Genomic DNA, 505,258 nt, shown 5'->3' with positions numbered 1-505,258 from the left:
CAGTGATGTCCTGTTTTTCAAACTTTGAAAATCTGAAAAACCTGTAGCAGGAAGGATAGGGACAAATTTAAAGTTTCTACTGAAAAGACTACTGCAGGCTTAAAGCTGTTCAAAATAATTCATAATACAATAGAGGCATCTGCATTATTATCTTTGTATACAAGCTGTTTAAGAACTTCCCTTCTAAAATAATTCACTCCGGCATAACGTAACTTGGCACTGAATAGATGAGGCAGGGACAAGTAGGGCATTTTGAAATCCTCTTTTTGGATCAAAATATAGCCTTATTTCCCCCATTTATTTGAATTCAGTTTTAGGTTTCACATGGGTGAGGACACAATTCTAGATTGGCCTTTAAACTGGCTGATTATATAGGCCCTGTTCTACAAAGCATTTAAACATATGCCTAACTTTAAGCATGTGGGTAGTCAGATTACCCATGTAATTTAAGTGTTTTGCTGAAATGGGGCCATGCACTGAATTGTCCATGTTCAGTTTAGTTTGGGGCAAGGACCACAACACATTATTTTATTTGTGGACAGTGCTCAAATAAAATAATTCATTTTCCAAGCTTTCTTCACATGTATATCAAATACATTTGTCTGGTTATATTTTGGTGTTTCATATTTCTATTCTCTGAAACAATATAATTGACTACACCCATATTTTTCTCTAAAAAGAAATTATAAATATTTTCCACATTAGGCCTTCTAAAACCATGTGTGTGTGATTTTTATTTTGGTTTGTTATTTTAATAACTGGTTTGGTAAAGTTGTTCTTCTGATCAGGATCAAATCACTAGCTTTCCCTTCCTCACTATATTGTGGTGGATATCAAATTTGATTTTCCAAAAGCAAGATTCAGTTAACTAAAGAAGAGCTGCTGAGTTTAACAATGTAACATTATTTTAACGTGTATTTTAGAAAACTACATATTAAAAGCATGATCATCAAGATACTAAAAATATACCTTTCTAATAATTTGTATTGTTCAACCCTGCAATACCGTACTGGGCTGCTGCTATTTGTCTTATTCTAAAATACTGTATAATTTATATTGTCAGAAGTTAGAATATACAGGCCCTTTCTTAAAATCTGACACAAAGTCATTCTAGAATTAGTAATGTGATCTATGTGGCAACTTTGTACCATTTGCTCTTGCGTACATTGTGCTACTATAAAATAACTCCTTCCTTCCAAGTCTGAGGATCTCAGTTATTTCTCTAGTAGTCCCAAATTGGTGAAAGGTGGTCCTCGCTTTGCTCTTGTACAACTAGATTATTCTCAGTCACCAACTTCAGCTGCAAATTTACTTTGCAGACTGAGTTTTGACAGGTTTGATCTCAGTCATTTTTAAGCTTTTTGTAATTCCGATAACTCAAAATAAAAATATTGGAGTTTCAGTTGATTTTCTTGCTATCAAAAAGGCATTTTTTTCAAGAGTGAAAATGCATGTGATTACTCAGACAAGACAGGAATGGGGAAAGGCCAGCCCGAGTGGAGACCTGGAGCTAATGGCCCCATTAGCTCCGTGGTTAATCCAGCCCAAGTAGCAGCTAGAAAGAGGAATTAGAAGCTGAACGAAAACACTACAAAGAAGAGCCTTCAGTAGTAGAGAAAGAGGCAACTACCTTGTCTACAAAAGAAAATTGTACTGATTTAACTAAATCTGTTTTGACAGTTAAAATTTAAAAAGTTAAAATAATTTAGAAATTTACTGCATTTTAGTTGCAGTAAGTACAATTTCCTCCTGTAGACCAGACCAAGTGAAGGAGAGGTAGAAAAGGAAATCATGTGAAAATGGATAGCCTGAGACATAAAAAGATATTTTCCAAGGGAGAATATGAGTGGGAAGAGACCACAACCTGAAGAACTAAAATTAAACAAAAAAACAAAAAACTCAAAGTCCTCCGGAAGCTGAATCTAGATCATTGGGCTGACATGGTTAAGGCACATCAGTTTCCATAGCCAGTGGCACACAAGGGAGTTCTGTAGTTTGCACCACATCCAACTGCCTTTCACTGCCCTAACCCAATGGATCAGGTATCCACTTACAGCTGGGTGGACTGGAAGCAGCGTAATATCGAGCAAGACTCAAAACCATGACATCTGGGCTTATAGCCAAGCACCTGAACCACTCAACCACCATGCCTCACCAGAACTACAAAATTGTTTATTACAATATATCATGAACAAAACTCAAATTATAAACATGGGCATAAATCACATTTTACAAAAGACTCACGTAACTCAAGAAAATAGCTATTTAGTCTTTCCTTCTTCCAGACTTAACAGTCCATCCTGTCTAGTCTATATCTGTCTTGTTTAGATTGTAAGCATTTTGGGACAGACTGACTGTATTTTGTGTCTTGTACAGCACCAAGTATAATATTGGATTTAATACGTACTTACTTATTTATACATTTTAATAATTAAAAAACTAATTAAAACTAGATCTTTCTTAATGTTTTGGTAAGATAGGTTTGATTTTTTAAAATACTTTGATATTCTTGAGTCCACATGAGAATGAAGTATGTTTTTTATATTATATATGCCCATACCGTTTATCCCTATCAAATCAGGAAAATGTGGGTGTGACGTTGCACCCCAGAATGCTTTATAGAAATATACTTATGAGTATAAATATGACATAATTGGAATATGTTTTATGCTAGATATGCCATGTAACATATCTTTGCAAACATTATGTTCTTCTGCATGTATTCATCCTATTTCAATGCATGTATCATTTTTATATCTGAAGTTATGAGTGTTGGCTCTATGCTTGTATTTAAAGTGTTTGCTGTAGAAAGCACCTAAGGCAGATTTGGTCAACATAGTGTGAAGGGATTATTCAAGTAATTGGGAGTACTTGGCTAACAATGAACCTTGATAGATGCCAGTTCACATCTGAGCTTTCCTGGAAATGTCCCTTAGAAAACTGAGTCATGCATGGACATGTGATTTGCCCATGTGACTCCAAAACTCCATTTTGGAGCTGGATTCTACATAGGGAGAGAGAGGGGTTTCCATCCACAAGAGCGAGACTATATTTGCTCCTGGGAAAGCCCCTCCATTTTGTCTTCAGCTGGCACAAAAGATAACCTCTCCACCCAAAGGAAATGCCTGAAAGAAACTGGAACAAAGGACAGGGACTACAGGGGTGTGAGGGATTGCTGGACCCAGACTAGGAGGAAGTCTAGTCTGTAAAAGAGGTTTATTGGAACATCTCTGAAGGTGAGATTTACCTGCATTTAGTTTTTATTGTATTAGGCTTAGACTTGCATGTTTTGTTTTGTTTTATTTTGTTTGCTAATTTACTTTGTTCTGTCTGTTATTACTTGGAACCACTTAAATCCTACTTTTTTATTTAATAAAATCACTTTTTACTTATTAATTACCCCAGAGTATGTATTAATACCTGGGGGGCAAACAGCTGTGTATCTCTCTCTACCAGTGTTATAGAGGACCCACAATTTATGAGTTTACCCTGTATAAGCTTTATTTGGGGTTTGGACCCCATTGGGAGTTGGGTATCTGCGTGCTGGAGACAGGAGCACTTCTTAAGCTGTTTTCAGTTAAACCTGCAGCTTGTGGGGGTGTGGTTCAGACTTGGATCTGTGTTTGCATCAGGCAAACGTGTCTGGCTCAAACAAGGCAAGGTACTGGAGTCCCAAGCTGGCAGGGAAAACAGGCTCAGAGGTAGTCTAGGCACATCAGGTGGCAGTCCCAAAGGGGTTTCTGTGACCCAACCCATCACAGTGTGCTCTCTTTTTTAAACAAGTATACAGTAATGAGGACACCAAAACTTTATCTTGTAAATGGCATTTCTCCAAACCCATCTGAAATTCCAGCCAAGCTGCTATTAATGTTCACTAATTTTCCCATTTGAAAATTTCCTATTTGAAAACAGATCTATAATCTCAGAGTTTTGACATGCAGAATCTCTTCCTGGTGTTAGAAAAGCTTCAGTAAACAGCTAATATACATTATTTAGTAAATATTTACTTATCAGTATAAGTATATATAGAAAATGATGTTTCAAAACAGGTTTTAGACAAGTCATTTTATATAGAGAGTGTTGTAAGTATGCATGGCACTTTACAAATGTAAAAATGCAAGGTTCCTAACTCTGAAGAGTACACATTCTAAGGACGCAGTTCTACCTTCACATATACACAGAACTCAACTACAGGCAATGTACGGTATATGTATTATTGTTTCACTGAACCCAGAAAAATGTTAGGCTCTTTACAAAACACATAGAAGATTCAGTCTGTGCTGCAAAGTTTACAATCTAAATTTGTATTGTACTTATTGAGAGCAATTTCTGACAAATAGACAAGAAAAAGCAAAGTAGGTGGAGGGGGTGAAAGGAGGACAAGGGGTTGCAAGAAAATTGTGTGGTTCCTTAGATACACTTATGCATCCTCTTAATTTAATTTTTAAATTAAGGCTTTTTGTAGTTTGTTTTTAACTAATAATAATGAACCTATTCAACAGCAAGATTTGGCCCAACTCAGGCCACGTCTACACTACCCGCCTGATCGGCAGGTAGTGATCGATCTATCGGGGATCGATTTATCGCTTCTAGTGTAGATGCGATAAATCGATCCCCGATCGCTCTGCTGTTGACTCTGGAACTCCACCAGGGCGAGAGGCGGAAGTGGAGTCAACGGGGGAGCGGTGGCCATCGATCCCGCGCTGCGAAGATGTGAAGTAAGTGATTCTAAGTCGATCTAAGATACGTCGACTTCATCTACACTATTCTCATAGCTGAAGTTGCGTATCTTAGATCGATTCCCCCTGCCCCCCAGTGTAGATCAGGCCTCAGATAGCTAAGTTACACAGGATAACAGTTAAGGCACAAAAACATGTGGTATCACCAACTGTGTGGAGATCAACATTAGATAAAGCCTCATTCAGTGAATGGTGTTTATGTATCTCTCAGTGGGAGGGAACATGTCACTGATACTTCAGACTGAGCTCCTGCTGAGAAGTAGCTTGAGGCACAAGAACTGCATCAAACTATTGAAGTAAATAAGTCAGATTTTCAAAGTTGTAAGATAACATTTTTGCTTCCTTTTGGTGGTTGTTTGGGGTAGGTTTTGGGCCATGCATGTTTTATCTTAGACTCAGAGTTTGGAATCAACTCAAATAAGCTTCCTAAAGGGCAGCTACTTATCCAAACCTGTGGAGGCCTCCCACCTGACCCTGAATCCCTCTCACAAGCAAAAACCCAAATTATTTTTCTTTTTGGAGAGGGAAGCCTGATGTCCTGCTAGCCCAACCAGTGAGTTTTGGGAGATAAGAATAATTCTTCCTCCTCCATTTTTATGGAGCATCTTTCTCTTCCCAATTCCATCCTGCTCTATAGGTTTTCCTTTTTTTAGGCCCATATATAACTACAGCAGCTTTATGATTAAGGTTCCAGTTATACTACTACAAAATGGAACTATGTTGTAACCAGGTTCCCCAACATTGTTGTAGCTTTAGTGTCGATGGGATCCAATGGGCTGTCTCTGAGAAATGGTTAACTGCCATTAAAAGCTAGACCTTCAGTGAAGGAAATAGTACTAACTGTAAAAGCACTCTTGACCCTACAAATATTTCATTATATGAGGCCACTTTTTTGGTTGCAGTCATTTAGAAATCAAGCTGAAGGAAATATTCAACTATTTTTGTTCAAGCCTCTGATAGTAGAAAGTCTTTGTTTTACCAGACTCCAAAAAGCTGAGATACATCAGTCAAGTGGACCTGTACACCCATGGGCAGACTTGAAAAAAAAAGTGGTTATTGTCTCCAAAGCTCTTCTCACTTGTGACATCAAAATGAGATGACCCTACTCTGAATATGTTGCACAGATTATCATAGCATGATAGCCCATCTCCTTTTCTCCACAGTGAAATAACTAATAATGTTGACAAATGTCAAAGTTAACATATCATTCAGATGAATGGAGGCTGTTCATGTCTCTCAGAGCTGTTGTTTCAGGGTGTCTGATTTGGTTAGATAGCACTGCATTGATTTACATAGATTTCACATTCTGAAGGTCATCTTTGCAACCATAAGAACAAAACAAAAAAACTTAATTTTGTTTTAAAGGAAAAGTGTAGAGACCAAGATGACAGTCACCGGAGAGGAGGACCAGCTTGTCAATTCAGTCCAGTGCAACCCTTGTTTAGGTCTGTGGATGTTGGTTTTTTGCCCAGCTGACCTTTCACACCTCAGGAAATCCAAACAGCACAGAGTTACTAGCACTATTGATACTACCTAAGTGACAAATCAATAATAATAGCCATAATCAGCAGTGTTTTTATTCCTTTGCTTATTGGTAATATCTAATTTCTCTTTAAAATTAAACTAAACTTTATTTTAATGGTGTATCCATCTCTTCTTTGTCACTATTGCAAGTTGAAATCAAGGACTATGCAGATGTTAGTGGCCTCATTTCACTAGATAATTTCCAGCACCATCAGCACTTTTACTTAGTGGATGAACATGAGTGCATATCTAAATGAGGGAATACAAATATTAAAACTGTTACTCAAGTCTTTCATGTGGAAAATGTGCAAGGGTCTACAAACTAGATATTGGACAGATTTTGTATTTGTTAAAGAAATACTAAAGTTATTTTTGGAAAAAACACAAACAATTATTCAAAAAGTTAATGATATTAAATATATCAACCAACACTTCAAAGTTGTACATGAACATATAACAGTTATATATAATTTAAATATAAAGTATATGTATTATAAACTTGTGGTTGTAATATATAATCTTGGTGCTGGTATGAGTTTCATACCATTAATCTACTCTAAAAATATATGTATAAATATATAAAAGTGTGAAAAGGGTGGTCCTTCTCCATTAATTATAGTAAGTCTAGCTCTCAGCCTTTTTCTTGGCTGTAAGCCTGAAATATTGATTTAAAACGTGATATGACACCTCAGGAGAAAAATCAAGTGTATGCCAAGTCATTTTAAAAATGAATCTGAAAATGATGTGATCCAACTGAGTTTACCCTCAAATGTCACTATTTTTATTTAGTGGCAAGTCTGAACTCATCACAATTGGTAGATTATTTTACAACCACTCCATTCTACCTCAGCTACTTTGAAATAGTTTACATGTATTAGCAAAGAGCATGTGGAGATGCTTCATTCTATTTGTAAATATTATACCATGGCTTGTGAGGTAGACAAAATGGAGGTTGGTACTTGTATGTCAAATGGCTCTTGATTTTTTCAGAAAAAGAACTCGACACAACAGGGAAAAAAATGTTTTGCTGCAAGTCACATACTATGGCCCTGATTCCACAGAGATTTATGTACTTGCTTAGCTTTAAGCACATGAGTAGTCCCATTTGCTTAAAAGTTAAGAATGTGCATAAGACTTATTCAGGTTGGGACCCAAATGTAAGTGTGTATCTTTCATAAAACTACAGGCAGTAGCCTGACAGAGAAACTCTTTCCCAAAGGTATTGAAATAAGATAAATTAGTAAAGAAACAGTGAAGTGTTAATCCAGTACATATTTACACTAGCCAACCTCCGAAAGGAATTGTAGCTTTAACTACATTATCTATTTTCCTGTCTAAGAAGCTTGAACTAGCAATTAGGAAAGATAATGTATTTTTCTTGTCAGAATTCTCACTAATAAGGGTTACCAGAGGACCAGATTAATAGACTGTCCCAATGTCATATCTAGTTGAAATTGGGATGTCATTCATTCAGATTCAACAGTTTATCAGTGGACAAAAAGAAACTATGCACACAAATATTGGATGTACACTAACTCAAGGAGCACATAATTATAGTGGCAAATAATCTGGGATCATGCCCAGAAAACCACAGTCTTGCTTCATTATACTTACCCTCCTAGGAAATATAAATATGATTGGTGACTAATTTTATCCTTTAAAAAGCAATCTGCTTTATCATCATGGTGATCCTCCTGAGTTATTTATGACCTGCAAGACAGTAAAAAATTGAGTTACAATAACGTAAGAGCCTGGTGGATGTGGCACAGGAAACATTGTATTCCATAGTTTTCAGCTGAATTATCAACTGATAAAATATTGTGGACCAGTTAGGTGGCTCTTCGTATTTTATAAAATATTAGAATCTAAGACAACATGAAACCAAGATGAATTCTCCTCTCCCTCCACCCCCAAATGTCAGGGTGGAATCAAAAATAATTTCAGAGAACCCATATAAATTCACCATGGTCTAGCAGGGTTTAAAAACATATCCATCTAAAAAGATTTTATTAGTTTTCAACCCTTTTCTAATCTCTCAATGTAGCATATTTAAAGTCTTAGTCATTCTTCTGGGTAATCCTCCACACAGAGTATCATCCTGCAAATGAAAGGCTATATGGTCAAGCTGTGACAAATGAAACAGCCAGATATTAAATCAAAGCCACCTAATCTGCATGAATGATCCTTAGAAGTGTACATCTGACATCCTGGATAAGCAAAGGATTCATAGGTTTTTTAAATATACTTTTCGAAACGTTAATATAGATTACTACTGTATGGCAAGGCCATTTACATTACTAGGAACTGTAAAACCAACGGTTGAAGTCCAAAGGCTGTGTACAGAGAATAGCAGGTTGTTGTTCATTATCAGGCCATTTCTCACTCCTAGCTCAAAATCCAATTGCACCCACTATATTAATGATAATGTTAAGACAAATTCACCATTGCTGTAAGCAAACGAAACTACTAAAGTCAGTGGAGTCACACCTGCTATCACCAGTGGTGCATTTGACCCATTATGTATAATGGCAAGTCTGTATTGGGAGATAATGACTTTGCAGTAATATCTTTAATCTCAAAGCCCTTTATAAACCATACCTATGCTGCCACAATGAGATGCAGCCACCAGGAGGTGGAGGGTGGCTACAAAATTGGTAACAGATTGAGGGAGTGGGAGAATACATTTTGGGCCAATACCCTAGGGCAAACCCCTACTCTTTAAAAAAAATATATATATATATATCCCATAGAAAGAGTCGACAGGATTTCACTTTACAAAATAAGTCCTACTTTGTAAAGTGACGTAGGGCTTCTCTACACATGGAGTTCCTCTGGACACACTGATCCCAGAATTAAAGTGCCTTTTTCCAAGTTAGTTTAATCCACTTTGGAAATGGATTAAGCAAAATCAGACAACGGGACTCTTATTTTAAAATAAGAGTTTCTACACAGTTATTCCAGAATAGCTATTCACAACCTACATTATTTTTGAATAACTTCAAATGTAGACAAGCCCTGAGGCCCGTCTACATTAGAGTAATTTGCACCAGTGTAACTAGATCCTTAATATAGAGTAAACCCTCAATATATAGAAGTACTATACTGCACCAGTGTAGAACAGGGTTTATCTTGGGGGCCGTTCATTGGATTAAGTTGAACCAGTGAAAACCCCTCTTTGCATCATATAGCCCATTTACATTCTGTTTTGTAGTAGTGTAGCTATATTGATATATTACATGTTGGTGCAAGTTTCTCAAATGTAGAAAGGACTTAAGTAAAAATGGTACCCTCTTAAGATATGTCTCCACTGCAACTGGGAGTGCACCTCCCACCCAGGCAGACAGACTCTCACTAGTTCTGCTGGAGCTAATGCTCTAAAAATAGCAGTGTGGACATTGTGGCACGGGCAGCTCAACTCTGGGTCTGACCTTGCCCTTGCTGCCGCCCATTCTGCAATGTCCACACTGCTATTTTTAGCATGCTAGCATGAGCACAGCTAGCATAAGTCTGTCTATCCGTGCTGGGAGGCATGCTATCTCTAGCTGCACTGTAGACTACCCTTACTCAACAGAGCTGCTCCCCTGCACATATTCAGTCTCCTATCTGTTTTATGGGATAAAATACATTTTAAAATCACTTTTGACTTATGTTAGCATTGCTGATTCATTCTGATTCATGTATCATTAACAGAACTGTTACCCATGTTCTGATTACAGAATCTTTATTGTTGGTGATATATGAGCCAAGAAGGCAGCCTGGCTTTCAATTTCCAGACTGAGATTTCAAGGCTGACAGAAAAACAACTTTTCCACTTGTGAAATGAGCATTTTATATGGAACCATTGAGATACAAATATGTAACTTCACAATGTAGCTTTCAGTCACTTTTCAGAGAAAAACTGATCCTTTGCAGGTTATCTCTGAAGTATTCTTTAAAATTTGAGTTTGTTCTTTTTTGTATGTATTATAAACACAAAGACAACCTGAAAGCGTTGATTTTTTTTTTTCATTTATGAAAAGCCATTATTTGCTTAGCAATATCAGGAAATGTCAAACCTGGTTTTGTTGTGGGACCGCAAGGATATTTATTATGAGCTCCAACTGTTACAACTTGGCCCAGTTCTGCTCTCTGGTTAGACACCAGTCTGTTGTGACTGAATCCAACCACTGAATCCTACCTGATTTTAAGCCCCTTGGGCCTGGGTAGCAACTGATCACTATTCCTAGCCCCCCATCTCTCAAAACCAGCCCACAGCCCGCTTGAGTCCTCAGTTGCTTAGACATGTCCCTCTTTTCTCCAGAGTCCACCTGGATGTAGGAGCGCTGGTTTCGTAGTTACATTCTCAGGGACAAAGTGTCAGTAAAGCAAGAGAATTTCTTATCCATAAACAACTAACTCAAAGTCCAAGAGTTACAGATCCGTGGAAAACAACGAACTCCTGAATACAATCGTATGATCAGATCTCACCAGCCCTGTGAGTTCTGGATTTGGTCTGAGTACTTAAGCCAGGCAGCCCTTCCAGCCTTGTTGGCCTGGCTACCTTGCTTCTGGCAGTGGAATGGCATCCCTTGCATAGAGAAGCACCCCTTTTAAAAACCAACTTTGTCATGTTTCCCCATGTGCTCCAAGATGTGGGGGGGATTCAGGCTCTCTACACATAAGCTCCACCCTCCACTTCATTCCTATCAGCTTCAAAGTCAATGGTCCCACTGATAGAAAACCCATTGTTCCAGTAAGGAAGAGTCCTTCAATGTTGATGGCCCTTGATTAGTCAGAAAAAGCTTCTCAGATATAGCCTATCACTGGGGTATCAAGCCTCTGCTACAAAAAAACCCTCTAATACTCAGTGAAGGTTACAATAATAAATGGCATTCACAAAACAAAATGGAATTCATAATTAGGATTCATGTTCTCAAGTCTGAAATTTTGTTCTAATGAGTTTGGTCATATTGATGTGACAGGAAGACAAAAAAACATATTTTAAGCAGTTTGGGAGATTCATTGCCTAACTACAAAACACTATCTTCTTGGAAGGACTCCACATTCCTATCCCTACCACTTTTCCTTCTTTACTCTCTCCACCCCTCGGTCTCATGCCAGGGCCAACTAAACTTCCAGCCAAGCAAAGCAAGCTTAAGCTTTTTTCCAATCCTATTCATGCCTCTCAAGTCAGAAGAGTTACCAGAGTGTGATGCAAGAAGCTTTTCACTCCTAATGTACACATCTGCTACTATACTTTCAGGCCCTGTCAATATGAGGGCTAAAGACTGAGTTGTAGTCCCAGATGTGTGGACTTCCCCTATACATAGGAGGAGGTATCACTAGACCATCAAGCAAGTATCGATTAAAAAATATAATTAAATTCTGGAGGTTGTTAGTCCATCATGCAGACAAGGCACCTTTTTATTCTATTTTAAAACATTTTAGTTGGAAACTTTAAAGTGGGTCCCTTGCATGCTTAATTTTTCATTCCTTATGATTTCTACATTATGGAGCCAGTACTGATTACAGAATCTTGTTGAATTAAATTATACACATTTTCACAACTACACAAATTATAATATGCATTCACAGCATTCTTCATATACATTCAAAGCATTCCTTTAACACCATCATTGCCATACACTCTAAATAGCAGCTCAAGTGCAAACAACAATTAAAAAATAGGCTGAAGAAAGAAGTCTCAGTATGCCACCCCTTTTATGGTTCACCTCATTCCCATATTACTGCTTTTTCACCATATCCTTGAATCATTCCCCTCATTCAACATTAAATCTAGCTCTCTCCGGGACATGCATTTTGGCAGTCTTCTCTGGCAATCCATTCCATATGTTTACAAGAAATTGTGTAATACTGCTTTGCTTGAGTGGTATGTTTATTTCTGGAGTTAAATTCTGCCCTCTAAATCAGCGAAGTTAACGGGACACATTCACACACACCCAAGAGTTCAATATTTATCTTGATTTAAGGTGCTTTTGTTTTAAGACTATACTGGGACCCTTCAAGGAAGCATTGGAGATGTATGTCGCCACTCAATACATTTTATAAACACTGTGGCATTGTGATGGGAGTGCGAGGAAGCAAAGCAGAAATGACAACATATTGCAAGAGGGCTCAAGATCATAGACAATGTGTACCACGCAGTACCACAGCATAGCAAGTTGTGTTAAAGACTGAATGAAAGTCTCAATCATGGCCTTTTAACCTTGTTATAAGTATTTTAACATTGTTTTCTTTAACAAATAGTGATATTTATTTCAAAGCCTCAGCTATTCGGGAATGATAGGGAAACTGAATTCAATTTTCAGAAGTGTCTTAACCTAAAAGAAACATAAATGATTCTGATCTACTGTACTTCTTTTTCCTAGGCTTAAAGCAGGGGTGGGCAAACTATGGCCCAGGGGCTGCATCCAGCCTGTCAGACATTTTAATCTGGCCCTTGAGCTCCCACTGGGAAGCAGGGTCTGGGACTTGCCCTGCTCCGGTGCTCCAGCCGGGGAGCAGGGTCAGTGGCTTGCCCCACTCTGCGCAGCTCCCAGAAGCACCAGCATGTCCCCTGACCAGGTCCTACTTGTAGGGGCAGGCAGGGGGCTCCCCACGCTGCCCCTGCAGCTCCCAGGGGCAGTGCCTGCAGATGGGGCAGCGCGCAGAGACGCCTGGCTGAACCTCTGCATAGGAGCTGGAGGGGGGGCATGCCGCTGCTTCCAGGAGCTACTTGAGGTAAGCGCTGCCCAGAGCCTGCACCCCAACCTCTTGCTACAGCCCTGATTCCCTTCCTGCCCTTCAAACCCCTTGGTCCCAGCCCAGAGCACCCTCCTGTACCCCCACCCCCTAATCCCCAGCCCCACCCCAGTGCCTGCACCCCCAGCTGGAGCTCTCACGCCCTCCTGCACCTCAACCCTCAATTTTGTGAGCATTCATGGCTCGCCATACAATTTCCATACCCAGATGTGGCCCTCGGGCCAAAGAGTTTGCACACGCCTGGCTTAAAGTCTGTCTACACAAATCTCTTTCCTTTTCATAAAATTAGATAAGAGCAATAACTGCCATCTGCCGGAGGATCTGGGAGTTGTTTCTGACTCAGATTGCTTTGGGTTTTTTTGTATCTAGTTGTACTGGTTAAGCTTAGATGACGACTTCAGCCCAGGGAATAAGCAATTTATAAGAAACATTAAATTCTTCTCCACACCAGGTGCAACACGGAGGCAAGACAATGGGACTCGGAGCAACTGAACGATCAACACTGAAGGAGATAGAAATTGGTCAGTTCTGCTCTGGAAGTGGGTAAAATAAGTGGAAAGGAGGAAAATAATTTCTGGGATCTGTGACTTTGCCAAGGTTTTTTTGTTTTTTATTCATTTTTTGTTGACGCCGTAGGAAACCGATTGGGCTTTTCTCTTCTGGAAATTAACTTTAACTTTTGTACTTTTGAAATATACAACAGTAATACTGGTAGAAGCAAGAGTAAACTCTTTTCAACTGCAGCCTAAATTATGTTTGAACCCAAGTTTCCAGGTGTGTAAGAGCTACCATATACACCCTTTGCCTCAGTTAGGACTTGTCTACATTAGAAAACATTATTGTGTTTATAGAACACAGATTAGCTGGCATGATGCTAAACACAGCTTGTTCTGATCTAAACTGACTGCAAAAGGTCATCATGTCAGTTAACTTGAGTGTTCTCAGTTCTGTTTAAACACAACAACATTTTCTAATGTAGACAAGTCCTTAGCTTCCAGTAACAGGGTTAACCAATAGGTAGCCTAAATATGTTGTCTAAGGATCAAAAAGTGACCTGAGCTTTCAGTTTCACAATTTAAGCTGCAGTTTATTGTTAACAATGTAATCTTCAGCCATGCAAAGTGGAAAGATTTAGAAAGGTTCTTTGAATTAAGACACTTAAGTGAATGTTTCTGTAGAAACAGTAAAAACACTGGCAACTATCAAATGTTGAAAAATGCTTTAACTTGGGTAGTTAAAGAAATGTTACTAGATGGTACACAAGAAGGATTTGTCCAAGGCTACAGTACCAGCTTTTTTCCCCAAGATAAAAGAATAATAAAAAAAATCTGGAACCATCAAGATGTCCACGTACCAAAGCGACCCTATAATTGTATTGTTTTAACTCTTGTTCTACTTTTGTCCACAGCTATCTGTTGCTACAACTCACATCCTGTTTCAATCAACATAGATCATAAACTTTTCAAAACAAAGCATGTATTGTACAGGCTTGTGAAGCATAATGTACATTTATGGGGATATAGAAATATCACCACAGATTGTTTCAGTGGAAAGAAGCATCCTTTTCATTTTGTTGTCATAGTCCAAAATCAGTATGATAGCACCACAGTTCTAGATTTTTCATTATCTCTATAGGAGAGGTGCTGTTGTGCACAGAATTCCGGAGAAATGTAAAATATTCTAATCCATATGTGCATGCATACATTAACACATGCATAAAATGTGAATTAATGTTGCCAGACTGCATAGCCCAACTACAGACACACCATGAAAGAGAAGGAAATTAGCAGTTTAATTATTCAATACTCCTACTACATCTGCACTTCAGCACCCATTTTCAACCTCAGCCATGTCCCCTCTACCACTCACAGTCCACACGTTTCCACTTTCAACCTGAACCACCAACAGGCATCACTGAACTCTGGCCTTTTTTACTGGCTATATACTTATATATGTTTTGATGGTTAATATAGGGTTGTTGTAACTCTCAGAAGTTACGCCATACATGGCCTAGATACATAACTTCATACCGATGAAAGTCAGATCATGGTGATCGGATTGCAAATGGTGGCCATGAAATATGTTTTTCTGTAACATTCAGGAAAACTTATGTGAAAGGATGATCTATAGATACAGCCCTTTGGCACACCAAGCAAGAACCATATCCCTTGCAGTTGCATTATTTTCAAACTGCAGTGTGTGATTCACAATTGGTCTGTAGAGCTGCTTCTGTCACAATGGTGACTCAGTCAGCCCTGAAACAGCTTTAGCTAGAGCTGGTCAAAACTGCATTTTGAATAGAGAATTATTGGGAATTTTTAGCTTGCAGGAAAGTGTCAATATTGATGACATTTTCAATGGGAAACAGTCCAAATGTTTAATTTCAACTTTATAATTTTCCTTCATTTTGTTTTGACTTATAGTAAAGTATTAAAATTAATATTTTATATATTTTGACATAAAAATGAAATATTTTGATGGTCCCAACATTTTTCAAAATTTTTATTGCATGGGAAATTTCAGCTTTTCAGTTCAATTCAGTGAAACAAACCTTCAAATGTTGGAATTTCCTGCAAAACAGAAATTGCATTTTCTGACCAGCTCCAGTTTCATTGTAAACCAGCTGCTAACTGTCTGGGGTTATGTCCTTAGAAAGAAGGTTTATATAACTTATGAATGATAATCCTACATAATGTAACTGCAGATATTCTTATTATGCATATAAATATCTAATCCTTTTTTGAATCCTACTAAGCCTCAATAGTAAGCCAATTGAGGCAGAGAGCTTAGATGGATTCTCTATATCTAGATTTCTTACACCTGACAAATGAAATAACTCTAAACCAACAAGCCACTTTGTCACATGAGCACTTCACACTGGAGACTCAGACTATATTAAATAAACAGAAGCAACAATTCCACAAAGGAGCTAGAACATTTGCTTTCATTAAGAGCTTCACTGGGATTTGAATCTGCAGGAGAAAAAAAAAACATTTTACTAAAACAAGCTGCATTCTAAAATTCTATGGAGACATTCTTCTATAATATACTATGGCAAGCAAACAGGAACACTCAAAAGTTAAAAGTGCAACAAAGCTTGCTGTGAAGTACCTCATCTGAGACATGAAATTTGTGGCAAATTCCTTATGTGGCAAATAAATAGGGGTAATTGTTTATAGACATTCAAAATCTCCTGGGGTCCCCAAGATCTTAGGACTAACATGCCTTAAGACAGTGTTGCTACAACGTTTTTGTAGCGTGGACCACTAAGGTGAGCAGCAAACGGAGGACAGGGCAGCTGTGCCCTTCTTTTTATATTGCATATGATGTACAAAGAAGGCTTAAAAGGCCTATTCTCAGAGTCTTCTTGTTTGTTTGCTTGTTTGTTTTGTTTTTTGAAACTGTGCTCTATGCAGAACACTGATAATAACAGTGATACTTTTCATTTCTTGTACATAGCACCTTTTTAAGACCCCAAAGTGCTGTGCAGAGATAATCATCATCCACATTTTAAAGATGGAGAAAACATATCAGAAAAGTGAGGTGTCTTGTTCAAAGTCACACTAGCAAAGTCAGGAATGGAACTTAGACATCCTATATTACAGACCCTTGTTCTAACAACAACATTGCCCCCACCTTCCTCAAGTCACATATTCACAGTTTGTGTGTCCTTTCTTTGCTCTCAGATTTGCTTTCTTGATTGAATTAGACATATGGAAACTAGCTTTTCTACCCACTAGGTTGAAAAGTTTATCCTGTTCCACTTTTTCATAGAACAATAAAACTTTCAAGTTTAGCTCCTGGAATTCATTACAAGTCTGGTACAGCTGTCTCTGACCAAATTCTGGCATAATTGTACACAGTCCGAAGTTTGACAAAAAGTTTTTCTCCTTATATACCAACATTTAACATACCTTTTCCCCAAAACTTACTGTTTGCTAGTATAAACCCCCCCCCACACCAGTATATATTCCTTTTACAGAGCTGTGTTTACCCTGTATAGAGAGTTTCATCTAATAAGGCCATCTTTAGGAACAAGATTCAGTATTTAAGATAGTTCTTTTATTCCTTTTGAAGCCCACGTGCTGACGGAGCATATCACTTTCACCCTTTCCTATCATTAAAAATATTTTTCTTTTAGCTGGTGTGGGTGTCTTTATTTGAAACTATTGCTCAATACTATTATCAATTAAGCTTTATAACAGCTTTTTTGTTCAGAAATGAAAAGCAACAAAATAATGAGAAACCAGAGCAACTATTCATGGTAAATAGGCCCAATGGCCTGTGATGGGATGTTAGATGGGATGGGATCTAAGTTACTACAGAGAATTCTTTCCTGGGTATCTGGCTGGTGAATCTTGTCCACATGCTTAGGGTTCAGATGATCGCCATATTTGGGGTTGGGAAGGAATTTTCCTCCAGGGCAGATTAGAAGAGGCCCTGGGGGTTTTTCACCTTCCTCTGTAGCATGGGGCACGGGTCACTTGCTGGAGGATTCTCTGCACCTTGAAATCTTTAAACCATGATTTGAGGACTTCAATAGCTCAGACATAGGTGAGAGGTTTATTGCAGGAGTGGGTGGGTGAGATTCTGTGGCCTGCATTGTGCAGGAGGTCATACTAGATGATCATAATGTTCCCTTCTGACCTTAATATCTATGAGTCTATAACCATTATTCCATTAAAATAATACATTTCTATTAAATGAAAAAAATAATATTATTCATAACTGGAAAAAGCACAAATATTTCTTCAGAATAATTCTAAGCTATAATGTTAGCTTTCAAAACATAATATATCACACCCAGATTCTAAATGCAATTAGTACCATCTGATTATACTCAGTCTAAAGTAAATACAGCTTAATATTTTATTCAAGTTCATTAAACAAGAACGTTCAATTCAGCTTACAAAGCCTTATTCATAAGCTTTGTACATGTCCCTTTTGTAAACCTACAGCAGCAGAAAACACAGTCCATTAAAAAAGCTTAATAAGAGAAAAGATCATTTCAACTACAATACAAGCCACAAGAAGAGGATTATTCAAAAGAGGATTGCCAAATGGAAACTGGAATAATTTCAAAAGTTATACCCCTATACAGTAGACTGAGCTCTACTATGTCTAACATAAAATTCAAGGATTTATATCATGCCTATCCTGAATTAACACATTCCAAAGACAGAAATGTACAAATATTGCTAGAGTTCTCTAAGGAAGTAATTTTTAAAACAGTAAGACATATGTAATAGATGGGTCTGTACTTCTTGAAGCCACATAATGGGCACAGGTGGGGAGAAAGGAAGCTTACCTTTGAGGTCTGTGAAGCCTCTGACAATGGGTTTCCATGTACTTCTACGTCCCAAACATTAAAAGTGATTCTCAGCTTTCATATTTGAGTTTCCAAGACTTTATTTTTAAAAATTTGCCTTGAAAATATAAATTGAACACTTGGGTCTAAACATGAGTCTTCTTAAAGATCTCTTTAGTTAATTACTGTCTCCCTAATTGCCAATCAAGGCTGCATTTAGGGGTCTATGGAAATTATGTTCATAGGTCCTAAGATTTCTGGGAGGATTAAAGATCACAGAACTACAATAGACAGCTCTGCTGCTACAAACTGCTCCTAGCTAGGTTCTGGCAGTTTAGCCAGTTCCTCTGTTATGTAGCTAGTGTAGCTCAAGATGCAAATAAATCAGCATAATCTAGTGGACTAAGCACACATTTGAGGACATGCAGCTACTGCATTCTAGTTTTGACTCTGACATAAATTCCTTCTACGGCCTTGGTCAAATCACTTAACCTTTGCCTTCACTATCCCATCTGTGAAATGCGGATTATAATAATCTGCCTCACCAAAAATTGTGCTGATTAGCTCTTTGAGGTTAAGGGCCATATCTCACTAAATTTCACCAGAATGGATTTAAGAATTGATAGTAACCCCCAGACCAATATTCCACCCCACTCTTATGTAAAAATAAATATCTTCCCTGCAAAGGTTAGGGGGGAGTGTCCTTTTACTTTCCTCCTCATGGACAGAGAAGGTTTGAAAGGTTTATTTAAAAAGGTCTTTATTCTGTGCTTACTTTTGCTGTAGAAATATGAAGAACATCACAGCTGGGACATTCACTGGTTTTGCAGAGCGCTCCTTGGAATCTCAGCTTGGAGATAGATTTTCAATGGCAGTTAGGCACCTCCCTGTCACGAACAGTCAAAGGTGCCTAATTTCCATGCGTGTTTTTGAAAATCTCCCCTATGAGTTTTCTCATCCTTAACTGGTTTCAGAGTAGCAGCCGTGTTAGTCTGTATTCGCAAAAAGAAAAGGAGTACTTGTGGCACCTTAGAGACTAACCAATTTATTTGAGCATAAGCTTTCGTGAGCTACAGCTCACTTCATTGGCTGCATGCAGTGGAAAATACAGTGGGGAGATTTATTTACACAGAGAACATGGAACAATGGGTGTTACCATACACACTGTAACGAGAGTAATCAGGTAAGGTGAGCGATTACCAGCAGGAGAGCGGGGAGTGGGGGAGCAGGGGGAACCTTTTGTAGTGATAATCAAGGTGGGCCATTTCCAGCAGTTGACAAGAACATCTGAGGAACAGTAGGGGGAATAAACATGGGGAAATAGTTTATTTTGTGTAATGACCCATCCACTCCCAGCCTTTATTCAAGCCTAATTTAATGGTGTCCAGTTTGCAAATTAATTCCAATTCAGCAGTCTCTCCTTGGAGTTTGTTTTTTAAGTTTTTTTGTTGAAGAGTTGCAACTTTTAGGTCAGTAATCGAGTGACCAGAGAGATTGAAGTGTTCTCCAACTGGTTTTTGAATGTTATAATTCTTGACATCTGATTTGTGTCCATTTATTCTTTTACATAGACACTGTACAGTTTGACCAATGTACATGGCCGAGGGGCATTGCCGGCACATAATGGCATATATCACATTGGTAGATGTGCAGGTGAACGAGCCTTTGATAGTGTGGCTGATGTGATTAGGCCTATGATGGTGTCCCCTGAATAGATATGTGGGCACAGTTGGCAACGGGCTTTGTTGCAAGGATAGGTTCCTGGGTTAGTGGTTCTGTTGTGTGGTGTAGTGGTACCTGCTTTGAATATTTAACAGAAACAGCCCCCCTCCCTCTCCACCTCCAACAGTTTATCCCCACTATAGAAGTGTCTCTCTCACACTTGGTGTTTCTCAGGCATTTGAATTAAGCAGATTTGATAAAACACACTCCCTGACCCCACCCCTAAAGAAAATGAAGTTTTAAACAGCATGAACAAAACTCATTCCCTTCTCACTTAATCAGGTTTATCTACTGTTCTATGGCTACTAGCTCTCCAGTTATCTGCTGTATTGTCAGGGAAAGCAAGATAGATGGAACCTGAATTTTCAATGTAAGAAACAAGTAGGAATAAACCTTGCAGGTCTTCTTTAAAACATAAAGAAACCAACCTCCCCAACTCACACACAACCCCATTTTGTCCTCCTCTGCCTGGCACCTTAAAGGGTTAAAAGCCCTCCTAGCATTTCACTCAAGTAGCCCTAATCACTGGAGAATTATTACTGTATGCAAAGTGAGCTAATAGGAGCTAAGCTCAAGCTGATAGGTATTTAAAACTTATTACTGTTTATTGGCATACTTATCAGAATGTATGTGCTTTTATCAGAATGTTTCAGGGGTTCTTTATATGAATCCAGTTTTTAAAAAAACTAATGTTGGGAAGACGGGCTGTGAGGGACACTGCATGGCAGAATAAGAGAGATTCTTACTATGCTGGTGTTCTTGTATAGGAAAATCAAGGAGCAGATCTACTGATATACTAGCATAACAGTTCCAGTCCATGCCCTACAAAGTACTGAGCGCTCTCAACTCCCCTAGACTCCCATGAGAATTGAAATTACTCAGCAGCATGTTGCAGGATCAAGCCTCAAGATGCTGGGGCTGTTTCCCTTATACCATCTTGTAATTCCTTGTTGCACTGGGAATTCTCTGTTGTGTCTGAGAACATGATATAGACAGCACAACATACTTAACTAGCCCTTATTTTCCTAACTCATTGTAGCATTCTCTTCCAATTGTTCCCCAGAGAAGAAAGGGATTTATTCCCTTACTTAAGAAAGAAATTGACTAACATAGCTCATTTAAAACAGAAAGCCATACTCATTCCATCCCTTTTTCTCCTTATGAAAGCAGAAACTCTTGCCTGATGGGACAAAAATAGGAACAGTCCCTACCACTTCAGTGTGAGCTAAAGGAAGAGAATAAAAATCTGTCATCAATTTCCTCCTGATAACTGCTGTCACTAGGCCTCAGCTTGCCCATCTGTGGCTAATATAAGGCATCACAAGTGCAGCAACAAAGCACAAGATGTTATTCTGCTGTAAAACAAACAAGACGGGCTGCAGTAGTAGGCAGTAGATTCAAGGAGATAGGATGGTTGAAATAACACCCTAGTAAAAAAGTACAGTACCTGAAGTAATGTTATAATTCAATGTTTAACCAGTCAGAATTATAGCCTCACTGTATTAAGTGCTGTGCATACGTAGAATTCATGGTTCCTGCCCCAAAGAGTTTATAATCTAAGTCATGGAGCATATGAAGGGTGAGGAGAGGGAGATAATACGTATGTGCACTTTGTATACACTATATAGACATTTAATATTGTTTGTTTAGTAATTACATAACTAAATACAGACTGTTCACCAGCCTAGCTGCTGCACACTGTCTGTTTCTTTGTAGGTATCATGGCAAAAATAGGAACTGAATAAAGATCTGAAAGGACAAGGTTGTAGTATTACCAATCCCTTGAAGGAAGGCATTCAGTAAACAAGGGAACATGTGAAAGAAAGCATAAAGACATTTGTGAAGAAGTACTCGATCCAGGCTGACATCGTGGGCAAAGAGGAAGAGGGGGAGCCATGAAATAAGTAAGGTGGGGCAGAAATGTTAAGAGCATTGAAGGTCAGAGGTGATGTATTGAGAGTGGTAGGCTAAATGTGATATTTTGCAGCTGCATTTGGTAGAGATTGGAGATGGATGATGTGGAAGCTAGGGAAATCACAGAAGAAAAGATTGCAGTGATCAAGACAGGAGGTGGTGAGGATCTGTACACAAATTTTAACATTACGGACCAAAAAAAAAAAAAAGGCTGTATCTTAGAAATGTTATGCAGGAAGAAGCAACAAGGTTTGGACATATCCTAGATGCGTGGTGTGACAGAGAGAGGGAGTTGTCAAATGCAACTCCCAGGTTATGGGACTGATTGATCAGGAGGATGGTGGTAGCATAAGTAGCGACAGAGAGTGTGGGGACTGAAGGATGTACTTTGAATTTTAGGGAAATTACAATCAACCATAATTTGTTTTTTTTTTTTGTTAAGTTCTGGTCAGGATTTTTACCTCCACTTTCTGAGCTGTTACTTTGCAAATCTATCTCTTGGCTGGTGGAAAAGTAATGAAATCAATGATCGAAGGCTGATAGAATATCACTGGAAGTTAAAGAAAACTGGAGTGAGCAAAGAATGGTTGATGTACTAATTTCTGAATGAGCCTGGACCCGTTCTACAATGCTCACTGCTTGCTCTAATTAGACAGTTCTCATTTATTAAGTCCATAGATTCCTTAATAATCTTCTCCAAAATATACACCCAAGTCAAAAAATTTCACCCCCCACCTTCAGTCTTGCTTAGGCTGTTGCAGGAGCACAGCTAAGCTATTTTCAGTGGTGGAGTAGCTGATGCCAGGACAAAGTATCTCTAGGGAAAGACCTGACTTTGATATAAACCCCTCCTCTTTAGAAATATCTTTGGGATACAGGGATAAATCAGCATTGGCTGAGATATTTAGCAGTATCTGAAGAAGGAGATCTGACTCATTGGACACAGGGAAATTGTCCACTCACGCATTATATATTATTTCTCAGGTATACAAACACATACTAATACATATTTTGTACTATATATCTAATTCTTTCCATTAATCTCTATTTAATCATGTTTGAAATGCTAATTTATTAGAGCTTTTATTTGTTATACCAATAAAATAAAAACCAGCAGGATCTTATTAAAGGGGAAAAGGCAAAATACCACATTTATTGTGAATACAGAAAGAATCATAGTAAGCAGTTAGTTATAGCTATAACATTCCATTCAATCTCATATTTATTCACACATTCATTCATACAAACACACACACACAGGTTCTGCAAGGTTGTTATCATAGTTACCAGCCTTAGAGTTGCTCATGCCAAGGCACTGGCCAGGTCAGATGCTCATCTGATGCTCCTGGAAGTTGGTTTGCAGAATCAGACCCCAAAGTTCTCACTTTCTAGAGTCCATTTTTATAGGAATTTCTTCCTATGCCAGTCTATGGGAATTGCTTCATCATGCTGTTGCTGAATCAATCAGCGGATAGCACATTCCTGATGGCTCCGTGCTGCTAGATGTTATCTTGTTCTTTGGTTCTCCCATTCTTGAGGCTGTTGGGTGGATTCCAGACTGCCCTCCGGGGGGTCCTCTGGTTATTTCCACTTGACGCCTTCTTCAGCCGATGGACACTGGATTCTCCCTGATCATTAAGTTATTATCCACACCAAGCATCCATCCACACACATCCTCTATCTCTATTTTAATCACAATTGTTAACAAAGCAAGATGAATACAACAAAAGGGCAGGGAGTCTCTTTGGTGCTGTTTCTGTTGTTACAGAGTATTGTTTTGAGTCTCTCTCTGTGTGAGTAGTTGTTATTGCAAAGAATTGCTTTGAGAACAGACTCTGTCTTAGAATGTACTAACGCAATTAGCAGCTTGCAAGTTTAACACATAGAGGGAGAGAAACAGTACCAAAAACCAAGAGACCTCTTAATTAGTAATACCCTGGAATTTAAACTATGGGGAATCAAACTCATTTGTGATTTTAATACAGAACTTCTTTAATATGATCCAACATATTTACTTTTCCTACACTCTACTTTTTCCTTTCTGTTCTATAGATTGCAGCACTTGTAGTATTTGAATGAATGCACCAAGACCACATTGTCTTTAAAGCTATTTGATGCAGCCAAAGCCCTCACACAGAAGTGCCTGTCTCCCCTGGGGCTATCTACAGGCTACAGCCATCACTACACCCAAGGTGCTATTTGTCATCTAGTCCAGTACTACTCAAAGTGGTGGTCCGTGGACTGGTGCCCAGTGGTGAGCTGGAGCCGGTTTGCACAAAGCGGTTGTTAAATTTTGAAGCAGTTTTAGAACCGGTTGTTAACCTGCTTCCCTGCAGGGGGCGCTGAGGCTTTGATGGGCTCCAGCCCGGAAGTGATGTAATTCCTCCTCCGGCCACCGGGGGCGCTGCGCTGCGGGAGCCATGTGGGCTGCCACCTGGCCCTGGGCATGAGCCCTGTTGCTGCTGCTGCTCCCCCGACCCCTGGCCCTGGGGCTCCCGATGCTGCCTGGTGGGTCCCTGGCTGCTCTGCTGGGCCTGGGCTGCGTCCTGCTGCTCTCCCTGTGAGTACCCACCACCCTGCCCGCAGCCAGCCCCTGCCTCCAGCCACCCCCGCACCCCCTGCCCGCAGGCAGCCCCTGCCACACCCCCTGCCTGCCTGCAGCCACCCCCGCACCCTCTGCCCGCAGCCAGCCCCTGCCGCACCCCCTGCCCTGCCTCCAGCCACCCCCGTCTCCAGCCAGACCTGTACCCCCCTGCCCTGCCTGCAGCCAGCCCCTACCACAGCCAGCCTCATACCCCCTTGCCTCCAGCCAACCCCGCACCCTCCTGTCTCCAGCCAGCTCCGCACCCCCGCCCTGCCCGCAGCCAGCCCTGCCCCCCCTGCCTCCAGCTAGCCCTGCCCCATGCCCCTGTCTGCAACTGGCTCCACGTCCACTGGTGCTCTGCAGTTCCCAGTAACCCTGCACACCTGCTTCAATGAGGGGGGCAGGAAGCAGCTGAGACCCACATATGTGCACACCCTAGTATGTGCACATATGTGACCAGACAGCAAGTATGAAAAATCAGGACAGGGGGTGGGGGGTAATAGGAGCCTATATAAGAAAAAGACCCCAAAATCGGGACTGTCCCTATAAAATTGGGACATCTGGTCACCCTAGCACACCCCCAGGGAGTGGCGGGGACCCACACATGTGAAACGGAGCTCATTTCTAGTTCAGGCCCATCTTTTTAAAAAAGAACTTTAGGCAGGGTTAACATACATCCGTATTTCCCCGGACAGGTCAGGCTTTTTGGTTCTTAAGTTGCCGTCCGGGAGGAATTTTTAAAATTTTTAAAATATGGACGTATGGTAACCCTGTTGGTACAAAAAATACATACTGGGGCACATCCCTTAAATCAGAACTTTTTACAGGGAACCGGTTGTTAAGATTTTGGCAGCTCATCACTGCCGGTGCTGGTCTGCGCGCACAATGGGAAAAAAATTGTCGGTCCCCCACATCAGATAGCTTGAGCAGCACTGATAGTCAGTTTCTTTTCCCCCAAAATGCCTGCTCTTCTTTTCAGCAGCACTATCACCTCACTGGTTGTTCTTCATCTTCTTGTTGTACATTTGATTTTTTTTCCTTTTTAAATGAAGTACTTTGCACTTTTTAATTTAATTTTACCTTCTTGATTTCAGACCTATTCTCCAATTTATCAAGGTAATTTTGAATTCTAAACCTGTCCTCCAAAGTACTTGCAACCCCTCCTATCTTGGTGTTAGCTACAAATTTTGTAAGCATAATCTCCACCCCATTATCCAAGTCATTACTGAAAGTATTGAATAGTACTGGACCCCAGGGAGGCCACTGAAGGAACCCCTTAAATATACTGTCCCAGTTAGACAGTGAACCACTGATAACTACTCTTTGAATTCCCTCTTTCAACCAGTTGTGCTCCCACCTTGTTGTAATTTCATGTAGACCATATTTCCCTTAATTAATAAAGAATTACGGGAAGGTAATATAATTAATACCAATTGACTTGGCTTTATGGAAGATAGGTCTTATCAAACTCTTTTTCTGATGAGATTACAAGTTTGGTTGATAAAGGGAATAGTGTTGATGTTATAGACTTAGATTTCTATAAAGCAGGGCCTGCAAACTTTTTGGCCTGAAAGCCACATCGGGTGAAATTGTATGGAGGGTTGGTTAGGGGGAGTCCCCGCGCCCTATCCGACCCCCTCTCCTTCTCGCCTCCTGATGGCCCCCCCGGGACTTCTGCCCTATCCAACCCCCCCGTTCCTTGTCCCCTGATGGCCCTCCTGGGACCCCTGCCCCATCCACCCTTCTCTGTCCCCTGACTGCCAGGGAGGAGGGGCCCGCGGGCTGTAGTTTGCCCACTTCTGCTATATAGCATTTGACATGGTACCACACATTATTATAATTAAGAACCTGGAATAGTACAAAAAAAAAATCACCAGGGGACAAATTGTGTAGATTAAAAACTGGCTGACAGGTCCTCAGTGTAACTGTAAATGGGGAACCATCATCAACTGGGTGTGCTTCTAGTGCAGAGGTCTCAAACTCAAATGACCACGAGGGCCACATGAGGACTAGTACATTGGCCCAAGGGCCACACCACCAACCCCCCCCAGCTGCCCCGGCCCCGCCCCCACTCCACCCCTTCCATGAGGCCACCCCCCTGCACCACCTCTTCCCACTCCCCCATTCCAACCCCTTCCCTGAAATCCCCACCCCAACTCCACCCCCGCCCTGCCCCCAGGGGGTGCAGGAGGGGTGCAGGGTGCGGCAGGGGGCTCAGGGCAGGGGGTCAGGGTGCAGGAGGGGTGTGGGGTGCGGCAGGGGATTGGGGTGCAGGAGCGGTGCATCAGGGGGCTCAGGGCAGGGGGTCCGGAAGGGTGTGGGGTGCAGCAGGGGACTCAAGGCAGGGGGTTGGGGTTCAGGACAGGTGTTGGGTGCGGCAGGGTGTTTGGCTGCAGGAGGGGTTCAGGGGGTGGGCTCTGGCCCAGCACGCACTGGGGGCAGGGCAGGCTCCCCGCCCGCCTGCCTGCCCGCCCTGCCCCGCCCCCGCACCACTCCAGGAAGCGGCCGGAACCGGGGAGGGGGGCGGCGGCACAGGGGGTCTGTGTGTTGCCCTGGCTGTGCCTCCAGGCACCGCCCCCCACAGCCCCCATTGGCTGGGAATGGGGAACCGCGCCCAATGGGAGCTTCATGGGAGGTACCTGGAGGTGCGGCTAGGGCAACACACAGACCCCTGTGCCCCCCTCATCCCCCAGGTCCCAGCTGCTTCCCGAAGTGGCGAGGGGCAGGGCAGGCAGGCAGGGAGCCTGCACTGTCCCCGGTGCACGCCGGGCTGGGCCGGAGCGCTCTAGGTAAACGCTGGGGAGCCGCAGAGAGCTGGGAGCTGGCGGGCCACAGAAAATAACCCCGCAGGCCGCATGCAGCCTGTGGGCCGTGTGTTTGAGACCCCTGTTCTAGTAGGATCCTGCAGAGAATGGTTCTTGGCCCTATGCTATTTAACATTTTTATCAATAACCTGGAAGAAAACAAAATTACTGAAAGTTTGCAGATGAAAAAGATTGCAGGATTGGTAAATAACGAAGAGGACACATCACTGATATAAAGCAATCTGGATCGTTTGGTAAGCCGGCTACAAGCAAACAATGTTTTAATAGGACCAAATATAAGTGGCTCTCAAACTTCTGTACTGGTGACCCCTTTCACATAGCAAGCCTCTGAGTGCAACACCCCCCCTTATAAATTAAAAACACTTTTTAATGTATTTAACACCATTATAAATGCTGGAGGCAAAGCAGGGTTTGGGGTGGAGGCTGACAGCTTGCAACCCCCGTGTAATAACCTCACGACCCCCAGTTTGAGAACCTCTGTCCTACACTGAGGACAAAACGTAGTCCTACTTACAGGATAGGGGATTATTCTGGGAAACTATGACTGAAAAAGACTTGGGAGTTGTCACAGATTTGGAGGAGCTCTGCCTGTTTGTCATTCAGATTGCTGTGAGGGGATGTCAATAAGCTAATGTGCCAATATTTAAAAATGGGGAACAGGACAACCCAAGTAATTATAGGTCTGTCATAGACCGCAGGCAAAACAATGGGACAGCTAATGTGGGACTTAGACTCATAGAAATGTAGGACTGGAAGAGGCCTTGAAGTCATCTCGTCAATCCCCTCACACTCAGACAGAACGAAGGATACCTAGAACAGTGTTTGATTTTTGTTTGCTGGGGCTGGACAGTTCAGACCTATATGCATGCACTTCGGATGCAGCTGATGCCTGTTTGTAGAGGGGTGCCCACCCCCAACTCCAATCAGCTAGGTCCTGAAACTACTGCTGTCTTCCTCTACAGCCTCCCCAGCATCCCACCAAAGGCGACAGCCTTTCCTCTTTAGAGGAATGTGGTAGTGAAAGCAAACAAAATTCTATGCCAAGTGGTCTAAGACAAGAGTTCTGAGCCTTTTTCTTTCTGAGGCCCCACCAACATGCTATAAAAATTCCATGGCTCAGTTGTGCCACAACTGTTTTTCTGCATATCCAGTAGATTAAAAGCCAGGGCTGGCGTTAGGAGGTAGCAAGCAGGGCAATTGTCTGGGGACCCATGCCACAGGGGTCCCTGTGAAGCTAAGTTCCTTAGGGTTTGGCTTCAGCCCTGGGTGGTGAGGCATGGGCTTCAGCTTCAGCCCTGGGTGGCAGGTCTCAGACTTTGGCTTTCTGCCCTGGGCCCCAGTGAATCTTAACTGAGGCCCTGCTCTCTGGTTTAGTTTGGTGGCTCCCCATGGGACCCTAGACCCCTGGTTGAGAACCACTGGTCCAAGTTGCAGTGGGGGAGGTTTAGATTGGATATTAGGAAAAACTTTTTCACTAAGAGGGTGGTGAAACACTGGAATGCGTTACCTAGGGAGGTGGTAGAATCTCCTTCCTTAGAGGTTTTTAAGGTCAGGCTTGACAAAGCCCTGGCTGGGATGATTTAACTGGGAATTGGTCCTGCTTCGAGCAGGGGGTTGGACTAGATGACCTTCTGGGGTCCCTTCCAACCCTGATATTCTATGATTCTATGATTCTAAGACACCATTACTCTTTGTCCAATAGCACAAGCAAGATCCTTTAGAAAACATTCATCTTGTACGCAATGCCCCTTACTAGCTCTACATTAGCTTAGAAGTCTATCTGCATTCAGGTAGGCAGGGCTCACCCCAGGTTCATCAGGCTCCTGCAGCTGCTCTCCCATCTTGAACTGGTGAAAATGGCCTAAGACCCTGATTAGGTCAGCTCCTGCCTTTTTATAACTTTCCTGTCCCTCTCTCCCTGATCAGTTTCCTCAGGTGGCCACAGACACTCCCCTCCAAGTGACTGCATTGTCAAGCAACCTTTTGTCCAACCAGTTCCCCTAGGTAGAAGTCAGCCTTTTGTCTCAAGATGTTTCTTTTTGAAGAGTTCCATCAAGATTTAATAACCCTCTGTAACTCTTAATAACCCTTCCACTGGGCCATCCCTTGGAACTTCAGTCCAACATGGAGGTAAAAGGCCCCAGAGAAGACAAAGGGCTGCACATTCAAAATTGAATGTGCAGCTTGATACAAACACAGAGATCATAATTTCACACTGAATTCATAAATTGTACAGATAGATCCCACAAATCATCCCAGGGGTCATGGTGGATAATCAACTGGAACACGAGCTGCCAGGGTGACATGGTGGCCAAAAGGCCTAATTCAATCCATAAAACAGGAATATTCAGTAGGAGTAGGAAGGTTATATTACCTGTCTATTTGGTACAGACTCATAGAATCATAGAATATCAGGGTTGGAAGGGACCCCTGAAGGTCATCTAGTCCAACCCCTGCTCGAAGCAGGACCAATTCCCAGTTAAATCATCCCAGCCAGGGCTTTGTCAAGCCTGACCTTAAAAACCTCTAAGGAAGGAGATTCTACCACCTCCCTAGGTAACGCATTCCAGTGTTTCACCGCCCTCTTAGTGAAAAAGTTTTTCCTAATATCCAATCTAAACCTCCCCCACTGCAACTTGAGACCATTACTCCTCATTCTGTCATCTGCTACCATTGAGAACAGTCTAGAGCCATCCTCTTTGGAACCCCCTTTCAGATAGTTGAAAGCAGCTATCAAATCCCCCCTCATTCTTCTCTTCTGCAGGCTAAACAATCCCAGCTCCCTCAGCCTCTCCTCATAAGTCATGTGTTCTAGACCCCTAATCATTTTTGTTGCCCTTCGCTGGACTCTCTCCAATTTATCCACATCCTTCTTGTAGTGTGGGGCCCAAAACTGGACATAGTACTCCAGATGAGGCCTCACCAATGTCGAATAGAGGGGAACGATCACGTCCCTCGATCTGCTCGCTATGCCCCTACTTATACATCCCAAAATGCCATTGGCCTTCTTGGCAACAAGGGCACACTGCTGACTCATATCCAGCTTCTCGTCCACTGTCACCCCTAGGTCCTTTTCCGCAGAACTGCTGCCTAGCCATTCGGTCCCAGTCTGTAGCGGTGCATTGGATTCTTCCATCCTAAGTGCAGGACCCTGCACTTATCCTTATTGAACCTCATCAGATTTCTTTTGGCCCAATCCTCCAATTTGTCTAGGTCCTTCTGTATTCTATCCCTCCCCTCCAGCGTATCTACCACTCCTCCCAGTTTAGTATCATCCGCAAATTTGCTGAGAGTGCAATCCACACTATCCTCCAGATCATTTATGAAGATATTGAACAAAACCGGCCCCAGGACCGACCCTTGGGGCACTCCACTTGATACCGGCTGCCAACTAGACATGGAGCCATTGATCACTACCCGTTGAGCCCGACAATCTAGCCAGCTTTCTACCCACCTTATAGTGCATTCATCCAGCCCATACTTCCTTAACTTGCTGACAAGAATACTGTGGGAGACCGTGTCAAAAGCTTTGCTAAAGTCAAGAAACAATACATCCACTGCTTTCCCTTCATCCACAGAACCAGTAATCTCATCATAAAAGGCGATTAGATTAGTCAGGCATGACCTTCCCTTGGTGAATCCATGCTGGCTGTTCCTGATCACTTTCCTCTCATGCAAGTGCATCAGGATTGATTCTTTGAGGACCTGCTCCATGATTTTTCCAGGGACTGAGGTGAGGCTGACTGGCCTGTAATTCCCAGGATCCTCCTTCTTCCCTTTTTTAAAGATTGGCACTACATTAGCCTTTTCCCAGTCATCCGGGACTTCCCCGGTTCGCCACGAGTTTTCAAAGATAATGGCCAATGGCTCTGCAATCACAGCCAATTCCTTCAGCACTCTCGGATGCAACTCGTCCGGCCCCATGGACTTGTGCACGTCCAGCTTTTCTAAATAGTCCCTAACCACCTCTATCTCCACAGAGGGCTGGCCATCTCTTCCCCATCTCTAATGCTACTGGAATATTGTGTCCAGTTCTGGTGTCCACAACTCAAAAAAAGATGTTAATAAATTGAATAAGGTTCAGAGAAGAGCCATGAGAATGATTAAAGAATTGGAAAACTTGCCCTATAGCAACAGATTCCAATAACTTGATTGGTTTAGCTTAGCCAAAAGGTTACGGAGTGATTTGATCAATCTTTAAATGCCTACATATGACAAACAAAACTTTGTGATAATGGGCTCTTCAATCCAGCGGACAAAGGTATGTATAGCAAGAGCCAAATGAATGGGACTAGAAGCTAGACAAAGTCAGGCTAGAAATAAGGTGTAATTTTTTAACCATGGGAATAATTATGAAGGGCATAGTGGGTTCTCCATCACTGGGAACTTCTAAATCAAGACAGAATATTCTTCTATAAATTGTTTTAGTTTAAATAGGAATTAATTCAGGGAAGTCCTATGGCCTGATATATAGTGAATCAGACTAGGTGATCACAGTGGTCCCTTCCAGCCTTATAATCTATGAATGGCTTTCTAAACAAAGAGATAAATTGGGAGGAGGAAAAAATAGCTAATTTACAGATTTCCTACATGTCCCAAAATGTAGTAAGACAAACCACTTCCAACAAAACAATGAAAAAAAACTTACTGTATTTTAATATCGTCTTCCCGTTTAGATCCCAAAGTCTTCCATCTCATTCAGTTCCGAATAGATTTCACTAGCATGACCCCTGTGCAAGACAACTTTTTAAACTTTGCTTTCTTAGGGTACATCTACAGTACAAAATTATATCTAATTTATAAAAGTCAATTTTTCGGAAGAGATTTTATACAGTCAATCGTGTGTGTCCCCACTAAGCGCGTGAAGTCAGTGGAGTGCATCCACAGTACCGAGGCTAGCATCGACTCTCGGAGCGGTGCACTGTGGGAAGCTATCCCACAGTTCCCGCAGTCTCTTGCTGCCCATTGGAATTCTGGGTTAAGCTCCCAATGGCTGATGGGGCAAAAACATTGTCACGGGTGGTTTTGGGTACGTGTCATCAGTCACCCCTCCCTCCGTGCAACCTACGGCAGGCAATCGTTTCAGGCCTTTTTTCTGCCATCATCAACCATACACCACGACTTCCGCTGCCACTCTGCTTTCCTGCAGCAGATGGTGCAGTAGGTCTGCAAAACTCTGCTGTCCTGCAACTCGTGCAGTATGCCATCATAAACCGTACAACGCCGCTTCCGCTGCAACTCTGCTCTCCTTCATTTTGCACCTTTTTTCCTGGATTACCCGTGCAGGTGCCATAGCACAGAAAGCATGGAGCCTGTTCAGCTCACCACTGCAGTTGTGACCATTGTAAATACCTCACGCATTATCCAGCTTATGTGTAGAACCTGCAAAACTGGGTGAGGAAGCAATGACAGCATTAAGATAGTGATGAAGACATGGACACAGACGTTCCTAGAAGCACGGCTTGGGACATCATGGTGGCATTGGGCCATGTTCATGCAGTGGAACGCCAATTCTGGGCCTGGGAAACAAGCAGATTGGTGTTGCAGGTATGGGATGATTCTCAGTGGCTGTGAAACTTTTGCATGTGTAAGGCCACTTTCATGGAACTTTGTGACTCGCTGTCCCCTGCCCTGAAGCGCAAAGATATCAAAACGAGAGCAGCCCTCACAGTTGAGGAGTGGTGATAGCCCTCTGGAAGCTTGCCATGCCCAACAGCTACCGGTCAGTTGTGAATCAATTTGGGGTGGACAAATCTACTGTGGGGGCTGCTGTGATCCAAGTAGCCAACGCAATCATTGACCAGCTGCTATCAAGGGTAGTGACTCTGGGAAATGTGCAGGCCATTGTGGATGGCTTTCCTGCAATGGGGTTCCCTAACTGTGGTGGGGTGATAGACGGAATGTATATCCCTATCTTGGCACCGGACCATAGGGCAGCCAGCACGTAAACCGCAAGGGGTACTTCTCAATGGTGCTGCAAGCACTAGTGGATCACAAGGGACATTTCACCGACATCAACATGGGATGGCCAGGAAAGGTACACGACGCTCGTGTCTTCAGGAACTCTGGTCTGTTTGAACAGCTGCAGCAAGGGACTTACTTCCCAGACCAGAAAATTACTGTTGGGGATGTTGAAATGCCGATAGTTATCCGTGGGGACCCAGCCTACCCCTTAATGCCATGGCTCATGAAGCCATACACAGGCAGCCTGGACAGTAGTAAGGAGCAGTTCAACTATAGGCTGAGCAAGTGCAGAATGGTGGTAGTGTGCACATTTGCTGTTTAAAAGCACGCTGGCGCAGTTTACTGACTAGGTTAGATCTCAGCTAAACCAGTATTCCAATTGTAATTGCTGCTTGCTGTGTGCTCCATAATATCTGTGGAAGTAAGGCGGAGACATTTATGGTGCGGTGGGAGATCGAGGCAAATCGCCTGGTGGCCAATTTCACGCAGCCAGACACCAGTGCGATTAGAAGAGCACAGCAGGGCGTGCTGCGGATCAGAGCAGCTTTGAAAAACAGTTTCATGACTGGCCAGGTTACGGTGTGACAATTGTGTTTGTTTCTTCTTGATGTTACCCACCCCCTTTCTTGACTGTAATTGCCTGTAAGACAACCGCCCTCCCCCACTTCAATCACAGCTTGCAGAGGAAATAAAATCACCATTATTTCAAAACCATGCCCTAGGCGCACACAGGGTTCTGCTTCTTCCATGTTCATTACAATGCTTTCAAACTGCGGCACCCTCCTTTCCCATACCAAGCAATGCCTGGTGGGTTGGCCATTTAAAAGGAGGGCCTGTGGTCTCTCTGGGATGATCGCCACACTCACACGCACACACCACCCCGCGCCCTTCAGGCCAAATGCCAACAGGCCAGCATGGATGGGTTTCCCCCCATCCCCACTGCAGGGTTCTGACCCTTTAAGCCAAATGCAAACAGACTTTTCCTGTAGCTGTACTGGTCGCGAATGCATCCCAAGTCTTCAGGACAAATGAATCAGTAAACACACTTTCTTTTAAACCCTGTATCGTATTTACAAAGGTACACACACCAGAAGTGCCTTCTCCAGCATCATGGTCCCCAAGCCCGCCTTGGGAGGGGGTAGAGGGTATTGGCTCCAGGATGATGAACAGTTCCTGGCTGCTGGGGAGAACAGATTCACCGCTTGCTGCCTGTGCACTGTCCTCCTCTTCTTCCTCCTCCAAAAAATCATCATGCCCCAGGAGATTTTCACAAATATGTTTGCGTTCCTTTGTGTTCCTTTTTTTTGGAACGGAGTTCTGCCTGAACAGATTCTTCTCCCCAAACAACAATGAGATCCAGTACCTCCCACTCGGTCCATGCTAGAGCTCGTTTGCGCATCTGGGACTGCATGGTCTCCAGCGCTGGTGGACTCTGCATGGTCACCTGCGCTAATCAGGTCACCATGCTGGCCAAACAGGAAATGAAATTCAAAAGTTCCCGGGGCTTTTCCTGACTACCTGGCTAGTGCATCTGAGTTGCAACTGTGAAGAGCAGTCACAATGCAGCATTTTGGGATAGCTCCCAGAGGCCAATATTGTCGAATTGCATCCATAGTACCTAAAATCCCGAACAGCGATGTCGATTTTAGTGCTACTGCCCTTGCCGAGGTGGAGTACAGAAACCAGTTTTTAGAGACCTTAAAGTCAACAAAACTGGGTTGATTGTGGGGCCGGATTTAGTTTTAATTTGATAGAATGTAGCTAATTTCGATATAATCGCATACTGTAGACCAGGCCTTAGAGTATTAAAAGAAACTTGTCCAAATCAGGAAAGAAAAGACAAATCAAGGTTTTGCTTCTGTCATAAATATAAAGGGAAGGGTAAACACCTTTAAAATCTCTCCTGGCCAGAGGAAAAACCCTTTCACCTGTAAAGGGTTAAGAAGCTAGGATAACCTCGCTGACACCTGACCAAAATGACCAATCAGGAGACAAGATACTTGCAAAGCTGAAGGGGGTGAGAAACAAAGGCTCTCTCTCAGTCTGTGTGATGCTTTTGCCGGGAACAGAAAAGGAATGGAGTCTTAGAACTTAGTAAGTAATCTAGCTAGATATGTGTTAGATTCTGTTTTGTTTAAATGGCTGATAAAATAAGCTGTGCTGAATAGAATGTATATTCCTGTTTTTGTGTCTTTTTGTAACTTAAGGTTTTGCCAAGAGGGATTCTCTAGGCTTTGAATCTAATTACCCTGTAAGGTATTTACCATCCTGATTTTACAGAGGTGATTCTTTTTACTTTTTCTTCAATTAAAGTTCTTCTTTTAAGAACCCGATTGCTTTTTCATTGTTCTTAAGATCCAAGGGTTTGGGTCTGTGTTCACCTATGCAAATTGGTGAGGATTTTTATCAAGCCTTCTCCAGGAAAGGGGGTGTAGGGTTTGGGGAGGATTTTTGCGGGGGGAAAGATGTTTCCAAGCGGGCTCTTTCCTGGTTATATATCTGTTAGACGCTTGGTGGTGGCAGCAATAAAGTCCAAGTGCAAAAGGTAAAATAGTTTGTACCTTGGGGAAGTTTGAACCTAAGCTGGTAAAAATAAGCTTAGGGGGTTTTCATGCAGGTCCCCACATCTGTACCCTAGAGTTCAGAGTGGGGAAGGAACCTTGACAGCTTCTTTAGCAGTCTCTCTACGGCACTCAAATATAGTGAAGAGCATGGTATAAATACCTAGATTAAAAAACACAGTAGACTGAATAAGTTAGTCTTGTCCCTTGCACTCCATATGGAAATCAAGCATAAGGTTCTGTGCTTAAGAGACTCAAAGGTCTCATATGTACCCATGGTGAGTATCAGGTGCTCAGATACTACATTCATCACTAAGGTATAAGCAGCTTGACAGATCATTCCTAATTCTAGGGAGTGTAAGTAATGCTCAGTTACAAAGAGGACATAGTTCATTAGCACATACTAATATTGATATAGTTTCTCTTTTTTGAAATGCATAGTTAATAAAATAGTCCAAAGTTTATTAAGTTAGAGATGAGTAGTCAAAAAGTTATGTAAAACAGTCCAAATACCTTTAACATTAGCTGAAAACAAATCAAGGCCAACATTTACACATTAACAGCTCAGTTCCCAGAAAGGGTTTATATGACAAGACTAGTCTAACAAGAGTCCCCAGGATAAAAACCCTAGAAGGCCATTTAGTAAACTATTAGATAATTGGCTTTCTTCAATGATTTGTTCTACTGATTTCTCCAAATAAGCATATCGAGCTTTAGACACCTGAGGAAATAATGTCAGCGTACAGCTCAACACCACTGAAGTTCACTTTTGTAGGACTATACATTAAAAATAATTACAGGACTACAGCATTTTAAAAAATGGCAGCTGACTGGTCCACATCTGCCACATTTATTTTGTGACAAATACAGCAAAAGCTGAAGTTATCAAAAGTCCAAAACTATTTTATCCTATCAGACCGATTTTGATTTTTTTGGACTAATCCCTTCCTCTTCTTCAGTCATCTTTGCTGCAGGTCTCTTCTTTAACCCTTTCATCTTCCTTGTCTGTAATTTACTGAGATCCTGTTTCTGCATGTGGATCCGACCATATGATGTACCAAAGACATCGTGAGAGATATTCTTCTTCTTTGGCTGCAAGGTAAGAACAATGTTAACATTTCTGGGCCCAGAATACAATTCAGTCACTGAAGGCAAGTGTATCTGCCATCACAAGTCACCATATTCACCAGTAATTAAACTTCCATTACAATTTAAGATAACTATACCTAAAAATGGTATTGTACAGATAAAATCCAGAGTATAAAGATTTATTTTCCTGTCTTTATATGCCACCAGATCAGTTCCTTATCCTGCCCTACCCGTGCGTCCCTCTATAGATCATGCAATGACATCAGTTAGCTTAGCAAAAAGACCTGAACATTGCAAAGATAGTGTGCAATAAGAGAAGGTTACTTATTGTCACGGGAGGTTCTTTGAGAGGTGTGGTTCCTATCTGGATTCCAAGCGTGGGGTGTGCATGCGTGCCATACGCTGGAGATGGAACTGTTGATAATAGTGTCCATTGACCCGCATGCGTCGACCATGTGGTGCATCCAAGGCTTTAAGAGGCTGCGTGGATTGTCGCCGCTCTAGTTCCTTCTCACCAGGGGGTAGGAGAGCCCGGAGCAGAGGGATGGAGGGTGGGATTGGAATCCAGATAGGGACCACATATCTCTAAGAACCTCTAGTTACAATAAATAACCTTCTTCTTCGAGTGCTGACCCCTATGTGGATTCCAAAGTGGGAATACAGCGAGCACTACTCAAGAAGGAGGTGGGCGCAAGGGCTCTCGAGAGGACCAACTGTGTAGGACAGTGTGACCGATGGCAGCATCCATCGTGGTGGAAGGTCTGAGGCACCAGCTTCTGCACACAGAGAGGGGGACCAGGCACTGCCTTGTTTATGTATATGACCACCGTCCTGTTGTCTGAGAATACTTGGATGTGGAGGGAGTCTAGGAACACTTGGCAGGCCAGACAGACTGCTTGGAGCTCAAGGATGGTGATGTGCATTTGTGCTTCTCATGTGGACCAGAGGCCCTGAACAGTGTGGGTGTCGAGGTGGGCACCCCAACCCGCTAAAGACATGTCTGTGGTGAGGGTGGCAGTTGTGTGGGGGGCATGAATGGTATGCCCACTAGGACTGTGGAAGGGTTGCACCACCATGAGAGGGAGGTCAAGACGCTGGAGAGGAGGACTAGTAGCTTGGTGAGAGAGTCTTCCTATGGATTGTAGACTGTGTGGAGCCAATGTTGGAGGCCGTGCATATGGAGACGGGCAAGTGGTGTAACAGCAGCACAAGCCGCCATGTGTCCGAGAAGGGAAAAGCATTGGCAGGCACGTGTGGGTGGATGTCTCAGCATGGTAATGAGGGTAACAAGGGCAGTTAAGCAGTCCCTGGGAAGAAAAGCTCTGGCTGTCATGGAGTCCAAATGTCCTCCTATAAAGCTAAGTGGGAGGGTAGGGACGGATTCTTCTTCACTGATGCATACTCCTAGTCTCTGAAGGAGGGTGTGTAAGGTGCACATGGTGGGCAGGAGGCAGGAGCGAGAGGGTGCTACCAGAAGCCAGCTGTCTAGGTAAGGAAATAGGGTGTGCCCCAGTCAGTGCATATAGGCTGTGACAACCGCAAAGACCTTGGTAAATACGCGGGGGGCAGTGGAGATCCCAAAGGGGAGGAAATGGAACTGATCATAGGCATTGCCATAATAAAACAAAGGAATTTGTGATAAGCAGGGTGAATGTCTACATGAAAGTACGTGTCTTTCATATCGAGAGCAGCAAACTAGGCTCCAAGGGGGAGGGTGACCATCCGGAAGTGAAAAATGCGGATTAATTTGTTTAAGGTGTGGAGGTCTAGAATGGGGCGCATACCTCCCCCCTTTTCAGAATAAGGAAATTGGGAGAGTAGAAGCCATGGTGGCAGTGTGGCACAGGTTCTATGGCACCCTTGTGGACAAGGACAGTGTTTTCGTTGTGAAGAAGATCGAGTTGGATAGGGTTTGGGAGGGAGGGGGGCAGCTCCCAGGTGTGTAGCATGGGGGGAAGGAAAGGAATTCGATTAGGTATCCTTGACAGATGACGTCTAGCACCCAGCAGTCAGAGTTGATGGAACTCGAAGTGCAGACAGAGTGCCAGACAACCCCTGGATATGATGGGAGGTGCATCCGGAAGGGTTATGGGAAGTTTTCAGGTCTTTATATGAGTCAAAACAATTGTTTGGGTCAATGAGAAATGGAAGCGGCAGAGGGAGAGTGCCAGGGCCATTGAGAGTGAAGTTGATGCTGAAGCAGTTCCAAGGGTCGCTGGGGGTACAGGTGATAAGTGATGCGAGGACGAGGATGGAAAGGTGGATGCTGTTGTCGGTGGGTGGGGGCTGGGGCATAGACGCCCAGGGAAGGAACGGTGGCCTGGGAGTCCTTAATGGAGTGAAGGGTCTCATCCGTCTTGTCACTAAACAGTTTATTGTGGTCAAAGTGGAGGTCTTCCACCGTCATCTGGACCTCCTTTGGAAGACCGCTGGACTATAGCCACGAGTCACGACACAGAACGACTCTGGGGGTTAAGGAGTGAGAGGGAGTGCCTGCAGCATCTGCTGTGGCCTAGAGCATGACTTTGGCCACCAGCTTTCCCTCATCTACCATGCGTTGGAAGTCCTGCTGTTGGTCAGGAAGAAGAGTCCTGGAAATCTGCCAGTTGGGAGTAGGATAGAAAACTGTATTTGGCCAGAACGGCCTGATAAATGGCAATACAGAATTGTAGCCCCGCTAATGAATAAATTTTTCTACTCAGCAAGTCTAATTTTTTGGCATTGCGATCTGGTGGTGTTGATTTAAAGTGCTGCTGACGGGCATGTGCGATGGCAGCATTGATCACCAGGGAATTTGGCAGTGGGTGGGTAAACAGGAAATCTGTGTCCTTAGAGGGGACAGAATAGCGGCATTCCACTCACTTTAGTATGGGACACAAGAGGCTGACGTATGCCACACCATCTGGGCTGGTTGTAAGGTAGCCAAATGAATGGGTAAGGCTGTGCAGTAGAATCCTGGATATTGAAGCATGTCCAGGAATTGGTCATGGGGGTCCTGAACATCCTCTAGTGGAAGGTTGAGGGCCGTGGCCATGCGACAGAGCAGGGACTGATATTGTGTGTGGTCATCTGGTGGGGAGAGGGAAGATTGGATCAGGGTATCATCCGGAGATGATGAAACGCCTGTAAGAATAGGCAATTCTGGTGGTGTGATCGGGGCCGCCGATGGATCCAGAGGATCCAGGGGTTTCCCCTGAACAGTCACTGTATGCATGGGAAAGGTGCGGTGTAGGTGGTGTGCATTGCAATGATGGTAAGGGTCCCATAAGGCCCAAAATGGCCAAAGAGTTGCCATGCCTGGGTGGGGTCCACAGGTACCGGGAACTAAGGATCAGTGGTGTGACCGTAGTCTGGAGGATAGGCATGGTGCCAAGGATCTGGACTATAAGAGCAAGAAGGTGAGAGCTGTGTCCGGTTCTGAAGACCAGTCGGACTCTGACTGTTCTGGGAAAGGGGGAGTCGATGTTGCAGGTGGTACCGGCAGTAGCGGTGATGTCGGAGGATGGTCGACTGGGAGAAGGGACTCGGCCGTTGTCGTCGGAGCAGGACGGAGGACAAGAGGTTCACTGGCCAGAGTAGGGAACCTGGGACCTGATGGGGTTCCAAATTGTGGTGGGGTACCAGTGAAGGATAACATAAGCTCTGCCATTGGTGTAAGTGAAGATAAACCGCCTGGAGTGCATGGGACTGGGAGTACTGAGCTTGACAGAACCAAGGGGGTCGATGGTGCTGGAAGTGACAGAAGGTCCCGGTGTTGGAATTGACAGTGTCGGTGGAGAGTGGTGGCATTTAGAACGATATTCTGTGTGCGCTTTCTTTGAAGGAGGTGTTGAAGTCGAAGTTGGACCTTCACCTGTTGCACGCAACTTCTCCCCCAACCAATCCCAGCTCGGAGAGGAAACACTGCATTTTGAGATGGTCCCCACTGGGGAGCCACACTTGTGCCCGTACTTCTTGTGCATGTGGTGAGGTTTTGTCAGTGTTGGCGGTGCTGTACGAAAGGGACCAGGCGAGGCGGTCACCGACCATGACTGGCATCGCTCCGGTGGTTCCGCTGGAGCCGGGTCTTACTGCACACATGAGTGCATGGCTTCCACCATTAGAAAATTTTGGAGCCAAAGCTCGCGTGCCACCCGGATCCACCACGGAGAGGCGCTCCAGACAGAGCAGCGAGAGACGACGTGGGCTTCGCCCAGACAGTACAGGCAGCGGGTGTGCTCATCGCTCACCGAAAAGGAGGGAGAGCACAAAGCATAGTTTTTAATCCCGGCTTGACAGGGCATAATCCCTGGGCTAGGGAGAGACGCCCCAAACGGGGAAGATCCAACAAGTAACCTAACTGGCTATGGACGAAAAATGGACAACTACCTAATTAAGTAAATAAAGAAACTATATACAGTGAAAAAAAGGTTGAACGCAGTACTCTCAAGTGGCTAAGAGCGTGGAGGGACTGGGTTCCAACTCTGGCCATGTGGCGGTACGAGGGAACTGGAGTGGTGTCAACCCATGCAGCCTCTTAAAGCCTCGGACACACCATGTGATCAATGCACGACATGAGCGGGTCAATGGACACTACTATCAACAGTTCCGGTGAAGGCACATGGCATGCATGTGCACCCCACGCTTGGAATCCACATAGGGACCAGCACTCAAAGAAGAACTAACACCTTCATCCCTTGGTCTTTTGCATGGTTTACTTTAAAACTGGTTCTGTATTAAAGACTATGTATGATGCAGAGCAAAGATTTTTGTATAAAATACAAGATTTATATACCTTGAGGGCTTTAGGTTGTTTAAGAGATAATTTATAGAGGTCTTCTGAAGCCAAATGTGTTCTCCTCATCACCAGATCTAATGAAGGTCCCATCTCTTCCAGTTCAATCCTAGGTATTTTACATCCCGACTTCTTCAACAACACTCTGCGGAAGAGAGACACAGAACAAAAAATAAATAAATAAAAAAATCAACGTTGTCCACCTTTACTGCATTTCATACTTATGTTTCTCATTATTTTCTGGACCCCAGACAGAACTTGGCCTTTAGAAAACGTGCAACTGTTGCATTTTTTTTTGGTTCAGAAAACTTATAACCACGGTACCAGTGTCTGATCTTGAATGCGTGTTCAACTCCCATTGATTTCAATACAGTTGTGTGTGTTTGTAACCCACACACCTCCTGAGTGTGGTGTTCTGTCTCCTCTAGTGGCACTGAGACCACTTAGAGATTAATGAGTCTGCTCAACAGCCGTAGGTCGGGGCCATGTGGCTTTTAGCTCATGCAGTAGAGGCTCATGCACTAAGCTTCAGATGTCCCAGGTTCAATCCCACTTACTGACAACCAGGGTCTGTTAGTGTTACATGTGCACAGAATCATGGGCTGAATCTGGCCCTGGAAAATGGCTACAGATAGAAATGAAATCTAACCTCCTGTTAGACGAGGGGCGGGCAAACTTTTTGGGTTTTGAAATTGTATGGAGGGCCGGTTAGGGGAGGCTGTTGCCCCCGCCCCCATCCAACCGCCCTGCTTCTCGCCCCCTGATGCCCCCACCCCGGGACTCCTGCTCCATCCAACTCCCCTGTTCCCTGACAGACCCCTGCCCCATCCACCCCATGCTCTCTGTCCCTTGACCACCCCCAGATCCCCCGCCCCTAACTGCCCTATCCAACTCCCCTCTCCTTCCTGACTACCCCCCCACCCAACAATCCCTTCTCCTGACTGCCCCCAGACCCTCTGCCCCTGACTGCCCCCGCCACCCCATCCAACCCCCTCTCTCCTTCCTTACTGCCCCCCCCCCCCCCCCCCCGGACACCTCCCCCCCACTCAACCACCCGGTTCCCTGCCCTCTGACTTACCCGACCCCTATCCACACCCCCCGGCCCCTGACCACCACCACCAAACTCCCCTGCCCTCTATCCAACCCCCCTGCTCCGTGCCCCCTTAACACACTGCCTGGAGGGCCGGTGGCTGAAGGCACGGCTGCACTAGGACAGGCAGCCGCGCAGCACAGAGCACCGGGTCAGGCTGGGCTGTGCAGCTGCGCTGCCCCAGGAGCTCACTGCTCCTCTGCCCAGAGCATTGCACCGGCGGAGCAGTGAGCTGAGGCTGTGAAGGAGGTGGGCCAGTGGGGGAGGGGCTGGGGGTTAACTTCCTGGGCCAGGAGCTCAGGGGTCAGGCAGGCCAGTCCCGCAGCTGTATGTGGCCCGCAGGCCGTAGTTTTCCTACCTCTGTGTTAGACAATGTAAACGGGGGGAATGACAACACTTACTTGTAGCTTCGCATATAAATTTTTCCATCCATAGCTGTGAAATGCAGAACATACTCTAACCCTGCCAGGCGAATAGTAGGCACAGTAGGACCTCGAAAGAAATCTGAAAGAATATTTCAAGAAACCTGGCACTTTTACTTTTTTAAAATAAAGAGGTTTTTCAAAAAGGAGGTTTAAGATAAGCAGGACTTTTGATTCTAGTTTATTTGATAATAAGTCTGTGTTATAAGGGATGAATATCAGATTAACTAGAAACGGATTTGGCCTTTCTAGAGGCAACCCCAGTAATGCTAAACAGGGTCCTTTCTGACTCACATGCATGATTATTCACTACTTCAAGCCCCAATCCTGCCAAGACTGCACTTGCTTAATTTTGCACGTGAGTACGCTCAATGGAACTACACATGTATGTACATGCTTAACTTTACATACATGAGTAGTCCCGCTGAGCCTACTCACATGTGCAAATTTAAGCAAGTGCAGAAATCTTGGTAAGACAGCATAACAGACATCCACTTTCCAGAAATAATTTGGTAGCAATACAAGCTCCAGATCTTATTTTAAAACATCAACTCAACCCAACCCACCCCACCCCAAAAAAGACAGAAGAACAGACATTATCATTGCTTCAATAGCAACAGTAACTTTAGTTTTGTGAAATACAAAAAGACATACTTATTTCAGTTTATCCATTCTTCTAAACTTTCAGCTATGATCTCACATATGTTTCACTAAGTATACATAAGTACAGAAATAACATTTAGCTAAGTTATGATGTTGCTGGACAAAGTGATGGATTAAAAGTCTCTGGTACCAAAGCCAGCAGTCAGAGTAGGTATAAATAAGTGATCAAGATCAATACAAGATAAACATATACAAAGAAAGAAGGAGATAGTGTTTAGTGTTATCTTGATTGTTTTTACTCCCCATTGTTTATGATATCATCTTGGAAACCTGAGACCATCATTGCTTTAAAAAACAGTTTTGTCTCTGGTTAAACAGAGTACTTTTGCTCTTTTTTAAATGAGCTAATACTTGCTATTGCACTGCAATTAATATTTTTACTATTGTAGATATACACATTTAGCAGACAAACACTACATGGTCAGTTACAAATAGAAAAACTTACAGATTGTGTTTACAGTTTTACAGGGAGCAAATTCAGATACCAGTTAACTATCAGTTAGTTGTCTAACATAATTCTCATATCAGGGCCATTAAAATAGTGTATGAGCAAAGAGCACACAACCATGCAAACGTGTCAGCCCTTTGCAGAGGGTGGAGGAAGGATGTGACCTTAACAGAGTATGTTAATTAAAAAAAAAAAAAAAGATTAATACCCAGAAGCAGAACGGCTGAATGGCTCACTTCCCTCTAAGTTTCATTTTCAGATTCTTCAGCCAGTGTTTTCCTCAGTGACCTTTTTCTGGGAGCATCAGTGATGAAGCTATGTTGAAAACAAAGTCTTACTGGTGGACACTACCTAAAGTTTAGCCAGAAAAATACTCTGGGTCACTTAATATTTTCTCCCTCCTCCTTTGTTGGGTTACTGGATTTGTATCTAGAGGAAAAGTCATCGGTAAAATATTTTCTTCTATTTTAGTGTCAGGCTGTAGCCAAGACAGTCTCTTCTGGCATGTGAAATTGTACCTATATTGCTTTTATTGGCAGATTATCCTTTAGTATGTTCTTGTGGTATAGCTTTCCACTCACAGGATGATCTTTATATCCAAATACAGGTGGTCTATGACATCCACCAGCTGTAGACAGTATTTCCTCCCTGGAACTTTAGGGATTTGAAAATTTTGGCTTATTCATAGTTTTTGAGACACTCCACTGTTGTTGGATTAGAGACCTTGTTTTCGTTATCTTTTTAATTCCTGCCACCAGTTTACCCCTTGTTTTTCTCTGAGCACTTAATGTGTTTCAAGGATGTCTGATTTAGTAACCACAGCAAAAGAGCTTTTGATAACTTCCATTTTGTCTTCAAGGACTTGAAATGTGTGTTTCAAAGTAATTTATAATTTGGCCACTTCCTAGGAAGAGGCAACAGTTCTTGTCTGAAAAGCACAAATACTGCTGGACTTTGCAGCAGTATGATGGGCGGAGCAGGACATGAAACAGTTGTTTTATGCTCCTCTTTGTCTCCCTCATACCACCTCTACCCTCTCTTTTTCAAGAGAATCTAAATGACTCCTGCATATCTATGTACTGGACTCCAAATAATTTGTGCAAACATGGTGATAGGGATGAAGGAGAAACTTAAGTGCTATCTCAAAACAAACAGGTCTCCTCCCATTCAGTCCAAGCCTGCATTTTAAGAAGAGTGACCCAACATCTGCCAATTTTTAGAACACAAGTGGGTCCAACAAAGGAACGAGTGGTGAAGTGTATCACAAATATGTGCACAGGAGGCTATTAGAACCAGGGGAGCAGCAACTACATCTCACAGGAACACAGAAGATCAACAGACTCCTAATATTGGCACCAAAAACCAATGGCAGTAAAACCACTACTACAATTTTAAGACAATGTTTGTATGGAAACGGGAGGGGGAAGAAAGTGACAAATCTTTGCCTGGTTCATCTATGTAGAGGGGTAAAGGGAAGCTGCTATTTACATATCCAAACCATTATGAGATGTCCTCAATTTTTTAAAAATGGATTTAAAAGTTTAGTTTAATTTGGTTATTATACAATATGCAAGTTCATCCCCTACCCCCACTGATTTCTAGAACGTGGGATCGCTATCACATGACTTCCCAAAAACGTACAAAATGTCCTTATGGACCACGTGTCTATGAAAACCTGGTTGTTTAACACTAACAACAACGTCACATGGTTTAGTAACAAGGGGTCATTAGGTAACTGAGCCTCCGGGCTCTTGGCAGTAGCGCTATAGTAACAAGCTCTTTACAGCTGTGACAGTTTCCTAAGTTTCTTGGCAACAAAATGATGGATTAAATACATTACCTTTCTCAGGACCAGAAAGAGCTACTCCCTATCATATAACAGCAATTTCATAGGAGGTCAAATTGTAAGCCTAAACTATTTGATGGTATCAACATCTCACTAAATCCTTAATCTGAGGAACCCCCGTCTTCCACCTATTGTTTTGTCTTTAGACATTTCACTGAAGTCAACAAAACATCAAGACATTTGATGTGTACTTGGCATATGTTCTGCAGCAAAAAAATGGATGCGCATTTGACTGACGTATATTTGGGTGTAACCAAAAGCTTAAGGGCAAACAAATGGCAGAGGGATAGCTTACTCAGATGGGCAACAAAATAAATTCAAAGGGCTAGACTTTCAGTTCATCTAACAAATGTCAACGATTGGCAACACCATCCATTTCAGCTGTAAACCTGTATTTTGTATAAATCTCAATTGTGTGCGCGCATTTCAATCCATCGCCCCAACAATGTGAAAAGGGGATGCACATTAGAACAAGAATGTGTGGGGTTACTGGTGTGTAGTGATTCTCTTCCAGAAATTTGGGCAAAGTGGCACAAACCTGGTCTTATATGGTTTGCATCCTATGTAATATGGACAGTGATGTAATCATTTAATCATTCACAGGCCCCCAGCTCCTAGAACTGAATGAAAAATAGCTTTGCCATAAAATTCGTCCTATTTGGTGCTATATCTCTGAAAAATACATAGATGAGCTCTTAAGAATAGCAGTAATTAATTTATTAATGCAGCAGTCACAGAAAGTCTTCTTTTTTAGCATCTCCAATAGTAGTTTAGAAAGATTGTGCAGCTATGAAGCCAAAGGCAGTGGCAATTTTTAAACTAACATAGGCAAAAATGGATCTTTGGGATTTAACTATGAGTAAAGCTTAGAAGTTTGATTCTCATCTGAATCTCCATGCCTCCATCCATCTTTTCATTCCCTGCTCATGCCCTACCAACATTCCCACACACACCACTTTATAGTCCACATTTTCCCCCCAAAATCCCATTCAGATTAAGCACCACCTCTTTCTTTTAATGAAATCTTGGTGCAGGAAAAGAAGTGCACGAGAAGGGGAACAGATCTCCAGTCATTCTACCTTCTAGTTTCACTCCTAAAGCTTACTTCCCAAGAGTACTCAGATTATGAATAATGCCACGATACCATCTTACTTTTAAGCTCCAAATAAAACAAGTTAAATTATTTTAGACAAAAATAATTGATGTAGAAAGTACACCCATTTTTGTAGTTGCTCTCAGCACTCCTAATTAAAATCCAAAACCTTATTTACCATCTGCATGTTCTCCGCCTATTCCAATGGCTCCCACCCTTGATGTGCAAACAAAAAAGTTTGTACATTTCTGTTTAATGGAAATCTGTGCCTAGCCTGAAGTTAATTAACACATTTAATTGTATGTTTCTGCCTTAACAACCACTTCTCATTTTCACTGCACACGTTGAACCCAAAATTCAGCCTAGTGAGGTCCTGATAAGAACTGGTTGAAAGTTCTCTGATGGAATAGTTTACCATTAGAAAACACAGTATTTTGACAAGGTTGTTTCAATATTTCCAAAAAACGTTTTGAGAAGAATTTTCGTTTCACAGGAGATTGACTTTTTGTTCCGATTCAGGACGAAATTAACTTTTGAAATGTCAGTTTCCCCACTTCAACCACCTCTAGTCTTCATGGCTTTCCCAGGCTGATCTACTTTCTTCCATCCTTGGAAACAGATTTGATAATGACAGATTTAACTTCAGTTTTATGGTATGTTGTAAATCCTAATACTGCTTCCTTAATGTTATCTTGCATTCTTGAATATGGACAAACATTAACAGGCAAGCCAACATTTCTCAACATTTAGCATTGCCACAGATTTATGAAGTCCTACTGCTCATAAAGTCTTATTTCAAAATACTCACCAATGAGAAGACTTTTCAATCTTCTATATTCTTCATTTAAATCAAATGCTTCACCAGCAAATATCAACATGGGCTTTGTTCCTTCCGGACACTTGCTGTTCTATTGGACAAATATCAAACTAAGTTATAAAGCATATTATTTATGCAAGTGACCATGCACATTCCATTCTGAGCTGTTCTGGTCTCTGATAAACACAAAAAGAAAGGCATTTTTAAAAAATAAATCCATACATGTTACTTGTACTTGGAAGTGTTTGCATTGAGTGTTTTTAAACAATAGTGAGTGTTATTCTCATTTAGGCTGAATAAGGAAAAGCTTCCTCATAGTAAAACGTGTTAGACTGTGGAAAAGACCATACAATGGAAGTTCATTTGTTTGGGACTGTTTAGAACTAGACTACTTGAAACACAAGCAAGCATGCTGTATTTCTTGCATTGGGAAGGAGATGGAAAAGACTTACTGGATCATTCAATCCATTTCCAGCTTCTGATTCTGATACACCCTTATATAGCCAATTGACCACAACTCCCTGCTGTGCAATACTTGTGAAAATCATCAAGCTTAAGGTGAGGGATCACTTTTCAGAGTTAAATTTCTTGCTACCTAAAACATCTTTTTCATCTGTACTACTTGTTCTGAATCTGCAAACTAAGTAGTTGCTAATCTGTGTAGTTTCTTAATTATAACAGTGTAAAAAGGCATATAAAATAGCTAACCTATTTTTTGGCAAAATCAAAACTTAATATGATCACACCAAGGTGGGTTTGCTGTTAGGTTTGGGGTTTTTTAAGTCTCTTGAAGTCAAAATGTTGGCCCTCAGACTGAGCCAGATACAGTTCCTGAAAACCAGGGTTTGTGTATAATTGATGGCCTGAGAAAGTCTCAGAAGTATCTCACACTGATAACAGAAATATCCTTAGCTACAGTGAGATGAATTCTGCCCTTGGAAACCCATACATGGTTTCCCCCATAACTTCCTTCAATAACTTTGAAGGCCTCCCATGGGTAGAATCCAACCTAGTAGCTTTGTAAATTGAATTATTCCTGTTTGCAGCTAAAAAAATTGTAGACCTGGTTTGCTCCCAACAAAAACTTTGCAAAGGAATCCACTAGAAAACATATAGTTAATTTTAGCAACATTTTTACAAAGCACAAAAATAAGATTCTGATGTGAATGCATATGTTAATCCTGGAAGTCTAAAAGAGGCAATAGTGAAATGGTTTTGTTTTCTTTACTGAAAGTACACCAGATTCACTACAAGTGCTCACCAACAGATGTCACTAGAGCTCCTGCATTGTTTAAGAGTATCTTACCTTAATATCTTTTAGCGACACAAATTTCTCAACGCCTAGCTCAATCATATCCAGGACATGATAATCAAACATACGACCTATGAAAGAAAAAAACAAAAAATGTTGGGTTAGACATTTATTCTCAAGAGCCATTTCTTCGACCCATTTTTTTTAAGAAAACATTTTACCTATTATGAGATTGTTAGGCCTCTTCTTATTATGTGAACCAAACAGAAACAAAGAACAATCCGACTTCTTCGAAAAAAACTCCTATAAGATTAAAAAAGACCACAAACTTCAGTTTGCAAACATGTTAAAGATTTGGTGACAGCTAATGTCACAGTTACATCAGCTGAACAGCTACAAATTTCAAGTTGTAACCCATTCCCCCTTGGGAGGTTCATCCATTGTTTTATACACATGCCAGATAGATCTTTCCTGGCATTTGACCTAAACTAGTGATACTCTGACCTCAGTGGTTCAGGAGCCAAATTAACAATCAACATTACCCAAAAGAGCCACAGAAGTGTGAATTCATGGTTTCATTTACTATAGCACTATTCATCTTTAAACAGTATGATGGGAAATATTTCTTGTATATTATTCTCACAGCAAATAAGTTAATAACTTAAAGCAAGCTGATAACTTAATTGGTTAACAACATAATAAAAGCATCCTGACTGGTTAATAATTAAGTCACAGTGTTTTAATATCATGTGCTGCAAAGAGCCGCAGGAGACACATTAAAGAGCCACTTGTGGCTTGCAAGCTACAGTCTGAGTATCACTGAGCTAAAAATTCCACTTCCTAATTTTGTCCCATTACTCCTTGTTCTTTACATTTTTTTCACTGGTCGCCCTAAACTCCTCTTCTGCCCTTTTTGATGCAACATCCTGTTAAATACTTGTAAACAGTTATATTTCCTCATTTAGGATATGTCTACACTGAAATCCAAAGCGTGACTGCAGCATAGACATACCTGCACTCCCATGGCTAAAAATAGCAGTGTAGACAGACTAGCAATGGAAGTGCATACCAAGGATCCTTGGCATGCTTGTGTAGTCCATGATGCTGCATTTACCCTGCTATTTTTAGCCATACTAGTGTGGGTATATATATTTTAAATTCCATCATTTTTGGAGCCTAGATCATAATTTATGAATGCTTTGGGAAGCAGAGGTAGCAATACTGCAATTTTTAGTTTAAATGTTCCCAACAGCACTGTTGGAAAATGCTGTGCACATTTCACAGGATAAGGGACGTTTGTCTGCAAGGAAATTTGAAGAGCATGGAACACAGGACAGGGGCTAACCCCCTGCTCCCATTTAACTGACTGTACCATCCTGCAGTTCACTGACACTCATCTTCCTCTGGATTCCCACTACTAATTCCCAAAAAGGAAAATAATGTAGTGTTGCAATTAACTCAAATGTTGGATGTTCATCAAAATACTCTGCCTTACTTAAAACCAAGAAGAGATGGAGGAAAATCCGTGAACTAGAAATTTTGAGACCAAAGAGAAATCCTGTAAAGCAGAGGTTCTCAAACTTTTCTTATTGCATAATCCCTTCCAGATCTACCAGCTGCCTGCATACCACTACTCTTCTTGTCACTGATACTTTGTGTGTTCTTCTTAACATTACCTGTCTTTAGCCATCTGTCCATATTTCACGGCTATGTACAGATATAGTTTTAGTGCGACATATCTGTGTTCTCATTAATACATCTTGAAGTAAATTAACTACCATATTTTAAAAACAAATTCCCACAGAGGTTGAAAGCTTTGTATAAGTAGCCTATTATGAAAATGCAATAAATAATAAAATCCACCATTATGCAATTTATCTGTGTACCCCCAGTGTACACATATCACAGTTTGGGAACCCCTGCTCTAAAGGACACATACCAAAGGAAGCTTGGTTGACTTGCTAGCAATTTGGCAGAGGAAAAGATACATGGCCTGGCATGCTGTCCTAATTATATGCACATATTGAGTCCCCGCCAAGAGAACATACTCATTTGCTATCATATGGATGAACTGAACCTTTCACTTTGAGGTGGACATTAAGAAAGGTCCTCCAGTGTTAGTACATATGGATGCACAACTCTCCATTAAAATAAAACAATGGCAAAAACAAAGAACAAAACAGGTAAGTCTTAGTGAGGATGCCACAAAACACCACTTTATAGTTATATGGGTCTTTTAATCTTCAAAACACTTTATATACATTACATGAAGCCTACGATTTGTCAATCTATCCCTTGTCGCCTTGTACCATAATATTTAAACGTCAGCATATTTTTTCCCCACAGGAACTGAGCCTGTTTGTTGTGGTTAACTCTTCCTATCAGTAATACTAACAAATGACATAAATGACAAAATGGTGATAACATTACCCCATGTAAATGGAACAGTAAAGATGCAATTTGTTATTGTAATGGGGTCTACAGGCCCCACACTGAACCAGGGCAAGGAATAGTGCAATACTGGGCTATGGTGGCTCCGCCCCTCAACAGATGCAAGGCATGTTCCCAGTGAAGGATCAATTAAGGAGACTGGTAACCAAGGAGGAGGAGAAAAGTGAGCTGTATGTGGCACCAGGAAGCAAGGCTGACACTGAGAGCCGGGCCACGAATGGCAACAGCTTTGTGAAGGCTGCTCTAGCAACAGGGACTTGGATTTTTTCCCTCATTACACTGTGGGCATTTCTAGGAACTCATAACTGATAATTTTCTCACAGTTACCACAATAATCTGTTTTATTGGACAACTGGCAGTGTAATACAAATGCAAAGAGGACTAGCAGTAAAGTAAATGAATTGTTTATCCAAAAGTTTATACTGTCTTAGAATGTAGTCAATGCAAAATATGAAGAAATAAAAAGTATTTGGAGAATTTAGAACATGTTAAAAATATATATATCTATATCTATATCAAAGGCGGCCCTAATTTGATTTGTACCTGAAAGAGCAAAGGTGTGATTAAATCCGAGTCAATATCTAGAAGAATCCATCTCAAATGAGGTCTGTTTTGAAACCATTGTATATTATCACTTCTCATCTCTTATGGGCAACCAACCATCTGTGACCAGCAGTCTTTGCTCTAAACAAGTATGTTGTTCCATGACTCTCTAAAACAGACAAGCCCCAGGATTTAAGACAATGCTTTGATATTTTTGACTTCCTGTTCAGAAACCAACTTGACCTTAAAGCACTGAACTGAGACCAAATTTAGTAAGAAGTATATAACAGCCATCACACCCCGAAAAAGTTTGTTTTTATTTTAATTTTTTAAATGGAAACTTCTTGTCCGTGAACTCTGGAATAAAACTTGTGATTCATGATCTTTGATTTGCACTGCTGAAGTCAGGCAGAACACCTCAGCTTAATACGTGCTTCTCTTCCTCTACTCAAATATAATTAAGAAAAGCAATTTTTACAGGACACCCTAAATTTTCCTTTTAGTCTTTTCCCCCTATGGATTTTTTATTTGTGAAGAAACTAAGATGAATATTCACATAAACAATACATACTTTAATGACCATGAGGCTGATGTGAATTTATAAGAGAGCTGTTTAAAAATATTATCCTTCCCTTCAAAACAAGCTCCTTTACTTATAACAATGTTCTATAATCCTAAATCTGTTTTGTCATAATTTCACAGTAACATGCATGCACTTTCAAGAGCACCCCAAAATTTTTATTTCCACAATAATAGCATGAGGGTTCTGCCTTCAGACAAATGAGTGTTACCAGAAAATAACCTGGCAACATAAAACCAACAGCAGTATCTCTCACGATCTAGTATTACAGATATTCAATTTACTCCAAATTGCACAATAATTCCCTATAATTTAGCTTCTGGGGTATAACTCCAGTGAACCTTGGAGAACTACTTTCCATGGCAGCCCTGCATGACTGACAGTATCCTGTACGTAGTTTCTCTTGTTCCATAGCAAGCTAAATAAAATGTGGTTTATACTTACCAGTGATGTCTGATCCTCAAAAGGTCTGGTAATATTTTTTCTGAAGGGGGAAAAGAAAAAAGATAAAGATTTGGATTTTTTTGTTTCAGAGTAGCAGCCGTGTTAGTCTGTATCCGCAAAAGGAAAGGGAGGACTTGTGGCACCTTAAAGAATAACAAATTTATTTGAGTATAAGCTTTCATGAGCTACAGCTCACTTCATCGGATGCATGCAGTGGAAAATACAGGGGGGAGATTTATATACACAGAGAACAGAAAACAATGGGTGTTAACATACACACTGTAATGAGAGTGATCACTTAAGGTGAGCTATTACCAGCAGGAGAGCGGGGGGGGGGATGGGGACGGGAACCTTTTGTAGTGATAATCAAGGTGGGCCATTTCCAGCAGTTGACAAAAACGTGTGAGGAACGGCGGGGTGTGTGTGTGGGGGGGGGAAGAGAATAAGCATGGGGAATAGTTTTACTTTGTGTAATGACCCATCCACTCCCAGTCTTTATTCAAACCTAATTTAATGGTGTCCAGTTTGCAAATTAATTCCAATTCAGCAGTCTCTCGTTGGAGTCTGTTTTTGAAGTTTTTTTGTTGAAGAATTGCGACTTTTAGGTCTGTAATCAAGTGACCAGAGAGATTGAAGTGTTCTCCAACTGGTTTTTGAATGTTATAGTTCTTGACGTCTGATTTGTGACCATTTATTCTTCTACGTAGAGACTGTCCAATCTGGCCAATGTACATGGTAGAGGGGCATTGATGGCACACGATGGCATATATCACATTGGTAGATGTGCAGGTGAACGAGTCTCTGATAGAGTGGCTGATGTGATTAGGTCCTATGATGGTGTACCCTGAATAGATAATGTGGACACAGTTGGCAACGGGCTCTGTTGCAAGGATAGGTTTGTGTTTTTGTTGTGTGGTGTGTGGTTGCTGGTGAGTATTTGCTTCAGGTTAGGGGGCTGTCTGTAAGCAAGGACTGGCCTGTCTCCCAAGATCAGTGAGAGTGATGGGTCGTCCTTCAGAATAGGCTGTAGATCCTTGATGATGCGCTGGAGAGGTTTTAGTTGGGGGCTGAAGGTGATGGCTAGTGGTGTTCTGTTATTTTCTTTGCTGGGCCTGTCCTGTAGCAGGTAACTTCTGGGTACTCTTCTGGCTCTGTCAATCTGTTTTTTGTATGACTTCACACTAGGTGCCATGGTGGCACTTGGGTTATTGTGCTCTTCTGAGAAGATTACTTCAGCTTTAGAAACTGAGTTCCGTCTCGGATCCAAAGCAATATTAATTGATTTTTCCTCCCTTGGTATCCTACTGTTAATTGAATTGTCTCGTTAGACTGACCTCCCACTTGGTAAGGCAACTCCCATCTTTTCATGTGCTGTGTATTTATACCTGGTACTGTATTTTCCACTCCATGCATCTGATGAAGTGGGTTCTAGCCCATGAAAGCTTATGCCCAAATAAATTTGTTAGTCTCTATGGTGCCACAAGGACTCCTTGTTGCTTTTGCTGATACAGACTAACACAGCTACCATTCTGAAATATTAATTCTGTTAGTCTTTCCTTAGTGTTCCCTATGTCAAAGTCCTTCTGTCATTAGATGCACTCTTCTCCACATTTCCTCGCTGTTATGATGCATGAATTGCAAACAACCATAGAGACAGTACTCCAGAAGTGCAATAAGCTGCCCTCCACAAAATGAAGGTTTGCCTTTCAGGTATCACATGATATAGCTTACAGTTGTCTTTGCCTTTTCATCCATATCATGTTTAATATTCCTAGATTTTCATGAGGTAGTACATCCAAGCACCTGAATTACAACTTTCTGCCTAATGGCTCCCTATTTTATATAAATATATTCGATTATAAACTGTATTTCCTATTGAGACTACTTGCAACTTTACCTTTTATAGATTTAATGTTACTCTTTCAATTTATCTGTGCCAAGCTGAACTGCTACCATATCTCATTAACTATTCACGCAGATTTGGATCATCTGTGAAGTTGATCAGTAACTTGTCCCTTTTGCGAAGTTTTTACTTCATATATTTTGATAAATGGGACTGGACTCAGACATTTAAACACCTATGGGCTTTTTTCCAGGTTGTTGTTGTCGTCATTTAGACTCACCCTCAGTTTATTATGTAGCCAGATTTTTTCTTTAAATCCACTGTATTGGCCTGCATGGCACCTTTCTAGAGTGAAAATATTAAGCCCAACTTTATCAAACAATTTTAAAATTGCAAAATGTAACTTACTTTTTGTACAGGACAGCAAAGGGCTTTTTCAGAGCATACTGTAAAACAAAGAATTTGAAGTTAAGGAGAAAGTTCTTTTAACACACTGAAATACTAAGCACTGTTCTTTCTAAAATTCCACATGAAAACGGCATCAAAAGGATAAATGAATTACTTGAGAATTAAACAGAGTGGCCATCAGGTGCAGTCTATCCCAGAAAGAAATCAACTCTATAGACATGCTCACAAAAGCGACAAGAAAGTATAGATCTAAGACTGGATTACTAATTTTAAAGCGGAGAGGTTTAAAAAAAACACACTTGAGACCAAAAAACACATTTGAAACACCAGAACAGAGCAGAACACCTTCACCTCCCACTCAAAATAATCTCAACGTTTGTACGAGAGATATTAAATTTCAAAGTAAACTACACTATTTTTATTTTATTAAAATGTTTATACAAATTGAGGGAAATGTTGCCTTGCAGTTAGAGCACTGGAAGAGGAGTTCCAGGTTATATTCCTAATTATGGCCCTGACACACCAACTGAACAGTGCCTAGCACATGGGGACCTGGTCCATGACTGGGGTACATCAACACTGCAGTGTAAGCCCAGGGTTTGAACTCAGGCACAAACCTAACCCCCTTTCCGTCTTCATACAAATCACTCTGACCCAGGACCAGGACCCATGGGGGTGGAGGGTCCAAGATTGGGTCATGCCAGGATCCAAGGTTCAAGCCCTATTGCTTTGCAGTACAGACACAGCCCCACTACACTAGTGCTCTGCCAAAGATATTCCACAATACCACAGACTGAATTCCTGTGTCCTCTTGCTCCAATTATTAATATGGGAAATCACAAATCACCAGACATCAATTTAACCATAAATTGCTTTATTAAATCCAAAGTGTCTTTATGCAGTTGCTCTAAACTAAAAATAAGCCGTCACTACATCCAATACAGTAACAAAGTACTCATAAGCATTTGATCAAGACACTTACAACCAATGGTGCTTAGACCCATACTGGTTGGCTCCAACATGGTCAGGCAGCTATTAGCAATGAACCCTTTAAGAGTTTACTTTTTATACTTTTAATGAACAAGTGACGTCATTGCAAATTACTGACTTCAGCTAAAAACCAATTGGAGACAGTTCACTCTTATTTCCAGTCTTAATCCAGATAAGATTTACAATCACCTTTCTTTGCAAGGCCTTCCCTCCCCTTCTTCTTACTGTCCAACAGTTTTCCCATTGCATCTGGGTTCACATAGGCTTTAACATTGGCGTGTGGGTTGGGGAAGGGCCGTGTTGGCTCATTTTAAGACAGAGTCTCTTTGTTTTATTTAAAACCACCTGCAGTCATCCCTGTAAGTCAGAGGACTTCTTTTGAGAAACTTCCTCTTATCTCATTATTCTTTGAGCCAAACATCCTCCCTACTTTACTCCTTCTGGCCTTATCACTTATTTTTGAGGCCTTCCTTCTACTTGCTAGTCAGGGCCTTTCCTTACAATACATGTATATTTCCTTAACCAAATTTAAGCTAACTTTAATTCTTTAATTTTATACTTATCCTACACTTCTGAACTGTCAAGTTTTCGCACACCACACCACAAAAAAAGGGGTAGAGCAGTCACATTTTGGGAGGGCATTACTAAGTCTGGGATATGGGTGGTTATACTTGAGCATACATAATGCACTGTAGATATTAGAGCCCCAGGCTCGGAGCAAGGGTTCAACAATTCCTAACCTGGGGTTACAAATGAGTATGGATGCTTAAACATACTCAGGAATTGCTAATGCAAATTCTGCTAACACTGCGCTCACATTGCAGTGTAGATATAGGGATTCCTAGGTGTTACTACAACACAAATTATACCTATGCAACATTGGGCAAAGCATATCACCTCTCCATACATCAGTTTTCCATCTGTTAAATAGGGATTAAACCTAAGCTTAACACCTCCAAGTGAAAATAATAGTTTCTTTAAACAGCTTTGAGATCTTAAAATGAAAAGCATTACAGAAAGGCAGAGCACTACTAAACTCCCATATTAATAATACACATTAGGCAAAGTTAAATACACATAAAATATTTTAAACACAATTAGTCCTAAAGTCAAAGTTTAGCACCTCCCTACAACAGCAGAGGGCAAACACATTCCTATCACAGCATTATTATTTTTTGGCGCTATTTTAGGTGTCAGATGGCGTTAACTGTTGCAGGTAAAATAGCTGAACATCAAGTCAGGTTTGGGCAAAATTCAATTTATTTTAAAAGATTTATTTTGAAGTGTATTTGACCTTTGTTAATTATTTAGGACCTTTTACAGACATTTCTAGTAAGTTTTTTTTGTTAGCTCTTGAAGCCTGGACCTAAAGACAGTCAGATTATTACAGAATGTCTCAGTGAATGCTGGGATGCATAAACAAAGGACTCTTGAAGAGCAGAGAGGTTATTTTACATCTATATTTGGGACTCGTGCAACTGCTGCTTGAATACTGTGTCCAGTTCTGGTGCCCACAATTCAAGAAGGGGGTCAGAGAAGAGCCATGAGAATGACGACAGGATTAGAAAACATGCCTTAAAGTGACTGAGCTCCTTGAGTCTATTTAGTTTCACAAAGAATAAGGAATGACTTGATTACAGTCTAAAAGCATTAACATGGGGAACAAATATTTAATAATGGGCTTTTCAATCTAGTAGAGAGATATAACATGATCCAATGGCTGGAAGTTGAAACTAGACAAATTAAGAAAAGAAATAAGACAAATTTTTGACAGTAACGATAATTAACCATTGGAATAATTTACCAGGGATCATGTGAATTCTCCATCACTGACAATTTTTAAATCAAGACTGGATAATTTTCTAAAAGATCTGCTCTAGGAATTGTTTAGGGGAAGTTCTATGGCCTGTGCTATGCAGACGATCACAATGCTTCCTTTTGGCCTTGGAATCTATAAATCTATGATTTAGTCCTTATGATTTGGCATCTTTCATGTTAGCGATAAATCCCATTTCCCCTCAGATACTGCAGTTCTGGTCCAACATACAATAGGCTACGTCTACGAGACAAACCACTGATGGCAGTGTGTAGGATATGTTCAGTGAAATACAGGCTGCATCCACACTCCAGTACATAGCTACACCTGTAAGTGAAAGGCTCCGGCAGAGAGTAAGCAGCAAGGAAAAACTCCCCACTGTAGGAGTCTCTCTCTGTGGCTAGGCATGACACACACCCCCCGCCCCCCAGCAACAGGAAGGCAGCAGGACACTACAATGAGCGCTCCAGTGAGTAGAGTGCATACCTGGGTACACCCACAGGGTTTAAGGCAGCCAATCAGGAGGAGAACTCTGCCTGCCAACCTCCAACCCCTCAGGAGCTGAGAGGAGTTTCTGGATACGGGGAGACGGAACAGCTCTCACAGGAGGGGAGGAGGAAATAGGAAGAGCCTAGCAGCTCAGGGAAGCTGTGCTCCCTGTTCCCTTTCCACTCCTGAGAAAAGTGGGTTGCCTCCTCCTCATCTCTGCAACACAAGCTTGGGAAGGGGGAAGAAGGTAAATAACCCTTGGAGAGGGGAGTACACAGAAGGTGCATAATTAACAGGCTGTGGGACAGACTTCATTAGAATTCTGGGGTTTGGGGAGAAGCTGAAAGCTCTGTACTATCAGGGAGCATTTTAAACATAAGTCTTTGTAATTTCATCTTAGTCCTCTGGCAGTGGGCAGTCACTTTACTCTCTAAATCTGGTAGAGTTGGCAACACCGACTGTCACATACACTGGTTGGGGGCAGGAGGAATACAAAACCAAGACTGGAAATATCGGATTTTGAGTAGATAACATGTGAAACAATGTATTTTAAAAATGTGTGAAATTACTCCTGATACACAGCCTATGTTAAAAACTTATTTCAGTACACATATTTCCAACAATATACTTACAATATCTTTAAGTGTTTCAGTCACTGTTAAGTTTGCATTTCCACCTTTTATGAGGATGGCATTTTTTGTATTTTCAGTGAGTTTGGGTTCTCTCTTCTCAAGAAACCTTTTGGCCCTCTTAGTTTTAGGCTTTCTGCAATGATATATTAATTACAAAATTAACTTGCACAAAACATATTAGACTATGCTTGAAACAATCACTGCTGGTTGATGTTCTGTCAATAAAACAAAAATATGAATAAGTACTATACAAAATAACCTCAAAGGAGTTAATGAAAATACTTTACTTGTAAACAACCCTCCCCCCCCCCCCCCCCAAAAAAAACCCACCTACTGAAATTGAAGGTAAAGTCTTGGCCTTAAGTTTTAATTTCCTGAGTTCTGTTGACTTGAAATTTAAGGTGTGGTAATATTTCCACATCCTTGCTGAAGTCCTGATGGTTTCCCTTCATACCAAAACCCTGTATCACGGCCCCACACACTATGGCTCATGAGGACTAGAGGAGATCCTCTTAAGAGCCCATCAGTGGCAGCCTAAAGGCGAATTAAAAAGCCCAAGTTATGCTTGGCACTTCTCTGCTACTTCATGATGTATCCTCATGTACAAATACAGAGTTAGAAGAAAGACTGCTAATGAACAATTGCTACCGTGACTAACCTGAATTCGGGTCCTAAGAATACAGTTAACCGGGGTGGGCAAACTTTTTGGCCTGAGGGCCACATCTGAGTGGAGAAACTGTATGCAGGGCCATGAATATAGGGCTGGTGCAGGGGATTGGGGTGTGGACGGAGCGTGGTGTGCAGGATGGGGCTCAGGGCAAGGGGTTGGGGTGCAGGAGGGATGTGGGGTTTAGGAGGGGGCTCAGGGCAGGGGGTTGGGGTGCAGGATGGGGTGCAGAGGGCTCAGGGTGCAGAGGGCTCAAAGCAGGGGGTTGGGTGCAGGCTCCAGCCTGGCGCTGCTTACCTTGAGTGGCTCTGGGGTGGCAGCAGCACGCAGCGGGGCTAAGGCAGGCTCCCTGCTTGCCTTGGCCCTGCACCATTCCCCTGTTCCCGGCCAATGGGAGCTGCGAGGGGCGATGCCTACAGATGAGGGCAGCTCATGGAGCCCTCTGAGCCCCCTGGGGGCTGCAGGGACATGGTGCTGGCCGCTTCCAGGAACAGCACAGGGCCGGGCAGGCAGGAGCCCGCCTTAGCCCCATGACGCCACAGGGCTGGCGAGCCGGACTGAAAGTCGTGACTCACCAGATCTGGCCCGCGGGCCGTAGTTTGCCCTCTCCTGCAAGTAACCATACTGTCCTCTATTAAGATAGATGTTCCATTTCAGTTTCACCAGTGATCACTGCACCACCTTTATGGATTACCTGTGAACTTTTGCCTGCATCTAGACACGATTGATCTACTAAATGGAGGAGTTTGTTCCTGAAATGCTAAACAGGACCAGAAATGAGTGCCTTACCTCTAGATCAGTGATACTCAGATCTCTGGTTCAGAAGCCAAATTAGGGCCCAACGTTACCCAAAAGAGCCACAGTAGTGTGTATTCACTATTTCATTTACTATTTTTATATTCTATATATTATTTTCACAGCAAAATGACTGACCAAGTATTCTACAATTGGTTAATGACATAGTAAAAGCATCTTGATTTGTTAATAACTTCGATTGCTTAATAATTAAATCACAAAGTGTTTCAATGTCATGCGGTGTGGGCTGTAGTGGGGTGGGTTAGGGAGGTTATTTTGGAGGACCAAGTGAGGCAAGGGACTCCCCCTACAGCAAATCCCACAACCACAGGGCTCTGCCCTAATACAGCACCCAGCATCCTCCCTCCTTTGTGTTTACACCTCTGGAGGCCCCGCGAAGGATCCTCTCGTCCCCTCGCGGGCGGCTGGCCGCGGGCAGAGCCGGGGAGATACGTGTTAATACCCCGTGACGGAGCAGAGTCGGTGCCTCCCCTGGGGCAACCGGGCCGATGGGTGGGGGTGGGGGTGACGCTGTTCTTCTCCCCCCGCACTGGCCTGGGAGCCCAGCTCCTGGGCAGGGGCCCGCCTGGGGGCACAGCGCACCTCGCGGACAGCCGCTCCCCCCGCACTGAGCTGCCCGGCCGCCGGGCGGGAGCTGGGGCCGGGCTCCCCCCGGAGCCTCCGCCTGGAGCCGAAGGCGGCGGGCGTGGAAGCAGCCGGCGCTATCGGGCCCTCCAAGCCCCTGCGCCGCCCCGGAGCCGCCACTTACACCACCCGGTCCAGCGCCTCCATCTCGCCGGCAAGAAAGAGGCTGACGCACCTCCCCCCCCCGCCCCCCACGTGCGTCCGAGCGTGCGTGCGGGACCCAAAACGGACCAGTCCGGCACGTCCCTTCACTGCGTCATGACATCACATCCGCCGTCAGAAAGCCAATCCTCAACGCAGCGTCGGGAGCTGCAGAGTGCGTGCGCCTTTTCTGTTACTGAGCATGCGCAGTAGAAATTGCGGCGGTCGCCGCCCTCAGATCGAAACAGGGGTAAAAGAACTACGGTGGGGAAATGGGTACGGAGAGGCAGTAGGGGCAAAATTCTCAAAAATGAGAGGGCGGGGGGGGGAGGGGAAGGGTTGCGTTCCTGGCTGGCTGTCGCCTTTCCCCTGCGCCCCCTAGCCAGGGCAGTGGCGCTGCAGGCCAAGGTGGGGGAGGGAATATATTTTATTAGACCAGCTTCTGGGGGTGAAAGAAACAAGTTTCTGAGCTACCCGGAGCTCTTCTTCAGGTCGGTATAGCTCGGACGCGTGTCTCTCTCACCCACAGCCCTTGGTCCAGGAAAAGCTATTGCCCCCCCCCCCACACACACACACTTGTCTCTCCAGTACCCTGGGACTGACAGGGCTACACCAACACTGCAGAGACGCAGACCTTAACATTTCTGACCTATAGCCAGTAGCTGTTATCAACACAGAAGCATAACTCAGAAAAGCAAGGAATGATTCTTCCTGCTGTAGGATTGTCTTGGCTGTCTGTACAGCTCTCTCAGCCGCCCCATTCACTTGTGGGGACTATAGGCTGCTAGTAATACGACCAAACTCATAATTTGTTCAGCATGACTTAAATTCTGCAGCTGTGAGTTGTGATCCATTGTCCATCACTAGTTGTTCTGGAATACCAAGAGTGAGCAAAAGTGCACTGCAGTTTTTCACTAACAGTGGGGCATTATGTCTTTAAAGTACATTATTTCTATATACTTGGAAAAATAGTCCATGACGGCCAGATAATGGTGTCCTCTGAATTCACGTAAACCTGTAGTTAGTCTCTTCCAAGGTCTGCCTGGTAGAGATGTTGTTATAAAAGGTTCTTTGCATTGTGTTGGTCTGTTAATTCTACAGTGTTCACATGCAGATACTTTATTCTTTATGCCTTTGCTGATTCCTAGCCACCACACTGACTGGTTGGCTCATTCACACCACTTAGTCCTTGATGTCCTTCGTGGATGAGGTTTGGATTTCTCCCCTCATTTAGTTTAGAATTACGATGCAATCTCCTTTAATCATTCATCCATTTGACTTGCTTAATTGTCCATGACTCACAAAATAATCTCTTGTCACTTCCTTAGTGTCCTTTAGATACTTGGGCCAGCCAGCCCTAATGTAACTTAGACACTCTTGAAGTTGTCTGTCAAGTTCGTTTATTGTAGCTGGTGTAGTCTCTTTTCTGACAGGTTTCAGAGTAGCAGCTGTGTTACTCTGTATTCGCAAAAAGAAGAGGAGTACTTACAGCACCTTAGAGACTAACCAATTTATTTGAGCATAAGCTTTCGTGAGCTACAGCTCACTTCATCGGATGCAAGCTTTCGTGAGCTACAGCTCACTTCATCGGATGCATTGTCCATCACTAGTTGTTCTGGAATACCAAGAGTGAGCAAAAGTGCACTGCAGTTTTTCACTAACAGTGGGGCATTATGTCTTTAAAGTACATTATTTCTATATACTTGGAAAATATATAAAGCTTTTGCTCAAATAAATTGGTTAGTCTCTAAGGTGCCACAAGTACTCCTTTTCTTTTCTGACAGTGATCTGTATGTGTCCACAGCATCCACATATGCCTTTATATCATCTTTGAGCTCATGGGTAGTTGAATGTGATGTTGGGCAGTGTATCTGCTACCACCAGATTTTTTCTAGGAACATATTCTACAATTGGGTTAAATCGCATCTTAGCAGTGCTTGATCAAGTTCTTTTTGGCTGATGAGGATTGCAAGCAGTTTATGGTCTGTTATTAGTATAAATGAATCCAGTCCACACAGTTCTATGTAAAAGTTCTCACATGCCCATACACTTGCCAAGCTCCCCTTTTCAATAAGTGAATACGTTTTTTCTCCTGTGAGTGAAAGAAAACAAAATGCAACTGGCTTCCACTCAGATCCCTGTTGTTGCAACAATACACCACATAGCTGCTTGCATCCACCATTGTGAGTTTGTTCAAATCATAATTCTTGAGAACAGGAGCTACTGAAATGATTTCTTTTACCTTTCTGAAGGCGATGTCTTGATTTGGTCCTCACAACCAAGAGGTGTTGGACTTGAATAGTTCATTTAGTGGTTTCGACACCGTAGAAAGGTCTTGTAGCTGTCAATGGAAGTAATTTACCATCCCCAGTCTGCATCTCAATTCTTGTACATTTGTTGGTGGATTCAATTCTGAAGTTGCTTTTACTTTCTCAAGGCTAGGACTTATTCCATCCTTGTTTATTGTGTCCCAAAAACTTGATTTGGGATAGGCAGAAAAAGCACTTGTCCTTGTTTAGCTTCAGTCCAAACTGACTTCTTAGGCTTAGACCTTCATTGAGGGTTGGGTTGTGTTCTTCCATCAAAGACCTATATATCACACTATCCTCTATGAAAACCTCAGATTCATTAGTGTTCATTAACAGTTCTGTCATCTTTCTTTGGAAAAATTCAGGTGCACTAGTAATCCCAAAAGGTAATCTAAGAAAGCAAAATCTGCCAAAAGGTGTGATAAATATAGTCAGTTTAGAACTCTTTTTGTCTAAAGGGGTTATCCAGAATCCACTCTAGACATCCAGCTTGGTGAATACTGTAGCTCTTTTCACTTCGCTTTCGGGAGGAAGTCATCCAGTTTAGGTAAATATATAGTTTTTCCTCACAACTGCTTCATTAAGTCTTTTAAGATCCACACAGATTTGTATTTTTCCACTTTTCTCTACAACCGGTACCGTTGGCCTGTTGGCAATATTGAGAAAATCTCTGAGCCAATCTGTTCCATTCTCTTAAATTCAGTTTCGACTTTATGAAGCAACAGGATAGGAATCCTGCAATGTGTAGGTACACTGCATGGTTCAGCATTGTCTCCAAAGGTTATTTGTACTGGATCTCAATTGAGTTCTTCCACTTTTCTTACTTTGCCCCTCATGGCTGCCACGCTGCAGCTGAGAAGTTGTTGGTCTTTGATCAAATGCATTCTGAATGTGAAGCTTGTGTCTTTGTAAATTGTTTCTGTGGTGAACTGGCCCATTCAATTCAGAATATCTCCAGGGCTAGTCAGAGCTGTGAGTTATTTCAGCTCTGGGAGGGGTTGAAGGTGATTGTAAGTCACTTCTGAGACAATACTCCCCTCTGCTCCAGAGTCAATTTTAAAGTCAGTAGTCTTCCAATGACTATTCAGTTTCACTCTCAAGGCAGGATCTGTATCATCACACATGACAGATCCCAGAAACAATGCTCTTGACTATAATTGTAGTCAGCTCCATGACTGCCTTAGTATTTTGTGCATTTATTACATATTTCACCACACATGAGCTATGGAATTTTCCACATCTTGTGCATTTAGTCTAAAATGTTTTGTATTTAGCTTGGGACTTCCTCAGAGCTCAGGTGTTTTATGATAATGATTTTTAGCACTCTTGCAGTGTCTGTTTACAGCGTGTAAAGCTAGTTTCAAGTTTTTCAAGTTGCTCTGCCTTTTGTTCTTCTGTTTGACCAGTTCAGACTGTCACACTGTCTGGAGTGGCTCACAACTGTGAATGCCTCCCTCAGGGCAGTCAAAAGCAGGGCAGACACCCCAAACGTTGGTGTATTCCATAATTAGATTTCACCAAGCCAGTAACAAATATGAACTCCTGTATCACTATAACCGTGTTACCATGGAGTCACAGATAGTCCCCTTATACCAGTAGTGGGCAATCTGCAGCCTGTCAGGATAATCTGCTGGCAGGCCGCAAGACAGTTTGTTTACATTGACCGTCTGCCGATACGGCCGCCCACAGCTCCCAGTGGCCGCAGTTTGCCGTTCCTGACCAATGGGAGCTGTACGAAGTGGTGACCAGCATGTCCCTGCTGCCCGTGCCGCTTCCTGCAGCTCCCATTGGCTGGGAATGGCAAACCGTGGCCAGTGGGAGCTGCAGATGGCCATGCCTACGGACGGTCAATGTAAACAAACTGTCTCGCAGCCCGCCAGCGGATTACCCTGATGGGCTGCATGCGGCCCGCAGGTTGCCCACCACTGCATTAGACTCTCCAGTCTATCTTGCCACCCAAACTGGACTTATAAAGTGCTAAATGCTCACATAAAAATCACAACATATTCAGGTTGCTTCCAGTCCCACAAGACCAGTAACTTACCCTAGATCAATTGGTACTCTAGGTCTTACACCAAAGAGACTGCTGTAGCCATCCTGTAATAAACTAAGGATTTATTAACAAGGAAAAAGATATAAAAGGAGTTATTTAAAGGCTAAAGCAAGCAAACATATACACAGAGTTATCTAAATCCTAAGAGTGACAGAGTTGTACTGATCTGTCAATTCAAAGTATCTTTCTGGGTAGATCCAGGAGGCTCTATGGCTTCTGTTTAGACTCTCTGGCCCTTCAGAGTTCAAACAGTCAAAAAGACGGAAAATTTTCCTGTGGCTTTGTTCTATTTTCTTCATTCAGTTTCCAAGCCCACAGGCCGAGCTTCCTTGCACGTAACATTTTCCAGGTGCATTAGGGCCATTAATGAATCTTTAGTATTGTGATGTTCCTTAATGGCCCACCTGATTCTGATAGTCCTTCTGGATGGTGCAGGGGGTTGTGGCAGTTCTTGTGCCTGAGTTCACAAGGTCAGAGCAAAAATTTTCAAAGTTATAAATTAACATATTGTCTTACAGCATGGAATTCTGGCATTACAAGTGAGATTAATGCATGCAGCAACGTACAAGCATTTCATAGAGTCTAAACACTAACTATATTCTTATAGGACTAATACCTATTTTGAGCAAAACTAACATACAGATTTCAGAGGAACAGCCGTGTTAGTCTGTATTCGCAAAAAGAAAAGGAGTACTTGTGGCACCTTAGAGACTAACCAATTTATTTGAGCATGAGCTTTCGTGAGCTACAGCTCACTTCATCAGATGTTTACCGTGGAAACTGCAGCAGACTTTATATACACACAGAAATCATGAAACAATACCTCCTCCCACCCCACTGTCCTGCTGGTAATAGCTTATCTAAAGTGATCAACAGGTGGGCCATTTCCAGCACAAATCCAGGTTTTCTCACCCTCCACCCCCCCACACAAATTCACTCTCCTGCTGGTGCTAGCCCATCCAAAGTGACAACTCTTTACATAATCAAGTCGGGCTATTTCCTGCATAGATCAAGGTTTTCTCACATCCCCCCCACCCCCATACACACACAAACTCACTCTCCTGCTGGTAATAGCTCATCTAAACTGACCATTCTCCAGGTTTAAATCCAAGTTAAACCAGAACATCTGGGGGGGGGGGGGGGTAGGAAAAAACAAGAGGAAACAGGCTACCTTGCATAATGACTTAGCCACTCCCAGTCTCTATTTAAGCCTAAATTAATAGTATCCAATTTGCAAATGAATTCCAATTCAGCAGTTTCTCGCTGGAGTCTGGATTTGAAGTTTTTTTGTTTTAAGATAGCGACCTTCATGTCTGTGATTGCGTGACCAGAGAGATTGAAGTGTTCTCCGACTGGTTTATGAATGTTATAATTCTTGACATCTGATTTGTGTCCATTTATTCTTTTACGTAGAGACTGTCCAGTTTGACCAATGTACATGGCAGAGGGGCATTGCTGGCACATGATGGCATAGATCACATTGGTGGATGTGCAGGTGAACGAGCCTCTGATAGTGTGGCTGATGTTATTAGGCCCTGTGATGGTGTCCCCTGAATAGATATGTGGGCACAATTGGCAACGGGCTTTGTTGCAAGGATAAGTTCCTGGGTTAGTGGTTCTGTTGTGTGGTATGTGGTTGTTGGTGAGTATTTGCTTCAGGTTGCGGGGCTGTCTGTAGGCAAGGACTGGCCTGTCTCCCAAGACTTGTGAGAGTGTTGGGTCATCCTTTAGGATAGGTTGTAGATCCTTAATAATGCGTTGGAGGGGTTTTAGTTGGGGGCTGAAGGTGACGGCTAGTGGCGTTCTGTTATTTTCTTTGTTAGGCCTGTCCTGTAGTAGGTAACTTCTGGGAACTCTTCTGGCTCTATCAATCTGTTTCTTTACTTCTGCAGGTGGGTATTGTAGTTGTAAGAAAGCTTGACAGAGATCTTGTAGGTGTTTGTCTCTGTCTGAGGGGTTGGAGCAAATGCGGTTGTATCGCAGAGCTTGGCTGTAGACGATGGATCGTGTGGTGTGGTCAGGGTGAAAGCTGGAGGCATGCAGGTAGGAATAGCGGTCAGTAGGTTTACGGTATAGGGTGGTGTTTATGTGGCCATTGTTTATTAGCACTGTAGTGTCCAGGAAGTGGATCTCTTGTGTGGACTGGACCAGGCTGAGGTTGGTGGTGGGATGGAAATTGTTGAAATCATGGTGGAATTCCTCAAGGGCTTCTTTTCCATGGGTCCAGATGATGAAGATGTCATCAATATAGCGCAAGTAGAGTAGGGGCTTTAGGGGACGAGAGCTGAGGAAGCGTTGTTCTAAATCAGCCATAAAAATGTTGGCATACTGTGGGGCCATGCGGGTACCCATAGCAGTGCCGCTGATCTGAAGGTATACATTGTCCCCAAATGTGAAATAGTTATGGGTAAGGACAAAGTCACAAAGTTCAGCCACCAGGTTAGCCGTGACATTATCGGGGATAGTGTTCTTGACGGCTTGTAGTCCATCTTTGTGTGGAATGTTGGTGTAGAGGGCTTCTACATCCATAGTAGCCAGGATGGTGTTATCAGGAAGATCACCGATGGATTGAAGTTTCCTCAGGAAGTCAATGGTGTCTCGAAGGTAGCTGGGAGTGCTGGTAGCGTAGGGCCTGAGGAGGGAGTCTACATAGCCAGACAATCCTGCTGTCAGGGTGCCAATGCCTGAGATGATGGGGCGCCCAGGATTTCCAGGTTTATGGATCTTGGGTAGTAGATAGAATATCCCAGGTCGGGGTTCCAGGGGTGTGTCTGTGCGGATTTGATCTTGTGCTTTTTCAGGAAGTTTCTTTTGGTTTCTTTCAGGAAGTTGCTTTTGGTAACTCTCAGTGGGATCATAGGGTAATGGCTATGATCCCACTGAGAGTTACCAAAAGCAACTACAGCATTTGCTCAAGAAACTTCCTGAAAACTTCCCAGAAGTTACCTACTACAGGACAGGCCTAACAAAGAAAATAACAGAACGCCACTAGCCGTCACCTTCAGCCCCCAACTAAAACCCCTCCAACGCATTATTAAGGATCTACAACCTATCCTAAAGGATGACCCAACACTCTCACAAGTCTTGGGAGACAGGCCAGTCCTTGCCTACAGACAGCCCCGCAACCTGAAGCAAATACTCACCAACAACCACATACCACACAACAGAACCACTAACCCAGGAACTTATCCTTGCAACAAAGCCCGTTGCCAATTGTGCCCACATATCTATTCAGGGGACACCATCACAGGGCCTAATAACATCAGCCACACTATCAGAGGCTCGTTCACCTGCACATCCACCAATGTGATCTATGCCATCATGTGCCAGCAATGCCCCTCTGCCATGTACATTGGTCAAACTGGACAGTCTCTACGTAAAAGAATAAATGGACACAAATCAGATGTCAAGAATTATAACATTCATAAACCAGTCGGAGAACACTTCAATCTCTCTGGTCACGCAATCACAGACATGAAGGTCGCTATCTTAAAACAAAAAATCTTCAAATCCAGACTCCAGCGAGAAACTGCTGAATTGGAATTCATTTGCAAATTGGATACTATTAATTTAGGCTTAAATAGAGACTGGGAGTGGCTAAGTCATTATGCAAGGTAGCCTGTTTCCTCTTGTTTTTTCCTACCCCCCCCCCCAGATGTTCTGGTTTAACTTGGATTTAAACCTGGAGAATGGTCAGTTTAGATGAGCTATTACCAGCAGGAGAGTGAGTTTGTGTGTGTATGGGGGTGGGGGGGATGTGAGAAAACCTTGATCTATGCAGGAAATAGCCCGACTTGATTATGTAAAGAGTTGTCACTTTGGATGGGCTAGCACCAGCAGGAGAGTGAATTTGTGTGGGGGGGTGGAGGGTGAGAAAACCTGGATTTGTGCTGGAAATGGCCCACCTGTTGATCACTTTAGATAAGCTATTACCAGCAGGACAGTGGGGTGGAAGGAGGTATTGTTTCATGATTTCTGTGTGTATATAAAGTCTGCTGCAGTTTCCACGGTAAACATCTGATGAAGTGAGCTGTAGCTCACGAAAGCTCATGCTCATATAAATTGGTTAGTCTCTAAGGTGCCACAAGTACTCCTTTTCTTTTAACATACAGATGGAACTGGTCTGGTCTCCAGCTATAAGTTTGTCAGTTCTTAACTAATGCTTGCAGCATGGGCAAGAGCTGGCATCTGGCCTGCCGGCATCACACAGAGAACTTTGCTATCTGGATAGGTGTGAATAGATTTAAGTCTGTCTTTAACTGTAGTTGCTGTGAGAGGCTTTTGTCTGTTACCCAATAACAATCCTGCATCTGATATTTTCATGTTTTGCAGTCCCAAAATCACAGTTTTAGCCAAAGGATGCAAAACTCTTATAAAAGAGCTCTTATTTTCTCCTCGTTCTTGAATTCACTGGTAAAAACATGATCTTTCATAAATCACATTTCTTGAGGTATAAAGTGTGCATCAAACAGTCAGAACCATTTCATAGTCCTCTCTGTGACTGTCTTCAGTAAAGGCAAAAGATTTAACAATATGTGTTGCCTGCTTCCCCACAGCATAAAATAAAGAAGATACCTAAATATCTCCAGTTTCCTAGTGCAGTTTTGTAGCAATGCAAAATTTTGTAAAGTACTGCTTCCAGGCTGAAGTTGTATCAAAGTTGAAGTTCCCTGGAGCACTGAAGGGCATGTTTTAAAAGTTACAACTTTTGTAACGTTGTTCCTTCTCTTTCTACTCTTCTCTGGCATCAGTTAGGCTACCTTGACTTCTGACACCATATAATGTACTCCTTGTACATGTAGATTGCAGGTCTGTACCAAATATGGACTGGCTAGAGCTTCCTTCCCAGGCATACACCAGATGCGTTCACTGTACAATCCTTTAATGTGCAGCCACTGCTGAGAGGTATAGCTATTGTATGCTCAGGTATGGTATGATACACATCGCCACCTAGTGGCTGAACTGTATGATGCAGTTTAACATTCTGTTACCTTTGCTTACATGGTTTGGGGGTTTTAAAGAATCCCCCGGCAATTTAGAGGAAACAAAAAACCAAAATCCTAAATCAATAGCCTGTCAACAGCTGAGGGGAGGATGCTGGTGGGTGCCGCATAGAGCACAGAAAAGTTCTCTTAACAACATCGTGTGTGTGTGTGTGCGTGCGTGCGATCACAAATGCCCTCCCCTTATAGAGCCCTCAAAAGGATTAGTCAATTTGCCAAGATTAACAAAAACATTTAGAACCCAATCCTTCAAGACAAGGAAGGTGGACCTCTTAGGCTAGATTAGACCCTAAATGTTTTGGCCATCTAACCTGACTATTCATTTGTGATTGTTCTCACCCTATGTAGATGAGTGATCCATAAAGTTCAGATGTTTATTTAATTGGTTTTTCCTCAAGAAAACCTTTATTATTTAAAAATAATATATTTTTAACAATTATATAACTTCTTAATAGCTTTCAAGGTATGTCAAATGTCACCCAAAAATAATAGATTTAATAACTTAATATTTGTGTAGACAAGCCTTAGACATTAAGGAGAGAGTACTGCTGCAATAGTGTATTTATAATTTAAATGAACATTTAAATTATATGTAAATAAAGTACCCAGTCTTGAAGTTTAATAATTATGATAAGGTTAGTATTTTTAAATGTAGAAAAATAAAAATGTTTATGGTAATAAGATATTTTAACAAATTCATTCAAATGTATCACATTTGCCAAATTATTTCCATGTTTTAAACTGTTTGTACCCTTCTGAAGTAAAGGAAGGATGAGGAAAGGTGAAAGGAAGCCAATTCTGATAGGGTCAATATTCGTCATGAAAAGAAAAGAAAGCATCTTTTGATGAGGAACCAATACATGAATGCATCCGATGAAGTGAACTGTAGCTCATGAAAGCTTATGCTCAAATAAATTTGTTAGTCTCTAAAGTGCCACAAGGACTCCTTTTCTTTTTGCCAATACATGATACATACTCAGTGTCAGATTTTGCTGCCAGTAACAAAATCTGACGAGGCATTTTCTGATGCCACATAAAGCACATCAACTAGGTCTCCATGGTAGGAGGTGCAGCTGTCATTTTGAATCAAGGCCCAAACCTGCTAGCTGCCCCAGTGCAAGGCAGACGCTCCCAGCCATTGCAACAGTTACAGCAGAGTTACCCCTGAGAACAAGTAACAATTCAGACAGAAGTTAGGCTGACATAATGCTTTGCAGATAAATTTATACATTTTTGGGTCTGCATCCAGAGATAGCCCAGAGCAGAAGAGTAACAGCTTCCCCCAAAAGCCCTGTGTGCTAGCATGTCAATAGGAGATCTAGTCCATAAAGTGGAAGGAATTCAGAAAGAGAAATAAAAACTACTGAGATCTAATTGTTACTCCCCCATTAAAGAACAGACAGTGGGGTTGGGGAATAAGGAAATAAGGTCCCATTTGACTGGCTATCCCAGCCTCTGGACTGTACTCAGAAAGTTGGGGATGAATTACTCAATCTACATTTCATAATGACTAGATTATTACACAGTTGTGCTGGTGTTCAGAATAAATACCTATTTTATTGGTAAACCTAATGTACTCTGACATACATCTTTGTCCACATACAATAGGAACAGTAGCATAACATAATCCTATTAAGAAAGTGATTAGAGAATACTATGAGGGAAGATCAGAGCCTGAAAATATTTGAAAACCTTGTCTCGTCTTTCTGCATCACAAACACATTTATACATAATCAAAAGCATTTGCTAGCAGAACATAAAAATGTGTTTATACCAAAGCTGAGAACAAAAGAAAGTGGAGGATGCTATGCTAGGAGGCTACCATTGAAACAGTTTATCTTAAATGTAAGCAAAAAGTTATGATATTTCTCCCATGAACCATGTTACTCAGGAACAAGATGAACTGGGTTTTTTTTCCTTTTAGGTTTTCGCTTGTAGCCAAAACTTCATTGCTAACTCTGATTTATATCTGAATTTGTCCTTGAGTACTTCACATGTAGTGATCACTAGTCCAAATGATGTTTAAAAAACTACTAATCTATGCTTTCTGGTTCTCACACCAGAAGGACAATATCATAAAGCTTGCCTAACGCTAGGAAATATTGGACTCAATTTTCCACCAGTGGTTGCTACAGTGGAAGCAGTAGTGTAGAAAGGGCAAAAGTTCTCTTCCTATCACTGGTAGAGCTGCATTTTCGTGCTGTCACCAGTGTAGATTTAGACCTGGTCTACATACAGAGGTTAACTAAAGATGTGATTTTATACTCAGTTAAACCAGTACTATTGTGTGTTTGGATATTCATCACCATTTAAACCTGGGTTGTATCATTTACCTTGTGTTGGTAAGCGTACTGAGGTGCAAGCCAAACCAATAACTTGTTTTAAACCTTATATAAAAGAGTCTCCACATACAAAAGTTGCATTAGTTTAACCAACACAATGTAATTTAAACTAAGGCAATGTGTGTGTTTAGACAGTTTCTTAGAGGGCCAAATTTTCCCAGTGGAAATGCTCTGGGAAGAAATGCCAAGTATGTCTTGATTAGAGTTGTGATCCTGTTGTAACTTCAGCTAGTTGGCAATACATTAACACCTTTCTAAATTAGAAACTCCACAATAAATTTATTCCAGGACACATACATTTTTGTTAGCTACTCTAGGAAGAAGTCAATGGAGCTACTCCAATTACACCAGATGAAGATCTGGCCCTCTATCTCTAATTCTGGGCCACCTAGCCTTACTCACTTCTCCGTCTGCCAATTTTTCCACTGTGCAGCAGCCAAAATGACCAATGTCATAGCTACATAACATTTAGAAATGTAAAAATCTGTCTTGTGCTGTTACTCTAAACACTGAAAACGATAGAAAGATAAGTACAATGGGCTAGTGGAGAACACAGGACACCACAAATACCACATTGCTTCACTCTATTCCACAACAGTTTTCCATAGAGAACACACACTAATTTAGAGAAAAAACACTATCAATGTGACAATCACATTTTTGTTTGAAAATGTTGTACTTATAGTTAAAAAAATCTAAGATTTCTATGATAGGTTTCAGAGTAGCAATCGTGTTAGTCTGTATCTGCAAAAAGAAAAGGAGTATTTGTGGCACCACTGTTCCTCAGACGTTCTTGTCAACTGCTGGAAATGGCCCACCTTGATTGTCACTACAAAAGGTCCCGTGTCCGTCCCCCTCTCCGCCCCACCCCCGCTGGTAATAGCTCACCTTAAGTGATCACTCTCGTTAGTGTGTATGGTAAGACCCATTGTTTCATGTTCTCTATGTATATAAATCTCCCCCCTGTATTTTCCACTGAATGCATCCGATGAAGTGAGCTGTAGCTCATGAAATCTTATGCTCAAATAAATTTGTGTCTCTAAGGTGCCACAAGTACTCCTTTTCTTTTTAAGATTTCTATGACTGTCTAAAACAAGTTGGCAAAACAATGGACCGGACCATTTACTTTGTACATCACATGCTATGAAATGTCAGTTTCATTATTTCCCCCAAACAGTATGCAAGGGAGAAACTCATTATAACGGTTAGTCAAATAGGGGAGCAAACAAATCAATCAATCAATCCTGAAAGTGTTTTTAAAGGAATTATTTCAAAAATATTCAGAACATGGTTTAAAGTTGTTTTTTTTTAATTTTCAACTTGGAAGTTTTGAAACTGACTAGTGTCCCTGTGACATTATTGACATAAACTATGACCATATAGATCATTGTTGCAACAACTGTTATATATTTGCAGCAAATATTGTACAAAGGTTGTCATGTGAGGTATCTATAAAAAGGTTATGCTTTGCTGGTTATGATTATGCTCTCTGTAGGTGTGTATCATTTTGTAGCTGAAGTTATGAATATTGGCTACGTACTGGTATCTCAATGTGTTTTGATTCTAAGTAGTCTCAGTGAAGCATTTGGTCAGCTTCTTGAGAAAGGACTATTCTCAGTAAGTGCCCAATCAAGGAACGCTTAACTGACAATGAACTTTGGGAGACGACAATCCACATCCGATGAAGTGAGCTGTAGCTCACAAAAGCTTATGCTCAAATAAATTGGTTAGTCTCTAAGGTGCCACAAGTACTCCTTTTCTTCATGTAAACAATGGCATCGGCCTGCAAACTGAGTCATGAATGGACATGTGACTTGCCCATGTGACTCCAAGCACCATCTTGCTGCTGTGATTTTCCACAGTAAGAACAAAGAGGGATCCTTCCGGGCAGAGAATATAAAAGGCCCTGAAAACCCCTCCATCTTGTCTTCAATCCTGCCTCTGACCTCTGGAGGAACCTTGCTACAAACTGAAGCTCTGAACAAAGGGTTGAAAGACCCATCCCAGCTGTGGATGTACTCCAGAGACTTGATTTGAACCTGAAGTTTATTCCATCACTGCTACAAGCCTGAACCAAGAACTTTGTCATTACTGTATGTAATTGATTCCATTTAACCAATTTTAGCTCTCTTCTATATTTCTTTCCTTTTATGAATAAACCTTTAGATTTTAGATTCTAAAGAATTAGCAATAGCGTGATTTGTGGGTAAGATCTGACGGGTATATTGATCTGGCTCTGGAGCTTGGTCCTTTGGGATTGGGAGAACCTTTTTTTACTGGGGTATTGGTTTTCATAACCATTCGTCCCCATAACGAGTGGCACTGGTGGTGATACCGGGAAACTGAAGTGTCTAAGGGAATTGCTTGTGTGACTTGTGGTTAGCCAGTGGGGGGAGACTGAAGTCCTCTCTGTTTGGCTGGTTTAGCGTGTCTTAGAGGTGGAGAACCACCAGCCTGGGGCTGTGACTGCCTTGCTCTAAGCAATTTGTCCTGAATTGATACTCTTAGAAGTGTCCCACCAAAGGCAGCTTCGTTACAGTCCCTTTAGTAGTACTATATATAAAGTCAAGTGTATATCAATGAATGACAGGTGCAAGCTGGACAAAACAGGGTTAAGTGAGGTTCTAGTAAGCTCAGTGAGATGTTACAATAAAATTAAGTGAAGAATACATTTTGCCTTTTGTTGACAGAACAAGATTAAACCCCTAGATCACTTGCAGACTTCAACTGCTGATAGAAACATTTTGACCAGAAGTGGTCTCCTATTGGGGACCATATGCAGTGGAGGGAGGAAAGAAATAGGCTACCAAAAACAACTCAGATGAGTTTTGTATGGTGCCCACCAATCTTAGCAAATAGGTCACTTGTATAGCATTTCCTGGGAGGAGCATCCACATGGGTAAGGACATGAAACCCCAAGCTGAAATAATAACTGAAAATGTCAAGGCTTTATTTTGCAACAGATATCTTACAAAGAAAAGATTTACTTTTATTGATATTCATGGCTGTGCAGTGCATCAGAGTTTTTCTATGGTGTCTCCTTCTCATTTAGTCATTTGTTCCTGTTCTTCAACTCAGAGGTAAAGATGCTAGCTGGAAATGCATGTATATTTAACACAGAGACAGATACTAAAATCATCACATTCAAGACCCAAAAATGGCTTCCAAATTTGTGGGTGCAGTTTTGCACTCACTATTAATTACTCCCATAAAGTGGAGGTCAGGTTGAAGTGACTTTAAAAGTTTGGTTCATAATATTAACTAACTCCATTCATCCTCACTTCTAGACGCTGCAGATTTGACATCATCACCTAGGAGCATCATCTAAGGTATTGTCTTGAGCACTTCCTGAAGGAGAGTTTTCTGCTTCAGAGGCAGGGCTATCAAGGAGAGGGATAGAGTCATCCATTTCCATGCTATGCTGCTTCTCCAGTTCGTAAGTTAGGCCAGAGTTCCCTTTGTCACTGACCTCTCCCTCCAACTCGTCTGCCAGTTTGTCCTGGGCCTGAGCTGCCTCCTCAGAATCTTCCTTTTGGTGCAGAAAACTACAAATCATATTAGGTCTGCTGTATGAGAAATCTTTGTCTTTAATCTGTAACCACTCCACACCACCTGGTCAGAAAAAAGATAAACTAGTGAAACGGGGAGGAGAGATTTTAACAGCAAGACGACATTTTCTTAGTTTCACGAGTTCATTGTTTTAGCCTTAAACAATAACTAGAAATATGCAATAATGTTATGTTTGAGAAAAAACAACATTATATATGAGGTGGTGTGTGCCATAAGCTTCTGCTACAAAGAGGCTTGAGGGAAAGAAAGGAAACTGCCTGTGACCCATTTTCCAAACTGGAAACAGTAAAATCCCTCCCAAATGTCCTTACTTCCTTCTGCTGCATAAGACGGACCTATTTTCACTATGATCCTCACATGCTGAAGTGAGGAGAAAAATTCTTAGTTAAGACAAATAGCAGCTTAAGTTTCACTGTCTTGAAGCAATACAGCATAAAACTCTGAGGGGTAGAAGGTTTGTTTGCTTGCTTATACTGGTTTATGTCTCCAATATAACATTTTTTGTCTAAGAACTGAGGGAGGGTCTTCAGAATCCCCATCATATAGATGATTTCTAATCAGCCATTTTCATTTGCTTTGCACTTGAGAGCTAATTATCAGAACTATTGTTCTTCTAGCTGAGCAGTGCCCCCAACAAGCTCTTAGCTCTACTGCTTCTTCAAATCAGCCAGTGTTTCCTATTAGGAGACTCAACACCTGTCCACCTCCAACGCACAAGCTACTGCTGCTGACTCCTGAGTATTTTCAACCTAGGAAGGTACCAAGAATCGAGATATGGTCTCCCATGTGCTGTGTAAAACATAGAATCATAGAATATCAGGGTTGGAAGGGACCTCAGGAGGTCATCTAGTCCAACTCAAAGCAGGACCGATCCCCAATTAAATCATCCCAGCCTGGGCTTTGTCAAGCCTGACCTTAAAAACTTCTAAGGAAGGAGATTCTACCACCTCCCTAGGTAACGCATTCCAGTGTTTCACCACCCTCCTAATGAAAAAGTTTTTCCTAATATCCAACCTAAACCTCCCCCACTGCAACTTGAGACCATTACTCCTTGTCCTGTCCTCTTCTACATAACTATTACACCACCAGCTAAACCTATTACATTTCTAAAATTTGGCAATATATGAATTTTTATGGTACTTATTGCTGTCACAAACGGGGTCACTCAATTACAGTACACTCCAAGAGATTAAAACCAAAAATACATCAAAACAAAGAGGGCTGCTTAATGGGTATGCCTTCTGTTGATTTACTGGCATTTGAGTTTTGTGTGCGTGTCTCAGGCTGGTTCTGTTTGTTCATCTAATAGCTTTTCATTCTTCCACAGCAGTGATACATAAAAATAAATGGTACAAAGTTGTAAAGGTCAACATTTCCTTGCCTAATCCAAAAGAATGACTGGGATGGGAATGACATCTTTCAAGAATGTAGATCTTTATCTTTGGGCTGAGTCCCACCATACATTCAGGAGTTGAGGCCACTAGTTTTTGTGGTTGTTGAGGTTTCCTTGAAAGCTAGGGCTGTGTCTTGGTTAACTAAGTAAGTGTGTCTGAGATAACTAAAAACTATTATTTAACAAGATAATCCTTTTCCAATTCCTATTTATCTTAGAATCAGTACATTTATATGCTGACAGAAAATTCCACTTGCATTATAAATACTGGGAGGGGGAAATCCTTTTCATTCAAAGGTTGGTTTCCCAATTATTTATAATACCAGTGAAATAGTGGATCACACAGACATTAGTTTACTATTCTTCAGTATTTATTTTGTACTGTGCCAACACTGTTGTATCTAGGTGCCACACAGCACCTATGCAAGTTCCAAAACAGTTTCCATATGATTCAAGATGCTAAGAATATATTTTACTGATGCAGAATGGAGACTATCATGTTAATTTAAGTTTAGACTATCAAATAACTTGATGGAACATGGCACCTGAAAACATCTAAGAATGACTACGAATGAAAAGTGGTACTGCAGGTCTGTAGACCAGTTTATTAAAAACAAATACAGATTACTAATGGAACTGGTATTTCTTCCCTCATGTAAGTATGCTCTTCAGAAGTCACACATGCTCAATATACAGTAATCAAAATGTGTCAAGTGCTGAATGTATGAGTATTGAGTGTTTGTCATGTGCAAGCATTGAATTGCTTGTGAGGAAGCTTGAGAGTTCAATTAGAACATTTCCTACAGTGGCATTGTTTTAATTAAGCAACCCACCTGCCACTAACTTTTAAAATGAATGATTTCTTAATAAATCAATAGGTAGTATTAGGTGGGGAAAGGAAATGTTACATCTTATGGGTAAAAGTCATCCCATCTGTGATCAGATCTTCACATCTAGATTGCTCACAAGATGACTTTTTAATACCATAAAATGTAATCTTCCAGCAGAATATGTATAAATTTAGCATAAAATGGCTCTTTATTCCTAACCCTGTGTATGAGCAAAATAGCAGGAACAATTGGGAATAAGACATTGCTAGGAGCAGTATTACTGTAAATATCTAAATACAGAAACAGCATTGACTTCCGGCCTAGAGATGAAAGGCAAAATTTAACCCTGGTGTGAAATGGTACAACGACATTGAAGCAAGTGCACCAGAACTTAATTTGCCTACAGAAATGCATATAAAAATGGAAAGTAGTTTGGCCAAAATCACAGGAAGCTTTACAAATAGCTATCATTTTTTAGTTCAGTTAATTTGTTTATATATGATGTTGTTGTTTAAGAACGGAAAGCTTGTATCCCTTAATTCCTTGGATACTTATTGGCACTAAATGGTCAAACTAATTTTTGTCTCCAGCCTGGTATCAAAGATAAGGTTTAGTCCTAGGACGACCTCACATGTTCCCACATACAAGACCAGGTGCACTAACCTACGCTCTCTTCTCCTTCCTTCTTTTCAGTCAGAAGCGTCCGTGTCATGTTCAGCTTCTTCATTGTGTGGCACTTGTATTTCAGCTGTAGCTTTTGGTTTCCTTCTGCGTCCACTATAAATAAAAATTAATTGATTCATTTTAGTGAACATCCACATCATCTGAAACATGAAAATTATCTGAACCTTACAGCGTCAGCTCAGATACAAGCCAGAACATAAAAGATGTATCACTTACCTTGTTCTGCATTTTCTTCAAACACCACACAGGTTCCAAGGGTATCTATGGAGAACAAAGGACAGTTAGCTGAGAAATAACAGAGGTTATTTGCCAAAGGCCCAGTACTTCAAAAACCTGAGTGCTCTCCACCTCCACTGAAGTCAATGGAAATTGAGGATGATCAGTATCTCTCATGATTGGGCCCTGTATGTCACACTGAAAATGAGCAGTTTCATCCATATAATCTTTTCCTACCTTCATACTCCCCAGCAAAGACATATCTGTCCACTTGCAAAATGGGCCTCTCTGTGTCTATTCCCTACAAACAAGGATAGACAGAAATTACATGGAAGTCATGCTTCAGCTAGTCAAGGCAAGGCACCAAGACTAGAGAAAACAACTGGTAAACTGGTATGCCAAGTACAGTAAAACCAGCATTATATACAGATTCCCTGACATGGTATATGCAGTACAAGACAAAAAAGCAATATGGAATGCAAGCTAGCGATAGTAAATCAAGTCTATTCTATCACACTGAGATTAATATGGGGAGAAAAACGAACATACACAAACAAAGGAAACTTTCTTTTCAGTGTATAGATTCAAAAGCTTCTTAAACTGTGAGATTTAGATGAAACAGATATACAGTATATCTTGGAAAATTAGGTAAGCAAATGAGAAAGGTGTGCAGGAGACAAAAAGGTTGCATGAGTACACAAACACCTGAACAACACGCAGGCACATCAGCAGTCCAATGGCAGCGGTAGGAAGCTATTATTTATATTATTTAACAAGCAGCTCTCTGAAAATAAAGGGACACCGTCAATTTAACATCAAGCAAATTTCTAAAAGTGAGTTAAAAATGGTTTCCAGGACTAGCCCTGCTTCTGTTTCCTTCTACAGGATGGGCTATCACCAGCAGGAGAGTGAATTTGTGTGGGGGGGGTGGAGGGTGAGAAAACCTGGATTTGTGCTGGAAATCACTTTAGATAAGCTATTACCAGCAGGACAGTGGGGTGGGAAGAGGTATTGTTTCATATTCTCTGTGTATATATAAAGCCTGCTGCAGTTTCCACGATATGCATCTGAAGAAGTGAGCTGTAGCTCACGAAAGCTTATGCTCTAATAAATTGGTTAGTCTCTAAGGTGCCACAAGTCCTCCTTTTCTTTTTGTGGTTTTACAATCACTTTCCCCTATTTTTAAAGTGTTTTTTTTCTCCCATTTCTGTGAGCGTGTCTCACAATCAACAAGGAAGTGACTATACAAAAGAAATAGTGAACCTGACTATACACAAAATGCTGTGAAACAAAGTAAACAAACAGAAATATTTTGGGGGTGATAACTTCTTTCAATCATAGTAACTTTAGATGTTATATTAATTATACTTGGTACATGATTTTAAGACAAACACTATTTTCCAGTTGATGATGTCCCACTGAGTTGACTGAATCCTTTTAAAAAGTCTTTGACCTGGAAAAGGCTACAGCATGTTGAGGGAAGAGGCAGTTGCAAGAAGTCCAAAGGAGCATAAACTAACCTGTATCCAATCTCCTATTTATTAACAGCTTTTCAAAAGCACTTTATGTAATTGCCTCAGGGAAAACAGTATTTTAACTCAGAGTTTTATATTACTAAATTTACTTGCATGGAAAATAAATGATTCCCTAAGGGACAAAACCTTTTCAGGGCTGCATACTGGGGGATTTCTGTGTGGACAAGAGGGTGGAAGAAATCCTTACTCTGACTGCAGTTCAGTACAAAATCTATTTCATTGCCATTAATGCAACTTCAGGTTTACAATAGCTTCTGTGGCTCCTGTACATTCATTTTGGGAGTGTATTTTTTGGGTTGGGGAGGCATGGTTTGGAGGGGGGGTGGGTAGAGACGGCCAGAGGATTTACTGAGTATACACCTTCCTAAAGCCCAGTTGCATGCAGGGATGTTGGAAGTCCCTTCTGAACATAGCCTTGCAGCATAGAGGTTGGAACCCTTGCATGAGGTTCCAAAATCCTGCTCTCCCTTTTGCAACAGAACCTTATAAGTTGTGCTGGCTCTGAGCCCTTCCAACTACACAGGGCATAGGGACAAGATTTATAATCTAACAGGTTATTGGTTCTTCCTGCTTATTCTTCATACAGAATCACAATCCTCAGTTTGTAATATCAGTCCTCTCCACACAACCCAATTATGATGTCACAAATTAAGGAAGACATCAGAGGGAGAATCAGTTCCAAGATCAGAAGAACTCTTAATGGTGAATCGAAATACTTTAAGTACACATAAAAATTAATTTTCTGAATCACTATCAGAACACAAGCAACCTTAAAACTGAAAAAACAACAGAAGCTCACGTATTCTCACTTCATAAGCCTGAAATGTTCTCAGAAAAAACACTACTCCATGTGACGCTGTATGGAATATGGGAGACACTTTATGATATTGTTCATACCAATATTGTAAAATTCCAAGGAATCTTAATATCTTACCAGATATGCCACGTGAAAATGTTATGCTTTGCCAAGTATGATAATCTCATTTATATGTTTGATTCACCTTTTATTGTGAGTTATACGATATGTATGGTATATCTGTGTATTTCTAGGTGACACTCCCAGACATCAGCATTGCTCGCCTGTTCGATGGCCCATCAGGATCATCAGCTATACAAAGAACCCACTGAAAGGAGCCAGGGGCTACACCTTCTGAGTCAGCAGGACGAGTAGGGGCATGCCTATAGATAGAGAACTTTAAGGCTTTTCCATGCCTTGTGCTGTGAAGCTTGAGTTTGGGACACAGGAAGTACAAGCCAGATGGCAAAAGGAATATAAAGGGCAGCTGCATCATCTCCATGTTGTATTAATTTCTGCTTCTTACTTCTGGAGTAACTTTTCTACAAACGAAGTTCTGAACAAAGGACTGAATGACCCATCCTGGAATACTGAGCCTGATACTAAGAACCTGATATATGGACTTTGAAGTCTCTGTATTTATCTGATTGCTTTACCATTTAACAAATCTCTTCTTGTTCTTTCTTTTTTCCTTATAATAAACCTTTAGTTTTAGACACTAAAGGATAGACTAGCAGCATGGTATTTTAGGTAAGATCCAAAATAACATTAACCTGATGATGTGGCTGACCCTTTGGGGTCAGAAGAACATTTTGTATAGTGAGCAGAGTTTTTAAATAACTTCTCACTGTACTGGATCTAGGAGCTGATTGGGAATCAGAGAACTGGAATGCAATAAAAGGAGCTGTGTGACTTTTTTTTTTTTTTAGCTTCTCAATAACCAGCGTTGGGGATCAGAAGTTTTGTGACTGGTTGGTGAGTTTAACTTCAGTGTTAACCACCAGTTTGTACTCCTTTTCAGTTTGGGAGTGTCTGCTCTCCCTTATGCAGCCTCCTCTGACCTTGACATTTTCAGTAAGGGCTGCCCCAGGCACACCGAGTCACACTCCATTTCTTAGCAAAGATTCAAAACTGGGTGTCTCATTAGTAACTACAGCGGACCCCTGCTATAGCACGCATCGCTATAGCGCGGATTCGCATATAGCGCTGTCGCAGTGATTTAAATTGGGATCCATGGTAACGCGGCCCCCACCATAACGCGGTACCGCGCATGGATCCCGAACCCTGCGTTCTAGCGAGGATCCAGTGTAGTACTATAGTGATGCCTCATTACTGATATTTCATTATTTTTCCTAGTATACTGTGAAGTATAATTAAAATTAAACTATGCTTAAAATAAATACTTGAACAAAGCATATTTGTTGTAATGTACTGACCTTGATAGATACAATTATATTTGTTTGGCCTCATCAGTGAGACTATTCAGATGTGTAAAGTTAAGTTACTTGTTTGTGAGATGAGGGCCTTTCATGTTAATTTTGTAAAATCCACAGTGGGTAGCACAGTTGTTAATACAAATTAATGAGATTCTCTCACAAATATTTCCAAAAAGTAACTTTTAAAAAAAAGTCTTCTGAGGCTAAGCTTGGGGTTTTGTTTTTCCTGCTAAAACTGATAACATCAAAGTAGGATACAAAATGTAGATCCCTGTACTACTGTATAAGATACAAAAACTGGAAAAGTTTAGTAGTGTCTGACAAGAGTAAATGGTTTTCACTATTTAAAAATACTGTGTTTGTTTGTGTGGTTTAAGTCACTTGGGTGTTTTTCAAAGTTATACCCTAAGTTTTGCATAACAGTATATTCACAGGCCAAAGGGAACTTTTGATATGCATTCACATTGCCCACTGATGCTAATTGCTCTGTGCACAGACCATGGGCAGTTTATCGCTCATATAGTCTGCATATTTCTACACTAAAAGTTTGATCCAAAGCCCACTGAGTTCAATGAGGCTCTAAAATTTCTCCTTGTTCACGAAAATAAAAACTTGCCTCTTTACTAATATGTTGTAGTCAAACTCACCAAAATCTTGCATTTGTTTTCACATTTTTCTAGGAAGTCTGAATCAATAATTCCTGATAATTCTACCACGACCAGCTGTTCCTGCAACATAAACGTATAAAGCTCATTCATCATATATTTAGAACACTAAATAAATGAACAACTTTAACATGAACACAGATACGTCTATTACTTTGCTATTAAAACAGACCTCCCTCAAAACTGTAGAACCAAAATTTGACCTATATTGTTTGTTTGCAAAACAACACAAAGATATTGCTATACCAGAGCAAAGTAATATCCAACTAGTACACAGTTCTGTCCATGTCACCAAAACCACAACTGAATTTGAAGGCTGTTTGTATTCGACCTCAGATAATGTTCAGTTTATACCTGGAAGAATAAGGACCGACAGCTCTTATAATTTTATGCTAGCTAGCGTAACAGCACATATTATACTTATTCATATTTTTAATTAAATCTTACAATGCTTCAACATTTACCAATTATAGACTGTAGCGTGAATTCTATAGGTTAATTATAAAGTTTAATTTTTTCTCCTTCTATCTATTTACAATGTGTTTCCATTTAATTTGTTCTTGTAATTCCTTAATTTGAGGGGATGGGGAGTATAGGAGGAGAAAATGGTGTTGACAGATCTTTGCCAGTCTTTTTCTGAAGATAAGAGATAGATGCCCATTTTCCATGACCAATCTTATAATAATCATCAGTGAACACACAATTTAATTTTAAAAGTGTGGCAAAGGAAATATTGCAAGTTTGATTTTACAGCTTACGAGTAGCTATTACTCTTTTTTTTAAGGTTATGGTAAAATAATGTGACAGTATCAGTATTATTTTCAAAGTTCTTCCTCCTATATAATACAGTAAAGTCTCTTTTCTAGTTTCAGTTGTCTACATGTAACTATCTGACTTTGCCATCACAGTCCTCTGCTATCACAAAAATAAACATCTCAAATAAAAACTAGATTTGTTATAATTGGAAGATTTTTAAAACATGACTCCATTGGAGAGGCAATGCAGTGCAATGGATAAAAGTTCCAAATGGACTTGGGAGACTTGAGTTCTACTTCGCTTTCCACCACTAACTTTCTGTGATCTTGGGCAGTCATTTCACCTCACTGTACCTCAGTTTCCCCTTCCACCCTTGGAGTATCTTGTCTATTTAGAATGTAACCTTTTTGGGAGAGGGACCACCTTGTATGTTTGTATAGTGCCTATCACAACTGGGACCTGATATCAGTTGTGCACTGTAGGTATTACCCTAATACAAACAACACCAGTTCCAGTATCCTGTGTGAAATGAACTGGTGTCAGTCCACTTCCTAGCTGATTGGTGTCCACATTATGAAAGCCACTATCATAACCTGCATTCTTCTGGAGCGTCAAAGGCCTGCTGCTCTACACTATAAAATGTTACCATTTGTAAACAATCATAAGTATGCTCATAAAACTTGCAGATGATACCGAGCTAGGAGGGCTTGCAATCACTTTGGAGAATAGGCTAGGCTACGCTAAGAATTCAAAATTACCTTGACAAATTGCAGAATTAATCTGAAATTAGTAAAATGAAATTAAATAAAGACAAATGAAAAGTATTGCACTTAAGAAGAAAAAATCAAATGCACAACTACAAAATGGGAAATAACTGGGTAGGCAGTAGTACTGCTGAAAACGGTTTGGGGATTACTATGGATCACAAACTGAATGAGAGCCAACTACGTGTTGCAGTTGCAAAAAAGGCTAATGTTCTGAGGTGTATTAACAGGAGTTTCACACGTAGGATACAGGAGGTATCTGTCCCTCTCTACTTGGCAAGAGTGACCTGGCCTCAGCTGGAATATTTGTATCCAGTTCTGAGCACCACACTTCAAGAAAGATAGGGATAAATTGGAGAGAGTCAAGGTGAAAGCAACAACAATGTAAAAGGTTTAGAAAACCTGACCTACGAGGAAAGGTTAAGAAAACTGTACATGTTTACTCTAGGGGAAAAAAAAAAAGGGGGGGGGGGAGATCCTGATAAGTCTTCTGCTGTATCTCACAAAAGCTTATGGTCTAATAAATTTGTTAGTCTCTAAAGTGCCACAAGTCCTCCTTTTCTTTTTAGGGATACAGACTAGCACGGCTGGTACTCTGAAACCTACAAGGGGACAGTGATCGATTGTTCTCCATGTCCACTTAAGGTACGGTAAGAAATAATGGGCTTAATCAGCAGCAAATGAAATGTAGGTTAGCTAGTAGGAAAAATTTTCGAATGACAAGACTAGTTAATTTCTATAATAGGCTTCCAAAGGAGTATGTGAAATCTCCATCAGCAGAGGCTTTTAAGAACAGATTGGACACACATCTGTGAGGGAAGGTCTAGGTTTACTTGGTGTTATCTCAGCACATGGGGCTGGACTAGATCAGGGTTCTCAACCTTTTTCTCTCTGAGGCCTCCCTCGACATGCTATAAAAACTCTAGGGCCCAGCGGTGGCGGGGGGTGGAGGGGAGGGGTCTCGGGGCAGGGGCCTTGGGCATAGGCATAGGCATAGTTTGACTTCTATTTTGGGGAGTGGGCAGGGGCCAGCGGGGCTCAAGCCACCTCCACATGGTGGGATACAGGGATGGAGTGCAACCTCCATCCCCTGACTCATCTCAGCAGGCCACACAGCCTGTCTGGGTTGAGGGGGGGCGGGGAAGCAACCAAAAATTATAACTCAAAGGTGGAGGGCTTAGCTCAAAAAGTTTGAAAACAGTTTAGGGTGCAGGAAGGGGGTAGCTGGGGCTGTGTGCCCACAGGGGGTGGCTGTGTGGGTGAATGGAGGGGGTGGCTAGGGGCTGGGTGCAGGAAGGGGATAGCTCAGGGTGCAGAGAGACGGGTATTAGGGACTGTATGCAGGCAAGGCGATAGCTCAGTGCAGAGAGAGGAGTGTTAGGGGCTGTGTGCAGGCAGGGGATAGCTCAGGGTCAGGGAGGGCGTAGATCAGGGTGTAGGGAGAGGGGTATTAGGGGCTGTGTGCTGTGAGGACTCCCCTATGATCCCTGTTCCCAGAGGGGTCTGCCAGCCATGGAGCAGGGTCTCCCCATCTGGGTGGGCTCTTACCGGCTGCTTCTTTGGGAGCAAACAGGGCTGGGAGCTGAGAAGCAGCTTCAACCTGGGGCACCAGCAGGAGAGGAGGGAACGCTGCCGCTGCCTGCTCCATGGCACCAGCGAGGGCTCCAGCTTCCTGCCTCCGACCTGGCCAGGGAGAAGAGATGTGGGGGAGGAGGGGAGCTGCCCCCAGGGCTGCCATGCTCTTGTGCTGCAGTTTATTATTTTTTTGGGAAGGGGAGCAATGCCCTCCATGTCTCCAACTCTGCCCATGGGCTCAGGGCTTCTGCCGCACAGGGAGTACCAGGGCTCGGGGCTCCAGGATTCAGCCCCACACCTCCCAGGTTCAGTCCCGTGGGGGAAATGGGGGGCGGGGGGCACCAGGGATTGGGGCTTCAGCTGCAGGGCTCCACGGCCTCCTTGAAAGAGCTTGCAGGCTCCCAGGGGCTGTGGACCCCTGGTTGAGAACCGCTGGACTCGCTGACCCCTCAGGGTCTCTTCCAGCCGTACAATTCTATGAGTCTGTGCTAACTGCTACAGTAGCAGGTACATAGGATATTCCTGAGGGCATTCTGTGCCAAAAAAATTAAAAATTATGTGCATAATATTTTAAAATTCTGCAAGTTTTATTTGTCAATAAATAAATGCAGAGGCTCTAGCATGGCAGTGGGAATCACAGGCCACTGGCTACACAAAGGTGGGAGATCACCTGCAGCCTCCCCACGCCCAGGACACGGACTCAGCGGTGAGGCTACACCCGACCCTGCCACACCATAAGGCCCAGGTCTGCCCCAGAAACACCCTAGAACCCTGCTCTTCTGCACCAGCTGTGGGGCAGGCAGGATCCAAGTGTGGAGGGACTCAGTGTGAGGGGATTCAGGTGTGGGGGAGAGGGTGGTGTGTGGGACAATCTGGGTGCAGGCAGCTCAGTGGGGAGGATGTGGATGCACAGAGGTTCGTGGCGGGGGCGGGGTCCTAGGTGTAGAGGCAATAGCAGTGATGAGCTGGAGCCGGTTCGCACGAACCGGTTGTTAAATTCTGAAGCAGTTTTAGAACCGGTTGTTAACCCGCTTCTCTGCAGGGGGCGCTGAGGCTTTGATGGGCTCCGGCCCGGAAGTGATGTAATTCCTCCTCCGGCCACCGGGGGCGCTGCGCTGCGGGAGCCATGTGGGCTGCCGCCTGGCTCTGCGCATGAGCCCTGTTGCTGCTGCTGCTCCCCCGACCCCTGGCCCTCCCGCTGCTGCCTGGTGGGTCCCCGGCTGCTCTGCTGGGCCTGGGCTGCGTCCTGCTGCTCGGGCTTCTCCAAGCCACTCTCCCCGTGAGTACCCACCACCCTGCCTGCAGCCAGCCCTTGTCTCCAGCTACCCCCGCACCCCCTGCCCTGCCCGCAGCCAGCCTGTCTCCAGGCACCCCCGCACCCCCTGCCCTGCCCGCAGCCAGCCCCTGCCGCACCCCCCAACCCGAAGCTAGCCAGCCCCACACCCCCCGTCTCCAGCCAACCCCTGCCACATCCCCCTGCAGCCCTGCCCGAAGCCAGCCAGCCCCACACCCCGTCTCCAGCCAGCCCTGCATCCCCTGCCCTGCCGGCAGCCAGCCCCGCATCCCCTGTCTCCGGCTAGCCCAGTCCCACGCTGCTGTCTGCAGCTGGCCCCACGCCCACTGGTGCCCTACAGTTCCCAGGGCAGTAACCATGCACACCTGCTTCAATGAGGGGGGGCAGGGAGCAGCTGGGACCCACACATGTGCAGACAGCAAGTGTGAAAAATCAGGACAGGGGGTGGGTGGTAATAGGAGCCTATATAAGACCCCAAAATCGGGACATCTGGTCACCCTAGCACACCCCCAGGGAGTGGCGGGGACCCACACATATGAAACAGAGCTCATTTCTAGTTCAGGCCCATCTTTTTAAAAAAGAACTTTAGGTAGGATTAACATACATCTGTATTTTCCCAGACAGGTCAGGCTTTTTGGTTCTTAAATTGCTGTCTGGGAGGAATTTTTAATATTTTCCTGGGAAAATATGGATGTATGGTAACCCTATTGGTACAAAAAATACATACAAATCAGAACTTTTTACAGGGAACCGGTTGTTAAGATTTTGGCAGCTCATCACTGGGCAATAGGACTCTGCAGGGGCTTCGAGCTGAAGGCGGCTGGGGCTCAGAGGAGGGGTCTGGGTGTGGGGGTCTCAGCGGCGTGGGCGTCTGGATGCTGGGGGAGTGGGACTTGGTCGGGTGGTATTCAGTCTCACTTCCAACACATTGCAGGCCATGCCAGTGAGAGCCAGGATTGAAGGACAGGGAGCATGACTGCCCCCTTGCCCTGGGGTGGGGGCACAGCCACAGCCTGCCCAATTTGGTGCAAATATTGCGGGAAAATAGGAATGAGGGCTCTCCTCCCCCCCACCCTCTGTCACTGACTCCTCTCTCTCCCGTCGTGTCCAGCCCCGCTTCCAGCCTAGTCAGACACCCACCCTGCCACACCCTCCAGGGGCCAGCCCCGCCCGGGAGCTCCGCTGCCACCCAGCAGGCGTGCAACAACGGGAAGGAGCGCCGGGGACCGCAGCCTCGGGCTGTCCTACGCGAGCCCCCAGGGGCAGCCAAACACCGCCCCCCACCACTAATCAGGCCGGGCAGCAGCAAGGAGCCTGAGCACAGACGCAGACACCTGATACCTGCGCCGCTGCTAGGGACTCCTACCCACCTGCTCCTCCTCTTCCTCCTCAGCTCCCGCCGCCGCCGCCGCCATGTCCCGGATCCCGCTGCGAGCCGGCGCCTCAGCGCCCACTACGTGACCCTGCCGCCGCCATCTTAGATTCGGAAAGGCCCCACCCCCGACGGCTCAGATCGGGGCGGGGGTCGATCCCCCCAGGCGGGGGGCGCGGAGCGGCGAAGTCCTGCTCCAGCCGCTTGCTAGGGCGGGGAAGGGGCTGCAGGGCGCGCGGAGGGAGGGAGGGAGGCGGTTTGCTGGGGGGTTTCCTCCGGCCCCAGGGTCATAGGGCCGCCCGCGGGGAGATTCCAGACGCCCCCTAGCTCCCGCCACAGGGCTCGGGCCCCGGGTAGCGCTTGGCAAACGGTAACGGGCGCCGCGCAGCCCCAGGCCCGGGAGGCCCAGTGGGCGCAGGGGGCTTGGCGAGGGATGGCGGGGCAGTGAGAGGGCTGGGCCAGGCCGGCGGGAGCGGTGAGTTCCTGGCCCGTGGAGGGGAAGCGGCTGCCCGGCGAGCGTGGCTGGGAGGGAGGGAGGGAGGGAGGGGGATCGCGGACTGTGATGGGGGAGGGGGTGAGAGGGCGGGGGCGACGTGGCCCTTGGGCTCTCTCCGCAGTCAGGGGTCAGCCGGCCTGAGCCGGAGACAGAAACTAATTGGGCTGGGGCCTGACTGTGAGCTGCCTCCACATGGCGCCGGGGGCACCCCAGACCTCCGCTCAGCTAGTGCCCGGTGATCTTAAGTGATCTGCTTGCAGGCCCACCGCTGCCCAGCCTTGTGTCCCTTGCCAGGCAGCCCGTGTCTCTTGAGAACTTCCCGTCGCCTCCTCCCGCTTCTGCCCCTGGCCAGCGGCCAGGCGAGCTGGGTTCGTATGGAAGCTGCTATGGGAACCGAGCTCGCCTGGGGTTTACAGCCGGAATGCTTCATTTTCATAGGCTGAACTGAACATGTAGCTGATGGCTGCCAGAGGCAGGAGATTTACCGGCCCTGGCCTGTAATCAGTCAATCCGTTCATGGAGCAGTTACCCAGAGCTACTAGTGAATGAGCAGGTAGACTCATGGAGAGGAGCAGCCCCCAAATGCAGAAAGGATTCTGAAGCACTTTTGCCGTCCCTTCAGGAATACAGGGCAGATTACAAAGCACATGAATTCTAACTCTGTGGGTGATAGGTGGGGAGCAGAGTGCATGGGCCTTTTCCATTCCAAGTGTTGCTTGTCTTTTTAATGGGAATCAATAATTTGATGTAATAGCATCACCCCCTCAGCACTGGTGACAGTAGACCTGCAGTATTCCACAAGGCTTTAAGAAATAACACAAGTGCATTCGAGTGCCTTATTTCATATTCTGCCACTAGAAGGAGACACATGAACAAAATATTGTTTGATTTAGAGATCTTGATCAAATCATTTGAGGCAGGTTTTCAATTAGCTTTTAATTGTAAAGGCAGTATGTAAACAGGCTACTTTATTTCAATGATCTTCTCATGACTCATTCAGAGGTGATAAAACTAGCCTTTTAATTATCCTTAACTACTGGTATTGTGATTATTAAATAATTATACTTAATTATAATGTGTTGGGGCCAAATCTTGAAGTGTTTAGGCAGAACCTATAGTGACTTCAAGTGAAGTTCTGCCCGAGTAAGGACTGCTGGATAAAGCCTTTAATTTTCAAAGTGCTTTACAAACATTATTTAATATTCACAAACTACAGCACTCCTATGACACAGGGTTAGTACTATTATCCTCTTTTATGGATGGGGAAACTGAGGAAGAGAAGTGACATACCCTAGAGAGCCCTCCTGAGAGCAGAGACTAGATCTCTGGAGCTCCTGTTTGTTAGTCCTCAAACCCCATCTCTTGCTTTAGACCCCAATCCTGCACAGATTTATTTGCATGCTTAATTTTATGCACTGTGAGTAATTTTGTTGAGTTACTGACACTATGTAAAGGTAAGCATGGATTTAAGTCTTTGCAGAATTGGGCCCTATAGATTGGAGCTTTTGGATGCATCAGGAAGTTTGGGAATGTTTACATATGATCATAGGTTAAGGACTTGGACTAATGATCTTAATTGAGATCTAACAATCTCTATAATGTTTCTTCTTTAAGGGTTGTTCCCCTTCACCAATATTACAAGAAACAGGTAGGGACTCACTGAAATTAACCAGAAGCAAATTTATTGGATCCCACTTTACTTTTCACTTTGTCTCATTCTTTATCTCTCATTTTCATGTGTTCTTTGATGCAATATCCATGCTTGTAACTCCTTCCCAATCCCCCTGCACAAAGCAACTGTTCTCTCTGCCACTCTGTATTGACTTCTGTGAGATCCACAACATCGATCCATTTCAGTTAAAGGCTCTTTTTATTTTAGTAATGCTTAATAAGGTGGAGCCTTTGTCTGGGTCTCTGTTTTGTCTGTCTATTTAGACTGTAAGAACATAAGAATGGCCATCATAGGTCAGACCAATGGTCCATCTAGTCCAGTATCCTGTCTTCAGCCAGTACAGTGGTCAATGTCAGATGCTTCACAGGGAGCGAATAGAACAGGGTAATTTTGAGTGACCTAACTTCAGTGAAAACTGAGACTGCTCAACAGCATTGATGATCAGAGCCTGTTTGATCTCAGTTTGATTAGTCTATAGTTACTTGTTTAAAAGAAACTGATGCAAAAGAACTCAGTGCTTTTAATAAAAAGAAAAGGAGTACTTGTGGCACCTTAGAGACTAACCAATTTATTTGAGCATAAGCTGTAGCTCACGAAAGCTTATGCTCAAATAAATTGGTTAGTCTCTAAGGTGCCACAAGTACTCCTTTTCTTTTTGCGAATACAGACTAACACGGCTGCTACTCTGAAACCAGTGCTTTTAATGATGATCCTAAGAAATTTTATTTAATGCATATAGAAACAAAAGCTCATGCAAATGTCTTTTATAATCATTTACTTACTTTGATTTAAAGTATGTTCCAGGGGACTTTAAAGTGAAATCTGTTTCCTTGTTGAATTTTGTTTTGTCTTCATTGTGTATGAACACTGCTTTGCTTCTTAATGCAGTGTTGACAAAAGCATACAGTTGGACTGCCAAACTATTTCACCATGAAGAAAGGTAAAAATACTTACAGTAGCCAATCTGCATAATAGAACATCTGTTTGCTTTAGCTCAGTGAGCTTTTGAGGCCGAACTTGGCAGAATTTTGAAATTCCTGATAGTTTAATGTGTTAGTGTTCTTGCTGACTTAGGAAAAGCAATTCTTACCTAGTGAAAATACAAAGGATCCTATTACGTAACTTTGGAGACAAAAGCTATATAAATGGATTGTCCTTCTTAATACAAGTGCTAAACTTGTGTCTTTTTTTTAAGTCACTGAAAAATGGTTTGGGATGAAGCAAAATGTAGACCTTTGTCACCAATCGCTTTTAACTATTTTGCTGATACGTTATCTATTGCTGTTGCTTTCCCAGGTTTCATTTACATAATAGCATACACCACTTGCTCTCACAGGATTGATGGGTCAGACTCCATACCGAGCTATAATACAGGATGACAGAAAGAAGAGTAACGGGTGCTTGGAGGGCCAGGTGGGCTAGTAATTGGTGCACCTGCCTGCTGGCCCTTTGTTTTCCTGGTCAAGGTGCCTCAGTCTTTCAGGCAGTGGGAGTAGGGGGAACCTAAGCACTACCACTGCACTGGGTCCCAGCCCAGGGTCCTCTGAATTGATCCTGAACGGGGGGAACACCAAGTAGGGAGTCTGAATCCACTGCCCTGGAGTTCCTTCAGTTTGGGATGTAGTCCCTATGGTCCAATTTGCTGGCGTGGCTTGCTTCCTGTGGTGCCCTCTCGTGGATTTTGGATAGTGTCCTGCTGCAGTCCCAGGGTCTTCCAGGCAGAGCAACAATGAGTTTGCTGAAGCCAAACCCCACAACCTCTCTGGTCTGCAATCACCCCCCTCAGTTGCTGGAGGCTCAGAGGTCTCCTCCACAGTCTCCCTGGGCTGGGAGACAGAATATGCTCCTTGGTGGCTGTCTTGGCTGCCAGGCTAGTAATCCTTCCTTTCAGGTAGGGTGGTAGCTAGCTCCTGCCTCTTCACCATTCAGCCTGAACTGGCCCCTGTTCTCACCTTTCCTCCCCCCACCCTCCAGGCCTGGGATTGGCTGCACCTATAATGAGACAAGGCTAGCTGGGCCTAAAGCTCTCCTTCACATCTGCTGTGCTGGCAGGCAGTTTCTTCACTACATCACAAGGTGGTTCTGATAAGGCCTACAGATTGACACACTCTGTCCACTGGCATTTTATATCACTTCGGGTAAGGACACTGCCATTATGGTTTTTATTATGTTTGATCACAGGTGTAATGGGTCACTCACCTCTTGTGTGCCTCCTAGCAGCTAGGTGCAGTACTGCAATCCTTTTCTTGTCCCTGGTGCCCCCTATAGACTGCCAGTCAACTTTGGTGGGTCTTCCATAGCTTGGCCCTCTAGCCAAGACACAAGTCCAAATGAACGCCTTCTGGGGATAGCGAAGAGTTAAATAAATTAACAATCCTGTCATCCTTGCTAGGTTCTTCAGGGTTGTCCCCTTGTTGGGATTTATGCCACTGTGGCTTGCAGGGGAATCTAGGCCTGCCCACTACTATGTGTTCTAACTCAGGGACCCTATAAACAGCAGGTATGCCAGTACGTTGCTGCTTCTTCCCTTTGCCTTTTTCTACCTGACCCATTTTAGGTTCACCCTTACCTTAGGATTAAGGTTTGTAGGTCATCTTTTTCTCTGCAAACCCAGCTTAAACAAATACTGCCAGAACCAAACTCTGGTTATCCTTCAAGATCCTTTGGCCAGAGAGACATATCCTTCTTTCCTTTCCCCTCTGGTCCTAGATGGGAACTGAGCTGCTAAGATCCTGCAGCTTCTTTTAGCTGAGCCTGGTGAGCTCTCTTTGGCTGCTTCTGTGAGGCCTCTCTAGGTATGCCTGGAGAACCCACCTTCACTGCTCCTGGGGCAGGGTGTAGTGGGACCCCACAAGGCCTTCCATAGGGAACTACAAAGCCCAGGTACACAACGTCACAACAGGGAAAACATTTTTTGTAAGAAGTCTGACCACTGTGAAGTTAACTTTTGTATTATTACTGTCTTTGTAATTCTCAAGTTCCATGCATTTTGCCCTTGTATATTAAGTCTTGTCTCTTCTAGTCTGCCTTTGGATCTGTCTTCTCAGTTTCTTGTACTCCCTCCCATGTTCTTCAGCTGCCAAACCATTGTCTTTCTCTTTGTGTTTTTTTGCGAGCTCCAACACTTCACAGTTTAATTGTGATGTCCAATTGCATTTTATGGTCAGGTTGTAAAGGCAGTAGATTAATTCAGTTATCTGGGATCATATATATCCAACCAAAGAAGCTGTTCCAAAGAAACCAGAAGAAGACTAGGAATGGATTGGTCCACCATGACATCCCTTATGAATGTTTGGAAAAGCCATGGCATCTTGAAATGTACGAAGGTTCAATTGGTGAAAAGCCTAATTTTTTCCATAGTGACTTATGGATGTGAATCATGGGAAATTAATGCTACTTTGACAGGAAGAAAATTGAAGCCTTTGAGATGTGGGCTGGCAAAGATTCTTGTGTATGTTCTGGATGGAAAAGACGACAAATGCTTATGATAGAAATATGATTGCAGAGAAGCAGACCCTGCTTTCAGAAACCAACAGATGTAAACTTATGTATTTTAGTCGCATCAAGGATGGAGATGAAAATAACATTGAGAAAGTTATCATGGAAGGAATGGTGGAAGGTCTTCGTAATGGGGTTGACCAGTGAGGAGATGGTTAAATGGAATGCTGCATATCACTGGGAGATCAGCTGCTGAATGCTTGGAGTTAGTGATGAATTTAGAAGGCTTTTGAAAATTCTGTTATGGTGTCACTAGTATTCAGACATAAATAAATGGATTTTACTTGTTTAAAAGGTAGTCCAAAATATGATCGATCAACCTTTAGAGAGGGCTCGACTTTTTTCTGCTGTTTTATTCCCATATCTTATTTTTAAAATTGTTCTATTTATTAATTTTAAAAAGCCTTACACTATCAGACCTGCTTACCCCTCAGGCACTGCGTAAGTCTCTCTTTTAAAAATGTCTTGTTCCGTGTCTTGTTTGCTGTTCTCTAGTGTCTACTCTTTTGACAATAATATAAGAATGAAATTAAAACATTTAAATCATATTTTTTCTTTCGACATTTAAAATAAACTACACTTCTTCCTTTGCAGAAGCAGAGGAGCATAATAGATTCAATGTAATCAGAGTAGGTTACGATATGAGACTTGTAATACCCTGCAGAGACTCCATGCCACTTATCACACCGATGATACTTGGCAGGCCTGAACTTAATTGCATTTTACCCATTAATGCCTCCATACACTATTCCTTATGTAGGAAAGGCTCCTAATTCAATTCTTTGGAAGTTTTGCCTATGAGGGGGCTGCAGGAGGATCGCTAAGCCTTTAAGGATACTGGGGAAACAGTTTTGAGAATCTTTTGCACTTGACTGCTACTAATCAGCTCACAGGATTATTAACAAAACATCTTGCTTCTGTTTTTAAGGACTGAAAACTTGTTCTTTAGTAGTGTTAACCAAAAAAGATGCTGAGGCAGGTTCATTCTCATGGTTAATCAAGTACTTTCAGGAGTTCCTGCTTCCCTGATCCACGTCAAAATAGGTGGAATCTGTACCTGTGAAGTAATTGAACCTTTGAGACTCATTTATGCACAGACATCTTACTCATGATAACTCTGGAGGTCTTTTTAAAATTAATTTACCTATATAGCCCATTAAGGAGATGAATGATAACTTCAATATAAGAATAGTTCTGTAGGAAATCACCCTGTCAGATTAAGGAGAGATGGTAGTGTAGAAATCACATGTAACTACAGGGCAGGTTCCTGCCAGAGGAAAAGCTGTGAATTTTTTTTTATTTATTTTATTTATTCTATTTATTTTTATTCACATTAATGAAAAAAACAAAACATGTTTTATTCATCTGTTCAGTTTTTACCATTGAGTCACTTGATGCTCTGCTAGCACTGTCCTGGTATGTTGACATTAAAAAAAGTGTTGCAATTTGCTATAAGTTCTTTGTTTCACTTATTAATACAGCTTTTATTTTGTACTTAAAGTGCAATTATTTTGAGGACCACTTTTTCAAATTGTTTTTGTTACAGTGTGCAATGCCTGGTCTCAGTTAAGTCAGTCAGAGACACCAATCAGGAGATGATTTTTTGAGAAAGAAACTCTCTGAAAGTTTGTTTCACTGATAGCCTGTCCATTTTGCATTTCCCTTCCTCTAATTAATAATTAAGCACCAAATCCAATACACCCACAGTAATTCTTTCCAAGTTTACTTCTCTGACTTCTAGTCTACACCAAAAGAGTTTCTTGAAATAAATCCTTATGAGAGAGGAATTTTTTTGTCTGTTCTTATAAATGCAAATAAATATTCCTTTAAAGAGCTAAGGCTAAATTGTAGACACTGACCTTCCTTGACTGTCTGCCTTAGCACGGAGACAGCTGCTTTCCCTCAGCCAACCAATTGAGGATGGAAGGAACAATCATTGATCTACCCTTCAGGAGCTCAACTTCCAAATTCAATTTAAAGTGACTTCTGAAGCAATCACTAGTGGCCTGGAGTATCTCAGCAGTATGTTTACTATCATTTGGGTTTTGCACTGGTGTAGAATTCAGAAGGGTCTGATTCTGGACTCATGGGGTTTCCCCTTTGAACACTGAAAGATTTGTGTAATATATTAGATGGATTTTTAGGTAGTGCACTGATCTGGTATATTCAGAATAGCAAAACTTAGCAGCTCAGCCTCTTCTGAACTTCATTATTTGCCTTCTCAGGGATCCTTCAGGCATATTGTTTACTATTAGAATAATCTTTCACATTCAGCTGTGAGACCGATGACATTGTGCCTTCCAGGAAAGTAATTAATTCAAGAGTTTCTTTATCTGCTGTAGTCCTCAGAACCTGAATTTCTCTCTAGATTACCTGATTTCCAAAGCAGCGATCTTGCATCACTGTTCATTAAATAATCTCCAGTATAACGTGATCAGGGTATTACTAATTAAGAGGTCTCTTGGTTTTTGGTACTGTTTCTCTCCCTCTATGTGTGAAAGTTGAAGCTGCTAATTGTGTTAGTACATTCTAAGACAGAGTCTGTTCTCAAAGCAATTCTTTGTAACAACAACTACTCACACAGAGAAAGACTCAAAGCAATACTCTGTAACAACCGAAACAGCGCCCAGAGACTCCCCACCCTTTTGTTGTATTCATCTCGCTTTGTTAACAATTGTGATTAAAATAGAGATAGAGGATGTATGTGGATGGATGCTTGGTGTGGATAATAACTGAATGATCAGGGAGGTGCCAGCCTAAGAATTCAGTGTCCATCAGCTGAAGGCGGTGTCAAGTGGAAATAACCAGAGGACCCCCGGAGGGCAGACTGGAATCCAGCCAACAGCCTCAAGAATGGGAGAGCCAAAGAACAAGATAACATCTGGCAGCACGGAGCCGTCAGGAATGTGCCACCTACTGATTGATTCAGCAACAGCATGATGAAGCAATTCCCATAGACTGGCATAGGAAGAAATTCCTATAAAAATGGACTCTAGAAAGTGAGAACTTTGGGGTCTGATTCTGCAAACCAACTTCCAGGAGCATCAGATGAGCATCTGACAAGGCCCTGCTCCCTCCTCATGTCCAGGCCATCTGGCCAGTGGTTTGGCATGAGCAACTCTAAGGCTGGTAACTATGATAACAACCTTGCGGTACCTGTGTGTGTATGAATGAATGTGTGAATAAATATGAAATTGAATGGAATGTTATAGCTATAACTAACTGCTTACTATGATTCTTTCTGTATTCACAATAAATGTGGTATTTTGCCTTTTCCCCTTTAATAAGATCCTGCTGGTTTTTATTTTATTCGTGTAACACTGTGACTATCTTTTTTGTTTTTCCATCAAAGTGAGAATTCTTTTGATGGACATCTGACTTAGAAATAATTAACACCAGTCTGGTATGAATCAAACTTTCATCAGAATCAGAAGTGGAGGAAAATTACATACGGTGCATATTAAAATGGTGTAGCCTCTGTGTGATGTTTTTGAAGCACACTGTTGGAAAAAGTATAACTGAACTTTGTTCTCGCCTTTTGGCATCTTGTCCCTGAATGAAGATTAAAAAATCAACCACCCTTTTCTTGGCCAATGTTTTTTTCAGTTGTAGAAACATCATCAGCTCTTTAAAATAAGGTATAAAAAGGATTAACTGTTTAAGTATGTAGGAATTGTGTTAAATGTTCTCAGGTTGTGGTAAGACTCCCCTTTTGTACATTCTTCTGTAACTAATTTTAACTCTGCACATTGCAGTCTTTGCTGTCTGAGCAGGTCACTTGTTGTAAATCATGCTGAATAAAGTATGGGGCATTTAGTGGTATAAGTTACTGTTCATTGAATGATGTGGCAGTCAAAAGCCACAGGACTCAGCTGGAAATGCTTTGAGGAGGATATTAAAAATGCAATCGTGAACTATTTGATTAATCTGGGTTTTTGCACTCTATTGAATGCTGCAAAATTGTAATGTAAACTAGTAACTTCTACGTTTGAAGGGGAAAAGATATTAGAGGAGATGACTCCCAAGCTTAAACCACCAAATTTGTGTTTGGTTCTGATTTTGCTCTTTGAACCTCCCTGATGGGATGCATCTGATGCTTCAAATTTTGGGCTTGCAAGCCTTTAGTTAAGTTGAATGAAAACTTCAATATAAGAATAGTTTACTTTTAGAATAATTTTTCACATTCAGCTGCAAAACTGATGACATTGTGCCTCTCAGGAAAGTAATTAATTCAGGAGTTTCTTTATCTGCTGTAGTCCTCAGAACCTGAATTTCTCTCTAGATTACCTGATTTCCAAAGCAGCGATCTTGCATCGCTGTTCTTTAAATAATCTCCAGTATAATGTGACCAGCTTTGCAACGTGCTGTTCCACTGACTTCATTCATTAATCATGCGCTAGTCTAGATCAGTGATACTCATACTGTAGCTCTCGGGCCGCAAGTGGCTCTTTAATATGTCTTCTGCAGTTCATTGCAGCATATTCATTAAATCACACAGTATTTTAATATCACAACAAATCAAGATGCTTTTACTATGTTATTAACCAATTATAGTTGATAAAATAATACTTGGTCAGTCATTTTGCTGTGAGATTAAAATGTGTAATGCCAATTTTGCCACAGTATTTTTATATATTTCCCCTGTCATACAGTTTAAAAAGGAATATAGTACTGTAATAAATGAAACAATTTCAATAATTGTTCAATAAATGAAACAATTCACACTACAGTGGCTCTTTTGGCTAATGTTTATTGCTAATTTGGCTCCTGAGCCACTGAGGTCTGAGTATCATTGTTGTAATCTGTCTAAAAGAAATTAGAATGTGTACCTACAAAATTTAAAGTGTGATCTCAGATTTCCTCTTTAGATTAAGGCTGTTGACTTGCATTAGCTCAGATGTTTGTAATAGTTAGGAGCTCAACTGTGAAAAGTGAGTGAAAGTTCATGAAATGTCACAATAACCCATAACAACAAATGTTGATTGGGAAATGGTGCAGAAGGCAAACAAAGAGTGAACTAGTCCAAATAAAAAAACCTACTGCTATAATTGAAGGACTGTGTTAAGATCATGCCTGCTAAACAAGAACGGTGTGACACTGAAAAAAATCAAACAAGGCTGGGACAGGATGGGTACAAGGCTGGCTGGAGGGCAGAATCTGGACTGGAGCAGCAGAGCCTGAGAAGAGTGCAGACAGTCCATGGGCTTGTGTGTTGAGCAGCCATCAAGCTGCTTCTCATCTTAAGAACTGGCCTGCTAGCTTCCTCAGCCAATCTGACAGGCAGCCTAGCTGGCTCATACTGAACATGTGCAGCTGCAGGGCCTTACTCCTGGCATAGTCCAAAGGGGGGCACAAGACACATTTCCCCTATGTTATTAAATTCAAATCAACTTGAAATAAAGTCTTGCCCCTTAGCTCAGAGGTTGGACAGCCCTCCTTAGGACTTGTGATCTGCTGGGAACTCTTCTCCCTTAGTTGAGCTTCTCTTTCTGTAAGCACCTCCCTGGAACTGAGACCTGAAGGCCTTTTATCAGGCCCAAGTGCTTGTTATTTAATTAACTTCCTGGATAGGCTCCCTCCCCTTAAATTAGCTTGTTGTTGCTAGTAGCCAGTAATCCAATGACACAAGTATCAGGAGACTGGGAGGTTAGGAGAGTAGAACTTTCTCTTGTGTAATGGCCCATAGAATGAAAGAGTTTGAGATACAGATACGGATTGTTTGGCATCTCTGTTCAGGGAATGTAAGGCAGAACAGCTGCAAATACAATTTTCCAAATCTTAATGAGACAAAAAGTGTACAGTTAGTGTGCCCTCCCAACGTATGTTGAAGAAATTAAACACAAACACTTAAAAATAGCAGACGTGTACTGTATGTTTTGGTGTTTGGCTATTCACTTATTAATTTTCTACTACTTCTGCTTGCTTTAATTAGTACTACCAACATCCCACTCAGTCTCTTCATCAATTTCTAAATACTGTTGCTTCAGCTATTACAAAGCAATTACAGCCACTCTGCATGTGGTCTTGCTCTTTACCTGTACCAGATTTTGATTCAGGTGTGTACTATGTGAAACAGCATTAGTTCCAAACAGTTGGGCAGGAGGAGTAATTTTAAAAAAATTATTTCATTATAGTTTTTCTTTTAAAATGTTCAAATAGAATCTGAAATATGGGAATAAAATGAGACAAATTATGTATTTAAATCAGCAGCCTTTTTAAAGTCCCTTTATATCTCAAAGTTCACTGAACTTTAGGCAAAAAATTAAAACTGAAGATTAGCAACTACAGTTTGTTAGACCTTCAAATGAAGAGAAGCACAATTTGTACAATATTTGAATGCTAATGTATGTCTTTCTTTTAGCATAAGGTGGAAAAATGTACTTTGAACATTTGTCTCTTTGGTCTCACCTCTGTAACCCTATTGTCTTCAATGAAGCTGAACAGAATTTAGCCCTAAAACTGGAATTTACAATTTTGTTGATGATGCGTAAGTCAGAATAGAGTGCAGATCAATGTTTTTAGTCCTGTTGGCTGTGCAGCTCTAGCAAGTGTAAAATAAGCAGTAAATACAGAACTTACTTTTGTCACTAAAGTAAGAGGGTGTGATTCAATACATACAGGGAGCCGATCAGATGAGTAAGAAGCAGCTATTTTTAACAGTTATTTGCAAAATCAAACCACAGTTTCTGATGCAAAGAGGCACATATTGACCAAGTCTGGAATAAAGAACCATGACCTATAGAGTTCACTTGTGCGCTGAGTTCCGTTTTGTTGTGAAATAAGGATGTAATCAGTGTGTGTGTAAACTAGGAAATAAACAGAATTTTCACAGAAATGTAAAGTATAGCATCCATCTGTCTATTGTTTAAGTAGAGTATATACAATAATTTATTAAACAACTTATTTGTTGGTGATCCCCAGTATGCAAATAAGTGGCCAATTTTGATCTTAATACCATATAATGTACAGTAAAATCATCTCTTTACTCAGCCTAAAAGCTTAAAGTTAAGCTTTTCTTAACATTAAAAAGCACTTCTGAGTTAATGTTGCTCATGGTCATGATAAAAAACAGTCATTTTTCACATTGACAGTATAGAAGCTGTATGTAGGGTTGCTTTTAAACTGTTTTAGCACTGGATTACAGTTCCAGTGCAGAACACACACTCATGTGACCTCGCACATAGATTTCCATGGGACTGGTCATGTGAGTATGTGCTCAGCAATTCTTGAGGCCCAGTCCTGCACCCCATGCAATCATTGGCAACATTACCTCTGAGTTCAGTGGGTGCATGATTAAGCTTTATGATTAGGGCCACTCCACAGGATGGGGAATTCTCTTTCTTGCAAATGCAGGGATTTACACTATTTCAAAGTTCTAACCTGTGATTCTTCCAAAGATCAAACATACCCCCCTCTTAAAGGGGCAGTTTCAAGGAAAGACTGCAACAAAAACTTCAGTTTCCTAGGCCTTCTGGAGATTTAGCTGGCCAAAATTTTTGATCCGGTGGTGTCTCAAATGACTTGCATTTTGAACTCACAATGCATAGACCATGGGCAAATAGATCTTGCAAACTGGCTCAGTGGGTTGCCCACTGCACTGTAGCTGTAGTAAAGGTCTCACTTTTGAACACATCCTTTGAGAAAACATACCCAGTGGTGAGTAGCTCTAGTACAGTGTCTCCATTTCAAGATTTTTGCAGATTTCTGGCCACTCAGTGCAATGTTTTACAAGGAGATGAAGTACTACTCTCTTCCCTTTAGCGTGGTCCCTGTCCATAGAATTGTAGGACTAGAAGGGATCTCAAGAGGTCATCTAGTCCAGTCCTGCCATGAGTGCAGGGGACTAAGTATTATCTAGACCAGGGGTGGGCAAACTTTTTGGCCTGAGGGCCATATTGGGGTTGCAAAACTGTATGGAGGGCTGGGTAGGGAAGGTTGTGCCCCCTATCCACCCCCTCCCACTTCCTGACCCCCTCAGAACTCCTGACCCATCCAACCCCCCCACCCCCATTCCTTGTCCCCTAACTGCCCCCTCCCGGGACCTCCTGCCCCTAGCCACCCCTGGGACCCCTCCCCCATTCAATCCCCCTGCTCCCAGTCTCTTGACTGCCCCGAGCCCTATCTGCACCCCTGGCCCCTGACAGGCCCCGCAGGACCCCACCCCCTATCCAACCTCCCCTGACTGCCCTGACCCCTATCCACACACCTGCCCCTAACCCACCCCCCGGACCCCACCCACTATCAACCCCCCCCCGCTCCCTGTCCCCAGACTGCCCTGACCCCTATCCACATCCCCGCCCCCTGACAGGCTCCCCGGGACCCCACACCTATCCAACCCCCTCGTTCTCTGGCCTCTATCCACACCACTCACCCCGACAGGCCCCCCAAGATGCCCACACTTATCCAACGCCCCTGTACACTGACCACCCCCCCAGAAGCTCCGCCCCATCCAACCGCCCCCTGTCCCCTAACTGCCCCCCGGGACCCTCTGCTCCTTTTCCAACCCCCTGGCCCCAGCCCCCTTACCATACTCAGAGCAGCATGTCTGGCAGCTGTGCTCTGCTCTGCAGGAGTGCGCAGCCCCACCACCCACAGTGCTGCCATACAGCGGCATTGCTACAGGGGAAGGGGAACAGCAAGGGAGCAGCCAGGGGCTAGCCTCCCTGGCAGGGAGCTCAAGGGGCGGGCAGGATGTGGCCCGCGGGCCGTAGTTTTCCCACCTCTGATCTAGACCATTCCTGACCAGTGTTTATCTAATCTGCTCTTAAAAATCTCAAATGATGGAGATTCCACAACCTCCCTGGGTAATTTATTCCAGTATTTAACCACCCTGACAGGAAGTTTTTCCTAATGTCCAAACTAAACTACCCTTGATGTAATTTAAGCCCATTGCTTCTTGTCCTGTCCCTAGAGGTTAAGGGTATTAGAGGTTAAGGGGATACCCTGGCTGGAATGATTGAGTTGGGGCTTGGTCCTGCTTTGAGCCTGGGGTTGGACTAGATGACCTCCTGAGGTCCCTTCCAACCCTGATATTCTAAGGGCTTTGTCCCTGCACATTTGGGGGTGGGGGAGAAAGAGGGTAGGGTAGGGGTTGGTTGATGCATGCTCAAAAAAAAAAAAAAATCCATGTGAAAACCCTATGTTTCTGCACCTGGGAACCCAGGGGAAAAAAGGAGGAGCAGAATTTGAATTTCTTTTACCATCTCTAGACAACAGATAAAGGAAGAAGTGGATCTGGGATCTCGGAGGCAGAGTCTTGTAGATCCACAGAAGAGGATGGAGGAATACAGAGGTTGTACTAGAAAGCACCAGATATGAAAAGACATGAAGAGGCAGGTGTGGAAGCAGGAAGACCAACAGACACAGATGTTTGGAGCAAGCTCAAAAGCTCTTTCCAAAATAGCCACATAGACTTTGCTTTAGGAGCAGAATTGAGTAGGTCAGCTCCAGGCTCCTATTTGCAGATGCTCTGGCTGCTACATACTTGGGAGGCACCTGATATTTCTTATCTATCTTTGGAGACGTAGTAGGCATTTGCCACAGGGCTTTGTCTGGGTCCATGATAGCCTTGATAGGGAGCAGTATTTTTCTCACTGAAGCAGCCTGGAGAATGTTCACTAACCTGAGTCTGTGCCTTAAGCTCCTCAAGAGGGATTTGAAGAGCCCCAAGATATTCTTTTTAATACATCTTGGGAACCTTTGTGGGGTTGGTGGTGGTACTATAGCTTCACAAGGGGACAAGGAGGAAGGATCACTGGGAGGTCACCCTCTGGTTTTTGTTCTCTTTTCCTTTTGTACCTGTGGTAGTGGGAAGGTCTGTGGGACCTGCACCACAGATGAAGCAACCCTGGTGGAGGCGTTAGTTCCTCAGGCTAAAGGTGGTCTGGGCAGAGTAGGATGGTCCCCAATAGGGTATGAGCCTTGGGTCCAGGATACAGGGAACCACGGGCCAAGGTTTAGTAGGTCACAGTATCTGTCCTGTGAAGAGTAGCTGGGCTCTCTGTATGACATGGAGGGTTGTAGCAAAATTTTGGGTGAGTAAATATACTGTTGGTATTGATCTTCCTCATCCTCTGACTTGGTGGAAGATGCTGAGGAGAATGTGTAACTCAGATCCAGTGTACCACAGGAAGGTTATTGCTTTGGAGGGTGCCCTATTTTGGTCATTATCCAAAAATATTTACTTTTTAAACCTGCTAGCTTCAAGAATTTGTGGCAACAGCCCAAAAGCTGGTATAAAATTTTCATTTACTTAAGTTCAAAATTCAGCCAGACTGGTGCTATTTTTCATCTTAAATTACCTGTAACCAAACGATAAACAGAATAAAAACCTCCTTTGGATACTAGCATCCATGAGTTTTACAAAGCTCAAGACGCGGTATGATATCAAAACCCTTTGTCAGGTTTCATTTTGAAACTGATCTTTGAAGCAACAGAGAATGAGTTTTAGGTTAGCAATACCAAACATTTGCCTAAGGGCTTTAAGCAGTTTCCTAAAGCCTACTCTAGCAGATTAGATAATTTACAGTTACAAGCACTGTAATACTCTGTAAAACAAAATCTCTGAATAGGAAAGAGCTAAAGGTCAGAAAACTACTAGCTTGTCTGACCTTCTGTATAACAGAGGCTATAGAATTTCACTTAAGTCACCTCTGAAGTGAACCCAAACATGTTTGATTAAAGCATACCTTCATAGAATCATAGAATCTCAGGGTTGGAAGGGACCTCAGGAGGTCATCTGGTCCAACCCTCCCTGCTCAAAGCAGGACCAATCCCCAATTTTTGCCCTTGATTTTTGCCCCCTAAATGGCCCCCTCAAGGACTGAACTCACAACCCTGGGTTTAGCAGGCCCTTGCTCAAACCAACTAGTCTGGAAGACATTGAGATGGAGAATCTAACATTTCCTTCAGTAGTTGGCTCCAGTGGTTAATCAACCTTATTGTTAAATGTGTGCCTATTTCTTCCTTATATGTCTGGCTTTTACCTCCATCCCTGGGTTCTTATACCTTTCTCTGCCAGATTAAAGAGCTCTTTAGTACCCTGTATTTTCTCCCTGTGAAAGTACTTACATACTGTAATCAAAGTCACCTCAATCTTTTCATAAACTAAAATAATTGAGTTATAAGTCTCTCAGTATAAGGGTATTTTCTCCAAGCCCTTAAATTGTTTCAGGCACTCTTCTGCTCCCTCTCCAATTTAACATCTTTTTAAAAATATGGACACCAGAACTTTATGCAGTATTCGAATATCACCAATGCTATACAGATGTAAAATCACCTCTCTACTCCTACATTTTAAGGTGTGGTATTAGCCCATTAGCTAACACATGGTAACTACGTCTATTGTAGACGAGTAATACTACCTTTAATACAATATAAACTAGCTGAGTTTAAACCAATGACCAGAGTGGCTACTTGACTTCAAGGGATTATGGGACGTTTCCAGAGGCCAATCAAAGCATAGTAATGCAATACATCATCCACACTGACACCCGGGCATTTCAGCCAGGGTGCAGCAAGCTTTATGCTTCTCATGGAGGTGGATTACCAGGAGCGGTCCAGCTGCAGAGTCCAGGCGCTCTAATTGCCTTGCCAGTGTGGACACCTCAGGAATTAGGGTGCCTGGGGCTGACTTAACGCGTTCTAACTTGCAAGTGCAGCCAAGGCCAAAGATTAAAGCATTAACACAATAAGGCCCTATTTCTGACTGGAACTGTTGCATAATACAGCTCAGTGCTAATTAAGTCAATTGACCTGCAGTTCTATATGTTTTAGGGTGTACAAAGGCTTCAGGGACACAACCCTGAAGAAGAGGGATAATGAGGACCTTTTAACTAGAATTGTAGGTAGTGGACCACAGTGTGGCTGTGAAGTTCAGCAATTGATCAAATACTGAGCATACAATCCTACTTCTTTGCCAAGCTCCTTCTCCCCTCTCCCCACCAAAAATGGATGTATGTATTTACCAGCCTGCAAGTCCTATCACTATTATCAATCTTGCATAGTGCACTTCCCTTTAGGGAGTAGATGAATACTTATACTTGACAAGGGTGCATTGCTTCAGCCTCTTATCTGACTGGATAGGCCAGACTGCACAGTATCTAGGCACAATGAGGTCCATTACTGGGGCTCATATACCCTACAATACAGACTAACTGAAAAGCCTACTACATTGTTTAAGACCTCCCACAGACTGCAGATAAAGTTAAGGAATCAACAGGATCAGTGAAGTAACAATTGCGTATCCAGTCACATAACAAGCCTGGTTGAGCACAGCTCCACTGAGCCACAGTCCCAATCTTCATATTTCTATTTGTTTATATGCAAAAATCAAGTTGCTATATAATAGCAGTAGTAGAGTATTAGTATGAAAACTTCAGGCAAAAATTCCAATTTCAAGGTCAGTGGCTGGACAAACCAAATGGTTCACACTATTGATTCCTAGGATCTGTAAGGTATGAAGCTTTTGGAATTAGATTTAAAATTTTATGAATGACAAGATGAAACAAGTATATATCAAATATTTAATAGAGTTAAAAAAATTAGTTAAGTTTATGGAGGAAAGATCCATCAATGGCTATTAGCCAAGATGGTCAGGGACACAACCCCATGCTCGGGGTGTCCCTAAACCTCTGCCAGACATCAGGCAATAACACACTTGATAAACTGCCCTGTTCTGTTCATTCCCTCTGAAGCATCTGAAACTGGCCGCTGTAGGATATGGGGCAAGACAGACCATTGTTCTTACTCAGTATAGCCATTCTTATATTCTGTTAAGTCCTCCAGAGGTAAAATATTTAGTGTTTTAACTGTAAACTTGTCAAATAAAATGGGTACATTTAATCTCAGATGTAGTAACTACAGAAATGCCAAAGATCAGAACATATTGCTTAGACAAGGTTACTCCAAGCATTCAGCTATCTTCAATATTTCTGAAGTTTTCAATAGTGGATAACAGCTCAAAACGCTCACTGATAATTTAGAGCAGCGCTATTCAGACCTCAGTAGTTCAGGAGACCAAATTACTGGTCAACATTACCCAAAAGAGCCACAGTAGTGTGGATGACGGGAAATATTTAGTTTTTCTAGATATTTTTCTCACAGCAAACAAGTTAATAACTTAATTGGTTATTAACACAGTTAAAGCATCCTGATTGGGTTAATTACATCAGTGTTTTAATATGTACTGCAAAAAGTCACAGAAGACACATTAAAGAGTCACTTGCGGCTCAAGAGCCACAGTCTCAGTATCACTGATTTAGACTAGCACATGATTAATGAGTAGTTTTGGTTTAGTCACACAGTATAAACTCTGATTAACTATTTAATGTTAACTTGTATAACTTATTTTGAATGTAGAACATTTTAAAACATGCTTTAAAGATTCAAACCATTTCTACATGAAACATGATTAGCAAAGACTTCATGACAGTTAAAATATTTCATAGCTACTCCTATTTATTCTTGCAAGATGCTTTTGGGATTCACATTCCCTAGCGAGCTCTCCAATGGAGATTAATTGGAAGTTCAAACAAATTGCTCCAGGACTGTTCATAAGAAAAGGCTAGACAATTTTATGTTTAAGTGTAGCACTAAGAGCAGCTGAAAAACATGCTGAACGCTAGCCACTAATTCCTGCTCCTTAGGATTGTCCAGAAGAGGAGACTTGTCTGCATTACCTCAAGAGATAGTACACTAGATTTAAACTTTAGCCAGTAGTTTCAGACTGACTTTGCAGATTAAGTCTGATGAGCATACTACTGCAACTATCAAATAAATTGGTTAATCTCTAAGGTGCCACAAGTACTCCTTTTCTTTTTGCGAATACAGAATAACACGGCTGTTACTCTGAAACCTATCATGAATACTGGGGGTTAAGAGATAGAACGTGCAAAATAAAGGGGCTTGAATTCCAAGTTATGTTTCATGGCATGAACTTCCTAATGCTATCAGGCATACATGGATGGATTGGATAATAGGGTAGACAGCATAGGAGAAACTGGTATTTGGTTAATGTGGTAAGTATTTATTTAGAAAGAATAGCTTTAACCTTCATAAGAGCAGCTTAACATCTCATTTGACTTGTTTTGGTGTACTGTCCCTTTGGGCTATAAGTATCTATTCTGTTCAACGTACGCAATGCATATCCCCAAGTTTTTAAGTGCAGAAGTAAATTCAAGCTAATGAATACATTATTCAGATTCCTATTTCAACTAAGCTGTACAAAAAAGCACAAAAAGTGTGATTTGTAACATGACATCATCACTACAGACATTTTATTAAGCAAACTTTTATTGAAGCATTAAGTTTTGTGGTACAGATATATTTAAATTATCAAAGTCTAACACCATAGAGAAATTATAAAACCATACTTCCCCCTCTCCTGATCACCCAAGATAGTTCATTAATAATCCATTCAACAGCTTTCATTTTCTATTCAAGGCTTGTTTATATAAATTTGCATTTTTTTCAACTTTACTCAGAAAAGGGATCTTCGGTCTGTTTGTATTATAGGACCTCAAGCCAACATAATGTCAAATCAGTTTGGACAATGTTCAAGAACAAAAACCACTTAAAATATTGGTCCTCAAAATATAAAGCACCAAAAAAAAAAAAACCAACCCACAAACACGGTGCCATCGACAGAAGCAAATTGTTAACATTGGCAGATAACTTCTTCAATGAAGTCTTCAATCAACAATATGGTTAAAATAAGTCAAAATAATGTTCCAACCACTTGATTTCTAACCAAGCAGATTTCTTAGTTTAGAAACACTAAAAAGGTGCTTCATTTATAAATACGGAAGGAACAAAAACACCGTTGTGTCAATCCAGAAAGTCAAAACAATATTGTGAGGACAAGAGGGAAGTCTCAAATTTGTAGTTATTAACTTGGTCTCACATCTGCTAAAATCCCACAGTATTTGCAGACATAGCTGAAAATATGCCAACTCTTGAAAGCCTGCATCTATTAGTCAATAGACATTAAGTGACTGAATTACATACTTTTACACATGTTCTATGAATAGCATTCTATTTCACTGTGTCCAGGTGTCCCAGACAGTTCTTGTTCTATGCAGTCATTCACTTAATGCCATCAAGTCATGGTAAAAGGAACCACCACATTAGTTAGGAGGCAAACCAGTGAAGTCACAACACCGTTGAATATAGCATTAGTCACATGCACAACGTCACAGGACTTTCAATCACAAGATAAAGGCATTGATTTTTTTTGGAATGACAAAACAGACATTTATACCAGTTTATAGCATATTTTCTGAAAACTGGAAATGAAAGTTAATGTGTAACAGTTTGAGAATGACCCAAGCTCATTAGCATAGCTAGCCTGGTAAATTCCACAGTCTTTTTGGCTAGGTCCATCTGCCAACAAATTTGAGCGCACCAGCTTTAGTAAGTTAGTCTTAAAAACATGTAGCTTGAGTAGATTACAAAAGGTGAAAAAATATAAGCAACAGTGTAACAACTTTGCAAAGTACCAGTTCAACTATGCCAAAGCATCTGTATCCTGACAAATAACTTCCTGGGCCTCCTCTGAATGTAGACTACCCTACAAACAAACATCAACCTGGGCAGTAAATGAGATGAGACCAGACTTGACCTAAGCTAATATTTGAACCCAAGTCTCTAGAAGTGAAAGGCTAGTGCATTATCCCACAGTGCTACAGCATATTGCCCTTTAGTCTTTCTAAACAAAATCCTATGAGTTTAAAGGACTAAAGCTATGAGTAAGAGTAATTTTATTATATCTCAAATAAAAAACCGCACCCCTATCTGTAGTAGTCTTTACTTATTCTCAATCTTGCCAAATAATTTCTATCAAGTGCAAGAACTTCGATTCAACCATTGAAATGTGACTTAGAAATCAATTTCATTAGAGAACACAAATTTGTCAAGAAATCGTCTAAAGATTAAAATTACAGCATAGATGAAAAAATCTGGCAGCAATTTAACAAAACTGCCCAAGATGAGAAGAAGGCTGAAGCCAATGTCTAATGAGGACGAAAGCCTTGTCTGTGGGGAATTTTTGGTGATACCTGGAGAAAAGCTATACTGTGTGAAATCCTAACTGAGTTGTTTTTACAAGTTTTGTAAAGTCTCATACAGTAACATTTCTCTACATGCACTTCAATTTCACAGCAAGAGTGGCATAGAATACCTAAACACAGAAGAGAGCATTCATGCAAGATATCTAACTCCTTGATATAATAATGCATACAATTCAAAATGATTATACTATGATTACATCTAGGGCTTCCCGTAACTACAAGGTGGTAGTGGAAAGCATGGCCCCCTGAATCATTAACTAGAAAGCAGCCACCACCTTCTATAAGGGATCTCTTTTTGCGTTTTTTCTTCATTTTTCTTAATCAACTATGTTGTTGCTGCTGCTTCTTGGCAAAACTGGTAAAAACAAAATTGTAATCATTGAACTGAGCAATCTGGCGGTCAACACGTTTAAACCCTTCAATCTTCTGGGTAGAAGAAAACACTGTGCGACATTTAGAACTCTAGAAACAAAAAAAAGTTAAATTCTTACATTTTCTGAGCTTTTTCTTACTTAAATTAACATATATAGCATATACAAACTTTTAAACTAGTTTGTAGCATGTTCTTGGGATGCAATCATCAATGTGCTTCTTTGAATGAAAGTACTGTAAGAAGCCACTGCAGACTATTAAGAAGAAACAATTCTGTTTCCTACCCGGCCCCCTAGGTCTTTCATACTGCTTCTGTAGCAGATATGCAGGTTAGATGACCTGATCAGTACTTAAAAGCAGTGCTTCTAGAACTACCAGTTGTGATGAATAATCAAGCTCTTATTGCCTATCACAATGCCTGTCCAAAAGTGACTGGAGAAAATTCTAAAGCTTGATTATTCCTGTATTTTAGCAATTTCATGAGAATGTAAAGATATTTTAGAGAGCCTTGGTTTGAAATCCAGATTAACTGACTTTTAAGTTTTGTGTTTGATATATGCCAAAATTTTGAACTGTCTGGACCCTGAAGATTGCTGCTTCTCCTTAGCCCAAGCAGCTACTATTCAAATTAATGTAAATGGAAATTATAGGAAATGGAGAAGGGAGATAAATGATTTTAAAGCAAGGATATTTTATTTAGTTAGCATCTATGTCTATTACCACCTTATTTAGTTGCCAGTTAATGAAAGGAGACTTACCTGATTAACAAAAAGTGTGGTAACAAATTTTCCTGGCTTGAAAACATCTACAACCTTTCTAATCAGCTCATCATAGGATGTCTGACCAATGTTTGTTTCAAAACTAACGTAAGAAAACTCTGGTTCTGGAGTTATGTGAATAGTCCAATAAGTTCCCTGAGGAAGACAGAAAAGGTAAATTAGAATCATTCATAGAAACTTAATGATTTAGTTGTCAATGCTCAATGACAGCAGAAAAAGTATGAAACTTACATCCAATTTCATCCCATTCATTGAATACCCACAAGGATTGAACATTGTAGCATCAATGACAGAACCTGGTATCAGGTCACGAATTCCACTCACCTGAAACATAGAAGTAAAGTTACATACTTTGCACTTTATACTAATAAGCTTCCATACTTTGTATTATACAAGTCTAGCTACCAAAGTCAATGAACTCCAATTTAAGAGACCAGGCTCAGAAAGGATGTCGGAATTCTTGCTTGGACAGGGAAAAAAGAAAATTAACATCTACTAGAGGCCCATTATACAAAGACTTGCTTTGTATCCAGCCCTACCCCAGTAGGAACACCTGCCACACAAGTCAAAATGGCCTGGCCCCTTTCCTTCAAATCTTTAACGTATTTTCATACTAAGTCTTAGTGCCAGCTGCATGTTTCTCTGAAAAGCAAATTTAAGGATGAGGATGTAACTGACAATTGCAACTATGACTGCAACAGATAAAAATGGAGTTTAATAGTCCCAGCAGTCCCAAAGTGAGTAATGAGGACAGTTTGGATTTGCTTTGAAGTCTGAACAACATTCTCCCTTAATTCATGTTCTAAAAGTAGGGTTCTATTTCACTGAAAGTACAGATCTCCCAGACAGTACTTGCACTGTACAGTCATTCACTTAAAAGCCATCAAATAATAGAACACAAATCATAACATTAATTAGAAGGAAAAATAGATGAAGTCACAATACTGTTGAAGTCATATGAATATTTCAGTGAGAAGCAGTGACACTTTTTACCGGAGTCAAAAATTTTGGGAGGGAGGCACAAAAGATGGAGCTCATACCTAAGTTTTATCAGAAGGGGGAACTTCCCCCAACCTTCACCTTAAAAGAGGATTTTTTAAACCTTCACAGTTTTAGGGGAGAAGTCTTGTCTGCATTTCAGACTGATAGCCATATGGTTTAATTAAAATTAAGCTACTGACTTTGACCTGTCCATTCTTTTTATTTCTGGCAGTCTCCATCTCTTCAGTTTTACATTTTGTCCGTTTCAATCTCAGTCAGTAGGTTTATGTCCCCTTTCTCTTAAGGAATCCATACTCCTTCACTCCTTTTCCAGACCACCAGTAAGAGCTTGCCATCAGCAAAAGAGCTGGGAGTTGCTTCCAACAGATGCTACAATGCTCTTTCAAATGAGTTGAAATTGGGACACTAGAGGGGAAAGATACTCTTCCGCAAAAACTAGTTCTGTCTCCAGAATTCCCAACCTGTTTTGGCTCTGGGAGAGAGTCTGAACTATTTGTCTGTCATGGCATTTTCCCTGTTAAATCTCTTTTTCTACCATAGGATGCGGATTATGAATCAGCAAGTGCTAGGTGAAGCTACAGTTGCTCAATTCTGACCATCCCATATAAAATTTAAACTCCAGACTTACACGAGTGACATCATTTGCAGTAACACCGTCTTTCATGTAGAACTGGTCCATAACTACTGGATCAAGCTCGCTCATCAGAATTTCCAGTGTCTGATCTGGCTGATTGGTTACCCCACTTTCTGGGAAATCCAGAGTGTATAAATACCTGTTTAATATATAATCACTCCTGTATTATACTAGCAGCACTTCAAACTGATCTGTACTTTAGAAAACAGATTTCAAGATCTTAAAAATATACCTACCAGCAATCAGAATTCATACGCCCCATGCAATAAGCTGCTCCATCTATTTGGGACAGAAGGAAAGTCCATTTATAATGCATCACAGCTGATTCCCCTCTCAGTGAAGGGACTAACCTAATTTCTATTCTTAACAAGGATAATGCAAGAGTCATTTATGGGACATATAAAATGGTGGTTACTCATCTACAAGAACAGGTGTAGTGTGCCAAATCTTGTCAATAAGGATACTAAAAATATAGTATCAGAGGCAGTTGTGATAATGTTCATTTTTCTCTTTTCTAACAGCTTGTCTGTCACACAAGGCCATTATTTATCTTTTAGGTCTACCTTTATGAAACATCTTTAGTACGTTTTATTCATAAGGGCAATGAGAATTAAAAACAGAGCTGTGACCCATTACAATACACATTTACAGGCTAGGTCTTTAAATAGCAGGCTCACAAGCTAGCTGTTCACTCTAACAAAACATACCTAAAAAGAACAAAAAGAAAAGGAGTACTTGTGGCACCTTAGAGACTAACCAATTTATTTGAGCATGAGCTTTCGTGAGCTACAGCTCACTTCATCAGATGTTGTAGCTGATTAGCTGTAGCTCACGAAAGCTCATGCTCAAATAAATTGGTTAGTCTCTAAGGTGCCACAAGTACTCCTTTTCTTTTTGCGAATACAGACTAACACGGCTGTTCCTCTGAAACCTAAAAAGAACACTAGCTCAGCAACTGAATACATTAATATAAGGATGTATATTTTATCATTCAGGATCAATATATTAACTTCCAGACTCCTTTTACTTCTTAATTGAAAGTACTCTAAATTTAAAATTCTCATTTTGAATTTTGTAAACTGCCTAGCTTAGTGCATCAGCGTGGTTCTACTTTGAACAGTGCAAATTGACTGGCACTTTTTACTCCGATTTGCTCTCTGTGCACATTCAGCATCTCATCTAACATTAACAAGATTACACTGCTTTGTTTCTGAAACCTACAAAGCCAACACCACTAAATGTCAGCTACATTTTATTCCATTTTTTAGGTCAAAAGGATTGTTTACTACTTTCCACTCAATTATCATTCCACATACCTCACCTCACTCACAACAGTGGGGTGTTACAAGTTCCTAACTGGACATAATGTGGGCTACAAAAGCTTGCCAGTGGTGACACAAGAAAAGAACCTAGCTCAATTTTCAGACCCCAGGCTGAGTTTATGATGCCAGCAGTTAGAAGCATGTTCCATATCAAACACATGTCGTTAACAGACACAGCATGGAACTTCACAATGAAAGATTTAGAGCCACTTCAGTGTAAGACTAAACCTGAATGCTTTTTTTTAAAAAGTTACTAGGACCTTGGAAGTACTACAGTAGTAGCCACCTTGCTGTAGTTATTAGGCTGGGTATCCTCAGTGGCCATCTGTTTGAGGAGCACTATGATTTTAACACTGCTGGCTTAAGCATATCAAAACCCTACAAATAAAGATAGGATGTGAAGGGACCTCAAAGGTCATCTAGTCTAGTTCCCAGCCCTGAGGGAACTATGAATCATCTAGACCATCAATGACAGGTGACTGTCTAACCTGTTCTTAAAAACCTGACAGATTCCACAACCTCTCTGTTACCCTGTTCCAGTTAGGAAGTTTTCCCAATGTCCAGCCTAACTCTCCCTTGCTGCAATTTAAGCCCCTTACTTCTTATCTTGTCCACGGTGAAGCTATATTCCCGGCCAGTAGAGCTGCACTGTGGGTATGCATGCCAAGGTCTTTAAAACTGAGGTACTACCAGTTCAAAGCCTACCAGGCTCCTTTTAAAATTTATTTTTTTCTATGGTATGCAATCTCTCTCATACACCCTGGTCAGGAAATTAGCAGGTACAATCTCTGGTTCAGAGGTGGAGGAGTCCAAGACAGTCTGTACTGGCTGTGAAAACCTACAACAGGGGAGGGCAAACTACTGCCTGCCAGCTGTTTTAATCCAGCCCTGGAGCTCCCGCTGGGGAGCAGGGTCGAGGGCCGCTCCACACAGCTCCCAGAAGCAGTGGTATGTCCCTGTTCTGGCTCCTATGCGTAGGGGCAGCCAGGGGCTCTGCTTTGCACGCTGTCCCCACCCCAAGCGCCGCCCCTACAGCTTCCATTGGCCAGGAACTGCAACCAATGGGAGCTGCAAGGGTGGTGCCTGCAGATGGGGTAGCATGTAGAGCCGCTTGGCCATGCCTCCCCATAGGAGCCAGAGGGGGGACATACCGCTGCTTCCGGGAGCCGCTTGAGGTAAGCGCCACCTGGAGCCTGCGCTCCTGAGCCTCCCCCTGTGCCCCAAACCTCTGTCACAGCCCTGATCCCCCTCCTGCACCCCAACCCCCCCCAGAGGCCCCTCCTGCACCTCAACCCCAATTTTGTGAGCATTCATGGCCTGCCATCTATTTCTATTCCCAGATGTGGCTCTCAGGACAAAATAAGTTTGCCCACCCCAAGCTACAATAATATTTTCAACAACTCTTACAGCCACTTAGCATGTGCGGGATGTCATGACTGCCACAGGAAGAATCAGTAATAACTTATTAGACAGACTTAACTAAATACATAACATATGCTCTTAATACACAAACAGACAATGACAATTCCACTAACTCACTTGGGAAAATTTCATTAAGGAACTCTACTTCTTCCTGGAAATTCCTATGTGGGTACTCCTGGTGGGTAGGCTTCATGAAATTCTTACGTGAGTAAAAGAAGCTCTGAAAAATAAAGTCAACATACATATTTGGTATGCTTGGGTACTATTCTAGAGATTTTTAGATTCTAGTTGGATAGCAACTAAGAGGTATAATTAGATTCAAAAGCTCACCATTACTAAATAAAACAGAAAAGAGGAGGTTATTCATCTTGTGGAGTAACTGCAGTTCTTCAAGATGTCCTCCCCACCCGCATGGGTGCTCCACTTTAGGGTGCGCCTGTGCCTCTTGAGCCTTTGATCAGAGATTTTTCTGCTCGCAGTTCCTGTTTGGCCTGTGCACATGCCCTATGCCTCCTCATGTCAGACAGAGGCTATACAGAGACGTGCAGGCAAACTGCCCCCAGTTCCTTCTCCACCTGAATGTCTCCACAGAGAACAAGCAAAAGGGAAAGAAGGGAAGGTAGTGGAGCATCCATAGATGCACACATCTTGAAGAACTGCAGTTACTGCACAAGATGAGTGACTACTACTTTGAGTAGTGCTCCACTTCAGGTGACTTCTGAGTAGTTTCCCCCAAAGAGAGGGGGGAGCTTTGGAACTAGGTCCACAACGAAGATAGTACTGCAATACCAACCGCTGTAACGGATCTGAACTAAACTAAAACTCAGTACTTCAAAAACGTATGTACTGAAGCCCATGTAGTGGCCTTTCTTAAGCAATGCTGTGGATGTTGCTTGTGACCTGGTAGAATGTGCTATCACCCCTTTAGAAGGATGAATGTCTGCAGTCTCACAACAAGTGACAATACATCCGGATATCCATCTCAATAGTCTGAGCAGAAATCATGGATATCTTGGATCTATCTGCAAAAGACATGAACAGCCTGAGTGACCTTCAAAATTGCTTGGTCCTATTTAAGTGGAAGGCCAGAGAGCCCTTCTAACATCCAGAGTATGGAAACAGGACTCCTACAGAGAGTTATGTGGCTTGAGGAAAAACACTGGTATATGAATTGGTTAAGGTGTAACTCAAAAATGTAGGTAAGAATTTAGGATGTGGGCATAAAGAAACTATCCTTGAAGAATACTGTGAAGGGAGAAATCTGCCAGCAAGGCTCTAATCTCCCCAACTCTACAGGCTGAAAAGATGGCTACTAAAGAGTCTTCACAGACAAATGCAAGAGATTGGGTTGTCACAGGTTTGAATGGATGTTTCATAAGGTAATTCAGTACCATGTTGAGGTCTCATGTTGAGGTGGGGTCTCCAGTCTTGGGTAGAGATTTGCCAAACCCTTATTAAACTTAGAAACAGGATTAGCAAATATAGAAGGCCCCTCTACAGCCAGATGAAAAGCTGATATTTTGGCCAAATAGACCTTAGTTGAGCTAACTGAGCTAAAATGTGGTGAGTCCTGCAGTACTGGGTGCCAACAGCCGTCTGGAGACTAAGGTTTCAGTATTGATAGACTTGGTACCCACGAGGAGAAGGAATTCCAGCTCATCCATTATGGGTAAGTCCCTTGCATATCTAAACTCCTGAAGGTCTGAATAGAGAATGAGTACTGACGCATTAGCGAGGGACATGATAACCAAAGCTGATGGTACTGCCAATGGTGGGCATACTGATGTAGGTGCTGACAGAGTCTGGTTCCATTGCTTGCTTGGTACCGAGGGTACCAACGGGTAGATGCCAATAGAGGGATGAGTTTGACTGTACTGGACCGGATGCTTATGCTTGCCATCCTCATGCCCAGTACAGAATACTGAAGACCTATAAGAGCCATGTCCCCTCTAGAACAGGGGTCTCAAAACTCCCGGCCCGTGGGCCATCTGCAGCCCGAAAACCTCCCCACTGCAGTCCGTGGAGGAGAGACGCAGGCAGACAGTTGCCAGCAATGTCTGATGTAGGCATCGCCCCTCACAGCTCCCATTGGCTGGGGGAGAGGGACAGAGATATCATTATTAGTTGCCGGACAGAGGCAGCCATGGAGGCAGCATCACTTGTTTATATTCATCGTAAGGAAAAAAGTCAAAATCCGAACACAACTATCTGATGCACACCTTGCTGCAATCCTGAAGGTTTCAACTGCTCAGTCATGGAGGCCAAACATCAACAAACTGACAGAACTGAAGCACTGCCAGGTGTCTGGCAAACACTAAAAACTCTCTGGCAGGCAAAGAAGTGTATAAAGTTGTATGGCTGCTTTATTATTTCTAAGAAATTCAAAATAAAAAAATACAATATAAACATTTTCTTTTCTGAACACCATCTTCAGTGACATTATTGGCCTGCTGGGAGGACTTGAGGACTGACACAAATTGATTTTGAGACCCCTGTTCTAGAACTCCAGGGCTTTCCAGCTCCTCTAGTACTGGAGGAGTCCTTCAATGGTACCAAATTGAGAAGTCAAGGATCCAGAGACTACAGATCTCACAGGGGACCTGAGACTTTTTGGAACAGCGTCCTTCAGATAAGAGTTTGTACTCCTCTCCTCTTTGGGAGCCCTCTCAGAATCCTCCAACGACCTCCACTTCTTAGGGGAAGCCTGCTTCGGATCTGTCTGGAGACAGATGCACGGAGGAGAGGGATCTCCTGACCTGACTCAAGACACTGGTCAAAGTAACTGGTCTATCATTAAGCTCAGACTATTAATCTCCCTGTTCTTCTTTGTCCTCAACATGATGGCTAGGGAGACATTGCACTTCCAGGACATGTGGGATTCCCTCAAGCAAGACACGTGGAGTGGCTGTCACTCAAAGGTATAGCCTCTTGGCAAGAGGGGCAGCATTTATACCTGGAAGCCAGGCATGCCTTGTCAGGAAGGCAAGCCTCCCTAAGAAGAAAATATCCTCTATTCTCACTACTAACACTTTAACTATAACCGCTAACAACTAACTAATATTAACAAAATTATAAGAACACCACAAAATTGGTGAGGCACAATCAAGCTGGGCACACTAGAGCTCCGTTTCAGGCCAAGGTGGTAAAGGAACCGAGGCAGTTTGTCTGTGCTTCCCTATGTAGCCTCACTGTCCAGCACAAGGAGGCATAAGGCACATGCACACGCCAAACAGCCACTGCTAGTAGAAAAATCTCCAATGAAGACCGCAAGAGGCATATGTGCACCTGAAGTGGAGCACCCATAAAGGACATACCCAAAGAAGAATGAGTTATTTATCAGGTCTCCTATACCAAAGGAGACAAAAATGAGCATTCACTCTAAATAGATACAGATCTCTGACTAGCTACTTTATCTAGTTAACCTTTTACATTTAAAAAGATTAGACTGCTTCTTTTCTTTTATTGTTTGCAAATTCCATGTGATTCTCCTCCCCACATAAAAGGGGGGAGAATCACGTAGAATCTAGAGCTTTCTTCAGAGCGAAGTCCACATAAACAACATCTTAGCTCTCACTGACAACTTTACAATAAAATCCAGTGAATATACAAAGGAAAAATGTTTCTTAAAGACTAAGGAAGCAATCTTATTTCAAACTCTGAGTTACATTTCAGAAGCATTAAGGTAACTTGACCATGTTCTTTTTAAAAAGGAACAAAAGTTAAAAAGTACAAACAGGATTTATGAATGTCATCTTGGTACAGAAAGGTATGAAACTTATAGGAGAGGAGATTACATCATTAAAGGAAGCAGAGTCCATGGAAGCTGTGAAAGACTATATGAGAAACATGAATTCGAAGGTCTTTAGTAGTACATTGCACCAAATCTTTGTTAGTTGTATTTCTGGCAGCTTACCTGAATTGAGTCAAACCCACTGTACTCCCTAGCAAGCTCCAACAGGGGAACCAGTGCTTGCAATAAGAGGGTGGTACCACATGTCTTCAAAATGAAACGTCTCTTGGAGACAAACATGCTACTCTCACTGAAAAAAAGAAAATGTCTTACATTAAAAATGGATTGGTAGTTTAGATCTTTGTGCAGCACCCTCAACAAAGGTTACAGTATACACAAATTAAACTTTCTATGTACAAAACAAACTTGAGGCAGGATTTGGAGAGCAATGATTAGACCAGGGATGGGCAATAATTTTTGTAAGGGCCAATCCACTAATTTTGGTAAGTTGTCACGGGCTGCACATTTCTACGTTATTAATGGAGGAAATGAAGGGTCTGGGAGGGAGTTTGTGTGCAGGAGGGAGCTCTGGGCTGGTGCGGAGTGTTGGGGTGCAGGAGAGGGTGTGGGCTCTGGGAGGGAGCTCCAGGCTGGGGCAGAGGATTGGGGTGCAGGGTCTGGGAGGGAGTTCTGACCTTGGGAAGGGGTGTGAGGTGCAGGCTCTAGCTGCAACGTGCTTACTGCAGGTGACTCCCGGCCAGTGGCGCAACAGCGCTCAGGCAGGCTGCCTGCTGTGGCCCCACGCCACTCCCGGAAGCAGCTGCAGCCAGGTGCTGCTGGCACATCTCTGTGCGCCCCTTGCGGGGAGGGGGAAAGCAGGTCTTCATGCACTGCCCACCCCTGCAGCTCCCCATTCGCCTGTTTCTGGCCAATGGGAGCTGTAAGGACAGTGCTGGGGGCGGGGGCAGTGCACAGAGCCATGTCCCCTCCACCAGGGGTGTGCAGAGATGTGCCAGCAGCAGCCGGCCGCAGCTGCTTCTGGGAGCGGCGTGGGGCCACAGCAGGCAGGCAGCCTGCCTGCGCACCCCTCTGTGCCATGGGACTTTTAGTGTCCCAGACTTGGAGATCGCAAAGGGGCAGAGGAGGCTGGACAGAAATGTTAGTCATGGGGGGCCGGACAGAAATGTAGACAGGCCGGATCCAGCCCGAGGGCCGTATTTTGCCCACCCCTGGATTAGACTACTTCCACCACACTAGAGCCAAGTTTATCAATGCTAAGGTAGGTAACTACAGCATACAAAGCCAGCTGCTGCAATAGGCCTTTGCACCTAGGTATTACAAATCAGAGTAAGATTTCAGCCAAGATTTTAAGGCATGGCTAGTTATTTTTGGGTGCCCAGCTCAACACTTCGAAGGGGCCCAATCATTTGCCAATTGTGGGTGCTTGGAATTTCTAGAAAGGGCCTGATTTATCAGAAAAGCCAGGAACACAATCTGAAAATCAGATTTAAGATGTCAACTTGAACATCCAAAAGCCATTAGTCACTTTTCGAAGTCTTGGCCTGAGATGTCAACAATAAGAAATCAATATTCTTTAGTACAAGTGTGTGGCATTAGCCTCCACAACTGAATAGTTAATATGCCTTTTCTGAATAAGCATGTATCAGATAAAAGCAGCAGCTGGATAATTTACTGTTTACTTGCTGCGACTGCATTTGAGAAAGCATTTTAACAAAAACAGGCAAGCATTCATGTACAATTCAGTTTTATGAGCATCCCAAGACGCATAATATAGATTCACAAATCTTGATTAGTAAATACAGCTATTAGAAAACAACATCAGCATTCATGTAAGGAAGGGTTACCAGTAAATCTCAGAAAGACTGTTTAATTTGAATAATCAGATCCATAATGCCCATGTTTTCAGCATTTGTTTCAGATTATATTGTCTGACCACTATCTAATACACCAAATTAATTCATCTTTGGCTAAAAGAAAGTAACTTTCCTTGCCTGAAAATGCTATGTTTCTTTAGGAAACATTTTTGGTTGGTTTCGTTACTATTCACTATAATAGTGGGCAAGATAGGTTCTAGGCTAGCAAGACAAGACTACAGTACAAGCAGTATATACATTTTCCCAGATATTAGGCAAGTATGGAATTTGGACTACAGCTTTAGTTACTGAAATGCTTTCCCTGAAACAAGAGCAATTCCATTCTAAGATTAATTAGCTTTATATACAGGCACTGAAGGAATGAAGTGGGACAGAACAAAATCTCACTGCTTTTTATAAAATCTTAGCTTTCAAAGCCAGAAGGGATCATTGTGATTGATCTAAACTGCACAGACCATAGAACTTCCCCAAATTAATTCCTGTTTGAACAGGAGCATGTATCTATCAAAAAACATCCAATCTTTATTTTAAAATTGCCATTGGTGGTAAATCCACCGCAACCCTTGGTAAGTTGTTCCAACAGTTAATTACCCTGTTAAAAATTTACACCTTGTTTCCAGTCTGACTTTTGTCTACCTTCTTCCAACTATTGGATCTTCTTATACCTCTCTCCCCGACACTGAAGATCCCATTATCAAATATTTGTTTTCCTCTTTAAGGCATCTGGCACTCGCCACTGTTGGAAGACAGAATACTGGGCTAGACAAACCATTAGTCTGACCCAGTATGGCCATTCTTATGTTTATGTTTCTATGTATGACTGCCCTATCCTCATTATTTACCACTCTAATAACAGGCTTATACAATTGCTAGGATTTCTTGTTTCCAATATACTTTAAAGACTCCTCACTGTCCCTATCTCTGCCAACCATGAATTTTTCCCTGAAGACATTAACTTCTTTTATCAATATTCTACACTTCTATCAATTGCTACTTATTTCCCAAGCTAGATAGGAAGAAGTTTGTACCTAGAACAGTGCAGATATTTCTGTGAAGAATGCAGAAACTGCACAGCCACTAAGGAGAACAGACTGTATATTGTCTACAAGGTTTGCTCAAACCATGCCTTAAATTTTCATTTACATTAGTTTCCTTTAAACTGCTCTAGAAGCTTAAATGGTGCCCCTTTAAGATGCCATAGGAGTATAAGTGCCTCTTGTGTAAGTGACAATTTGGGCCCCATAAGTTTCAGCTGAAAAAGTTAGTGAAAAATTAGATCAAGAAAGGCAGAGCAGCCTTGACAGAACTGTAACTTACTTCATCTGCCAGTGAAGATATAGTAGCCAGAAGGCTATAGATTCATGTCTGTCCATACTGGCATTCCAGAATTAGAATATTTGAGTTTAGTCATCAATATACCTTTAAACTGAACCATGGGTTAAAGAAACTGAATATGAAAACTAAATGGAGAACAAGACTTTGTTAGCCACAGTGAAAGATAATTCAAATGGCATATACTAAATGAGATGCAGCCTTTAATCATGGATACATTTATGGAAGTTTCAGTTACTAACCTGGTCTGATCCTTTGATTTAAGAGGTGAATTTAAGATCACACTGACAAATTAACCTTAGTAAGAAACTTGCAGAATCTGTTAGCCAGCTGAACAAATAAGTTGCCCTTTCAAAGTGGTTTGCCAGCTCCAGAATTTGTTCTTGAGTTATATACTATTTGGAGGCAGTCTTCTCCATTTCATAATCAATTAGTAAGAATTCAGATTGCCTCTCAATTTATGGCATGAGATACATGTTATGTAAGATAGCACACAGCCAACATCTGTGTTAAAGCCACAGGTTCATTACAAATCAGTGACTACTCACAGACCTGAACTTCAGTTAGCCAGATACTCAAGTACACTATTAGCTGAACTGGGAGATGGAGTGTTTGATATATATTGGCTATGTATGTTTATTACTCCCTTCTTCTGGATGCAATGTCAGATGCAACCTGGATGCAACCTGTTCAAATATCTGTTTCCCGCAGGATGCAACCTGTTCAAATATCTGTTTCCCGTGGATGGCTCACTTATGGAGAATGCTATTACTATAGATTCATTTTTCTTTTAAGAGACAAATATAGGGGTTATGCGATGTGCACAGTTTAGCTAGTTGTGCACTTTTTGCAGCCATGGATTCGTAATAGATTAAACAGCAATGAAGTACAAGACTGCAGATGCTAGAGGTTTTCTAACACAATTTCTTCAGGAGTTTCTCACAAGCTCTCTTTTCTGCTTAACAAATCTATGAAAACTGAAACTTTTGTATTGTGCCTGCAAGGTGCAGTTTGTGGTCCTTGTAGTGAAATGAGGGGGAGTAAAAATCTTAACCTTTATTTTCCACACATTTCCACTTGACTGAAAAATTTAAAAGTTAAAATCTAGAGTCATACACAAAACAGGCAGGCAAGTGTGTTTTTGCCTCTCACTATTTGGAATGTGGGGAAGCAGTTGAAAGGAGAGAAAATGCAGAAGATTCTTTTCCTTAGTACAAATTGTTCAAGATTCATGCAGCACAGCTGCAGAAACCAGGAGGGAGGAATTCCAGAGATTTCAGGGTATCTGAAGATTTGTTTACGGATGTCCTTAGTTCAGCAGCTATACTTGCTTTCCAGAGCAATTAGTTGATTTCTATATTTCATGTAGATGTAATAAAGCGAGCCTTGAAACTAAGTTTTCAGTTAGTCTTCCCACACAGTGCTGAACATAATCCTTGTACGTGTTTCATGAGCCCTTAATGTGGGAGATTTCTATTGATCCCAAGGCAATGTCTACTGATCAAGTAAATTCATCACAGAACTAGAGGCAGATACAAAGCTAGTTCCTTAATCCTTTGAGACGCAGAACAAGACAAGCAGTGGTGCAAAACCTTTATAAAATGATTCATGATAATTGAGCACAAATGTGAAACATGTTTACAGTTGACAGACACTGCAAGATGTAGACATCAGATAAAAATCTGGAGACTAGAATTAGGAATGACTATTTCTTGGAAGAATATAATTATGTATATGCTTGTGTAAAACAACGTATTTTGTTGGAATATTGGCTTACCTGAGTACATAAGCTTCCTGCTTGTCAGTTTTTGTCACACTTATGATCAAACAATGCACATTCTCCAAAAGTTTGTCCCACTCAAACCTATAAAAGAAATCAGTAAGTCAAAGCGAATTCAAACACCAAGAGGATTTTTGCCACAGAATTCAATTTAATTCTATAGTTAAGGTATGGTGTCATTTTTAAGATGAAGACTTTATATTAAAAGCTGTAAGCCACAAGAAATCTCGCACCTAACACCTTCAAATTTAGTTTTGCTAAATGGTAGTTTACTGCCCCAGTTTGAGTTTACACATCAGCTAACTGGTTTCCACCAGTTTTATTTTTAAGTCACCATGGCTTATTTGACACTGCATATGGATTTAAATCAATCACAACTGCTCCTTCCTCTGGGAAAGTATACAGCTACACTGGCTGCTTAATAAATTGCTTCCATACTTTGCTAGAGAAGATTCATGAACCAATTCCCTTACATTTTTGTAGCAGGTACTCTTCAGCTCAGCTAGCCTCTCACTCCTCCACCATCCAATGGCACTAGTTCCTAATAATTTGTAGATGACACCCTGTGGCATTAACTGGTAGTCAGGAATCCTTTTCCCACCTGCTAATCGACCATGGCAAGTCAAAAACACAGCTTACCCATCTGTTCAATAAGAACATTTGAAACCACAGTTAGGTAGCTGAAGTGTAACACTTTAAACATTCTTGGAAATGAAAGACGCTGAGTATTAATTTGCTTGTGCACTATAAATAGTATTGACATAATCCTTCCATTCCCATTTTACCAGGAAATTAAACAATAAGTAGCGACACCCAAAACGAGCCTGTAAAAATACCTACAATGTTATAAGTAAGCTATTATAGATGGAAGTTTCTATAGTTACAGCAGCTACATAGCAAACTTCACTAGTTTGGTTAGAGGTGGACAACCTGCATTTGAGCTACCAGAAGTTTCAGTTAGAGTGCATTTCAGCCAATATTCTTCATACAAAGTTCCAGCTCCCTTGGCTGTGAACAAGTGCTATTAACTTCTGAAGAACCATGGTCTAGACTAGAGATCAAAAACTGCATTATGTGGCTACTAAATAAAAACCCTGTAACCTTGGGCAAGTCACTTAATCTGTGCCTCAGTTCCCCATTTTACAGAAGGGATATATTTCCTTTGTCTCAACTGTATGCTCTTTGGGGAAAGGACTGTTTATATATCTAGACAGAGCCGAGAACAACAGAACTCTAATCATCATTTCAAATGAGATTAATATCTAATTTTAGTGACATGATCTGTGATAACTGGCATACAGGAGTAGCATAGGATGATGTCTAAATAACCTGTGTATGAACAAGCCATTTGCTTTTGCATTTTTTTTTTAAATAAAGCTGATCTCCCCCCCCACCCTTTGTCTTCACATAACAAATCAAGTTTTTTAGTGCCACTTTAAGCAGCTGAGTGACACAAACATAAATAGGTTTTATTTAGGTTAACCTTCTATGGGGGCAGGATAAAAAAAAAGTGTAGTCCACAAAGGATAAGCCACTGCATTATAATGCCCTGGTAATCCTATAGGATGATGCATTAGGACAGGTTGTCTCGCAACCCCAACACATAAATAAGTTTCAATGAATAAAGTGAAACCTGGTCAATTAAGACCAAAACTTAATTTATACAGAATATTCTAGAGAATATTTACTATCAGAGCACTATTTTTAAGCTTCCACACAAAAAATATACTGGCTACTGGTATGTTGCTCATCCCTTTAAACAAAATGTCATACTGAAACTTCAGACTCCCAGAGCTTCTCCTACATTTATCTAATGTGTAACTTTCAGGAGAGTTAACAAGATTTTAAATAATGCAATCCACAAAAAGTGCTAAGCTACTTAAACTTGGTAAAGCTAAACATTTGAGAGCTACATCAACTAATTAAAAAGCTACGCATCCATATATAAATCTCTTCTATAAGTGATCAGTGTTAACTTCAGCCACCACGAAACAACAACTAATTTCTTAATGAATGACAACATATAAAAATGTAACAGGCAAGCCACCACACACTAGTTACTTCACCCGTTAAACTAACATTTAAAACTTGCATTTAATGGGAATAAATTGAGTAATCAGAAGGTGGTGCACACTGAAATAAAGCGTTAAGTTTCACAATTATGAAATTAATGCTAATTCCAGTTTAGCAGTAAAAACCCATTTGTCTACATATAATGCCAGTACAAAGTTGAACTCAAATGAAAAAGATAAGCAGCAGAAAGCGTGCCACTGAAGAAAAATTCATTTGAGAATTAAACCTTTGAAGATTAAAGCTGTAACTTTCAGTTGAACTCTGAACTCACGCTAAACACTTCCAGTAACCCATTTTATAGTCTACCATCTATATTACTTCTCAGTCTTCTATAATCAGTGATCTGAAATGAAGGAATCTAAAATGCATAGCAGGTTTTTTTTTTTTTTTTTTTTTAAGTCTAAGGTGATGAAGTCTCTATTAAAAAACTAGAAGACAGACTTAATTTAGTTCCTCAACTGAATATATTAATCCGCATCTCCTGTCTCAGTTACTGATCTAGCTGCCGCTGTTCCCTTTCCGGTCTAAGTGCCCCTTATTACCACTCAGGTGGTTAGGCCTTGTACCTTTACCGCTCCTGGGGTGGATTTCTGCCATTCTCTCACTTTTAGATCTGGTTGCAGTACCTTGTGTAAAAGTGCTTACCCAGGTTCTGGCACCTGTAGTCCTTCCCTTAAGGAGTATCACTAGTTGTGTATAGTTACAAAACAGCCTTCTCAAAGAGAAAGTTATTCTACAATAAGACTAAAAGCATGAGGAAAAAAGGGTTTTAAAACAGATGTTCTTCCTGCATGTCCATTTTACACTAAAGGCTAACCATCACCTGATGGTACCCTCACTTCTTCCGACATCAATAGGTGCTTCCCTCTTAGGCTATATACACACTACAGCTTATGTCAGTATAAGTTATGTCACTTAGCCCTGGTCTACACTAGAACTTTAGGTCAAATTTAGCAACGTTAAATCGATGTAAACCTGCACCCGTCCGCACAATGAAGCCCTTTATTTCGACTTAAAGGGCTCTTAAAATCGATTTCCTTACTCCACCCCTGACAAGTGGATTAGCGCTTAAATCGACGTTGCCGGCTCGAATTTGGGGTACTGTGGACACAATTCGATGGTATTGGCCTTTGGGAGCTATCCCAGAGTGCTCCATTATGACCGCTCTGGACAGCGCTCTCAACTCAGATGCACTGGCCAGGTAGACAGGAAAAGAACCGCGAACTTTTGAATCTCATTTCCTGTTTGGCCAGCGTGGCAAGCTGCAGGTGACCATGCAGAGCTCATCAGCTCAGGTGACCATGATGTAGTCCCAGAATCGCCAAAGAGCTCCAGCATGGACCGAACGGGAGGTACGGGATCTGATCGCTGTTTGGGGAGAGGAATCCGTGCTATCAGAACTCCGTTCCAGTTTTCGAAATGCCAAAACCTTTGTGAAAATCTCCCAGGGCATGAAGGACAGAGGCCATAACAGGGACCCGAAGCAGTGCCGTGTGAAACTGAAGGAGCTGAGGCAAGCCTACCAGAAAACCAGAGAGGCGAACAGCCGCTCTGGGTCAGAGCCCCAAACATGCCGCTTCTATGATGAGCTGCATGCCATTTTAGGGGGTTCAGCCACCACTACCCCAGCCGTGTTGTTTGACTCCTTCAATGGAGATGGAGGCAATACGGAAGCAGGTTTTGGGGACGAAGAAGAAGATGATGAGGAGGAGGTTGTAGATAGCTCACAGCAAGCAAGCGGAGAAACCGATTTTCCCGACAGCCAGGAACTGTTTCTCACCCTAGACCTGGAGCCAGTACCCCCCGAACCCACCCAAGGCTGCCTCCTGGACCCAGCAGGTGGAGAAGGGACCTCTGGTGAGTGTACCTTTTACAATACTATACATGGTTTAAAAGCATGCATGTGAAAGGATTACTTTGCCCTGGCATTTGTGGTTCTCCTAGATGTACTCCTAAAGCCTTTGCAAAAGGTTTCTGGGAAGAGCAGCCTTATTTCGTCCTTCATGGTAGGACACTTTACCACTCCAGGCCAGTAACACGTACTCGGGAAACATTGTAGAACAAAGCATTGCAGTGTATGTTTGCTGGCATTCAAACAAAATCCGTTCTTTCTCTCTCTGTGTTATCCTGAGGAGAGTGAGATATAATTCATGGTCACCTGGTTGAAATAGAGTGCTTTTCTTCAGGGGACACTCAGAGGAGCCCATTCCTGCTGGGCTGTTTGCCTGTGGCTAAACAGAAATGTTCCCCGCTGTTAGCCACAGGGAGGGGGGAAGGTTGAGGGGGTAGTCACGCGGTGGGAGGAGGCAAAATGCGACCTTGTAACGAAAGCACATGTGCTATGTATGTAATGTTAACAGCAAGGTTTACCCTGAAAGACTGTAGCCACTGTTTTATAAAATGTGTCTTTTTAAATACCGCTGTCCCTTTTATTTTCTCCACCAGCTGCATGTGTTTCAATGATCACAGGATCTTCTCCTTCACAGAGGCTAGTGAAGCTTAGAAAGAAAAAAAAACGCACTCGCGATGAAATGTTCTCCGAGCTCATGCTGTCCTCCCACACTGACAGAGCACAGATGAATGCGTGGAGGCAAATAATGTCAGAGTGCAGGAAAGCACAAAATGACCGGGAGGAGAGGTGGCGGGCTGAAGACAGGGCTGAAGCTCAAATGTGGCGGCAGCGTGATGAGAAGAGGCAGGATTCAATGCTGAGGCTGCTGCAGGACCAAACCAGTATGCTCCAGTGTATGGTTGAGCTGCAGCAAAGGCAGCTGGAGCACAGACTGCCACTGCTGCCCCTCTGTAACCAACCGCCCTCCTCCCCAAGTTCCATAGCCTCCACACCCAGACGCCCAAGAACGCGGTGGGGGGGCCTCCGGCCAACCAGCCATTCCACCACAGAGGATTGCCCAAAAAAAAGAAGGCTGTCATTCAATAAATTTTAAAGTTGTGAACTTTTAAAGTGCTGTGCTTAAAGTGCTGTGTGGCATTTTCCTTCCCTCCTCCACCACCCCTCCTGGGCTACCTTGGTAGTCATCCCCCTATTTGTATGATGGATGAATAAAGAATGCATGAATGTGAAGCAACAATGACTTTATTGCCTCTGCAAGCGGTGATTGAAGTGAGGAGGGGCGGGTGGTTAGCTTACAGGGAAGTAGAGTGAACCAAGGGGCGGGGGGTTTCATCAAGGAGAAACAAACAGAACTTTCACACCGTAGCCTGGCCAGTCATGAAACTGGTTTTCAAAGCTTCTCTGATGCGTACCGCGCCCTCCTGTGCTTTTCTAACCGCCCTGGTGTCTGGCTGCGCGTAACCAGCAGCCAGGCGATTTGCCTCAACCTCCCACCCCGCCATAAACGTCTCCCCCTTACTCTCACAGATATTGTGGAGCACACAGCAAGCAGTAATAACAGTGGGAATATTGGTTTTGCTGAGGTCTAAGCGAGTCAGTAAATTGCGCCAGCGTGCCTTTAAACGTCCAAATGCACATTCTACCACCATTCTGCACTTGCTCAGCCTGTAGTTGAACAGCTCCTGACTACTGTCCAGGCTGCCTGTGTACGGCTTCATGAGCCATGGCATTAAGGGGTAGGCTGGGTCCCCAAGGATACATATAGGCATTTCAACATCCCCAACAGTTATTTTCTGGTCTGGGAATAAAGTCCCTTCCTGCAGCTTTTGAAACAGACCAGAGTTCCTGAAGATGCGAGCATCATGCACCTTTCCCGGCCATCCCACGTTGATGTTGGTGAAACGTCCCTTGTGATCCACCAGAGCTTGCAGCACTATCGAAAAGTACCCCTTGCGGTTTATGTACTCGGCGGCTTGGTGCTCCGGTGCCAAGATAGGGATATGGGTTCCGTCTATAGCCCCACCACAGTTAGGGAATCCCATTGCAGCAAAGCCATCCACTATGACCTGCACATTTCCCAGGGTCACTACCCTTGATATCAGCAGATCTTTGATTGCGTGGGCTACTTGCATCACAGCAGCCCCCACAGTAGATTTGCCCACTCCAAATTGATTCCCAACTGACCGGTAGCTGTCTGGCGTTGCAAGCTTCCACAGGGCTATCGCCACTCGCTTCTCAACTGTGAGGGCTGCTCTCATCTTGGTATTCATGCGCCTCAGGGCAGGGGAAAGCAGGTCACAAAGTTCCATGAAAGTGCCCTTACGCATGCGAAAGTTTCGAAGCCACTGGGAATCGTCCCAGACCTGCAACACTATGCGGTCCCACCAGTCTGTGCTTGTTTCCCGAGCCCAGAATCGGTGTTCCACAGTATGAACCTGCCCCATTAGCACCATGATGCATGCATTGGCAGGGCCCATGCTTTCAGAGAAATCTGTGTCCATGTCCTGATCACTCACGTGACCGCGCTGACGTCGCCTCCTCGCCCGGTATCGCTTTGCCAGGTTCTGGTGCTGCATATACTGCTGGATAATGCGTGTGGTGTTTAATGTGCTCCTAATTGCCAAAGTGAGCTGAGCGGCCTCCATGCTTGCCTTGGTATGGCGTCCGCACAGAAAAAAGGCGTGGAACGATTGTCTGCCGTTGCTCTGACGGAGGGAGGGGCGACTGACGACACGGCTTACAGGGTTGGCTTCAGGGAGCTAAAATCAACAAAGGGGGTGCCTGTACATCAAGGAGTATTTCAGGCAGGACTTCACGGAGGGTTCCACTAAGAAATGGTGCACCTAAGTTATCGTTCTTATTGGAACAAGGAGGTTAGTCTGGCCTCTGATTGATACATGGCTAGATTTACCTCGCTGCACCTTCTCTGAGTGACTGCAGTGTGACCTAGAAGAATGAGTCCCCTAGATAGGGGAGGGGGGGAAGCAAATGAGTACAAAACAAATCTGGTCTATTTCTTGTTTTGACCCACTCCATCTATCTTTTACATCTTTGGCTGGCAGCAGACAGTGCAGAAGGACTGCATGCCATCCACATCTCATGGCTGCTCGGCAGAAGATGGTACAGTACGACTGCTAGCCATCCTCATCTCTTGCCTGCCTGGTAGAAGATGGTACAATACGACTACTAGCAATCTCATCTCTTGCCTGCCTGGCAGAAGATGGTACAGTACGACTACTAGCAGTCCGTATCGCCTGCCCGCTCACCATAAGACGGTTCAATAGGACTGACTGCAGGACTAAAGAGAATGACCTGGTCAAGTCACTCCAAATTTAGTCCCTGCGCCCACGTCTGCCCAGGCGCTCCCAGCCGATGTGGCCAGGAGCACGTCGGACACGACGAGGATGACTACCAGTCGTACTGTACCGTCTGCTGCCAGAAGGCAATGGGTTGCTGCTACTGTGCAGCAAAGCCGTACCGCGTCTGCCAGCACCCAGGAGACATAGGGTGACTGTTACCTGAGCGGGCTCCCTGCTTGCAGTGGTATGGCGTCTGCACAGGTAACTCAGGAAAAAAGGCGAGAAGTGATTGTCTGCCCTTGCTTTCACGGAGGGAGGGAGGGAACGGGGGCCTGACGATACGTACCCAGAACCACCCGCGACAATGTTTTAGCCCCATCAGAGTGCTCCATTGTGACTGCTCTGGACAGCACTCTCAGATGCCCGATTGTTTGCCGTTGCTCTGACGCTGGGAGGGGCGACTGAGGACACGACTTACAGGGTTGGCTTCAGGGGAGCTAAAATCAACAAAGGGGGTGGCTTTACATCAAGGAGTATTTCAGGCAGGACTTCACGGAGGGTTCCAATAAGAAATGGTGCACCTAAGTTATTGTCCTTATTGGAACAAGAAGGTTAGCCTGGCCTCTGATTGATACATGGCTAGATTTACCTCGCTGCACCTTCTCTGTGAGTGACTGCAATGTGACCTAAAAGAATGAGTCCCCTAGACGGGGGGTTTGCAAATGAGTACAAAACAAATCTGGTCTATTTCTTGTTTTGATCCACTCCATCTATCTTTTACATCTTTGGCTGGCAGCAGACGGTGCAGAAGGACTGCATGCCATCCACATCTCATGGCTGCTTGGCAGAAGATGGTACAGTACGACTGCTAGCAGTCCGTATCGCTTGTTCGCTCACCATAAGACGGTTCAATAGGACTGACTGCAGGACTAAAGAGAATGACCTGGTCAAGTCACTCCAAATTTAGTCCCTGCGCCCATGTCTGCCCAGGCGCTCCCAGCGGACGTGGCCAGGAGCACCTCGGACATGACGATGACGGCTACCAGTCGTACTGTACCGTCTGCTGCCACAAGGCAAGGGGTTGCTGCTACTGTGTAGCAATGCCGTACCATGTCTGCCAGCACCCAGGAGACATAGGGTGACGGTTACCTGAGCGGGCTCCATGCTTGCCGTGGTATGGCGTCTGCACAGGTAACTCAGGAAAAAAGGCGCAAAATGATTGTCTGCCCTTGCTTTCACGGAGGAAGGGAGGGAGGGAACGGGGGCCTGACGATATGTACACAGAACCACCCGCCACAATGTTTTAGCCCCATCAGGCATTGGGATCTCAACCCAGAATTCCAATGGGCAGCGGAGACTGTGGGAACTGTGGGATAGCTACCCACAGTGCAACGCTCCGGAAGTCTACTCTAGCCTCGGTACTGTGGAAGCGCTCCGCCGAGTTAATGCACTTAATGCACTTAGAGCATTTTCTGTGGGGACACACACACTCGAATATATAAAACCAATTTCTAAAAAACCGACTTCTATAAATTCGACCTTATTGCGTAGTGTAGACATACCGTTAGAGATGTGAATAAACCACCCTCTTGGGCAATGTAAGTTACAGTGACCTCAGTGCCACTGTGGACATCGCTATGTGGTGGAGAGGTTCTCCCGCCAACATAACTTCCGCCGCTCGTGGGGGCTGGAGTAATTAAGTCGACAGGAGAGCTCTCTCCCATCGGTTTAGAACATTTGCACTAGCAGCACCACTGTAAGCTCTGTCATGTAACCATAGCCTAAGTCTGTTTTTTCCATACTCTCCCCACTAGCCAACACCAATAATCTTACTTTTTAAATCTGCTTGAGTTCTTTCAAATTCCTATGTGCAGAGGACGTTAGAGAAGTGGATTATCTAGAGTAATTTTTCTCTTCCTGCTTATTTTTCCTTACAGACTTCCTATTACACTTAACCAATATATGTATGCAGTAAACATCCCAATCACCAGGTCACCATTCAGTATTTGTAAGTTTACAAAGCAGCTTCAATTCCATCAGTCCTGCTTTAGAGAACTTTTAAATTAGAAAATCTATTAAGAAAATGCTACCGAATCTATAAAATTATGCTGGGCTTCTTGGTTAAATGATATCAAATTAAAATACACATCTCTGAATATCCTTGTCGTTGTCAAGCACAAATTCTAGGACGTCCATTACTGTCCAACAGTTAGTTTAGTAGACCCTGGCTTCGCTCCCACCTTCCACTTTGCTCTAGACTGCTAAAGCTTCAAAATTTAAGTTAACAAGCTTTCACAGAATCCATAAAATTAATTAAAACAATTATTTCTTGGTTAACCAATCTGAAGATACTCCTAATTCTCAGTGCATCTCATAGCAAGTTTTGAGTAGTGTATGCAGGGTGGATTTGATTTAAACCAAATTGATTAAAATCATGATTTAAAGTCAGTAAGATTATTTAATCATGGATTTCTACATAAAAGTGCATTCTTGTTGGTTTTTAGAACCTTCATACATATTTTTCACAACTCAGAGATAGATGTAGGTTTCATTTTTAGAAGGTAAACACCAGACATTTTTAAGTGATTTATTTTGAAAACTTTTCAGATTAGTTTTATAGCTATATCAGAAAATGAATGATTGTTTGGTTATTTCATTTACCAAAGGTAATTGAAGCAGATATTTATGAAGTCATTGGGAGGTGAACTATCTCTAGTTCAACAGGTTAATCATTAACATTTGGAGGATTTTCTTGCCACACTGTATTAGGAGGAGAACATCACCAGACAGACATTTACATTGTTTTATTTAACTAAAACATTATATATTTTAGACTTTTTTCTTCAACAGCAAACATTTTAACAAAACAAGTGTATGAATTTTTGAATTTAAACAGTCAAGTTTTTTAAAATCAGGTTTTTTTTGTTAAAATTGTTAACTAAAATAGTTACATGAAATTTAAAAAAAAAAACATTAAATCGACTATGTCAGCCAGATCAACATGAGAAACTTAAAATATTGGCTTCTGCAGTTAACTCCATCTTTACCTTCATTTTCCAGATTATGAACAAACTAGAATAGAAAAACAAGCTTTCCTGCTTTTTCAGGTCCCAAACAGTTTCTCAATTTGGAATGAATTAGTTCAAAGAAAAATATTCTCTCCCCACCAGCAGAAGAAGCTACTTCTGTTAAAAGCGAGATCATCACTTCAACAGTCTCTGAATCCAAGTGGTTAAGTGACTTCCACCAGTTCACTGGTGTGACTTTCTTTAAATCAGCAGCAAACATTTTTTGAATGGTTCACCCTTAGCTCTGAAGTTTATTATAGTAGACACTATGGAGGGATGACTGTTGGATGTCCATGTCATAGCCAACTCCTCTTCTTCAGCAGTTATGGTTTGATCCTGATACCGAGTCTTGAGAATCTTTGCAAGAAAATGAGCTGGTGATAGTGCTTGTCCCATTTGTTTTTTTAATGCTTGTAATTTAACTCTGCCATTGCATATTTCTCTTTTTAAGATCTCACTCAGTTCCATCCAAATTTCAACAGCATCAGCAATAAAACTGCATTTTGTTCAAGGCTACAGAAATAGGCTTCAGGGTACTCTGCATGTGTTCAACATTTCTCAAGCTCAATGTTGAGAACTTTGGCTGTGAGAATGCCATCTATTTTTTCACGATTTTGTTCACAAACTCATCAGATTAGGCCAGTTCTTGATATAGTGCTCAAAACAGTCCACTTCTGAGTTCCATCCCATGTCTTGTGGAAGAGTTAGCTTGGTTTCTCCCACTTTTTTCAGAGCAGCTGCTACAAAATGGTTGTTATGGAAGTATTTTGCAATTTCAACATTAGCCTTTATTTCTGGAACACAGAAGTCTTTGACTAGGAGGTGTATCAAATGAGCACTGCAACTGTATGTTATTAGCTTGGGACTCTCTTTACTCTGTTCTAAGTTGCTTCTCATCTTGGATATATTTGCAGCATTGTCTGTGACCAAGTGGCGTACTACACATTTGAATTTTTTTTTCTTCCCACAGTTTGTTATAGCTTTTACTGCTACTTCTTGTAAATATTCTGCTGTGTGTGCATTTCCTGATGTAGCAATTGTTTCTGTAAGGAAGACATTCCCTTCTTCTGTTGTCACACAAGCACATACAACAGGATCACTGGTGACATTGCTCCACTCATCAAGACTCAGGTTAACAATTGCACCCTCTAGACCTTTTGCACACTGCTCAATTTCTCTTTCATACACTTTACTTTATCCAGCAATTTGCCTGCGACATCTGTTCTGTTGGGTGGACTGTATCCTGGTCTTAATGACTGAACCATGTTAATGAAGTGTGGGTTCTCAATCATATGGAAAGGAGGGTTTGTTGCATAAACAAACTGGGCAATTTTTTCATCAATTACCTCTTTTTGTAATCTGCAGGTTCTTATCACAAATTTATCTATGGTTGTTTCTGGAGGATGGAGATTTTTTTTTCTTTTTGCTACAGGTGATATATTGGCTATGTGACATACATGACGTGACTGAAACACTATCACTGGCAGATAACACTGAAACTGTAGAAAATAATGGTGATCTTGAAGGTGGATAGTCTTCAGAATCCTGTAGAGGATGGATTCTCCTAAACAAAACAAGTCAATGCAGTTATTTAATTATTACCATACTGCTCATTTAGTATTACTCATTGCATTCACTGATACTCGGTACTACTTTAAAGGTGAAACTGTAAAAGAAGATCTGCCTATTTCAGCTATTTATTTTTTTATCACAACTGTATCTTAAATGATAGTACCATAGAGTAACAACTATATTTTTTGCTCAAACATGAGAATTCAAGAATAGTCCAAAAGGAAGATAGGCAGTCCTTAAGAAAAGCATGAAATAGAGAAGTTTACCAACCTGAAGATCCTCCATGTTCAGACATGTTCCTTTCATCGTCTTCAATGCAGCCTCCTCCTGAGAATGAACACTTCTCATGATGACGTTTCATTTGGGCAACCAAGTCTTGAATTTCTTTGTTGCACTGTTTGCATTTTGCACACATGCCTGTCTTACCAACAAGTATAGGAACTTCATTAAAATATTCCCAAACTGTCTCTCTTATGGCCTGCTGCCACTGTAGGATTTCCCTTCTAGTGAGAGAATGGTATGGTAGATCTCAAAGGAATGAAGGCTACACTCGAAGACCTCAAGACTTCAGGAACATGCTGCTCAGTTTCACTTTTGTTTCTACTGCCTGTTCCCCCTCACATTTATCTCCAGACTTCTCCTTCTCCAGATCTATTTCACCCCCAACCATCTTCTATTCACTGAACTTTCTGAAACTTTGCACTTTTAGACAGAGGTAGGGGATTGCCTCTGTGTACACAAATTTGCAGAGGGACAAAAGGGTTGAGGTCTGTTATTTCTCACCTCTATTTTTTTTATTTTAAAACATTTTTGCTATTAACAAGCATGTTATCGCTGGAGACATAAATCACAGTTTGAGAACTGCAAAACTAAGCATTTCTGATGATATCTTCTAGACTGAGCCCCGGTTGGGTAGATAGAAAGAATAACCTAAATAATCTATACAGAAGCCCCTGGAACCCCATAAGATTGGGTCTCTAATCCATGAACTATTGGAACTCATTTGCAAAACTTCTTAAACATTACATTAATATATTGTCTAATACTACAAATTAGAATTTATAATCTGTATTCCATAATGAGATATCTTTGAGCTATAACGTATCTTAATTAAAACGACCTTTAGATGGATTTTTTCCTCAAAAAGCATTTTATCAAAAAAATCCAATTTAAATAAAAAATTTTTTGTTTTTTTTTAAAAATCATTGGTTTTTATCCACCCTGTATAGTAGGTGCTTGAATAAGACAGCCCGTACTATTAAGTTAGCTGTATGTCTACAGTATTGGCTGTGCTTACCTTTTTTGCTCTGCTCTTATACACTCAAAAGACAGCACAATCTCCTTCCACCCCTTATGTTTACCAGGTTTTTCAAAAGTGCATCATGGGCTTGATTTTAGTAGCTCCCAGGCTGCTTGAAACTTGTGGCCAGCCCTTCCTCTAGCCAGCCCTCCTTCCCCTGCCCCTCCCTAAAGTCCAAACCCTGTAATACTGTCCAAAATCAGAAAAGCCTGATTTTAGTGAAGTCAGACTTTTCTGGATTCCCATTTTTTGACAAAATCAATAGGGTTTTGATCAGAGGGGGTGACGAGTGGCCTGCCTGGGTGTACAGCTCAGCTAAGCATAAAACCCTCTAGTAATTTAATACTTAAATGACTACTGCTCCAAGAAAAGTTTCTGAATGTGTGTATACAAGAAAGAAAACCAGGAAGTACTGGATCAAACTTCTAGTTCTCATTTATTTAAAGTTTTGGAAAACAGAAGAACAAATGACTAGTAAGTGAGCTGAGAGTCAACACCTACTTACTTAAAATTGATTTTTAAGGCCATGTCTACACTACCACTTATGCCATCAACAGGGATGTGAAAAAACCTGGATGACAAGTTTCACCAGCCTAAGCACTCATGTGCACACTTATGTTGGTGGCAGAAGCAGATGTAACTACTGCTGCTTGTTGAGATGGTTTATTATGTCAAGAGGAGCACTCTCTCCTGTCGTCACAGAGCGGCTACATGATCCATCGTACAGAAGGACAGCTGCAAAGGTACAGCAGTGCCTCTATAAGTTCGCTAGTGTAGACATGACCTAAGTGTTGCTGAATACCATGCCTGGGGACTGATGTAGGTACAGTTGAAGGTACACTAAGTAGAGTTCTTCAGCCTGTGGCAGCCTGAAAAACAGTTTATGGGGAGCGGTGACCTTTTCATTTAGAGAAGGGAGTTTCTAGCCCTTATGGTTGTAGAGATGCTTCACATTTTTGAGGTTAAATCAATGCAGTGCTGCCTGTGTGAATCTGCAGACATGCCACTCTTCCAAGGAAATGCATGCTATTCTCTGCAATGACCCCACCACAACCCCCAAGAGCAGCATGGATACCTCTGAGGAGTCAGAGTTCCAGGCCACCGCAGGCAACACTGAGGAGGATGACAATTGGAGACAGACGAGCAGGGGATCCATTGTATAACAATGGCCATACCGGGTCTGACTAAAGGTCCATCTAGCCCAGTATCCTGTCTTCTGACAGTGGCCAGTGCCAGGTGCCCCAGAGGAAATGAACAGAACAGGTAATCAAGTGATCCATCCCTGGTTGCCCATTCCCAGCTTCTGGCAAAAAGAGGCTAGGGCCACCATCCCTGCCCATCCTGCCTAATAGCCATGGATGGACCTATCCTCCAGGAACTTATCTAGCTCTTTTTTGAACCCTGTTATAGTCTTCACTTTTCAAAACATCCTCTGGCAAGGAGTTCCACCAGGTTGACCGTGTGTTGTGTGAAAAAATACTTCCTTTTGTTTGTTTTAAACCTGCTCCCTATTAATTTCATCTGGTGACCCCTAGTTCTTGTGTTATGAGGAGGTGTAAATAACACTTCCTTATTTACTTTCTCCACACCACTCATGATTTTATAGACCTCTGTCTTATCCCTCCCCCACTCCCCAGTAGTCTTTTCCACACTGAGAAGTCCCAGTCTTATTAATCTCTCCTCATACAGAAGTCGTTCCATATGCCAGTCATTCTTATTGCCCTTTTCCAATTATCTTTTTTGAGATGGGGTGACCACATCTGCAAAACAGCAGCATGGCTGAGCGTGATTACAGGGAGGGAACTTCAGGTGAGTAAGTTAAATATTGTGTGTGGGGGGGTGGTGTCTTCATGTTTGTTTTTTTTTAATTTAAAAAACCAGTTGCAGTACAGTGGCTATCTGCTTCCCAGTGCCTGGACCAGCTAGGCAGAGGGTACTCTGCAAAACACTGTTTATGTTCAGAGGGATGTCCTGTGAATCCTCCACAGAGATCTTCAGGAAACTATCATTGAGGTACTTTAAATCCATTGTAGAAGGTTTCTGGGGAAGGCTGCCTTATTTCTTCCACCATGGTAAGACACTTTCACATGCTACTCCAGTATTAATTTGGCAGGCATCATTGCAGTAGACAGCATAAGGACCCGGTCTGTACCTGGACACTTGCAGCAGCTGTTCCCTTGCCGCCTTTGTTACTTTCAGGAACATATCAGCAAGGGTTATCTACAGATGTTGGTAATATTCACTTCAATTGCTTGACCCACAAACACTAGTGCCTGTGGGCCCCTCTTGTGTTTTTCCACCCCTTCCCCGATGCTTTACACTACATGGCTGTAGCCTGGGTGGCAGGGGTTGGCATTGCCCATGCAAACTGCAAGCCTAGGGCAGACTGTGAAGAGGCAGGCCAAGGACTGCTCTTGGGCACCCTGTTCCCCTGTGTGGGGCAGGTGGATGGTCCAAGCCTCCCACTGTGTCCCAGGCTGCCTGGGAAGCTAACAGTGCCCAGGTCCAGCTTCAGGACTGGAGAGGGGGTGGTGCCTCAGGTCCTGGAGAGCAACAGTGGCAGGGGAAGAAAGGGAAAAGGTTTCAGTGGCCATAGGCTATCACATGCACAGACACATGCCCCTCATCACCTCAGCTTGCAGTTTGGGAAGGGGAATGCCAGACCCTGACCTCCAGACAATGTTCAGGTTAGAAAGGGAAGGTGGCATGGCCCCCTGAGCACCTATGGTTTTGCTGCGGGTCATTCCCCCCACTGCCAGTACTGCTGCAGATGGTCCAGCACCCTTGCCCTACTTACCATAGCTAGGACAGCAAACAAGTTCTATGAATACCTTGTAGAAATGAAAATGTTCTGCTTTACACTTGCATGGATTCAGGGGAAGGATTTTTATATGGCAAGTTTGCACTGACAATGGTCCCTTTGTGCTGTGCCTGTTTTACAGCTGAAAGTGTAGCCTTCATATCCTCCACACCAGAGGAGAGGGTGTCCCAGATAATACGAAGGCGAAAGAGAATGCATGACTACATTTCATGAAATAATGAATACCTCTCGGACAGTGGAAACTGAGCAGAGGGCATGGAGGATTACGCTCACAGAAAAAATGGACATTATGAGCAGGAGAAAAGCCCATAAGAATGAGCATGGCACAGAGAAGGTGATGATGGGGATTCAGAAGGAACAAAGACATGTTGAGGCATCTGGTTGACCTACAGGAGAAAGCTAGAGGCTTGACTCCCTCTGCAGAACTGCATTCCAACATTGCTGTACTACCCCTCCCCACACACATTCCATTAGGTGTGCGGGGCAAACGCCATATCCCTTCCACTCAGCCTCAGGCAAGGGTGCACAGAATCACAGCCATACATACTGATTTTTAAAGAGATGAATGTGTTATCCCCCTCCCCACTGTATTCCCATCTTTCCAAGGTTTAAGTCTTGGTCAATTTTTTTTTTTTGCACACACAGAAATGAAAAGTCCAGGTCTTGAAAACGAAATCTTTATTAATTCAAAGTGTGGGGAGGGAGGAATAGGGAAATTGAGGCACTGGGGTGAGCACAACCTCACAAAGACCTGGAGTGGTGGATGGAAGTCAGGAGTCCTGGCTCCCATCCCTTCCACGCTCTAAGCAGTAGCCCACACTCCCCTCACTCATGGCAGCCATTGTTCTAGCCCCCCACCACAGATGAGTTGCTGGGTCAATGCTCATTCCGCAGACATCAAGTACACTCCCCATTCACCAGCAGTACCTTTGGAAGGCCAACGCTGAATGGAATGTCTCCCCAGCAGCAGGCTGGGAGGCAGCTCTAGTGTTGCTAGTGGGTGGGGGCTGGGAGTTTTCAGAGCAAAGCAGCAGGTATTTTTTCCAAGGTAATATCACTACATACACAGCAAGGTTCAGACTATTGGTAGGCACAACACAAAAGCACCACACATTACTGAGAGTCATTGTAACAGGCTGTGCTCGCCACCGTGGCGACTCCTGCCGGTTGCTCCGGGAACTAGCTCTGTCCACCAGCAGGGCATCCTCCTCTTGTGTCTCACTCTCCCTCACTGCTTCTCCATTGTCTCTGCTGTCTGTGGGGATCTGCGTTGCCCCGGACCACGGCAGCCTCTTCAGGGCACGGCCCTCTGGCTGTGCTCCAACTCAGGTATCTCCCCCCTTCCGGGTGAGCCAACAGTCCTTCGCCTGCCCTCTCACTGCAGTGGTGAACTACAGCCCCTACTCCAGCCCTTTGCTTAGGGGCAAACTGCAATCCTTTGGCTGGCCACTTCCCTTGGCAAGGGGGGTGGGGGGGACAGGCCCACCAGCTACTCTGTGCCCCAACCCAGGGACCCTATAGCAGGCAACTGCTCACTGCCTCGTCTTCCCCTCTGCCACTATCTGCTTTCCCTGGGCCACTTTCCCATAGCCCCAGCACCTACTTGGCCCCTGTATCAAGACCACACTCTGGGAGCCGGCCAGGCTGGAGCTCCGCTTGCTCCCCCAACCCTGCCCAGCATTGCTCTGTATCAGATACTTCCCTCTACAGGCAACCAGTCCTTCTCCCTCAAGCTCCAGGAGACTCAGCTCCTCTCTCCCCTGCAGCCCTTCTTATAGGACCCAGCCTGGCCCAGATTGGCTGCACCGTCACAGTCATTAATAAAATGGGTTTTCAAAGTCTCCCCGAGATATACTGCTCCAGGTCAGCAACTCTTCAAACGGCCAAAGGCACATTCAACCATTCTGCACTTACTGAGCCTATTGTTTAATCGCTCATTGCTGCAGTCCAGGTGTCTGATGTATGGTTTTATGAGCGATAGGAGTAAGGGGCAGGCTGGGTCTCCCAGGATCACTATTGGCATTTCAACATCAATGGTGATTTTGCAATCTGGAAAACAAATCCTTGCTTACAGCTTTCTGAAAAGACCTGTCTTCTTAAAGATGCATGCGTCAGACACTTTCCCAGACCATCCCACATTGTCAATAAAACATCCCCAGTGATACACCAGCACTTGCACCACCATAGAAAAGTATCCCTTGCTGTTTATGTACTCTGTGGCAATGGTGGTCTGGTGCCAATAAGGATATGCATGCTATTGCTCCATTGCAGTTGGATAACCCCACTGCGGCAAAACCACCCAGTATCTCCTGCATATTGCCCAGAGTGACAACCCTTCTTAGGAGAAGGCGATTAATGTCCCTGCATACTTGGATTACAGCAACCCCCATGGTGGATTTCCCAAATACAAATTGATTCCCCACTGACCAGTAGCAATCTGGCATTGCAAGCTTTCACACAGCAATCGCCACTCGCTTTTCCCACTGTCAGAGCATGTCTCATTTTAGTGTTGCTGCACTGCAGGGCTGGGGAGGGCTCAGCGCACAGTTCCTGGAAAGTGGCCTTATGTGTACAGAAGTTCTGCAGCTACTGCTCATCATCCCATACTTGCATAATGATTCAATCTCACCAATCAGAGCTTGTTTCTTGGGACCAGAATTGGCATACCATTGTGTTCAGCTGCTGCGCGATTGACAACGATCAGGAATTGTTTTGTTCCATGGCTTCCAGCAAGGCTACTTGAAGGACACTGCAATGTTCCGTGCAGCAGCTCCTCTCATGGTTCTGGAAATACCACTGGATAAGGTGCGTGGTTTTTGTAACGCTCACAATAATAGTGCACAGCTGTGTAAAGTCCATATTTTTCTAGAGATGGCATACATGTAGTTATGCCAGACTTTTGGAAAAAAGGCGAAAAATATTACGGGTTGCAGATGAACTCAGGGGAGGGAGAAAAGCATATCATGGGAAGTTGAAGCCATGTGCCCAATCACTCCTGTTTGCAAGCCCCTCGCAAAACTCCCTGCGGCTATGCATCCAAATACTGCTAGTGAGGATGCACTCCACTGACACAATGACTGTGGCATGGACATGCACAAACAACATAATTACTCCGGTGCCTGTATGTCGACTTAAGTTTGTAGACATGCCAAGACTGAAATGTGGAGCATTGATCAATCCCACTGTCTGAATTCTGAATTGTTAATTGATGCCTGGTGGTGAGGGGCAGAGCTGAAATGAGCTAAGCAGGGTGACTTGGTATAAAAAATCAGTTCCCAGGCAAATTCCAGAGCCATGAATAGAGGCAGAATACAGTTATGGCAGGAGCTTAGAGAAAGTGAGATTTTTTCCTTCCAGGTCCCACTCAGATTTCAAGATGACCAGCAACAGAACAGCTGTGGTGACTTGCCACAGATGTGCCATGTTTTCTTTCCTGTCTGAAGTCAGAAGTGACTTCCTGTGCATGAAATGCAAGCTGGTGGCTGTGTTGGAAAAAGATTCTTAGATTAAGGGGCAAATAGAGACACTGAGGAGTTCCTAGATGCAAGAACCATCAGTACACCAGGTTCAAGAAAAAAAGGAGCTGGCCACCAAAGAATGAGAGAGAGGAAGTCAGGGGAGACCTAGAAGTGTGAAAGCATGAGAAGAGGTCGCAGTGGTGTTCTACACAGCTGGGGACAGCTTAAGATGGGCAGGCTGTGGCTACCAGAGAAAAGAGGACCAGGAGGAATTCCACACAGCTAGCAGTTTCTAATCGATACCAGGTGCTCAACATGAAAACTGTGGAAGATACCTCAAGATCCAGCTGGTCCAAGGGAACATACGGGACACCATCTAACCCTGTAGATGATAGCTCAACTCAACCTGTAAGAAAAAAAATATATCAAGTTTGCCTAAGAAGAGTTCTCCAACTGTCTAAAGAAGACAGACTATTCTTGTTGGGGATTCAATGTTTGGAAGAACTGAGAAAAACATTCTGCAAGGCACAGGAGGACAACAGGATGGTGTGCTGCCTTTCCAGAGCCAAAACATGAGACATCACTAACAATAAATAGGATTCTCAAGTTAATGGGCAAGGATCCATTTGTGATGGTTCATATCACTAATGACACTGTATTGTGGGATATCACAGATCACAAAAAGACTTCAGGGTACTTGGAAGGGTGCTGAAGGAGAAGAATTTCCAAGTGATCACAGTTTCTTCCTGTCCTGCGAGCAAAGGAAGACAAGGCAGAAGACTTTGGAAGTGAAGTACTAGCTAGGTAAGCGGTGTAGACGTTTGATATTGTGGAACACTGACCACCTTCTATGGTAAAAGGAGACTGCATAGTTTAGATGACCTCCATCTCAGTAGAAAGCGAACCAATCTCCTAAGAGACAAGCTGGCTAGAAGGAAGATATAAGCACTCATTTACCACAAAATCAAGATGCTGCAACAAAATTAATCAAGGAACCAAAGGACATGAAGAAATTCTTCATTTGCCTATATACCAATGCCAAGAGCATGGGTAACCAGAGGAATTGGAACTGGAATTGGAACATTTCGGAACATAAATTCAACCTAATTGGTATTACTAAAACCTGATGGGGAATTATCTCCATGACAGGATTATTTAAATCAATGGTTGTAACCTATTTAGAAAGGATCAAGTGGGCAAAAACAGGAATGGGAGTGGCACTCTGTCAAAAAATGTTTTGGGAGTCACTGAACTTAGAAAATGATTTTGAAAGCTTGTGGATCAACATCCTAACAGATAAAGTATAAGGTGTGTACTGGTTGGCATCTGCTACAGACCACCAAATCACACCAGGGAATAGGATGACTGGCTCCTTACACAACTACCTATCATGTGTAAGAAAAAAAGCTGTGTGATCACAGAGGACTTCAAAACATATGCTGGACATATGATGCACCAGTACTAAATCACCCACAGAATATCTAATTATTAGAGATGACAATTTCCTAACTCAAAAATGTTGCCTCGAACAGAGGGGAATTCTACACTAGACCTCATCTTGAGGGATAAAGAGGAACTAATCACACAACTAAGAGCTAACTGTAGTTTAGGTACAAGTGATAACTTAATCACATTTATAAAGTCCAAACAGAATGAAGTCCAAACCAGTAATATATATGGTTCTTGAAAATGTCAGTTTCACAAAGCTGAAAACTACTGAGCCTAATTAGTTGGAACAAATTAATAGGAAAAAATGTGAATGATAATTGCAAACCGTTTAAGGACTTTACTAGAGGTCTGAAAAGCCACACACAAGGAAGAAGACTATTGGTTAAAAACAACCTAGTTTAGAAGGGAAGCGAAGTGAGCTATAAAAAATATAAAACAAATGGAAGAAAGGGGAAGATGACAGCATAAATATAAATCAGAAAATAGGAATTGTTAGCAAATTGATAAGATAATCAAAGGAACAAGGAAAAATCTTTGGCCACCAGAGTTAAGGATAATAAGGAGCTTAAAATTAAAACAAAGAATGCTAACAGCATTGGTCCATTACTAGATGGAAATGGCAAAATTATCAAAACAGAAAAGTCAGAAGTGTTCAATAAATATTTGTTTTGTATTTGGGAAAAACAGATGAAATAGTCATATGCTAACACTTTCATTCTACTGCATCTCTGGTGGATGTTAAACAGCAGCTACTAAAGTTAAAAATGTTTAAATCAGTAAGTCCAGATAACTTGAATCCAACAGTTTTAAAAGAGCTGGCTGAGGAACTTGCTGGACCATAATGTTTATTTTCAAGACGTCTTGGAACACTGGAGGAGTTCCAAAAGATTACAAAAAAGGTAAATAATGGCACAACATTAAGAAGGGTAAAGGAAATGACTCAGGTAATTATAGGCCTGTCAGTTTGACACTGATCCAGGGTAAGATAACAGAATGGCAGATACAAGACTTGATTAATAATCAATTAAAGGAGGGTAATATAAGTAATGCTAATCAACTTGAGTTTATGAAGATGGATTCTTTCTAACTTGACATTTTTTATATGATACTACAAGTTTGGTTAATAAAGGTAATAGTGTTGATGTAATAAACTTTTGTAAGGCATTTGACTTGGTACTGCATGACATTTTAATTAAAAACTAGAATGATAAAATTAACAGGGCACACATTAAAAGCTGGCAAATAGCTCTCAAAATGTAGTTGTAAATGGGGAATCAGCATTTAGAGGGTGTTTCTAGAGGGGTCCCACTGGGATGAGTACTTGGTCCTATGCTATTTAACATTTTTAGAAGTGACCTGGAAGAAAACCAAAATCCTTGAAAGTTTGCAGATGACAAATATTAGGGGAGTGGTAAAATAAGGAAAGAAGACAGGTCACTGATACAGAGCAAGCCAGATTGCTTGGCCTCAAGCAAACTATGTTTTAATATAGCTAAATATATACACATCTAGGAACAAAGAATGTAGTCCATATTTAAACGATGGGGGACTGTATCCTGGGAAGCAGTGACTCAGAAAAACATTTAGGGGTCATGGAGAAGGATGAGCCGAACATGAGTTCCCAATGAGAGACTGTTGCCAAAAGGGCTAATGTAATCCTTGAATCCATGAGCAGAGGAATCTCAAAGAGCAGAGAGATTATTTTACCTCTATATTTGGTACTGGTGCGACCACTGCTGAACACTGTATCCAGTTCTGGTGTCCATAATTCAGGGAGGATGTTGATAATTTGGAGACAGTTCAGAGAAGAGGCATGAGGATGATTAAAGGATCAGAAAACATGCCACAGATTGAGCTCCTTGCATCTATCACTATATCTTAAAGAGAAGATTAAGGGGTAACTTGGTTACAGTCTAAAAGTACCTACATGGAGAACAAATATTTGATAATGGGCTCTTCCACCTAGCAAAGATAACACAATTCAATGACTGGAAGTTGAAGCTAGACAAATTCAGACTGGAAATAAAGCACTGATTTTAACAGTGAGAATAATTAACCATTGGAACAATTTACCAAGGGTCATGGTAGATTCTCCATCTCCAGATGTTTTTCTAAGATATGCTCTAGAAATTATTTTGGGAACGGTTCTATGGCCTGGATTGTACAGGAGATCAGACTATATGATCACAATGGTCCATTCTAGCCTTGGTATCTATGAAACAGTCTTGTATTTGGGCACGATTGGTATTTTCACTGATTGTGCCTAAGCAACACAGCAGCCTTGTGACTAGGGTCAAGTCTATTATACCACAAACTTGTCACTCAATTCACCAGAAAGCTTTGGCAGCAAAGCAATGCCAGCAGAACGGACAACGGTACTTGATAAGGCTTTGAAGTTTACAACTTTCACCAGGTAAATGCATGCCTCTACTTTAAGAAAGGAAATAGGCACTCAGCAGCAGCTCGTCTTCCACACTGGTATTTTCTGACTTTCACAAGGCAAAGTTCTGAATGGTGCGTTTAAGCTCAAAGAACCAAGGATTTTTCCTTGCTGAATGGAGATCAGCCCTTGCAGAACACTTATCAGTGAAGTGCTATTTTATTCTGAAAGTTTATCTGCAGAGGCAGAATATGGCATGGGTTCTTAACCTATGATTACAAACAGGTGTTTGAGTTGTAACCACCAAGCCATTTTTGTATTGCTAATTGGAAAGGAGGGGGAGTCCCAGTATGGCAAAGGTTCAGAATGACTGCTCTAAGGGCTTGCATATGCCAGAGACTTTTGCACAAATGAAACTATAGCTACACCAATATAACCCCCCCCCACTACTATACTGAATCAGCATAAAAGTGATTTGCACCAATACAGATCAATTTGGAGGTAAGAGACTGCTGTAGGTTGCTTTTTATTTACATTATTGTAACATTTATAGTAGGAGACTACAATGTGCAGAAGTCTCTGGTGTAGACAAACCCTATGATGAATCATCTTCAGAAGACAAGTTTAAGACAAGGTTTCGCATACAGCTTCATTCAACTTCAAGTTAATCAAACAACTAGGCAACTGATTTTTGCTGACCCTAAGGTAGCAACTTAAAATGGATTTCACTCTATGTCACACTCTGCCACAAGACTGTTTATTACAGGACACTCAATTACCAGATCACTTATATAAAGATGTCCCTGACCATCCAGAACTATGTTTTAACTAGTTCACTAGCAGATTAAGCATGGTTCACTGGGAGAATTCATACAGCAATGACCAGGGCAGTCAGGCTGTACTGCTTTGCATTATTGCCTGTCAGATGATTATGCTCAGCAATCGGAAAGCAGGAACATGGAGGCTGGCTAAATGAACAGGGTCAGCAGTCTGATAATAGGGACATTCCTATCCAGACATTTAAAATCCAAGGTGAAATCCTGTAATGCAGATCAGATATCTACTGAATAGGTAGTTATGAAACTATTTTCTAGAATAATGCACCATTTACAATTGTATTTTTCAATGTGTAAAAGCTAAAGGGACATCAACTTAGAAATATCTGTCAGATGTTTTCCTACTTGATTAAGAGTAATGCATAGAGTTTTTTTAATGCAGCAACAGGCAAGATATTTTTAATTTGAAAAAAGGGAAACTCAAAAATTGTCAGGAGGTTTAAGAAGCCCAGAACACAAAGCTACTTTTAACTTAATTTTAAGCTGACTAGATTTCAAATTGCATGTCCCTTTGGATTGTTTGTTCTATATTTTAACCAATGTTTAAAAGTCAGCTTAATCTTTTAAATACCTTTTAGTTTTTTCCTGAACATGAAGTCTTCTTAGTTGATGCACCAACTCGGCTGTGTGAAAAAGTGACTGTTATTTTTCTTTGAGTCAAACAAATGTCTGAGTAACATCTGAATGATGGATTTAAAAATAGTAAGAATCCAGATTTTCTTCAGACTTTTGAAAGAAAAGTTTGCATGGAAGCAACATTTTCATCCTAAGTTGCTAAACAATTTGAATAAATGCTATTTTAAGAATGCTCTGTTGTAGCCTGTAAATGCATATTGCTACTATAAAAGCTAGTTGAATAGGAACAATATTACAAACAGACCAATCATAGTTAAATACAAACAGTACTTAAGATTCTACCTGTACTAGGTAGTATGAACCTGTGCATAATGTACTTAGTGTCTTATTGCTTCCACTATGGGTTACTAATAACCTTAAAATATACCAGTGGTGTCGGATTTTTATTTTAAACCCGCAAATATTAACTGTTAGGGCCCATTCTGGAATTCCCATTCATGTGAGTGGTCTATTTATGCACAGGTAGTTCAACTGAAGTCAAAGGGACAACTTTCATGAGTGTTATCACATTCAGACCTTAATTGCCCAGAACAAACAACATACCTACAACAAAACAGGATCCGTGTAGTTGTTCCCCTATTTCATACACAATTTGATGACAGGGTGGACTGATTTAAAAATCAAAATTATTTAAATTACCAATTTTAATCATGATTTCAAACAGCAAGCAAGAAACCTTGATTTAAATAAATTTTAGTTATTTTACACATTTTATTCAGTTATTTTTCTAAAGAAAGGTTGATTCTCCCTGGTTGGTAACCTTTAAAACGGGTTTATCTACAACTAAATACATCCTTTACACTAAACTTGACATCTTGCTAACCAGGAGGATGCACTATATCTACACATGTATTAGACAACTATATAGCTTAATTTACATTTATTCAGATTCTTAATTTTTACCTTTTTATTCAATGAGAAAATGGTGAATGACTTATTAGATACTTTATTTGTGATTTGTAAAAAAATTTGGATGAAAATTCAAATGTGATTAAAAATGCACAAAAACAGCATTTGCTTTAAAGAAAACTACCTTAAATGTGGTGGATACATTTAAAAGTTTATCAAAACATGTTTTGCCTTTAAAACTGAAGTATTATTGAACTTATTGCTTCTGGTCACCATGTTCTCCAAGATTTTACAACTAGCACATATCATCCCCTCAAACCCTGTTTTTATTCCTAGATTGGAAAATAAAAACAAACCTTCAAGCTTTATAACTCAAATGATTTCTCAACTCTGAATGAACTAGTAATTGAACCAAACTGAATAAACTGAAGAGAAAATATTCCCTGCACACCTTCAGAAGAGGCAGCTACTCTGCTGTCAAAAGCAGGTTCAGCATTTAAACTCCACTTCCAGGTGCTTAGCCAACAACTTCCATCAGCAGTTCAGTGGTATAAATTTAAAATGTCAGCTACAACATGTACTGCTTAATCATTTAAATTAAATACAAAAATAAATCATAGTAAGTTTAAGCCTGAATCAACTGCCAATTTCAAATTAAATTTGAAATAGTTTATATTTTTAATTTAAATAAAAAAATTCTTTTTTTTAAAAAATCCACCATGTTTGGTGTAAACAGTGCTGTTTTTAGCCATTACAGATTTCAGGTTCAAACTGTTTCATATACTGATTCAGAACTTAATTTCTCCTATTACTGAAGCTATGTAAATTGATACCATTTATGTTTGCCTTGTAGTTCAAAGTCCATACTTTATATTCCTTACACATTACCAGAATTTAAGTTGAGGCTACATCTGTAGAGAGTACAAGAGCATTCTAAAGCCAACAATTTAAACCTAGAAGCAAAGATTCACTCAATTTCTCAAATTGAAAAAAGTCCATCCAAAACATTAAATGGCAGCTAAGTAATTGCTTGCTTTAAGTAGGTTCATATCCATGTATGCAATGCAACTCTAGATAAAATAGTTTAATTGGCATAAACAGAACTGTCACCACTAAGACTATAGTTACAATTTCTTTTGGTATGGTCTGCTTTTTAATTTTTATTTCTATGGTAACTATACAGCTTTCAAACGGCATATAACACATTTCAAAGGTCTTGGTGGTCAGAGAGCTGACCAGTCATATCATGCTAGCTATTCCTTATTTCAGTTGCTAAACTGCTCTAACATATAGCTGAAAACACAAGCTTTCCTAATACTATTTTTCCATATATGCAGTTATTGTAGTTACCACAGGGATATGGTGCTATTTTGAATGTGAAGAGAGGTGGACAATCCGAAGGTAAATATGGTCCACACTGACATTTCCACCTAGTCCAGTGCTCTCAAACTCAAATGACCACGAGGGCCACATGAGAACTAGTACATTGGCCCGAGGACCGCATCACTGACCCCCCGCTCCGCTGCCCCGCCCCCACTCCTTCTATGAGGCCCTGCCCCTGCCCCACCTCCCATTCCAACCCCTTCCCCGAAATCCCCACCCCCAACTCCACCCCCCCCGCCCCTAGAGGGTGCAGGAGGGGTGCTGGGTATGACAGGGGATTGAGGTGCAGGAGGGGGAGCAGGGCATCTGGGTGCAGGACAGGTGTGGGGTGCAGCAGGAGATTGGGGCTCCCCTGCCCCCTGTGCTGCTCCAGGAAGTGGCCGAACCTGGGGGGGCCCACAGGGGTCTGTGTGTTGCCCTGGCCACGCCTTCAGGCACCGCCCCCCACAGCTCCCATTGGCTGGGAACCGCTGTATTTTAGAGCGGGGCAAGCAGGCTAGAGCCGCTCTAGGTAAATGCTGGGGGGGGGCCGTGGGGAGCTGGTGGGCTGCGTGTTTGAGACCCCTGATCTAGTCAGACTGCCAGCATTCATGACATGAGAAAAAAAGTAAACTTTTCTCAAGCACTCTTTAAAGGAAATGGACTTAATCTTTAGCAAAGCTCTGTGAGAATTCTAAAGATGAAGCACAAAGTTATGTAGGAAGCAAACTGTATTTATTGTACTTTATACACGTGTGAAGATTTTGTACACCTCCCAGTAATCTGACAGTTCCACTTTTAGTTTCAAACCAAGTGGTGAAGACCACCACAGAATTTTAAAGCAGGCTTAAAAGTGTAGCATCACCAATGGAAAAGATCTTTCTGCAGAGAATGGGCTGAATGCCCCAGAGTTATCTTAACTTTTATGACTGCTGCCTATTTTTGTCTTGCAGGGTCCCTCAAAGCATGAAGGGGCCAGTTTACAGTTAGTTGTAAGCATATTATAAAGAAATGTTTTTTTAGTTATTTACTTCCAATTAACAAAAAATTATATTTAACTATGATTTTAATAGAAGAGCAATGCTAACTTGTGAATACAGATGTTTGCAGAGAGAGTCTGATATAAGCATTTCAGAAATTTGTATTGCTTTCACCAATTTAGTTCACATGTGAAGATTTACTTTAACAGAAATAATTGTAATAACCATTAAATGCTCAGTGATCTAAATATTAAGTATAATTATGTATATAGATTTCTTCCATGAGGAAATTTTTATTTCACTTCTTTACATGATCTTGTTTGTCAAAGAGGAATTGCTACATATTTGGGACATGCCAACACAAACTTAAGTATAAGGAATTTTCAATTGGAGAAAACAGTATGCAGTACCGTTCAACATAAGATTTTAACTTATTTTCTTCAGAATCTCATGGTAATTAAGACCCATAAATCAAACCACAGAAGTTCTTAAATCTTTGATTAAATTTTAAAAAGCGAGAAGATTGACTGGCTGTTCAAAATACAGTTAGTAGCTATGATTTCATAAGTAAAAGCGAGCTTTAATAGGCTCTGAATAATTCCTTGAAAAGCAATGAACCATATTTAGAAATGACTTCCCAAAGTTATATGCATGAACATTAACTGCAGAAAGATATGAAATAAACCTCTTAAAAATTATTCTGGATCTCTGGGTTTCTCTGGATTTCAGGGCGGGTAGGAACAGTGTCTCCAGCCTCTTTGCCAGAAGCTGGGAATGGGCAACTGGCGGATGGATCACTTGATTACCTGTTCTGTTCATTTCCTCTGGGGCACCTGGCACTGGCCACTGTCAGAAGACAGGATACTGGCCCAGATGCTCCTTTGGTTTGACCCAGTAGGGCCATTCTTATGTTCCTATCTTTACTACTCTAGAGTTATGGAGAAAAACAAAGAATATAGAATGTACTTAAATAGACTGCCGAGCAGGGTGGATAAAAATCACTGATTTTTTTTTTAAAAATCAGTTTTTTATTTAAATTGGATTTTGAGGGAAAAATCCATCTAAAGATCATATTAACTAAGATGCATTATAGCACAAAGATATCATCATGGAACAGAGATTATAAATTCTAATTCTATAGCAAGAGAATACATTCATGTAATGTTTAAGAAAAGTTTTCCAAATGAGTTCCAATAGTTCATGGATTAGGGACCCAATCTTATGGAGTTCCAGGGGCTTCTGTATAGATTTAGGTTATTCTTCCTATCTACCCAACAGGACTCAGTGCTCAGTCTAGAACAGCAATACTCAAAGTGGTGGTCCGCGGACCGGTGCCAGTCCGTGAGCCATCGGCTGCCGGTCTGCGCGCACATTGGAAAAAAAACTTGCTGGTCCCCCACATCAGATAGCTTGAGCAGCACTGGTCTAGAAGATACCATCGGAGATGCTTAGTTTTGCCGTTCTGAAACTGTGGATTTGTGTCTCCAGAGATAACATGCTTGTTAACAGCAAAAATGTTTTTAAATAAATAAATACACAGAGGTGAGAAATAACAGACCTCAACCCTATTGTCCCTCTGCAAATTTGTGTAGAGTCAATCCCTTACCTCTCTCAAAGTGCAAAGTTTCAAAAAGTTCAATGAATAGACAATTGTTGGGGGCGGAATAGATCTGGACAAGGAGAAGACTACCGGAGATAAATGTGAGAAAGGAAGCACAAGCAGTAGAAACAAAAGTGAAACTGTTTGAGCAGCATATTCCTGAAGTCTTGAAGTCTTTCTGAGTGTAGGCTTCATTGCTTTGAAATCTACCATACCATTCTCTCACTAGAAGGGAAAACCTGTAATGGCAGCAGGCCATAAAAGAGACCAGGTTTGGGAACAAGAACCATTCAAGAAACATATGTTTGCGGATGATGTTTTAAAAAAAGTCACACCAGTGAACTGGTGGAAGTCACTTAACCACTTGGATTCAGAGACTGCTGAAGTGATCATCTCACTTTTAACAGCAATAGCGTCTTCTGCCAGTGGGAAGAGAATATTTTCTTCCTTTGGACTAATTCATTCCAAACTGAGAAATTGTTTGGGACCTGAAAGAGCAGGAAAGCTTGTTTTTCTTTTCCAGATTATGAACAGGAAAATGAAGGTGAAGACAACTGAGTTAGCTGCAAAGCCAATATTTTAAGTTTTTCACGTTGACCTGGCTGACAGTCAATTTAATTTTTTTATATTTCATTTAACTATTTTAGTTAAAAATAATTTTAATGAAAACAAACCTGATTAAAAAAACTTGATTGTTTAATTCAAAAATTCATATGCTTGTTTTGTTAAAATATATGTTTGCTGTTGAAGGAAAAAAATTCAGAATACATCATGGTTTTAGTTAATCACACCAATTTATATGTCTGTTTGGCAATGTTCTCCTAATACAGCATGGCAAGAAAATCCTCCAAATATTAATGATTAACCTGTTGAATTGGAGATATTTATGAAGTCATTGGGAGGTGAACTATCTGCTTTAATTACCATGAAATAACCAATCATTCATTTTCTGATATAGCTGTAAAACTAATATGAAAAATTTTCAAAATAAATCACTTGAAAAATGTATAGTGTGTACCTGCTAAAAATGAAGCCTACATCTGAGTAGTGAAAAATATGTATTAAGGTGATAACCAACAAGAATGCACTTTTATGTAGAAATCCATGATTAAACAGAGTCTTTCTGACTAGCGATTTAAATCATGATTTAAATCAAATCCACCCTTTTGCAGGGTGGCTATTGAACAGACAAGGGAAGAAGTCAGCATAAGTTCCCACTCCATTTGATTCAATTGAAGAAAATAAACCATACAAATAAGTGTGCATAGCTTCTTGAAGTGTAAATTTTAGGGCTTTATCTCCATACTTCTAGAACTATAGTTTGGCAAACAAGACCTTCTCTAAATACAACTTGCACAGGTTTAACTAGTTTTACTGTTCTTTTTTAAGTATGAGCTTTTCCAAGGCACAAAGAGCACTTAGGTGCCCACCTCCCATTGAAAGTCAGTACCTTCGCATGCCCCAAATGGAGTATGAGGGACAGGACATAGAATAGACCAGGTAGACCAGAGTACTCAGGGGGTCTGTGACTCCATGGTTCAGTTGTTATAGTACTTGAGTTTGCACTTGTTACTTGGTGAAACCTAAATATAGAACTCTCAACCAATTTGGTGTTTTTGCCCTGCTTCTTGACAGGCTGTCCTGTGGTTGGCACTCTGACCCATGAGCTACTCCAAAGAGCTTGACGGTATGTTTTCCAAATCGGAAGCTTTTCTCCACATAGGATGCTAGCCTGGATACAATCAATCCGATTCTTCCGGTAACCAGTTCTACCACCCTGTGAACATGTTTCAGAGTAACAGCCATGTTAGTCTGTATTTGCAAAAAGAAAAGGAGTACTTGTGGATCCCTCTGAACATAGGATGCCTTTCCTGAGCTGATCTGCAATGCCTCATGTGATTCAAATTATTAAGACCTACTTCTACTGCAATAATCTGCAAGAAATTTGCCAATAATTACTAGACAAAAAGGAAGTTAGGGAGATAGCTTCCTACATACAAAAGCCCTGGAACTAAAGTGTGCCAGTCATCATCCTGACCACTCTGCTTTGTATGTTGTATCTCCCTTTTCCCTTTCAGACAGTAAATACCTCAGAACAGGGACAGTTTACAGTACTCAACGTATTTTGTGCCACTACTGAAATATAAACAAACAACTTGGGTACATGAAGAGACCTGGTGCACATTAGCACTACTTCTCTCACAAGTGTCCATTTGCCTGAACTACTAAACAGTATGTAAACTACTTATCAGCTTTTTTCCATGCTCTTTCTACAGTACTAAAAGCATGTAAACATACTTAGAAATTAGTGATGAAAAATACATATCTACAACAAAGATTCACAACTGTAATTTCCTTCTGACCTCCAGCATCTGAACACATCACTTCAATGGCAGATCCTTCTGCTAACCACCTTTACAGTCCAAGCACTCAAAGGGAGTACAGATGTTTAACTCTTGGCAGACACCCCTCCCTAGGCAACACAACACTGTCTGGTGAGACAACCTAGAGTAGCAGAAACCTCATGTGTGTCACGCCCAACACTGTTTAATCAAAGACCTGTGCCCCAGCAGGTTTGTCTTAGATACTGCACTAACAAAACAGAGCAGTCACAGCTCAGAGAGCTGTCCCTACCACGTAAAGCAGAATAGTTTGAAGCACGTGCACAGGAGAGACCCAGCCCTCTCCTCCCCCCCCCCCCCCCCGCGCATGAGTGGGATGGAAGAAGCGCCAGCACATTCCTAAAATGCCCATTGGGTGACAGACCCAGACCCAAACCTCATTGGCTTGAACTTGTCAATGGCATAGGAGAGGCAGCCCGACTGGGGGGGGGGGGGGGGGGCGGAGAAGAGGGGAAGGCTGAGCCAGGAAACTCACGTGTAATCGTGGTTCCAGCCACACTTCAGCACTGTGAGGGGGCTACTCCCTATCACCTGCCAGGCTGCCCCACGGCGCCACAACCACAGACAGGGGAACCCCACAGATTAATATCTCCTGCGGGGGAGGGAGGTTGTTATCTGAACCCGCTCTAGGCATTACAGAGAGTTGGGGCTGCTGTGATAGCCACCACGAGGGAACCCCCAGCCCTGCCTCCACAGCAGAGAAAGACGACACGCTCGCTCCTTCCCTACTGCAGGCTCCGTGGGCGGGGGAAAGTAGTGAATACCCACTCTTGGGAAGGTCTGGACACAGGTGACAGCCCACGCCGGTCTACGGGCAGCTCACCCCTTTCTCCTCACTCCGGTCGCTTGGCAGCAGGGGACCCCGCCATAAAGGCGGCTCCCTCCTGGGTTTCGTTATCAGGGGAAGGGCCAGGCGCTAACCGAATCCCTGACTCAAGCCGCAGGGTGCGCAGGAGGCGGCGGCCCCTGCAGCTGTGGCCCCTCCGCGTGCGCGGGGCCGCGGGCAGCACTGCGACACTTGCCCCCGCGGCTCCCCTGGCCCGTCACCACACGTTGCCAGCAGGGCCTTACGGGCTCCACGCGGTGGAGGCGGGTGTCATGGCTCCTGCGCAGAGCCCGGTCACTGACTAGCACCTTCGCCGGGCCCGGGCGCGCTCTCCTGCAGCCAGCGGGGACCGCGCCGCGGGCGGGCTGTGAGCGAGGCGCTGCCCGGGGCCCCTGGAAGGCGGGGGAAGGTCACACTCGGCGTGAGGCCGGAGCGGGCAAGGTCAGGCCGGCACCCTGGGCACGCACAGGCCGCGCCTCAGGCCGGGGACGGTTAACGCTCCCCGCCCTCCCCGGAGCCTCACCCGGGAAAGCGCCAGGCGCGCCCCTCCCCCCAGCCCAACCGCACCCCAAAGCGGCTCGCGGCGCCCACCGGCGACAGCCCGGCTCCCCTCCGCCCGCCCCCAGCGCGCCAACCTGGGGATGGTGCGGAGATCGCCGGACCCCTTGCTCTGGTGCGGCTCCTGCGGCGAGGGCTGCTCCCGGGCGAACCACACCTCCAGCAGCTTCTCGGTCCCTTCGAAGAAGTGTGCACCGTTCTCCTCCATTGCGCGACAACTCGGCAACCAACAACCACAGAAATTAACCCCAGCCCGGCGGCCGCCCCGGCGGCTGCTGCACGGGCCGCGCCGCCGCCGGGTCCCCGGCCGCGAGTCACCTTCCAGGGGATAACGTTATGTGACCCTTCAACAAAACCAACAACAGTGAAACCGCCTGGGTGCGCGGCGGCTGCGGCGTGAGCGCGGGGGTTACAGTCCGGGCGGGCGGGCGCGGGGCAGGCGAGGCGGTTCGGTTCCTTGTATTCCGTATGTTCCCCTGTTGCAGAGAAGAGCGTAGAGCGAGCGCTAGCTAATGTCGCCGGCCATACTGTGTAAGCGAGGGGGCGCCGCGCACGCAGCCGCCTTTATACCAGCACAGGTAACAGGGAACTAGCCGCCGAGCGCGCCCATTGGACACGCGCCTCTCGGCCCCGCACTCTCCCAGCCCCCATTGGACACCGCACCTGCCTGTCAACCGCCTCGGCCTGTTCGACTCCGCCCTCAACAGCCGCCCGCCCAGCGAGAGCTGGGTGAGCGAGATCGACATGGGGAGAGCAGGAGTATGTGCGGTGTGAGGAGCATAAGGGGGCGTCTGGGGCTCGAGCGGAGGGCGGTCAGAAGGTGTTTAAGAGTGAGGTGTGGGGCTGGGGATATCACTGTTCCTGAGGCTGAGAAGAGAGAAGTGAAGAGAGAAGTGAAGAGAGAAGCTACTTGTGTGAAAGAAAGGGGGGGGGGGGGAAATAGGGGAGAAAGTGTAGTTTTTTGAATGTGGTGCAAACCCCAGAGCATTAAATTAAATCAGCATTAGCCAGTTGTAAACAGATGTAAGTGTGTCTACAGAGGGGTGTGCACCAGTTTAACTAAAACAACTTAACTACATTTAGTTTAAAAATTGATTTAAGTGAAAATGGTGCAACTTTTGTGTGCAGACATGGCAGTGGTATAAGAAATAGCCTGTGTCTGAGAGAGAGAAAGAACAGTGATAGTGCAATGGAAAACGTGTGTGTGTGAAAGAAAAGGGGGTGATTGTATATGGGTGAGGCCTTGTCTACACACAAAAGTAGTGCAGGTTTAACTAAACCTTTTTTTTTTTAATTGGTAAAGTATCAACTTAAGGTAAATTGATATAAGGCACTCTTAAACTGATGTAAATGTCCATGCAGAGCAACTACACCAATTTAATGAATACAGTTTCTAAACTAATTTAGTTAAAACAGTACAATTTTTGCATGTAGACAGGGCATGGGAGAGTGAGCGAGCAAAATACAGTACAGAGATAATAAGATGATGGTGATACAGAGGGTACAATATTTGCTTGTGATATGGCCCTTTTATGTTGCTCTGTATGTGCAAAGGGGTTGTAAACCCACTTATCTGGGCAGCTGGGATTTCCTCCTGTGAGAAAGTTCCCAGGTCAGAAGCTTGTACTACTACTTTCAGAGTAACAGCCGTGTTAGTCTGTATTCGCAAAAAGAAAAGGAGTACTTGTGGCACCTTAGAGACTAACCAATTTATTTGAGCATAAGCTTTGGTGAGCTACAGCTCACTTCATCGGATGCATACTGTGGAAAATACAGAAGATGTTTTTATATACACAGACCATGAAAAAATGGGTGTTTATCACTACAAAAGGTTTTCTCTCCCCCCACCCTACTCTCCTGCTGGTAATAGCTTATCTAAAGCGATCACTCTCCTTACAATGTGTATAATAATCAAGGTGGGCCATTTCCAGCAAAAATCCAGGGTTTAACAAGAACATCTGAGGAACAGCGGGGGGAGGAGGGGGAAAGGAATAAACAAGGGGAAATAGCTTACTTTTTATAATGAATCAACCATTCCCAGTCTCTATTCAAGCTTAAGTTAATTGTATCCAATTTCAAATTAATTCCAATTCAGCAGTCTCTTCTTGGAGTCTGTTTTCAAAGTTTTTTTGTTGAAGGATAGTCACTTTGAGATCAGAAATCGAGTGACCAGAGAGATTGAAGTGTTCTCCGACTGGTTGATGAATGTTGTAATTCTTGACATCTGATTTGTGTCCATTTATTCTTTTATGTAGAGTCTGTCCAGTTTGCCCAATGTACATGGCAGAAGAGCATTGCTGGCACATGATGGCATATATCACATTGGTAGATGTGCAGGTGAACGAGCCTCTGATGGTGTGGCTGATGTTATTAGGCCGTGATGGTGTCCCCTGAATAGATATGTGGGCACAGTTGGCAATGGGCTTTGTTGCAAGGATAGGTTCCTGGGTTAGTGATTCTGTTGTGTGGTATGTGGTTGCTGGTGAGTATTCACTCTGTAGTTCTATACCAACCACCATTTTGCACCTTTCTGATATAGAGAGCATGACCCCCCGGGTGCATGGTCAGAGTGGCTCCACATTCCAGTTATCACAGCCTGCCAGAACATTACCTTGGGTTAATAGGCAGCTGGATGCTAGCAACCACCAGCCCCAGAACACAGGGAGCATAAAGGTAGCATAAAGCCACCTTTGCCCTTGCCCATTTCTGTCCCGTACTGAGCATACCTCGCTCAGAACAAAGAACCAGTTCCAAAGGGGGAGCGATGAAAGAATATCCATGTTTTAGCATGAGGAAAAGAATATGGACAAATTCCACATACTGCTTCAGCCCCTTTATATCATTCTGGTAGAAAAAAGGGGCTGTGTAGTATGTAGAATCTACCTCTGGCAAATACTCCCCATGTACAGGGGTTTCTCATTTTGTGTGTAGCTGGCTGAATGGCTATTTTTCAGCTGCTGAAAGAAATTGTGTACGTGTGTGTGAGGGAACAAAAACCGTAACGTGTCGGGTGGAGGGGTTCCTCTGCTAGACACAGTTCAGTCATACTGTTGACTGATTTGCTGATTCTCTGTATCACATATTTCCAAGGACACTTTAAAAGGATACAGATAGAAAAAGCTAGTTGTTACTGATCTAGTCTGTGCACATAAGGAATGAATGACTTTCAAGATATTTGACCAGTTTCTAGGCAAAAGTGTTCATTGTTATTATGTATCTGTACTACTCCCAGCCTAGCACTGACCTCCCACATTCATCTTGATTTAGCAGCCTTGGTTCTCTCATTTCACTCACACACAAGGCAGTAACCACAGCCAGCTCCCTGCTTCAGGGGGTCAAATGTTAATAGTCACAATTTCTCTCTGCAAATACAAGTTGTTCATTTACCTTATGGAAATTATGGTTTGTTTTTATGTCTGTTGTAACTAGCAATGATAGTTCTCGTACTTACTTGCTAATTATCTATTGTTAGTGTCTACATCTACAAACAGTCAAAATAGCCGAGGCACAGGTTTTATATGTTTGTTATATAGAGGATGTATTGTGGATCTCTTGTACACAACCAGTTGCTATTCTGATGTATTATATTGGATATCAGTAAAAAATACAAAGTACTATCCTTCCATCTGACCCCCTTTTAGGAGCCCAGTAAAATTCTGATAGCAAGCTCGGAGTTTACTAATATTTTTCAAAGCACAATGATTAGGTGAACTTACGTCAGGTAAAACTGTAAGGGCATAGTTGTATTTAATGGATCTTTATATATATATATATATGTCACATTAGCTAGTACTATAAATATGCAAGTGCATAAGCAATATAAATAAAGGGCTAGTTTAGTTTGATTCATGAGACCTTTGAATAACTTTTTTTCAGAAGGAGTGCAAAACAATGTTTTTGAGTTAATATGTATCCTGTTATACAAGCTTCCAACAATGAAGTAACAATAAGAGATGACCCAGACAAATATCAGGGTAAACAAAGAAAGTCCCCCAAATCCCACAACCCTCTGTCAAATATTAAGATTGATAGTTTTGTTATTAATAAATAGATAAACAAGTTATATAATTTAGGGTGTAATGTGGAATCTTATATTTGGTCATAAAATATTATGTAACACAGAGGCGAGGGGTGTTAAAAGTATGGTATCATCTTGGGTATAAAAGAATGTATGGGCACTTAAGTCTTTGCCTTTGTTTATGTACACCTTCTTTGTACATACAGCCAAACCTTTGGCCTGATATAACTCAGTTGATCACTGGGAAATGGTACCTTGTACCTATGCGGAAATAAACCTGTTCCTTGGATCTGAACTCAGGAATTAGCAGTGGTGTTGTATACTACAGTAAGCAGTGATTGTTTTGCTAGGTTTCTAAGGTACCTGTGGACCTGCTTGGTGGTCCAAAAAATATCCTTACAATAACCTGAATATTTAGCTATGCCTTGCAAAATTCTGTATTTGCTGAATAGCAAAGAAATAGTTCTTATATAACTGGCCAGTATTGTGAAAATTATGCCTTAATTTAAAAAAAAAAGTTAGTGAATAATTCAAGTAAATTGTAGGAAGGTCAATAGCTAAAAAGAAAAATACATAAAATATTAAATAATCATTCAGTGACTTTTTTTAAAGCTAAATTACACCCTCAGGCCAAGAAATTCAATTTTGGTGCAAGTGATATGAACTAAAGAGCTCATGTAAAAGCTAACAGGTGTCCAGATGCCACAGTAGTGGGTTGTACAAACATTTATTAATCCTCACAACATTGACAGGGGTAAGTTTTATTCCCATTTCACAAATGGAGATATTAAGACAGGTTGGTGGTCTGAGTTTAATAGGAAGAGCTTTTTAAGTGACTTATTCAATGCCTCAGAGTGAGTGTGCAAGAAGCAAAAATAAGAACTCGTTCTTGACTCACAACTCTGTACTTCTTTCATCTCATGTTGCCTCTAGAATTAAAGTGTATATGTAAAAAATGTTAAAATATTCATATATAAAACCCTCAGAAATGGGGATTTTTAATGTTATAACATTGATATTTAAAATAGTACATATTTTTAAATAACGTTTTATTATTCATATAGCACAAAAGTGAACATGCCTGCCTGCCCTGCCCCTGTGCTGCTCTGGGAAGCAGCTGGAACCTGGGGGAGGGGAGGCCACAGGGGTCTGTGTTTTGCCCTGGCCACTCCTCTAGGTACCTCCCACGAAGCTCCCATTGGCCGCGGGGGCAGGGCAGGGAGGGAGCCTACCCTGACCCCAGTGTGCACTGGGCCGCTCTAGGTAAACGCTGGGGGGGCTGTGGGGAGCTGGCAGGCCGCAGAAAATAACCCTGTGGGCCGCATGCGGCCTGCGGGCCATGTGTTTGAGACCCCTGGTCTAAATTAATTGACAAGGCTTTTCATAGAGACAAAGAATAAACCATAAGCCTTTGCTTCAGCTAAATAGCATAAAGATAGGAAAACCCACAGTTCAACTCCAGATAGTATTGTTTCCTCTTGTTCTGAATTACACAAACCTTTGTAGGAGGTAGGACATGTTGAGTCCCCCCTCCCCCCCCATAGAGTTCACTGAAGGAAGCTAGGCAATTGGAATGCTCCATTCCCCGGTCATAGTATTAGCTTGTGCAGAGACATTGGATTGTTCGTGGTGGGTTTTAACAAACTTGATTTAAGGATAATTCATCACAATCAATCACAAAAATATTGTAGAAAGGCTGTTTATGTAAGTGAATACTTCAAATGGGAACCAGAAGTTTTAAAAATGATAATATTGCTAAAACTAAGCATTAAAAAAAGGATGAGCCAAGCTTTAAATTCATGAGGTTTGCTCAAAAGTATGAGATTTTTTAAAAATAATAAATCTGAGTTTTTATTGGACTTCTGATGTTGAATTTTTTGCGGTTCAACATTAAGTTCCTCTCTGCAACAACGAGGGATGGAAACTTACCTTATAACAGATGATTCCCACAGTCATAGAACATCAGGGTTGGAAGGGACCTCAGGAGGCCATCTAGTCCAACCCCCTGCTCAAAGCAGGACCAATCCCCAACTAAATCATCCCAGCCAGGGCTTTGTCAAGCCTGACCTTAAAAATATCTAAGGAAGGAGATTCCACCACCTCCCTAGGTAACGCATTCCAGTGTTTCACCACCCTCCTAGTGAAAAAGTTTTTCCTAATATCCAACCTAAACCTCCCCCACTGCAACTTGAGACCATTACTCCTTGTTCAGTCACATGAATCCAGGAGCTGGGTCTAAGAAAAAGATTACAGGTCACAAGATTTAAAATACAATCATGAGACTTGGCAACAGGATTAAAAATTTAAGTGGCTCTGCCATAATTTTATATATTGTACCACACTTCACTTATAAAATTACAAGATGTTTCCCATAACGAAGATTAGAATCTGTGTGGCTTAACTACCTAGAACGCTAAAACTGCATGTATAATTAGCTGGCTTACAACTGAAATAACCTATTATACTTTCTCAGTGGCAGTGTGATTTAAGTTTTACTATAGCAGCATTCGCTGATGGCAATGCTATAGCTAACCTTGTGTCAGCATTTCCAAAATAAAACCTCCTTTTAAATACAGATCATGACTCAGCTCTGAAATTTGCTCTAGAATTAATCTTGACAGAGAGCTTGTTTTTGGACAATACAAGAGTAATAGTTTATCCGTTTTGGGGATCAGAGGGCAACACTTTTTCCTAGAGTTTGGCAAAATTGGTGCTGATCATAGAGGTATAGGAGGTGCATACAGAAAATTTTTTAAAACTTGATTCTACAGCCTTTTTTTGACGTTTCATCTGTTTTCCATTTAAGTGAGTTGCACTTCATGACCTTACCTTTGGTAAATATTTCTGTAGCAATATAATCTTACCCTTCCATCTATGTTTTCTACAGTGGTTTTATCTGAGAGACTAACACCTGGTCTACACTGGGGGCAGGGAAATCGATCTAAGTTACGCAACTTCAGCTATGTGAATAATGTAGCTGAAGTCGACGTACTTAGACCTACTCACTGTGGTGTCCTCGCTGCAGTGAGTTGACTGCTGCCGCTCCCCTGCGCCTCCCGCGGTGGAGTACAGGAGTCACCAGGAGAGGACTTGGGGGGAGGGGGGGGTTTGATTTATTGCATCTAGACTAGATGCAATAAATTGACCCCTGCTGGATCGATTGCTGCCCACTGATTCGGCAGGTAGTATAGACAAACTCAAAGCTACAAATGGAGACTTAGGGTAAATCCAAGCTAGGCTACTTGTAGAGTATGTCACAAGACATTTCCACTTTCCACTAACTGAAGGTTTGGGATCTCCCTGTGCCACTGCACAATTTCAGAATTAGTGTTCCCTGCAGAATTCTATTTTTTCCTGCAGATCTGTGATTTCTAACAAAATGCTTTCTTCTGGTAGAAATAATAAATTTCAGCTCCATACTTGGCAGGGCTTGGGCTGTCAGCAGGAGGACCAGCCACATGGGGCTGTCAGCGGGAGCCCCACCATGTGCACGGCTGTCAGATGGAGCCCGGCTGAGCAACATTTCCTGAATCTTGATTGTCTGGATTGTTTCAGATATACTTGCTGACAGGTATTTTGAAATAAATTACCAAAATAATTGCAACTGGTGTGATTTTGACAAAAATATGCAGAATTTTTTTGTGCAGAATTACCCCAAGAGTAGTTAATTTACTGCTGGAGTTTGTTTATAGGTGAGCTACTTTTGCATGGCAGGTGTGATGGATCATGGAATATATGCTTCCTGTTGTAGAGAAAAGACATATTAAGGGACATAGTCATTTTAAAAACCATGCTTTAAAAAAAATCTTACAATTGCTGCAAACACCTAAGATAATTATACCTGAAAAATTAAAATAATTTACCCCAGTTTTGTACATCTGGCAAGGTATGCTAGTCTTTTGGGACGCAGCTGGAGAGCTCTTCTGGTTTGACAGCAGTGTCCAACTTGTTCTGGGAAAGAAGGCCTTCTGCCCTTGTAATAAGAGTAACACACACACGTATGTTGTGGCAGGAGATTGAACTTTATTTCTTGGCCCATGTCACCTGATATAGGTAAGAGTTATAAAAGGTTAATATCCTGACTCTGAAGCAGGCCTGGAGAGACATTCTATCACAGATGCTTTGTCCATACTTTAGAGCCAAGGGGAATTCATGTATTCCCTCCAGTCTCTTGAGTGACTGGAAAAAATGACAAGACAGTCATTTTGATCACTCTACTCAGAGCCAGAACAGTAATTGCCAAGTCCACTTCCAACAACAGAATTGGGCTTGTTTTTTTAAAAAAGGCACTTTAATGTTTTGAGAGCCACGGGTCACAGTTCTTTGGGCTTGTTTTATTTGGCGGTCGTTTATTTGGGCTTTTCTGTAATAAATGACTAACTTGGAGGATGGAGAGAGCAAGGATGACTTAATAAAGGACACATTATTGTAATATTTTAATGTGTAACTTGATGTTGTATGCAGCAAAACTAGTACTAAAAAAAAATAGAATTTGTATAAAACCTCCCCACCCCCAACCTTTTAAATGGGATGGGCTTGTTTGGGGCTTGATCTGAAAGGCAGTGCTCTTTTTCCCCACCCCTCATGGAGTTCTCAGGAACCTCCTCTATCTTCCAGTCCAGATAGGACATTCCTTGATTCAGTATAATTCAGCTACTCTCTTGCTTCCAAGCCAGTAAGGACTTGGAGCTCTGGATATTCTCAGTCATGAGCTTGTTATTCTTGAGCAAGATCTGTCTGACGCACAAAGAGTCACTGACAATCTCTGAAGGGAATCATGTCCAGCCCTTCTCCCTTAGGGAAAACGCTGCCATGGAATGGGGGCTTTGAGGGTGAAAATTATACAGCACTTATATGATGATACAGAGTATTGATTTTTGTTCTGAAGTTTCCTTACAGATCAGTACTTACACTGTAAGTATCTATTTGCAGTTACCTTAAAAAAAAAAAATGTCTGCAGCTGCATTCTTATGTCCTACATAATGGTCACTTCAGAGAAAAAAGTCACTGGCATGTTTGAATTCAGAAAATCCAGAAAATCTGTCCTTTACAAACTAATTGCTAGTATGGAGGCATTCATAAACAACTGTGGCTAACCAAAAATTCTTGAAGTTATCAAGATTCCAAGGAGAATTAAAAAACTTGCTTCATGGCCAAAAAAAACTACACTTGAAATGTCTTTCTTATTCTGAGTTTTGAACCTTCCCACAGACACAGAGTAGAAGAGGGCTGAATTTAGTCCTCTAAAGAATACAGTTTAAGACCGAGGAGACCACTATGATCATATAGTCTGTCCTCCTGCATAACATAGGCCACCGAATTTCATCCAGCAAGTCCAGCAGTTGAGGTGTTTGTTTTGTTAATAAGTAAATACTATCAAGCCCAATAATTTGTGGTTGAACTAGAACATCTTTTTTAGAATACATTGAGACTGAATGTCAAAGACTTCAAGGAATTATTTACCAATTCCTTCAAAAATGAGTATTTGTGGCACCTTAGAAACTAAAATTTGGGAATAAGCTTTCATGGGCTAAAACCCACTTCATCAGATGCATGGAGTGGAAAATACAGTAGGCAGGAATATATACACAATACATGAAAAGATGGGTGTTGCCTTACCAAGTGGGTGGGGGGGGAGGGGAGGATCAGTACTAATGAGACAATTCAATTAAAGTGGAAGTGGGCTATTCACAACAGTAGAATACCAAGGAAGGAAAAGTCACTTTTGTAGTGGTAATGAGGCCAACGTAATCAGGGTGGCCCATTTCAAACAGTTGACAAGAAGGCATGAGTAACAGCATGGGGGAAGTTAGTTTTTGTAGTGAGTATATATGTACTGTGTATATATACCTGCCTACTGTATTTTCCATTCCATGCATCTGATGAAGTGGGTTTTACCCCATGAAAGCTTATTCCCAAATAAATGTATTAGTTGCTAAGGTGCCACAAGTTGTTCCTTGTTGTTTTTGCTGATACAAACTAACACAGCTACCACTCTGAAACCTGTCACCAATTCCTTCAGTAAATTGTTCCAATGATAGGACTTTAACTGTGGGGTAATCTTTCACTATTCTACAATATAAAAAGTTATTTTCAGTATGTCTAACTCTTGCAGCACAGAATCTGAGATTGGGAGTTGGATGAAAGACAAGACAAAACTCACTCCAGATCAAACTGAAGTGATAGTTGGAAGAGAGTATCATTGGAAAAACAGGTAGTAATTGCATCTGCCTCTTCTGTTAACAGGGATGTCTTCCCTTTCCAAGATAATTCACAAACTTCGATCATTGTAAGGAGAGTGGTCACTTTGGATAAGCTATTACCAGCAGGAGAGTGAGTTTTTGGGGAAAAAAAAAGGGGGGGGGGAAAGGTGAGAAAACCTGGATTTGTGCAGGAAATGGTCCACCTTGATCATCATACACATTGTAAGGAGAGTGATCACTTTAGATAAGCTATTACCAGCAGGAAAGTGGGGTGGGAGGAGGTATTGTTTCATGGTCTCTGTGTATATAATGTCTTCTGCAGTTTCCACAGTGTGCATCCGATGAAGTGAGCTGTAGCTCACGAAAGCTTATGCTCAGATAAATTGGTTAGTCTCTAAGGTGCCACAAGTACTCCTTTTCTTTTTGCGAATACAGACTAACACGGCTGTTACTCTGAAACCTGTCATCTCTACTTCATGAGTCTCAGATAGCATTGGTGTGCAAGGGTCTGGACCTGTGGTACCTAAAAGGCCACTTGAAGAATGAAGACTGTGGTCAACAACTCAGCTCCTCTACTACAAAGGTTAAGCTTGTTTGTGCAGGAAACAGAGGTCCCAGAAGCCAGTCCAAGACTGAAAAGCTCTTGCAGGATTTAAGAAACACTTCAGTCATCATTGCTCCCATTCCAAGGGCAAGGTACACTCCTTTGACCTTGCCTTAATAAAAACACATAGCAGCCATAAAATAAAAAATAAGCAAAAAAAAGTCAGTTTTCCCTTTGGAAAGGAAGATGGCAAAAGAGGAGACTCACATGACAAGGGCTAGTCATTTTGCTTAATGCACTTTTAGAAGCTGCTCAGATGCTACAGTGATGAGGACAGGATAAGAAAATGAATAGAATAAAATTCCAAGTTCAAGTAAAGTGAGGCACGAAGAGGTTAAATTACGTGTTTAAAGTCCTCTTCAGTGGATGTTTCAGAGGCAGGAAGAGAACCCTGGAGTCCTGCTTCAGATGAATTACAGACTTAGGCCCTAGTTCTGCAACAGACTCTGCATAGGTGCAGAAATATGTTTGAGTGGAACCAATTGCAGGATTAGGGCTTTCAGGACTAAATTTGTCATTGATCTTCACTCAGAAAAATCCAACTGTTTTCAGAGGGTGTTCTTTCTATAGCAGGGATTGGCAACCTTTGGGCCAGGCCAGTTTGTTTACCTGCTGCGTCCACAAGTTCGGCTGATCGCAGCTCCCACTGGCCGCAGTTCAGCACTGCAGGCCAATGGGGGCTGCAGGAAGTGGCGAGGGCCAAGGGATGTGCTGGCCACAGCTTCCCGCAGCTCCCATTGGCCTGGAGTGGCGAATCATAGCCAGTGGTAGCTGTGATCGGCCAAACCTGCGGATGCGGCAGGTAAACAAACCAGCATGGCCCGCCAGGGGTTTACCCTGGTGGGCGGGGTGCCAAAGGTTGCCAATCCCTGTTCTATAGTAATGTTAGGATTGACACAAGCACAAGGTAACTCTAAGCCACAATATTATAGCTATTAAAACAATTGCATTATTCAGACCATTTAAAAATAAGAAAACCTAACTCTGAATGTTTTCAATATTTTAGAACCTTCTAGTATATGCTACTTCCCACTGCAGGAGTTTTCACAATGAACCTCCTCTTCTAGGAATCTGATTTATTGATCACAAATCTAATCAGCCTCCTGCTTAGGGTTGCCAACTTTCTAATTGCAAAAGACTAAATAGCCTTGCTCCACCCCCTTTCCCAGAACCCCTGCTCTGCCCCTTCTGAGGCCCCACCCCCACTCCCTCCATAACTCACTCTCCCCTCATTTTCACTGGCCTGGGGCAGGGAGTTGGGGTGCAGCAGGGGATGAGGGATCCAGCTGAATGTGCAGGCTCTGTGGTGGGGCCAGAAATGAGGAGTTCAGGGTGTGGGTGGGGCTCTGGGCTGGGGGTGCAGACTCGGAGATGGAGCTGGGGATAAGAGGTTTGGGGTGCAGGAGGGGGCATAGTGTGTGGGCTCCAGGACAGAGTTTGGGTATGGGAGGGTCTCCGGACTGGGGCAGAGGACATGGGGTGCAGGAGGACATGGGGTGCAGGCTCTGGGAGGGAGTTAGGGTGTTGAGGGGGTTCCAACAAGGGGTAGGGGCTCTGGCCAGGCAGTGCTTATCTCAGGTGGCTCCCGGTCAGCAGGGCTAAGGCAGGCTTCCTGCCTGCCCTGGCTCCGCACTGCTCTGGAGGCGGCCAGCATGTCCAGCCCCTAGGCGGAGGTGTGGCACGCACTGCTCGCACGCACAGGAACCGCGCCCACAGCTCCCACTGGCTGCAGTTCCTGGCCAAGGGGAGCTGTTGCTAGGGACTGCAAGGACATGCTAGGTGCTTCTGGGAGCTATATGGAGCCAGGGCAAGCAGGGAGCCTGCTTTAGCCCCCCTGACTGGACTTTAAGGGCCCAGTAAGCAGCCACCAGGGGTCCTTTTCGGTCAAAAGCCGGACGCCTGGCAACCCTATGCCTGCTAGGTCACAAACTTTGGTGCGGAGTACTAGTCTTGTCCCTGCTGAAGCTTTTCTCCCAGCAGGCTTGTGACCCCATAGCCTTCCTAGCTGGTTTCTGATCTTTACAGATATACATTCCCCAGGCCTGTGCTAGGAAACCATCACCCTATTTTCTTACACCAAAAAGAACCTTAACTGCATCCGTCTACTGGCGCCTTATAAATTGTAGCTCTGTGGAACAGTGGCTGGTCTCAGGTCCATCACCTGTGCTAAACTAACGCACTAAAGGACCTGCTTTGGAACAGGTGCACTGGGCATGTGCCTAGAGATCAATCCCCTGTTATAGGTAGGTTAATGTTTCAGTTGTTGTGGAAGATCTATATTTTCATTAGAACATACAAAGAATAAGAACTGAGTGTTATAGTATATTGTGTAATGCCTCCCATATACTTTTATCTATGGTATAAGAAATTACAAGCAAGGTTGCATGATGATTAGTTAAGTTTACTTTTACAGGGCCTAAGGATAGACTGTAAGCCCTTCTGAGTAAGGACTGTCCCTTTTCTGTATTTACACAGTACCCAGCACAATAGGGTCTCAATACCAATTAGGGCCTTTGGGTGCTTGTGATGCGGTTGGACTCACCACTGCGGCACCTCCTCTTGGTCATTCTGGAAATTAGCTCAGTCCATGTGGAGCACTTTCTACTGGTGGTGTCCCATCCATCTCTTGCCCTCTATTGCTCCCTTCTCACAGCATCCTCTTCAGGATACCGCCCTCCAGCAGTGCCCCCTAGTCCATGCTCACCCCCTTCTGGGGGGGGAGGGTTAACAGCAGTCTTTTCACTTCACCCCAGCTGCAGTGGCCAACCACATCCCCAAAGTCTAACCCCTTCTATCAGGGGTCAGGTGCAGTCTGCTATGGCCACTTCTAATGGACAGATGTAGTACAAGGGGGAAAGGGGGGGGGGGGGACAGAGGCCCACCCTCTACCCTGGGTCCTGGCCCTCTCTGCCCTCCTCTGGCAGCAGCCTCCCTGCCCTCCTTCACTGCCCTTGTCTGCCTCTCCTCCCTGGACCACTTCCTCTTCAGCCCCCTTGTACCTTGTGGGCCCTTCTATCAGGGCCTGCAGCCTGGCAGGTATTGGGCTAGAGCTCCCTTCACCCTCAAGACAGACCTTCTCCCTTGAAGGTCCAGGAAAGACTGACTACCTCTTGCCTGGGCAGCCTTTATATAGGGCCTAGCCTGGCTCTGATTGGCTGCCTCTTGCTCGGCCCTGATTGGCTCCCCAAAGGCCCTCTCTGATTGGCTGCCTGTCCGTGCAGCCGCTCTGGCAAGCTGTAGCCCAATCTGGCCTGGAGGTGGGGAACCATCCCACCACAGTGCTACTATAATGTAAAAGTTTACTAGAACTACTACTACTAATTGTCTATGAGAAACAAACAGAGCACACATGTAACAGTGACCTGAACAAGGAGCATGCTGTTTCTTTCCAATCCTGCTGAAAGCTTTAAAAAACATGGGGCCCAATTCAGTAATGTGCCAAGTGCCATTAATTATATGACATTGAGAACCTATTCCTTAGACCCCAGAAAAATAAAATTTACTAGTTATCATATGACCCCTTGCATGTAATATCTTGCACTGGTGCTATGTGGGAGGCAGGTTGTAGAGAATATAATATGGCTCTGAACTTTCAAAATGACACAAATTAAAGAGAAATAGACAACATTAAAATATGCTTCTGTCTGAAATGATACAGAACCTCAGATTACTTGAAAAGAGAAAAATAATCAGTTTGTTTAATTTATGTATTTAGAAGCACTTTGCATAAAGACATTTCCCCTGTTTGTGTGGGTCCTCACATAGCAACAGGTACAAGGATTTTTTTTAAAAAAATATGAGAACATGATTGTAGAACTGTAAACCTCCTCAGTTCCCCATCAATTTTTAATGTAAGAAGCAACTTTAAACTATTTTTTAAATTATGTTTCAAGTTATGTCCCTTTAAACACTGAAATAGTCACTCAGTTTTGTCTGATTTTTCATTATATTTGGAGAATAAGGATCTACAAACGATAAGGCTTGGTCTACACACAAGTGTCATTTTAACTGAAAGTGTTATTTTATACCAATTTAGTTAAACCAGTGCAACTTTGTGTATGGACACTCTTAGGGGCTGGTCTACAAACAGTTTTTGTATCATTATAACTCTCTTGGTTTAGAAACCAATATAGTTAAAGCAGCACAACCTCCTAGTGCTTAATTAGCTGTAGCAGAAAGGGAGGAAGCAGTAAATGTGATATATCTTGATTTTAATAAGGCTTTTGACACAGTCCCACATGAAATTCTCATAAGCAAACTAAGGAAACGTATAGATGAAATTATGATAAGGTGGGCACATAACTGTTTAAAAAAATATACTCAAAGAGTAGTTATCACTAGTTTGCTGTCAAACTGGGAAGACATCAAATCGGGTCCCAGAGAGTCTGTCCGAGTTCTGGGACTATTCAAAAATTTCATTAACGGCTTGGAGGATGGAGTGGAGAGAACACACAAAATTTGAAGATGACACCAAGCTGGGATGGGCTGCAAGCACCTTGGAGGATAGGATTAGAATTCAAAATGCTGTTAATAGATTGGAGAATTAGTCTGAAATCAAAAAGATTAATTCAGTTAAGACAGTGCACAGTATTTCACTTAGCAGTGAAAAATCAAATGCACAACTGCAAAATTAGGAAAAACCGGATTGGCAGTGGTACTGCGGAAAAGGTGTGATGCTGTATTAAATGTGGGAGACATTTCATGATATTGTTCCTACTAATATTATAAAATTGCAAGGAATCTCACCAAATATTCCGTGTAAGGTATCTGTGAAAATGTTATGATTTGCCAAGTATGATAATCTTGTTTATATGTTTGTATCATCTTTGAATTGCGAGTTATAGGTATGTATAGTATATCTGTATTTCAAAACTTGTGCTGTGTTTCTGGGTGACATCCCCAAACAGATGGACATCAGTGCTGAGACTGTTCGATGGCCCATCAAGGGTCATCAGCTGTACAAAGAACCTACTGAAAGCAGCCAGAGGTTACACCTTATGAGTCAGCAGGACTTGTAGGGGCAGGCCGATGGACAGCGGACTCCAAGATTTTTCTTTGCCATGTGCTATGAAGCTTGTGTTTGGGACACAGGACGTACAAGTCACATGGCAAAAGGAATATAAAGGGCAGCTGCATCTTCTCCATTTTGTCTTCATTCCTGATTCTTACCTCCGGAGTAACTTTTCTATAAACAGGTTTCAGAGTAGCAGCCGTGTTAGTCTGTATCCGCAAAAAGAAAAGGAGTACTTGTGGCACCTTAGAGACTAAGTGAGCTGTAGCTCACGAAAGCTTATGCTCAAATAAATTTGTTAGTCTCTAAGGTGCCACAAGTAATCCTTTTCTTTTTTCTATAAACAAAGCCCTGGTCTACACTAGGACTTTAGGTCGAATTTAGCAGCGTTAAATCGATGTAAACCTGCACCCGTCCACACAATGAAGCCCTTTATTTCGACTTAAAGGGCTCTTAAAATCGATTTCCTTACTCCACCCCTGACAAGTGGATTAGCGCTTAAATCGACGTTGCCGGCTCGAATTTGGGGTACTGTGGACACAATTCGATGGTATTGGCCTCCGGGAGCTATCCCAGAGTGCTCCATTATGACCGCTCTGGACAGCACTCTCAACTCAGATGCACTGGCCAGGTAGACAGGAAAAGAACCGCGAACTTTTGAATCTCATTTCCTGTTTGGCCAGCGTGGCAAGCTGCAGGTGACCATGCAGAGCTCATCAGCACAGGTGACCATGATCGAGTCCCAAAATCGCAAAAGAGCTCCAGCATGGACCAAACGGGAGGTACGGGATCTGATCGCAGTTTGGGGAGAGGAATCCGTGCTATCAGAACTCCGTTCCAGTTTTCGAAATGCCAAAACCTTTGTGAAAATCTCCCAGGGCATGAAGGACAGAGGCCATAACAGGGACCCGAAGCAGTGCCGCGTGAAACTGAAGGAGCTGAGGCAAGCCTACCAGAAAACCAGAGAGGCGAACAGCCGCTCTGGGTCAGAGCCCCAAACATGCCGCTTCTATGATGAGCTGCATGCCATTTTAAGGGGTTCAGCCACCACTACCCCAGCCGTGTTGTTTGACTCCTTCAATGGAGATGGAGGCAATACGGAAGCAGGTTTTGGGGATGAAGAAGATGATGATGAGGAGGAGGTTGTAGATAGCTCACAGCAAGCAAGCGGAGAAACCGGTTTTCCCGACAGCCAGGAACTGTTTCTCACCCTAGACCTGGAGCCAGTACCCCCCGAACCCACCCAAGGCTGCCTCCTGGACCCAGCAGGCGGAGAAGGGACCTCCAGTGAGTGTACCTTTTAAAATACTATACATGGTTTAAAAGCAAGCATGTGAAAGGATTACTTTGCCCTGGCATTTGCGGTTCTCCTAGATGTAGTCCTAAAGCCTTTGCAAAAGGTTTCTGGGGAGGGCAGCCTTATTGCGTCCTTCATGGTAGGACACTTTACCACTCCAAGCCAGTAACATGTACTCGGGAAACATTGTAGAACACAGCATTGCAGTGTATGTTTGCTGGCATTCAAACAAAATCCGTTCTTTATCTCTCTGTGTTATCCTCAGGAGAGTGAGATCTAATTCATGGTCACCTGGTTGAAATAGAGTGCTTTTCTTCAGGGGACACTCAGAGGAGCCCATTCCTGCTGGGCTGTTTGCCTGTGGCTAAACAGAAATGTTCCCCGCTGTTAGCCACAGGGAGGGGGGAAGGTTGAGGGGGTAGTCACGCGGTGGGAGGAGGCAAAATGCGACCTTGTAACGAAAGCACATGTGCTATGTATGTAATGTTAACAGCAAGGTTTACCCTGAAAGTGTGTAGCCACTGTTTTATAAAATGTGTCTTTTTAAATACCACTGTCCCTTTTTTTTTTTCTCCACCAGCTGCATGTGTTTCAATGATCACAGGATCTTCTCCTTCCCAGAGGCTAGTGAAGCTTAGAAAGAAAAAAAAACACACTCGCGATGTAATGTTCTCCGAGCTCATGCTGTCCTCCCACACTGACAGAGCACAGACGAATGCGTGGAGGCAAATAATGTCAGAGTGCAGGAAAGCACAAAATGACCGGGAGGAGAGGTGGAGAGCTGAAGAGAGTAAGTGGCGGGCTGAAGACAGGGCTGAAGCTCAAATGTGGCGGCAGCGTGATGAGAGGAGGCAGGATTCAATGCTGAGGCTGCTGCAGGACCAAACCAGTATGCTCCAGTGTATGGTTGAGCTGCAGCAAAGGCAGCTGGAGCACAGACTGCCACTGCTGCCCCTCTGTAACCAACCGCCCTCCTCCCCAAGTTCCATAGCCTCCAAACCCAGACACCCAAGAACGCGGTGGGGGGGCCTCCAGCCAACCAGCCATTCCACCACAGAGGATTGCCCAAAAAAAAGAAGGCTGTCATTCAATAAATTTTAAAGTTGTGAACTTTTAAAGTGCTGTGCTTAAAGTGCTGTGTGGCATTTTCCTTCCCTCCTCCACCACCCCTCCTGGGCTACCTTGGTAGTCATCCCCCTATTTGTATGATGAATGAATAAAGAATGCATGAATGTGAAGCAACAATGACTTCATTGCCTCTGCAAGCGGTGATTGAAGGGAGGAGGGGCGGGTGGTTAGCTTACAGGGAAGTAGAGTGAACCAAGGGGCGGGGGGTTTCATCAAGGAGAAACAAACAGAACTTTCACACCGTAGCCTGGCCAGTCATGAAACTGGTTTTCAAAGCTTCTCTGATGCGTACCGCGCCCTCCTGTGCTCTTCTAATCGCCCTGGTGTCTGGCTGCGCGTAACCAGCAGCCAGGCGATTTGCCTCAACCTCCCACACCGCCATAAACGTCTCCCCCTTACTCTCACAGATATTGTGGAGCACACAGCAAGCAGTAATAACAGTGGGAATATTGGTTTCGCTGAGGTCTAAGCGAGTCAGTAAACTGCGCCAGCGCGCCTTTAAACGTCCAAATGCACATTCTACCACCATTCTGCACTTGCTCAGCCTGTAGTTGAACAGCTCCTGACTACTGTCCAGGCTGCCTGTGTACGGCTTCATGAGCCTTGGCATTAAGGGGTAGGCTGGGTCCCCAAGGATACATATAGGCATTTCAACATCCCCAACAGTTATTTTCTGGTCTGGGAAGAAAGTCCCTTCCTGCAGCTTTTGAAACAGACCAGAGTTCCTGAAGATGCGAGCATCATGCACCTTTCCCGGCCATCCCACGTTGATGTTGGTGAAACGTCCCTTGTGATCCACCAGAGCTTGCAGCACTATCGAAAAGTACCCCTTGCGGTTTATGTACTCAGCAGCTTGGTGCTCCGGTGCCAAGATAGGGATAATGTGCTCCTAATTGCCAAAGTGAGCTGAGCGGCCTCCATGCTTGCCTTGGTATGGCGTCCGCACAGAAAAAAGGCGCGGAACGATTGTCTGCCGTTGCTCTGACGGAGGGAGGGGCGACTGACGACACGGCTTACAGGGTTGGCTTCAGGGAGCTAAAATCAACAAAGGGTGTGCCTGTACATCAAGGAGTATTTCAGGCAGGACTTCACGGAGGGTTCCAATAAGAAATGGTGCACCTAAGTTATCGTTCTTATTGGAACAAGGTGGTTAGCCTGGCCTCTGATTGATACATGGCTAGATTTACCTCGCTGCACCTTCTCTGTGAGTGACTGCAGTGTGATCTAGAGGAATGAGTCCCCTAGACAGGGGAGGAGGCAAATGAGTACAAAACAAATCTGGTCTATTTCTTGTTCTGAGCCACTCCATCTATCTTTTACATCTTTGGCTGGCAGCAGACGGTGCAGAAGGACTGCATGCCATCCACATCTCATGGCTGCTCGGCAGAAGATGGTACAGTACGACTGCTAGCCATCTTCATCTCTTGCCTGCCTGGCAGAAGATGGTACAATACGACTGCTAGCAATCCTCATCTCTTGCCTGCCTGGCAGAAGATGGTACAGTACGACTGCTAGCAGTCCATATCGCTTGCCCGCTCACCATAAGACGGTTCAATAGGACTGACTGCAGGACTAAAGAGAATGACCTGGTCAAGTCACTCCAAATTTAGTCCCTGCGCCCATGTCTGCCCAGGCGCTCCCAGCCGACGTGGCCAGGAGCACCTCGGACACGACGAGGACGACTACCAGTCGTATTGCACCGTCTGCTGCCAGAAGGCAATGGGTTGCTGCTACTGTGCAGCAAAACCGTACCGCGTCTGCCAGCACCCAGGAGACATAGGGTGACGGTTACCTGAGCGGGCTCCATGCTTGCCGTGGTATGGCGTCTGCACAGGTAACTCTGGAAAAAACTCGCGAAATGATTGTCTGCCCTTGCTTTCACGGTGGGAGGGAGGGAACGGGGGCCTGACGATACGTACCCAGAACCACCCGCGACAATGTTTTAGCCCCATCAGGCATTGGGATCTCAACCCAGAATTCCAATGGGCAGCGGAGACTGCGGGAACTGTGGGATAGCTACCCACAGTGCAACGCTCCGGAAGTCGACTCTAGCCTCGGTACTGTGGAAGTGCTCCACCGAGTTAATGCACTTAATGCCCTTAGAGCATTTTCTGTGGGGACACACACACTCGAATATATAAAACCGATTTCTAAAAAACCGACTTCTATAAATTCGACCTTATTCCGTAGTGTAGACATACCCAAAGCTCTGAACAAAGGACTGAATTACCCATCCAAGCTTTGGATGTGTTCCAGAGGGATTCTGAAGCCAGCAAACTCACCAATACTGCTAAGAACCTGATATATGGACTTTGAAGTCTCTGAATGTATCCGATTGCTTTACCATTTAACAACTATCTTCTTGTTCTTTCTTTTTTCCTTATAATAAACCTTTAGTGTTAGACACTAAAGGATTGACTGGCACCATGGTATTTTAGGTAAGATCCAAACTAATATTGACCTGGTTACGTGGCTGACCTTTTGGAGTCAGAAGAACATTTTTATAGTGAGCAGAGTTTTTAAATAACTTCTCACTGGACTGGTCCTAGTTGCTGATTGGGAGCCAGAGAATTGGAATGCAATAAAGGGGGCTGTATGATTTCTTTTTTCGCTTCTCAATAACTTGTGGGGGGAATCAGAAGCACAGTTTGTGACTGGTTGGTGAGTTTAACTTCAGTGTTAACCACCAATTTTGGGAGTGTCTGCTTTCCCTTTTGCAGCCTGCCCTGACCGTGGCATTTTCAGTGAGGGCTGCCCCAGGCACAACGGGTCACAAAAGGATCTGGAGATAATGGTGGATTACAAATTGGATATGAGTCAACAATCCGATACTGTTGTGAAAGAGACAAATGTAATTCTGAGGTGTATTAACAGGAGTGTTGTATGTAAAATACTGGAGGTAATTGTTCAGCTCTACTCAGCACTGGTGAAGCTTCCCCTGAAGTAGTGTTTCCAGTTTTGGGCACCGCACTTTAAGAATGATGTGGACAAAATGGAGAAAGTCAAGAGGAGAGAAAAAAAAAACCCTGAACTATAAGGAAAGATTGGACATGTTTATTCTAGAGAATTGAGGGCTGAAGAAGGATAATGTTCAAATTTATAAAAGGTTATTATGAAGAGGAAGGTGATCAATTGTTTTTCAAGTCCATGGAGGGTAGATCAAGAAGTAATTGGCTTAGTTTGCAGCAAAGGCGATTTTGGCTGGATATTAGGAAAAAACTTTCTAATTTTAAAGATAATTAAGTACTGGAACAGGTTATTTAGAACTCTTGTAAAATCCTCATCATTGGTTGTTTTCAAGCACAGACTACACAAACATCTGTCAGGGTTAGCATAGGTATACTTAATCCTGCCTCAGCACTGTGGAGGAGGAAGAGAAAGACTAGATGACCTCTTGAGGTCCCTTCCAGATCTATATTTCTATGATTCTATAGCAGTATAAAAATGCTTATATTGGTATAGCTAAGTTTATGGTAATAAGCTATACTAGGTGTGGCCAAACCGCTGCTCATGAGCCACATGTGGCTCTTTTATAAAATGCGGCTTGCAGCACCTCCCTCCCCATTCTCCACCTACCAGACCTGGGGAAGGGGGAACTCAGAGCTTCTGCCCTGCAGCAAGGTGTCGGGGCTAGGGGCTTCTGCCAGAAATGAATGGTGCCTGCTGAGAGTGGGAGGGGCACAAGTTAAAGGTTTGCCCTCCCCACCCCCAACAGCCTCCCCTTACCCTCAGTGGTTCTCCCTGCGGCTCCCAGCTATTTGCTGCTGCCTTTCCCCATGGCCATAGCTCCCAGCTTTCCAGCTCCAACAGCTGCAATGTAGGGAGGGGGCCTGGCAGCACCATGTGACCAAGCAGGGCCAGCAAATCCTGGCAAAAATCTAGGGGCGGGACATGTGCCCCCCTGTGCCCCCCACGCATCACCTCTGGCTTCTGCCTAGCAGGGAGGCGGGGGTCTTGGGGCTTCAACCCCATGGGGCATGCCTACTGGGGCTCAGGCCTTCAGCAGGAGTGGGGCTGAAGCCCTGGGCCTAGACAGGTGCCTCCCCTAGGGCTGAAGCCCTGAACCGTCCTGGGGCCAAAGCCCCAAGGCCCACCACCCCGCCGCAGAGCTGAAGCCCTGAGATACACCACCCCGCCGCAGGGCTGAAGCCCCTAGACCCAGCAGGCGCGCCCCGGCTCTTGAACTTCGGAAGATTGTTGTATGTGGCTCAGTACGTTTGGCCCTCTGAGTTATATTGATAAATGTACCTTTATAGCGCTATAACAGTGTCCACAGCAGGGGGTTGCACCACTTTTACTATATGGGTTTCTAAATCAATATAGTAGTGGAACAAAAATTGTGTGTAGATAAGCCCTTAGATGAGTTTAAACCAGGCTTACTCCGGTTTAGCTTGTGTCAGTAAACACGCACATGCTAAACAGATATAACCAGTGTTAATTTCACACAAGAGAGTCCACACACAAAAGCTACAATGGTTTAACTAACCTGGTTTAAGTTAAACCAGTGCAATTTCTGTGTGTAGACAAGCTCTCATTTTTGTCACTTTACAGGATTGGGGCCACTGAAAAGTTCTGCAACTTTTACAGCACCACTTAGATCAGCTTTTATGCACAACCAGATTGTGCTAGTAAATAAAATTACGCATATTCTGGGCTCTTTCCTCCATCTCACTCCACCCCTTCCCCCAAGCTCGCACCCCAACTCTTCCTGCCCCGCCTTTTCCCGCCCAGTTCCATCCCCTGCCCCGAGCATACCCCGTCCCTTCTCCCTCTCCCCACCAGCGCCTCCTGCACGCTGCAGAACAGCTGAACCACGGCGGATGGGAGATGCTGTGAGGGAGGGGAGTAGTTGATTGGTGGGACCACTATGGGCAGGAGGTGCTGGGGGGAGCTGGTTGCCGGTGGGTGCTTAAGCACCCACTAATTTTTTTCCGCCCTGGCAAATGCATGTATCTTGGTTGGGAGCTGCTTGCTTCCTATGGGCTCTTTTCTCTTCAAGCTGTAGGAGCCAGCTTCTCTCATTGGCTTTGATACCCTGATAGAGACGATGGCGCCACCTGTTACGATCACTTGCCAAGATTTCCCATTGGTCAGGATCAATTCCAAATTCCTTCATATCTCACTTGCATGTGTTTTTATAGCAAAGCTTGGGGTGTCCTGTTCTTGTTCCCTCTGATAGCTCCCCATATAGCATGTCCTTGGGTATCCATCTGTCTTCCAACCTACTCAGATGGCCCAGCCAGTGCAGTAGTCTTTGCTTGAGCAGCGCTGTCACACTAGGTAAATTTGCCCTTTGAAGAGCCTCTGTGTTGGTGACTTTATTTTGCCATTTGGTGTTGAGTATGTGGCATAAACAACGTAGGTGGAAACTGTTTAACCTTTTCTCTTGATGAGCATAAGTTGTTCATGTTTCCCCACCATACATGAGAGTGCTGAGGACGCAAGCTTAGTACACTAGCATTTTGGTCTTGATGGTAAGTTTTGAGTTGTTCCATGCTCTTTTAGTTAGTCCGCTAAAGGTGGTGGCAGCTTTTCCAATGCGAACATTTAGTTCTTCATCCAGTGAGAAGTTGGTGGTCACTGTAGAATCTAAATAGAAGTAGTCCAAAAGTTCAGCTATCAGGTTTGTATTTAAGGTAACTGAAGGATCTTGTGGAACCCCCTGTCATAATACAACCATTTTTTTATGCTGATGGTGAGAGCAAATGCCTGACAGGCACTTGAAAGGGCGTCCATGAGTTCTTGTAGTAGATCTTCATTGTGGGCTATCAGGGCAGAATCATAGCAAATAGAAGTTCCCTGATTAGCACCTTTTTGACTTTGGTCTTTGACTTAAGTCAGGACAGGTTGAAGAGTTTCCCATCTGATCTTGTGTGGTGATACACTCCGTCTTTGAAGAAGAAAATTCCAAAGAGTGTAGGGGCAAGAACACATCCTTGCTTCACTCCACTTTTCATCTCAAAGCTGTCTGAAGTGGACCCTTCAAATTGGACAGTTGCTTTCATATTGTTGTGGAATGAACATATCAGACTTAACAGGGTTGGTGGGCAGCCTATCTTTTCTAGTACTGCAAATAGACCTGATCTGCTAACTGTGTCAAATGCTTTGGTTATGTTCACAAAGGTGATGTACAATGGTTGGTTTTGCTCTCTACACTTTTCTTGGAGTTGATGCAGAGAAAATATCCTGTCTATAGCTGATCTTCAAGCCCCGAATCCACACTGTGATTCAGGGTAGACATGATTCACCAGCTGTTGTAGGTGCACTAAGGTGACTTTTGCGAAAGCTTTTCCTGTTTCACTTAGGAGCGAGATACCCCCTTAGTTGTTGCAGTCACCCTTTTTGCCTTTATTTAGGCATAAGCTTTCATGGGTAAAAAACCCACTTCTTCAAAGCTATGCCCAAATAAATTTGTTAGTCTTTAAGGTGCCACCGGACTCCTCATTGTTTTTGTGGATACAGACTAACACGGCTAGCCCTCTGATACTTTTCGCCTTTGTTTTTACGCAAAGTGATGATGTTTGTGTCACGCCTCTCTTGTGGTAACTCACCCTCTTTCCAGAATTTAAGTAGCAGCTGATGAAGATAAGGTAATAGCTGTCTTTCCCACTCTTGAGGATTTCTGCTGGGATGCCATCTTTTCCAGGAGCCTTGCCACTTGATAGCAAATCAACGGCCTTGCTTCGCTCTTCTACAGTGGGCTCCACATCTAGCTCTGGCATGACCTGTAAAGTTGGTATTTGGTCCAGGGAGTTGCTGGTGATGTTTCTTTCTTGTGCGTATAGCTCTGAATAGTGTTCAACCTAATGAGACAACTGCTTGCTTTTATCTGTAATGATTCCAATGTAACTTTACTGTGCCTCACTGGCTCCACAACTTGATATGTAACTCTTTCTTCTGATTAACCATGTCTTTGTGATTTGTCCTTTAGCCTCAGCTTTCTGTTAGTCCAGAGACAAGGAATATTTTGCCTACAGGATCCTTGTGCTGTTTTGTGAGGTAACACTTTGTTTTTCTCACGCCCAGAATAAAGCAGTTGGCCAAAGGCAGAATCTCCTATGTTCAGGCCAGAGTACTGGATCATTCCCCAGAAAAACAGCACAAAGTTTCTATTTTGATTATGATACTTATAACAATAAGTGAATTAAAAGCCAATGTAGGCCAGTGACTAGATCATGGGAGAAGAAGTCAAGACTTCTGGGTTCCATTCCTAGTGTGTACTCTCATTGTAAGATCCTTGGCAAGTCACTTAAATTCCATGCTTCACTTTCCATACCGATAAAATGAGGCTCTAATACTTTTCTACATCACAAGGGTATTTTGAGGTTAAATTAGTTAATGGCTATAAGGGACATAGAGAGTCCCTTGCATGGAATAGATGCTACAGAAGTGAATATTTTTTCACTATAAACGTTAATGTTAAAACTCACTGACACAAACTAGTTTTTCCTTTGTAACGCTGACAAATTTACAATTTAAATAAGACATCTGAACTTATGCCACTTGATTCTGCTGTATTCCCCTTTCAGATTTTGTAGCTGATGTAAGTATGGGCAGTGTTTAATTTGTAATGAAAGAGGAGACAACGCTCAAGCAATTTTTTACTTTTATAACTGGCATGCCAAGCCCAGAGGTGCCACTAGGTTTATGAACTGCCAAGCCTTGAAGTGCTGGCAGAAATTAAACCCTGGGTATGGGAGCACCTGGAATAGATTAAAAAATCTCTTGAAGTACGTATGCTATGATGCCCCACCTCATTGCAGAGACTCCTGAAACTTTGAGGGAAGCACCCATGAAAACCCCAGATATATTTATTATACCTCCCAGCAAAAATTTCCAATGTGCTTATATGACTTCATTTCTTAAGTGAACCTCTATGTGCTTCAGCAGCACTTCTATCTGAAGACATACACCTGCAGAGACCTCTTATAAACTCCTCCTCCTGTGAGGCCTCTTTCCCCTCTGTGGTTTCCATTATATATTCCATACTTCCTTATACTGCAAGAGATGGATCTTTTTCTACTCTTCAGGAAAGGCAGCCTCATTTTGAGTCTAACTGAAATAAACTTTTAAAATCAGTATTTTATATGCTAACCAATGCAATGCCATCTCAGGTTTAGCGAAGTTGCTGGAAAAAGGCTGCTTCTGGCCCTTTAAGAGTTGGAAGAGAAACTGTTCCCTTGCTGAACCTAATTGGCAAATGAATGCTCCAGTTAGGGATCAGCCAACTAAGAGTGAAGCAACAGAGATGATGCAAAAAGAAAAGGAGTACTTGTGGCAGTACTTAGAGACTAACCAATTTATTTGAGCATAAGCTTTCGTGAGCTATAGCTCACTTCATCGGATGCATACTGTGGAAAGTATAGAAGATCTTTTTATACACACAAAGCATGAAAAAATGGGTGTTTACCACTACAAAAGGTTTTCTCTCCCCCCACTCCACTCTCCTGCTGGTAATAGCTTATCTAAAGTGATCACTCTCCTTACAATGTGTATGATAATCAAGTTGGGCCATTTCCAGCAGAAATCCAGGTTCCCTCCCCCCCACCACAGACCCACTCTCCTGTTGGTAATAGCTTATCTAAAGTGATCACTCTCCTTACAATGTGTATGATAATCAAGGTGGGCCATTTCCAGCACAAATCCAGGGTTTAACAAGAATGTCGGGGGGGGGGTAGGAAAAAACAAGGGGAAATAGGTTACCTTGCATAATGACTTAGCCACTCCAAGTCTCTATTCAAGCCTAAGTTAATTGTATCCAATTTGCAAATGAATTCCAATTCAACAGTCTCTCGCTGGAGTCTGTTTTGAAGTTTTTTTGTTGTAATATCACAACTTTCATGTCTGTAATCGCGTGACCAGAGAGACTGAAGTGTTCTCCGACTGGTTTATGAATGTTATAATTCTTGACATCTGATTTGTGTCCATTTATTCTTTTACATAGAGACTGTCCAGTTTGACCAATGTACATGGCAGAAGGGTATTGCTGGCACATGATGGCATATATCACATTGGTGGATGTGCAGGTGAACGAGCCTCTGATAGTGTGGCTGATGTTATTAGGCCCTGTGATGCAGATGATGCAGCCTCCAGTTGTGGGAGACTGTGGGTTAAGGAAGGTTAAAGAAGAGATAAGAACTTTTTGCTCTTCCCTGATAATTATACAGAAACAGAGTATAACGGTTGAGAAATTTATCTAGACAATAAGGGAAGGAAGTAAGTTAGAGCAAACTGCAAAGAAAAAGTTAGCATATTCTAAAGGCAATCTGCAAAGGGGAATGATTTGGCTTATGTCCTTTCCCCCTCATGTTGTATACACAAGGTCTAAAAATGTTTAAAAGGTGGCTTTGGTCTTTACCTTAGAAATACATGTCTTGTCTGCCTTGGAAAACTAAGATGAGAAATTTCAGAGTAACAGCCGTGTTAGTCTGTATTCGCAAAAAGAAAAGGAGTACTTGTGGCACCTTAGAGACTAACCAATTTATTAGAGCATAAGCTTTCGTGAGCTACAGCTCACTTCATCAGATGCATATCGTGGAAACTGCAGCAGACTTTATATATACACAGAGAATATGAAACAATACCTCCTCCCACCCCACTGTCCTGCTGGTAATAGCTTATCTAAAGTGATAATGACCTGATGATCACTTTAGATAAGCTATTACCAGCAGGACAGTGGGGTGGGAGGAGGTATTGTTTCATATTCTCTGTGTATATATAAAGTCTGCTGCAGTTTCCACGATATGCATCTGATGAAGTGAGCTGTAGCTCACGAAAGCTTATGCTCTAATAAATTGGTTAGTCTCTAAGGTGCCACAAGTACTCCTTTTCTTTTTAAGATGAGAAAAGAATTAGTGATATCACTAAGAGAATGAAAGCTGAGCTACTGAGAAAGAAAGGGGTTTATAGTAAGACTGTTTAATCCTTTTTGTGTTTAGTTTCTGTGACTTAACACTTTGTTAAAAATGAATTATTTATTCCAAAGCAACATCTTTGCATCTCCAGTTAAGATGTTAGAGTGTATAACAAATATGCTTGGAGTCCGCCAATTTGGCATTCCTGATCTAAATGAATTCCTGAGGTAAGAAATAAGAAGAAAAAATGCTTTGGTGGTTTTGTGTGACTTTTAGGCCACCTTTATCTATCAACAGAAGGAAAAAGAAAAGAACAGTATTTTAAAAATATTAAATCCATTTCACTTCTAACTGGCTTAGAAAACATGGAAATAGACCCAGTTGAGACAGAAAGCATAGAGAAAATACCAATTTAGTAAAACTGAGAAACTTCTAAGAGCTGTACAAGCAGACAGCACCAGTGTCAAAATATATTCAACAACTGGAAAGTCCCTGAACTGTGAATAAGTACAAAGCTGATTCCTTCTCCTCATCCACCTCCACATTTTACCTGATCAGGGTTTGGTCTGCAAGATCTTTTTCTAAGCTGCATGCATGTTACTAGCATATTCATAGCATGAAAAAGCACTGGAAATAATATTGCCCCAGGACACCAGCCAATTCTTTGACAGTCTTCCCTCCATCCCTATTGGCTGTCACTCAGAGATTCTCTACCTTGTGTAAAACTGCTTGTGCGGCTTCCCCTGTAGGAGCAAAGGAGAGAGAAGAGGGTCTCTTGCAGCTCATCTCTAGCTGCCCAAACCTATCTGTATTCATCCAAATGGATAACTTTTCTTCTTTTTCCCTGCACTCATCAACTTGTCTCCAGTCAGACAGGCTAAGATGAACTGCTCTAATTATTTCCATTTTTATGGGAGAGCTAGAGTTAGAAAATGCTAACTCGTACCCCCACATCAGGAGTTGGAGGAGGAGGGGTTTTGTTGTTGTTTTGGTTTTTTTGCACCAAGTGGGAATTGAACTTCTGAAAATCATCCTTATTGGCCTTATGGGGTTAATCCCGGGAACATTTAGCCTTATATTGTCAGGCTAGAAGTTGGTAGAAGAATGAGAGCAATAGGAATTCACAGGTTTACCACAGTTATATTAAAACTCAGCTTAGTATCAGGTAGGACAGCCAGCATCATCATAGTACAACAGTTATCATGGCCACTTCCTTTTTTTTTTCTTTTCCTTGAGTTCTGTGGCATCAGGACACTCACACGTTCTTGTCAACTGCTGGAAATGGCCCATCTTGATTATCACTACAAAAGGTTTTTTTTCTCTCCTGCTGGTAATAGCTCACCTTAACTGATCACTCTTGTTATAGTGTGTATGGTAACACCCATTGTTTCATGTTCTCTGTGTATATAAAATCTTCCTACTGTATTTTCCACTGCATGCATCTGATGAAGTGGGGTTTAACCCACGAAAGCTTATGCTCAAATAAATTTGTTCGTCTCTAAGGTGCCACAAGTACTCCTGTCCTTTTTGCGGATACAGACTTAACACGGCTGCTACTTTGAAACCTCACATTTAAAGCGAGTTAACATACATTTCCTTATCTGTTACTTATACCCCAGGTTATTAAAACAAATTTAAAATATCACTTACTTTTCACTTCTTTTCTTTCTGTATCTTACTCAGTTTGGACAATGAATAAACTAGGGACTTTCATTTCTATTTCTAATTGGCTTCATTTACTGATTCTAAAGCACCACAATGCTGCCAAAGAATGGCTTAAATTTTTTTTTTAAAAAGTGCTTTCATTTGAATTAAAACTGTAATGAAAATACTTTTATTAATACTAAGTTTTGTAACAGTTTCCTCTCAAAACATGTTGGGCCAAACTGCCTGCTGAGTGGCCCTTTTAATCTATGGACTACATTTGTAAAAAGAGTGAACAGAAGTGAAGGTCCAGAGAAAGACTGAGCCAGCTCTGGAATGTTAATGCCTTTCCCATCAATTGTAGAGCTATTGCCTGAGAGAACAGCCCTGTTACATGTAGGGCACTACTCAAAGTTACAGCTTTACTTAAGACTACTGGTAGGTGATCTGAAATGCTTTTAAAAATTGATTTATGATCCAAGTTCAACAGAATACATGTGTATTTGGCTCACAAATTTAAAATACAGTGTTATTAACTGAGCCTTTTTACCTGTCAGGACCTGAAGTAAAGATACTGTCTCTCCAGGAGTTCAGGAGATCACTTGCTTTAAGAAAAGGAGTATTTGTGGCACCTTAGAGACTAACCAATTTATTTGAGCATGAGCTTTCGTGAGCTACAGCTCACTTCATCGGATGCATACTGTGGAAACAGCAGAAGACATTATATACACAGAGACCATGAAACAATACCTCCACTTGCTTTAAGACTTTGTTGCAGGGAAAACATGCACCCAGATCTTAGGTCTTGGCAGCTAAGTAAAGAACTTAATTTTTGTTTTAAAATTTGCAAATAAATATAGTAGATCTTTGCTTAGCTTCTTAATGATTTGGAGTCTTAAACAGGTTCTTGGCTCTCTGAGATATTTTAATTCACCTTTTAAAACCCCTTACACGTTAAAAGTTTGAGTCTTGTCTGGTTCTAGCCTCATCTATTTAATTACCTCTATTTCAAAGGTGTGATTTTATTTCTGTTCCAATATTAAAGATTTTAAAATAATTTCTCCTTTCATAGGGTTGGCAGATACGATCAGTTCTTTTCCTGAAGGGAATGGAAGGAAGTTAAGATGCGAGGAGGGCCTTGAAAATGAAGACTAGTTTGTTTGCTGCAATAGGGAAAGGGGAACCAGTGTAGCGATGCAAAGAGGGGTGACAAGCTAGGGCAATGATCTTTGCAGCAACATCTGGAATGGATATAGCTAAGGCAAGCCCGTATTTGTCAAAGCCAGAGAAAAGGACATTGTGGTAACTAAGGCTATGTCTACACGGCAAATTACTTCGGTCTAATTTACGTCACTCAGGAGTGTGAATAATGCACACCCCTGAGTGACGTGTTATACCAACCTAAACGCCAGTGTAGAAAGTGCTATATGATCAGGGGAGCTTCTCCCACCAACATAGCTACCACCTCTCATGGAGGCAGGAATTATTAAGCCTATGGGAGAGCTCTCTCCTGTCGACTTAGAACGTATTCACCAAAAGCACTACAGCAGTGCAGCTGCATCAGTGCAGCTGTGTCCATGTGCAGCAGGTAATGGAGGCTGGGGGAGACTAAGCCTCCTGAAACCTCCTCTAATGCTCCCCGCCACAGCCCTGGGGGGCTCACCTGGACTGCTCTGGGTGCCAGTGGGCCAGCCCAGGTTCAGGGCTGGTCCGGGTGCCAGCTGAGGTGCGGGGCTGCGCCAGCAGACTGACTGGTAGTGGGGAGGGGTCTTGGGTGGAAGTGGCAGGGCAGGGGCCTAGCCTCCCTGAATGAGGGGTGCATGCGCCGCCCATGGCTGTGCCGCTGTAGCTGCTGTAGTGTAGATATAGCCTGAGATAATGAGGTCCTTAATAATGAGATCATGAGAGTTTCAGTTGTGTGGATGGATAGGAAAGGCAGTATTTTAGATTTTTTTCTGCATAAGATTTGACCTAGATTGACACAACCATGATGTGAGGATTTAGAGAGAATGCAAAGTTGAATGTTCTGGGCTTGAGAGACAGGGATGGAGGTGTTGTACATTCCCTGAGAAAAGAGGGACTGGAGGATTAAGAGTTCTGTTTTGGCCATGAGTATAAGCTAATGGCTGCAGGTGCACAAGGAAATGTCAGAGACAGGCTGAGGCTTCAGTTTGGATAGAAAGAGACAGGTATAGAATAGATGTGGATCTATGAGCTCTCCGCATAGAAATGAGTTGAATTTGCAGATTAGTTTATGTAGACATAAGGTATAGAGGGTAAAGAGAAGGGGGACCATAGTGAAGCCTTCTGCCCCCCACCCTTCCCCAAATGTTGGAGTGGGGAAACAAGAGGATCTGAAGACCATACTGAAGAAGTGATTAGAGATGCAGAAGGAGGACCAGGAGAGGACTGAGTCATGGACGCCAAGGGAGAATAAGATATCAAAAGAACACCATCAGTGGTATCAAAGACAGCTGACAGGTTGAGGTGAGTGAAGATGGAGTACTGGTTCTGAGTTTAAAAGCTTTAGTGAGGCATTTCATTGGAGTGCAAGGGGTAGAAGCTAGATTGGAAAGGGTCTAGGATGGATTTGGAATGAGGAAACAGATAAAAGGGAGAGAGATGTCAGTTGGAGAGAAAAGTGGTTCAAGGGTGGCATGATTTAAGATGGGAGAGACTGAAGCATGCTTGTATTATGAGGAGAGAGAACCAGGGAAGAGCTGGAGGTTAAGGAGAAGGATAAAGGAGGAGATAAGAGTGGGTGCAACAGAGATCAGGAGGTGGGATGGGGTTAATGAAGATGCTAGAGGACAAGAGCAGACAAACTTCTGTATCAGTGACAGGGAAAAATGAGTTGTAGGAGGGGAAGGGAAGGTGAGGAAAAGGCGAAGGGCTTGTTGCATTTTTGTCAATTTTTCTCAGAAGAAACTGGTGAAATACTGTCAGAAAAGTGGAGGCAGGAGGAGGTGGGGAGTGTTTGAAAAGAGAAACAAAGATGATAAAAAAGACAGCTGGGATTTCAAATGGGAGATAAATTATGGTGGAGAAGTTGGAGTTGCTTAGTTAGGAAGATGACAGAAGTTTAGGATGGGGAAAAATGTGAGAAATGGGAAATACTGAAGCATTATTTTGACCACAGAGGGTAACTCTATAGTGGTTTTATTTTTATTAACACTTTTATTAACACTTCTGAAGTATGTAATTTTATTTAATTATATTGGTTAACATTGGATTGATACCTCTCACTGGGCAAGACAGCAATGTAGCAGCTCAAGATCAGGCCTTATGGATTTTTATTTATTGGTATCTACAAATAAATCCCGGCTGAGGACAGCATCCACCATTAGAGAAGCTTGCATAGTGAGAAGGCAGGCTATCAGACAATTCTGATTCACAAGCACTTGGAGCTATGGCAGAAGCAAAGCTGACTCATGTACCTTTCTAAAAAAAAATGATCATGTTAGAATAATTATGGTCCCCCTTTGCCACTTCAGATACAAGCTTCTTGTCACGACTTTTATAGCCCTTTATGATTGCCGTACCAATCAGGTGCAGGATTTGAATCCAAACACTTACCACTATACAAAATTCGATTTAGAGGTTCCAATTAAGACAAATTTCTTCTACTTACCTTAGCCCCAAACACTAAGTCATGGAGGCCTCCAAACAAGGGAGAGAAGCTTCAAAATAAGCAGAAAAACATTTCAAAAATTAATAAAGTATTTAAAATATTTGAGAGCTCAAAGTAATTTAGTCTCTAAAACTTCAACACTTAGTTTTCACGATGTCTGTTTGAGGACTCCTTTGTAGGCCCAATATATTTAGGACTGATATTGGCCTGGTTATGAAGTTATGTTTTCACATTGTTTAGAATTCACTGACAATACAAAGGCACCAAAAAGCTCACATCAAGACTCAGGTCCATACCTTGCTACATGAGTAACAAGAAAACAGGCCCTCCCCAGAGAACTCAGTCTTTGTTTATAATAATCAGCAACAAGTAGATTCATTGAACAAAGGATATTTCTGGGATGACAAGGTAAAAGTAAAACAAGTATGTTTTGCATATTAGCCAATAGTCTGAGTTTACCACCTGCCATGCCTAGCCAACATCACCTGTCAGTGTTTTGTAGGTGTCATGGCAGAAGTGAGTTGAGGATAAGGTGGCAGCTTTATTGATTTGATGGGAAGTTTTTTCCATGCATAATGGAAGAATTGATAATAGAGGTTTACATTGTTGATAGAGCAAAGTCCTTATGGCACTGATTTTCAGTTAAAAAAAAGCCAAAATGGCTTCTCCTTTAAAAAAAAAAAAAGGTTATATGTGACCATATATCACTAAAATTCTGAGAACAGCTTGAAACATATGTCTACCCTATGTAGCCTGTATCGCTATAATTAGGGCCCTACCAAATTCACAGTGCATTTTGGTCAATTTCATGATTTCAGATATTTAAATCTGAAATTTCATGGTGTTGTTATTATAGAGATCCTGACTCAAAAAAGGGTATGCAGGGGGGGTCACAAGGTTATTGTAGGGGGAGCATGGTATTGCGACCCTTACTTCTGCGCTGTTGCTGGCAGTGGCATTGCCTTCCTAGCTGGGCAGCCGGAGAGCATCAGCTGCTGCCCAGGAGTCCAGCTTGGAAGGCAGTGCCAGTGCCAGGAGCAGTGCAAAAGTAAGGATGGCCTGGTACGGTATTGCGACTGTTACTTCTGTGCTGCTGCCTTCAGAGCTGGGTCCCCTGCCAGCGGCTACCACTCTCCAGCCACCCAGCTTTCAAGGCAGTTCAGAAGTAAGGGTGGCAATACCACGATCCTCCTCCAATAACCTTGCAATCCCCTACCTTTTGGGTCAGGACCCCCAGTTTAAGTAATGCTTGTCTCCCCTGTGGAATCTTTATTTTATAGGGTAAAAGCACACAGAAGACCAGATTCCATGGTCTGTGATGCATTTTTTACAGCTGTAAATTTGGTAGGGCCCTAGGTATAACTATGCTCGCATAGCCCTGTAATGTAGATGCAACCTGTAACAACAGATTTGTTGTAGGAACATCACGTGCCTGAATGACACTGGTTATTTCGCAAAAAGAAAAGGAGGACTTATGGCACCTTAGAGACTAACAAATTTATTTGAGCATAAGCTTTCGTGAGCTACAGCTCACTTCTGAAAACTGGTTATTTTGACAGACCTCATTTTCTGTCAACATAGCTGTGCCTACAGTGGGGTTTTTGTCAGCATAGCTATGGATATCAGTGGTGTAGTTTTTTTGCACCTCTAACTGAAGTAGCTATTCCAACCCAACTTAAATGTACACCAAGGATGTAACCCTTCTCTTGATAATCATGCTTAAGACGGATTTAAGACTAGATGATTCCTCTTACAGAGTAGTAGCCTCTTGGGGATGTTGTCAGGTCGATGGTGAGTCAGGAGTGCACATGGTGTCTCACTCCCACCGCCATGGGCTGGCCGGCCATATAGGTTCACCTCTGTGAAGCGAGTTCTGGGCAAACCTTTGGTTTTGCAACACTTCCTTAAGCCATGGTTCTGCCCTAGTGCAATGTCAGCGTGCAATGCAGGATTTAGTGGACACCTTCAGATCTCTTGTCCTCTTGGTCTGGTCGGGAAGGAAACTAAAGCGTTACCCAGCCGGGCCTCTTCTGCCCGCACTTTATTGGGGGCCGAGGGTGACAGACCCGCCCCGCTCTGCTGCAAAGGGGGTGTGGGGGGGGGGCGGGGGCTACACAGGGAGGGGCAGCTCTCTCCGCCTCTGACCCCTCGGGGGAAGGACAGATGGACCCCCCAGCTCCATCCCCTCCGCAACCGCTCGGAGCCGTCACCTGCCCCGTCCAGGCAACACCACCCTGCGAGGCACGAGGCCGGGCCGAGGGCAGCCGCGCAACACAGAAGGCAGCTCCCGCTCCGCGCTGCCACGGCCCCGGCCGCTCTGTCCACAGCAGCTCCGCCCCAGCAGCGCGTGCCAGGGCCCCTGACTGACGAGCAGGGCAGCCATTCCCGCCTATGCCCGTGGCCCAAGGAGCGAATGGGTGGGGTTAGCCTGGGCCAATCGGGAAGAAAGGTGAGGGGGAAGGCGGGGCCACCGCTTGAGTGGCAGCTCACGAGATAAACAAGTTCCAGGCAGCACCTGAGTCCTTCCCATTCCCCCCGCCCCCCCCCCCCCCCCAGCCGAAGGGCTGAGGCGGCAGCTGCGGCGCAGGCATGGAGCACGGTCTCCCTACGAACCCCCACCTCATGCAGCCGCTGCTCCCCCTCAGCCGGGCAAAGTGAAGAGTCAGCAACTTCCCAGCGCCTGCTGAAACGCTCAACAGCCCAGGGAGACCAGAGCGCAGGCGCTGACAGGGACAGGGTGTTAAGGGACATGCTGGGAAATGTAGTTCGCCCACCGCCGCCTGCCGCCAGGGGCCCTCGGACCCCTGCCGCCAGCTGTACTACCAGTCCCAGAATGCTCCGCGCGACGCTGCGAGCCGCCCCAGTTGAAGCGGGTGGCGGCGGAGGGGAGCAAAAAAAAAAAAAAAAAACCCACACAACAACAAAAAACAAAAAAAAAAAACACACCGCAACCCAAAACAAGGAAATGGTGCAGGGAGGGGGTTCCCGGCGCTGGGGGCGCTGATCCCGCCGCGCCCCCCTCCCCCATGGGTGAGCCATGGATTACGAGTTCAAATCCAAGCTGGCGGCCGAGCGCGAGCGGGTGGAGGATCTGTTCGAGTACGAGGGCTGCAAAGTGGGGAGAGGCACCTATGGGCACGTCTACAAAGCGCGGCGCAAGGACGGGTAAGAGGGGAGGCGGCGCTGGCACGGAACGGGGGCTCCTGGCTCGGTCCCCCGGCTCTCCTGGGGCGGCGGGGAGCCGGGGGCGGCCGCGGTGCCGTGAGTCCCTGGGTGTGCTCCCCCCCCGCCGGCCGGCTCCCGGGGCACCATCTCGACCCCGCAGCTTCGCGCCGTGGGGTGGGCGCGGGGGAGGCTGCGGTTGTCGGTGGCCCCTGGGGGCAGGGGCTGGCGGTGACAGCGGGGCTGGGCGGGGCTGGCTGCCGCGCCCCCCGCCAGTGGGAATTCCCAGAAATCCCCGCCTGCCCCACATATACAGGGGAGCGCGGCTTGCGGGGAATCGGTAGTTGTGCGGCGAGTCCGGGTGCGAAGGGGGAGCTGGCGGGGGGTGGGTGGGTGGGTGGACGTGGACGACATAGGACAAGGGGCGTGTGAAGGTGGGGTTGGCTTTGGGGGGGACAGTGGGAGGGAGAGAGCCAGGGTGTAGAGGTGGGGGGCAGTGGGAGGGAGGGGACAGTTCTGGGGTGAAGATGGGGGTTGGTTGTGGGAGGGGGACAGCCCTGGGGTGAAAGTGGGGAGTGTGTGTGTGTGTGTTGGTGGGTGAGCAGTATCAGGGAGATTGGGGAGAGCCCTTGTGCATGTGTGTGGGGGGTGGTAGGAGGGGGGTGTGGGGGAGTCAGGGTGTCCTGATTGGGGTAAGGGCTTGAGGATGACCTGTGGTAGCCTTGGTAGTAAAGTATGTGTGTGTGTCTCAGTGTCCCTTTCTCCCTGCAAAAGATGGGCACCAGCAATTTTCTGCCCCATGCTCCACCCAGTAACTTTACTGTTTCACTTGAAGTCATGAGGGATGGTGAGGCAAAGGGAAAAATAGGCTAAATAACCTAACTCTTGAAAAAGTTTTGTAAACGTTGTATTAAAGTAGAAAATCCAGCTTTCAAAAAACGTATTTACAAAACATGACTTTGTGTGGAGGTGGTGGTGAGATGCAGGTGCAACTCCACTGATTGGTACATCCGGGCTTCATATAGCTCATAAATGTGCTAATTAAGCACTTATGTTCAGGGCCCCAAGCAGGCCCTGAGTGTTTTAGCAAAAAAAAAAAAAAAAAAGACAAAGCTAACAAACAACCCCGTTCCACACAAATAAACCAAATTAAAGAGTATTCTGGGTATATTCATGCTAGCCAGTGTGTTCTGTATGGGCTGAGTGGAGGTCTCTGTCAAGTGTTGCGTCAAACATCTTATTTTGTTTTTGAATAAATATTTTCATCCCCAACCTCAGAATTGTTAAGGATATGAAATTTATTAGTTGCTCAGTAATGTGGTGGTGGTAAGTGTCCCTTATCCATTTTGTGATACATTTAATAGCACAGTCTAGTACAAATTGAGTGAAGTGGTGCTAAAAAGTTAGGTTTTCTTGTTGTCCTAGTGAGGTAATTCAGTATGTCTACTAAATGTGTGAGGTTTTTAAATATGGAAAATCCCCTAGGGGTATTGTGTGCTACCTGAACACAGAAGGTGCCAATGCTTCATCAAAATTATTTTTAAAATCCAAAAGAATGACCTGCTGTGAATGCTTCTACTTTTCCAATCACTACTGTGTAGAACTGTGCTGTAGTTTCTAATAAGTCTGGTAATTGTTAGATGTTAGCCCTGGCTGGGATGATTTAGTTGGGGATTGGTACTGCTTTGAGCAGGGGGGTTGGACTAGATGACCTCTTGAGGTCCCTTGCAACCTTGATATTCTATGATCCATACTACCTGATAGCTAGGCCGAGAATGAGATGTGCTGCTCTCCTTCCTATTATGCTGCACGGGTGGGATTGTAGTGCCCTAGCTAGCTGTTACTATTCCTTGCTCATCTCATTTCATTGTATTGCAATTCTGTGATTAAAACTTAGCTGTATCTAAGGTTTTAAAAAATCAAATGTTGATGAACACTTCAGACAGCATGAATATTTGCTGGAGAATATAATTCTAAACACCTCATTCAAATCACTCAGACCTATAGGAACATAGGATAGTGTTCAGTGTTTTGTTTTTTTTTTAAACAAAACTATTTTGTGTGTGTGTGTGTGTGTATAAGGGTGTATTTACAGAGCTGCTCTGTACACATTCAGTTTTTAAAGACACTTGTAAGTTCTTATCTTTCCACGGATGACTAATTCTATGTAGACTTCCATCAGTATAGTCAAGTGGAGTTTTGGAAAAGCAACAGGATGTTAAAAATACAAACTGATTATCATTTAAATTCCATTATCACTTTACAAAGGAATGACTGTGAACACAAAGTGGTTAGAGTTCTGTCCAGTGCAGTGCTGTGGAGGGCAATCTGTATTGGGTTCAGTTTTAACACATTCCTCTGTGATCTCCTGGTACAGGTAAATAGCTTGTTAGAGTAATCTAAATTTGCAAGTTTCAGAGTAACAGCCGTGTTAGTCTGTATTCGCAAAAAGAAAAGGAGTACTTGTGGCACCTTAGAGACTAACCAATTTATTTGAGCATAAGCTTTCATGAGCTACAGATCACAGTATGGATCCAATGAAGTGAGCTGTAGCTCACGAAAGCTTATGCTCAAATAAATTGGTTAGTCTCTAAGGTGCCACAAGTACTCCTTTTCTTTTTGCTAAATTTGCAAGACACATTAAGGCTACGTCTACACTAGAGAGCTTACAGTGGCACCAATGCAGCTGCACCACTGTAAGACCTCTCGTGTAGCGCTTTGTGCCGTTAGGAGAAAGTTCTTCTGTGAACATAATGAAACCACCTCCAACGAGCAGCGGTAGCTGTATCGGTGGAAGAAGCTCTCCCACTGACATAGAGCTGTGCACACTGCCACTTACAGCAGAGAAACTCGTGTCACGTGGGGTGGTGTTGGTGTTTTGTTCACACCCCTGAGTGGAGCGACATAAGTTTTGCCAACATAAGTGGTAGGGTAGACGTGGTCTAAGTTAGTAGGGTATAATGCTGAGGCTAGACTAATAGTTGAGAGACTGAGGACTGGCCCAAGTCCACGACTGGGAGTCAGAAAATCTGATTCCAGCTCCAAAGCTGACTGCTGTAGCCTTCAGCATAAAGTCTAGTTAATTTCAAAAAGAGAATTAAAAGGAGTTCCAGTTACTACAGGTGACCCTGAGCTCCCCTGATAATTTTGGTGATTTTACAATTACATTTTCCTTTTTTATGGCTCTTCTCACCCTTGTTACTGCGTGAAAAATCTTTGGAAACAATAAGAAATAATAGTTTAACTGACTATACTCACAGTGCTGTCAAACACATCAGGTAAACTGAAAAAATCTTTGTTATAATAATCCTTTGAGTTACTTGTAAGAGTTGGTTCCCCCCCAAGTATAATTTTTCTGTCTTAAACTTAAAAGTTGTTTGTGCACTTTCAGTTTTTCCATTTGTAAAATGGGGATATTGCTCGTATACTTTAAATGGGTGTTGGAAAGATTATAAGGGACTTGTACCTAGAGTCATTAAAATGTTAGAAATATTGGCAGGAAATAAAATGAGACTGAACTTCAAACAATGGTAGCTAATACATCTGTGTGAGAAATGATCCAAAAACTACACTGGACACGAGAAAGAGGAACTGGAAAGAGATGATGATGAAAAGGACTTAAAGGTGATAGTGGACAGTAATATGTTGCCAAAAATGCCAATCAGGGTGGATAAAAATCAATGATTTAAAAAAATAATAAAAAAATCGGATTTTTTTTGATAAAATGCTTTTTGAGGGAAAAAATCTATCTAAAGATAGTTTTAATTAAAATACATTATAGCTCAAAGATATCTCATAATGGAATAGGGATTATAAATTCTAATTCTATAGTATGAGACAATATAGTCATGTAATGTTTAAGAAAAGTTTTGTAAATGAGTTCCAATAGTTCATGGATTAGGGACCCAATCTTATAGAGTTCCAGGGGCTTCTGTATAGATTATTTAGGTTATTCTTTCTATCTACCCAACAGGATTCAGTGCTCAGTCTAGAAGATACCATCAGAGATGCTTAGTTTTGCAGTTCTCAAACTGTGGATTTGTGTCTCTAGAGATAACATGCTTGTTAACAGCAAAAATGTTTTAAATAAATAAATAAATGATATATCGAGGTGAGAAATAAACCTCAACCCAATTGTCCCTCTTTAATTTTGTGTACACAGAGTCAATCCCTTACCTCTCTCTCAAAGTGCAAAGTTTCAAAAAGTACAATGAATAGAAGATTGTTGGGGGCGGAATAGATCTGAACAAGGAGAAGAAGTCTGGAGATAAATGTGAGAAGGGAGTGACGGGCATTAGAAACAAAAGTGAAACTGAGCAGCATATTCCTGTAGTCTTGAAGTCTTTCTGAGTGTAGCCTTCATTGCTTTGAGATCTACCATACCATTCTCTCACTAGAAGGGAAAACCTGTAATGGCAGCAGGCTGTAAAAGAGACCTGATTTGGGAATAAGAACCATTCAAGAAATATATGTTTGCTGATGATGTTTTAAAGAAAGTCACACCAGTGAACTGAAGTCACTTAACCACTTGGATTCAGAGACTGTTGAAGTGATCATCTCACTTTTAACAGCAGTAGCTTCTTCTACTGGTATAGAAAGAATATTTTCTTCCTTTGGACTAATTCATTCCAAATTGAGAAATCGTTTGGGACCTGAAAAAGCAGGAAAGCTTGTTTTTCTTTTCCAGATTATGAACAAACAGGAAAATGAAGGTGAAGACGACTGAGTTAGCTGCAAAGCCAACATTTTAAGTTTCTCATGTTGACCTGGCGGACAGTCAATTTAATTTTTTATAAATATTTCATTTAACTATTTTAGTTAAAAACAATTTTAATAAAAACAAAGCTGATTTAAAAAAAAAACTGTATTAACTAAAATTCAAAAATTCATATGCTTGTTTTGTTAAAATATATGTTTGCTGTTGAAGGAAAAAAAAATCCAGAATACATAATGTTGTTTTAGTTAAACACAACAATTTAAATGTCTGTCTGGTGATTTCTCCTCCTAATACAGCATGGCAAGAATATCCTCCAAATATTAATGATTAACCTGTTGAACTTGAGATAGTTCACCTCCCAATGACTTCATAAATATCTGCTTCAATTAGCTTTGGTAAATGAAACAACCAAACAATCATTCATTTTCTGATAGAGCTGTAAAACTAATCTGAAAAGTTTTTAAAATAAATCACTTGAAAAATGTATAGTGTGTACCTTCTAAAAATGAAACCTACATCTATCTCTGAGTTGTGAAGAATATGTATTAAGGTTATAATAACCAACAAGAATGCACTTTTATGTAGAAATCCATGATTAAATTGAATCTTCCTGACTAGTGATTTAAATTATGATTTAAATCAAATTCACCCGGATGCCAATATCACTTCTGGGCTGCATATCCAGAAGCTTCACTTTGTGGAGTATGGAGGTGATCGTTGACCCTTTCTGTATGGTACTAGTCAGAGAGTCCACAACAGGAATTTGTTGTACAGTTTTAAGGTACCGCAGTACTAGAGATGTTGTCAGATGATCAAAAGTAATTTGAAGAGCAGCCAAAATGACTAAGGGACTGGAGTGACTGATTTATGGACAAAACTAACTAAAATATCTTCATAGAGAGAATGTACTCACTGCAACTAGATGTAGAGTCCTCTTGTCTGGCTACAGAAGGAGGAGTTTTCTTAAGGAATTGTGAGGAGAGGGAAGGGGAACTCCCCTTTGCACCATCCACTTTGTTCAGTGAAGTGGCAGGTCCAGGTGTGGGGAAATCCTAGCCTTACATCCTAGCCTTGGGTGGGGTGGGATTTATATCCTGTGCACTGCAGTAGCAACATGTTCTATCTCAGACCAGCAACAGTTGGCCCATGCCCATACTCATTATAGAAGAAAGATGGTTCAAGGGTAAACAGGAGTTGGAACAGATTTTTTTGGGTGGCATCCCCTGAGGAAGTTGGGGGAAAGGGGCTTGGGACTCCTAATGTCTGGTTGTGAGAATTCCCAGGGTACAATCTGTACTGTTGAACAGCAGTGTTCCCTCAGTTCTCCAACCTGGGGTGCCTTTTACACAGCTTTGCTGAGACAGCGATCGCTCATGGCCTGATCTCACTGTCGCTTCAGCTTGCAAATTACTCCCAGCTATACCGCCAGGGTGCTACAGCCAGCCACCCTTGAATTACACTGCAAAGGAATACCAGCAAATTTGCCGACCCAGACTTCCCTCAGAAATGTGTGTCATATACTGCTCAGCCCTCTCCTGGACAATAGAAGCTCCTATAAAGTCTATCATTTTTTTAATAGAAAATGATATGCATAAATCCTGTTATGTTCAATGGAGTTTCCCAAACACTTCAGTGCAAGCACACTGGTTTAGATAAAACAATGAAACAAGTTTATTAACTATAAGAAGATAGATTTTAACTGATTACAAGTAAAGAGGCATAAAAGTCAGAATTGGTTACAAAGAAATAAAAGGTAGAACTCAACTAACGCCTAACCTAACAAGCTAAGTGAATTCAAAGCAAAAATCTCTCACTACAGTAATTCCTCGCTTAAAGTTGTAGTTATGTTCCTGAAAAATGCGACTTTAAGTGAAACGATGTTAAGCGAATCCAATTTCTCCATAAGAATTAATGTAAATGGGGGTGGGGGATGTTTGGGTTTCAGGGAAATTTTTTTCACCAGACAAAACTATATACACACACCCACACACACACACACAGAGTATAAATTTTAAACAAACAATTTAATACTGTACACAGCTATGATGATTGTGAAGCTTGGTTGAGGTGGTGAAGTCAAAGGGTGAGATATTTCCCAGGGAATGCCTTACTGCTAAATGATGAACTAGCTTTTGGCTGAGCCCTCAAGGGTTAACTCGTTGTTAATGTAGCCTCACACTCTACAAGGCAGCACAAATGGAGGGAGGGGAGACAGCATGGCAGACAGAGACAGAGGCACAAACCCTGTGTGAGAGAGAGATGTGCATTGCCTCTTTATGTACACTGACCCCACTCTAAGTAAACTGTCTTTTTAAGTAGATCAGCAAGTTGAGATAGCAGCTGCTGCTGCCAGGAAGCTCCCTCCCTCCTGAGCCCTGTCATGTCCCCCCGCCCCATGGAGATGGGGTGGAGGAGCAGGGGGAGGGGAAACCCTGACATTAATCCCCTTCTCTTCCCCCCCGCCCCTGCATAGCAAGCAGGAGGCTCCCAGGAGCAGCTCCAAGGCAGAGGGCAGGAGCAGCACATGGCAGTGGGAGGAGGGACAGCTGAACTGCCAACAATTGATAGCCTGCTGGGCGGCTGTCCCACAGGGAACTTAGGGGGGCTGCTGGTCCACCCTGGTTCCAAGCCCCCACCAGCTAGCTCCAACGGGCTGCTCTTCCTGCAAGCAGTGGACAAAGCAGGTGGCTGCCAAACGACGTTATAAGGGAGCATTGCACAACTTTAAATGAGCATGTTCCCTAATTGATCAGCAACGTAACAACGAAACAACATTAATCAGGACGTCTTTAAGTGACTTACTGTACATTCGAGCAGTCTTAGTGGTGGAATTCCTTTCTTCCAGGATCCCTCCCCAGTCCAGTGATGCCTCCTTTGTCCTTTAATTGTTGTCAATGCCATGAGTAGAGATGAAGGGAGAGATGATTTGGGGCATCTGTTCCCCATTATTTATAGGAATAATCCAGTTTCCAGCCAATGGCAGCTGTGGGGGTGGCACTCAGGGTGGAGGCAGAGTGTAGAACTTCCCTGATCGCACTTGCACCTAGGAGCTCCAGGGACATGCTGGTTGCTTCCGGGAGCTGTGCAGCACCAAGGCAAGCAGGGAATCTGCCTTAGCCCCGCTGCACTAAATGGCTGTTTTAATGGCCGGGTCAGCAGTGCTGACTGGAGTTGTCAAGGTCCCTTTTCGAGTGGGTGTTCCGGTCAAAAACTGGACACCTAGCAACCCTAGACTTCTCTAAAGTCATACCACAAGTTACAGAAGAGCTGGGAATTAAGTCAGACGGCTCAATTCACCCACATACGTCCTACTCAATGGCTTGTGCTGCTTGTCTTCTGACGTGTTGAATGTGCAATGCCATGTACTTTATCATAGTAAAATTTCTTGTGTTGCTGCATGAAGTATATTATTTGACTTAGCATGGTAAGTGTAGAGCACTACTGTTGGTTTCTTAGCTTGAAGCAGAACCTGAAAATTTGTCACTATAATTTATGTAATTAAAAAGAAAAAAAACTCCATATACCCCCATAACAAGCAACACATACAAATTAAATGAATCTGTACAACTTGCTAGTTGCAAAACACACTGAAAAATCATGAAATAAGAATTATGTAGTTAGTGTTGTCATGATTGATAACTGTGAATGAAATGACATGACATAGCTGGAGATGATGAAGTGGCTCTACTTTCCAACAGGACAAAGTGAATGGTGATGGATACTTGCTGCTCTTTCCTTAAGGCTCTCATGTGCAGAGTTTTTTAGGGATGTATCATGCCTCCCCCTTCTTCAATGTCTGAGACCTCTTAAAGATGTGAGGTGCTCTGGGCTCTGCTGCCCACGCTATGCAAATACCACACCATTATATATCATTTTCCACTGCATCCAGTGCCACTACAAAGGTGGTGATGTGCTTGTAGGATTTGAAGGGGAAACCAGATGAATCTAGATGACAAGAGTAGGAGACAAGATAAGAAACAGTTAAGGGTTTTTGTCATGGGAGTAGAGAAAACTGGACTGATAGCATAAGAGGGCCAATTTTCATAACCTATTGAAGAAAAACTGGCAAGATTTAGTGATTGACTTACTGAAGAGAGAGAAGGGGGGCCCACAAGGAATGGATAAGTTACCAACCCCTTGCACAAGGAGGACAGTGGATGTTAGAGAGGGGAGAAAGAAAAGAATGTTTGGGAGGAAATATTAGTTCATTTTTGCTGTGTTAAGTTTTAAACTGGTGACAACTGAATATCAGGAAAGGTGTTTGAGAAGCAAGACTGAATGGGGGTTGTCAGGAGCTGAATAGTCTTTCCATAACCTCTCCTTTATTTCCACACTCCCCTCCTCCTTCAATTATAACTTAAACACTGAATGGGAAAATGAATCATGTAAAGAAAAAACAATTGTAAACTTTGTTTTCTACTTCCCAAAGATGTATCTTCTCTTGACCTTGCTTGCTGGCATTCAGGAATTGAAACAAAACCAGCATTTTTTAATATCTCAGGTTTCGCCTTGGATGAAACAAAGTAGTAATTAAACTGAAAAGATTGTTTCAAATAGTGATGTATTTGACTGAAAGAATGCTGAATCCACTTCAGGACAGTTGTTTTCACAAAAGAATTACCAAACAGAAGGAGGGTAGTGTGGATACCAACAGCTCCCTTGGCTCTAGGTTGACCTAAATTAAGTCAATCTAATTCTGTAGTGTAGACAAACCCTAAGCCATCCTTATAAATTTACTTCTGGTTGTATCCCTATCTCTGATAGGTTAAAAGGGTACTATTAGTGGCAATCTAATACATTTTTAAAATTTATAGTAATTTTAGGTAAGTCCCTGTCCTAACTCTTGTGGTTTTAAGATGTCATCTTATTTTTTTTTAACTTTTCTCTCATATTGGTGTGTGAAATATCCCAGGGCCGAATGGTGAAGTTGAGTATCTATAAAGTGTCGTTAAATGAAAAGTAAATAAATTGAAAACTAAAGATTTTAAAAGATTAGAGAAATAAACTTTGTGTTTCTAAAAATAGTAGGCAAAAATTTCACAAGCAAGGTCTTCACTACAGACTTGTATCAGTATAACTACATTGCTCAGGGGTGTGAAAATCCACAACCAAGCAACCTTAACTCTTCCCCATAGGGAAACAATGGGAGAAAAGTTTTAATGTTTTTAAAAATCAGTTTAATCTATTATGGGACAACAAGCAGTTATATGATTGTTATATAATTTGGGATAATTGCAACATATTCTCCAGTATTTTTATCCTAAATAGTAATATATATTCTTAACCTTAACTCCATCTTAATGTAGTTTTTCATCTGGGCATTTAGGAATGAAGGTAAAAGTATTTTAAATAGTATACTGCGCATGTATAGTATCATAGTCTTTTGACAGTGCATGATAGTGATGCTTCAATTGCATACATCAATAATAATTTCTAGCTGTAGCATGCTTAGTTATCTACCTTAATATGGTCGCTCCCTTTCTCACATTCTCCCTTTTCATGCTGCTCTGACAGGTTGCATAGCCTGACAGACAAAGCAAAAATTGAGTTCTGAAAGTGGATCTACAGCTCATCATCTTGAAATACAGATACACTTTTATAAGAGATCTTAGTTCCTCAGCTTTTAAGCTGATCAACTTGCTTAATTCCAAGTACTTTGTTCTAAACTTTAACATCCAAAATACTGCCCATAAAAAGAGCAATGCAGGTGAACTTCCTAAAATAGTACCCTTTGCTTAACTTGTGCAGGCAGAGAACAAAGAGCTCAGATCAGCTTACTTGTTCTGTATGCAATAATTTGGCTTCAATAGTGAATAATCAGAATACTGCAAAGCACAATGTTGATATGATTCTAGTGTTCTGTTGTCCAGAATGCTAGTGTAATAGGCTAAAAATATTACTCTGAGTGTTGGTATTTAGAATATAGCACTTACTCTGAATGAGTAGTTCATGTAAATAGAATAGTTTTAGCTAATATTGGAGACTAATAATGGCATGTTACCGTGCATGATGACCTGCATTAATTGTGTATTAGATAGACTTTAGACCAGACTAGGGAATTATTTTTATATCTGTTCAGTCGGCTGTGCTATGCAACGCAAACTGAATATGCTTCAATCAGGGGTACTGTAACTGCATTTCAAAAGTCCTTACCATGATGATGTTGAATAAAAGCTCTTATTTTTCTAGAAGAATGAAGGAAAGTTACAGCTCTGCCTGAGTTGTTCTTGTCATCTGACACCAGGCTGCTGTCTTGGAACCAAGCTTAGGATCCTGCATGCTTCACGCCTCCTGAATCTGAGTAGCATCTGAGGCCAGACTACAAGACAGGCACACTCCTGGGGTTACAGACTCCTGCCTAGTACCCATTCTTAGGATGTGGGGCCCAGTTCTTCTAAGCCACAAGATCAGTGCCTAGTTGCTTAAGACCACAAGACCCCCAAGTCTCCCAATAGTGTAAGCCTGCCCTCCCCAGAGCATCACCCTTGTGAGTGCTCTAGTTTATGATTTAACTTATCAGGCTACTTGACAGTTAAAGCAAGGAACATGCAGACTTTGCAAAAGAATGTCTTAACTATACACACTTTCCTCATAGAAATGTACAAGAGTTAGCTCCCCTTTCCCTCTTACAGGCTTGTGGCATAGATGGTTATTTCAGCTAATAAATCATTAACCAGTCAATAGTCTTGGTTGGTAGCCTCCATTGTTCTGCTAGGGCAAGGCTATTCAGTTGTTGATAGTCCTTGATGTTCCTATTTCAGTTTCTTAGACATTGTCTATTTTCTGCCATGTGCAGAAGATTTTAATACACACAGAAGGTCATAGTCAGCAATAGGGTTCATTAACTCACATGGAATTCATAAATTTACATAAATTCCCCAAACTGTCAGTGCTAGTTTCAGTGTAAATAATGCAGTTTCTGGACTCCTTGATGCAAGAAGTCATATTAAGATCTTTTGCAATGCAATTATTTCTGATTCCACCATGTTCAGTATGCCTGAGTTGTCAGTTATTGTTCACTTTTCATATTGGATTCAGTCAGTATCCAGGATAACTGCTTGTAAACTTCACTTGAACTTTTAGGAAAGGATGGGATCATAATCTGCTTAGTAAGAACAATCTTGCAAGTATCTCTTTGAAACGGAGAAACCATTGGGCTTTTTGGTGCTAGTGTCATGAGACTCTCAGGTGTGAAGTCCCACTCTTGAATTAGTCTGATTCCTGGTGATGACCAGGAGGGAACCCAGCGGTGGCTCAGAAGAAATGATTTTGTAGCAACAGGACACTGAGCAGCAGCAGTAGCTGGAGGAGCTCCTGCAGGATAAATGAGAGAAAGAATGGTGTCATCACATGGCAAAGATCTTGTTAGAGAATTTTGCAGCTCTGAGAATAATCCCCCCCTGCCCCAAAATTGAAATGCATCTTGTGACCCAAACTAGTGCTTCAGTGGATTGTCAGGGATTAAGTAATGTCCTTGTAGCCTTTCATGTTGATTAAGGCTCAATCATTACTTAGTCCTGACAAATTTGGCACCAGTCATTTGCTGGCACAATTGTTTGAAATAGTCATCCAAGCGTAGGAGGAAGTGGAGTTACCAGTTTTTCTCTATACTGCCTCATCTAGTGAACATCCTAGAATTCCCTCTCTGCTCTTTGCCATATCCCCTCTCTCTATGTCTCACATATTATTCCTTCCCAGTCTTCACTACTGCCCCTGGATCACTCCATAAATAAGCAAACCAAGTGTGGTTTTCTAGCTCCAGGTCCCAATCTGACAAACTATAGGTAGTCCAAATACTTCTTGACACCCATTCCGTGAACATTACAGTCTGTTTCAATCTTCTAGTAATTTGACCTAGATAATATGAGCCTTATTAGAGGGAGGATAGGTTTTACTTGAAACCTCAGATATTTTAATCATGACCAGTTGCTGGTAGCTACATGGCTCCCATGGGCCTACATACATTCCCAAAGTAAAATTGCATGTATTTAGGGGTGAAGCCCTGATTTGATGTCTCGGACTTGCCATGACCTGCCTTTGAGAACAGAGAGGTCCAGACTCCTGAGAGTCTTTGTTTCTCTTAGTGTCCCCTGTTCAACTTCTCCAGTTTTTTAATTATGGAGACACATAACCTTGAAGGTCTATTTAATGCATCATATTTGGAGGCACCAGACTCCTCTCAACCTTTATTTAAAAAAAATCTGGTGGCTTGTTTAGAATAGCTTGTATTTTCAACTGTGCGTGATGCAGTGCATATTATTGCTCTCCTTATTAGATGGGACATCTCTTGAGCTACTCTACTCTCCCCGACTGAGATTCTTGTGATGATATCTTTAAAGGAGGAAAAACTACTTGCTTTGTAGTTCTGTTTCTTTGAAGATATAATCTTGCAGAATTCTCTCTGTTGCCCAAGTCCAATCAGACAACTTCTAGAGGGTTGAGATCAGACTGAGAATCCTGAGAGTTCCTCAAAGAAGTAGAATATCAAGGGAAATAATTATCCATTGTACGATCAATACCTTTTGAAAATCCTTATAGAAAAATATTCAATATGTTGGGAAGTAAATTGGGGTTTTCTTTCCCAAATAGAGAGGTATAATACCGTCCATGTTTGGCAGTTTTCCACACCCAAATACTTGTATTTAATAAAGTGAGGTTATTTTTTATGTATTCTGGAGGGCAGGGATTATTGTTATCTAGAAGGAGAACTACACATGTAAGGGAAATTCTGGATAGTTCTGGTTTACTAATTTTTTTTTTTTGAAACCTTGGATAACTTCTTGACCCATTCCTTGCTTCAAGTAAAACTCCAGACAAGAATATGCTCTAAAAATTATATACCTGTTTACTGACAAAACTTGTTTCTATGTCTACTTGTGGTAACAAGTATGTAGCTTGGCTGCTGCTGAATAGTACTGTCTGTCACAGTTTCAGGATAACTGCACCTCTATTTCCCCCTCTTTGGTTCCTCAAGGGCACCCACGTAAAAGTTTCTGTTTCCCAACTGTCACCTCTCCTGGGTGAAGACCTGCATCTCACTGTGGCACTCTGTGCTTCAAAACAGCACCCTGGAATCCCCATATTCACCACTGTCATATAATTATGACATGTTTTGTACAAAATATGCCTTGTGAGGTATCATTTTAAAAGTCTTAACCTGTGAAACATTAATATCCTGTTGGATTGTATGTGCTATCATTGTATGTAAAGTTACAAAGTTTTGCTATGAGTGTGTTACTGAAATATGTTGTGAGGTTGTGAACACCCACAACCAGCCTATCAGATGCAACTGTGGAGGAGCCAGAAGTGCTGATGGCCCATTAAAGGGACTCCATGCTCCTAAGGATTATCCCAGGAACTGTATACTTCTCACAGATAACACATAGGCAATGGAGACTGCTTGACACGCGTCATAGCAAAGGATCGTTCCAGCAAGCTGGAAGAAACTATAAAAGAGGGGAAGTGACATAATCACTTGGCCTCACTCCCCCCACAACTCAACACCTGGAAACACAACTGGAGGACAAAGACTGAACGGAGGAAGGTGATCCTGGGCTGGAGGAGAGTTCTGATGAGCTGGATGCGGACCCTAGGCTGTAGTTTGCCCGCCCTGGTCTAGTGCCTAACTTTGTATAAAAATATACATGAATATTAATGAGCATAGTTCTGTATTTTGGCTAGAAGCTTGTTCCCTTTCTTAAATATCATTTTAAACTAACAGTCTAACTCCTACTGTGTTTATTTATGAAATGTTGTTAGCTTTTTTGAGGGCAAATCCATCAGACAAGCTAAATTTATAAAAGGAATTAATCTGTTCCTTTTTAAACTTGCTCAATCAACTGTCTTAACTACCTGTTTTTGTCAGTGTGATGAAGTGATATAAAATATTTGAACACCTTATCAGACTACAGTTTGGAAAAACATTCTTAATCTTATAAACATCTTGATTCTGCTAATTCTGAAGCATAGTAAAGAAGTTTGGTGTTCAGTAACACGCAGAAGAGAGAGTTCAAGAAGCAAGTGTGATTGAACTATTAATTAACGAATCTGCATTTAGCTAATCAACACCAATGAGCAGCATCTCACAACTCTCAGGCCAGTACATAGATGAGAGCTGTAATGAGGTCACATGTTAGCAAGTTCTTAAAGTAAACTAAGAAAATCCATTTGTTTACGTCTGAATATGACATAAAGTGACAACATATGAGAATTAACTAAAGTGATGGTTCGTGAAGGGTAACTTCGAGCACTCAGTAGGTAATCTGCTGCACACCATCCATCCATCTCATCATAGGTCATCCCCTACTATGATGGTCCTCCACCATTTCTTCCATAATGACTTTCTTAGGGTTATTTCCATCTCTGTGCCTCATGTGACTAAAGTACATAAGTTTTGCATTTGATTTCTGACATCAGGGTCTGCTTCTCTCCAGTAATATTTCTAACATGGGCATTTGTCCTCCCCCCACCCCCATCCGGGAGATACGTGTCTTGGCCATCACCACATTGCAAAAGCTCCAATTCTTTTCTTGTCAGCAGCGTTAACTTTCCATGATTCACATCTTTAAATTGCTATGGAAAAAAATAGGATTTTCACCAGCTGCACCTTCATACATTTTGAGATGCCAAGTTTTTTCCACATTTTCTTAAAGGTGGCCATAGCTGAGTGAGCCATCCCTAGTAGTCTTCCAATTTCTTGGGAACAGCTTCCTTGATTGTATGTGTATGATCCCAGATAATTAAATTCATCGACTGCTTCTACAGTTTGTCCATTAATCAGTGAAGCATGTGATCAATGCATGATTGTACTCTCCACACTTTTCGGTGATGTGACTTGGTGACATGAGCCTCAGCCCTCTCTGAAACCAGCTTGTTGTGGTAATAGTTCTGCTTCTGTCCTTCATTTCATGTAGTCCTGGATTATGTAGAGCATAACTTTGCCTTCATGAGATTTATCAGGGAAATGATATAATAGTTACCACACTCTATTATGTTTCTCTTCTTTGATAACGGCAGAAAAATTCCCTTCATCCAGTCCTCTCGCCAATTTCTAGTCATCCATACGTCCTTACAAAATTTCCATATGAGAACAGTTTTGTGATCTATTCCTCATGCTTTCTCAGGCTTCATTTTCATAATAGCATTTACCACTTTCATTCACAGGTTTTAGGGCTTTTGGCTCCGTACTCTCTCATCTGTCATCTTCAGGTATCAAGATTAGTACAGTAATCTCTCCCCCTGCATTTACTATCACCACCCTCAGTGAGGACTCTGCAATCGTGAACTTTTATTACGTTTGATTGTGGGTAAAACCTTTCAGTAAGAAGTCTGACTACTGTGAACATACTTATGTATTACACTCATATATTTCTCAGGTTCCAAACATTTTTCTCTTGTATATTCACTCTTGTCTTATCTAGTCCGCTTTGAATCTGTCTACTCAGTTACTTTTATTCTCTTCTACATTCTTCTGCCTCCCAAGCTTTTATTTCACTGTCATTTTCCTCAAGCTCAAACACCTCAATTAACCATAGTTTAATCCTACGCTGACTTTTCGGAGTGTGTGCTTTGGTGGTTTTGAGCATAATAATTTTCATTTTATTCTAAAGTTTGCTGGGGTTCTCTTTCATCTATGCCAATGCCTAAAACCCATTCTGGACTGAAGTTATATAACTTAATTGATTCTGGACAAATCCAGATGCAGTGGACTTGTCAAATGTTGTATCATGTTAAGTTTTAATTTTGTGCTTGAGGCTAACAGCCTATGATCTGACCCACAGTCTGCACTCGGAAGACTTTGTCCATTGGACTCTTGATCACAAGCATTGCTATATTATTATATGGCCTGTCTGGTTCTTTGTCACACTATCCAGTGACCTCCACATATAGAAACATACAGGTTTTTGGGTGAAGATGTTTGTAATGACCGGGTGATTAGAGCAGCAGAATTCAACTAAAAGTCTTCCTCTCTCATTTTGTGAACCCAAACCATTGTTTCCCATTACATCCTGCTGAGCTTACTGTGCTAACATTCATATTTAAGTCCCCAATTTTCTCATGGTGTTTTAGTTACTGTTCAAGTCACTCATAACCACAGCCTGTCCTTTTAATTGCTGGCACCTCCTATCCAGTATGGTTTGTTGTGCCTTCTGGCCTGGAGGGTCTCACCATCTTGTGCTACATGTGATTCACTTTAACAGAGGATAGTTTCCTGCTGCTTTCTCTCCAGTTTGTGGCTGCTGTTGGTTAAATCATGATTTAACTCTTCTGCCTTTTGATGGTATTTTCTCCATTGAAGATTCCATTTGCCTACTCAGGTGCCAATCCTCGTGAAGGCATTGGCATTTCTGAGGCTTGCCAGTTACTTCGCCGCCACTCAGCACCTGGTGTTAGCCAGTCACTGGTTGTATCATGTACTGCCACTATGATACCATCTAAGCCTAAGTCTTGAGGAAGTTCTTCACTTTTACAAAATAGGCTAGAGCATTAGTAAGCATCCTCATTACAACTAAACTACAGCTGTCAAAAAAGACTACATTTTTTATAGATTTTCCTTGCTTCTTAAACTCTCTCTCTCTGTAGCCCCCCCACCTCATTCAATATACACTTATTAACTCCTGCAATGCATGAGTAGCCTCTTTTAGTACACAGCCCTGAGTCATTCCATGGGCACCATCCATCCTGTGTACTGAATGAGCTAGGGGTCCTGTGGGGAAAAAAATAGCATGGAATGATGTAATTAAAGACTGTTACAATGCATATGCACAAGGGGCTGCAAATTAAGGTTGTGTAGGCAACCTTAATAACATTTCCCAACTTTGGTGCTTTACTTTGCAGCTTTGATGGTCTTTTAATGTATTCTTTTGTATGTAACTTTTTAGGATTTTGAAAAAGCAAATAAGGGGGAAAAACAACATTCCATCTTTTGGAACCATTCGGACACTAGGTTGTCAGGTCCAAGGTGCAAAAAATTCAGACACACAGGATTATCCTGAGCCCCTAAAATTGGACAGCTGGCAGTTTGTACTTATCACTCTTACAGATTTCCCTGGCCAGCTGCCTCAGAAAAAAGGATGATCCTGGGAAAACCTAGAAAGGGGGCAGCCTGAACAGGTACCCATCCACTGGTTTGTCAGTGGGGTTGAAACCTTTAGAACCATAGTATAGCCCTCTACCACTTGAGCTAATGGAATAATTTGTGGTGGTAGTAGGCTGTTATTCTCTGTATGGACCAGCCACTAGAAGGGAATGTGACCTTTCTCTAGTAGTCTTACAGATATTCAGATAATGAATGATATCCCTCCTATTGAGGATGTTGGGAGTTCTGGGTTCTACTCAGGGTTCTGGAGAGGAGTCTGCTGTAGTTACAGATGTTTTGCCACTCTCCCCTTTCTCTGTTTTCCCTGCCTCAACCCTCGTAGGTACTTGTCTGCCCCAAATTGTCCTGTACGCCCTTTCCCTTTTGTTCCTCATTCCCACTCTGCTCCTCAACCCTCTGCATTCATGTCTCAGGCAGCTTTCATCTTCTCCTTCGTGCTGCCTGACACCCAGTCTTGGTGCCACAACAGCCCCTGGCAACCAGGATGAGCAATTGTAGGAAAAGTCCTGCGAAGCCCTGTGCTGGTGCATGCTTAGCAAGTTCTGTGGGGGAGCATGCTCAGTGAGGTCAGAAGGTTGGAAGAATTTTGCTACCAACCTCTAACAAATGTTCACTAAGCCTACGAAAGTTACCATTTGCATGAACTTGGGTGGATTTTCACTGGGGCAGCAAAAGGTATTTTGCTCCTTAGGCTGTTTCGAAGTATAGAGATGCTGGTTTATCAACTAAATGTTGTAAGAATTTAACATTGGCAAAACAAATGTGTTTTCCCCTAACCTTATTTTCTGAAATGGCTAAATTGTTTTTACAGAAACTTTTCCAAAAAATTCAGCTCAAGGCAAACATGGAAAACTGGAGCCCAAATGGTTAAAATTTGTCTAAGTTATAAGCAACCGAAAACAAGGTCATTAGTGGAAAGTTGGGTAACCTTAACTATAATGTAATTAATATTACAGATTATCTATTTTAAAAATTTAGTATTTTTAAAACAAATTGAGATTGTGTCCTTCCACCAGTGAAGCTAGATGCTTTAGTTACACAAGTCTGTGTGGGAGAGATACATTTGAAACAAACTTTAAGCACTTCTAGGTATGATTTAAAAGCTTTCCATATATAAATGTCACATTTCAAGTCTGATATTTAAGGGCCCTTCCAGGACTAGAAGCACATGCATGTGTTCCACTGGAAATCTTCCTCATCAGTGGAATAAAACTCTTTTTAAACACTTGGTTGTGATCCAGCATAGAATCATAGAAATGCAGGGCTGCAAGCGACCTCGAGAAGTCATCTATTCCAGTGTCTCTCAACCTTTCTAGAATACTGTACCCCTTGCAGGAGCTTGATTTCTCTTGCATACCACAAGTTTCAGCTCACTTAAAAACTACTTGCTTATAAAATCAGACATAAAAATACTAAAGTGTCACAGCACTCTATTATTGAAAAATAGTTTACTTTCTCATTTTTACCATAAAATTATAAAATAAATCAATGAATATAAATATTGTACTTATATTTCAGTATATAGTATACAGAGCAGTATAAACAAGTCGTATGAAATTTTAGTTTGTACTGACTTCGGTAGTGCTTTTTATGTAGCCTGTTGTAAAACCAGGCAAATACCTCGATGAGGTGATGTACCCTCTGGAAGACCGCTGTGTACCCCCAGGGGTTGGTTGAGAACCACTGATCTAGTCCTTTCTTTCATCCTGAGGCAGGACCAAGTATACCTATCCTTGTCAGGTGTTTGTTCAACCTGTTGTTAAACACCTTCAGTGATGGGGATTCCACAACCTCCCTTGGAAGCCTATTCAAGTGCTTAACTATCCTTTATAGTAAGAAATTTTGTTACTAATATCTGACCTATATATCTCCTGCTGCAGATTAAACCCATTACTTCTTGTCGTACCTTCAGTGAAAATGGAGACTAGTTGATCACTACGTTCCTTACAACAGCCCTTAACATATTTGAAAACTGTTGTCAGGTCTGCTCTGTTTTCTTTTCTCAAGACTAAACATGCCCAGTTTTTTTAACCTTTCCTCATAGGTCAGGTTTTCTAAGTCTTTTATCATATTTTGTTTCTCCTCTGGTCTCTCTGATGTATCCACATCTTTACTAAATTGTGGTGCCCAGATCTGGACACCTTATTCCAGCTGACGCCGCACCAGCACAGAGCAAAGAGGGACAATTACCTCCTGTGTCTTATGTACGACACTCCTGTTAATACACCCCAGAATGACATTAGCTCTTTTAGCATCTGCACCACATTGCTGACTTATTCAATTTGTGATCCATTATAATCCCTGATCCTTTTCAGTGGTATTTATGGCTCGCCTGTTTTGTATTTGTTCATTTGATTGTTTTTCTTCCTAAGTGCAGTCATTTACACTTGTCTTTATTGAATTTCATCTTGATTTCACACCAGTTCTCCAATTTGTCAGCATTATTCTGAATCCTAACCTTGTCCTCCAAAGTGCTTGTAATCCCTCTTATTTTGGTGTCATCCTCAAATTTTATAAGCATACTCTCTTCCCATTATCTAAGTCATTAATGAAAATATTGAACAGTACTGGACCCAGAACAGACCCCTGCAGGATCCCACTAGATCCCCCATTTGATAGTGAATCATTACATTGATAACTAGCCTTTGAGTATGGACTTTCAATCAGTTTTGCGCCCATTTTATAGTAATTTAATATAGACTACATGCCCTAATTTGCTTATGAGAATGTCACATAGGACTGTTTCAAAAGCCTTACTAAACTCAAGATATCATGTCTACAGTTTCTGCCTTATCCAGTGGGCCAGTAACCCTGTCAAAGAAGGAAATTCTGTTGATTTGGCATGATTTGTTCTTGATAAATCTTTGTTGTCTATTACTTATGTCTTCTAGGTGCTTACAAATTACACAATTTATCATTTATTCCAGTATCTTTCCAGGGAATACTGGGTTTGTTGAAAGGTCATGCCTCCCCCGCTCACATTTTGATATTTACCAGCTACTAGAAGAATTGACATAGATTCATTAAAGTATTTTTTTGAAAATCTGTTGTGGTAGTGAAGAAAGATTTTGACTTTGCTGTCATTAAAATCGTCTAAATTTAATTACATAAACTCAGCAAGACTTGCTGATTTAAATTCTTTATTCTCAGTACAAAATATCTTGGCTTTTGTCAATATCTGGCTTTTTCTAAAATGGATTAATAATGTTTTGGCAGCTAAGTGATGTACAGAATACTTTGCATGTAAAAAATTTTAAGCATAAAAGGAGGAGTGTTTTTTCGCCTTCTAAACTGAGTTTGTCTTTTTAGGTTAGAGATAATGTCCATGGAATAGTCAAAGGATAATGGTTTCCTGTAAAATAGATATCTGTGAAATAGAGGCACTTGTATTTATGTGGGGAACACTAATCTGTGATCTTATATAACAAATGTACTCCTGTGGTACCAAATGATTGATTCCAACTAATTGTTTTGTCCGTTGAATATTTGTGCAATAGAGTGACTTCCTCATTGTACACTTTTGATCAGACATTCCCATTGGCATAGAGAACAGACTTAGTATCCTTGTGCAAGCCTGTGCAATAGCTTTTAGATAGCACTGTGTCCAGTGCTGCAGGTCAGAAATGGAACTGAATGTCTGTAAAGGTTGGTACTTGACAGAGGTGGTGCCTAGTAGTTAGAGTGTGGTAGGGGAGCCCAGGCCCTCCCACTCCCCTGGACTCTGGCCCAGGGCCCTGAGAGAGGGTGTCCAAGTTCAGGAAAGGGTTGTAATCAAGGTAATGCAGAACAAACACAGTACCTTTAGTCTGTCTGCGTTCTAGTGGGCCAGTTCCTCTCTTCTCAGAGAAACAGCTTCTGTGTCCTTTCTCAGTCGCTCCTGAGGCCAAGTCCTTCTCCCTGCCTTATCATCCCCCTTCTGAGCTGTCTGAGGTCTTTTAAGCCCCATCTCCACCGGGATCATGCTCTGCATAGAACCATAGAATATCAGGGTTGGTAGGGACCTCAGGAGGTCATCTACTCCAAACCCCTGCTCAAAGCAGGACCAATCCCCAATTTTTGCCCCAGATCCCAAATGGCCCCCTCAAGGATTGAGCTCACAACCCTGGGTTTAGCAGGCCAAAGCTCAAACCACTGAGCTATCCCTCCCCCCATGAGCAGCTGGGTAGGGAGTCTGGGCCTGGAATTTTTTAATCCTTTATTCCTGGGGGATTTCTACGCAACTGTGCATTGCAGAATTTCGCAGAATTCCCTAAAAACAACAAAGAGTTCGGTGGCACCTTAAAGATGAACAGATTTATTTGGGCATAAGCTTTTGTGGGTAAAAAACCACTTCTTCAGATGCATGGAGTGAAAATTACAGATGCATGCATTATTATACTGACACCAATGCATTGGTGATCTTTCTGAAAACACCATCGTAGCCACAATGGATGTAGAAGCTCTTTACAACAATATTCCATGAGGATGGACTACAATCTGAGAGGAACAGTATCCCTGATGAGGCCACGGCACACCTGGTGGCTGAGCTTTGTTACTTTGTCTTCACCCACAACCATTTCAGATTTGGGGACAATGTATCCCTTCAAGTCAGTGGCACTGCTATGAGTACCCTCCTGGCCCCACAGTATGCCAACATTTTTATGGCTGACTTAGAACAACGCTTCCTCAGCTCTCGTCCCCTAGCGCCCCTCCTCTACTTGCACTGCATTGATGACATCTTCATCATCTGGACCCATGGGAAGGAGGCCCTTGAAGAATTCCACCTGGATTTCAACAATTTCCATCCCACCATCAACCTCAGCCTGGACCAGTCCACACAAGAGATCCACTTCCTGGACACTACAGTGCAAATAAGTGATTGTCACATAAACACCACCCTATACCAGGAACCTACTGACCGCTATACTTACCTACATGCCTCTAGCTTCCATCCAGGACACATCACACAATCCATTGTCTACAGCCAAGCTCTAAGATACAACTGAATTTGCTCCAATCCCTCAGACAGAGACAAACACCTACAAGATCTTTATCAAGCATTCTTAAAACTACAGTACCTACCTGGGGAAGTGAGGAAACAGATTGACAGAGCGAGACGGGTACCCAGAAGTCACCTACTACAGGACAGGCCCAACAAGGAAAATAACAGAACACCACTGGCCATCATGTACAGCCTCCAGCTAAAACCACTCCAGCATATCTTCAACGATCTACAACCTATCCTGGAAAACAATCCCTCACTCTCACAGAATTGGGAGGCAGGCCAATCTTTGCTTACAGACAGCCCTCAAACCTGAAGCAAATACTCACCAGCAACTACACACCACATCAGAGAAACACTAACCCAGGAACCAAACCGTGCAGCAAACCTCGTTGCCTACTCTGTCCCCATATCTACACTAGCGACACCATCAGAGGACCCAACCACACCATCAGGGGCTCATTCACCTGCACGTCTACTAATGTGATATATGCCATCATGTGACAGCAATGCACCTCTGCCATGTACATTGGCCAAACCAGACAGTCCCTACGTAAAAGAATAAATGGACACAAATCGGGCATCAGGAATGGTAACATACAAAAGCCAGTAGGAGAACACTTCAATCTTCCTGAACATTGTATAACGGATTTAAAAGTAGCTATATTTGAACAAAAAAACTTCAGAAACAGACTTCAGAGAGAAACTGCAGAACTAAAATTCATTTGAAAATTTAACACCATTAATTTGGGCTTGAATAGGGACTGGGAGTGGCTGGCTCACTACAAAAGCAGCTTTGCCTCTCCTGGAATTGACACCTCCTCATCAATTATTGGGAGTGGACTACATCCATCCTGATCGAATTGGCCCTGTCAACACTGGTTCTCCACTTGTGAGGTAACTCCCTTCTCTTCAGTATGTAATGTCAGTATATAATGCCTGCATCTGTAATTTTGACTCCATGCATCTGAAGAAGTGGTTTTTTACCCACGAAAGCTTATGCCCAAATAAATCTGTTAGTCTTTAAGGTGCCACCGGATTCCTTGTTGTTTTTGTGGATACAGACTAACATGGCTACCCCTTGATACTTGACAGAATTCCCTGTTTACTCCTCAAAATTTCTGGCCGCTAGTAGGGGCCGCTGGACTCTGCAGAGCCAAGCTCACAGTGAGCGGAGGGCCCACCCTGATTTGATCCTCATTCTTCCATGGACGGAAGAAGGCCTGGGAGACCCAATCAGCTCTGGCAAAGGGTGAAGGGCAGGGCCGCACCACACCATGTACCTTGGTGGGACAGTAAAGAAGTTAGGGGAGTAAAGGTTTTGGGGGTCATGGTGTCATGGCTTGGCTCTGGGGGAAAGGGTTGTGGGTGTCTGGGCTGGGGGGTGCCTGCAGCTGGGCTCTGGGAGTATGGGAATGCAGGTGTCTGGGCTCTGGAGGCCCCACACAGCCCCCTCCAGCACTCTCTAACTGGAACTGGTTGTTGTAGGGGGTTTCTTTAACTCTCTGCTTCTGGGGGAATCTTTTTTGCTGTTGTTTGTATTATTGACATACTTGTTGACAGGTATTTTGAAATAAATTACCAAAATAATTGAAACTGGAATGATTATATTGAATATATTATTATATTATAATATTATATTACATTAAATAAAATATGCAGAATTTTGCAGAATTTTAAAATATTGTTTGCAGAATTCTTAATTTTTTGGCCCAGAATTCCCCCAGGAGTAACCCTTTAACTCCCAGTGTGGGGATTATACATCCCAACACGATGCCAGACAAATTACAGAAGGTGGGCCCTCAGACTATTAAGGGTGCTTTATTGTATTAAAGGTCTATTTAATAAACCAAAAGATCTTCTAGCAGTTGAATGTAACTTGTGCTATCAACATATAAATTCTGTGGAAAAAATCTTAGCATCTTAATGTGAGAGTTTATACATATTATGCTTCTGAACTACTAAAGAGTATGAAAGTGTACCACACCCTTCTATAAGGAAAAGGTCAAAGGTATTCTCCAGTGAGGCTTTTCCTACTGGCTTGCCTCTATGAGCAGCTACATAAGAATCTCCTTCAGAGCTTGGCTTTGTCAGAGAGCATGAGCAGCACACCTGACAAGGGGCCTTTTGCATTCAGTTGGGAAGGAACAAAATTTGTCCCTACAACCTGTGACCGTACTACAAAAGGTTACTGCCGGGTTCTTATGGCTTTCCCTGTTACTATACAAAACACATGACTTACATTTTTCACAGAATTTGGCCAGTGTAATTTAATATTAACTATTGCACAAATGTTTAGTCAGCAACTTTTTATATTCCATCTTCTTCAAATTTATCTACCCATACTATAAAATGTAGAATGGCTATTGACTATAAACAAAAAATAAAATCATATAAATATTCTATGGCATGTACAACATTTTGTATGATGTACATCAGATTTTAAGATTGAGAATTTAGTTGGTGACTTTGTTAGATTAAAATAAATAAAATATATCTAAGAAATTTGATGCCAGGTTGCTGTACGTAGGAAACTCATGGTAAGGCTTTCAGGGAGGAAAGGGCAGTTGATAAGCTATTGGTAAACTTGTTCTTTGCAGAAATGAGACCTTTTGTTACTTTATATGGAAAAGGTAAAGCTTTTAATGTTTGGTGCAGTTCATGAAAGATTGTTAACACTTTATAATCTGAAATTAAACCTGTCATAGCTAAGAGTGAGGAAATGAATTGTCTTTTCAGGAACGTTATGCTTAAAAACATAATTCTTTTAAGGGTATTTAATACCTTACTGCAGTGGTTCCCAAACTTGTTCGGCCGCTTTTGCAGAGAGAGCCCCTGGTGGGCTGGACTGGTTTGTTTACCTGCCGCGTCCGCAGGCTCGGCCGATCGCGGCTCCCAGTGGCCGCGGTTCACTGCTCCAGGCCAATGGGAGCTGCTGGAAGTGGCGCGGGCTGAGGGACGTACTGGCCGCCGCTTCCAGCAACTCCCATTGGCCTGCAGCAGCGAACCACGGCTACTGGGAGCCGCGATCGGCCAAACCTGCGGACGCGGCAGGTAAACAAACTGGCCTGTCCCATCAGGGGCTTTCCCTGCACAAGCAGCAGAACAAGTTTGGGAACCACTGCCTTACTGGTTTATCACATGTTCCAGGAAATCTACTTATAATCTTGATATTGGCATTAAAATACATGGTAACCACCTGAGTTGTGAAAACCTGACCTACAATTTAATAAACATTGAGACAAAGGGTCTTCCATTCTATTTTAATATGACTCAAATAAGTATAGCAAATAGGAGGGATGTCACTTGTTACCTGAGAGCAAGTAGAAGAATAACAAAATTATTTTTATAGGAAAATAAAATCTAAATGTGTGGTTTTAGTTTGTTACTCATGCTGACTCAACTGTTCTAACATGTTGTGTATTTGTAATTTACAAGACTGTCTGACACCTTAATAATGATTTAAATTCTTAATCTTTTTATATATTAAAAAAATCAAATCTGGAACATGCATTAGCAATGATGGCTGATCTTCCAAATTGCAGTGAGTGAAACTGGATCTGACGAAGCATCTATCTTCCATTCCAATCTCTGCCTAAGGGTGTTTTTCAGATAGGACAAACATGTAGTCTGTCTGACTCTACTATGCAGATTGCCGGGTCTTGCCGCCTCCTCATCAGTGAAATTGCAATCTGAAGTCAGCAGTTTCTATACTTAAAATCTAGTTTGCCTACAAACTGTCTATACATATACGCTTTATTAAAGTTAGTTGAAGACTGTAGAAGGTAAGTCAGCTGAGCTGGAGAGGACTGGGATGGGAATATCAGTAGCTCCACAGCATGCTTCCTGCAGATCTCTGGCATCTCTAACAGGCTTGAAGGACGCTCCTCTGTTTCATGTGTGCCATTAGGGGCACATTAAAAGATTGCTGTAGAGTTTCATGGGTTCTTTCTTCCCATGAGCTTTAGTGCCAAAGTCCTTTTTCCCCCTTACTCTGTTACAAATTGAATGAAAATGGGGATGTTAAGATCTTCATAATGGTTTAGGGAAGAATCTGCATTAAGAATATTCCACACACTTGTAGTCCTTGTTAAGCAGAAGAATAAGCAGTACAGGCTCCCTAATAAGATCAGTGTAGACCTAATATTTGGTGTTCCCAGACAATTATCTTCCACCCTTTCTGTAGTCCAGTAATAGGGGGGTATTAGACTGGAAAAGATAGTATGCAGACTAAGCTAGTCATAGCTGAACTTGGTGTTAACACAGTAATGTTATTTCCAGGGGCTCTATTTATAGAATTGCGAAAGTGCTGGCAGCTAAAGATATTGGTATTGTTATTCCTAAATAATTTGGTAAACTAGTCTTTATTGTTTAATTAAGAAAATTATTACACAGGATTCCATGAAACTGGTGGCAAATTCGGTGAGCTTCTCTGACAGTCTAAAGAGCCTTACTGCTCTGGACTCGATGTATAATTCACAGATAAATAGAAGCACATCACTCCTTTTTTAGGTAGTGGAGTCCTTAATGATAGTCTGCTTTTAACGTCATTGGAGTATAAATCTGTTTTCTCACCACTTAATGCCTAATATATATGATGTAGCAATAATATTTCCCTCTCCCTCCCCCCCCCCTTATCTTTGGATAATTCTTTCTCTTGTGCTGTTTGCTTCTCTGGAAAGGAAGGCTTTTAGAATCTGCAATCTATTTTGAGTGATTGCACCTGTCAATTCCACTTCAGGTGTGTGTGCTCTTAGTGCACTAGAGTTGGAGACTTTTTCCTTAGTGATAACTGTTGGGGTGGTGCATTCACCCTCTGCCATTTTGTGCTGCTTCATGATGGTGTAAAGAGCAGAGCTGCTCCACTCCCTCCTCAGTTCCTTTTTACTACCCAGGATCAATAGTGGGAGTTGATCAACTTGCTACTATGAGTTTCTCTCACTCCAGGGGATTAATTTCACTTCTGTAAATAGTTAGTAGTACTTGTTAGAGTAGCTTTTTTTTGTTATTTCTATTACAACTTGGAGCATCAGATTCCTGCTATGCAAGGGGGACTGTTGACCACTACTGGGGTATGCCTTGGTCTCCAGGCTTTTAAGCCTTGTGCTGGCTGCAAAAAGTCTGTTGATGTGTGATCTTCATTCCAGGTACATAAAGTGCCTTGGACAGGGTCACTTCCAAGACCATCGCCAGATCTGCAGGGACTACAAGTCCCAGAGAAAAAGGATAGATAAGCGACACTATATTACCTCCTCATGGAGGTCGCCCTGCATCTACCTTTTGAAACTTCCTGCTTGGTCTGGGCATCAAGGAATTCTGCCTCGGATGATTGCTTCTATGGATATTATGGAAAGTTGAAAGGATTAGCCTGTGGTGTCTGGGGTTTCTTTGTCTGTCCAGGATGACTACAGGGCCTACTAAGAGTAACTAAAGAGAGTAGCTTCTGAACCACTTCAACCTGAATATCAAGTAAGGCAGAGTCCCCACAGGCTGGTAGGCATACTACATAAATATGGTAGGATCTTTGTGAGTGACTCTGCCTATAAATTAAGTCATTCTAGAGTGCACAAAATCTTTGTGGTAAATGCCATCATCTCTGTCTCCAACAGCGAAGAGGACTGAGAGAATCTAACATGTCCCTTCTCAGGGCTATGAATGTTTTTACACCTGCCAGGTTCCTTAGCTGTCTCAGTAGTGAATGAAAGAGCAGATCAGGAACAGCCTTCTTCTATCCCAGAAGATAAAGACAGAAAGAGATTCTGCCTTTTTGGTAGAAAGATTTATTTCACAGCTGGTCTACAATATGGTATCTTTCTAAGCAGCAGGTCTTACTGGTCAGATATGAATTCTCCCTTTCAGGCAATGTATTGAAGTGCTCAGACAAGTTGCTGAAGGAGGCCAGACAGGAGTTGCAGGCCATCTTAGAACAGGGCAAACTGATGGCTGGGACCTCTCTGGGCTGCCTTAGATGGTGCAGATTTGGCAGCCAGAGCCAAGGCATCTGCAGTAACTGAAGCCATGAATATCTGTGCATAATCATTGGGTCTCCTGCAGGATGTCCGGTCTAGCAGACTATCCAGCAACTTCACCTATGAATGTCCTACCCTCTTCTCACAGAAGACTGATCAGAAACTCCATAGTGTGAAGTATTCAAGGGTCACACTGAAACATTGGGAATTTACACTCCTTTCCCCAAAGGAAAGCAATTCCTTGCACAGTGTCTTTAGAGATACTATCTCTTCCCACCAAGGCAGCCTTGACAACTCCAAGAAAAGCAAGGGGTGGACCACCAAAGGAAGAGACTTCCACCTCCTCTGTTTTCTTCCATGGTAGGTTCTTTGAGACAGTCTGGAAATCCAAGCAGCCTGTTTGACTGTCTTACTGAGGACAGAGTATCAAATCATTACGTCCCAGTTTCTCCCTCCCCTGTTGTTCCAACAGGTTATCTTACTTCCTATTTGCTTGGGCCCATATCATGACAGATGGATTGGGTGCTAAGTACTGTGTAACAGGGATTTATTTCCACCCCCCTTCCCCATCCCTTTTCAGGACCACTCTCAAGAGGTTGTCCTCCTCCAGGAGGTCCAGTCTCACCTTCATTTGGGAGCTATTGAAGAGGTTCCATTCTTCACATGACTTCCTGATCTCAAAGGCAAAAGGAGGGCTCAGATCCATTGTAGACCTCTAAAATATGAACAAATATATAAAAAACAAGGGTTTGTATGGGCACCTCTATCATCCCTTTCCTGGATCCTGGTGACTTAAAGGATGCATATTTCCATGCGGCTATCCATCAAAGCCACAGGAGATTACTAAGATTTCTGGTCAATGCAACCCGTTATTAGTTTGCGGTCGTGCCCTTTGGCCTGTTTGCTGCCCTGCAAGTATTTACAAAAAGGCATGGCAGTAGTGGCTGCATCCTTTAGAAAATCAGAGTGCAAGTATTTCCTTACCTAAATGACTGGCTGGTATGAGGTAGATACAAACTCCAAGTAGAACTCAGTTTATGCAGGATCCAGTCCCTCTTATTGATCAACAAGGACAAGTCAGTCTTCTCCCCAGTTCAGAGAACAAAATTTATATGGGTGATCCTGGATTCTACAGTAACCAAAGTGTTCCTACGTCAAGCCAAATTCCCGAGAATGTGTAACATTTCCGCAGATCTCAAAGCCCATGCAATCACAGTAGTAAGAAACTGCCTCAGACTACTGGGGTATGTCTCCTGCACATATGTGGTTTGTCACACTGGACTTTGTCTCAGGAAGTTGCAGAGTTGGTTAAAGACTGTTGGTTAAGTATTTCCTGGCTTGTCACCACTGGCCGTGCTGATTTGAATTCCTGCATGAGTACTAGTCTCATAGAGTAGTAGGACTGGAAGGGATCTCGAGAGGTCATCTAGTCCAGTCACCTGCACTCATGGCATGAGTATTATCTAGGCCAGTGGCTCTCAACCTTTCTAGACTACTGTGTCCCTTTCAGGAGTCTGGTTTGTCTTGTGTACCACCAAGTTTCAAGTTATTTAAAAACTACTTGCTTACAAAATCAGACACAAAAATACAAAAGTGTTACAGCACACTATTGCTGAAAAATAGTGTACTTTCTCATTTTTACCATATAATTATAAAATAAATCAGTTGGAATATAAATATTGTACTTACATTTCAGTGTATAGAGCAGTATAAACAAGTCATATGAAATTTTTAGTTTGTACTGACTTTGCTAGTGTCTTTTATATAGCCTGTTGTAAAACTTGGCAAATATCTAGATGAGGTGATGTACCCCTTGGAAGACCTCGGTGTACCCCCTGGTTGAGAACCACTGACAGGTGTTTGTCTAACCTGCTCTTAAAAATCTCCAATGATGGAGATTCCACAATCTCCCTAGGCAATTTATTCCAGTGTTTAACCACCCTCACAGTTAGGAAGTTTTTCCTAATGTCCAACCTAAACCACCCTTGCTGCATTTTAAACCCATTGCTTCTTGTCCTATCCTTCAGGGTTAAGGAGAACAATTTTCCCCCTTCCTCCTTGTAACAGCCTTTTCTGAACTTGAAAACTGTTATCATGTCACCTCTCAGTCTTCTCTTCTCCAGACTAAACAAACCCAATTTTTTCAATCTTCCCTCATAGGTCATGTTTTTTTAGACCTTTAATCATTTTTGTTTCTCTTCTCTGGAGTTTCTCCAGTTTGTCCACATCTTTCCTGAAATGTGGTGTCCAGAAGTGGACACAATACTCCCATTGAGACCTAATCAGTGCGGAATAGAGTGGTAGAATTACTTCTCGTGTCTTGCTTACAAGGAGGGGGGGGGAGGCAGGGATAGCTCAGTGGTTTGAGCATTGGCCTGCTAAACCCAGGGTTGTGAGTTCAATCCTTGAGGGGGCCATTTAGGGATCTGGGGCAACAATTGGGGATTGGTCCTGCTTTGAGCAGGGGGTTGGACTAGATGACCTCCTGAGGTCCCTTCCAACCCTGATATTCTATGATTCTATGACTCCTGCTAATGCAGCCTAGAATTATGTTTACTTTTTTTGCAACAGTGTTACACTGTTGACTCATATTTAACTTGTGACCCAGTATGACTCCCCAGATCCCTTTTTGCAGTATTCCTTCCTAGGCAGTCATTTCCCATTTTGTATGTATGCAGCTGATTGTTCCTTCGTAAGTGGAATACTTTACATGTTTCTGTATTGAATTTCATTCAGTTTACTTCAGAATGTTTCTCCAGTTCTTCCAGATCAGTTTGAATTTTAATCCTATCCTCCAAAGCACTTGCAAGCCCTCCCAGCTTGGTATCATCCACAAACTTTATAAGTGTACTCTTTATGCCATTGTCTATATCATTGATGAAGATATTGAACAGATCTGGACTCAGAACTGATCCCTGCAGGACCCCACTTGATATGCCCCTCCAGCTTGACTGTGAACCACTGATAACTATTCTCTGGGAATGGTTTTCCAACCAGTTACCCGCCCACCTTATAGTAGCTCCATCTAGGTTGTATTTCCCTAGTTTATTTATGAGATGGTCATGTAAGACCATATCAAAAGCCTTACTAAAGTGGAGATATACCACATCTACCGCTTCCTTCCTATGCACAAGACTTGTTAACCTGTCAAAGAAAGCTATCAGGTTTGTCTCCTTGGACTAGTGGATGCATCCGGCCAATGAGAGTATGGGAGAGAGTTCACTTTGGCTCTCTCTTACCCATACTGGCTCTAGTTATGGATGTTTCTTCTGTAGGTTGGGGAGCTCACCTACAAACCTACCAACTCAGTTTGTGGTCTCATGAAGATTTGGCTGTCCACATAAATGCGGGCTGTTCATTTGGCCTGTTGGGCTTTTCTCCCATCATGGTGGAGAGGCTACATGTTCTCATGGACATTGTGGCAATATTCTAAATGAATATGTAGGGAGGGACTGTATCAGACCGTCTGTATCAAGAGACAATACATCTTTGGGAGTTTGGTATTGCCAATGCAATAAATCTCAAAGCCTCCCACCTTCCCTGTGTTCATAGTAGCTTGGAGGATCGCCTGAGCAGATAATTCAACAGAGATTATGAATGGCTTCTTAGTTCAGATAACATGAGATTCATTTTTCAAACCTGGGGGCGGGGGGTTACTCACTTAGACCTGTTTGCTATTTGCCGCATGAAAAAGTGCCAAGTTTCTTGTTCCAGAGCAGCTCAGAATCCGGGATTTCTGATTGATGCTTTTGTACTTTCTACAAAAGATGAACTGATGTATGCTTATCCTCCCATTCGACCCCTTCCCATGGGTGTGTTCAGGCTCAATTTAGGTCATGCTTGCATAATCTTTATACTATCAGCTTGGCCTTACCAGCATTGGTTCTTCAGGCTGCTGAGCCTCTCTACTAGGGCTCTTTTGACACTACCTCCAGAACGCAAGCTAGGCTCCCAGGACCATGGGTACTTGCTGTATCCCAACCCAGTTGCTCTCCATCTGATGGCCTGGACGCTCTATGGTTAGCAGCTCAAGAGTGAAGTGTTCAGAGAATGTGCAGAATATTCTGCTGAATAGCGGGAAAACAACTACTAGATACATTTACCCGTTGAAATAGAAATGATTCTCCTTTATGGTCAAAACAGAATGATGATTTTCACCACTCCTGGCCTCTCCAATATATTTTGAACTGTTTGTTCCACCTGAAACAACAAGACCTGTTGATTTAGTTCTGTCAGAGTTCACCTGACAGCTGTCTCCAGCCATCAATCGCAGGCTGCTTAGTATTTTTGAATGTTATATCAGTCAGATTCTTAAAGCATTTGGACAGGGGTTCTCTCCATGTGATGGATTCCATTCCTCCTTGGCACTTAGATCTGGTGCAACAAGTTTTGATGGTTCTGTCCTTTGAACTGATGGCTGCAGGCTCTTTACTGCAACTTTCTCTGAAAGAAGTATTTTTGGTAGGTATGGCCTCCAGAAGAAGGGTGGTGGAGTATGAGAGTTGGTAGCTGACCCTCCTTACGCATTTTTTAAAATATAGACAAGGTATGTGTACCTCCACATCTGAAATTCCTGACTATAGTAGTATTGGAATTCTAGCCCAATCAAGCTATATACTTAATGACTTTCTTTCCTAAGTCCCAGTCTCATCAGGATGAGGAGAGGCTCCATACCTTCGGGCGATGACTTTTTACTTGGACAGGACTAGATAGTCTTTTAAATAGTCACCCCAGCTGTTTGTCTCAGTTATGGGCAGGATGAAAGGTCTTTCAGTCTTAAAGCAGAGGACCGCATCCTGGATTTTGTCCTGCATATGCCTGTGCTATGACGTTGCCAATGTACCCTCTCCAAGCAGGGTGGTAGCACGCTCCACGAGATCTCAAGCAACTTTTTTTGGCTCAAGTAGCTATAGCCGACATTTGTAGAGCTGCAATTAATAGTCATCAGTACATACTTTTACTACACATTACACTATATCTCAGCCTTCTGGAGATGATGCCAAGTTTGGATGAGTAGTTCTCAGTCCTTGTTCAGGTAGATTGTGAAACGGACCTCTGGTTTAAACTGCTTGTGAGTCACCTGAAGTGGAATGGATATGTGCAATCAGTTGAATGAAAAAATGCTTACTAACCCTGTTCTGGTACTGTTTTTTGAGATGTATAATACATGTCCGTTCCATGACCCACCTTCCTATCTGTCAGAGTCTGTTCGGTAAGAAGGAACTGAAAGGGAGTCTGAGGTGGCACCCCACTTTATACCATCATGCAGCAGCAGCATGAGGAAGTAAAGGGTACATGCTCCACCCTGATAGGTACTGCTAAGGGGGAAAAAAATCTGACTCTGCACTTGGCATGCACATACCTGAAATGGAATGGGCATGCTTAACACATTTTGAAAGACAACAGTTACAGAACAGGGTAGTAACTGTTTTATTTTTTTTACCAGTCAGTCATGTAAGATTGTGAAGAAACAAGTCTCTGTACAGTTCTAGTAAAGGCTGAAAGAACTTATCTGAACCTGGAATTAAAGTAGCTGAATTTTTAGCACTTCAGAATTATTTAACATGGGGACATTTGCTTTTACATTATAAGCAGACTGTCAAACTTAGTATCCATAGCCTTAGAAGAAACTCACCTGCACATATTTAGTTCCTAGTCACTAGTGGTACTGTGGAGTCAGCTTAATTTTAGCAGTGGTGACAGTTCTTTAGCTTGGTGATATCGCTATGAACCTTCATCAAGAGGGTTGGTAGTAGCAGAGGCAGTCTCTGGGTGGAAAGGAGAGTGAATCGCCAAAGAAGAGATTTTCTGTTGTGTCCTACAATAGGGTTAGAAAAACTGCAGCTAATAAACTCTTTCTAATTAGCAAGTAGAAATCCTAAAAACTTGCTGGGATTGCTGATTGTATAGTAGTCTGAGGCCTTTACAATCAATTAGGATTTATCTCTGATTCTCCTAGTTTAGAAGTTACTGGAGAGAAGGAAGAGAACTAGGTTAACCTACTACTAATGGTTCTGGAATAGAAAAGGCCAGGTTCATGAATGTCTCCTGCATTGCCTGCAAGGTTCTTTTTGCATAAATACCAGTGAAAGACCTTCTCTCAGAAAGTGCTTGTCTCCATCCTGGATCAGGTTATGGTCTGGCTCATGGGTAGGCTTTATTAGATCCAGAATATTCACCATGAACACACGGATTCACTGTTGTCTTGGTTAAATCACTTAACCTCTTTTGTTTCTCCATATGTAAAAAGTGGATAAATACCTGTCTATCATGGGTGCTCTGAGACATGCTTAGCTTTTGCAATACACTTTCAGGTCTTATGGCAGGTTTTCTAGAAATGCAAAGTAGAAGAACATATAAATATGGCACTTTAAAGCATGAATTTTGCAGCAGTGGGTAGTGAATCTGATTTATTCCTTAAGCTGTAAACATCCTTCTGAGTTCATAGACCCTGGTTGACAGAGAGACAAATAAAGAGAAAGGCAGCTATGTTCGTAGTGTCTATTCTAAAAACACAGCTGAATATATTTACCAAATGGAGGGCAAAATCAGGCTATAGTTATATTTCTAATAGTATCTTGTAATAAAAGTTTGTTTCTAATTTCTTTCTAGTTTGCTGTCCTGTAAGTTTCCTGTATCTTATTATTTTAGTGTAACATTTATTAAACTAGACTACTTTTAAAAAAAAAATTTGATCTATCCGGTCATTTGTCATGTGGTTTAGATTGGCTCCTCTGATTAAATAAATATACAATTTTTAAAAATTATTGTCTGTTTGCAGCGTATGTAGAAATACTACTTCTAATACAATAATTAGAATTGAGAACTTTTCCCTTTTCTAATTTTTTTAAAAACAAAATGTAGAGTCAGATTACATTTTGGATGCTGAATCCTAGTAATTGCTTTGTTTACAGACTTGTCAATGTACTATATTTACATAAATAAATGCCCAAAACAAAGTAATAATAAACTAAGCATAGCATTTAGGAATTTGGCATTGTTGTGTTTTGAGAAGTGTAACCTTTAAATCTACATAAACTTCTCTGCCTTTTACTTCTGCTGTGTTCGTAGATTCCAGAAGGGCTTCGTGTATGGACTTCCTGCCTTGGAGGTAGCAGAATATTCAGCAGAAGGTAAAGAGGAGTGCTGCCTTCTGGTGTCATTGTATGTTTGCTGGGGTGCCTGGCATTGTGTGGTGATCTATTAGAAAGAAGGAACCATATAACAAAAAGTGCAGTGATGTTGAAAAATGTAAATCGGACATTGACATTCTGCTAATCCAGACTTTTGCATAATAATTTTGCATAATTTGCATAAATTAAGTTCCAGGTGGGATGATGAAGCACTGCAAATGCTCCTTCCCTGAAAACTGAAGCAGTTAGAACTTATTTTCAAGATTAAAAGTATAGAAACAAAGAGCTAAGTATAATACTTCTTCAAGGATGTCCGTTGTGCTTACTGTGAGATATTTCCTGCTTGCCTAAACTCCTGTTGACTGCCACTTGTTCCAGGATTGGGCTGAATACTTCGGATGTGACCTATCATCTTTCTCACCGATGTTGAATGTGGACTTCTTGATATCTTGAGGGCTTTGACATTTCCTTTCCATCTGCATTTCAGTCATGTTCCATACCCCTGGCTCTATTTTCAAGGCTTCTTACAGACTGAAATACCTTAGTACATTTCTGGCCAGAGCTTGAGTCCTCTTGCGTGACTTTCTTTTCTGGTGAGGCTGCCATCACCTCATTTGGGTCTTGGCTGTCATTGTCAAGGAAAGATGGAAGTAGCTGATCCAAAGCTGTAATTACTGTACATGAAAGGCACAGATTATTCACTTTCTATATTAAAAGAAAAATTATCTTTGTCTCAGTAGATATAGCTCTGAGTGGTAAGTGATTAAATGGGTGTTTGTACCCTTGGGAAGAATAATTCTAGGCTGCAGTCCTTTAAAGCAGAGCTTTGTTTAAAAATTGGTCATTAGGATCTCCTGATGAGAGATCCATCTTAATGTTCTGAAGGTCCCAGAAAGCAAAACATAGTGTTTAATTTCTCTAATTTGCAAGCCACTATGATCTCCAAATTGTTATAAATTCTATTGTCCTCTGCCTTTGTTTTGTCTTCAATTTTATATTGAAAGTAAATGTTGCACACTTTTTTCCAGATCATCAATGTATAAAGTGAATAAGATCTCTCCTAAAATGGATACCACTCTTGTCATCTGAGTGGTGTTCTGGTTGTGTCAGATTTGCTTCAATATTTTCTTAAACCATGGAAAATAACTTTCTGGCATGTCTTCCACTTTTCTTTTTCTAATTTTTAGATTTTTAAAGGCTAATATACTTCAAAGGCATGTGTTGAAGCAAATAGTTTAATAAAATCTTAAGTATGTTCTGCATAGGTAGTATATTCCATTAGTGATAAATCCCACCATCACCTCCACAGGTGTGCCAGCTCATGCTCGTAGTGGAACTGGAATGGTGCCAGTGTGGGGGAATTCAAGGGCAGAATGCTGTGAGGCAATGCATGGGTACTCCCTGTATGCTATGGAGCCTAGGGCTCTTCACAGCAGGGCTCTTTCTACATGACCCTACAGGGGAAGATTGGGAGCCAGGTCAGAACATGTGACTTCATGGATCCATCAGCCTTTCTTCTTCGTACACTTACTTCTGAAACACTGACCCCACACTAGGAACTGTTAGGTAATTCTGTTGATGCTGTTCTGCCACTCTTCACATGGGGAGAATTCTTCCCTTCCCCAGCCTTCAAATAACGAGTTAACATACAAGCCAGATAGTCTGCCTGTGTTTTGACATCAAAATTTGCTCCTAAATTTTTGTCCAGTCTTGTTTAAAATGTCTCAAGTGAGGTTGGAGTCTTCTGCCACTTCACTGAAGTGGTTATTTAACAGTCTGAGATCAGATTTTCAAAGCGTTGGCTTTAATAGATTACATTTTCTTCCTGTTTTATCTCATTCAGGTTACACCTCGCTACCTTAGGTAATTCTCTATATTTGTTGTTTACATTTTCATATGTTAATAGATGGTTAGAATTGATTCTCTTTAATCATTTAACGAAATTGTAAACTTTTCACCACTCCATTCCATCACATCCAGTACGAAAATATTGTTTAACTACCCCCCACCCCCAAATAAAACAACTTTCACTCCTACTAGTAGTAATGAGGTCTTGTGGTCATAGTTTTTTTTCAAGTATCTTGTCATTTTTCTTCTGAATTCTTTCCTTACGTTTATAAAAATTTTCTTTTCTCCATTTGCTTTCCTTTTTCTCTACTTTTCTGAATTCGTTGCACTTAGCTTCATTTTGAGATGTTTCAAATTTTCTTCTGCACCTGATATTTTATACTTTGCATATGAATAGTATTTTTAATCTATGGACTCATGCATTTAACATCTCTTGAAGTGTTATGATTGCTTAGGCATGCATTGCCTGCTTGTCTTCCTGCTTAAATTTTTATCTGGAAACAATTTTGAAGTTTGAAGAACGAGGGTTAGGTATGTCAGTACTATGGATTGGATTGTGGTAAGAAGGTAGAGTGCAACTTTATCAAAGCCACTACCTAAGTAGCTGAACTTCTGCCTTCTTTACTTACAGTTCCCAACATAACAAATAAGGAATTTCTGAGATAAGTGAACAAAGGAAAGACTTGCCTTCTTCAGGCATTCCATTTGGAGACAAGAATAGGAAATTGGGTATCATTCAGTTGGCACTGTGACTGTGAAAATATTTGGCACTGGGAGATAACAACCATCAGTAGTTGTAGAGACAGTTGGGGAAAACCTTATTTTACAATGTCTGCAATACTGGGGGGTTGTGTGACCTAATGTTGGCAATATACCACTGGTGGGTACATAGTTATGAGTCTATATCCAGGGACTTGCCTAGACAGGTGTTTCCCCTGTGATCACTGTCTTCATGATATTTCATTTAAGGGGGCTGCATGTGGTCTCTGCCAAAAGCTAAGAACCCGCTGGTTGTCATGGTTGTTGTGGGATGTATGTATGGAAAATATTTTATGTTCCAAAGCTGCTAGAAGTGAAATTTCAGTTGACGCAAGCTTTTCTCAGAGCCAACTCAATCAAGAATGAGAACAATTGACATTGTTGGACCCAGCCTTGCTAAGTGTTTATAAGTTAGACGAGGTGCAGGCTTGGGCCTTTACAAAGCACAACAGAGCCCCAGAAAAAAAGACCTTGACTAGGTGGACCATTGGGGCAAACTAAAGTTAATGAAACATCTTGGTCATTGAAGAGAGAAAAAAAGGTCTGGAACTGTATAAAAGGAGAAAAAAGGGCATACGGTAGTATCCATTACAGTGGTGACACTCTGACAGTGTGAGTGTCTCATGAAAACTGCATTCCAGCTGTTTACTGGAAAAGCACTATACAGATTGACAGTTGGGTGAGAGATAGCTTATTAGTTAGGAAAGGAACCTTGTTAATAAGTATAGGCTCTGGATGGTGTTTTATTTTTTTTCTTTTATCTGTCACCATATGTTTCCAATCCTTATACTTGCTTTTGATTGAATCTTTATCTTAAGCCTTATCAAATAAACTTCTGTTTGGTTTTGCTACATATGTGACTAAATGCTGTGTGCTATGGAGAGTGCTGAACGGAGGTGAAGCTAGTGAACTGAGGGCACTGCTTCCACAGAGGCAGTGAATCCGTGTGCATTGTAGGTGTCCAGAAGTTGAGGGACTGGGCACTTGAGTGTAATGAAGAGGGGTGTACAGATTGGTAGGAGGGACCTGGGCCTAAAGCAGAACTTGGGAGGCTAATTATCTCCATAGATTTAGCCACAGGTTGTCTGCTCTGCCCCATGGATTCACTTAGGGAGCCTGAGGGCTGAGGTGTGAACATTGCTAGCCTGTGGAGCCCAGAATGAGATGTTTGTATTGCCAGCCGCTGATAGCCTTGGGCGAGTGGGCACAGACAACTTCTTGCTGTAAGTTGGCAGTAGTGATTCACCCTGTACCCCTGGGTAATCGTGAAAGTGTAAGCGTGGATAAGAGCTAACTAGCTGATGCACTTCTTGGGTAAGACTTAATTCAGTTTTGGGAAAATACAGAGAGACTGAATATATGCCTTTTTTTGCCTTTTGATACTCAAGTTTGAAATCTAGGAGTCTTGTTGGATCAAGGGCTGCTTTTGTCTGTCCAAACAGTAGCTGAAAACGAGAACTTTTATCTTTCATTGGAAAGATTGCATCCTGCTTCCCAATCAGACGCACATCTCCCCACCATTATTTGTGCTTATTATTTCCATATGGGGCTATGACTATGTGCTCTTCCTTGGGATATACTTGAGAGCTACTTTGAAACTTTAGCTAGTGTCCAATGTGGCTACTTGTTTAGCAGTGTTTCACTCACGAAGCATATTATACTTGTGCTCCAAAGATTGCGCTGGGTTTCCAGTTCATTTCTGGATGCAGTCCAGAGTCTCGGTTTTGATCTATTAAAAAAAAATAAAAAGGGGTTTATAATTTATGTTCTAAATATCTTGGTGATCACATTTCTGCTTATGCTTTGCATCTGTAGTTGAGAGTAGCTTGTGATGTCGAGGCAAACAATTGGTAGATGTAAAAGTCACGGTACTGGTAATATAGTATTCTCATTGAAGGACCCTGGACTCTAGCGTCCCATCCATCCTGGTCTAACGTACAAAACCATTATTTCAGCTTTGTGGTTTTTGTTTAGAAGTGAGTTGGAGATCTTTTAAATTATAATGATGGGCTTACAATTTTTTTTATTGTACACACAGATAGAGTGGTGATAGATGCACAGCATAACCTTTAGTTATGCCATGCAGTCACTTCCGTATTCTCTAGCTCAGATGTTCTCAAACTAGGGGTCACTGTGGAATGTATTCTGGTGGTGGTGGTGGGGAAGAAGTCGCTCTGCCTTCAGAACTGGGCAGACAGAGAGCGTTATCTGCTGGCCAGGCGCCCAGCTCTGAAGGCAGCACCACTGCCAGCAGCAGCAGAGAAATAAGTGTGGCATGGTATGGCATTGTCACCCATACTTCTCTGCTGCTGCCTTCAGGTGGTGCTGCCTTCAGAGCTGGGAGCCTGGCCAGCAGCCGCTGATCTCTGCTCTGCCTTCAGAGCTGGGCGATTATATTACTTGTGTGGCTGGGGAGGGGGCATAAACTATTACAGACACAAAGAAAGGGTGTTTGATCAAATAAGTTTGAGAGCCATGTTCTAGCTAGTGAACAGTGACTGTTAGAACTTGCACTGGGAGAACAATCCTCTAGAGCAGTCCCTTGATGTAGATATTTAATCGTGATCTTGTTATACAGGCCAAACTGTATTTAATGATATCCAAATTAAGCATACTTGAATTCAAACTGAGACCATTATGATATATCTGAAACATATTCTGAATAGTATAGATAAAGTAGTATCAGAGATTACAACAATGGACTAATTGTCAAGTCTTCCTGAGTTCTGTTACAGACACCATGGTCTTGGGCAGGTCTCTTCTAGGTCTCTGTCAACTTATCTGTAATATGCTTTCTAATTCTTCGAGTATTGTGAGGCTTAGTACTAAAATCCTCTGAAATGTGTTAAGGATTTTAAGCCTTAAGTTCTTCTGAGATGAACATTTTGAAAATAGACTTATTTTTGGACTTTTGTGAGGAAAATGCAAAGTGAAAATGGCAACAGGAAGCAAACATAAAGTTGCGTTTTGTTTTTCTGCAAGGAGTACTTTATTTGGAAATAAACCAGTTTTTCCTTCCACTGTACAAATTAAGAAATATTAACCTTGAAGACTTACAGAACTAGGTTTTGCCTAGTGATGGAGAGAAACTGTTCAAGCTGAGAGATCACCTCATACACTGCAAGTGGTGTGGCATTTTACAATAGAAAGAGCCTCCTATCTATCACGTGCTAGGATTGAAAGCTTTTGCATCTGGATGTTCCTCATGATAGTTTGCAAAGTCTGGAGCCAGGAAACTTTCAAGCCAGGATACAAGTCTCATATAGTTCAGCTTGTTATAATGCTTTTATTTTTCATAAAATAACAAGGTTGATAACACTTCTGGAACCAGAATAGTCCCTTAATAATACCCATAGTCTTGAATATGATAATTTAAAAACTTCATAAATGTAAATATCTAGTAGCTGCAACAGCAGACACTTTAAAACAATGCTTTGTTTTTGGAAGATCATTGGATAGTATTACTTGTGCTGTAACCAGCTAAGGGAGAAACTTGTCTGTTAGTAAAAACAACTCTTATCTGATTTGTTGTTAATGGTCAAAGGTCTGTATATGAATAAGTTACCGTCTTTTGGATTGCCCCAAAACTGCAGAACTACAGAATAAGGGCCTCTTGCATGACTCTTCAGATCTGTGGAGTGCATTATAAAGACAATTCTTGCACCTCTCTTTCAATGAAAACTGTACTTGTATTCTTCCTCTTATATAGATCTCACAACACTATTGTGGATATTTATACTGTGCTATTCCTACAGGGATACCAATATACTTGTCTCTTAAGCTTATTACATAGTTCACTAGAACTTTCTTGTGTGTATACTGTAGCATCACATGTTCAATTTTTTTTTTTTTAAAGTTGCTTAAAAGTTTAGGTCACTAAAGATCAGGCAGTGAGTTTACATACTCTTTTCTTTTATCGAACCTCAACATTTAAAAGCGTGGAAATGGCTACCTAAGGACATAAGAATGTTTGCATGGGCAATATAAGATTTCTTATCAAGTATTCAGAACTATGTGTTTCATCACAGTGCAACAGCCTTAACTGACTCATGCAATGTTGGGGTTTTTAAATGGCTTTTATCTGAAAGTATACTGGTACATGGGAAATACACCTCTACCCCTATATAATGCGACCTGATATAACAAGAATTCGGATATAACGCAGTAAAGCGGTGCTCCGGGGCAGCGGGGCTGCACTCTGGTGGATCAAAGCAAGTTAGATGTAACGCGGTAAGATTTTTTTGGCTCCCGAGGACAGTGTTATGTTGGGGTAGAGGTGTAGTAGGAGCTAAAATATATTTATCAGTTGACAGTAGTTTTTTGGTGAAGTACTCAAAACAGCTGTTTCTTGATAATGTGTATAAAATAGGAGAAGTGTAAAACTAATCTGTGATAAAACTTTGAATATGGATTTGCATTTCAGGCTGAAGAATTTAGCATTAATGTGTACATATGTAATTTTTCTTAAGAAAAGTTGTTTATATTTTGAAATGACTGAAAATAGTATTTTGTGTGAGTTAAGATTGCGGTGATGTATATGAGAGGGTTCGGTCACAGATCCCCTTGGGACTGTCACCTGATGTGCTGAAACTACCTCTGAGCTCGTTTTCCCTGTCAGCTTGGGACTCCAGAACCCTGTCTTGTTGAGCCAGACATGCAAGCCTGCTGCAACACAGACTCAGGGTCTGAACCATGTCCCCAAAGCTGCAGGCTTTAACTGAAAACCACTCAGCAGGTACTCCTGTCTCCAGCACCTAGACACCAAGCTCCCAATGGGATCCAAACCCCAAATAAATCCGTTTTACTCTGTATAAAGCTTATATAGGGTAAACTCATAAATTGTCCGCCCTCTATAACACTGATAGAGAGATGTGCATGGCTGTTTGCTCGCCCAGGTATTAATCACTTACTCTGGGTTCAATAATAAACAAAAGTGATTTTATTAAGAATAAAAAGTAGGATTTAAGTGGTTCCAAGTAATAACAGACAGAACAAAGTAAGTCACCAAGCAAAACAAAACAAATCACACAAGTCTATGCCTAATACATTTAAGAAACTGAATACAGGTAAAATCTCACCCTCAGAGATGTTCCAATAAGCTTCTTTCACAGACTAGACTCCTTCCTAGTCCGGGCCCAATCCTTTCCCCCGGTACTGTTCTTGTTAGTTTCAGCTCAGGTGGTAATTAGGGGATTTCTCATGACTGCAGCTCCCTTTGTCCAATTGTCCTAGTTAATGGGAACCATCAAGATTCTAAGCCACCATTAATGGCCCACACTTTGCATAACTACAATAGGACCTCAGAATTATATTTCATATTTCTGATTTCAAATACAAGAATGATACATTCATACAAATAGGATGAACACACTCAGATTATACACTTTGTAATGATACCTCACAAGAGACCTTTTGCATAAAGCATATTCCAGTTACATCGTATTTCCACTTGTTAACATATTTCCATAAACATATGGAGTGCAGTGTCACAGTATACATTTCTTAATATTTGATAAGAATGTCTGCTATATGGGCAGAGTAAGGTTTATTATGTCCTTAATTAGCTATTTCCTTTCTTCTTAGTTACTGGGTTTTGTAAACAAGTTTTTGAGTTTTGGAATTTAAATTTTAAGAACTTTTTTTCTATTGTGTACGTAGATGGGGAGGAGGCATGGTAACAGTCTTCAAGCACATAAAAGGTTGTTATAAAGAGGAGGGTAATAAATTTTTCTCCTTAACCACTGAGAGAGATTTAGGTTAGACTAGAGGTTCTCAAACTGTGGGTTGGGACCCCATTTTAATGGGGTGGCCAGGGATGGTGTTAAACTTGTGGGGCCCGGGGCTGAAGCTGAAGCCCCCAGGATGGTGGCACTTGGGTTACAAGCCCTCTGCCTCGGGCTGAAGCCCTGGGGATTCGACTTTGTCCCCCCCACCCGGGGCAGTACGGCTCCGGCTTTGGTCCCCCGACCCAGGGCAGCAGTGTTTGGGTGGGCTCAGGTTTCGGTCCCCCATCCTGGAATCGTGTAGTAATTTTTGTTGTCAGAAGAGGGTTGGGGTACAATGAATTTTGGGAACCCCTGGGTTAGACATTAGGAAGAACTTCCTAACTTTAGTCAGGGTAGTTAAACACTGGAACAAATTACCTTGGAGGTTTTTAAGAACAGGTTAGACAAACACCTATCAGGGATGGTCTAGAGATAATAGTTAGTCCTGCCTCAATGCAGGGGACTGGATTAGATGATCTGTTGAGGTTCCTTCCAGTCCTACATTTCTAGGAATCTATGAAGATAGTTTTTAAAATTTTTAGGGCTGTCGATTTAATCACAGTTTACTCACGCAATTAACTCAGAAAAATTAATTGTGATTAAAAAAATTAATCGTGATATAATTGCAGTTTTAATCATACTGTTAAACAATAGAACACAAATTGAAATTTATTAAATATTTTGGATGTTTTTCTACATTTTCAAATATATTGATTTCATTTACAACAAATAATACAAAGTGTACAGTGCTCACTTTATATTATTTTTATTACAAATATTTGCACTGTAAAAATTATAAAAGAAATAGTATTTTTCAGTTCACCTCATACAAGTACTGTAGTGCAATCTCTTTATCATGGAAGTGCAACTTACAAATGTAGGGTTTTTGTGTTACATAACTTTACTCAAAAACAAAACAATATAAAACTTTAGAGCCTACAAGTCCACTCAGTCTTACTTCTTGTTCAGCCAATCACTAAGACAAACAAATTGTTTACAATTATGGGCGATAATGCTTGCCCACTTCTCATTTACAATGTCACCTGAAAGTGAGAACAGCGTTCAAATGGCCCTTTTATAGCCGGCACTGTAAGGTATTTACATGCCAGATATGCTAAACATTTGTATGCCCCTTCATGCTTTGGCCCCCATTCTGGAGGATATGCTTCCATGGTGATGATGCTTGTTAAGAAAATAATGCGTTAATTAAATTTGTGACTGAACTCCTTGGGGGAGAATTGTATGTCTCCTGCTCTGTTATTCCTGCATTCTGCCATGTATTTCATGTTATAGCAGTCTCGGATGATGACCCAGCATGTTTTCGTTTTAAGAACACTCACAGCAGATTTGACAGAACGCAAAGAAGGTACCAATGTGAGATTTCTCAAGATAGCTACAGCACTCTACCCAAAGTTTAAGAATCTGAAGTGCCTTCCAAAAGCTGATCGGGACAGGGTGTGGATCAAGCTTTCAGAAGTCTTAAAAGAGCAACACTCCGATGCAGAAACTACAGAATCCGAACCCCCAGAAAAGAAAATCAACCTTCTGCTGGTGGGATCTGACTCAGATAATGAAAATGAACTTGCATTGGTCTGCATTGCTTTGGATTGTTATTGAGCAGAACCCGTCATCAGCATGGATGCATGTCCACTGGAATGGTGGTTGAAGCATGAAGGGACATATGAATCTTTATCACATCTGGCATGTAAATATCTTGTGATGCCGGCTACAACAGTGCCATGCAAACACCTGTTCTCACTTTCAGGTGACATTGTAAACAAGAAGCAGGCAGCATTATCTCCAGCAAATGTAAACAAACTTGTTTGTCTGAGCGATTGGCTGAACAAAAAGTAAGACTGAGTGGACTTGTAGGCTCTAAAGTTTTAAATTGTTTTATTTTTGAATGCAGTTTTTTTTGTACATAACTCTACATTTGTAAGTTCAACTTTCATAATAAAGAGATTGCACTACAGTACTTGTATTTAGTGAATTGAAAATTTTTTACAGGGCAAGTATTTATAATAAAAATAAATATAAAGTGATCACTGTACACTTGGTATTCTGTGTTGTAATTGAAATTAATATATTTGAAAATGTGGAAAAGATCAAAAATATTTATATAAATATTATTATATTATTGTTTAACAGCGCGATTAATCACAATTAATTTTTTTAATCACGCGATTAATTGCGATTATTTTTTTAAATCTCTTGACAGTCCTAACATTTTCAATAGCTGGATGGGCTACCAGATTATTAAAACAGAAAAGTGAGCATTTCAGGACAAGCTAATAATGAATCCTGTGGACAGACCTTTGTCTCTTGCCTAACAAGGTACACCTAACAAGGTAGCTAAGTAATACAGCCTACCTTCACTCTTAAATGCTGGAAAAAGTTGCTTAAAATCATGGCAAATGTAAGTTTCTGATCACTGATCAAGGCTAAAGCTCTGGTCTTTGATACAGACAGTGCCTCTCAAGCTTCATGTGTCTGGGCTTCAGTTACCCTATCTGAAAAAGGCGTTAATGCTTTGCATTTCACATAGAGTTCATCTGTAGTTATCAAGGTAGCTCAGAAAGATGGGTAAGCATTTATTATTAACCTTGTTTTACATTTGGCTTGACTAAGTACTGATATCCAAAGCAATTTGACAGGTTTCGGAGTAGCAGCCGTGTTAGTCTGTATTTGCAAAAAGAATGGGAGGACTTGTGGCACCTTAGAGACTAACAAATTTATTTGAGCATAAGCTTTCGTGAGCTACAGCTCACTTCATCGGATGCATCTTGTGCTCAAATAAATTTGTTAGTCTCTAAGGTGCCACAAGTCCTATTCTTTTTCCAAAGCAATTTGTATGCAATAAAGTACAAATCTACCACCGCTAAAGTAAGGAATCCCTTCTTGCTCTGTCAATGTAACTTCTGACAATCTACTTAAATTCAGTTCCTCAGCTACCTCATCTGAAAAATGGACCTGTGTACATTCCCCCTTGGGTAAGGGACTGTTTTCTGTTTGTTTGTTTGTTTTTTTGGGTGGGTGGGGGACACACAGATGGAGTCAGTTACTTCAGTAGATTCTGGAATTTCTTTTCACTCTTCTTAAAAGTAGCCTTGTCCAGTTCTGAAATAGTCTCAGTAGCTGGCAACAGAAATTATTAGGGCTATGGAACGGCTGCCATATGAGGAGAGATTAATAAGACTAGGATTTTTCAGCTTGGAAAAGAGACGACTAAGGGGGGATATGATAGAGGTCTATAAAATCATGACTGGTGTGGAGAAAGTAAATAAGGAAGTATTTTTTCCACAACGCACAGTCAACCCGTGGAACTCCTTGCCAGAGGATATTGTGAAATCAAAGACTATAACAGGGTTCAAAAAAGAACTAGGTAAGTTCACAGAGGATAGGTTCATTAATGGCTATTAGCCAGGATAGGCAGGGACGGTGTCCCTAGCCTCTGTTTGCCAGAAGCTGGGAATGGACGACAGGGGATGGATCACTTGATGATTACCTGTTCTGTTCATTCCATCTGGGGCACCTGGCATTGACCACTGTCAGAACACAGGATACTGGGCTAGATGGACCATTGGTCTGACCCAGTATGGCCATTCTTTTGTTCTTCGGGGAACATCTAGCATGATTAGGGGTTAAGCGTAGTTGACTGTTGCAGTCAGCTTTACTGACAGAAAATCCGGTCTTGTTTTCAATAATGGCAATTTCTTAAACATTTTTAATTCCTGCCTTTGAAAACTGCCTCTTACACAAGTCCCAAGTCAAAAGTTACCCATGTTTTCAAACTTTGTAGTCTTTCATTCGATTTAGGGGACATAAACATACACTTTGCTGCCCTCCCGCCCCCCATCTGAAGTTGGTAATCTCAAAGTATTTATATGTCAAAATATATTCTAGTTCTTGGTAAGTCAACTTTAAACTTCAGAAAGAATGAAGGTTTTTTGCAGTTATAAGGCTGATTTTTTTTTATCTCCCTTAGAATGGAACCATAATTACAGGCCTCATATGAAGAAGCTGCTATGTTTCCATAATAAACTCAATTAGAACCCCAGTCCAATTGTTGCAAAAACTATTGGACTGGGCCTTTACTGCTTAAACTAAAGGAAAGTGTTAGCTTTAATTTATAGAAGGATCTTCTGTTATTTCTAAGCTGCTAATAGAGGGCATATGCATATTAAGATGCTTAACCTTACTTCTGCTGAAGGCAATGGTAAAAAAAACCAACCAACCAAAACCAAACTCTCTTGTTGAAATAAATAGAGCAGGATTGCCCCTGAATTGCCCACCACAAAAATCAAGAATTTTGGCTTTGTTACAATGTATTTTCAAACCTCACTAGCACACAAGTTTGTAGATGTAACAAGAGGGTTAGTTTGGAGGAGGAGTAATAATAATCCACTTTTGAGTTAGGGTGAAACCAAGTTAGACAAAACTCAATTTCCAATCAGTGCAAGTTTTCAGATTCTCCTTTTTCTTAAGAATAAATCTGACAACTTTCAAGCCAAACAAATTTTGTATCCAAAGGTATAGGATTGCAAAAACAAGCAGTATTATGGAAGCTAATTGTAACCTTAACTACAGACAATATGGAGGTTAAGTTGGAGCATGAGTGAGACTTGGTGAGATGGTAACCTTCTGGGTTTTCCCTATTTCTTCTTAGCCAACCCTTTGATTAAGTATACTGTATGGTGGTTGTTTAAATGCATGATAGCCTATTTAGTGGGAACATCTCAGATTCTAGGACTTTGCACTGCCGGGTGCACTGAACCATACAGAGCACATGAAGTTTGAAACTGTCAGTGATGAGGACCCAGCAAAGACTTTGCTGGATCTGTTGCAGTATAATAAGGAAAACTGTCTTTTAAGAACCCTCATTGTGAATTTGATATATTTTTGGTGATATATTAAATGTTCAAAACATAAAAAGTTTTAAGGTTAGAAGTAGACTATTCCAATTTTATTTGGATTTGAGCCATTTGATGGTTGCTAGATCTTCCTAAGAGAATCTTGCCAATACCATGTGTTTGTGTGTATATATTTTTGTTTGATAGTCTGTTGAGGTCTGGGAAAAGTGCCCCTGGAGTTTCTTTATAGAGATCCTTGCAAATGTTTTATGGTTTCAAGAGATGTAGATATGTACAGATTGACAACTTTTTCTTATTACAATTTTCAGTTTTTTAGTTTTGATGATTGTGACAGTGGTTAAAGATGGTTTGATTCCTTTTGATCTTCATTCTGCTGTAATTCATGTTATAAGAAGTTAGTGTTTTAGTATCTTGATCTAGTTTAAGAAGACAAATCAGTGTAATGTACTTGCATTTATCAGTTTAAGTGAATATAAATGTAATCTATAAAATATTCCTCTTTTTTGTTTTTTGTGCACAGAAAAGATGAAAAGGAGTATGCACTGAAGCAAATTGAAGGTACAGGGATATCGATGTCGGCCTGTAGAGAGATTGCAGTAAGTGGACATAAACAAAAGAAAATATCTTCTTATACTTGTTATGCAATGGATAATATATGTCTTACTCTGTAAGCAACACAATCAAAGGCTTAAAGTATAAATTTTTCACTTTACGTATGTAAATTTGAAGGTTTATTCCAATATAGGCTTCCACTAAAATTAATGTTTTGTAAATATATTAAAAAAACAACAACTTGTAAATGTCAGATCTGTGGAAAGGATATAATATACATTTTTTTCAGTATAATTTTGTCTGTCTTACTTTATTTGCCAGGGTTAAAAAACAAAAGTATTGTTTTAAAAACTATTTCAATTAAATAAAAAAAAATATTTAAGGTTCCAAAAGAGACTCTAGTTGCAACTATAAAAAGGTCACTAATGTGTTGTATGTCAGCATAATGGTAACCTACTTTTGTTTTATGTCTGAAAATGCACTGTAGTCTTGTTACACTCTGCGGTCTCCTACGTATAGAAAGTTGTCTTAAGACTACTTTTCCATTTTGCATTAATGCTTTCTTTCATTGTATCTGCTGCAGATCTCTGAAACATAGAAGCATTAGTACAAGAATTACATAATTTTGAACACAAATTCTGCTCTTAGATATGTGTATGCATCTCCTAGTGATGTCAGTAGGAGTCCTAATAATAATAGGAATTGCGTGTCTGTATCTGAAGGTAGAGTTTGGCCATTAGATGTTTTTTGAGACTGAAAATAACTGTGCATTAGGGTTAAAGTACTTGTTAGGGCAATAAAATTTTGTAATGCAATGCCTGCTGCATCACTGTAAAAGAGATGCACTTGCTTGATGTAATATATTTGAATGCTGACATCATGGTCAGTGCTTACAAATATAAGATGTATGCCTCTGGCTTTTTATACTCTAGCATGCTAACACAAAAATAAGCTGTTCAAACACACACAGTATCATGTGACAATAGAAGCTCATGGTGGTCAGGAATTGAAGAGGCCACTGACTTCTGTTTAGCATAATATACATGGTAATTTTGTGTAGTCTAAGGAGGTTTAGCAGCTAAAAGTACTGTTCTTTAAAGTGCCTGTCACTAGTAAATTAAGGTAGTTCACTGTGGAGATTATAGGTAGTTGCAGTGCTGTCCAATTACAATTAAAATAATCTACCCCTATGACCTGCCTGCTGGAATTTCTGCCTTTGCGGGAATAACAGTTGTTTTCTAATATCAGTGCTAGAATGTGTTTAATTAGCATACAGTCAATCTTCTGACAACAGTGAGACTTTTATCATCTCTGCATTTCTACTCTGTTAGTTTTAAATTGTGTTAATATTTTGTGGGGGAGGGTTCAGTTCTCACATGTGTAACTTTTCCTTCTCTATGAGGCCATATGGCCATACTAGTGTCTATTTAATAACTTCTGTATGCTGATATGGAGATATGTCAGCATCATAGTCTTGCTTTTTCTTTTTTTGAAATGGTCTAACTTGGCTCAAGAGCTCAAGACAACCTAGAAAAACGACACAACTATTACATAAGGATTTTAATTCTACAGTAAAAAAGTGTGGCTTTTGCTTTTTTTATTTTGGCTGCCTCAGCAGATGACTTATTCATCTCCAGAACATTTCTCACAAATTCCATAGTAAAACTCCTGTGGCTGAGATGGCATGGCAAACTACTGCTGGCCTCAGTAAAATTCAAGGTTGGCAAACACTGAGTAACCTTAGGGAAGATGATGGATGAGGTAGCTGAAACAGAAAAAAGTACTCTTCCTTTTATCAAATAAGATAGACTAAAGGGGGGACTGTGGGGCACACTTCATAACTTCTGTGGGTCAAGCTCAGTGCACACACCAGGGGCTCCTTGTATTCATGCATTCCACCCCACAAGCTCCTTATGTGACACTCTCCCAAGCCTCTCTGTTTCAGGGACTCTCTCTAACTCCCCAGTCTCCCCTTACAGGTTTCTTGTGTGCCTCCTGATTCCCTCCTCCCACTACAGCAGGGTGGCCCATTCTCCCCACCAAACCAGGGGCTCTCTTCCCCCTTCCTAACCCATCCCCCACCCACCAGGGTTGCCCATTCTCCCCACCATACTAGGGATTGTCTTACCTGTCCACCATTTGCCCCATCATACTAGGGGTCTGTGTCTCTCTTCCCACATCCCTCCAAAGGATACCTAACCTTCTCTTCCTTCCTTATTGAATGGTGGTGTGGGTGTCTGATGCCTTCCCTTGCCCAACTGGAGCAGGCTTCCAGGAGGCAAGATATGAGGAAGGAATGAAAGTAGTCTCCTTCTCTGTCCTCTTCCTCTGACTGCCCAAGGGGGCTGTGCATCCACCCCACAGCTCCAAGCAGGGAGAGCAATTATTTCTCTTTTGATCATTCAGAGATCAGGGTGTGAACATGTTAAATTCTATTGGGAGGGTGAAGGGGATATTGTTCTGAGGGAAGGTATTAATGGGTTGCCATCAACAGGTGACTGTGGCTGAGAGTGTGTCTTGTTTTCCCTTTTTCAATATTATTATCCTCCAAATGGATAGACTACTGATGTGAATATTCCCTGAAATTTTGGAATTGATTGGACAAAGTGTTCAAAAGCTACTGTGTGACAGACAAAGATTCCATCAAATTGAATGTATGGCCTCACAAATTCAGCCAAAAATGTACTTCAAAACCTGCAGTACAGGGTTTGCTTATACAAACCTATGAAGTCCTACAGAAGAGAGATTGGACTGGTAGAGACGTCTCTATAGGTGGCAATGGAGAGAGTGAATTCAGAGGGAGTGAGTGTCTATGTAAGAAAAGGAAATTAGTCCTCAAATTTAAACCCAGGTTATAGTATAAGAGTTCATTAACTTCCTTTCCGATATTTGTATTGCAAGTGGGAAGACTACACATTTCTCTTGAAAAGCTCAACATTAAATAGGTGAGTCTAAAGGATTCAGATGTATGAGGCCATATTAAGACTACTGTGTGGATAGTTCTTTTGGCATCCATAATACAAATTTCAGAGGAATGATCAGGATGGATGCTAGTCTCCAAATATTTGGGGCTCATCTTCATATGTGGCTCCATTCAATGAGGTTGCATATAGGAAAGGCACATGTGGTGCAAACAACCTGATTGGCTGAGTGTTCAGGATAGCTGACAACCCATCTTTTTTCTGTTTGACCATATTATACCTGAGCTAAACTTGAGGTTCCAGGAATTTATCACTGTATTAAGAGGTAATTCAGCTGTCCACAGGTTCAGAACCATTATATACAGAAGACATTGCACAAGATGGGAGGATATCAGATTAGCTTTGTGATCTAGAGGCTGCCTTTTTCTGTCTAGGAGAAATGCAAAGACCACTATCTTTCTCCAGAGAGATTATGGATCAGTTTATCAGTCCCTTGTTAGGACTTGGCAAATCGTTTTTGTGCCTTGCCTTTCTTCCTTTACCTCTATTTATGTTCCCTGTCCATAGAAAGGAAAGGACTCATATCACTGATTGTGTCAAATAGGTAATGATTCCTAGAGTTAGTGGAGGTGATTGTATCCCATCTTTCAACTTTTGGACAACATCAGCTGAAGCAGGACTCCATAGTTCATTCAAGCTTGTTGTATTCATATTGTAATTTAGATTCTGTTGGCGATCATAAGAACAGCCATCCTTGGCCAGACCAATGGTCCTCTAGTCCAGTATCCTGTCTCTCACAGCAGCTAGTGCCAGATGCTTCAGAGGAAATGAACAGAACACGGCAATTTCAAGTGATCCATCCCCTGCCATCCAGTCCTAGCTTCTAGCAGTCAGAGGTTTCGAGAAACCCAGAGCATGGGATTGCATTCCTGACCATCTTGGCTAATAACCATTGATGGACCTATTTTCCATTAAATTATCTAATACTTTCTTGAACCCAGTTATATTTTTTTTGGCCTTTACAACATCCCTTGTTGATGAGTTCTGCTGGTAGACTGTGCATTGTGTGAAGAAGTGCTTCCATATGTTTGCTTTAAACCTGCTGCCTATCATTTTTAGCAGGTAACCTCTAGGGCAGGGGTTCTCAAACTGGGGGTCGGGACCCCTCAGGGGTGGTGAGGTTATTAAATGGGGGTCACGAGCTGTCAGCCTCCAACCCAAACCCCGCTTTGCCTCCAGCATTTATAATAGTGTTAAATATATTAAAAAGTGTTTTTAATTTATAAGGGGGGGGTCACACTCAGAGGCTTGCTATGTGAAATGGGTCACCAGTACAAAAGTTTGAGAACCACTGCTCTAGTTCTTGTGTTATGTCAAGGGGTAAATAACACTTCCCTATTCACTTTCTCAATACTGTTAATAATTTTAGAAACCTCTATCATATCCCCTCTTAATAGTCTTTTTTCTATGAACAGTCTGTCTTTTTAATCTCTCTTCATGGAAGCTGTTCCATACTCCTAATCATTTTCATTGCCCTTCTCTGCACCTTTTCCAATTATAATGAATTTTTTTTTGAGATAAGGTGAACAGAACTGCATGGAGTATTCAAGGTGTGGGCATACTATGGGTTTATATAGTGTCATTATAATATTTTCTGTTTTATCTGTCCCTTTCCTAATGGTTCCTAACATTCTGTTACCTTTTTTAGACTGCTGCTGCTTATTGAGTAGATTTTTGCAGGGAACTGTTCATAATGATTCCAAGATCTTGCCTGAGTGGTGATAACTGATTTAGACCCCATCATTTTGTAAGTATAGTTGGGATTATTTTTTCCAATGTGCATTACTTTGCACTTACTAATACTGAATTTCATCTGTCAATTTGTCGCCCAGTTACCCAGTTTTGTGAGATCCCTTTGTAATGCTTCACAGTCAGATTTGGACTTAACTGAATAATTTTGTACAGTCTGTAAATTTTGCCACCTCTCTGTTCACCCATTTTTCAGATAATTTATGAGTATGTTGAACAGCTCATGTCCCTGTAGAAATCCTTGGGGGATCCCTCTGTTTACCTCTCTTCAGTGTGAAAACTGACCATTTATTCCTACCCTCATTTCCTGAATTTTAACTAATTACTGATCTGTGAGTGACCCTTCCCTCTTATCCTGTGACTCCTTACTTTGCTTTAGAAGCATTGAAGAGGGAACCTTGTCAAAGGCTTTCTGAAAGTCCCCGTACATTATATCCACTAGGTCACCGTTGTGCACATGCTTGTTGACTCCCTCAGAGAATGCTAATAGATTGGTGAGGCATGATTTTCCTTTATAAAAGCCGTGTTTGATTCTTCCCCAACATATCATGGTAATCTATGTGTCTCATAATTTTGTTCTTTATTGTAGTTTCAACCAATTTGCCTTGTACTGAAGTTAAGATTACTGGCCTGTAATTGCCAGTATCGCCTCTGGAACGCTCTTAAAATTAGCATTATATTAGCCAATCATCTGGTGTATAGGCTGATTTAAGTGCTATGTTACATACAACAGTTAGTAGTTCTGCACTTTCCTATTTGAATTCCTTCAGAACTCTTGTGTGAATACAGTACCATCAGATTCTGGTGATTTACTACTGTTTAATTTATCAGTTTGTTCCAAAACCACTTCTATTGGCATATCATTCTGGGACAGTTCCTCAGATTTGTCACCTAAAAAGAATGGCTTGGGTTTGGGGATCACCTCCATATCTTCTGCAGTGAAGACTGATGCATAGAATTCAGTTAGCTTCTCTGCAATGGCCTTGTCTTCCTGGAGTCCTTTAGCACTTGAATTGCAGTGGGCCCACTGACTGTTTGGCAGGGTTCCTTCTTCTGATGTACTTAAAAAAAAAATTCTGTGTGGTTCTCTTGCTAATTGCTCTTCAAATTCTTTTTTTTTTTGGTCTATCTAATTAGACTTTTACACTTGACTTGCCAGCGTTTATGCTCCTTACAAGAATTTGACTTCCAATTTTTATAGGATGCTTTTTCGCCTCTAACTTCCTCTTTTACTCTGCTGTTCAGCCAGGGTGAGATAAGGTGGGTGAGGTAATACTGTTTTATTGGATCACCTTCAGTTGGTAAGAGAGACAAGCTTTCTAGCCACACAGAGCTCTTCTTCAGGTCTGGGAAAGGAATGCTGAGCATCAGAGCTAAACACAAGTTGGAACAGACTGGTTAGCATAAGTAGTTAGTATATATTCTAAGGACCATTCTAGATAGAGTGGCCCATTAACACTCTGCAGTCATAGGACAAAAAGAGGTGATTAGCGGGTTACCAATTTATTATAAAAAGAAAAGGAGGACTTGTGGCACCTTAGAGACTAAGCCATAAATCCAGTGTGTGTCTTCAGTTCATGATTTTCAGTGTCTACCAGAGTTATGAATTTAAGCTCTTTGGCTTGTCTTTTGAATGTGTTGTGCAGGTTTCCTTCGAGGATGAGGACTGATAGGTCAGAAATAGAGTGACTGCTGTGTTAAAAGTGTTCATGCACAGGTAAATTACACAGAGCTGAAGAAGAGCTCTGTGTAAGCTTGAAAGTTTGTGTCTCTCATCAGCAGAAGTTGGTCCAGTAAAAGATATTACGTCACTTACCTTGTCTATCTAATATCCTGTGACCAACACGGCTACAACAACTGCATATTTACACATACTTTGAGTGTTTTGTACATAAGCACTTGTGCTACTTTTCAGTATTTGGTTGCTTGCCTTCATGTGTTATACTTAAATAGGACTTTTTAAAATTTGATTGTTCCTCAGTACCTCCTACCTGTATTTTACCAACTTTTTCCCTGTCTTTACTAGGATATAGAGTTCCCCCTTCAACAAATCTTAAGAACTATTGTATAATCAAAACACTTATTTTGTAGCCTTTATAAATGCCATGAACTTGGTTCAAGGCTTATTTTTTCTTTGCTCTGTATAATGTAACTAGATATAGTGGATTTAGTTCTAAATTTCACTGAATTTCTTTGTAGGGGAAAATAAATTGAATAAAATTTAAGTTTTTAGATCAGTGGTCTTTTCAGGATAGAGAAGTGAGCTATTCCTTTTTGAACTAGTTGTATTGCTCTAATTTAGTCACAAATATTTTGTTATGTCTGCACTAGTGATGAGTCTTCTGAATTGCCTTTGTGTCAGTATTAAGACTAGGGTTCAAAACCATTTCAGTTGGTTCCTGGCAAAGCTCTCAGAAGCAGCAAATTTTGGTTGTCTTCAAAAGGCTGTCCAAGTACTGTGGGACGCTAGTGGGAGGACTAGTTGAACCATTTCAAGTTACCTCTGTCCATATGGACATTTACATGGTACAAAGTGAAATTGTTTGGATTATAACATTAATTTAGCTTTACTGAATGCTAATCCAAGCAGACTATAGCATTCATGTACATCACTTGGAGTGGAGGCACAAGATGTGTTATAATATGCCAGAGAGACAAAATGGTTCTGAGGATAAGCAATGTCTTAGTCCTGGTCTACACTACAAGTTTAGGTCGAATTTAGCAGTGTTAGATCGATTTAACCCTGCACTCGTCCACATGATGAAGCCATTTTTGTCGACCTAAAGGGCTCTTAAAATCGATTTCTGTACTCCTCCCCGATGAGGGGATTAGCTGAAATCGACATCCCCAGGTTGAATTTGGGGTAGTGTGGATGTAATTTGACGGTATTGGCCTTCGGGAGCTATCCCAGAGTGCTCCATTGTGACCACTCTGGACAGCACTTTCAATTCAGATGCACTAGCCAGGTACGCAGGAAAAGCCCCTGGAACTTTTGAATTTCATTTCCTGTTTGGCCAGCGTGGCGAGCTCATCAGCACAGGTGACCATGCAGTCCCAGAATCGCAAAAGAACTCCAGCATGGACCGAACGGGACGTACTGGATCTGATCACTGTATGGGGAGATGAATCCGTGCTATCAGAACTCCATTCCAAAAGACAAAATGCCAATATATTTGCCAAAATCTCCAGGGGCATGATGGACAGAGGCTACAACGGGGACCCGCAGCAGTGCCACGTGAAAATTAAGGAGCTCAGGCAAGCCTACCAAAAAACCAAAGAGGCAAATGGCCGCTTCTATGATGAGCTAGATGCATGGAAGTCTAGGGAGCTTCCTTACTACTACCCCACCCCTGTCCATGGACACCTGCAAGGGAGGGAGTCTCACGCAACAGGCATGAGGATTTTGGGGATGAGGAAGATGAGGAGGAGGATAGCACACAGCAGGCAAGCGGAGAAACCATTCTCCCCGACTGCCAGGAACTGTTTTATCACCTTGGAGCCAATACCCTCCCAAACCTCCCAAGGTGGGCTCCTGGACCATGAAGCCAGAGAAGGTACCTCTGGTGAGTGTACCTTTGTAAATATAATACATGGTTTAAAAGCAAGCATGTTTAATGATTAATTTGCCCTAAAGACTGGGGATGCATTCTTGGCCAGTACAGCCCCTTCTTTTAAATGGCCAACCCAACGGGTGCTTGGTATGGGAAAGAAGGGCGCTGCTGTTTGAAACCATTCCCACATGTTATGAAGGTTGAAGAAGCCGAAAGACAGTGGCTTACCATGGCTGCCTGCAAGCCGAATTCTGTTGCCCGGCCCTGCGTGTGTGATCTCTCACACCAAACTGGCAGGCCCTCAATATAAGAGGCAAAATGTGACCTTATATCAAAAGCATATGTGCTACGTAATGTTAACAGCTTGGTTCACCATGAAAGAGTCTACCCATTGTTCTCTAAAATGTGTCTTTTTTAAATACTACTCTCCCTTTTTTTCCTCCCGCAGCTGCAAATGTTTCAACGCTCCCCCTATCATCTCCGTCCCAGAGGCTAGCACAGATAAGAAGGCTAAAAAAAAGCACTCGCGATGAAATATTCTCTGAGCTCATGCAGTCCTCCTGCACTGAAAGAGCTCCGCAGAATGTATGGAGGCAAACAATGTCCAAGTCCAGGAAAGCAGAAAATGAATGCGACGACAGGAGGGACGAGCAAGATGAGAGGTGGTGGCAGCGCAATGAGAGGAGGCAGGATAAAATGCTGAGGCTACTGGGGGATCAAACTGATATGCTCCGGCGTCTGGTGGAGCTGCAGGAAAGGCAGCAGGCGCACAAACCGCCGCTGCAGCCTCTGTGTAACCGCCTGCCCTTCTCCTCAAGTTCCATAGCCTCCTCACCCAGACGCCCAAGAATGCAGGCGGGGGAGGCTCCAGGCACCCAACCACTCCACCCCAGAGGGCTACCCAAGCAACAGAAAGCTGGCATTCAATAAGTTTTGAAGTGCAGTGTGGCCTTATCCTTCCTTCCTCCCCTCATCCACCACCCCACCCGGTGCTTCCCTCCTCCCTCAACCCTCCCAGGCTACCTTGGGAGTTATCCCCCTATTTGTGTGATGAATTAATAAAGAATGCATGATTTTGAAACAACAATGATTTTATTGCCTCTGCAAGCGGTGATCGAAGGGGGGGAGGGCGGTTGGCTTATAGGGAAGTAGAGTGAACCAAGGGGGCAGGTTTTCATCAAGGAGAAACAAACAGAACTGTCACACTGTAGCCTGGCCAGTCATGAAACTGGTTTTCAAAGCTTCTCTGATGCGCAGCGTGCCCTGCTGTGCTCTTCTAATTTCCCTGATGTCTGGCTGCATGTAATCAGTGGCCAGGTGATTTGCCTCAACCTCCCAGCCCACCATAAACTTCTCCCCCTTACTCTCACAGATATTGTGGAGCACACAGCAAGCAGTAATAACAGTGGGAATATTGGTTTCGCTGAGGTCTAAGCGAGTCAGTAAACTGCGCCAGCGCGCCTTTAAACGTCCAAATGCACATTCTACCACCATTCTGCACTTGCTCAGCCTGTAGTTGAACAGCTCCTGACTACTATCCAGGCTGCCTATGTATGGCTTCATGAGCCATGGCATTAAGGGATAGGCTGGGTCCCCAAGGATAACTATAGGCATTTCAACATCCCCAACAGTTATTTTCTGGTCTGGGAAGTAAGTATCTTCCTGCAGCTGTTCAAACAGACCAGAGTTCCTGAAGATGCAAGCGTCATGTATCTTTCCCGGCCATCCCACGTTGATGTCGGTGAAACGTCCCTTGTGGTCCACCAGTGCTTGCAGCACCATTGAAAAGTACCCCTTGTAGTCTATGTACTGGCTGCCTTGGTGGTCCAGTCCCAAGATAGGGATATGCATTCTGTCTCTCGCCTCACCACAGTTAGGGAATCCCATTGCAGCAAAGCCATCCACTATGACCTGCACATTCCTTGTCACTATCCTTGATAGCAGCAGCATTGCATTGTCTACTTGGATCACAGCAGCCCCCACAGTAGATTTACCCACTCCAAATTGATTCCCGACTGACCGGTAGCTGTCTAGCGTTGCAAGCTTCCAGAGGGCTATCGCCACTCTCTTGTGAACTGTGAGGGCAGCTCTCATCTTGGTATTCTCGTGCTTCAGGGCAGGGGAAAGCAAGTCACAAAGTTCTATGAAAGTGCCCTTACGCGTGCAAAAGTTTCTCAGCCACTGGGAATTGTCCCAGACCCGCAACACTATACGGTCCCACCAGTCTGTGCTTGTTTCCCAGGCCCAGAATCAGCATTCCATGGCATGAGCCCATTGCCACCAGGATGTCCAAATTGCCATGGCCCGTGCTTTGAGAGAAATCTGTGTCCATGTCCTCATCGCCGCGCTGCTGTCGCCTCCTTGCCTGCTTTTGCAGGTTCTGGTTCTGCACATACTGCAGAATAATGTGCAAGGTGTTTACAATGCTCATAACTGCCACAGTGATCTGAGTGGGCTCCATGCTTGCCATGAGCAGGAGAGCAGAGTTGCAGCGGAAGCGGTGGCTAAAGACGGATGCCACGAGAATAGATTTTTATAGAGAATGACGAGAGGACCTGCAAGGTGGATTTATGAGAGCAGAGTTTCACTGGAAGCGATGGAGGACGACGGTTAGCACCGCACACATTTCCTGAGGAAGAACACACGTATGTGGGAGCCTATGACAGACAACATGGAGAAATTCGCTATTGAGACAATAGCAGTGGAGCAGAGTTGCAGCAGAAGCGGTGTATGATGATGGTTAGCAGCACCCAGGAGGACCAGAACGGATCCTTGAGCTGCAGGAGAGCAGAGTTGCAGTGGAAGCGGTGGATGACGATGGTTAGCAGACCTACTGCACCGTCTGCTGCCAGCAGCACCCAGGACACAACAGCGATGGTGTTGGTGAGCTGAGCTGAGCGGGCTGCACGCTTGCTGTGGTATGGTGTCTGCGCAGAAAAAAGGCGCGAAACGAGTGTCTGCCATTGCTCTCATGGAGGGAGGGGCGACTAACGACATGTACCCAAAAGCACCCGTGACAATGTTTTTGCCCTATCAGGCATTGGGAGCTTAATCCAGAATTCCAGTGGGTGGCGGAGATGGCGGGAACTGTGGGATAGCTACCCACAGTGCACTGCTCCATAAGTTGATGCTAGCCATGGTGGTGAGGACACATTCCGCCGAGTAAATGCGCTTAGTGTGGACATCCGCAATCGACTGTATAAAATCGATTTCTAAAAATCGACTTCTATAATATCGACCTAATTTTGTAGTATAGACATACCCTTAGAGTCCATGTGGTCTGTTTGATTAAATATGAAACTAATAAATTCTGGCTGTTCTACTCCAGGCTGTACCAATAACTCGTGGTCACCTGATCTCTTTCTGCATTTTAGAAATGTGGAATAAATTTACCTTATGAGAGTGAGGATTAATTATTCAATGTTAAAATATTTTTAAGACATAAAGTGTTACATAGGTACCATATCCTTAATGTTTAAGACACAATTACAAACTGTCTTTTATAACTTACATGACTGTTTATTAATTAGTAATCTTTAACCAAAACAGAGGACTTACATCCATATCCAAGGTTTCAGAGTAGCAGCCGTGTTAGTCTGTATCTGCAAAAAGAAAAGGAGGACTTGTGGCACCTTAGAGACTAACAAATTTGTATGAGCATAAGCTTTCGTGAGCTACAGCTCACTTCATTGGATGCATTCAGTGGAAAATAAATTTTAGTCTCTAAGGTGCCGCAAGTCCTCCTTTTTTTTTTTTAATCCATATCCAAGCCTTCCCTTTTGTCCTGGATCTTAGATTTCAACAGCACTTTGCAATATTTGCTGTGATGTGGAAGGTAACTTTCTACTTCTATTCCACCTGCTTTTTTAGACCATAGTTTAAATAAAGTGAGACATTAACCCCCCCCCCACACACACATACTTCAAAATCTACCATGTATCCCTTGAAATGAAACACTTTTGCAGTAGCAATTTCTGTAGCAATTCCTTTTGAATGTGAAAATAGAATGTTTGTGTTTATGGAAACTTTGAAACTCCACTCCCTATTTCAGTAGCTGGAGGTAGTGAAATAACTATATATTACAAATTTAAGGGATTTTTTTAAATTAATGTTAGGCATGTATTGGCTAGAATAGTTTACATATCATGGGCTTTATAAAACATGAATCATCAGCAGGAAAGTTATTTGTTTAGCAACATGACAGCCTCTTCTGATCTTCATGCCATGGGTAAAATGAGATTTACTCAAATTACATTGCTTAATCCTGAATAAACTGTGCAATTTAAATGCAGTTTTCATAAGGGAATACCGAACAGCTTTTTAAAGCATAAAAGAAGTTATAATTTATGGGTATTCATTATCCTATTTTTACTTTAGACAGAAGTTATTAGAACAATGTGAAAATGGTACCTCTTCATTCAACAGATCTGCCTCTTTTCAGTGTCTTAGCAGCTGACCAAAATAATATTACTTTTAAGTCTAATGTAATTAGATATTTTTATACATCAACTCCCCTTCCTTCTGCCCCCTGCCACTCGCAAGCTAATCAATATTGTATGTGCAGGCCTGCATCCAAGGAAGTGTATCAAGCAGATCCATGTTAATAACTAATGAAATGTCAGTGTTATTTCTGAGTGTTCTTGTTTTTGTCAACGTTTTAAACATCCTTTAAAGTAAATGTACTTTTTGTTATAGTGCAGGTCTGCTTTGAACAGTGACTTCATAAAATTGACACAGGGTAGCATATTGTTTAAACGGCTTGCAGATCAAATTTACGCACTTGACAAGTAAAAACATTTATTTTAGCTGCTATTCTGTAAAATCAGTCTGGAATTTTAGTTGCAAGATGAGTTCTTTCTGACTCACGCTACTAATAATAAAGACTCTATCATCAGAACTTGATTATTAGTTCTGTTCATTATGAATAAAATACAATCTTTATCTTCCATAGGTGTGCTGTCCCTGCACAAAGGAGTAGAAAGTAGTAAATATTTACTTTGGCCAATAAAGTTGGAATGACACTGAATAAACAGAGAAGAGGACTAGTTTTTCCATTAACTTCAAGGGGTATTAGATCAGGCCTGAATGTGGAGGCAGAATTTGTCAGTAGTATATATTTTGTTGTTTTAGCGGGAAATGTATCTTATTTTACAGAATTATGTTTGTATGTTACGGAAGGTAAAATGTCCGTTAGAATGTTCAGGACCTTGCAACATTTAAAACATAGGTTTCAGAGTAACAGCCGTGTTAGTCTGTATTCGCAAAAAGAAAAGGAGGACTTGTGGCACCTTAGAGACTAACCAATTTATTAGAGCATAAGCTTTCGTGAGCTACAGCTCACTTCTTCAGATGCATATCGTGGAAACTGCAGCAGGCTTTATATATACACAGAGAATATGAAACAATACCTATTCCCACCCCACTGTCCTGCTGGTAATAGCTTATCTAAAGTGATTTCCAGCACAAATCCAGGTTTTCTCACCCTCCACCCCCCCACACAAATCCACTCTCCTGCTGGTGATAGCCCATCCAAAGTGATAACTCTTTACACAATGTGCATGACAATTAAGCTGGGCTATTTCCTGCATAAATCCAGGTTCTCACATCCCCCCCACCCCCATACACACACAAACTCACTCTCCTGCTGGTAATAGCTCATCCAAACTGACCACTCTTCAAGTTAAAATCCAAGTTAAACCAGAACATCTGGGGGGGGGGGTAGGAAAAAACAAGAGGAAACAGGCTACCTTGCATAATGACTTAGCCACTCCAAGTCTCTATTTAAGCCTAAATTAATAGTATCCAATTTGCAAATGAATTCCAATTCAGCAGTTTCTCGCTGGAGTCTGGATTTGAAGTTTTTTTGTTTTAAGATAGCGACCTTCATGTCTGTGATCGCGTGACCAGAGAGATTGAAGTGTTCTCCGACTGGTTTATGAATGTTATAATTCTTGACATCTGATTTGTGTCCATTTATTCTTTTACGTAGAGACTGTCCAGTTTGACCAATGTACATGGCAGAGGGGCATTGCTGGCACATGATGGCATATATCACATTGGTGGATGTGCAGGTGAACGAGCCTCTGATAGTGTGGCTGATGTTATTAGGCCCTGTGATGGTGTCCCCTGAATAGATATGTGGGCACAGTTGGCAACGGGCTTTGTTGCAAGGATAAGTTCCTGGGTTAGTGGTTCTGTTGTGTGGTATGTGGTTGTTGGTGAGTATTTGCTTCAGGTTGCGGGGCTGTCTGTAGGCAAGGACTGGCCTGTCTCCCAAGATTTGTGAGAGTGTTGGGTCATAAAATGTTTCAGTCCTATGTTTATGTCAGCTAGTGATCCTCAGTGTCCAGAAAAGCATAGGAAATGTGGTAAAATAGAAAACAGTTAAAATTTTAATGGTACTTTGGTTTGAGAAGTTTATATCAAATTGGGATTATATCATCTTATTTTTAGGGCTGTTGATTAGTAGTAATTAACTCACACGATTAACTCAAAATTAATCACGATTAATCACACTGTTAAACAAAAGAATACCAAATGAAATTTATTAAATATTTTGGATGTTTTTCTACTTTTTCAAATATATTGATTTCATTTACAACAAAGAATACAAAGTGGTGTACAGTGCTCACTTTATATTATTATTTTTTATTACAAATATTTGCACTGTAAAAATGATAAAAGAAATAGTATTTTTCAATTAATCTCATACAAATACTGTAGTGCAAGCTCTTTATCGTGTAAGTGTAACTTACAAATGTAATTCTTTTGGGTTACACAACTGCACTGAAAAACAAAATGATATAAAACTTTAAATACAAGTCCACTCAGTCCTACTTCCTGTTTAACCAATTGCTTAGACAAACAAGTTTGTTTACATTTATGGGAAATACTGCTGCCTGCTTCTTATTTACAATGTCACCTGAAAGTGAGAACAGGCATTGCAAGGTATTTACGTGCCAGATATGCTAAACATTCATGTGCTCCTTCATGCTTTGGCCACTATTCCAGAGGACATGCTTCCATGCTGATGATGCTCATTAAAAAATAATGCATTAATTAAATTTTGACTGAACTCCTTGGGGGAGAATTGTATGTCTGCTGTTCTGTTTTACCCGCATTCTGCCATATATTTCATGTTATAGCAGTCTCGGATGATGACCCAGCACACGTTCTTAAAATGAATACTTTCACTGCAAATTTGACTCGACTCAGCTACAGGCAGTGAGAAAGAGTTGAAGGGCAGGTGGAGCTATTGTATCCTTTATGCCCTTTTAGAGACAAAAGGACAGGACAGGCACCAGAAGCAGCAAAGAAAAATGCAAAGAAGGTACCAGTGTGAGATTTCTAAAAAAGCTACAGCCTTGACCCAAGGTTTAAGAATCTGAAGTGCCGTCCAGAATCTGAGAGGAACAAGTTGAGGAGCATGTTTTCAGAAGTCTTAAAAGAGCAGCACTCAGATGTGAAAACTACAGAATCCGAACCACCAAAAAAGAAAATCAACCTTCTGCTGGTGGCATCTGACTCAGATGATGAAAATGAACGTGCATCGGTCCGCTCTGCTTTGAATTGTTATTGAGCAGAACCCATCATCTGCATGTATATATGTCCTCTGGAATGGTGGTTAAAGCATGAAGGGACATATGAATCTTTAGTGCATCTGGCACGTAAACATTTTGCAACCCCGGCCAGAACAGTGCCATGTGAATGCCTGTTCTCACTTTCAGGTGACATTGTAAACAAGAAGCAGGCAGCATTATCTCCTGCAAGTGTAACCAAATTTATTTGTCTGAGCCACTGGCGGAAGTAGGACTGAGTGGACTTGTAGGCTCTGAAGTTTTACATTGTTTTGTTTTTGAATGCAGTCATTTTTTGTACATAATTCTACATTTGTAAGTTCAACTTCCATGATAAAGAGATTGCACTACAATACTTGTATTATGTGAATTGAGAAATGCTATTTCTTTTGTTTTTTACGGTGCAAATATTTGTAATAAAAAAATATAAAGTGAGCACTGTACACTTTGTATTCTTTGTTGTAACTGAAATCAATGTATTTGAAAATGTAGAAAACATCCAATAATATTTAAATAAATGGTATTCTATTATTGTTTAAAGCACAATTAATTTTTTTAATCGCTTGACAGCTCTACTTATTTTATAAAGGGTTTTTGATATATGGGAATATTTTCCCTTGTCTAATCACACATGAACTATATGAAATATATATTCTAAATTGATAGTATTCTATTGAATCTGTTTCATTTTGAGTGCCTATCCATAGCGCTATAATCCGGATTTAATATTTAGTAAAATCAATTTAATTGGCACTCTCATAAATGGCATGGTTACTTAATGAAGATGGGTGCCAGAGAACTGAATTGGTGTAAGGAATTTAAATGTCTCTTAAAAAGCAACCAGTAGAACTCCAAGTTGTGAAGTGTTTTTAAATGGCATGCCTAGTGTTGTCTGCAGGACTACTTCTTGTATTCCACAGATGGGATATGAGTTTCCCATGGTGCTTCCTGGCTCTATTCCTTATTTCAGTAGACTCTTCTGTTTATTCCCTCCATTCTGCACTGCTCTTTACCTTTTGGCACCCATGCCCTCTCTCTACCATAAAGTTCATTCCACCAACCCACAGTCCTGGCTTGTTCCCAGCATTTTCTTTGTCCAATTCTGTACTTGTCCTGCTGAATGGCTTTTGTAAGTCCTATGAGCTCACTTGCTTCATCCACTATAGGTTTATTCTCTGCTGCATAACTCTGCCATCTACTCAGCCAAACAGCAATACTGCTCTTCCATTGTTGAATCTTATCCCTATAGTCACTTACACTTATTAGCAACATTAGTCTTCTTCCTTAAATCCTGCCTTCCTCTCTGAACATGGTCATGACTGCTGCTACTTAAAGTGCTTGTCCGTGTGTGTTTGTGTATATATATAACAAAAATATTCCAGTCTTGCTGTGCATTTGCCTAGTGCACTCAAGTTGGATTGTTGTGGTCAGCAGTGTTTGTTGGGGCTGCTTCTGGTGCCTGTCCTGTCCTTTTGTCTCTAAAAGGGCATAAAGGATACAATAGCTCCACCTGCCCTTCAACTCTTTCTCACTGCCTGTAGCTGAGTCGAGTCAAAACTTGAGGTGTCCTAACTTCTTCACTCACTAGTGCAGCTTATTCTTTGTCAGCACTTGTAAGTAGTTAAGTCCTTAATAATTAGGTATGAGCATAGATTTTTTGATAGAATTTTCTTTCTTCCCTTTATAAAGGAAATTAACATCTTTGTTTTGCCCATGAGGCCATACTAGGATCAGTTATATAATTGAACACAAATCTCCAGGCTTCAAAAATTCAATGTGAGGCTTTAATGCCTCTCAGGGATGGGCACATCAGGTTTTTACTATGTCTGGGTGAAGGGCGCATTAGAGAAAGATGTGCTCTCTCTTTTTCTGTGAAAACACAGAGTTAGGATAGCTTGCTTAAAAATGTTCCTTTTGGAGAGGTCAGTGTACCCATCTTCAGACTCTGGGATGTCTGGGGCAGAAACTTCTGAATAATGGTCTGAAAATTCTCCTGCTGGCTCTTCTACATGTGGAGCTGAAGTTCCTGGGAAGGGAAGAGCACTGGGGCTCGAAGGGAATCACCAGGCCCTTGCTTGTGGAGACATACATCATCAAACTCAGATAAAGGGTCGTACAAGGCCCAAAAAGAGTCAGGCGCTGGTCACCGTGCCTCATGACCAGCTACATCAATACCACATACATTGATCATTACTGACCTCATGTCACTGAGGCCTCCTGTACAAACACAATCTACTTGTCTATTTTTTGACACCAGTGTATTTGGGACCAAAATCCTATACAGGTTTTTGCTACTGGACTTCCCAGGACGAGTACTGTAGAGGTGCCTCTTCCTCCGCTGTTCTGGCAGTGGTAGAGTACATCAGCACTACCAGCCAGGTGCTCCTGGCATGCCTGCTGGCACAGGTCCTCTTCCTCAGGAGACTGTTCGTTCTCCTCCTCAAGCTCTGAGGGCTTTATGGAGCTTTCACCAGCTTGTTCCTTTGGGTCTAGGTATTCAGGCCAGCATACGTCAAAGAGGGAGTCAAAGGGTGAGTTTATTATCCTAGATGTAGCTCAACGAGGGATACAACTTCCAGGTCCTCCCCATTGCCACCTGCCCTTTATGCTTATCAGGCTCTGTGGGGAACGCATTGTGCTAGAACACCATTGTCTACCTCCCAATCCAGAGCTAGAGCCTTTTCTCTACCTCACAAGAGAACTTTATAGACAGCTTGGTCTGCTCTTCTGCCAGCTGAGCAGACTGTTCCTGGCTCTGATGAGGAATCACAAAGCAGAGGACCATCCTGCCCTGGCTCACTATTATAATCATCCGTGGATGAGGCTGTAGTCCCTGTATCATCTACTTCGACCCCAGATAAACACAAGAGATTTCAGGACTCGTTACACAAACTGGCTAACACACCTGAGATCTAGTTGAGGCGATCCAGGAAAAATCATGCACAACTCCAGGACATCTTGCATACGTTGGTACCTGGATACCTTGTAGTGCCCACCTATGGGCATGACTACACTTCAAGCTGGGGGTGTACTTCCTGACTCGAGGAAACATGCTCATATTAGCTCTGATTGAGGTAGTGTGCTAAAAATAGAATGTAGTCGTGGTGGTGTGAGGGGCTAGCCACCCCAAATACAGTCCTGTCCAGACCATAGACAGGTATTCAGGGCAGCTAGACCCTTGCACTGCCATGGTTGCATTCTATTTTTAGCAGGCTAGCTTGATGAGAGCTAGTGGGAGTAGTGTCCTTAATTTGGGAATTACACCCCCTAGCTCATAATGCAGACAAACCCTTTGAGGGAACTTTTAGAGTTGGCTAACTTGACCCGGAAGACACTTGTCTCTCTTGCACCAATATTGAAGAGAGTAGACCATTGCTACCAACCTCCTTTCCAGGGCTTCAAACAATTTTAGGTGCTCCCCGCACCAGCATCATTAGTGATTCCTGTGGCAAATGAGGGAGCAAGAGCAAAGCCATAAAAAAAAAACAAACAAGGAACCCAAAACATTTTTTTAGACAAAAACTAATCAAGTCTCCAACGAGACTCTCCAATTACCAAGCCCTGTTAGTGAAATACAGTGATCTGAATTGGGATTCTGTGACTAAATTTGCAGACTGTCTTCTTCAAGACAACAGGGAGGAATTTAAGTCTCTTATAGCTGAAGGTCAATTGGTAGTGTGTACATCCCTCCAGGCAGCCCTCAATGCTGTAGATGCAACCTCTAGATCTATGAGGAGATCATTGTGGCTACAGTAATCAGGGATCACCACAGAAGTAAAAATAACTGAGGATCTTCCATCTGAAGGATGTGAAGTTTTCAGTGCTAAACTAGATAAGGCCTTACATTCTCTAAAAGACTCCCATGCTATGCTGATATACTTAGGGGTCAGTATTCCTGCATTGAAACATAAGCACTTCAAGCCCTCAATCATGACAGAGCCAATCTTTTTACATGCAGTGTAGACAATCTGACCCGCCGAGGAAGTGCCAAAAATTTCCCAGAAGGAAGACATCTGCATCCACTATTATATTTGCTCATTAGCTCTTAGCAAGGCTGTAGATTTAACATCTTGGTTGGGATTGGCATGCAAATTCTGAGGGATATTCCACTTATGTCCCTTCTGTTTAGGAATCATTTTATTTCATTCCTTTGGGGTGTGGACTACCATCAATTACACCCCCCCCTCTGTCCTGGTAATCATGGGCTATTCCATCTAGTTCTAGACCCTCCTCAGCCCCCCATTCCATTTTTCAGAATTCACTCTCATAAAAGCATGGTACATCAGGACATGTAATTACTTCTAAATCTTGAAGCAATGGAAGAGGTACTTTTCTGCTTCCCAAAACTAAATGAGGTTGGCACCGTATTCTGAACCTGAGACATCCAGTGTCTTAATCATACAAGCTCATGTTCATGATAGTGTCTCTGGCATTGATCATTTCAATCTTAGAGCCACATGACAGCTATGCAGCTCTTGACCTTTGAGATGTTTATTCATATAGCTATTCACCCTGCCCACAGAAGGAATCTGAGGTTTCAAAGTGGGCATCACACTCTACCAGTACAGGGTGTTACTAGTCAACCTATTGACAGCACCAAGGATGTTCATGCAATGCCTAGTAATAATGTCATCTTTCCTCAGGAAACAAGGAGTTGAGGTTTTTCCCACATATTTAGAGTGACTTATTTGTGGAAAGTCCTATCAACAGGTAAGACTTCATTCAATGAACTCTGCAACTTTTTGTCTCTGTTGGTCTGAAAGTAAACAAAGTCAAACTGTCTCCAGCTCAAAGGGATGGAATTTGTAGGAGCCATTCTTGGCTCCAAAACTTCAATGGCTTATCTACTACAGGAAAGATTTTGAGCCATGCTAAATCTTTTCAGCGAAGTACAAGCTCACCAGAAGTCATCGTGAGAACCTGTCTCAGGCTGCTAGGTCACATGATCTTCTGCATATACATAACTCAGCTTGCCTGACTTAATCTTTTATTGCATAAAAGGGTGGGTGAAGTCTGTATATCAGCCAAGCAGACATCACCTGGATATTTTAGTACATTTTCCAACGGAAAGCCTGTCATTCAGGGGGTCTTTCCATCAATTTAAAGTCTGCAAGGGAATGCCCTTTGATCCTCCATTACCATCAAAGGTGTTGGTGACAGATGCCTCCATGTTAAGATGGGAAGCCCTTTTAGACAAACTTGAAACACTGAAGTATGCGGGTTCTTCAGGAAACAAGATTTCATATAAATGTTTTGGAGCCAAGGCTGTTCATAGGGTTTGCTCAGCTTTCATAGATACTAAGGTCAGAAGGGACCATTATGGTCATCTAGTCCAACCTCCTGCACAATGCAGGCCACAGAATCTCACCCACCCACTCCTGCGAAAAACCTCTCACCTATGTCTGAGCTATTGAAGTCCTCAAATTGTGGTTTAAAGACTTCAAGGAGCAGAGAATCCTCCAGCAAGTGACCCATGCCCCATGCTACAGAGGAAGGCGAAAAACCTCCAGGGCCTCTTCCAATCTGCCCTGGAGGAAAATTCCTTCCCAACCCCAAATATGGCGATCAGCTAAACCCTGAGCATCTGGGCAAGGTTCACCAGCCAGGTACCCAGGAAAGAATTTTCTGTAGTAACTCAGATCCCACCCCATCACAGGCCATTGGGCCTATTTACCATGAATATTTAAAGATCAATTAATTACCAAAATCATGTTATCCCATCATACCATCTCCTCCATAAACTTATCGAGTTTAATCTTAAAGCCCGATAGGTCTTTTGTCCCCACTGCTTCCCTTGGAAGGCTATTCCAAAACTTCACTCCTCTGATGGTTAGAAACCTTCATCTAATTTCAAGTCTAAACTTCCCAATGATCAGTTTATATCCATTTGTTCTTGTGTCCACATTGGTACTGAGCTTAAATAATTCCTCTCCCTCTCCGGTATTTATCCCTCTGATATATTTATAGAGAGCAATCATATCTCACCTCAACCTTCTTTTAGTTAGGCTAAACAAGCCAAGCTCCTTGAGTCTCCTTTCATAAGACAGGTTTTCCATTCCTCGGATCATCCTAGTAGCCCTTCTCTGTACCTGTTGCAGTTTGAATTCATCCTTCTTAAACATGGGAGACCAGAACTGCACACAGTATTCCAGGTGAGGTCTCACCAGTGCCTTGTATAACAGTACTAAAACCTCCTTATCTCTACTGGAAATACCTCGCCTGACGCATCCCAAGACCGCATTAGCTTTTTTCACGGCCAGATCACATTGGCGGCTCAGTCATCCTATGATCAACCAATACTCCAAGGTCCTTCTCCTCCTCCGTTACTTCTAATTGATGCGTCCCCAGCTTATAACTAAAATTCTTGTTATTAATCCCTAAATACATAACCCTTACACTTCTCACTGTTTGACTGAGGATCAAAACATCCTAACCCACCGAATACTCTACAAGGCATACTTATGTTTCTAAGTGGAAGAGATTCACTAACTGGGTTCAATATCCTCATCTCTGGCATGGATACTGGACTACCTTCTGTCCCCAAGGTACAGAACTTAGACTGTCAGTGAGCTCTGTGAAGGTTCACCTAGCAATCATCTCAACTTTAAACCATCTAATTCAGGAGTACTCTGCTTTCACAGCCTACCATGGCCAGATTCCTAAAGAGGGCCTTATGAGGATATATCTCCCTGTTAGGAAACCCTCCCTTCTTGGGACCTAAATATAATTCTCATTGGGTTAATGGCCCTACCTTTTAAGCCATTAGCTACCTCTTCTCTGTTTCATCTTTCCATTTAAACAACCTTGCTCATAGTGGTAACATTGGATACCAGAAGAAGGTTTGGGGAATGCGACGGGTCCGGCACCGCAGCTCCCCTTTGTGGCAAGGGTGGATGGGGTGTCGGGGCCTCACCACTCTTACGTTCCCATGCCTGTCCTTTAAGGGCATTCTGATGTGGCCCAATGGCTGGTTTCCCCATGCTCGCTCCTTGGTCGGGGTAGCGGGACCTAATCTGAGTCCATGTGTCACGCCCCGCGTATCAGGGCAGTGTGGCCCAGTGGCCAGAGTCCATGCAACTTGCCCCGTGTATCAGGGCAGTGTGGCCCAGTGTCCAGAGTCCATAGCTCCCACTCTCAGGCAGGGAAGTGTATCCCAATGGTTGGAATGGTAGGGGGACCCGGGCCTGCCCTCTCCACCGGGCCCCGACCCAGGGCTCTCCTATTGGTGGGGTTTCCCCTCACGCTTAGCTCGGTGGGGATCCGCCCGCAACACGCCGAGCACCAGTGCAGCTTTAATGCTGCTTGTCTCTAAAGTTCCCCTGGGAGACTTCCTACCTTCACCGTCATGTTTTCCACTCTGGCCGGGAGGGCGGGGGGGGGGGTTCCTCCGGTCTGTCCCGTCCTGTCGGGACCTCTGTCTGGGACGCCAGGTGCGTCCCGGCTTGGCTGGCCCCCGGATCCTGGAGCGCTGGCTGTCCCTACTCAGGAACTGGCGGTGTGCCTCCTTCGCCTCCAGTGGTCAGCCCAGACTGAGCTCCTTTGCAGGGTTTTATACCTAGTCTCCAGTTGGAGCATGCCCTGCAGGGCTTCCGGGGCAGGGCTTCCTCTTCCAGGAAGGAAGGATTAACCCCTGTGTTACCAGTGCGGGGCCACTCTGGAGGGAGATACAAGCTCTAGTGGCAGGGTCCTCATGTACAGTTTTTCATAAACAGTGTCCTTGAGACCTCACTCTAAATTTTTACCTAAAATAGTCTTTCAGGTTATATATGGACTTGTATTTTCCCCAAACCACATTCAGATAAAGGCAAGATTAAGCTTCACATCATAGATGTTCTTAGTGCATTTTCTTTCTACATAGAACTAAGTAATTTAGAGTATCCCTCGGGCTGCCTATAACATATGGGAACAGTGTGAAAGGACAGGCCATTTCAACACGGACTTTCTAACTGGATTTTTGATTGTATTCAGCTATGCTAAGGATTAGCAAGCACTATTCCTAAGGGAATTCTGTGCCAAAAAATTTAAGTCTGCAACAAAAAGTTAAAAATTCTGCACACAATATTTTCAAAATCTGTGAAATTCTGCATATTTTGTCTGTCAAAATAACACAGTGTAATCACACCAGTTTCAATTATTTTTGGTCATTTATTTCAAAATACCCGTCAGCAAGTATGTCTATAACCATGCAGACAACAAGAAAAGGTTCAGGAAATGTTTTTTTGACAAATAGATTCCTTACTAGACATATTAATACAGAACTCTGAGTAATAATTCATTTAAACTACAGTCCAGAACTGTATTTCCCACACTCTTCAGAAGCAGTGGAAAGGCTTGGGGGAGTCAGGGGTAATGGAAGAGCTCAGGGAGAGGGAAGTAATTGCTGGGAAGGAGCCTGGGTGTGAACTTGGAGGGTTGTTGGGTATGGGTGGGAAAAGTATGGAACAGGTTTTTTGTGGGTGTGTGGAGGGATTGTTAGGGAGCTTCCCCCATGCAGTCTCTGGCTGACCCCTAGCCTCTCCCATTCAGTCAGGCACATCTGGCCCTGTCCCCATGTGTCCTTGCACCCCTATGCACATAAGTCCTTTCATTCCCACTCAGATACCCACTCCTCCATCCCCAGGTGGCCCTGCACCTCGTCCCCTTGCGTCTCTGTGCCTCCACTCAGGCCCCCTCTGTCCCCATGTGGCCCTGCGCCTCCACTCCCATTCAGCCCCTGCCCCCATCTGTCCTCCAGTAGCCCTTATGATCTCCTGTCTGTGACTCCGCCACCCCTCCCCCGCAGCCCCATGCTGTCTGTCTCCCTATAGCCCCTGTCTCTTGGCCTGGTCTGACAGGTGCTGTGAAGAAGGCAAACTCTTTCTCTTCCCTAGCTGGGTGGGAGCTGCTGCTCTGTTCTATTGCTAAAACACCGTTTAGTGCACAAAAGGAGGAACTGCAGCAACTTTCCAGCAGAAGCTTTTTTCTGCACAAAAAATTAAAAATATGTGTGGCTCATTAATTATGTGCATGTGCAGTGGCATAGAATTCCCCCAGACGTAAAGCACAGATGCACTGAGAGTGGTGACTCTGTATTAGAGCACAAGCAACCTTTGTTGCTTCTTGAGAAATGTTCCCATGCTGGAGAGATATAGGGCAGCTACTTGGGTTCAGTTCACTTGTTTATTCAGCATTACTCCACAATAGAAGCATTGAGATCTGACACTAGTTTTGATAGGGCTGGCCTACAATCATTATTGAGGTGGACTCCTAGCAGTTATCTCCTACAATTTAGATTGCTGCGTGTGGGTGGCCAACTGTGGAATATATATGGACAAACACTCTAAGCCCTGGTCTACACTAGGACTTTAGGTTGAATTTAGAAGCTTTTAATCGATATAAACCTGCACCTGTCCACACGATGAAGCCCTTTATTTCGACTTAAAGGGCTCTTAAAATTGATTTCCTTACTCCACCCTGACGAGTAGATTAGTGCTTAAATCGGCCTTGCCGGGTCGAATTTGGGGTACTGTGGACACAATTTGACGGTATTGGCCTCCGGGAGCTATCCCAGAGTGCTCCATTGTGACTGCTCTGGACAGCACTCTCAACTCAGATGCATGATTGTTTGCCATTGCCCTGACGCAGGGAGGGGCGACTGACAACATGGCTTACAGGGTTGGCTTACAGGGAGCTAAAATCAACAAAGGGGGTGGTTTTACATCAAGGAGTATTTCAGGCAGGACTTCATTTCTTATTGGAACCCTCCTTGGTGCACCTAAGTTATTGTTCTTATTGGAACAAGGAGGTTAGTCTGGCCTCTGATTGATACATGGCTAGATTTACCTCGCTGCACCTTCTCTGTGAGTGACTGCAATGTGACCTAAAAGAATGAGTCCCCTAGACGGGGGGTTTGCAAATGAGTACAAAACAAATCTGGTCTATTTCTTGTTTTGATCCACTCCATCTATCTTTTACATCTTTGGCTGGCAGCAGACGGTGCAGAAGGACTGCATTCCATCCACATCTCATGGCTGCTCAGCAGAAGATGATACAATAGGACTGCTAGCCATCCTCAGATCTTGCCTGCCCGGCAAAAGATGATGCAATAGGACTGCTAGCAATCCGTATCACCTGCCTGCTCACCATAAGATAGTTCAATAGGACTGACTGCAGGACTAAAGAGAATGACTTGATCAAGTCACTCCAAATTTAGTCCCTGCGCCCATGTCTGTCCAGGCGCTCCTGATTGACCTCACACAGGCGACCAGGAGCACCTCGGACATGACGATGACGGCTACCAGTCCTATTGCACCGTCTGCTGCCACAAGGCAATGGGTTGCTGCTGCTAGCAATGCAGTATCACGTCTGCCAGCACCCAGGAGACATACAGTGACAGTGAGCTGAGCGGGCTCCATGCTTGCTGTGGTATGGCGTCTGCACAGGTAACTCAGGGAAAAAAGGCGCGATATGATTGTCTGCCCTTGCTTTCACGGAGGGAGGGAGGGAATGGGGGCCTGACGATATGTACCCAGAACCACCCACAACAATGTTTTAGCCCCATCAGGCATTGGGATCTCAACCCAGAATTCCAATGGGCAGCGGAGACTGCGGGAACTGTGGGATAGCCATCTACAGTGCAACGCTCCGGAAGTCGACTCTAGCCTCGGTACTGTGGAAGCACTCCTCTGAGTTAATGCACTTAGAGCATTTTCTGTGGGGACACACACACTCGAATATATAAAACTGATTTCTAAAAAACCGACTTCTATAAACAACCTAATTTCGTAGTGTAGACATACCCTAAGAAGAATCTTATTTACCTTACAGTACCTGTGGTTCAAGATATTGTCTGTATGTATTCCACAACCCACCCATCTTCCTCACTTCTGTGGAATCTGTAACTCCTGGATTCTGTATTGGTGAAGGAAATGAGAGGTGTGTTGGGGAATACTGCCGTTATGCCCTTGATTAAAGGCATAAGGACACTCAAGGCCAGGTGCAGTCCCCAACAGACTCCCAAAACAATGTGAACTTGGGTGTATGTATACAAACAGTGGAATATTTATGGACAACACATCTAAGAACTACAGTTACTGTAAGCTAAGTACCCATTTCTTCTTCAAAGACAAAATTTACAAAATCTGCTAAGATCTTCCCTCTCCCACAAACACTACCTTTGCCATCACTGACCTTAAGGTCTCTGACTTCTCTTCAGCTGTGCCAATGAATTCATCCATTCCCACCTCATTTCCATCATCCTTATGCTCTCCCCATCTCTCTTTCCTTCTAAATCTCTGTCCTTTTTCCACTCAATATAAGTATGTTATCGACTCTCCTTCTCCATATCTGCCTTTCCTGCTACCTTCCCAGCTCTTTTTAAATTTATTCTCTCAAATATTTTAATATGCTCTGATTTCTTCTCCTCCAACTCTGTCTTATATCCCTTCTAATCTGGCTTCTGATGTTTCCACTCCGCTGAAACTGCTCTTACTAGGGTAATGACCTCTTGACAAAAATCTCAGGATCTTTACCTTCCCTCTGCTGCTTGTCATGCTGTTGATCATCGCCTTTTTGATCTTTCATCCCCACTGAGCTTTAGAGATTCTGTTTTCTCCTGGTTTTCCTCTGGCCTCTGATTTTTCTTTTGATGGGTGGGTTCTTCTTTTTTTTCCTACTTAGAGAGGATTCCTCAGAGCTCTTTTACTCCTCTTGCTCTTCTCACTTTATACCCTGTCTCATCAGCTCATGTCTTCAGCTGTTATCTGTATACTTGCAGTTCTCTCTCTCTACCACTGAACTGTCTCCTTCCATCCAATCCCACAACTCAGCTTGTCTCTGACATCTCCTCTTGGATGTATTGTCACCTTAAACTGAGCATGGCAAAAAACAAACTCTTCCTTTCTTTTTGTCATTCTCGATGTGTCTCTCTTCTCTATCACCTTAGCTTGCAGCCTTGAGTGTTGTTTTCTACTCCTGACTCAGGTCTCCAGGCTAGTTTCAAATCTTTCCTCTTTCCCATCAACACTTCTGAGATCTTTCCTTTCTTTTCATCCCCACAGACAGATCTATTGTTCAGCCCCTTATAATATCCTGTTTTAGATTACTGCCATACCCATCTCTTTGGTCTCTCAAAACACACATTGTTCTCCTTCAGTCTGTACAAAATGCTGCCACTGTTCTTTTAAACCCCTCCACTAGCTTCCCATTTAAGGTCTTACTAATTTTTAATTTTCTTGTCACTATCTCCAAAGCTATACGTACATAACTCTGTGTGATGGGTTGGATCACAGAAACCCCCTGGGAGCTGCCACCTGATGTGCCAAGTTTCAGAGTAACAGCCATGTTAGTCTGTATTCGCAAAAAGAAAAGGAGTACTTGTGGCACCTTAGAGACTAACCAATTTATTTGAGCATAAGCTTTTGTGAGCTACAGCTCACTTCATCGGATGCATACTGTGGAAAGTGTAGAAGATTTTTTTTATATACACACAAAGCACGAAAAAATACCTCCTCCCACCCCACTCTCCTGCTGGTAATAGCTTATCTAAAGTGATCACTCTCCTTACAATGTGTATGATAATCAAGTTGGGCCATTTCCAGGTTATCATACACATTGTAAGGAGAGTGATCACTTTAGATAAGCTATTACCAGCAGGAGAGTGGGGTGGGAGGAGGTATTTTTTCGTGCTTTGTGTGTATATAAAAAAAATCTTCTACACTTTCCACAGTATGCATCCAATGAAGTGAGCTGTAGCTCACAAAAGCTTATGCTCAAATAAATTGGTTAGTCTCTAAGGTGCCACAAGTACTCCTTTTCTGATGTGCCAAGACTACTTCTGCTCCTGCTTTCCTGCCCTGTCAGCTTAGGACGTCAGTGCCCTGCCTGGTTTGAGCCAGACCCGCTAGCCTGCTGTAAACCCAGACCCAGGTCTGAACCACGTCCCTTAACAGCTATAGGCTTAATTGAAAGCAGCGTACAGAAGTGTTCCTGTCTTTAACACTGAGATGCCCAACTCCCAATGGGGTTCAAACCCTAAATAAAGCTTATACAGGGTAAACTGATAAATTGTTTGCCCTCTATAACACTGACAGAGAGATATGCACAGCTGTTCCCCCCCCCCCCCCCCCAGGTATTAATACATACTCTGGGTTAATTAATAAGTAAAAAGTGATTTTATTAAATACAGAAAGTAGGATTTAAGTGGTTCCAAGTAGTAACGGACAGAACAAAGTGAATTACCAAGCAAGATAAAATAAAACACGTAAGTCTATGTCTAATACGGTAATAAAACTGAATACAGATAAATACCTCACCAGTTTCAGTAAGCTCTCTTTTACAGACTAGGCTCCTTCTAGTCTGGGTCCAGCAATCACTCACACTCCCTGTAGTTACTGTCCTCTGTTCAAGTTTCTTTCAGGTTTCTCTTTAGCTAGCTGAAGACAAAATGGAGGGGTCTTCCAGGGGTTTAAATAGACTTTCTTTTGTGGGTGGAGACCCCCTCCTCTCTCCTATGCAAAGTCCAGCTACAAAATGGAGTTTTGGAGTCACCTGGGCAAGTCACATGTCCATGCATGAATGAGTTCCTTACCAGCCAAGCCACATTCCTGGGAAAGCCCAGATGTGGATTGGTGTCTCCAAGTTCATTGTTGGCTTAAGGGCTTCTTGACTGGGCACATACTGAGAATAGTCTTTTATCAGGAAGCTGACCAACTGCTTCGCTAAAATCTACTCAGAATCAAACAAATATGCAGCCAATATTCATAACTTTGAATACAAAAATGATACATGCAGAGAAATAGGATTAATAGATTCAGTAGATCATAACCTTTACAGAGATAGGTTACATGGCATATGTAGCATAAAACACATTCTAGTTATGTCATAGATACTGTAGCAAATTGCCAGCACTACTATAATGGGTCTCGCACTTTCTCTTCTTGGATAGGGGTTAAGGGCACCGTTTCTTGCCCCTGAACTGGGGTATTAACCGCCATACTAGTGTCCTAGAGGAGGGGAGTGGAGAAGGAGGGACCCAGGCCCACCCTCTACTCCGGGTCCCAGCCCAGGGGCCCTAGGGATAGCGGTAAACCACTAGAACTAGCAGTTTCTTCCTCTGGGCTACTTCCCTCTCCTGCCCTTCAGCTTGTGGGGCTTCCTGACCTTCCTCTGCACAAACCGGGTGTCCCTTTACCTAGGGTCTTGGTCTTCTTAGCCCACCATAGCACTTCTCCAAACTCCCCTCTGCTTCCCTCCAAACTGCTCTCTGCTCCAACACCAATCCACTCTGCTTCAACTCCTCCTCTTGTCTGATTGAAGCAGGGGGTTTTATCATGTGACGGGCTTCAGGTGCTTTAATTGGCTTCAGGTGATTTAATTAATTTATAGCAAACTTTCTTCCCTCTACAAGGAATAAGGCTCCCTTCTGGTACTCTCCTGCTGCCCTCTGGCCATGCTGTATCACAATACATTCATAAGTATAGTTCCATAAAGCCTTATGGGGGGCACCATCACACTCGGTGCTTCCTACTTTTCCTTCCAAGTTAAGCTTCATGTTGTCTCCTGTCCACTCCGCCCTGCCAGTGCTCCAAACCTCATCATCAAATTCTCACACAGTCAATTCTGTGCCTCTATCAAGCAGTCCCATGTGCGGAACAATCTATCTGAGCTCATCTTCAAGGTCCCTACCTTGTCACCTTGAAGACCCACTCCTGTGCTGCCTATAGTGAATCAAGTTCACTTTTTTATAAATTGTTCACTGTTGATTCCCTTCCCTTGACTGTCTACATTTCTTTTTTCTTAGATTGTGATTTTCGAGTAAGGGCCATTCTTAAGTGTTTGGAAAGCGCCTAGCCCATAGTTATTTTTGTGATAGTGCAGTTAACAAGGTGGCAGGGACAGAATAGGGTTTCACCTTCAGTGATTTATCTCAGCCACCTTCTCTGCTCTCAGTGTTGGCCTTGGAGGGGTGGAGAAAATGGGATGGAGGAGGAGACAGCTTGCTCTGTTAGGTTCTTGTCACTAAGATAGTGAAGGGTGGAAGAGGCTGGAGGTGGCGTGGGTTGTCCTTGAGGTTCCCCAGTCTGTTTTCCCCCTTGAACCTTTCTCACAGCCTTGATTTTCCTCAGGTTTCACAGATCACTTTCCAGTTTCTATCTTCCACTTCTGAAAAGCACTGGTCTCAGAACAAGTTCATTCATCTCATTGAAATGTCAAGCTGTAAAAGCTTTCATAATTTGATGTACTTTAGTATTCTAGTGTTTCATTAGTAAATTTATGTATTGTGATGAATTTGCTGAGCAGTAAGAGATCAGCAGAAGGCATCCACTAAGACTGAATCTGTTGCTGATCTGTTGAAGGGCAGTAGGGCAGACTGTTGGGATGGGTTCCAAGGCATTTGGGGAAAATGGTTAGAGACCTGGAGGCAAAGAGATGAAGGGGGCTGTTCCTTGTGCCAAATCAGGGTAACAGAGCTAGGGTTTCTAGATTTGCCTGAATGTAGCTTGTTCTGTCTTTTTATTTTAGGACTGAGGGGGAGTCAGGCATAGTATAGGTAAATAAATTAGACCATGCTCCAGAATGTCACCTCTCTCAACAATGGAAACTAACCTGGTGCAAAGCCACGAAATTGACCTCTGTTCAGGTAAGAAGTGGCAAAGTGAATGTTATCTTTAGAACACGTGAAGGTGAGGCCTGAACTTATTTGGTTTGATACAAGTGTCACACGATGGTAAAAAGTATGAAAACCACTCAGTTATACGAACAATAGGAGAGAGAAAATCAGACAGAAGTGACTGTAGTTGATCGTGTCCCTTTAAAATGTTGGATTTTATTCAGGGAAAGATGTTTGTTACCCAGGCAACAGAGAATATGTATTTCAGTACCTAGGAAAGGAAAAGAACAGATGTTCTTATGTGCAGCATGGAGTTACAGCCAATTATCACCCTCATTAGTAAATATAATGCGGGCAGTAATTAAACTGCTTATTACTTTACCATTGCATGTGATAAAATTAATAAGCCATGAATAGAAGGAAGAAGGGTATGGGGGAGAGGAAACTCTTCCTTATTTGATGCTGTATGAGATTTTAAGTATTTTAACTTAAATAATAAAATTCATCAATGCTCCTTTTCCACACTAAAATGCTTTTTAGATTTTGTAGACTTACATTTTGCCACTGCGTTTTCTGCAGTATTATGCATTCTTCTGATTGTCTCCTTAAGAAAGTTCCTTTTGATTTGACATTTGACTCATTAGTATTACATCTTTGATAATTTGTGTTACTCTTCTTAAATATCTGAAAATGAAAAGGAAATTGGGTAAATCCCCTAAAAGTAAAATAAGGAAGTCTCTACTAGAATACCAGAAATATTAGTATTCAGCTTCGGGATCATGTAAAATTATACTGAGGCCTGATTTGTACATGGATTTTTGTACCAGTATAACTATTATGATTAGAGGGTATGACTTTTTTAACCAAAATGTTTATGGTGGTACAGCTTCCCTATTGTAGATGCAGATACATTCCTATTATACCGGTATAGCTTATTCTCCTTCCTTTGAGCATCCACATCCTTTCCAGGTTAGTGAATACTGTTCTCAACTTTTACTGAAAGGAAGTAAGAGCTTTGATATTTGATGTGATAGTTACAAACAAAGCACATTTTAGGCCTGATCCTCTTGTAGTATACACTAGCATAACTTTATAGATGACAGTGGAGTTATGCCATTATACAGTAGCTCAAGATTTGGCCTCTTGCCTATACTTTTTCCATACTTCTTGCCAGAAATAGAAAGGAAAACCTTTATTTTATGCTTTTATAAAGAGCATTGCAAAAACATTTTTCCTGTCTTGGTAATATAGGATAAAGGAAAGTGTCCTTGCCTATCCTTTTTTTCAGGTTCGGCTAAAGGACATATGTGGTCCTATAGATCAAACTGTAACATGTCATAGTGCATGGAAACAAGAAAAGGAATATTGTGTATCCCTTATTTTTTAGTTTATTTGGTTAATTGACTGAATTATCCCATCACACCCTCGTGACATGTTGGGAAACTACTCCAAAAAGTCCAATATTATGGCAGTGGTGGCTGAAAAGATGAATGTAAAAGAAAAACATTTGTCCTCTAAATAGAAGGAATGAATTATTTTTAAATTCCCGTAACTCTTTTTTTGTGTTGTTTTTAAATCTTCTAATCTCCCCATCACCCTGCCCCTCTGATTTTGACCACTAGTGTATGCTCCCTCTCATCACGCTATCCCACACTCATCCACAGTGACTGCAACTTCCATGTTGATGACCCATTGGATCACTTTGTTGCATGTTTCCTCACCTTCACTTTATTAGTCTTGCAGCCCTGATTCAACTCTCCCATTCAACAAGAGGACCGTTCACTTTACCAAGCACTGCTTTCTCTAATCTCTCTGTTGGTGAGCTTCCCCTATCTGATGTAGGAACATGGGCTTTATAGAGTCCAGCATTATAGAGCATTATAGAGTCCAGTTCCTAGCTATCATGGGTAACCCTGTCATAATCCCATTTATAGACTCATTAAGATAGTTAAATTGTTTTCCTCTACTACTCCTATTGAAAGGCTGTTCCAAAATCTTACTCCTCTGATGGTTTAGAAATCTTTTAATTTCCAGCCTAAACTTATTCATGGTTTATACACACTTTGTTTTTGTGCCAACAGTCTTCTTTAACTTAAAAAGCTCTTCTTTCTGGTGTTTATAACCCTGATGCATGTATAGAAAGCAGTCATATCCTCTCTCTGCCTTCATTTTTCTAAAGCAAACAAACCAAGCTCTTTTAGTCTCCTCTTGTAAGAGAGGCTCTCCACTCCCCTGATCATCCTACTAGCTCTCCTCTGTACCAGTTCCAGTTTGAAATCAATTTTCTTGAAAAGGGGAACGTGGAGGAGGTTAGTCACTGTCAGCATTGCCCATCAGCCGTCTCCCTCATGCTCTGTCACTTGGCCTTTCTGTGACTTCCAGTCCATCATTGCTGATGACTTCTTGTCTGTTCTCAGCCCTTTCCTCCTTTCCTTTTCTTCCCATTTTTGACATGTCAGCTGCCTTCAACATCATTGACCCATAGTCCTCTTCTTGAAGTCTTGTCCTCCCTTTGCATCTGTGATCTGTCCTTGCCTGGTTCTCCTTCTACCTCTCTAATTGCTAGCGCTATGGTGATACAAACAGATAAAACTGGGAATTGAAACTTTTAAAATATGGTATCCTAAAACACTTACAGATGGGAGTTCTGCACTTGTTCTGGGTCTGGTCAGTGCTTCTGTCTTTCTTTACCATATGTTTATACAGTATCTAGCCCAGTGGGCTTTCGATCTTGATTGGTGTCTCTAGCTGCTACTGTTGTAACACAAACAATAAAGAATACTATAAAACAAGTTACCAGCCTGCCTTCTGCTGACAGAAATTTATGATAATTTGGGAAAAGTCCAGGTCCTTTCATTGTATATTTTTTCTGGAGCAGCAAAGCAGTCCTGTTAGGATTCTTGTCAAACTATATTAAATGAATTGTTTGACGAAGTTCCTGGGACAAGCTATTGAAGTGTATAAGAGAAACAGTTTAATCTTGCTGTGTCGTGCTGTTACATGAGATTATATATTGCAATCCAGAATAGGGAGCTCCCAATCTAAGCTATTTTTCCTAACCTTCTTCTAGTACATGTGAGACTGACTCAAATGTAAAAAGCATAGCTTTTTGACCAGTCTCGGCTTGGAATGTGCAGCACTAGTCACTTAGCACTCCTTCCTCAAACTAATTTACCTTAGGCTCAAACATTTTATGTGGCAGGATCACTACTAAAAGGGTCTGAGCCTTTGTATAATATTGAATGTGAAAGTACAGTGGTCACTATTAAAAAGTCAGCATTTAAGTTACCACAGTTCTTTGAGTGCTTGTCCCTATTTGGAGTATTCCCACTTGGTCTTTCCTCTGCACCCAGGGCATGTACAAAATGTCTCTCCATGGTAGTGGCTCACTTAAGGAATCAGGGTATTTTCATTTGTCCCTGCTTGAATGATTAGCTGCTGAAGTGTGCTTTTGTGCAAGGACCTGATGAGTCACATAGCTACTACAGCCAAACTTCTCTCATACCTAGGGTTCTTTCTCAAGCTCCTAAAGTCTATCTTCTGTCCTGCTCAAAGGATTCACTTTATAGGCGCCATATTCAATTTTGTAGAAGGGAAAGCTTTTCAGCCATAGGACAGATTTCTCTGAATAAGACAATGTATATTAAAGATTTGAAGTTGGCCTACACAGACATCATTATGTCATCCAGGAGAGTGAGCTGAATGCGCTCATGACTGATTCACCTTTTATTCCTTTCATAAGGATAATGTAGTTCTTAGACCTGATCCTCTGTTTTTACCTAAAGTAGTGATTTCCATGTTAATCAGTCTTATTAATTTGCCATTTTCCTCCTAAACCACATTCTAATAAAGGGGAATCTGTCTCCACATATAGGATGCCAGAAGGGCTCTCGCATATTATTTGGACAGAACTATGAGCTATCAAAAACATCTAGACTGTGTGCATCTTATGCCAAGAATAGTATGGGGCATACAGTTTATTCTTGGATTATTTCATGGTGGATTAAACAGTGCATTGCTGAGTGTTATATGGTAGAAAAAGTTCCTGTGCCTGTCTCAATTTGACCACGTTCCACTAGAGCTGTGGTTACTTCTTTCACTTGTCTGAGCCAGGTGCCACTTGCTGATGTCTGCAAAGCTGTGACCTGGACTTCAGTACATGCCTTCACCAATCACTACACTCTGGATTTAGTTTCTTTAGAGGATGCTGAAGTGCTAAAGTGGTGCTTCAGTCTTTATTTAACCAGGACTCTGTTCCTTCCTTCAGGGTACTGTTTATCAATCTAGCCCATAAATGGGACTATGCAGAGCCACTCCAAGAAGAAATGAAGGCTACTTACCCATAACTGGACTTCTTTGAGGTGGCTCTGCATATTCAGACTTTCCATCCTCCTTCCCCTCTCTGTCAGTGTCCTGGTTGTGATGTCTCTGATTTTGTGGTGGAAGGTGCTTAGCTGGGAGGGCGCTCCACCCTTTTTGTAGCCTTGCCCTTGGTATGTCGACTACACTGAGGGAATGGGCAGGGACACAGGAGCACCCTAGCTACACTGCTAGAAAAAGGGTTTTGCTGCAAGACACCACAGAGGGGTGCAAAATCCCGTAAGTGGGAATATGCAAAGTCATCTCAAAGAAATCTGGTTACAGGTTCATTTCCTAGTTGTGATAACGTCAGATGGAAGGTTTGGGAAACTAGGCATGCTCCTGTTGGCCCACCAGTGATCTTCCAAAGGAGAAGGTGTCCATTAGGCTTCACCTTATGTTTGTTCAGTCTGCCTCCTGCGGACAGAAATTTATAATAATTTGGGAAAAGTCCAGGTCCTTTCACATCAGCCAAAACATCCACTTAGCTGTGTTCTACCCTAAGGCACATATAAGCAGGGAAGAAGTGAGATGGCACTCCATGGATATGGATAAGGCCCTTGCCGTTTACTGACAGATAATAAAATCATTCTAGAAGTCACCAAAACTCTATTGTTTGCAGAGAGGATGACGGGGGAGGCCTCTTATGTTCCCAGGCTGTCAGCGTGGATCTCAGGCTGCCCAGTACACTGCTACAAGCAAGGTTTGTCTTGGGGGCAGTGTGAGTGACCATTCAACAAGAGATCAGGCAGCCTTGATAGGACCTTCCTTGAGGGAGGCTATTACAGACACCTGTGGAGCAGTGGCATGGGCTCAGTACACGTTGTCACAAAGCACTATGGTACAGGCAGCTGCCTCATATGCCTCTCTGGGTAGAGGGGTCCTCCATTCTGTAATGGGACATGGCTTCACGCACCCACCTTCTCAAAGAAGACACTACTTGTGAATCACCTGAAGTGCACTTCACATAGGTACAAGCACTCAGAGAGGCAACTTGTAATAACTGGAATTCTTCAAGATGTGTTGTCCCTATGTGTCGTGTACTATCCCCTTCTTCCCCTCTGCCTCAGATCCCATCCTAGGGACCTGTGGTAGAGAAAGAACTGAGGTCATGATGATTGGGCAGCCTCTAATACCCTGGATGCAAAGCACTAGGACAGCAGGATCACATGCATGGTCCAAAGGAACACAGTTGGAAAAGAATTCTCCAATCCCAGATGTATGGGCATACATACACAGGCCTGAAGTGCACTACACATAGGGGCAGCACATCTAAAGAATTCAAGTTATTACAGGGGAAGTAACCTCTCCTTCCCTGTACTTTGGAATAAGAAAAAAATGTGCTGTCTAGAAGTGTCTTTTGGTAAACATTAACTTTTTGTGGTAATCACTGTATCTTACTAATTCAGACCAGGTAGATCAGATTGTAGATTCAGACCAGGTTTGAGATGGTGGTAACTGGCTTGGTTGAAAAGAACACAATATTGTTCATGTTATTTTGCAAAGAACTCTTGCCTTGTAGTGGACAGAATGGATGGTGCTCATTTAGTGAGCAATCTAATATTTTCTCATTGTTCAATGTGTGTCCCATGCCTTATTTACTGCACGTCTTTTAGCTCCGGCAGTAGAGGCTCATGCATTAAGGTAACAGGTTTGATCCTTGCTGCCAATGCCCCTGTGTGAGTAGGCGTTACATGAAATATTTCCCAAATATTAATGAATTTATTTTCACAACAGCCCTGTGAGATGATTATCATCCCCATTTTACAATTGGGGAACAGAGGCAGAGAGTTTAAGGTAAAAAGTATCCACTAATTTTATATGCCCAATTTGAGAAACCTAGGACCTGATTTTTTCAGAGTACTTAGTACACACTATTTATATAGCACTTTATATACTCAAACTACAGCTCCCATGGACATCACTTGCAGCCTTGCTCACTCAGCACTTCTATAAAACAGACCCCATTTAAAACAGTCTTAAATTGGGCATCTAGAAAATGGGGAACACACAATTAGTAACACACCCACCCACTTCCTGATTAACTGCAGACTATATAGTAAAACTTTTTACACTAAAATGACAAAATCATTAGTCAGTAGTTCTAGTAGTGAAAATAATAATTTAAATACTGAAAACGCCAATGACAATAATTTTGGTGATGAAAATATCTTAAATGTTGAATCATCTGAAAATGTGTTGGCAATGGAAGAGGATTTACATGATTGTGAAAATGTAGTACCCGATTGTTGGACTTCTGAGCAGGCACAATATTTTTTAAAAAAATATAATGGCTTGATAATTGAAGGCAAAAAACTTGGCTGTTCCCACTGTGCAAATATGTCACATTTGGGGGTCCTTGGAGGAAAATCTTTACACATTTCTTTGGAATGGCGAAAGTGTACTATTAAAACATCTGGAACTGATAAAAAAGTTCTGCAAGCTTCATTAAGAAGAAAAATTAAGGAACATTTCGAATCAAGCTCTCATTTGAGAGTTATAAATATTTTAAATGAATCTAAAAAAGAACCTCTCACTACAGTGATTGATAAAGTTACTGAAAAAAATATTGCAATAACCAGCAAAATTTTCAACATAGTTTACAGCTTAGTAAAAAGAAACCGACCAATGTCAGATATGGAGGATGAAGTAGAGCTACAAATTAAGAATGAAACTGATTTAGGGAACAGCCTACATTCTCGATTTTCGGCCATCAGAATCATAGAGCATATTGCTGAATTAATAAGAAAACAAATTTTTAGTAAAATCATTGAAAACAGTTCAAAGGTTTGTATTATTATTGATGAAATTTCTACAATTTCAAGTAAAACTGTGCTTGTAATTCTTATAAAATGTGAATTACAAGATTCTTCACCAACAATTTTTCTCAATTTAGTGGAATTAGAATCAACAAAAACAGAAAATATTTACAATGCTTTGAGAAATATATTAACTGATACAGGATTTGACACAAAATATTTAAAGAAAAATTTAATCAGATTTTGTTCTGATGGCGCGAGCACCATGCTTGGACATAAATCTGGAGTTGCTACAAGACTCATCCAAGATTTTCCAAACATTATAATTTGGCATTGTTTGAATCATCGGCTACAACTGGCTTTAGATGATGCTATAAATGATATCAATGAAATAAGCCATTTCAAGATTTTTTTGGACAAGATTTATGGAATTTTTCATCAGTCAAATAAAAGTTTGAACTTAAACAAGTTTCTGAAGAGCTATATATTGAAATAATCAAAATAGGCCGTGTTTTTGGTCCACGATGGGCTTCTTGTAGCCTTAGAGCTGTCAAAGTGGTCTGGAGAGCTTATCCAGCTCTTTATATTTATTTTTCCAAAAATAAGAAATTTTCTGGCATGGAAAAAAGATTGAAAAACAAAGAATTTTAAGAAGAGATGTTATATTATGATTAACATTAATGATTGACATTTTGGATGAACTTGCATTATTATCAAATGCACTGCAAGCGAGACAATTGAGTTTAACAAAGGCAGATAAGCTAATCAAATAAACGATTGATTTTTTCATACAATTAAAAGATAGTTTTGGTATACATGAAAATAAAATTAATGAAATGATAAAGTGATGCTTTTAAATGCAGAGTTTGAAGATAATGTAAGGTTTTAATCACTGCCACGAGACAAAGTAATAGAGTGTATTATTGAAAAAATGAAGGCAAGGTTATTAAACGAAAATCACATTAAATATAAAGAAGATAATTTAGGTCATTCTAGTAATACACCTAAAATAGTTGAATTATTCAATGTTATGGATCCCACTTCATGGAATGTTGAAGAAGTCAGGTTACCTTGGAAATCAGGAGAAGAAAAAGTGCATGAATTAAACAAATTCATAAAATTTGTAGTCGATTTAAATGATTTTCATGACTATGTAGAGAATAACATTCAATCAAAACATCTTCCTGATCCGGAAACAATAAGGAAAGCAAAGCAAATTATGAACACAATTGCAATTAGTTTTGCAGAAGCAGAAAGAGCTTTTTCGTTGATGAATATTATTTGTAGTGATAAAAGGGCGAATTTAACAATTACAGATATCTCAAGCTTTATGACCATCAATTTGTTGAGAAAACCACTAAGTTCCTGGAACCCAATACCATATGTTAAAGCATGGATGAGAAGTCATCGATCCGCATTAGATACCAGAGTTCGTATATCCAATACCAAAGATTATGGAGAAGATTAAGAAACCATTTGGAAATTACAACCTAATTAGTAATAAATAATGTACTTAAATATTCTTTAAAATATTGCTTGTTGCATTGTATACTTCAACATGAATATATTACACTTTTTATTTTTAATAACTTAAGTAGTTCACATGTAATATTTTAAAATAAAAGAATAATAGGCATTTCATTCTTAAATATTATTATCATTTGCTTACTCATACATCTCTTCTTTATATTCTTCTTTTCAAATGTATTTTAAATTCATTTAAGAAAGCGATACTTTGTTTCTATTGTAATAAACATGTAATAATGTTTTTTATTTTTTTTATTGTTAAGTATGACTCCCAATGATTCAATGCATTGCCACTTCTTATGGAAAAAGGTACAAAAAATACATACTGTGGCACATCCCTTAAATCAGAACTTTTTTAGGGAACTGGTTGTTAAGATTTTGGCAGCTCATCACTGAGTATAGGCCTTTACATACAGGCCTGAATATCTATATCCTAACAAAGGTAGGTGAGAGCTGTCTGAGGCGGAAAGGTGAAACCAGGGCGGGCAGGAGGAGGAGGAACTGCAGCAGCAGAGGATGTCTGGTACAGAGAGCCATTGGGAAGAGCAAAAGCTTGATGGTGAGGACTGGTCAGAGTTTAGGAACCCCTGCTGAGTTAAAGGAGAGCTTGTGCAGACACCCCTCAGAAGGGGAAGAATCAGCCTGGTTAAGAGAAGCTGAGCCTAAAACAAGAGGGTTGATGCTGGAGGGCTGATCCTAGATGCAGGGATAGGACTCACATGCAGAGAGGCCTGAGTGAATGGAATGCTGGGAAGACCCCTGGCAGTTGGCGTGAGTGGAAGGCTGCAAGGAACCTACACCCAAAATAAGGGGCTGGTCCTGGAAGGATGTTCCTGGAGCAGGAATAGGACTCTCAGTCAGGGAGGCCTGGCTGAGCAGAACACTGTGGGGAGGTTTGTCACAAAAGACCAGACTTGAGGCTAGAGGAGACAACTCACAGAAGAGAAGTGTGTCTTGGAGCTCTGACAGAAGGCCTGGAGAGTGAGGCTCTTGAATAGGGGCTAAAGGAACTGACAGAAAGTGGTTCCTGGCTTGGGTGGGTTACCTGGGAAACAATGACCTTGGAATGGGATTTAAAGAGCTGCTGCATTGTAACCTTGTTTTATTTTGGGGTTTTCAGAACTGTTTTTTATTGTGAGGGATGTGTGGACTGTGGTACTTAATATAAATAAAATGGTTTGAATTTGCTGCAATAATCCTTTTCAAGTGTCGATTCCAAGGGGAAACTGAGGCAGGCAGGCATGTTGTGCCATGGCCATCTGTAGGAGGATGCTCCAAGAAGGATTGCCCTACAACAGGGCCTTCAAAAAAATAGTAGGTGATCATATAATTAAGGACAATATCATAATACATATGCACAAAGGGGCTGAATTAAGATTGGACAGGCAACCTTAATTTGTCACTTCCTAACTTTTGAGTGCTTGACTTTGTAACTTAAATGTTCTTCTAACATTGTGTGTGTGTGTGTGTGTGTAATTTTTATGGTTTTTAAAAAGCAAACTGAAAAAACAGAAATGCCATGTGATGTCTCATTGACACCCACATAGATCATCAATAGGATGGGACTTTTTGATCCACTGTAGAGGCCTCTGTCACTTGAATAGCAATAGTAGGTTATCCTCTATGTATAACAGCACTAAAGGGGGATGTGACACACTTTCCCACTGGGTTTCGCAGATCTTTGCTAATAGGAGAGGAATGGTGAGACTCAGAAATCTTGGGTTCCATTCCAGGCTCTGGGGGGTAGTGTCCTCTGTGTTCAAACCCCCCATCCCTGGCCCCACCCCAGAGCCTGCACCCCCAGCCCAGAGCCCTGACCCCCTCCCACACCTCTGCCCCAGCCCAGAGCCCCCTCCTACACCCTGAACGCCTAATTCCTGGCCCCACCCCACAGCCCTCACTCCCACTCCCCAACCCTCTGCCCCATCCCTGAGCCCCTCCCACACACCAAACCCCTCATCCCCAGCTCTGTTGGGTCACGGCCATCAACAATTTTCTTCAACTGGGTCACCAGAAAAAAAGTTTGAAAACCACTGACCTAAACGTCGCCAGTCTGTGTGCCTCCAGGCTTCTCATCCCAGTCCTAGTTCCCCCATCCTGGCTCTTATTATCTGAATTCTCTTCCCAACTCCTCCTTCTCCATCTCTACTGGGTCCTAGTCTGAATATCCCTCCCTTGGATGAGGAGCCTGTCTGTCTTCCCCCTGGCTTCTTGTCCCAGTCTCTTTGCTCAGGCAGTTACAGTTCTTCCACTGCTCTTCATCAGATCTGTCTCCCTATCCCACCCTGCACGTTCCCAGGCTCTTCCTCCTCCCTGCTAAGCTCAAGCTCCTCACGTACCTGCTGGCACCATTTCCCTCCTCCGTTCCCTTTCCCCCAACTCCCAGTTTCTCTCTCCCCTTGTGAGCATGCAGATTCAGGTCCCCAGTCCCCCTGGTTTGTGTCCCCATTTTTTCCCTGTCTTGTTTCTGCACCCCTTCCCCTCCACTCCCCTGGAGGGCTGGCTCTTGTCTCTGCTGCATGTGAATCAGGCAGCTTCCTGTGCTGCCTGGGCCCAGCTTGGGGAGCATTGGGAGCACAGGGAATGAGGGTCCTGTGCTCTCAGTTCCAGTGCTGACACCCAGTCTGCAAGCAACCCAGAGCTGCAATTGTAGGGAAAGTCCAGCTTAGCACAGCTGGACTCTTTACAGACTTTTTCTGCAAAGCTCTGGCAAAGCTCTGCTGAACATGTGTAAATTGTGATTTTTTTCCCCAAAGGCTTATAACGGCCAAATTAGAGTAGATTTTCATAGGGATGGAAAAAGGCACATCCTTATTGACACACAGGCCACCTTCCACTAAATTTCAAATCCCTGCTCCAAAAAATGGGGATGCTAGAGGTCCTCAACAGGTCACAGATTTTTTTTTAAATGGGGAAAATGTGTGTTTTTCCCCCTAATTTTGTTCTCAGAAACAGCTGAACCACCTGGGCTGAAAATTTCCAAAAAAATCCCAAACAACCTCCTCCCACCCCAAAAAAAACCAACCAACCGAACAAACAAAATACCAGAGTGAGGCCCACAGCCAGGGTGGAAAATTTCAACATAGAATCACAGGACTAAACGGGACTGCAGGGGTCATCTAGTCAAACCCCCTGCCAAGATGCAGGATTTGTTGTGTCTAAACCATCCAAGACAGATGGCTATCCAGTCTCCTTTTGAAAACCTCCAATGAAGGAGCTTCCACAACCTCCCTTGGCAGTCTGTTCCATTGTCCTACTGTTCTTACAGTTGGGAAGTTTTTCCTGAGATTTAATCTAAATCTGCTGCGTTGTAGTCCGAACCCATTGCTTCTTTTCCTGCCCTCTGTGGCAAGAGAGAACAACTTTTCTCCATCTCTTTTATGGCAGCCTGTCAAGTATTTGAAGACCGCTATCATGTCTCTCCCTTCATCTCCTCTTTCCCAAACTAAACGTACCCAGTTGCTTCAGCCTTTGCTCATATGGTTTGCATTCCATCACTTTCATCATATTTGTTGCTCACCTCTGGATCCTTTCCAGCTTCTGTACATTGGTGACCAAAATTGGACACAGTGTTCCAGCTGAGGCCTAACCAGCGCCGAGTAGAGTGGTACGATCACCTCCCGTGACTTGCATGCTATGTCTCTGCTAATGCAACCTAAAATTGCACTTGCTTTTTTTTGCAACGGAATCATATTGCTGACTTATATTGAGGTTGTGATCCACCACAACTGCCAGATCATTCTCAGCAGTGCTGCTCCCAAGCCAGTTATCCCCCATTTTGTATTTGTGCATTTGGTGTTTCTTTCCCAAGTGTAGCACCTTATATTTGTCTTTGTTGAATTTCATTTTGTTGTCTATGGCCCAGTTCTCCAATTTATCAAGATCCCTCTGAATCTTAGCTCTATCCTCCAAAGTGTTGGCAACCCCCCGTCTTTGTGTCATCTGCAAATTTGGTCAGGATGTTCTCTGTACCTACATCCAGGTCATTCATAAAGATGTTAAACAACACCGGACTCAGAAGAGATCCCTGTGGAACCCCACTTGAGACCTCATCCAATCTGACATCATTCCATTTACAGCATAAGCATTTAAAGAGTGGCAAAATTATGGCAACTGAAAACAAGGTCTTATAATGCCAAATTTCAGGCAGCCTTAATAATAGGCAGTGCTACCAGCCCTGCCAATAATAAAATTTTGTAACTTATAAAAAGAATTTCCCTGCCTTTCCAGGCAATCTGAAGTCATATGACACATAATTACAAAAGTAATCATGATTTCAGTTAATTCATTTGAGATGAGGCTGGTGTCCATGAGTGAACTCTGTACTGAAGTTTTGAATGACATTTATTCTTGTTGGTGAATAATCTTGAATAAGACTGCATGACACTTCAGTTACTCACTTGTGTATTGTCTGGGAAACTCTTTGAACCCAGTTCTCAGCAAGCATGTCTAATAGGAGTGTTGACATAGTATGTTGTTCTGAGTCCTTAGGGATCACTGTTAGACCACCTCTGCCAATTCTCAAGGTCGCTTAGCTTGTCTAACCAATATTTCTTTTGCTGATCTAAGTTTTCTTAAAGAGACATCTTTTAAGTCATCATTCACCACCTAAAGCCTTTGTCATCTGCCTCAGTTTTTATTGTGGAAAAATGTTGTTGTTTTTCCTCAAGGGTTGTGTCATCACAAAACTTTTCGCTTTTGACTGAGGAATGAGAAAATACTAGTCCTAAACTAACAGTCCTTTGAGTTTTCTCCATTGCACTCCATGGATGGTAAGACAATGAAAAGAATCTTTGACTTTACTGAAGACAATCACAAAGATGATAAAGAACTGGTTCTGGCTATGTTTGGTGTGTACTTTATACCTCAGAGAAATGTGGTTTGTGAAAGAGCATGTTTTCACCAGAGAATTCAAGAACCAGGGGAAAATTGTTGAATGGTTTGAATGAAAACTGTGATTTGGGGAATGCAAAAAATATCAGACAGGCTGTTAGTGGGATAACAGATAAAAACTAGGGCTATCAAGCGATTAATCACACTGTTAAACAATAATAGAATGCCATTTAAATATTATTGGATGTTTTCTACATTTTCAAATATATTGATTTCAATTACAACACAGAATACAAGGGCTCACTTTATATTATTATTCTTATTACAAATGTTTGCACCTTAAAAATGATAAACAAAAGAAAGAGTATATTTCAAGTCTATCAAATACAAGTATTGTAGTGCAATCTCTTTATAATGAAAGTTGAACTTACAAATATAGAATTATGTACAAAATATAACTATATGCAAAAACAAAACAATGTAAAACTTTAGAACCTACAAGTCCACTCAGTCCTACTTCAGCCAATCACTCAGACAAACAAGTTTGGTTACAATTTGCAGGAGATAATGCTGCCCACGTCTTGTTTACGTCACCTGAAAGTGAGAACAGGCATTTATATGGCACTGTTGTAGCCAGCATCGCAAGATATTTATGTGCCAGATGTGCTAAAGATTCATATATACCTTCATGCTTCAACCACCATTCCAGAAAACATGCGTTCATGCTGATTACAGGTTCTGCTCAATAATGATTCAAAGCAGAGTCCCGGACCGACACATGTTCATTTTTGTCATCTGAGTCAGATGCCACCAGAAGAAGGGTTGGTTTTCTTTTTTGGTGGTTTGGGTTCTGTAGTTTCCGCATTGGAGTGTTGCGCTTTTAAGACATCTGAAAGCAAGCTCCACACCTCATCTCTCTCAGATTTTTGAAGGCACTTCAGATTTTTAAACCTTGGGTCGAGTGCTATATCTATCCTTTGAAATCTCACACTGGTACCTTCTTTGCATTTTGTCAAATCTGCTGTGAAAGTGTTCTTAAAACGAACATGTGCTGGATCATCATCCGAGACTGCTATAACATGAAATGTGTGGCAGAATGTGGATAAAACAGAACAGGAGACATACAGTTCTCCCCCAAGGAGTTCAGTCACAAATTTAATTAATGCATTCTTTTTTTAACGAGCATCATCAGCATGGAAGTATGTCCTCTGGAATGGTGGCAGAAGCATGAAGGGGCATATGAATGTTTAGCATATCTGGCATGTAAATACCTTGCAACGCTGGCTATGAAAGTGCCATGCAAACGCCTGTTCTCACTTTCAGGTGACGTAAATAAGAAGCAGTCTGCAGTATCTCCTGTAAATGTAAACAAACTTGTTTGTCTGAGCAATTGGCTGAAGAAAAAGTAGGACTGAGTGGACTTGTAGGCTCTAAAGTTTTACATTGTTTTGTTTTTGGGTGCAGTTGTGTAACAAAAAAAATTTACATGTGTAAGTTACACTTTCACGATAAAGAGATTGCACTACGGTACTTGTATGAGGTGAATTGAAAAATACTACACTTCTACCCCAATGTAACGCGATGCGATATAACATGGGTTCGCATACAACACGGTAAAGCTCTGACACGCTGCTCTGAGCAGCGTGTTAAGGGTGGCAGGCTGGGCCAGGGCTGAGGGGTTGGATAAGGGGCCGAGGGTCTTGGGGGCGGTCAGGGGCTCCCACCCCCCAGGGTCTGGGAGGCAGGAGATGTGGGGGGGCGCTTTTGGGGTCCTGCAGTCCCAGAGTGACCCGGGGGATTAGCGGGGGGCCAGGAGCAGCCCGCTCCGCTTCCCTCGCCCTGGCCCCAGCCGTGTCGCTAGGGGGAGGGGGCTTGGGGAAAGGGATACCCACCGCACTCACCGGCAGCGGCGGAAGCAGAGCAGCCTGGCCCCAACCTGCTCCACTCCGCCAGCTCCCAGCTGTGGCGCTCCGCTTCCCTCCGTAGGTGGGTGCGGGACCTTTCCCCAACCCCACCCCCAGTGACACGGCTGGGGCCAGGGCCACGTCGCTCCGCTTCCCACCGCAGGTGTGTGGGGGGGTGGCGTCCTTTTCCCCAACCTCCTCGCACTCACCCGCGGCTGGAAGCGGAGCGCCGCAGCTAGGAGGTGGCAGAGTGGAGCGGGCTGAGGCCGCGTTGCTCTGCTTCCTGCTGCTGCCGGTGAGTGCCTGTCAGGGCAGAGGGTGTGGATAGGGGTTAGAGCAGTCAGGGGACAGGGAGCAGGGGGGAAGGGTAGGGGGTGGGATCCTGGGGGTGATTAGGGACGGGGGTCTCTGGAGGACGCGGTCAGGGAACAAGGAACGGGGAGGCCCAAAGCAAGTTCGATATAACGTGGTCTCACCTATAACGCAGTGAGATTTTTTGTCTCCCAAGGACCGCGTAATGTTGGGGTAGAAGTGTATTTCTTTTGTTTATCATTTTTAAAGTGCAAACATTTGTAATAAAAATAATAATATAAAGTGAGCCCTGTACACTTTGTATTCTGTGTTGTAATAGAAATCAATATATTTGAAAATGTAGAAAAACATTGAAAAATATTTAATAAATTTCAATTGGTATTCTATTGTTTAACACTGCGATTAATTGCGATTAATTTTTTTAATCGCAGTTAATTTTTTTTTAGTTAATTGCAAGTTAACAGCCCGAATAAAAGCCTTTTCACATTAGCTACAATAGAAGAGAGATTTAACCCTAGCCACAGCTGTGCAGAAAGCAAATCAATCTGAATTGGTGAAATAGTAAAACCTAGGACAACTTGACAAACTTGAAGAACCTGAAATGAGCTTAGATACTGTAAACAGAAACTTGAGAGTTAAAAGTCAATATCATAAAACCCCTGAGGCAATGGGAGAGAACTCCCAGTCTTCGCAGAATACCAGCCTACATGCACAAGGTGTGAAAAAAAATCATATTCCAAGTGCTGAGGTATGTCCAGCCAGAGGTACATGGTGTAATACAAGCATAAAATATGGACATTTTGTGGATGTTTGCCACACCAGAGCAGTCAGGGAGTTGAGTCTTATTGCAGAGAAGTAAGAGCCACAGAAATAAATTATACAAGTAGCTTTGGCTTTTTTCTTTAGGGGAAAAGGAAAGCAGTTAAATTTCCATCAATCAAATTTTTCTGTTTCATATTCATCAATCTGGCATCTTCATTTCGTGAACGCTTACAGGAAATGAAACACAGAAGTAAGGACTAATATAAAATGTAGTGCCAAAAATAAAAAAGCTGTTAAACCACATTACAGCTACATAGTTTAAAATAAAGTTTCAGTGTTAGGAAATGTAAAAGGTAAAGTTTCTACAGCAACATTAACTTGGTCATATGGCACATACTACTGTGCACAGAATTTTTTATTCTGGTTAAATATTAATTAACATTAATTTCTGCATATCCCTGGAAAAACCTTAACTTCTGCAGTTCCTGATATTTTAACTCAAAGACCTTAATTGTGTTATCAAACATTTTGCTAAAAAAAAAAAAAAAAAAAAGCAAGAGCCAAAGTTATCCTTTTAGGTAGTTATGCTTTTAAGTTCACACCTGACTGATATTAATATGGCAGTTCCCTCCTTTGCTTCTTCTAATATGTGACCAAAGATAGTTTTCTGCAAGTCCAGGTTAGCAGTGTAGTAGCACACTGTTTATACTGTGGTGCCTGCTTTCTTGCAAGGGGAACAAATATACTATGTCTGTGCTGAGGAAATTTTCCCTCAGTGTTCAGAACAGCTGTAAACTGGTTCAGCTGAACCATCCTTAAAACCAGACGGACACAAGTGTAGGTACCCAACGTAAAAAAACCACAAGACTCAAGTGGCTGGAACTGTTTTTATAAGTAAGTTAGACAAACCATCTGAAAGCAAGTTTTATTTTTTTTAGTCATGTCATGCTCCTGAACCAGATATGGACTGCTTAGAGAGCTTGCTTATATGTACCACATGTGTTCATCATAAGAGCCTTTAATACTCCACCATATTTGGCTGAGGTTTTGTTAAATAAGGTATTTTACATGTAGTGCCACCTAGAGGCTAAACAGCATGATACAGTTTAGCATTCTATTACATCTCCTTTCTACAAATATTTACATGGTCACAATATCTTTGTAGTTCAGTACGGATCAGTCTCTTAAGTGTCTGCATTGTACTGGTTTTCTATTTTCATAACTCAAATGCATAATCACTTGGTCACCTGGCTATCCATTAGTTGCAGCGACTGGCTGTGGTTGGTTTGGAATCGTTAAGTCATTGTCTTCTTGTTCTGCATCTGCCATCTGTACAGTTTGCTCTGTTGACTGTTCCTTTTGAGGAACAAACTGTAGATGTTCACATTTTCTGTTGAACTCTCCGCTGTTGGTCTCGATCACATATGATTTGGGCACTGAATTCTTTTTCTTTATGACATCTGGAGTTGTCCATCCCTTTTCTCTGTCCAATTTGGCATGAATATAGTCACCAGGTTCGAGTCCTGGGAGTTCTCTGTGTGACATCTGTTGTAAAAGTGTTCATAAGCTCTTTTAGCCTTTTTATCCTTTTTGGTTACTCCCTTCATGTCTACCACTTTGTAGATAGTGAGGTAGTTAAGCAAGGTCGGCATTGTACCTCCCACCCATGGTTGACCTCACTTAGTTTACCACTCCAGCACAACTGAAGTGCATTGCTTCTACTAAATTTTTACAGCAGGCTAGCTAGTGTGCATTAATTATCCTGCCGTAAAAAACACAACCTTTTTGGTCACTGAAGACTTAGTTTTGATGAATCCGGCGTCTGACCATTTGAGCAAGTGCTACAAAAGCCTTAGAATCATAGAATATCAGGTTGGAAGGGACCTCAGGAGGTCATCTAGTCCAACCCCCTGCTCAAAGCAGGACCAATCCCCAGTCTTTGCCCCAGATCCCTAAATGGCCCCCTCAAGGATTGAACTCACGACCCTGGGTTTAGCAGGCCAATACTCAAACCACTGAGCTAGTCCTCCCCTTCATATTTGATACAGCTTTTTTATCATAATGAGAATGACCTTCACAGTAACAACGGCTCACCTCTCCTCCCTAATTCCTACAAAGAGACCCTACTCCAAGCAGACCTTTCTATCTTCCAAAAAGTAGACAAGCCAGAGACTTTGTATTACCAGTCTCTTATTTGGAAGGCACTCACATACTCCAGCTACTGGCAGCAGTACAAAACCCTAAGATAATCAATGGATGACATATAAGAAAGAGTTTAAGACAACTTGGGGTCTGTTGAAGCAAAGTATCAGCATGTTGTCCTTTAGTTAGTGGGGCAAATAATGAAAGGCAAAGCAATGGTTCTGTGTACATTGTCCTTTGAAATGTTCCTTACTTTTGTGAAGATTCCAACACGGAATCTTCTCTGCTGATTCCATTACCAACTTTACCCTCTCTCAAACATCGGAAATTTTTCAATAGTATTTTTTTTTCAGTATGCAAGACATCCACTGATAGGGGAATCTTGTTCCAGATTAAGTTTCCCTCAAAACACAATTCATTTTGACAGAAAGCAGAGAAAGTCACTAGCAACTTTGTATACGTTATGTAGGTGCCAGAAAACCTAGAAACTATTCCAGGTTATACAAACCCAGAATTTTGAGGCTGGGACCACACAATGAGGTAAAAGATGTTATAGTGAAGGGGTGTATAAAAAAATCCCTTAAATAGATATGCAAGAAATATTCAATTTTAAATGTTTTTATAAGTGGGAAATTCTACAGCATCGCTAAAGTGATGGAAACAATACAAGCTGAGGTACTGCTGAATGTAATGAAATCCTTAAAGTGGTAAATTAGTTCTTCTCTCTCAACCCCTCCCTTATTCGTTTATTAAAATAAGTAAATAATTGTTCAGTAGCTCACCTGGGATACAGGCAAAAGGCTCTAGTAAAGCCTGGGATAAATGTTATTGGAATAGATTTATAGAGGGGAGGGGAAAATAAATTAATCTGTCACAATGTGCAGTCCAGTCTGCAGGGCGGATTAAAAAATCAATTTTAAACCAATCTGATATTTTAAATCGAAATTGGATCTTTTATTTATTAAAATAAATAAAATTAAATTAAAATAAATTTTAAAATTAATTTTGAAATTATAACAATCTATGTTAAGGTATAAATTTACTATAAGCCATTAATCATTCAAATTAAATTAAAACAATAATATTAAGCAATATGCGTTTGCTGTTAAAGTTTTAAAGAAAGTCGAACCACTGAACTGGTAAAAATCACTGGCTAAGTACCTAAACCCTGAGTGTGTTAAACTGCTAAACTAGTTTTTGACAGCAGGAGCCTCTTGTACAGATGCAAAGGAAATCGTTTCTGTATTTCAGTTTATTCAATTAGTTCAATTCAATTACTAGGTCATTCAAAGTTGAGAAACCAAATGAGAGTTGAAAATACAATAAATCTTGTTTTTCCTCTTCCACTATATAAATAAAAACCAGATGAGAGAGGGTGAGAGCTACTTGTTGTAAAATTTTGAAGGACCATGGTGATCAGAAACAAGAAGTTCAATTAATTAAACTACAGATAATACTGTGTCTAATAAATCAGTTTTCAATGTAAAGCATGTTTTGATAGTTGTTCTTATGTATACAGTACATTTATGGGTTAACTTTATTTAACTGCTAATTTTTTTAAAAAAATGCTGTTTTGTGCATTTAATTGAATTTGAATTTCCAAATAGTGCTTCACACAAATTAAAAATTAAAAAAATTAATCAACTGGTACGTAAGAAATGCATCATTCACTATTTTCTAGCATAATAAAAAAAGTAAGCATTAAGAATCTGTATAAATTAAGCTATGTAATTGCTTAAATATGTATCGATATAGTGTAGCCTCCTGGTTAAAAAAGAAGCTCCAAATTTAGTGTAAAGGCTATTTAGTTGCAAATCAAAGTGTTTTAATGATTGCCAATCAATGAGAATCAACCTTTTCTTTAGGATAATAACTGAAAAGTACAAATGGAAAACGAGACTCAAATTGATTTAAATCAAGATTTCCTGCTTGCTGATATAAAATCATGATTAAAATCTGTGATTTTAAATTGCTGAGATTGAAATCAGTCCACCCTGTCAGTCTATTATAAAATAAATCCAGACAGTTACACGGCCTTCTTAAACACAAGTTATATTGCTCCATATTGTGTTTGGACTTGTCCAAGAGTAATTCAGCTTGAGGAGTAGGCTCATGTAAGCACACAGTAACCAGTAGTACTGGAGGTGCCCTTCATTGTGTGTCCTTAGAATGTACACAGTGTGCTATGTTGCAAGAAGATTCTAGGTAAGTGACTTACAACGTGTGAGGACATCCTGGGGACTGAAATACATATTCTTTGAGTCATATCAGTGGTGAACTCACCCCCTAATTATTTCAGAACTGGCATGTAACCCATGAGATAGTGCTGTTTGAATCTGGCAGAAGGTGCCCTTGAACACACTGGATAGTGGAAGGAGAATGAAGAAAGGGGCTGCAATTTCTTGGAAAGTCATTTCTTACACAAATACTTTTCCTCTAGTATGTCAGTGGAAACATCAGAAGGTTCTCGGGATGATAAGAGAGTCTTATAGTAACAATGTAATAGTACTAGGTTTAATTGGGAACCAGATTTAAAAAAAATATTTTGCATTTTATACACGTGGGCAATGTTTTCCCTTCTGGACTTTGTATATTTAAATGTGACCCTTTCTTGGCAAGAGCAGGCAGCAAGGTGTCTCAGATGAAGCTGAGTGTCTGACACCTGAGCTGAATTTGGTGCAGGGAGTCTAAAGTCAAAGCATGTTAGCAAAGTTTAGTTGTTAAGAGAGTTTGTGTGTGGGTTTCGCGTTCATTGCTCCATAATAGATTCAGAGTCCATTAATATCACTTCAGCCTTTCATGCCAGGCAGGAACTTCAGCCTAACTCAGGTTCTGCCTTACCCTTTAGACAGCAAATTTAAAATTAACTGTTTCACTCCTTGACTCAAAGAAATTCCAGTCAGTTTCCTTCTCATAGGACACAAAGTTTAAGTAGAGGCTTTTTGGCAGCAGAAAATCATGCTTACAGAGACAAAGGGGAAAAAAAGTGTGATGAGTTTAATTTCCAAGAACAGTGGATAGTATTGGGGTCTAGTAAAACAGAATGTATAGTTACGAAACGATTTGGAACTGCACTTCTAAGAAAAATAGTGTTAATGGGAAATCTAGTTAACTGGCCTTAACTGTTAATAATTGCAGTTTTTTACATATAAAACATATAGGGTATAATTCTTCTTTCTTTATCCTCCTGCTCTTCAGGTGCATAGGGCATCCTCCAGTTTTTGCTGTTTATTTGGGGCTTGTGCTGGTCTGTTCCAGCTTCTGGGTTTCATGTGAATGAATTTTGCTTCTTCCTCTATTCTTCTGTGTTTCTCTAGGTTACCCTCTTTTTCTCTTTCCAGGTGGTGCGTCCATATTATCACTTGTCATGGAAATTATGTTGGTGGCATCTGTAAAATGTCCTAAATATGTCCGTAGTTGTCATCATATTTGATAATTTAGATTGGTTCGCTTTACTTACAATTTCTGATGGTGCAAAAAATTTTTTTCCAATGGACTCCGAAGATCTTTCTGCAGGCTTTTACTTTGGAATGAGTTGATCTTATTAATTTCTATTGTAGATTTCCATGATTCTGCTCCGTAAAGGACAGACATGACACTGGAGTTAAAAATGTGTGGTTTTGTTGGTGCCAATCATGCTACTTTTCCAAATCTTTTCAAGTTTATAAAAATTGTTTACTGCTTTTGATATTTGTTGCTTCACATCCTGCGTGGTGTCACCATCATTGCACATCTCACCCCTAGGTAAGTAAAATGACTGACTTCTTCTAGTGTTTCTGCATCCACTCTGGTTAGTTTTGGGACATTGATAGTTGTATATTTTGCCTTCCCCTTCTTGAAGAACAAATCAACATCTGTATCTGCCAAAAGATGTATTTTCTTCCTTCTGATGTGTTGAACTAATCAGGACAAGGTCAGTAGCAAAAATGAGGTCATCCCATTGTGCTTTATCATTTGTCCATAAAATTCCTTGGTTGCCTTCTGCAGTTACTTTCCTCATGACATAGTACAAACAATTACCAGTACCAGTACAATTACATAGTACAAACAATTACCACATTACCAGTACAAACAATAGTGGGGACATAATGGACATAGTACATCCTTGCCTTACTCCAGTTGTCGCTAAAAACCCCTGGCTGCTGTTGTCACTATCTCTGATCCAAATGAACTACTAGGAATACATGATGAGGAGCTTCTACTAGAACTTGATATTGATTTAGAAGATATTACAATGGAATAAGTTAAAGCCATCAGTAAACTCTCAAAAATGAGATTGCAGCTGGAGAGGGCAACATTACTGGACAGATACTTAAAGCAAGTGTTGGAACAATGCTCCAGGCTTTCCTTATGTTTTTGGATAGAATATGCTATGAAGAAAATAACCCAGCCTGGTAGAAGAGAGGCCTTTTAGTAATATTGCCAAAGAAGGGTGAGCTTGCCAGCTGCAATAACTGGAGAGGAATCACATTACTTGCAGTGCCTGGGAACATCATGTGTAATGTCATCCTGAAACATATCAAGAAACAAATAGACTTCCAACTTAGAGAGTAACAAGCAGTTTTTAGACCCTTGAGATAATATGAAGACCAATTGTAGTTCTCAGACATATACAACAAAGTGTGGAATGGCAAACAGCACTTGTGATGAATTTTATAGCTTTCCGGAAGGCATATGACAAAATTTATAGAGATAGTCTTTGGAAAATTATGGTATACTATGGAATACCAGCAATATAATTAGAATCATCAGGGATCTAAACAGGGTATAATTAGGATATCTGAAATATATTCGAGGTATACCATGATATAAATCTCTTTCTAGGCTTCTTCAGTGTACATCAACATCATTGTGAATATACATTTTTAAAAATTTTCCCTTGTAGTGTATCCTAAACTCAGGTTCTGGGCACATTAAATAGCATAACCACCTGGAAGAAGTTTTAAACATCTTTCCTGTACTGGTTTCCCATTGAATTTAGAATGGAAACTTACTGGCAACAGTCTTCAATACTACATAGTGAAGCATTTGGAAACATTCTATAAAATTAAAGCTATTGATACCTACTTGTATTTAACTACTGTGGCAAGTACCAACTTACAGTTTGGTATAACTTCAGCAGATCTACAGCAGTATCTCTTGGCTATAACTATGAAGTAAACTTTTATTTTTAATTGCTGTGAAGAAGCAATGAGTCAGAGAGTGCCTCTCATGAATGACAGGTAATTGATCTGTCCCTTCAGAATAGGTTATTATGAACTCTGAGGGGGAAATGTCCACTTCCTGCTTATGACTTCCATGAAATCTTATCTGAAATCATGATGTTGGTGACAGCAACCCTAACAAAAAAAAAATCTTCTGTTCTGGGTAATTTATTTTGACAAGTACCACTTCTTTATGCTGCAAGTTTGATATATTTAGAATCCCTTTTTAAGGACCAAATGTTGCACAGCATGCGGTTTGTTGTTCAGCAGCAAAATAACTTTTACTGTTTTGATTGTATGATTCACTATAATTGTTTAAATATTTATGGAAAAAGATCTAATGTTTATACATGTTATGTGGGCTGCTGCTGTTGCAACAGCACTTTCAATGTGGCTATAAATGATAGCTGACTTCATTCCATTTAGAAGTCTAAAAAAACATTAACTCAAAAGGGACAGATAAGGATATTACTAAAATGATGTAATCTACTCTTTAATGAGCATCTTTGTTCATGTTAGAGCACAGATCATATAATATTGTACAAAAATTGAATGTCATGAACATAAATTTGTTAGTCTCTAAGGTGCCACAAGTAATCCTTTTCTTTTTATAAAAATATACGAATACCTAATATATACCTGGTGTTATATAGAATTGAGAGAGCTTGATGGACCCTGCTCCAAGCAGCCTCAGCCTGTAATCTAATTAAAAAAATATTTGGAGAATTTTGGTGTCTGATTTGAATGACCAGAGGATGGATTTATCTCAGGGAATCAAATATCTAAATATTCAATATTGAATTTTGAACATACTGCAAGTTTAGATCATGACCCTGCACTTGGATTCATGTGGGCAGACTCCTGTGCCCATGCAGAGCCCTAATGAAGAAAAAAAATCAGTGTAGACAGAATGATTATTTGAATTACAGTATGTGTAACTTTGCTAGTCTCTGGACAGTAGCTTTTATCACCTTGATCTTAAAAGAATGTTGTATGACATAAACTAATATCTATCTGATATATTTTTAAAGAACAGCAGTTAGTGTTCTGTATTCAAAGCTACTGTAGCTGCTTGAGACAAAGCTGCTGATTTAATCATATACATTTATCCAGCCAGCAAGTGTAAATACAGTAGAACCTGAGAGTTACAAACACCAGAGTTACATTCAGTCAACCACACACCTCATTTGGAACCGGAAGTACGCAATCAGGCAAGCAGGCAGACGCTGTGCATATCATTACTGGATCAAGCTCTGTGAAGAGATACAGAGAGCTTCAGACACAGGAAACCTCAAAGTCCTGTATGATGGTCTGAAGAAAGCTATTAGTTCCACTGTCAACAAGGTTGCCCCACTCAAATCACTCAGTGGTGAAATCATTACAGATAAAAGCAAACCGTTGTCTTGTTGTGTCAAACACTATTCAGAGCTATATGTAGATGAAAGAAACATCACCACCGAATCACTGGATCAAATACCAACTCTACAGGCCATGTCAGAGCTAGATGTGTAGAAGAGCTAAGAAAGGCCATTGATTTGCTGACAAGTGGCAAGGCTCCTGGAAAAGATGGCATCCTAGCGGAAATCCTCAAGTGCGGGAAAGACAGCCTATTACCATATGTGCCGAGTTTCTAATCTGCCGGGAATGCTCCCACCCCGGCTCTGCCCAAGCCCCGCCTCCACTCCACTCCTTCCCCCAATGCCCCACCCCCACCCTGCTTGTTCCCACCCCTGCCCTGCCCCCACCATGCCTCTTCCTCTCCCCGCTCCACCTCTTCCCTTCCAGTTCTGTCCCCTCCCTCAAGTGTGCTGTGCCCTCGCTCCTCCCCCTCCCTCCCAGCACCTCCTGATGCTGCGAAACAGCTGATCTGTGGAAGGTGCGGGGAAGGAGGGGGAGGTTCTGATGAGGGGCTGCCTGTGGGGGCTCAGTGCCCACCATTTTTTTCCTGAGGGTGCTCCAACCTCGGAGCACCCACAGAGTCGGCACCTATGCCTATTACCATATCTTCATCGGCTGCTACTTAATTGCTGGAAAGAGGGTGAGGTACCACAAGAGATGCGTGACACAAACATCATTATTTTGTATAAAAATAAAAGCGAAAAGGACCACTGAAACAACTACAGGGGTATCTTGCTACTAAGGGTATGTCTACACTACGGAATAAGGTCGAATTTATAGAAGTCGTTTTTTTAGAAATAGGTTTTATATATTCGAGTGTGTGTGTCCCCACAGAAAATGCTCTGAGTGCATTAAGTGCATTAACTCGGCGGAGTGCTTCCACAGTACCGAGGCTAGTGTCGACTTCCGGAGCATTGCACTGTGGGTAGCTATCCCACAGTTCCCGCAGTCTCCGCTGCCCATTGGAATTCTGGGTTGAGATCCCAATGCCTGATGGGGCTAAAACATTGTCGCGGGTGGTTCTGGGTACATATTGTCAGGCCCCCCTTCCCTCCCTCCCTCCGTGAAAGCAAGGGCAGATAATCGTTTCGCGCCTTTTTTCCTGAGTTACCTGTGCAGACGCCATACCACGGCAAGCATGGAGCCCGCTCAGGTAACCGTCACCGTATGTCTCCTGGGTGCTGGCAGACGCGGTACGGCATTGCTACACAGTAGCAGCAACCCATTGCCTTGTGGCAGCAGACGGTGCAATACAACTGGTAGCCATCCTCGTCGTGTCCGAGGTGCTCCTGGCCACGTCGCCTGGGAGCGCCTGGACAGACATGGGCGCAGGGACTAAATTTGGAGTGACTTGACCAGGTCATTCTCTTTAGTCCTGCAGTCAGTCCTATTGAACCGTCTTATGGTGAGCAGGCAGGCGATACGGATTGCTAGCAGTCGTACTGTACCATCTTCTGCCGGGCAGGCAAGAGATGAGGATGGCTAGCAGTCGTATTGTACCGTCTTCTGCCGGGCAGGCAAGAGATGAGGATGGCTAGCAGTCGTACTGTACCATCTTCTGCCGAGCAGTCATGAGATGTGGATGGCATGCAGTCCTTCTGCACCGTCTGCTGCCAGCCAAAGATGTAAAAGATAGATGGAGTGGATCAAAACAAGAAATAGAACAGATTTGTTTTGTACTCATTTGCCTCCTCCCCCGTTTAGGGGACTCATTCCTCTAGGTCACACTGCAGTCACTCACAGAGAAGGTGCAACGAGGTAAATCTAGCCATGTATCAATCAGAGGCCAGGCTAACCTCCTTGTTCCAATAAGAACAATAACTTAGGTGCACCATTTCTTACTGGAACCCTCCGTGAAGTCCTGCCTGAAATACTCCTTGATGTAAAGCCACCCCCTTTGTTGATTTTAGCTCCCTGAAGCCAACCCTGTAAGCCGTGTCGTCAGTCGCCCCTCCCTCCGTCAGAGCAACAGCAGACAATTGTTCCGCGCCTTTTTTCTGTGCGGACGCCATACCAAGGCAAGCATGGAGGCCGCTCAGCTCACTTTGGCAATTAGGAGCACATTAAACACCACACGCATTATCCAGCGGTATATGCAGCACCAGAACCTGGCAAAGCGATACCGGGCGAGGAGGCGACATCAGCGCGGTCACATGAGTGATCAGGACATGGACACAGATTTCTCTGAAAGCATGGGCCCTGCCAATGCATGCATCATGGTGCTAATGGGGCAGGTTCATGCTGTGGAACGCCGATTCTGGGCTCGGGAAACAAGCACAGACTGGTGGGACCGCATAGTGTTGCAGGTCTGGGACGATTCCCAGTGGCTGCGAAACTTTCGCATGCGTAAGGGCGTTTCATGGAACTTTGTGACTTGCTTTCCCCTGCCCTGAGGCGCATGAATACCAAGATGAGAGCAGCCCTCACAGTTGAGAAGCGAGTGGCGATAGCCCTTTGGAAGCTTGCAACGCCAGACAGCTACCGGTCAGTTGGGAATCAATTTGGAGTGGGCAAATCTACTGTTGGGGCTGCTGTGATGCAAGTAGCCCACGCAATCAAAGATCTGCTGATATCAAGGGTAGTGACCCTGGGAAATGTGCAGGTCATAGTGGATGGCTTTGCTGCAATGGGATTCCCTAACTGTGGTGGGGCATAGACGGACCCCATATCCCTATCTTGGCACTGGAGCACCAAGCCGGTGAGTACATAAACCGCAATGGGTACTTTTCAATAGTGCTGCAAGCTCTGGTGGATCACAAGGGACATTTCACCAACATCAACGTGGGATGGCCGGGAAAGGTACATGACGCTCGCATCTTCAGGAACTCTGGTCTGTTTCAAAAGCTGTAGGAAGGGACTTTATTCCCAGACCAGAAAATAACTGTTGGGGATGTTGAAATGCCCTCCCCAGAAACCTTTTGCAAAGGCTGTGGGAGTACATCCAGGAGAGCCGCAAATGCCAGGGCAAAGTAATCCTTTCATATGCTTGCTTTTAAACCATGTATAGTATTTTAAAAGGTACACTCACTGGAGGTCCCTTCTCCGCCTGCTGGGTCCAGGAGGCAGCCTTGGGTGGGTTCGGGGGGTACTGGCTCCAGGTCCAGGGTGAGAAACAGTTCCTGGCTGTCAGGAAAACCGGTTTTTCCACTTGCTTGCTGTGAGCTATCTACAACCTCCTCCTCCTCATCATCTTCTTCGTCCCCAAAACCTGCTTCCGTATTGCCTCCATCTCCATTGAAGGAGTCAAACAACACGGCTGGGGTAGTGGTGGCTGAACCCCCTAAAATGGCATGCAGCTCATCATAGAAGCGGCATGTTTGGGGCTCTGACCCGGAGCGGCCGTTCGCCTCTCTGGTTTTCTGGTAGGCTTGCCTCAGCTCCTTCAGTTTCACGCAGCACTGCTTCGGGTCACTGTTATGGCCTCTGTCCTTCATGCCCTGGGAGATTTTGACAAAGGTTTTGGCATTTCAAAAACTGGAACGGAGTTCTGATAGCATGGATTCCTCTCCCCATACAGCGATCAGATCCCGTACCTCCCGTTTGGTCCATGCTGGAGCTCTTTTGCGATTCTGGGACTCCATCATGGTCACCTCTGCTGATGAGCTCTGCATGGTCACCTGCAGCTTGCCACGCTGGCCAAACAGGAAATGAGATTCAAAAGTTCGCAGTTCTTTTCCTGTCTACCTGGCCAGTGCATCTGAGTTGAGAGTGCTGTCCAGAGCGGTCACAATGGAGCACTCTGGGATAGCTCCCGGAGGCCAATACCGTCAGATTGTGTCCACAGTACCCCAAATTCGAGCCAGCAAGGCCGATTTAAGCGCTAATCCACTTGTCAGGGGTGGAGTAAGGAAATTCATTTTAAGAGCCCTTTAAGTTGAAATAAAGGGGTTCATCGTGTGGACGGGTGCAGATTTACATCGATTTAATGCTGCTAAATTCGACCTAAAGTCCTAGTGTAGACCAGGGCTAAGTGTAGCAGGAAGAACTTTAGCAAAATTCATCTTAGTGCACCTACAACAGCTGACGAAGCATGTCTACCCTGAATCACGGTGTGGATTCAGGGCTGGAAGATCAACTACAGACATGATATTTTCTCTGCGTCAACTGCAAGAAAAGTGAAGAGAGCAAAACTGACCATTGTACACCGCCTTTGTAGACCTAAGCAAAGCATTCAACACAGTCAGCAGAGCAGGTCTATTTGCATACTAGAAAAGATAGGATGCCCACCAACCCTGTTAAGTCTTATACATTCATTCCACAACGACATGAGAGCAACTGTCCAGTTTGATGGGTCCACTTTGGACAGCTTTGAGATGAAAAGTGGAGTGAAGCAAGGATGTGATCTTGCCTCTACACTGTTTGGAATTAGTACTCTCGAACTGTGCATTTAAGGACATACATGAAAGATAGAGTGCATCTCCACACAAGATCCGATGGGAAACTCCTTCAACCTGTCGTGCTGGCTGCTGCTTCCTGCAGCTCCCATTGGCTGGGAATGGCGAACCGCGGCCACTGGGAGCTGCGGGGGGCCGTGCCTGCAGACGGTCAATGTCAGCAAAATGTCTCATGGCCCACAATCAGACTACCCTGATGGGCCTCAGGTTGCCCACCACTGATGAAGACCAAAATGCTAGTATACCAAACTTGCCTCCTCAGCACTGTCATGTATGGTGGGGAAACACGGACAACTTATGCCCATCAGGAGAAAAGGTTAAACAGTTTCCACCTACATTGTTTATGCCACATACGCAACACCAAATGGCAAGATAAACTCACCAACACATAAGTTCTTTGAAGGGAAAATTTACCAAGTGTGACAGCCCTCCTCAAGCAAAGATGACTGCTCTGGCTGGGCCATCTGAGTAGGCTGGAAGACGGACGAACACCCAAGGACATGTTATATGGGGAGCTATCAGAGGAAACAAGAACAACAGGACAACCCAAGCTTCGCTATAAAGACATATGTAAGCGAGATATGAAGGAATTTGAAATTGATCTTGACCAGTGAGAAACCTTGGCAAGTGATTGTAACAAGTGGCGCTATCCTCTCTATCAGAGTATCAAAGTCCATGACAGAAGCTGACTACTACAGCTTGAAGAGAAAGGAGCCCATAGGAAGCAAGCAGCTCCGAACCAAGATACATGCATTTGCAATAATTGCTAAAGATCATGCAAATCTCGTATTGAACTATTCAGTCACATGAGACATTGCAAACCATCTACATCAGAGGCTGCAATTCCCACCATCTCTCACAGACGAAAGGATGCCGACAAACTGTTAAACATAAGCTACTAAAAAAAAAAAAAAGGAAAAGCAGTATTTTTCTTCTGCATAGTAAAGTTTCAAAGCTGTATTAACTCAATGTTCAGTTGTGAAGTTTTGAAAGAACAGTCATAATGTCTTGTTCAGAGTTATGAACAACCTCCATTCCCGAGGCATTCATGACTCTGAGATTCTACTGTAAGGATCTTTCATTTAGTTTGTGCGTTTACAATTTAATTATTTAGAAATCTTCCTAGTTAATTTCACTTGGCAGCCTCTCAACATTCTTTTGAAATGTTAATATATTTAATTTGGCTTTCAGAACATGAGTATTTAAAAAAGCATGTATACAGTGTGTACTTTTGTAACATGCACAAACAAATTTAGATAATTTGGTGGGACTTTCTTGGCTTCTGTGATTGTGACTACACAGATTTACCCAGAGGCTTATACAGTAACTGAAAAACACAACCACTTTTTTCAGGGAGAATTCTTGATATTCCATTTAAATGCAGTACTCCTTCAATTTTAGGATCAGATGTATCAGTTTTATGCAGTAAATTAAAAACATATGTTACATAAAACCAACATACTTTACATAAAACCAAAGCCGTAATTTTTCTGAGTTTTATGAAATCCTTGTAAGTGGATAGGCTAATCATAGTCTAGTTCTTCTCAGGTTTAATCTTGAAGCTTTGGACAAGGGGGTTTTTCATGCCTTCTTATTTCAAATGCTATAATATACATAAAATATTTTAAAATATTAATTAAAATACTTAGAATATCAGTTGGTGTGTATCTGTGTCTCTTGCCTAAAAAAAATTATCATTGCTTCTGTAGTGTGAAAGAATCTCTCTCCTCTAACTTCTTGGTACTCCATTGTTTTTGCACATGTTTCACTTACTAGTCAAGTTGTGCTGATATGTGCCCACTGATATAAGATTTCTTTAGTTTTAATGGCAGTAACATATTTGTTTTTAGAATTCCAGAATGCACATATGTTGTAAATCATGTGTTGTGTATTCTTTCCTATTTCTCAGCTGTATCATTGTATAATGGCAAATTGGCATCAGATCTATGGCATAGAATTTGTGTTTTCGTGATCTGATTAGTACTGCTCTTTTTCAAATGGATTCTGAACTGCTCAGTTGTGTATCATGGGCCCTAGACTGCTAACAACTCAAGGAAATTGTAAATCCTGCAGGGGCTTAGGCTAAATAAAGGAGTGCTCAAGGTGGTCCACAAGACAATGTCTCTGGTAAGATAAAGTCTTCTCTATAAAAAAAGGTTTGAAAACCCCAGCAGTATATCAGAAAGTCTTCCCCCACTCTGCCTTGAAAGTGTGCCTCAGCATTTGTCTATTCAAACTGACTGCTGAGACTAGTAATGACTGTGATCACTACAGACCTAGCCTGGAAATGAAGCAGTGGTTTATAGGAAAACACGCTTTACATTCTGTCAATCTTCTTAGCCATCTGGTTCCTCCTCTTCTGCTCTTTGAAATGCAATTACAAACTGGATTAGTATTCAGGATAATTTTTTAAACGATTAAATAGCATGAAAAATATTTTTAACTGACATTCATGCTTGTCTTGGTGAAGAATGAGCAAGCAGTAGATGTCAGAGACTTTGGGGACAGGATCAATCATGAGGGCTTCTGTTCCCAAGAGACTCAGTTTCCACTCCTTCCATAAGAGGAGAGAAACAGGAACTGTCATGAACTCCAGGAGCAGCAGTGCCCATGAAGGTCATGTTGATTTACTGATAAATAGAAATGACCAATCCCCTTCTCAAATGAGCTTACACAGTTCCTTTGAGAACTGATACCTTACCCATAATGGTACTTCGAAAGCACTGGTTCCCAGCCTTTTTGAAAGGCTGAACTTATTTACCAGAATTAAACCGTGGGTATACAACCCTGTGCCCTTATCCTACCATTCAGTTGTGGATCCTCAAACAAACAATTTAATTATGGGTCCTCTTAAACATTACTCGGACCCTGACTGTTACCCCTGCTGAGTAGGGGCTTCAATCTCAATCACAAAACAGGGATTTGGAACAAGTAAAATAGAAGGTTGATAATGTCAGCGTACTGATGCCCTGCCTGTAGGCTTTTATCATTTAGGTGTGGATAGACATTTGACCATAAGTTGTAAAAGCAAGATGAAGCAATATTAATACAGTGACTATCTCTCTTTCTTATTATGTATTATTAAATATTTATATTATGGTAGCACCCAAAGGTCACACTACAAACATGGATAAGACACTACTTGCCCTTAAGGGCTTACAATCTGCAGACCTTTTTCTACCACAAACCATGTAACTAACGAAGCTGTTCCAAATTCTTCACCAGATTCATTTGTTTGTATGCTGCAACCCTGTCCCCTACCCTGTTTTGTATATTTTAGCTTGTAAACACACACAGCTTGTATCTTATTTATGTTTGTATAGCACCCAACACAATGGAGCTCAAATCTCAATTGCTGCCTTTGGGTGCTATCATTATAGGCTGGGCTGGTTGCCTGGTTAGTATTCAGATTGCCCAACACTTACCATTATAAGACCACTTACCATTACAAGAGATCCACTTCCTGGACACTACAGTACAAATAAGTGATGGTCAAATAAACACCACCCTATACCAGAACCCTTCTGACTGCTATACTTACCTACATGCCTCCAGCTTTCATCCAGACCACATCACACGATCCATTGTCTACAGCCAAGCCCTCAGATACAACCACATTTGCTCTAATCCCTCAGACAGAGACAAACACCTACAGGATCTCTATCAGGCATTGTTAAAACTACAGTACCCACCTGGGGAAGTGAAGAAACAGATTGACAGAGCCAGAAGGGTACCCAGAAGTCACCTACTACAGGACAGGCCCAACAAAGAAAGTAACAGAATGCCACTAGCCATCACCTACAGCCCCCAACTAAAGCCTCTCCAGCGCATCATCATGGATATACAACCTATCCTGAAGGACGATCCCTCACTCTCACAGACGTTGGGAGACAGGCCAGTCCTCATGTACAGACAGCCCCCCAACCTGCAGCAAATACTCACCAGCAACAACACACCACACAACAGAAACACTAACCCAGGAACCAACCCCTGCAACAAACCCCGTTGCCAACTCTGTCCGCATATCTATTCAAGGGACACCATCATAGGACCCAACCACATCAGCCACACCATCAGGGGCTTGTTCACCTGCACATCTACCAATGTGATATATGCCATCATGTTCCAGCAATGCCCCTCTGCCATGTACATTGGCCAAACTGGACAGTCTCTACGTAAAAGAATAAATGGACACAAATCAGACATCAAGAATTGTAACATTCAAAAACCAGTAGGAGAGCACTTCAGTCTCCCTGGATACTCAATAACAGACTTAAAAGTCAACTAAGAGTCCTTGTGGCACCTTAGAGACTAACAAATTTATTTGGGCATAAGCTTTCATGGTCTAGAATCCACTTCATCAGATGCATGGAGTGGAAAACACAGTGGCAGGTATATATATACATATTACATGAAAAGATGGGAGTTGCCTTATCAAGCAGGGGGTCAGTCTGATGAGACAATTCAATTAACAGTAGAATACAAAGGGAGGAAAAATCAGTTTTGTAGTGGTAATGAGGGCGGTCCATTTCAAACAGTTGACAAGAAGGTGTGATCACTAAAAAGGTGATTTTTCGTCCCTTGGTATTCTACTGTTAATTGAATTGTCTCTTTAGACTGGCCCCCCTCTTGGTAAGGCAACTCCCATCTTTTCATTACTGTGTATGTTGTGACAAAGTTCCTCCTCTACCTTGGTGGGTCTTGCGCTTATTGGCAGATTTGCTCGCCTTGGAGCTTCACAGCAGCCTTCAATTTGGCCATTTTTGTGAACCCACAGTCTAGGTCAACTCCTTCTGTGTCTGACCAGGAGTTGGGAGGTTTGGGGGGAACCCAGGCCCGCCCTCTACCCTGGGTTCCAGCCCAGGGCCCTGTGGAATGCAGCTGTCCAGAGTGCCTCCTGGAACAGCTGTGTGACAGCTACAACTCCCTGGGCTACTTCCCCATGGCCTCCTCCCAACACCTTCTTTCTCCTCACCATAGGACCTTCCTTCTGGTGTCTGATAATGCTTGTAACTCCTCAGTCCTCCAACAGTATGCGTTCTCAATCTCAGCTCCTAGTGCCTCTTGCTCCCAGCTCCTTACATGCGCACCACAAACTGAAGTGAGCTCCTTTTTAAACCCAGGTGCCCTGATTAGCCTGCCTTAATTGATTCTAACAGCTTCTTCATTAGAACACCTGCAGTCAATCAGCCTGTCTGTCTCAATTGTCTCCAGAAGGTTCCTGATTGTTCTGGAACCTCCCTATTACCTTACCCAGGGAAAAGGGACCTACTTAACCTAGGGCTAATATATCTATTACTCTCCTGTAGCCATCTGGCCCGACCCTGTCACAATATATATACTTGCTGCTGTATTTTCCACTCCATGCATCTGATGAAGTGGGTTCTAGCCCACGAAAGCTTATGCCCAAATAAATTTGTTAGTCTCTAAGGTGCCACAAGGACTCCGTGTTGTTTTTGCTGATACAGACTAACACAGCTACCGCTCTGAGATTTAAAAGTCGCCATTCTTCAACAAAAAAACTTCAGAAACAGAAGAACTGGAATTAATTTGCAAACTTGACACCATCAAATTAGTCCTGAATAAAGACTGGGTCACTACAAAAAATAATTTCCCCTCTGTTGATATTCACACCTTCTTGTCCACTGCTGGGAATGAGCCACATCCACCCTAATTGAATTGGCCTCATTAGCACTGACCCCCACTTGGTATGGAAACTCCCATCTTTTCATGTGCTGTATATTTATACCTGCTTACTGTATTTTCCACTCCATGCATCCAATGAAGTGGGTTATATCCCACGAAAGCTTATCCCCAAATAAATTTGTTATTTTCTAAGGTGCCACAAGGACTTCTCGTTTTTTTTTATTATAAGACTGTTTTCAGTTGCTTATAACTTTGCCATTCTTTAACATTTTGGGTGAAATTTTTCATGCTGGGTCTCTGCCTCAGATTGATGTTTTTTGGGAGGTGAGCAGAGGGGGAGGGAATTTCCATCAAAAGAGTTCAGTCTTTTCTGAGAATGAGACTAAGGAAAAGTATGTTGTCTTGACCAAGTTAAAATTTCTGGTGATGTTGTCTTTGAAAACTTCAAGCATAGCCATGCTTTGGAGCAGAGACTTGAAATTTGACATGGATTGGCCTTATTCTCAGGATTGCAACTTTTGCCATCCCTGTGAAGATCTGCCCAACTTTGGGCAAGTTATAAGTCTTGGAAAAATCCCAGTTTGCATGTGTTCAGTAGAGACTTGCTAGAGCTTTACAGTAAAAAAACCTCATCTGCACTGAATATGCTTCAGCCAGGGGCTACACGGTTCTGAGCAGGACTTTCTATGCAATTGCTGCCGTGGGCCAGGCTGGGGCCGGGAACAGAAACTGACAACAGCAAGATCATCTCTCCTGTGCAGTGACTGATGCCCCAGCTGGGCCCAGACAGCATGGAGGAGGAAGCTGCTGGATTCAAATACAGAGGAGACAAGAGCCAGATCCAAGGGTGGAGAGAAGCAGACTGGGACAAGGAGTCTTAGTGGGAGAGGGAAACTGGGGGTGGGAGGGAGAGTGGAATTAGTTGGGAAGGAGATAAACTGGGAACCAGTGGGGTGGGAGAAAGGAGGTGAGGGGAAGAGACATGGGATCTGACGAAGAGCCAGGATGCGAGGAAGGGGAGGAACTGAGATTGGACAAGGATCTGAGGGGAGAACTGAGACTGACTGGACAAGGAGCCAGTTGGTGGTGGTGATGAGGGGACTGATTGGGCAAGAATTCTATTCCAGGAGACTGGGACTCTGAGCTTGTGGGGTGGGGGGGAAGGAGGAAGGCAACTGGACTCGGTATGCGGAGGACACAGACGGATGGGACAAGGAGCCAGAGTAGGGGAATGGAACTGGCTGGGCAAGGGGACGGGGGGCAAAGAGTTGGGTGTGAGTGGGGAGACCTGGGATTCTCTGAGCAAGGAACACAGACTGGGAGTGGGGACTAGGAGAAAGACTGGGAGAGTGAGTCCAGAGGGGGAAACTAGGGCTGTCTGAGCGCTGGGATTGGGATGGGAAGCCTGAGAAGTGAGATTGGGACTGGTTAAACGAGGAGACGGTGCAAGGAGCCAGTAGTGAGAGTCAGGATGGGGACGTGGACAGTCTGGAGTGGATGTGGCAGAATGGGTCAAGCTTGTGGGGAACGGGCAGAAGACTTTGTGCTCCATAGAGCACACTCCTGTCCAGAGGCTGGAATGGAACGCAAGATTCCTGAGTTTCACCATTCCCCTGCTGTCAGCAAATATCTGTGAAATGCAGTGGCAAAGTGTGTTTCATGTCCCTCTAGTGCTGCTCCACATAGAATTAAAGTTGCCTGTGTAGCTGACATTTCTTAATTTTTGAGTGTTTGACTTTGCAACCTTAATGTCCTTTTAACATAGGGGTGTGTGTGTTTGTAGGTGTGTGTGTGGGGGGGGTATGTGTGTGTGTGTGTAATAACAGAAATGTTTACTAATAATAGCCATGTGCCGGTGGTGAAAAAATGCTGTTTTAAGCATATAGCATGATATACATCCTTCAGACTCAATTGTGCCATTTAAGCACAGTCACACCACCCCAGGGGGAACACCATGAGGCACTGTGCAGCATGCCTTCCTGAGCTGCTTGACATATGCAGGTTGTTCATTGCTGTACACCTTTATGAGGCTAGCCAGGGTGTGTGTGTTTCTCCCAATAGAAATAGAAATGTAGTTGCCCCTAAACTCCAATTCTGTTTGACCCATCAGCAGGCCATTGGTGTTGGGATGGCTCTTTATGCTATTCTTACTGCACATCACTCTCCCTCCGTGTCCTAGCTAGGCACAATCTAGCCCTTTCTGAAATTAATAGCAATAATGTACTGAATTGCTTTGGGTATGTTGTCTGGGGATCAAACTTACTTTGTTACAAGTACCTTGCATGGCTATGACCTACCATAGTTATCCATGTCTCCACTTCTGGTAACACAGTTGCGTTTGTCATTAGATACTTTGCATTGCAAACTGAAATCATGTAAATGGTGGTTTTTGTAGCTGCAGAAATACTGACTTTTTTGTGTCTTTACTTACAGCTTTTACGAGAATTGAAGCACCCCAATGTGATTGCATTACAGAAGGTTTTCCTTTCTCACAGTGATAGAAAGGTTTGGCTGCTGTTTGATTATGCTGAACATGATTTGTGGGTAAGTGCAATTTTCCTGTATTTTTAAAATATTTATACAACATTCATATGTGACACTGATATGTGTCTGTGTATAATATAGTTAAGGTTGTAACTGAGCATGTATTATAAGCCCAGTTTTGGCCTTCCCTCTAATATCCATGAGAAATGCCATATCAGCTTCAAAAATGAAGATTAGCTTTGAAGGCAAGATTGAATATTCTTACCAGATTTGAAGGGAATAGGTTATGGGGTTCCCAAATTGTCACCCTAAAATAGAAGTGTGAAGAAGCTTTCCACGCTTTCTTTTTGCAACTTTTGTTACAAAAATTAAGTGTGAGAGAGAGATTAGTTTACTGGCTTCCCATATCAATATCTAGTGTGGAAAACCAAAATCCAGTTGTCTTACACTCTAATTTCAAAGTTTATTAATGTCTGAATTTGTAATGTTGCTATGAGTGAGGCCTGTTCCACTGAGTTTAGAGTAGGATATGAAATGATTTCTGGAGATTTTTAAAAATGAAAACTTACATCTCTCGCCCATTTCCTCATAGTGATAGCATGTCAATGGCAGAAAGGGAATTTTTCCACCAAAAGTCTAATGATATTTGGTTTGATCTGTTATAGACTGAGGTTTGTTACAACATTGTGTTTTGGATTTGGGTACAGATTCTCAAGCTCCATTTCCCCATCCAAAATATATGGGCTTCTTAGATCTGGGGGCTTGGCTCAGGCCCAGAAGAGAACAAAACATCCTAAGAGTAATTTGTGGTGAATAAGTTCCTTTGAAAATGTTCTTGCCACTTCTGTCCTTATCATTGTCAGTCTCAATGTTATTACAAAGGCATCACTAATATGGAAGTTAGCATTACTAACAATATGTTTAATGTCAGTGGCAGATTGTTGAATTGCTTGTAATTACAAGTATATTAGATAATGAGAGCTATTTATACAAGACATTATCAGAAGTTCACTACTGAGGAAAGTAAACACAGACTATGCACAAAGTAAAAGAAAACTTAGATCACTCTGATCAGCTCATGAGATTTAATCCTCCTGCATATAATCTAGTTGAATCAACTTGCTCTGAAATGGTGACAGTCTTGCACTGAGTCACTTCTGAAGGTTCATCAAAATCAAATTACACAAAAATGTGTGTACTCTACATATATTTCCATTCTACATATTATAATTTTACATGCATATAATTTAAATAATTCTGTCCATCAGTTGAATTTACTTGTTTTTTAGAAAAAAGAAAAGGAGTACTGGTGGCACCTTAGAGACTAACAAATTTATTTGAGCATAAGCTTTTGTGAGCTACTGCTCACTTCATCGGATGCATTCAGTGGGCTTATGCTCAAATAAATTTGTTAGTCTCTAAGGTGCCACAAGTACTCCTTTTCTTTTTGTGAATACAAACTAACACGGCTGCTACTCTGAAACTTGGTTAGTCTCTAAGGTGCCACAAGTACTCCTTTTCTTTTTGTTTTTTAGAGTAACCACAAGAACCATTTTACTGCTGCATTGAGTGGCATGTTCAAGAACCCTTTTCACCAACCTTTGCTATTCTAAATTTTTTGTGTGTGTGGTATTCATATTGTGTAAAAAAAAAAAAAAAAACACCACATGGCTAATAGATGAGGAATCACTATGTTTTAATGTTCTCACCACTCCTTATGGGTCTGGCTGTTGATTAGTCATAGTCCCAGTTTGGTTAATTGATATATATTATTTGAGATGTAATGTTTGTTACCCTAGCAGTTTCTGGCCTCTGACTTTCTCCTTACTCCTTTCTGTGCAATATGTGTTAATCAAATAATTTTCCTTTCCCATGCACCTGATCATGTCTCTCCACTTTTTAATCTTTACAAGAACTTTCCCTCTTCCTCTGCATAAAATTAGTTACATTCAAGGATCTCCATAACTTGGTTCTTGCCTAAAGCTTTGGCCTCATCTCCTCTAAAAGCCTCTTGTTCCTTCCATTTCTCCCCAGCATCACTCCTAACTTCCCCCTTTGTCTCTTTTGCTCACTCCCAACTTTGTGTCTTTTTTCATGCTGCCTCCAACAGCCTCCCAGTTAACGTACGTAAAGCTCCTTCACACTCCTCCTTCAAAAAGCTCCTTAAAATCCCACGTTTTGTGAATCATTTCAGTAGTAATGTCCACTTGTTTCTGTGTTGTGATGTTTTGCATTTCCTGTACTGCACAACTTGAGCCCTTAAACCTTTTGGGGAAGAGAACTTACTTGTTTTGCATAGGTTTTTTACTAAACAATACTATATACTCTCACAGTGTTACCCCAAACAAAATAAGTATATTGAATGCCTATGTCCATCTGAAAATATATATATATTTTTTAAATTGTGGGATAATAGATGTGCTTTCACTAAAGAGAGATACACAGATGATCAACATTTTCAAATTTGGGTGCCTAAAGTTAGTTACCCAAATCCATATTTAAGCACCTAAATTAGTGTGTCCTGATCATTAAAGTTGCTAATCATCTGCAACTCTTAATGGCTTCAGTGGGAACTGTAAATGCGCATCACTTATAAAGATCAGGCCACTTTAATTAAAGTGGTTATCTTTAGGCTCCTATGCTAGAAAATTTTGGCCAGAGATGAATAATGAAGTATGCCGGATATTATCTTCTTCTATATATTTTGTAGTACAATAAAAATTCAACCTATTTTAATGAACAAAAATTATGAATAGAAGCCCAGTCGTTAAGGGGAAGAGTCTTTGGATTCAGATGATGATTATATTTTATTAAAATACTTTTGTGATGGGCAAGAACAAACACTACTTATTTTTGTTCAGCGTTTTTAATACAGATATATCATAGATCACCTCACATTTGGTGACAAATGTAGTAAACTACAAAGTTTACTTGTAATTTATGTTAGTAGTTGTAATTTATCTTGTTAGCATCTGTGGTTGGCATAAGGAAGAGGCGAAGAGAGCTGTAATAACTTAAAAACATTTAAGTCTTTATCAATATTTGTATTATCCCCCCCTGCAAACATATTAACTACTCACTCATTAGCTAATATAATCACACTGAATCCCCAAAACACCTCCCAAATTTTACCAGACAGGCAAAACAAAATAATTCACATGATTTGAAGAAGCAAGAAAGCATAAACTTTGGCCATGTAGCAATTCGTTGAACCAATACATAGTCATACTTGGTTTTATACTTTAATTCCCAAATCCTCAATATAATCCACATATGGTTTCCGTATGTTTTTAAAGCCTATCCTGTGTTCTTTCAGTCTATCTTTCAAATGATGCAACCTGAAGTAAGGTTAGCCAACCCTTATTCCTCTCTTGGGGATGTATTTTCCTTACAAAGTCTAATGGCTATTCTTTTTGGTCACTTTTAATCTAATTTCCATCCAGGTTGTCTTTCTTGATTTAATGATCTTCAGATTAGAAGTATTATTAGTTTTACATATCACTGAGCTAGTCATAAAGACCATGTGCAGAATGATGGCTATGTTTGCAATTGCTCCTTTCGAATCCACATGTATGACTGTACCATCCTATAAAATGTGTTTCATGGATTAAACATATCCAAGAAAAGTGTAAATACCTAAACCTTCTACCTGTTTTCTGCAATGCCCAATGCTTACCATGTAAAATTTTTTAAAAAGACAATTTTAAATGTCTCTCTTTCTGTTTTATAATTAAGGAACTTTGTTGACCTATTCAGTTTTCATATAATTTTCCTTATTTTGTCCTAGTTTAAGGTTTTATACTGCTGCATGTCACTTCCTTTCTGGGTCATAAGCATTTGACATCACTTTTAAAATTTATAAGAAACAAATTAAATGTGTGATGGCCACTAAATTCAACTTTTCTTAGTAACATTTTTTTTAAAGGCCACAGATGAGATCTGGCTAGAGATGAGGTTTTTATGGGTAACAGTTATGTATTTATTACCTTCCAGCAGGTCAGAAATGTGTAGGATTCCCAGCTACACCAATAAACCATATGCCATTGTAACCCACCCAACTTCTGGGTTTGGTGCTCTGTCCCATTGACTGGCATTGAGGCCACTTAGAGAGAAATTAATGAGTCTGCTCTACACCCTTAGTTAAGAGCTACATGGCTTTTAGCTCATGCAGTAGAGGCTCATGCATTTAGCTCCAGAGGTCCCAGGTTTAATCCCACCTGCTGATGAGGGGGGCCTGTCGGTGTTACACCATTACCTTTTTAATATTAATATTCCCTTTACATGCTGTTTGATTGAAATATTCAACAGATCTCTCCATCCTATGTATTATATTATTCATCCTTTCTATTTGCTTAACTAGATTCCTGCTCTTAAAGAAAATTAATATCCATTTTTCTGTCCTGAATTGGTGAGATATCTTTCCTTCTGTAGCTTATGGCTCAGAGCTGATCCTCAATGAGTTTATTTGCAGATACTGGTGATACCAGTGAAACTGTTAAAATAAAAAATAGTTGTTGCCTATGATATGAAATAATGTTGGATGTTAATCTATTACACATAGTCTGCCTTTTTAAATTAAAGAAAAAGGTTATAAGGATGCAGGGGTTGTCTTTAATATATGATTTTCATCTAGTAATAGAAATGAGAAATCCTATTATCCTCATTTAGTTTAGAAAGAAAGCACAAAGGATCCTCTTTGGATCCAAACTTCCTAATTCCAATTGACTCAGCATTCAAATAAAGATTTACAATTTCACATATCAAACTTTCAAGGAAATAGTCTTGTATTCTTACTATTAATTTAATAATGGTGGTGAAGCGCCTGCTAGTAAGTACATATAGTACTGCAAATTTAACTGGATTCCATCAACATTTTCCAATATTTAAGTCATACTCAGATCTGGTGCAATTCCATTGGTTTTACTTGGTTACATTAAGTCTGATTTTAGCTCTTACTCATAAGGATAGCTCAAGCCCAAATATTTTTACATTACTTAAATGTAGGCTTGGCAAGCCAGTCAATTGACCACCTATTATTTGACCACGGTCAAGTATTGTCAAATATTTCAGCAAGAATCCCCTGATCTACGGTGGATAAAGATTGATGATTTAAAAAAAATCAGATTTTTTATTTAAATTGGATTTTTAAAATTTTGTTATTATCATTTGTTTTTAAAAATCAGTTTAAACTAAAAACTGAATTTAATACAAAATACGTCAAGACCTAAATTTATTATAATCTCTTAAAATATTTAAATAAAAATGTTGAATCCATGAGTTTCTACAAAAACTTTGAGTAAAAGGCTGCTTTTCTAGGTAAAGAAAGAATTGGGAAAAACATTCAGCTTTTGAGGTCAAGCTTTGTAAATGTGGCACAACAGTTCATATACTGTATTAAGGGCTTAATCCTGTGGGGACCTAGAGGCTGTGCTACTGGGTGCAAGAGACTTGCAAAGTCATCCAAGGTATTGGGGCCTAGCTTCTGACTCCAAGAGACACCAACACGTAACTCATCAAGATCGATCACAGAGCCCACTTAGATACTCCTATTTTATAGCTTTTCCCTACCTCAGCTTTGATAGGCTCAGTTTTCAATTTAAAGAAAATCACACCATTGAACAGATGGAAGTCTCATGGTAAGCACTTGGGACCTGAGTTTGCTGAAGTGCTAAACCAACTTCTGACAGCAATAGCCTCTTCTGTAGGCACAAAAGGAATATTTTCTTCATTTGGACTAATTCATTCAAAGTTGATAAATTGATTCGGAGTTGAAGAAACTGGAAAATTCATCTTTCTCTTCTCATCATGAATAAAAATGAGGAGGAAGCAGATGAGATCTGCTAGTTTTAAAAGTTTGAAGGATAGCCTGAGTAGCTTATCTTCAACAAGCTTAAGACTGGTCTATGCTGCAAACATAGGTCAGGTTAACAGGGCTGTGAAAAAGTTTCTCTTGGCAAGGGCAAGGCGGGGGGGGGGTGCAGGTTCATTCCTGGTTCTTACTCCTTCTCACATAGCTTAGGGGCCCTAGCATCCCCAGAAGGTGTGAGGCTCACCCCTACAGAGTTCTGGGTCTGGAGACACTGAGGGAGGAAGGGTAGTTCTGGCTAGGCTTCATCCTTCCCCCTTTCCTCAATGCTATAGTACTTGCTGAAGGCTGCTTTTGTGTCTGCTCTGCCAGACTGACAGTTTTTCTGCTACTGTGGAAGATGGTATGCTGGAAGAGAAGGGTCACTGATCTAAGCTGGTATAACATTTCATAGGTTCTAAGAAAAAAGACACAGTGAAAACTATGCTGGACATGGTGTGAGGGGTTGTGAGGTGTTCAGTGCTTATATGCTGATCCAAAAAAGAATTAACTAACTTCATGGAGGATAGGTCTATCAATGTCTACTAGCCAAAATGGTCAAGGACGCAACCCTATCCTTTGGGTGTCCCTAACCTCTGACTGTCAGAAACTGGGACTGGATGACGAAGGATGGATCACTCAATAAATTGCCCTGTTCTGTTTGTTCCCTCTGAAGCATTTGGCACCAGCCATTGTTGGAAGACAGGATACTGGGATAAATGGACCATTGGTCTGACCCAGTATGGCTGTTCTTATGTTCACCATAATAGGAGGTTTCAGCAGCTTTCAGTTTGGACCTTTTTTCTTACCAGGTTTTGCAGGCCAGTTGGGAAGTACTGGGTCCATTGTTGATAGATATTGTCAGTGTTTCCCTGGGTGAAGGAAGAACAGTGGTTCCAGCAGCTCTTAAATAAGTCAGTTTTCAAGAAATCAACTCATGATGTTGTCAGTCGTGTTAACTGTGAACCTGTATCTTATCTACCATTTTTAGGCAACGTCATTGGGAAGGTTGTAACAAAGCAACTCTGGCAATTTCTTGATTTTTCAATTTCCTTGAGCTTCAATAATTTGATAATAGACTGGATTTGGGGCAGAAATAACACTGATTATAGTAGCATGGTAGCCGTGTTAGTCTGTATCAGCAAAAATGAGGAGTTGTAGCACTACAAAAGTGATTTTTCCTCCCTTCTTGTCAACTGTTAATAGCCCACTTCCACCTTAATTGAATTGGCTCGTTAGCACTGACCCCCCACTTGGTAAAGCAACTCCCACCTTTTCGTATGCTGTGTATTTATACCTCTCTACTGTATTTTCCACTCCATGCATCTGATGAAGTGGGTTTTAGCCCACAAAAGCTTATGCCCAAATAAATGTGTTAGTTTCTAAGGTGCCACAAGGACTCCTCGTTGTTTTTACTGATTATATTAGTTGATGATCTCCTCCTACCAATGGACAAAGATGGTCACTCTTAAGATAGATTCAGTTCAGTGACATAGCAGTGAAATATTCTGTATCCCAATCCCTTGGTCTTGAATATATCTTACATTTAAATTTTACTCAGTACTGAAATTGTAAGTGGGACAGGATCAGATCAAGTGTGTAGAATAGTGTAAGACCGTCTCTACTGGAGACAGCAGTAACTGTAGTTTTTGCTTTTGTTTTGTAGGAAATGGAATTTGAGAGACCCATCTACCTCTGTTGAGGGAAACTATCAATTATAATTGACTTGTAAAATTGGGTGGGATTGGAAAGAAAGTAAAGCTGCACTTAGTACGGGACAGTAGGCTTTGATTAGACCTTTAAAGGAGAATCTCTCCAGAGAGGGTTAGATAACTTTCCAACAAACTTTAATACAGTATTAAGTCCCTGACTCTTTTATAGTTGTAATTTTTTAACATCTACCTCTCATTTGTGTTCTTTCGCAAACCTTGCTCAAGATGGCTATGCGTTTGTTTCATTTAAGTATCCCTAACCAGCGTTGTTCTTTTATGGTGGGGATTTCTCTACATGCAATGATATGGTCTGGTTTTAAAAAAATATTTTTGTAAGGATTGGTTTCTTGCAAAGATCATTAGCTAGTTTTGAAATGGATCCACTGAAATGCTTTTATCAGTACATGCTCCATGAGAAAGGACTAAGCTTTCACTAATTGCTTTGGTGTGTGGGTCTTTGACATGGTAACCTCTACATATTTTATTGCTGCTTCTGAATTTTTGATTGTATACCAATAAAAGATTGGTTTTTAAAATTTTTTAAAAAATTGTTGTAATTAGCAGCAGCATCTTTTGAAAAGCTCTTTGAAGTACATAAGAGAGTTCTAGAGTGAATTTGTGTGTGTGGGGGTGGAGGGTGAGAAAACCTGGATTTGTGCTGGAAATGGCCCAACTTGATGATCACTTTAGATAAGCTATTACCAGCAGGACAGTGGGGTGGGAGGAGGTATTGTTTCATATTCTCTGTGTGTATATAAAGTCTGCTGCAGTTTCCACGGTATGCATCCGATGAAGTGAGCTGTAGCTCACGAAAGCTCATGCTCAAATAAATTGGTTAGTCTCTAAGGTGCCACAAGTACTCCTTTTCTTCTTGTCCAAGGAACAATTCACAGTACTGAGAGCAAGGAACTCCCTGTTCTCGCTCTCAAACTCCTTCTGTGACATGACTGAAAAGAAAAACTTCAGGGGAAGTTCCTATCTAATATGTAAAATGATCTCTTAAGGGTTTCATTTAGTGTTATCAGAATATTCAGGCATTTGGATACCCGGCTGTAGGAGTTTGGTGTTTATTTACTAATTGTATGTTGGGGCGGCAAGAACTAGTAACCTTATGGCTTTGTCTGTACTAGGCATTTTTCTGTATTTCCCACCATCATCATCACTTGTGGAAGCAACAATGAGAATATTAGTGTTGACAAGGAGTTGCCAGTTTTTTAACCCCACTGTGTCATCAAAAGCTGGTCTGAGTATGGTTCAATGACATGGTGTCTAAAATACCAGTGGCTGGCCTATGTTAACTCTCCCCCCAGAGGAACTTCACCAGTGGTAGCAATGGTGAGAACGATGTCTAATGTAGACACAACTTCTTGTTACGGCCTGATATCTAAAGCTTCAAAGCTGGGAAAAAAAGTTTGAATTAGGCAGCTTCTACTGAAAATTCAAGTAATTCAGTCTTGTCGCTGCTCAAATTAATACCTTGAATTGCTCTAAATAAATGTATGTAAATGGTCTGTATGAATTTCATCCTGAGAAAAGCTCATTGAAAGTTGGCTTGTTATGCATGGTTCTTTGAATCTCAGTCTGTGAGAATCTGAGTTATGGTGCGCTGCACCTTATGCACATGAGATTGGAACCTTTTGAGTACCAGTATCTGTTGGGACCACACCTGTGCAATGTATGTCCTTGTGCACTCCACCTCGCAACTAAGGGCATATAGGGCAGAGTGGCTCTGACTGCCTCTCACTTCCCTTTTGCCGTCACTGACAGCGAGAGGAAACTTTGTAGTGTTCACCTGCTACCCCATAGTGCCCCTTCATTAAAGTAAGGATGTAAATATTTGTAAATATTAGTAGTTACCATAATTAGTTCAGGAGCATTTTTCTACCGTCATGGCAGCTCTTTTTTGTTTTCTTTAGATTTTCTGTCTTTCGCCTGAGTACTAATTAGTGCCAACGTGCCTGCCTGTGTAATGGCCGAGTCTAAACCCTCTGACTTCAAGCCATACCAATCATGTGATGGACTTATTCCATTAACTGATGGACACAGTTGGTGTCTTTTCTTTTTCAAGAGCCATGGATCCAGACCATTGCGCTGTGTGCTGGTCCTTCTTTACCAGAACTTATCACTCCAGAGATACTTGGCTTCAGGAGGTAGAGTTTTAGCCATCCATAAGGGGTTAATTGAGTTTTGAAAGGTGTTCTCTTATGCCAAAAAGGGACTCTTTTCCTATTGATCCCAATCCTCAAGTATCCCTGTAAATAGGGATGAACCCAAAGGCTCACTGGGCCAAATGGCACCAAATCTATTCTGGTATTGAAACAAGGATTCTTCGTAGGTACCAAGATCCCCAGTACAGTAGTCCACAACAGCATTACAGGCCTATTCCTACCTACTGACATTGAGCCCCTGGCACTGGCCTCAGATCTGATGCCACTAGTACCGGTTTCTCTGGCACAAGAAAGAATTAAACCCTCAGTACTGGTAATGTCTTATCCTCCCACTGAGATGTCACCATCATCTCTAGAACATATTTAATCTTCCTTCTCTTCACCCACATACTCTTTCCAGAATTAAGATGAGACCTATCTCCAGATGTCCATTCCCCATCTCCTCTCAGGGATTCCCCAAACAATTCCTGAATCACCCTCTTCCTAGAGATTATCCAAGTGGATCATTCAGTGCATTACATCTTGCTGCCAACTAGCAGATATGCCCCTTCCCTCAGGCAACAGGGTCCACTCAACTAGAGCCGAGGCATCCTCTTCAAAGACCCACAAGGCAGCCACGGGGACCTAATTTTATATCTTTAATAAACATTAGGCTCTGGATCAGAGAGCAAATCAAATGCCAAATTTGGGAGAGCAGTTCTGTAGCTAGAACTCCTCAGACCCTCCTTTATTAATCTGGGAACTGCTAGTCCATCACCATAAGTGGGATCCATACTGACCAAGACTCAAGGTGAGAATGATTACTTATCCCTACAGTAACTGTGGTCTTTAAATTGTTTTGTCCTTATGAATCCCATGACCACCCCTCTTCTCTGTTCCTTTGGAGTCCATCTGTGCTGGGATTGTGAATGAGCAAGGAAACTGAGAAGCAATCAGGGCTGGTCTATCCCGTATGCCGTTGGGTGGATGCAGGGTACAGGTGTGGCTCCAGTGGACATTGCTGGACAAAAGAATCCAATCTCATGCACATGCAGCACATATGTACCATAAATGGGGTGGTGTCCACATGGAAAAAACATTTCTAAGAACCACAATGACTGCAAAGTGGTAAGTAGTTACTGTTTTGGTATTATCTAGATTTTCTTTAAAAATTAGTAGGTGTGTAACACTGAGAACACATACATCTGAAAAATAATTGGAGACAAAGCAAAACCTTTGCAAAGCAAAAGGCAACAACCTCTTTATTTCTTTCCCTTTGTTAATGTTGTTTGAGGAAACTTACTTTGTTAAAAAAGCTTCATGTTTCTACTTTTTATTTCTAGCATATTATCAAGTTTCACCGTGCCTCAAAAGCAAATAAAAAGCCCATGCAGTTGCCAAGATCTATGGTTAAATCACTACTCTACCAGATCCTTGATGGAATCCATTACCTCCATGCAAACTGGGTGCTTCATAGGGACCTGGTAAGTACTCTGTTTTATCTGATATCGAAAAGTTCACATATGTATTCTTGGGAAGAGGAAGAAAAGTCACAAGTAATAATCTTGCCTATCGATCCTTACAGCTCTTCCTGTTATTGTTACTGGATACCATTGGAGGCTTTAAAAATAAAAACAAGCTATGTGTTCACATTGTTTTTATCTGCCACATCTGAACTGAGACAATGATACTGCATCCGGTAAAAGGAATGCAGATACCAATATCTGAAAACAATACACCAGCCAGCTGGTATGTATTTGTAGTATAAGTGTGTGCTCTACTTTAAAAGTGCAGTTTACTATGAAGGAGATAGATAACTTGCACATAAGCCAAACAGTGTGTAAGGTTATCAAAAGCTAGTGAAACACTAGGTTCTTCTGTGGAGTATTTTTTTCACGTGATATTTTTTCTGGCTGTGGGAAGTGAATTGAGATCAAGTTGTCAGCTTTGCAAGTTTCACATGACCTAGAGTGGCTCTTGAAAGTGGTTGCAGATTATGAAAGCTGCCAATTGCCCCATCTATGCTAGGTGTTTTTTCTGAAAGTTTCCCACCATTTCTAACACTAGTGCTGCGAAACACTAACGTAGACAGCCAATAGAATTTCTTTGAGAAAGGTAAACAACATAGTGGTCAAATGTTCTACGATTGTTAGAACTCTACCTGTGGTACAAATGGTGGGAGCTCTAAAGAAAAGTAGTCTAGTATATACAGTTACAGAAGGCTAATATTTGGATTTTTTTTTTGTAGTTACCAACAGCTTTTTGGCCTGCTACTAGCATCGCCAAAAGATTTCAGTCATTTTCAAGTTTTGATGGATGAGAAATGGGTTGTTGCCATATCGTAGTGATCAAATGAAAAGAGGAAATCAGGCTCATATTTCTAGTTGCCAGGATAACTGCTTCATTGCAAAACGTTAATGAAGTTAATTAAAGTTGACCTGTTCCTCAGTGGTTTTTTAAACCTTTAGCAGGTTATTCCACTACTTTTAGATATTAATATATTTGTGCTTTTCTGCATCTGGAATGGTAGTTCTGAGCAACAGTAGGAAACAAAGTTCAAAAAGAGGACTGATTGTAGTGCTGAATTTCCCATTTTTCTCAGAAGAAGGTCTGTGAAAGAAAAGTGTCACTTATGCAAAATGTGAAGACATAATTAAAAATGCCTTAAGACAAAAACCTAAAAACAAAAACTGCTCAACTACATTTAAAGAAAGTATAAATGATCTTAAGACCATGCCACATATAGTCTCAAAGATGTGTTCTCTTAAGAACTTGGTTTCTTGGCAAGGCAGCTACCTATAAGAAGCCTAAAAACTTGGGAATTTCTCTCTCTCTAACCTATGCTATTTATGCTCAGGTTGGCTGATGATACTTTTGTGGATCCTATCTGTTGTCGGTATATATGGAGCAAAGATGGTGCCAGGAGTCTTTGTATTCTTCCTTAGAAATGACAGTTGTTTTTGTGGGAAGGAAGAAATTTTTCCGAATCACACATGGAATGATGGTGCCAAACAGAGCTTTCTATAACTAGGAAAGGAGAAGACCAGAAGACTCTGAAGTTCACTGGGTTCTTGCTATGTAAATCTAATTTACTAGCACGTGCTTAGATATCACAGCAAGGGGTGCTACAGAAAACCCATAAACACACACACTGTACTAGTGATTAAAGACACTCAGAATGCATGTGTGTTTTAAAAGAAAGAACTGCAGAATAAAGCCCCTTTTAAGAATCTTGTAAGTCTCAAGTAATTTAAATCACATATTGATGCACAGCAAACAATACAGTTCTGTAGAAAAGGACCTGGGGGTTACAGTGGATGAGAAGCTGGATATGAGTCAGCAGTGTGCCTTTGTTGCCAAGAAGGCTAATGGCATATTGGGCTGCATTAGTAGGAGCATTGCCAGCAGATCGAGGGAAGTGATTATTCCCCTCTATTTGGCTGTGGTGAGGTCACATCTGAGTATTGTGTCCAGTTTTGGGCTCCCCACTACAGAAAGGATGTGGAGCCCAAAGGAGGTGGTGGAATCTCCATCCTTAGAGGTTTTTAAGGCCCAGCTTGACAGAGCCCTGACTGGGATGATTTAGTTAGTGTTGGTCCTGCTTTGAGCAGGGGTTTGGACGAGATGACCTCCTGAGATCTCTTCCCACCCTAATCTATGATTCTGTGATTCTATTTGCTCTAGTGGTTCACATCCACTATTGAGATCGGAGTTAATATGCTCATTTAGCAACTCATTTAAATGTGTAATGATAAAAAAACTCAGTTATGTTTCCGAACATATCCACCTTCTTCCTTCCTTGTTATTTGTACTTATAAAACAATTGTATCTACATTTCCATTAAACTGAATCAAAGTGTGTGTATGTGAACTATTTCCCTTATTCCCTAAGCCTGATATTTGTTTCTTGTTTTGTCTTAGTTGGTTTGGTTACACCCTTTGGAAACAAAATACTTTTTTCTATTTTATGTAAAGCAGTGTTTTACAGCTGGGCACATGGTGTCTTCCTGATTAGATAGTGTAAGTAATTTCAAGTTATTTGTAGCAATTCAGCAAGAATAAGAATCCTGGGAAAAAACGTAACATGTAAATGTCATAAATTTACAAATCTAAAGCTATAACAATATCAGAGAATATTTATATCATAGTACCAGTCAAACTGTTTTAGTATAATGCAACAGGAAATGATGTTTAGAATTTACTGCACACAAACTACATTGAAAAATGCAGAAACATAAGAGCTATACACTTGCCAGAGTAGTGGGTGAGATATCATACATTTTATTGTGCTGTTGCACTCGTGACGTTGCACTCCATATGATTTATGAAAATATGCTTATAAATGTGAGTATGATGTAACTGGAATACGCTTTATGCAAAAGGTATCTTGTAAGGTATCATTACAAAGCTTATCATCTACTGAGTGTGTTCATCCCATTTGTTTGCATGTATTATTTCTATGTCTGGAGTTAGAAGAATAAGATATAAACTTGTATTACTAATGTAAACATATTAAGTGGACGCCATTAAGAGTGCTTCAGAATCAATTAATTGTAAATGACACTGTTTACTTGCAAATCTTCCTGTGTACATGTGGGCCAGCCCAGGAAGAATGGAGGCTGTGGTCTCACAGGCCATCTGATCATGTCACATGATGCTGGAATCCATCTTAAATCTGGTACTTTTCCATTTAGAAGTGGGGGGGGGGGGACCCAGAGAGACAAAAGATTCCCAACTTGTGCCACAGCTATAAAAGGGGGTGGAGCAGGACAAAGAGGCTGCCAGTCATAAGAAAACCCTTGCTTACCACCTAAGATGTCTACTGGAACTAACAAGGACTATACCAGGGGAAAGGATTGGGCCCAGATGAGGAAGGAGTCTAGTCCGTGAAAGAAGCTTATTGGAACATGTCTGAGGGTGAGATATTACTTGTAATCAGTTTCTTAATGTATTAGGCTTAGACTTGTGTGTTTTTGTTTTATTTTGCTAACCACTAAAATCCTACTTTTTATACTTAATAAAATCACTTCTATTTATTAATAAACCCAGAGTAAGTGATTAATACCTGGGGGAGCAAACAGCTGTGCATATCTCTCTATCAGTGTTATAGAGGGCGGACAATTTATGAGTTTACCCTGTATAAGCTTTATACAGAGTAAAACAGATTTATTCAGGGTTTGGATCCCATCGGATATCTGGGTGCTGGAGCTGAGCTGTTTTTAGTTAAAGTCTGCAGCTTTGGGGGCATGGCCCAGAGCCTGAGTCTATGTTGCAGCAGGCTAGCGTATCTGGCTCAATAAGGCAGGGTTCTGGAGTCCCAAGCTGGCAGGGAAAACAGGCTCAGAGGTAATTTCAGCACAGCAGGTGACAGTCCCAAGTGGATCTTTGTGACCAAACCTGTCACAGCATTTAATCAAAAGAAAATGGCAAAAAATTAGATAGTAAATATATTTATAAAAATAAATTAAAAAGGCGTGAAAAAATTTTAAAGGCGCCACTTGTGCTCGGTGGGGGAGCAGCCGCTGCCCCGCTTCCCCCTAGTTACGCTACTGATTCTAAGGTTTAAATGTTCAGGTTAAATTGATTACTATTGGTTATTGAGATTTTTTTTCTTTAGATTTAATGTAACTGTGTTGATAAACTTTATAATATTGGGGTTAATTTTTTTCTGTGGGAGATTGAAAGACTAAATGGCTTTGTACAAATATGAATTTTTTTTTAGATTAAATACTTATTTTTCATCCGCAGAAAAGCAGCTTTCGAGAGGATATTCCTTACCTGATTATACTATTTAATAAGGTGTACATTTTAAAAGATGAAAGTAATTAACCAGTAGAACAATTTACCAAGGGTTGTGGTGGATTCTCTATCACTGACCATTTTAAAATCAAGAGTGGATGTTTTTCTTATAGATATGCTCTAGGAATTATTTTGGGGAAGTCTGTGGCCTGTGTATTACACATGAGTGATCACTCTGTGATCACAATGGTCTCTTCTGGCCTTGGAATCTAAGAATCTGTGAATACGGCAAAGAAGAAGGGAGCATAGGATTTGGGACAAGAGCACAGTCTTTATGTTGTCACTACTGTCAAGTTTTAATTTCTTTCAATAGCATTATGTCCCTTTAATGACCTTGGAGATAGTGTAGTAATAGTCTACAAGATACATAGACTTGTTGCCTATCAAGACATTTAAAATGATACTTTCTGATTGGATTACATGTTGCTGGGTGAAGAAAAGAAAATCTTAACATAAGAATGGCCACATATGATAAAACCAAAGGTCCATCTAGGCCGATATCCTGTCTTCTGAAAGTGGCCAGTGCCAGGTGCTTCAGAGGGAATGAACAGAACAGATAATCATAAAGTGATCCATTCCCTGTCACCCATTCCCAGATTCTGTGGGAACTGTGCATGGCACAGGCCTTCCCTTCCTGGATACAGTTAGGAATGCAATCAAGGTCTCCCTCCTTTGATGCTACACAATGCTTCATTAGCCTTCAATGGGCCATGTTTTGTGCAGAATGCACACTTTACCTTAATTAACACTTCTTTTCTTGTTTGGGAGTTACACAATTACAGAGGTTGACAATGCAAACACTCAGCGTAACTTTATATCATGGGCTACAGAGGTTATAAGTGAGATCAATACATGCAGTATCCTACAAGTATTCCATAAAGTCTAAATGCTGAACACATTCTTATAACACTAATATCTGCTTTCGACTCTAATTTAATTTTACCCTAACTCTTTGAAAAGGTGACTTGGTGGCATTAAAGGGTAAGCTTGAAATGCATCCGCTACAACCACATACTTCAGAAATAATGGAGTTTTTGCCTTCTGACTAATTCTGTGTGGTCCTTTAGAAAATGGATCATTTTGCCTAAACAACCACAAGATCTGGAAATACTCTTAAGTAGCCAAAAGAACCCCACTGCAGAATCCACCACACACTGTCCACAGTGCTTTTTAGAATAATGTTATTAAGAGTTCCAGACATTCTGGCAATTGTCAGATATTGCCTGTGACATTATCCCTTTTTACAGCCTATATTCATTACTGATGGAAAATAAGAGGCCTGAGCCATTTCATTATTTTTTTTTTCAATCTTTTTTCTTATAACAAATTCTAGGTGCCAGTTTCTAGAATAAATACAAAAATACTATACACCAGAAACAAGAAAAGACTAATTTACACAGTTGCTTAGGTTCCCAAGCATTAACTTAAATATTTCCAGCACAGGATTTTTATGGCATGTATTAAATTTAAGGAAATCAAAGCCAAGAGGAGGAAAGACATGGGAAGGAGTGGGATGGGGAGAAACAGAGGGGATGGGAAGAGGCATTATGTGGATTAGTCCCCTGCCTTTCATCCAGATGTCCTGAAGGGATCTTTAGCTAATCAGTTCTAGGAAATTGTCCCAAATGGATTCAAATTTTTCTGGGGTTTGCTGTCTATTTTATGTGATCCTTTCCTTCGCAGCCGGGTCTGCCAGTCCATTATACCAGTGTTTGTGGTTTGGAGGACTATTTACTTTTCCAGTGTGGCAAAATTTGATGTCTTGCTGTGACGGAGTGGGAAGTATTGACCTGAGGATGTTGCGTGGGAATTTTACTGGTACTGTCTGCATTGGTGCTGGATGGTGATGGGATATCAGGGTGTGACTTCACTTCAGGGATGATACCTGAGCATGTAACCTGAGCCCAGGTGACACCTTCTGCCCGGGGAAACTGGAGAAAGGCTGGAGGAGGAACCGGAGTGTGTGGCTGGAGGAGAGTGCTGGAAAGGGTTTCAGTTGGGAGCTGGCTGGGGAAATGGAGGGAGACCCAGGACCAGGGTCTAGGCTCCCTTCTCCCCAAGATGGACCTGACTGAGGGGGTCCTGTTGTTTGTGCCTACAAGCTCTGTTTGGGACTGTGTTCCTGTCATCTAATAAATCTTCTGTTTTACTGTCTGGCTGAGAGTCACGGTGAATCACAGGAAGTGGGGGGTGCAGGGCCCTGTCTCCCCAACGTGCCGTGACACTTGCAACCAGTAAAGTTCAGTGTAGCTATCTGCTTCGGTATAATGATAGCTTCCATTTCCAGGGTACATGGCCCATTATGCAGGTATCTGCTTTAAGGTCAAGTGAAGTCTCTATGATTCTGTTAATTCTCTCCTGTAGGAGCTATTTTACCTAAATGTTCGTAGGGCCAGAGACAGGGAGAGACTGACACTCTAGCTCTGTGGTAAGGGCACTTACGATACAGAAGACCCAGTTTCAAGACCCTGATTCAGTACCCTATCCCCCAGGCTGTAGACTCTCTGGCTATGTCTACAATACCACGGTAAGTCGACCTACGCCACGCAACTCCAGCTACCTGCATAATGTAGCTGGAGTCGACGTACCTTAGGTTGAGTTACCACAGGGTCTACAGCTTGGGTGGTTGACGGGAGAAACTCTCCCGTCGACCTACCTTACTCTTCTCGTCAGGGGTAGAGTACAGGGGTCGACTGGAGAGTGATCTGGTGTCGATTTGGTGGGTCTTCACTAGACCCATTAAATCGACCGCTAGTGGATCAATCTCAGAGCATCAATTCTGGCTGTAGTCTAGACATACTCTCTTTTGTGCGGAATCAGGCAGAGCGGGGACTTGAATCTGGATCTCCCATATCCTGGGTGAGAGCCCTAACCACTGGGCTATTGGCTATTTTGGGGTCATTTTCATGAAACATTTAGAAATATCTCATTTTCACAGAACAAAAACAAATGTGGAAGAAACCTTGAAATTTTTCATGAAACGAAATTATTTTCTGGCAAGTCCTAATTAATATTTCCATGTGTTCTGAGATCCTCAAGTGAAAAATGTTATACAGTACAAATTATATAATATTATCTTTTTGATGAACTCATCCCAGCGAATTGGAAGCATTAAAGAGCATATAAAATAAAAGTTAATTACATGGCTTGTAGGTAGTGAGAAACTGATCATGTTTGGAAGGACTCCTTAGTGGGGGAGAGTGTTATTTGTATTGATTTATAGAATGCTATAAATTTACACTGCACTCTACAAACATAGAGTAAAAGATGTTTCCTGTTTCAAAAAGCTTGTCCTTAAGATGGTGATTAATTTTAAAAAATTACCTAAAATGCTGCAGAACTGAAGCAGTTTTTTTCAAAACAGAGGCAGTTTTTCAATGTTCCTTTTCAGATTATAAATGAAGCAAAATGTATGTGCTTTTGAAAGATGTAACCTACAATGACCAATACAAGAATCACTTCAAAGAAGTCTGACGATCTCCCCTTCCACAAGTGAATCTGAGCAAGGATTTTCAAAAGCTGATATCAAAAGTAAATTTAGACTTATGTTCACTCATCAGTAGTTTGACAACCAGTTGCTGAGCAGGAATGCAGAACTGTTGGAGTCTGCCCTGCTGCCAACAATTTTGTGCTAGCTTGAAGATTTTCTTGGTACCAATCAGGATGTATACATGCCTTTCTATAAATAAATAAGTAACCAACTAAACTGTCTGCCTGTTTGTTTAGCTTTTAGAATATGCTTTCCATTGAAAAATGTAAGTCCTTACAATAGATATCGCTTGTGATTTTTTGGTCTTGATTGGTGCTTTTCTCCATCTGTCTACTGGTTCCCATATTGTACAAAAAGAGTTGGGGCGCCTATTCCTCAGTCATTCCACCTGACCCTTTACAGCATAGGGATCTTATCACACTATGTAAGTATCTTAAAGGATCAAACCGGGATCTACAGAAAGGATTTCTCATGTTCCCAGAGTGGGATGGTGGTAATGATTAGAAGATATTTGGAAGGGCGGTTTCTGCTTGAGTGATTTGGAATAGTGTGCTGACAGACAAAGTGGAAGCAGATTGTACTGATACCTTTTAAAGAGACGTTCATTTGTCATCCAATAATGTATGAGTATGTCAGCTAAAACAGGGTTTACTCGCTGACAAATAGGTTTAATTTTGGTAGGCCTATTGTTTTCTGCATCCTTAAAATGTTATGTTTATCAGCGTCTACTTCAGAAGGTCAGGAGTGTCTTTGCTTAGAACACTGAGGTGTGCCCCTTCGGTTCCAGAGAGACTAAGGCTATATCTATACTGCGTAGCTTACAATGGCAGGGCTGTGCTGCTGCGGCCGCACTGTTGTACGGTGCACTGTGTGGCCACTCCTTATCGCTGGGAGAGAGCAAGGGCTGATAGCTTCATTGCCAGGAGCACAGCTCCTGCCAACAAAGCGCTGTCCACACCGGCGCATTTTGTTGCTAAAACTTTTCTCACTCGGAGGGGTGTTTTTTCCCACTCCTGAGCGACAAAAATTTTAGCAATGAAAGTGCCAGTGTAGACAAAGCCTTAGTGTTGTAAGGTTATATACGTCTGCTAAGCATTTGAATACATCCAAACAGCATTTGAATACATCCAAACAGCAAAACATCTTCCAGAGGTCCATTAGCACATGCTTTTCCCTTTTGGATAACTTACTAAGACTTCTGTGGTTTGTAGATGCATTTTACAAATGAAGAGTTATAATTGCTGTCAGGGAAAAGCTTAACCAAGGTTTAGAAAGAGGTTTACGCCAATAAAACTTTGACAGGAAATAAAATGTGTTTGTAAGGTAAATCAGAAGAAAGAAGGTACTGACTTACATTCTTCCGGCTGCATTCTGCCAGTAAATTCAACAGCTACATGTGGCTCCTCTGAGAGCTGCTTATCTGCTCTCCTGTGGAGTGGAGAATGGAGAGTGAGGACAAAAAATAAAAGTAGTTCAGGAATCTGTTTATTTCTTTGCTTGATGTAGAAAAAACAGAAGGAAAATGTTCTAATTTCTAATGGAGCAAATTCACATGCCATCTGCTTTATGAAGCATTTTGGTAAATAGATAATGTATTTAGCATGCTTGTGCAGCTGTCCTCTTGGAGTGAGCAAACTGAGCTTTACATTCAAAAAACAACTCTTTAAAGTACTTCCTTTCCAGTGACTGTAATCTTGCAAATTCTGTTTCTTTTCTGTTTTGTTCTTAGAGAATGCTGCCTTTTCTCAGCTATGATGTGATCAGGTAACATAGCATTTGTCTAAATTTCTTTCTTATTCAGTGGCATAATCCATCATGAATAAGGTTAAAAAGTTCATACTTTTAATTCTGGAAGGTAATGAAGCTTGAAGCAGATCAGAGAAAACAGAGCTGTGTATGCATACATAATATGTGAAGAAACAAAGAAAAAATGCTGTATTTGCATTTGTTCTCAGGTGTTGATCCCCTTCTTGTATATATTCCTCTTCACTTGTAACATATACAGTCACTTTTCCCACTATATTAGGATGCTGCAATAATGTAGCAGACTGTGTTGCATCTAAATTAATCAGTGCTGATCAATGGTCCAGTAACTTGCACTGACCCGTGACAGTGAATGCTTGCTTTCATTTGTTAGCTTTATCATGTTCTGTGATCTCTGTCAGAGACAGACTTACTTTGCTGTAAAAATGACAGGTCTGTAGGTATTTCACAAAAGAGTTGTCTCTGAAGCATCATCTTCCCCCCCTTTTTTGCTTGTATTTAAAACGTTTTAGGGTGCAAATTACATTTAGTTTTAGTGTAGGTCAGATCTGTAAAAAACACACAGTAAATTAAAAATATACCCTAGATGAAATTATTTGTGTATATAAGGATCAAATTTTGAAAGGCTCTTCACAGGAGCTGGCAATTAAGTTTTTAAGTTGAACAGTAAGAGAGTAGTTTGCTTGTAGCTTGTTGCTTGTTTGGCTTGTAGCTTGTTGCTTCTTTTTTTTTTTTTTGATCGGCTCCCGGCAAGCAGGGGCAAGGGGGGGAGAGTCAGTGGTGCACAGCGGGCCCACCACAGTCCCAGACTGCATGTCGGGGGGGATCTACTCACATAGGTTGTTGGGGTTCTTAGGGATTGGCTTGTTTTGGCCTTGTTTTGAAATGGGATTAGCTTGATTTTTGACTTATTGTGAAAGTCGGGGTGCTTATTTACCATGTGAAAATTGGCAACTGTACTGTCTGCCATTATTCTTTTAGTGCTTTGTCTCAGGATTTGACATAATCTACCAACTCAAATAGTAGGGTTACCATACGTCCGTATTTTCCTAGACATGCCCAGCTTTTTGGTTCTTCAATCACTGTCCAGGAGGAATTTTTAAACATCCAGGATTTTGCCATTATTATTTTTCCCCAAAGAAGAGTTGATCATTCAAGAAAGGTAGTGAATGTTGATCATTCAAGAAAGAAAGTGAATGCTGATCACTCGAGAGAGTGCCCACTTTTTCCCCTAGCTCCCAGTGCTTGAGCCACGAAACAGCTGTTTCATGTGGCTGGGAGGGAGGGGGGTGGAGGGGGAACATGGCGCGCTCAGGGGAGGAGGCGAGGTGGGGATTTGGGGAAGGGGTCCAATGGGGCAGGGAGGAGGTGGAGTTGGGGTGGGGGCAGGGGGGCACAAGCAAATACCCACCCCACCCTGTGGAGTGTCCTCTTTTTTGAATGTTCAAATATGGTAACCCTATCAAATAGCCTTCCTGCCTACTTCAGCTCATAGTGTAAGAACAATATAGTGTAAGAACAATAAAGCAGTGATTTTATTTAGTAAAGCTACTGGTGATTTTATAGCACATTTTCTTTGATAGCACCACCTTTTGCATCAGCATTAAAAGTTTGCTGCCTTTTTTAAATCTTGTCACAGGATGGCACGCACTGCCCCTTAAGAGGAAAGAGGCCAGTGCACCTTTGTCTGGTCAGCTGACCCCTCAGTTGAGCTAAATAAGAAGGCAGCTCGCTTCTGGGTGGTGGGAGAGCCTGGGAGTGTCAGGTCTGAGAAGCAGTCAGGAAAAGGGCAGAGAGATCATATTTTGGGCTCTCATTGCCTGGGAACAGGGAGACAGGCCAGAAACTAGGAGGCCTGGGTAGTGGGAGCAGGAGCTGCAGGAATCTCCTTGGTTGGGGAAGCAGTGGGAGCCAGTGGGGGAAAAGAGTCCCTAAGGAGAGAGCCCAAGGAGGCAGTGCTCAGTTAATGGAGCATGGGAGAATCCTACAATATGCCCTGAAGCAGGACTTCAGGGAGGTAAAGTGGAAAAATCCCTTGGGAGCTATAGACCACGGTGCTGGGGAGCTGTGTTTGTGGGGGTTTTGCCTACCTTTGAGAAATAAAACCGCCTGAAAAAGAGACTGGGTGTAGCAGTGGGTCTTTGTGGGCTGGGGATGAACCAGCGCCTTACAGACCTCCTCATTGCTTTTGACTTCTGCTAGCCTAAGGAGCTGAGAACACAAACTTGGATTTTCTCCATGGCAGTCTGTTACATTTCCATTCAATCGCCATTATTTTTTTCATTAAAGGATATATTAAGTGTAGAGAATGTCGTTGTAGTCAAGCAGTGGTGAAATTTGGAGTTTAAAAGTATTCAGCTGGTTCTACATGAAATAGCAATTTCAGATTTTCAAACTTAAGAACCAGAGTAATTTAACTCCATCCTTCTTGATTAAATATTGAGTTAGAATTGGAAAGTTCAGTGCAGTGTCCATCGACAGCCAGTATTTTTTTAATATAATTTTTCTTTGCAAATAATGTGTATGGACCAGATTCAGCATTCCTAAAATTCCCATTGAAGAACTTTTGTCATAGAGATGGCTGGGAACTATGTACCCTCATTCATTCTTTCATTCAAGAGTAAATAATACAATTTTTCTAAGTGGAATAATATGGCACAGCATACAAGATATCTCTAGTACTCAGGTGCTGGAGGCATTTTCTTGTTTAGTTCAGTTTTATATCTACCTTTAAAACAATAACCCTTGACATAATAACTGGGTGACATTTGTCAGAGCTTTGGATAAGGCTCAAGTTTGGTGAAACTGGATTTATTGAGCTAGCAGCAACTTCTAATGCTGTTGAAGCTTAATTTTACAGCAACTGAACTTTTAGAACAAAAGCCTTGGGGGCTGGTTTGGCCACTTCATTGATATTGGACTCCAACAAATTAAATGGGACACTGGATTCTTGTTTTTGAAAAAATCAGGATACTGAAAAGGACATTACAAACTCAAATATTCCTGAAACTTATTCTTATCAGGTCACTGTGTATCAATATACTGATTGTCATAGTCACTAAAGGGCAACAGTGTTGCATGTTTTCTGCCTCAATATCTCCTTTCAGCTGCAGCAGTAAAAAATATGTGGAAGAAAAATGGGGGAGCCAAAAAGTAAAGGAAATGAGGCTGTCAAACTGATGACAGGAAATTGTTGTGTTTTAAGTTTGAAGCCCTCCTCTGCCCTCAAAAAAAAAAAAAAAAAAAGAAAAAGGAAAAAAAGAAAAAGCCATTGCCTTGTTTTTCTCCTTTCAAGCTCAGTTCTGTTACCACAAAATGAGAGTTTTGTCAATGACTTCATTTTATCCCTCTCCCCTCAATACCTTCTATAAGCTTCTGATCCCTTTAATGGCTGTCCAATTTGTGTTATAATTTTTGGTTAGGTTGGGAGAATCCCAGCTCTCCCCTTCCTCAGTCTCTCAATAAGGGTGTGTTCTGTGTCATAAAGGTCTGAATTGTTTTTAACCAATGTGCCATTCAGCAATATGCAGCATTTTACAATTCTTTCTGAAGGGTCTTCCTGTTAAAATATGGGCGATAATAAAATGTCAGTATAATAATAATGACTTTAGGATCATTCTTGTTAACTCATTGTTACCCATATTTTGGGCTAATATACTTTTTAACCTTCCCCAGCAGTCTTCTATAACCCATAGTATGTATTTTCCCTATTAAGTGGGAAACACTCTAAAGTTACCATAAATATTTTCAAAAATATTGGGTTCAGTGTCTTTTTATTTTGTTGAATTCTAATTTTAGTGATGGTGCCAAATCAGCCCATACCTCTTATTCTAAAAGTCCCACTGCTGTAACAGTCATTCAGTTGACAAGAGTATGAAAGCTTGCTAACTCAATAAGAAATAAAGCTTCATCAGGTTTGACCCTTATCCAACGCTGTCAGAATGTCATTCACTCACAGTATAATGGTTGCTACTGTGCTAAAGGAATAATTTAAACTGAATGGCAGAGGATGTAGTTTGTTACTTCATCAGTAAGGAATAATGCGAGGCGGAGTACATTTGTTGGGCAGAAAGCAATGTTCTATGGTTTGTGATAACGAGCTAGATTTTCAAAGGGATTTAGGCACTGAGTGAGATTTTTTTAAAGTGCCTAAGTAGATTAGGTACCTACTCATAGATTTCCAGTTGAAAATCTGTCCCTAATGAATGGGAGTTTGGTACCTAACCTGGGTAGGTGCTTTTGAGAATCCTAGTAGTGCCTAAAGATGGAGATAAGCCAAATGTCTCCAGTACCTGAGAAATGTAGTTGTCTCACAGCAGCTACCTGCTCTTCCACGTTATTCTACATAGAAAATGGTATAATTGTTGATAAATGGGGGAGAAAATGTAAGTAGTTCTGAGCCATGTCAAAGACAGAATTTGTTCTTGTGGGCCAGAAGTGCCTTCTTATTAACAACTTCCATCTGTTGTTTTCCTCCTTGACACTTACCTTTCATTTGTTTCCATTCTCCTCCTCTGCCCACATTCCTTTAGCTGTCAATCTGCCTGTTGCCACCTCTTCTTCATTACTCATATTGCCTTGACTCCATTCTCACGAAATCCTCATCACGCTCTTCATCTTTAGTGCCTTAATTGTTGCAACTCCCTTTTCTGTGCCCTTTCCAACTCTTAATTGAACACGCCCCATCATGTGCAGAATATTGCTTTATATATCTTGTCCCATGTACAAACAAGTGCACTCACCCCTCCCTAATCTTGAAATAATTCCACTGACTCCCTGTTCATTTCAAGATTCAGATCAAAATTGCCTTACCTGATTTAAAACTCTTGAACTTGCTCAAGCCTATGACTCTCTCTATACCCTCTTCCAGCTCAGTGTGTTTTTCTAGAACAGGGCTCCTATCTGATCCTGCTCATAATCTTGAGTTTCAGTATGAGTGCTTTCTCCTTGAAATGCCTGCCCCTGGGAACAGCCAGTGCTTCTCTACTTTAAGCTCTTTTAACTTTTCTTCTTCCCTATGTCTCTTAATTTTTCTCCTTCTCAGTTATTGGTCTTACAAATGAATAATTTGCTCCCCATAAACTGTATTTATATAATTGCTTTCTATATTTACAACATACAGTATTTTGTATTTAGCTCTTATAAAGCATTTTGGGGATAATTTATTGGAAAGATCCTATTCAAAATAAGATCTATTGTATTTTTACTTTTATGTCTCAGATCACTCCCTCATCCTTGCACTCTTTAAAAATAAAAATATTTCCATTTTCAGAAGTTATTGTAAATGTTTTTTATTATTGACCTCAATTTTTGTAGAAGTCAGGCTGATCTCAAATATATCAGATCAAGATAAAGGAGGTATCAGATGAGGTGTAAGGATAGGGAACCATTAATGCCATTGTATAAGGCACTGGTAAAACCGCATCTGGAATACTGTGTACAGTTACAGTTGCACAGGTGTAAGAAAGACAAATTCAAACTGGAAAACATGCATAGAAGTACTATTAGGATGATCAGGTAAATGGAGGTACTATCTTGAGAGGAGAGTAAAGAGCTTTGTTGTACTGCATGTCTGTAAGACTTTCTGAAAATCTGCTATCATAACTTTCCACTGCGCTCTCACAAGGTAAGCAAAGAAAAGCTGGGCCAGAAATTGAATGGAAGACCTTCAGTATGTAACTTCTACAATAAACAGTGTTGGAAATTGATTATAGACGTGCCCACCTGGTGATAGAGGTGCTGTGCAACTGAAAGTGCAGTCTCTCCAATGAAGGAAGGAATAGATCACTTCTGACCATAACATCTCATATCAGAGGGATAGCTGTGTAAGTCTGTATCCACAAAAACAACGAGGAGTCCAGTGGCACCTTAAAGACTAACAGATTTATTTGGGCATAAGCTTTCATGGGTAAAAAACCCACTTCTTCAGATGCATGCATTCATTTGGGCATAAGCTTTCGTGAGTAAAAGACCCACTTCTAAAGATGCATGGAGAGAGTATGCACCTGAAGAAGTGGGTTTTTTACCCATGAAAGCTTATGCCCAAATAAATCTGTTAGTCTTTAAGGTGCCACCGGACTCCTCGTTGTTTTTATAACATCTCATGGAACTTTTCAAGAAAGAATGGTTTATTGGGCGCAGAATATGTGTGAGCCGTTCTAGTCCTTGGCTTTTCTTTGTAGAACATGCAATACCATACTCCAGTATAGAATAATGGAGTTTCCTGTGTTTCATTCGAGGCTACTGTGACATTATTCCAGGATTTATTGTTCACCAAGCAAAGTTGACTACTGTTTTTTTCTACATTATTATTATGACTGTCCTATCACTTTCATCTAGTAATGGTCCAGTGCCATAATTAGCATCCCTTTTGTTCCTAATATACTTTAAAAAAAGGTCTTGCATAATGACAGGTTTCAGAGTAACAGCCGTGTTAGTCTGTATTCACAAAAAGAAAAGGAGTACTTGTGGCACCTTAGAGACTAACCAATTTATTTGAGCATAAGCTTTCGTGAGCTACATACACATTGTAAGGAGAGTGATCACTTTAGATAAGCTATTACCAGCAGGAGAGTGGGGTGGGAGGAGGTATTGTTTCATGGTCTCTGTGTATATAATGTCTTCTGCAGTTTCCACAGTATGCATCCGATGAAGTGAGCTGTAGCTCACGAAAGCTTATGCTTAAATAAATTGGTTAGTCTCTAAGGTGCCACAAGTACTCTTTTCTTTTTAAAAAAAGGTCTGTTATTGTCCATAAACTGTTGGCTATAGGTTTCTCCTTTTGTCCTTTGGTTTCTCCTATCACGTTTCTACAATTCCTAGTTTCTGTTTTATATTCATTGCTATCAACTTTCTATATTTTTCATTTATTATTATTTTTTTATTTTTCTTTATAACTGCTTTCACTTCCCAGCTAAGCCATGTTGTTTTTTAACCAGTGTAGCCTTCTTTCTTGGCTCTGACCCTTTGGGCATCTAGAGGGGCAGCTCATCTTTTTGGGCCTGCTCTACCCTTTATGCCGTTGGTGGAGAGCCTGGGGACAAGGACATCTAGGGTGTAGGTGCAGCCCCAACGGACGCAGTTGGGCCCACTCTGCTGTTTTGTGCCCTCAGGTCGGAGGGGTGCATCTGGGGTGGAGGCCCAGCCCCAACACACACTGCTGGCCAAAAATATCTGATCTTGCCCAGTTGGGATGCATACACACCAATGGTGAAATCCATGTGGCCCACACATCTTGATGTCACAACTGGAATGTGGGCGATCTGGCCTAGTGATCAAAGCAGGAGTCAGAGTCCAAGACAGGCTAGAGGGCAACTGAGCATTGAGTGTCAAGAGGCAGGCAAGGTCAGAGTTACAGGAGATCAGAAGCAGGAGGCAAACTTGAGAGCAGAAGTACGGATCAATAACCAGAGTCTCTCCAGGTTGGGGACCCAGGATGTCAAGCCAGGGGAGCAGAAGCAGGAAGCACAAAGCACACAGTCCAGAGTAAGGTGGATCCCAGTTGCATGGACACTTTTTTGTTCCTATTCTGCATTTATATAGAACCTGTGGACCAATCCGGATTCCCAGTGTTCTGCCAATCAGGGTCCAGAACTGGAGTCCTCTGTCGGGGTTTAGCTTCTGCCCTAGCAACTGTTAGCAGATTGCTGGGTGGCAGGTTGGAGCTTACTAGTACCTAAGAGTCCTGTGGACTTGGGGTTGAGACCCACAGTCCCGTACGCTCAATGAACTACAATTATTGTAATGTATGTAAGTGTCTGTTCTTCTCAGATAGTGTGGTTGAGTTTTCCTCTTTCTGTTGAATTTAATCTGCATTTGTTCCTGCTTCTAATTCTTGGCAGCATGTTGTATTTTTTTAAATATTACTTATGACTATTAAGTAGGCCAACATTGTCAAAATGGCTAATACTGGGTGAAATTTGTCATGCAAATCCCCCCCCGCCCCCCGATAAATGCTGGATCAGTGCTGGTGATTGTTGCTTTTGAGTGGGGAGAGAAGCAAAATTCTCAGATATGCCGAAAAGATTTGTTTTGGCATTTCCAAAACAAAATGTTTTTACTTTGTTTCAGAAAGACATTTTGTTTTGGAATTTCCCTCAAATGTATTTAATAAAATCATTTTAAAGCCCTCAAAATCAAAACAAAGCATTTAGTTTTGGGACTAGCAGAATGTTTTTTTGACCCAAAATGAATTTAGTTTTACTGTTTCATTTATCAAATTAAAAAAAAAGATATTGTAAATCCACATTTATCTGTTGGTTGGTTTGTTTGGTAACCAAATAGAAAATTTAGTTATTCACAGAGTTCTGCTAGTGACTGAGTGCCCAGATTTTTGGGTGCCATAAACGATACCTTAAAGAAGCCTGATTTTTAGAAAGTGCCATGCTCCAGCCCTCTGAAAGCTATGTGCCTTCACTTTCAAGGCCCTGCACAGAACACATCCCCACCCTAACACCATCTCTCATTCAGTACTGAAAGGTTGACTTCTGCCTCTGATCAGCTCATGAGGCCAGCCTCAATCCCCCACTTGTTACATTTTCAAAGAGGCACCTTCATGTGTTCTCCCAAGCTGTCCCTCATGCCAGGGAGAAGCTCCCTGTAATCATCAACAAAATTTACTTTCCGCTCCCTCCTTAAAACTCTTCTTTGCTCTGAGGTCTATAAAAAAACATGACAACAATTAAACTGTTGATGTTCTGAGACTACAACCTATCGTACTAACCAATATTGTCTCCTCATTTGTTTGTATTACCACTGCCTGTCTGAATCCATCTGTTGTCTCTTTTTTTAGACTTGGATTGTGTAAGCTCCACAGGCACTGACTTTTGTTTTTCCCAGTGGGTGCTCCATCCCTGCTCTGCTCTGAGGCCCTGCCCTCGTTCTGCCTCTTCCTGCCCCCACTCCGCCCCCTCCTTTGAGGTCCATCCCGCCCACCTGCCCACCACTCGCTCCTCTCCAGCCTGAGGGGCCCGCCAAACAGTTGATCAGCAGCTAGCCCCGGGGCCACAACCACTTTGGCTGGTGGGTGCTGAGCGCCCCCTATTTTTTTCATGGGTGCTTGAGCCCCAGAGCACCCACAGCGTCGGCGTTTATGGTAAGCTCTTTGGGGCAGAAGTTTCTCTTGTGGTTTGTTTCAGTGTTCCAAATAACTCTCTTCTGCTTGCATCCCTTTCTAACCTCTACTGATACAATCTGCTCTACCTTGTGCTTTTGCCTCTCCTGATTGTTCCCTTTGCCTCTTCACTCCTGCCAACTCTGCTTTCTTTTGTGATGCTCCTTTTGCTTCGAACATCTTCCCAGACTAACATTCTCAGATTACTTTCTTGTAACAAACGCTGGAAGCCTGTACTGTGAAACATCCCATCTCTGCAGAACACACTCCACTCGTGTTTTTTCCTGTTATCCTGTATTATATTGATTTGTGCCTTTAGACAAAGGCTCTTCAAAGCAGGAACTATTTGTTCAGTACACTTTACCCATTATACCTTTTTATGTACATGGAAAGGGCTTCAAATAAAGCTTTGTATTAGTAATGTATACAGATGTTGTGATAGCAGTTTCTAAAGCTGTAATTTTAGCAGTTTATAACTTTCCACACAAAAAAAATACATTTTGAGCTGAAGTTTCTTGTTCTTGCTCTCGACATGTAAGTGAATTATTTTAAGTGGGGGAAAAATCTCTTGAGCTATATCTGAGTATTCTAGACTGAAAAAAAAATCCAGTATTTTTAGTAAGAAATTCATGAATAATTTTTCAGCTCAGATAACTCAAAACCAGCCTGGATGTGAAACTCCAAGGCCCCAGTTTTTTAATCAGATCTGTGGGGGCACATAGTTATGCCCAATTTCGGCATGTAGTGTGCACAGTCTTCAAATTCTGTATTGAATAAGGGAACCTTTACTAAGTCTGAAAAGAATACACAGAAAAAAGGTGAATCAAAGTTCATTATGTGCTCTAGTCAGTATATGTTATCAGGTAACTGATAAAATGAGCAGAAAAGTGAATGTAAAAATTAAAATTCCACAGAGCATGCATTAAGAATCCATATTTTATTAAGAAACACTGCAAAGACATCATTAACCTAAACACTCTCAAGCAGATCTGTGCTTTCTATCTTATAATCTCATTTGAGTGGGAGCATCCAACTGTGGCAGGTTATAAAGAGATCTTTCTTCCAGTCTGCAGAGACCAAACGGAAATCTTAAAATAGCTCAATCTTTTACTTCCTTTGCTTCATGTCACTAATTTTGAGGACTATATTGCCACATCAAGGAATGACATTTGCCAAGAGCCTCTCATTATGTTGTTCCAAATTAGCTGTAGGATATAAAATAGTTGGGCCAAATTCTGGTAGGACATGGTGCATAGGCACCCACCCAAAAATATATGAGCAAGGGGAGTGCAAGGTTGAAGTTTTCTGCCTCCATTCCGGTGTTATCCTGCAACAGGAGCTGTGGAGGAGGGGCTGTCTAGGGTGCAGTTGGGGGATGGGTCTTCTCCACATATTTGACCTCTATTCATACCCCTTCTACCCCACCCCCCAACAGTATTCCTACTCATGCCATCAGATAGAATGTTGTGTGTAGGGCGATTGCTGACCAAAATATGTATGCTTGTCAAGACTGTGTCAGTGTGAAATTTTCAAATTCACCTAAAGGAGTTAAGCACCTACTTTCAATTGACTTTCAAACAGAATTGGGCATCTAACTCTAGTATTGTCTAAAGTGCCTAGTTCTTGGTGTATATGTGCACCCTTTGGGGGAGTATTTCCACAGTGAGGCAGCATTTAACCCTTAGCCCATAGGATATATTTAGATTGATCGCACAAGCATGGTTCAGACTTATCTTCAGTTCCATAGTCTCAGTACAGGGAAAGGATAAATATAATGTCTGTCATCACATCAAAGGGGGCAGCATTCCGTATTATTTAAATCCATAGAAATACAAATTTTAAAACAACTCAGTTTTCTCCGTATCTTTGATAGTAACCCTATTTTAATAAAGTTGCTCTATGTAAACAGTACTTAATAATGTAGAAGTTGTTGGCCATTTGTTTGGCATTTGCCTAACCCTTCCCCAATCAATATACATTAAAAATAACAGTTGTTTGTACAGAATGATTCCTGAAGGGTAGCATGACAGATTGTCGTTTCTAAATGTTTGAGATAGCAGTTTGTCAGGAACTTGCATTTGACCTAGCTCCCATCTGTAGCTGACTGGTTTTTGACTAGTTATGGTGTGCAATGGATCCTCTTGTGCCAATATTATTGGTCATAATCATTTATTTTCTTTCTCTTTGTTCTTTCATAACTTCAGTAATATGAATTCCAGCGCTAGATTGTATACATAACAGCAGGGAGGAAAATGTTCGTTTTTGTATCTTATGACTTTATTTCTGTGTGTGATTTAGTTTGTGATGACTTTACAGTTAGTTTGATATCAGGAGTCCAATTAAACTAGTGAAGTTTTGTCAGAGCTCTATACTGTGCATTTTCTACCATGTTGCTCTTACACAGTTGTGATAATTGTATGTTTGGAAGATCCTCAAGATTTTGATAATGGAAAAACAGTATGTACAGAATGTGGGTAATATCATATTAATATTTATGCAGCACAGTTCCATGCATCTTAGAAAATCAAACGCTCAAGAGAAAGAGTTATTTGAATTTGAAAGATGATTAGAAATAACCATTTGATCACTAAAATTTTACACTGAATAATTACTACATATTATCCCTTTCCTGAATTCTGCCTAAAGTTTCTGCCTAAAAAAATATAAAGAACAATTTGGTTCCTTAGTGCATCGTCCCTGAAGTATTCCCAAAATCCACCCCCAAACATGGAGGCAAAGACTTCAAGACAAATTTTCTGGAAAATAATCAAATTATAAATAGCTATTTTTCCTTTCTCTTTTCCTTCTTTAAGATTTCCATATAAGAACTTATTATTTTAACCTAATTCAGTCAGTCTAAACCCACTGAGCAAAATCAGGCTTGTGATGAAAATGGGTTAATTTTGCAACTGTGCCTTTTATTTCTATATTATTTATCATAGAAACTTTTTTTATTCTTTGTCTGCCTTAGACTAACAGAAGAGTGAAGTATCAGAATTTCAATGTCTATGATATTTGATGAAGTACAATTAACAACTTGTTTTATGATGTTTGGCAGGACTCTCATTTTTAGTTAATTGTACTTTGATTGGGTAAAGGCCTTAAGTTCCTGTCTTAATAGTCCCACTAGGCCATGCAGAATAGCCAGAATACTGTATAAAACAAAAACCAGAAGTTTACAATAGCTGAATTTATTGCCATAGTTCAAAGTATTATCAGAGATGGCAATTATCATTAATTCTCAAGACAAAGAATTGTAATGAAAATAGAACAAAGCAAATAAGAACAAGAGTTCCAACAATGGAAAACAGGTGTAAATCACTCATTTGAATGCCCTAATCTCATTTCCTTCCTTCATCAGATTCTAATCTAGAACTATTTAGGATAATGGGTGTTTTTTTTAAATATTAGTATTCTCCCAGACTTATAGTCTCTCTTTTTTGATTTTGCTATTAAATTAAGGACAGTGGCAGTGTATCATTAATTTCTGGAAGTCCTAGTTTAAGAATATATAAAACTAAGTCTCATCTCAGTATTTTTTGAGTCAGATCTTTATTTTACATTTCTAAAATAAAGGTAAATTAGGCACATCTTCTGGTAAGGAGCAATGTAGAATTGTGTTGACTTGGCCATAGCATCCTGAGGCATTCTGAAGCAGAATGTGTTCTGGAGCTCTTACACAACTAGGGGCTGTGACCTGTTATTACATCTTTAATGGGATGCAGCTTACTTCCTCCACATTGCTTTGCAGGTGGTGTGTCTAAGTGGATAGAACAATGGTCTCATCCCCTTTGAGGTGCCATGTGCCCATGAGGGAGCAGCTTGGGAGCAGTCCGTGTACTCTCATGAGCACAGGGTTCGAAAATACACCTGGCCCTTAAATGAGTTGGCGGGGGGGGGGCAATCTCCTTATACCCTCTGTCCTCTCCCCCTCCCCCAACCTTATTGCACGTCTACCTAAGGACCACACAGAATCTGGCCCTAAATTATCCAATATTGAGACGTTCCATGGGAAGTGAGTTAGAGTGGATTGTGATTTGTTGAGAAACCTTGAGATAATATGAATGTGTTGTTTTGAACAACTGCTTCCTTTTGATTTTTTTATTGAAATTATTTCACCATTTTTTTCTTTTTTCCGTCCATTTCTCTCCTTCATATTTCTTTTCTTCCTTGCCCTCCCCAAAATACCACTTAGGTATTTTAAACTGAAGTATACAGTTGCAAAATCAGCACCAATGAGTGCTTTTGGATAGATTATGTTGCATAACAGCTTAATTTAAATTCTGTTGATTGTTTTGGAATTCTATTTTTTTACAGTTCTTTTCTCTGTAACTTTAACTGCATAGTCATCAACTGGAACAAAACAAAGCAATACATTATGAAGTAAAGTACTAGGAAAGTATGCTCAAAATCCTGAGTCTATCTTGAGTTTTAATTTTGTCTTGCAAACATTCTTCAACAACCCATCATCCCTAGGCAACCTGAAGAAATCCCTGAGTCTCCAGAAAGGTATGTTCAAGGAGGATTCTTTCATTTATGAATTCTTGTATAGTTCCATACATTCCACTCTTGACTGTGGTGACCTCATTTACACTGGATATCAGCAGTCAATTTTCCAGTACCATAACTTCCTTTAACTGCTTCATTCGTTGATCAAGCAGTGGATAGACTTTATTTTTGTTCATATACTTCAAAACAATTTGTTACATCTAGCAAAAAACATATCTTTCAGTTCTGATCATACCATTTCAGTTTATAAGTTAACCATATGTTTTATAGGAATTGCTCTTTTGCAAGAAATCACATCAGATCATTAGTTTACAGTGTTTTATATAACAAACCGTGAACATTCTGTCTGACATTTTTGAGCAGTTTTAGGAAGGGAGAGGAGATTTCATTTAGCCGAATATCCTGTCTTCCGACAGTGGCAGATGCTTCAAATGGAATAAATAGAACAGGGTGATCATCAAAGATAAATCCCCTGTGGTCCAATCCCAGCATCTGGCAGTCAGTCTTAGGGACACCCAGAGCATGTGGTTGCATCCCTGACCATCTTGGCTACTAGCCATTGATGGACCTTGTTATACCCTGACACCCCAATATTCACCACTGTCATGTAATTAGGATATGTCTTATACAAAGTATGCCATGTGAAGTGTCATTCTAAAAGTCTTGATCTGCTAGACAGTAATATCTCATTGTATGTGCTATCGTCATGTGTGAAATTATGAAGTTTGGCTATTGTGACAGACCCAGACCAGTGGGGTACAGGAGTCTGGTAGAAGGCAAATATACTGGCCACTGGATGAATAGTTTTCTGTTCCCTGAGTGACCAGAGCAGGGGCTGCGCTAGAGCAATCAGGAACTTGCTAGAACCAATTAAGACAGGCAAGCTAATCAAGACACCTGGAGCCAATTAAGAACTTTCTAGAATCAATTATGGCAGGCTGGCTAATCAGGACACCTGGTTTTAAAAGGACCTCCCATCAGTGGGGGGGCGGGCGTAAGGAGCTGGGAGTGAGAAGACGTGCTGGTGGAGGACTGAGACGTACAAGCGTTATCAGACACCAGGAGGAAGGTCCTGTGGTGAGGATAACAAAGGTGTTGGGAGGAGGCTATGAGGAAGTAGCTCAGGGAGTTGTAGCTGTCATGTAGCTATTACAGGAGGCACTTTAGACAGCTGCAATCCACAGGGCCCTGGCCTGGAACCCCCCCAAACCTCCCAACTCCTGATCACACACAGGAGGAGTTGACTTGGACTGTGGGTTCCACCAGAGGGGAGGTCTCTGGGCTGTTCCCCGACCTACATGGTGGATCAGCAGAGACTGCGGGGGGTTGTTCTCTTTTTCCCCATGGTGGCCAGTGATGAGGTTATCTGAGCGAACGGCAGATTTGAGCCACGAAAGTGGTGAAACTGAGGGCTGCTGTGAATCTCTGAGGCAAGCAAATCCGCCAATAAGCGCAGGACCCACCAAGGAAGAGGAGGAACTTTGTCACATTATGTATGTGTTGCTGAAACATGTCCCGAGGTTGAAAACACCCACAAGCAGCCTTTCAGGTACAACAGTAAGAAGGCCAAACAATGTTAATGGCTTATTTAGGACATGCACACCAGCACAAGGATTACCCCAGGAACTGTGTACAATAGAAACATCTTGGAGATAGCACTACACAGTGGGAACTGTTTGACCAAGGTCACAGCAAAAGAGCTTTCCAGCAAGTGGGGAGAAGATGTAAAAGGGGGAAAATGACATTATGGGAGGACCTCGCTCTTCTGTACAACAAAGCACCTGGAAACACCTGAGGAACAAAGACTGAGCTTGTGCTGTGCAGATCTTTCTATACAGTGCAAGACAGTATTAGTTTGGGATTATCTCCCAAAAGGGGTGTGCATGTGAGTGCTGGGTGAGTCCTCTCACACAGCGCTGACTTCAGTCTGTTTCTGCAGCTGGATTTGGCCCTACCTGTGTGTGTGTGCTGCAAGAGGCTGGAGAGCCTAATTCAGCAAAACAGGGAGAGGGAATTCAGGCTGGTGGAGCAGGAGAGGCTCAGTGAAACCCCAGTACATCAGGTGGCATCCTGAACAGGGGTGGGGAGAAGGGGGGTGTCCAACCTGTCATAGACCTATCCTCCATTAATTTACCTAAGTCTTTTTTTCTAATCCAGTTGTAGTTTTGGCCTTCACAACATCTCTTGGCAATGAGTTCCACGGTTTGACTGTGTGTTGTGTGAAGAAGTGTACTTCCTTTTGTTTGTTTTAAACCTGTTGCCTATTGATTTCATTGGGTGACTCCTGGTTCTTGTGTTATGTGAAGGGTTAAATAACACTTCCTTATTCACTTTCTTCATACTAGTCAGGATTTTGTAGATGTCTATCACATCCACCCTTAGTAGCTTCTTTTCCAAGCTGCATAGTCCCAGTCTTTTTAATCCCTTTCCTCATATAGAAGCTGTTCCATATCCTTAATAATTTTTGTTACCCTTCTCTGTACCTTTTCCATTTGTAATATATCTTTTTTGAGATGGAACGACCAGAAGTGCACACAGTTTTCAAAGTGTGGGCATACAGTGGATTTATATTACACCTGAAGAATTTGCACCAAAAAATTAAAAATTATGCGCACAATATTTTAAAATTCTGTATAATTTATTTGTCAAAATAACACTATATAATCATGCCAGTTTCAATTATTTTGGTAATTTATTTCAAAATACCTATCAATAACTATATCTATAACAATATAGACACACAAAATTCCCAAGGAGTAGAGAGTTAAAGAAACCCCTACGACCACACAGTTCCTGTTTCTCTGCCCCTCCCCCGGCACAACCTAGCCCAGGGGGCCAGACACCCTACATCCAAGAGCCCAGCCATAGGGCACCCCCTAGCCCAGACACTTGCTCCCCTTAACCCCCAAAGCCCAGCTGCAGAGCACCCTCGAGCCCAGCCATTCACACCCCTTCACTCCCAGAGCCCAGCCACACCTCCCACAGAGCAGAGACATGCACCTCTGCCTCCCCAGAGCACAGCCATCACCCCCCCGCCCCCCAGCCCAGACACTCGCACGCACCCACTACCCTCCCAGAGCTTAGGGATCCAGAGGGAGAACAGTCTGATGTTGGGTCCTGGGCTTGTGTGGAATTTCCTGCATGCCGCCTCCTTCCTTCAGGGTGTTCCAGGAACTGCAGCTGCCTGAAACCCTCCCACTCTGTCCCCCACTCCCTGGCAGTGTCTTCTAATTGTGAGGTGTGGAGCTGGGCTCTGCTGGATCCAGCGGCCCTGCAGCCTCTGTGGGGGGAAAAAGGAAATTCGGCACAAAACATTAATTTCTGCATACATTCTGTATCATGCAGTGATGCAGAATTCCCCCAGGAGTATTATATAGTGGCATTATGATATTTACTGTCATATTATCTATCCCTTTCCTAATGGCTCCTAACATTCTGTTAACTTTTTTCACTGCTGCTGCACATTGATCAGATATTTTCAGAGAACTATCCACGATGACGCCAAAATCTGTTTCTTGAGTGGTAAAGCTAATTTAGACCCCATCATTTTATATGTATAGTTGGGATTATGTTTTCCAATATGCATTACTTTGCATTTATCAACACTGAATTTCATCTGCCATTTTGTTGCCTACTTGCTCATTTTTGTGAGATCCCTTTGTAGCTCTTTACAGTCTGCTTTAGACTTAACTATCTTGAGTAATTTTGTGTCATCTGCAAACTTTGCCACCTCACTGTTTACCCCTTTTTCCAGATCATTTATGAATATGTTGAACAGCACTGGTCCCAGTACAGATCCCTAGGGGATTGCTAGAAGGAGGATCCTGGGAACTACAGGCCAGTCAGCCTCACCTCAGTCCCCAGAAAAATCATGGAGCAGGTCCTCAAAGAATCAATCCTGAAGCACTTACATGAGAGGAAAGTGATCAGGAACAGTCAGCATGGATTCACCAAGGGAAGGTCATGCCTGACTAATCTAATCGCCTTCTATGATGAGATTATTGGTTCTGTGGATGAAGGGAAAGCAGTGGATGTATTGTTTCTTGACTTTAGCAAAGCTTTTGACACGGTCTCCCACAGTATTCTTGTCAGCAAGTTAAAGAAGTATGGGCTGGATGAATGCACTATAAGGTGGGTAGAAAGCTGGCTAGATTGTCGGGCTCAACGGGTAGTGATCAATGGCTCCATGTCTAGATGGCAGCCGGTATCAAGTGGAGTGCCCCAGGGATCGGTCCTGGGGCCGGTTTTGTTCAATATCTTCATAAATGATCTGGAGGATGGTGTAGATTGCACTCTCAGCAAATTTGCAGATGATACTAAACTAGGAGGAGTGGTAGATACGGTGGCAGGTAGGGATAGGATAAAGAGGGACCTAGACAAATTGGAGGATTGGGCCAAGAGAAATCCGATGAGGTTCAACAAGGATAAGTGCAGGGTCCTGCACTTAGGACAGAAGAATCCAATGTACCGCTACAGACTGGGGACCAAATGGCTTGGCAGCAGTTCTGCAGAAAAGGACCTAGGGGTGACAGTTGTCGAGAAGCTGGATATGAGTCAACAGTGTGCCCTTGTTGCCAAGAAGGCCAATGGCATTTTGGGATGTATAAGTAGGGGCATAGCCAGCAGATCGAGGGACGTGATCGTTCCCCTCTATTTGACATTGGTGAGGCCTCATCTGGAGTACTGTGTCCAGTTTTGGGCCCCACACTACAAGAAGGATGTGGAAAAATTGGAGAGAGTCCCGCGAAGGGCAACAAAAATGATTAGGGGTCTGGAACACATGACTTATGAGGAGAGGCTGAGGGAGCTGGGATTGTTTAGTCTGCAGAAGAGAAGAATGAGGGGGGATTTGATAGCTGCTTTCAACTACCTGAGAGGTGGTTCCAAAGAGGATGGTTCTAGACTGTTCTCAGTGGTAGAAGATGACAGGACAAGGAGTAATGGTCTCAAATTGCAGTGGGGGAGGTTTAGATTGGATATTAGGAAAAACTTTTTCACTAGGAGGGTGGTGAAACACTGGAATGCGTTACCTAGGGAGATGGTAGAATCTCCTTCCTTAGAAGTTTTTAAGGTCAGGCTTGACAAAGCCGTGGCTGGGATGATTTAATTGGGGATTGGTCCTGCTTTGAGCAGGGGGTTGGACTAGATGACCTCCTGAGGTCCCTGCCAACCCTGATATTCTATGATTCTATGATTTCCCTCTCTCCATTCTGAAAACTGACCATTTATTCCTATCCTTTGTTTCCTGTTTTTTAACCAGTTACTGATTCATGAGAGGACCTTCCCTCTTAGCCCATGACAGCTTACTTTGCTTAAGAGGGTTTTGTGAGGGACCTTGTCAAACGCTTTCTGAAAATCTAAGTACCCTATGTCCACCGGATCACCCTTAACCACATGTTTATATGCCCTCTCAAAGAATTCTGATAGGTTGTTGAGGCATGATTTACCTTTACAAAAGTCACGATGACTCTTTCCCAACAAATCCCAGCAAGTACAGACCAATAGGACTAACTTCAGTACCAGCCAAATTGATTAAAACTATAGTAAAGAACAGAATTATCAGGCAAACAGATGAACACGATTTGTTGGGGAAGAGCAACATGGTTTTTGTAAAGGGAGAGTCTGTGCCTAGTAGACCACATCTCCTCCAGTGTCTGGACTGGAGCCTGAGTCTGAGTCTCACCATTCCTCTGCTGAGAGCAAGTGTATGTGAAAACCCACTGGTAAAGTGTCCCATCCCACTTCTGTCAGTTACTCTGTTAGTTCAAATGGCAGAGGTCTGTGCATTGGAGCTAAAGGTTGTGGGTTATCTATAGGGCATCATATGTTGGAATTTGGTGTTTTTTTAAACTGAGGAAATTATACACAAAAATACATTAAAAGAACATTGTTAAGCACGCAAAAGTTAGGAAATCCTAGAATTAAGGCTGCTTGTGCACTCTTTAATTACATGATCATATATTGTTTTTTTCCTCAGGATCCTTGCACCTGTCAATGAACAGGATGGAGGGTGTTCTCACCTTATGAGCAGCTATTCAATATTTTGATTTCTCCTCTCTTCTGCGTCTCAGGGAAATCTGTTCAGTAGTTTCTTGGTCTCAAATTCAGAACTGCACTCTTTCTTTCAACTGTTTAAAAATCAGTCCCTTGTACATTTCACGTTAAAACTACCATCCTGCAGAGGAAGAGGGTAGATGTCTGACTTAGTAAGGGAGAAGACAATAAATGCTGTCTTCATTATCAACTGTAAAGAAAGGGCATAGGGTGAAATTAGGTTCTGATTGTTTTGAATATGATTGAAGCATATCTCTGAGGCCAAAGTTGCTGCTTGTCTGAGAACAAACAGCCCATGAATATGGAATTTTGAAGCTACACTTCTTTAAAAGATAAAAATGTGGCTACACTTGGCTTTTTATTTTTAAACATCCATATTTATTTTCATTTCCATTTTCTCTGCAGTAGTAGCTTTTGGTCTGATGTCCATCCAATTTAAAGAAAAAGGGAGATGTCAAGGTGGTGGTATTGAGGAAACCAGAAATTCTAGGCCTAATAGTGTCCATTGTTAGCTTTCTATTTTCTGTATCATTCTTCATCTTTGTTCTTATTAGATCATTTTGTTTTAAAAGCCTTGCATTGCACTACTTACTTCACGGGCTTATTCTTCTTGTTACCTAATTGCTTAACCACATTTGCCTCTGTTACCCATTTTTCTTTTTAGACTTAGACTAATTTCAGTTTCAGTTGAATTATCTCCAACTGTTTTTTAAAAAAGATTTCCTACTCTTTTGTGCAGATTTCCTAGATGTTAGACATAATTCTGGCTCTAGTGTGCACTATAGTGGTCTGTATCAGTCTGGTCTTGTTGAATGTAATACTTGTATAAAACATTGTTGTGGAAGAAATGGTGAACTGCATTTTGATGAAATTCATAGATGCTGCTGCATTGAGAGGTAATGCTAATTGCAGTAGAACAGAGATATAATACAAAAAGAACTAGAGGGAAAATCTAGACAGAGAATGTAATGTAGTTAACTTTGGGAAAATATGAACTAATTAATCTGGGGAAAAATAACTTGAAATGCTGATAATTCAGTGGGAGGGAGAAAATTTGAAAGTCATTTTGTCAAAAGAGATCTCTTGTCAGGCTTATATGAGCTGGCTTTTCTTTGTAGTCCTATCATATTGCAATGTGAAGAACTAATTAGATACTGTGTCCTATGAGGTACCTCAATACCAGAAAGATGTTGACCAAACAGTTTTCTCACAATGGGTGGTGGAATGACAATACTATTCTGTGTTTCTGAATACTGTGTTTCATGTAGTTAAATACAGTGGAAGGAGCTCAGAAAAGAACACCAAAAACTATTAGAGGGCTGGAATGATTTAAAGAGCTAAAGAGCCATTATTGACTAATTACTATATTAATAAGTTTGATGATTGTCTGCAAAAACATTAGTTCAATAATGCAGTATGTTTGACTAAAATGTTTTGAGTTGAAGGGTGGATTTTTGTTCTGATGAGCTTCTGATTAAAAGCCATTTAATGACTTTTTTTCTATTTTATTGTATGAATGTGTTTCTTGTGGATGGGGGATTTTGGGGTAGTGCAGGCAAGCTGGGTGCAAGTTTCTCCAAACAAATCTGATAGTGTACCTAAATCCTGACCTTCAACAACCACTGGCTACTTTGTAGCAGACTGTCAGTGTAAAACTATGCAGCCTAATGGCTTTCTGATCTGTGTGTTTGTGATCTAAAGACTAGGAGGAAACCACCAAACTCATTTTTGCTTGTGTCTTAAGAATGAATTTAGATAGGTCTCCAAGGGCAAAAGGTTTATGCTGCCTAGCCTATAAATAATTGTTAAATAACCAAGACTTTAAACTTTATGTAGAAAAATACTTTATTTTTTTACAATAGAAAATGTCTATTTCATATCATTCTTTGTCCAGTGATACATTCCAACAGGGAAACACATTTTTTTGGGTATAAACAATAAAGAATAGTATATGGAAAGCTGCATGACCAAAGGAGGCTCTCATGGGAATGTAGTTCTTTATCACATCTCTGAAGAATTGTGTCACTGTATTTAAGTACAAGAACAGTAAATGTTATTACAATTAATATGCTACGATCCATTGTAGAATACTGTTCCTGTTATGACCTAATTAATTGTGTTCCTCTCAAGATTGTAGACAGTTTTACTTTTGTTTGTTTGTTTTTTGTTTTTTTCTTCTCCAACCACTCCCAGTTAAAGACTTCATAGGAGTTACATTGATTCAATAAACATCAGTGTTCTTATGGTCACGTTCATGTTTGCATTTCAAATTTTTTTCTTAAATAATAAATACTTGTTACCTCAGTATTTCCAGCTCTCTCACATTGAGATCTGTTAATTGCCACTGGCCCACTGATAGTAGAAGAAGAGAAAACACTATAATTTATATTTACTTCTTGTAATCAACTTGCTAAATTATATCAGCATCTAGACCCCTTGCTGCGTATGTTTCAAATTTTCACACAAGTTGTTTGTTGCTGTTGATCTTGTTCTTTTTGCAGTTGTTCCTTTAGTATACAATCAAACCTCAAATGCATCTCAGCAGGGATTTGTCTGATCGTTTTTTATCGCTTGTAACTTAAATGTGAGACTTGCAACTTACTGTTTCTGCTGTTTCTATAGCAACTGAACTTGCCCAAGCCAGCAATATCACTTTGTTTCATAGCTGGCATTTTGTGTTCATAGTAAGGGGAGAGTTTGAGGAAAGTACAGAGTGTATTTATTGGGGTGCAACTGGGTCAGAAGTGTTATTTCAACCACTGCAATATTGACCATTTCTATTCTTTAGTCTTCATCTGCCTACAATCTTACATGGTTTTTTATCCTCCCTTCTTGATTACTGCCACTTCGTCTGTCCTCGTCTCCTCAGTTGTCTTGTTACCATGTTCCAGCATGTCCAGTCCAGCCTCAAATGCAAGAGAGATCATCTCAAGACAAACAATTATTTTAGGGAATCAAAGTACCATACAAATCTAGAGAAAAGTCCAAGATGTTTCTACTGTGAATATGTAGGCCTCCAAAAAGCAAAGGTTTCCTAGCAGAATTGAGATGCTCTCTGAAATGGTGATGAAATTTCCTAAGTCTTACTGTTCTGAGAGACTTCAGTATCCCTATTGACAACACCTTAAGCCCAATTTTTTCTCTCTGTACTTTCCACTCTTGGTTTCTCACAGGTCGTTTCTGGATCTACACAAACAGCTGGTCATATCCTGGATCTGATTTTTTTTTTTTAAACCGGACATGGATAAAGACAGCACAGAAAATACACCCCTATCCTGTACTAACCACCACATTCTCAATGCTGATTTCAGAATCCTCCTGGCCTCCAGACAAGTAGAAGCTCATGTCCTGGTCAAAGTCCAAAACTTTCTTGTAAGTAAATCCCCACCACCATCACCAACGAAAGACCATCAGAAAAAAAGATCTAGTGAGTCACCAGAACCACTCACAAACCACAGACATTGGACACACTGGTGCTGAAGCATCTAGTTGCCCCTCACAGATGTCCAAGATTCTCTGGTGATCCGCAACAGAAAAATTGTGAAGAAAATTTGAGCATTGGAGGTAGAAGATACATGCATGTGCAGATAGGTTCTGGCACAAGGTGGTCTTGTAGCTGTTTAAACAAAGAAAAAAGAAATCCAATCTCTCCTCTACCATAACAGTCTCGTCGAAGCACACCCTGCTGTACTATTAGACTGCAGATTACCTTGTGAACTTTGAATGCCTCCACTCACTGCCAGAACCAATCGCTCTTGCTGTGGAGAATTATCAACCAGTTATTTAAGAAAAATATCCACTCACATCACTGTCAGGACACCAGATTGCACATACTGGATATTGGCATAATACAACATTTTTCCTCTCTGAATTTAATCAGTGCAGGAAATTCGAATGTGTGTTGATTTTTGTGGGGTAGGGAAGGGAGAGAAAAAGCATGTTGTGTGTGGACATGCCTATTGATTTTTGTTTTGGGTGAAGAAGGGCTGTATAAATGTTTTTTGATCAGGGAAGAGACCGAGAGAATAGGAAGATTTGTGAGACTACTGAGAGGGTTGGAATGGGGAACATGGGTAAGGGAAGCAATGATAGAGGGAGAGCATAGAAAGACTGGAAATTTGGAAGGAAGAAAAAGAGAACACAGAATATGAAAAGAAAGAGGAAGGGAATGGAGGGGAAAGAGAAGGAAAGGGAAAGATTGGTTACTAAACAATATAGCAAAATTAGATTGAGTGGCAAATAAACTGATAAAGGAAAAACACATAGTAGAAGAAAGGGAAAATAAAGTGAAGGGAAAGAAAAAAACAAATGCAAGGGACAAAAAGTAAATGTTTGCTTAAGAGAAAGTGCCTTTGCAAAATGGTATATTAAATGTCATTCAAAAAAAGATAATCTGTGCTGTGGAGGTGTGAATAGAAATTCACCAATGGCCAGCCCTGGCTGGCTATTCTGCCTCTCTCTTGTTTATTTTTAATGTTGTACAAAATTCTTAGATTCATAGATTGTAAAGGCCATAAGGGACTTTACATAGTCTACTTTGACATGTATATCACAGGCCATTAAATTTTCACCCAGTTACCCCTAAATTGAGCCCAATAACTTTGATATTTGACTAAAGCATACCTTCCAGAAAGGCATCCAGTCTAGATTTGAAAACATCAAGCGATAGAGAGTCCACTACTTCTCTTGATAGTTTGTCCGTATTGTTAAAAAATTATGCCCTAATCTAATTTGAATTTGTCTGGCTTCCACTTCTAGTCAAGTTCTTGTTATGCCATTCTCCATTAGATTAAAGAGCCATTTTAGTACCTGGTATTTTCTACTGATGAAGGTACTTATGTACTGTAATCAAGTCACCTCTCCATCTTCTTTTTAATAAACAGATTGAGCTCATAAGTCTCTCACTGTAAGGCATTTTTCTAGTCCTCTAGTTATTTTTGTGGCTCTTTTCTGTAGCCTTTCCAATTTTTCAACGTGGACCTGCAGGATGTAGTATACTGGATGCAGTCCTGACCGCATGTACAAAAATATGGTCATATTGGAAGATCATTAGGTGCCAAAGTGACCTCTCATGACCAAGTTAGTCATAGCCCAAAATACTTAATGAAAAGCCACACTAATTAGGTACTTATTAAGAAGAGTATGTGGGAAAGATGTAAATATAAAAGCTTAATTTTGAAGCAGAAAGTTGATTTTTATGACTAAGACCTCCAGAATAAGTCATACTTTTGCATGTGTATGGATAAAAGGTATAAAATCCAGCTTCCTGTGTATACAGTATTTAATCACAAAACAGCCAAGCTAGCCAGTTTTTGCCATGCAGGACATCAACAGGAATTTTGGCCTATATATTTTTTCAATGTTATTTTTCAAAAAAGCACAAATATAAAGAAAAATATAGTGAAATGAATTTGACCAATGTAATCTATGCAATACTGTTTTCAGAAATGACCTCAGTTATAAAAGATACACATTCACATTAATGCCTCCAGATCAGGCCATATTTTAGGGCATTTCCCCTACTTTTTTCACCCCTGTAAAATTTTCTCCTTTTGACAGTTCTTTCAACTAATCTGAATACACAGATGGCAAATTAGAGTTCCATTTTTGAGTATTATATGTTTTGTTACCATTAGAGAACTGGTATCCATTTCTTGCTTTTCACTGGAAGATTTAATTAAGCAGCAAATTCCAGTACACACGTTTTTGGAGAGGACCGTATCTATATATTCAGAACACATTTTTGCATATGCTTCTTCAATATTTTTGTAATCTCCGACAAGAGAGAATTGTATAACAGTATAGCTGCTAACTGGACATATCTCCAACATTTACTTCCAAAGTCAAAGGGAGTTGTGGGTGCCAAGCATCTCTGAAAATCAGGCCATTTATTTTATTTAAGTGCTTGTATAATGATTTAGGTGCCTGAATATAGGCACCTAGCTCTGAAACTTTTGGCCTAAATTTATAAATGTCATACTGTACATAAAAACACCGCATTAGGATAGATCAGGGGTCAGCAACCTGCGGCACGCGTGCTGATTTTTAGTTGCACTCTGCTGCCAACCAGGCTGCTGGTCCCACTCAGCCCGCTGCCGGCCTGAATGGACGGAACCCTGGGCAGGCAGCGGGCTGAGCGGGGCCGGTGTCCAGGCCCCCGGCTGACAGGGGCCGGTGGACGGAACCCCAGACTGGCAGCAGGCTGAGCAGCTCAACGCACTGCTGGTCTGGGGTTCCATCTGCTGCCCGCGCTGCCGGTCTGGGGTTCTGTCCGCCGGCCCCTGCCAGCCAGGATCCCCGCCGCCAGCCTGCTGCCAGCCCGGGGTTCCATCCATCCAGGCCGGCAGCGGGATGAGCGGGCCAGCGGCCGGGACCACAGACTGGCAGCGCGGGTGGCAGACAGAACCCCAGACCGGCAGCACGCTGAGCTGCTCAGCCCGCTGCCAGTCTGGGCTTCCGTTCACCTGCCCCTGCCAGCCGAGGTCCCGGCCACCAGCCCCACTCAGCCCACTGCCGGCCTGGGGTTCAGTCGGGGGGGCCCTGTAAATGTAAAATTTATTACTAGCACACGATACCTTAAATTAATGAAGACTTGGCACGCCACTTCTCAAAGGTTGCCGACCCCTGGATAGATTCATCCCTGATGTTATTGAATTTGGCCCCCTGTTGATTTTATTCACAATACCTTGTCGCTGTGTGATATCTGGTTCTGTATGCTATTGTATATTTTAGAATCATAAAACACCCACTTGGAATTCCTTAACAACTTTTAAAACTTTTTATAGAAAAAACATTCAAAAGAATGTGATCAAAACAGCAGACTAACCAGCTTAGAAATCAGCTTAGGCACACTTCTTTGCTAGTTGTTGCAGCAGAGTTCTATCTCCAGATTAATTAAATACAGGTGCAGGAATCTTTATCACAACAATGTATAGACTATTCCCAGTTTTTTTTAATTAATAGGAAAACAGCTACTAACATGGATTCCACCATAGCCTATGTGCATTATTGTGAGCTATTTAATATTTTAGTTGCTGGCTAAAATATAATTCTCTTTGAAGAAACAACCTCTTGAACAATCTTGAGATCAGTGCAGGTTGTTACATGAGCCTAGGAACTCAGCTGTTCTGTGAGTCCTGTTATACTAAAGTTCTGCTTGCTTTCTGTTGTTTTGTTCTGAGCACATCTCCTGATGCCACACAGTCAATCGTTAAGTTGCAGTTCTGCTATACAATGAGTACATAAAAACAACATTGTGGGATTCTTTTTTGCCCAACTTACTTCCAGGTGAAATCTTTGCAGTTTACAAATAAATGATTGCCAGACTTGCAAAACTCAACCCAGAATCTAAGTTGTTTTGGGTTCGTTCTAGCCCCCAGTCACCCAAAATCAGGTTTCTGAAGTAGGAATTTATGTAACAATTCTGATGGTGATAGGGGCATGTGTAGACCCCATCTCCATCTCCCACGATCTTATTAGCTATGTTATGTTAACAGATTTAAAATATAGTAAAAAATTTACTTTAGTCAGTAAGCTAAGCAGATTGGGTTCCACTGTGTATTCAGAATCCTATCTGTTGAGTATGAAGGTTCCATTTTTGACAGTGATGATTTTCAGAGGAGAATCACACGTTAGGAACTTTAATGAAAGAATGACAATGTACACCACCTGCCCCTTAATTTCTGCAGGTTGTTTTTGATCACTGCTTTGATTTTTAGTTGTGGTAGATCAATCTGATGCTTGCGGATTTTTAAATAACTGCTTATACTTACAAATTTTTCTCCAAAAAGTTAATGCACTTTCTGTACTATAGTGATCAAAATGTCCTCACAGTATCAGTGACATTTATTTTATTTTATTCCACTCAAAGCTGCTATGATTGTCAAGGTAGCAACAAAAATATATTGTGAATAGATGCCTTTGAGAACAAAATAAACACAACTTGATTAAGCAAGCATGGCTTGTACCAGTATATTAATGAGGAAAAAGGGCAAGGGAAGTTTCCAGAATGAACATCTTATTTCTTAGTGTGAAATGTGAAAAATCTCCCTAAGGGGAAGTGCATAATGTGCTTCTCTCTTCTTGTCTTTATTTCAGTCACAAGATCAAAATCAACATTTAGCTAAGCACTGTCGGTCAGGTATCTTTGCAGTTGTGATGCTTTAAGCATCACATATTTAAGGGATTAATTGTACCTTGCTTAATATTTAATGTGATATACTTTTCTAGTGGCTGTCTTTCTCTTCTAAGCCATTCCGGTGGTCTTCCAGTATATCATTTTGGCACACATTATCTTTTGTTTTTTATGTTCTCAAGGCAATGTGATGTATGGCCCACACTGTTGAAGTGGAGCCCTTTATTATATTGTCAAAAATTACACTTTACCTGGCACTACTGACATTGTACTGACTAGCTGGAAACAGAATATACTAATGCTTTATGCAATGATTCAGCAGTTTAATTATGTCATGGTGCCTGAAATTGGGCCTGCTCTTCCCTAGAAACACAATATCAGCTTGTACAGTAACTCCTCACTTAACGTCCTCCTAGTTAACGTTGTTTTGTTGTTACGTCGCAGATCTATTAGAGAACATGCTTGTTTAAACTTGTGCAATGCTCCCTTATAACGTTGTTTGGCAGCTGCCTGCTTTGTCCACTGCTTGCAGAAAGAGCAGCCCATTGGAGCTAGCTGTCGGGGGTTTGGAACCAGGGTGGGCCGGCAGCCCCCCATCAGCTCCTCTAAGTTTCCTGTGTGGCAGCCACCCAGCAGGGTACCAAGCGCCGGGCAGTTCAGGTGTCCCTCCCCACACTGCCATGTGCTGCTCCTGCCCTCTGCCTTTGAGCTGCTCCCGGGAGCCTCCTGCTTGCTGTGCAGGGGGTGGGGGAGAAGAGGGGTGCTGATGTCAGGGTGTTCCCCTCCCCCCACTCCTGTACCCCACCTCCACAGAGCAGGCGGGGGATACCATAGGGCTCAGGACTGAGGGAGCTTGCTGGTAGCAGCTTCTGTCTCAACTTGCTGATATACTTAAAAAGGCAGTGTACTTAGAGTGAGGTCAGCGTACTTAAAGGGGCAATACACATTTCTCTCTCACACACACGCTTGCACACACACACACACATCATGTGTGTATGTTTGTCTCTCTCTCTCTCTTGCGCGTGCACATACACATACGTTGTGTGTCTCTGTCTCACACACATGCACCCCCTGGCACTTTGGAAAGTGGAGGGAGTGGTGCGCTCCAGTGAGATAGCATGGATTCATCACCACATTCAGTTTCCGCAGGGAATGTTTGCAGCCACTGCCATGCGTCTGTTGTGTCTCTTCCCTCCATTCATGCTGTCTTGTAGAGTAAGGCTACATTAACAACAATGTGTTAACCCCTAAGGGCTCAGCCGAGTGCTAGTTCATCATTTAGCAGCATGGCATTCCCTGGGAAATAGCCCACCCTCTGACTCCACCACCTCAACCAAGCTTCACAATCATCATTGCTATGTACAGTATTAAATTGTTTTTTTAAAACTTATACTGTGTATATAATGTCTTTTGACTTGTGAAAAAAATTTCCCTGGAACTTAATCCCCCCCATTGACATTAGTTCCTATGGGGAAATTGGATTCCCTTAACATTGTTTCGCTTAAAGCATTTTTCAGGAACATAACTACAACATTAAGTGAGGAGTTACTGTAGTAGTGGCAGTAGCAAGATGGGCACATGTGAACAGCTGCTTATGATTTCATTGGATGTCTGCTCTGAAAAATGAGCAGCCTTAACTTAAGTGGACAGCAATCATCCATCATCCTCAACTGTTCTTGGCAAGTGTCCTTATTTGAATATTTACTTACTGTAGATAACATGTGAATATTATTTGTTATTTAACATTTATATTGTTGTAATGTAGAGGTTTAATCCAGATCAGGGCTACACTAGACAGTCCCTGTTCAAAGTTGCTTACATTTTACACAACTTTTTGAGTATGCCTATGTAATGACTACTACATTCATATGTCCACTGTGTTGGTGACAGACACCTCATAGACACCAACTTCTGATGTGCTTTTAACTTGGACAATGTCTGCTATAGCCAATTTGATATTTACAGCAAAAGTTTGCCCACTTTCCCTTAAATGTCCATTTAATTATAGTTAAAAGTTCATCTGTGTGTGCAAAGTGAGAGCAAGCATCATCTTTTTCATTTTGCCTAGATTTGCTGAAGAGACTGTGGTCTATATTTTTTGCAATAACCGTGTGCTAAAATTGATACTGTCCTTGCCAAATGCATTCTCTGTTAAGAGACTTTGAGAAAATCTTCTTTTAACTTCAGGGATATGGTGTTAGGAATTGATAAACTGATTGAGATTATGGCATGAGTTTTGTTCACTGTCTCTTCTAATTCTTGGAGAAAGTCGAACTTGATGTGACCTGTTGAGTTGCCAGCAGTTTTGAACTGTATATTTAAACCTACTTCATGATAATGTTTGAATGAAAGTATCTAAAGTTATGCTTTGAAGGTTGCTGTTGTGTATCCCTCTATTTAAATAATTTCACATTTAAAATCTCATTCATTTTTTTTGTAGCTGTTAATACAATAGTAGAAAATCTTCCAAAATATGTGTATTCATGTTTAGGGAAGGCTAAGCCCTGCTTATTGTTGAATTGTACAACAATTGTTGTAATGTAATATGCACATTTTATATAGCTAATGTTTGGAATGGACAATTTGTTTGCTTTGAACACTTGCAGATTGCAAGAGATGCTTGTAAAGACTTTGTATTATCAGCCAAGGCTTAATCTGCACTAGAAAAGGTTTGTCTGTAAAGCTATGCTGTAGACACTCTGGCAAAAGATTGCTTTTGTTGGTATAGCTTATACCAGTTCCCCTAACAAAATTAGCTATACTGGCAAAAACACATTTTGCTGGGATAACTGTTTCCACATGAGGGCTTTTGTTGGTATAAAAATGACAGTTAATAAAAATCACATTCATGATCAACAAAAAAAATTGTGTGGACCTGGCCCAAGACAAGGACTTCATGGGCTACCATTCAAGAAATCTAAATGTTCTTGACAGTGTTCTTGGGTTCCTGCTTGTGCCTCACTGTAGAAATTGCTGACATTTTAATTATTTATAAGTGTTTTTAAAGGTAAAATTAAAGTAATTAATAATTAAAAGCAGATGAAGAGGTTTTGTGCAAAGGACAATATTAACTAATATTGCAGTGTATTTCTAGTGAGAACTCTCAGGGATCTGTTCTTGGTCCTATGCTATTTAATATTTTTAGTGATGACCGGGAAGAAAACACAAAATCATCACTGATAAGGTTTGCAGATGGCACAGAGATTGGGGGAGTGGAATATTATGAAGAGGACAGGTAACTGTCATAGAGTGATTTGGATGACTTGATAAACTAGGCTCAAGCAAACAGTAGGTGTTTCTTTACAGCCAAATGTAAAGTCATATATCTGGGAACAAAGAATGTAGGCCATACTTGCAGAATGGTGGACTGTATGCAATTGCACTGACTGCCATAGAACTCCCTGGCATAAGGTTGTGGTGTTGCAGGGGTTCTTGTCTCTGCCATCCCCCTCTCTCACCCTCCCCAGTAACCACTTCCTTGGTCCCATAAGAGCCTGTCTGTCTGGGTTCTCTACGGCCTGGCCCTCTGGCCAGGTTACTTAACTGGACACCATTACATTAGGCTTGAATAAAGACTGGGAGTGGATGTGTCATTACACAAAGTAAAACTATTTCCCCATGTTTATTTCCCCCCCTACTGTTCCTCACACGTTCTTGTCAACTGCTGGAAGTGGCCCACCTTGATTATCACTACAAAAGGTGGTGGTTTGTTGTTTGGGTTTTTTTTTCTCTCCTGCTGGTAATAGCTCTCTTTACCTGATCACTCTCGTTACAGTGTGTATGGCAGCACTCATTGTTTCATGTCTTCTGTGTATATAAAATCTTCCCACTGCATGCAGCCGATGAAGTGAGCTGTAGCTCACGAAAGCTTATGCTCAAATAAATGTGTTAGTCTCTAAGGTGCCACAAGTACTCCTTTTCTTTTTGCATCCCTTTCTAGTGTAAGAAAGATTCACCTGTAAGTTCAAATAAAAATACATACTCATAACTCTTCTGCCCCCTTGTGCTACTCTGAAGTTCTCTGCCTTTCGCCTGCAACCCCTAGGTCCTGCAGAGCTTCTTCCTATATTGTTTCTTTCCAGCAAGTCTCCCCTACTATAAGCTGCTCCCTATGGATATCTTCTAGTCTGTCTTTACTAGGCCCTTTCCAGAAAGCAGGAACTCCCCTTTTCTCCTCTCTCCTGGGTCTCCCCCCCACCCAGACTGTGTTCACAGGTCGGTGATCCCCTCTCACTGATCCCCTGCAGACTTTTAAGTCTCCAGACAGCTATCCCCTAGCTGAGTGTGATGGTCACAGGCAAGGCTGTGCCTGGCTTGCCTTAAAAGGCTAGACAGCCTGTGACAGGGACTCTATCCTGGGAAACAGTGACTGAAAAATTCTTACGTGTCATAGTTGCTAATCAACTGAATATGTGCTTCTGGTGTGACACTGGCTAAAAGGGCTAATGTGATTGTAGGATGCATAAACGGGGGACTGGTGAGTAGAACCTGGGAGGTTATATTGCCTCTGTATTCTGCACTGATGCAATTACTACTAGAATATTGTGTCCAATTTTGGTGAGCAGAATTCAAGAAGGATGTTGAAAAATTGGAGAGGGTTCAGAGAAGAGCCACGAGAATGATAAAAGGATTGGAAAACCTGCATTAATAGTGAAAGATCTAAGATGTTCCATCTGTGTAGCTTATCAAAGAGAAGGTTAAGGAATGATTTAATCACAGTCCATAAGTGTCTACAGGAAGAGTAGAAATTTGATAATAAGGAGATCTTAAGTCTAGCAGAAAAACATATAACATGATCCAGTGACTGAAAGCTGAAGTTAGACAAATTCAGACTAGAAATAAGGTGCCAATTTTTAATAGTGAGGGTAATTAACCATTTGAGCAATTTACCCAGGGTTTTGATTGTCTTCCTCATAAGGTGTCAGTCAGTTGAATATTCTGCTTTTTATTTTTCAGAAACCAGCAAACATTCTGGTAATGGGAGAAGGTCCTGAAAGAGGAAGAGTGAAAATAGGTAAACCTTTCAATAACATATTCATTAGATATTCAATGAGTAATGAACTTTCTACGCAATGTGGTAGTTTAGAATAACATAACATTCTAAAATTCACTGTATTCTTAATAACAAGATTTTGTTCACAACTCCTAATTAAACTGAATATTGGCCAAAAAGTATGTTTGAAGTTAAGAATTTAGCAAGGATTAGACATTTATATAGAAAATGAGGACATCTACACTTACACTAGATTGGATAAAAGTATAGTTGAGGGCATGCTTAAGGGCATAAACCAAGTACTAACTATCAACAGTTAGGTAGAAATTTTCCTTGTGGCTGTGTTTATCAGTAATTGCCCAACACAGGCTTCTTGCAACTTCTACCTACCATTCTGGTACTGGTGACTTTTGGAGACAGGTTACTGGACTAGAAAGGTAACTGGATAATTGGTCTGATATGGTATGGCAATTCTTATGTTCTTAATTACTGGTTTTAAAAAACTGTTCACATTTTGGTTAATGCAATTACTGGAAATCCATTTTTGGTAAACGAAAAAAGTTCAATATTTAAGAATTGTGGCGCAACAGTGGAATTATTTTAACTAAGAATTAATATGGTATTTAACAATGCTACATTTCCTCAGACATCGTTAGCATATAAAATTTAAAGAGATGGTGCTCTTTTCATTTGAAGATTTCCCTATACAACAAAAAACTATTAGGCATCAAAGTGGAAACACAAAATCACTGTGGAAGCTATTAGTCACGTATCTAATTATACTATGCAGGTACTAGGCAATAATAAAGAGGATATAAAATTTGTTTTTAATGTAGCAAATGTATGCTATTTTTAGGTATTGGGTGGGAATGTTCAAATCAGTTAGGATAAAATAGTAACCCACCTGAACTTTTTCCCATTCCTTGACTCAACCTGAACTTTTTTGAAAATGTTTGACTAAGTTTTGTGTGTATATGCTTCTACAGTTCTTTGTATTGGTCACTCCTAGAAAGCGGAGAGCTGAACTGTTGTGAAAGAACCCATTTACTTGAGATTTTGTATGCAAAATTATATTAAAAACAGTTCAGATGAGGTTTGGGGTTGCATCCACTCTTTCAAGTGTTTATTCATACTTGACTGTCTGCTCTTTCCAATGTTCCTCCTCATTACTACAAAGCCAGTCCTATATAAAATAAATTTCTATCTCTATATTATCTTAGCATTCTTGATTTATACAACTTGATAACATTTGAAATTTATTGCCATCAGAGTGTGTATTAACAGGCATTCATTGGTGGATTCAGCAGAGAGGCCAGGATTTAGTGCCTGATCCTGCAAATATCTTAGGGCTTGTCTATACAAGATGTTCCTGTGCAGCAAGCCAGGGTGTGAATTTACAGCACACTAGCTTGCTGTGCAGTAATGTCCCATGTGGACATTGCTACAGCACACTGAAAGTCCTGTAGTATGCTTTGGCTTACTATGCTTTAAAAGTAGTAGTAGCCAAAGAGCACTCTGAGACTTTTAGCACACTGTGGCAGTGTCCATATGGGACATCGCTGCACAGCAAGTCAGGGTGTAAATCTACAGCACATTAGCTTGCTGTGCAGTAATGGTAGTTGAGGGAACTCTGTAATGTGCAAACGGAACTACTTTCTTACCCCTAGAGGTAATCCTTCCAAGTCAGGGTTGGGGTACATTAGAAGGATAGTACAGGGAAACAAGGGCACTGCCATTGTTTTCTCTCATTTTGTGGATACATTGGCATCAGTCACCAGGGCTACCCTGGCACTCCTGGCTCTGCTGCTGCTCTGCAGCAGTGAGCGAATGCCTTGGGGACATCTCATGGCAGCTGGCTCCACAGGCAAGTGCTGGCTTCAGGGGCTGTCGCTGGCTGGCATTGGGCTCCTTCGGGGGGAAAAGACAAGAGCGTGTCGAGGTGCAGTTTGGAGCTATGCCGCCTGCCCTATCTGGGGAGCGCCTGGCCATGCAGAGGCGGCCCAGCTTGGGGAGTAGGGTAGAGAAGGCTTCCGGGGAGCTAGCCAGCACCCTGGTGCCCACAGCACAGAGAGCCAGGGCCCAAGCTGGGCAGGCCGCTCCCACCAGCTTCTGATCTGCCAGCTTCTGGCCGGAGGCAAGCCCCATAGTTTGAAAACCTCTGTGCTAAATGGAAGGCTGAAATCTGGGGGGGCACATGGCCCCTGAATGCCCCCACTGCCCCAGCGGCTTTGCACCCTGGGTGGTTGCCCGGCTCGCCCCGCCCTGATTATTGCCATGATATAATTGTTTTACTGTACTACAGTTCCACGAGGAAGCCACCTTTTAAATGTTACATAACGGTATCACTTAATTGAAGTCAACGGAGTTGGGCCCAGTATAATTTGAAGTAATTCAGTCAGATACTTAGTAACTATGATTTATAGTGTTCAATCATATTAGGTTACATTGTGTTCTAATAAACATCTTGCTTATCATGCTTATAAATATTGCTTGTCATTGTGTGACTTATGTATAGTCAAACAAATATTTTAATATTTATTTTTCAGCTGACATGGGTTTTGCAAGATTGTTCAATTCACCTCTGAAACCTTTAGCAGATTTGGATCCAGTTGTGGTGACGTTCTGGTATAGAGCTCCAGAACTGTTACTTGGTGCCAGACATTACACAAAAGCAATTGGTAAGTTACTGTATAGGGAAGTGAAGTTGTTTATAGTTTCAGGATAACTGTATGTGTATTCCTTCTGTGGTGCATTCCAGAAGTGCTCAGTCAGGTCTCCAGCTGTCACCTATCTCTGGGTGGCAATTATTGTCCCACTCCCCTCTGACTAGAATTAAAGACTGCACAGTCCCCTGCTACAGACTGTGATATCCCCAGCAAGCCAGTCTGCCTAACAGCAGTGCCTGTGCTTAGCTTAGGACAATAACTGTGTTTTTACCAGTGACAATACAGCTCTTCCAGGGTAAGCACATTTATATGTAGGGCAAAAGCATTACAGAAAAAACATTAAAAACAATAAATGAACGTACACACTTACTAAATGTACCAGAAATCACCTATTTTCCACATGGGGAGTCTAATAGGCCAGTGTTCCTTCCAAGCCTTCAGCAAGGGGTGGGGCCTTTGCTTGGACAGAAGGTTCTGTCCATTTGCTGAATCAAAAGGAAGACCACCAGTTAGTTTCAACTCATCCTTTTGTACCAAAAGCCTCTCTCTTTGTCTCTGGAAAACACAGAGGGTGGAACTTTTCTGGAGTTGTTTACAGTCCCAGGGATAATCAGCCCCCCAGTGTCTTTAGCTCCTGGAGGAGCTGTGATAACCCCCTCCCCCCATCATGGAGTAGAACACAGTTATACATAAACATTCAGAAATTTTGTACATTGGTCCCTGTACGTGGGGTTGCAATATCTGTCAGTTTACCTTTAAGCTTCCTAAACAAGTAAGTAAACTGGAAGGCATAACAAAGTGCTGCAGAGCATGTTGAACAAAGAAGCTTTGTTTCAGGCAGAGGAATTCTTTGAGTGGCCTCCACACATTCCCACTCAAGGGTGTGCAGATGGTGCAACTCCGATAGTGGAATATTTCATAGCAGTGCCTGTTGGAGCATGCTTGTGCCCCCTGCTGTCCCTCTCCTCACGGGTCCTGAATATTCTGAGGGCCAGGTTATAAAACCGGTGTGGTGCTCCAGCTGCCTCAGTTCCTTCCCACTGCAGCAGCAGACAGACCAGGAGCCTCTCCAGGCTGCTCTGTCCCAGAGTCAACCTCTTTGAAGACTCAGTACATTAGATTTCTGAGTTAGTTAGGATTAGTGTTAGAAATTTAGCTTATTTTCCTTATAAAATTATTTCCATTATTAGTTTTTATTACTTGCCACACCTTGATGTGGGCTTATGGATCCTATGATGAATCTGAAGGGGAAGAGGCCAGTATTTAAGTGGTGAACCTTTTGTCCCTGCTTTGGACGACCACATGAGATGTCTAGCTTGTTTGAAGGAAGGACATTCTTCTTCACTGTGTGCAAACTACAGCACTTTCACCACAAGAGCTGGCAAGAAGCATCAGAACCACCTCCAAGCCTTACTACTTCAGGAGGCAATTCCAGCGAAACCCTCTGGTTTCTTAAACACTGGTTTTGTGAGTACTGAGAGGCTGGAACAGTACCTTAGCCCTCAAGGAATAAAAAGTCCAAGATGCTGGCAAAGGTACTGTCTTCCACTTCTGGAGTGAAAGCAAAATCTTAGGTACTGACGGATCCTAAGCCATTGGATCATAAGCCTAGAAATAGCAGAACCCTACAGGTGTCAGCCTGTGTTAGCATAGCCAGTCCTAAAAGAATGCCCCTTTGAATCCAGTGTCTCCACTTCTGGATAAGAGTGTGGCACGAGATACAGTTCCTGTTAGCAGAGCCAAGCACGGTTCTCGGTCTCTCTTGGTTCCCTCAAGGTCAGTTCCAAAAATACCTTGTGAACTGAGGCCAGAGGTTAAGGCCATGACATAGAGCAAATCCCTAAAGAACAGTCATATCCTAGGGTACAAGCATATCGGTTTTGAATGTTAGCTCCAACTCCTAGGTGCTGTCAGCATCTACTGTAACATTAGTTGCCGAAGGTACATTGTTCAGATCTACACTTAGAATCAACTGAGAAAGTTTCATGTGTCCCTTCGTCCAGGGGTCAGAGTGATAAGGGGAGTATAAGAAAAGTTTCAGGGCCACTTCCTTCTCCCTCTTCCCCAAAGGGGAAATGATCACCAACACTTTTTACTCCCTCCCCGTAGACCTCACCAGGGAAGATTGTTTCTCCCTTTTCAGTTTTAAGAATGCCAAGGCCACTAATTTCCATTCTACTTATTGCCTCGGATCCAAGATTGGATACCCAATCTGACACCGAATCAGATTGTGACAAATAGGTTAATTTCTTCTTTGAGTGGTGGTTCCTATGTGTATTCCATGCGAGGTGTGCACAAGTTCTATTCACCTGAGACCAGAAGATTTTCATTAACAGTGTTCATTGGTCCGTGCTTACACCCTTCTCCTTGTGTTCTGAACTGAGGGCATAAGGGGTGGAGTAAACCAACCGCATCTCTAATTCCTTCTCTACTGCTTGTTGTAAGACAGAACTTCTCCAGTGTCCGTAGCTTCAGCTAGCACTCTTAGTTTTATTAGTTATAAATAGTTTCTTTTTTTCTGCCAAAGTTTTAGTGTTAGTTTTGGAGAACTTTTGAAGGTTTGAGGGTCCTCCTGCCACCCTCCCAACCCTAGCATGCCTAGGGTGCCTAGCGTGCCCAAGGACCCAGGCTTCAAGAACTGCATGGTCTTCCTCTGGGACTTCCTGGTTAGTGACAGCTACAACACTTGTTTGTATTGCCTCAGGGAAGCTCATACCTCACCCAGCTGTAACGTCTGCCAGACTTTCCCTCACTGAACTCGTCAGTCCCATGAGTTCAGACCCCAAACATTCCTGATGATTGCTCAATGAGACCAGAGTCCGACCCCAGCCCATCAGACTCTCTGTGCATTGGGCAAATGCAACAGGAAGTGCCCTTTCAAGTACAGTTGTCTCCAGCTCTGGGACCACTGCCAGCAGAGTTAAGGACTCTAGAAGAAAATAGGGGAGACATGAAGAGGGTAAGAGTAAACACTCTCACAAGGACAATGTGAAAAATCCCTTTCTAAGTCCTCTTCTAAGAAAAGGATTTCTTTCACAATTCACTCTGTCAGGTGAGACTCTGCACCGCAGTGCAGGTTTGTCAGAAGCTCGAAGAGAACACGATACTTGGTCCTTGGCATTGTCCGTCAAGAGTGCTCTGAGACCACTGTCCACTAAAAAAGTGGCATAAAGACCATCCTCTTCAGGGACGCTTCTCACAAGAGGCTGCTCAGGTGGTAGTATAGATAGGAACCATACACCTGGAAGTACTCTAGTTACTATACAAGATTAGTAGCCATTCTTTACAATCCCAGCTCCCAACATGTGAAAAGAAAGGGTATCAGAGCCAACACTACACAGATGTTCCTCAGTTCATATAGCTACAGACCATACCTTTACCCCCGTAGGTACTATAAATGGGAATCTGATGAAGATTATTGGCGGTCTTGGCAGAGCCTTGAGCCAGATGACTTTACTGGCCCTCAGCTACATAATTTGGGGATGTTGAACATACTTGTCTTACAGGGACCCACCCCTCCTGGAAATCAGTGGAAGCCTTATACATTGGATCCTTTGCTCCTGAATCCATCTCTATTATTATGGAGTATAGAGAGCATTCCCCAGTGGTTGTCCCATATGTTGTCAGAGGAAACAATGATGGGACCCACTGAATACCAGGATGCGTATCTGGAACCTGATAAGTTGTCTTCTGCTGTAGGAGTCCTTTCACCATCTTCCCCGTAGCCTTGCCTTCAGAATATTCAGGAACGGTGGGAGGAGCAAGTGCAAGAACATTCCAGATGACACTGTTGTGAAATGTTCCACAGTCAGAGTTGCAACACTGGCACGTTCCATTGGTGTTAACGTGTAGCGTCCATCTTAAAGAACTCTAGGTACAGGTGAATAATCTTCATTTCTATCTGCAGAGAAATATTAGCAACATCATCAAATATATTCAAAGCTAATAGTTCAAAAATGCTGCTTTCCACCAGTTGAAATATATAAATAAAGATGTTAATATATTGTGTAAAAAATGCATAATGTAACTGTTCCTTTAAAGATCTTAATTTCGGAGAACAGCAAAACATAACTTGTCTTACAGCTTTATCTGTAAGTTTGAGGATGGAGTTTGAATGACTGCTGGCTGAGCTTCTTTCTAAAATCTAGTATTTCCTTAACAATTGATGTCATCAAGAAGATGTAACAAACCAGAACTCATGGTCTGTTCACTTATTTGTGATATGAACAAAACTGAAGTATAGAATGAGTTATAAGTATAGAAAGGGCTATGAGAGTCTCCTCTTAGTTTACTATTCTTCATGCCATCTTGCTTCCTATGGAAAGCAGTCTGTGCTAATTAAACATTTGGCTCAGAGTGAGATTGGATTTTCTAGGCACCTGTGATTTATGCAATAATTATTATGCTTTGCTAATATCCTTAACCACACAAGGTATTAGATATATAAATTTCTATTACCGTCAGTACAAAGATCTCAGTTATAGTCAATTGAATCACCTTTGTTACTAATAATGTCCTATATTATAAAAGTATATAAAGAGACAGATTTATGCTGATAGTGAATTCCTTCTCTGAGAAGAATTGAGATTGACTTTAGCAAGACATATCATTTTAGATTACCAGTGACTGTGTGATTTCTTAATTTCCTATGTCCTTGAAGGTGTTTGTGAAAACAGCCATGTGGCCTCTGTTAGCATTTGTCAGGATTGAGTTCATCCTGAAGGAGGAGTAGAATAATGTGATATGTAGAATACTGTGTCACATATGAACATTGGGCAAGATCCTGGTTGCACTCCAACCCTTTTGCACCACTGCAGCTATGTAATGTGGCCATAATGCTGGCTTAAATAGCTATCTGAGGATCATCCTATCTTGGAGGAATTCCCAGTTGGCTTAGAGCTGGCATACCTAGTGCTAGACACAACCTGTGGAGTAAGGAGTGTGACTGTGGGAAAGGAGCATGGCTGTGTTTCTGATATGCTTCAGCAATCCCCAGTTGCCACAACAGCCCCATGGGGCCATTGCATCTACCTGTAACTTAGAGTAGTCCGGAGGCTATCTTGATTGCATAGTGGGAAATTACCTTGATTCTGTTCTTTCTGTTTTGTAACTTTGTATACCATGGTCATCACCATAATGTCTGAGCACCCTCCAGTAGTGCATTAAGCAAAGTGTCTATGCATCTCTGACATGCTTTTTTCTCTCTCATCCTTTCCCCAGAGTGAGATGTGCAGTTGAGTGTCTTGTTTTGATAGGGTGTGAGAGTTTTGTTTGTTTAATTTTTAATATACATTACAAATTTCAGGTGTTTATGTAAGAGAAGGCAAGTCAAAGAAATGCACCTTGCATGTGACATATGAAGAAGTAACTAGTCAAGATGGTCAGGGATGCAGCCCCATGCTCTGGATGTCCCTAGCCTCTGACTGCCAGAAGCTGGGATTGAATGACAGGAGATGGGTCACTCGATTGCCTATTCTGTTTATTCCCTTTGAAGCACCTGGCATTGGTCACTGTCAGAAGAGAGGATAGTGGGCTAGCTGGACCATTGGTCTGACCCAGTATGGCTGTTCTTATGAGGTTTGCATGGTCATTAGTTCCTGAGGGAGTTCATTCCACAGTCTCAGGCCACCCCAGAGAAAGTTATGTTTCCCTCACAGACGTGCTTTGCTCTTTTTGTTGAGAGTTCTGTTGTGCCAGAGGAGCACAGTTGTCGACCATGGTCTTTGCCCCAGAGCCTAAGACAGTCTTTTAGGTATCCTTCGTCCAGGTCATGGACTGCTTTGAAAATAAGGATCAAGACCTTGAACTTGATTTGAAATTCTTTGGGAAGCCAGTGTAGAGAGCAGAGGGACTGCTTTTGGGTTTGATATGTTTGTGGTAGCTTGTGTTGCTGAGGAGATGTGTTGCAGTGTTCTGAACTAGTGGAAGTTTCCCAAGTGCTGAAGGTTTTAGGTCAGTTATATCGCATTGCTGTAATCCAACCAAGAGGAGAAGAAGGCATGAATAACTGAGGCCCCTGTTCTTTGTCTGCCAGGATGGGATGGAGTTTCCTAGCAAAGCAGAGACAGTTGAAAGCATTACTCACACATGCTGCTGTGTGAGAGTTTAACACCAGTGAGCAATCCTTGAATACTCCTAGATGACTGAGTGAACTGACTAACTGTGGTTGCGTATCTTCAACAAACAGAGACTGCATAATGGCTGGAAGCTCTTCAAAGTACTTTCCTCAGCCCAACATTGTCACCTCTGTCTTGCTCAGGTTCAGACAGCAGTTCTTTATCCAAGAGTTGATCTCGTCCAAGTACTGGACCAACTTGATGGTAGTGGCCCTGTACTTGGGTGAAGAGTAGGTAGAGCTGAGTAGAGCTGTATTTTGTGGCACTTGAGTCCATGTCAATTAATCAGATAATTATTCCTGGTAGTTGACAAATTGTTTGCAGATATAGATGAGTGATTATCTATCTATCTATCAGGAGATCTCTTTGAAGAATGAATTAGTATAAAATTATTATTGTTGTTTAATTATGCAAAAGATGACTTTATTCCTACCCAAAGGTTTTTATTATTTAAACCAAAATATACAAGGACTCACTGTAAAATCCCAGAGGATGGTGCTAGTTTAGAGAGGTTTGTTTGCTTTGTAATGGAGTAATGACAGCTTCTACTGATGTGAGTTAGTATTTGTGGGCCTCACATAAGAAGTGTGTCTTCAGGAGGCATTTGAATGAAGGGAGGGTGGTGCCTTGTACAAATGGATAGAAAGTGTATTCCAGGCTCATGGGGTAGTGAGATAGAAAGCATGGAGATGAGGGTAGAGAGAAAGGAACAAAGGCAGTGGGGAGGCCAGATTTGTTGACCTACTGAAGAGGTTAAAGGGGGACAAGAAATTAGAACAGAGATATATGTGGGTGTGGAATTATGCAGTGTTTGAAGGCAAGGAGGAGAAGCTTATAACATGGCAATTGTAATGTGTATGCTCCTTATGAGTCCAAACTTGTATTTTGCCTCTAGCGTTGTGAGCAATTACCAAGCAATCTTAATAGGCTAATTATTACCAGGAACAGTTGCCATTTCAACTGCAGACCACACATTAGAGACACATTCCTTTGGTGAAGGAGGAAGCTCTTAAGCTACATCTTGAAATTTCTTTCTGAGGAACATAATTTTAACTTGTTTTAAAGTTCCACAGCCCTCAAGAAATATATATATTAATAATAATATATATATAATATATATATGTTTATAAGTAATAGCTCTTGAATTAAATAAGGCACTCATTGAACAGAACTTGTTCATTCGGGAGGAGAAATTGCCTAGATGGTTTTGAAATTGGACGTTATGAAAATGTGATAAATAACATAGGCATAGGTTCTCATTTTCCACAGTATGTATAGTTTTCCTCTCTTGTCCATATATTGTTCCATTTAATTATTAATTGCAAATGATCTGGCTTTTAGCTATCATCTTAGGTTAGCTTTAGAGAGCTCTCATCCTTGATGTGAATATTGACTATTCTGTCATTGTGAGAAGCTTATTTCAAATTTATTATGCATGCATATAAACATTATTCTAAATCTACCTATTACAAACCCAGAATCATTGCCCAAATCAGATATTGTACAAATAAGACCTCTGCTTTAGTTTTCATTCTCTTCCATCCTCTCACCTTGATTACTGCATTTCCTCATTCATGGTCTCTGTGTCCCAACTCTTCAAACTTCATTTTGTCCAAAATAAGAAAGCTTGTCTCCATGTACTTATCCAGAAACAAGAAGCTGTTACTCTCAGTGCAAGTCTACACCATCACTTAAGTCAATCTAATTTACATTACTCGGGGTAAGCAACAGCTTAGCAGAAGATAATAGTTTTTGCTGATGACATAGCTCTTCTGTATAATCACTCAACCAGCCTGCAAGCAAAGACCAAAAGGCTGTCCAACATCGCAAAATATAGGGTTAATATAAGCTCCCAACTCAAGCTTTACATTAGAAGGCAAAAGAGTACAAGAGGTGGGTCAACTCACATACTTTGGCAGTGAAATTCAAGCCAATGGCAATATCCAGAAGAAAATAATGTCATGAATTAGCAATTACCAGCAAGATTTGGTCTTTGAAAAATCTACAATTTAAAGACCAAACTATGAATTTTCAACTCAGATATTTCCACCTTAACATATGAATGTGAAACCTGGAAATTCACCAAAGGTATAGGTAGACACACCTTTGAAAGCAAATGCCCCAGAAAGTTATCAGGTATCAAATGGAATATATTTATAACAAAAGCTGAGATTTATCAGAATTCAACATAATCTTATCCTGGGAGTTATCAAGAAAGGATGATGGAAATATTTGGGTCATGTGTTAAGAATGAAGCAAGAGCCTCTGCCTTGGCGGGCCTGCCATTGAGCTGCTGGTGGAACGTGTAAAAGGGGTTGGACCAAAAGAATCCCTCCGCCAAACAGTGCTTAGAAAGGGAAAACCTGTATGGGACTTCTGAACAAGGATGCAATGAGTGGCCCTGGAGAGACAGGGATAGCAGAGCCTCCTTCATGCCCTAAGTGGCACTTGATGGTGCAGGAACGTTTCAGATAGTATTTAACAATAATAGTTTAACTGTTTTTCTTTACTGAAGGTTTTTGGTTATAATGCATTCGTTCTTTTCTGAAATGCACAAAGTAGATTAAATGTTACTCTCTTTATCTAGTTACAGTAGGCAATGGATGATTTATTGCTGAGTACCTTGGGTTACTTCCTTCTTACTTGACAGTGACTTCCTTTGAAAATATTGTGCGTACACAATATAGTATATTTGGTGGGTATTGTTTTGGAAAGGAAAAGCTAATTCCATCACTGCGGTCACCTGAAAACCAAAATACTGCACAAAGTTATTTGGCAGACACACAACAGGTGTTAGTTTTTCCTGCAAGGTTATGTATATAAAACATTTCAAGGGTGTTTGAAGAATTGGTATTTTTTAAAAACCTAAACTGCTCCAAGTTAGAATTGACAGATTACCATGAGTTAAAAGCCATGTAGCAGTCTTGCTTACATTAAGCATTCCCTCAATTAGCAGACTAGTTATATCTGTGTCTAGTTACTATAACTCGGTCTAGTCTGCACTCTAAATTAGCTGTTAAGATTAAATAGAATATTCCCCAGAATTAATGTCCAAAAATAAACCGGTAAAGGCTCAAGCTGATACAGACTAAGTAGTCTGATCATAAAGGTGTTTCATTTTTATAAACTAAGTTTTAGTTTCTAAAATTGAAAGGAAACACTAATGCATCTTTTAAAGTTTTGGAGTGCAGTTAGTGGTTATGAAAGTAAGATTAATAGGAATGACTTGAGCCAGACACGGGGGCCAAATCTATATGTACTGAAGCCAGGGGAGTTATTCTACTGCGAGTTAGGAAAGAAGATCTAATGGATAAGCGTCCTGGACTGGAACTCGAGGTGTCGGTTTAATTACTGGCTTAGCCACAAATATCATTTGTAGTTTACAGCAAGTCACTTAATCTACCTTGTGATTCAGTTCCTCATCTGTAAGGTGAGAATAATATTCACAGCAGTGTTGTGAGGATAAAGTCCACTAATTGTGGGATACAGATATAGAATAGTGTTGAGGGACATAAGTAGCTACATAGATTAGATTTCTCCTGTGGTGAATTTTAGCCCTGAATTTAAGGAGTCTGACCAAGCTTCCCATACAGCTCTCCAAATGCACCTCATTCCTGACATAAAATCTGTGGATTTTCAGTCTTAAACAGAGACTGCCAATCATGTCAATTTTTGTCATATTTTGTGGTATGATATTGGATCTTCAGTCAGACTGCCCATTTACCACTATCAACTGACCACCATAAAATGTGACACAAATTGACGCTGACAATTAATATATTCTAACCCAGGATTGGAAAAGCAAATTTATTAGCCCCAGTGCTGTCTACATTACCCAATACCTTCCACTATCACTTCAGCTTCTTCTTGGGCTGATTTTTCCCCCACAAAATGTAATGACTGTTGAACCCAAGTTCTTTGATTTTATATTTCATGTTCAGTTATACAGAGATACACTGTTACAGGATAGGTTTCAGAGTAGCAGCCGTGTTAGTCTGTATCCACAAAAAGAAAAGGAATACTTGTGGCACCTTAGAGACTAACACATTGATTTGAGCATAAGCTTTTGTGAGCTACAGCTCACTTCATTGGATGCATGTAGTGGAAAATACAGTGGGGAGATTTTATATACACAGAGAACATGAAACAATGGGTGTTACCATATACACTGTAACAAGAGTACAAGGTGTATATGGTAAGGTGACAGGTTTCAGAGTGACAGCCGTGTTAGTCTGTATTCGCAAAAAGAAAAGGAGTACTTGTGGCACCTTAGAGACTAACCAATTTATCTGAGCATAAGCTTTCGTGAGCTACAGCTCACTTCATCCGCTGTAGCTCATGAAAGCTTATGCTCAAATAAATTGGTTAGTCTCTAAGGTGCCACAAGTACTCCTTTTCTTTATGGTTAGGTGAGCTCACCTTACCTGATCACTCTTGTTACAGTGTGTACGGTAATACCCATTGTTTCATGTTCTCTGTGTATATAAAATCTCCCCACTGTATTTTCCACTACATTCATCCGATGAAGTGAGCTGTAGCTCACGAAAGTTTATGCTTATCACAACAGCAGCAGTGATTGTCCTATAGCCTCTGGCTCTGGAGTAGCTGGTTGAGTGGAAGTATTCTCCCTCTGGTGCTGGGCAGACACTTAGGAAATGTTTCCTCTTAAGTTGGGCAGCTCTTCCCTAGATGGGGTAGAGGAGTGATTTCCTTAGGCTGCTGGGCAGGAGAGTGGGGCTTCAGGCTCCCTCCCAACACCAACTCTTTGGACTGTGGCTGCACAGGCAGGCATCAGCAGCAGTGGTCACAGGTCTCTCACTTAGAACAGCAGCCATTTAGTCCCATCTTTTCCTTCCCTGAGCCTTGTCATGCACTGCTGTAGCAGCTGGTTAGGGAGTGGTGCTGTGGGGAGTACGCAGTGCAATACAAGGACTGCGTGGGGACATAAGGGAGTTTCCCTTGCAGCTGCTGCCACAGTCACAGCAATATTTGAGTGCACTTCGAGAGTTGAAAATGTTAACAAGCAGAACCAGACTTAGCATTTTGCAGAGGGTTACAAACAATTTTTTGGTCACTGCCTCTTTATCGCTCACCTCCCCTGTCTCCACTACACCACTATGCAGGGCTAACCTAAGGATTTTATGTAATTCTTTGGGATATGCCCAAACATAACTTCTCTTATTTTACGTACAAATTATAGTGGGATTGAATCTTTAGGTCTCCTCAGCCTCCTGCTGCAGAAATGGGTCCCAGCTGCAAATTTCTATTAGTCTCAGAAATCTGTTACCACTTATGTTTTCAAGGCTCCCTTCAGAAGGAATTGGGCTAAAAACTTACTTTCTAAATAAAAAGATTCTCTTTTAGAAAGCCAAAAGTTTGCATCAATTAACAAATGGTTCCTGCAAGCCACTCCTCCTGCTCATCAGTGCAGTAATAAAAGTGTCTGTTGAAAAGGTTCAGTTACTGGCTGATGTCCACAGAGCGCTGCAAAAGTTTGTTACCACGTTGTAGTCTAGATATCAGCACTTGATCGAAGATAATTCTTTGACTTGTGCCAACCTTTACCGCCATCTAAGGGTACAAAACCCTGATGTGGAGATATTTTTGCTTTCATCAATTTGAACTTCAAACTACTACAGCAATATCCAATATCTCTCAACGCTGCACTGCAGGTTAGTGCTCCAGAGGACTACCTCATTCTCAAAATATGGATGGGATTGCTTCACTGACCGCCTTCTTGGCACTAGCACTTTCACAGCCTGGCCAATTTAGTTACATATAAGGACACAAGAGTAACTCTCAGTGTCTCATATATAACTAAACGAATTAATTTAAGATTGAACCCCTCACTAACACAGAGACACTAATATCTTGTAAAGCAAGGCACTATGCTTAGAAAGAAGATAAAGCACTGCTTTCGGTGTTTGTGCTGTCCGAAAGGTAAAATATCTCTTAATCCTTCCTTCCCCGTGAAGCTGATATGGCAGTTTAGGCCTTAAAAGCTTTATCTAACTCCCACTGAAGTCAATAGAAAAACGCTTGTTGGCTTCACTATGAGTTTAAACAAGCACCCATTTTTCTTATCATGACTCATTCCACCATGGAAGAAGTCTTTTTTCACCTTGGAGCAACTGAGGAACATACTGGCATTTTAAAACTTGAAACTGATGGCAGAGAAATGTCATAATTTATTAAAGCAGCTGCATGGGAATATGTGAGAGAGATTAGAGACCAATTTCCATCTTAATTTCACATGAAGTTAATCTCGTAGGAACAGTATTGTGTACACCACTCCAATACGTTGTTGTTCAATTTAATATTCTGTCTTCAGATTAGAAGAGAAAAATAGTAACTTCCTTTCCTTTTCAGAGGTACTATAAATACATCTTTCCTCCTCAGTTGTCAAGTTTCAGAAAACATGGGTAAAAGCAGTACCCTTCTGTGATGCTTTAGGAGTCAACCCAGACCAGTAAGGGGTGGTGTCATCACCTGCCCTCTAGCCCTGGGTGCTTCTGTGCTGTGCAGCTTTGGCTCAGAGCTCTGATACCAGCAATGTGCTTTCAGCACAAAATGGCAATCACCCTGACTTCTGCCAGCCTTGCAGGGCAACACCATCAGACCTTCCAGTCCTGACTTTCCTCAAAACTGTCTCCCTGGTAATGTCTAGACCCTCTCACTGGAACATTCACAAAAGCTTACAAGTTTGTTTCTCCTTGAAAGAGAAAAGACACAACAGCTTATTAACTTAACTGGGGTTAATGCACCCTTCCCTTCAATCACAGCAGTGAGTTGGTTTATAGTAAAACAAGTTTAACTACATAAAGACATAGATTTAGGTGATACCAAGTTAGAAGTAGTAGGGATAGAAATGGTTACAAACAAAAGTGAAAATACACTAGCAAGACTGAAATTCAACCAACGTGAGCCTTCTTGTTGAAAGTTTTTTCAACATAGTCATTCTTCCAGGATGGCTGGCTGATCTTTAGCCAGAATCACAGAGCCCAGTGTGCTTGGTTTTCTTTGGCTCCTCAGGGCAAGGATAACTTGGGGGTTCTCTCCCTCTCTCTTTATACTCCAGTAAACCTTTGAAATGTATTCTTCTGAAGTGTAGCCCCAGATAATGTTCCTTTCCTTTGCTGAGTGTAGAGGCCATGCTGGCTTCTTCCCACTTGTAATTTTTTTTTACAATGCAAATGCTCTTCCTGCAATCTCTGGTGCAAATGAACAACCTACTCTCCTGGCTTGGGGTGTGAGACCCTTTCTTTTGTCTTCATAGTTCTTTTTAGAGTTTTTGTACATTTATCACAAAAGAAGATTAATGATCAGTTAGTTATTAGTTTTCCAGTAATATATTACATGCCCCCTTTTGGATAAATATTATAACAGTGTGTGAGGTGCACTGAGCTGGTCAGTCAAGCTGAGACTCATTGCTACATACTAGAGAGCTCCATGCCATCTGGTACTGGGGTGCTCTTAGAGTCTCACTTTTTACTGTGTATATAACTCTGTGCGCATTCAATATCTGTCTGTTTCCTGGTGTATGCCTTACTGTGGCATCTATATACTTATGGGGGATGTGTCCTTTTATTAACAGAAAGTCCCAGGAGAGAAGCTGTGGCAAAGAGAGTAAGTGGCTTGCTCAAGTCCCAAAATGGAGTCAATGTAAGAGCCAGGATTAGAAAGTAGGAGTCCCTGACCTTCCAGGGCTTAGGCCACACCCTCCACAGTCACTTTAAAATTGCAAAGCATAACGCTCATACTTCTTGGAAATTTTCATAAAACATTCTGTTAAAAAACAGTTTTGCCAATATAGTATTTCTTGTACGGTGTTAATTCCTTCATCATTATAGGGGAGATAGAGCAATCGCAATAGTTGGGCTGCCTAATGGTTTCCATTATAAAAGATTCTTGTTTCCTTCTCTGTGAGGAGCTCTCTCATCTCCATTATTTGCAGCAGCCCTATGATATTCAGTGAGGAAATCTCATGAAATCCTATTGTGCTTTTTTGGTGAGAAATAAACTTTAAAATGGTCATTTCCCTTCTCTCACTTGTGTCTCAGGAAAATTTGGATGGCCTGGCAAAATGATAACATTTTCTGAGGCTGAGCTGATGCTTCTGGCAAAGCAGAAGTCTCAGCATCAGCACATGCTGTACTGAGAACACCTGGAAAGAGCTGTAGCATAGGGTAGGACAATACTCCCAACCTACCTGTGGTCCCCGTCACCCATGCCCCGATCTGGGGGCGCCACACAGGTTAGAAAAGAGGACAGAGCCAGACTAGGATCCAACTTCCCGCCAAACCCAGCAGCTGGCCCTAGCAACCCAAATTCCCTGCCCCCTGGGGCACCAAATGGGGCTGGAGCTCCTCCAATCCTCGGGGAGGGAGAATTGGAAGATAAGATGAGTCAGATGGGCCAGTCCTCCCTGACTCAGCACATAGTCTCTCTGGGGTAACAGCCAGCTCCTACTGCCAGCTAATGTAGCTAGTGCTCAAATGGTAGCAGCCTGTGAGGCAGTGTTGAAGGCTCAGGGTTCAAACATTGGTGCTGAATGATGGGAATATTGTTATAGTTGTACAGAAATTTTCTTTTAAACTTTTTCCAATTATTTTTTAAACGTCTAGGAAATTCCATACAACCAATCTACATTTAAAAGAATATTATTTGGGTTGTAACACAAGCACTTGAAAGTTGGAAAATGCCAGATTTACAGTTGCCCACGTTACCTTAATTCTTGAGCATTATGATACAGATTATGATCACATATCCTACTTTTCCCCACAGATTCACTGGCTCATTCAGTGCACAGAGTGCACACACGAGGCGACAGAATTAAGGTTGTGTAGGCAATCCTAAATCTGGCATTTCCTAACTTTTGATTTTCTGATTTTGCGACTTAGCTATTTTGTTCTTTTCATGTACTTTTTTGTATATAACGTATTCTTTACAGTACATAAAAAAAGACTGTTCTTTAGGAGTTCATCTGTTCCAGCTGCTCATTCCCCATGTGAAGTCATAACCCAATGCTTGCCACTGTAATTGACTGTAATGTTGCAAACAAGATTATGACTGGAGATGCCTAATACACAGCAGCCACTGAACTCAGAAGATCTCAGAATCATCTTATGGAAATATTATGATGCATAGAGATGGAAGTACAAGAGTAGACATTTTGACATACAAAGAGAATTCTTTCTAAACAGAGTGAATGAAATCCTGGCCTTGTTGAAGAAAATGGGAATTTTGTCATAGACTTCAGTGGGGCCAGGATTTCACACAATATTTTTCAGTATTTTTCAAGAGGTATCAGTGAGAGCTTAAAACATGACACCAGTAGAGGTCTTAAGGGAAGTAATGCAAGTACTGGCAAAATACAGGCCAGTTTAAAGAAGTGGTGATAAAAACAAACAAATAGCAAGCATATTTAAAAATTAGATACGGACTCTTGGTTTTATATCTTTCATCTTACTTTGCATGTTATGGTTTTGTTCTATTTGATTTAAAATTGGCTTGGTCCTATATATGATGGCCCTAGAGAGTAACACTAATATTTCATCACAAGAATGGGTAAATACACACTCACTAGCTATGTACATTCTCCATATCTCTGATATGCGGGTTGTTTTGACAGAACACTAACTTGCTCATCATATTTTCAAAGTACAAATTTCAGTTCTTCAGTTCTGTTCCTTTGAGATGCTGTTTGTTAAAGCTTCAGAGAATATTTGCCAACTTCTAGATGAGTGGTACCAAAAACTTTCCTGGCCCATTACCCAATCACTGCCCGCTTCCTGGTGAAAAGCCAGCTCATGCAAACCTGTCATCAGATTTGCATATGAGGCATCACATTCCAGAGAAAGGTTCAATAACCAGTCTTTTCCAAGAGCCACTCTTCCAGTGTTTAGAGAAATAAAATGTAAAGGTCCCACTCAAAGAAATTGTCAAAAAACTGTCTTTAAAAAAGAAGAAATTAGATTTCTTTTTTAAATTAAGGAAAAATATTTTCCCCCGTATCAGAAATAAAGAAAAAAAGTGAGAATTTTTTCTCACATCTTTAAATATTTAGACGTATTTTTATTACATTTTATCCTGTCTTTAAGTACTTGATGAAATCATGTTTAATAACTGTCAGGCTCTACTTCCGTAGTATCATAGTGTGTCCAGATCACTTGGGAGCCCTGAATTAATTACTAACATTCAGGATCAAACTGTACCATATCAGTAGCTGAATTCAATACATGCATGCTGCTTGTATGACCACACAGAAACTAATGCTTCAGATTATACTCTTGCCAGTCTACTCTGGGTTGTATGTAAAATTTGGAATGATTTTTTGAGTAGTATCTATCTTAATGATTGTAAAATCTTGATGAATTGTCCTTGGACGTTACGGGTATACCCGTTACATAAAGCCTATCTCTTTTTTTCTTTCTTCTCTCACTCTACTCCATGCTGAAAGATTTTTTTCTTGCTTCTACAGTCCCCTTCACCGACACTGCCTAACCCGTACCCCAAGCAGAGTTTTGAAAAGGGAGAATTTCCAGATTCTCTAGGAAGTCCATGAGGGATTTCACTATCACTATTGATTTTATGCGGAAAACACTCAGATACTGTGGTGATGGGCTGCAGTATAAAACTCTTAAACAGATTAATAGATTCATAGAGTTAAAGGCCAGAAGGGACCATTAGATTATCCACTCTGACTTCCTGTGTATCACAGGCCATTACATTTCACACTGTTGCCTCTGTACTGAGTTCATAACTTTGTTCATAAAGCATATCTTGAAGCATCCAGTCTTGATTTGAAGACCAAGATATAGAGAATATACCACTTCCCTTGTAGTATGTTCCAGTGGGTAATCACCCTTACTGTTAAAAAATTATTTCTTTTTTCTAATGTCAGTGTATCTGGCTTTAAGCTTCCAGCCATTGGTTTTTGAAATGCCTTTATCTGCTGAATTAAAGAACCCTTTAATACCTGATATTTTCTTTCCATGGAGGTACTTCTACATTTCATTTAAGTCACCTCTCATTCTTCTTTTCGATAAGTTAAACAGACTGGGCTCTTTAAATTTCTCACTGTAAGGGCTTGTCTACATGAGGAAAAGCCCAGAACCTACAACTGCTGAATAGCTATTCTGCACTAACTCCCATGTGGACACCCTTTGTTAGTGCAGAATAAGAGCCTCCACGTGGAGAATTAGTGCTGAATAGTTATTGTGCTTTAAATTCAGACCCTAGCTATTTCACACTAATTTCCCTTTGAATTCCCCATGTATACTTATACTTTAGCTACAGAGCTAATGTGACATGGGTTATGCAGAATGTGTCCTAATTTAGCAGCTGTCCTAAAAAGCCATTATTTCACACATTTCAAAGCTAGGACATTGCCAATCATAAAAGCTTTCCAATAATATGGGCATACAAGCACTTATAAGAACAGCATATAGCTAAACAATCATAATGAAAGTGGATATATTTAAAGTCTGTTCTCCTAGTTATAAAACATCATGAGACACTTTTAAAATATATGGATAATAATTACAATAGTGAAGACATTACAGGTGGGAACTGGGAGACTGTCATAAAAAAGAATCTTACATTGCAGAAGGGAACTGGCTACTTAGTCATTTCCTCCAACGACAGTTAGTCCACCCTCAAAGCTATGGAGCAAAGTTAACAGGAGTGAGACTGGTTGGGCTTGGGGTTGTTTGAGGAGGGGAGAGAGCCTGGACAGCTATGAAAAGCAGAGTTCAAAAGGTTGAGGTAACAGTCAAGTAAGCATCTGAACTTGAAATTTGCCACTTCTAAATGAAACCCTTTATAGATAGAAGTATTTCTGTTTGCCATATCCTCCATCCCAAAATGTACTGTAAGTTATTCTGTTCCAGTATTTTATCAATGAAATAAGAACCATCGCCATGGGTAGATATGTGTTCATATCTCAATCTTCACCATAGCATAGGAAAAGGAGAGTGGAAGATAGAACCAGGCTGACAGGGAAAGTAATATAATTTGGTTTATAGTTCAGGATATTGCCATTCACCAAATCAGGGAACATTATATGCTTTCTCTGCAGAAACGTATGGGATCAAGTCCAGGCTGCAAAGTTTTCAGTTTCTGTAGACCAGAGTTGGAATATAGCAAGAGTTTGTTACTAGAAAATCAAGTATGGGTAAAATTAATGTAGTAAAATAAAAAAACTTGGCTATATTAAGCCAGCATGTCACCTTGTTAGGCTATTTTGCTGAGCCTCTAAAACCTTATATGCATTGTTACCCTCCAAGTTTGGAGGGGGTTGTGCTTTTTGGTCCTGGGGGCATAGAGGAGCAAAATGAACACTGTCCATGTTTGACTTCAGTAGCTCAGGAGCAGTGAAATATCCCTTCTCCTGACCTTTAGGGACCGGGAAAGGGAAGAACCTATTGTGGTAGACTTATACTGCTTTTTTTTTTATTATTATTTAAGGGTGTTTTAAAACATATGTATTGTAAATATTATAAATATTAATTAAAACTGTTGTTTTAATGCTGTATTTTATATGAGGTGCCTGAAGCAGGAAAGGTGGAGAAGCAATATATTTTATATTTGAAAGACTTTTTAAAATCTCATTTGAACGTTTAGTGCTCAACCCTGCAAACACTTCCAAGGCTAGTGGTTACTATTGTGGGTCTAGTCTCTTTGGTTTCAGCTGGAGTTAAACACTGTACGAAGGTTATATCTACACGACCACGGCTACAGCTACGGTGCTGTAGTTGTACTGCTGCAGCGTCATTGCATAGACGCTTTCTACATCGATGGAAGGGCTTTTCCATTGATTACAGTTAATTGGTCCCTCTGAGAGGTGGTCGAATCCTTCCATCAACCTAGCCGTGTTTACACCAGGGGCTAGGTTGACATAGTAACATAATTAGGTCAATCTAACTTTTAAGTATTGATCATGCCTAAATGTTTACAGGATTGGATCCATATGGTAGATAAGGGCAGGAGGATTATCTTTTATTTTTATCAAAAAGATGAGACCCAAACTATACATGATTGATTTAATTCAAATAATCCAGGAGGTACACTGGTGTGTATAGGAACATTTGTACTGAAGGAGCTTCTATGCTATTTCCAGAATGATTCCTTCTCTAGAAATACCACCTATGGTAGATAAATATCACAAATTGCCAATAGTATACAAAAGCAAAGTTGAGAAATGATGGAAAAATTCCTAATAGCAGGCTGGATTGATTTAAATCAAAACGATTTAAATCACAGTTTTTAATCATGTTTTGCATTTATACTTTTTAGTTATTTTCCTAATTAAAGGTTGTATCTCCCTTGTTGGCAACCATTAAAACATGTTGATTTACAACTAAATGTAGCCTTTACACTAAATTTTGTGCTTTTTTTTTCTAATAAGGTGGATATAATATATATATTTAAGCAGTTATATAGCTTAACTCACGTTTACACAGATTCTTAATTTTTACATTTCGTTAATTTTTTATTATCAGGTTTGTACATGATTTGTCAAGACAGAAATTAAAATTCAATTAAAAATGCACAAAACAGCATTTTAATTTTTATCTTTAATTAGTGCTGGGTACAGGAGATAAAAAGTTTATCAAAATAAGTTTTGCATTGAAAACTAACTGAATTTTTAAATAAAGGAAGTATTATTTGTAGTTAGTTAATGGAACTGATTGTTTCTGGTCACCATGTTCTTCAAGATTTTAGAACTCGTAGATTTCATCCTCTCCCACCTGTTTTTTTTAAATATATTGGAAGAGGAAAACAAACTTTCCTGCTTTTTTTTTTTCCATCACCCAGCTGGTTTCTTAACTTCAAATGAATTAGTCATTGAGCTGAACTAGTAGAATAAACTGAAATAAAAAAATATTCTTTCTGCACTTGCAGAAGTGGCTACTGATTTCAAAAGCTGGTTTAGCGCTTCAGTAAACCATGATGTTCCAGGTACTTAGCCAGTGATTTCTGCCAGTTCAGTGGTTTGACTTTCTTTGAAAGTTGGCAGCAAACATGTATTGTTTAATGTTTTAAAAAGTTTAGTTTAAATTATTTTAATAGATTATAGTAAGTTTACTCCTTAATGTAGGTTGTCATAATTTCAGATTTACTTATGTTTGTTTTTAAAAAATAAACCCATATTTAATTTAAATTAGAAAATCTGATTTAAATTTAAAAAATCAGATTTTTTAAAAATAGTTGTTTTTTATTGACTCTGCCTAGCAGTAAGGGCAATTAAGCACTTGCAGTAGTAGTTGCCAAGGACATGTTTTATAGCAGGTTACATAAAGCTAAGGATTAGTATAGAGAAAATCCTGACCCACTTGGATTGCAATTCATGATGCCTTTTCTAGCCGTATAAATCTGTAATTCTATAAAAAAATGAAAGTTACAGATTTTCTATAATTTAATAAGTATTCTGAAGATATTTTTGTTAATACCCTGAAGTTAGGGTGACCAGGGGTGGGGGTATAATAGGTGCCTATATAAGAAAAAGCCCCAAATATCGGGACTGTCCATATAAAATTGGAACATCTGGTCACCTTACCTTAAGTTGAAGGGAATCCAGCAAGAGGCATAAAAGGCTAAACTCAGGAATTATGAGCTGCACGTATTAAATAATGTAATGACTGAAAAGCAACATAGTTAAAGTACTTCCATGTTGCCCAATAATCCATTTCTTGAGTAAATGAAACATGAATCTGAAATGTTGAGTTTACAGCCTGTGTGTGTTTTAAAAAAAAATTATTATAGAAAAACATCCACTTGTTGCTGTGGCAACTTTTGTGAAGCCTGGAGGACGGAGAAATGTACTTTCTCTGTTAATCTATATCACAAAGACCCAGGATACTTTAATCCATCCCCACCTGTAAACTGCCTTACTCACAGCCTAGCTTATGAGGGAATAGTCTTCCAAAGTTGAATGTGCCATATCTGAGGAGGTTTTCCGTGTCATCTTTGCCACCAAAAGGAGATCACTGATTGCATATTTACTTTGAGTGGAAGAAGTTAAACACCTCTTGTAAGACTGAATGATTAAGTCTTTTCACTTGACCCACACAGAAATTATGTAAATACCATGCTGCCCAGGCTGCAAAAGGAGAAAATATTAAGAACAAAAGATGTTTTCACACAAATACCCCTAATAATAAAATCAAAGCAAGACAACACCTGAGAATGTAAGCTAAATATGTATAAAAGTAATGGGATGAAATATTGAAAGGGAAAATTTAAGATGACTGTCAGAAAAATGTCTGACAATAAGGTGTTGACTTGTGGAATGGTATTTCTCAAAGGAAATGGAGAAATTTGGGACACTGAAAACTAACTGGAGAAAATAATACAAAGGGTACTATGAGGAAAGATTAAAAATTATTTTTCTGCTGGTGCCTAATTCAGCTGCCAGTATTTCTTTTCCCACCCTCAAGCCCATTGCTTGACTATTTTACATTTTTAGGGTGTTTAGCATAATGTAACTTTGTTGTAGTACAGAACTCTTAGGACTGCTGTTAGTGGAGTTAGCTAGATCACATGTAATCTATAGATTTATTTAACATAACTGAAATTGCTGTGCTGATAGATTTTGTTTTGAACAGCATGTGAACATGACAGAACACAAAATCTTTTTGTATCAAATTAATGTTACTAGAATTTGCTTTCATTGAGATGATCAGTCTGTTGTACTGTTCATTAATGCACTTGGTATCAAGCTACTGTAGAGTACACTGTTGTAAAATGGTTCCAATGGGCATTACTGAGCATGTATCAGAGTCTTTTTAATTAGTTAAGAAAGCTGCAGTCTGTCTTCTTTCTTAGCTAAAATTTGGATCTTGCTCTCTTCATTTTATCTAGTCTGCATTGTTTGCCCAGACACACAAGCTGCTATAATTTTTCCTTTTCAGTATATATTTGATTGCCTTGTAGGAATTGCGTTAGAGTATCTGATAGAGCTATTATTTCAATCTGTCCTTTTTGGAGCATTATGTTCTGTTTTAGATAATCACTTGAATGTCCTGAAGATTAAGTTGTCGGTAGAGATTGGGAGGGTTTCTGCTGTAACTCTGAATGTATTGCTATACTGTGTTAGATTGCTAGAGTCCAACTTCAGATAGAATTTACAAGACAGTTCATTTGATTTGGCTTGTAACCTAAAATGTGGTGATGCAGTTATTCCATTTCCTGTGTGTTAATTTATTGCATGTTTTAAATTATTGTCATGAATTTTCATGTGAGTTATTGTGTCTGTACTGTGTAAAATAGAAATCAGGCTGATGGAATATAGTCAATGCACATAAATTATCTTCTCTCTTTCCTAGATATTTGGGCAATTGGGTGTATATTTGCTGAGCTATTGACTTCAGAACCTATTTTTCACTGTCGTCAGGAAGACATCAAGACAAGCAATCCTTTTCATCATGATCAGCTAGATCGCATTTTTAGTGTAATGGGATTCCCAGCAGGTAATTTACTTTCATTAAAAGGTCAGGCATAAACCCTTTGAGTTAGATTTTGTTTTAAAGGAAATTACTAGCTCTATAGCTTTATAAAAGCTGGCAGTATGATGGATGTGTAGTCTGTGCCCAAGAAAGTGGCGGGACTTGTGGAATAACAATACAGAACAACTAACATAAAATGTCAGACAAATATTACAGTTTATGTACATCATATTATTTAACCTGCACTTTAAACTGTCCAATTGCTTTATCTTTTCTAAGATAAAGACTGGGAAGATATAAGGAAGATGCCAGAATATCCCACACTTCAAAAAGACTTCAGGAGAACAACGTAAGTGATCATAACACAGACAGTGGTTAAAAACTGCTTGTAATAGATACATAGAAATCAGCACTAGTGATTAGCTTCAGTTATCTTCTGTCTTGTTTAGACTTTGGAAGAGTATTTATTTGGATTTTAAAAGAATGTTAGTGTCCATCTTTTAATGTTGGCAAGAGGTTTTGCTGAGTAAGTCAGATCGTCCACTGCACTGGTAGACAAGGAAGGGAAATAGTGCAGAAAACAACATAGTCCAGGACAAGGCATGGGTCTGGGATTCAGGAGATTTGAGTACTATTTCCAGCTCTGCCCTGGATTTTCTGAGTGACTTTTGACAAACCACTTGATGCCCCTGTGCATCAGTTTTCCTCTTTGTAAAATAATCATAGTTACCCACAGAGATCTAGAGTTTAAAAGCAAGACATACATTCTGTGTCTGATTATTCTTAATGGGAATATTTGAGCTCAGGAAATGCAAAGATTTCACATGGCTCATGCTTCTGTTGGGAAAAGGGACAGGCTTGTTTCTCTGCCAACTGAAGGGAATAGTTGCAACAGCTTCTCAAATGGCAAATGATGCAGTGGCTGCACTGTTGGAGCCATTGTGCATGTCTAACAAAGTAGCTTCTACTAGGATAGGGCAGCTCTGCCCGCCCTACAACATTTGCTATGGCTGTGTGCTACCATCAAGACCTCAGCCATATATCAAAGCTGTATGATCCATTGTAATAAAGTAAACAATGTAATAAAATAAACAAACAATTTAAAAAATACTAACACTGAAAGCTAGGACGAACATTCACACTTCACAAATAGAGTGTATGGCAATGTAGGACATTATATCTTCTAACAAATGAAATACAAAATGTGTCCTTTTGGACTAGTATGCATTTTCTTTATTGCTTGGTGCAGTGCCATAATCCTACAGTATATTATTTTGAAATGTGTTTACAATTTTTCAGATATGCCAATAGTAGCCTCATAAAATACATGGAGAAACACAAAGTCAAGCCTGACAGTAAAGTTTTCCTTTTGGTACGTACATCATTGTGCTATTAGGGATTATTTTACTTTGAAATATAATTGTAATATTAAAACAGTTCTATTTCTGCTTACTGGAGGATGAGAAGTATGAATTTTAAAAATATAAATGATAGCTACAGCCATGGCTTTTAATATTTTAACAAATTTGCCATTGTCGGCTTTTGCATTTCACCCCAGAATTGGCTGCCTTTCTGAGACAGGCAAAGTAATCCCTCTGTATAGTTACATCATATGTCAGTTTGTGAATTATACATGTATCGGTGGGAGAGGGGGGTGGGGAGATCACCTTTCCTTCTGAAGGATGAATGCTTTCTTTAGTTCTTTGCTATTTAACATACCTATAATATAGAAAGATCCATCAGAGCCCTAGCTTATAAACCTTCCAAATACACTCCAAAGCCCATCTCTTGTGTTGGACATTTACCTGCGAGGGGCTGAGCAAATTGCCTGCATAATGTTCACATCTGCAAGCAAAAGAGACCAGGCATAGAATATTTGTCTCTCATATGGGAGCAGAGTGCTACCCATGTACTACTAGTGTAGCTCATCTGCAAAGAGGACAGGCCATGGGTATGTACACAATAGTAGCATAAAGATCACCTTTGCACTCTGATCTGGATGCAGCCTTTGTGTAGGACCAGTCCCCATGCACTGAGTTACAGCTCCTTTCAGGCTGCTCTTGCATACATTGTCTACAAATAGTACCAAAGGGCATGGCAAAAGGAAGTCTTGGTCACACCCACTTTCCTCTATGCCTCTTACCCTGCTATACCAGCAGCAGGGAGTGACATCAGAACTCCTATCCCATCGTGTGCCTGCTTACATTGGGCTTACATTGGGCTGATCCTTCACGGACGGTAACACTTAATTTAGAGCCACTTTATTTGAGTAGCTCAAGGTGGCACATACAGCACTGAAGAATCTAGCCCAGTTAGCTTTATTTCTCATACCAACAAAACTTCATAGTTCTAATATTTTTGATGGATGTGCATCATAGAACTAGATGTGTTGCTGTGCATTAAATGCTTATTTTGCTTTTCTGAATGAGCTATTTGTCGTTTATGAGATCGTGATGTAAGTGGGGCACACAAGCCATTAGTTTGAAAAATAATGGTTTCATACGTTTGTTAACTACTTCCAATGTTACACTACACAGCTTCAAAAACTTCTTACCATGGATCCTACGAAGAGAATTACCTCAGAGCAGGCTTTGCAGGATCCCTATTTCCAGGAGGATCCATTGCCTACATCAGAGTATGTGTCTCACTTTTTCTGTGTTCTTTACAGTGATGCCTTTTTTTTGCTAACTATTAATGTGCAGTATATGGTGACCATTTAAAAATGAAGAAATGGGCTTGTAATGAGAACATTTTTCTCACCACCGTGAGTCCTCTAAGCTTTCTAGGGGCACCAGTGATGTAAATCAACCAGTGATCGGCAGAGGAACAACTTTATACTTGCTGCACTCAGTAAAAGTGGGTAAATGGGGGGAGGAAGGTGATGGTTCTTAGAAAACTATTCTGAAGTGTTTATATAAAACTCCTGTAGATGTGCCTCTCTTAGACATACATCATTCAGCCAAGCTGTACATAATGTACTTAGTTCTGAACAATTACTTATAAATCAACCCCTCTTATCTTAGTCTACAGTCTCCCTTGGGCAGAGACCTTGAATTATGCCAGCGGAGGTGGTGTGACATGGACAGATACATCTGCTGTTATGATAAGAATACCAAAAACACTTTATCATATGACCTCAATCTAGTTTCTTCTAATTAATTATAGACTGAGCTGGCAGCAGCATCGGATGTAGTTAAGGTTGCTGAACCACTTTCCATTATAACTTTACCAAACTTTAACTGTTTGGGCTGAAATTTTCCATGCTGGGTAGGGATTGCCTCAGGCTGGTTTTTGTTTTGGCTTTTCATTGAAGTTTCACTTAAAATGGTTTAACTGTTTCTGAGAATGAAGTTAAGGAAAAATATGACAGCTTGTCCATGCTAAAAATCAAATCTTCTATGGGAAGCTCTAGTACCTCCATGCTTTGAAGCAGGGTGTTCTTTAAATTTGTCAGGGTGTTCTTCCTGATGCCCGGGATGTGCTTTTTTGCTGTCTCCACAAAAATCCACCCAAAGTTGGGCAGCTTATAAGTGTATACAAAATTGCAGTTCACACATGCTTACTAGAAACTAGTTAGTTTGGCAGCTAAATTCTCCAAAAATACTGTCTTTGCTGGGCATGCTCCATCCCAGCACTACCGAACTTTCTTTGCAGTTGCTCCTTCCAGTGGCCAAGGAGTGCAGTGGAACCAGGCACGGGTACCTGACAGCAGAGAGACTCGCTCCTCTGTTCTCATTGCTCCCTCTGTTGGCACCGAAGCAGTAGGAGAATAAGGAGGAAGATGTACAGACTGAAGAGCTGGGGGGCTGTAGGGGCAGAGCAGGAGCAGGGACAGGCTGTGGTCCAGGGATAATAACGGCTGCTAGGGGGTGATAGGAGAAGAGGGCAGAGATAGATTGAAGTTGCAGTGGGTGATAGGCTGAGGGGCAGAATGAGACTGTAGGACATACTCCCCTCCAGGAATCTGGAGTACAGCCCAGAATTCACCACTGTTGTGCTGTCAACAAGTAGCTGTGAAACCCACTGGTAAAATGTTTCAGCCCTAAGTGGCAGGTCCACATACAGAATAAGCAGGCTACTACTGCTGCCAGTTATCTCATTAGCTCATGTGGCAGGGCTCTGTGCTGTGGATCAGTCTAAACCCAGCCCTTATAATGATCCATGTGGAGGATCAGTATGGTTCCACATGATAGAATGTTTTTTCAGTGTTCTAGGAAATTACATCAGAAATACTTAATTAAAAGAACATTTTGGTTACAAAATCAAGCACTCAAAAGTTAGGAAATGCCAGACTTCAGGTTGCCCATGCAAGCTTAATTCAGCTCCCTTGTACATATGTGTTAGATACAGACTTTAATTACATGATAACATGCTGCTTTTCCACAGGACACCTGCCTCATTCAGTGTACGGGATGGATCTGCGCAGGTCTGAACCAGTGTTCTGTAGTGAATGAGGCTGTCTGTAAAACCCCTGCCTCATTTGTTGCAGAAGTTGGAGGGTGTGTAGTGAAGGAGATTGCAGGAAGAAAAAGGATGATTTCATGGTTTACGCAGTTGAATGATATCCTAAAGAATTGGATTTGGTTCTTGACTCTGCCACGAAGTTCCTATGTGGTGCTGGGCAAGTCACTTAAATAAAACTTTTCACAGTTGTTGTTTGCGCCTCATTTTATGGGTACCCAGCTTGAGATCCTGGGTTCTGCTTTGTGAATGTGCTGAGTACTCACAACTGCATCTAATGTCAATGAGAGGTGTGATTTGAACATATAAACTGCTATCCACATGCCAATGGATCTCAAGCTGAGCAAATTCAGTGGACACTTGATAGTTTTAGCCCTAATCTCTCAGTGCCTTAGTTCCCCAGCTATAAAACGTGGATGGTAATGCTTCCCTACCCACAGGGGTGTTATAAATATAATGCATTAGTGTTTGTGAAGTACTCCTATGCCACAGTGATGAGCAGCATGGAAAAGCTCATGAGGAAATTAATAATTCTGTATTCCATGTAGAAGTTGGATGGTGTGCAGTAAATAAGGTGAAAGGCCACCCACGCTATGAAGAGGATAAAAAGAAATATGGATATCTACCCATTTGAAGAGTCCGATCCATCCCATGTACTTAGTGAGGCAGGGGTGCTGTGGTAAAAATAGTATGTGATCAAGTAATGGCCACCTTTATTCTTAAATTTCCTAACATTTGAGTGCTTGTCTTTGCAAACTGGCTATTCTTTTAACATAGTGGTTTTTTGCATACAATTATTTAATTTTGCCAACAGGGTGCTTGGAACTTTTCAGCCAGAAAGGCAATAAAAACCCAGTCCAGGAAACTTTATTATCTGAATAGAAAATACACAGATGCAGCATGGGATTATTTATTTATTTATGTTATTATTGTTGTTGTTATTATTTTATTTTATTTATTATTATGGTAGCACCTAGGAGCTCCAGTCATGGACTAGAACCCCATTGTGCCAGGCACTTTATAAATGTATAAAAAAGAGATCCCTGCCCCTGAAGAGCTTATAATGCAACAAAAGTCTGTGAGCGATCAAGCAATGACACTTATCATGAGTCTTGTTTGGATATGATATTTGTTTGGATTTCAAAAAATATTTACTGTTTTGTTAACAATTCTTTGAGGGGAGTTCTAGAGATTATAGGATTTTGTCATGGTTACAGAACAAGCTTCACATTTAGACTCCTTTCGGTCCTCCTCAAGTGAATGCCTCTCTGGGTGGAACCATGGGGTCCTACAACCCTTAGACAGGATCTCTGGACTGCAGGTTCCCTGTTTACCAACTGTAATAACACAACAGTCCTAACTGTATTTTGCATCTGTATGCCATTTTCCTCTGGGAGCCTGTTACCGGAACCCAATTAAAGTGACTCAAAAACACTGTCTTCAAAGCAAAGTCTTGTTAATTCACCCAAAGGTGCATAACAAGAAGAACAAAGGGTTAAAACAAAAAGAACAGGACTACTTGTGGCAACTTAGAGACTAACAAATTTATTAGAGCATAAGCTTTCATGGGCTACAGCCCACTTCATCGGATGCATAGAATGGAACATATAGTAGGAGATATATATATACACACACACCTACAGAGAAGTTGGAAGTTACCATACAAACTGTGAGAGGCTAATTTTTTAAGATGAGCTATTATCAGCAGGAGAAAAAAACGTTTGTAGTGATAATCAAGATGGCCCATTTAGACAGTTGACAAGAAGGTGTGAGGATACTTAACTTAAGGAAATAGATTCAATATGTGTAATGACCTAGCCACTCCCAGTCTCTACTCAAACCCAAGTTAATGGTATCTAGTTTGCATATTAATTCAAGCTCAGCAGTTTCTCGTTGGAGTCTGTTTTTGAAGCTTTTCTGTTGCAAAATTGCCACCCTTAAGTCTTTTACTGAGTGGCCAGAGAGGTTGAAGTGTTCTCCTACCGGTTTTTGAATGTTATGATTCCTGATGTCAGATTTGTGTCCATTTATTCTTTTACGTAGAGACTGTCCAGTTTGACCAATGTACATGGCAGAGGGGCATTGCTGGCACATGATGGCATATATCACATTGGTAGATGTGCAGGTGAACGAGCCCCATCATCTCAGGCATTGGCACCCTGACAGCAGGATTGTCTGGCTATGTAGACTCCCTTCTCAGGCCCTACGCTACCAGCACTCCCAGCTATCTTCGAGACACCACTGGCTTCTGAGGAAACTACAATCCATCAGTGATCTTCCAGAAAACACTCTCCTGGCCACTATGGATGTAGAAGCCCTCTACACCAACATTCCACACAAAGACTACAAGCCGTCAGGAACAGTATTCCCGATAATGTCATGGCAAACCCGATGGCTGACCTTTGTGACTTTGTCCTCACCCATAACTATTTCACATTTGGGGACAATGTATACCTTCAACTCAGCAGCACTGCTATGGGTACCCACATGGCCCCACAGTATGCTTACATTTTTATGGCTGACTTAGAACAACGCTTCCTTAGCTCTCGTCCCCCAACACCTCTACTCGCGCTACCTTGAAGACATCTTCATCATCTGGACCCATGGAAAAGAAGCCCTTGAGGAATTCCACGAGGATTTCAACAATTTCCATCCCACCATCAACCTCAGCCTAGACCAGTCCACACAAGAGATCCCTTTTCTGGATACTACTGTGCTAATAAGCAATGGTCACATAAACACCACCCGATACCGGAAACCTACTGACCGCTATACTTACCTACATGCCTCCAGCTTCCATCCAGGACGCACCACACGATCCATTGTCTACAGCCAAGCTCTAAGATACAACTGCATTTACTCCAATCCCTTAGACAGAGACAAACACCTACAAGATCTCTATCTAGCATTCTTAAAACTACAATACCCACCTGCTGAAGTGAAAAAACAGCTTGACAGAGCCAGAAGAGAACCCAGAAGTCATCTACTACAGGACAGGCCCAACAAAGAAAATAACAGAATGCCACTAGCTGTCATCTTCAGCCCCCAACTAAAACCTCTCCAGCGCATCATCAAAGATTTACAACCTATCCTGAAAAATGATCCCTCACTCTCACAGATCTTGGGAGACAGACCAGCCCTCACTTACAGACAACTCCCCAACCTGAAGCAAATAGTCACCAGCAACCACACAACAAAAACACTAACCCAGGAACCTATCCTTGCAACAAAGCCCGATGCCAACTCTGTCCACATATCTATTCAGGGGACACCATCATAGGGCCTAATCACATCAGCCACACCATCAGAGGCTCGTTCACCTGCACATCTACCAATGTGATATATGCCATCATGTGCCAGCAATGCCCATCTGCCATGTATATTGGCCAAACTGGACAGTCTCTACGTAAAAGAATAAATGGACACAAATCTGACATCAGGAATCATAACATTCAAAAACCGGTAGGAGAACACTTCAACCTCTCTGGCCACTCAGTAAAAGACTTAAGGGTGGCAATTTTGCAACAGAAAAGCTTCAAAAACAGACTCCAACGAGAAACTGCTGAGCTTGAATTAATATGAAAACTAGATACCATTAACTTGGGTTTGAGTAGAGACTGGGAGTGGCTGGGTCATTACACATATTGAATCTATTTTCCTTAAGTTAAGTATCCTCACACCTTCTTGTTAACTGTCTAAATGGCCATCTTGATTATCACTACAAACGTTTTATTCTCCTGCTGATAATAGCTCATCTTAACTAATTAGCTTCTCACAGTTTGTATGGTAATTTCCAACTTATCTGTATGTGTGTGTGTATATATCTATATAACTATATGTTCCATTCTGTGCATCCGATGAAGTGGGCTGTAGCCTACGAAAGCTTATGCTCTAATAAATTTGTTATTCTCTAAGGTGCCACAAGTATTCCTGTTCTTTTTGCGGATACAGACTAACATGGCTTCTACTCTGAAACCGGTTAAAACAAAGGGGCCTGTTGCCTGGGCCTTACATTTTATTCTTTCCTTTCAAGGTTTAGGTAAATTCCATTTACCCCAAGTACCCCTTCCCCTGGCTTGGTTAAAAAAGAGAGTCCCTGCACCATTCTCTTTGTCAATTAGAGATCCACCTGCAGCAGCTGCTGCCCACTCAAACCCCCATCTTCCCTAGGCTGGGGTCTTTATTGGGTTACTGTCCCTACTGATCCTAGGCTCAGGCTTGGACCTTGCTAGCCTGGTTGGAGCCAGGTAGGTGAGCATTTCAAAGTAATACCTTCTTTATTGTTCCCTTAACAACCCTGGGTATTCTCTCTGAAGGTACCTTTTCTGTGGTGTTGTTTGTTTTTTGTGTATTTCCCCTCAACAGCTCTTTTTGATTTCACTCCATGCAGCCAGACAAGCTAATATCAAGCAGGTACACTGAGGAATATGTGACATTCATAAAATGTAATACTGGTATCCCCCGCTCTCCACAGCCTCCTAGAAGAACAGAATGCTTAAAAAGGAACTTATGGAGGAGGCATGTTAGACAGGGAATGGATTCCAGATGTAGGAGCCCCCTCATGGAAGAAAGCACAGGTCTAGTCTAGACTAGGAAAAAAAAGGATTTGTAAAAAAAATCAAGTTAGCCATTATGATTTGAAATGCCACTTAGCAATTAGCATAGACCCGGGTTAGCACTTTCAAAATCATGTTAAGCTGATTGTATTGCAACACAGGTTACCCCCTGAAGGTTCAACAGCAAGAATTGCTGAAATTAAAATTGGTACCAAATATTATCTACTAGTAGGTCTTTGCTGTATGGTCTACCTCTGCCTAGGTCACAACACCTGGCAACATGATTTTAAAGGTATTAAACTGTGTGTACTCTAGATACTAAATAATATTTCAAATCATGTTAGCTTACTCAATCTAAAAACTACTTTTTTATTTCCTTCTAAACAAGGCACCTGAGATTAATTGATTCCAGTTCTCTAGAGATGAACAGGTAGTACCTTTAGGGCATTCAAAAGCTGTTGAAGTCAATGGAAAGACTCCCATGACATTAACGGGCATTGGATCAGGCCCTCAATCCACTGTGCCATCCATACTCCCAATTGAGTTCTGTAGAGTTTCTGGTGGATTCACATAGCAAAGTGAACAAATGCAGTGTCAGGACAGCAAATAATTGTGCTGTCATTTGTGCTCACTCAGTTCTGCTATAATTCTAGAGGAAGGCAGCTTGCCAAAAGCAAATATAGCAAAAGTTAAAATCAGTGTACGTCTACCAGTAGTTATATATCTGTTGGGTGTTTACAGGGTCACTTAGTAATTTGGAGTCAAAGCATAACAAACATTAAAAGAAAAAGCCCTGAAATATATATGATATTAAATAAATGAATTTCAGAAGCATGTATGTTTAGTATGTCTCTGATTTGCTGTTTGATATATTTCAGTGTATTTGCTGGCTGCCAGATTCCTTATCCAAAACGAGAATTCCTCAATGAGGATGAACCTGAAGAGAAAGGAGAAAAGGTATAATAAAGGGCACTTTTTTTCAAAATATAACAAAAACGTTGTGATGCCACAAAGGGAAACTAACAGAACATGGGCTCTTACCCAAAAATGTGTTTTGAAGACAAGACTGTTCTAAAATTTATCACGGTACATTAGAAAGTTTCACATTAATGCATAGTAAATTATAGTGAATAAGATTGTTTGTTTGTATTTTTCCTAAACTTAAAATTTTGCAGCTAGTCAGACACTATTAGTAATACATGGCTAACAGAAGAAAGAGAAAGGGGCCTCATGCTGTAATCAACTTGTGTCCTGGCGTCTGCATGGGACAGGGCCTGTTATTGATCCAAGAGGAAACCTCTGGTTGAGCATGTCCTCTGGTCCAGATAGTCTGCACAACATGGGAGCCCAGTTTGATTTAAAGCTGTGCCTATCGATACATTTGAAAGAGTAAATTCTACTTTCTGAGCTGATATTGTAGATTAGTATTTCTTTTACATGTGACGGTGTCAGAGCAGGGGGAAATGTTAATCTACTAAATCCTCATGATTTTGTTCCCCAGGTCATTTTTTGAGACTAGGAAATTACAAAACCTAAATTAAAATAACAGTGGAGTCATGATACTGATGTAATTGAAATTCCGAGACTTAGCAATGCTTTTTAAACTTTCAGTTACCGAACAATAAGAAACAACATAAGTTCAAATGAGTTAGGCTTTTGTTATGTTGATTTTACTCATTTGTGAGTATTAAAGTATATATTTGCATTTCATTTTCTTGGGAAATTTTATTTAGTTAAACAAAAATGACACACACAGTATAAATATTCAAAGCAGCTATTATGATCTGTTGTGTAAATAGCCTTTGTGTCTCGTGGGGACTGTCGCATATTTATGCGTGCCATAAATAAAGATTTTGCAGCATATCTAGTTAATTTTGAAAAAAATGACATTTTAAACTCTGTATTACTCATTGACTCTGTTTTCACAACAAGAAAAGTTTGTTAAAGGTAACCAGTGAAGGGTGTTTTTAAAAAATGGATTTGTACCATGTTTTGCTGCTTTATGATGTATAAAAAAGGCCTAGAAGATTTAAAAAACAAACAAATATATAAACATCAGGAATGTCAAGTTTGGTTTTTCCTGGTTTTGCTGGAAGGCTTACAGGGGGTCTCTGAGATGGTGTATCTGGAGCTCTTACACCTTAACAGAAGGGTAAATCTTTAATAAAAACATCCTTTCTCCAAAATTTTCATTGGTCAGCAAAGTTGAATAAGTATTCACAAAAACAAAACCCCATGATTTTTTCCTAAGTAAAACCCCTGTGTTTCAGACACATGGCTAGATTTTTTTCCAACTAAAACAGTAGAATGAATGAGGGCAGTGCAGGGGAACATGCTGCTGTCCTTACACCTTTACTATATAACAAGTTTCAGCCCGTTGAGTTATGCAGTTCCTAAATGTCAGATTTACTTTTCTAATAGAGTGCAGGGACAACGTAATTGTGTTGTCACAAATGCTGCAATAATCAGAGTAGTGATAAGAGTCCCTTTAATGGGAAGATACCCGGCTTAATGGGTGAAAACAGCAAAACTCTTTATTTCAGTGATGGACATGAAGGAACAATGATTCTAGCAATAGCTGTCACATAAAATAGTCTGGAAATAGTTTACTAAATGTCTTGAAAAAGTAATATATGCTTACTAAAGCTTGTTGTTTGCCACAGTAATTTATATTAACAGTAACAATACTTTGCACTTCAATGGCACCTTCCACCCAAGAATCAAAATAACTTTCCAAACAGTAATAAAGCTTCACAGCAACCCTGTAAGGCAGGTCTGGTCCTGGAAAAACAATAAAAGACAAATTCCCAGTCGCAAGTTGCCAATATTCATCATTTTAAAAAAAGGTTAAACCACTTAACAACCTCTAACAGTTCACAACCATTTCAAAACACCGGAAACCACTGCACCAGTACCTGCCAGCTCAGACCTACAGTAGCAGCAGTACATGGAGGGCTTATGTCTCCCTTTCCTATCTGCTAAAGTCAAAAATATATTCTACTGCCTGTATGCGTCATACACAGTCACACCCAGTTTCTATGTCAGGGGAGATCAACAAGTTAACTTGTTAAGTTTTTTGTTTTTTTAAATTAATGAAGTTTAACTTTAAAAAAAAGAAAGAAGTTATTTATCTCACAGAGGTAGATCAAACCATTATTAAAGATCCAAATGAACCTGAAAGCCTGTGGGGGCGAGTTGCATCTGCTTTGTCTCCAGCACTGCTTCCCAGACTCAGGCAAATCTATGCTAGAAACTTGCTGGTATAGTAATGTCAGTTACAGGTGTGATTTCTTTATTTTGATGGCATTTCTATATAGCCAAAACCTTAGTGTGGACATCCGATGAAGTGAGCTGTAGCTCACAAAAGCTTATGCTCAAATAAATTTGTTAGTCTCTAAGGTGCCACAAGTACTCCTTTTCTTTTAGTGTGGACATAGTTATACTAGCAAGTAAGTGCTTTTGCCTGTTGTTATGGGGTGAACTGCATCAGTGCTTTCTCCCTGTCTCTCTATGGGCATTCATGCCACCTTAGAGTGGACCTCAAAGCTACAACATGTTTCGTCAACCATGCGGTCATTGATACAGAGTGAGCTGTGCCTTAGATCCCTTTACAGTCCCTCTTGAGTGCACCCCTCAACTGACAGGTTTCACTACCTTACCCCTCTTTGGGTGTAACCACACAGGTCTACCATTCTTAGACTGGATTCTGTGGTGGCAGGATCCTCCTATTTCCATGTTAACACAGTAGACTGTATGTATTTGGCACCGGCAAGAAACTTTTCTCCAGGAGCCTGTGACCAGCAACTTATTAAAGTGACTCAAAACAGCTCCTTCCAAACAAAAGTATTGTTGATTCACCCAAAGATACACTGTGATCAGAGAAATGGGTGAAAACAACAAAAACGTACATGTGGCTGGCCTTACCTAGACTTATTCCTTTCCATGCAAGTTTAGGAGGGTTCCACTCAATCTAGGTAACCTTACCTCTGCACTGGGGCAGACTGTGCTGCTGAATTCTCTGCTGAATTCAAAATATCTCCCCTCAAGTAGCAGTTCCTCCAACCCCTTCCTTTCTCCACCGGTTGCTTTGAACTCTTTATGGTCCTTTTGATATCTAGGCTCTGGCTTTCGCAAAACAGCGTGTCACTTTTAGGAAAAGCATCTTACCAATTGAATCGCCCAGCTATTGTCCCTCTGAACTTGTTTACCCAGAGCTTATTTTGTTTGATCCCTGCTTGCTCTTCCTTACAACCCCTTCTAAGTTCAACTCCATGTAGTCAGACAGAATAATATCAGGCAGGCAAACTGACGTACATATAATATTCATAGCAAAATTACAGTTATATCCCTCATTCTCCACACTGATATAACTTACTTCATTCAGATAACTGTTAAAAATGGTAATGGCAGAAACACTCTTGTGCTGGTATAAGCTGCTGGCTACAGCAGGAGAGTTGCCACTATAGCTATACTGGCAAACTTTTCTAGCGTAGACTAGGCCTCATCCTCTTTCAAAAGCAAAAGGAACAGTAGCTGCACTACACAGCTAGGTCATCTCCATCCCTCATCTGTCCAAAGCCAGAAAAAACATGGAATCCATTAGCCCCAGTTTTTCATGCAGCCCAGGTTTCAACGTGGCCGCTGTGGGGATTCGTAGTGAAAATGGTTCAGCTCAGACCCAAGCACCCATATGCAAAAATCACAAAATGTCAAATAATTAATTGAAAAAAATGACAATCTCAGCACTGTGATACAAATGGGGTCTTAAATATGACAGTTCATTTGGATCTTTAATAATGGTTTGATCTACCTCTGTGAGATAAATAACTTCTTTCTTTTTTTTTAAAGTTAGACTTCATTAATTTAAAAAAAAAAACTTAACAAGTTAACTTGTTGCTCTCCCCTGAAATAGAACCTGGGTGTGATTGTGTATGACACATACAGGCAGTAGGATATATTTTTGACTTTAGCAGATAGGAAAGGGAGACATAAGCCCTCCATGTAGATACAAGACAGTATGAGCCTTTGTGCAGTCCTAAATAAATACATTCTTTTGAATTTCATCTGGAGTGTAACTTGTGACATTGTCGTGATGAATGGCAATCGATACACACTTTAGTTTGAAGACGCTAAATAGCTTGTGATTAGTGAGTCTGCCAAGCAGTTTGTACCAAAGACAATTGGTTGCTATGACTTATGGGAAGCGAATTATGTAAGCTTTCCATAAAGGTTGACCACATTTAAGCTCTGATAAATTGTTGTCTGATTAAGCTGACTCCTCACCCTCAAGACCCTGGGAGAACTGAAATGAGTTTAAAATTTTATAAAGTTTTCAAGTATTTACCCAAAAGTGCTCAAATATTTTGAGCAACATTTTAGAGTTTTTATTTATTGGCTGGTGAAACTCAGTCTGCAATAAAGATGTGTTTTTGTTTCTCTAAAGAGACTTTTATATCTTATATGAACAACAAATAAAAATGGTCACTGCTGTAGTCCCCTTGGCTGCATAGATGCCCGGTAATAAGAACCTTTTGCAGTGCTGGATGGTTCTGTTTCTTTACAGCTGGATATCTGTGGAACTCTTGCTTATCATGCTCCACCCTCCATTCTTTCAAGTCCTTAGGTCTCTGCTGCCAGACCACCAGAGTCTCCTTTGCTCTCCAGCTCCCACACTCTGCATCCATATGTTCTGGCCTTTTTCTCTCTGCTTTCTGGCTCCCTCCCCTTCCTTTTATTTGCTACCAGGCCCTGGTGTCTCTTTCAATTATCTCACGTCTCTCTCTCTCCCTCCCTCCCTCCCTTCAGCTACCTTTTCCCCTCATTCTCTGCCACCAGATCCTTCCTTCAGCCCTTTCACTGCCAGAAGACGCTGTCCTTCAACCCTGTCTCCAGGCAGTCTGCTCTAACAAACTCTCTTCCTCTTTCCACCACCAAGACTCTCTGACCCTGTGTCTACGGCACCGTGTTTGGCCCTGTTCCCAGCATATCTCTCATTGCAAGGTGGTTAAAGCATAACACTGCAACTCAGGAGCTGAGATTTCTATTCCCAGCTCTGCCACAGATTTATTAGGTAACCTTGGACAACTCATTTCAATTCTCTGTGCTTCAATTGACTCATCTGTAAAATGGAGATAATGCCACCTGCCTCACAGGCACCTGCCTCACAGGATTGCTGTGAAGCTTCATTAATGTTTGGAAAGTTGTTTTGATTGTTGGGTGGAAGGTGCCATTAAAGTGCAAAGTATTATTACTTTATTTGCTGTTGCTCACCACTGCTGCCCTGCTGCAGCTTATTTGCACCCATTCGTGATGTGACCACCACCATTTTCTTGATGGTTCCTTCCAGCCTTCTCATTATTAAGCTGATCTGGATTGGCTGGCTAGGGATAGGAATTACTAGATGGTCATTCAAGTTGCTTTTTTCCCCTAGTGCACCTTATTTTTAAAAATGAACCACAAACAATTTTATTCTATTCTGAAATTTCAAACCCACAATGGTTAAATCATTTTGAAATTCATCCCTCCCTCCTCAGTTCACAAATATCTACCTGGAGCAAATAGCAGCCTATGGAGGACAGAATGTTTCACTTACTTTGGGCTCTTCGCTACAGTCCAGCTGTGCTTTGTCCTGTGGCTAGTTCTCACCCACGTTGTGGTTTAGGGGTCCTGGAGAGTTTGTGATACCAAATGGAGATAAATAATTCAGGGAAACAGTGACCCATCCCCAGCCGTACTTTCTCTTAGAATCAACAGCAACAGAATCAACATCAGCAACAACCAGCACCTCAGCAGCAACCGCAAGCAGCACCTCAGCAGCAGCAGCAGCAGCCGCAGCAAAGCAGTACCCAGACGAACGGGACTGCAGGGGGAGGTGGCGCAGGAGGAGGCGGCGGCGGCGGCACTGGGGCAGGACTCCAGCACAGCCAGGACTCCAGCCTCAGTCAGGTGCCTCCAAATAAGAAACCACGCATAGGGCCTTCAGGCACTAACTCAGGCGGGCCTGTCATGCCTTCAGATTATCAGGTACAGACTCTGATTGTTCCTACTTTAGTTAATTTTCGGGGCAAGGTGTATTCTACTGTAGAATTTTCTTTTTTTATAGTGAAATATTTCCACAGAATAAATTTACTGAAAGTGAAGTTCATTATAATGGAATTGTGCTTGCTCTGATACATTGCTAGAACTGTGGACTTTAATTCTGCTTCAGTTTAAAAACCATTTCACTGTATCAAAGTTCATTCTAGATGGATTTCCCTCTTTGGTATTTATAGATTTCAGTAGCGTTTCCTTTGTTCTCAGAATTTCAATATCATTCTAAAACATGTGCATAACTTTAGGAAAGTGAGTAACCCCACTGAAGTCAGTTTGGTTGGATTGGGTCCAGAGTACTCAGCACTTCAGAGGATTGATCCCGTCTGAGAAGCAGGCCCTAGAAAAATATGCTGAGTCCACAGCACAGGTTCTTTGATTTAATTCCTGCCACTTTCTGTTCCACGAGATAATGATAGCTGGGACAAGTCATATATTCTATTGTTTCATTTAGTACCTTGATAACTGTTCTCTTAATCTTAAAGATCAACAACTTCCATGATGCAATAACGTAGATCTGTAGGTGACTCAGTATGCTTCATGCTTAAGCAAGACACTCTAATAATGGTGATTCCCATTTTATCTCTAAGATGCTTCCTGTGAGTGAATTCAAAAGTGAATCTTCAAATGAAAGGTTTGGGGGGTTATTTGCAATAAACTGGTCTGTTGTTTTCCACTCTCAGCATGCTCTCACTATTAGCAACATCAGAATATATTAAATGAAAACAATGATTTCAGTATTCTTTTTGAAGCTGCACATTTGTCTTGCTTTACTAGAATTAGAATATTTCTTCCACTGAATAAGCGACATACATGAAATAATTCAAAGCGTTGTATGAACCAAACTCACAAATACTTGGGGAGATTGTGAACATTTCAGACAAGATTAATTGAACTTCACCAGATAAATATTTTTCATTTTTTTAAAAATACACCTGAAAACAAAGCTTTGTTTCTTTTCTCAAAAGATCATTGAAAATATGTCAGAATGAGAAGAGACTGGATATCACTTGAAGTTATGTTTTTTGCAAGGATTCTAAATGCTATTGCTGGATACTTTTAGTAAGACATCATCTTGATAAAGACTCATATCAGCCTCTTTTAAACCTTTCTTTTTACTCCAGAGCTGCTTTGACTTCCTAGCCCATCAGCCCCCTCCCCAGATAATTGATTTCTGAATGCTAGACATTTTCCTTCCATTCTAGTTTTCTTTCTTTATTGCAAATGATTTTAAAGGTGGTGATAGCAATTTAGGACTAACAACAACTCAGATTTCTTTCTTGAAAAGTTCCAGAGTGGCTTGAGGTCTCGGAAAGTCCCTGTTTATGGCTGGCTTGTTTCTGTCCATATTTTGAGGATTTTTGTGCTACATTTGATGTTATTGACCATGGGATCCTTCAGGATGTCTTGGAGTTCTAGGCAAGCCTTCCCATTACAGGATTTTCCTGATTTAAGTCTTACCTTTTGGGAAAATTAATGTAGCTCTTGTGATTCTTTTCTGCACAGCCTGTAGCCATTTGTTTTAGTGACCTCTCCACTCCAGGCTTTATTTTGACCCTGGTGCTGTTAATTATTTGTATGTTCCCATTAAATCAGCTGTTAAACAGTACAATCTGATTATCCATGTTTACACTTGTATCTAGTTAGCTGTGGCTCTCTCTCTCTCTCACTTCTTGCTGACTGTTTGTCTTATATCCAGAATGGAATGTCTGCTATTTGTCCAAATCTAGAGTCAAAACAGAAATTCTGTTTTGTGGGACTAAAGGAAGCAGAGCCTAGTTAAATGCATTCTTTTAGTCTTATGGCATTAATTTTACTCCATTAGATTTAATTCAAAATTAGACGGAAAAATCTTTTGGTTTTGGGCTCACTTATCTTCTGAATTTAAATCTGTGATGAAAAATCATTTATATTATTTAATCACAGCCATCCTTCATTATTTCTAAGAATGACAACTGTAATTCTTGGTTGCTTGTTTTTTGTCTAACTTTCTGACCCTTTCATTTTTTCAGCACTCGAGCCCAAATTCTTTATTCATCTTCTTAGTGGGATCTAGATTAATGTTTATTATAGCTGGTGACAGAGCATTTGTTTATTTTTGTTCCTTTTGAATGCCTGGATGCTAAATGTTAAGGCAGGGGCGGCCAACCTGAGCCTGAGAAGGAGCCAGAATTTACCAATGTACATTGCCAAAGAGCCACAGCAATATGTCAGCAGCCCCACATCAGCTCCCTGCTCCCAGCGCCTCCTGGCCACGCCGATCAGCGCCCCCCTGCACCTCCTGATCAGCTGTTTCATGGCATGCAGGAGGACGGGGAGGAGTGAGGGCACAGCAGGCTCAGGGGAGGGCGTGGGAAGGGGTGGAGTGGGGGCAGGGCCCGTAGCAGAGCTAGGGGTTGAGCCGGGAGCACCCCCTGGCACATTGGAAAGTTGGCACCTGTAGCTCCAGCCCCGGAGTCGGTGCCTATACAAGGAGCCGCATATTAAACTTCTGAAGAGCCGCATGTGGCTCCGGAGCCACAGGTTGGCCACCCCTGTGTTAAGGCAACAGGATCAGAGCTGTGTAAAACAAAGTCTAAGACCAGGGGTAGACAGGCATTTATTTGGTGTGAAGGCCAGATTTGATCATTTATACAGGATCTTGAAATATTTTACATGAAAAAGGCTACATATGTTTTATACAATGTATTATATGATACGATACATACAACCAGGTCTTAACTGTTTATTGGCAAGGAAATTGGAAGGCATGAACAGCTTGAGTCACTATTTTGTTATGAATCTTCAAAATACTGTACAAGTATTTTGAAATTCTTAACGTATCTGATGTATCTTCACTGAGATCTGTTCCATACAAAGTATTAAGATTAATGAATAACACATTTTTTTCTGTGTCTGTGAAATCTTGTTACACAAATCTGGCAATTTAAAGAACAAATTCAGGGAATTAATATTAAGGTCTTGCACACATGCACTCACTGGCGTCTCTGTGTAAATGTCTTTGTTTTTAGTAGACGGAGCACCAGAATAGGAATCGAGACGTCTTCTAGAATGATATTATTATTAGAACTTATCAACAAGTCTCTCCCCAGTCAGATGTTGGGGTATCTTTTAAGTCATATCACCCCATCTCTTCCCTACTCTTATTCCATCTCCTCTGGAACTGACTACATTGCCTCTCTAGCACACCTAATCTCTCCCCCTCCTCCCCCTCTCCCCCCGCAACGTAGAGAATGAAAGTTTGGAGCTGGCAGTCACTTATATTTGTTATTTAGTTAATAGGGGCATAGAAATAACAAATAAAAATAGATATTTATTAAAAATAAATCATGATAGTCGGATATGGGGTTAAGAAACAACAAAGGTTAAGAGTTAGCAGTGGGGCTCGATCACTTCAAAATCAGTTTAAAATGGTCTTGGATTGTAACTTCTGTCTTTTTACATGCCTGTCAAACACCTAACACCATTCGGGTTCTATATCGATAATAATGATTTAATTATCATACTGTTGGCCCTTAAAGAGGAATGTTGTTCAGTCACTTTCACTACATTTTGATTTGAGTGAGCCTCTTAGAGTTGAAAAGCTCCCTGCAACATTGTCCTAACAGGCTGTTTTAATTTCTTTTCCATTTTTTTTTCCAGCACTCCAGTTCACGCCTCAGTTACCAAAGCAACATTCAGGGATCTTCTCAGTCCCAGAGTACAATGGGCTATTCCACATCATCTCAACAGAGCTCTCAGTATCATCAGTCTCATCAGTCTCATAGGTACTGAGACCTAATAGACTGCGCTTAGAAAGGAATGGACTAAAAGTCAAAAGACTCCAGCAATATGAAGTTCCTAACAATGAGAAGAACCAAAAATGCAAACTGTGATACAGATTTAAAATTCACAATTATAAAAGGAAAACTTTATTTACTGAAGATTTTTTTTCAATGATTCTGTTCCTTCTTTATTGCCATAAAGGAGATTCTTGTGAAGTGCCCCTTCCCTCCCGCGTGCTTCCCTCGCATGTGTTCCATTGTGGTAACTCTAATGAAACCGTCTGATCTGAACCCAGCACTTAACTTCTTTAACCATTGGAATTTTTGAAGGATTCCTGGTGCACCTTTCTCATGTTGTAGTGATTGCCATAAATCTATCTTTTCAAAACTCTTTAATGGGATTTTAAAGTTTTAAAATCTTGAACTCCCAGGCTTTCAAGCTTGTATATAGTTAGTTTTATACTAGGCAAACCAGTTTAGCTATACAGGTATAATGCACCTTTTAAAAGCACTATGTTTTTTTCACAGGATATTACTGTTTTCCTCATGGATGTCAAGAACAGCAAATTTTACTGTTCCAGAGTATTTTACTATTCTGTTTGTATTAGTCTAGTTTTCAGGCGACGTCTTAGGGAAAAAAAACAAAAAAAAACCAACCCAAGTCTCTGCAGCAGCTAATGTGCTTCATGGTACTGGACTGTACACCAAACAGAAGATTGTGAATGTTTCCTAAATCTTTCATATGGAATCCCATACATATTATGACCATGTTCTGAGTAGTGTTGAATTAAGCATTATTTTAAACTAAAGCATGATACTTACATGAAAAGGAGATGCTTTCGGAGCACCATTGGAACAGAGGAATGGAATGTAGCGGAACGTCTTCTCTGGCTGGGCATCCAAAAGAGCCAAGAAAATATATTTAGTGCCCTATGATCTCAGTAGAAGAGAGAATGTGGTTGATGACTTATACTAGTCCTTGTTTAAAAACACAAAACGAAACAAAACAAAAAAAACCCTCTTCTTTCATATGTGTGGGAGCTTTATATATCTGGCTTCTCTGATGCAGTCTCCCTTTGTCAGTTTCCCTGAATCAATTATCTAAATATAAAGATGACAAAAATTTAAAGGATTTATAAAATAAAAAACAAATAATTGTCCATTTTTATATAAGATCATCAAATTTAAGAGACGTTATTGTATCGTTTGAAGAGCATGTTGAAAATTGTCTTTGTTTTTCATGTTTAATACGCAAATTCTTTATTCTTCACGTTGCTGTGATTAATCCAGATTAGTTGCACCAGATGCGCTTGGTTGCACTGAAATGTTTCTTTTTCCCAAGAGCAAACATGTTGTGATTGTGCCTAAGGACCATAAGCGGATGGGTTACTGGCAGTCTATCCCAGGTAAATAATTAGAGCTCACAAGCATAATTGGAGGATCATTATCCAATTTTCGGAGCCACAGTTATTCAGAGACACGTAATGTATAATTTGGAGCAGCTCATTTTTCTTCTGTGTTTAGAAATAAGGCTGATGAATCTGATTGCACTAAAACTGGAAAGATGTTCATGTACTTTAGAATGTTCCTCGCTGTATGAGCAGCACTAGTCTTTTTTAATTGATTGCTGGAGAAGAAGTCAAGAAAGGAGCAAATTATGTTTAAGCAATGCATATTACGGACATTTACACTACACAGTGTGATATCATGTTTAGTTGTGTTCTATCCTGAATCCATGGAAGACTTTAGACATAACCACTATACATTCCACACTAAAATTGTGATCCAAACTAGGCAGGTGGTAGATATGTTTGCTCTGTTTTTTTTGTCCCAGTGAGAGTAATAAGTATTTCCATTGAGAGTGAGTTCCCAGTCACCTTTAATGCTTTTTTTTCTCTCTCAAAAATGTTTTGCTTTTATGACCAGTTGGAAACCTGGTTTGGCCAAACCAGCTGCCACAAGTTTTTGCTCCGTTTGCCAATGGCACCAGGCTTCTCTGGAAAGTGACTGAAGATAGAATGGGCAAGAAACAATAAACATGAAATGAAGCAATTTGAAGGAAAATATAAATTATTATTAGGACAAAACCATCTCCTATTGGATACTTTCCATCTTTATTCTTTGTGCTACTACATGTCCTGTGCTTCTGAGTATCTTAGTTGGCAGGAACTGATTTTAATTGTTAGTAAATTTCTTTACCTGCTTGCAACATATCTGGGCTCAAAAGATGCAAGTCCCCACCTCTTAATGATGTCAGTGGGAGCCCATGTCTGCCTGCAAGACAATTTTGCCCCTGCCCTACAGCAGCATTATTGGATATTCTTGTGACTGGCTTCCAATTTTCTGGATACCAGGTTTCTGACGTGCTGATCGTTGTCTCCTGTCTTCTTCATATCCCTCTATCCTCTCAAAACACCATTGGTTATTGTAACATAATTGTCTAATGTTGGTCCCCCTCCCATCTCCTTTGATTCATTATCAAATTATTGATGGTGGCAGGGGGACAAAAATCTGCTTGTAGTTAAGCTGGACTCGTATAGTGTCAACAAAGCTGAATCATAGTGTAGGTTTATCGATGTGTGGAGTGCAAAGATACACAGCATTATAATGTGCTTTAATTCAATGAGCTTCCATCCCCTAGAATGACTGCTATCACCATTGTCTAAACTGAATAGATAATTCTGTATTTGCTAGATCTAAATTGCTTGCTGTGCTTTAGCCCCTTGCAGCTTCTATGCACGTGCAAAGCTGAGCTAACTCCTCCATTGCCTTCAAAATAAAAGTAGAAAGGGGAATAAATAAAAGCAGTGGTTACTGCTTAAAAATGTTTACTGTGCACGTTTGCTCGCTTTCTCTCTCTTTGTCAGTTGGTGTTTGGATATTTGGCCTTTTCTGGTGAGCTATGTGTGAATTTCAGGGTGGATGGGAGCCAATGTGAGAGAGACTTGTTCAGAGGTAATTTCACGAGGAAAAATGCTCTTTGTTTTCAGAGGTTAATCATGTAATATGTTATGGGAACCCAGGATCATGTATATTTTTCTACCTGTGCAGTTTTGGTAATTGACACTTATTATTATTCACAGTTTTGACCTTACCCATAACCTCTGTGTGCCCTCAGAAAGGTATTTCACACTGGTAACTAGAAATGGAAAGTGACATCAACTTGATTGTTTTCTCATTCCTGTTCCCTTGGTGAAACAGTGGACAGTCAAATACCATCCTGCAATGTTTCTCATCTCATTTTTGGAGAAGACAGGAGAGTGAGGAATGGGATTAGCAGCATAGTCTACATTGGTGAAGTTTATGTAGCACAAACTGCACAATGAAGGAAGAATATTGTGAAAGCTGCGAGTCCTGCACTGTATTTGTGACACTGTATCTTTTGGGGGGAGGGGGAGGGAAGAGCATTCTGAGGGGAGGGTGGGGGTAGCTTGAAGTATTCAAATATGTCTAATATTTTATATAAACATATTAAAGCTTAGTTCCCCTTCGTAATCTTCAGTAATGGTACTTAAACACCATTAAGCAAAGAATTGTTTTAGGATTAAATAAATGTATTGTACATAAGGCCATATGTAATCTTCTACAAGTGTCGCCACACAGGAGCGATATGTATTACTATATGAAAAAAAATCCTTAATGCACTGTTATCTCCTAAATATTTAGTAGTAAATTAATACTATTTAATTTTTTTAAAAATCTGTCTTGTGTAGACACTAAAAAGTATTACACAAAATGTGGACTGAAGTTGTCCTTTTTAACAGCAATTTAAAGAACTTTTATATATGTAATGTAGTACACTTTTCAAATTGTTCTAGTTTGTATTCTCCCATGTTTACTATTGGTGGAAGTGTGTCTGTTTCTCTTCAGTTATTTTTTTAATAATTTCATGCAAGTATCCTTCATTTTTGTAGTTTTTATTATAGATTACTGCATATGCTCTTCATGCTGCCACAAAGCTTTGCTACTTTAGCTCTCTGGTGGCCACATACAGCAATACCCATGCTGATGGGTTTGCAAAAACACAAAACAAAATATTTGTTTCTCATTCTAGAGCTAAGAGTTGCTGCTTTTAAGTTCTCCTCATGTCGCTCTTGAAATGACTGTTAAAACTGAACTATGAGTTCATTGCATTTATTTTATATTCCTGGTTGTCATGAAATTGAATTGACTTTGCTTCAGTGTGAATTTTTTAATACAAATAATATACATTTTTAATAATAATAATAATAAAAGGTTCAAATCAAAGAAGTGTGCTGGGAAGTTGTGAACATCAGACTTTGAGTTACAAAAGAAGCAAAATGTATCCTGCAGAGTTGCAACCTGTAATTGTATTCAGATGTTTATGATATCATAAACCACACAAAACAGATCTTGTGAAGCCTCCAGTTTGGAATTATAGCCTTTTCAAATACCCAAGAGGGTATTCGTGTTTTGCATGTACAGTAATAGAATGAAGCTTTATGGAAAAACAAAACAGGTGGAATGCTTGGTGTACTCTCTAAAGTGATTTAGCATGCAGCTTGGATACCACTTATAAAAATATAAAACTACCAACCTGGTGATTTTATATATTTGTCTTCTGGAAAAGCTGTGCATTTGGAGACTACGCCCCCGTGCTTACCACCTTCCCTACCGCCCTCCCCCCTCCAATCCCATATCCAGGCTATCTTTGAATATAATTTTCCCAAGTGTCTAGGGTGACAGCATGTTAGATTGGAGAACATGAACTAGGGAACTCTGCTCTGTTTTTCAGGGTGATTTTCTGTGAGTTGTTGGCTTCCATATTATAACTCCACGAGTCAGTTTTTCAGGGATGGTTGTTATGCTAGCTTTTCCATAAACTACACCCATTTTCTCCGTCCCAGCTGTGTGCGAGAGAATGGCTGCCACCCACTTGCTTCTCAACTGACACTAAAACAGAGGCTTGAATTTCTGTTGTAACTTTAGGACAAGGTAAGAACATGCTATACCCATGTTCACTAAGCTGCTGGCTTCTAGCAGATAAAGGGTTCTGACTGATTCTTCCTCCCTGATACATCAAAGGATTAGGTTTAACATGATGCATGCACGCTATCAAAGAGGTTTCTTTGACTTTGTGTCTGCACTGATGATTTGCATTTCCAGTGTGTAGTACCTTTCACCTAGAAGGATCCCAAAACATTTTCCAGATAATATTTACAAAGTATAGGAATCTCTTCACCAAGCATTCCAATCGGCTACAACATGTGTGGTTATGTTTATTCCTCTTGATGAGAGTCGGGCTGGTTAGCCGGTGGGAGTAGACATGGTTATATAAAGGATTCTCTGCCTACATTACACCACTTACTATGTTTTTTTCCTTTTCTACTTGTACTTGGTAGAATGCAGCGGCAGCCTTTTGAAATCCCTGGTACGTTGGAATGTACAGCATTGTCTCAGAGATCATTCATCATTCCCAGCAGTGTGCTTAAGTTGGATGCCAGCCTTTGAGGTCTGGCATTCTGTGTCAAAGAGCTAAGTTTAAGACTAATGATCTAAAGAAGAATCAGCCCTGCAGCATCCAGCCATTTATGGGTAAAGGCTGCAAAGACAGTGTTTAAAGCTGAGACAAGCTCATGCTAAGAGTTAGCACCAAAGCATAGGAGAGGCAACAAAAAGTGTCTTAAAGAGAGAATATTTGTTGCTGATTGCAGAGATACAAGTTCTAAACATTCTGAACAGAAAATCAGGCTGAAACTTTAAGGGCAATAAATTACTTCAGGTGGTTTTACAGATATTGACAGAGGGGAGTGTGGAAGGCAGTGTTGTCTGGAGGAATGAGCACAGACGTAGAAGTCAGGGTCCTGCATTCACACTTTGACTCTATTACTGATTCCGTGTGGCGTTAAAGTCACTTCTCCTTTCTGTCTGTTTCCTCATTTATAAAATGGGGATTAAAGGTATCTCACTCACAGTAGTGGTTTCCAAAATAGTTAGTTTCTGTATAGTACTTTGAAAATGTACAGTACTACAGAAATGCTAGGTATTATTAACTCTGTCTCGATAAACTCAGAAGTTTAGCACTGTTCCAGAGGCCAACAAAGGATAATGTTGACCTGAAATACTACTTAATAGACATTGGTTTTTCGTGCAAGCGAACTTCATGCCCTTCTTTTCCAACACAGAGCAATGTATGGTCAGCAAATGTGATTCATTTTTACATTTTTTTAATATTCAGAAAGAAAAATATTTTATTGTTGCATCAAGACACTGCAGGGATTGATTTTTTCATTAATGAATTAAATATTTATTAGTGCAACAATTATAGTGATTGAAACAACTGATGTTGTTGTGAAGGATGTGAGTAATGGGACTTCAGATACAATCAGCCTATTAAAATACTGTGCTATTCCCAGAATTCTTCTGCAACAATAATATCCACAGTAAATGTTTTTAAAAGTCATAATCCCTCATTCTGGCAACATTTAAAATCTGACGGTTATTGCCAGCATACATAATATTTTTATTTAACATAATTGTATGAAAACACTATCACAGGATCAGTGTCTCTGGCTTTGAAAATAAACATCCTGGCATGCATGTGCAGTATTTGTGAGAAAGTATTATATGTGAGATTGTGTTCTTTGGAGTCGCTTAAATAGGATACAGAATTTGGAAGAAAGTGTAAATTGCATACTTTTATTATGTGCATTCACAACATGTGGCTAAAAATGTTGTCTTCTCTTGTTTGTGAATGAAATAAGGCAGCAAAACATTCCCGGGGCTATGTTTCCTTTAGGCGCCATTCCATATCAATGCATTTTAGATACATTTTAAAACAAAATGAGTCAAATTGATGCCTGAAATCAATTGTTAAACAAGGGATCTATTTGCCCCAGTAACGTCACTGTAAAATTGGAGTCATGCTCTGTGAATGTAAATCTAAACTAGCAATGAAAGTTACTAAAACAAATTAGCTAGGGACTCTTCTCTCATTTTTAAATGTGATTTTTGAATCAGTAGTTTAAAAAAACCCTCCGATTTCTTCTGTTGAAAGACACAGAACCTATGATATGAAATGTAATCATAATGATATGTTCTATACTCTCTCCATCCCACAAGAAACTGAGAATTCAAGCAGCGTAGGTAATGTATACATGCAGGGCCAGGACAATGGGGCCCCAATCTTGATTGAGGCACTCTGTGTGATACAGTAATGGAAATAACCAATGTCATCTGACTTTTCCAGACTAAGTTTTTTAAAAAAACAACCCAAAATCTAGGTCACTTTGCATAAAGCAACAGTTCAACACTGAGAGGATGCACACTATGTTGTAAAGTAGCCTCATTAATTAACCTGAAAATTACTTCAGCAGGGGAACTTTCAAACTGACAGAGCCATTACAAATGTAAACCTTTAGAAGGAAAAGAATGTGGAAAAGGCAGGAAGGGCACGTGAGATGTCTAAAATTAGTGCTTAGTTGTACACTTTTACAGTGATATTACTACACTGCCTCACATGCTGGCTATTACTGATAGCTTCAGTAAATATAGGAGGCCAAACTTTTGATTACAGGCCTGATCTTGGTCTCTGATGCATAGAGCTTCAGTGAGAGTCCTAAGGCATATTCAAGGGCAGCATTGCAAGAAATGTTTTAAATAATTATAATTAATCTCTTTAGAACATACTTCTACATGTTAACAAATAGGGTCTCTGGCTTTCTTTGGGATGTTAAAGAACAGATGGAAATGGAGTATGGATTCTGTTGATTTTTGTTAGTGAATGCAAAGCTAATGATGGGCTAGATTAATAGCCCGGAGTCTGACATTCTTCTTTTATCTATAGAATAGGCAACAGTACAAACTTCCACATACCATATGGTCAGACTGATACAACCCTGTTCTGAGGGATGACCTCTAAGGATGAGCGGTTGTTCAGGCTCTGTGATCATTCAATCCCGAGTTTGCCAGCAAAGTTACATATGTGATGTGGACACATAATCATTAGGTCATCAGCTCATTTCATATAAGCCACAGAAAAGCCATCAGATAGGTTTTAACAAAAAATCATTCCTGACTAAAGACAGAGACCTGGAGGTGAAAAGGTTCAAAATTCCACTACCAACACCATGTGACCATCCAGTCTACTAGGTAGCCATGTGAGACATTCAGAAATTCTCAGAGCTTAGCACTGTTACTAGGGCGTTACAACATAAGCACTCTTACTAGTTTTTCACCAGTTTTCAAAAATGATATAAAAGTACGTAAATTCCTAGGGTATAATGAAATCTATCCCAGTTATTTCTATTTCCAACTATGTCTCCAGGATGTATTTTAATTGTGTTACCAGGATCTGGTAGTGATACACAAGGAAAAGCAAAGCTTTGAATAATTTGTCATCTGAACTCAATGTCACTCATTAACGGGGAGACATCAAAAGAAATCAGGCTTTTTCCCTTGGCTGTCCTGATGCTTGTGCTGGCATTGCTTCTGCTGCAGCTGATTACAGGTCTTATCAGACCATTGCATTATGAAGTAGCTAATTCTTTTTGAAAACATTTGAGGTTAAGTGGGGAAATGTTTATTTTCTTCCAGATGTAGCATCACAACTGTAAAATGTACAAAGGCAAAAGTGCGCAGTTTAACCTAATAGCCAACAACCCACTATGGGACAAATTACGCTCATTTAGCAGAAAGAATTCATCTCCCAATTATGGATTGACTTACCAATGGCAAAAAGGTTGCAGACTTTGGTATCTGATTCTACCACCATAAATGCATGAATATCTGCATAGAGTTAGGGGTTTCAAAATGCTGTTCTCTGCTATATTGACCATATCTGTTTACATCCTTCTGCATTTTGGGGGGGAGCTCGTCATGTCTCATAAACATAGAAATGATTCCCCATCATTTCAGTTAAAATAAGAAAATGTACAAACATTCCAATGTGAATTTACCTGTTGGGACATACCTTGGGTTGCCATTAAATAGTGCTGTTAATATAGGGAATATTAAAGAAAAAATCTTTGTAACAATCCTGAACAATAGCTTCAAGTAATGTCTGTTATTGCACAGTGTGTTCATAGAGCTGTAAGTGTGTTTGACTGGTGTGTGTCATGTTTACACACTAGCTATGTGCGTTCATCTCAGAGAATCCAGTCTCACTGACAGTGTTATGCACATGCAGTACACATGCGCAGCTATGGCTTGCTAATGTAAGTCTTGTAAAAAACTTTTCAATTAACTGTGTCCACTTTGAGACATGAGTGCCCCACCATTCGGTGCACAGAAGGGCATGTTAAACAGTGGTGGTTCTCCCCACACATGCCATACCCATATAGCAATCCCAGAGCGTCATATTAATACACAGTATTTGTACTATTTCAGGACCTTGTTGTCACAACAGCTCCATGCATTACAGTCATAATGGGGGTAAACCACATGTATCCTTCCTAATTCCCTTTCTGGAGTAACTAATCACATCATTTGCATATAGACTGTGGTCCATAGTTCCATGTAGGCCAAAATTGGACACCCTCTAAAATCTAATGATTACCATTACAGTGCCCTAATCTCCCTTCTGTAGATTGTGAAATTTCAAAGTATGTACTACGAGATACTTTGAGATGACTATTTTCATGCAATCTGTGATAACCCCTTTATGCTAGGCAGGTAGAAGTCAAAAGACTTTTGCTTTTAGGCTCTAGGATTCCTCCAGAAGGCAAAGCTCAGTGTAACACTTCACTGTGGTTTGCTCATGCAAAATGTCTCAGGATATCTCCTAAATCTTCCTATGTAGTATCGCTGATGGGATCTTACCAATACAGTTTACCACATTTCGGCATGCTGAAGAGACACCTACAAAAAAATTGTAATCAAGTTTCCTAGTTATTCTGATTATTCATACATCCAAATGGGGTGTGTGTGTGTTAAGACATGGTCTGTTAGCCAAAAATGTGATAAAACAGGATACCCTGAACAGCCAAAATAACTAAGTATAGCAACTCTCAACATTCATATTTCAGCGAGGTTTCAGATATACATAGTGTGACCCAGCTTAGGATGCTCAAGGCCAGACATTCTCAAATGAGTAACATGAGAACTTCTTTCATCTATATACATGACCAGCTTCCATTTCTACAGTTACAAGAGGGTAAATCCATTATTTAAGCTAGGACTACTGTACTGTGAGGCAAAACCACCCAGCATCCCACAGTGCTGGGTGATCTGTATTACATACAAATCACAGCAAGCTCCCAAGCTTCCAGTTTATAATGGATGTTCACAGGCTGTTTTGGAAATTAAGCTGCAAACTACATAACAGTTATTCTTTCAGCAGAGACTAGATAGTTCAAGGGCTGGTATACTCAGACGTTCACCTCTGGATTGCCACCTTAATGTCAGCCCATGCCAGCAGCAACTGCAAATTGTTACCATCTGATCGCTTTTTGGTGGCCTGTAAGAAACAAGTGTGATGGGCAAAGTCCAGTTAGAATCATAGAATACCAGGGTTGGAAGGGACCTCAGGAGGTCAACTAGTCCAACCCCCTGCTCAAAGCAGGACCTAATCCCCAACCAAATCATCCCCAACAGTTCCTAATGGGCAGTTGTCCACATTACAGAAGCCAACTGACATGAACTGGCACCCCTACTGGAAGTCTCAGGAGAGAGGCCAATACTGAAGAGTTATGAAAAGTCTCCAGGGTTCAGGTATTTGAGCCGGTCGGGGGAGCTTCATTTGACATTGTAATGTTTGTATTGTGTATATTTAGATAAAATACTTCTGTTTTCAGGAGCTAATCTGATACATTTCGAGAGTGATTAATTCACAGTTCTATAGAATGTATTAATTGAACAAGTTTAAAGTCTAATAAAAATTCCAGTCGCAGTCAAAGCTCATACAACCTGCTAAGCACATAAAACATCCAGAACACCAGAACGTGCACCTCTAGTTACAAATGCGACTTCAACAAGCAATAGAGTTTTTGGGTGGCAGTTCATTTTTAACTGTAAAAAAGTGAGGACTTAAAACTGAAGCCCTTGCAAGCCCATCTTCCCACCTTACAGGGCTGTGAGTGCAGAAGTGGGTCTGATGTATTTTCTCCACCACATCATGTGTATATAAATGTTTTTGGTGTGTAGTATTTACATGGAAATATGTTAATCTATTTTCTTGTCTGTTCCATAGAAAGACTGGTCTGTGATCATGACAGTTCACCAGGTTCAGGTAGAGTTGGAGGGATGCTTCCCCCATCTCAGCTGCCATTAAAGTGACAAGCTTTGTCCAAAACTCAGGTGGTAGAAGGACAGCACCAGTTTTGAGTGGTCACTGAGTACAGTGAGTGGCTGAATGCTCCATATTGTGGTCACAGTCCTGTTTTGATCAATTCTTCTGAAGCTTCTGTGGTATTCTAATGTCAAAAGTATCATTCATTCCTTCCCTTTAAACCCCGTGCTGCCTGCTGCATGAGTCAGAGTGTGCCTGACTTGTTCTGTCTAAGAGCACCCTCTCAGCTCCATAGGAAAAGACTCACAATGTAATAATGTAAACGCAGGTTCCACTAACATTTTGTTCCACCTTACTTTAGACAACTCGGAAATGTCTGCCTCAGATGAGACCCATTTTCCAAAATCCCCGGAGTCCTGATGTTCTCAGGAAGTAACCTAAGCTAACAAGGCCAATATTCATGTTTTATGGGGATTTCTGACTCAAATTTTAGAGCTGTTTATCATGCAAATATATGTGCCCCTAAGCCATCCAATGATTAGAAAGAACTAATCTATTTTAAGCAATATGTAGTCCTTAATCAACTATTTATCATTCATGAAGATTACGTTGGCAGCTGCAAGGAGATAAGGAAATCCCAAGATGATTTAGAACCTGGTTTTTGTGTAGTACCATAAGTTAAGAACTGCAGTGGGGATAAAGATTCTGATCCTACTTCCACTGAAGTAAATAGCAAAACTCCCATTAACTTCTATGGAAGGAGGATGAGGCCCAAAGTCTATTATGTAAACACAAAATCCTTTGATCAGATTTCACATCAGCCATAAAATGAGAAAAGTTAGCAACAGAAAAGGCTTAGTCCATCTCTCTGCCAATGCAGGGTTGTTCCCTACAGGAGGCTTGAGTATTGTGTCCACATTTAGAGGTTCTTGGCAATGAGTTTCCACCATTCCCTTAAGAGACTATTCAACTATCTAATAGATCTCACTTGCCAGGAAACTTTCCCTACTGTTCAAGCTACAGGGTCTTTTTCTTTTTTGGATGAAATATGTCCCATCAATGTGCAGGACTGATAAAAAAAGGCTGGCAGAAACCATGATGCCTTGCTTGCAACATGCAAAAGAAAGTAAGTTAATGTATCACTAATTTCAAATTGCTATTGCCCTGATCCATGTAGTGTAATGTGCAGTTTGTGTAAGAGCTCAGTCAGTAGGAAGAGAGAGAAATGGTCCCGGCACTTCTGCTTTACTAAGTTATCTGACAGGTCAGGCTAGTCACGTTGCTGGAAAAAGTGGGGGAGGGATAGCTCAGTGGTTTGAGCATTGGCCTGCTAAACCCAGGGTTGTGAGTTCAATCCTTGAGGGGGCCATTTAGGGATCTGCTTTGGGCAGATTGGGGATTGGTCCTGCTTTGAGCAGGGGGTTGGACTAGATGACCTCCTGAGGTCCCTTCCAACCCAGATATTCTATGATTCTAAGACAACAGAGATGGTGCAGCAGACAAGGAGTCTGATGAATTTTTCTTGCAATGATACAAGAACATCCTGCACCAGACTCAAAGATGTCAGGCACGGGGGTAACTGCTGCAATCAGTTTGCAAAGCAGTGTCCCTGACACCATGATGGATGCCATTTTAAAATATCTTAGCTTCCCTCTGAATAACTGACCATCTGCAGTGGGTCCAATAACAATATTGGTATTGTCCCAACTCCCAGCCAAAGGCCATGCAACAGCTAATTCTGAAAGTGAAAGAAAGGAAATATTACCCCAGCTATTCTTCCAGCTAGCAACTTACTCAAGAGGAAGAGGGAGGCAATTGTGGTCTGTTGGCCAACACCCCTTGGAATATGAACATTTTTATGGGTGTGGGCACAGAAAGAGTGAGTTTATTAGCTTCCTGGCATGTTTACCAGCTTCAGTGCTAGTTACACAGCTAGGGCCTATTCTCTCCCCTCAGGATATCTGAGCACATCCCACTGAAGCCCATTTGGAGTTATTTGTGTCTTGCAGATGGAGGATAAGGCCCCTGGAGTTGTTCTTTGGATTTAATTTATATGATGTTGATTTGTATCTGGCTATTTTTCAAGCACGTATGATTCATTTTTGCATGGGCAGGTGGGAGTGGCTCCATTATTTTCTTTTGAATCACTTCACGTTTTTCTGTCACTGGAACATGCTTTAACAACTGTGTGTGGGGAGCCTGGTGGGAACAGGCTAGGTGGCTCTGTCTCAGCTTGCGCTGCTGCTCCATGGGCATGAGAAATTCTGTGGCGGAGCTCCTCCTGAGTTTTTTGAACTGGGTTCTTCTATTATGGCAGCTGGACCATTTCTGATCTCTTCATGGGACTTGTTTCCTTGGAGAGAGAATGAACTTCATCCTTTGTGTTCAGAGTATGAGACTTCTGCAGTGACTGCCGCTGTTGCAGGTCAGAGATGGGGTCCCATACACCTTTCAGGGGTAAGTTGTCTAAACACTGCTACGCTTGCTTCAGACCCACTCTTTTTATATCTGAATCCAGAGAGCCTCCTCTCATCCCTAGCACTAGCTGGGACATTTTAGAACAATAAGCCTCGCACAGACAGGGTCCATAATGTCTGCCGAAGATTATTTGGGCATCTGTCGTTGCTTCCTACAACGAGTTTGGCTTTCACAGATTGCAGAACCAAAGCACAGTGTGGGGTTTTGCCCAAATCAAAACCAGGCCACCTTGTCCTCTCTAGCGAGCACATCACACATTTTACTGTGCCCAACAGTGTGTTAGTTGCTGCACAAGTGACAGAAACATCATCCCTGCCTGAAACAGCTTACAGTCTCAGTACACATCTTACAGTTATGGGTTTTAATAGACAAAATAAGTCCTACCGAAAGTAATGAAGACATAAAGGGCCAGATCCTCTGCGGGTGTAAACTGGCATAACTCCATGGACTTCAGAATCTGTGCTCCCTATACGCAAAAATGGAAAGACTTCTCCTAAAAGCAAAAACTCCCCTCACCCCCTTGCAGGCAAACACATGAGAAAAATAGTAGGGTTGCACTTTAAAATTAGGCTAAGTACATGGCTTCACAAGGGATGTGTTGCTAATGCACTATTTTAATTTCTTTTGCCTTCTGGTAACCAGATTCACTAATCCACTTACAGGAAACATAACTTAGCAAGAAATATACCTAAAGGAAATCTACCAGCCACTGCAGGTAATCCTTGGTGAACTCAAAAAAGCTTTGATTAAGGAATCTGGGACCAGACATTTCAATGGCAGGTGTCGCAGTATGTTGGGAAACAGAGACAGAACATGAGGGCACAGATGTTCTCCCTTTTGCCTTCTGAGAGAGGAACTGCTGGTTTGTTTGTTTTTCCCCAGAGCTCAGGTACCAGAGATGATGGCAGTTCTTTTCCAGTGCATAAATAATTTATTGGCCATATACATCTCCTGCTGGCAGCTGGCTACAGTATGTCATGCTGAGGAATGCGAGAGAGCAACAAAAGAGCACTCCCTTGGCAGTGAACAATGAAGAGGCAGTTCAGCTGCCCATAAAATGCCATCGGGTAAGCGTGTCCCTCCGGTTACCAACAACAAATCTCACACAGAACGCCAGACATTGGAAGGGGAAGCAGTTGACGTTACTTTTCAGGATCATTTGTACCTTTGTCACTAGGATGGTTCCCCTTGAGAGCAGTGAGCATTAATTACGCTGTTTTCTAAACAGACATTATCAGACGTTGAATTTCAAGTCTCTAAAGAAGAGTTTGGACAAATACTGTCACTCTGGCATAAAGCCATGAGCAGCCTGAAACCTCACTCAGTTAGATTTAAAGGACTTTTTCAGAGCCCCCGGTAGCAGAATTCCCCTTGATTTCAATAAGAGTCGAAGGCGTGGAGCTGCTGCAGAGTCGGATCCTAAGGTGTTCCCAATGTTTTCTTCACACTCCATTGCTGGGAATACCTTCCTGAGACTTGAACAAAAAATGCCTTTCCCCAGTAACTGTCAGTGCCCATATAGCAAGCTCTTCCACCCTCGTCTCTTCTACACCACCTTGGTAACAAAACTTGAAGGCAGAGTTTTATAGCTGTGTTTTGGGCAGGTATTTCAAATGTGGGTGCCTAATGTGAGGCACCTAATTCCATATGTAGGCTCCTAACTAAAAGGCTCCTGATTTGAAGAGGTGCTATGCACCTGCTGCTCCAGAACGTGGCTTGGAATTCCCAAGCCAAGATTCAAACTCCTGGCCCTAGTTCTTAAAAAGCTCTCCCAGAACTCTACAAAGCTCTGTCACTTGCACATTAAAAAACACTGGCCTGGTCAGATGACATATAAAATGTAATTACATGAGAAATATCACCTAAAGACATATGTTAAAATTGAAGTAAGACAGTTTATGGATAGATGACATACCCTATTATATATGTTAATACAGTATTATTTTAGCATCTCCAATAATGCAGCCATTCCTAAGCTGGGGCAGCTGAAATGCTGTGTGATATCCTGGGGAAGGATGAAGTGAACACTTGTTGCAAATCTTTGTACTTTATTAGTCTCTAGTCAAGTAACTTGCATGGTTCCTGGCACGACTGCATTGGAGAGTGGCAAGCTCTGGTATCTGTAACAGCTCTATGAACATCCCAGGCCTAGGCAGTACCTGGAGATAATGTAGGTTAAGTAGATTCTCAGGAAGTCTGCTGCCTGCTGACATCTACAGCCAAGTATAGTGTGTGCTTCCTCTCAGCACTTACCAGGTGCTGCTAGCACTGGAGCCAGCATAAGGGCATCCTGGTGATATTATCTGCATGACATTTGCATTAAAAATTAGAAATAAAATGCAGCCCCAAACCAGCAATGGCATCTGTGCACCACCCTCAAGTTACTCTTATTTCTAGCAGGAATACTCTTCACTCAGGGGACTGTATGCAGCCTCTCCTCCAGTCAGAATATAGGTGCACATTAAGGGCTAGATTCATTCTTGTGCCAATATTAGGGCCAACCCGGAGAAAGGGCTACTGCTACCTCCTCTAGCTCAGTGTTGCCTATGGGTCACTGCAGGAGTTTCGGGTTTGTCTACACATGCAAATTAATCCAGAATAAACTAGGCTATGAAGTTAAAGTGGATTAACTATTCCTGATTAACCTTATGTATGGACATGCTTATTCCAGAATACAAGTGCCTTATTCCAAAACTGGTCACTTCCAAAGTAGATTCATAGATTCCAAGGCCAGAGGGCCCACTGTGTTCAAGTCTGACTCCCTGTGCATCACAGGTCGCAGAACTTCCCCACAAGAATTCCGAGAGCAGCAAATTAAGCTAATTCAGAATCCGGCGCTGTTATTCTAGAATAAAAGCATCCACACATGGTGTTAATGAGGAATAGTTATTCCAGAATGTGCAGCCAAGACCCTAGAATTGCTGGGAAGCAGGACTGCTTGAACCACTTCCTTGTCCTGCCTGCCACCAAGTCATGTCCTACCTTGCTATGATGCCTGAGCCAAGGGCTCCTATGGGGATATATAAACAGTGAAGCCCATTCTGCAGCTCCTTGAGAGAGCCTCCTATGCTGAGCATCCCTCTGGATAACCTTACAGCTGCACTGCAGCGGCTTAGCTGGCACAAAGGGGCCTCAGCACCTGGGTGAACTCCCCTGCAACTCTGCTTTTGCAGCATCAGTATATGCCAGTTTTGGGGCCAGATGGCCCAATACGAGCCTTCGGCCCCTGCTGTAAAATTACATGATGTAATTCTATTGTTGTTCAGTTATGTTTGGCGTAAAGCAAATAAGAGCAGGAGGGATTATTTTATGCAATGTTCAGAACAATTTTGCAGCTACTCCTGAAAATTTTCTTCCTTTCCTTTTCTTCTCCTTTCTGTTCTTTTATCTTAAATTTGCATCTTAAAGCAGTTATTTTCCCAATAAAATGCTCATCCAATGAGGCAGCAGATTCTTTACTCAGTGGTATTGTCACATGGTTTAAATATATGCTTGTCCAAAAATTGAAATTTGGGGTAGCTTGATTCTCCACTTATCTAAGACTTTACACCAGTGAAAAGTGCTGTAAAATGCTACCAAAGCAGGATGATGGAGAGGAATACTCTTCCCCCTTCACTGATTGATTGGTTTGGAGGGCGAGCATGGGTGAAAGCTTTCAGAGTCCACTCAGCTGGAGTTACAGGCTTAAGGTGTAAGAGGTTTGGAATGAGGTATTTATTCTTTTGAGTTGTGCTCGATTGGGTAAGGTGTGGCTGGCAAGTAACACGCTAAAGGTTTGGCTGCCATCTGCTGGTGAATTCCAGGGGCATGAAATGCAGGCACTCAAAAATGAAAACTCCTAGTAGAAATTTGAAAGAACATGATAACATTTTTTCCCTCCCATGTCATTTATTGTTCTGTTGACAGAAGCTAGCCCTACCATGTTATCACATTTGTGCCCCCAGATCGCAATATTAAGCTTACAGAATTTGGAGTGTTATAGTCTTCTTGCCGGTGAAGAGATCATCATTTTCTCTGTTAGAATGCCTGGTGTGTAACCTATAAAAACCAGACTTCCAGCTGTGGAAGGTTCAAACTGGGTGACCTTTCTAGCCATGTTTTTATGTGGCCCCCAGCACTGTAGTCTCTCAAGTGCTTACGGTGAAAGTGGTACTGTCGGTGTTTCCTGAGGAAGGAAGAGCAGGGAAGTTGTGATTAACACCATAGCTTTGGATCGTGCCCCTCCAGTTCTGCATCTAGGGGAACATGAGCTCAGCTGCCTCCGTGGCACCACTGTCCCTTGCCTGGGGTTATTTTATTTCTTCCACTGGGTCCCTGAGAATGCAATTATCATTTTGCTTGTTCCTTCTTTCTCACAAAAAGGGCCCCATTCTCAAATTACAGATAATTTCTTCTGTCTTCTTTATATCAGAAGAGCCAGTTAAAACAGAAATTGAAATTCATCAGTAGAACAAAGTGACCAGGGAGCCATGAGCCATCATCAGCCTGGCATGTCTTCAGAGCCAGCTTATCAGCTATCAACTGTGGCCCGCAGGTTGGATACGGCCCGTGAGCTGTTTTAAGCCAGCCTGTGAGCTCCTGCTGGGGAGCGGGGTCTGGGGCTTGCCCCGCTCTGATGCTCCAGCTGGGGCACCGTGGCATGGCCTCGCTCTGGGGCGCAGGGTCAGCTCCCGGAAGCAGCCGCATGGCCCCGCTCCAGTGCTCTAGCAAGGTCGGGGTCCACTCCACATGTAGGAGCCGGAGAAGGGACATGCCACTGCTTCCGGGAGCCGCTTGAGGTAAGCATCACTCAGAGCCTGCACTCCTGGGCCTCTCCCCACTCTCCAACCCCCTGCCCTAGCCCTGGTCCCCCTCCTGCTCCCCCAACCCCTTGATCCCAGCACAGAGCACCCTCCTGTACCCAAATCTCATCCCCAGCCCCACCCCAGAGCCCACACCCCCAGCTGGAATCTGCATCCCTTCCTGCACCCCTGCCCCAGCCCTGATTCCCCTCTCACCCTCCAAACCCCTTGGTCCCAGCCCAGAGCACCCTCCTACACTCCAAACTCCTCATCCCCGGCCCCACCCCAGAGCCCGCACCCCCATCTATTGCCCTCAGCCCCTCCTGCACCCCAACCCCAATTTTGTGAGCATTCACGGCCCGCCGTACAATTTCTATTCCCCGATGTGGCCCTCGGACCAAAAAGTTTACCCACCCCTGGACTATAACATTCCATCTATGGACAGAGCATTTGTCTTTTACTGCTGCAGAAAATAACAGGAGGGAAAGCAGCGACTAGTATCCAGGCGCTCATCAGACAGACTTGCAAAGGTTCCTGTGAGAGAGAGCCCTGAAATGCCCACACCACAGAGAAGTTTGAGTAAAGATTTTGCTTCTGTTCCTTCTTGCCCTTTTCTCTGCATTTAAATGTCCCCTTTGTGAGAGGCAAGGTTGAACGGAGCTGTCCCAGCATTTTCCATCTTGCTTCTTCTGTCTGTTGGGGTTAATTAATTTACCTGCTTTTGATGGTTCTGCCCGAGGAGCTAGATCAGAATGAAAATTGCAAATCAACTATTTATAAAATGAGCTCCTACTATGGGAGGGATTATGTTAAATAGAGGGCAGAGCCAGGCCTTTATATACAGCGCTGGCTGACTACTAACAGAGCATAATTTGGGTTAGCTCTGGAGAACTGAGGAGCAGCTTATACACTGTACCTGTAAACTGGACACATCGGATACGAAACCCATGAAAGATAATGTCAGTTTTTATAGCCACTTTTCATAGTAGACTCATACTCTAAAGCAGCTTTATACTGATATATTTTGACTGGACAAAACATTTGATCTTTTTGCAAATATTCCCTGAATATGCAGGTCTCTTTGGTTTTTCACCCTCACTTGTGCTTTGTAGACATATTTTATAATGAACTTTGCACAAACACTATTTACCACACTCTCTTCCCCATCACTACGAAGTAGTATGACAGCTCTACTCCAACCACTTTGTAACACCCTTTGAGACAGAAAAATGGCTCACTTACTATGAAGGTATTTATAAAAGGGTCAGTGTTTTCACTATCTGAAGGAAGAAATTAATGTTTTAAGAGAGACCCTGTGCTAAGCGCAAGTGAGGTTTCCCATGCATGTCTTGCCACTTAATGTAAAAACTGACCATTTCTCCAGGCATGTTAGTTTCTGGTTGAACTGGATTTCCAATTATTCAAAACAGAGCCGAGACACTGCATACCAATAAAATTACTTAGGATAATACAATGTACTTTCTGGCAGAAGTAGAATATTGGGTAGATTGTTACAAAGAAATATTGGGGGAGCGGAGAGAGAATATTTGTTTTAACTAATCCATTTACATTTCTTGACTTTAAATTATTTTAGTTCATTTATGGTATATCTATAGGTCAATTTATTTTCCTTAGAATGCAATCTAAAACTGGTCCTACAGAAGAGCACTTAGCTCTAGAAAAACAATAATCCAAAAGTTCTTAGCAACAATTTTAAATAATGAAAATTAAAAGCAGTGACAGAATGATGCAACAGTTAAAGTGCAGTTCCACTACATAAGCCAAGTGTTTTTATTTTAAAAGCAACTTCTTAACCAACATCTCTTCCTGTGTCTATTCAGTCGCATCCTTTTACTGTAGTGACAAAATAAGTTTTACTGCTCTTTTCTTTTGTTAGCCTTGCAGAGGCAAACAGTTAAGAGGATGTGAGAGCTGGATTCTGTTCCTTCCTGTGCATCAACAGCACTGTTTATTAAATTCCAATTCACTACACATTTGCAATACTATTGAAGGTGATGGAATTGCACAGGTGTGCAATGAGGGGCTAACTGGGCCTGCAAAACCCCCTTTACCATTTAGGGTGTATGGCACTTTAAGAACTATGTGTAATTACTGGTGTGTTCACAGCATACAAACAGAGATGTTAGATAAAAACATAGAATACTCTTGCTGGAAGGCTGCGGTGTTACACTATTTTATTTCTTAGAATTCAGAATGATAACATGCAAGAACCCCAAAACAGGCAGAGACAAGGCAGGTTGCTCCCTAAAACAGAGAGATACAATTTCCCCCACTTTAAACTGGCTGGCTGCAGAATGACTCTGATTGCACAGAATGATTGCACACTTCTCTACAGAGGTCCCAGGCTGCAAGCAGGACCAGGAAATCTGTTGAGAATGTAAAGTGATAGATCATAATGCTAACAGTTTTCAGTGCGCCACAATTATTGCATCATCAAAGCCTGGAATTTTTTGTATAGCAGAGTTGAAATGCCTTGTCAGTTGCAAATGGAGTTAGGTGAGGTGAGGTGAACATGAGAACTGAAATGTGGTTGAATGTGTCTTGAAAACAAAATGCCCTCACTGTGCTAAGGTTGTTTTATTATTACTTTTTACATAAGTAGAGCTGAGCAAAAATCAGAATTTCCATCCCACAGGAAATGTTATTTTGTTCGTTTTCATCCCAAATTGGGACAAAAAGCTGAAATATCAACATTTTTTGAAAAAGGAAATATTCAAAAAATTTCAATTCAGAAATGTTGAAATGTTTCATGTAGACATTTTTGATAATGAAACATTCTGATGTTCCCCAAACTAAAATATTTAATTCCCATTTGTTGAACTGACCAACATTTCAAGTCAGCCCAACATTAAACTGAATTTTCCCATTGTCGCAAGGAAACTGTAGTTCAGGAACCTGGTGCCCCCATTCTTCCCTATGGGCAAAGGTTCCTGGTTGCACTCCATTTCCCAGGATGCATCTACAGTCATGTGACTTCCAGGATGCATCAAGCAGTTTGGTCAGAAAGTAATCCATGTTGCATCATGGGAGATGTAGTCCCATAAGGAGCTCAGTCCATTGGAGAGAATGAGGGCCTGAATTATAACTCCAGTAAGAAAAGTACAATAGCGAAATTCTGCTTAATGTTGAATAATATTTTGTTTCAATTTTGGGTCAGTAAAATTGAAAACAAAATTGGCAAAATTGAAATTTTCCTGTGAAAAAATGTCATGGTGCAGCAACTGTATTTTCCAACAAAAAAACTCATTTCAACCGAAAATTCCCAGCCAACTCTCTATATAAGTAACCCTAGCAAGGATGTATGAGGTGGAAAGAACTCAGTTTGAATTTGCAAGGCAAGCATTCAGGAGGAAAATAACACTTTTACTTGTAAACTCATTTGGTGTGGAATTAATGAGAGAGAATGGCAAAGTTTTTACAGTCATTTTTCACAATAGAATTGCATCCCAAAGACTGTGACTAATTGCTGTGTGTCTTATTGGGAGACATGTAAAGGGCTCAGATGGCACAGTCGCCTCTCCTCCTCAGATCCAGTGTTATATCTTGTATCATAGTATGGGACAGACTCTAATTCCATCACCTTATACTTTTCTTCATCAGCCTCACTAAAAATAAGGGCTTTATCTCCAGTTACAATTCAGAGGATTCCTCCTCCCCAGGAGCACAAAATCTGCTTCCACTGAAATCAATGGAAAAACTCTCATTGGCTTTCGTGGGTGTTGGCTCTGAACCTAGGACTGCAGTCACTGCCAAAACCCCTGATGCAGGAACATTCCCTATATCAGAACCTAATACCAGCGCAAAATCTGGAACAGCTGCAACAGTGACGCTTCAATAAGCCATTCTGAAATTTAAAGAGGGGTACAAAAATGAGTTGCACCTTATTATAACCAATTACATAACACATAGCTATGCCTTCCAGGAGAAAACCTGTAACCTCAGCTGTACCTGCTGAGTCTGGAATTCCTTCAAGACATCCTGATGACATTATAAAACCCTGACAACAAATCTTAAGGGTTGTTTTTTTTAGTGTCACAATAACCCCAATTATATCCTTACTGTATGTACCTTTGAGATATAATATTGCTTTTTCAACAAGATATGTTTTGGTAATCACTTCTTTACTGTGTCCCCTGTGAGTACACACTTGGCAGGAAAACCAGATTTGCAAACAGATGACCAGGAAGAAACCAGCAAGTTCTGATCTAACTGGAAAATTAACATTTTATATCCTGCACAGGGTTTTGCTAGATGACCAGGGTGCCTAGGTGCTACAGTAATAATAATATTAATTAAATAATTAATCAGATGCTGAAATGCTGTGGAGCCACTGCCTTTTGAAGGCCACCAAAAAGTGCTGGAGACCATGAGAGCTGTTTACTTTGGAAGCTGTTCTTGTTGCGGATGTCCCTCTATCACAGCCAATCCTTGTGTGATTTTAAGAAAATGGGAGGATGGGACTAATGTTTCAGATAGGATACTAGGATGGTTAGCTGTTAGGACATTTTTCTGGATGGGAAGTAAATGGGAAGATTCAGCATCTGAGAGTGAGAGGGAAGCTGTGCTGGGTTAGTGGCCAGCATCTGGGTCTTGCTTTTGCCTCATCAGTGGACACTGGATCTGATGGCCAGCGGTCACTTAGTAACATAGAAGTTTTGACTCTTGCAGTTGTCCTGCAGTATCAGATGGGAGGTGATGTGTTGGGACTACGGACAGTGCTTGTTTTGGACCAGCTATGAGGCTCTGTTGGCATTAATGGGAGCAGCTCTGTTTGAAGATGGCTGGGGTCCAATGGGCATGCATGTGAATATTTTTATAATGTGGATGCTAGGAAATAATAATCATACGTGCTGCACAGGCATCCAATGGCTTCTGTTTTTTGGGGAGAACTCTGTAGCTTTTCCCCCTTCCTGGGACTGGATTCTCAGCTCTCTCTGGTGATGTCTGTTTCTAAGACAAAAGGAGCAAGCAACCCTGTTCCTTTTGGGTGAAACTGAAAGGAGGCTTTCAGGTAATTAACGTTTAGAACATCTGCATGCACACATTGCAGTCAGGCAAGAAAACCTGACTGTCTGGCTTCTCCTAGCAATCTATCACTTCAGTTTTTTGAATGAGAGATTAAATAAGGCTGATAAAGGCACCAGTGAATGTGCTGTTTCCAAATGCCACATTTATTGTAAATAAGACACCTGCTCTTTGTGATTTAATCTTTGCTTATCTGATGGCTATGGCCTGAATTACTGACTTATGGTTGAATGATAATGCAGCTCAAATTTTGCATGATTTTGTATCTGATAATTCAGTATCCCAGACCACAATGTAAAACCCCTTTGTTATAAATCCAACATAGAGTAAAGAAGCCAGGCCTGGCAAAAATCAGGTACTGTGAGTATATGATGTAAAGCAGGACCATGTTTTAGGGTTCTTTTGATATACATCATCCTGTATAGCAGGAAATTCATGAAGGAGTTGCTCTTGACTATGATCCTGGAAGGCCTATGAATCTTTGTGCTGGATTTCAATCTCGGGTATGAGAGGGTCTTGGAGCCTTTGCTTTGAAATGTCAGTAGGTGATAGTTACATTTAACCTCATTCAATGAGTTAGCATAGCCAGACATGCAAAGGATCAAAAGGTGGACCTGGTATCATTGGATTTAGTAATCCCAGGGGAGGGGCCAAATGTCTTGGGAGATCAAATCATCGTAGTTTGCATTTCAACACTGGGTGATCAAGCTTTCTGCTACTGTCATAAAAATGTATCAATATTCACCCAAATATTTCCTTAATCTTTTGCCTGTCCTTCACCAGGAATGTTAACACAACAAAGAGAGTTCATATAAGTCTGATAATTACCATTTAATACAGTGGTACTAGTCCATTCTCATTCCGTCCTAGTTTCTCAGAGACCATTATGGTTTGGGTCTGTTTTAGAGTAATAGAGCTTGAGAAGGACATACTTGCCTTGCAAAATCATTACTTCCAGTATCATGGTCCTATATATCTGTAAAACCTGCTTCTTTAGTGGGACTGCTAGCTGCCTCTTCTAAACCATCCAGTTGTCCTTCTCACCATTGTAGTCTTATTCATTTCAACTGCTGGCTGCCAGTAGAGATGACCCTAGGGGAGAGCTGATCAGTTTTCAAGGACAAGAACTAGGATTTCCAAGATGATCTGAATTTACCGCTATTACCAGAGTTGGGTGTCAGGAATTCTGTTGATTGTTCAGGGGGATTTCAAATCAGCTTCAGAGTTTCACGCAACTTGGAGCTTGGATCCTTTTCCCTACAAGTCTTTTTTTTTTTTTCTGAATGGTGGGAGATACTGATGTCAGTGTAGTAATAGTTCAGTTGTCATTACAAGAGGGCTTGTAGATAAGCTGTGATGAATCCACAACATGGCAACACTTGGTAGTTAAGGAGTAATCTCTTGGTTTGGCCAAACTTCTAGATGAATTTACAGGGACACACAGCCATCAATGATATCTGCAGTTCACATTCAGCTGTGAATACTGAACTTACGCTGCCATTGTCGGAGTCAAGAATTACTTACTAAGAACAGTTCCGCAAAGTGGCTGATCCTTGCTTGATAAAATTAATAAGCAGCCGGTTTAAAACAAAAATAATGAAGTACTTCTTCACATAATGCATAGTCAACCTGTGGAACTCATTGCTGGGGATATTGTGAAGGCCAAAAGTATAACTGGGCTCAAAAAAGAATTAGATAAATCCATGGATGACAGGTCTCTCAATAGCTATTAGCCAAGATGGTCAGGGATACAACCCTATGCTCCAGGTGCCCCTAAACCTCCAACTACCAGAAGCTGAGACTGGACGACAGGGGATCACTTGAAATTGCCCTGTTCTGTTCATTCCCTCTGAAACATCTAGCACTGTCCATTGTCAGAGACAGAATATTGGGCTAGATGGACCATTGATGTGACCTAGTGTGACGGGTTCGGTCACAGAGACCCTGTTGTGCTGGAATTACCTCTGAGCCCATTTTCCACTGCCAGCTTGGGACTCCAGAACCCTGCCTTGTTGAGCCAGACACGCTAGTCTGCTGCAACACAGAGCCAGGTCTGGTCCATGCCCCCAAACCTGCAGACTTTAACCAAAAACTGCTCAGCAAGTTACCTATCTCCAGCATCCAGACACCCAGATCCCAGTGGGATCCAAACCCCAAATAAATCTGTTTTACTCTGTATAAAGCTTATACAGGGTAAACTCATAAATTGTCCGTCCTCTATAACACTGATGGAGAGAGATGCACAGCTGTTTGCTCCCCCAGGTATTAATCACTTACTCTGGGTTAATTAATAAACAAAAGTGATTTTATTAAGTATAAAAAGTAGGATTTAAGTGGTTTCAAGTAATAACAGTCAGAACAAATAAGTTACCAAGCAAAACACACAAGTCTAAGACTAATAAATTTAAGAAACTGAATACAGGTAAATCTCACCCTCAGAGATGTCCCAATAAGCTTCTTTCACAGACTAACTCCTTCTTAGTCTGGATCCAATCCTTTCCCCTGGTACAATTCTTGTTAGTTCCAGCTCAGGTGGTAACTAGGGGATTTCTCATGACTGGCAGCCCCCTTTGTTCTGTACCATCCCCTTTTATATCTTTGATACAAGGCAGGAATCCTTTGTCTTTCTCTGGGTTCCCACCCTTCCTTCTAAATGGAAAAGCACCAGGTTTAAGATGGATTCCAGTATCATGTGACATGTTTACATGTCCTGTGAGACTTCATTACTCACTGGCTGGCACCCACATATACAGGAAGGCTTACAAGTAAACAGAGCCATTTACAACCAATTGTCCTAGTTAATGGGAGCCATCAAGATTCCAAGCCACCATTAATGGCCCACACTTTGCATAGTTACAGTAGGACTTCAGAGTGATACTTCATATTTCTAGGTTTCAGAGTAACAGCCGTGTTAGTCTGTATTCGCAAAAAGAAAAGGAGTACTTGTGGCACCTTAGAGACTAACCAATTTATTTGAGCATGAGCTTTCATGAGCTACAGCTCACTTCATCGGATGCATACTGTGGAAACTGCAGAAGACATTATATACACAGAGACCATGAAACAATACCTCCTCCCACCCCACTCTCCTGCTGGTAATAGCTTATCTAAAGAGATCATCAAGTTGGGCCATTTCCAGCACAAATCCAGGTTTTCTCACCCTCTGCCCCCTCCCCCAAACTCACTCTCCTGCTGGTAATAGCCCATCCAAAGTGACCACTCTCTTTAAAATGTGAATGATAATCAAGGTGGGCCATTTCCAGCACAAATCCAGGTTTTCTCACCCCCCCACCCCCCTCCAAAAACCACACACACAAACTCACTCTCCTGCTGGTAATAGCTTATCCAAAGTGACCACTCTCCCTACAATGACAGGTTTCAGAGTAACAGCCGTGTTAGTCTGTATTCGCAAAAAGAAAAGGAGTACTTGTGGCACCTTAGAGACTAACCAATTTATTTGAGCATGAGCTTTCGTGAGCTACAGCTCACTTCATCGGATGCATACCGTGGAAACTGCAGAAGACATTATATACACACACAGACCATGAAACAATACCTCCTCCCACCCCACTGTCCTGCTGGTAATAGCTTATCTAAAGTGATCATCAAGTTGGGCCATTTCCAGCACAAATCCAGGTTTTCTCACCCTCCACCCCCCCTCCCCCCAACTCACTCTCCTGCTGGTAATAGCCCATCCAAAGTGACCACTCTCTTCACAATGTGTATGATAATCAAGGTGGGACATTTCCTGCACAAATCCAGGTTCTCTCACTCCCTCACCCCCCTCCAAAAACCACACACGCAAACTCACTGTCCTGCTGGTAATAGCTTATCCAAAATGACCACTCTCCTTACAATGTGCATGATAATCAAGGTGGGCCATTTCCAGCATAAATCCAAGTTTAACCAGAACGTCGGGCGGGGGGGGGGGTAGAAAAAAAACTAGGGGGAATAGGCTACCTTGCATAATGACTTAGCCACTCCCAGTCTCTATTTAAGCCTAAATTAATAGTATCCAATTTGCAAATGAATTCCAATTCAGCAGTTTCTCGCTGGAGTCTGGATTTGAAATTTTTTTGTTGTAAGATAGCGACCTTCATGTCTGTGATTGCGTGACCAGAGAGATTGAAGTGTTCTCCGACTGGTTTATGAATGTTATAATTCTTGACATCTGATTTGTGTCCATTTATTCTTTTACGTAGAGACTGTCCAGTTTGACCAATGTACATGGCAGAGGGGCATTGCTGGCACATGATGGCATATATCTCATTGGTGGATGTGCAGGTGAACGAGTCTCTGATAGTGTGGCTGATGTTATTAGGCCCTTTGATGGTGTCCCCTGAATAGATATGTGGGCACAGTTGGCAACGGGCTTTGTTGCAAGGATAGGTTCCTGGGTTAATGGTTCTGTTGTGTGGTATGTGGTTATTGGTGAGTATTTGCTTCAGGTTGGGGGGCTGTCTGTAGGCAAGGACTGGCCTGTCTCCCAAGATCTGTGAGAGTGTTGGGTCATCCTTCAGGACAGGTTGTAGATCCTTAATAATGTGTTGGAGGGGTTTTAGTTGGGGGCTGAAGGTGACGGCTAGTGGCGTTCTGTTATTTTCTTTGTTAGGCCTGTCCTGTAGTAGGTGACTTTTGGGAACTCTTCTGGCTCTATCAATCTGTTTCTTCACTTCCGCAGGTGGGTATTGTAGTTGTAAGAATGCTTGATAGAGATCTTGTAGGTGTTTGTCTCTGTCTGAGGGGTTGGAGCAAATGCAGTTGTATCGCAGAGCTTGGCTGTAGACGATGGATCGTGTGGTGTGGTCAGGGTGAAAACTGGAGGCATGTAGGTAGGAATAGCGGTCAGTAGGTTTCCGGTATAGAGTGGTGTTTATGTGACCATTGTTTATTAGCACTGTAGTTTCCAGGAAGTGGATCTCTTGTGTGGACTGGACCAGGCTGAGGTTGATGGTGGGATGGAAATTGTTGAAATCATGGTGGAATTCCTCAAGGGCTTCTTTTGCATGGGTCCAGATGATGAAGATGTCATCAATATAGTGCAAGTAGAGTAGGGGCTTTAGGGGAGGAGAGCTGAGGAAGCAATGTTCTAAATCAGCCATAAAAATGTTGGCATACTGTGGGGCCATGCGGGTACCCATAGCAGTACCGCTGATCTGAAGGTATACATTGTCCCCAAATGTAAAATAGTTACGGGTAAGGAGAAAATCACAAAGTTCAGCCATCAGGTTAGCCGTGACATTATCGGGGATAGTGTTCTTGACGGCTTGTAGTCCATCTTTGTGTGGAATGTTGGTGTAGGGGGCTTCTACATCCATAGTGGCCAAGATGGTGTTATCAGGAAGATCTCCGATGGATTGTAGTTTCCTTAGGAAGTCAGTGGTGTCTCGAAGGTAGCTGGGAGTGCTGGTAGCGTAGGGCCTGAGGAGGGAGTCTACATAGCCAGACAATCCTGCTGTCAGGGTGCCAATGCCTGAGATGATGGGGCGTCCAGGATTTCCAGGTTTATGGATCTTGGGTAGTAGATAGAATATCCCAGGTCGGGGTTCCAGGGGTGTGTCTGTGCGGATTTGATCTTGTGCTTTTTCAGGAAGTTTCTTGAGCAAATGCTGTAGTTGCTTTTGGTAACTCTCAGTGGGATCATAGGGTAATGGCTTGTAGAAAGTGGTGTTGGAGAGCTGCCAAGCAGCCTCTTGTTCATATTCCGACCTATTCATGATGACAACAGCACCTCCTTTGTCAGCCTTTTTGATTATGATGTCAGAGTTATTTCTGAGGCTGTGGATGGCATTGTGTTCTGCACGGCTCAGGTTATGAGGCAAGTGATGCTGCTTTTCCACAATTTCAGCCCGTGCATGTCGGCGGAAGCAGTCTATGTAGAAGTCCAGTCTGCTGTTTCGACCTTCAGGAGCAGTCCACCTAGAATCCTTCTTTTTGTAATGTAAACCTGTATTTGTGCTGGAAATGGCCCACCTTGATTTTCATACACATTGTGAGGAGAGTGGTCACTTTGGATAAGCTATTACCAGCAGGAGAGTGAGTTTGTGTGTGTGGTTTTGGAGGAGGGTGGGGGGATGAGAAAACCTGGATTTGTGCTGGAAATGGCCCACCTTGATTATCATACACATTTTAAAGAGAGTGGTCACTTTGGATGGGCTATTACCAGCAGGAGAGTGAGTTTGTGTGTGGGGGGGGGGGGTGGAGGGTGAGAAAACCTGGATTTGTGCTGGAAATGGCCCAACTTGATGATCACTTTAGATAAACTATTACCAGCAGGACAGTGGGGTGGGAGGAGGTATTGTTTCATGGTCTCTGTGTGTATATAATGTCTTCTGCAGTTTCCACAGTATGCATCTGATGAAGTGAGCTGTAGCTCATGAAAGCTCATGCTCAAATAAATTGGTTTGTCTCTAAGGTGCCACAAGTACTCCTTTTCTTTTTGCGAATACAGACTAACACGGCTGTTACTCTGAAACCGTTCATATTTCTAGCTTCAGATACAAGAATGATACATTCATACAAATAGGATGAACACACTCAAGTAGATCATAAGATTTGTAATGATACCTTACAAGAGATCTTTTGAATAAAGCATATTCCAGTTACATCATATTTACACTCGTAAGTATATTTCCATAACATATGGAGTGCAATGTCACACCTAGTATGGCTGTTCTTATGTTCTTGCAAGTGGTCTAAGGTCCATTTCAATTGTTGATACTCTAGAGCATGGGATTCTGCATCACTTGGGTAATTGGTTAAATCTGGCTGGGGATCTGTTTAAATTAGGGCTGTCGATTAATCCCAGTTAACTCACGCAATTAACTCAAAAAAATTAACTGCAATTAAAAGATTAATTGCAATTAATCACACTGTTAAACAATAGAATACCAACTGAAATATATTAAATATTCTTGGATGTTTTTCTACATTTTCAAATATATTGATTTCTATTACAATACAGAATACAAAGTGTACAGTGCTCACTTTATATTATTATTTTTATTACAAATATTTGCACTGTAAAATGATAAACACTTCATACAAGTACTGTAGTGCAATCTCTTTATTGTGAAAGTGTAACTTACAAATGTAGATTTTTTTTGTTACATAAGTGCACTCAAAAACAAAACAATGTAAAACTTTAGAGCCTACAAGTCCACTCAGTCCTACTTCTTCAGCCAATTGCTAAGACAAACAAGTTTGTTTACATTTATAGGAGATACTTCTGGCTGTTTCTTATTTACAATGTCACCTGAAAGTAAGAACAGGAGTTCACATGTCACTTTTGTAGCTGGCGTTGCAAGGTATTTATGTGCCAGATACACTAAACATTCATATGCCCCTTCGTGCTTCGGCCACCATTCCAGAGGACATGCTTCCATGCTGATGATGCTTGTTAAAAAAATAATGCATTAATTACATTTGTGCCTGAACTCCTTGGGGAAGAATTGTATATCTCCTGTTCTGTTTAATCTGCATTCTGCCATATATTTCATGTTATAGCAGTCTCAGATGATGACCCAGCACATGTTCGTTTTAAGAACACTTTCACAGCAGATTTCACAAATGCAAAGAAGGTACCATCCCCTTTTATATCTTTGATACAAGGCAGGAATCCTTTGTACTAGTGTGAGATTTCTAAGGATAGATACAGCACGCGTTCCAAGGTTTAAGAATCTGAAGTGCCTTCCAAAATTTGAGACAGATGAGGTGTAGAGAATGCTTTCAGAAGTCTTAAAAGAGCAACAGTCTGATACGGAAACCACAGAACCCGAACCACCAAAAAAGAATATCAACCTTCTGCTGGTGGCATCTGACTCAGATGACAAAAATGAACATGCGCCGGTCCGCTCTGCTTTGGATCGTTATCAAGCAGATCATGTCATGTGCATGGATGCATGTCTTCTGGAATGGTGGCTGAAGCATGAAGGGGCATATGCCACTTTAGGGCATCTGGCATGTAAATATCTTGCAATGCCGACTACAACAGTGCCATGCAAATGCCTGGTCTCACTTTCAGGTGACATTGTAAACAAGACGTGGGCAGCATTATCTCCTGAAGATTGTAACCAAACTTGTTTGTCTGAGCGATTGGCTGAAGTGGACTTATAGGTTCTAAAGGTTTACATTGTTTTATTTTTGAATGCAGTTATTTTTTGTACATAATTCTACATTTGTAAGTTCAACTTTCATTATAAAGAGATTGCACTACAGTGCTTGTATTAGGTGAACTGAAATATACTATTTCTTTTGTTTTTTACAGTGCAAATATTTGTAATAAAAATAGTGCGCACTGTACACTTTGTATTCTGTGTTGTACTTGAAATCAATATATGAAAATGTAGGAAGCACCCAAAAATATTTAAATAAATGGTATTCTATTATTGTTTAACAGTGCGATTAATCACGATTAATTTTTTTAATAGCTTGACAGCCCTACTTTAAATGGTTCTAGCAATTCCTGTCTGTAGTGCTACTGTATGAATTCTCATGGTATATTTCAAGGCTGTGAGCTATCTTCGATGTTCTTCAGTCTGACTATATTTAGCCTCTTGAAGAGATTTGCGAGTTACAGGCTGGGTTACCATCACTGCCAAGCTGGGGAGCCAAGTTATATTTATCTTTCTCTCTACACTCAGTAAGGGACATCATCCTAGGCTCTATACCACTGAAAGCTAAAAAACAGATTACTATTTTAGGTTTTATTTTTAATGAGATCTTAATTGATTTTATTGTTGGTCTTTTGCAAGGAGTCTAGAATGCTATGGCAGACACGTGCCTAATAAGTACAATGTGTTATCAATTGTTAGGGGGCTTATTCCTTCACCCACTTACTTCCCTGGTCCTTCTTGCATGAACAGAGAGCAACAATACCCGAAGTCCAAAGGTGCAAACAATTCGATGTTTATTGGGGTGAACTTCCAGCAAGCATGATTCCAGTTTCCTTCCTTAGTGTCCCCCTTCCCAGCTCTGACACCACAGAGCCTTACACCTGTGTCCCTGTTCCCATTCCTGCCCTTAGCCAAACATGATTCCAACTTCCTTACTCCCATTCCCTGTTCCCATTTCCCCCTTTAGCAAAACATGATTCCAATTTTCTTACCCCCATTCCCTGTTCCCATTTCCCTCCTCCTCACACACCCATCCCCTCTCCCCCACCCCCACCCCCACTTCCTCATTGACTACAGATTATATAGTAAAACTTGAGTTCTGCTTAGCTATACCTTAACCAATCATTTTCCTGAAATTTAACTAACCAATCCTAACATATTGTAACATGATTATGTAACCAATTATATCCCACCACCTTAATTAGTTTACACCCAGCAAAATTAATTATGCAGCAGACAGGAACAATCACAGAACCAGATAGAGATTATACAGACAAACAATAGCAAAGTGGGAACTATAATGACAAGACAATACAGAAGTGAGGACTTCACATCCCAGCTATTGATAAGTGAGTTCTTGCCAGACAGGATGCTATCAAACTAAGTTTCCTTTTGCATTTTCTAGGCACTTCCCTTTCTCTGGAGGTAATAGGAACTATCAGGACAGGATTGTATTCCTAACAGCCGAATAGCACCTTATTTCAGTGTGACTAGTTTGGAATGTGAGGATGTGACTGTTTGCTTCCCAGCTTATGGCGGCCTCTGCTGCTTAGCCAAAGGCCTGAGCCTAAGCACAGGGCCACAAACTGTCACAGTAAGAGAAGGCCCTTACAGTGGCAGACAGTGATTTTGATTCTTTCTTTTGTAACTCTATCACTAGCCAAGTGATAAGAATACACCTAAATTCTTAGAGTATAGGCCTTTACAGACAGGCCTGAATATCTATATCCTAACATCAATTACATCAGAATGTCGGGATATATTATATATAGCACCAGAGGGGCAGCAATACTGAGCATACAGGGTTTATCTACGTAACAAAGAAGCAGTAAGAGAACTTGGCCTTTTCTAAAATATTTGTATATTAGCTCTTATCACGGTATCTTATCTCACCAGTGACCATATCAGAGAATTTTACCTTTGTGGGTATGATACAAAAGGGACCAGCACAACCAACGTTATCATGTCAGAAAAAGCTTGGCTTCAGAACGTGCGTTAATAATCAGAAACCTCTTGTTCCCATCCTGCTGTTGGACAGTCACCAGTTCAGTTTATTAGTTGGCTTCATTTGAACAATCATTTCCGCTTCAACTGAAAAAAAAAAAATCTTCAGTCATCAGAAAAGAATGCCAATCTACCAGGCTTGATGGAATGGACTCTGAAAAAGCATATTGCCATATCCAAGCAAAAGAGCAATCTCCTGCAGACCTGCCAGAGACAATGCTTCAAGCACAGTAATTGGCTGCAGACATTCCACTAACTCATAGTTACTGAAACAAAGAGGCTCATTACTGTACTGATTTTAAAAACACCAGGGTCCTGTAGTCCAAGGGCCTCTAAAGAAAACATGAGTGGAACATGAAAACAATTGTGTTTCAAACAGTGCTAACTGATTTATTAATGCAGTGCTGACATCTTGTTGACGGAAGTGTAATTCCTGCGTGGGGGAAGATTCTGTGGTGCCTGGACTGAAAATGGTTATTTAAAGTAAGAGAAGGGGCTAAATTCAACCCTGGTGTAAGCAGATTGATGGAGCTACACCGTCTCACACCATGGTAGAATTTGGCCCCAGGTGTGCAACCTTGGTGCTGAGACATATGACAGTGGTCAATCAGGCAGCTTAATGTTTCTTTGTTTGTTAGTTACAAAGCAATTGGTTTAAAAGGCACTCTTCACCCTAAAAGATATACCTTGTGTCTGACCTGAAAAAATACAGCTCTATCATATAATTATATCTTATGTAATCTAATCTATTTGGGGCATTTCCAGTGCATACATCACTCTGGTATTGAGGTGCCATGTTGTTAATTAATTAGCAATTAGCAACATCAGGAGGTACATTAGCTTGGAAGCAGAAGTTTCATTGCTGACATTTCTGGCTACAATGCTTCTGATGTGATGTATCCTTTGATTTGATTAATTTCTACCATTATTCCAGGACGTGTTTCTAAGTATCCTTAGTTCTCAGTCTCTTCCCACATACTGTACAGACATGGAGTGTCTAAAAGAAGTGAAGCTTTGCTTTGCAAAAGGCAGTGGGTTGAACTGCAATAGCAATGGGAAGACTCTGGAACTCTACTCACTAGTCAGACTGTTATCACATTCCTACTTTTTAGATTAGAACAGTGAATTCAATTCTGTTCCTTTCATAAAGCCAGCCAATAGAACTTTAGCATCTGTGGATTACTTAGGGAGGTTTCTGAGACCTACTTTATATTACTGTCCTATATTGCTAGGCTACCTATTCTTGTAGTTCTGTTGATATATTTTTGAGGTCTGTGCTGGGGTGTGTGCCCCCAAAGAGGCTCTGAAATGGTTAATATAGGCCTGAGAGGCCAATTAAAGATGATTCCCAGGTGGGGGAGGAGCTGGGTGGATAGTTTGAACAGAAGAAGTTTAGAGCAGAAGGGCCTGCAGGGAGAAATTCTGCAGTCACTCTCTGGGACAAGAGAGTGGAGAAATTGGCAGGGTCAAGGAGGAAGCCTTGGCAGGAGGTCAGAAATGATATGGAGCAGCTGTTGGGATGGAGCAGGCTCTGGTGGTGAAACGGGCAGGATCGGGTCTTCCAAGGAGAAAGCCCTGGGAGGCATTTAACTGAGGAACTGTGTGAAGGAAACTTAAGCCAGAGCAGGGCAGAAGTTAAGTTATATTTTTGCTTTGAGATTTACTGAGGGATGCCAGGGGAGAGCCCTGGCCCTGACAGAAGGGTGAACCTAGAGAAGGCCTCATAAAAGGTTATGTAGAAAGAAGCCCCGGGAGGAAGTGGGGAGGAGAGGTTTAATAGACAGACCTTGCCTACTTGCTACAGGGTCCCTGGGGCTGCAACACAGAGGAGGGAGTGGGCCTGGGTTAGTCTACCAGCCAGTGGTGAGGTGGCATGAGCAGGGAGAAGGGAACATGGATGATGGAGAGCCCTAAGAGAAGGGTATGAGAACTGTGGGGCCTAGAGTTGGGGCCCAGCATTAGAGCTGAAGACCATTTTAAAAAGAAAGTTTGAACTGTTATTTGTTGGATTTTTTTTAACTCTAAAACGGGTGGGACTCAATTAAAACCTGGCCAAAGGGCTAAGCCACAGGAATAGAGACCACCACAGGGCTGGACCAGCTGTCAGATGGGGAAGGAGCCTGCTACCTCATGCCCAGCTATTAGGATGTACACTAGCAGTGAGTGAACTCTTCCACAGGTTCTTTCTTTGAGGTTTGACTCTTTTGCAGGATTCTTAAATTCTCATTGTCTTTTTGTTTGGTAAAGCTTTTGTGACCACTTGCTAAGTGGGCTGAGTGGTGCCTCTCTTCAAACACATATATTTGGGTCAAACTTAACATTCCAGAAAACTGTGCTTGGAAGGAAAACCACATTTGAACATTTATTGGCTTATAATGAAAACAAACTGAAAGCTACTTGCACTATTTGGGAAGACTGAACTCATGGTTTTCTTCCCCTACATTAGTAGCAATCCTTTATCTGAGTCGCGTACTGTGTTTGGTCAAGAATGAAGGATGGCCATCCCCCATGTATGTGTTTGTGTACATACTTTTATGGCATTAATCACTGTAGTGGCTGAATGCCTCATACAGATTAATGAATTCAGCCTCAGAAACCCAGCCTTGTGGTTTAATTGCCACACCAATCTTCCTCTCATACCTTTGGGGGACTTGTTATTCTCTTAAAATAGCCTATATTTCTTTCCCAAGTGAGCCCTCTAGCAGTATTTGCTAGAAAGGTTTGCTGAGTATCCTATTGAAATGAAATGGCAGTTTAGATTGTTTAATCTAAAAACCCACTTTTATAGTTCCTAGTATGTGAAAGATTTCCCTCTGTGCCTTAACTGCTCCCTGCTTCTTTCCTCTGTGCTAATGCACCCAGATCCTTTTAGGTAGCAGTGGCTCATAAAATGTTGGAGGAGTGATGAGAGGACTCTATATAAATTATTTTGTTTGTTCCCCCTGCCAAAGATGAAGAATGGCCTTCAACACCCAGTGGGTTACACAAAAACTCACTACACTGAAAAAGATACACTAACTATGCTTTAAATAAAATCAGTTGTAGAAATAGTTGTATCAAGTGATGGCAAGAAAAGCCATGAACTGTGGACTGAAAGCTCCAGTGGAATAAGATGCATGCCAATGACAGCAATTGTTCTCCCACACTGAGCCAAAAACAATTTAGCTACCCTAGTAAGAAGGAAAATGCATTTTGCTAATGATGAAAATGTATCGGGTTGTAACAATTTGTACAGGTAGATCTGCCAGCCTTCTTGTGTGCACCCGGAGTGTGAATCTTAGGACTAAATTTTCAAAGGGGACATAACCTGGCATCTGATATTGTGCTTGAATATTTTGCACATAGAATTTAATGTATATCCCAACAAGTGTTTGAGTGTGAAAATGCCACAGGCATGAGACTGGCTATTCACATTCCACTTGCACATTGCTTGAACTGAGAAATAGACGTGCCCTCCTCAGTATGATGAATATGCATTTGTGCACTTTCTAGGAATAGGTCCCTCCCAGGCCTACTCTTCTGCTCTCATTTAGATGTGTACAGAGTTTTACACTGAGCAACATTTGTTGATAAAATTCCAATTTTGCATCTTTTTTTTTAAATCTAGTTTGTGGTGTACATGGTACTTGAAGTGGCATGGTGATGAGATGGGAAATCATAGCAATATACAGCAGAAGTGACGCCTGAAATCAGCACCCCTGGAAACATAGCAACCTGTATGATGGGATGCTGTGGTCTTTGAGGAGACTGAGGCTGTTACACTTGGATTTTTTTCCTTTCTCCTTCATTCTATTCTCAGGCCATAGTCCCACCCTCCCACTGGCTCTCTAGTGTAGAGGTGCATTCTGACCCTTGGATGGAGATAAATTATCACAATCTACTGCTGGCTGAAGAGATAAAGCCAGAAAATATAATCAGGCAAACAAACAAACAAACAAACAAAAAGTTTGAGAGAACCTGGCATACGTCCCAACACAATCAAGAAAAGGACAGAGAAGAAGTTATTGACATTATTTCCTTTGCATCAAGCAATACAACAACTGAGGCTAACAAAACTGTAAGCAAAACTGAAAAAACTATTTTTTCCCTGTTCTTCACTGCCTACTACTACACATGAGTAAATGCTTGTATCATTTGGTCTGGAAGTGAAGTGACGAGCACTTGCATCTTACAAATTCTGTGAGTCAGATCCTGGGGTGCGGCTGTGCATAGAGTGCTGCTCAGATTGTGTGTGTGCACATTGATGGTGGAAAGCTCACCCCAATCCCACTGCTGCTCTGTGCGGGACCAGTCTGTGTTGAGTTAGAATAGCCGAGGTTGTCAGGATATTTTGGGGGTTAGTCTATTTGCATCAGCGCCGTAGTTATGAGGAAAAAGAACAGGAGTACTTGTGGCACCTTAGAGAGTAACCAATTTATTTGAGCATGAGCTTTCGTGAGCTACAGCTCACGTGAGCTGTAGCTCACGAAAGCTCATGCTCAAATAAATTGGTTACTCTCTAAGGTGCCACAAGTACTCCTTTTCTTTTTGCAAAGACAGACTAACACGGCTGTTACTCTGAAACCTGTAGTTATGAGGGCTATGGGCAGTAAAGCATAAAATTACAATCTTATGCATGGAATCAAGAAGGTGTCCGCTTTCCCCTGCTGTTCAAACCTTGTATGTGCTGTAGAAGATGATTCGCAATGGAAGCAAACAAATTCTTCTGTGAGCCACAATACGTCAGAGAGCAGCCTTTGTTTTCCCAATGAAGTAACCTATAGCCCAGTGCTCCTGAATGCTATGAATTCTTGTTGAGTGAACACCCCTGTGCTGTGAGCACCACAGGCAGCATGAGGTGGATAGAGAGTGAGCGAGGTCTGCTCCCTCTGACCCCTCAGGAACCAGCACATGATGCCCATTCTCCCTGTGGATAACCGCTGCTGTTGCCAGCTAATGTAGTTAGGCCTGCGTCAGTGCTGAAGATTTCAGGTCCAAACTAGAGTGGGGTGGAGAAAGGGATGTCCATTTTGTGGAAGATTTTGATATTTTGGTTTCATTCAGTTTCACAATAAACAAAAATTGTCATTCCCCATGAAAATGAATAGAACCCCAGCTCTGGGGCTGTACACCTGGCAGGATGCCCCTCAGCTTCAGACCTGGGAAGCCCTAAGGTCCCCAGCTATGAGGCAGCCTGCCTGGTGGAATGCCCCAGAGCCACTTATCCTGGAAGCTCTAGGGTCCCTAACTTCAAGGCAGTCTACATGGTGAAGTGCCATGGACCCTGGAAATGCTGGTGGGCAAGCTGGCAGGAAACCTGCCTGGGTTCCAGAGGAACTTTGTTGAAATTGAACCTTCTCTTCAAAATGTTTTGATTTCAACCAACTGGCAAATTCAGAAGAAAAAAATGTTTCATCAGAATTTTTCCATCCAGCTGTAGTTCAAGATGATGCGTCATGTGGAGATAGTTACAGCTGCAAATAACGGAATTTGTTTGTATCTTTTTACTTAAAAAAACCCTAAGAAATTACATACAAAAATGCCTCTGCATGATTCAGTCTTTAATTACAGGATCACATATTATTTTTTCCATGGGATCCCTGCCTGCACAGGAATAGCTTTTCTGGGACTGCTGAGAGGGATATCATTCTGGTAGCTGCCAGAATTTTGAATGCTTTCTAAAGTTGGAAATACTTTTCTTTCTTGTGTGTTGGGTCTGGCTCACAGGTACATCAGAGACTGCCTACGATGTAAAAAGCTCTTCTCCAGGTTTAGAAGGAAGAATCCCAGTTTCAAGAGTATTTCCTAGCTCACTTCAAGTCTGGCAACCATTATCAGCCTATCACTGACTTAAGGGAAGACAATAGTTTTATTTTCTTCAGTGACTGGTGCTGTGACCATTAGTATCTTTGCGAGAGCATATTTAAAGGAAGGAAGTAGCCATGGAACTGTTCCTGGATTATTTTGCACCTGTTAATCTTCATAAGAGTAAACTGGAAGACATCAATGCTGTCACTGAGTAACCCATGGATGTGATCTCATGATTTGATCTAAGTATCTTTACTATCCTTTCCCCCCCTTATTCTACTGCAAGTTATAAAGGATACTAAGGACCCAAACCTGCAACCCTGTAAAATGTCCTTCAATGGAGTCATATAGTGGTAGGGTAGTATTATCTTGCATTATCTTCAGTGAGATCACTGTCGTGAGTATGAATCCCAGAATTGCTTTGTGGCTCGATCCTAGCATTTTCATATTTGATTTTTAGCCCTCATTTTAAAAAAGTCTTTAAAGACTAATAGCTGATCAGATATGAATTTGCACATTTAAATTATCCTGGGCTCCTTTGAAGGGTTCTATAAAATAGAAAAATATACTTCCAAGAAGGGCATCCATGAAATAAATCACAATTTAATAAGATGTGTTAACGATTAGAAAGCATGCTTTCGCCATTGTCTGCTGTTGTGCTGGCAACAACTGACACTGAATCACAGGGATAATATGTTCCAAAACTTATTTACAATAATCAGTTGGGATTCAGTTGCTTGTTTTATTGTGCCAAGTGGCTCAACATAAAAGCACTTTTAATAACTTAGAATCATAGAATCATAGAATATCAGGGTTAGAAGGGACCTCAGGAGGTCATCTAGTCCAACCCCCTGCTCAAAGCAGGACCAATCATCCCAGCCAGGGCCAACTAAATCATCCCAGCCAGGGCTTTGTCAAACCTGACCTTAAAAACCTCAAAGGAAGGACATTCCACCACCTCCCTAGGTAACCCATTCCAGTGCTTCACCACCCTCCTAGTGAAAAAGTTTTTCCTAATATCCAACCTAAACCTCCCCCGCTGCAACTTGAGACCATTACTCCTTGTTCTGTCATCTGCTACCACTGAGAACAGTCTAGATCCATCCTCTTTGGAACCCCCTTTCAGGTAGTTGAAAGCAGCTATCAAATCCCCCCTCATTCTTCTCTTCCGCAGGCTAAACAATCCCAGTTCCCTCAGCCTCTCCTCATAAGTCATGTTTTCCAGTCCCCTAATCATTTTTGTTGCCCTCCGCTGGACGCTTTCCAGTTTTTCCACATCCTTCTTGTAGTGTGGGGCCCAAAACTGGACACAGTACTCCAGATGAACCTGCACCAATGTTGAATAGAGGGGAGCGATCACGTCCCTTCATCTGCTGGCAATGCTCCTACTTATACAGCCCAAAATGCCCTTAGCCTTCTTGGCAACAAGGGCACACTGTTGACTCATATCCAGCTTCTTGTCCACTGTAACCCCTAGGTCCTTTTCTGCAGAACTGCTGCCGAGCCATTCGGTCCCTAGTCTGTAGTGGTGCATGGGATTCTTCCGTCCTAAGTGCAGGACTCTGCACTTGTCCTTGTTGAACCTCAACAGATTTCTTTTGGCCCAATCCTCTAATTTGACTAGGGCCCTCTGTATCCTATCCCTACCCTCTAGCGTATCTACCACTCCTCCCAATTTAGTGTCATTTGCAAACTTGCTGAGGGTGCAGTCCACGCCATCCTCCAGATCATTAATGAAGATATTGAACAAAACCGGACCCAGGACTGACCTTTGGGGCACTCTGCTTGGTATCGGCTGCCAATTAGACATGGAGCCATTGATCACTACCCGTTGAGCCTGACAATCTAGCCAGCTTTCTATCCACCTTATAGTCCATTCATCCAGCCCATGCTTCTTTAACTTGCTGGCAAGAATACTGTGGGAGACCGTATCAAAAACTTTGCTAAAGTCAAGGAATAACACGTCCACTGCTTTCCTTTCATCCACAGAGCCAGTTATCTCATCATAGAAGGCAATTAGATTAGTCAGGCATGACTTGCCCTTGGTGAATCCATCCTGACTGTTCCTGATCACTTTCCTCTCCTCTAAGTGCTTCAGAATTGATTCCTTGAGGACCTGCTCCATGATTTTTCCAGGGACTCAGGTGAGGCTGACTGGCCTGTAGTTCCCAGGATCCTCCTTCTTTCCTTTTTTAAAGATGGGCACTACATTAGCCTTTTTCCAGTCGTCCCGGACCTCCCCCGATCGCCATGAGTTTATTCATTTATTCACATAAATAACACACACAATCTTTTTATGCAGAGAACAATTTAAGAAATGTTTCATGATACAAAATAATGCCATATGTGTCCTTTCCAAAACCCCGTTATTCAGTATGTTCACTTGCCTCTTTCATGTTGACAGTGCTTCTTTTCCTTTTAATATAATTTTAAAAGGGTTTCCAAGGCTGCTCAAAGTTGGAGGTCTTGGAAGCTAATAAAACCTGTCAGTTTTCCCTTTGGCATTATAGTTTTCATATCTTTCAGCCATGTGAAACCTGTCACCGAGAGCTCTTGATCCGGTTTTCCACTGAAAGGAACCCTGGGCTTTGGCAATTAATACCAGACTGGTCAATGCAAGTTAAGGTGCTGTTTTATCATTATTTCATCAGTATTTAACAAACAGAATGAATATTCCAATGAGAAGTCATTTTAGTCAGTGCAGTCACAGAACATATATGCACAATCTGATCGCAGAAGGTCAGAATTATTATTATTAATTATTATTATTTACATTTCATACCAGGCGACAAAATCATTCTTGGTGTAACTCCTTTGAATTCAGTGGAATTAGATCAGAGTGAATTTGGCCACAAGTGTCTTTGCAATGACTGCACGATCTCACATTAAGAGCAAAATACATTGTGCAGCAAGAGCCATACCAATGCACTGGCAGCTGGGTCGTGCAGCCTCTTTTCTTGTGAACAGTATCATGAAATTCAATGAGGCCAGGCTGCATGATCTTTATTTGAATGTTCTCACATGTTTTTAAGATGACCAATTAAAAGTGCATTTATTTCAGTGTTTAATCATTTAAACCCAGAGGCTTTTATATTAGATGTGTGGAACATATACATTTGCTTATATCTAGATCTTCACATCCTGGAGTTTTATTTTAAAGCATCAGTAGAAAGTCACAGGGGGTGAAATTCATCCCTGTGGAGAAGGTCAGCCCAAGACCTATACACCATTTATTTCCTCAAAATAGAGGTAAATGAGACCCTAAGGGATAGCTGGCTGTACACAACCTCTCCAGAGGGGTACATTTAATCCATATTGTGTATGCACAGAATGCAGTTTTTAAACACTTAGCTCCGAAAAAATTGAGCATGAGGACCATGGAAAAATTTACATTTTAAAAACAATTATTTTTGAGCTCTGAGATAAAAACATGTCTAAATCTAATGTAAAACAATATCATTTGGTCATGTTTGATCCAAAATTATCAGAAATGATCAAATGAAATGTTACCACACTTTTCTGAAACTGTCACCTTTATGGAGGACAAATAAAAGGAATTTCAGGCCTAAAGGAAATGTTTATAGAAAGTTATAAATATCTGAATACAAGCTTACAATAAAAGTGCTATTTGTACCATACTGTCATAACTATAATTCTATAAGAGGGTAAGTTTCTGGAGTGTCTGAAGTTGTGTAACATATACTAGCTGGGTACAATGACTTGCCTGCAGTTTCTTCTGAAAATCTGGCCCATTATTCTGAGTCAAAGCTTGACATAAATTAATGGTTGGAACAATCTTAAAATACAGCACCTGCTTCCTTTCAAGGCTTTTTTAAAAAATTTTCTTTTATATATATTTCCCCCGCTCTGTTTTCCAAGAGATGGGTTTTAATAAAACTCTCAAGAGTATTCATTCCTGCGTTTTAAAATATCAGATGAGACCACTCTGATGTTCAGGTTGCCACTTCCAAGAGTTTTCATTCTGGGACAAATGAATCCGTTGAGATATGGCCTTATGTCATCATGAATCATCATATTGCATCAGAACATTATCACTGAAAAACAATGTTCCCAAATTGAGAATATATTTGCAGCTCTGGAAGGGTTTTCAAGTCTTGGGGAAATGGCATCACCCTGTTAAACATATGAGAAACAACACTAGTCCTGGAAGGAGCTTTTGAAAAGCTCCAAAGTGACTTAGAATCCTAAGTCCCATTCTCAAAAGCAACATAAGAGCCTAAATCTCATTAAAAATCAGTGGGATTTACACTCCTAAATCACTCAGCTAGCTTTGAAAAATTTTCCCTGGTCTAATTTGGAAGAAGTTTCTTCTGGATCACAGGGAATAGTAAAGACAAGAGTCAGACAAACTTCTGGGGGTGGGGGGGAAAGAAATTCAGAATTTAAGAATTTGATCTTATACTTAAAACAATATAAATTTGTGCCACATACAAAAAAGTCTATGGATGCCTTGTAATCCAAACAATTAAAAGCATCCTCAAGTAAGTATCAATTTTGTTATGAAAGTTAAAGCAGTTGTAGAATTTTGAGTATAAATAGAAACACTTGCATTTGAACTCTTGTTCGCTACTATTCCAAACCAATTAACAGCTGCAATGAAAGTAAAGGAGTAAATGACCAACCCAGATTAACAATGGCTGCTCTACATTAAATAAACGCAACAAATTTTGTGGGCCAGATTTTGATCTTAGTTGTACCAGGATAACTCCATTGAGATCAATGAAATGACTCAATTTTTTTAAAAATTGAGGTACTCCGATACTATGTTAGAGGGGGCCTGCAATGGGCTGTGCATTCCACACAGGCTCTCAAAGGGTTGATGTGGGCCTGAAAAGCCAATTATGGTATCTAGCTGCCCCTGGAGAGAGAGCAAGGGTTAACTGAACATGAAGCCCAGCTGGGCAGGAGAAGGCTGGTTGGTATAAAGCCAGGAAGCTGTGAGTTCAAGGAGGCTACAGGGGGAGAGTCTGTAGTGAGTCTCTGGGTGCAGAGAGGTGGGGAGGAGAAAACCCAAGAGAGAGAATAAGCTTTGGGATTGTAGCTCTGGAAGAAGTGTCAACCCCAGAGGAACTGTTGAGAAAGACAGCCTGAGGGCTGAGCAGGAAGAAGTCCAGGGAAACAGCAGCAAGCAGTAGGACTAAGCAGGCAGTGGCTGCTTGTTATAGGGTCCCTGGGTTGGAAACCACTATAAAGGGCAGGCCTGGGTTCCCCTTTCAGCCACTAGGAAGTGGCACAGGATTGTGAGAGACACTGGTCAGGCAGGACTTTGTAATCTGCCCTGCCTTCTAGGGTATCTTAGCCCTGGTCTACACTAGGACTTTAGGTCGAATTTAGCAGCGTTAAATCGATGTAAACCTGCACCCGTCCACACGATGAAGCCCTTTATTTCGACTTAAAGGGCTCTTAAAATCGATTTCCTTACTCCACCCCTGACAAGTGGATTAGCGCTTAAATCGGCCTTGCCGGCTCGAATTTGGGGTACTGTGGACACAATTTGAAGGTATTGGCCTCCGGGAACTATCCCAGAGTGCTCCATTGTGACCGCTCTGGACAGCACTCTCAACTCAGTTGCACTGGCCAGGTAGACAGGAAAAGAACCGCGAACTTTTGAATCTATTTCCTGTTTGGCCAGCGTGGCAAGCTGCAGGTGACCATGCAGAGCTCATCAGCACAGGTGACCATGATGGAGTCCCAGAATCGCAAAAGAGCTCCAGCATGGACCAAACGGGAGGTACGGGATCTGATAGCTGTATGGGGAGAGGAATCCGTGCTATCAGAACTCCATTCCAGTTTTCGAAATGCCAAAACCTTTGCCAAAATCTCCCAGGGCATGAAGGACAGAGGCCATAACAGGGACCCGAAGCAGTGCCGCATGAAACTTAAGGAGCTGAGGCAAGCCTACCAGAAAACCAGAGAGGCGAACGGCTGCTCCGGGTCAGAGCCCCAAACATGCCACTTCTATGATGAGCTGCATGCCATTTTAGGGGGTTCAGCCACCACTACCCCAGCCGTGTTGTTTGACTCCTTCAATGGAGATGGAGGCAATACGGAAGCAGGTTTTGGGGACGAAGATGATGATGATGATGAGGTTGTAGATAGCTCACAGCAAGCAAGCGGAGAAACCGGTTTTCCCGACAGCCAGGAACTGTTTCTCACCCTGGACCTGGAGCCAGTACCCCCTGAACCCACCCAAGGCTGCCTCCTGGACCTGGCAGGCAGAGAAGGGACCTCCGGTGAGTGTACCTTTTAAAATACTATACATGGTTTAAAAGCAAGCATGTGAAAGGATTACTTTGCCCTGACATTCGCGGTTCTCCTGGATGTACTCCCAAAGCCTTTGCAACAGGTTTCTGGGGAGGGCAGCCTTATTGTGTCCTTCATGGTAGGACACTTTACCACTCCAGGTCAGTAATACGTACTCGGGAATCATTGTAGAACAAAGCATTGCAGTGTATGTTTGCTGGTGTTCAAACAACATCCGTTCTTTATCTCTCTGTGTTATCCTCAGGAGAGTGAGATATAATTCATGGTCACCTGGTTGAAATAGAGTGCTTTTCTTCAGGGGACACTCAGAGGAGCCCATTCCTGCTGGGCTGTTTGCCTGTGGCTAAACAGAAATGTTCCCCGCTGTTAGCCACAGGGAGGGGGGAAGGTTGAGGGGGTAGCCACGCGGTGGGGGGAGGCAAAATGCGACCTTGTAACGAAAGCACATGTGCTATGTATGTAATGTTAACAGCAAGGTTTACTCTGAAAGAGTGTAGCCACTGTTTTATAAAATGTGTCTTTTTAAATACCGCTGTCCCTTTTTTTTTCTCCACCAGCTGCATGTGTTTCAATGATCACAGGATCTTCTCCTTCACAGAGGCTAGTGAAGCTTAGAAAGAAAAAAAAATGCACTCGCGATGAAATGTTCTCCGAGCTCATGCTGTCCTCCCACACTGACAGAGCACAGACGAATGCGTGGAAGCAAATAATGTCAGAGTGCAGGAAAGCACAAAATGACCGGGAGGAGAGGTGGCGGGCTGAAGAGAGGCCAACCAGCCACTCCACCACAGAGGATTGCCCAAAAAAAAAAAAGAAGGCTGGCATTCAATAAATTTTAAAGTTGTAAACTTTTAAAGTTCTGTGTGGCATTTTCCTTCCCTCCTCCACCACCCCTCCTGGGCTACCTTGGTAGTCATCCCCCTATTTGTGTGATGAATGAATAAAGAATGCATGAATGTGAAACAACAATGACTTTATTGCCTCTGCAAGCCGTGATTGAAGGGAGGAGGGGCGGGTGCTTAGCTTACAGGGAAGTAGAGTGAACCAAGGGGCGGGGGGTTTCATCAAGGAGAAACAAACAGAATTTTCACACTGTAGCCTGGCCAGTCATGAAACTGGTTTTCAAAGCTTCTCTGATGCGTACCGCGCCCTCCCGTGCTCTTCTAACCGCCCTGGTGTCTGGCTGCACGTAACCAGCAGCCCGGCGATTTGCCTCAACCTCCCACCCCGCCATAAACGTCTCCCCCTTACTCTCACAGATATCGTGGAGCACACAACAAGCAGTAATAACAGTGGGAATATTGGTTTTGCTGAGGTCTAAGCGAGTTAGTAAACTGCGCCAGCGCGCCTTTAAACGTCCAAATGCACATTCTACCACCATTCTGCACTTGCTCAGCCTGTAGTTGAACAGCTCCGGACTACTGTCCAGGCTGCCTGTGTACGGCTTCATGAGCCATGGCATTAAGGGGTAGGCTGGGTCCCCAAGGATAACTATGGGCATTTCAACATCCCCAACAATTATTTTCTGGTCTGGGAATAAAGTCCCTTCCTGCAGCTTTTGAAACAGACCAGAGTTCCTGAAGATGCGAGCGTCATGTACCTTTCCCGGCCATCCCACGTTGATGTTGGTGAAACGTCCCTTGTGATCCACCAGAGCTTGCAGCACTATTGAAAAGTACCCCTTGCGGTTTATGTACTCGTCGGCTTGGTGCTCCGGTGCCAAGATAGGGATATGGGTTCTGTCTATGGCCCCACCACAGTTAGGGAATCCCATTGCAGCAAAGCCATCCACTATGACCTGCACATTTCCCAGGGTCACTACCCTTGATATCAGCAGATCTTTGATTGCGTAGGCTACTTGCATCACAGCAGCCCCCACAGTAGATTTGCCCACTCCAAATTGATTCCCAACTGACCGGTAGCTGTCTGGCGTTGCAAGCTTCCACAGGGCTATCGCCACTCACTTCTCAACTGTGAGGGCTGCTCTCATCTTGGTATTCATGCGCTTCAGGGCAGGGGAAAGCAAGTCACAAAGTTCCATGAAAGTGCATTTACGCATGCGAAAGTTTCGCAGCCACTGGGAATCATCCCAGACCTGCAACACTATGCGGTCCCACCAGTCTATGCTTGTTTCCCGAGCCCAGAATCGGCGTTCCACAGCATGAACCTGCCCCATTAGCACCATGATGCATGCATTGGCAGGGCCCATGCTTTCAGAGAAATCTGTGTCCATGTCCTGATCACTCACGTGACCGCGCTGACGTCGCCTCCTCGCTCGGTATCGCTTTGCCAGGTTCTGGTGCTGCATATGCTGCTGGATAATGCGTGTGGTGTTTAATGTGCTCCTAATTGCCAAAGTGAGCTGAGCGGCCTCCATGCTTGCCTTGGTATGGCGTCTGCACAGAAAAAAGGCGCGGAATGATTGTCTGCCGTTGCTCTGACGGAGGGAGGAGCGACTGACGACACGGCTTACAGGGTTGGCTTCAGGGAGCTAAAATCAACAAAGGGGGTGGCTTTACATCAAGGAGTATTTCAGGCAGGACTTCACGGAGGGTTCCACTAAGAAATGGTGCACCTAAGTTATTGTTCTTATTGGAACAAGGAGGTTAGCCTGGCCTCTGATTGATACATGGCTAGATTTACCTCGCTGCACCTTCTCTGTGAGTGACTACAGTGTGACCTAGAGGAATGAGTCCCCTAGACAGAAGAGGGGGGAAGCAAATGAGTACAAAACAAATCTGTTCTATTTCTTGTTTTGATCCACTCCATCTATCTTTTACATCTTTGGCTGGCAGCAGACGGTGCAGAAGGACTGCATGCCATCCACATCTCATGGCTGCTCGGCAGAAGATGGTACAGTACGACTGCTAGCCATCCTCATTTCTTGCCTGCCTGGCATAAGATGGTACAATACGACTGCTAGCCATCCTCATCTCTTGCCTGTCCGGCAGAAGATGGTACAGTACGACTGCTAGCAATCCGCATCGCCTGCCTGCTCACCATAAGACGGTTCAATAGGACTGACTGCAGGACTAAAGAGAATGACCTGGTCAAGTCACTCCAAATTTAGTCTCTGCGCCCATGTCTGCCCAGGCGCTCCCAGCCTACGTGGCCAGGAGCACCTCGGACACGACGAGGACGGCTACCAGTTGTATTGCACCGTCTGCTGCCACAAGGCAAGGGGTTGCTGCTACTGTGTAGCAATGCCGTACCGCGTCTGCCAGCACCCAGGAGACATACGATGACAGTTACCTGAGCGGGCTCCATGCTTGCCGTGGTATGGCGTCTGCACAGGTAACTCAGGAAAGAAGGCGCGAAACGATTGTCTGCCCTTGCTTTCACGGAGGGAGGGAGGAAACGGGGGCCTGACGATATGTACCCAGAACCACCCGCGACAATGTTTTAGCCCCATCAGGCATTGGGATCTCAACCCAGAATTCCGATGGGCAGCGGAGACTGTGGGAACTGTGGGATAGCTACCCACAGTGCAACGCTCCGGAAGTCAACTCTAGCCTCGGTGCTATGAAAGCACTCCGCCGAGTTAATGCACTTAGAGCATTTTCTGTGGGGACACACACACTCGAATATATAAAACCTATTTCTAAAAAAACAACTTCTATAAATTCGACCTTATTCCGTAGTGTAGACATACCCTTAGTGACCTGGCCAGAGGGCTGAGTTATGAAGAGGGAGCACCCTCAGTCATGGGGGTGGACCCTCAGGTGAGCGAACGACAGAAGTGGGGGCCAGACCAGATGAGAGCTGATTCCCCAGACACAGCTACAAGGAGATGCCCACAACTGTCAGTGAAGCCTGTGACATGGTCATATACAGGGGTGGCCCTAGACTAGCTGCTAGCAACTGGCGCCCTAGGCGAATCATGCAATCGGCGCTTCTCACCCCCAAACACCAAGGGCAGATCTAGGCTGAGGTTTTTGGTAAACTGGGAAACATTTTGCCCCTTTTTTCCTTTTAATGTTTTTTAAGCTTTTTTTTTTTAAACAGAGGCTTAATTATTTGATTTGTCCATGCGTCCGTCTGCCCGCCTGTCCAACCAATGTTTCTGAGATCAGATAAAATAGAGACACAAAATTTTCAGAATAGATTTGTACACGACAGCTAGATGATATTTCAGTCTGATTTCAAATAAAAATGCATTAAAATATTAATTATAATTTTTATTATTACACATCCAAAATAAACCATTACGCTATCCTGGTTTAACTGCCATTACCACGTCCAATATAGAAAGAAATAAGAAAACTCTTCAATTAACTTTAACCTGTATTTACAAAACACTCCAAATAAAAAACACTCTGTGCTCTTAAAACATGACTTTTCTTGCTTTAAGTTTTGAAAATTCAGTCACTAATTCTTTTAGATCCAGTTTTCCAGCTATTTCATGCTCTATTGACATTGTGGCAAGTCCAACAAGTCTCTCTTGCACCATTGTTGAACGCAGATATGTTTTTATCAATTTTAATTTTGAGAAGCTACCTTCCCGACTAGCTACAGACACTGGCAAAGTTAAAAGAATGCGTAGAGCTATAAAAATGTTTGGAAAACTGTCTGGGAGTTTATTTTCCCAAACAAACTTCAATACTTGTTCAGGAGTGGAATGTTTCTTAAGTCCTCTTGAAAAAGCCTGAAGCTCACTACACAAATCGGTAGCATCAATGTCTTTTGAATTTTCATGAGTCAATGCCGACTCCAGTTTTATACAAAATTCTCTTATCTGTTTTGCTGTTTTCTTTTGCAAGCTGTGGATATCATATAGAAAGCCAAATACTGGCTCTAGCTGCTGCATCTCTTGAAATCTTTCGTCAACCGAGTGAATAGCAGTATCAAGAACTGCAAAGTAGAAATTCACTTTGAACCTTTGTTTTGGGTTCCGAATGGGTGTTTCTCATCCTTCATACAAAAACTGCCGTTTCTTTCGCTGAATGACAACTGGCTCTGGTTCAAATTCTGTTGGAAAGTCTATTTCTTCAGCAAGCTTGAGAGAGTCTACCAGAGTTTTTTCGAACCCTTCAACACTTCTGAATTCCTCCAGAATATTTTTAGTTTGCTGCAGTTTTTGAATAGCAGAATGTATGTTCAATTTATTTTCCTGAAGCTGCTTACTAGTGAGGTTAATCTTGAAAAGGATATTGTGCCACAGAATGAGTGAAGTCACAAATTTGAACTTGGAAAGGCCATTTGCAAGAGTTTCTGCATCTGAAAGTGCCATATTGCCAGATGATCCAGGAAAGGTAGTATCAGAAATTTCAATTAGGGCTTCATAAATGTTTCCAAGTTCATAGCTAAGAGGCTTCAAAGCATCAATGTGACTCTCCCATCTTATCTGACTAAGTCCTTTCACAGTTAGAGAATTCACATGACGAGTCTCCCAACAGCGTGTTGAGCCTGAGAAAAACACATAAACACGCTGCACCAGGTCAAAGAAACTGCTTGCCTCCAAACAGCATCTAGCAGCGTCATTGACAACCAAATTCAGAGAATGCGCGCTGCAAGGAATGAAAAAGGCCCTAGGGTTGATTTCCATCATTCTCCTTTGCACACACCACACACATTTTACTCCCATTATCATAGCCTTGGCCATGTAAGTTTTCAACAGACAATGACATGATTTCAAGCTCTTGTAGAATAGTTTCAGTCATAAATGCTCCAATTGTCTCCTTCAGTGGTACAAAACCCAAAAAATGTTCTTTTATGAGCACTTCCACATTATCTTCATCTGCAGACTTTTCCATAGCCACAAAATGAATGATCATCGTCATTTGTTCAACATGACTCACATCTGGTGTACAGTCCAGTATTATTGAAAAGTATTTTGCAGAATGGGCAGCTTCTGCAATTTTCTTTTTAATGGAATTTGCTAGGATTTGAATCAGTTCATTCTGCATATTTTTTCCTAAGTAATGAACCTGTGTTTCACGATCAGTTATTTTACATAGCTACTCCTTCATGCCTGGATCAAACAAACCTAGGTAGTCAACAAATTTTTAAAAGTTTCCATTGCCTGGAGTGTGTAATTTTTCATTTCTACCGCAGCTGTGGAATGCTAAATTTTGCCCACCGAGAACTCTCTTTGAAGCAATCAGATGCTCTAATATTTGTTGCCAATATTCTTCTTCTTCCTTGATCACATATAAATTTTCTTCATCAATAGTTTTTCCTTTTTTCAATCGTAATTCAAGTTCTTTCCAATTTTGAAAACATTCCAAATGTTCTGTACTTCTTTCATATGAAGAGAGAATTGAAGATACGTTTTTCCAGTCCTTCGAACCATTTTCAGTAGGTGATGTACCAATTGCTTGATTTTTAAACAACTTGCAGCAAAGGGAAAACAGAGTCCTTCAACACTGAATATTGTAACCAGTTTCAATGAATTTCTTCCCCATTAATGAGTTTCCTCTTGTAATGCTGAGCTGAGAATTTTCTTTTATTTCCATCCTTGGGGAAGGGAAATTCATGAACTTGTTCGGATCCATGTTCCACGAGAATTTGCCACACACGGTCATCACATCTGGGCCATGAAGCTGGGTCCCGATACTCTAACTTGTTTGTAACTTCCTCATCCTTTCTTCCTTCTACTTCATTTACTTCAATTTCTGCACGTGTCTCTGAAGGTGAATAAATTTTCTCCACTTCCATACAAGACTGATGCTGTGAACTGCCTTCGTCTAGAAGTAAGTTTCCGTCATCTTGAGTTTCCAAACTGCTTTTTTGTGGATGTGAGCTACCCTCATCTTGAAGTAATGTACCTTCATCTTGATGTTCCAAACTGCTTCCATGCGGATGTGAGTTAACATTCTCTCCAAATAAAATTCCTTCATCTGGATGCTGTGAACTGCTTCCATCTTTATTTGGATTAAAGAGAAGATATTTCAGGAAGGATCCCTGCTGTTTTGCTTGGTCCCTTTCCTTCTCAGCCTTTCATTTACAATACTCTGCTCCTGAGGGTTTCCTTTTTCCTCTTTTTGCCATGGGGCATTTGAATATTATGTACTGTGCAGAAAAGGACCTAGGGGTTACAGTGGACGAGAAGCTGGATATGAGTCAACAGTGTGCCCTTGTTGCCAAGAAGGCTAAGAGCATTTTGGGCTGTATAAGTAGGAGCATTGCCAGCAGATGAAGGGACGTGATCGTTCCCCTCTATTCGACATTGTTGAGGCCTCATCTGAAGTACTGTGTCCAGTTTTGGGCCCCACACTACAAGAAGGATGTGGAAAAATTGGAAAGCATCCAGCGGAGGGCAACAAAAATGATTAGGGGACTGGAACACATAACTTATGAGGAGAGGCTGAGGGAACTGGGGATGTTTAGTCTTCAGAAGAGAAGAATGAGGGGGGATTTGATAGCTACTTTCAATTACCTGAAAGGGGGTTCCAAAGAGGATGGCTCTAGACTGTTCTCAGTGGTAGCAGATGGCAGAACAAGGAGTAATGGTCTCAAGTTGCAGTGGGGGAGGTTTAGGTTGGATATTAGGAAAAACTTTTTCACTAGGAGGGTGGTGAAACACTGGAATGTGTTACCTAGGGAGGTGGTAGAATCTCCTTCCTTAGAAGTTTTTAAGGTCAGGCTTGACAAAGCCCTGGCTGGGATGATTTAGTCGGGGATCGGTCCTGCTTTGAGCCGGGGATTGTACTAGATGACCTCCTGAGGTCCCTTCCACTTTTATGAAAAGTTCATAATTATACAGCCTGATAATAACACTAAGGTTTAATAATGCTTAAAGATACTCACATTTTGGATTTATAATGCTGAAATAATGACATTATTCTTTATTCTTTGGCACCAACAAACACAATTTTCCGCAGTATTCACTCGATTCTTAGCCATCTACCTGTGACGTGTGTTAAAATGACCATTTGACATGTATCAACTCATGATATCTCCATTCTACATGAATTTCCGACTATGCGATCTTGATGTATATTCGAGTTAGGTGTCACTAGTCTTGCTGCCGGCAGATGTGTTTCATTGTGGCTGAGTTGTTGCTTATCAAAATTGTGGAGTAGGTCATCTTGACCCTATGTCACAAATTGAAAAAAAATTTCGCTAAAATATTATTTATTTTTGCAGTAAATAAAATATTTGAATTATTAATAAATTCTCAGAAATATAGAGAAATTAATTATAATTCATATTCCCTCCATATGCACATGGGAATTGAAATAATGACATCGTCGTTATTTTATTTGTATTTTTTTCATCTTTTTCATTTAAAAATTTTTTTTTAAATTCGTTTTTTTTCCTCGAATTTGGTGCCCCATTTAACTTGGCACCCTAGGTGACCGCCTAGTTTGCCTGTCTGGACAGGCTGCCCCAATCATATAAGTATCTTAGATTAGAGGTGGGCAAACTATGGCCCTTGGGCCACATCCGGCCTGCGGGACTGTTCTGCCTGGCCCCTGAGCTCCTGGCCTGGGAGGTTTGCCCCCTGCCCCACCCCTGCTGTCTCTCATCCCCCGCAGCCTCACCTCACTGCACTGCCGCCAGCGCAATGCTCTGGGCAGTGAGGCTGCAAGCTCCTGGGGGAGTGCAGCTGCAGAGCCAGGCCTGACCCAGTGCTCTGTGCTGCGTGCTGTGTGGCTGGCTCCAGCTGAGCAGCATGGCTGTCTGTCCTGGTGCAGCCTTGCCGCCAGCCACCGATGCTCCAGGCAGCACAGTAAGGGTGCAGGGAGCGGGGGAGGGAGGTTGGATAGAGAGCAGGGGAGTTCGGGGGGTGGTCAGGGGCCGGGGGTGTGGATAGGGGTCAGGGCGGTCAGAGGGCAGGGAACAGGGGGGTTGAATGGGGGCAGGGGTCCTGGGGGGGCAGTCAGGAAGGAGAGGAGGGGTTGGATGGGGTGGCGGGGGGCAGTCAGGAGCAGGGGTTCAGCGGGCGGTCAGGGAGCAGGGGGGGTGGATGGGGCAGGGGTCCCGGGGGACAGTCAGGAAGGAGAGGAGGGGTTGGATGGGGTGGTGAGGGGCAGTGGTGGGGAGCAGTTAGGGGCGGGAGGTCTGGGGGTGGTCAGGGGGAAGAGGTGGTTGGATGGGGCTGGGGTCCTGGGGGGGCAGTCAGGAAGGAGGGGGGGTTGGATGGGGCAGCGGGGGGCAGTTAGGGGCAGGAGGTCTGGGGGCGGTCAGGGGACAGAGAGTGGGGGTGTGGATGGGGCAGGAGTCCCGGGGGGGGCTGTCAGGGGGTGAGAAGCAGGGGGGTCAGATAGGGGGCGGGGGCTGGGCCACACTTGGCTGTTTGGGGAGATAAAGCCTCCCCTAACTGGCCCTCCACACAATTTCTGAAACCTGATGCGGCCCTCAGGCCAAAAGGTTTGCCTGCCCCCGTCTTAGATGGATGGTGTTACATTGGGTAACTGAGATTAGAATTGGCCCTTGACACTTAGTATTTCACAGTGGGGGTTGATTTTTACTGGGGTGCATGTTCCTTACATGTCAGTGCAGTTTTTATTTTAATTTCACTGCACATCTGAGTATCACAGCATGTTTTTGAAATGCGGGTTCCAAGCACAGTAATTTAGAAGGGTAAAAAGATCCTGCTTTTTTCAGCTGTCTTAGATTCAGTTTCATTATATATATTTTTAAAGATGCTTATTTTAAAAAAGACTTCACTTTATCTAGTGCCATTTGCTCAAGAAGTCAGAGGAGGGAGGAAAAAAGGAGTCTTTCCTCTGGGGAGAAGGAAATTGTGTTGTACAGGTTTAGTGAAGAAGCAGACTACTTAATGACCATTCCAATACTTAGTGCTGAAAGCCTCTATGCCTATTTTTTCTAATCTCCAGTGTAACCAGGCAAACAGTTTAATTCTGCATCTCCTATCAGATGTACCCAGAGCTTCCTATGGAAATATTACATTCTAAGAATTGGTATTTGTGACAAAGAATGCACAGATTTTCATTAACTCTTTCCTAAACAAGGTTGCCATATATGTGGTCATCATGTTGTTAAAATCAACTACTGCATGTATTGATAGCCTGGTTCTTCAAATGTGGAAACAAATTTTCATTAAGCAATTTGTCTTTTGGCTGCAAAATGTTTGACTGCAGGAATGTTGTCTTTTGACTGCAAAATGCTGCTTATTTATGGCACGACATAAATTATGCATCATAATAACACTGATATTGATTGAGGTTTCCAATACTTGGTTTCCATAGATGCAAAAATATTTCTCTTGCCAACTCATTTTCTGCTTTTTTTTTGTTTTAGTCATGCTACAAAATGAATCCCCCACATTGCATTATGTGATTCAGAAGTTAGAGAGAAGTCACTTTTCTGCTGTATGACAGGTTTCAGAGTAGCAGCTGTGTTAGTCTGTATTCGCAAAAAGAAAAGGAGTACTTGTGGCACCTTAGAGACTAACCAATTTATTTGAGCATAAGCTTTCGTGAGCTACAGCTCACTTCATCAGATGCATTCAATGGAAAATACAGTGGGGAGATTTATATACACAGAGAATATGAAACAATGTGTGTTACCATACACACTGTAACCAGAGTGGTCACTTACCAAAAGAAACTACAGCATTTGCTCAAGAAACTCCCTGAAAAAGCACAAGAACAATTCCGCACAGACACACCCCTGGAACCCCGACCTGGGGTATTCTTTCTGCTACCCAAGATCCATAAACCTGGAAATCCTGGATGCCCCATCATCTCAGGCATTGGCACCCTGACAGCAGGATTGTCTGGCTATGTAGACTCCCTCCTCAGGCCCTACGCTACCAGCACTCCCAGCTATCTTCGAGACACCAGTGACTTCCTGAGGAAACTACAATCCATCGGTGATCTTCCTGAAAACACCATCCTGGCCACTATGGATGCAGAAGCCCTCTACTCCAACATTCCACGCAAAGATGGACTACAAGCCGTCAGGAACAGTATCCCCGATAATGTTACGGCAAACCTGGTGGCTGAACTTTGTGACTTTGTCCTCACCCATAACTATTTCACATTTGGGAATAATGTATACCTTCAAATCAGCGGCACTGCTATGGGTACCCGCGTGGCCCCACAGTATGCTAACATTTTTATGGCTGACTTAGAACATTGCTTCCTCAGCTCTCATCCCCTAATTCCCCTACTCTACTTCCGCTACATTGATGACATCTTCATCATCTGGACCCATGGAAAAGAAGCCCTTGAGGAATTCCACCAGGATTTCAACAATTTCCATCCCACCATCAACCTCAGCCTGGACCAGTCCACATAAGAGATCCACTTCCTGGACACTACGGTGCTAATAAGCGATGGTCACATAAACACCACCCTATACCAGAAACCTACTGACCGCTCTTCCTACCTACATGCCTCCAGCTTTCATCCAGACCACACCACATGATCCATTATCTACAGCCAAGCTCTACGATACAACCGCATTTGCTCCAACCCCTCAGAAAGAGACAAACACCTACAAGATCTCTATTAAGTGTTCTTACAACTACAATTCCCACTTGCTGAAGTGAAGAAACAGATTGACAGAGCCAGAAGAGTACCCAGAAGTCACCTAGTACAGGACAGGTCCAACAAAGAAAATAACAGAACGCCACTAGCCGTCACCTTCAGCCCCCAACTAAAACCTCTCCAACACATCATCAGGGGTCTACAACCTATCCTGAAGGATGACCCATCACTCTCACAGATCTTGGGAGACAGGCCAGTCCTTGCTTACAGACAGACCCCCAACCTGAAGGAAATACTCACCAGCAACCACACACCACACAACAGAACCACTAACCCAGGAACCTATCCTTGCAACAAAGCCCGTTGCCAACTGTGTCCACATATCTATTCAGGGGACACCATCATAGGGCCTAATCACATCAGCCACACCATCAGAGACTCGTTCACCTGCACATCTACCAATGTGATATATGCCATCATGTGCCAGCAAAGCCCCTCTGCCATGTACATTGGTCAAACCGGACAGTCTCTACGTAAAAGAATAAATGGACACAAATCAGACGTCAAGAATTATAACATTCAAAAACCAGTTGGAGAACACTTCAATCTCTTTGGTCACTCGATTACAGACCTAAAAGTGGCAATACTTCAACAAAAAAACTTCAAAAACAGACTCCAATGAGAGACTGCTGAATTGGAATTAATTTGCAAACTGGATACAATTAACTTAGGCTTGAATAGAGACTGGGAGTGGATGGGTCATTACACAAAGTAAACTATTTCCCCATGTTTATCCCTCCCCCACCCCCCACAGTTCCTCAGACATTCTTGTCAACTGCTGGAAATGGCCCATCTTGATTATCACTACAAAAGGTTCCCCCCCACCCCCGCTCTCCTGCTGGTAATAGCTCACCTTAAGTGATCACTCCCGTTACAGTGTGTATGGTAACACCCATTGTTTCATGTTCTTTATGTATATAAATCTCCTCCCTGTATTTTCCACTGAATGCATCTGATGAAGTGAGCTGTAGCTCACGAAAGCTTATGGTCAAATAAATTTGTTAGTCTCTAAGGTGCCACAAGTCCTCCTCTTCTTTTTTCTGCTGTAGTAAGTGGAAACACTTTAACAACTTCACCTGCTCTTATCAGAGAAAGTCAATCTAAAGTACCTCTGGCTACTGTGTAGCAAGCCCAGTTTAGACATTGCTTAGACAGCTTGCTTCAACATTGAAAAGGCGCTTCTAAGTTGTTTCCCTAAATACTCTTTTCCATTTGGAGTAAAGTAGCTGTCCTGTCTCAGATCCTATTTTAAGCCTGAAGACAGCTTCATTGAGTGTATCAGTTAAATTACATCATTCATCTATGCTCTACCATAGGAAACTGAGTTCTCATAGAGGATTATAAGAGGAATGACACAATGTCATTTCAAAAATAAGAGGCTGAGAAGTATTTCTTGCATGTAAGGAGCAAGATAACACCTAATTCAACGTACAGGGTCCTGACCAAGGGGAATTTTGAGAGAAAAGTAGACGAAGAATCTCTTTGCTTAGTAATAAGCGGGGGGAATTAAATTCCCTCAGACAGCGACTTTTGGCTTGGTGGGGAAGTAGGATTAGCACTAAAATCCTTTTATTCTACTTAACAAATCTCAAGCATTCCCAGTTAATTCAGGTAGGTTTATGGATTTTATTTTGTTGTTTGGATTGAAACTCTCGCAGAAAAGCTCCTTGTATGAAACTTTTAAAGATCAGGCACATTTTTACCCTGATGAGTTTTCAGTAGAATGTTCCCCAAGGAGTTAAAATGGCTACAGTACCAAATCAAAGGCTTCCCGGATTGCAGATATGGAAAAGAAAAATGCATGGGCCTACTTCAAGTTTTGCTCTTGAGTAGTTATTAAAGTTGACTGAAACAGGAAGGGGAACTTTCACTCTACCGGTGCAACTAGAAGAACTGTGGGGGTGCTTGCTTCTGCTTTTACCAGAGGAGCAAGAGTTGCTCTACAGTCTGTTTTCTCTTCTTTTAGCCCTGGTTCCTGAATTAGATAAAGAACAGTCAATCAAGTTGGTTTAATGCAGCTTTGCTTGGAAGGGAATAAAGGGGAAATGGTTCAAAAGCACCCAGGTGGAGAGGAAGAGTATTTCTGAAGCTGATGGTCTAGCACTGGAAGGACAGCTCTACTCTTTCTATTAACCAATTAATAATAACCTCATCTGCTGCTAGATTTGAAATGTTTCAGGGCCTGGTGGAATGTGCTGAGCATTTAGCAGATTAGGCCACTGCAGTCTTGGAAATTGAGACAGCAGATAGCTGTAACCACACAGGGTTGCATCCGATGAAGTGAGCTGTAGCTCACGAAAGCTTATGCTCAAATAAATTGGTTAGTCTCTAAGGTGCCACAAGTACTCCTTTTCTTTTTGTGGATACAGATTAACACGGCTGCTACTCTGAAACCACATAGGGTTAGACAGTTAAAGTTTTTCATCACCCTCAGGACTTCTTGGTCAACAGACCTTGGTCTCCTCCCTCTTCTGGAATTTCAGAGGGATGACAATGTAACTAATTAATCAGTGTATTATTGCATGTTTTGTCACTGCTTTGATTTGTCAGATTGTTTCCTTTTGCTTTGTGTTTTGAATAATCAGTAAAATATATGAAAACACAAAGGAAAGAAGTGGGGAGTGGCTCTCGGAGAGGAAGGGTGCCCAAAGCCGTAATTTTCTGTTTTGCTTTTTTGCCTGAAACCATAATCTGATATTTATCAAATAAATGGAAGAAAATCCCATAGCTTCAATACACAGTGCCACCCTCTGTTCTCTCTACACAGACTACAGTTGCTTAGCTTGTCTACAAGGGGCCGACAAAGCACAGCAGAAGGGTGTGATATGTAAAGCACTCAAACTACACCATATAAACCCCGCTGGCACACTCAAAAGGTACCTTGTTCATGTTAACATAGTCCTGTTTTGTTAATGCAAACGATCTACATTATTTAGAGCATTCCAGCAGGGTCTACAAGCGGCAGTTAGAGCATGCAGACAAGCCCTTAAGATGTTTTGGGCCTGATTCTCCTCTCATGTCAATATATATTAGGAGTAACTCTGCTGAAGTCCAGAGGGATGATATTTGAGATGTTCAGTTGAGAAATCTCATGGAAAAGTTTATCATACAGGTGAGTGTGCAAAATCCCTCTTCACTTGCAATAGGTGCTTAAATTACTTTTGTCAAAGATCTGTCTTTTGAAATTGAGTCCTTAATTTCCCCTTGTTTGTGCACTTTAAATGTCCTTTGAAAATTTAGCCTTCTGTTCAGTATCCTCCCTGCTCTGTTACAGATTGCTTAGTACCAAAGAGGTACTCAATACTCATACTTCACTGCTTTAAAAAATCATCTAGAGATTGTTGGAAATGTGTTAGCATACCCAGATCATCTTCAACCTCTACAAAGTTGGCCAAACAAATTCAAAACTAATAGCAACATTTACCCAAGTACAGTAGAACCTTAGAGTTCTGAATACCAGTTACGAACTGACCAGTTGTTAGGGTTCCCTCCCCACTTTGAACTTTGGGGTACAGATGTGGGGACCTGCATGAAAGACCCCCCCACCCCAAGCTTATATTCTACCAGCTTAGGTTAAAAACTTCCCCAGGGCACAAATTCCTTTCCCTTGTCCTTGGATGGTATTGTGCCACCACCAAGTGATTTAAAAAAAAATTCAGGGACGGGTCACTTGGAACCCCTACTCCTCCAAAATATCCCCCCAAGCTCCTTCACCACCTTTCCTGGGGAGGCTTGAGAATAGTATACCAACCAATTGTCTTTAATGTAAGTACAGACCAGACCCTTTATCTTTAGGACACTAAAATCAATCAGGTTCTTAAAAGAAGAACTTTATACAAAAGAAAAAAGTAAAAGAATCACACCTGCAAAATCAGGATGGAAGGTAACTTTACAGGGTAATAAAAAGATTTAAAACACAAAGGACTCCCCTCTGGACTCAGCTTCACAGTTACAAAAACAGGAATAAAACTACTTCTAAGCATAGGGAAAATTCACAAGCTAAAACAAAAGATAACCTAACGCATTTCCTTGCCTTACTTACAATTTTTGTAATCTTAGATGGATCATTTCAGGTAGGTTTTCAGGAGATGTTGGTACCTGCCTGCTCTCTCTCTCTGTCTGGAGAGGGAACAACAAAGAGAGGACAAACAACACCTCCCCCCCCACCCAGATTTGAAAGTATCTTCTTTCCTTATTGGTCCTTTGGGTCAGGTGCGAACCAAGTTATTTGAGCTTCTTAACCCCTTACAGGTAAAGCGATTCAGTACAGCTGCAAGGAGGGATTTTATGCTACTCTTTCCTTTATATTTATAACATCAGTCAATCACACACCTCATTAGAAACCTGAAGTACGCACTTAAGCAGCAGCAGTGACAAAAAACAAATACAGCACAGTACTGTATTAAATGTAAACTACTAAAAAATAAAGGGAAAGTTTTAAAAGGCTTTGACAAGGCAAGGAAACTTTCTGTGCTTGTTTCATTTAAATTAAGATGGTCAAAAGCAGCATGTTTCTTCTGCATAGTAAAGATTCAAAACTCCATTAAGTCAATGTTCAGTTGTAAACTTTTGAAAGAACAACCATTCGGTCCCTAGTCTGAGGTGTTTGTAACTCTGAGGTTCTACTGTAATTAACATTTTCCACTCAATGTCATGCAGTCCAGTGTGATGGAGTGTAAAAGGAATACTAAGTAAACTGCTAATCCTAAAAACTTGGCAAGAACATTCTGAGACTACCTGCCTTACTGTGGTCTTTTAGCACATAGCAGACATTAATTAGCAGATCCAATAGCAGATAAACTAGGCCAAGTAAAACCAAAAGCTGCAAGACAAAATAATAAAAAAAACCCCTAAAAACTTAGGTAAGCAAGGTCATTTTCATTACAACATCACAGACCCAAGTGTATCAGAGAGAATGCAAAATAAACCTTTTTTGTCATGATGTTCAAAAAAGTATTCTCAGGATACTGGCTTTGCTAATGCTTTCGGTGAATAATACTTTGCACTTTCACCGCAACTTTCATCTGAGAATCTTCCAGCACTTTACAAACATTAAGGGATAGACACAATTTATTTCTGCATGGGAGCAAAAGTGGCCAGAGGAGCAGTTCTAAATGACGTTGACCTAAAACGTTAGTGCTAGCCATTTCAGAGTAGCTGTAAAGAGTGGAACAAAGGAAGCCACCAGCAATGAACAAGAAGTATTTTGGTCCTACAAAAGCCAGGATCTATGCTATATATTCTTGAGTGTCATCTACTGTCATCTTATCTTTCAACTATTTTAATATATATGCAGACATAGCCCTGGTCTACACTAGGACTTTAGGTCGAATTTAGCAGCGTTAAATCGATGTAAACCTGCACCCGTCCACACAATGAAGCCCTTTATTTCGACTTAAAGGGCTCTTAAAATCGATTTCCTTACTCCACCCCTGACAAGTGGATGAGCGCTTAAATCAACCTTGCCGGCTCGAATTTGGGGTACTGTGGACACAATTCGATGGTATTGGCCTCCGGGAGCTATCCCAGAGTGCTCCATTGTGACCGCTCTGGACAGCACTCTCAACTCAGATGCACTGGCCAGGTAGACAGGAAAAGAACCGCGAACTTTTAAATCTCATTTCCTGTTTGGCCAGCGTGGCAAGCTGCAGGTGACCATGCAGAGCTCATCAGCACAGGTGACCATGATGGAGTCCCAGAATCGCAAAAGAGCTCCAGCATGGACCGAACGGGAGGTACGGGATCTGATCGCTGTTTGGGGAGAGGAATCCGTGCTATCAGAACTCCGTTCCAGTTTTCGAAATGCCAAAACCTTTGTGAAAATCTCCCAGGGCATGAAGGACAGAGGCCATAACAGGGACCCAAAGCAGTGCCGCGTGAAACTGAAGGAGCTGAGGCAAGCCTACCAGAAAACCAGAGAGGCGAAAGGCCGCTCCGGGTCAGAGCCCCAAACATGCCGCTTCTATGATGAGCTGCATGCCATTTTAGGGGGTTCAGCCACCACTACCCCAGCCGTGTTGTTTGACTCCTTCAATGGAGATGGAGGCAATACGGAAGCAGGTTTTGGGGACGAAGAAGAAGATGATGATGAGGAGGAGGTTGTAGATAGCTCACAGCAAGCAAGCGGAGAAACCGGTTTTCCCGACAGCCAGGAACTGTTTCTCACCCTGGACCTGGAGCCAGTACCCCCTGAACCCACCCAAGGCTGCCTCCTGGACCCGGCAGGCAGAGAAGGGACCTCCGGTGAGTGTACCTTTTAAAATACTATACATGGTTTAAAAGCAAGCATGTGAAAGAATTACTTTGCCCTGGCATTTGCGGTTCTCCTAGATGTACTCCTAAAGCCTTTGCAAAAGGTTTCTGGGGAGGGCAGCCTTATTGGTAGGACACTTTACCACTCCAGGCCAGTAACACGTACTCGGGAATCATTGTAGAACAAAGCATTGCAGTGTATGTTTGCTGGCATTCAAACAACATCCGTTCTTTATCTCTCTGTGTTATCCTCAGGAGAGTGAGATATAATTCATGGTCACCTGGTTGAAATAGAGTGCTTTTCTTCAGGGGACACTCAGAGGACCCCATTCCTGCTGGGCTGTTTGCCTGTGGCTAAACAGAAATGTTCCCCGCTGTTAGCCACAGGGAGGAGGGAAGGTTGAGGGGGTAGCCACGCGGTGGGGGGAGGCAAAATGCGACCTTGTAACGAAAGCACATGTGCTATGCATGTAATGTTAACAGCAAGGTTTACTCTGAAAGAGTGTAGCCACTGTTTTATAAAATGTGTCTTTTTAAATACCGCTGTCCCTTTTTTTTTCTCCACCAGCTGCATGTGTTTCAATGATCACAGGATCTTCTCCTTCCCAGAGGCTAGTGAAGCTTAGAAAGAAAAAAAAATACACTCGTGATGAAATGTTCTCCGAGCTCATGCTGTCCTCCCACACTGACAGAGCACAGACGAATGCGTGGAGGCAAATAATGTCAGAGTGCAGGAAAGCACAAAATGACCGGGAGGAGAGGTGGCGGGCTGAAGAGAGTAAGTGGTGGGCTGAAGACAGGGCTGAAGCTCAAATGTGGTGGCAGCGTGATGAGAGGAGGCAGGATTCAATGCTGAGGCTGCTGCAGGACCAAACCAGTATGCTCCAGTGTATGGTTGAGCTGCAGCAAAGGCAGCTGGAGCACAGACTGCCACTGCAGCCCCTCTGTAACCAACCGCCCTCCTCCCCAAGTTCCATAGCCTCCACACCCAGACGCCCAAGAATGCGGTGGGGGGGCCTCCGGCCAACCAGCCACTCCACCACAGAGGATTGCCCAAAAAAAAGAAGGCTGGAATTCAATAAATTTTAAAGTTGTAAACTTTTAAAGTGCTGTGCTTAAAGTGCTGTGTGGCATTTTCCTTCCCTCCTCCACCACCCCTCCTGGGCTACCTTGGTAGTCATCCCCCTATTTGTATGATGAATGAATAAAGAATGCATGAATGTGAAGCAACAATGACTTTATTGCCTCTGCAAGCGGTGATTGAAGGGAGGAGGGGCGGGTGGTTAGCTTACAGGGAAGTAGAGTGAACCAAGGGGCGGGGGGTTTCATCAAGGAGAAACAAACAGAACTTTCACACCGTAGCCTGGCCAGTCATGAAACTGGTTTTCAAAGCTTCTCTGATGTGTACTGTGCCCTCCTGTGCTCTTCTAACCGCCCTGGTGTCTGGCTGCACGTAACCAGCAGCCCGGCGATTTGCCTCAACCTCCCACCCCGCCATAAACGTCTCCCCCTTATTCTCACAGATATTGTGGAGCATACAGCAAGCAGTAATAACAGTGGGAATATTGGTTTCTCTGAGGTCTAAGCGAGTCAGTAAACTGCGCCAGCGCGCCTTTAAAGTCCAAATGCACATTCTACCACCATTCTGCACTTGCTCAGCCTGTAGTTGAACAGCTCCGGACTACTGTCCAGGCTGCCTGTGTACGGCTTCATGAGCCATGGCATTAAGGGGTAGGCTGGGTCCCCAAGGATACGTATAGGCATTTCAACATCCCCAACAGCTATTTTCTGGTCTGGGAATAAAGTCCCTTCCTGCAGCTTTTGAAACAGACCAGAGTTCCTGAAGATGCGAGCGTCATGTACCTTTCCCGGCCATCCCACGTTGATGTTGGTGAAACGTCCCTTGTGATCCACCAGAGCTTGCAGCACTATTGAAAAGTACCCATTTGCAGTTTATGTACTTGTCGGCTTGGTGCTCCGGTGCCAAGATAGGGATATGGGTTCCGTCTATGGCCCCACCACACTTAGGGAATCCCATTGCAGCAAAGCCATCCACTATGACCTGCACATTTCCCAGGGTCACTACCCTTGATATCAGCAGATCTTTGATTGTGTGGGCTACTTGCATCACAGCAGCCCCCACAGTAGATTTGCCCACTCCAAATTGATTCCCAACTGACCGGTAGCTGTCTGGCGTTGCAAGCTTCCACAGGGCTATCGCCACTCGCTTCTCAACTGTGAGGGCTGCTCTCATCTTGGTATTCATGTGCCTCAGGGCAGGGGAAATCAGGTCACAAAGTTCCATGAAAGTGCCCTTACGCATGCGAAAGTTTCGCAGCCACTGGGAATCATCCCAGACCTGCAACACTATGCGGTCCCACCAGTCTATGCTTGTTTCCCGAGCCCAGAATCGGCGTTCCACAGCATGAACCTGCCCCATTAGCACCATGATGCATGCATTGGCAGGGCCCATGCTTTCAGAGAAATCTGTGTCCATGTCCTGATCACTCACGGGACCGCGCTGACGTCGCCTCCTCGCTCGGTATCGCTTTGCCAGGTTCTGGTGCTGCATATACTGCTGGATAATGCGTGTGGTGTTTAATGTGCTCCTAATTGCCAAAGTGAGCTGAGCGGCCTCCATGCTTGCCTTGGTATGGCGTCCGCACAGAAAAAAGGCGCGGAACGATTGTCTGCCGTTGCTCTGACGGAGGGAGGGGCGACTGACGACACGGCTTACAGGGTTGGCTTCAGGGAGCTAAAATCAACAAAGGGTGTGCCTGTACATCAAGGAGTATTTCAGGCAGGACTTCATGGAGGGTTCCAATAAGAAATGGTGCACCTAAGTTATTGTTCTTATTGGAACAAGGAGGTTAGCCTGGCCTCTGATTGATACATGGCTAGATTTACCTCGCTGCACCTTCTCTGTGAGTGACTGCAGTGTGACCTAGAGGAATGAGTCCCCTAGACAGGGGAGGAGGCAAATGAGTACAAAACAAATCTGTTCTATTTCTTGTTCTGACCCACTCCATCTATCTTTTACATCTTTGGCTGGCAGCAGACGGTGCAGAAGGACTGCATGCCATCCACATCTCATGGCTGCTCGGCAGAAGATGGTACAGTACGACTGCTAGCCATCCTCATCTCTTGCCTGCCTGGCAGACGATGGTACAATACGACTGCTAGCAATCCTCATCTCTTGCCTGCCCGGCAGAAGATGGTACAGTACGACTGCTAGCAATCCGTATCGCCTGCCTGCTCACCATAAGACGGTTCAATAGGACTGACTGCAGGACTAAAGAGATGACCTGGTCAAGTCACTCCAAATTTAGTCCCTGCGCCCATGTCTGCCCAGGCGCTCCCAGCCTACGTGGCCAGGAGCACCTCGGACACGACGAGGACGACTACCAGTCATACTGCACCGTCTGCTGCCAGAAGGCAATGGGTTGCTGCTACTGTGTAGCAAAGCCATACCGCGTCTGCCAGCACCCAGGAGACATAGGGTGATGGTTACCTGAGCAGGCTCCATGCTTGCCATGGTATGGCGTCTGCACAGGTAACTCAGGAAAAAAGGCGCGAAATGATTGTCTGCCCTTGCTTTCACGGAGGGAGGGAGGAAATGGGGGCCTGACGATATGTACCCAGAACCACCCGCGACAATGTTTTAGCCCCATCAGGCATTGGGATCTCAACCCAGAATTCCAATGGGCAGCGGAGACTGCGGGAACTGTGGGATAGCTATCCACAGTGCAACACTCCAGAAGTCGACTCTAGCCTCAGTGCTGTGGAAGCGCTCCGCCGAGTTAATGCACTTAATGCACCTTAGAGCATTTTCTGTGGGGGTACACACACTCGAATATATAAAACCGATTTCTAAAAAACCGACGTCTATAAATTCGACCTTATTCCGTAGTGTAGACATACCCATAGAGCATTCTTGCAACATCTCTCTCCCTATAAAGGAAATCAAGTAATTAACTATATAGTCTTTGAAATAGCTAGGTAACTTTACTGTTCTTCCACTATATGTGGTTTTATTTTGATTCTTTTCCTCATCTCATGAGGGCAAACAGCAAAACTTCTGTACTGCAGGGTTTTCTGGCTTCACCACTGCCAACTCACAGGAGGGTCATGGTCACTGCCAGTCTCCCCTGCACCTCATCCAGGTGAAGGAATCCACTTGAGTCATTCCTTGACTACTTGGTTGTTATGGAATAATGGTTGTGGCAATATAATTAACCTTTTATGAACATGTCAACGTGCATTGTCCGAGGTGGCACACTAAACTGCTAATGTGCAGAATTTTAGCCTGGAGTTGCTTTCCAGTAGTTTGGGGGATTTAACTTGCACAATTTTGCAGTAAGCATTAAATGTTGTTACGCTGCAAGTAGACCCACTGTCAGCAGAAGATTTGAATATCTGAGCTGGTGCTGTCTGAAGTTTTTGCTGTACAAAACACATTTTTCTTCGTTCTTCACAACCCAAATGCAATAGGTAGAGGTGAAACAAAATCACCTGAGAATGTATAATTGTTAGTTCCCTCCCCCCGCTTAGACTATATTGTAGGACTATTTCTGTCAACTGTTTGTAGACTTTTGAACAATGATTTCTTTTTTTGCAATAAGCATAATATGGCACCATATGATGGACATTGATCTCTTTCGTGTTCTCTCACAACACATGCATTAAATTTAACATCTTTGTAGGGGAGAAAATACCAAAGAAAACCATCACAATAGCATTTAACTTCAAAAAGTGGAATAACTCAAAAATGGGGAGGTTAGTTAAACAGAAACAGTCACAAGAGTCTAATACCTGCAAGCTGCATGGAAATTTTATTAAAATACCAAAGCAGAGGCTCAAACAATATGGATAGCCCAAATAAAAAAAAAGTAAGAGAACCAAAAAAAGCCACCTAGTTAAACAACAGAGTACAAGAGGCAGTTAGAGACAAAAAGATACCTTTTAAAAATTGGAAGTCAAATCCTACTGACGAAAATAAAAAGGAGCATAAACTTGGCAAGTCAAGAGTAAAAGTATAATTGGGCCAAAAAAAGAATGTGAAGAGCAACTAGCAAAAGATACGCACACTAACAGCAAAAAACTTTAAGTACATCAGAAGCAAGAAGCCCGCCAAACAGTCAGTGAGGCCACTGGGTGACCGAGGTGCTAAAGGAGCACTCAAAGAAGACAAGGCCATTGCAGAGAAGCTAAATTAATTCTTTGCACTGCTCTTACCCCGCAGAGGATGTAAGGGAGATTCTCGCACCTGAGCCGTTCTTTTTTGGTGACAAATCTGAGGAACTGTCCCAGACTGAGGTGTCAATAGAGGAGGTTTTGGAACAAACTGGTAAATTAAACAGTAATAAGTCACCAAGGCCAGATCATATTAACCGAAGAGTTCTTAAAGAACTCAAATATGAAACTGCAGAACTGTGGTATGTAACCCATCACTTAAATCAGTCTCTGTTCCAGATGAGTGGCTGATAGCTAATGTAATGCTGATTTTTAAAAAGGTTCCAGAGGCGATCCTGGCAATTACTAGCCAGTAAGCCTAACTTCAGTTTCAACCAATAGTAAAGAACAAAATGATCAGACGTATAGATGAACATGATAGGTTACGGAATAGTCACAACATGGCTTTTGTAAAGGGCAATCATACCTCAGCAATCTATTAGCATTCTTTTAGTGGGGTCAACAAACGTGTGGAAAGGGGTGATCCAGTTGATATCGTGTATCTGGTCTTTCAGAAAGCCTTTGACAAGGTCCAACACCAAAGGCAAAAAGAAAAATGGGCAGTCACGCTATAAGAAAGAAGGTCCTTTCATGGATCAGTAAACTGGTTAAAAGACAGAAAACAAAGGTAGGAATAATTGGTCAGTTTTCACAGTGGAGAGAGGTAAATAGCAGTGTCCCTCAGAGATCTGTACTGGGATCATTGATGTTCAACATATTCATAAATTATCTGGGGGAGAGGGGTAAACCGCAAGGTGGCAAAGTTTGCAGACAGTACAAAATTACTCAAGATAAGTCCAAAGCTGACTGTGAAGAGTTACAAAGGGATCTCACAAAACTGGGTGACTGGGCAACAGAATGGCAGATGAAATTCAATGTTGATAAGTGCAAAATTATGCACATTGGAAAACGTTCCATCTCTATATACAAAATGATGGGGTTTAAATTATCTGTTAACACTGAAGAAAGAGATCTTGGAATCATTGTGGATAGTTCTCCGATAAAATCCGCTCAATGTATAGTGGCAGTCAAAAAAGCTAAGAGAATGTTCGGAACCATTGGACAAGGGATAGATAATAAGACAGACAATACCACAATGCCACTATACAAATCCATGGTACGCCCACACCTTGAATACTGTATGCAGTTCTGGTCACCCCATCTCAAAAAAGATATATTAGAATTGGAAAAATACAGAAGGTAACAACAAAAATGATTAAGGGCATGGAACAGCTTCTAGATGAAGATAAATTAAAAAGACTGGGACTGTTCATTATAGAAAAGAGAGGACTAAGAGGGGATATGACAGAGGCCTATAAAATCATGAATATGTGGAGAAAGTGAATATGTGGAGGGGTAAATAACACTTCTTGTTCTGTTCATTCCCTCTGAAGCAGTTGGCACCGAACACTGTCAGAAGACAGGATACTGGGTTAGGTGGACCATTGGTCTGACCCAGTATGGCCATTGTTATATTATGTGTTGCTTGTCTTTCTTTGCAGATGGTACTCTGTTTCTTGATTTACTCTGTATGTTTGCATATCTTCCACGATTTCTAATACTTTCAGTTTTTGTAGCTGTTTCTTTGCCTGTTTTGCTGCTGAAGCAAAGAGCAGCTTCGCAATTAAGTTCACTCTTGCTTCATTATCTTTGGTGCCTAAAACTACATGATCTCTAATAAGTTTGTCTCTAAGTATGCTAAATGTGCATGATATGTCTAACTGGCGTGACCTTGTTGCATATTAGTCTATAGCTTCTATTTCACTTTGATTATATACATTGAAAATACACCTCTGGTGATATTGCAATGCTTTTAAGCACAAATAATTTTTCTAGAGCATTTCAGATTACTTACACTTTTGCCTTTCTTCATCTGCTAGCTGTAAGTGCTGACAAACTAGGAATCAATCCTTACCCACTGCTTTATTCAGTGCATTATTCTTACAGCTACTTCCTACTTTATCCAGGAGTCCCTGAAGAAGTTCCAGTTTTCAGATATCTCCATTCATTTTCATCACGTTGATCACAGTCATTCCCAACATGATTCAGTGTCTCTAATAAGCTGCAACAGAGAATGAAAAGAGTAAAATGAATAGATTTTAAAGCTAGAAAAGGACCATGACATTATCTAGTCCTGAGGTGGGCAAACTACTGCCCGTGGGTAACATCCGGCCCACGGGACGGTCCTGCCTGGCCCCTGAGCTCCTGGTCTGGGAGGCTTGCCCCAGTCCCCTCCCCTGCTGTTCCCCCTCCAATGCAGCTACGCCACCGCGTGGGCAGCGGGGCTGTGAGCGCCTGCTGCTCTGAGCAGCATGGTAAGGGGGAGGTGATGGCGCACGTGCGACAGTGCGGGGTTGGGTAGCAGGTCCCGGGGGCAGTCGGATGGGGCGAAGGTTCTGGGGCAGTCAGTGGTCGGGGAACAGGGAGGGTTGGATAGGGCATGGGAGTCCCAGGGGGCCTGTCGGGGCGGGGGTGTGGATAGATCGGGACAGTCAGAGTACAGGGAGCAGGGGGGGGTTGGATGGGGGTAGGATCCCGGGGGGGTTAGAGTGGGGGGGTCCCAGGAGGGGGCAGTCAGGGGACGGGAAGTGGGAGGGGGCGAATAGGGGGCGGGGGCAGGGGCCAGGCAGTTTGGGGAGGCACAGCCTTCCCTACACGGCCCTCCATACAGTTTCGCACCCCGATGTGGCCCTCGGGCCAAAAAGTTTGCCCACCTCTGATCTAGTCTGACTTCCTATATTACAGAATTTCTATATATAGAATTTCATTCAGTTGCTCCTGTATTAAGCTCAATACCTTTTTTGACTACAGCACATGTGACCAAAGAACTTCTTGATGCCAACTGGCAGATGGCACAGAGGGTGAGTAGAGTTTTACAGGAAGCCCCTATGTCAGTTATATTTGTAACAATTCACTAAAAGGTGGCATGGAAGGTCTCCACTTAAAACCAGTAACAAACTTGTCATCATAACCATTGCAAAATGTATGTAAGGATAATATTTAAGAAGGTATGTGCCTATGCTGAAAAATATGTTCTTAAGTTTTACGGGTTAAAGCAGGTCACTAGGAGGTGACAAACATGCTTCTTTCAGACAGGCAGGAGACAATTATCTGTCTGATTTTATGAAAATTGAGTATTGTTTATTTCACGATACCTATTTTCTTACTATGCCACCAGCTAATCAAGATTAAGACATTAACAAGAGATTGTAAAATCTACAGGAAGGAATACAAACACGAGTGTTTCTAGTTTACGAATAAAGATCAAGATACATTTGGGATTGCAAAGGGACACCCTACTATGAAGTTAGCTGTCAGTGTGCTTGCTTCATGAACAGTAGATCACAGCCAAGCCAGGCTGTAATACACTACAAAGATTTAGAGTGAATTTTTGCTCTTATGACATTATTATGTCATATTGGTTAAGTTTAGGATCCAGTATGTGTGTTATGATTTTATTTTATATGTAACCCTTTCTTTGCAATATTCTGCTTGCTCTCATTTGAATCTCTGTTCTTTGTTAAATCAATTTATACTTGTTTTCTCTATAAACAAATCTAACTGCTGTGTGTTAAGCAGAGCTGTGTTCTGAGATAACTGTGAAGCTGGATGTACTGGTCCTTTGGGAACAGTGGATTTGGAAATTCTGTGAGGGTCCAATGTTGAAAAACCCTAGAGTAGACAGGGTTTAAGAGAATACTGCACATAAATGCTTCCCCTGATCCCTGCTTCCCCTGAGGAGGGTTTCTGATGATGTTCTGTCATCAGAGGGTGTTGGGTGATATGAAAGCCTGCCACAGGCAGGGAATAAACATTAAAAGAACAACAATAGAGATAAATATAAAATTTTTGAGGTTTTAATATGCCATGTTTGATAGTTGCTGTATTTGGGGCAATTTTTGGTTTCTCTTTGGATTAAATCTTTACTAACTGAGTTTTGTCCAAGAAGTCAATCACATTTCTCTTCAGGGGACTGAGAATGACAAAAATATCTCATTACTTACATAAGGCAGTCCTGGAGATATCTAATGAAGTGATTAAAGTATCCGGCCTCTGCTGCAGATAATCCTATCCTAGAGTGCCAGGGACAGTGTATGACAAAAAATATTATCCAGATAAGTTTCAGAGTAACAGCCGTGTTAGTCTGTATTCGCAAAAAGAAAAGGAGTACTTGTGGCACCTTAGAGACTAACCAATTTATTTGAGCATGAGCTTTCGTGAGCTACAGCTCACTTCATCGGATGCATACCGTGGAAACTGCAGCAGACTTTATATATACACAGAGAATATGAAACAATACCCCCTCCCACCCCACTGTCCTGCTGGTAATAGCTTATCTAAAGTGATCATCAGGTGGGCCATTTCCAGCACAAATCCAGGTTTTCTCACCCTCCACCCCCCCCCCCCCACAAATTCACTCTCCTGCTGGTGATAGCCCATCCAAAGTGACAACTCTTTACACAGTGTGCATGATAATCAAGTTGGGCTATTTCCTGCACAAATCCAGGTTTTCTCACATCCCCCCCACCCCCATACACACATGTTAATAAACTTTGAGTTAGTTTATTACAGGATTGGCTACACGTTTTGTCTTTGGTTTGAGATCTGAAGTGCAATTGACCTGGGATGACTGGTCATTTGGGACTGGCAGTAACCTGAATATTGGTGTGATTTTTGGTGTAAGTGATCATCTATCACAAGACCAGGTTGCCTCAGTGGCAAGATAGGCTGGAATGCCCAAAGGGACTGTCTGAGACTCCATGGTAAAACTGTTATAGTGTTTTAGGAGTTCACACCTGTTACTGGGTTGGTGAAATCTAATTAGAGAACATACCTCTGGTTTGGGGTGTCTGCCCTGCTTCTTGACAGTCTGCCCTGAGGTTGGCACTCAAGGTCGTGAACCACTCCACACAGCATGAAAGTGATGTCAGCTGGCATCCTGTTATTATTGATAATGTCAATGAACATGCATTTAGTTTTCACCACATTCAGGGATAGTCCATATTCCTCATTGACTGTTTTTACAGACTCCTACATTCATTGCATTGCATTGCATTGACGGTTGCAGCAAATAGTTTCGTATCATCAACATATCTGAGGTCAGTTAAGTGTTCGCCAATGGAAATCCCAGCTCTTTCCACTTTATCCAACTGTCCAGGCTTGCCTTATAATACATTCTGCATACATGTTGAAAAGACTTGGGCGGCACAGAATACACCATTGTCTCACACTGTGCCCGATGGAAAACCACTTGCTGGTTCCTGCTGCTGTCTGCACTGTGGTCTCTTGTTGACAGTTCAGAGTTGTGATGAGTTCAATGAAATGCTTTGGAATCTCCTCAATCTGCCAGTATGTTCAAGAGGCAGTGATGTTGGACAGTACCAAATGCTTTGGAGTCATCAATTCATAGCCAAATACACGACAGTAACTCTGAACTTTCTTGATCACTGAATATCTGTGACTTGAAGGGTGTTTCTGGTCCATGAGCACCTTGGTGGGGTAGCCATACGGCTGGATGCAGTAGCTCTGGAAGGCTTCTATGGTTGCTCTGGCTGTGATCTCCCCAAGGAGCCTGGCAACCAGGAATTTGGGGCATTGATCCGCAATGGTCAGCATGTAGGATGCACTGCTTTGGCTTGAGTTCATCCCCAAGTGATACAGTGCTTCCAATTCCGAGGGCGTGCTGGCTTCCATCATCTGGAGGGGGGGCCCTGTCTCCCACCCTGGAGTTCCTTCTGCTGGCGCAGACTGGACAGTTATCGTGCCACTCCTGAATGGCTTAGGCCATCCCCACCTAGTAAAACCTCATGTGAACATTCATATCAGTCTTCTTGGGGCCAAAGTGGCCCAAAGCATCATGATAGGCTTTGGAGAACCATATCGGCTGCCATGCGAGGCAGCACCATCTGGGTGATTTCTTCATTTGTCCTGGAGTCTACTTGCTCTCTCTCTATCTCAGGGGATAATGTGGGTCTCCGCGCTGACTGTGAAGCTTCAGTCCACCTCCAGCCAAGCCCCAAATGTCAGGTGTGGGTAACCCAATCCCAGCATGGGGGTGGCTGTCTAGTCCTGGCTCTCAGGTGTTTGCAACCCCACTCCCTCCACAACCTTCTCTTTAAAGTTCTCAAACTCCATATTGGGGTATTGGACTTGGAGGGAGCGCAAAGGCTGCTGAGCAACAGCATTACAGGTGCCTTCTGCCAATCATTGTGCCAGGTAATGTCCTAGGTCCTGGGCCAGGGAAGGCCTCATCTTTTTGATGGAGTGAAGGATCACTTGGAGGCTATTGCTGAAGTCCCTGAGTGGCTCGGAGGTTTCTGATCCTGAGCACAGAACAATTTCATCTGTTCGTGGGACTTGGGCCCATAAATCTGATCCAATTGCTTTAAAATATTTTCGACTGTACTTCTGGTCAGCTGGGCAGGTCTGTGCTTCCACTGGGAGACTCACCCCACATAGCCCAACAAGATCCGCACCATCTGGCGCTCAGTGAGGCAGTACCTATTAAATGTGGATTCCAGCCCTGCCTGGAAAGCTGTGAAGCTGATCTGGCCATTCCCTCTAAACTGAGGTAACTATAGGGTCTTCATGAGTGAAAGTCATTGGGGCAGGGCAGGCTTCCAGGAGGAGGGCAGGGTTTCAGGGCTTGCCTGAGAGCCTGTACTATTCAAAGATGTCCCTGGCCCTCCGGCTACTTGAGCCTCAGACACTGTCCCCAGGGATCCCTGTCTAAACTCCCCAAATCCTGTCAGGTGAGGGATTCCCAGAGTTGGAGAAGGGGTTCCAGGTCCCAGCCCTGTGCCTCTGCTCAAACACCAACCCTATATTTTAGGTGGGGACAGAGTTAACTTCTGTAACAAGCACCACACTTAACAGTAGAACACCATTTTTATCTAACCTAGGCAAAGTCCAGAGTAAACCCAGGGGAGGATCTCTAGCAGGGTTTACATAGACTTCCTGGCCCCTATTGCAGCATAGGGAATAAACCTTGTGTCTGGTGCAACATACAGTGTGCCCCCCATCTAGTCTTGCTACAAATGGAGCCTCTGTAGCTTCTTTGTTACACCACCAACCTTTACAGGTGAGGTCCCTGATCTGCCCCCTGGCATCAGCTCATTGGCTCAAAGCTTCCCAGTCTGTAGCCAATTCTGTGTCCTTGTTTTGGAGTGGCACTTGACCTCAGCCAATCAGGTTTGGTTGTCCAGGGGGGCAGGACAGGGGTAAGAAAGGGAAAGGAGCTCTAGTCCCACAATCACATCTGCACTGCATGTCTATCACTAAGGGTATGTCTACACTAAGGAATAAGGTCGAATTTATAGAAGTCGGTTTTTTAGAAATCGGTTTTATATATTCGAGTGTGTGTGTCCCCACAGAAAATGCTCTAAGTGCATTAAGTGCATTAACTCGGCGGAGCACTTCCACAGTACCGAGGCAAGCGTCGACTTCCGGAGCGTTGCACTGTGGGTAGCTATCCCACAGTTCCCGCAGTCTCCGCTGCCCATTAGAATTCTGGGTTGAGATCCCAATGCCTGATGGGGCTAAAACATTGTCGCGGGTGGTTCTGGGTACATATCGTCAGGCCCCCGTTTCCTCCCTCCCCCCCGTGAAAGCAAGGGCAGACAATCATTTTGCGCCTTTTTTCCTGAGTTACCTGTGCAGACGCCATACCACGGCAAGCATGGAGCCCGCTCAGGTAACCGTCACCCTATGTCACCTGGGTGCTGGCAGACGCGGTATGGCTTTGCTGCACAGTAGCAGCAACCCATTGCCTTCTGGCAGCAGATGGTGCAATACGATTGGTAGTCGTCCTCGTCGTGTCCAAGGTGCTCCTGGCCATGTCGGCTGGGAGCGCCTGGGCAGACATGGGCGCAGGGACTAAATTTGGAATGACTTGACCAGGTCATTCTCTTTAGTCCTGCAGTCAGTCCTATTGAACCGTCTTATGGTGAGCGGGCAGGCGATACGGACTGCTAGCAGTCGTACTGTACCATCTTCTGCCAGGCAGGCAAGAGATGAGGATTACTAGCAGTCGTATTGTACCATCTTATGCCAGGCAGGCAAAAGATGAAGATGGCTAGCAGTCGTACTGTACCATCTTCTGCCGAGCAGCCATGAGATGTGGATGGCATGCAGTCCTTCTGCACCGTCTGCTGCCAGCCAAAGATGTAAAAGATAGATGGAGTGGGTCAGAACAAGAAATAGAACAGATTTGTTTTGTACTCATTTGCCTCCTCCCCTGTCTAGGGGACTCATTCCTCTAGGTCACACTGCAGTCACTCACAGAGAAGGTGCAGCGAGGTAAATCTAGCCATGTATCAATCAGAGGCCAGGCTAACCTCCTTGTTCCAATAAGAACGATAACTTAGGTGCACCATTTCTTATTGGAACCCTCCGTGCAGTCCTGCCTGAAATACTCCTTGATGTACAGGCACACCCTTTGTTGATTTTAGCTCCCTGAAGCCAACCCTGTAAGCCATGTCGTCAGTCGCCCCTCCCTCCGTCAGAGCAATGGCAGACAATCGTTCCGCGCCTTTTTTCTGTGCGGACGCCATACCAAGGCAAGCATGGAGGCCGCTCAGCTCACTTTGGCAATTAGGAGCACATTAAACACCACACGCATTATCCAGCAGTATATGCAGCACCAGAACATGGCAACGCGATACCGGGCGAGGAGGCGACGTCAGCGCGGTCCCGTGAGTGATCAGGACATGGACACAGATTTCTCTGAAAGCATGGGCCCTGCCAATGCATGCATCATGGTGCTAATGGGGCAGGTTCATGCTGTGGAACGCCGATTCTGGGCTCGGGAAACAAGCACAGACTGGTGGGACCGCATAGTGTTGCAGGTCTGGGACGATTCCCAGTGGCTGCGAAACTTTCGCATGCGTAGGGGCACTTTCATGGAACTTTGTGACTTGCTTTCCCCTGCCCTGAAGCGCATGAATACCAAGATGAGAGCAGCCCTCACAGTTGAGAAGCGAGTGGCGATAGCCCTGTGGAAGCTTGCAACGCCAGACAGCTACCGGTCAGTTGGGAATCAATTTGGAGTGGGCAAATCTACTGTGGGGGCTGCTGTGATGCAAGTAGCCCACGCAATCAAAGATCTGCTGATATCAAGGGTAGTGACCCTGGGAAATGTGCAGGTTATAGTGGATGGCTTTGCTGCAATGGGATTCCCTAACTGTGGTGGGGCTATAAAAGGAACCCATATCCCTATCTTGGCACCGGAGCACCAAGCCGCCGAGTACATAAACCGCAAGGGGTACTTTTCGATAGTGCTGCAAGCTCTGGTGGATCACAAGGGACGTTTCACCAACATCAACGTGGGATGGCCGGGAAAGGTGCATGATGCTCGCATCTTCAGGAACTCTGGTCTGTTTCAAAAGCTGCAGAAAGGGACTTTATTCCCAGACCAGAAAATAACTGTTGGGGATGTTGAAATGCCTATATGTATCCTTGGGAACCCAGCCTACCACTTAATGCCATGGCTCATGAAGCCGTACACAGGCAGCCTGGACAGTAGTCAGGAGCTGTTCAACTACAGGCTAAGCAAGTGCAGAATGGTGGTAGAATGTGCATTTGGATGTTTAAAGGTGCGCTGGCGCAGTTTACTGACTCGCTGAGACCTCAGCGAAACCAATATTCCCACTGTTATTACTGCTTGCTGTGTGCTCCACAATATCTGTGAGAGTAAGGGGGAGATGTTTATGGCGGGGTGGGAGGTTGAGGCAAATCGCCTAGCTGCTGGTTACGCGCAGCCAGACACCAGAGCAGTTAGAAGAGCACAGGAGGGCGCGGTACGCATCAGAGAAGCTTTGAAAACCAGTTTCATGACTGGCCAGGCTACGGTGTGAAAGTTCTGTTTGTTTCTCCTTGATGAAACCCCCCACCCCTTGGTTCACTCTACTTCCCTGTAAGCTAACCACCCTCCCCTCCTCCCTTTAATCATTGCTTGCAGAGGCAATAAAGTCATTGCTGCTTCACATTCATGCATTCGTTATTCATTCATCACACAAATACGGAGATGACTACCAAGGTATCCCAGGAGGGGTGGTGGAGGAGGGAAGGAAAATGCCACACAGCACTTTAAGCACAGCACTTTAAAAGTTTACAACTTTAAAATTTATTGAATGACAGCCTTCTTTTTTTGGGGCAATCCTCTGTGGTGGAGTGGCTGGTTGGCCGGAGGCCCCCCCACCGCATTCTTGGGCGTCTGGGTGTGGAGGCTATGGAACTTGGGGAGGAGGGCGGTTGGTTACAGAGGGGCAGCAGTGGCAGTCTGTGCTCCAGCTGCCTTTGCTGCATCTCAACCATACACTGGAGCATACTGGTTTGGTCCTGCAGCAGCCTCAGCATTGAATCCTGCCTCCTCTCATCACGCTGCCACCACATTTGAGCTTCAGCCCTGTCTTCAGCCCGCCACTTACTCTCTTCAGCCCGCCACTTACTCTCTACAGCCCGCCACCTCTCCTCCCGGTCATTTTGTGCTTTCCTGCACTCTGACATTATTTGCCTCCATGCATTCGTCTGTGCTCTGTCAGTGTGGGTGGACAGCATGAGCTCGGAGAACATTTCATCGCGAGTGCATTTTTTTTTCTTTCTAAGCTTCACTAGCCTCTGGGAAGGAGAAGATCCTGTGATCATTGAAACACATGCAGCTGGTGGAGAAAAAAAAAGAGATAGCGGTATTTAAAAAGACACATTTTATAAAACAGTCGCTACACTCTTTCAGGGTAAACCTTGCTGTTAACATTACATACATAGCACATGTGCTTTCGTTACAAGGTCGCATTTTGCCTCCTCCCACCGCGTGACTACCCCCTCAACCTTCCCCCCTCCCTGTGGCTAACAGCGGGGAACATTTCTGTTTAGCCACAGGCAAACAGCCCAGCAGGAATGGGGTCCTCTGAGTGTCCCCTGAAGAAAAACACTCTATTTCAACCAGGTGACCATGAATTATATCTCACTCTCCTGAGGATAACACAGAGAGATAAAGAACGGATGTTGTTTGAATGCCAGCAAACATACACTGCAATGCTTTGTTCTACAATGATTCCCGAGTACGTGTTACTGGCCTGGAGTGGTAAAGTGTCCTACCATGAAGGACGAAATAAGGCTGCCCTCCCCAGAAACCTTTTGCAAAGGCTTTAGGAGTACATCTAGGAGAACCGCAAATGCCAGGGCAAAGTAATCCTTTCACATGCTTGCTTTTAAACCATGTATAGCATTTTAAAAGGTACACTCACCAGAGGTCCCTTCTCCGCCTGCTGGGTCCAGGAGGCAGCCTTGGGTGGGTTCGGGGGGTACTGGCTCCAGGTCTAGGGTGAGAAACAGTTCCTGGCTGTCGGGAAAACCGGTTTCTCCGCTTGCTTGCTGTGAGCTATCTACAACCTCCTCCTCATCATCATCTTCTTCGTCCCCAAAACCTACTTCCATATTGCCTCCATCTGCATTGAAGGAGTCAAACAACACGGCTGGGGTAGTGGTGGCTGAACCCCCTAAAATGGCATGCAGCTCATCATAGAAGCGGCATGTTTGGGGCTCTGACCCAGAGCGGCTGTTCGCCTCTCTGGTTTTCTGGTAGGCTTGCCTCAGCTCCTTCAGTTTCACGCGGCACTGCTTCGGGTCCCTGTTATGGCCTCTGTCCTTCATGCCCTGGGAGATTTTCACAAAGGTTTTGGCATTTCGAAAACTGGAACGGAGTTCTGATAGCACGGATTCCTCTCCCCAAACAGCGATCAGATCCCGTACCTCCCGTTCGGTCCATGCTGGAGCTCTTTTGCGATTCTGGGACTCCATCATGGTCACCTGTGCTGATGAGCTCTGCATGGTCACCTGCAGCTTGCCATGCTGGCCAAACAGGAAATGAGATTCAAAAGTTCGCGGTTCTTTTCCTGTCTACCTGGCCAGTGCATCTGAGTTGAGAGTGCTGTCCAGAGCGGTCAGAATGGAGCACTCTGGGATAGCTCCCGGAGGCCAATACCATCGAATTGTGTCCACAGTACCCCAAATTCGAGCCGGCAACGTCGATTTAGGCGCTAATCCGCTTGTCAGGGGTGGAGTAAGGAAATCGATTTTAAGAGCCCTTTAAGTCGAAATAAAGGGCTTCATTGTGTGGACGGGTGCAGGTTTACATCGATTTAATGCTGCTAAATTCGACCTAAAGTCCTAGTGTAGACCAGAGCTTACTAAGCTTCCAACATCCCGTCCCAGCATGAAGTGGGCTGAATATAAAACCTGGATAAATTTTCTTGGAGAGTCTCTCTTTCAGTTGTTCTAAAGCCCTGTTCAAGGAATCTGGGATGGCTGTAACTGTATTCATTTTTAACCAATAAAAGTTGTGATTAAGCATGGAAATCAAGTAGCTGTGCATGCAAATAGAAATGTATTTAACTAGCAAGTTGCCTGCATAAATATTCATTTACAAACACAATTATAGTCAGTCAGTGCACAGAAAATCATAGTAACCGCAACTGTGTACTTTTTTCTGCATTCATACTTTTTTTAAGTCAGGCCTGTAATGTCCCATTGTATGAACAAATACCATGCAAGAATTTTATTCTTGACCAGTGGTGTCTTTGATCCAGTCAGGCTCCCTGTGAGGTGGCCCACCAGACTGGTATGGGAGAATCCAGCCTCTGGATCCTTGGGTGTTTTAAGCCTTCAGAAGCTGAACAGACCCTAGGCTCTTTTCAGTTTTGGGGTCCCTAGGCATATTCTCTGCATGAAGACCCCCTCTCTAACCTTCCCTCCTGAAAACTGCAACCTCACGGTTACCTGTCCATGGTACCCCTGGAATCAATGCTGACCCATCAGACTCCCCCTTATCTTAAACACATCCTCTCCTAGAATCCCACCAAAGTTGTGAGCCTTCTGGTTTACCTCTTCAAAGGGCCACATGGTAGGGGTAGCAGTTAGCACACAGATGCTTAGCACAGAGTTCTCCATGCTGTTGCTCTTTACTTAATCCCATGAGAAATACAGAGATCTATGCAAAAATAATAAACCCTACACACAGTTTCCTGCTTCGATTTCCTCAGAGCATTCTTTGGACAGGGATCAGAGGCCCTTGGATCATTCAGGGTCCTTATGCTCTAGTGCATGACTTGTCCCGAAACATGGTAAGTTCTTCCTTAGCTCTGCTGTGCTCACCTGGACTGGTCCATGCCCTTCCTACCCAAACTTCCTGTGTCTCTCTTTTCCTCTTGCTGCCCGAGTCCTTATTTAAGCCCCTGATGGGTCACTTGGCATCCTTTCTGTGCCTGCTAAATTTCATCTCTCCCCTCCCCTCAGCGAGGTAGGGTAAAACCATTTTTTCCCCCTAGGCCTGCGCTTACCCATTATTCTAAAGTGTTGAGTTCTAATGATCCTCCATTGTACCTGGTCGAAGTGGACATGATACAGCCCCACAAGCCCAGGGGGTATACATAACTGGAGGTGTGTGATGAATTAGGGCTATATCCATACAACTTATGAATTCTGATTGATATTGTGAAATTGTATTATGAAAATCTGCTGTGTGATAAGTGCCCATATGCATGTGGACCATCACTATTAACAAGTCCTGTAGCATGTATACATCAGTTAGCTACAATAAGAAGGTACTTAAGACTTAATGACCCTATGTAGTCAGGTACAATCATCTGGGATGGTGGGTAAGCTGCATTCTTAGAAAACAAATTTAGCTGACTCCAGATAGGAAGAAGAAGGTAGGAGCAATAGAAAGTTACCAGATGGGAGTGCTTCACAACTTCTGCATGCCCCTGAAAGAGTTAAACTGTAAAGCAGAAGCTTCACACCTTTGGTATGGAGTTCTGGGAGAAGGGTGCGCTTAAGTACCAGGGAGTCTGAAGGGTCAGCTCTGTGCTCAAACGAGCTAGGCAGCTGGACAGAAGATTCCAATGCTCAGAGAGAGGTACCAGATAGAAGGTCTGCGCTCTGAGAGTAAGTCTCGGGACCCTGAAATTGGGGCACTGACTGGACCCATTCAGGCTCCAGAAACTGAATACACCCAAGGGATCCAGAGCATGGAGGCTTGGATTCCCTTCACATCAGTCCTAGTGGGTTGCCAAGAGGGGGTGCTTATGAAGATCTGTGACAGGGGGTACTTGCTCATAACACAGAAATTTGCATAGTAAACACTTCATAGTAACTTATAGTATCTACCACAATTCACAGATTGTACAGACATATTGGCAAATCTGGGAGGTTTTACCATACTGAAGATTTTAACAAATGAGACATCTGAGGGTCTAGTAAAGTGCTTATTTGCCTACAGGTCTCCAAGTTGAATGGTCAATAGGTGACTTTAAGTCACGGAGAAGTGACATTAAGCTCAAATCTCCTCTCAGTTGAATTAAGTGAATTTGCAGGACATTGAGGGCCAGCTTTTGCCTCATTGCTCTGCGCAAGTGGTGGAGGATGATATGAAAAGCCCAGCTCTTGTGTGTTTCTTTGGAGCGACTGGACACATTTCATACTGTGCTCCTTGAAATGCAGGAACTAATTCCTCTGTGTTCCTCCTTTATGGGTTGCAAGGCCCTGCAAAAGGAATGTCGAGTATGTGCAGCCACAGCCCTGCCCCACTTACGCATAGGCTAGCAAAGCTCTCTGGGCACATGGGTTTAACAAACAACAGGGAGCTCTAAGAGGAAAACTCTGTTACTCTCTGAGGCAGAATTCCTCCGGGAAAGGGGCAGCTTCATACATCCCTGAATGTGTGTGTGTGTGTGTGTGTGTGTGTGTGTGTGTGGTGGGGGGGTGTCACCATGGCTAATGACAATAACTGAAAGCCCTCCCTTTCAGCAGACTCAGAGGGAAGGAACACATACAAAGGCTTTGATGCAGGCAAAGGAGTGTGATACTGATGTTAGGTTTTGCTTGCCCTTGTATCAGAACTGTAGACAAGCATGCTATCCCTGGTAGAAAAAGATGTAACTAGTATTTATCCTGTTTGCAGATAAACATCTAATATAAGATAGGGCACGTCTACACTGGCAAAGTTACAGGGCTGGCACTTGCAGCGCTGCTCAGAGAGCGCAGAAGGGAAACCGCTGTTGTGTGTTCACACTGTTAGTTGCCTGTGCAATAGCATGTTCACACTTGCGGCACGTGCAGCGGTATTTGGAGTGGTGCACTCTGGGCAGCTATCCCACAGAGCTCCTCTTTCTCTTTTGCCGCTAAGACTTGTGGGAAGGCGGAGGGGGTTGCAGGGCATCCTGGTTCCTATCCCAATGCCCCATGATGCATTGCTTCGCATCCCAGCAACCCCTGTGCTTCCATCTGCATTTGGTGCCATCTTTCAACGGTTTGTGTACTGTGTGCCCTGCCTCTTTGGGCTGCAGGAATGGATCCTGAACTGTTGACCAGAATGCTGCTTGCTCTGACCAACATATCACGAGTGGCAGTGGAGTTATGCCTTAAACTACAAAGGCAAGAGGAGTGCGACATTGATCTTGCCACACGTACTAGCTACGACAAGAGATTGCTTGTGGCATTCATGGAGGCGCTGACCACAGTGGAATGCTGCCATTGGGCTCAGAAAACAAGCACTGAGTGGTGGGATCACATCGTCATGCACGTCTGGGATTATGAGCAGTGGCTGCAGAACTTTTGAATGAGGAGAGCCACATTCATGGGACAGTGTGATGAGCTTGCCCCAGCCCTGTGGTGCAAAGACATGAGAATGAGAGCTGCCCTGTCATTGGAGAAGCGCGTGGCATTTGCACTGTGGAAACTGGCTACTCCAGACTGCTACCAATCAGTTGCTAACCAGTTCAGAGTGGGAAAGTCGACCATTGGACTCATATTGATGGAAGTGTGCAGGGCCATTAATTGCATCCTGGTCTGAAAGACTGTGACTCTGGGCAACATCCATGACATTGTGGATGGCTTTGCATAAACGGGCTTTCCTAACTGCGGAGGGGCAATAGATGGCATGCACATTCCAATTCTGGCACCAGACCACCTAGCTACTGAGTACATTAATTGCAAGGGGGTATTTCTCAGTGGTTCTCCAGGTGCTTGTGGATCACCATGGACGTTTCACAGACATTAATGCAGGCTGGTCCGGAAAGATGCATGATGCATGCATCTTTCAGAACACTGGCGTGTTCAAGAAGCTGCAAGCAGGGACTTTCTTCCCAGAACAGAAGATCACTGTAGGGTAGGGGTTCCCAAACTTGGCTTGCGGCTTGTTCAGGGTAAGTCCCTGGTGGGCCACGAGGTGCTTTGTTTACCTGAGCATCCACAGGTACGGCTGCTTGCAGCTCCCAGTAGCTGCAGTTCACCGTTCCTGGCCAATGGGAGCTATGGGAAGCAATGGCCTGGCCTGCGCTGCTTCCCGCAGCTCCCATTGGCTGGAAACGGCGAACCGTGGCCAGTGGGAGCTGCAAGTGGCCGTGTCTATGGATGCTCAGGTAAACAAAGTGTCTTGCGGCCCACCAAGGGCTTATCCTGAACAAGCCACGAACCAAGTTTGGGAACCCCTGCCTTAGGGGAAGTCGAAATACCCCTTGTGATCCTGGGAGACCCTGCCTACCCCTTAATGCCATAGCTTATAAAACCATACATGAGGCAACTTGACAGCAGCAAGGAATGGTTCAACAACAGGCTGAGCAAGTCCAGAATGTCTGTTGAGTGTGCATTTAGCCATTTAAAAGCCCGTTGGCGATGCCTGTATAGGAAGCTGGACATGACTGGTGAAAATATTTCTATGCCTATAGCCACGAGCTGTATGATCCATAATATTTGTGAAGGGAAGGGTGAAAGCTTCACTTAGGGCTGGACTGCAGAGGCTCAGCACCTGGAGGCTGAGTTTGAACAGCCAGAGGCCAGGGCTATTAGAGGGGCACAGCCCGGGGCCATAAGGTTCAGGAATGCCTTGAGGCAGCAATTTGAAGCTGAAAGCCACTAATATTTGTTGCTATGCTCGGGATTGTAGTGCTTGTAATGCTAGGAGGTAATTGGTGCACATGATGCAGTAAGGGGGCTTAACATAATTGTACGTTGCTTTGCATTTTTGCTTTCACTTATTAGAATAAAGATTGCTTTCAAACCAACACAATTCTTTTATTAAAAGACAGCAGCCAGAGGAGAGAGTCATACGAAAAAAATACATCAGCAGGGAAGGGGATGGGGGAAGGGAAAGTCCCAGGAGGAAGAGGGGTCCCGGGACGGCTAAAGATTTGTGTATGTCCAGGGATCATATCCAACCTTCTCCTTTGGAGTACAATGCAGCAGGTACTGTATTTCAGCAGGGCCAAACTTCAGAGGGATGGGTGTTGAGTGCAGTGGGTAGTGAGAGTCCACAGTGCTGGACTGTGAGGAGGGAGGAGTGGAATGCTGTGGGTATAGAGTGAAGTCAGGAGGTTGATAAGAGTCTGTTGGCAGTGTGTGGGAGACGCATGGGAAAGAGTTTTGTGGCAGCGGCTGTAGGGGAGGGTGGGCACAGAGCTGCTCGGTTTGAAGAGCTAGTATCACCTGGAGTGTTTCCGCTTGGCACTCCATAACATTTAAGAGCTGCTCTGTGGCTTCTTTCTGGTGTGCCATGTTCTCCTTCCGGTCCCTCTTCTCGCTGTCCTGCCACTCATTCAATTCCTGTTTCTTGGTGTCGGAGTGCATCATAACCTCACGCAGAAAGTCCTCCTTAGTTCTTCTTGGCCGCTTTCTAATTCTGCGCAGCTGTTCTGCTGCCGATAACAAAGAGGGAGGCTGGGCTCCCAAGGTCATCACTGTGAAGTTTAAATGCAACATTTTACAGAAGCAGTATTGTTTGAAACATAAACAACACTGATTCAGTGCTTTAAAACACAGCCAATACTCACACACCTGTCACTACCTGGTTGACCCCAGGCAAGCACACATGAGCCACAAGACTCCCAAAATGGTGAGTTGCCACAGGGGCAAGTTAAATCACTGTTCCTGGATCCTGCTGTACACTGGGCACGTGGCTCTTGGGGAGAGCCAGCACTGTAGGGGAGGCTTGATAATCATTCCTGTCCCCACACTTTCCACAGGATGTGATCATAATGGAAGATATCTCGCGGCTGAGGTGAGCAGGGAATCAAGGGAGGGTCTTCTCCAAGTCTGCGGCTTCCACCCTGGCCTCTATGTGGCTCGCCTGTGTATAGTAATGGTGTCCCACCCCAGGACGGCACAGTGGCACGGGAAAGTTACCGTTTATGGGGCAAGAAACAAAGCAGCTCGCCAAAGAACCTGCGGCAGCGGATTGCCCAGTATCTCCACGAGAGTTTCCTGGAGATCTCTGAGGGAGATTCCCTTGAAGCGAGGGAGTCAATCAACAGCCTGTTTTGCCGCTCAGACTAGGCATGCAGTGGGAGACAAGCCTATTTTCTGCAACCCTCCTGCCCCCAACAACTCGTTTCAGAAATTCCCCAAATCAGATCCACTTACCAGGGGCCTCCTCTCCTGTTTGCGCTTTGCCAAGATCCGACAGCTGTGACTAGCTAGGATCCTCCAGTGTAGAAATGAACTCCTGGCTGTAGGCATCTCTGGCCTCCGAGTCATCCTCTGCCTCTGGGTCCCCTCCCCCTCCACATCCTCATCCAAAATTTAGTCCTCCTGGCTTGGTCCACTCTTGACTGGCACGTGAGCCAAAGAAGTATCCACAGGGACCTTTGCAGTGGAGGTGGGGTCACCACCGAGTATCATGTCTAGCTCTTTGTAGAACTGGCAGCTCATGGGCGCAGCATCGGAGTGGCGGCTTTCCTCCTATGCCTTGTGGTAGGCGTTCCGCAGCTCCTTCACTTTGACCCTGCACTGCAGTATGTCCCAGTCATGGCCCCTTTCTATCATGCACCGTGAAATCTTTCTGTAGGTATCATAATCCTGATGGCTGGAGTGCAGCTTTGACTGCACTGCCTCTTCTCCCCAAATGTTGATGAGGTCAAGTAGCTTGGCATTGCTCCAAGTGGGGGAATCGCCCGGTGTGCAGAGCAAGTGTGGCCACCTGGAAAGATGCGCTGAGACCCCTGCATGCATCACCAAGCAAACAGGAAGGGGACTTTCAACTCTGCAAAGGAATTTACGGGGTGAAGATGACAGTTGGTCACCTGAGGGCACGACAGTACAGTTCAAACCAATGATCAGAGAGATGAGAACAGGCATTGTGCAGCGCTGTAATCGCCATGGTGTCTACACTGGCATTGCAGTGCTGTACCCTCGGCACAGAAAGCTGTACACCTCTCATTAGGGTGTTTTTTTTAAAGCGCTACAACTGCGCAGTTTCTGCGCACTAAGGGGCTTTGCAGGGTGTACACCTCGGGAGTTACAGTGCAGAAAGCTGCTTTACTGCGCAGAAACTTGCCAGTGTAGACAGGGCCATAGAGACTATTAAAGTCCTCATGCTGTTGAGTGAAAACTCTGCTCAACAAGTCAGTCAGTACATCATCTTTCCATGGTAGATGAGACAGTGGATGCGTCCAATGAGGGTACTGAATTTTATGATCAAGGAATTTCTTGACACACCTGGCAGAGCATATATTTGGAATAATATTTTATTTATTTTCTTTGGCTTCTGGTAGTTTAATGGAAAATGTCTGGAATTTTTGTATAACCTTTTTTCATCCATGCTTTCTGAGAACAATAAAATGGTAAAGGGGGGAGAGGGTTAAATTGTGATTTGACTCTTTCTTTCTTTGGTGCTTTCCAAACAGTACATCTTTGGACAAGAACGCTGCTAGAGAAATTGAACTGAGAGCAAACACTGGACTATAGAGGTCTCCCTGAATGCAGCTTTACTAGTCATCATCAGGTCATTCAAAATTTATTATTTTGGCCTATGCTGGATTAAAATATAGAGTAAATTAAACTGAAATCAAAACAACACTATAATGACAGTATTGACAATACTCATGCAAATATAGAAAGTATTAGAGCTCTTTCTGGATCATAGAATCATAGAATATCAGGGTTGGAAGGGATCTCAAACATTATCCTTAAGAATAATGCTTTAGTATACTGCCAAGTTGAAAAACAGAGGTAAATTTAGTGTACTAGGCATAAGAAATGGAGCATATTATGAGAATCCTACTGAAAATAATCCTATTAACACTGGAAAATATTCAGGACAAAACACTGTTTTCACTTCCTTTAAATGAAAAATAGACTATTTTGTATCTTTATTAAATATATTAATGCCAGGAATATTTTAGAGTATTCTTTAATTCCACAGGAAGCTTATTAAGCATTTAAATATTTCCTTCAGTTCAGTTTGGCAAAAAGAATGGGTTATTAGCCTCTATTTTTGAATGTATCAATCTTCTTTCAGATTTTTATATTCCCAGCTATTGCACAAGTGACAAGTTTGGAAATGTAAACTTAACTTTTTAAAGAAAATGATATCTTTGTAGTACAGAAATTACAACTTTCTAAATTGTGTATTGTTTTGAAATGGCAAGAAGATATCTAGTTTGACTCTGAGAACATTAAACAGTCCTTGACTGCTCAACTACCAATGAAGTAAATAGACTATTTTTTTGAAAGTTCTTCACATTCAGAAAGAGATATCACTGCCAGCTTAAAGCAATGTAAATAATTTTCTGCTGTGTAATTAGTATGGGTTTCCACCACAGAGCTCTCCCCACCCTTGGGTTTTGGCTTATTTTCCTTTTCTGTGAAAGCATTGTACATTACAAACAACTGTGATTTTGGGTATGTTATTTAATGATCTTTTACACATTCTACTTACTTTAAAAGCTGTCATGCTTTTTTTCTTTCTCTGTTTTTAAGCTCTCACCCCCTTGTCCCACTAATACCTGTACGAAGTGAAAGCTGGTCTCCATTTTGGAAGAGAAGGCTAAAGGACTAGAGACCCAAGTATCAACCGTGTGTTGCATCAGAGAGAATGAAGACTTTCTGGATAGAAGCCAGCATTTGGTACTGCAGGCACAGCATGCTGAAGAATCAGAGAGGGCCGTGCAGAATAGGGAAGAATATTGGCAGCATGTGACCTCCAGAAGAAGAAAGAGGGGAAGCCATGTTTCCCCAATGCAGATAGAGGTAAGAAACTGTTTTCAGGTTCTCTGCACAGGTACTACAGTGGAGAATGGTTTGGAAGAGTTATCTGAGGGAAGGGATTAGAAGGACACCCCATTGACTGGAAGGCATGGGATGCATTGTCCTAGGAATGCGGATTCCATGACCACCAATCCAACGAGAAGGAGATGAATGGTGGTGGTTGGGGATTCCCTCCTAAAAGGGATGGAGTCATCATTCTGCCGTCCAGACCGGGAGACTCGAGAAGTGTGCTGCTTGCCTGGAGCTACAATTCAGGATGTGATGGAGTGTCTGCTGAAATTGATCAAGCCCTCGGACTGCTATCCCTTTCTACTTCTCCATGTGAGCACCAATGATACTGCCAAGCATGACCTTGAGCGGGTCACCACAGACTACATGGCTCTGGGAAGAAGGATAAAGGAGTTTGAGGCACAAGTCCTGTTCTCATCCATCCTCCCTGTTGAAGGAAAAGGCCTAGGTATGGACCATTGAATTGTGGAGGTATATGCATGGTTACGCAAGTGGTGTCAGAGAGAGGGCTTTGGATTCTTTGACCATGGGATGTTGTTCCAGGAAGAAGGATAGCTAGGAAGAGATGGGATCCACCTAACGAAGAGAGGGAAGAGTATCTTCACAGGCTGGCTTGCTAACCTAGTGAGGAGGGCTTTAAACTAGGTTCGCCGGGGGATGGTGATCTAAGCCCAGAGGTAAGTGCAGAAAAGTGGGATACCGGGAGGAAACACAAGGAGGTGGGTGCAACAGGGGAGGCCTCCTGATTCATACTGAGAAAGCAGGGCAATTGGCTAGTTAGGTGCCTGTACACAAACGCAAGAAGCCTTGGAAACAAGCAGGAAGAATTGGAAGTCCTGCCACAGTCAAAAAACTATGATGTGAATGGAATAACAGAGACTTGGTGGGGTAACTCACATGTCTGGAGCATTGATGCGTATAAACTATTCAGGAAGGACAGGTACAGGAGGAAAGGTGGAGAAGTTGCACTGTATGTAAGAGAGCAGTATGATTGCTCAGAGCTCCAGTATGAAACTACAGAAAACTCTTTTGAGAGTCTTTGGGTTAAGTTTAGAGGCGAGAGCAACAAGGGTTATATTGTGGTGGGCATCTGCTATAGACCACCAGACCAGGAGGAGCAGGTAGATGAGGCTTTCTTCGGACAACAAACAGAAGTTTCCAGATTACAGGCCCTGGTTCTCATGGGGAACTTCAATCACCCTGACATCTGCTGGGAGAGCAATACAGCAGTGCACAGACAATCCAGGAAGTCTTTGGAGAGTATTGGGGATAATTTCCTGGTGCAAGTGCTGGAGGAACCAATTATGGGTCATGCTCCTCTTGACCTGCTGCTCACAAACAGGGAAGAATCGGTAGGGGAAGTAGAACTGGGTGGCAAACTGTGCAGCAGTGACCGTGAGATGGTTGAGTTCAGGATCCTGACAAAAGGAAGAAAGGAGAGCAGCAGAATATGGACCCTGGACTTCAGAAAAGCAGACTCCCTCAGGGTACTGATGGGCAGGATCCCCTGGAAGGCTAATTTGAGGGGGAAAGGAGTTCAGGAGTGCTGGCTGTCTTTTAAAGAAGCCTTATTGAGGGTGCAAGAACAAACCATCCCAGTGTGCAGAAAGAATAGCAAATATGGCAGGTGACCAGCTTGGCTTAACAGAGAAATCTTCTCTGAGCTTAAACACAAAAAGGAAGCTTACAAGAAGTGGAAACTTGGACAGATGAGTAGGGAGGAGTATAAAAATATTGCTCGAGCATGCAGGGGTGTAATCAGGAAGGCCAA

At 42.0% G+C, this 505,258-nt stretch overlaps 6 protein-coding genes, 2 long non-coding RNA genes and 1 pseudogene across 11 annotated transcripts; 4 read left to right on the top strand and 5 right to left on the bottom strand.

The window, feature by feature from the left end:
• Positions 1-36,692: 36,692 nt before the first annotated feature.
• On the bottom strand, positions 36,693-61,910 carry RPF2 (ribosome production factor 2 homolog). 2 transcript variants are annotated; one of them, XM_073337051.2, is made up of 10 exons: positions 61,804-61,910; positions 59,573-59,705; positions 55,646-55,683; positions 53,395-53,434; positions 49,598-49,679; positions 49,431-49,507; positions 48,116-48,215; positions 43,237-43,339; positions 41,746-41,890; positions 36,693-36,974 (listed from the first exon to the last, which is right to left on the bottom strand). In XM_073337051.2, the coding sequence occupies exons 1-10, from the start codon at positions 61,824-61,826 to the stop codon at positions 36,795-36,797; spliced, it is 921 nt and encodes a 306-aa protein (XP_073193152.1). In that variant the 5' UTR covers positions 61,827-61,910; the 3' UTR covers positions 36,693-36,794. The 2 variants fall into 2 exon arrangements, with proteins under 2 accessions (XP_073193152.1, XP_073193153.1); XM_073337052.1 differs by lacking the exons at positions 59,573-59,705; positions 61,804-61,910 and adding an exon at positions 52,371-52,539.
• Positions 61,911-76,453: 14,543 nt separating this feature from the next.
• On the bottom strand, positions 76,454-91,244 carry GTF3C6 (general transcription factor IIIC subunit 6). 2 transcript variants are annotated; one of them, XM_073337050.2, is made up of 6 exons: positions 90,412-91,244; positions 84,635-84,709; positions 80,458-80,521; positions 80,221-80,265; positions 79,984-80,097; positions 76,454-77,139 (listed from the first exon to the last, which is right to left on the bottom strand). In XM_073337050.2, exons 1-6 carry the CDS (start codon positions 90,454-90,456, stop codon positions 76,835-76,837), a joined length of 648 nt encoding a protein of 215 aa, XP_073193151.1. In that variant the 5' UTR covers positions 90,457-91,244; the 3' UTR covers positions 76,454-76,834. The 2 variants fall into 2 exon arrangements, with proteins under 2 accessions (XP_073193151.1, XP_073193150.1); XM_073337049.2 differs by having other exon boundaries at positions 84,635-84,715; positions 90,412-91,239.
• Positions 91,245-110,353: 19,109 nt separating this feature from the next.
• On the bottom strand, positions 110,354-160,289 carry AMD1 (adenosylmethionine decarboxylase 1). The gene is made up of 9 exons (XM_073337047.2): positions 159,813-160,289; positions 126,412-126,498; positions 121,591-121,717; positions 117,795-117,897; positions 115,170-115,212; positions 114,928-115,072; positions 113,529-113,621; positions 113,277-113,432; positions 110,354-112,608 (listed from the first exon to the last, which is right to left on the bottom strand). Exons 1-9 carry the CDS (start codon positions 159,941-159,943, stop codon positions 112,468-112,470), a joined length of 1,026 nt encoding a protein of 341 aa, XP_073193148.1. The 5' UTR covers positions 159,944-160,289; the 3' UTR covers positions 110,354-112,467.
• Positions 137,187-140,791, bottom strand: LOC140908932 (uncharacterized). The gene is made up of 2 exons (XR_012158020.2): positions 138,549-140,791; positions 137,187-138,270 (listed from the first exon to the last, which is right to left on the bottom strand). It is a non-coding gene; the product is annotated as an uncharacterized LOC140908932 (long non-coding RNA).
• Positions 160,290-161,491: 1,202 nt separating the features above from the next.
• LOC140908936 (uncharacterized) lies at positions 161,492-195,523 on the bottom strand. 2 transcript variants are annotated; one of them, XR_012158022.2, is made up of 4 exons: positions 194,880-195,523; positions 193,126-193,174; positions 167,617-167,797; positions 161,492-162,125 (listed from the first exon to the last, which is right to left on the bottom strand). It is a non-coding gene; the product is annotated as an uncharacterized LOC140908936 (long non-coding RNA). The 2 variants fall into 2 exon arrangements; XR_012158021.2 differs by lacking the exon at positions 161,492-162,125 and adding an exon at positions 167,186-167,495.
• On the top strand, positions 176,303-178,064 carry LOC144930365 (uncharacterized). Its single transcript, XM_078851923.1, has 2 exons — positions 176,303-176,858; positions 177,449-178,064. Exons 1-2 carry the CDS (start codon positions 176,303-176,305, stop codon positions 177,967-177,969), a joined length of 1,077 nt encoding a protein of 358 aa, XP_078708049.1. The 3' UTR covers positions 177,970-178,064.
• Positions 195,524-195,874: 351 nt separating the features above from the next.
• On the top strand, positions 195,875-417,066 carry CDK19 (cyclin dependent kinase 19). The gene is given in 15 exon segments (XM_073337045.2): positions 195,875-196,045; positions 196,048-196,290; positions 232,125-232,186; positions 245,950-246,025; positions 315,102-315,212; positions 326,200-326,340; positions 368,674-368,731; positions 371,257-371,388; positions 393,821-393,964; positions 394,220-394,289; positions 395,240-395,312; positions 396,478-396,575; positions 403,836-403,914; positions 409,702-409,980; positions 413,689-417,066. Coding segments are annotated over 15 exon segments (1,869 nt in total). The 3' UTR covers positions 413,821-417,066.
• LOC140908930 (uncharacterized) lies at positions 250,716-256,267 on the top strand. Its single transcript, XM_073337046.2, has 2 exons — positions 250,716-254,274; positions 254,711-256,267. The coding sequence occupies exons 1-2, from the start codon at positions 253,758-253,760 to the stop codon at positions 255,190-255,192; spliced, it is 999 nt and encodes a 332-aa protein (XP_073193147.2). The 5' UTR covers positions 250,716-253,757; the 3' UTR covers positions 255,193-256,267.
• Positions 282,515-286,020, top strand: LOC140908215 (E3 SUMO-protein ligase KIAA1586 pseudogene; annotated as a pseudogene).
• Positions 417,067-505,258: the final 88,192 nt, after the last annotated feature.

This window comes from Lepidochelys kempii, chromosome 3 (genome assembly GCF_965140285.1).
Source record: "Lepidochelys kempii isolate rLepKem1 chromosome 3, rLepKem1.hap1, whole genome shotgun sequence".
Lineage (NCBI taxonomy): Eukaryota > Metazoa > Chordata > Testudines > Cheloniidae > Lepidochelys > Lepidochelys kempii.
This window is presented reverse-complemented; position numbering and strand designations above follow the sequence as displayed.

Bases quoted from the DNA above. Each gene is read 5' to 3' on its own strand.
- RPF2 (XM_073337051.2), bottom strand. From the start codon at position 61,826: ATGGAGGCGCTGGACCGGGTGGT. The intron at 59,706-61,803 runs GTAAGTGGCGGC...ATATCATTGCAG, and splicing joins GAGGCGCTGGACCGGGTGGT to AAAGCCTAAAACTAAGAGGG. The intron at 43,340-48,115 runs GTGAGTATTTTG...ATATTCTTTCAG, and splicing joins ATTGAAAAGTCTTCTCATTG to ATTTCTTTCGAGGTCCTACT.
- GTF3C6 (XM_073337049.2), bottom strand. From the start codon at position 90,456: ATGGCGGCGGCGGCGGCGGGAGCTGAGGAGGAAGAGGAGGAGCAG. The intron at 84,716-90,411 runs GTGGGTAGGAGT...TTTATGTTGCAG, and splicing joins AGGAGGAAGAGGAGGAGCAG to GAACAGCTGGTCGTGGTAGA. The intron at 77,140-79,983 runs GTTAGTGCACCT...TTTTCTGACCAG, and splicing joins GGAAGGAGAAGAGAGCGTAG to GTGGTGTGGAGTGGTTACAG.
- AMD1 (XM_073337047.2), bottom strand. From the start codon at position 159,943: ATGGAGGAGAACGGTGCACACTTCTTCGAAGGGACCGAGAAGCTGCTG. The intron at 126,499-159,812 runs GTTGGCGCGCTG...TTTCTTTTATAG, and splicing joins GATCTCCGCACCATCCCCAG to GTTTGAGTGGGACAAACTTT. The intron at 112,609-113,276 runs GTAAGTCTCCTT...TTTTGTTTCTAG, and splicing joins CCACACTTTTTGTTAATCAG to AGTTCTAAATGTCGCACAGT.
- LOC144930365 (XM_078851923.1), top strand. From the start codon at position 176,303: ATGATCGAGTCCCAAAATCGCAAAAGAGCTCCAGCATGGACCAAACGG. The intron at 176,859-177,448 runs GTGAGTGTACCT...TTTCTCCACCAG, and splicing joins AGGCGGAGAAGGGACCTCCA to CTGCATGTGTTTCAATGATC.
- LOC140908930 (XM_073337046.2), top strand. From the start codon at position 253,758: ATGCAGTCCCAGAATCGCAAAAGAACTCCAGCATGGACCGAACGGGAC. The intron at 254,275-254,710 runs GTGAGTGTACCT...TTCCTCCCGCAG, and splicing joins AGCCAGAGAAGGTACCTCTG to CTGCAAATGTTTCAACGCTC.